The following is a 576716-nucleotide window of genomic DNA, read 5'->3' on the forward strand; positions in this document are numbered from 1 at the left end:
TCTCTAGCTGCGGCAAGTGGGGGTCACTCTTCATCGCGGTGCGCGGGCCTCTCACTATCGTGGCCTCTTCTGTTGCGGAGCACAGGCTCCAGACGCGCAGGCTCAGTAGTTGTGGCTCACGGGCGTAGTTGCTCCGCGGCATGTGGGATCTTCCCAGACCAGGGCTCGAACCCGTGTCCCCTGCATTGGCAGGCAGATTCTCAACCACTGCGCCACCAGAGAAGCCCAAAATTTCTATATTCTTTACACGTAAATCACTCTTTGAAAGAATTTGGACTGGTAGAAATTTTCAGTTTTTAATCAGTATATCGGTTTTTAGATAGGGCTTTTGGCTTGAAATACTTGAATATATGTCACTACAGTAGGCCATGCTGTCGTCCAAGGTCATTTGAGTGTTTATAAATTAGGTGTGCACAATATATTGAGTTTTCTTCTTTTTAAAATATTTTTATCTCATAGCTTCTTCCACCCTGATAATGGTATGGAACCTGGTAATTCATAAAATGCTGTCTTTTACACCGATTATTTTTAGATGATTTTATCTTCTCCAATTCCTGTGATATAGGTTAGGGTAGATATTGTTATCCACATATTACACGTGCTAAAGTGGAGCTTAAGGCACTATCCAAAGCCACATACTATCTTTCCCAAAACTACATTGTTTCTCAAAAAAGTCTCCTGGTTCTTGTGCTAGAGTGGGTAGGGGGGAAATTCTGACCCTCAGTGACTCCATTCCATCCTCTGCTTTTTTTTTTTTTTTTTTTGTAGTGGTTTTAGAAAGGTTCCTTCTCTCCTTCTCTGGACCTCTGAAGATCTTTGGTTTCCAGGACAACTCTAAAGTAATACAAGCCCTGATCATTGCTGGCCAAAGATGAATTCTTCCATAGGTCTCTATGGTTTTCCCTCTTCAATCAGAGGATATTCTATAGTTTTAACTATTAATTTTAAAAAGTATCAAAAAGTGGTCACTTGATTCATTTGCAATTCAGTCAAAAGTACTGTGGTGGAAATCCTCTGAAATTTACAGATGAAATAACTAAAGCACCTACTAGGTGGTTAATTTTTAAAAACTATTTAATGAACACCTAATATATGCCAGATATCATTCTAAAAGATGGAACTCTAGCAGTAAACAAAGAAATTGCCTGCCCTCATAGGTTGGTGGAAGTCGATTTCAAACAAACGTGAGGTCAGGGCTCCAAGAGTGACATAGTAATAGTCCTTGGCTGGTGTTGGCACACTGTTTAAAATGTCTATAGGTGATTCTAATGTGCTACCATTTGTATTTGGAATGTAGCACAAGGCTTTCCCCTCATACTGGGGGACTTTATTTTGTTTAAAATGGTCTGTAGAGTTTTGGGATCTAAATATCAACATTTCCTTTATAAATATCAATCAAAAAAACATTGTATTGAGAAATACATATACTCTATGAAGTTTGGATGTGAAGACCTGTAGGCATTCTTCTAGAACAATTTTAACTGAGAAGATGTTTTGTGGAAAATGTCTATATTCGAAACAGGGAATTTAATCCATGGAATTGGTTAAACAGATTAGGGAGGGGCCGAGAAGCCGAACAGGTCACTGAGTCAGAGATTAACAACAACAAGGTGTGGAAGCCCTGGCTGGAGGGGAAAAGGAGAAGGTCCAGGGGAGCCAGGGCCACATAGCAGAAGCTGGAACCATGCCAGCTCAGCCTAGTGAGCGCTGGAGACCAGACTGAAGAGGCTGCTCTCAGCAAGAGGAGGGAGTAAATCTCCTGCTTTCTTCCTTCCTCCCGTCCGCTAGTATCCCACTAGTGCCTTTCACTAGCCAAACCCAAGCAAATGAGTTGACAAGGGAGTTTGAGAAACACAGGCTGCAGGACTTGGACCCCCTTAGGATGTAGAGGAGAGCAGACAAAGAGAAGAAATGAATCTTATGGACACGGACCCAAGACTAGTACATTTAATGACTTTTTTTTGTTCAGAGAAGACTGTGGAACCAAACTGCTTGGACTCAGATCCTGGCTTTGCCACTAATTCTGTGTGTAATCTTGGGTAAATTACTTAATCTCTCAAAGTCTCAGCTTCCTCATCTGTAAAATGAGGACCAAATAGGAATGACATTATATAACTTGTAAGACTGCAGTGAAGATTAAATGAAATAATGTATTTAGCGTGTTATTATTATCATTATTATTGTGTGTAAGGCATTGTACCGGGTGACCTGAGAAATGTAATAAAGCTATCACTGCCCCGAAGGTCATGTGTAATTTATTTGGGGAAGAAAACACATTGATAAATAATATAAGGGACTATACCATACAGAGGGAGGGGTGAATGGTGCATACAGGCATGCCTTGTTTTATTGTGCTTCACAAATATTGCGGTTTTTGCAAAGTGAAGGATTGTGGCAACCCTGCGTTGTCAGATGATGGTTAGCATTTTTAGCAGTAAAGTATTTTTAATTAAGATATGTACATTTTTTTAGACATAATGCTATTGCACACTTACTAGACTACACTATAGTGTAAACATAACTTTTATATGCACTGGGAAACCAAAAAATTCATGTGACCCGCTTTATTGCAATGCTTGTTTTTTGTTGCTGTCGTCTGGAACCGAACTCACAATATCTCCGAGGTATGCCTGTGTTAACCAAGTAGGGAACCACTATATTCAGCTTCCAAGTTGCAAACTGAAAGGGATGGTACTGTGTGAAATTACTTTTAAGTCCCAGTAGTATGATTAATGTTTAAATGTCCTATCTAGATTTGTGGTCAAGAGAGCATTTTATTATTTATTTATTTATTTTTGGATTAAAAAGTAATATTCATTGTAGGGAATTGCAATGATACAGAATGATACAAAGAAGAAAACAACAATTATTGGTAATTTTAACATTCAGAGATGGGTACATGTATCTGATATATTTTCTACCAGTCCTCTTTAATAAATGTATTTAATGTATATATACATTATTTCACTTATAATACTTAAAACATGATTATATATAACTATAAATCCTGATACTTTTTTCATTACTACATTGGAAAGATGTCCAGGTATTATTAAATATAATTTACAAAAATAATATTTGTCTATATAATATTGTATATTATATCTGAACATTATTTTATCTATTTTCTTATATTTGAACCTTTGATGAATTTTCAGTTTTTTCACAATTAGCAGTAGTGGTGGAATGCTGTCACTCTAAACGAAGGAAGTCAAGCTCAAATGCCTGCTGGGTCAAATCGAGTCCCTACAAATCTGTTAAGCGTGGGATAATATGGAGTGGTGGGGTCTGTGGTAGACACTGGAGAATGCATGCCCTGTGGAAGGGCGTTCAAACCACAACCACCAAAACAACAACAATAGACAGGGACAGGCTTGCACATTTGGGTTGCCAGTTTGAGACTTCTGGATATTTATTAACAATTTCCAGAAAAGTATCTGTAGGAGAGCAAATGCTTGCCCCAATTCTTCCTCCTCCACTGAATCCATAACCCTATGGTGGTTTCATTTGGATGGAGCATATGTCCCTGCTCTTTGACTCACAGTGTGGTCTTAGGATGCCCTTTGGCTTATGGTCTGTGTTGAGTCTGAGCCCGAGTCCTAAGGAGTCCAGCACATTTCTACTTGCTCTCCTGTACCTCTGCCTTTACCATGAGAAAAACTTGCTCTGGCCAGCCCACTGGTTTCAGGAGAAGAATGAGATACATGTTAGAGGTGACCACACCAGCTGGAATTTCAGTAGGGAGCAGAGCCATCCCTGCTGCCCCAGAAACCTGTAAGTGGGAAATAAATGCTTATTTTAGAAAGCCACTGGAATCTTAAAGGTGTTTGCTATGCAGCAATAGCTAAACAATACAGTATCAAATTGTTTTCCAGAAAAATATAAATTCACATTCCCATAGCATCATATGAGGTAAAAGTAGCTCATGGTTTGATTTTGCATTTTGTTTGCTTTTTTTTTTTGATTTTGCATTTTGAATTCATTAAAATTTCACATGCTTTTTAATCATTTATATTTCTCCTTTTGATCATGTCCTTTGACAATTTTTCTGCTATAGCTTTACTTATTTGTAGGAGCTCCTTATGTTATATATTAGAAATCCAAGGCTTTATTCATTCATTCAACAAATCTACTATGTCAGGCACTGTTCTTAATCTGTAATCTTTGTTAACAGTTTTTCCCCAAATTGCTATTTGCCTTTTAATTTTAGTCTAAGATTATTTTTACCACATATGATCAAATTTTTCTTCCCTGTTTTTCTTTTCCTTTGTCTTTAATGCATAGGAGTTAGAAAACGGATTTCTGATCTTAGTTTCTCACTCTGCTGCTTTTTGCAGGTCTCCTCTCTGTGACACTCAGCCTTTCCTCCTCCTACTCTGCCTGATTTTCCCTACTTTTTGCCTGTTTTCTTACCCTTTCTGATTTTCTCTTTTCTAACACTTTTTTTCTCCTATAACTCTAAATACAGTCATATATAAAAATCAAGGTTATTTTAAAATATTTTAATCTATTATTACAAATTTGAATTTTCTGCACATACTGTATGAATATAGAAATTAAGTTTTACTTTTCTTCTCTCATGAAAACCTTAACTATATTAAGTTACTTTTAATTACTGATGGCTCTAAATTAATTTTTTGTGTTATAAACCTCCCACCTGAAAAATATTCAGGGCTAAACAACAACTCAATTCAATAAATTTGTGATTTCTATTATGCATTCAATGGCCTGTGAGGGCCTCATTAGAATACTGTAATAAAATGAGAGTTGGAGGAAAGGGATCTAACATGATCATAGAAATAAATATAATACAATATAGAATATGGCAGTTGCCACAGGAGAGGAACAAAAAATATGGATTGCGGATTTAGGGAAGGGAGAAGTCACAGCCAATTTGGGAGGTGAAACAGTCCCATGATGGGAATCTATTTGAGATAAACTTTGAAAAAGTTGTCAGTTACATCTGTTAGTTTCATCTGCTCAGAAAGCATTTCCTTGTCTTCTGGTATCTTTACCTTGATTTTCATCCAGGGATAACCTATCTTCCATTTTTCAGGCTGTGTGGTTGGGTGAGGTTGACCCCATCCTTCATGACTTGCATGTGGCCCAAACCTGACTATTACCTTGAAGATATATGACCCAATACAGTGGAAAGGCAGTTTTTAATTTTAAGGCTGCTGAACTTGGAGCTACAAAGTTTACTACATGGAGAGAGCTTGAAAGTAAATTGAAACCAACACAAAGGAAAGAAGAGGTGAGAGGTGAAAAGAGAAAGAAATGAAGGGGGGCAGAGAGAGAGCAAAAAAGAAAGAGACAGAGAGGATAAGAATGAACCTCACATCTTGATAACATTATCCAAGCCTCCGTGTCCAACTGTTTCTCATATTAATATCTAGACTTTTCAGCTACACAGCCAGTAAAATGTCTTTTTGCTTATACTTTCTTGAATTAAGTTTTAGGTATTCAATAATAAAAGAGTCCTAATGGGCAGGAATTAGAGGCAGGGAGCTATATGAGGAGCAAACAGAATGAGCAGAGACGTGAAGGCGGTAAAGAGTGGGGACATGGTTAGGGAATAGCAGTCCCCTAAACTGTCAGGAAATTCTAGTGGATTTTGCATGAAAATCTGAGCAGTGTATGCTTAGTTGTCTGGGCCATCGCTGTCTAATAGAAATATATTGTGAACCACATATGCAATTTGAAATTTCTATTACTCAGTTAATAAAGGTGAAATTAATTTTAATAATGTGCTCAACACAGCACATCCATAATCTTACCATTTCAGCATGTAATATATATAAAAATTATGAAGATATTTTACATTTGGGGGTACTATCCTTAAAATTCAGCATGTATTTTACACTTCCAGCTCATCTCAGTTTCTTTTAAATTGAATTTTAGTTGATTTACAATGTTGTGTTAATGACTGCTGTACAGCAAAGTGACTCAGTTATGCATATACATACATTCTTTCTCATTTTCTTGTCTATTATCGTTTATCACAGGATATTGAATATAGTTCCCTGTGCTATACAGTAGGACCTTGTTGTTTATCCATTCTATATATACCAGTTTGCATCTGCTAATCCCAAACTCCCGGTCCATCCCTCTCCCACCTCCCCCACCGCCACCTGCCTTGGCAAACACCAGTCTGTTCTCTATGTCCGTGATTCTGTTTCTGTTTCATAGATAAGTTCATTTGTGTCATATTTTAGACTCCACGTATAAATGATATCATATGGTATTTGTCTTTCACTTTCTGACTTACTTCACTTAGTATGATAATCTCTAGTCGCATCATCTCACTTTTTAATAACCACACTTCAGGCTCAATAGGCACAGGTGGTTAGTGGCTACTGTATTGAACTGCACTGGTCTTGGTAATGGGGAGCCACTGATAGTTTTTGAGCAGCCTATCCATTATGTGGGCTGTGTTTCAACAAATATAATGTGTCGTGATTTTCAAGATTATTTATGGAAGGAAAGACTGAAGTAGAAGGCTGTTCATTGAATTATGTAAATGTTCCAGGCAATAGTTTAAAAAAGCTTAAACTAGAGTAATAGAAATTACAGTGAAATAGAGATATATTAAAGACTTCAGAGGTGAAAGTATATAGAACTTGACAGATATTTGATATGAGGGTGATAGAGATTAAAAAGAAGATAAAAATAAATAACAATAATTTAAGTTTTCTATGAAGAAAAATTCAGATGTTAAAAGGAATACTTTAGTAGTACAAATAATGACTTCCCCTTCGTAGATGTTGTTCAGAGTAGTTGTAGGACATCTAAGTAAGAATTTTCATTAGGCAGTTAAAGCTGTGAGTCTGTGGCTCAGGATATGGAGTAGGTAAAAGGTGTATATCTGAGAGAAATATATATGACTGCTGAGGTCATGGGAGATAAAACAATTAATGGAAAGAGTTGAAGCATAGTTAAGGGTATCAGCTTGCTGAATGTTTATATATAAGAGTTAGAGAAGAAAAGAAACTAGTTAAGAATGTGGAAAAGGAAAGGTTGGATACATAGTAGAAAACATAGTAGAAGATAGATGTCACAAAAATCAAAACGGGACGTTTTAAGGAGGAGTGTTTAGTAACTTCATATGAAGCAGAGACCCATAGGGATGAGGACATGAAGGGCTTTTATAGAAAAAACTAGTTATGTGTCCTTGGCAAATCATGAAGCATTTCTTGCTTCAACTTTCTCATCTGAGCAAAGAGGTAGTGGACGTATATGTCCCTCAAGCTCCTGCTAATGCTATCACCCTGATTAGGTCAGTAGGAGTTCACAGACAGAAATGGGATCAAGATTTTAAAGCATTACGAAATGAATGAATGGTAAGGAAGGGGGAAATAAATATGAATATGGTGTTAAAATATAATAACTTGAAAGAGAAAACCAATCAAGGGAAAATTCTTACTTCCTTTGGGAAAGATCTAAGTACATTTGTAGCAGAAGGTAAGAAACTTGTAGAAGGAAGAACTAAAGGTAAGTACTAGAAGAAGAAGAAGAATTAGAGAAAGCTTGCTGTGGAGGCAGGAGGTGATTCAGATAGAGATTCCCCCAGCATTTACTGAATGCCTCCTCTACACTAAGTACCATGTGACATGTTCTTATAGATGGCATCACATTTAATTCTCATTATAGCTCTGTAAGGGCAGAATTATTCTTTATATCTTTTACAGAGGCAGTTGTGGTATTGTTGTTAAGACCATGAGTTTTGACGTTAGACTTTCTAGGCTGTAACCTCAGTATACCTATTTGTCTAGGAACACTTGGGAAAGTTTCTTACTTTTTCTTTTACCCTTTCTTCATCTGTAAAATAATTTCAATCTCATGGGATTTTTTTGTAAACATTAAAGAAATAATGTATTTGAAGCACTTGAATATTCTGCTGCAGTAGTTTTCAGCTGGGGCAATTTTGTCCCCTAGGGGATATTTAGCAATGTATGGAGTCATTTTTACTGGTGCATGCTACTGGCATCTAGTGGGTAGAGGCCAGAGATGCTGCTAAACACGCTACAATGCACAGAACAGCATCTCACAGCAAAGAATTATCTGGCACATATGTCAGTAGTCCCAGGGTTGAGAAATCCTGTTTTACAGACATTAGCTATTATTAATACCACACACACAGGAGGAGATGAAGGGTCATGGAAGTTAATAACATTGTCAAAATTACACAGTTAGAAAATCATAGAACCAAGATTTGAATCTGTTTTTTCCTCATTACAAGTTTGAATCCAATTCAAGTGTACTTCCCACACTATATCACAATTGACACTTAAAAGTAAATTTGCACCTATCACCCAGGTCTTGGTTTCTTTCTCTTTTTTGGAGGCGAGGATAGATCGTGTACTTTTTTCCAGTTTTATTGAGAAATAATTGATGTACATCACTGTGTAAGTTAAAGGTGTACATCATGATGGTTTGATTTTGATTTATATATATTGTGAAATTATATGTAAATCAGGTCTTGTTTTCTAATACCGTTCTCTAGTAAAAGGAACCAAGGCTTTTTGGAGAAACAGCTGATTCCATGCCTAGGGTAGGGGATATACAAGATGATCCTGGAACATCTTATAGTGCCAGAAAGTACGGAAGTGCTGAAAAAACAAACCAAACACACAAAAACACAGACACCAATGATGGGAGTATGTCAAAGGGACACCGAATTCAACTGAAGAGTTTCAAATGGCCGAAATTGGAACAGTTTGAACAATGACATAATGTAGTATTTGGATATAATCCAAAGTATAAAATAAATACCTGTGAGTCCATAATGATATAAACAAATGATTGAATATATATATATATATAAAATATATAATTTGGGGAGAATAGACAAATCTCCCAAGCAGAAGAATTCCAAATATTTTATGTAGCTACTCTCCCCCCAAGAAGGAGGAGACTAACTCACTACTTCTTAAGTGTGGAATATGTCTAACAACTTCTGTCCAAAGAGAACAACATAGAAAAAAGATAACTTTACAGGAGAGAAACCTGAAGACACTACCTCAGTCAGGGATCAAGGCTAACATCAACAATAAAGTCATGGTGACAGCATGTAACCTTGATATGATGTGATAAAAAACAATTTACCCCTGTGGTATTCCTCCCCAAAACTTATAACCCTTGTGTGCTCATTAGAAAAACATCAGACAAATCCCATTTTAGGGATATTTTACAAAATTACAAGAGGTATCTAAGCAGACATGACAACTCATTGCAATGTGGAATCCTGAATGAGATTCTAGAATAGAAAAAGGGCATTAGGTAAAAACAAATGTATGAATAAAGTATGGACTTTAGTTAATAAAGTATCAGGAATTCCCTGGCAGACCAGTGGTTAGAACTCAGCGCTTTCACTGCCAGGGCCCAGGTTTGATCCCTGGTCGGGAAACTAAGATTCTGCAAACCGCGCGGTGTGGACAAAAAAAAAAGAAATACGTTAATAAAGTATCAGTATTGGCTCATTAATTGTGACAAATGTATTATACTAATGTAAGATGTTAATAATAGGAGAAACTGAATGGGGTTTATGGGAATTCTCTGTACTATCTTTTTGCAAATTTTCTATAAATCATAAACTATTCTAAAATAAAATGTTCATTTTAAAAAAAAACAGTAATTTGAATAATTACTCTTAAAATAGAGATCTCATCTTTTTTTTCCCTTCTCATAGACAAAAGGCTAGGCGAAGTAGGGCTTTGGAGGTGGAGAGATGAACTTACAGGAGAAGGGATGGTTTCAGTATTCTCAGTAAAGTAGGTATCAAATGGGATATTCTGAAATATGAAAGATTTGGAAGAAATTACGTTCTTGAAAATGATATAAAATATTTGAAGTAGTAAACTCAATAGAGATTTTAGGGTTAATATCAGTACACTGTATACATTTTTAAAAATTGTGCATGTGAAGAAGAATGTATTTAATGTATTTAAATGTTCATGAAACAAAATATACTTTGTGATTATTTAAAATAAGCATAACATTCATGTTCAGATATATAGAGAGCCAATACATGCAACTCATGTAACCAGCAGGAATTAGCTGTTGCAGAACCGAGTCTCTAACAGTATACTATTTATATCAAAGAAGATGCTTCTGTCAGGGAAGGCCGTTTAGCAGATAATGTTCTTTGTCTATTCAATGTCTATTTTTTATTTCTGTTATTGAAAGTTCCTCGGTTTTGTTAAGGGCGGCAATGGACCCACCTAAAATAATTCAATATCCCAGACATCCTGGAAACTCGAGGTGGCCATGGGACACAGTTGTGGCCAATTAGGATTACACAGAATGTGCAGAATGTTATCTTCACTGTTTGTTTTTCCTTTCCCTGTAACATCAATTCTATACCTAGAGTGCAGCAATAATTCTGTGACTGTGAGGTCGTAATCATGAAGATGGGGCTCACACAGTAAAGAGAGCTGAATGGACAGCCATGTGCTTAATAATATTTTTGAGTAGCTATGCTAGCCTGGACAGATTGCTCCGAGACTTCTAGTTATCTGAGGAAAATAGCATCACTCTTAGTAGGATTTCTAGTCTATGAAGTCAAAAGTATTCCTTACTGATACAGTTCCCTAAACTGATCCTGCCACTTTAGGGAAAACTTCCCATCAGAGTGAAGGAGGGAGTATTGATTTAGCGAATCAGATCAGCTTATAATCAGGCAGTCAATGGGATGGCTAATAGAGAAATATCATCTCAATATCCTGGTAATCTAGCTTTTATACACCCAGTTTTCCTTCTTGATTTAGGAGAAGCTGATCTGTAAAGGGACGGTAGACTGTGCCGTCTCTGCCTGTGTTTCCTTGTTATCGCTAGGTCTGTCCTCCAGTACCCAGTGAGCCTTGAAAAGGATTCATGGCAAATACATTTTCTTAGAACATTATGGGCTGTTAAATATTGATTTAAGATAATGCATATGAAATGTAGAAATGAGGGAAATTCGCCATACTCGATGACTTCTGTTCTCTGGCTAAAGAGTTAATGTAATGTAAAACGAGCAAACGATAACAAAACAAAACAAAATCAGACTGCAAGAGCACAAAGATGGAGATTCTTTTCTGGAAGTGTTATAGCAGAATGTAGTGAGTCGATTTATAAAATTTTTGTGAGTGAATCACTGTTCTGTACCTCAGAATTAAATGCGAAAGTGAGTAGTGTTTGTGGTATTGTTATACTAATAGGAGGGCCAACTTTTTTTTTTTTTTCTGAGCGCCTCCCCTTTTTTAACTGCATAGCCGTCTTCGGGTACAATTTGGTGGTACTTAAGATATTTGTAAGGGATCGGATACGACAAGTTTAATTCAAAAGACATTTGCTTTGGAAGGAAATAGATTATATAAAAAGATATATTTCTAATGATTTATGTTAAAAGGAATTTTATCTTATGTTTTTCTTGAATTTTCTTTATATTTTATCTGAAAATATTCAACTTATTTCTTCATATTTTTAATTGCTTTTACTGTCAAGAAAGTATATATTTCTTATGGTAATATTATTTAATGGTATTAATCTACAATTGAAATTGTTCCCTTTGTTATAAGGATCGAATCTCCTTTATTATGTTGAGCTTGTTCCCTCTATACCCACTTTGTTGAGAGTTTTTATCATAAATGGATGTTGAATCTTGTCAAAAGCTTTTTCTGCAGATATTGAGATAATCATAGGATTTTTATTCTTAGATTTGTTAAGATGACATATCACATTGATTGATTCGCAGATATTGAACTACCCTTGCATCCCTGGGATAAATTCCACTTTATCATAATGTATGATCCTTTTAATGTATTGTTGAATTTGTTTTTTTTTTTTTTTTTTTTTTTTTTAAGGATTTTCTTATTTATTTATTTATTTATTTATTTATTTATTTATTTTTGGCTGTGTTGGGTCTTCGGTTCGTGCGAGGGCTTTCTCCAGTTGCGGCAAGCGGGGGCCACTCTTCATCGCGGTGCGGGGACCGCTCTTCATCGCGGTGCGCGGGCCTTTCTCTATCGCGGCCCCTCCCGTCGCGGGGCACAGGCTCCAGACGCGCAGGCTCAGCAATTGTGGCTCACGGGCCCAGCTGCTCCGTGGCATGTGGGATCTTCCCAGACCAGGGCTCGAACCCGTGTCCCCTGCATTAGCAGGCAGATTCTCAACCACTGCGCCACCAGGGAAGCCCTGAATTTGTTTTGCTAATATTTTGTTGAGGAGTTTTGCATCTATGTTCATCAGTGATATTAGCCTACAATTTTCTTTTTTTTTTTTAACATCTTTATTGAAGTATAATTGCCTTACAATAGTGTGTTAGCTTCTGCTTTATAACAAAGTGAATCAGTTATACATATACAATATGTTCCCATTTCTCTTCCCTCTTGCATCTCCCTCCCTCCCACCCTCCCCATCCCACCCCTCTAGGTGGTCACAAAGCACCGAGCTGATCTCCCTGTGCTGTGCGGCTGCTTCCCACTAGTTATCTATTTTACATTTGGTAGTGTATATATGTCCATGACACTCTCTTACCCTGTCACATCTCACCCCACCCCCTCCCCATATCCTCAAGTCAATTCTCTAGTAGGTCTGTGTCTTTATTCCCGTCTTGCCACTAGGTTCTTCATGGCCTTTTTTTTTTTTTCCCTTAGATTCCGTATATATGTGTTAGCATACTGTATTTGTTTTTCTCTTTCTGATTTACTTCACTCTGTATGACAGACTCTAACTCCATCCACCTCATTACAAATACCTCCATTTCATTTCTTTTTATGGCTGAGTAATATTCCATTGTATATATGTGCCACATCTTCTTTATCCATTCATCTGTCGATGGACATTTAGGTTGCTTCCATGTCCTGGCTATTGTAAATAGAGCTGCAATGAACATTTTGGTACATGACTCTTTTTGACCTATGGTTTTCTCAGGGTATATGCCCAGTAGTGGGATTGCTGGGTCGTATGGTAGTTCTATTTGTAGTTTTTTAAGGAACCTCCATACTGTTCTCCATAGTGGCTGTATCAATTTACATTCCCACCAACAGTGCAAGAGTGTTCCCTTTCCTCCACACCCTCTCCAGCATTTATTGTTTCTAGATTTTTTGATGATGGCCATTCTGACCGGTGTGAGATGATATCTCATTGTAGTTTTGATTTGCATTTCTCTAATGATTAATGATGTTGAGCATTCTTTCATGTGTCTGTAGGCCATCTGTATATCTTCTTTGGAGAAATGTCTATTTAGATCTTCTGCCCATTTTTGGATTGGGTTGTTCGTTTTTTTGTTATTGAGCTGCATGAGCTGCTTGTAAACTTGGAGATTAATCCTTTGTCAGTTGCTTCATTTGCAAATATTTTCTCCCATTCTGAGGGTTGTCTTTTGGTCTTGTTTATGGTTTCCTTTGCTGTGCAAAAGCTTTTAAGTTTCATTAGGTCCCATTTGTTTATTTGTGTTCTTATTTCCATTTCTCTGGGAGCTGGGTCAAAAAGAATCTTGCTGTGATGTATGTCATAGAGTGTTCTGCCTATGTTTTCCTCTAAGAGTTTGATAGTGTCTGCCCTTACACTTAGGTCTTTAATCCATTTTGAGTTTATTTTTGAGCATGGTGTCAGGGAGTGTTCTAATTTCATACTTTTACATGTTCCTGTCCAATTTTCCCAGCACCACTTATTGAAGAGGCTGTCTTTTCTCCACTGTATATGCTTGCCTCCTTTATCAAAGATAAGTTGACCATATGTGTGTGGGTTTATCTCTGGGCTTTCTATCCTGTTCCATTGATCTATATTTCTGTTTTTGTGCCAGTACCAAACTGTCTTGATTACTGAAGCTTTGTAATATAGTCTGAAGTCAGGGAGCCTGATTCCCCCAGCTCCATTTTTCGTTCTCAAGATTGCTTTGGCTATTCGGGGTCTTTTGTGTTTCCATACAAATTGTGAAATTTTTTGTTCTAGTTCTGTGAAAAATGCCAGTGGTAGTTTGATAGGGATTGCATTGAATCTGTAGATTGCTTTGGGAAGTAGAGTCATTTTCACAATGTTGATTCTTCCAATCCAGGAACATGGTATATCTCTCCATCTATTTGTATCATCTTTAATTTCTTTCATCAGTGTCTTATAATTTTCTGCATACAGGTCTTTTGTCTCCTTAGGTAGGTTTATTCCTAGATATTTTATTCTTTTTGTTGCAATGGTAAACGGGAGTGTTTTCTTAATTTCACTTTCAGATTTTTCGTCATTAGTGTATAGAAATGCAAGAGATTTCTGTGCATTAATTTTGTATCTTGCTACTTTACCAAATTCATTGATTAGCTCTAGGAGTTTTCTGGTAGCATCTTTAGGATTCTCTATGTATAGTATCATGTCATCTGCAAATAGTGACAGCTTTACTTCTTCTTTTCCGATTTGGATTCCTTTTATTTCTTTGTCTTCTCTGATTGCTGTGGCTAGGACTTCCAGAACTATGTTGAATAACAGTGGTGAGAGTGGGCAACCTTGTCTTGTTCCTGATCTTAGTGGAAATGGTTTCAGTTTTTCACCATTGAGGACAATGTTGGCTGTGGGTTTGTCATATATGGCCTTTATTATGTTGAGGAAAGTTCCCTCTATGCCTACTTTCTGCAGGGCTTTTATCATAAAGGGGTGTTGAATTTTGTCGAAAGCTTTCTCTGCATCTATTGAGATGATCATATGGTTTTTCTCCTTCAATTTGTTAATATGGTGTATCACATTGATTGATTTGCGTATATTGAAGAATCCTTGCATTCCTGGGATAAACCCCACTTGATCATGGTGTATGATCCTTTTAATGTGCTGTTGGATTCTGTTTGCTAGTATTTTGTTGAGGATTTTTGCATCTATGTTCATCAGTGATATTGGCCTGTAGTTTTCTTTCTTTGTGACATCTTTGTCTGGTTTTGGTATCAGGGTGATGGTGGCCTCGTAGAATGAGTTTGGGAGTGTTCCTCCCTCTGCAATATTTTGGAAGAGTTTGAGAAGGATAGGTGTTAGCTCTTCTCTAAATGTTTGATAGAATTCACCTGTGAAGCCATCTGGTCCTGAGCTTTTGTTTGTTGGAAGGTTTTTAATCACAGTTTCAATTTCAGTGCTTGTGATTGGTCTGTTCATATTTTCTATTTCTTCCTGGTTCAGTCTCGGCAGTTTGTGCATTTCTAAGAATCTGTCCATTTCTTCCAGGTTGTCCATTTTATTGGCATAGAGTTGCTTGTAGTAATCTCTCATGATCTTTTGTATTTCTGCAGTGTCAGTGGTTACTTCTTTTTCATTTCTAATTCTATTGATCTGGGTCTTCTCCCTTTTTTTCTTGATGAGTCTGGCTAATGGTTTATCAATTTTGTTTATCTTCTCAAAGAACCAGCTTTTAGTTTCATTGATTTTTGCTATTGTTTCCTTCATTTCTTTTTCATTTATTTCTGACCTGATCTTTATAATTTCTTTCCTTCTGATGGCTTTGGGGTTTTTTTGTTCTTCTTTCTCTAATTGCTTTAGGTGCAAGGTTAGGTTGTTTATTCGAGATATTTCCTGTTTCTTGAGGTAGGCTTGTATTGCTATAAACTTCCCTCTTAGCACTGCTTTTGCTGCGTCCCATAGGTTTTGGGTCGTCGTGTCTCCATTGTCATTTGTTTCTAGGTATTTTTTGATTTCCCCTTTGATTTCTTCAGTAATCACTTCGTTATTAAGTAATGTATTGTGTAGCCTCCATGTGTTTGTATTTTTTACAGATCTTTTCCTGTAATTGATATCTAGTCTCATAGCGTTGTGGTCGGAAAAGATACTTGATACGATTTCAACTTTCTTAAATTTACCAAGGCTTGATTTGTGACCCAAGATATGATCTATCCTGGAGAATGTTCCATGAGCACTTGAGAAAAATGTGTATTCTGTTGTCAATTTTCTTTTTTTTAATGATATCTTTGTTTGGCTTTAACATCAGGGAGTTGTTGGCCTCACAGAATGAGTTCAGAAATTTTCCTTCTTCTTCAATTTTTTGGAATAGTTTGAGAAAGATAATGTTAACTCTTCTCTAAATGTTTGGTAGAATTTACCTGTGAAGTCATCTGGTCCTGGACTTTTGTTTGTTGGGAGTTTTCTTATTAATGATTCAAATTTTATTATTAGTAATTGATCTATTCATGTTTTCTATTTCTTCCTGGTTCAGTCTTGGGAGATTGTACATTTCTTGCAATTTGTCCATTCTTCTAGGTTGTCAACTTTATGGGTGTTTAACTGTTCACAGTAATCTCTTATGATTGTTTGTATTTCTGTGGTGTCAGTTGTAACTTCTTTTTCATTTCTGATTTTATTGATTTGAGCCCTCTCTTTTTTTCTTGATGAGTTTGGCTAAAGATTTATCAGTTTTGTTTATCTTTTCAAAGAACCAGCTCTTAGTTTAATTGATCTTTTCTACTGTTTTTTTTTTTAAGTCTCTGTTTCATTTATTTCTGCTCTAATCTTTATAATTTCTTTCCTTCTACTAACTTTGGTTTGTTTTGCTTTTTCTCGTTCCTTTAGGAGTACGGTTGGGTTGTTTGAGATATTTCTTGTTTCCTGAGGTAGGCTTGTATCGCTATAAACATCCATCTTAGAACTGCTTTTGTTGCATCTTACAGATTTTGAATTTTGGTTTCATTTGTGTCAAGATATTTTTTGATTTCTTCTTTCATTTCTTCAGTGACCCATTGGTTGTCTAGTAACATATTGTTTAGCGTACATGTAAAGACCATAAATGACAATCCCACAGCTAATATACTCGATAGTCAAAAGCTAAAAGCATATTCTCTAAGATCAGGAACAAGACAAGGATGCTCTCTCTCACCACTTTTATTTAACATAGTATTAGAAGTCTTAGCCACAGGAATCAGATGACAAAAAGAAATAAAAGGAAATCAAATTGGAAAAGAAGGAGTAAAACTGTCACTGTTTGCAGATGATATGATACTATACATAGAAAGTCCTAAAGACACAACCAAAAAACTACTAGGGCTCATCAATGAATTTGGTAAAGTTACAGGATACAAAATTAAAATATAGAAATTTGTTGCATTTCTATACACTAACAACAAACTATCAAAAAGAGAAATTAAGAAAACAATACCATTCACGGTTGCATCAAAAAGGGTATTATGCTAAGTAAAATAAGTTAGACAGAGAAAGACAAATACTGTATGATTTCACTTATATGTGGAATCTAAAAAACAAAACAAATGAACGAACATAACCAAACAGAAACAGAATCATAGATACAGAGAAGAAACAGGTGGTTGTCAGAGGGGAGGTGGGTGGAGAAGGAGAAAAGTGAGGGTGATTAAGAGGTACAAACTTTCAGTTAGGAAATAAATGAGTCAAAGGTATGAAATGTACATTGTGGGGAATATAGTCAAAAATTATGTAATATCTTTGTATGGTGGCAGATGACAACTAGAATTATCATGGTGATCATTTTGAAATGTATAGAAATATCAAATCACTATTGTGTGCACCAGGAAATAACATAGTGTTACAGGTCAATTATACTTCAATAACAAATGAACAAAAAACTCATAGGAAAAGAGACCATATTTGTGGCTACCAGAGGTGAGGCGACAGGGAGGGGGATTTAGATGAAGGTAGTCAAAATGTACAAACTTCCAGTTACAAGATAAGTAAGTATTAAGGGTGTAATGTCCAACGTGATAAGATAATTAACACTGCTCTACCTTAAATAAGAAAGTTCTTAAGAGAGTAAATCCTACAAGTTCCCATCACAAGAAAAAACATTTTTTTCTATTTCTTTAATATTGTATCTATATGAAATGATGGATGTTCACTAAACCTACTGTGGTAATCATTTCAAGATGTATGTAAGTCTAATCATTATGTTGTATATCAAACTTATACAGTGCTGTACTTCAATTATATCTCAATAAAACTGGGAAAAAAGAGTGAACCTCCAATGTAGTCTACTCTTTAGATTTAAAATGAAAACTTTTTTTCTGTACAATGTTAATGGAACAGATTATAATTAATCCATGGAGAGAAATATATTCTCTCTGAAAAAAAGGCTAAAGGGATCTCTGAAGTACTGGAACAAAACTCTCTTTGCAGCTGTTTTAGAAGATACTGGAAGCTGGGAAAATGTTAAGAGAGCAGCATAGACTTTTCTTCCATTCATGGACCAAAGTTAAGTCTAGCATTTTCCCAGATGTCAAAGGACAAACTGACCCAGTTGTTAAGCACTGCTTTCAGAGACTTCATAACCAGAGGAAGAAAGAAAACAGAAAGTATAAAACTATATCCTGGAATGTCAATAGAAGGCATTTTAATGTAAAAAATACCAAAAAAACCCTACATTAACAAAGATTATTAATTAAGCACATGAGACTAATGATCATGTGACTTGAAATGACCAATGGAACATAAAAGTAAGGAATAACTTTATTAATTCTGATAACCCAGGAAGCAGTGATTTTTCTCTTAGAGAAACTTTGAGGAATTTTGGGTTGCTTGAATAAACAGGATTGAAATAAAGAAATGGTTGATTGGACACATGATCCCCTATAGGTGAAGTACTGAAAGCAAAATCCATGTGAGCCACCAGCCCTTTCCCTTTTCCCCCATCCAAAGTCAGTGGAATAATATGGATCCTATTACTGCTTCTGAGAAACACAATTGGTTCCAGGAGGTCATGGCAAGCAGAGGTGCCCAAAATGCATTTACTCCCTGCCTATTTGGCCCTCTAGGTAAGGAGTGGGGCTCTTCTTTGGCTGGCTTCTAACAAATGCAACTGTGCCAGGCAAAGAATGGTGGTCCTCTGCCAGCTGATTCCTGGCCACTGTTTGCTGTCTTTGGCTTCAGATACTTCCTATTTCTCCTCAGGCCACTGTACCTCTAAACTAGCAAAGTATGATTACAGTAAATCTCAACTTTTCATATTTATGTGTTTTTATGCTAGAACGGTTTGAACAGAGAAACCCACACAGTCTTTGATAGTTCCCTATCAGCTTCTAATTGCAGACAACAAGTGAATTTTCTTTGCCTCAGGTGTGTCTGTGGAGACAGAAACATCGTCAGACACATCAGTTATTTTTAGTACAAAGGAAGGGGACTGCTCTGAAGCATTAGAACTTACTATAACAGAAGTAAATTTTGAAACTTTGTTTACTCAGCAAGATTCTAAAAAACACTACATTTATGTAACCAATATGGTCAGTGATGAAAAAGAGACCCAATTAAGGGCAACTTAACTATAATTTAAAGGAGATTAAAAAAAAAAGATGGTTGCCAAATTAAAAGCAATGAAAGAGGCAGTGAAGAAAGGTTTGCATATTTTAGCAAAGTAAATTTTGAAAGTTTGACATATTCAATAAATTGTCCAAGAGTCCAAATAAAGAGAAACAGATTAAAATGATGAGAGAAAAGATGAGGTATAGAAAAGTGAAAGAATTTCCATCTAAAATGGAACCAGAGACCATGAAATGGAGAATCTCATGCATGCACCCTCAGAAGAATGGAACTAAGAACTGAGAGACTGATAGCCCATAAACGCCTAATTTACTGAAGACTGAGAATTATCTCTTGAGTGATGAACATCTGCTGAAAATCCCTCCCCATTCTCAAGCCAATGAACTTACTACTTGGTCTCTGGTTGGACTTTCTGCTCTTTGCACTCCTTGCCCATAACAAAAACCCACCCCAAACCCCCAACTGACTTGTCTGAAGCTTGTCACAGCATGTGTTTCCCAAATTGCTATTCCCAAATAAACTTGATGTCTGGTAGTTTGAGCTTGCCTCAGTTTATCTCTTTATTTGGGTTGACAGAAGGAAGAAATTCAAAATATATATGATATATTTCTCAAAAAGAGAAAGAAAGCCAAAGAGAAGAAGTACTAATGAAAATATAAGGGAAGTTTTAATCAGTTGAAGAAAGTCTGAGTCTGAAACTAAAATGGGTTCCCTGAACACAAGGCAAAATAAATGAAAAAAGAGATTAATAGAATAAGTTTAAAGAAAATAAATTCAGTTATTTCTAAGCAACTCATGAACAAAAGAGAAAATTTCCAGATAGTCAAGATAGTTTAGAAACTACACAGCAAATAAGAACAATGAAAATTCAGTGTATCAAAACTTACAGTAAAGGACGAAAGCTATTCTAGAAAATAATAGCCAACCCATGTTTCTATTATTAAATACAAATGAATGAAAAGAAATTATTTAAAAACCTCACAACATTTGAAAATGAGCAGTCAAATTTAAGGAAAGCAGGAGAAAGAAACTAATACAAAAGATAAAATAAGTAATTACAAATTAAGAATCTACAGACAATCATAAAAGCTAGGGACTGGACCTTTTAAAAACATTAAATATATATGTATAACATGCTGGAAATCTAAACAAAAAAAAGAATTAGCATGTTAAAATTATATATCTTTAAAACCTTTTTAAATTGGCTATTATATAACTATATTAACAATGTTAAAAATCTTAATGATATATATTTTATAGAAAATATAAATTAATAGAATAGATTCTAAAATAATTAGAAAACTTCAAAAGACCTATAAGCAGAGAAGTAATTAAAAATTGTGGGTTTTTTTTAAGGCTTCTGTCCTGATAGTTTTACAGGTGAATTCTTCTAAACTTTCAAAAAATAATAAATATGACGAGCCTAGGAAAAGAAGGCAAATTTTCTAATTCAGCTAATATAAACCTACTAGCAAAATCTTACAAAGTGTAAAAAGCTGCAGTTGTTTCTCAGTTATCACAAACAATGTAAACATTCTAAAGATATAGCAGATTTAACACAACATAATTTTAATATAATAACATAACATGATTGAGTAGGAACTATACCAGAGAGTAAGAATGGTTTAGGGTCAGGAAATTAATAAAGCAGTGCATAGCAACCATCGGCCAAGGAAGAAGGCTTTCATAAATATTAGCTGGTCTTTGATACGGAGAGAGGACAATAAATGACTTTATTATCTTACTTGCTACTCCTCCTAGAATGGTGAACCAACTGAGACGTAGACAAAGGACTCAAGCAAATGAAGATTAAAATATAGTCATCACTCTGTATCCACCAAGGGTTGGTTCCAGGACCACCCCCTCTTTGGATACCAAAATCTGCTGATGCTCAAGTCCCTTGTATAAACGTGTAGTATTTGCGTATAACCTACACACGTTCTCCCCTATACTTTAAATCATCTCTAAACTACTTATAGTACCTAATACACTGTAAATGTCATGTAAATAGTTGTAAATACAAGGTAAATACTATGTAAATAGTTGCTGGTGTGAAGCAAATTAAAGTTTTGCTTTTTGGAACTTTCTGGAGTTTTTTTTTCTTGAATATTTTTGATCTGCAGTTGGTTGAATCTGCAAATGCAAAACTTGAGGGAGGGCCAACTGTATCAGCTTTACAACTGTGTAAGCTGTAACCACTTGAAAATACAATGTAAATAAAAGATCTTATGCACAATGGCAACAAAATTATAAACTAGCTATGGATAAATGTAAGAAGTAATGATCAGTAGTGATAAGAAAATTTATGAAAATTCACTGAAGGCCCTAGAAAAGACCTAAATGGAAAGGCATATCATACATAGGGAAGAGGAAATTTAATTTTATAATGATACAATTCTCCACAAAGTAAGTTACAACTTCGATTCCAATGTGATTTTTCTCCTTTCCCTTTTGTTCTCCTTTTCTTACCTCTTCTTCCTTTCTCCTTTGCTCTTTTTTTTGTTTGATTGTTTCCTTTTCTGAATTGTGAATAGCTAAGTTTTAGGCAAAAAACAAAAGCAAAAACCCCTGAGAATTATTTTAAGATACTATAATGCTACAATAATTAAAATAAAATTTCTAGACTTTATGTGTGCATATGTACATGAATATAAAATGTTATTTGTTATATATATATATGATGTTACATTGTCATTATGTTAATATGATATATAAGTATTCTTTTGGTTTCCTGGACTCAATTCCAATATGTGTGTGTGTGGAGTCTTCCCCACATCAACAAGCAATTCTCGGATGAGAATTCAACTCAGTTCTACCCAGGGATAGCATCAGATTCTACAGGTAAAGGGCTCAGTCCCACAAGACTGCCTCTACTTCAGACACCAATTGCAAGCCTGGGTTATTAACTGCTACTGACCAACAAGCTTCAGATTGGAGGTTCTAACAACCCCCTTCAACTCAGGATGCCAATCACAAGTCCAGGTTGTTACCTATATTTCTCACCAACTGGTTATAAATCAGAGGTTCCCATGACCCATTTCTTGGGTTTGAATAATTTGCTAGAATGGTTCACAGAGCTCAGGAATCCTATTTTCTCACTATCTTACCAATTTATTACAAAGGATATTAAAGGATACACAGATGAACAGCCAAATGAAGGGATACATAGGGCGAGGTCCCAAACAAAAGAGGTTCCCTCCTCATGGATCTTGGGGCCCAGCACTGTAGCACATGGAAGTGTTCTGGTTCCCCAACGTGGAAGCTCTCCGAAACCCCTACTTTGGGCTTTTTTTGGAGGCCTCATTACTTAGGCATGATTGATTAAATCATCAGCCAATGATGATTGACTGGCCAATCAATCTAGCCACTCTCTCCTCCCTGGAAATCGGGGGGGTGGAACCAAAAGTTCCAACCCTCTGTTCTTGATTGATTCTTCTGGCTACCAGCCCCCATCCTTAGGGGATTTCCAAAAGTCAACTTCATTAACAGAAACTCAGTTGCGGTGGAAAGGGGCTTATCATGAATAACACGACACCCATTTCACCTTTGTGGCTCTGAAGAACTTTCAGGAACTGAGGACAAGAGACCAAATACAATAACAAAAGATACTCCCATTGCTCAGGAACTTCCACAGGATTTGGGAGCTGTGAGCCAGGAACTGTGGATGAAGACCAAATATATATGAGAAATTATTTTGATCATCTGAATGACCAAATATATATATTTCTTGTAAGTCACAATATTGCAAGTATAAATAATCTGGGTATTTAATTTTAATTATGGTAGCATTATAATATCTTAGGATATATACGTACGATGTTAATATGATACTATATGTGTGTGCATATATATACACGTATATACACACACACTATGTTACATATATAAATATATAAAAGTAACAGTATAACACAAATATCACACAGTAAAATGGATAAATGAATTGAAAGTCCACTTTATTTCAAGGTTCTACCTCACCTGAAGGTGGGAGTTAGAATGGAAACAGTTCCATGACTGACAGGGTAGTGGGTAGAATTACCATCCAGTCCTAAAAGAACTGGGAGAAAGTGAGTTTGGCTCAGATAAAATCTTAGCAGTTTTCACAGCTTTTCTGAGAGCTTTGATTACTAAAATAAATGGATGCTGCGTACCCAGATATTTTTGTCATTTACCAAGTTAAGCAGCCTCTAGTTTGCATAGTTATAAGAATTTTGTTTTATTTTGTTTTGTTTTCCCTGAGCTGACTGAGCATAAAGGAGTTATATTCTCAGAGCATTTGTTAGAATATCAATGTAGAATGTTTTACTCATATTAATGCAATAGCTTTTCAGAAAACTTCCTAAGATGGCTTATTAGTCATGCATGGTTTTTTGGTAATAGTGTGTTTTCTCTGGTTAAAATAAGATTTCACTTTTGAAGTCACTGACACTTACGGGAAAATAATTGGCAATAGATGTATATGTGATGTAATAACTTAAATATAGTGTTTTTAAAGAACAAACTATGATACTTGAAGAGTTTAGAATATGTTATTGAATTGGGCCTAGATGGGGTATTCTATGAAAAGCATTTTTATGAAGTGATAAGTGGATTTTTCATGGTTAAATGTTGATTATCTGCCAGTGATATTTTCAGCCTATTTTTGCTTATAGGAAATGGAGTTTTGTTTACGTATTTGCTTAGCTTCATGCACACATTACAATACAGACTTTAAAGAAAAACACAACAGTGGGAAAGTGAGGAGTACCTTGGTAGTCCATGTGATAATAGCTTGAAGTGAAAATCATTACATGTGAACAGCCCCTGTTATGGAGGTTCTGTTCTTCCTGAAAAAGAATTATTTTGTACCTGGGATTCCGATCTGGAACTGATTCTTTCCACCAACTGGAATTTAAAGTGTCCCTTCCTCAGCCACAACAGGATGAAGAGGCCCCAGGCTAGAATGCACTAGGGCTAAGTAACTAGACATCTTTCCCAGAATAAAAACAGTAGACTGCTGGCATTTTTAAAGTCGATGAGAAGGAGAAAACCACTGGAACTCTAGAGAAATTAGTTGGTAATGATCTTAAAGGTAGCTGTGAACATTTACAGTTGCAAAGCATAACATCTTCCAGCAAAGAGGCTCTTGATAGAGGAAAACACTGGTCACTTTGAACAAGGAACAAAATCAGCTTGATTCACACAAATAATCAGCCAAGCTTGAAAAATGCAAGGAAGTAAATCCAGACCCAATTAAATGTTAAGGCAACAATCTCTCAGCCACTCCACAGATTCTCACCAATTCCTTAGTGCAAAGTAAGTGCAGTTGATATTAGAGTTCTACTGTATACTCTGTAGTTGTTTGTACTTATATAACCATAAGGTAAAGTACATCTGAACTTTTCCCCTTTCTGTCCATGGTAGGGGTTTGATTTTCTCAACAATTTTTTTTTTTTTTCTAAATTTTGTAAAGTCCCAACTTAGAGAACTTTCCTAACTATTGTTATAAATATGGGTGGACACCACTTCCGTACTATAATGGACAAATTTAAGTTCAGCAGGTATGATTTTGCAACAATTGGGGGTATTCAAGCAATGTTACTTTTATTTTATTTAAATTTAGTTAAAACATATTTTAATCCCCAGATAACTGGGCTAGCAAGAAATTCAATCTCTGTTACTTGGTCTCTCACTTCCTGGAATTTCACTCTCACCAAAATACAGAGTGACCTCTCTAGGTTTGGGCGGCACAGGTTACCTTTGAGATGCCCTGTGTCCCAGACTTTGCAGCTTGGTGAGCTGCACAAGTGCTCTGGTTTTAGCTTCCCGAGGCCCAGTGACAACCTTGCTGACTCTGTGGGCCCTGACTTCCCAGGCCTTATGAGAACTAGATATCTCAACATCCCTGATCCCGTCTCTTACACCAATCAAGAGAAGTCACCCACCTCTCGCCCTTTAAGCTTTGGGGAAACAAAAGCACAAAAGAACAGCTGTATGTGGGACATTTCTTTCTCTTTTTAGCCTTTCCTTGAAGCAAAGGAACACAGAACTTGGTGTGTATGCAGGGTTGGGCGTGGAGAGGATATAGTAAAAAAGAATAGTGACAGAACAAAATAAAACAATATGTGCTGCTTTGTAGGTAGTTAACATCTGTTGCAGAATGCACTCTGCATGCATTCTGTATCTCTGTTACAGATAAGCACTTATTAAAAGGCTTATCTCTGTCTGCATGTTAATAATGAGAACACTTCATCTATTCTCACAGAAGATGAAAAAACAGCATTTTCTAGAGTGATCAAAGGGATTAATGAGACATTTATATACCCAGAAACAGATTTAATGAGGCCCTGTTCTATGGATATGAGATAAACAGGCATTATGAATCTAAGAAACATTCTACGTGGCTTGAAACATATGCTAGAATATTAGAATTACTTAAGACTGACTCTTACAAGTAACCTAAGAGTAAGAGTAATCGAAGTCCCTCAACTACAGTACCTAAATAGTGCCTTGCAGTTAGTCTATCAATACGAGCATCAACTAAGTCCTTCATCTTCATTTTCCTAAAGATGAATGATCTCAGACAGTTCCTCAAATTCTAATACTCATGTGGGGTAAAGCGCTAATGGAGAGTGCACTGTGGACACAGCTTCATCCTCGGTGCGCGGGCAGTTCAGACGTGTATCGCCGCAAAGGGAAATCTCGATCCCGAGTACCTGTGGGCACCAGACATTCCTGAGCAGGATTGTAGACTGTGGACTTGATTTATTTTTTAAAAATTAATAATTAACCTTCCTTAAACTGGTTTTATTTAACGTGGTCACTGTGTTAAGAAAGCACATGACTTTTTAGTAAAAGGACATTTAATTCCCTAATCAATGCCACAGAGACGCTTTCTTGGGTTTATTTCTACCCAGTTGGGAATTATATGTCGATTGTGTATACTGGATGTTTAGTAAGGGCTAGGGGACAAAATTAGACGCTATTCTAAATAGCTCATGCCTGGTTTTAATGTCAAGTTGGCTTCTATTTTCTGTAATTATCTATGAATTGTGAGTCCTAGGGTATGGCAACTTAGTGTTTTCTGATGATCAGCCATGTCACCATCACTGGGGAACTTATTAGAACTGCCCCAGCCCAAACTTACTGAATCAGAATTTGTATTTATTAGGTACATAAAAGTTTAAGCAGCATGTTTAGACACAGTTTAGACTGAATTATTTGTGAAACTTTGGAAAAACATGGATGCCAAATTTCCATAGTAGATCTACTGAATCAGAATAGCTGGAGTTGCACGCAACGTGCATTTTTTAAAAAACCTCACAGGTCAACTTCGTGTGTGTATCTAACATTTCTTCTAATAGTGAGAAGAAAACTACATGGTAAATGGAAATGCTTTCAGCATGAATTGTCATAAACAGGTATTTAGTTCAAATGGTGGAACTTTTTTTTTTAACTAAGGCAACAAATTTGAGGATTAACTGGAGTTTATAGATTTGTGTTACTTTTTATAAATTAATAATTAATTTGCATCATTGATAAAAATAAATCAGGGAATAAATATTTTTGATAACTTTTTCCTAATGTGTACAAAGCATTAAAATATCATTAGAATATTTGATTCTGTGTTGTTACATTGGTGGCAAAAGTTCTTTCTGGGATGGCATAAGACTACTAAAATTATTCTATAATTTCACATTTGAACTGTCTCTAGTAAGCATTTATCATTGGAATTTGCCAGAATAGTGGTAGCTTCTGGGTTCTCGCTTTGTTTAGTGTGACAATAACAGAACAAGAACACTAGGCATAAATCTTAGTGGGGGTTTTTCGTCTTAAAAAAAAGTGAACTTTTGTAATAATAGCAACCAAATAAGAGCAGTAACAATTTTTCGCTTGATTACATCTGGTTTTTCACCTGGCTAAGAATCTATTCTGATAAAAACCCAAAACTTCCAGATCAAAGTTCAGTTTTTGTTTTGTTTTGTCTTTGTTTTTCTTCCTGAAAAGCTATAGTCTAAGATTGTGAGTTGTGTTTTTTTTTTAAGGAAAGATAGCCTAGGACTGGTTGTTGATTTCATAACTAATTTTTCACTTGCTTTGGTGGATTGTTGTCTTCTGCCCATTTTCTCTATGTAAATTATTTCTAATTCTAGTCTGGAACATTAATTGCTACTTTAATTAATGCATAGTTTACCCTGAGAATGAAAGAATTGATCTTATTGAAAAGTTTTTATGAGGTAAAATTGGGGATAACTTTTGGCAACTCAGTGGAATGCAAAATTTGTTTGTTTTTTCCCTTAAAAAAAAAGACAAAACCCTTAAAAACACTTTGTGGAGACTCCCAGTCAATGGACAAATAATATGAGGGTTCAGAAAATTGGCAATAAAACGTAAACTCTCTCTGTTAGAAGACTTTGTGAAGACTTTGTGAAGACTGCCAGCCAATGGATAAATAATATGAGGGTTCAGAAAACTGATAATGAAATGTAAACTCTCTCTGTTAGTTTGAACTGCCATGATGTGCAAAATATATTGTGCCTCACCATATAGCAGAACTGTAGTTTTCTGTTTAGTCATTGGATTGAATACCCAGAAGACATCTGACTTTCTTTCTCTGCTTTCAGACAGCATGGAAAAAGTGGAGTATCCTAATCTCAAAACTCTACAGTAAATTTTATTATGGAAATTGCTTTGTTAACTAACAGTAACAATTCTTACTTAAGTGGAGGGATTCTCTCAAATGTAATTTTAATATAGTTTTTTTCCCCCATAGAAACCCTTTCCATCTTGTTTTGACTCTAGTGTAAATTCAGAACACTTAACTAAATTTCTGACTTGAAGGTAATCTACACTCTCCTCCTATAAGAGAATCCAATTTATGAACAGTAACTGCTAATTTGCTGGATCTCTCCCTCAAAAAATCCTATTGAGTTCCATTGAAAATGGTGAATCCTATTCTTTTTTTTAAAGTTTAGTTTATTTTTTAAAATTAATTAATTTGATTTATTTTTTGGCTGCGTTGGGTCTTCGTTGCTGCTCACGGGCTTTCTCTAGTGGTGAGCAGGGGCTACTCTTTGTTGCGGTGCATGGGCTTCTCATTGCAGTGGCTTCCCTTGTTGCAGAGCACGGGCTCTAGGTGTGCGGGCTTCAGTAGTTGTGGTGCACAGGCTTAGTTGCTCCGCGGCATGTGGGATCTTCCCAGACCAGGGCTCAAACCCGTGTCCCTTGCATTGGCAGGCAGATTCTCAACCACTGCGCCACCAGGGAAGTCCTGGGAATCCTATTCTAATATTTTTTAAATGGTAATTCACAGTACAAAAGGTACCATGAGGTACCTCCCAAATGTTTTGTAGCACTGAATCGACAGTTGTAAAAAACAACGCATAGTTCTGAAGTTAACAGTTTGATGGCACTTCAAAATACAAGCATTGGTATAATTAGTAGGAGTCAGTTAACTATTTTATTAAATTTATCATATATTTATTGAATGGTCTGCTATGTGAAAAACACTATGTCACATGTCTGACTTTGAACCCCTGCCTCTCCGTGAGAATACATCGACTATATTCAATAATCTTAACTTCTCATCTATTTTATCTGGAGTTCCACCTATGTTAGGGTTCCTAACATAGGAACATAGGAAAATCATGGCATCAATGCGAAGTAATCTGATGATAATTCTAAAGCCTTCTCTAATAAAATGGATATAACTATTAGGTTATGTCATTGCCATTTTGTAATTTATAGGGAGAATAGATATTTGGTCTTCATCCATAGTTCCTGGCTCACAGTTCCCAAAAACCTTGGAATTTCCTGAGCACAAGGGGCAATGGGATAAAATTTAGTCTCTTATCCTTAGTTCCTCAGAACACTTCGGGGAAGGTGACTTTTGGATCCCACCCAAAGGTGGGGGCTGGTTGCCAGGAGAACCAACCATGTGATTAGAGAGGAACTTTCAGTTCACTCCACTCCACCTGGGGATGGGGGAGAAGGCGTGGACGTTGAATCAATCACCAACTACCAATGATTTAATCAACCATGGCTATGTAATGAAGTTTCCATAAAACCCCCAAAGTACAGGGTTTGGAGAGTGGGTCTGAGGAGGGCTTGGAGGCTCCGTGCCCTTTTCCTGTGCCTTGTGCTAGGTATCTCTTCATCCAACTGTTGATTCATATATTTTAATATCCTTTTTTATAATAAAATGGTAATCTAGTGAGTAAACAGGTTTTCCTCAGTTCTGTGAGCCATTCTAGCAAATTATTGGAACCTGAGAAGTTGGTGGGAACCTCTGATTTATAGCAAGTAGGTCAGAAATGCAGGTAATAACCTGTACTTGGGATTGGCATCCTGAGTTGGAGGGGGTCATAGGAACCTCCAGTTTATAGCCCATCAGTTAGAAGCACAGGTAACAACCTGGGCTTGAGATTGGCATCTGAAGCGGAGGACAGTATTGAGGACTGAGCCCTTTACGTGTGGAATCTGATGCTCTCTCTGGGGAGACAGTGTCAGAACTGAGTTGAATTCTTGGACACCTTGCTGGTGCCCTGGAATTGCTTGTTGGTGTGGGGAAGCCTCCACACACATGCAAGTTAGAATTGGGTCCAGGAACCCTTCTGGAATCATATCAAGGAACATTTGGAAGAATTTTAAATTTTAATTGCTCCCTTACTTCTGTTTAAACCCCAGGAAGACTCTGATTTTCTATTATCATTCAGAGTTTCCAAGCACAAATATTCCAAAAACTTGAGGAAAAAGAGAAAAAATATAAAAACAATGGAAGGTAGATAATATTATCTGTTAACGTTAGTTGGGTATAAACAGCTAAATATATTACTTGTTAAGCCAAACTTTATCAAGGAAAGAAAGAAGGCTATTTAGAGTGTTAGTCAAAGATTAGGGTGAAATGAACAATCTTAAATCAAGAATAAAAAGGAAAATCAAGGAAAATGAGAAATAATTTTTCTTCAAGTCTTGTCCCATAGTGGAATTATTCTTCTAAAAGCAAATGATTGAATAAAAAATCCTGAAGTTCAAATTTACCCTTGTAAGATATTGGTTTTCCTCTGAAGGAAAAGGCTGTGGGAACAACACTGCCTCAACCACTAGCCAAAGCATGAACTAGATGACCTAGTAAGGCTTTTCCATTTCTAATTTCTTGATCCTTGTATTCATAAATTTTCCTGTTTAATATTTTTTCTTTCAATGGGACGTCCAAAAACTCTTGTGAAAAAGGTCCAAGATGGAAATTGCTTATTCATTGATAGTAGGGGGAAAAGAAAACCTACTCATTTCACTCTGTTAAGTAGAGACAGTAAATATTCATTCCCTCATTCATTCAACAAATATTCTTTGAGTGCTTGCTATGTGCCAGGCTCTATTCTATGAGTATGAAATGTTAGCATCCTAATTCCTAGTCAACCTAATGCCTTGGTTAAAGAAATAATAATATTAAGAATAATGTATACACAGCATACTTGATTCTGTGATCCACAAATGAAAAATCAGTATTAATTACATAAAACAGGGGAGGGTTCCATGTGAGAGGAAAATTCTTGTCCTCAGTGATCAACAAATTAATTCTATGTGTGCTGTTATCAGCCCCATTTCCTCATTTTGCAAGTCTTGTAGCTGTGTTTTTTGAGGCTATAGGGGGTGAAGAGTTGGAGATGATAGTCGATAGGTCTAGCTTTCATGGTCCTATCGTGGTCAGTCCCATGTACCTACTCTAAAGTTTCGCTGTGTTAGTTCTAGATGTTGAGATCCTTAGGACCTGGAACAAAGCTCAACACCAGGTTGGGAAAAAAGGACATAATTTTCCCTGGATGTGCTCAAGGTGTAATATTTAAAGTACTCTGCAACTTCTATGGGATGGAAATTGTGCTAGAAACTTGTAATTGAAAGTGAGTAAAGCAGAGGTCAGTGCCCTCAAGGAAGCTGCAGTTTAGAGAGGGAGGTGGATATAAATCTAGTCAATTATGATGCAATAAAGTTCTGTACTTACACTTGGAACAAAGGTGAGAAATTTTCAGATTTATTTGGCCATAGGGAAAAAATTAAAAATTACAGTCTATTTAATCAATATTGTCCAAAGGTCATTAGATATATTAAAAGTGTGGGAAAGTACTTCATTAAAATTAAAAACTTCTGCTCCCTGAAAGTCAAGGTCAAAAGGATGACAAGCCACAGACTGGGAGGAAATGTTTGAAAAATATTTTTTGCAAAAAATAAAGGACTGCTATCTAAAATATACAAAGAACTCTTAAAATGCAATAAGAAAACAAAAAACCCAATTAAAAAATGGGCCAAAAGCTTTTAACAGACACCTGACCAAAGAAGACATACAGATGGCAAATAAACATATGAAAAGATATTCTCCCTCATATGTCATCAGGGAAATGCAAATTAAAACAACAGTGAGATACCACTGCACACCTATTATAATGGCCAAAATCTGGAACACAGATGCACAAATGCTGGCTAAGATGCAGAACAACAAGAACTTTCATTCATTGCTGGTGAGAATGCAAAATGGTACAGCCACTTTGGAAGATAGTTTGGCAGTTTCTTATAAAACTAAAAATACTCTTACAATATGATCCAGCAATCACGCTCCTTGGTATTTACTCAAAGGAGTTGCAAATTTATGTCCACACGAAAACCTGTACAAGGATGTTTCTAGCAGTTTTATTAATAATTGACAAAACTTGGAAGCAGCCAAGATGTCCTTCAGTAGTTGAATACACTATGGTAGTACATTCAGACAATGGAATATTATTCAGTGCTAAAAAGAAATGAGCTATCAAGCCATGAAAAGGTGTGGAGGAAAAATTAATATTGCTAAGTGAAAGAAGCCAATCTGAAAAAGCTACACACTGCATGATCTCACCTATATGACATTCTGGAAAAGGCAAACCTAAGGAGGCTATAAAAAAGATCAGTGGTTGCCAGGGGTAGGGGAGGGTTAGTAGGTGGAGCATAGAAAATTTTTAGGGCAGTGAAAATTCTCTGTATGATACTATAATGATAGAACATGTCATTATACATTTGTCCAAACCCATACAATGTACAAAAATAAGAGTGAACCGTCATGTAAACTGTGGACTTTGGGTGATTATGATGTGTCAACGTAGGTTCATCAGTTCTAACAAATGTACTACTCTTCTGTTACATTTTGGGGGATGTTGACAGTAGGGCAGGCTATGCATGTTTGGGGACAGGGAGGATGTGGGAAATCTCTGTATTTTCCCCCCTCGATTCTGCTGCGAACCTCAATTCTGCTCTAAAAAAAAAGTCTCAATAAAAAAAAAAAGTGTGGGAAAGGTAAACAGCAAAAACAACAACAAACCTATAAATGAATTCTTTGCTGTAAGAAATGACAAGTTTTTTTTTTTTTAAAGGCTAGAGTTTTTTTTGTTTGTTTGTTTTTTAATTTTATAGCTACTTTATTTATTTATTTATTTATTTTTGGCTGTGTTGGGTCTTCGGTTCGTGCAAGGGCTTTCTCTGGTTACGGCAAGTGGGGGCCACTCTTCATCGCGGTGCGGGGACCGCTCTTCATCGCGGTGCGCGGGCCTTTCACTATCGCGGCCCCTCCCGTTGCGGGGCACAGGCTCCAGACGCGCAGGCTCAGCAGTTGTGGCTCACGGGCCCAGCCGCCCCGCAGCATGTGGGATCTTCCCAGACCAGGGCTCGAACCCGTGTCCCCTGCACTAGCAGGCAGACTCCCAACCACTGCGCCACCAGGGAAGCCCAGTTTTTTTTATTTTTATGTTTAGTAGACAATAAACATTAGGTATCAAAATGTCAAGTTATGACAAGATAGACAACATTGACTTGACAGCATCAAACAGAAAATACACACACACACACACACACACACCTCTCCGCTTAGTTAATTGCTGCCAACACAAGGATGCACAGGTTAAAATACCCATATATCAATCGACTTCATGAAACTTAAGTCTTAAAGGGGATGATTTCACAATTAGGGAGACTACATACATGTTATTACTTTTGAAATTATTTCTCTACTTAAAACATATTTTGGAAGAAAACATACTCAAAATATTGCTTTAGTATTTTGTGGAGCACCTATTAGCATCTCCTGGAATTTGCCTTTCTTTGACTTGGGGATAGGAAGAGGGAGGGGTCTTATGACTGGAAAGCCAATATGAGCAAGTGTGTGGACGTGGGATGTGGGAACAAACCACTGCTGCTGAAGGCAAAGAAGCCTGCAGGGAAGGGTGGGGATTTGATGCTCCGCAGGCAGGCAGGGGTCAGCTTGTGGAAGGAACTCAGTGACTTCTCTGCCTTTTATTCCTACTGTTATCTCTGGTAAAATGAAAAGTTCATAATGTTTTAGTTGTTTATATTTTCCTACTTTTCTTAGAACTTGCCATATTTCATTATCAGTGGGTTATCTATACATACGCCATACAGATTCATCTAAGAAAATCTTCATTTAAGCCCTTACTATGTTCTAGACAACGTGCTCAACAGGTTACAAGCAAGATTATGTTAATTTTCATGAACATTTTGCAAAAGCATCGTTAGTAAACCGATTTTAGAGTTGAGAAAACTGAGGTGGAATCTGTATGTGAATCCTACCCATCTCAAAGTTCATTTTACTTTAGTAATTGGTCTCCATAATGGCATTTTCCCAGGTGTGTTCCTCAGAGGATAAAGCATGAGAAAAAAGCACTCTGTGGTCACTACTGTAGGAGGACTGGAGTGCACTACATCTCTCTCTTGAACACTCACAATGCACTTAGGATAATAAAGTCCCTGTGAAGTTCTGAAATAAAGAAACCCATTTCATTGTGTTCATATGAGCATTTCACAAACTGTCAGAGAATTCTTTTTTTTTTTTTGGTGAAACATTTAATTTTCGGGACATACTTTGGGAAACTTTGTATATTGGGAGAGGCTTATTAATAAGAACTCAACTTATTTAGAAACCTTATTATATACTCTCAAATTAATGTTTGTCAGAATGAGGGTCATGAACTCATTGGGTTGTGAAATCAATGAAGTAGATCCTGAGCAGTATTTGGGAAACAAAACAAAACAAAGCAAAACAAATAAGATAGAAAATATCAGGGTTATTGCATATAATAAGTACTGAATCATGAACATTTTTCCTGGGTCACAGTGTAAAATACATTTCTTTCCATGGTCATGGCCAAAAACATCTAAAGAGACTGCTTTTATGAAAGTCACATGAATTGCTTGTTATGCAGGAGTTATGATGCTAACAAATGTCTGAATTTTATGAAATTAACACAAAAAGGACCACAGTAATCACATGGCTAAATACAGTACTTGTTATTACTTAAAATCAGATAATTTTAGAGCTGAAATATCTCATAGAGGGAAAACCAAAATAGAGTTTTAGTGATTTGTCAAGGTCAGACAGCTGTTAGCTGGGCCTAGAACGCAGGGTTTCTGATTTGTGCTATATAATTCTTTTACTTGTCAGCATAAATTGACATAATTTTTATTTATAGAACACGAGGATTATTTCTTTTTAACAAATAAGAAAACCAGGCACAAAATTCAGCAAATCACCCCAGATAGTAAGTCAATGATAGGTTACAAAAATGCTGAAGGCTTTAATTGAAGGGAGAAAGTAATATAGAGATACTTCAGTGCTGAGGTCTAATTATTATTCCAGCTAATAACTAACTAATTAACCTAATACCCCATGTTACTAGGTGGGGTCATTCAGTTGTTTGGTTTCTCACTTGAACATGTAAGTGTCCTGTATATATGATTCTGAGAAGACTTAGCGGATAACACATCAGTGAACACAAACCCTGCCATGTGTAAGCTAAAGATGCAGACTTTAAATAATGAACCAAAGTATTCCCTCCAAACGCACACCATTTTTAAAAAAGAAAAGGAGCTATGACATATGGAATCATCCAGAAGCTACAAACAGAAGCTTCTACACATTTTATTTTAGGAAGGCCTCTGAAAGGCGCCTTCCAGTTGAAGTCTTGAAAAATTATACCTAAATTTGTGCCTATTCACTCTTCTCTCATGGTCTGTTCTGGGGCGGGAGTGTCAGAAACTGGTCAGTGGAGGTTGGAAATATTTCCTTTTCCACCCCCTCTGCTCCCTGGAAAGCGCCCACAAGCGTCTACCGCAGGGATGCGGGCCTGCGCTCGGCTTCCAGCAAACCCTTCTCAAGTCTCTGGAGCCCAGGTTGGTGCTATCTCCTCCCAGAAAGCTCTGGGCCACAAAGGGCAGAAATCGTTTGATAACTTAATCTTGGGGAGAGGAAGAGACGCTGAGGCCTGTGTACTCTAGTGATAAACGGAATCATCCGGGTGACTCAAGGAAGAGACATAGCATCGTTTAAAACTAACACAAACTAATAAAGCATAAACAAGAACTGAAAGGGGGTAGGAACCACCCCTACGAAACGTGGTAGGCGGCTGGTGTCCGGAAGGAGGATGACCGCGTCGTTACGACCTGGAGGTTCCAGGGGTTCCCTCCGGGGAGACCCGGCGGGGAGAGCAGGGAAGGTAGAGCAGGAGGTGAACTTCCTAAAACCCAGGACCGACCCTTAGACCCTCCCCCTTCCTATAATTAACTCAAAGCCGGTCCCGCCAGTCGGGGCCGGTGGCTCCCCTGGACCGCCACCTCCCGTCGCCCATGTCGCGGGGAAGGAGAAGATCCCGGGATGGGGGTGTGGAGCCCGGGCCACTCGAGCCCCCTCGCGCGGCTTCAAAGCCTGACCCTGCCTGGGGCCGACCACGGTCGCCGTCCTCCCCACTCCTCCCCGCTCCTCCCGCGCCGGCAGCGCCCGCCCCGGCCGTCCCGGCTGGCGCGGGGGGCGCGGGACCGGGCCCCGCGTGACGTGGGCGCCGCGGCGGGAGGGGCCGCCCGGGGGGCTCCGGCCGCCTTATTAGCGCCCCGCGGGTCGCCGGCAGCGAGCATACGGCCGCTTCGCGAGCAACAGGAGCCGGCGAGCGGCCCACTCCTCCCACCTCCTCCGCCTGCCTCCTCCTCCTCCCCTCCGGCTCCTCCCGCCCCCACCTCTGTGCGAGCGGCGGAATCGCCCTCTCCCTGCCTCTTTCTCCCGCTCCCGCTCGCTCGTCTCTCTCGCTAATACTTCCCCCTGCTGTGCTCCAGGGGACCCAAGCATTCTCAGCGCTAACCTTAGGGACCCATGGTGCTCGAAAAGCCTAGAAAAAGCCGCTTCGGGCAGAGATAGTTGGAAGCCCCTCGTCCCTTCCCCCTCTCCCGGCGCAGCCCATGCCCGGCTCGCAGCACCTTCTCGCTCCTGCACATTCTGTTTGGGAGGACGGGGTGAGAAGGTGAAGTGGAAAGAACTGCAGAGCAGAGGGGGCCAGTCTCAGAGCTCAGATTTCATTTTCATTGAAGCAAAGCACGGAAGATCAGTTTTTTTCTGTTTGTTTTTGTTTTTGTTTTAATTCTGCATTTTTTTGTTCTTTTTTCTTTTTTTTTCAAGAAACTTATTTTGAGGGGGGGTGGGTTTGCTCTGGGCATTTGCTTTGCCCAGTAGTTGAAAAGTGAACTCGACTCGTGATGGTTCTCCTGTCACTTTGGTTGATAGCAGCCGCTCTGGTAGAGGTTAGGACTTCAGCTGATGGACAAGTAAGTGGAAAATAATAACAATAAAAAACTCAAACCCAACCTTTTCCCGAAAAAGTTCCTCCCCTCTTTCCCCTCCTCTCTCTCCTCCTCCCCCCTCCCACCCTTCCCTGTTATCTGGTGCATTCACGGACGGTGTTTCGAGGGCTGGGCGCAGCGTGCGGGGCTTTCTGGGGTGGGGGGTTGAATGGCACGGGAGGTTAGGACTCCCACTTCGGGAGCCCACGCTTGTCACACCTAGGACTTCACTTTGCGGCATTCGGAACAATTCCTGGTGACAAAGTGCAGCCAATTCGCATCCTCGCCGGGCCATCTGGGTTTCCTCTTTCCGGAGGGCGGTCTGGGCGCTTGAATGAAGTTCTGGACGCTGGGTCCGGGATCCCAGTGCTCTGGTTGCAGCACCCGGAGTCGGGTTCTCGGGACTTTCTCTCCTTACTGACTCACAGCTTTTTCGGGCAGCCGGAGGCGGGGGTTTCAGGAAGTCCTTGGGCCGGACAGGGAGCGATCCAGTAGACACGTGTCCTGGGAGGACCGCGGCAGGGCCGGGGTTTGACAGTTGGGGAGGGGGGTCCGGGGACGTTTCCTGCCCTGCGTTTTCCTGGGCAGAGGCTGGAGGCGCCGGCCGCTTTTCTCCCCTCCCCCTCTGCACAACTCCTCCTCCTTTTAAAGCGAAGTTGAGTGCAGCTCTGTTTCTTTTCGACCCAGCCCCCGCCCTTTGGAGACTCAAGGTGAAGCCCGATGCTCTCGGAAGAGTCCTTGAGAAGGCTCAGCGGGATGAGCCGAGACGTTTGTAGTAAATCACATCAGCACAGGGCCGGTGGGACTTTGGGTACAGAATTTCTCTGTGAGTTTTTGTAGCGTCTCGGGTCTGCCTGGTCTGACCATAGGGTGAAAAGTAGAGAATTGTCTGGTGGATTCCTGACCTCAAATCTGATACATCAGGATTTAGACTTCTTTTTGCACGTGTAAATTCAGAGACTTTCTTTTCTACTCCTGACCCAGTACCCGGAGTTTTCAGAAGAGAATATCGAGTGTCAGTATTTATTTTTTTGCTGGCTTCATAAATGTTAAATTAAAATTAAAACGAGCAAACGACACCCTGTCCCAAATTATTATTGAATTGGCTCATGCTGCTGTCACAGAACCTCCTACAAACTGAGGTGCAGCCTTTAGGCACCAATCCCGGTCTCCAGCATCTCCTGATTAGCCAGCTCCTGAAAAGCATTAATGGTAGAAATAAAACGCATGAGGTGATAAGATGAAACCCAGTAACTGTTTCTTTTTCTTACTTTTCCCCCTCCTTTCCAGGCTGGTAATGAAGAAATGGTGCAAATAGGTAAGCCTTGTTCTCAGATGTCACTCTTATCTTAGTAGAAAGTAGGGAATGAAGTAAGCGAAGCAAAATATTGTTTCTGAAATTTCTCCCATTGATGGTTAAAGAAACAATTGGTAGTCCAGTAACAGTTCTGTTCTTCTCTTCCTCTTTCCGGAGGAGGGTGTCACTTTCCTCAGGCTGAGTTGTAGTGATGTAAAAATTCTCCTGCAGTTGGACTTTTCAGGCGTCGATTTATTAACTGTCTTTGGACAAGCCACTGGTAGGTACTGGGAGGGTGATGGAGGGACTGGAAGAAGATATGGAGATAAATTAAATCAACTTTTGTAGCATTAAGAGGAGCAAATCTGATTAGAAGAGAAACAAAGTGTAAGAATGCTACAAAGAAGAGAAAAATGAAGCACAGATGATGGAAAGTTTTCTCTTAAAATTTTTCCAGCTTTGAATAATCCCTCTGATGGCTTTTCTTATGCCATCTGCTTTGAAATCGTTATCTACTCATGTGTCAGATACTGTTAGGCCTTTTTCAGATAACATCTAAAACCTCGGTATTGCCTGACGATATGGGAATTATTCCCATTTTATGGGTGAGGACACTGAGGCTCAGGGAGTGTGACTTGTAACATGTCCTCCAAAGTCCATGGTCTTTTTTGAAGCTGTTTATAATAATGTATTTGTTCTGAATGCAGAAACTGAAAGTCATCTGTCAAGAAGCCAGGCTCCATTCAGTCTTTTCATACACATTTAACTTGGGTTACTTTAAAAGATAATTTTCCTTTTGGCAGAGTGTTGGTCTCTGTAAATTGTGTATTTGTCAGGTGATATGGTAAAGTCATCGTTTAGGTGAAAAGATTTTGTTACTGCAGAAGTAGTTACAAATCGTTGCCCGTGTGCTGTGTGCCAGGCACATTGCTAATTGCTTTATGTGCCTTATGTCATCTATTTCTCACAACTGCACTAGGGGGTAGGGACACATTGTGCCTATTTTAGATTTGAAGGAAATGAAGCTTGAGAGGTTATACGGTAACCTGCTGTAGCGCATAGTGGAGAGCTCAGGGAATTCCATACTTGTAAACTAATGGAGGGACCCCAAGATCCAGGCCCAGAGTAACTGTTTGTAGCCATATGACATCGTGTGTCAGAATGCTCCCTTCTTACTCAGTGCTTAGCATTGTTGGAACTCCTCCACAAGCTTAGACCTCCACAGGAAGAGCAGGACAGACAGGAGGAAAGTGACTGAGAATTGCATTGAAAATACAATGTCTATGAAGAGACATTTGTCATTTGTAGTTGATAGCATTCAGCCATCAACATCTATCTTTTTAAAGAAGGATTTTTCTTTTTCACCAGTCTTCAAACAAGTAGGAAAAGAAAGCTGTCTTACTTTTTATTTCTTAAACATTTGATTACTTAAACATCCCAACATTTCAATATGTAAATTAAAAAACTATTTTAAGATTACTCATTCTACAAGGAATAAAATACATTGCTTTGATTAAATTTTCAGATAGACTCAGCATGCTCATATGTAAGAGGCCCTGGGTTAGACTTTGGTTCAGTCCTTTTGCTAATATAAACTACTTTGGTAGTTCTCGTCCTCAGGGAAGAAAGTAGTACAGGTCTGCTTTAATTTGGTAAGAGGGAGATGAGTAACAGCACAGAAGAGAAGAGGGCAGGGCACTCTTAGGTTGTGTTGCTGAAGATTTATTTGCTCCCAAGTTCCTCTGCTTTATGAGATTTCTTTATTTTATTATTATCATTTTCACTTACCATTTCCGAATTGAGTTAAGGGAAGAAATAAAGATGAAAATAGATTTGACTCACGAGTCTTGTGATAGCAGAAGTGTACCATTTGGCTTTGGGTTATAACCATTTATGTTGTTCTTAAGAGGGATTTAAAAATATATTTTAAAAATTTGATGTGCAATAATGAGATTCCTTTCCCCTGTCCCCATGCATCAAGGGATTGCTAACCTGGAGTTTTGGTAAATGTACTTTTCTACATATAGTTAAGTAATTTTTTTCCAATAATTGATTCAAAAGTGTTTTATGTAACTGCCTGGAGGTGCTATTTGATCAATGACATAATTAGGAAAAACTAATAAGGTTTGTAGAATTAATGAATTTATATTTGTTGATCTACAAATGGGCTAGAGAAGATTCCATGTTTCTGAATAATTTGTGAATAATTTAATGTCTCAAGAAGAGGTAAATATAATTTAGTAGCAAAACACAAATTGTTAGGAAGCTAAATTTAAAAACTCCTTTCTATTGAGATATAATATCCATGCAGGGTGGTGCATATAAGTGTACACCTTGCTGATTCTTCACGAAGGGAACACTTCTGGGTATCCAGCACCCGGATCGATAAGAACATTACTAGTGCTTGTGCCAATTTCCTAGCAGGATTCCCACACAAAAGGTGACTTGTAACAGGATCAATTAATTTTGCCAGTTTTTAATTCTTGTTATAAATAGAAAAACAATACATACTTTTTTAGTATTTGGCTTAGGAAACCAGTAAAAATATATATCTGATATGCTCCAACCCCCTAGAGTAGAGGGCAGACTGTGATGGGGACAGGTTAGAACATATATGTATATATGTCACCCATGAAGTGTGTAGTACGGAATGTGACTTCTTTGCTTTTTTCTCCATCCAGTGGAAAAATGCCCTCTTGGTGTGTGACTCTTGGGAAAACGGGCAAATAGGTTTTGAACTGTCACCTAGTTCTCTGCTCCCTTGTCAATCAGAGAGGAGCTATCTACCTATCTACACCCATATATACATACATACACCCATGCATACGTGCATACACAGTATATATATACACCCATACATACATATACCCACACATACATACATATACCCACACATATGCACACGTATACATGCACGCATACATACATATAGGTGCATATGTGAATGTGTATGTAATGTGTATATATGTGTAAATGTGTTTCATGAGATTGGTAGAATACTTCTGTGACATATCAGGGAGCTCTTTCATTTCTGATTCAGAATATGGCCTTGGTAGGATGCCTAGGGTAATTGTGGGTAGCTGGCTGGCTGGCCTGATTGGGTAAGGAGGTTTGCTCTGTGACACATGTGGCTTAGGAAATAATCATAGTTCTGTAGAAATTGGAGAATCCGAAAAAGAGTCCTCTGAGTCCTTTTGTTTCATAAGCCACGCCTTCGAGATTGCTTGAGTGTTATCAGAGGAAAAACCATTGTGAGACTTTGGTGTTCAGCTGTCTCCCCTCTCCCACCCCCGCTCTTAGAATTGGGGCATATCCATCTTTCTCTGCCCTGTTTCTGTTTCCCAGTTTCAAATTCCATTGCATTTTATTCTTAACCACATAAAGTTGCTAATTTGTCCTCTCAAATATCTGGTTTCCTGAGAAATAATTTTTCACCATTTTCAGGTACTCGTTTGGTTTTCAAGGTGTAGTGTGTCACTGTACCTTCTCCTTGGTATAGAGTAAGTGTTTCCACTAGCGTAGCCCTTGAGAGAGCAAAGACTTTGTCTTGATGACTGCTGTATCCTCTGTACATAAAACAGAGCTTGGTACCTTGTGGGCTCTCAAATATTTGTTATTCAGTGTATAGATCTAGTAAGCAGGTTATTACCATACTGGGATTTGCCTGTGTTCTGATGTTCCTAAAAGGCTCTTGTTCTGTGCCCCTGTCCAGGTTTAATTGGTCACAAGGAAAATGAAGATGGTGACAATGGCTATACAATTAATTATTCAATGTTATCAAGGCTCCTTGTGACTTCCTGTTTCACTCCACAAAGCCAGGGACTTAGGCTTATCAGTTTTTTATGCTTTTGTGTTTGTGCTCAATAAGTATTTGTCAAATTGAATAGAATTATGTGCAGGTTTGGAATGTTCACTAATTTTGCTCTAAAGTCTATTTGGGATAAGTTGCAATGTTGCTGGCATCAGTGGGAATAAGATAAGCTGAGACTGAAATCTGTCAATCCAGTTTGCCAACAGCAATACTAAAAGATGTGGTCTAAAGCAAGTTTAAAGGGATCCCTTGTAAAATTTAGAATTTCAGCCACTTAAGCCATTGTTCTTCCCTGGCACTAAAGATCATACACTTGACTTTACTGATTTAGCTCCCACCTCTCCATAGAACATCATAATGATTAAAGTTAAATGCTTTAAGCTTCTTAGATGAAGATGTTATTAAATGCAGCATGTTACCTATCACCAGCAACTTACCGCTGTTTAGCTGAACTATTCCTTCCCCATACTTTCACTGTTTTCTTTTTTCATTGTACCAAATAATCATAATATTGCTCAGAAATGTTAAGAAATCTCCAAGGTCATCTCTGTTTCCAGGACGATTATCTTTAAGCATTCTTTGCTTATGGGTAGCCAACCGAGATTACCCTGGAAATCCATTAGGGACAATTCCAAATTGTCTGCTAAAATCATGAGTGGTTTCAATATGAAGAGTTTGGTTATGCTGCTTGGACTGGATCTATTGACAGTGAAGACTTAAATGGAACCCTACTGCTTCCTCAAAGAGGATTGTTATTACCAGAATTTTGGGAACGCTTTCCTCAGAGTTCCTCTAATAGAGATCAGCTTTTACTTCTAAGCTGTGCTACTTCTATTATAAATTGTTGAGTTAGTCTTTTTTAATTAATCAGTTTTTGTTCTGATTATAGATGCTTTACATGTGCCCTTTGTAGTTATCTTCTATTTCTGTATCCCCCAGATTTTTGACAATCATCCCAAATATCAAACTTTTGTTATAATTTAGCATATTCTTATTCAGTCTTCTTTTAATACACAGATTATGGGGTTTTTATTGGATACCTGATTTTGTTTGGTTTAATATTTTAGTGTAATTTTCCATATCATTACAAACTCCTCATAAACATCATTTTCATCCCATCATACTAATAAACCTTATTTTGTGTAATCATTTCCCTAATGGTATCCATTTTCTCATGATGGTGAACATTGCCACACAGTGTTGTATATAGATTATTGCCCACTTTTCCAATGACTCCTTTAGGAGAGCGCTCTAGAAGTTGATTACTGTGTAAAACCAAATTAACATGATACATTTTGACAAATGCATGACTTTTGAAGACGTTTGTAGGACCTGAATTCCTAGTAGCAATATATAGGAAAGTGTTGATTTAAAATATTTTAATTTTAAATTAGGTTTGGTTCTGCTCTTCTTGACATTTGAACATAATTTTTAAATATTTGGTTATGCAATCCCTGAAAGATGCAATGAATTAATCATTTTTCTAGTTACCACGTACCTCAAAGTATGAACCATTGTATTATAAAAATGTTTTGTAATTTTATCAGTACTCTAAGAATATTTGTCCACCTCATAGAACAGAATTTGAGAGTTGTGTATTCTTTAGAATGGATAGTAAAGCGTGGGAAAAGTTTCCTAGCTTAGGAATCTCTGTTCCCACATGTAATTCATCCATCCTAATTTTCCGAATGCATTTACATGACTTTGCTGACTAACTATGAATCCCTAGAAGAGATTTTGTGGTAAAATGTCAGTCTCTTGTTTATAAAAACGAGTGCCACAAATTCAGCATGATGAATCTTTATGGAATTTAGAACAAATTGTGAGCAGCGTGAAGCAGTCTGTCTTGTTCTTGAAGTGACTGATAAAACAAAAATAGTATTTAGGAAGCTTGTAGAAAGTAAAATAGGATTAAACATATGAATCTTCAAATACTTAGATAATAAATCACATTTCCTACAATTTTTCTTCATATTTAGTACATATATTTTTATATGTACTAATGCACACAAATAGAAAGAATCATTGAAATAATTATTCATATGAATTTGTGTTCTCTTTCTTTTATATGTAAAAACCTCTCCTTTGTACATGTAGAGTCCATGCCTTAATCTAAAGGCTAACCAGTGTATGCATTAGAGGAACTATTAATATTCATTGCCTCTCCTCCATCAAATGGTCAGGGGCACAGACTCTGTTTACTGTGTGGTTTAAAATCCTGACTGCAACACTTTCTAGTCGATGACCTTAACCTCTCAAAGCTTCATTGTCTTGTATGTGACATAGACATACTACTCTTACTTACTTCACAGAGTTTTAAAGCATTCATAAAATGCTGGCACATGGTAAGCAAGCTAGAATAATAGGTATTATTAGTAGTATGTCTTAGTCTTGTGCTTTTAAAATTTATTTATTTTATTATTTTATTTAATTTATTTATTGTTTCTGGCTGCATTGGGTCTTCGTTGCTGCGCACAGGCTTTTCTCTGGTTGCGGCGAGTGGAGGCTACTCTTCATTGCGGTGCGTGGGCTTCTCATTGTGGTGGCTTCTCTTGTTGTGGACTATGGGCTCTAGGCGTGCGGGCTTCAGTAGTTGTGGCTTGCGGGCTCTAGAGTGCAGGCTCAGTAGTTGTAGCGCATGGGCTTAGTTGCTCCACGGCATGTGGGATCTTCGTGGACCAGGGCTTGAACCCGTGTCCCCTGCATTGGCAGGGAGATTCTTAACCACTGCACCACCAGGGAAGCCCAGTCTTGTGCTTTTAAAAAACACTTTTACTGAAGGAGAGCTGCCTCATTCTAGTCCATACATTTCTGATAGGTCTGCCTGCCACTGTGGCTTTCCAGGCACCTTAATTTAGTGTGTCATGGACTTGTACACTATCCAGCCACTCAGCTCACCATGTGACAGCTCTTTAAGAGTTCTATTTTCATGTATTATCTTCATGTTGGTATCTCAATGTAGTGCTGCTTAATTCATTGGAATATAGCAGTAGAGGGAGGAGTTGAGTAAGGAATAGTGCAGAAAGTTATTCCACACCAACTATATTTTGTGTATACTGGACATAATTCTTTCTTTTCTTTTCACCTTATTTATTGCAATTCCTTCTTTCCATTTCATTGAGAGAATGTTCCTGTATTAATCATGACTCCTTTGGATTCAAATAACAGGAACCCAGTTGACAGTGGTTAAGGAAGACAGAATTGATCAGGTAATCAAAGTCAGGTATAGCTGGATCTAGGGCTCAAATAATGTCAGGAATCAGTCTCTCTCTCCCCCCTTCCTCCTTCCCCTCTCTCTCCCTCCTTCCTTACGCTCTCTGTCCCTCCCTCCTCTTTTCCCTCCCACCTTTCGTTCCTCCTTCCCTCCCTTTCTCCCTTCCCTCTTTGTTTCTCTCTTATTTTTCCTCTGGGTTGGCTCTATTTCTCTAGTAGCATAAGATCGTGACTATCCAAGTTGTGGCAAAGCCTGTCACCAGCAGCTCTAGGCTCTCATTACCCCACTAGACAGAACACTTCTGTTCTGGCTGCTCCAGTTAATAGCTCCTGGTAGGGCTTTTACTGGCTACCTGGCTCGAGTCATAAGCTTATTCTCAGACCACGAACTGTGCTCAGTGATTCGGTGCTCTGAATAGCCTGGATTGAGATGTTTCACTCTTGACTGACAGGGACTGAGAGTGGAGTGTGAGATGGTTAACCTGAGGGAAAACCGAGGTTCAGTTAAAGAACAAGGAGGTATGGATGCCGGGCGGCACACATGTGCAATAACGTCACAGCTGTCGGGACTTCAGGCACATCGACGGGAACTGTTGGCTGTGGCAGGCAGAGGAATGGATCCCCAAGATGTCTGTGTTTGAATCCCTGGAACCTGTAAATATGTTACATGGCAAAGCGGAATTAAGTCTTCAGATGGAATTAAGGTTGCTAATCAGTTGACCTTAAAATAGGGAGATTATCCTGGATTACCTGTTGGAAAGTCCTTATAGATGGAAGGGGGAGGTGAAAGAGACTTGGTTTGATGTTGCTGGCTTTGAAGATGGAAGGAGGGAACCTTGAGCCAGCAAACGCAGGTAGCCTCTGGAAATTGAAAAAGGCAAGGAAACAGATCATTCCTAGTGCTTCCAAAAGAAATGCAGCCTGCTGACACCTTGCTTTTAGCCCTGTGCAACCTATTTCAGACTTTTGACCTCCAGAACTGTAGGATAACGTATTCATGTTGTTTTAGGTCGCCAAGTTTGTGGCAATTTGTTACAGCAGCAATAGGATACTAAAACAGCAGCCTAGTGGACTGTCCTAGTTTCTCATACTTTTTGTCAAACCATAAGCCAGACTATTTTAGATTTGGAAAATATAATTACCACAAGTTTCAGTGAAAACCTTTAAAGCTACTATCAGCATTTCTTATCTGTCATATTTTCCCCAGCCTTTGGCCCTAGGGACAAATGCTAATTTTCCTGGCTTTAAATTCTAGACTCAATATTAGTCTTCAAAAGTATTATCCATCAAAAAATTGTGAGACATATGAGAAATATTAATTTTTAGAATGTCTAATATTGCTCTTGAGTCTGTAAAATTTCCAATGATGATAAATATAACCAGTAGAAGTGCTTCTTTAAAAACTAAGATTGGAATGTTAAGTGTTTGGCATTTGGGCCTCACTTAAAAAAAATAAATCTCTACTTGTTATCCTGTTATTGATTATTTGATCATTTTAAGATGTAGCAAACAAAGAAAATACTTGGATATTTTTCTTGAAAACAGTTTTCTTAAAAGATCTCCTCTTACCTGATTTCATGTTCTGGAATGCTGAAGAATGTGCTGTTCTTTCCTAAATGACTCTCTTGAACATAAACATTGTGCAATTGCAACAAATATTTATGAAAAAGCCAGATTAAAAAAATGAGAAGTATTTTAAAGTTCACAACTATTTGTTCTTTCTTAATAGTGAGTAAAAGCAAAGCACCTCCCCCCTCCCCCCCCAAATAGCTATGAAAATAGGTTTGCAACTAAAATAAAAGACATCAAAGTGTTTCTCTGCCTTGTGGTGATAGGAGCCTAGAGGAGATGAAGTGAGGAAAAAGGAATTTGGCTGCGTTCAGAATTTCAGCATGTGTCACAATTAATTTTTAATTGCCTTTGAGAGAAGATGTGTCCCCTTCCCCGTCAGCGTTTACGGCTTTGGTGAGCCCTTTGGCATGTGATGTCCTCTTTAACGTCCACTCTTCACCCCACTCACATCTTTCCTGGAGCAGCTGGCTCCTGTCATTTCTGATGAAAGTCATTCTCTTACCCTTGGCTCAGGATTTGGAAATGTTGTTGTTGGAGCTGCTTCTTTAGCAGATCTTGAAAATGCTTGTTTGATTTCATTCTTGTGGCCAGATTGTTGCATACTGAGAATTTATACCTGATAAAGGAAATTGCCTGTGTGACTGCCTCTAGTGTAGAGCAATCAGCCAGTTCTCGGGAGAGATTCCCAGTCCCTGGGTTGGGTAATGGAGCGTGGATTGTTACAGCCAGTCTAGACTTCAGGCCGTTTGTTGACATGGAGCTTAAGATCCCTTCTAACCACCAGAAACACTAGATTTGTGTGGGACTGGAATGGGGAGAGGCTTGAGGGGTGCTGGGACACGGAAGGAATCTAATTTTGACTTCCTTCGTGTACAGCTCTAGCTAGTTGATGATGGTGATGGTGATAATAACACCATTTAATTTTTCATTTATTGAAATGTTATTAGATGGACTAAGCCCTTTAGGTGCCTTATCTCTTCTTCCTATTTTACAGGTAACCTGTCTGAGCCTTAATTTTCATAATTTCAAGCTCATGTGCCAAAGAACACATGAGATTGAAACCGGCATTCAAATGCAGTGCGTTTTGACTCCAGACCTTTAGTATTCAACCATCATACCCCGCCCCCTTCTTTGCTTGGAAATTAGAGCCACATTGCATCAATCACAAGTATTCCAATATTCTGTGTGCCTGGGGTAGGTTTGGTCTTAATTAGATCAGCTAAAAATTGCCGTGATACATGAGACTTTGTGCTGCAGCCATCTTAGGTCCTAGCAATGTTGATTGTACTACTGAAGACTTGTCTTCTCTTGCCGTTCTAGAGTGTGGTCTTTGTAATGTGCTGGGGACATCTAGTCTCTTCTAGGAAACATTTGTGTAGTGTTCTACAACATACTTAGAAGGATACCAGCCTGCCTGTCCTTAGGTGCGAGCGTATGTGGCTGAATGCGTGAAGGAGTATAGATGGTCCCAAAGCCTGGGCTATAGGGTGATGCTGTGAGAGCACTCCTTCCCAAGAGTCCCCACTTCCAAAAATAGCCATTAATTTCTCTTTTCCCCAAAGACTGATGTACACTGGGGACATTTAAACACATGTAAGATCACATCTCTGCCCCAAAGAGCTTAAAATCTCTGAAAGGACAAGACATAAACATATGATTTTTCACCCATAGGGATTTTTATAACTGTTATGCAGACAGTGCACGACAGTCAGAGCTAGGAAGTTTAGACCCTGAGCTCTGTACTTTAGGCAGTTTAACAGGACAGGTTTCATGGAAAAGATGGGGCTTGGGAAAGGCCGTGAGGGCCGGGTTAGATTTGCATACATGGAGAGAAAGCAACAGACCTTTCCCCCCGGTTGATGCAGTAGAGTAGGGCTCTAAAGGCAGGAGTGATTAAGCTAGTGAGCCCATTAGAATGTTTCTTTAGGTTATATGGGAGATGATGTTGAAAAGAAATTAGGGACAGAATGCAGAGGGCCTTAAATGATAAAGTTAAGTTTTGATTTGGGTTAAATTACCTAACTTTGAGTTTAGTTTCTTATGTGTGAAGTGAGGGGATTTGATTAGTAGATGGTCTTTCAAGCAATTTTCAGGTCTGACATGGAAATACAGATATCACTTTTCTGAATTTATTTTATCCTGAAGTAATGATGAGCCAGTTGAAACTCTTCATAAAGAATAACAGGGTAATATTAATACCTAACATTTATTGAGCACTTACTATATGCTGGATACTGTGTTAAGCACTTTGGATTAAGCCATTTAATTTTTACAACAAGCCTATGAACTAAATACTGTTGCCCTAATTTTTTCAGGTGAGTACTGACATAAAAAGTCTTAAGTGACCAGAATCACAAAGGTAGTGAGTGGTAGAACCTAGGCATATTAGACATAAGACTTCAAAACAATTTTTCTGGCAGTAATTTAGAAAATACTCTGATACAATGTATACGGCATTTGGTAGTAAGAAATTATATGTGGGGCATTTGGACTTGGTACTTGCAGCTTTTCAGTGTGAGGTGATGAGAACTTCAAGGTGATTGGAAGAAAGGGGATTAATTTGAGATAAATTTTAAGGTGAGATCAGTAGGACTTGAATGATATAAGGTGGGGAAAAAGTTGAAATGAAGTCAGTTTTTTTAGCGTGGGAGTTTGGGAGAATCAGCACATCGTGAACAGAGATAGTGAAGTCAGGAAGACAAGATGAATACTCAGGTGAAAATGAGAAGTTTGGTGTAGATATTTTAAGGGTGAAGAGAGGGTATGACACCTTCTTCTCAGCACAGTGAAACTGACCCACTCAGGTTTCAGTTTGAGGCAACTTTTCTTTAACCTGTATTTACTGAGGGTCTGTTATGTGTAAGTATCATGCTAAAACTCAGACATGTGTAAATGGTCCAGAGCCTCAGAAATGAGTAAAATTTGGAAACTATTAGAAAAGTCTAACATGGCTGACATTAAAACAGAAAGTCTGACTAGCTCAAAAGTCTTTTAAGTATATGGAAGCACAGAACATCGGGTCCTTACATTCTTTGATGTCAGTTGTGTGCAATATTTGTGTGTGTGTGTGTGAAAAGAAGTACATACACAGCACACATGCACAGATACACAAGAAGGTGTTTTTTTTTCATGCAGTGCAAGAAGGGAGAAGTCATTATGTTAAACTCTAGAATGAGGAATTTAGATATGAAAGAATTCCCTGACCGGGAGAATTGTTAATGTTATCATTAGACTGACAGCGAAGATGTGACAGTACTTTTTCTTATAGGTAGTTCAAGCTTTTGAGGAGGTCCTCAATTAAACATACGCCTCTGACCTGCCTGGGTTCTGAACACGTTGAGAAATAGCAAATCTAAAGACACAGTGAAAATATCTCTTACGAAAGAGGCTGGGGAGGAGCACGAGGCTGTCACGTGGGCAGGCAGTGGGCTGGCGGGCAGGGCACCCCACCCAGTGTGTGTCAGGCCCACTGGGCTGAGACAGAGCCTGCTGCTGGGGAGGAGGTGGAAGAGAACAGCGTCCTTATCAGCATCGTTCCCAGGCCAGGAATGATGATGAGGGAGTGCTGAGCTTCGCAAACTGCTTATTTTTCCCAGACTTGCTAATCACATCCGTCATGCTTCTTCACGGGGGAAGGGTGAGTTAAGGGGGACGGAGAGGCCTAAATACTCAGAGAAAAATCTCTCCTCCCAGAAGGCGGGAGTAGTTGAAAGGTACTGCACCTCTAACTTAAGAAAACATGAGGGCTTCCCTGGTGGCGCGGTGGTTGGGAATCTGCCTGCCAGTGCAGGGGACACGGGTTCGAGCCCTGGTCTGGGAAGATCCCACACGCCGCAGAGCGGCTGGGCCCGTGAGCCACAACTACTGAGCCTGCGCGTCTGGAGCCTGTGCTCCGCAACAAGAGAGGCCGCGATAGTGAGAGGCCCGCGCACCGCGATGAAGAGTGGCCCCCACTTGCCGCAACTAGAGAAAGCCCTCGCACAGAAACGAAAACCCAACACAGCCAAAAATAAATAAATTAATTAGTTAATTAAAAAAAAAAAAAAGAAAACATGACGTCTTCTACTTGAGATGCCTTAATTGTAAGAAAGAGGCAAGGAAGAGATGATCTTTCAAGGTCTTGTTCATCTTTGACCTGTAGAGTTATAGTTCTGTGACTATCCAGAGGAATGCAGAGTGGGGACTAATCTCCTGCCTCTGGTTCCGAAGCACGAGGGGCCCTGTGTCTGCATTCCAGGAGGTCTGTTTTTATGGTTAGATCCATTTTTGTCGTTGTTCTTGGTAGCTTAAAATGTAAGTTTTGGATACTATGAAACGTTTGATTTATAGGCCAGCAGGAACGGTGAGAAACATACCCAATGTTTGCAAGCAAATTCGGGCAATAGAGGCGTATGACAACTTGTGTGGTTTGCTGTCATCGATCGCTTGATGGTAAATTACTATTTGGGGAAAAGAAGATGCATTCTAATTTTAGATACTCCCTCAGGCTAAACTGCTCTCATTCATTCATTCACATATATTTACTGAGTGACTTCAGAGTCAGTTTCTGGCACTGGAGAACTATAGTGAAGAGAAAAGATAAAAATCCCTGCCCTCGTGAAGCTTATATGCTAGTAGGTATAAAGAAACAATGAACAAATAAACATATAAATAAGATTTAGAGTATGTGAGATGGTGACAAGTTTTGTGGAAGTAAAATGCAGAAGGGAGATAGTAATGAGACAGTTACTGGGGGCAGGAAAGACCTTAATGGGAGGGTCAAGTTTAAGCAAAGACCTGAAGGAATGGAGGGGTGAGCCATGCAGCTGTCGGGGGGAAGACACTTTGGCAGAGGAAATAGTGAGCACAATGACCTTGAGATGTGAGAATTCCCAGTGCTGGCCCTTGTGAGCCATTTTTCTCTGAGTGGGATGGGTTTTGAGGAGAAGACATGATCTGTCATTGGCTCTGTTTTGAGGATAACCTGTGAAGGGGAAGATGGTGGTTTGGACTAGGGTAGCAGCAGGGGAGGTGGTGAGCAGTGGTCAGTCTGGAGATATTTTGAAGATAGAGTCAGTAGAATTCGTTAAAAGATTTGGTGTGTGGTGTGAGAAGAATTAAGGATGGTTTAGTCAAGTTTTTGGTCTGAGTAACTGGGAAGATAGCGTTGCCATTTACTGACATGGGCAAGGAGGTGCAGGTTTGGGAGCAGGAAGGTAGGAAGTTTACTTTTGGAAGTGTTGAGGTACCTAGTGAATATCCACAGGGACAGGATCCAGCGGCAATTGAATTGACGAGAGAGGATCTTATGGAGGAAGCCTGGGCTGGAGATATATGATGGTGAAGGTATTCAAAGTCAGGAGACAGGATGAGTTCACCAGGCTAGGGAGGGTAGATGCAGAAGAGGAGAGTCTGGGACCAGGTCCTGCAGCACTGCAGTGTGTTCAGGTCGTGAGAATAAAGGAACATGAGGAGGGAGAATGGGAAGGGGAGACCACTGAGGAGAAGAGGAGAACCAGAAGAGAATGGTGTCTGGAAGCTAAAGAAAGGAAGTGTTTTAAGAAGGAAAGAGAAATAGAGTCAGATGCTGCTAATAGGGCAAGTAAGAAGATGGAGTCTTGACCATTGGTGTCAGCAACATGGGGTTACTAGTGACCTTGACAAGAGCGTGATTGGAGTGGGTTCAAGAAAGAACAAGCGTGGGAAGAGAGGAATTGGAGATATCTAATATACTCAATTTTTTAAAAGTGTCTTGCTATAAAGGGCAGTGAAATAATGGGGACTTAGCTAGAGGCAGATGTGGCATCAAGAAAGTTTTTTGTCAAAGATGGAAAATATGGCAGCTTATTTATTTACTGGTGGGAATGATCTAGTGATGGGAAAATTGATGAGGAAAGAAACTGAGGACAATTGCTGAAGCCGTCTTGCAAAGGCCAGAGGGGCTAGGATGTGTACACGAACGGAGGCTTTGCTCTTAGGTAAGACCGCAGACAGTTCATCCATACTACCGGGGTCGGTGGGGGGAGGTGGGCATGGACCAGGCAGGCACAGATGCCAGCGGATTGTGCAGAATTCACTGCTTCTGAGCTATGCTTGAGTAATTAGTGACCACAATGTGGCTTTACAGTGGCCCCAGCTTTCTGTGCTTGTGGAACTTACGGCTCACACAAACCTTTACATGCCTATTGCTGTGGCCCTTCAGCCACCCCAGCTGACAATTGTATAGTTTCATATTTTATAATTGCGCCTGGGCGCTATTTTAATAAGTGACTAATTTACACTTAAGTTAAAATAGTTAAAATTTACTGAATCCTCTGGATAATCTCATTTAAACCTCTCATCAAACTTATGAAGTTGGAACTATTACTAACCTCTAGTTAACAATTGAGGACACTAAGGCTAAAGAAAAAATAAAGAACTTGCTCAAGTTCAGGTGTTGACTTTTCTGCTTTCTGGCACTGTAGTCTCTTCCTTGACCATAGGCTGTATTGTTTGGTGGAAGTATTTGGGCCTGTGAAATGTGTCATTTCTGAAAGCAGTAAATTAATGTTGGTTTGCGTATGTGATTGTAACCTGAGATTAAATACTTTTGATAGCTTTGAGCTTTATCCACCACCCCTTTATTGTTCTCCCCAAGACCAAGAACTTAAGAGCCTTTTACAATAATTTTTGAAGCTACAATAGAGGAAAAATTGGTTGGCTGGCTGAGGGTAGGCAGGACGTCATCATTCTTGTGGTAGTCATCAGATCTTAAATTAGAAATTGACAGCAAGATGTTCCATCTATTCTGCAGTGAGGGAGAGCGTGATCTTCAGCATCGAGATGATCAGAATTGAAAATTTCCTTTGGCTCCTTGTTTGCTACGTGTCAGGCCTTCTAGGTCTGCTTTCTCATTTATAAACGAAGGGTAGTAATACCTACCAACTGTGATTGTTGTAAGAATTAGAGAAGGTATATCCTCAAGCACAAAGCAGAGTGCCTGATATTTATTCTGCAATAAATGACAGGTGACTGGGTAGCTCCTTTGTCCATTCCATTAACTACCGTCCAGTGGGGCTACATGCATCTTTTCCATTAATTCCCAACTGGAAAATGACTCATTCAGAGTTTAATTTCAAAAATGTTTCTTATGTGTACGTTTTAGGAGTGGCTTATTATTTAACATTGGAGAAGACAAAGCTCTACAGAAATGCACCATCTTTATTTTGAATAAAAATTCAGAACATATTGTCTGACAGTGGAAAAATGGACTCATCCCAGAGAATCTAGGGTGTATGGTTTACTGTAAGCATGAAACTCTGGGTGTCCTCTTGGGTGTGGAGGAGACTCCCTGCATTCTTCCTAAATTTTCTAGTTCTCCAGTCACTTAATCCAGGCATCGGTATGTTGTTTATAGACTTCAGTTGTGTGAATTCCCTTCATCGGAGATAAGAAATCCATACATTAAATGAAGCATCACTTTTCCTTCCCTTGACACGGTAAACCGATGGTTAAAGAAGGAGTTACAGCTGGAATTATTGGTGCAGCCGGATTCTCATGGGCCTTGGGTAGTAAGTCAGCGCATGGAGCACCATAGACAAAGCAAATGTTCTCCAGTTGCCTGCATTACTAACTTACACATGTAAACAAATCCTACTGATGAGGGACCCTGGCAGATACAAAATCTTGTATTAGATGATACTGGAAATACTGAGTTGAATGGGGAGTTCCTTATCCTTAAGGAATTATTTTGGGGTTGGCTTTGTCTGTCCACCTCCAAGAGCCCAATTCATCCATCCCTGTGGAAACTTTCCCCTCCATCAGTCTGTTTCTGTGACTCTTGAGTTCATTCCCTAAAATTTCAAGTTCTTTCTCTAAACCAGAATTTACAAAAGTATTCACCAAGGATTTGGTTGTAAGGGAGACCGAATCTGTGCGCCTGTGCTTACCCCAATGCCTGGTGTAAGTCTTTGACTGTGATATAGAGTCAATTCCTGTGAAGCAGGAATTGTGTTGGGGCTGCTCCCAGTGTGGAAGCCGGGCTTCACTCTGCTCTGTGATATGACCACCCTCACGCCTTCTCTGCCTAGTAAATCTGTACAACCGTTTTACTTACTCTGTGCATTTAATAAAGGGGGATATTTTGTTTAAATACATCGGTCATTATAAGTGGCATAATGGTAACAAACATGCACTCAAGGAATTTCCAAGTGGCAAAATACCTTCATTTGTCTTCTGGTACTTTACACATTTTTTTTTTTGAGTTATTTAAAAAGCAGGAAAATAACAAAAACATAGTGATTCTATAAGGATACTTTAAGACCATAGGTTGTAGGTTCATTTATGGGCCTCATATGCTAATGTGTTAGATAACATGCATGAAGTTTCCATAGGTGAGCAGTATTTGTGAATCATATAATTTTTTCAGGGTACTGTATTATACTACAGGACTAGTCTTAGGCTAGAATCATGAAGGTGGGGAACTTTTAACTTCATGTTCTCAGATTTTCCTTTCCATGCATTCTTTCTTCATCCTTGTTGCCCTCCTCATTTACTTCTGTCTTCAAAATCATTTCTATTAAGGGAGAAATGGTTGATTTAATGTGTTATCTTTCCCCAGGATGTTTGCATTTCAGCAGACACAGTACTCTCATTTGGCTAAACTTGGGGAATTAAGTTCTAATTGTGAAATTCAGTTTAACATGTAAGTGGCCACGCATGTTGTAAAGTGAACCCCAAATATTGAATTCATATTCAAATGAGTGTCTTTCCCATGTAAGGAATATGGTGCAAAATGACAATGCCATTTGCTCTTGACTAACCAGTACTAGTGTATTCAGTTTATAGATGATTATTTCTTCTTTTTTACTCCATTCTCCTCATTTGCTGAAAATGTTCTGTGATTTATGGGATACAACATGATGTAGCAGAGTGAGTGTATGGGCTTTGGAGTATGACTTGGAGACATATCTGAGCTTCACAGTTATTTGACCTTGGACACACACCTCCTGAATCTCAGTTTCCTCACCTGTGAAGTATGATTGTTAGGGTTGGTATGATGGAAAAGATATGTATAAACTACCACACCATAAACTACAGTGTATAAATTACAAGCCAATGGTAGATGTAATACAAAGTAGCTATGGTGATTAGTATAAATTCTAGGATTCTTACAAGGAAAAAATTAAAACAATCAGAAAAAGTTTTTTCTACGTAATAGCAACTTTGTTAAAAGTTTGTAGCAGTTATCAGTTATGCCAGTGATAAATTAACTGGGAGTATGTGTTGATTATAAGCACACTAGATACAGTTTATGGAAAGTTATTCTGTTCATATTCTCAAACATATAAATGAGATGAATATTCACATTGCAGTAAACTTTTTTTAAAAATTAAAAAAATGATTCATTGAACACAGAGTTACCTAAATGCGTTTGAGAAATGATTTGAATTCTCAAAATTTACTACTTATGAGATGGTTCAAGAATATATTTATTATGCAAGTCGAGGTACGGTCTTGTGAGGTGGGCACTTGATGCCTATGTTATGTCCTCCTGTGTTCTCTTGTTATACAGGGTTCTACAATTCTATTTTTCACCCCACAGATTTACCAGTAAAGAGACAGAGAGAGTATGAGCTGGTGACTCCAGTCAGCACAAATTTTGAAGGACACTATCTCTCCCATATTCTTTCTGCCAATCATAAAAAGAGGTCAACGAGGGACGTGTCTTCCAACTCTGAGCAATTGTTCTTTAACATCACAGCATTTGGAAGAGATTTTCATCTGCGACTAAAGCCCAACACTCAGCTAGTAGCTCCTGGCGCTGTTGTGGAATGGCATGAGGCATCTCTGGTGCCTGGGAATATAACTGACCCCATTAATGATCATCAACCAGGAAGTGCTTCAGAAAGAATCTGGAAAACAGAGCCTTTGCAGACTAACTGTGCTTATGTTGGTGACATCATGGACATTCCGGGAACCTCTGTTGCCATTAGCAACTGTGATGGTCTGGTAAGACTCATGGCCTTTTGTGTCTGTGTGTTTGCAGGTGTTTGGGAGTGCAGCATGGTTTGGAAAGTAGAGGTGGAAAGAAAACCTCACTATTATATTTTAAGTTCAGGAAGAAGCATTAGAAAGCATTTTACTGACAAAGATGTGTGCTTTGGCTTAATTTGACATGAAGACAACATTAGTCTAAGAAACCAAAGACAACTATTTTAGCATTCTTGGCTTATATGTTCACTTGTGTAACACTGGGGATTTTATTTCCTTATTTATTTAAAATCATTCTGACAACTTTCTAAAGAAGCATAGATTCCTTCAAAATGATAGTATTTCCCTTCTTATGTGGAAACGTTGGATATCCTCTTAAAGAAAGTATTTGAAAGCATTCTTTCGCTTCCCAAAGAATGCTAAAATGGGAAATGAGAAGTTCCTCTGTTAGAATTTGTTCAAATAGCATTACTCTATGGACATGAGATGTAGTTCTCTCTGTATTGTGGCTTTGATTCATTTTTTTCTTTATTTTTGAATAGAATACCCGTATATGGCTCTTTAGTTTTGTGGATGAGGCCAATAGTAACTGATCCTTCTTCACATGCTGTGAAGATGTGAAGTATTTTTATTTGTTTTGTATCTCCAGATGTTATTTGAAAAGTGTGTCAATGTTTATGTCTCTTCCATTCACAGTTGACTCCAAGTCTTTGTTCAGAAAGAGCAACCATTTTTCTTTCTATGGTTGCCAGGCTGCTGTTTCTTGGGAGTTCAGAGCTATTGTCTTTGTTTTGTCTCTCTTCTGGGAGTTCTCAAAATATTCCTTGCATTCCTTCTACCTTGGCTGGTCCCCCAACAATACCTTGAATCTTCTGCCATTGTCCTCTCTATGCATAAGCACAACGCAAAGGAGTTATGATACCATATGTTTTTACCCAAGGCTGGTGGATTAATGGTTGTAGGCTTTATTTTGGGGTCTTGTACCGCCTCTTGATGTTCTGTAGGGTTTTAGAAGTCAGGATGGAAAACTGAATAGAGCATGTGTGGCAGGTCCAAATCTCCAAGTTGGACTCTTGTCAGTTTAGGACCATACTGTCACATTTGGTGTTGGACCATGCTCTGGGGTTTGAAGACTCAAGGAATCTCTCAAGTTCCTCTCATTCCACACAAACGTTGAATAGATCTGAATTAACTAAGTCATTGAATAAAACAATAGATAGTGCTTTCTAAAAAGACTAAGTTTAAAGTATTCACTAAAAGAGGTTGATTCAACACTACCAGGATATAAAAAGAAATAAATTATAAAAAGAGGTACTGTTTTATAATACTTCTAAGTAAAATATACTGAGTATAAAACTTAATTTAGTGTTATTTTTAAGTTTTATAGCATAAAAAGATTACGTATTTTTTATCTCCTTGGTTAAGATTGAAGCTTGAGGTAGAAGATTTGAAGCTTGAAAATCAGTTTAAGGAAGGCAAAAGGCAAGGAAATTATTTTAATGGGTTATCATAGTGATTTTTAAACCCGACTTAGCAATCAGTAATTTTCTGACTGTACATGTCAAATTATCTAGTCGTAGATACAGAAATCTGGGGCAATAGCAAGTTGTTGTAAGGAAGAGGAAAATAGATACGAAGTTTGAACGAACATTAATTATTAGGATTAATTTCTCATTTTTAAGATACGGTGTTAACTGTTGGCATCATGTGTATGTTGATATAGCGTGTGTGTGTGCGCGTGCACGTGCGCACATCTCTACCAGTGTAAACCACAAGTATTCATTTGTTCCATTCTTTGATCTATTAATTAATTAGTTAATTAAAAGATATTTCTGGGAAGCCAGTTATGGGTCAAGCACTATTCCAAGCATTGTGAAATGGTGAAAGGAATGATCCCAATTACCATCCTCATGGAGCTCAAAGATGTTAAATTTGCCATAGATTTTAAGTGTCAAAATATCTGGTGTACATGTACGTGTGTGTTTATATTAGACATACATATTAGAATCATGTTTAACTTAAAAAGTTGTGGTATAAGGAAGTATCTTCTGGAGAGATTTTATGAATGGGGACAGAATTTCGAACCAGACACGAGTGGCTCAGGCCTTGCACTTGATGCAGGAAGAGGGTGGCGTCTAGCCTACAGCAGGCAGTGCTGCCTTTGTGGGTGTACAGAAACAGAAGCCTCTTCTAGAGTTTCCAGCTCATAGCAGCTCTGGAGGAAGAGTAAAGATGACGGCAGGAAGAGAAGCACGGTTATAGAGAGCAGATCAATACATTAGAGTGATAACACCAGTGGCTACTTCATTAAGCTGGGGACAAGTTCTTAAAATTGCAGAATTGCATTGGAGAGGATAAGCTTCTTAGCAGAGATGAAGTAGGAAGTAAAATGGATGGGAATGTAAATAAATTTGGCTGATTAGCTGATTCCTAAACCTTTTTTGTTCCTTTAGCTTGCTGTGTAGGGATTTAGGTTTGACCTTCTTGACCTTAGGAAGGGAAGCAGGGATACTGAGATAACATAGATTCCTGAGGATTAACCGGATGGGCTATAAAGCCATTGCCCTGGGAAGCTCCGGGATTATAATCAAATCCAAGTTGTCCCAGTAGAAAGCACAGCCACTCCTGCCCTAAAAATACCAATGGGAACATCTCTGCCCAGCAACCATGAAGTTAAGTCCCCTGCTATGGCAAAGAATGCCAGTGAAGCCCTACCTGGATGGGTGCATTTTAGACTGGTGTAGATGGGAGTCCAGTGATCTGATTTTCTACGTGCGTCCTTTGATCTCTTGCTCATAGGGAGCAGCCACAGGTATTTATTTTTCACTGAGGTTGGAAAGTTCTTAGCGTGGCCTTCTCCCTGAGTGAAACTCCTTACCTCTTTTTCGCTAATACTGCCTTGTGGCATGCTATATATGTTTGAAATGGGCAGTGCTCTGAGACAGAATTAATTTGTATTAAACAGAATGCTTTAGTTTAATTTAAAAAAGCAGTACTACTCAAAATGTGTCCATAGACTCAGGTTTGTGACAAGATAAATACGGAAGGCGAGACTATATAAAGAAACTTTTTTGACAGTTTGACAGAGTTATTATATTTACGTTGGGCCTAATAATAATACAAAAAAAGTTGGGGCTGGTGTTTTGTGTCTTGTTTTTTCATTTTATTTTTCTACTAATTAGTTTTCCTTGTATTTTACAAAATTATCAGTCCAAGACCAACTGGGGAGAAAAGAAACTGTTTATTCACCCCAGATAGTTTGAAAAGCAAACAGTAATGCTTAGCTGTTTTTATCTCTCTAGACATTAGAAACTTGACTGAAAGAGTCAGTAGAGTCTACTTATTCCAGGTAACTCTATGAAATGATCACGGGAAAGGTCCTTTAACATGGGCATTATTGAGGAGGACAGAAAAATGTCTTGAGTGATATATCCAGAGCCGAGGTCTAGAATGTGATCTAGACATAGATATGCGTAATAACGAAAATATTATTCTGTGGGTTTCTGAAATCAACATCAAAGTGTTCTGCATGAACGAATTGACAATGATTTTCACCCAGTGTGGCAAAGAACAATATCTGTTCCAGTCTAGCATGACCTTTTCTGATTCTTTGCCAAGATTACGTTTTGTTTTTTTTTTTTAACATCTCTATTGGAGTATAATTGCTTTACAATGGTGTGTTAGTTTCTGCTTTATAACAAAGTGAATCACAAGATTACGTTTTACCAGTGACAGCTAATTCTTTACCAGTTGCAGCTTTATGCCTGCTGTAGTCTACCCACTTACAGGTGAGAATTGTTACAATATTCAAACATGGAGTTGTTCTTGTTTTCTGACAGCATCCAATTTTTAAAAAGCCTGCTTCTCTAGGCCCTCCTCCAAATTACCCAACCAAAGCCTAATCCTGTTAATAGGTTCTTTCTAAAGCTCTCTGACTGACATGCTCACGGGTCCCTTTAGTGTGCGTTCTGGCTCCGTGCAACATGTAATAAACCCAGCTTGTCAACTGCAGATGTGCTCCCAGTGGTCTGTGGCTGGAGGCCGTTGACGTGCTTTGCCTCTCTGCTTCTATGTCTCTGAGGTGAGAGTCCAGTGGTCAGGAGTCATGGTGATGGCAGGCGTTTCACACCCTTCTGAATGGGAAGACACTTCTGGCTGAGAATCCCAGCTGAAAATAAATTTCTTTATTCCATAGAGCCCTGGCATTTGCCCTGTAACACCATTAAATCTCCCCTGTGTGTCGTCGTGGCTCACAATCATACTTTGTGGTCTTCAAATTTGCCAAAATAAAGGGTTATTTGGTTAGTAGGCTTTATGTCATGTATTCACAACACAATGAAACTGGATTTTTCTAGACTTGCTAGAACAATATTGCTTTGTTAATTCCCCTGGATTGCATCAGAGGAAACTGGTTGGGAGTGGAAGAACTGAGTGATGATGGCTCTTTTGGGTTATCCAGCTCAGTGATTTCCTTGTGGGCTGATTTTATGATCAAGGGAGTTTATCTAGGACAGAAGTTTTCAATATTTTTTAACATTTGGAATTCTTCCTCCAAATGAAATCACTAGGGGTTATCTAATAAAATAATATGTAAAATGGATAAACTCAGGAAAGGCCTGGTAAAAACACAGGTGGGAGATGCTCTTCCTCCTCGTTTCTCTTCCTCCTGCCTTGTTCTCACTCAAGACCACTCTTAGGCCTCCTGAGGCATCTAATGGGAACTCTTCACTGTTACGACAGGGGGTCTTGGAAGCTTGAAGTTAACAACTTGGGAACCATAAGCAGAACCTTTTTCTAAAATATCTGATAGTCACATCTGGTTAGTATTGGAGGTAACTTACCATTTTTAGATTTGGAGTGTGCATGGCCAAATGAAGTCTTTGTGGACAACTGCAAACTTATAAAGAAAACAGCCTTAAGACTTCCCTGCCTCAGGACTTTTACTTTGGGATTTGGTCCCTTCAGAAACATGTCCTCGCTATGCCTATTTTAGTAAGTCCAGCTGCAGAAGCACTTTGTAAAAAGACTATTTTAAAAAGTATTATGAACCAGTGTGCCTGGGTTTGAGAACATTTGCCTAGTAATTATGAAAAATAGTGATACTAAAAATAGATACAAATCTGTAGCTATTTATAGTGGACTTAGGTTTTTCAAGGACTGATCTTTAGATGTTGACATTTGAACATCTGCTTTTTTTCCCCAAAGTTTAGGGCTGCTCTGTTTATTTATTTATTTATTTATTTATGGCTGTGTTGGGTCTTCGTTTCTGTGCGAGGCCTTTCTCTAGTTGCGGCAAGTGGGGGCCACTCTTCATTGCGGTGTGTGGGCCTCTCACTATCGCGGCCTCTCTTGTTGCGGAGCACAGGCTCCAGATGCGCAGGCTCAGTAATTGTGGCTCACAAGCCTAGCTGCTCTGCGGCATGTGGGATCTTCCCAGACCAGGGCTCGAACCCGTGTCCCCTGCATTGGCAGGCAGACTCTCAACCACAGCGCCACCAGGGAAGCCCCCTGAACATCTGCTATTATGAGGAGAACCTGATCTCTAAAGGCCAGGTGCCTCCCACCTTTTTCTCCCATGAAACGTGTCTATGGAAGGTGTTGTGTTTTATTGATGAGACAGAAGGAGATTTGTGTCTTCATGGTTTACATGCTGATTTAAGAGATCTTAGTAGGTCTGGGGAACAAAGGACTGGAACCTTGTTTTACTTCTAGGCACCTACACCAGGCTGTTTTAGCCGTGCAGGATTAGAAGATTCTCAAAGCTCCTATATTCTTTAATTTCCGTTAGTAGAAGGAAAAAGTGGGTACCAGTCCACTAGCTTAACTACTTTGGGAGAAACAGTACCATAACAGGCCTCATTGCTTCTTCTGAGATTTGGTCAAGCCATGGCCCATGGGAGCTGACAGTATTAATCCTAGTTGTGAGTGGTACCTGCCTGTGCTGAATCTTGCTGGATCTGGGCTATTGGTTACATTTCCCACCATGCCTCCTTTCTCAAATAGATAGGCAGCCAGTTTGTGCTTATCTGGGGTGAAGAAGGAAGGTTTGGCAAAGTCTTTGATCATTTTCACATTTGGCATCTAATTTGCATAAAGCCAAAATCATACATATGTCAAGCCTTTTCCAAAGTTTTTGGCTATATTTCTCTTGTGTGATTTTGAAAATATTTCTTTTTAATAGTTATTTTGTAATTAATTTAAACTATTCATGTTTATTTATGAGTACTACTTGTTCAGCTTATGATTTGATTTACATCAATTTGATTATGATTTATTTCCCATTATCTTCTCTTTGTTATAGTAAATTTTTAAATTAAGTTTAAAGATGAGCTAAAAATTGGGAAAAAGGTAAATATGATACTATACATCTTTCTCTGTGTAGGAATGGAAAAACAGAAAATAAAAGGGGAGGGGAAGTTGGCCTGGGAAGTAATGCTTCCATTCTTCTCCATGCAGTGGCAACTATGACTTCATTATAACTCTAATACAGAATTTTAAAGATACTCAAAAAATGCTTTAAGAACTTTGAAAATAGTGCTGACCACATCTTTAATATCGTCTTCTCGGTAAATTATCATTAAAACAAGAACACAAGCACAGCGAGATGTTGATATGATGCCTTTGTGCATAATCAGGCTTTGAGGTCATAGAGTTCTTGCAAAGTAAACCCAGCCTCAAGGTCCTCAGCTGCAAAAACTGTTACTCGTGTGACAATCTTTGCTTCTAGGAATACTGATCAAGTTAATAAAGCTTTCTGAAGTGCTAGGATATGCAAAGTGCTAGACTGATTGCTGTGGGGAATACTGAGGTAAGCCAGGCATTATCCTTGTCTTCCAAGAGTACTGGAAATAAGATATGCAAACGTAGAACCAAAGTACAAGGCCGAATGTTTTAAATGCTCTAAGACTAGGATAGATGACATGTGAGAGTCTGAATGGTGGAAAGAATATTTATGCTTGGAAGGATAGTAGAAGGCTTCCTGGAGAAAGCAATATTTGTGATACCAGACAATTGAAAAGATAACCGTATATGTTAAAGTGATCACTGATGATGGTAGAGGATGGGGTGGGTGGGAAGAGGGGCCTCTGAGGAAGGTAGGAGATATTTGTGATGGCCATAAAAATGAAGAGAGGGTGCGGTAAGTTGATTTCATGAACTTTATAATATATGTAATGAATACATGGGAGAGCCAAGGTAGTCTTGGTCAGTATTTAGCTGAATATAGGAGCAAATATAATACAAAAGGGAGAGAGAGAAAAGAAAAAGGAGGATAAAACCTAGTGATGTTTATTAAGACCAAATTCAGTGACCATGTAGTTGGTATTAACAGGCTTGCATGGGAATTCAGGATGAGAGAAGGGCAAGGATTCGTATTCCTTGATTATGTTGCTTTTCTTCATAGAAAGATTTTGCTGAAGTCATGGGCTTTTCCTCTGGAGTTTAGAGAGGTATTTTTCTCAGTAACTTTTTTCTAGAATTTGTTCCCAAAATTTTATCTGAGAGGGTTTGGAAGTTGATTTTGAAAAATCTGACTTATTCTCCTATCATCTAGGTCCTTCAACCTTTCAAGTTTGGTGAATTTGGTGCCTTATTTAGTAAACCTCCTTCTATAGCTGTAATTCTTCCATCTGAAATGTTCTCCTTTCTTACTGTGTTTACTGTATGTTTCTATCCCCTACTTCTTCCTATTCTCTAAGGAGTATTTCTAATGTTGTTTTAGTGATTTTTGCTTACAGCATAAAGTGTAATTTGATCAAGTTTACTTAACTCTCAAAAAACAAGACACACAAAATACGCTGTTAGTGAATGAGTTGATTTCGATATTAAATCCCATTTTATTTTATGTCATTTAACGTATCTACTATATGTACGTGTGTGTATGGAAATACATATATGCATACATATATGTTTATATACACACACGTAAGCATACACATATGCACACATATATATGAAAAACCATAGAAAAGCTAGAGAAAAATCAATGTTTCATTAAATATTTTGATTCAAAGACTATTGACAATATTTGTTGTTAAGTCTTTAGAGTTGATGGCAAAGCTGAATGGCACTCAGGTCGACTGACAGCAAAGCACCTAGCAGTTCTGTTACCCAAAGTTACCTAAATATGCTCCTTAAAATATGGATGGTTGACAAGGAGGCATGACATGAATTAACTTGTATGTTTTTAATACTGTTAGAAATGTAGAGAGATTAATTAGAAACACAATTGAAAAGGGAGATTTTATCTTACGATTGTCAGCCTATCAAAGTGAAATTGAAAAAATATTTAGAATAAAAAACTCAATTGTACTTTTTATTAAGGTTGGCCGACTTTGAATTCTCTATCTCTAAAATAAGAAATTTTAAACACTTGGTATTATTTTCAAACATTTATTTTCAAAAGAGTTGATTAATTTTTGAGCAGTATTAGACTACACTAAACATATCAAGAGATCATTGCTCTTATTGTAGTTGAATTGTCAGTCTTTTGATAAACAGGTTCAAATACTCCATAATTATAACAAATTTCTAAAAATCCTATTTTATTGATTGAAGAAATAGAGATATATGATTGCACTTAATGTCTAACTCCAGAGTCAGTAATATTAAAAAAAAAAGAAAGGATATTATATAGCCTGAAGGGTTTTGAAAAGCATTATCTAGATTGTTATAGCTTACTTTTATAAAATGTTTAGAAGATATCCAGTGTAGAGTTTTGTAGCGAGAATAATCAGTAAACACCAATGAAGAGAAATAGTGGCCAAGCTATTTAGAGTTATGATACTTTGGAAGAGTTCAGTTTGGTAAAATGCCATTGATGACAGAAGCCAAAACTTTTGTAAAGTGGTTTAGGGAGATGATTCATGTTGGGAGCGGGCATGGTATTGGTTTAGAATCAGACAAACCTGAACTCCACTTCTGGTTCTACTACCTACCAGCTTGTGACTTTAAACAAGTTGTTTAACCTTGTGGAAGTCTCTTTCCATCAGTAAAGAGGAGAAAGTAATGCTTGTTATGTTGAGGGCTTACAGAATATTAATGCATCTTTCACACAGCCTGGCTCTGAGAAGTCAATGATTGTTACTACAATCCTTTCCTTTCTTTTTCCATTTATTATAATTATTTGTCCTTAATATTTTGTGATTAATAATAATGATGTTGATTTAGTTTGCAAAGTAAAAAAACGTGCTGCAGTTACCCAATTCAGCCTGTGACCTAACTTGTGGAAAATACAATCTTCTATGAAGTGAATACTTTGGTGAAAATCCTGTAATTTTCAGATGACCTTCTCCACTTGATTCAGGACTCCTTTAGCATCATCTTCTCTGAGGGATACTCTAATCTGTGTTCTCCTGAAGACTTCTAAGGATGGGAAACTCACTACTTTTCGTCTTATTTATATATAGCTCTGCCATATAGAAAGTTCTTTCTTAGGTTCTACTTAGAAATATAAAGTGAAAATATCTTGTTCCATGTATTAGATTCTTCAGAGCTGACAAAGATATAGTGACTGTGATTGACCTCTTATTGTTGTTATTATTATAATACTTCAGTTTTATGCAGCTGACCACTAATCATTCAGTGCATTACACAGCACACTACTTCTGCTTTAGGAAACATTTCCCTTTAGTGGTGTGATATAGCCCATACCCTGGCTAGAATGGCATTAATGAGGCATTAGTCATAATTTTAACATACTTCTTAGGCTTTTCATTTTGGTCAGATATTTTAAGTTATGAACCTCAGAGTGAGACATTTTGGGGATAGCAATAAAGAGTTCTGTGGCATTAGGTGGTATATACTGTTGTTCAGAGTCTTGTTTTCATATTTCTTTTATTTGGTGATAGTAGTTAATATGCTATCTCGTATCTGTTTTTGTTTCCAGTCTAGAGTCTTCCATGAGAAAAAAAAAAAGGCTATAAGTCAATGGAGGCAATTGAGGGGGGGATGGAGATAAAGGTGGCATGGTGGGTCCCTAGCTCCAACTACCAGAAAATGCATTTTTGAACTTAAATGGCGTTATCAAAGTAGACTTTTGAGGTCTTCGTGAGTTTTTTGATTAGCTGATAGGACATTCCAACCCCAATTTAAAACATAAGAGATTTCTGGAAGGCCTTCTTCTGCCGGTGATGTCCCTAAAAGTGGAAGATCTTTAGAGTGAGAGGACTGTGCTATTAGATACTTGGGTGTCATATGAACATAGAGGGACCCAGTCTGAGCATGTAAGCCCAAGAGAAAAGGAAGAACAGCACTTAGTGAGAGATTCTGCAAACATTAGCAACCCAAACACAGTGGGAAACGTTTTATTTAGCATTATCTGTGAAACATGATGCTTTTAACATAGTGATTGGAATCTTGCAGTAATACTTCTGTTGGGCTTACAGGATATTTGATCTTGCTTATAGGGTGCCAATATTTCATGCTTTCCTGCCTGGCTTCATATAGTCCTTTATTTTGCATACCTGGCTCTGAGGATGGTATTAACTGGCTGCCAGGACAAGAAGGCAGACCAAGCATAGTGATGTGGGTCCAGATAAAATTAAGTCACTGTAAGATCTCTGTTTCTGTTTGGTCAGCTGCACGTCATTGTCACCTTTGGCTTCAACTGTGGTACCACACCAAGACTTAGCATAATGATGAGGGAAGTCTCTGAGCCTATTTATTGGCCCTAGCCATTAACCTAAAATTTTCAGGAAGAGGCCGTTTTTTATATGCTGTGCTTGGAAAAATTTTAGAAACATGTTAACCTATGAGGATGTTATAAAATTTGAACTGTACCCATGAAACTACCTTGGTACTCTTCCCCGTACTTAAAAATTAAGGGTTTGAATTAGATCAGTGATTCTTTTTGTTCTGCCTGTTGGATCTTATGTTTTGAAATACTTTGTAAACCAGTTAGAATATTTATTAAGTAATTAACAATTTTACCTATCTGTTAATGATCAAAAATATACAAAATTGCTGGTCAAAATTCCCAGTGAGTACAAATTATTCTCTCTCTATACTGGTTGATGATCTTTTCCAATGAAAAGCTTAAATCACTCATAGACCTGTACCATGTTGTTCAGCCTTATGACACAGTGACAGTCATTCCCAGATCTCCGTTATTGCCTCCACTGGTTCCTAAGAGCCCAGAGATCTAAAATTAGGAAACTATTGAGTATAAGCTTCCTGGGATTCCTTCTAGAACTGATGTTCTGTGACTCTATGACTAAGTTTGTATTCTATTTATCCTTAGGGACCGTGCATTCCTGGCCAAGGAAGAAATCAAAACGTCGCACTGACCATTATTTATTAATCATGGTCTGGAGTGGAAATTGCATGTATGAGTGTTATTTTTTTTTTAATTTAATTAATTAATTTATTTATGGCTGTGTTGGGTCTTCGTTTCTGTGCGAGGGCTTTCTCTAGTTGCGGCGAGTGGGGGCGACTCTTCATCGCGGTGCGCGGGCCTCTCACTATCGCGGCCTCTCTTGTTGCGGAGCACAGGCTCCAGACGCGCAGGCTCAGTAGTTGTGGCTCACGGGCCCAGCTGCTCCGCGGCATGTGGGATCTTCCCAGACCAGGGTTCGAACCCGTGTTCCCTGCATTGGCAGGCAGATTCTCAACCACTGCGCCACCAGGGAAGCCCGAGTGTTATTTTTGAGATATGGTTACTTTCTAATAATGCTTTTCCTGTTTTTTAAAATTTATTTTTAATCCACTAACTATGAATAAATCCTGTGTTCTAGAAAGCTCCAAAGAACCTAACTGCTATTACAGTTTTGAAAGATGTTATAGCTTGACTCCTAATGAAATGTGGAAATAATCAGAGTAGAGAGAAATCTATCTGTCTACCTACCTACCTACTTACCTATCTCTCTATCTACACACATATGTGTATATGTGTGTATTTATGTATATATATACAGAGAGAAATATATTCATATTTTTATAACATATTAAGAGCAGAAGAGACTGTGACTTGGCTATGCTGTAGGAAGAGTACCGAGTTACCGCAACACAGGAATGTGTACCAGCTCTATTGATGCAGCCATTTTCCTGGGAGAGTTCCTCAGAGGTTGCATTTGAGGAATCGGCGGCTGAAGTTGCGAATCATTGTTCTCTGCGAGGGGCCTCTAACCTTAGTGCACATCAGGATCTCCTGAGGGCTTGTTAAAACATAGCTTGCTCAGAGCCACCTCAGAGTTTCTGACTTAGTTGGTCTGCGTAGGGACCTGAAAATTTATACTTCTAACCCGTTCTCAGTTAGTGCCAGACACCATAACTCAACTGTCTGTTTCTTGTTTATGTGCAATGATACTGGATACTGGCTTTTCCCAGCCGACCTGCTTTCTCGGGTAAGGAATTTGAACTTTTTTCTTTGGTTTGTAATACCGTCTTGGCTCTTGCCCCCCTGCCCAGTCATCATCGCAGCCAGTCTGACTCAGCACCCATCGGTCCCAGACTGGATTAACTGTGTACAACCACAACTTCCTCTCTTGGTCCCCTCGCCTGGAGGCTACATGTACATTGGAAGCACTGGTGAGCACCATCTCCCCAGGCCAAGTTCTGGCAGAACACAGAAACTGTGAACTTGGACAAACTACTTACTGTGTCTGATCCTGAGATTCCTCTTTTGATTCATATAAAGATTTCCCAGTGGTAGGTAGAGCTTTGAAGTGTATCCTCATTTTAATTTATTCAGTAGCCAATAGTCACTACAAAGTGCTTGCAAGTCACTTTGCTTTCAAGACTGGTGGTGGGGCTTCCCTGGTGGCACAGTGGTTAAGAATCTGCCTGCCAGTGCAGGGGACATGGGTTCGAGCCCTGGTCTGGGAAGATCCCACATGCCATGGAGCAACTAACCCCGTGAGCCACAACTACTGAGCCTGTGCTTTAGAGCCCGTGCGCCGCAACTACTGAAGCCCGTGAGCCACAACTACTGAGCCCACGAGCCACAACTACTGAAGCCCGTGTGCCTAGAGCCCGTGCTCCACAACAAGAGAAGACACCGCACTGAGAAGCCACCGCAGCCCGCGCACTGCAACAAAGAGTAGCCCCCGCTCGCCGCAACTAGAGAAAGCCTGTGCGCAGCAATGAAGACCCAACGCAGCCAAAAATAAATAAATAAATAAATTTATAAAAATGTATATATTTAAAACAAAAAAAGAACTGGTGGTGAGACTGTGCCACGGGGCAACACGGAGACCTTGAGATCCTCAGTTGTCCTGTGCTTTAACGGTCTGGGGCCATCACACTTTGTGGGCTCTCATGAGTCAACCCTGTACTCTGTCCATACACCAGCTCAGTGCTACACTGAGCTGTAGCTACACTCTCGACCTAGATGACCTCATGTGATTTTATGGCTTCAAATACCATCAAGCAGTAACGACTCTATGTGTCTGGCCCTGACCTCTCCTCTGAGCTCTAGACTTGTACGTGTGTTCTGCTGCCCATTCAACTTCTCCACTTGGATGTCAGATAGACATCTCAGATTTAACAGGGCTGAAGATCATCCCTTGACAGCTACCCCTGCGTGACTTCCTCCACAGAGAAAAGTTTGGACCCTAATTCTCAGGCCAAAAACCTAGACTTATGCTAGACTCCTCTTTTCCTCATTTCTTTCATAAAATCCATCCATAAATCTTGAGGTTGTTTTATAAAATATGTTCTGAATCTATTTATGAAGTCTCCAGTGCTACAACTTTGATCTAAACCACTATCATCTCTTCCTTGGATACTACAGTGACCTCCTTTTTTTTTTTTTTTTTTTTCATTTTTGACCCTCTTCATCCTTCACATAGAAGTTGAAGTGACATTTCTAAATTCGACGAACTTTTCTCTGTTTAAAAGCCTTCAGTTGCTTCCCATTAAAATTCAAACATCTTACCATGACTTTTAAGACCCTTATGTCAGTAGTTCCAATAATCATTGTCTCATAATCACCTAAAGAGCTTTTAAAGAAAATATAGATGCCTAAACTCCAACCCCAGAGATACAGATTCATTTGGTCTGGGGTAAGGCTCAGCATAAGTAGACTAAATGCCGCTCTAGATGATTCTAATATGCAGCTAGAGTTGAGAATCATTGTTCTCTCCAAGAGGCCTCTAACCTTAGTGGGCATGAGAATCCCATGGAGGGCTTGTTAAAACATAGATTTCTAGGTGCCACTTTGGGGTTTCTGATTCAGTGGGTCTGTAGAGGAGCCTGAAAATTTGCATTCCTAACAAGTTCCCAGGTGACACTACATTTGGAAACCACTGTTTTACAAGATCTGGTCTTAGCATGCTTCTCTGATGTCATTCCCTTGTTTACTACATTCGACCCCCTCTGGTCTTCCTTTTGTCTTTCAAATCCAAATTTTTTCTGTCTCTGGCCTTTTGGAAATGTTGTTTCTTCAGCCAGAACATTCTTTTCTAGATCTTTAAATAGAGATTCCTACTCATCATTTGGGTGTTAACTTAAATTCCGTTTCCTCAAAAAAGAATTTTTGGCCATTCTAACTAAAACAGAAAGTTTAGTCACTCTACACTATATTAGTGATTTTAATCTTATTTGTAGCCATTATTTGCATCTCAAATTTATCTTGAATTTATTTTTTACATTTATTTTTGGGGGACTCTCTCTACTGAGGATAAGGACTCTTTCCCGTGGGTCTTTAACAGTGTTTGGCACACAGTGTGTGCTCAACAAATCAATGCTGACAGACTGAATGGTGTGAATATCAGAATAGGGAATTGATTACCACTTTTGCAAGATGAATTATAGACCTTTCTTGGATGTGTTCAGATTTCCCAGTGCATAACTTTTGCAATTGAAGGGGGTGCTATGAACTTGAAAGTTTAAGGTTCCTAAGATTTCATATAAATCAGTTCTATCCTTCTGAATAGCGTTTTAATGCTGTGGTTTTCATAACTAAGTTTTTTTTTTTCTTTTAGTTTTCTATCTCCTCTTCTTTTGCATATGAACTATAGTGAAGGGGCAACATCATCTTGATGCAAGCCCACACTTGAGTTCAACACCATAGTAGAGGTATAGTGTGTCTCTTAAATTAATTTACTCCTGTTAAGCAAAGGAAGCAGATACAAGTCAACATGGCAATGTGTTGCCAAAAAAAAAAAAAAAAAAATGGAATTAAAAAAAGACATTATAAAAATGTTATACTTTGGACTAATTCCTTGGAAGAAAATAAACATATTGACTTTCTTGTCAAGGTTTTTACTGCAGCAACCTATGGTTCTCTCTGAGCACTGATCACACATAAATTGTTTAATGCTTTTCCCCCCTGCTAAACTGTAAACTCCATGAGAGTTGGAGTTGTGTCTGTAACGCGTATTCTTATGTCCTCAAAATCAGGCACCATGCCTGATAATAGTAGGTGCACAATAAATATGTGATGAGTTACTGAATAAATGAAGACACAGGACATAAGTTCCATGTCAGTATACTATAATCTGCTCACTATCACCTTCCAGGTTTTATGAACTTTTAATTGAAATGCTTCTGTGCAGAATTCCCCTCCATCCTTTCCCTTTGGTACCCGGAACTCTGCCTTGTAACCTTTCATTTCTTTCTGTGGTTTCTCCTTGATGGAAGGTAAGAATTATTCTCAAGCCAAGTATAGAAAGCCACACTTCTTCAGTTTCTTGCATTGTTTGTCTTCTATTAGACAATAAATGGTTTTTCCAACTTTTGTGTCTCTTGGTAACTCCTAGGAGTCTTTATATTCCTGTGAGTAAATTTTCTCTTTCTGCTTCTTAGGAGGAGATAAATAGATTGATTAATATCTGGATAGAACTTGGCTGAGTCATTTATTCCTTCATTCATTCAATGGCTACTATATACTTTCAGTGCTGGGAATGCAACAATGAACAAAAACAGGCATCGTATTTGCCCCCATGGAGTTTAGATGAAGTGGGAAATACAGACTTTACTTTCTGTAAAGTCACCTGAGTAAAGATCAACTGGCATAAATGCTATCAAGGAAAAGGGACATTGTTTTATGAAATAAGTAACAAAGTCATCTGACCTAAGCTAGGGATAGGGGAAAGTTTCCCTGAGGAAATGGTATTTGAGCTGAGTTTTTAAGGATAAATAAGAGTTCCCTAGATAAGGTGCTTGTTGAGCACATTTTAGGAAGTAAGGGGGCAAAGAGACCACAAGGTCAGATTATCTGGGTTGGCTGAGATAAAATTTGACTTTCAGAAGAAAACTAATCTGTCACCATGGTTCTTCTGAGCTACCATAGGTGTTTTATCTTTTTTTTTCTTAATTTGTGAATTTATTATTATTATTGCTGGTTAACATTTTTTAGCAATAAAGTATTTTTAATTAGGTATGTACATTGCTTTTTATTTTTTAATTTTTTAAATTAATTTTTTATTGTAGTACAGTTGCTTTACAATGTTGTGTTAGTTTATACAGTACAGCAAAGTGAATCAGCTATACGTTTACATATATCCCCTCTTTTTTAGATTTCCTTTCCATTTAGGTCAACACAGAGCATTGAGTAGAGTTCACTGTGCTATACAGTAGGTTCTCATTAGTTATCTATTTTATACATAGTAGTGTATATATGTCAGTCCCAATCTCCCAATTCATCCCACCCCCGCTTCGCCTCTTGGTATCCATAAGTTTGTTCTCTACATCTGTGTCTATTTCTGCTTTGCAAATAAGTTCATCTCTACCATTTTTCTAGATTCTACATATAAGCGATATTATACGATATTTGTTTTTCTCTTTCTGACTTACTTCACTCTATATGACAGTCTCTAGGTCCATCCACGTCTCTGCAAATGGCACTATTTTGTTCATAGGTATTTTATCTTATTTATCATACTAGTTAAAAATTTATGGGCATCGATAATTGTGTGCCAGACACAGATCTGTCCTTTACAGGAATTATCTTAATCCTGACAGCAGTTCCCACTTATGGATTAAGAGCCCAGGGAAATGAGTGTCTTGTTCTGTGTCTCACGGAAGACCTGGATACTGGCATTCAGAACCTGTACTTTTGACTTATATTATCCTAGTTCTCAGAGGGTATTCCTAATACTTCAGAAAGCTTGGGCAGCTTGAATTCCAGCATAGACACATATCTGGATCTCTTGTTACATATGTACTTCCTATCCATATACCTATTGTATACAACAGTGTATGTGTGTATGTTTATGTAAAATATAACCTTGTGGGTTTCTGGGGGATGTATATATAGCAAAAATGTATATATGTTTCATCAGTATATTTTGAGGCTGAAAACTGAATCTGAGAATTTGAAATCAAGCAGTTTAACCTTGAAAAAAATTGCTGGTGGGGATAGACAGATGAGTACTAGTAATTAATAAATGGAACTGAGCTGTTTTCTATCAAATTTGGGTGCCTACCCCCAGGAGGTGTGTGAATTTCATTATGGCAAGTGAAAATCTTCTGTGTCTGGCCTTATCCTCTGCCGCTAAAGCAGTTCATCTCCATCCACAGTAGCTGCTTATAGCTTTAAATAGCACAGCCTGGACTCTCTCTGCCAACTCTTCTCAAGCCAGCCAGGGTTATGGCGGGGCCAGGGTTGCACGGCTGATGCTGTCTGTGCGAGGCCAGGGAAAGGGTTAGCGAACTGGCCCGCTGCCTGGGCACCGGTGCAGGGAAACCGTGGAGCAGTGCAGCAATTTCCTGCTTAGGGAGAAGCCCTAGAAGGCTGGTGCTGGCAAATCCCCGACTCTTCAATTCTTTTGTGATACCTCACTGCATCCCTCACACACCCTTGCGTTTCTCTGGGGGGAATTTGATTTGTGCTATTCACAGGTACCCAGGGGATGATTTAAGGGGATCCTACTCCCCACCCCACCCCGACTCATAGTCATTTTGTCTGGAATTTTCACGATTAGAAAATGCAAATGTCATATTCTCTAGTTAGGAGTTTCTAACTTAGATTAAATCGCATTATCAATTGAGCAAACTTGCTCCTGCAGGGCACTGAAGGGTTAGGAGAAAGGACAGGTGAGGGAGACTGAACATGAAGCATAGGTCAAGGAAGGTGGGAAGAACTGGGCAATGCCTGGGAAAAGAGACCATCAGGGAGAGATGAACAAAAGAAAAGGACCACACATTTTCCGTTCTTCACTGTTTTACTTAAGTCCAATCTTGACTGCCCATTTCTCTTTCTTTGGCGCTTATAGCCAAAAGAAAATCAACAGATTTATCCCTGTAAGTTCTTTTAAGTGTCACTTCTATCAGGGTGATGAACTATTCCACACTAAATGTGGCTGATAACTGGCTTGTTTTCTGAGTTATCCTAATTGCCTTAGTGATTGTTTTGTTTTATTTTTTTGTTTTTATTTTATTTTTTAATTTCAGATGCTCCTCTAATAATTGATGAGGTTTCAGGGAGAAATTTGAGTTTTGTTTTTTTTTTTTTTTTTTCCTAAGTTATGTCTGCGTGGTGGAGCGCTTCTTAGTGGAAGGGACATTTGGTCACAGCTTGCTTCTGGGTCCTTTATCTGATCCATGCGCTTATCCAGGGCTTGTCTAGCTTGGAGTATTCTTCCTCAATGAAGTGGCATCTCTCAAAGGAGAAGCATTTACTCTGACTAAATAGGAGTGGGGTCCTAAGACTCTGTCTGTTTGACTGTCAATGATGTGGAGCAGATGCTTTTTCCAGTGTGGACCACCCGGGAGCTGTGAGCACACCTAACAGGGGAATATAATAAAGGCCTGCATGTCCTCCCATGATTTAGTCGGAGAGCTGCAGTTATAGAGCCATTCCCATGGTTTTAGAGATGAGGAAACTGAAGCCCAGGGAAGTGGAGTGGTGAGGTCAGCATCACACATTTTTAATAAGCAGCAGGGAAAGAACTGGAACCCAGGTCTCACCATTCCTGTCTCCACCGTTTTCCCTATCTAGCACTTGGTTAGGAATCCAGAGTACTTCTGAGAGGTCTTAGGGCAGCTTCCTGTTGTGTCCAGTTCTAATTTTTCCTTCTCTTCAGCTTACATGAATACTTGGTTTGACAATATAAAATTATTATCCATTCCAGTATTTATTTGAGATGGCTGCCCTATGCCTACTTCTCATGAAGCATCATGCCATTTCTGTACTTCAGAAACTATATACCAGATGAACAACAGGCAGTTTATTTAATAACAATGAAGAGAGCATACTGGCTAAGGGCACAGACTCTGGAGTCAGCAGTGTGAGTCCTGGCTTCAACACATACTAGGCATAAAACCATTCTAAATCTCATTTTCTCATTAGCAAAATGGTGATAATAATAAATTAATAATAATAATAAAACCTGTTTCATGGGTTATTGTGAGCAATAAATAATCCATGTTAGCACTTAGTACTGTGCCTGGGACGTAATAAATAGTAAATCAAGTTAACTATTATTATTCTTTTAAATGTGCTCAGTTTTTATTGTTTATTATGATACAGATCATCATTGCTCAGCTTTAAAAATCATAGAACATTGTCAACATGTACTTATTTAGAAAGAGTCTATTGTTTTCTCAAAGAGAGCAGCAGATCTGCGGCAATCCTGAGGATCAGGTGTGTATAGGTGTGTGTGTAGGTGCCCGCGTACCTTCCTGCCTTCCTCCTGTCTGTCCTTCTCCCTCCCCATCCCTCCTCCCTTTCTACTTTTGTTGAAGTCTCTCCTTCTACTTACTTTGAAAGGACTCAAGGAGATTACATGTTAGGACAGTGCCAGCTAAGCATTTAAGGAAAGATCAAAACAAAGACCATGTGAAGGAAGCTAAAAGGAATATTTTCAAGTACATGAACTGAACAAGATTAAACACTTGGGAAATAAAGGTTGCTCTAAAGTTTTTGGCAGTTAACGCTTAAAAGGAAATACATTAGGTCACACAGTTCTCATTTCTTGACAATAGAAAACAAGATACATTAAACCTTCGGAGACAAATAATTTTTTTTTCCCAATAGGGCTAAACTCAAGTTATAACATTTGTAGACAGTTATACAATTGTATAACAATTGTAATCAGGTTATATGTTAAAGATATCATTCAGATTAGGCATGGAAGTAATTCAATGTCAAATGAGTCACTTTTGAGTGGGCTGCATTTTGATATTTTCTAAATTTTTTAAATTAGCAAAGGCAATAGGGATGAGTCCTGCAATTATTTTAAAAACTGTTTAAAAAGTTTTCAATACAGATTCTTCATATTTAATCTTAAAATTTAGTGCAAAGTGTAGAATTGCTTCACATATTACCTTACACAAGGTAGGCAATAAGTTTTCTTGTATATTTCATTTTAATTTGAGAGCGACACTTGCATAAAATTTTAGTTTGGTTTAATTTGTTTTCACAATATTGAAAAACAAAATGCTTATAAAATATATGGGAAAACATTGTCCTCAGGTTTTTTTTTTTATGTTAATTGTGTAAACAGATAAGAACTCTAGAAACTGTGCTTTTTAGGAAAAACAGAACTTATTACTCTGGGCCTGTGTTATCTTTATGAAATTGTAAAGATGTAAAGAAACTGCCTCAAAATTCATTGGAAATAGAAAGTTTTTTTCCTTTTAATGCATGTGTCAAATGTAGACTGAATAAATACTCTGCATACATTTTTTCCTCTCATATTCAACTTGTAGAATAGTCAAGCCTTTACTCTTTGCTATATGAGAAATTATTGAAAATGCCCAAACTCCTGTAAAATTAAAAATTAAGATATTAAATTCAGGCATCATTATCCTCTCCCATTCATTTTGATAGAAGAGCCCCTGTCTGAAAATAAAGTAAGTAAATATTATTTTCTATCTGGTGCAGTTACAGTTGGGATTTTATATTTTTAAGACTTAAAAGAGTTCTGTTAAACAGTTGCTAGTGTTAGGAAATTAGCTCACTTTGATATTCACTTAGCCTTAGATATGTCTTTCTTCCTTTTATTAACTTTTGTCTGACATTAACTTTTTAACTTTTATAATGGTTTTAACCTTTAAAAAATGTCTTAACATTTTAACATTGTTAGAAATGAAGACTGTTTTTTTTTTTTTTTTGGTTCTGATTCATTTCTATACCAGTCTCCAAAAAAGCTGTTACATAAGGTGTAGTGATTGAATAGAATAGAACCTGTGTGGGTGGAGACTTAAAGGTTCAATCTGATAAGTATAATCATCTGTATTTATTCTAAAGTTAGTAATGGGAACAGTCTGATTGCAGAGGATCACTGTTTTCTCATTGCAGTACCTGATATGAATCACCAACTTTGTAGGTCACTTCATTCCCCTTTCATTTTCTGGTCCCTGATAATCAAGTAACCTTAAGTGTTCTGTGAAGTGCCCTCAACATGAAGGGTGCTGTCATCTCAAGAGGATTATAACCAGGACAACGTAGGAGGTGCTGCTTCATCTGTTCTGAGAGAGAGGAAATTTCATGGAGGTGAAATGTAAGTTGAATGGAGAGAAACTAACTGGATTAAATTGCATTCAGTGACCATGCAGACTGGACAAGATGTTAAACAGATCAGAATCTGTGGTGAATGTTGAGGATGAAGTTTGGCCCACCGCACCTACTCAGAAGGTCAATGGTGGGAGGAAAGGTTTCCAGTCTTCTTTTCCAATCACGGATTTGTGTGTAGAAGAAAGGATGTTCCATTTCCTATTTGACTGTGAAATGTCCCTCCTTTGGAGCCTTCTTTTATTGTATTGGTTCCAGCAATTTAACCTGCCATCTCACATAAGCTAAATTTCTGTAGAAGTCTCCCATGTTTTCATGTTTTCACTTGAAATTCTTGAGTTCTCCTTCCTTGTTTGGTTAAAGGGACATTTAAAGCTCTGTTTTTCGTGGTAAGTTTTGGGGCCATCTCAAATAAACATCTAGATATTTTGACATTATTTCAGAGATCTAGGTAGACCAGTGCTATAGTTAAATAGCCTGGAAACCTGTTGAAATAATTTTGTTTGCTCACTGAAAGCATTCATTTGTATGCGGTTACTATGGCTTGATTATTCTGGAAACTGCTCTTTATTATAGTAATGGAAGTAGATAATTAAAAACTATAAATAACTTCAATTTTAATAGAGGAGATTATTGACAAAGTTAGACTTTAATATAAGCTGTAGGCAATGTACAGTATTTGGCAATGTACAGTATACTTTTATATGTAATTTAACAAATAGTCAATTTTGAGGGTTTTTTTTGAATTTTTGAATCTTATTTATTTTTTTATACAGCAGGTTCTTATTAGTCATCCATTTTATACATATTAGTGTATACATGTCAATCCCAATCTCCCAATTCATCACACACACCCCGCCACTGCTTTCCCCCTTTGGTGTCCATACGTTTGTTCTCTACATCTCTGTCTCAATTTCTGCCCTGCAAACCATTTCATCTGTACCATTTTTCTAGGTTCCACATATATGCGTTAATATATGATATTTGTTTTTCTCTTTCTGACTTACTTCACTCTGTATGACAGTCTCTAGATCCATCCACGTCTCTACAAATGACCCAATTTCATTCCTTTTTATGGCTGAGTAATATTCCATTGTATATATGTACCACATCTTCTTTATCCATTTTTCTGTAGATGGGCATTTAGGTTGCTTCCATGAGCTGGCTATTGTAAATAGTGCTGCAGTGAACATTGGGGTGCATGTGTCTTTTTGAATTATGGTTTTCTCTGGGTATATGCCCAGTAGTGGGATTGCTGGGTCATACAGTAATTCTATTTTTAGCTTTTTAAGGAACCTCCATACTGTTCTCCATAGTGGCTGTACCAATTTACATTCCCACCAACAGTGCAAGAGGGTTCCCTTTTCTCCACACCCTCTCCAGCATTTGTTGTTTGTAGATTTTCTGATGATGCCCATTCTAACTGGTGTGAGGTGATACCTCATTGTAGTTTTGATTTGCATTTCTCTACACTTAGTGATGTTGAGCAGATTTTCGTGTGCTTCGTGGCCATCTGTATGTCTTTTTTGGAGAAATGTCTGTTTAGATCTTTTAGGATTGGGTTGTTTGTTTTTTTAATATTGAGCTGCATGAGCTGTTTATATATTTTGGAGATTAATCCTTTGTCCGTTGATTCATTTGCAAATATTTTCTCCCATTCTGAGGGTTGTCTTTTCATCCTGTTTGTAGTTTCCTTTGCTTTGCAAAAGTTTTAAGTTTCATTAGGTCCCATTTGTTTATTTTTGTTTTTATTTCCATTTCTCTAGGAGGTCGGTCAAAAAGGATCTTGCTGTGAATTATGTCATAGAGTGTTCTGCCTATGTTTTCCTCTAAGAGTTTTACACTGTCTGGACTTACATTTAGGTTCTTAATCCATTTTGAGTTTATTTTTGTGTATGGTGTTAGAGAGTATTCTAATTTCATTCTTGTACATGTAGCTGTCCAGTTTTACCAGCACCACTTATTGAAGAGGCTGTCTTTTCTCCATTGTATATCCTTGCCTCCTTTGTCATAGATTACTTGACCATAGGTGCGTGGGTTTATCTCTGGGCTTTCTATCCTGTTCCATTGATCTATATTTCTGTTTCTGTGCTAGTACCATATTGTCTCGATTACTGTAGCTTTGTAGTATAGTCTGAAGTCAGGGAGCCTGATTCCTCCAGCTCCATTTTTTTGCCTCAAGACTGCTTTGGCTATTCGGGGTCTTTTGTGTCTCCATACAAATTTTAAGATTTTTTTGTTCTAGTTCTGTAAAAAATGCAATTGGTAATTTGATAGGGATTTCATTGAATCTGTAGATTGCTTTGGGTAGTATAGTCATTTTCACAATATTGATTCTTCCAATCCAAGAACATGGTATATCTCTCCATCTGTTTGTATCATCTTTAATTTCTTTCATCAGTGTCTTATAGTTTTCTGAGTACAGGTCTTTTACCTCTTTAGGTAGGTTTATTCCTAGGTATTTTATTCTTTTTGTTGCAATGGTAAATGGGAGTGTTTCTTTAATTTCTCTTTCAGATTTGTCATCATTAGTGTATAGGAATGCAAGAGATTTCTGTGCATTAATTTCATATCCTGCAACTTTACCAAATTCATTGATTAACTCTAGTAGTTTTCTGGTGGCATCTTTAGGATTCTCTATGTATAGTATCATGTCATCTGCTAACAGTGATAGTTTTACTTCTTTTCCAATTTGTATTCCTTTTATTTCTTTTTCTTCTCTGATTGCCGTGGCTAGGATTTCCAAAACTATGTTGAATAATAATGGTGTGAGTGGACATCCTTGTCTTGTTCCTGATCTTAGAGGAAATGCTTTCAGTTTTTCACCATTGAGAATGATGTTTGCTGTGGGTTTGTTGTATATGGCCTTTATTATGTTGAGGTAGGTTCCCTCTATGCCCACTTTCTGGAGAGCTTTTATCATAAATGGGTGTTGAATTTTGTCAAAAGCTTTTTCTGCATCTATTGAGATATGGTTTTTATTCTTCAGTTTGTTAATATGGTGTATCACATTGATTGATTTACATATATTGAAGAATCTTTGCATCCCTGGGATAAATTCCACTTGATCATGGTGTATGATCCTTTTAATGTGTTGTTGAATTCTGTTTGCTAGTATTTTGTAGAGGATTTTTGCATCTATATTCATCAGTGATATTGGTCTGTAATTTTCTTTTTTTGTAGTATCTTTGTCTGGTTTTGGTATCAGGGTGATGGTGGCCTCATAGAATGAATTTGGGAGTGTTCCTTCCTCTGCAATTGTTTGGAAGAGTTTGAGAAGAATGGGTGTTAGCTCTTCTCTAAATGTTTGATAGAATTCACATGTGAAGCCATCTGGTCCTGGACATTTGTTTGTTGGAAGATTTTTAATCAGTTTCATTAATTGTGATTGGTCTGTTCATATTTTCTGTTTCTTCCTGGTTCAGTCTTGGAACTTTATACCTTTCTAAGAATTTGTCCATTTCTTCCAGGTTGTCCATTTTATTGGCATAGAGTTGCTTGTCATAGTCTCTTAGGATACTTTGTATTTCTGCAGTGTCTGTTGTAACTTCTCCTTTTTCATTTCTAATATTATTGATTTGAGTCCTCTCCCTCCTTTTCTTTCTTTTTTTTTTTTTAATTGAGGATCTTGAATCAGATGCGTATGTTTGATTGATTGATTGATTGATTGATTTTGGCTGTGTTGGGTCTTCGTTTCTGTGCGAGGGCTTTCTCCAGTTGTGGCAAGCGGGGGCCACTCTTCATCGCGATGCGCGGGCCTCTCACCGTCGCGGCCTCTCTCGTTGCGGAGCACAGGCTCCAGACGCGCAGGCTCAGCAGTTGTGGCTCACGGGCCCAGCCGCTCTGCGGCATGTGGGATCTTCCCAGGCCAGGGCTCGAACCCGTGTCCCCTGCATTAGCAGGCAGATTCTCAACCACTGCGCCACCTGGGAAGCCCTCCCTCCTTTTCTTGATGAGTCTGGCTAATGGTTTATCAATTTTGTTTATCTTCTCAAAGAACCAGCTTTTAGTTTTATTGATCTTTGCTGTTGTTTTCTTTGTTTCTATTTCATTTATTTCTGCTCTGATCTTTATGATTTCTTTCCCTCTGTTAACTTTGGGTTTTGTTTGTTCTTCTTTCTCTAGTTCCTTTAGGTGTAAGGTTAGATTGTTTATTTGAGATTTTTTCTTGTTTCTTGAAGTAGGCTTGTATTGCTATAAACTTCCCCTTAGAACTGCTTTTGCTTCATCCCATAGGTTTTGTATCGTCGTGTTTTCATTGTCATTTGTCTCTAGGTATTTTTTTGATTTCCTCTTTGATTTCTTCAGTGATCTCTTGGTTATTTAGTAATGTATTTTTTAACCTCCATGTGTTTGTGTTTTTTACGTTTTTTTCCCTGTAATTGATTTCTAATCTCATAGCGTTGTGATCAGAAAAGGTGCTTGATATGATTTCAATTCTCTTAAATTTACTGACGCTTGACTTGTGACCCAATATGTGATCTATCCTGGACAATGTTCCATGCGCACTTGAGAAGGAAGTGTAATCTGCTGTTTTTGGATGGAATGTCCTATAAATATCAATGAAATCTATCTGGTCTATTGTGTCGTTTCAAGCTTGTGTTTCCTTATTAATTTTCTGTTTGGATGATCTGTCCATTGGTGTAAGTGAGGTGTTAAAGTCCCCCAATATTATTGTGTTACTGTCGATTTCCTGTTTTAGAGCTGTTAACAGTTGCTTTATGTATTGAGGTGCTCCTATGTTGGGTGCATATATATTTATAATTGTTATATCTTCTTCTTGGATTGATCTCTTGATCATTACGTAGTGTCCTTCCTTGTCTCTTGTAACGTTCTTTATTTTAGAGTCTATTTTATCTGATATGAGTATTGTTACTCCAGCTTTCTTTTGATTTCCATTTGCATGGAATATCTTTTTCCATCCCCTCACTTTCAGTCTGTATGTGTCCCTAGGTCTGAAGTGGGTCTCTTGTAGACAGCATATACATGGGTCTTGTTTTTGTATCCATTCAGTAAGCCTGTGTCTTTTGTTTGGAGCATTTAATCCTTTCACGTTTAAGGTAATTATCGATATGTATGTTCCTATGACCATTTTCTTAATTGTTTTGGGTTTGTTTTTGTAGGTTTTTTTCTTCTCTTGTGTTTCCCACCTAGAGAAGTTCCTTTAGCATTTGTTGTAGAGTTGGCTTGGTGGTGCTGAATTCTCTTAGCTTTTGCTTGTCTATAAAGCTTTTGATTTCTCCATCGAATCTGAATGAGGGTGTTTGTAGAATTTGGTCTTGGAACAATTATAAGCAAATCTAGCTTTTACAATGAGAATAATATAAACAAAGATTTTTTTGAGTGCTGATTACATGCCAGACACTCTGCTAAGTACTTTATATGTATTATGTTTAATAACAGTCCTGTAGACTGTATACCAGGTTCTCATTCTCACCCTTTTGAAAATGATTTCAGAAGACGTTTGTTATTTTAAGGGAGTGTAAGCATTGGAGAAATAGGTAAGGGAGGTTGACCACTGACTGTGTAGAATTAGGGCTAAATACTTAGGATTTGGATTATCTGACATAAAAGTTATAAATATTTGGATTGATTTTTAAATATTGCTAAATTACCATTAATTTAGACTTCTTGTTTATTTTATTTTAATTTATTTTGCAATTAAGGGCTGATTGTATATATGAAAGTATGTGAAATGTTTTGGTGAGGATGGATATAGATTATTTAAACATGGTCTTTGAGAGTTTACAGTACAATGAGGAATGGGGACTACAGTTTGAGTCTGGGCAGAAATATAGACAGGTGTGGAGCACAGCTGGTAGACTGGTTAGGTAAACTTAGGAGAAACCTACTGCATGAACATCTTATGAGCCTCCTGAGAGAGAGCTTACCTCAGGGAAGAAGAATCCAGCTATTCTGAGCTTGACTTGGTCTTGGGCATTGAGGGATGTAACAATTCTGAGCATAGAATAATGATTGTTCTTCATATTTTTTCTGCTGTACCTCTTGATAGATTTATGTCTGAGTTCCATGGAAATATAAAAGGATATTTAAATAAAAACTTCAGTGAGAGAATTGTTCACAAGTATATGGGAAACATCTCTTGGAGTCTTCCAGAAATACTTGTGACTTGTATGGGCCTAGAAATCCCATATTAGTGGGTACAAGAGTTGGTGACATTTAATTTATTACTATTAAGACTCATCTGACTGTGCCCACAGATGGGCAAGGTCTGATAACACAGGGGTTATAGAAATAACTGTCATACCAATGAAAATGCAATGGATATCTATCTATCTATCTATCCATCTATCTATTTATCTATCTGGGTGTGGAGAGATGGGCAAATGGGCATTCAGAGGACAGAATGACAAGAATATTTACTCCCATCTCCCATTCTAGCAGTCAAGGAAGACTTCAGGGAGGTGAGTCTTAAAGAATATTTAATTTTGAAGCATAGAGAAATAGGAAAGAGAGGGAATGCCAGTTCATAGGGAGGAAAATATTGAAATAGAGACTTGGACAGGACAAGTATGGGGAAGGAAGGAGGATAATGAAAACTTTAGTTGGCTTCATCATAGAACATTGTAAAGAGGTTTGGAGTGGCTATAAACAAGAGTGTCCTGATCAGAATTGTATTCAGGAAGATTAATTACATAGGTTACATGGTGTGGAGTGAAATAGAAGTAGAAGGGAAATGATAGAGAGCAGTTCAAAGGCTAAGTGCAGTAGCTACAGTACAATGACACAATACAGTACAATAATAGGTAGTATGATTAGTAACTAGAGAAGTACCCATGGACAGAGTGAAAAGGGAAAGGTTGAATAACATTACTGAGTGGAATTTCTACAATTTGGCAACTAATGTGGATGGAGAGGAAGAGGAGAGTGTGTGTAGGGGGATCAAAGACGAGCTGAAAGTTTTGAGTTGGCATGATTAGGAAATCTGGAAAATAGAAGAACAGGAGAAGAAAAACATTTGATAAATTCTCCCTAAGACACACTGAATGTGAAGTGCCAACAGGATGTGAAGATGTGATGTTTAGTAGACGTTTGGAAGTTGGGGGTACAACTCTGGAGAGAGTACCATGGCCAGGGAGGAATTTGGAAGACAAGGGCATAAAGGAGGTAACTGAAGCTGGGACAGTGGATAGAGTTGAGAATGTCCAGATAGGAGAGCTGAAGTATAGAGCTTTGGAGAATACCGATTTTTTTAAATAGACTTTTTCAAAAAGCAATTTTAGGTTTACAGCAAAATTGAGCAGAAGGTACAGAGATTCCCCAAGTACCCTCTGACTCCACATATACAGAGAATACCTATGTTTCTAGAGCAAGAAGAGTAGGGGCCAGAGGAAGAGACAGAAATGGCTGAGCAAAGGAAACAAACTCCAAGAACAGAATGTTTATAGAAACCAAATGATATAATTTAGGGACAAGTTTAAATTGGTAAAAAATAAAATTGCTCTTGTTAACTCAAATAATGCCAAAATAGCATTCCTGAGAAGAAAGTCTTATAGAATCTACTAGTAAATAGCTACAAGTGATTGTGACTTAACTATTGATATAATGAAATATATTCATGGTTGAATCAGCTAGATATTTCAAAGTTTCTGTCTTAAAAACATAAAATATTTTCCCCAACTCTTATTTTTCTCAGGTATCAGAAAATCATTTAAATCCTTTTTGACTGATTTCCCCTTGTTAAATAGGACCATGCTCATTGTTTTCTACAGTTGCCTTGAAAAATATCTTAGAAAAGTAAAATAAAAATAACTTTTTCAGTCCAAGAGTTATTGGTGGGAAATTTTAACAATTTAAAAATTTTAATCTATTTTAACTCTCACATTCAGTCTGCCTCTAGACTTCTTCAGAACCATTACTATGGATGAGTCATTGTTGAGGTACAGAATGGAAGCTAACACCCCAATTCTTAGCAGTAGTAGCAGAGAGGAAATCTGGAGGGTGAGTGAAGTGTGTCTACATAGGGGGACTTTCATATTGTACTTTAAAGACTTATGTGTATTTTATAATGTGCATGTGTTTGTTTATTGCAGTTAGTTGATGTACTTTTCGAATTGGGCATATAACTATGCATATTATTCTGCATAGTGAATGATAGTGTGCATTTCCAAGTTATTGTGTTATTTGTGTATACTCTAAGCTAAAAATTACATGCTTGATGTGAATAGGGGCATAAATGACTTAAAAGATAAGCATAAATACATGGGCATTTATTTATATTACCCATGTGGATGGGCAATAATGTATTTAACATGCAAGTCAAAAAAGATAAGGGCATTTAACTCTGTATTGGACATTAAAAACAAGGGACTTCAAGTCCTTAGGTAGAAAGTAAACAAAGTGCCTATAGAGAGTTTCATGTTGGGCTAGTAGGATAAATGCAAGGGTGGCTTCTGATTTTTCATCATTCTGAAAGGATTTCATGGAGAAAGTGTTGGGATTTTGTAGTGGTTTAAATGCTCATTGAGAAACTGTGCCCTACAAATAGTGGACCAAAGCAAGGTGTGTTCTCAATATATTCCATCCTTATCAGTTGGCTTTTTGTTGTTGTTGGCAAGAGAAATAGTATTGATTAACAGGGAATGATAGAAAATACTGGAAATACTGGAAGTATATTAGGTAACTTACAGAACTTGAAGGAAAAGCCAAAGAGCCAAGTTTCAAGAGGGCAGGACCCAGGACAGCTCAAGAACTCTCTGTCAAAATCTATTTTTGGGGAGGTGGGAATGGTTGGGTTTCAGCCATTATCATCGTGTATGGTTTTTCTCTAGATTCAAATTCCCAGGAGTGAGATTCTAATTAGGTCATCTTGGATTGGGTCACCCTTTGAAATATGGCATTATAATTGATGGTCTACTGGAGCCAAATGAACCACAGAGCCGTTGCTCTCCAAAAGAGGCATGAGGTGTGGTTACCATGAGATGTACTTCCCCCACAAGGGAAAAGAGATGCTGGACAGGCAAACACAAGAAGCCTGCCATAGACAGTGATGGCGCTTTGCAGTTCTTTAAAAAAAAAGTGAAAAAATGGACTTAAGAGGTCTCTGAAACTAAATCAAGATTTATACACACTCACATATGCAGATATACATACCCACACATGCGTACTTTATATACTGCTTTTGGATGATCTCTGCCACTTTTTTCCTTAATTTACTACTCTTGTGGTTGACATACTGAGTAACATACTATAGTATGTTACTACTGCTTTTCTTCCCTCAAAGAGAAAATTTGAAGAAATACAAGAGGGCCCCAAAGATACATTTTTATAGAGTATAACAAATAACAGGTGCTGAGGTCAGCTTAATATGGAAAGTCATTTTTTGGTTGTTAATGAAGGCAGTTTATTTCTTTAGGCTAAGAAGTGTGTTCTCACGTCATTTGGTCTGAGTACAATTTATATTGACTTTTATGAATATTCTTATATATCAGTAGGCGTAGATCCTCCTGTTGAAATAAGCTTTTCCTTCTGGTGTGCGTTTGGCTTCTGATCCAGAACTTGATTTACTATAGTTAAAAACAAGTACCGTGCTGTCAGCAAAAATCAAAAGCTTGCTACTTACATTATGAATTGATCATTTTAGATAGATTCTCATTATACTTTAATAATGGGAAGAAATTTCTCATTGTAGTTCACACACTGTAGACAAAAGAATAAAAAATATCTTCTGAAGTCATTTTCAGACCTTTCAGATTCTAGATCAGTGGTTCTCCAACTTCATTTGGCATGAGTCTCAGCCGGGGTGATTGCTAAAGATACAGATGTCTGGGTTGCCTTCCAGAGCTTTGGGTTTGGTAGGTCTGGTGGGGTCTTAAGATTCCAGATGATTGTGATGTCTGTGGACCACACTCTGGAACACCCTGCTTTAAAGGATTTTGTATTAGCTTGTGAATAGTGTCAAAAAAGTAAGAACTACGTGTAATTAGTTCAGAGGTTTGGAGTTGAATTATTGTAACACTGATCATTCAGATCATTTACTTTTGAACCACCTTTCTACTTAAGTGGCCAAGAATTCTGTTCTTACTGAAAGTATTAGGTATCTTTATATGGAAGTTAATGAGAGAGGAAAGTCTGTGAGTGAATTCTACATTCTTAAGTAACATTTTAGTTCTAGATGCATCTCATTTATTAATAACACATTTTTTGTATATGAGAGTATTCCAGGGTGAGTTAGAACATTCTTTTCTCCTTGTCTATGACAAGTCAGTATTCTCTGATAAATATAGTATAGTAGATGCACCAAGATGGTAGTTTCATCCTATATTCCTTTGACAATTGTATTCTCATGAATATACTTTTTCTTCTGAAAACAAAGTGGTTTTTTTTCCAGGCTTTCCTAGTAAAAAACCTTTTTATCACATCTATTTCTCGCAACATAAGATGGTTTGAGTTGTGATGTCATTTTTTTTTTTTTTAATTAACCGTGAGTGGAGCTGACACTGTCAGTGATCCAATGGCAAGGATGCCAGGAAGTCAGATTTCAATTGCCAAAGGCACTGTGGATCATATAAAAAGTTATAGGGAGCAGTTAGACCAGGATGGAGCACAGCAATCAGAAACAGAGTGTTTGCTTTTGAGCAAAATTGTAAATATTGCCAGCTTCAGCATATACTGGTTAGCTCCAGAAGGCAAAAGACATATTTTACTACATGTAATATGGAAAAAAAAAAGGGCTACGTATTAGTCCTTTTAGTTATGTCTGAACATACATAGCTGTAATCGTCTGCGGAAGCATCCCTATGTATAAATACAGAGGCCAGACAGCTAAAGGCGGCACAGCTGATATCTAAATTTTTAAATTACCAGAGTTTTTGAAAGTCTCAAGTAGGAAAAGCAAATTTAGTAGGTTTTTATTATCTTTTAACTGAGCTGAAAGATCCTCAAAGCACAAATGAAGGCTTATCTTTAGTAGTGTGATTTCAACAATGTATTTAAAATTTTTGTTGTTGTTGTTCAACTTATTTAGACAAACTTCTGCATAATGTTGAGCTTAGCTGGTCAATTTTAATGCAAACAGACATTATTTTTCTAACAATGATTGTTAACCTATAACAAGAAAAGTTGAGATTTTGTTGGAGGAGACTGTCAAATTTTCAATACTTGTGCTCTAGTTGCAGAACCCTTGAATGTTTGTAATCCTATGATATCATATTTAAGAGTGTGAAAATATACTTTCCTTAAATAAAACTTAGCTGGTACTTTATGATATTCTTCTGGGTTAATAATTTTTGAGCTATCTTCTGATAAAATATTTTAATGTTTAATATAATATTAAATGATGTATAGTAAGTAAAAGATTCTCATTGATGTGTCTTCAGTCATGTCATTTCCATAATGTAAGAGAACGACAGGAAAGTGTTTTGCAAGTTCTCCAAAAGAGTGTGTTTAAAGGTACATTCTATAGAACAGAAGGAATAACTTATCAAAATAGAAAAAAAAGGTGCTAATTCTGCTACATGCCAAGGCCTTACTATTCCTACTTTTTTCATCATGGTACACAACATGGTCCGGATTTTGTGGTAGTATCTGTATACCTATTTCCAGAGTAGAAGTTTCTGTAGCTTTAAGTGATAGGATAAAATACATTTACATTTGTCTTTAGGATAAAACATTTCTGAAAGCTTTGCTTCCCTTCCATTTTAAACTTGTGGATAACATAGGGAAGAGACCTTCAGTTATTTGGTTCATGCATTTAATATCTAATAACTTCCCTTTGGACAAGCAAAGTGTCAAGGCTCTGACAGCCACCCAAGGTGGGAACTGGAATGACGCCAGGAAGAAATACTGGATATTAGAAAGTGTTACTGTGCAAAGTGAGGGGTGAGGATGGGAGGAGACAAGTCCCTTTAGGTTTTGAGCTTTCAAAATATGGCATCAAAATGGAAGAGTTTTACTGTTGTGTGGCTCAGTGTTTATTGTTATCATAAGTGTGTTATTTCCTAGGTGTATTTGAGTTGAAGTATATAGAATCATAATTATCATCTTCAGAAAGTAAATGGGAGAAGAGTGTGCAAAAGGACAGAAGACCACATACAGTGGCGAAGCCATTGGGCCCCCTCTCCCATATCTCAGCTTTAAAGAACCCTCCTCACTCTTTAATATCTGTTCTCTTAGGAATTTCAATGGATTTAAAAATGAATAGGGCTGGTGTACTACTCACAGGAAAACCAACTACCTCTGATACTAAGCAATACTGGTCCTGGTGGTCTGGAACAGCTAAGCTCAGTCGTGGTGGTAGCAGTGATGACACTGGGAGTGGCAGGCACTTTTACACACCTCAGCGGTACTGGAGTGGTGCTTGTGAGGGTTAATATCCAATAGGAAACAAGCATTCTACAGATTGTGAAGGTTGTATGGTAGCAAGCTGATGATAGTCCTGTCGCTACAAACTTGAAGAAAGATGAGATCTGAATGCCATGGTTGTGACAATCCACAAGATGGAGTTATTTTACTCTAGTAAAATGTTTCTGAAATGAACACTTGCATGAACAATGCTGCTTTCAGCAAGACAAAGCACAAAATAGGAACACTTGGTTTATTACATTCAAAGATGTGGCTAGAAAGCCACATTAAAAACTACTGCTTTGATGATCCCTTAATCATTCCGGATTTTATCAACTCATTTTGCCAAGCCTGTAGGTTGAAAATTTCCTCTGTAGGATCACATATGCTCCTTTCTTATGTTATATTTATAGGAGATAGAACTGGATCTTGGGAAGAGTCTAATGAATTTCTTTTTACAAACTTACAACTCATGTCAAAAGGTTAAATGGAAGAAATGAGGAAAAAGCTTTCCCATCATTGTCATCTTCTATCCCTAGCACTTAGCATAATGACGGGCACATAGTGGGCACATGGTATGTTTGTGGTGAACAAGATTGCTTATATGGGAAGAAGTAGAACAGACACAGTGCTGAATTGAACTAGGAAATAATGTGTTAATTTGTCTCCATGCAAAATTCTTGCTGCTTAGTAGGTCTGGTTTATGCTTTTTCCTTTCTACCATGCTGACATATATATTCCAAGAAAGTCTTTTCCCTAAATTGTAACGTTCTCAGGATCTGGGCTGGCAGCACACCTAGTGGATATGGGTTACTGTGGGAAAGTTGGGGGTGGGGTTTGCTGCAGGTAATTAAGAAATAATTGAACTGAAACGAGTAGGTGTGACTAGATTATTTTCTAGCTATTTATTTTGGAATTGTTATTACATGTGTTGTCACCTCAACTGTGTATTTCTACAAGACAAAGTTTTGAAGTGGTATGACAGAATTTCCCTTCTCATATTTTTCCCTTTTGTACAAAGAGGTAGTGAATGTCACCTGCATTCTTTCTAAACACAAAGATAATAGTATAGAAAGTGTAAGTTTCTTAACAGTGTAAACATAGCCTTTTCAACTTGAGTAATAAGAAACTGAATTGTGTAACTTTTCTGGCTCTAGTAACATGTATAGAAACTTTTGGACTCAAACACAAAGTGCATAAGATTTGGACAGTTCTTTATATTTTTTCTCTACTTCAAATGTGGCCAAGAAGATAGATAAGGAAAGGGCCCAAGTTTTTACAAATCAAGCTTTATGAACGCATCAGAGTTCTTATTGATGTAGTGCTTATTTAGATTATTAAACTCTTTTTAGCAGAATAGAGCTCTTTACTAATTAATATATACCAGATTTGTTTGGTTCTGTGCTAGTCAGCATATAAAACCTGACTTTACAGTGATATGCTTTGGTTTATATGTAAAGGGAGAAAATAAAACACTGAATATGGAGGGAAAGGTATTGTTAACGAGTCACTGCCCCATGGACTGTGCACTCCTCGGAAATCTGGAAACAAAGGTGATAGTTACAGAATGATGTAACTGATTATCTATGTATGTTGCCTGGGGCTTCTGTCTCTCTTAGTATTTGCTATTAAAATTTTGCTTTGCTGGTTGGCCCTGTGACTCTCCCCTTTACTCTCATCTAGTGGGTTGTTTTTGGCTTCAGGCCACCTCTTAAGAAGGTCATTGATTCTTGCAATGGAGTGAAATTACTTCCTGCAAAATTGTAAGGACCTATTTTACGCACAGGCATCCTTTTTTCCTTCTCCAGAGAGAAGAAAATCTGTTAACTTTTTCTTCCTTTATTGTCTTCTGTTTATTTTTCTGAACATTTAGTCAATATAATCTGCTAATGTACGTATTTATAATGAGTCATGTTTTCTGTGAAAAAGATGATGATCTAAGAGTCAACATACCTTTTATAAAGAATTTAAAACCTCTAGACCAACATCTGACATAGAGTAGGCATGCTGCTTCTCCTCTTGTGACTTCGTGAAAAATTCAACCTCTCAGTATCTTTTTTTTTTTAATTCTCATCCATAAAATGAAAGTGGTGAATGAGCACAGTTTTCATTAAATCCAGTCAACAATGATAGTTTATTGAACATTTATTATTTGCAAGACTGTATTTTGCCCTACCACGTTTTTAAACTAACGACATGAGAGGAGGAATTAGGAAGTGATAGAGCAGATGAGAAGTGAAAAGCATCAGAGAGTAGGGATGAAATATCCCATTCAAGCTGTTATACCAACTGTTCTAATGAGTGCATTGACTGTCGAAAGCCTAGATTCTTCCCTCAGATTATGAACTTGACACTCTTTTTCTTAAACTCTTTCTTCCATCTGGTAATTCAGCTGTTTTGGAGAAGATACATTTTTTTCTCCTATTTTTGATTCAACTTTTTGATATCAGAAATCTGCCTATTTGAAAGTTTGATTTTACTAGCTTTTGGTCCTCTTGATGCACTCTAAAAAATACATACCCAAAGCCCTGAATTTATTAACATTGGAGGGCTCTTGCTTCAGAGATGCAATAGAGAGCTAGATTGTCAGTTGTCTTTGTGAAACACATAGAACCTCTAGTTCAAAAACTTGTATTTGCAAATGGAAGTCAGGCCTCTCTGTACTGGACTAATAAGCAGGGATATAGGTAAAGTGTATGAATATCAAACTATGTTAGCTTAACTAGGTTGGTCTATACTGACCATGATGACGAAGTTAAGTACTGGGTTGTTTTTTTTTTTAATTTTTTAAAATTTATTATTTATTTGTTATTTTTATTTTTGGCTGTGTTGGGTCTTCGTTTCTGTGTGAGGGCTTTCTCCAGTTGCGGCGAGTGGGGGCCACTCTTCATCGCGGTGTGCGGGCCTCTCACTATCGCGGCCTCTCCCGCTGCGGAGCACAGGCTCCAGACGCGCAGGCTCAGTAGTTGTGGCTCACGGGCCCAGTTGCTCCGCGGCATGTGGGATCTTCCCAGACCAGGGCTCGAACCCGTGTCCCCTGCATTGGCAGGCAGATTCTCAACCACTGCGCCACCAGGGAAGCCCAAGTACTGGGTTTTGAAGTAAATTAGAACTAGATAAAGCCTGGCTCTGCCATCTAGAAACTTTGTTACATTGGACAAGATTAATTGACTTCTGTAGGTCATAGTTTCCTCATTTATAAAGCAGGAATAGTATTTATTATAGAGGTTTTTTGGTCTGACTTAAACTAAGATAATGTGTATATCTGCACACAGTGCTTTCCTGAAGTTAGATACATGGTTGTTATTTCTGTTAGAAATTTAGAAGATATTAAAAATGTAAACATGGTTAGGATCAGGAAGTACATCTCAGGAGAGAAAAGAAAAGAAAGCAGGGGTTGGAAATTAACGAAACTTAAAAAATGGAAAGTTGGGAAGCAAGAGAACTGGTAGAAAGATACTCTTTGAATGATTTTATTGTGAACATATTTTCTCATTGATCTTTAAAAAAGTCGATAACCCGTTAAACTATAATGCAAATAATTAGGGCTTGAAGACGACGCAGGCAAACTTACTAACATTTTGTATTGGGATACACATAAGTTTGATTTATTGTCTATTTTTCATGATCTGCTCAAACTTTTAAAATTTATACCAGATCTGAAATCACTACTTGATAACTGAATTTTAGCCTAAACTATAAAAAGTTTTAGCTTAAGCCTTTTGTGAATGAATGGCTGTGATTAGCACATCTGTAGAGGTTCAAGAAAGGGAATAACAGAGTTGGAAGATAGGCAAGAGCAGTATATTGGACTATGTGGAGAAATTCTGGAGGATTGCATTCTTTAAGCAGATCTTATTCTCCTGTTTTAGTGTTTGTTATCATGAAAATAATCACAAACCCATATGCCCAAGGCTTAATGAAAACCTGGTTGGCTGCAGAAATAATCAGAAGTTTAACAGGCTGCATTTCTCTTTTTAGTCCATTTCATCTAACTTAACATTTCACACAGTTATTTTCAAGAGTCCTGAGCATACCAATCCCATGCAGATGCTTGGTTTTTAAAAAATTTTGTAATGTGGGAAATAGATAAAAGGAGAAATAATCCAGCATTTTTCAAACTGAAGAGATTTGTTCGGGCTTATGCTTTTAGAAATCTATTCCCAAGAATGGTCTATAGCTACCGTTTGACAGCTTTGTTACTTGAGTATCTTTCAAGTGTCCACCTAAAATCTAGGATATAATCATAACAACAGTAATAACCCTTATCATCACTCTTCACACACGTCCTGCCATGATACCTATCTTCACCAACTGGGGAAATTCCTGGTTTTTCCGATATGAAACTTGTGGGCACAGCAGATTTGCTGTGAGTAGCTTGGGAGGTCCACCCCATTTCTGCTAAGGTGAGTATAGAAATTCGAGGGAGTTGAATTTTCCTGACCTCATCTCTAGCCTGGTGTAGGAATGTAGAGCAGATGCAGTGACTCAAATGTAACTCCATCTATGCCTTAATGAGATTCAGGTACACTCATCTGTCTCTTGGTCTTTTGTTCTTCTGCTTTAAGCCTGCTCTACTCAGGAATATTCTAGTAAGATGTAGAGGGTCAGCCTTCTGAGATTGGAAAAGGTAAAGGTATATGTTTGTTTAATGAGTGATATTGAAAACATTAAATATTTAAAAGAAACAAGGAGGCCAGTAGCTCTCAGGACATCACTTGAAGAATTTCACATATGAGAGAAACTAGGATAGTACCTTTATATGCAACATGTTCTATAATTTATTGTTAGGTTTTTAAGGATTTATTATTCTTTTGCTTTCCTTTTTTACACATTACAGTACTTCTGATGTGTTTAAGAGAGAATGGAATTGGGGTAGACTGTATGGGGAAGGGAGAAGGAGCAAAGGATATTAGAATAGGAATGAGGCAAATAAATGCTATCTTAGTGAGATTTGGGTACTCCTTGTCCCACCTGCACTTTTATCCAAATCAGTATATTCTTTTGCAGTGAGGATGCACAGTAGGGGCAGTGAGAGAGAACCTCTCTGAGAACCACTGTTAGCAACAGATTTGTTTTCCACTTGACACCAGGGTAGACCAGGTGTGTTTCTTGGAATTAGTTGTTGAGGGATTGTTATTCTTCTGGGAAGAAGAGAAATAAAAGAGGGAAGGGCTTGCCAGGAATAGAAATAAAACTAAAACATTTATTATAAGATTAATCACTCATATTGCCTAACCAAGACTAGAAGATTTAGTTTAGCTGTAGAATTTAAAAATTAAGCTTTGTTGAGGTATAACTCAGATACAGTGAAATTCACCAATTTTAGGCAAAATTTGTTTGATAAATTTTAACTATTGTATACAGTCACGGAGCCATCACCACATCATGGCTTTTAAAAAGTTCCCTCGTGAGCCTTTGCCGTCAGTTCCCTTCTTACACTTCCAGCAACCACTGATCTGCTTTCTTTCACTATAATTTTGCCTCTTCTAGAATTTTATACAAATGAAATCATATAATAGGTATTTTGTGTGCGTGTGTGTGTGTATGTTGCCTTCTTTCAATTATCATAATGGTTTTGAGATTCAGCCATGTTCTTGCTGAATCCGTAATTTGTGTATTTTTATTGCAGAATACTTACTATTCCACTGTATGGATGCATCAAAATTTGTTTATTTGTCAAAAAAGACCTTTAGATTCATCTAGTTTTTTGGTTATTACAATAAAGCTGCTATGAACATTAGAGTAGAAGTCTTTGCGTGGACAGGTTTTCACTTTGTTTAAATAAATATTTAGGAGTGGAATTGCTGGATCATATAATAAGTATATGTTTAACTTTATAACAAACTGCCAAACTATTTTATGAACTGACCTTACCACTTTTCATTGCTCACAGCAAAGTAAGAGAGTTCCAGTTCCTCTGCATCCTTGCCAGCATTAGGTAATGTCAGTCTTCTTAATTTTAGTTGTTCTTATGTGTGTGTAAGGATATCTCATAAAAGTTTTGATTATTTTCATTGCTGTAATGATTGGTGATGTTGAGTATTTTTTCTGTGTGTATTTGTCCTTCACATACCTTCCTTTTGAGATGTGCAAATCTTTTGCTGATTTTAAAAAAATGCATTGTCTTCTTGAAGTTAAGAATTCTTTTTCTATTTTGGATAATAATATTTTATTTTCTTCTATCTGTGACTAGCCTTTTTAAAGTTTTTTTTTTAGAGCACAATTTAAAAAAAATTTTTGCAGTCTAACTTTTTGATGTTTTCTTTTATTTTATGATCTTTGTGTCCCATTTAAGAAATCCTTGACAAACTCAAAATGCTTTGTTTCCTAGAAATTCTGTAGTTTTAGTCTGTATATTTAGTCTAATCTATTTAGACAGATTACTTCCACTTTATTCTTTTTAAAAATTGCTTTAGCAATCCTAGTTCCTTTGCCTTTCGGTATAAATTTCAGAGTAATCTTGTTTATATCTATGTTTATATCTTGTTTATATCTATGAAAAATCTTGCTTGGATTTTGAGAGGAATTGTATTACACTTGTATAAAAATTTGGGGAGAATTGACATCTTTGCTATGTTCAATCTTCAATCCATGATCACAGTATATCCAGTATATTTATTTAGATCTTCTTTGATTTCTTTCATCAGCATTGTGTAGTCTTCAGCATATATATCCTGTACATGTTTTCTTAGATTTATACCTACTACTTCATCTTTCTTTCCCTGAATGGTTGTAAATGGTGTTGTTTTTAAATTTTAGCGCCCACGTGTTCATTGCTTATATAAAAATATACCTGATTTTTGCATGTGTACCTTGTATGGCTACCCTGCTCAATTTATTAGATCTATGACTTTTTTTGGGGAGTAGATTCTTTGGAATTTCCTACATAGACAACCATATCATCTGGCATTAAGGACAGTTTTATTTCTTCCTTTTTAATCTGAATGTTTTAATGTCCTCTTCTTGCACTGTCTTAAATAAGAGTGCTGAGAACAGACTTTTTTTTTTTAGCATCTTTATTGGAGTATAAGTGCTTTACAATGGTATGTTAGTTTCTGCTTTATAAAAAAGTGAATCAGCTATACGTATACATATATCCCCATATCCCCTCCCTCTTGAGACTGCCTCCCATCCTCCCTATCCGACCCCTCTAGGTGGTCACAAAGCACCAAGCTGATCTCCCTGTGCTATGAGGCTGCTTCCCACTAGCTATCTATTTTATATTTGGTAGGGTATATATGTCCATGTTACTCTCTCACTTCATCCCAGCTTACCCTTCCCCCTCCCTGTGTCTTCAAGTCCATCCTCTACTTCTGCATCTTTATTCCTGTCCTGCCCCTAAGTTCTTCAGAACCTTTTTTTTTTTTAAACATCTTTATTGAAGTATAATTGCCTTACAATGGTGTGTTAGCTTCTGCTTTATAACAAAGTGAATCAGTTATACATATACAGTATGTTCCCATTTCTCTTCCCTCTTGCATCTCCCTCCCTCCCTCCCTCCCCATCCCACCCCTCTAGGTGGTCACAAAGCACCGAGCTGATCTCCCTGTGCTATGCGGCTGCTTCCCACTAGTTATCTATTTTACATTTGGTAGTGTATATATGTCCATGACACTCTCTTACCCTGTCACATCTCACCCCACCCCCATCCCCATATCCTCAAGTCCATTCTCTAGTAGGTCTGTGTCTTTATTCCTGTCTTGCCACTAGGTTCTTCATGGCCTTTTTTTTTTTTCCCTTAGATTCCGTATATATGTGTTAGCATACTGTATTTGTTTTTCTCTTTCTGACTTACTTCACTCTGTATGACAGACTCTAACTCCATCCACCTCATTACAAATACCTCCATTTCATTTCTTTTTATGGCTGAGTAATATTCCATTGTATATATGTGCCACATCTTCTTTATCCATTCATCTGTCGATGGACATTTAGGTTGCTTCCATGTCCTGGCTATTGTAAATAGAGCTGCAATGAACATTTTGGTACATGACTCTTTTTGACCTATGGTTTTCTCAGGGTATATGCCCAGTAGTGGGATTGCTGGGTCGTATGGTAGTTCTATTTGTAGTTTTTTAAGGAACCTCCATACTGTTCTCCATAGTGGCTGTATCAATTTACATTCCCACCAACAGTGCAAGAGTGTTCCCTTTCCTCCACACCCTCTCCAGCATTTATTGTTTCTAGATTTTTTGATGATGGCCATTCTGACCGGTGTGAGATGATATCTCATTGTAGTTTTGATTTGCATTTCTCTAATGATTAATGATGTTGAGCATTCTTTCATGTGTCTGTAGGCCATCTGTATATCTTCTTTGGAGAAATGTCTATTTAGATCTTCTGCCCATTTTTAGATTGGGTTGTTCGTTTTTTTGTTATTGAGCTGCATGAGCTGCTTGTAAATCTTGGAGATTAATCCTTTGTCAGTTGCTTCATTTGCAAATATTTTCTCCCATTCTGAGGGTTGTCTTTTGGTCTTGTTTATGGTTTCCTTTGCTGTGCAAAAGCTTTTAAGTTTCATTAGGTCCCATTTGTTTATTTGTGTTCTTATTTCCATTTCTCTGGGAGCTGGGTCAAAAAGAATCTTGCTGTGATGTATGTCATAGAGTGTTCTGCCTATGTTTTCCTCTAAGAGTTTGATAGTGTCTGCCCTTACACTTAGGTCTTTAATCCATTTAGAGTTTATTTTTGTGCATGGTGTCAGGGAGTGTTCTAATTTCATACTTTTACATGTTCCTGTCCAATTTTCCCAGCACCATTTATTGAAGAGGCTGTCTTTTCTCCACTGTATATTCTTGCCTCCTTTATCAAAGATAAGTTGACCATATGTGTGTGGGTTTATCTCTGGGCTTTCTATCCTGTTCCATTGATCTATATGTCTGTTTTTGTGCCAGTACCAAACTGTCTTGATTACTGAAGCTTTGTAATATAGTCTGAAGTCAGGGAGCCTGATTTCCCCCAGCTCCATTTTTCGTTCTCAAGATTGCTTTAGCTATTCGGGGTCTTTTGTGTTTCCATACAAATTGTGATATTTTTTGTTCTAGTTCTGTGAAAAATGCCAGTGGTAGTTTGATAGGGATTGCATTGAATCTGTAGATTGCTTTGGGTAGTAGAGTCATTTTCACAATGTTGATTCTTCCAATCCAGGAACATGGTATATCTCTCCATCTATTTGTATCATCTTTAATTTCTTTCATCAGTGTCTTATAATTTTCTGCATGCAGGTCTTTTGTCTCCTTAGGTAGGTTTATTCCTAGATATTTTATTCTTTTTGTTGCAATGGTAAATGGGAGTGTTTTCTTAATTTCACTTTCAGATTTTTCGTCATTAGTGTATAGGAATGCAAGAGATTTCTGTGCATTAATTTTGTATCCTGCTACTTTACCAAATTCATTGATTAGCTCTAGGAGTTTTCTGGTAGCATCTTTAGGATTCTCTATGTATAGTATCATGTCATCTGCAAATAGTGACAGCTTTACTTCTTCTTTTCCGATTTGGATTCCTTTTATTTCTTTGTCTTCTCTGATTGCTGTGGCTAACACTTCCAAAACTATGTTGAATAATAGTGGTGAGAGTGGGCAACCTTGTCTTGTTCCTGATCTTAGTGGAAATGGTTTCAGTTTTTCACCCTTGAGGACAATGTTGGCTGTGGGTTTGTCATATATGGCCTTTATTATGTTGAGGAAAGTTCCCTCTATGCCTACTTTCTGCAGGGCTTTTATCATAAATGGGTGTTGAATTTTGTCGAAGGCTTTCTCTGCATCTATTGAGATGATCATATGGTTTTTCTCCTTCAATTTGTTAATATGGTGTATCACATTGATTGATTTGCGTATATTGAAGAATCCTTGCATTCCTGGGATAAACCCCACTTGATCATGGTGTATGATCCTTTTAATGTGCTGTTGGATTCTGTTTGCTAGTATTTTGTTGAGGATTTTTGCATCTATGTTCATCAGTGATATTGGCCTGTAGTTTTCTTTCTTTGTGACATCTTTGTCTGGTTTTGGTATCAGGGTGATGGTGGCCTCGTAGAATGAGTTTGGGAGTGTTCCTCCCTCTGCAATATTTTGGAAGAGTTTGAGAAGGATAGGTGTTAGCTCTTCTCTAAATGTTTGATAGAATTCACCTGTGAAGCCATCTGGTCCTGAGCTTTTGTTTGTTGGAAGGTTTTTAATCACAGTTTCAATTTCAGTGCTTGTGATTGGTCTGTTCATATTTTCTATTTCTTCCTGGTTCAGTCTCGGCAGTTTGTGCATTTCTAAGAATCTGTCCATTTCTTCCAGGTTGTCCATTTTATTGGCATAGAGTTGCTTGTAGTAATCTCTCATGATCTTTTGTATTTCTGCAGTGTCAGTGGTTACTTCTTTTTCATTTCTAATTCTATTGATCTGAGTCTTCTCCCTTTTTCTCTTGATGAGTCTGGCTAATGGTTTATCAATTTTGTTTATCTTCTCAAAGAACCAGCTTTTAGTTTCATTGATTTTTGCTATTGTTTCCTTCATTTCTTTTTCATTTATTTCTGACCTGATCTTTATGATTTCTTTCCTTCTGCTGGCTTTGGGGTTTTTTTGTTCTTCTTTCTCTAATTGCTTTAGGTGCAAGGTTAGGTTGTTTATTCGAGATGTTTCCTGTTTCTTGAGGTAGGCTTGTATTGCTATAAAGTTCCCTCTTAGCACTGCTTTTGCTGCGTCCCATAGGTTTTGGGTCGTCGTATCTCCATTGTCATTTGTTTCTAGGTATTTTTTGATTTCCCCTTTGATTTCTTCAGTGATCACTTCGTTATTAAGTAGTGTATTGTGTAGCCTCCATGTGTTTGTATTTTTTACAGATCTTTTCCTGTAATTGATATCTAGTCTCATAGCGTTGGGGTCGGAAAAGATACTTGATACGATTTCAACTTTCTTAAATTTACCAAGGCTTGATTTGTGACCCAAGATATGATCTATCCTGGAGAATGTTCCATGAGCACTTGAGAAAAATGTGTATTCTGTTGTTTTTGGGTGGAATGTCCTATAAATATCAATTAAGTCCATCTTGTTTAATGTATCATTTAAAGCTTGTGTTTCCTTATTTATTTTCATTTTGGATGATCTGTCCATTGGTGAAAGTGGGGTGTTAAAGTCCCCTACTATGATTGTGTTGCTGTCGATTTCCCCTTTTATGGCTGTTAGTATTTGCCTTATGTATTGAGGTGCTCCTGTGTTGGGTGCATAAATATTTACAATTGTTATACCTTCCTCTTGGATCAATCCCTTGATCATTATATAGTGTCCTTCTTTGTCTCTTGTAATAGTCTTTATTTTAAAGTCTATTTTGTCTGATATGAAAATTGCTACTCCAGCTTTCTTTTGATTTCCATTTGCATGGAATATCTTTTTCCATCCCCTCACTTTCAGTCTGTATGTGTCTCTAGGTCTGAAGTGGGTCTCTTGTAGACAGCATATATATGGGTCTTGTTTTTGTATCCATTCAGCCAGCCTGTGTCTTTTGGTGGGAGCATTTAATCCATTTACGTTCAAGGTAATTATCGATATTTATGTTCCTATTCCCATTTTCTTAAATGTTTTTTGTTTGTTATTGTAGGTGTTTTCCTTCTCTTGTGTTTCTTGCCTAGAGAAGTTCCTTTAGCATGTGTTGTAAAGCTGGTTTGGTGGTGCTTAACTCTCTCAGCTTTTGCTTGTCTGTAAAGGTTTTAATTTCTCCATCGAATCTGAATGAGATCCTTGCTGGGTAGAGTAATCTTGGTTGTAGGTTTTTCTCCTTCATCACTTTAAGTATATCCTGCCACTCCCTTCTGGCTTGCAGAGTTTCTGCTGAAAGATCAGATGTTAACCTTATGGGGATTCCCTTGTGTGTTATTTGTTGTTTTTCCCTTGCTGCCTTTAATATGTTTTCCTTATATTTAATTTTTGACAGTTTGATTAATATGTGTCTTGGCGTGTTCCTCCTTGGGTTTATCCTGTATGGGACTCTCTGTGCTTCCAGGACTTGATTAACTATTTCCTTTCCCATATTAGGGAAGTTTTCAACTATAATCTCTTCAAAAATTTTCTCAGTCCCTTTCTTTTTCTCTTCTTCTTCTGGTACCCCTATAATTCGAATGTTGGAGCGTTTAATGTTGTCCCAGAGGTCCCTGAGACTGTCCTCAGTTCTTTTCATTCTTTTTTCTTTATCCTGCTCTGTAGTAGTTATTTCCACCATTTTATCTTCCAGGTCACTTATCCTTTCTTCTGCCTCAGTTATTCTACTATTGATCCCATCTAGAGTATTTTTAATTTCATTTATTGTGTTTTTCATCATTGCTTGGTTCCTCTTTAGTTCTTCTACGTCCTTGTTAAATGTTTCTTGCATTTTGTCTATTCTATTTCCAAGATTTTGGATCATCCTTACTATCATTATTCTGAATTCTTTTTCAGGTAGACTACCTATTTCCTCTTCATTTGTTAAGTCTGGTGTGTTTTGACCCTGCTCCTTCATCTGCTGTGTGTTTTTCTGTCGTCGCATTTTGCTTATCTTACTGTGTTTGGGGTCTCCTTTTCACAGGCTGCAGGTTTGTAGTTCCCGTTGTTTTTGGTATGTGTCCCCAGTGGCTAAGGTTGGTTCAGTGGGTTGTGTAGGCTTCCTGGTGGAGGGAACTAGTGCCTGAGCTCTGGTGGATGAGGCTGGATCTTGTCTTTCTGGTGGGCACGTCCATGTCTGGTGGTGTATTTTGGGGTGTCTGTGGCCTTATTATGATTTTAGGCAGCCTCTCTGCTAATAGATGGGGCTGTATTCCTGTCTTGCTAGTTGTTTGGCATAGTGTGTCCAGCACTGTAGCTTGCTGGTCGTTGAGTGAAGCTGGGTCTTGATGTTGAGATGGAGATCTCTGGGAGATTTTTGCCGTTTGGTATTACGTGGAGCTGGGAGGTCTCTTGTGGACCAGTGTTCTGAAGTTGGCTCTCCCACCTCAGAGGCACGGCTCTGATGCCTGGCTGGAGCACCAAGAGCCTTTCGTCCACACGGCTCAGAGTAAAAGGGAGAAAAAATAGAAAGAAAGAAAGAAAGAGGCTATAATATAGTGAAGTAAAATAAAGCTATTGTAAAGCAAAGCTATACAGACAAAATCTCACCCAGAAGCATATACATATACACTCACAAAAAAAGGAAAAGGGGAAAAATTAATATCTCCTGCTTCCAAAGTCCACCTCCTGAATTTGGGATGATTCGTTGTCTATTCAGGTATTCAGCAGATGCAGGCACATCAAGTTGTTTGTGGAGTTTTAATCCGCTGCTTCTGAGGCTGCTGGGAGAGATTTCCCCTTCTCTTCCCTGTTCGCACAGCTCCCGGGGTTCAGCTTTGGATTTGGACCCGCCTCTGCGTGTAGGTCGCCTGAGTGCGTCTGTTCCCCGCCCAGACAGGACGGGGTTAAAGGAGCAGCTGCTTCGGGGGCTCTGGCTCACCCAGGCCGCGGGGAGGGAGGGGTACGGAGGAGGCGGGGCGAGCCTGCGGCGGCCGAGGCCGGCGTGACGTTGCACCAGCCTGAGTCGCGCAGTGCGTTCTCCCAGGGATGTTGTCCCCGGATCACGGGACCCTGGCAGTGGCGGGCTGCACAGGCTCCCGAGAGGGGCGGTGTGGAGAGTGACCTGTGCTCACACACAGGCTTTTTGGAGGCGGCAGCAGCAGCCCCAGCGTCTCACGCCCGTCTCTGGGGTCCGCGCTGATAGCTGCGGCTCGCGCCAGTCTCTGAAGTTCATTTAGGCGGCGCTCTGAACCCCCTCTCCTCACGCACCAGGAAACACAGAGGGAAGAAAAAGTCTCTTGCCTCTTCGGCAGCTGCAGACTTTTTCCCCGGACTCCCTCCCGGCTAGCTGTGGTGCACTAACCCCTTCAGGCTGTGTTCACGCTGCCAACCCCAGTCCTCTCCCTGTGATCCAACCGAAGCCCGAGCCTCAGCTCCCAGCCCCGCCCGCCCCAGCGGGGGAGCAGACAAGCCTCTTGGGCTGGTGAGTGCTGGTCGGCACTGATCCTCCGTGCGGGAACCTCTCTGCTTTGCCCTCCGCACCCCTGTGGCTGCGCTCTCTTCCGTGGCTCCGAAGCTTCCCCCCTCTGCCACCCACAGTCTCTGCCCGCGAAGGGGCTTCCTAGTGCGTGGAAACCTTTCCTCCTTCACAGCTCCCTCCCACTGGTGCAGGTGCCGTCCCTATTCTTTTGTCTCTGTTATTTCTTTTTTCTTTTGCCCTACCCAAGTACGGGGGGAGTTTCTTGCCTTTTTGGAGGTTGGACGTTTTCTGCCAGCGTTCAGTGGGTGTTCTGTAGGAGCAGTTCCACGTGTAGATGTATTTCTACTGTATCTGTGGGAAGGAAGGTGATCTCCGCGTCTTACTCTTCCGCCATCTTCTCCAACTGTCTGCCCTTTTTTTTTTTTTTAGATTCCATATATATGTGTTAGCATATGGTATTTGTTTTTCTCTTTCTGACTTACTTCACTCTATATGACAGACTCTAGGTCCATCCACCTCACTATAAATAACTAAATTTCATTTCTTTTTATGGCTGAGTAATATTCCATTGTATATATGTGCCACATCTTCTTGATCCATTCATCTGTCAGTGGACACTTAGGTTGCTTCCATGTCCTGGCTATTGTAAATAGAGCTGCAATGAATATTGTGGTACATGACTGTTTTTGAATTATGGTTTTCTCAGGGTATATGCCCAGTAGTGGGATTTCTGGGTCATATGGTAGTTTTATTTTTAGTCTTTTAAGGAACCTCCATACTGTTTTCCATAGTGGCTGTATCAATTTACATTCCCAGCAAGAGTGTGAGAGGGTTCCCTCCCTTTTCTCCACCCCCTCTCCAGCATTTATTGTTTGGAGATTTTTTGATGATGGCCATTCTGACTGGTGTGAGGTGATACATCATTGTAGTTCTGATTTGCATTTCTCTAATGAGTAGTGATGTTGTGCATCCTTTCATGTGTTTGTTGGCAACCTGTATATCTTCTTTGGAGAAATGTCTATTTAGGTCTTCTACCCATTTTTGGATTGGGTTGTTTGATTTTTGATATTGAGCTACATGAACTGCTTGTAAATTTTGGAGATTAATCCTTTGTCAGTTGCTTCATTTGCAAATATATTTTCCCATTCTGAGGGTTGTCTTTTTGTCTTGTTTATGGTTTCCTTTGCTGTGCAAAAGCTTTTAAGCTTCATTAGGTTCCATTTCTTTATTTTTGTTTTTATTTCCATTTCTCTAGGATGTGGGTCAAAAAGGATCTTGCTGTGATTTATGTCATAGAGTGTTCTGTCTATGTTTTCCTCTAGGAGTTTGATAGTGTCTGGCCTTACATTTTGGTCTTTAATCCATTTTGAATTTATTTTTGTGTATGGTGTTAGGGAGTGTTCTAATTTCATTCTTTTACATGTAGCTGTCTACTTTTCCCAGCAACACTTATTGAAGAGGCTGTCTATTCTCCATTGTATATTCTTGCCTCCTTTATAAAAATAAGATAACCATATGTGCGTGGGTTTATCTCTGGGCTTTCTACCCTGTTCCATTGAGCTATACTTCTGTTTTTCTGCCAGTACCATACTGTCTTGATTACTGTAGCTTTGTAGTATAGTGTGAAGTCAGGGAGCCTGATTCCTCCAGCTCCGTTTTTCTTTCTCAAGATTGCTTTTGCTATTCGGGGTCTTTTGTGTTTCCATACAAATTGTGAAATTTGTTGTTCTAGTTCTGTGAAAAATGCCAGTGGTAGTTTGATAGGGATTGCACTGAATCTGTAGATTACATTGGGTAGTGTAGTCGTTTTCACAATGTTGATTCTTCCAGTCCAAGAACATGGTATATCTCTCCATATGTTTGTATCATCTTTAATTTCTTTCATCATTGTCTTATAGTTTTTGCATACAGGCCTTTTGTCTCCTTAGGTAGGTTTTTTCCTAGATATTTTATTCTTTTTGTTGCAATGGTAAATGGGAGTGTTTCCTTAATTTCTGTATCAGATTTTTCATCATTAGTGTATAGGAATGCAAGGGATTTCTGTGCATTAATTTTGTATCCTGCTACTTTACCAAATTCATTGATTAGCTCTAGTAGTTTTCTGGTAGCATCTTTAGGATTCTCTATGTATAGTATCATGTCATCTGCAAATAGTGACAGCTTTACTTCTTCTTTTCCGATTTGTATTCCTTTTATTTCTTTTTCTTCTCTGATTGCTGTGGCTAACACTTCCAAAGCTATGCTGAATAATAGTGGTGAGAGTGGGCATCCTTGTCTTGTTCCTGATCTTAGTGGAAATGGTTTCAGTTTTTCACCATTGAGAACAATGTTGGCTGTGGGTTTGTCATATATGGCTTTTATTATGTTGAGGTAAGTTCCCTCTATGCTTACTTTCTGGACTGTTTTTATCATAAATTGGTGTTGAATTTTGTTGAAAGCTTTTTCTGCATCTATTGAGATGATCATATGGTTTTTCTCCTTCAATTTGTTAATATGGTTTATCACATTGATGGATTTGCCTATATTGCAGAATCCTTGCATTCCTGGGATAAACCCCACTTGATCATGGTGTATGATCCTTTTAATGTGCTGTTGGATTCTGTTTGCTAGTATTTTGTTGAAGATTTTTGCATCTGTGTTCATCAGTGATATTGGCCTGTAGTTGTCTTTCTTTGTGACATCTTTGTCTGGTTTTGGTATCAGGGAGACGGTGGCCTCGTAGAATGAGTTTGGAGTCTTCCTCCCTCTGCTATATTTTGGAAGAGTTTGAGAAGGACAGGTGTTAGCTCTTCTCTAAATGTTGATAGAATTCACCTGTGAAGCCATCTGCTCCTGGGCTTTTGTTTGTTGGAAGATTTTTTAATCACAGTCTCAATTTCAGTGCTTGTGATTTGTCTGTTTATATTTTCTATTTCTTTCTGGTTCAGTCTTGGAAGGCTGTGCTTTTCTAAGAATTTGTCCATTTCTTCCAGGTTGTCCATTTTATTGGCATAGAGGTGCTTGTAGTAATCTCTCATGATCCTTTGTACCTCTGCAGTGTCAGTTGATACTTCTCCTTTTTCATTTCGAATTCTGTTGATTTGAGTCTTCTCCCTTTTGTTCTTGATGAGTCCGGCTAATGTTTTATCAATTTTGTTTTTCTTTTCAAAGACCCAGCTGTTAGTTTTATTGATCTTTGTTATTGTTTACTTCATTTCTTTCTCATGTATTTATGATCTGATCTTTATGATTTCTTTTCTTCTGCTAACTTTGGGGATTTTTTTGTTCTTCTTTCTCTAATTGCTTTAGGTGTAAGCGTAGGTTTTTTATTTGAGATATTTCTTGTTTCTTGAGGTAGGATTATATTGCTATAAATTTCCCTCTTAGAACTGCTTTTGCTGCATCCCATAGGTTTTGGGTCGTCATGTTTTCCTTGTCATTTGTTTCTAGGTATTTTTGGATTTCCTCTTTGATTTCTTCAGTGATCTCTTGGTTATTTAGTAGTGTATTGTTTAGCCTCCATGTGTTTGTATTTTTTACAGAATTTTTCTGTAATTGATATCTAGTCTCATAGTGCTGTGGTCGGAAAAGATACTTGATACGATTTCAATTTTCTTAAATTTACCAAGGCTTGATTTGTGACCCAAGATATGATCTTTCCTGGAGAATGTTCCATGAGCACTTGAGAAGAAAGTGTATTCTGTTGTTTTTGGATGGAATATCCTATAAATATCAATTAAGTCCATACTGTTTAATATGTCATTTAAAGCTTGTGTTTCCTTATTTATTTTCATTTTTGATACTCTGTTCATTGGTGAAACTGGGATGTTAAAGTCCCCTACTATGATTGTCTACTGTCGATTTCCCCTTTTATGGCTCTTAGCATTTGCCTTATGTATTGAGGTGCTCCTATGTTGGGTGCATAAGTATTTACAATTGTTATATCTTCTTCCTGGATTGATCCCTTGATCATTATGTAGTGTCCTTCTTTGTCTCCTGTAAAAATCTTTATTTTAAAGTCTATTTTGTCTGATACGAGAATTGCTACTCCAGCTTTCTTTTGATTTCCATTTGCACGGAATATCTTTTTCCATCCCCTCACTTTCAGTCTGTATGTGTCCCTCAATCTGAAGTAGGTCTCTTATAGGCAGCATATATACGGTCATGTTTTTATATCCATTCAGCCAGTCTCTCTGTCTTTTGGTGGGAGCATTTAATCCATTTACATTTATGTTAGTTATTAATATGTATGTTCCGATTACTATTTTCTTAATTGTTTTGGGTGTGTTATTGTAGTTCTTTTCCTTCTCTTGTGTTTCCTGCCTAGAGAAGTTCCTTTAGCATTTGTTGTAAAGCTGGTTTTGTGGTGCTGAATTCTCTTAGCTTTGATTTGTCTGTAAAGGTTTAATTTCTCCATCAAATCTGAATGAGATCCTTGCTGGGTAGAGTAATCTTGGTTGTAGGTTTTTCCCTTTCATCACTTTAAATATGTCTTTCCACTCCCTTTTGGCTTGCAGAGTTTCTGCTGAAAGATCAGCTGTTAACCTTATGGGGATTCTCTTGTATGTTATTTGTTGTTTTTCCCTTGCTGCTTTTAATATTTTTTCTTTGTATTTAATTTTTGATAGTTTGATTAATATGTGTCTTGGCGTGTGTCTCCTTGGATTTATCCTGTATGGGACTCTGCGCTTCCTGGACTTGATTGACTATTTCATTTCCCATATTAGGGAAGTTTTCAACTATAATCTCTTCAAATATTTTCTCAGTTCCTTTCTTTTTCTCTTCTTATTCTGGATCCCCTATAATTTGAATGTTTGTGTGTTTAATGTTGTCCCAGAAGTGTCTGAGACTGTGCTCAATTTTTTTCATTCTTTTTTCTTTATTCTGCTCTGAAGTAGTTACTTCCACTGTTTTATTTTCCAGGTCACTTATCCGTTCTTCTACCGCAGTTATTCTGCTATTGATTCCTTCTAGAGAATTTTTAATTTCATTTATTGTGTTGTTCATCATTGTTTGTTTGCTCTTTAGTTCTTCTAGGTCCTTGTGAAATGCCTTTTGTATTTTCTCCATTCTATTTCCAAGATTTTGGATCATCTTTACTATCATTACTCTGAATTCTTTTTCAGGTAGACTGCCTATTTCCTCTTCATTTGTTTGGTCTGGTGAGCTTTTACCTTGCTCCTTCATCTGCTGTGTGTTTCTCTGTCTTCTCATATTTCTTAACTTACTGTGTTTGGGGTCTCCTTTTCACAGGCTGCAGATTCGTAATTCCCGTTGTTTTTGGTGTCTGCCCCCAGTGGCTAAGGTTGTTTTGGTGGGTTGTGTAGGCTTCCTGCTGTGTGCCTGTGTTCTGATGGATGAGGCTGGATCTTGTCTTTCTGGTGGGCAGGACCGCGTCCAGTGGTGTGTTTTGGGGTGTCTGTGACCTTACTGTGATTTTAGGCAGCCTCGCTGCTAATGGGTGGGGTTGTGTTCCTGTCTTGCTAGTTGTTTTGCATAGGGTGTCCAGCACTGTAGCTTGCTGGTCGTTGAATGGAGCTGGGTCTTAACGTTGAGATGGAGATCTCTGGGAGAGCTTTCGCCATTTGATATTACATCTAGCCGGGAGGTCTCTGGTGGACCAATGTCCTGAACTCAGCTCTCCCACCTCAGAGGCACAGGCCTGACACCCAGCCAGAGCTCCAAGACCCTATCAGCCACATGGCTTTTGGGAAGTCTGAGGTCTTCTGCCAGCATTCGGTAGGTGTTCTGTAGGAGCTGTTCCACATGTAGATGTATTTCTGATGTATTTGTGGGGAGGAAGATGATCTCTACGTCTTACTCCTCTGCCATCTTGAAGGTCTCCCACTCCTTTATTTTTTAAACTGTGTATGTATGTTTTAAAAGAGCATCACACTATATGCAATTCTTTTGTGAAATGTTCTTTTCACTTAATATTGTATTTCCAAGATTCATCCATATCATTGCATGTTAATTGATTTCATTAATTGTTACTGTGTCTTGAGTTTGCTTAGATCCTCATTGTTTTCAAAGAGTTTTCAGATGCACCACTAGTTTGACACCCACAGAATTGATTTCATCCTTCGGCCTAGGAGTTTATATGCATTCTTTGAAGTTGTGGAGGCTCAAGTTGGCTCCAGGTGCTTCAGATTTGCTTAGAAACTCCAGTCCCTCTTGTTAGCGCTCCTCCACCCCAGACTAATTGGCTCTGTAGTCCGTGCATGGGAGTAGACATTTTTGCCTTGTTCCCAATCTTAAAAGGAAACTCTTGAATCTTACATTAAGTATAATATTATCTATAGGTGTTTTGAAAATGCTTTTGATCAAGTTGAGGAAGTTCCCTTCTATTCCTATTTTTCTGAGCATTTTTTATCATAAATGGGTGTTGAATTTTGTTAAATGATCTTTATGCATCAATTAATATGATCATGTGATTTTTCTTTCTTTTTTTATCCTGTTAGTGTGGTGAATTGCATTGATTGATTGATTTTGAAATATTGAACCAGTCTTGCATCCCTGGAATAAACCTCATTAGGTCATGTTGTATAATTCTTTATACTGTTGAATCCTGCTTGTTCATATTTTATTAAGGATTTTTGCATCAATATTTATAAAGGATATTTATGTGGAGTTTGTTTTTTCTTTTTATTGTCTTTGGTTTTGGTATCAGGGTAATATTAGCTTCATAAAATGAATTGGTAAGTGTTCCTTCGTCTTCTACTTGCTGGAAGAGATTGTATGGAATTCGTATTAATTCTTCTTTAACCATTTGGTGGAATTCTCCAGTGAAGCAACTTGGGCCTTTAGGTTCCTTTTTGGGGGCAGAGAGATTTTCAAAGTTATTAATTTGTTTGCCTTAATAGCTATTGGACAATTCAAAGTATCTATTTGATATTGGATTAGTTGTGGTAGTTTATGTTTTTTAAAAATGCAGTTTATTTTGTCTAAGTTGTCAAATTTATTTTTTTGGAGTTCATTGTATTCCCTTATTCTCCTTTTGATGTCTGTAGGGTCTTGAATGAATCTCCTGTTTCATTCCTGATGTTAGTTAGTTGTGTCTTCTCTTTTATTTGTTTTCAGTCTTTCTACAGACTTGTCAATTTATTAAAGTTTTCAAATGACCAGTTCTTCGTTTCATTGATTTTCTCTATTATTTTTCTCTTTTCGATTCATTGATTTCTTCTCTTTATTTTTTCCTTCTTTCTACTTGCTTTGAGTTTATTTTACTCTTTTTTCCCCCCTAGGGTCTTCAAGTGGAAACTTAAACTTTTCCTCTTTTCTAATGTATTCATTTCATACAATAAATTTCCCACTCTATACTGCTTTAGCTGAGTCCCACAAATTTTGATGTGTTGTATATTCATTAAATTTTTTTTTAAATTTCCCTAGAAAATTCCTCTTTGATTCTGGGGTTATTTAAAGTAGTTGTTTAATTTCTAAGTGTTTGGGGGTTATTCCTATTATATTTAGTTTGATTCCGTTGTAGTCAGAGAATACACTCAGTCTGATTTCAGTTATATTAAATTTGGGGGGATTTTTTATGGATCATGATATAGTCTGTTTTTTGTGGGCTCTTGAAAGTATGTGTATTTTGCTGTTCTTGGGTGGAGTGTTGTATAAATATTGATTAGATCTTGTTGGTTGATTGTGTTGTTCAGTTCTTCCATATCTTTGCTGTTTTCTGTCTAGTGGTTCTATCAGTTCTTGCAAGAGGCATGTTGAAGACACCAAATATAATTGTGGGTTTATTTATTTCTCCTTTTAGTTCCATCAGTTTTTTGTGTAACATATTTTGCAGCTCTGTTATTTTTGCTCCATACACATAAGATTGCTATGTCTTCTTGGTGGATTGATGATTTTATCATTGTATAGTATCTCTTTCTGTGTCTGGTAATTTTCTTTGTTCTGAAGTCTGTTTTATCTGATATTAATGTAGCCACTTGATTTCCTTTGATTGATGTTTACATGACATATCTTTTTTTGTTCTTTTACTTTCATCTTGCTTATACTGTTATATTTGAAGTGAGTTTGTTGATTGCTTATGGTCAGCATATAGTTTGATCATGGGGAGAGGGAAGGATGCTTCATTACTTCTGGGTAGGAGTGGGAGTTTTGGCTTCCCATATGATCTCCACTGATAACACAAAAGACTGGGGAAGAGCTGGTTACTGACTTGTGGGGGTGAAGTTCCAGCTTCCCACTTGGCTTTCCCTCACACGTCAGCTGGAGTGTTGGGGTGACTCATAACAGCATTGACAGAGTGAAAGTCTAGGCTCTTCACTTGGCTGGTGCTGGTGTGGGTGTGGATGGGGCCATAGATTTTTCTGTGGTGTTTGGCTGGAGTAGAGCTGTTATTGTCTAAAAAATTTTCTATCTTCTGGGGCTGGCCCTTTCCTGGTTCTCTGGCTAAAGAGAGCAGTCTTTTGTTGGAGCTTTTGTTTTTTTTCTGTGCCTGTTGTTATTTCTGACTTGCCAGCTTTTTCCTCTCCAAGTCTGGAGTACATGAAGCAAAAAGAAAAGCCAGCATCTCACCACAGATCTCTAACCATTCTCTCTTCTCTCCATGTTTAGAGTCATATATTTGTTGTATATATAATGTCCAGGGTATTCAGCTGTACTTAGTGGAAAGAATCCCTAGGTGGAATAGAAGTAGGTCTACCCTGTTTTCCTAGATATGGAAGTCCATAACCTGCGTTTTAAACAGGATCTCTGGGATCTGTAGCTTTGGGTACACATGTTGAATAGCAAGGCTCTACATACATTAATTATCATTGTTTTTGTTAATACTGACATTCATTTTTGGAGTTTGGAAATGGAGTACCAAGTTACCCTTGTTGCAAACTTTTGATTTAGTTTTGCTGTACTTTATGCTAATTTTGAGATGAATTTCTCCCTCACTCATATTTATGATCATAAAATATTACAATTAAGTTTGAGACAACTCAGATTGACCAACATCTTAACATGAAACAAATCATCAGCCAAAGTTTCCTGAGTCACTTAAGTCATCCTACAGCTGTCAACATGAGCTATTTATGAATAAAGAAATACTTTTACCCTTCATCTTGACTGTCTTTTGTGTGGCATATATGGTAATTATCACCATGAGAGCACTCACTAGCATATCTCTGATTTTTCTGTTATAGAGATTGGGGATTCACTAGAACTGCAAAATGAAAGAAGCAATACTTCCCTTGAATGGAATTCCATTTTTATACCTTCTTTTCAAATAAATATTGGGGAATGGACAAGATGACATTGTTAGATTCTTAACTTCAAAGAAATTTATTACCTGATCTAGTAGGTTAATTAGCTTATTTTGGTGAAAACAGTAAGAAAACAATCTGCTTTTCATGGAAGCAAAAACTTATGAGCAAATTTTTTGTTGAAAAACACTGTTTATGTGTGCTTAATATACTGTATAAACCTACAATGAATTGCTTTGCATGCTGTTAAAAGATATTTCACCAGGATCTTTCTGTATTTGGCATGTATTCTGCAGTAACAGAGGATAACATTTTATTTTCAGAAGAAAAATGATCAGTATGTAGTTTGTTTTTTATAGGCTTCTTTTCTCCTATGGGGCATGAAATTTTGGCTTTGGCAAAAACAAAAGATGTAGTGGAATTGAGAATGTATGAATATCAGAATATTTATAAAAACATTATTAGTTTTTCTATTTGTCATTTATACTGTCAAGTCCTGTCTCATTTTTTCCTGGACCAGGATTTCCAGATGTGAAGTAATATCACTTTCAGAAACTCAATTCTCATTTCTAGGTCTTCTTTGTATTAGGAATTTAAAGTATCTGCTTTATTTTGCATAATTTTTGACATTCCAGCTTCAAACTGCAGGAGAAGTGATCTCTATTGACAGCCTTCTTCAGTGGGGGATGTTGGTTTCTCTAAGGCAGCGGTTCTCAAACTTTTTGACCTTGGAACTCTTATACTCTGAAAAACTATTGAAAACCTCAAAGAGATTTTGTTTATACAGGTTATGTCTGTCTACATTACCATATCAGAAATTAAAGCTGAGGAAATGGTAAAATGTTGATTTATTAGTTTATTTAAATTAACAATAAGAAGCCCATTATATTGCTAACATAAACTTTTTACGAAAAATAGCCATATTTTCAAAAAAATATTAGAGAGAAGTTTGGCATTGGTTTTTAATTTTGCAAACCTCTTTAATATCTGGCTTAATGAAAGACTGCTAGGTTTCCATATCTGCCTTTGTATTTTAATGTGTTGGTTTTGGTTGAAGTATATGAAGAAAACTTGGTTTTATGAACATATGCAGTTGGAAAATAAAGTATTTTAATAGCCTTTTCAAATAATTGAGAATATTCTTTTTTTATTTTTAATTATTTATTTATTTATTTATTTATCCATGGCTGTGTTGGGTCTTCATTTCTGCGCGAGGGCTTTCTCTAGTTGCGGCAAGTGGGGGCCACTCTTCATCACGGTGCGCGGGCCTCTCACTATCGTGGCCTCTCTTGTTGCGGAGCACAGGCTCCAGACGCGCAGGCTCAGCAATTGTGGCTCACGGGCCCAGTTGCTCCGCGGCATGTGGGATCTTCCCAGACCAGGGCTCGAGCCCGTGTCCCCCGCATCGGCAGGCAGATTCTCAACCACTGCGCCACCAGGGAAGCCCACTGCGCCACCAGGGAAGCCCGAGAATATTCTTTTATTCTGTCCTAAAACTCAACAACTAGTAACATTTTAAAGGTTAGTTGCAATGCGGAATCTGAAACCATATCAAGTATTTTTGTACTCTGTTACATCAAAATCCATGTTGTACTTTCAGTGGATCATTTAGCTATGTATGATCTTGTAATTTCATGCATTGGTCATTTGGAAAATATTGGTTCCATGAGTTATGAGATATTACAATATCAACATTTGTTAATATATTCACAGATAGAATCAGAAAAGTCTTTTAGTGTTGGGAGGCTGTCAGGCTTACCATGGAAGATACAAGTACTCTAAAATTCTAATTTTCACTAGAAAGCTTGAATTTTATCATTGGCTACAAATCCTGTCAGTTGTTTTCCTTGAAGAGGCAGACTCACTTTATTCATTTTCAAGATGTTTGCCAAATAGCCAAGTTTGAATAACCCTAATTTATGTTCATTGTTATTTCAAGTGAAAATGATGTTCTGTGAAAAAAAGTGGTTAGTTCAAGTCACATCTCAAACAATCGCATAAGTGATCTTCCTTGCAATCTCCCTTATATTTTGGTATGCAATAGAAGTGTGATTATGGTTGTATACTTCCCATTATGTTACAGAATATTTAAAATTTTGTTCTTAAGGCTAAAGATTTAATAAAATTGTTACTGCTTTATCAGGACAGTTAAGTTCAACTGGCTTTTTAAAAATTATTATTATTACTATAAGTGTACGGAGACAAAGAATATCATGACTACTAGGACAGTTCGGTCCCAATACCTAGAGTCATGCTAAGGTGCCAGAAGTTTCGCTCACGGTAGCTTCTGCACCATCAGTGCAAATATCAACACAGTAAAAAGGCAAAAACATCTGCATATTAAGATGAGAATAGTTTTGACCTTGCACACTCCTTTAAGAGAATGGGTCTCAGGACCCCCAGGGATACACAGACCAAACTTCGAGAACCACTGCTCTAAGTCATGGATGTATAGGATAATGCATATAATTTTTAAAAATGCTTACTGTTATATAATTTTTTTCTTTTTTTTCTTTGAAATTTAAAGGAATTTACAAAAAATAGTCCTGGTAATCCTCACCGTACCCCTGAGAAATACAATAGGAGGTAGTTAGGGTATCTGTCTGAGAGGTGGCGAAATCCAGTCAGTGTAGCTAAGCCATTTTGCCTGTGGCCAGGCACAAAGTCAGAGGATATGCTGAAAGAGCTGGAATCCTGATTCAGAATGAAACCACCAGGAGAGCCAGTATCTGCCTGGACTAAAGTGATACTGAACGTGAGCGGAAACCAACTTGCTCTTCTCATCTTGTACACAGATGTTAAGTCTTCCCTAAGAAAAATGATCTCAAAAAACATGGCACACTGGGAATATTTGGAAAGGGTGGGCCTGAGAAATTTGTGTATGCCAACCACTGAGATGTGAAGGGTGACGGCAGGAAGGAGGAAGGGAAGCTGACTTTATTAGTGTTCTAATGTGCGCCACGTACTGTGCAAGGCACTTTATGTTACCTCACGACAAACCTGTGAAGTCACTATCATCAGACTCATTTTAGAGATGATGACGTGGAGCCTCAGATGTTAACCAGCTGGCCTGAGATGACATTGCTCCTATGGGTTGGAGTTAGAATTCAAACCGTCTCATTTCACTATAATATGGAATCTTTCACCTCAGTCTCCATGAGGCTCTTGGACTACACTGTTAACTGGTTAATAGTTACGATATCTGTCTGCTAAGCGTATTTCTGAATATACAGTCAGCCTTCTATATCCACAAGCTCTGCATCTGCAGATCCAACCAACTGTGGAGAGAAAATATTCTAAAAAATTCTGGAAGCTTCCAAAAAGCAAAATTTGAATTTGCCATGTGCTGACAATTATTGACATAGCATTTACATTGAATTTACAACGATTTACATAGCATTTACAGTGTAGTAGGTATTATAAGTAGTTTAGAGATAATTATTCATCCCTGTATGGGAGGATATGTGTAGGTTATATGCAGACTACATTTTACATAAGGGACTTGAGCATCCTCAGATTTTGGTATCCACACGGGGGTCCTGGAATCAGTCCTCCTCAGGTACCAAGGGATGACTGTACATGCATACACTTCAGACAGAATTTTTACCTTTCTGGAAAAAACAAACACAATTTTGTATTTATTCATCCACTAGGGGGGGCAAGAGTGCTAACTTGTTATGTACGTAATGATTGATGAGTGGGGTTTAAATTATGTGATTGTAGAATGATTTATAATTATGTATATACTGTAGGATATCGCATATGGAAAATTCTGAACAGTTATCTGATGGTTATTCCTGGTAAGAAAGATGCTGTGCTATCTTCTCATTGAAACCCAGGAGACTGCTTCCCCCGCCCTCCACCCCTCCAAGTATGAAAAATAGATGATGTATACTTTAACGTAAAAGTGTGACTGGCAGTTGAAGGGAGGGATCAGGTGATGTGGGCTGGCAAAATTAGCAGTAATCCAAGTCAGGAAGATTCAAGTTCTAGTCTCAAGTTCGTTTGTTTGTTTGAATACATGCAAGTTTTAACAATATTAGTTTAACTTTCTTATGTTCTGTTTAATCAGTGGTGTCTGAAAGGAATGATACGACTTTCCTAAGTCATCATGTAAGCCTTAAGGGAAAGTATTACATGCCTTTTTGTATTTGGACAATGCTTTTATTAATCATTATTTCTTACTCCAGATCTGTCATTTAAATATGGCTAGATATGGAGAGTTCCTTAACATAGGTGATGTATCTAGCTCCTCACTTATATAATTGCCATGTGGGTAATTTATAGTAAAACTATGAAGTACTTTTTTAAAAAAATGAAAACTGTGAAATAATTACATAATATTTGCTATTAAAGTATTCTTATTTGAAAATAAGTTTTGGCTATTGTCCTGAATTATTGTTCCTTAAGACTCCTATAAACTTTGGATGATGATTACTGTGAAAAAAATTAGAAATTTTGTGAGCATCATAACCATGTTAATTGTGAAGATTTGCCAACCAGATTCTTATCTGTATACTATGTATATTTTTTCATTGAGTTAGAGTTTGTAAATGAGATGGTCTAAAATCATTTATCGTTTGACTATTTTTAGATACAATGAAGACTTTTCTTGAGCTCTACATAAGGAGCTTTTCTTCCAAACTCTGAAAATCTCTGAAGGATTAATGAAATAATATATCTTTACATGATTCTGATTTTGAGAAGGTATGGCTGTTGGAGCAAAATGGTCCAGGGATCATGATCTTCTTTGTTCTGATAATATAGGCCATGTGATGTTGGGATAGAGTTACATCTCCTGGAACATTCGGATGTAATTGGACTGCAGGGTTGCTGTGGGGTGGTAGCCGCCGAGGATGCAAAGATGAGTCACTAGTTGTTTCTTCAAGGATGATAGTCCAGTGCGGAGTGCTGTACAAGTAAGCAAGCAATTATAATGAGATGTGATGAGGGCAGTAATGAAGTGATGCAAACTTGCTACTATGGCATCACCTAAAGTGATCCCAACTTCGTCTGGGACGCATGCCATGAAGATGCTTCAGAGGAGGTAAGGCTTGAACTTAAAGGACAAGTAGATATAGAATTTAGAGAGCTGGAAGGAAGGGAAAATTTTAAGCAGAGGAAATAGCATGGAGCAAGTGATGGTGGAAGAGGATAGTGTGACTCTTTTCAGTTGTAAGAGTATAGAGTTAAGATAGGATAACTCAGGAGAGTAAGCTGGGGATCTACAATTGGCCCGACACCAGTGTATCCTTGACTATATATGAGTAAGTTTGGAATTTATTTCAATAATAGAAAGCCATCCATTGCTTTTGTGTAAGGAGTGATATGATCTTGTGTTTTGGGAGAATCACTGGCACAGCATTTGGGAGAAGTCAGAAATAGATTCAGTGCGAAGTAATGTGGCCTGAGGTAAGGTTGTGGTAGTAACACTTGAGATGGTGGTCAACAGAATCCAGGGGTAACTAGGTATAGGATTAACAGGAAGGAGTGAAATCCAGAGGTTTGTAGGAGTTTGAATCTGCTGACCGGGCAGTTGGAAATTGGACCTGAAGAGGCTGAAGGTGGGTGACTGTATGGAAAAGAGAGTAGAGGAGCAAGCTTTTTTGAGGGGCCTTGAGCTGGGGATAAAGATGAAAACAAAATAAAACACAACTTTGAAATGATGTTTGAGTACTTTTAATGTACCAGGGATACAGTAATGTTTTTAATGTATTTAATTCTCTCAGTATCCCCTGAAGGTATTACCATCTGTAATGGACAAATGGTGAAACAGGTTCAGAGAGGTCACATAGCCAACCTCAGATCACAAAGCTGGAAGTGCTGGAATTTGGAATTGAGTCTAGATCTATCTGATCTTAAAGTATTACCTTTTCCCATTTGGTTACTTTGGGAATCATCACAGACAGCTATAATTGAAGCGATGGGTATACACGGAAATGTTCTGGAAGAGTATGTAGACAGAGAAGAGATGATGGCCAAGGATAGAACTTGGGCAAGTAAATTAGACTAAATGGAACCCACCAGTGATATATAAAAGATGCAGTCAGAGAGGTGGGAGGGTAACTAGAAAAAGCATTGCATTCAAGATAAAGTCATTAGAATCATCATTCAAGGCTTTCATTCTCTCTCACTCCCTATCGTGTCCACCAGCAAATTCTGCTGGCTCTGCCTTCAGACTATATCCAGAATCTGACCATGTCCTCCTGTCCAAGCCGCTCAAATTTCCTATGTTCTAACAGGATTTCCTGCATCTGTTCCTGTTCCCTTACCATCTTTTGTCTACCCAGCAGTCAGACCAGTCCTTTTAAAATGTAGATCAGGTTGTCACTCCTCTGCTCAGAACCATCCTGTGGTCTTCCTTGTCAATCAGAATATAATCCAAACTACCGCTGTTCACAAGACAGCCAAGACTCTGCCACATGCTACCTCTCTAATTCCTTCTTCTACATCCTCCCCCAGGCCACATTCCAGCCACAAGCCAAGTATGCTCTCTTTCTGGACCTTTCCATTGATTGCCTGCCTGAAACACTTCCCTGGCAGATCTCTGTCCCTCTATGAGAATTTCCCCAACCAACCTGTCTGAAATAGCACCTTCCATTATCATATTCCACTTCTTCATTGCCTTTTTCTTCATAAGAGTTTTCATCACTGGATGTATTAAACTTGTTTATTTGCTTTGTGTTAATTGCCCCTAGAATCTCCACTCATGCCCAAACTTCATGAAGGTAGAGATTTTGCCTTTTGTAGTTCACTCTTATATCCCTAAGATCTAGAATATAATAAATACTCAACAAATACTTGGATGAATGAATGCAGCGACACTGGCTGTAACAAGTAAATCAAGTAAATCAGATCATCAAGTAAATGAAGTAAATCAAGTAAATCAGATGATCCTCCCTCCATACCCCCCCCCATTTAACCCTCCCACCCCAGTAGTCTCCCATTACTGTCAGAATAAAATCCAAACTTCTTCCCGTGGTCTCCAGGCCTTCCATGGTCTGGACTTTGGCTGAGACTGACCCCTAGTCTTGCCACGTCTTCCTGGTTGACTACATTCCATCCACATTGGCCTTCTTGTTCTTCCTGGAACTTGCTAAGCTCATTTCTTCCTCTTGCTGCTCCCTCTGCTGGCTGTTCCTTCTACATGGTTGGCTCCTTTGGATCTTTCAGATCTTTGCTCAAGTATTGCTTCTGCAAAATAGCCTCCCTAGAATTACCCTCTCTTAAAACAGCCCTCCCAGTGCTTGTGCCTCCACCCCAACTCTTCCCAAGACTCGACTGATTTTGATCACTTTCATTGTCACTGACTCAGCAATATTGCTCGTTTATCTGCTGATTAATATTCTCTCTCTCAAGCCGGATTGTAAACTTGATGAGGATGGGGGCTTTTTCTGTCTTATTTGCCATCATATTCCCAGCACCTAGAAGGGAGTGCTTGGATCCTCTTAGAAGCCCAATACTTAGAGGATAAATGAATGAAATACTTCTGCCACTCCTGTGAAGGTGGCTTACTGTTGCTGTGAGTACTTGAATCCTCTTTTGGTGACACAGTTTAAATAAACACCTAAAACTTCTAGGATGAAGTTTATGCAGTTTGAACATTCAGTAATGAGACTACCTTTCAAACTGGCTCATGGAATTCTGGTACATTACTTTATAGAGATTCTTTTTTTGCAAATTCTTGGGAACCCAAATCTCTCAAACTGTCAGAATGTTGTAATTTTATTTTTAGTTGTTGCCAGAAGTACTTGACTGAATTAGATGGCTAGTTCTTCAAGGAGACTGAGTACCACATTCTCTTTTGTATCTCTAGCATCTTACCCAGAGTTCAGCACAGAGCAGATGTAGATGTTCAATAAATGTTTATCAATGGTAACTTTTAAGATTTACATTTAAAAATTCAGAGTTTCCTGTAAAATATTTCCAGTGTTTTTTAGGTTTCAGAACTGAGCCTCCCCCCACCATCTCTAAGAAGCTTAACCTTTAAGAAATGTTTGGTTACTGACAAACTGTAGAAGAGGAATGAAGGAGTGCTATCCCATACTAAATGTAAATTCTGTCCACCATACTAGAGAAACAGAGGGGACCTATAATCATATATTCACTGCCTGTAAGCTCCCTATTTGGATGAGGTCGGGGTGGAGGCAGGGAAAGGCTCTGTGGCCCAGCATCCTCTTTACTCTTATTTTCTTTCTGATAAAACAGCCAGTGTTCAGTGTGGCTCCAAAAGTTTTGGTTTGGGGATTAAAAAAAGCGAGGAGCAGGTAGCTGTGACGCAGGTTTTGCACAGTCACTGAGCTGCACACACCTTAAGCCAACATAACCAGTGAAAGGTGGCAGTGTTTGAACTGAATCTGTGCTTTTTCGATGGAGCAGCACCTTTTCAATAAAAGCACATTGATACTGACTCCTTAAGAAGTTTAGACTGGAGGGTTGTCTCCAGAAACTTGCCCCCCTTCTGCCAAGCCCCATTTGTTTGTCTTGGCAGCCCGGCTGTGTCTGCTTGGCTGGTGCTAATGCTGGGATGTTAAATTGATGAAACACAGAGCTCTTGATCCTTTTCAGTGAGGCTTCTATGTGGTTAACGGCAGGGTAGAGCGCTTTGCTGCTAGCCACCTGTAACTGGCCAAGTTCAAAAAAAAAAAATAGATGCAGAGATGTAGAAGAGGAAATTTTTCTTTTCAAAAAGTCTCATCAAATACTTCATTTTTGTTTGTTTGTTTGTTTGTCTGTTTTAATATCCAAAATAGATTTAAAAACACTGAAAAAGAAAGAAAAAAAAAATCACCTAAATCCCACCACTATTTTTAGACAGAGGCTATAGAGAATGGATACTCTTGTAGTTAGAGATTTGGGGACCTGTGGGAAGATGCTTCATTAGAATAATTAACCCTGCTCTTCAGGATGGCTTTTGTCTTACTTTTTCTTTGGTCTAGTTAGGATGTTTTTGTTTAATTGATTGCAATGTATGATGCTACTTGGTATAAATATTCAAGCATAGATAACCTGACAAAAATATTGAAGGGGGTTTGGCTTTTTGAGAGTTTGGACATTTCAGAGCTACGGACCAACTGTACCTGTGTAAAATGCAGTCATGTTTGTTTGGTGTGCTTGGGATTAGGCTGCCCTTAGTCTTCATGACTATTCATTGTTCCAGAAGCCATGGGCCATGACTAAACTTTTTAGAACCAACAGCACAGAAAGGAAACAAGTATAAATCATCTCTCTGGTTTACATTTCTCAAGAGGGATTAGTAATATTGCTTAAGTTGTTACAGGTGTTGATAGTCCCCTGAGGTTGGTGACTTTATCAACCCCTCACTCTATTCAGGCTTTTGCTTAAACCTTCTACCCCTCAGAAGAGTCAAAACAGCAGACCCCTCACCCCAGCCACTCTTTAACCATTTCCTTGCTTTATTTTTTCATAGCAGTTATCATGATCTGAAATTATATTTGTTTTGTTTAAATTTATATCTCCTCAACTGCAACGCGAGTTCTGTGAGGACAGGGATTATTTTCTTATTCGCTGCTTAACCCTCAGTGCTCAGAAGAGAATACAGGATATAGTAAGCACATGATAAATGTGTGCTGAATGACTGAATAAATAAGAAAGGGAAAGGAACAATAAAGGATGAACTAGAGAAAGGAAATAAGGACTGTTTCCCAGATAATATCATTCAACATGTCACTACTTGAACCAGGACAGGCCAGTCTATCAATCTTGCACATGTGAAATGTTTATTAGTACTTTTAATAAAACTTTGAGTGAAAACTGGATTGCATGTAGCAAACATATCACTTAGCCCAAGTAAATGAAGTTATTAAATCAGCCAAAGATCAGGGAATATGAAAACATTTCATTGCATGGTTGAACTGAAGGATTGAGCAGAGAAATTAGATTTGTTTGAATAAAGGTGTTAAAAGAGTATGAGCTTGGGGACTTCCCTGGTGGCACAGTGGTTAAGAATCTACCTGCTAATGCAGGGGACACAGGTTCGAGCCCTGGTCCGGGAAGATTCCACATTCCACGGAGCAACTAAGCCTGTGCGCCACAACTGAGCCTGTGCTCTAGAGCCTGTGAGCCACAACTACTGAGGCTGCATGCCACAATTACTGAAGCCCGCGCACCTAGAGCCCATGCTCCTCAGCAAGAGAAGCCACCGCAATGAGAAGCCCGCGCACTGCAACGAAGAGCAGCCCCTGCTCGCTGCAACTGGAGAAAAGCCCGCGCGCAGCAATGAAGACCCAACGCAGCCAAAAAAAAAAAAAGTGTATGAATTTGGAACTTTTACCATTGGTTATAAGAGTACATTTAAAATTAACTTGCCTACGAGACCCTCTCTTTTAAAGGGGGTAGGTTTGTCAATTTCACAATCTCTATGAGTTGCTTATACTCATTCTCTGAGTATAGTAGCATTTATGTGCTGGCTATAGCACATGTTGCCACAAACAGATGGAATTGACAGAAGAAAATCTCTCCTGTCCACTAAAGAAAAGTGTTTAAAGGGGATGTTTGATGAATAACAGATGGCATGAGAAGTAGCTTGTCAAATTAAGATTGGTGATAATGAATTAGCACCCTATAATTAACTTCTACTCTAGGTCCACTTTTTATATGATTTAGATCACTGTATTTCATATTTTCTATTTCATATTTTTATATATTAACTTTTTACCATGAAGGTTTATCTGTTTTGTTTTACTGTCTTCCTAATGGTTGTATCGTATTTCATCAAATTGATATGTTAGAGTGAGACTGTATTGAGAGCAAGGCTCTCCGTGTTAGTTAACGATGTGCCTGGCATGTAGAACGTGTTCAGTTTGTGACTGTTGATTTTAATTGAATATTCCAAATTTAATTAGCCTTTGCTTTATGACAGGACATCTAGCTTCTTTCTGGTTATTGGTTTCATATGTAATGATGCAGTGACTATCTGAATGCCTATGGCTTAATGCTTCTTTTGACTCACGGTCTTACAATAAATTCCACAGAGAGATTTCTCAAAGTTTGTGAACATTTTGACATCTCTTGATTGTGAATGGGTGACATCATTTTGTAATGGTACTTTCCAGGTTTGAATATTCCTTTGATCTTATAAAATAAGCAAGGGTATTTTTTACCTTATCTAGCATGAGTACTGGCAATTTCTTCTTTCTGACACAGTATAGCTAAAAGTATTCTCCAAATTTAGATATAGGTAACAACTTATTTTAACCTTCTTTTTAATTCTAAGCCTGTTTTTTGTATGGCTTTTATTAATATATTATTTTGTGATAAATTATGTGTCTCAGTTTTTCAAGGAATTGATAGATCTTTGAGCTTGAACACTCATTAGCTAATTATTGTTGCTAACTTAATTTTTAAAAATCTTTCTTCATGTGAGGTCTCTAAAACTTCAGCATTCCTAAAGCTCTTTTTCTTTTCTCCCTCAGTTTTTTGAAATTCTGGTGGCTTTTAAAGTTGTTTCAAATTGTTAACACACACACATATTCATATGATATATGGTACATAATTATCATTCCTTACACAGCTCAGTTATTCTGTAGAGGAGCAAGATGAACTAGAAAATCCATCCTGAGCAGCTCCAATAAACAAGAGAAAAAAAATCTGTTACTATTTAAGATGACCATATCTGTTTACAAATTAGCTAATGACCAGTAAAAATAAATAAATAAATAAATAAGGAGATACTCTTGATACTTAACTTTTTGTTTTTTGGCTCTGTTTAAAAATTGGGAATACTAAAATCTTCCCCTGATAATATAACTTTATGATAATAGTGCTATTATTGACATTAGGATGATAGCTGTTAGTAATAAGTATAATTTGAGATTTTTTTTAAAATTTATTTATTTATTTATTTATTTATTTATTTATTTATTTATTTATGGCTGTGTTGGGTCTTCGTTTCTGTGCGAGGGCTTTCTCTAGTTGCGGCAAGCAGGGGCCACTCTTCATCGCGGTGCGCGGGCCTCTCACTGTCGCGGCCTCTCTCGTTGCGGAGCACAGGCTCCAGACGCGCAGGCTCAGTAATTGTGGCTCACGGGCCCAGCTGCTCCGCGGCATGTGGGCTCTTCCCACACCAGGGCTCGAACCCGTGTCCCCTGCATTGGCAGGCAGATTCTTAACCACTGTGCCACCAGGGAAGCCCTCATTTGAGATTTTTATATGTGCAGGGCACTGGATTTCTTTTACATTTTCTCATTTAATCCTATTATTATCTTCTTCTCACAGATGATGAAACTGAAGCTTTGAGAAACTAACTGAACCTTTTTCTAGAGGTGGATGCAGTGTCCACCTATCAGACTTGGGTCTGTCCAGCTTTAAAACTCCATTTTCTTAATCTTGATGCTCTGCTATATACATTGGTTTTGATCATTTGCATTTATCCCTAAGTATTCTTTTCAAAAATATTTCTGATGGTGTGGATTTGTATGACCATCTCAGAGTTGAAATATTAAGTAAATGGATTTAAAATTTTTTATCCAAAATATTCTTGATGACCAGGTATTGATATACACTGGGAAAGCCATCTTCCAATATCTGCACAGTTACTAGTTCTTCCTAAGCTTTACCCCCTGGTTTCAATCTGTTCTCTAATTCTAGGCTTTTTCCTTAAACAGAGTCCTCGTCCTTCATCAAACTCCAAACTTAATCAAATTAAAGTGGATTCTGGTCCTGAGCCTTTGTAATACATTCATTATCTAATAGTAGTTTTGATGTTTAATGATTTACAGTGTGTAAAACACCTCTGAAAAGTTAGAAGGACTTTTTGTATACAAAGCTGTGTTTCACTAGCATTTTTCTTTAATATTTCCTATGTTTTGACCGTTTTTGGCAATTGATGCCCTATGGGCAGTAAACAAACTGAGCTTGATAACATTGCGTCATTTGTGGTCACCAGTTTCCAATAGGATATTTAAGTGTTCTTTCAAGGTCCTTGTTACATTCAGCCCTACTCTTACTGAAAATGGTATGGTACATATAAGCAGAAACCCTTTCTGGTATCTGGAGTTAGTCACTAAAGCACCTATTTGCAATCACCTATTTGTAATCAGTATCATTATTTACTTTAGAAGTTATTAACCTGGGGACCATGGAGAGGGCTTCAGGGTATCTTAGAAAAGCCTGGAGTGTGAAAAAAAAGTGTCATAGGATGATTTCAAAAAGAGTTCATAGTTTTCATCATTCATTCAGTTATTCATTGAATCGTCATCCACTCAAACTCCACAAAAGAAAACTAGATCGAAAGAAACTTATAAAACATTCATAATCTCAAAACCCCATCTGCATTTATTTAACCACTTACACCTTAGTATCAGACCTTTTAGAACCTATTTTGACCATTTTTCTGTTCCTATTCTTTTGTCAATTTCTTATGCTTAACTTTAAGCATTCTTTTGATTGCTGCTGTTTTTGTTTTTTTTTTTGAAATTCACGTTCTTTCTTTCTTTCTTTATTTATTTATGACTGTGTTGAGTCTTCGTTTCTGTGCGAGGGCTTTCTCCAGTTGCGGCGAGTGGGGACCACTCTTCATCGCGGTGCGCGGGCCTCTCACTGTCACGACCTCTCTTGTTGCGGAGCACAGGCTCCAGACGCGCAGGCTCAGTAATTGTGGCTCACGGGCCCAGTTGCTCCGTGGCATGTGGGATCCTCCCAGACCGGGGCTCGAACCCGTGTCCCCTGCATTGGCAGGCAGACTCTCAACCACTGCGCCACCAGGGAAGCCCCCTGTTTTTGTTTTTAAGGCAAGGAGGGCATGGACATTTGGCCTATGCTTGTTTTTAATTAACATCATGATCAGTTTGTCTCTAGTTGCATAAGTGGCTGTATTTCAGAGAGAGAGAGAGAGGGAGAGAGGGAGAGAGAGGTGTGGGATGGTGGTGGCGAGAAAGAGAGACTGATTGACTATAATTTGGAGAATGGAGGCCTCTGGGACGGTTGGCTGATGTGAACTTGGATATTTGAAACCTGTTTTTTCAGTGATGTACGTTCTAATAATCTTAAATACAGCCCTAAGATTCCCTTTTCCTTCCTGACAGTAAGAAAATGAATTTATCCATTTTGTTTCTCATCACTATGAAGGCCACTACCTCCACCTCCAAATATAACCAGCCTTGGACTCACTCATTAAAGCTCTGCTCTCTTGTCAGTCTGGGATAGACTTTAGTCACTGACACAGTCAGTCAGTGACAGGGACTCCCTGTCATTTGTGGTTCTTGCTCTTCACTTTGTGTCCTCTCTCCCAAAGATGAATCACCGTCTTTCTGTAATTGTCTGTTGAGATAATGAGTATTTCATGAACAAAGAAGCAGAGAGGGTATGAAAGAGGGACATGAAGTGTGCTGTATGTTTTAAGGATAAATGTTGGTTTTGAATCAGTCTTTCATGATTCTGAGAGAAGACAGTGCTGTATAGTAATGAACAGTCAGGCTGTAGGATCTGTTGATCTTAGACCTGCCACCGCTTAGCTGTGTCATCTTTACAACTCAGGGTAAAATGTAATAGTAGTGTGTCTCCAGGCTGGGGATAGAGCAGGCAACATAGTTAGCACGTAGTAAGTCCTCAATAAATATTTGTTTGTTTTTTGGTGACATGGAGGCATCTTTTGATGTCTCCTAGCTTTAGTGACTTATCTGGGAACTACTGCATTCCATTTAAAGCAAAACAACCACTTCTATTTAGAGTAAAATATCCAACCATCTATATTAACTAATTCCAGAAGCATGTAATATCTAATTTGGAGTAGCTCTCGTTCCTCTCTGCCGGCCTAGATCCCAGATCACTGAGCATTCCAAACCTGTTAAAAATAAAATTGGTTTTGTTCCCTTATATTGCAAATGAATTAGAATGTTATTACTGTTGTGTATGTGTTTAATGATTTTCAGCCTGTGAAATTAAATGATTTATCTCTAATCTTTGCTATGGTCTGCCAGTTTCTTGTAAGTAATGCCTGTCGACAATGAGCAAGCAGAGCCTGATAAAATTCATTCACTAATGTAGGACATTTCGGGTTACTAGAAAAAGCATTCTTCATTTATTAATTTTTGTCGTTCAGTATAAATGTAGCACATCTTGATTTCATTTTGCATTTAGAAGTGCTAAAAAAACTTTACACATATTGTAGAAGGAGAAAAAATGCACACACCCCTACAACTCAAAGATCTCTACTATTTACATTTTGGGTTATTTCCTGCCATGGTTATTTCTACCGTTTAAGATGGTTATCTTACAATACATGGCATTTTGAATCTGTTCACTTGAGTAAGTGTCTCAAGGACTTTCTTCTGTCTTGATCCTTTGAACTTCCTCCCGGTGTTGGCTTAGAGCACTACACAGGCGTGCCCTGTTTACAAGCAGAACAAGTGAAGAAGCAAATATGCAAGTATAAATAATGAACCAACCAGACAAGAGGAGCCTACCATTCTAAGCACCATGTATGCAGAAAATGCACATTTTCTCCACAGTTTCTCTCCAAGGGGTGGTGTAGCAGGGAAGGTGGGGATCATGAGGGCATGAATGCTGGTAGGGATAAGTGAGTGCCTTTGTAAGTGAATTATCAGCATTTATCAGCAGATCTAGCTACTTCTAAAAATCATTTAGAAATGATTTAAAAGGTTTTTCACTTTAGCTGTAGGATATAGTGGATCTTTAAGCAACGCACTATGGACATTGCTTTGTAGAGGATATATTAAAGTCAGGGGTGGATTCAGGTTTTGTGGGGTCTGAAGCTCGTATAAAATTAGGTACAATACTGGCTATTTATTTGGCACGAGAAAAAGAATCATAAAAATTACAAACTTGATAAAGCTGACAAATATTACTAACATTTCAAAATCCAGAAGAAGCACAGTGTTCTTATTGTGACTGTTTGACATATTTCTATGTTTTTTTCTCCACTTTTTAGCTCCCAAACTTTAATTGCCTCTTTATTTATCAATGATTCTGCAATATCATTTTTGTAGAGAATACAGAAAGTTGTCAGATTTTCTTTTAGCATGGTTGATCAGAATTAGTATTTTATTAATGATAACTGAGAAGCATACAACATGTGCATACAGTCATCTTTATTGTTTGTAGTACTGCCATTGGGTTGTGCCTTACAAAGGAATTCAATCTCATACATTTCTCATCATAAAAGAAAAAATCAGTACATAGTGTTCATAATTATATATGTTGACTTATGAAGTATATTTCTGACGGGTGAATTTCCATCTTGAGCAGGCACTGATGAAAGTCCATTCCTTCAGTTAAAATTTTACCCATCTGAGGGTTGGGAGAATTTTCTGCAGTCCAGATTCTGTCTTCATGCATTTCAAACCCCGTTTCTCCTCCACTATTCCTACGTATCCAGGCCAAGCACTGTTTACTGTTTCTATCTTTGTTGCATCCTCCTAGTGCTATTAACATCCCTCTTCTGGTCTTCCTCAATCTATATTTTATTAACCTAATTTTTAAACTAAAGTGATATTATCTAGGACAAAGCCTCCTGACTAATAAGAACAACAGTAATAGCAGCTAAGAAGTGTGAAGTGCTCTGTGTCAAGCTTGTGCTGAGGCGCTGAGCCAGCAATTCCTGAAGCAACTCTCTAGGCTGATTGCTGTACTGATCCTAATTTTACAGACAAGACCACTGAACCTGCTGGAATTTCTACTCAGGTCTGTCAGACTCCAAAGCTTGCGTTCCAAACCATTACAAACCTTTTCAGCAATTTACACTTGTGATGGGGTGGTTTGAATCCAAAACATGACCTTACATTTCCATTAATATGAGTATATTAATAAAATATTAATAATATAATTACACTAATTCATACTATATATTTTCTAATCACAATTCCCCATACCCTTGGGTTTTCTTAATTTAGTAGTTCTAGCCCTTTCGACAACAAATCATTTTATAACAAATTATCTGTAAAACCAAAAATGTTCAGGTCAAAGCAAATTATTAGGATAAAATTTAATATTTCAGAATTCTATGCAATAATGTATTACTTTGTAATAAAAGATCCAACACTTAATTCAAAAAATTAGTACCACAAAATAAGATGGCCAGTCCTTATGAGTTGAAATATAGAATTTACTTATTTCATCAATATTTTAATTCAAAATGCTTTTAGTCATTGTGAATGAGCGTAAAATATTAATTTTCCTTGTCTTTGTTGTAAAAGTTCAGAAGTGTGTGTGTCTACACGTATTCCCACCTTTGCCAAGCAAATTGGCAAAGTTAATACAACCTTAAAGTAAAAATCTATCCAGTTCTTCCTTTTCTCACTGTTGAATGAGAAGTTTGCTGTTTTTGGAGGAAGGGAGTCTCTCTTTTAACTCCTGAAGCTCAGTTGGTACTTTACTTAAACTTAACTATCATGACAACCATTCCTAATGAGTTTGCTCTCTGGTCCTTGTTTTAAAACACTTTTTTCACAAGCAAAGTGGAAGAAAATCAACAAGTACCAGTCTTAAAGACTATATACTGGAACCATACCACTTTGTGTTTGTATTACTTGGTTGTTCTCCAAAGGGTAATTATGGCCTTATCTCATTTTAAATGTTTATTAAAGATTTATCTTGTTTTAAATGTTTATTAAAGATATTAATATACAGATTTATCTCATTTTAAATGTTTATTAAAGATAATAATATGCAGGGATTCTGGAGCCAGATGCTTGGATTTGAATCCAACTTGCAGCACACACTAGCTGTGTTTTCCTTTAAGTGATTTAACATTTTTGTGCCTCAGTTTCCTCATCTGTCTGACATGGATAACAAATAGTGCTTACCTATTGGATTGTTAGGCAACTTGCATTTGTAAATATATGTAAATACTTGGAACCCTGAACATTACACACTAAACTCTCAATAAATCTTAGCTGCTATTTTTAACAGCAGGCAGACTCTGTAGCTACTAGGTGGAATAATTCAAGATGTGTTAGGAGTGGTTCTCTGACTACAACTATTTCTACTACCAACAGCCATGGGATCTGCAATGATATTATCAAAGATTCTTCAGGAGCTTCCTAATAAATGCAGATTCTCCTCAGAGGGATGATGTCATTATTTCTGCATTTTTGGAGGTATAATTAACATATTATATTAGTTTCAGGTGTACAAGTTTCCATATTTGTGTATCTTGCAAAACGGTCTGTTGCTATACATAGTTACAATTTTTTTTTCTTGTGATGAGAACTTCTAAGATCTACTGTCTTAGCAGCTTTCAAATATGCAATACAGTATTATTATCTATAGTCACCGTGCTGTACATCACATCCCCATGACTCATTTACTGTATAGCTGGGAGTTTGTATCTTTTGACCCCCTTCACCCATTTGTCCACCTCCCACCCCCCTGCCTCTGGCAGCCACCAGTCCGTTCTCTATGAGCTATTTTTCTTTTTTTTTTTAGATTTCATATATAAGTGAGATCATACTGTGGTATCTGACATTCTCTGCCTGTTTTCTTTAGAATGTTAATAGGTAGTAAAAATGAAATGAGGAAATGTAATAAAGCAGAGCAAAGGTTTGTAGTCAAAAATGTTTAGGGAGCATTTGGTTGAGCAGCCAGGTTTCTTTTACAGTAGGACTCTTCAGATCTTTTAATATACAAATGTAATAGCAAATTTCTAAGTGGAGTCAAAGTACACAGCAATGGATTCAGGGGCATTTCTCACTCCCCAGGCCCCTCTCCGACCTTCTTCCAAGACCATTCTTCACGTTTAGTGTTCTTTGAGATAAAATCTGTTACACTCCTTAGGAGATCATCAGCTTGAAACCTGGTAGAACAGTATTTGGCAATTTGACATGGGCAAGTAGTTGCAACCAAAATAGTGGTTTCAGGTTGTGGGAGAGGCTCTGAAGAAGGTGGTGATGCGAAGCAAGGGAACCTGTCTCATTGGGTAGGAGTGTGTGTCTAAGACCAACTATGCTGCAAAGACCCCATCGGCTCTGATGCATAAAATTGGCTCAAGCCTACATACGTATTATGAGAACTGTAGGCCCCCACACCAGTACTGAATTTGACTTATTAAGAAATTTAGTTGAAAGGTGGAGGCTGTTTGCTGAGGCAGTTTGAACAGGAAGGCCTGGTGAACTCCTGTGCTAACATGCTGTTTTCTGGCCAGATATGGCAGCTCAAGCAAACAGTTTCATTTGGAAGCAATTTGAAATGTAAAATACCTGAGTTCTAGCTTGTACTTCCTCAAGGTAATCGGGACAATTTTGTTTACGAGAAGGAGAAAGAAAGATCAGTTTTATGGAAATAATAATATCCCAAATATGTTCATTGACTGGTATACATACTATGACTATATTTACTTAATTATGTTATGTTGTATTACATTATATTCTATTAATTATATTAATACAGAAAATATATTATGAATGCATATATTATAACATGACTCTATTGTTATAGATGATACTTTGCAGATGATAAGGTTTATTGCTGGCCAATACTTTTTAAGATTTCAAAGCACATGCTTTTATTTTTGTAGTCAATTTCTGTTTTTATAAATATGATTCCTTGAATAAAAGGAAACAACCCTTAAACTTTAAAAGTATTGTTTCTCTTTAAAACTTCCAATAATGCCCCATTACATATGAACATAATGGGTGGCATATATTGCCTTCAACATGCATAATTTATTTATGAAAAATATTTTCAGAAATATATTGGGTTTGGGTGTGGGTTTCATTACTTTGAAATTTTGGAAAATATTTGGAGCCAGTTAGTGTAACAGACTTTCTTCCCCCAGTATCATTCTATTTTTGTATCTGTAGCTACAAATTTCTAGGTCTGAAAAATGTTCAATTTATGTCATAAAATAGCACTGGCCTTATTTCTAAATATACTGGCATTAGGATAGGGCTAGCTTTTCCACTAGTGTGTCCACACCTATCTTTTAAATGTTTGGTTTCATATAGTTTCTTTTGATTGCCAATCTACTATACTTATGATTTGCTACCATTTTGGAATCTGTCAGCAAAAATGACCTCAGATATTATTGAGAAATCTGTGCCATTCTTTTCCCATTATCAACTGTTCTGTTTTTTGTTTTGCTTTTTTTTTTTTTTCGCCTGACATCTGTTCCGAGTAGCTCAGATTCACTTTAGACAGGCAGTCACTTTATGCTAAATGCTACTTGACCTTCAGGAATTCGTAGATCCAGCCAGGATTGGGTCAGACTTGATCCTCTCCAGTTATAGATATCTGGCCAACTTCTCTGGCCAGAATTAGGCTCTGACACTCTTAAAGGTCTGTAGATGACTTTATGAAAAGGTATGCTGTCCTTTCACTTGTCTGCAGTCTGTCTCTTCAGTGGAAATAATGGAAATTGTGTGTTAGTGCTATTTTCTTTTGGAACATCTTATCTGATGGCAGTTTCTTTCTTTCTGCCTGTCTTCCTCCCTCCCTCCCCCCACCCCTCCTCCCTCCCTCCCCCCACCCCTCCTCCCTACCTCCCCCCACCCCTCCTCCCTCCCTCCCTCCCTTTCTCCCTCCCCCCTCCCTCCCTCCCCCCCTCCCTTTCTCACTCCTCCCTCCCTCCCTCCCTTTCTCCCTCCCCATCTCCTTCTTAATTTTTTTTTTTTAAAGATTTAATTTCATTTATTTTTGGCTGTGTTGGGTCTTCGTTGCTGCACACAGGCTTTCTCTAGCTGTGGTGAGGGGGGCTACTCTTTGTTGCAGTGCACAGTCTTCTCATTGCAGTGGCTTCCCTTGTTGCAGAGCACGGGCTCTAGGTGCACGGGCTTCAGTAGTTGTGGCTCGCGGACTCAGTAGTTGTGGTGCACGGGCTTAGTTGCTCCGTGGCATGTGGGATCTTCCTGGACCAGGGATCGAACCTGTGTCCCCTGCATTGGCAGGCGGATTCTTATCCACTGTGCCACTGGGAAAGTCCCTCTTCCTTCCTTCCTTTCTCTTTCTCTCTGTTCACTTCCTCTCTCCCTTCCCTTTTCCTTCCTTCCTCTTTTATTTCTCTCTCCCCATCCCCTCAACACTCCTTCTCCTATTCCTCCTGTTTCTTCTTTTTCTGAGGGTAGTGATGGATGGAAACATTCATACTGTTTTGTCTATCTGGTCCCTCTTGCTGGCACCCTTATGAAAGTATCCCTAGCAAGGCAGGTGAGAGAGATGGTGGTGATGGTACCAGCCACCAGATGAATTGGACCGATAATGCTGATTGACAAAAGCTTCATGGAGTCTACACTTTTGCAGTAGTAGAATATATTCCACAGATTATAGTTCATCCTAGACATTCTTAAATGGCATAATCATGCCAGGCCTTATGTGTATTCGTGACATTGGCACTATTGAAAGCCTAGGAATAAATTCTCTAAGACAAACTAGTTGCTACCTCTACACAAGCATGGTAGAACACCATGTTGTAAAAGAATTCTGCTAAGAACAGCAATTTGGGAATAGTCATATAAGGGATTAAATGTAGGTTTTTGTAGTTTTGATGCCTCTTTCACAGACACAATAAGCAAGTCTCACCTGAAAAACTAAATGGGATGTCTTTTTCTAGTGCAGGAGTGCCTTACCTGCTCTTCCATAGTGCCAAAGCCTGGTCATGTGGCTCCTGGAGCATATTTATGACCACAAAACTGATTATATTGTTCAGTGCCTCTTTGAAGTGGAAAAATATATTGAATAGTTCCAAGCTGTGGTCATGCGAAGAAAGATGTGGTAACAGCTTTGTCTACCCCTTTTTCAAACCAAACAATATAATTTAATCTTTGAGACAGGCTTGGAGTCATCAACACCAAGATTATCATGTCATTTTCCAGAACAATGTATTGAGGGTTCAATTTTCAGAACAACTGTAAGAAGGTATGTGCAGCACTGTTCTAGCTGGTGGGGACACCATGATGAAAATAGCAGACAAGATTTCTAGGGAGAGACGGATAGTAAACCGATAAACATATAAGAAAACTCTCAGATTATCAAAGGTCTAAGTGTGACACAGAGAAATGAAAGAGAGTGATGTGACAAGAAGTGACTGACACATTTGAGGTGCTCAGGAAGAGATGATATTTAGGTTGACAGCTGAAGAAAAAAAGTGTGAGATTTGAGGAAAATCAGGAGGATCGGGGGGCAAAACATATCAGACAGAGAGAAACTGCTAAGAAGGTGAGCTTTGGGTTAGAAGACAAAGTAACTGAGATGGGAAAAAGCCAGATCTTGTATGGCTTTCTAAGCCAGAGTAAAATGTTTAATTTTAGGTGCCATGGAGGATTTTAAGCAGAGGGATGATGTGGTACAATTTACTTTTTTAAAAAAGATCACCTTGCTATGTAGAGAATGTAATGGGGGAGGGGTGAGAGTCTAAGGCAGAGACTTGTCTTTGAGGTGAGGCATGATGGTGGCTTGGACTATAATAGCAGCAGGAAGGGAGATGGAAAGGAGTAATGGATTGGGGATATGTTTTGAGGGTAGCTTGACAAGACTTGCTGACAAATGTGACGGGTGGAGTGAGAGAAAGAGAGGCAACAGTGGTAACTCTCAGACTTTAGATGTGAGGAAAAGTACTGATGGGCCATCTCCTAAAATGGGGACCACTAGGGGAACAGCGGGTTTAGACAGCAAACTCAAGAGTCCTCTTTGGGCTGTGGAGTTTGAGATGTTCCTTTGGAAATGTCGAGTAGGCAGTTGTGTAACCAAGACTGGAGGCTCACAGAGAACTTAGGTGACATCCACAGTTGGAAGATGCTCTTTAGAGCCCTGAGATTGGATGGGATCACCTAAGGGAAGTAAATTGTCAGAAAAGAGTCGCAGGTCCAGAGCAGAGTCTTCATGCCTCCCTCCATGAAGTATGCTTTTTTTTATGAGTTAGAGAAGGGTCTAGGAAATGGAAATGAGACAGAGAAGGAGTAGTCAGTACAGGGGAGGAAAATGAGAAGAGTATGATTTCTCCTAGGCCAAGGAAAGATAGCATTTTCAGCCATGAGTCAAATGTCGCTTTAGGGTTTATGGGATCTGAAACTTAATCAATGTGGGGGTCCCTTTAAAGATGACTAATGCAGAATCATTAATACAAATTAGGTAGTAATGTGATTACTTAGAATGAGAAAGAAACCATGAAAAATTACAAAGTAAAGAGCTTAAAAAATGCCACAAGTATCACAAAATTCAGTGAAAACATAATTTTCTTAATTGAAACAGCTGTTGCACGTATACAACATTTTTTCTTCTACTTTTTTGAGAGGTGCGCTTACTCTGATATTGCTTCTTCATATTACAACAATTTTGTAATTTTTTCTACAGAGGTAGAAGAATAATTAACTCAGTATTTATCATGGCTGTTTAAAATTATATTTTTATTGTTGAAAAATTTAGAGATGTTCTTGTAAGTATCACAGCCTATTACTGATAATGTCATGTAAATTTTTAGGATTATTGCCAAAATGTGGGACGCATCTATCAAATTTCTTTCATATATGAGCTTTAAGATTTCACGGCATTTCAAGATTGCACACACAGTGACTAATCATAAGTAATCTTTGAATTGACAACACTCATAAACTAGCTTGTTACTCATGTTTTTGTAACCCAGAAAGGCATTTCTACCCTGGCGACAGCTAGCAATAACTGAACTGTGCAAGAAAGTTACTGTGAACCACAGAAATATATCCCACTGAACCCAAACTGAATATACTCCCAACTCAATTTCTATCTATACAGATGCCCCAAATGCTCACCAATGCCTCCCAACATAAGGGCAAGGGTGATAGAGGGGAAGTCAACGTGAAAAAGACAGTGGTCTAAACAGTTGAGGTTAAAATGTCTTATTTCTGCAGTGCATCATGGAAATGCCTGTGCGAGTAAGGGGTCTGAACCTTAAACTTCTATGGCTTCCTCTGAGAGGAGAGGGTAATAAGGTGAAGTGCATACATGACAGGCAAAAGATCAGGTGAGATAAAGACAGAGAGTTTCCCCCATTGGATTTATACTCAAAAATTAACTGTTTAGGATTAAAAAAATAGGTCTAGGTTTTGGTGGAAAGTTCTGTGTAAGTAGCAATATGACGTGCCCGGCAAATAATACACTGGTGAAATCTGTGGGCCAGCACAGATAAGTGGTTACATCTTTAGATATGAGCTGCATGGGGTGGCTTCCTATTTTCCTCTCCAAAACAAAGGAAAAGACGAACTTTGGCTGACACTTGCTTCATTAGGGTGAGGAGTTTTGCCTTTTAGAGTCACTTGTGCTCTTTATGGTTAATATCTGCTATCAAATGTGTAAATAAAAATGTAAATGATTGAGGTGAAGGGGAGTGTGGAGCAATCAAAGACCTTTCTCAATTAAATTTAAGTCCTTTTCACCTCACGTCTCAAAATCTGAGCTGATTTTGAACACAAGAAAAACCTAAGTAGATTTCACATCTACATTTTGTTATATTTATTTTCAAATGTGGTGTCAGGGAGAATGTCCTGACTCAAATTTTGCAGTAATTGAATATAAACTTAATGACTTTGCTTGCAATCGACTGAAGTTCTGTTCTTAATGTCAAATAAGTTTGGGTTGAGATCATATTATTTGTCTAAATAACCATCAATATTAACTGCATGAAAATAGGTCAGAATGGAAATTGGAAGGTAGGTGGTAGAGAGGAGGGGCGTGATTGGAAGTAATGGGCTCCCCCCATGGTCTCAGTGGCAGATTCTTTTGTTGCTCCTTTGCTTGTTCATGTTGGCAGTTAGAATAACAACAAAGAAAGGCATAAGGAATTCTCAGATATTGGTATTTATTTAGTAACTTCTGGCTTCAGCCAGAGCCCTTGTGTGATCAGCAATCTGTTCTTCTACTTAGACCAACCATAAGAACAGTTGCCTGTGATAGGAATGGAGCTCTGATTGAAGAAAATGAGAGAAATGACAAATGGTACTGATGTTTAGAACTGCTTTAGACCCCTTTGAATTTTCTTTATTGTCTGATACAAGAAAAGGCTGTTCGACCTATGAAAAGTCATTTTGTTGTTTCTTTTCTTGCCACTTAAGAATATCAGTTTTAGGTTTTTAATTTGAATTCGCAGATTTGTTAAGAGGATGAGGGAGGAAGTTGTGGGCAAATTTCCTACATGCTTGATTCAGCCAAACTAGAGAAGGGGGTACAAGGAATCTTAGATTAGCCAGTTCAACCTCCTATCCAAAGACCATATTCTCAATTGATGGTGTCAGCCTTTACATGAATGGTCTAATTACTGCCTCTCAGGAGTCTGCCCTGCATGTATTGGTGGAGAGCTATAGTTTGTAAGGCCTGAAATTAAATTAATCAGGGATCTTCTGTCTCTCGTGGTCCTTTACGAATTTGAAGACTTCGTCATAGCTTTCCCCTCTGTAGGTCACAGCCTGTTTATTTGTTCTGTGTGTGAGATGGTGTTTGGATCACGTATCATTCTGATCACCTTTGTTTTGTAGTTGTTGCTCACCTTTCTTCCTGGAAGCGCTCTGCCTTTGTTCATTGTTCTTCCCTCCCAGTGGACTTTAGGTGATGACTGCACTCTCCAGCTCTAGGGGCAAATCATGATTAGAATGAGCCAGTGACTGTGGTCTCATTCCCTTTGCCAGGGGTTGGTTTAAGCATGGTCATGTGACCTGCTTCTGGCTCTGGGACCTGAGAGGGAGTCAACCAGGGGACCTCCGAAAAGACCCTTTCCCAAGTAAGGGATACATCAAGTAAATGTCTTATTGCTTTTTTCCCTCCTTTCTTCCCTCCCTTCCTTCCTTCCTCCCTCCCTTCCTCCCTCCCTTCCTCCCTTCCTCCCTCCCTTCCTTCCTTTCTTCCTCCCTTCCTTCCTCCCTTTGGATGTGGAATTGTCAGTAGCAGACACCCAGAACTGCTTCAGTTAGCTTGGAAACATTAGGAGAGACGTCACTGGAGAAAAGGGATACAAGGCAGAAGGATCCTTGAGGTCAGTTGAGCAGCTAAGCACTCCTTTCATACAACTTCATGTATATGAGATGATTCATCCTTTCCTGTTTCCATTTCATATAGTTTTCTGTTACTTGCTTCTCTAAGCATCCTAACTGATAGATACTCAATCCCTTGTACTAATTTAATTTACCTGAAGCTTCTGCCCATCTGTGATACGCTTAGCATTGTTTGTCATATCTTACCCATGGAATTTTTGTATTTAACTGAAATCTTTCTTTAAAGATTCATAAATATAGGCAAAGGCACAGGACATGGTCGATATGCAAATCAAATTGTCTTCTAAAGTTTTATCCCATAGTTAAAGCGGCAGCACTTAGCTGTGTTTTTCTGCAGTGGGTTTAACACTGGTTAAACACTGGTTTAACACTTTAAGGAAGATCCTCCACCCTATGTATATTACCTTGGTTTAGCTAGTCTGTTTTTTATAACTAGGTCTTCCTGATAAAAGTAACATTTTGATATTTTGTTGTCAGCTCTGTTTTCCTGTTCAACCTTCCAAAATAAATGCATTTAAAAATCTTTCTCTTTTACTATTATAGAACTGCTTTCCCCCCAGTATTCAAATTATTGAGGACTGTGTATGTAACTGAGGCTTTGAAGCACATTGAGAAATGTTGTCACATTAGATTATTAGAACATTTGCTAGCTGCACTAATTGGATGAGATAGAATATTTTCAGTTTGTGGCATTAGACTCAGAAGAGGTCTTTCTCCTAGCTTTGCCTCCCTCTCTATCCTCCCAGATTTATGCTTAGTAATATGGATAAGTATTTATTTCGTTCTCTTTTTCTACACAAAGTAGTTACCTATGTCATTTACTGCTACAAAGTGTTATCTATTTTTCAGCTGGCTCTATCGAGATATAATTCACATATTACACAATTCACCTATTTAAAATTTAATGGTTTCTACTATATTCACAGAATTGTGTAACCATCACGACAATTAATTTTAGAACATTTTTATCACCCCAAGAGGAAACCCTGTACCTGTTAGCAGTCACTCTCTATTTCCTCCCATTCCTTTCCCTACCCCCTCAGTTCTAGGCAACCGCTAATCTGTTTCCTGTCTCTGTGGATTTGACTAGTCTAGGCATTGTGCATAAATTGAATCATACAGTATGTGTTCCTTGTGATTGGCTTCTTTAACTTAGCATGTTTTAAAGGTTCATCCATGTTGTACACATCAGTTCTTCATTACTTTTTTTTTTAACATCTTTATTGGAGTATAATTGCTTTACAATGGTGTGTTAGTTTCTGCTTCATAACAAAGTGAATCAGCTCTACATGTACATATGTCCCCATATCTCTTCCCTCTTGCATCTCCCTCCCTCCCACCCTCCCTATCCCACCCCTCTGGGTGGTGACAAAGCACTGAGCTGATCTCCCTGTGCTATGCAGCTGCTTCCCACTAGCTATCTATTTTATATGTGGTAGTATGTTTAAGTCCATGCCACTCTCTCACTTCATCCTGGCTTACCCTTCCCTCTCCCTGTGTCCTCAAGTCCATTCTCTACATCTGCGTTTTTATTCCTGTCCTGGCCCTAGTTTCTTCAGAACCATTTTTTTTTTTAGATGCCGTATATATGTGTTAGCATATGGTATTTATTTTTCTCTTTCTGACTTACTTAACTCTGTATGACAGTCTCTAGTCTGTATGAGACTACAAATAACTCAATTTCATTTCTTTTTATGGCTGAGTAATATTCCATTGTATATATGTGCCACACCTTCTTTATCCATTCATCTGTCGATGGAAACTTAGGTTGCTTCCATGTCCTGGCTATTGTAAATAGAGCTGCAATGAACATTGTGGTACATGACTCTTTTTGAATTATGGTTTTCTCAGGGTATATGCTCAGTAGTGGGATAGCTGGGTCGTGTGGTAGTTCTATTTTTAGTTTTTTAAGGAACCTCCATACTGTTCTCCATAGTGGCAGTATCAATTTACATCCCACCAACAGTGCAAGAGGGTTCCCTTTTCTCCACACTCTCTCCAGCATTTATTGTTTGTAGATTTTTTGATGATGGCCATTCTGACTGGTGTGAGGTGATACCTCATTGTAGTTTTTATTTGTATTTCTCTAATTGTTAGTGATGTTGAGCATCCTTTCGTGTGTTTGTTGGCAATCTTTATATCTTCTTTGGAGAAATGTCTATTTAGGTCTTCTGCCCATTTTTGGATTGGGTTGTTTGTTTTTTTGATATTGAGCTACATGAGCTGCTTGTAAATTTTGGAGATTAATCCTTTGTCAGTTGCTTCATTTGCAAATATTTTCTCCCATTCTGAGGGTTATCTTTTCGTCTTGTTTATGGTTTCCTTTGCTGTGCAAAAGCTTTTAAGTTTCATTCGGTCCCATTTGTTTATTTTTGTTCTTATTTCCATTTCTCTAGGAGGTGGGTCAAAAAGGATCTTGCTATGATTTATGTCATAGAGTGTTCTGCCTATGTTTTCCTCTAAGAGTTTTATAGTGTCCGGTCTTACATTTCGGTCTTTAATCCATTTGGAGTTTATTTCTGTGTATGGTGTTAGGGAGGGTTCTAACTTCATTCTTTTACATGGAGCTGTCCAGTTTTCCCAACACCACTTATTGAAGAGGCTGTCTTTTCTCCATTGTATATTCTTGCCTCCTTTAGCAAACATAAGGTGACCATATGTTCATGGGTTTATCTCTGGACTTTCTATCCTATTCCATTGATCTATTGTTCTGTTTTTGTGTCAGTACAATGCTATCTTGATGACTGTAGTCTGAAGTCCAGGAGCCTGATTCCTCCAGCTCCGTATTTGCTTCTCAAGATTGCTTTGGATATTCGGGGTCTTTTGTGTTTCCATACAAATTGTGGATGTTTTTGTTTTAGTTCTATGAAAAATGCCATTGGTAGTTTGATAGGGATTGCACTGAATCTGTAGATTGCTTTGGGTAGTATAGTCATTTTCACAATGTTGATTCTTCCAATTGAAGAACATGGTATGTCTCTCCATCTGTTTGTATCATCTTTAATTTCTTTCATCAGTGCCTTATAGTTTTCTGAGTACAGGTCTTTTGTCTCCTTAGGTAGGTTTATTCCTAGGTATTTTATTCTTTTTGTTGCAGTGGTAAATGGGAGTGTTTCCTTAATTTCTCTTTCAGATGTTTCAGCATTGGTGTATAGGAATGGAAGAGATTTCTGTGCATTAATTTTGTATCCTGCTACTTTACCAGATACATTGATTAGCTGTAGTAGTGTTCTGGTAGCATCATTAGGATTCTCTATGTATAGTATCATGTCATGTGCAAACAGTGACAGCTTTACTTCTTCTTTTCTAATTTGCATTCCTTTTATTTCTTTTTTTTCTCTGATTGCTGTGGCTAAAACTTCCAAAACTATGTTGAAAAATAGTGGTGGGAGTGGACAACCTTGTCTGGTTCCTGATCTTAGAGGAAATGGTTTCAGTTTTTCACCATTGAGAACGATGTTGGCTGTGGGTTTGTCATATATGGCCTTTATTATGTTGAGGTAAGTTCCCTCTATGCCGACTTTCTGGAGGGTTATTATCATAAATGGGTGTTGAATTTTGTTGAAAGATTTTTCTGCACCTGTTGAGATGAACATATGGTTTTTCTCCTTCAATTTGTTAATATGGTTTATCACATTGATGGATTTGCCTATACTGAAGAATCCTTGCGTTCCTGGGATAAACCCCACTTGATCATGGTATATGATCCTTTTAATGTGCTGTTGGATTCTGTTTGCTAGTATTTTATTGAGGATTTTTGCATCTATGTTCATCAGTGATATTGGCCTCTAGTTTTATTTCATTGTGACATCTTTGTCTGGTTTTGGTATCAGGGTGATAGTGGCCTTGTAGAATGAGTTGGGGAGTGTTCTTCCCTCTGCTATATTTTGGAGGAGTTTGAAAAGGATAGGCGTTAGCTCTTCTCTAACTGTTTGATAGAATTCACCTGTGAAGGCGTCTGGTCCCGGGCTTTTGTTTGTTGAAAGATTTTTAATCACAGTTTCAATTTCAGTGCTTGTGATTGGTCTTTTTATATTTTCTATTTCTTCCTGGTTCAGGCTCGGAAGGGTGTGCTTTTCTAAGAATGTGTCCATTTCTTCCAGGTTGTCCATTTTATTGGCATAGAGTTGCTTGTAGTAATCTCTCATGATCCTTTGTATTTCTGCAGTGTCAGTTGTTACTTCTCCTTTTTCATTTCTAATTCTGTTGACTTGAGTCTTCTCCCTTTTTTTCTTGATGAGTCTGGCTAATGGTTTATCAATTTTGTTTATATTCTCAAAGAACCAGCTTTTAGTTTTATTGACCTTTGCTATTGTTTCCTTCATTTCTTTTTAATTTATTTCTGATCTGATCTTTATGATTTCTCTCCTTCTGCTAACTTTGGGGGGATTTTTGTTCTTCTTTCTCTAATTGCTCTAGGTGTAAGGTTAAGTTGTTTATTTGAGATGTTTCTTGTTTCTTGAGGTACAATTGTATTGCTTAAACTTCCCTCTTTGCTGCTGGTTTTGTGTTGTCATGTTTTCGTTGTCATTTGTTTCTAGGTATTTTTTGATTTCCTCCTTGATTTCTTCAGTGATCTCTTGGTTATTTAGTAGTGCATAGTTTAGCCTCCATGTGTTTGTATTTTTTACAGATTTTTTCCTGTAATTGATACCTAGTCTCATAGCATTGTTGTCAGAAAAGATACTTGATATGATTTTAATTTTGTTACATTTATGAAGGCTTGATTAGTGACCCAAAATATGACCTATCCTGAAGAATGTTCCATGAGCACTTGAGAAGAAAGTTTATTCTGTTGATTTTGGATGGAATGTCCTGTAAATATCCGTTAAGTCCTTCTTGTTTAATGTTCATTTAAAGCTTGTGTTTCTTTATTTATTTTCATTTTGGTTGACCTGTCCGTTGGTGAAAGTGGGGTGTTAAAGTCCCCTACTATGATTGTGTTACTGTCGATTTCTCCTTTTATGGCTGTTAGCATTTGCCTTATGTACTGAGGTGCTCCTATGTTGGGTGCGTAAATATTTACAGTTGTTATATCTTCTTCCTGGATGGATCCCTCGATCATTATGTAGTGTCCTTCTTTGACTCTTGTAATAGTCTTTATTTTAAAGTCTATATTGTCTGATATGAGAATTGCTACTCCAGCTTTCTTTTGATTTCCATTTGCATGGAATATCTTTTTCCATCCTCTGACTTTCAGTCTGTATGTGTCCCTAGGTCTGAAGTGGGTTTCTTGTAGACAGCATATATACGGGTCTTGTTTTTGTATCCATTCAGCCAGTCTGTGTCTTTTGATGGCAGCATTTAATCCATTTACATTTAAGGTAATTATCGATATGTATGTTCCTATTACCATTTTCTTAATTGTTTTGGGTTTGTTATTGTAGGTCTTTTCCTTCTCTTGTGTTTCCCACCTAGAGAAGTTCCTTTAGCATTTGTTGTAGAGCTGGTTTGGTGGTGCTGAATTCTGTTAGCTTTTACTTGTCTGTAAAGGTTTTAATTTCTTCCTCAAATCTGAATGAGATCCTTGCTGGGTAGAGTAATCTTGGTTGTAGGTTTTTCCCTTTCTTCACTTTAAATATATCCTGCCACTCCCTTCTGGCTTGCAGAGTTTCTGCTGAAAGATCAGCTCTTAACCTTATGCGGATTCCCTTGTACGTTATTTGTTGTTTTCCCCTTGCTGCTTTTAATATTCTTTTTTTGTATTTAATTTTTGATAGTTTGATTAATATGTGTGTTGGCGTGTTTCTCCTTGGTTTTATCCTGTATGGGACTCTCTGTGCTTCCTGGACTTGATTGACTATTTCCTTTCCCATATTAGGGAAGTTTTCAACTATAATCTTTTCAAATATTTTCTCAGTACCTTTCTTTTTCTATTCTTCTTCTGGGGCCCCTATAATTTGAATGTTGGTGTGTTTAATGTTGTCCCAGAGGTCTCTAAGACTGTCCTCAATTCGTTTCATTCTTTTTTCTTTATTCTGCTCTGCAGTAGTTATTTCCACTATTTTATCTTCCAGATCATTTATCTGTTCTTCTGGCTCAGTTTTTCTGCTATTGATTCCTTCTAGAGAATTTTTAATTTCATTTATTGTGTTGTTCATCATTGTTTGTTTGCTCTTTAGTTCTTCTAGGTCCTTGTTAAACGTTTCTTGTATTTTCTGCATTCCATTTCCAGGATTTTGAATCATCTTTACTATCATTACTCTGAATTCTTTTTCAGGTAGACTGCCTATTTCCTCTTCATTTGTTTGGTCTGGTGGGTTTTTACCTTGCTCCTTCATCTGCTGTGTGTTTCTCTGCCTTCTCATTTTTCTTAGCTTACTGTGTTTGGGGTCTCCTTTTCGCAGGCTGCAGATTCGTAATTCCCGTTGTCTTTGGTGTCTGCTCGCAGTGGCTAAGGTTGTTTTGGTGGGTTGTGTAGCCTTCCTGGTGGAGGGGAGTAGTGCCTGTGTTCTGGTGGATGAGGCTGGATCTTGTCTTTCTGGTGGGCAGGACCGCGTCCAGTGATGTGTTTTGGGGTGTCTGTGACCTTATTATGATTTTAGGCAGCCTCGCTGCTAATGGGTGGGGTTGTGTTCCTGTCTTGCTAGTTGTTTGGCAGAGGGTGTCCATCACTGTAGCTTGCTGGTTGTTGAGTGGAACTGGGTCTTAGCATTGAGATGGAGATCTGTGGAAGAGCTTTCGCCATTTGATATTACGTGGAGGTGGGAGGTCTTTTGTGGAGCAATGTCCTGAACTTGGCTCTCCCACCTCAGAGGCACAGGCCTGACAGCCGGCCGGAGCACCAAGACCCTGTCAGCCACACAGCTCATAAGAAAAGGGAGAAAAAAAGAAAGAAAAAAATAAAAATAAATAAAGTTATTAATTTTAAAAAATATTTTAAAATTAATAAAAATTAAAAAAATTAAAAAGTAATTTAAAAAAAAGAATAAAGAAAGAAAGGGAGAGCAACCAAACCAAGAAACAAATCCACCAATGATAACAAGCACTAAAGAGCATATTAAAAAAACAAACAAACAAAAATGGGCAGACAGAACCCTAGGACAAATGGTAAAAGCTGTACAGACAAAATCGCACAGAGAAGCATACACATACACACTCACAAAAATAGAAAAAGCAACAAAATATATATATCTATATATTAAAAAAAAAGGAAGAGAGCAACCAAATCAATTAGGAAATCTACCAATGATAATAAACTCTAAATACTAAACTAAGATAAACATAAAACCAGAAACCAGTCAGTCATATACAGTAAACCACAAGTCTACATTTGCTCCCAAAGTCCACCACCTCAATTTGGGGATGATTCGTTGTCTATTCTATTCAGGTATTCCACAGATGCAGGGTACGTCAAGTTGATTGTGGAGATTTAATCCACTGCTCCTGAGGCTGCTGGGAGAACTTTCCCTTTCTCTTCCTTGTTCGCACAGCTCCCGGGGTTCAGCTTTGGATTTGGACCTGCCTCTGTGTGTAGGACTCCTGAGGGCGTATCTTCTTTGCTCAGACAGGACAGGGTTAAAGAAGCAGCTGCTTCAGGGGCTCTGGCTCACTCAGGCCGGGGGGAGGGAGCGGTACGGAGGAGGTGGGGCGAGCCTGCGGCGGCAGAGGTGTCGTGACATTGCACCAGCGTGAGGCGCGCCGTGCGTTCTCCCGGGGAAGTTGCCCCTGGATCACGGGACCCTTGCAGTGGCGGGCTGCACAGGCTCCCGGGAGGGGAGGTGTGGAGAGTGACCTGTGCTTGCACACAGGCTTCTTGGTGGCAGCAGCAGCAGACTTAGTGTCCCATGCCCGTCTCTGGGGTCCGCGCTGATGGCCGCGGCTCGCGCCCGTCTCTGGAGCTCATTTAGGCGGCGCTCTGAATCCCCTCTCCTCGCGCACCAGGAAACAAAGAGGTAAGAAAAAGTCTCTTGCCTCTTCGGCAGCTGCAGACTTTTTCCCGGACTCCCTCCCGGCTAGCTGTGGCGCACTAGCCCCCTTCAGGCTGTGTTCACGCTGCCAACCCCAGTCCTCTCCCTGCGATCCGACCGAAGCCCGAGCCTCAGCTCCCAGCCCCCGCCCGCCCCGGCGGGGGAGCAGACAAGCCTCTCAGGCTGCTGAGTGCTGCTCGGCGCCGAGCCTCTGTGCGGGAATCTCTCCGCTTTGCCCTCCGCACCCCCGTGGCTGCGCTCTCCTCCGTGGCTCCGAAGCTCCCTGCCTCCACCACCCGCAGTCTCCGCCCGCGAAGGGGCTTCCTAGTGTGTGGAAAGCTTTCCTCCTTCACAGCTCCTTCCCACTGGTGCAGGTGCTGTCCCTATTCTTTTGTCTCTGTTATTTCTTTTTTCTTTTGCCCTACCCAGGTACGTGGGGGAGTTTCTTGCCTTTTGGGAGGTCTGAGGTCTTCTGCCAGCGTTCAGCGGGTGTTCTGTAGGAGCAGTTCCACGTGTAGATGTATTTCTGATGTATTTGTGGGGAGGAAGGTGATCTCCATGTCTTACTCTCCCGCCATCTTGAAGGTCTCCCCTCTTCATTACTTTTTATTGCAGAATAGTTTTCTATTGTATGGCTCTACCACACTTTATTTATCCATTCTTCAGTTGAGGGACATTTGGCTCATTTCCACTTCTTGGCTATTATGAATTACCTAGTACTATGATCTGAATTTATTCTTTATTTCCTCCAGTTTGCATCCCAACTTGAATAGTGAAACAGATAAAAAAATAAAAAAGTCAGTTATCCTATTTTCCTCTGTTATATGCAGCCTTCAAATGCCATTTCTGTGTGTGAGACTAACTGACCACTTAATTCCTTAAAACATGTTTATAGCTTCACACAAAACAAGAAGAAGAAAGAAAGAAAACTCAACACACATCCAAACGCAAATGCTCATACACTTAAATCCCTGGATTTAAAAAGTTAGAGAAATTCACATTTGAACATACTACTTTTAACACAGACGGTAATTGTAAACCTGGGTTTAGATTTAAATTGGAAAAAAATACCCCGAGGTGTTTAATGTTTATCTTTAAACGTCCAGGATAAGACCATGATGACAGCTACCAACTTATTTTTTACGATCTTGGAAAGAGACAAGAGGAATAAATTTTTATCATGCGTCATACACTGAGATTTGCGTACATCTTTTACCTCCCAATTTAGACTTTGCTGAGAGTTGCAGGGAATTCTTTCCTTATTTGCTTTTCTAGCAACAAGAGAAGGAACTGTCTGTGCATTTTTTTTTAACATCTTTATTGGACTATAATTGCTTTACAATGGTGTGCTAATTTCTGCTTTATAAGAAAGTGAATCAGCTAGATATATACATATATCCCCATATCTCCTCCCTCTTGCGTCTCCCTGCCTCCCACCCTCTGTATCCCACCCCTCTAGGTGGTCACAAAGCACCGAGCTGATCTCCCTGTGCTATCCAGCTGCTTCCCACTAGCTATCTATTTTACATTTGGTAGTGTATATATATACATGCTACTCTTTCACTTCGTCTCAGCTTACCCTTCCCCCTCCCCATGTCCTCAAGTCCATTCTCTTTATCTGCGTCTTTATTCCTGTTCTGGCCCTAGGTTCTTCAGAACCATTTTTTAATCTTTTTTAGATTCCATATGTATGTGTTAGCATATGGTATTTATTTTTTTCTTTCTGACTGACTTCACTCTGTATGACAGTCTCTAGGTCCATCCACCTCACTACAAATAACTCAATTTCGTTTCTTTTTATGCCTGAATAATATTCCATCGTATATATTTGCCACATCTTCTTTATCCATTCATCTGTCAGTGGACACTTAGGTTGTTTCCAGGTCCTGGCTATTGTAAACAGAGCTGCAATGAACATTGTGGTACATGACTCTTTTTGTTTTTTTTTTTTTTTTTTTTTTTTTTTTAATGAGGATCTTGAATCAGATGCGTATGTTTGATTGATTGATTGATTGATTGATTGATTTTGGCTGTGTTGGGTCTTCGTTTCTGTGCGAGGGCTTTCTCCAGTCGTGGCAAGCGGGGGCCACTCTTCATCGCGATGCGCGGGCCTCTCTCGTTGCGGAGCACAGGCTCCAGACGCGCAGGCTCAGCAGTTGTGGCTCACGGGCCCAGCCGCTCTGCGGCATGTGGGATCTTCCCAGGCCAGGGCTCGAACCCGTGTCCCCTGCATTAGCAGGCAGATTCTCAACCACTGCGCCACCAGGGAAGCCCGCATGACTCTTTTTGAATTATGGTTTTCTCAGGGTATATGCCCAGTAGTGGTATTGCTGGGTCATATGGTAGTTCTATTTTTAGTTTTTTAAGGAACCTCCATACTGTTCTCCATAGTGGCTGTATCAATTTACATTCCCACCAACAGTGCAGAAGGGTTCTCTTTTCTCCACACCCTCTCCAGAATTTTTGTTTGTAGATTTTTTGATGATGACCATTCTGACTGGTGTGAGGTGATACCTCATTTTAGTTTTGATTTGTATTTCTCTAATGATTAGTGATGTTGAGCATCCTTTCATGTGTTTGTTGGAAATGTGTATATCTTCTTTGGAGAGATGTCTATTTAGGTCTTCTGCCCATTTTTGGATTGGGTTGTTTGTTTTTTTGATATTGAACTACATGAGCTGCTTGTAAATTTTGCTGATTAATCCTTTATCAGTTGCTTCATTTGCAAATATTTTCTCCCATTCTGAGGGTTATCTTTTCGTCTTGTTTATGGTTTCCTTTGCTGTGCAAAAACTTTTAAGTTTCATTAGGTCCCATTTATTTATTTTTGTTTTTATTTCCATTTCTCTAGGATGTGGGTCAAAAAAGGATCTTGCTGTTATTTATGTCCTAGAGTGTTCTGCCTATGTTTTCCTCTAACAGTTTGATAGTGTCTGGCCTTACATTTTGGTCTTTAATACATTTTGAGTTTATTTTTGTGTATGGTGTTAGGGAGTGTGCTAATTTCATTCTTTTTCATGTAGCTGTCCAGTTTTCGCAGCACCACTTATTGAAGAGGCTGTCTTTTCTCCATTGTATATTCTTGCCTCCTTTATCAAAGGTAAGGTGACCATATGTGCATGGGTTTATCTCTGGGCTTTCTATCCTGTTCCATTGATCTATTGTTCTGTTTTTGTGCCAGTACCATGCTATCTTGATTACTGTAGCTTTGTAGTATAGTCTGATGTCCGGGAGCCTGATTCCTCCAGCTCCATTTTTCTTTCTCAAGATTGCTTTTACTATTCGGGGTCTTTTGTGTTTCCATACAAATTGTGAAATTTTTTGTTCTAGTTCTGTGAAAAATGCCAGTGGTAGTTTGATAGGGGTTGCATTGAATATGTAGATTGCTTTGGGTAGTAGAGTCATTTTCACAATGTTGATTCTTCCAGTCCAAGAACATGGTATATCCTCCATCTGTTTGTATCACCTTTAATTTCTTTCATCAGTGTCTTATAGTTTTCCGCATACAGGTCTTTTATCTCCTTAGGTAGGTTTATTCCTAGGTGTTTTACTGTTTTTGTTACAATGGTAAATGGAAGTGTTTCCTTAATTTCTCTATCAGATTTTTCATCATTAGTGTATAGGAGTGCAAGAGATTTCTGCGCATTAATTTTGTGTCCTGCTACTTTACCAAATTTGTCTGTGCATTTATGTGTTTATAGTTTTTCTTCAGAAAGGAAGTCAGCATCAGACCCACTTATACTCAGACATGCACAGCAGTAGCTATGCAGCATATGTCCTCTTGCCTGCTGCCATTGTAGCCAATAACAGAGCTGCTTTTTAAGTTTCCTTCAGGATGTGGTGATACATGCAAGGAGTACTCATTAGGGTGACTACTTACCTATGTATTTCAATTCCATGAATATGTGACTGTGTGTCCCTTGGATAACTGTTCTGCAGCCCATTAGGCTTGTGTTGGTTGGAACTGGTGACCTATAGATCATAGTTGATTGACCACAGAGGATCACCAAATAACCAGTTATCATTCTTTTACATTGTCAGGATTTTGAGGAATAGTTGACCTAATAATAGTATAAATGTGGAACAAGATTTTTGAACTGGGAATGTGAATGAGGTTTCCTGGATCTATTTTTTAATTAATTAATTAATTAATTAATCTTTTTATTCTATTATCTCTGGGATCGCAGATTCCTCTAAATGGAAACATTGCCTGTTAAAATTGTATTAATTTATTTTAATATGGATTGTGCTGGATTGCCTAACAATGAACTAGCTGTGAGCAAGTCTTAAGCTATCCTATCTTTTGCAGAAAATTAATTCAACAAACATTTGTGAGACTCTATCAATGGCCAGAGAGTATGTTGAATAAGATATAGTGGCGACCCTCACCCAGATCATTCTCTAGGTGCAGATAAAGACATTTTAACACTAGAGGGTAAGCTTTGTGATGATAGGAACTCAAACTGTTTTTACTGAACAATGCACATCAATTCCCAAACATAGTCCTTGACATGTGGTAGACACTCAAGAAATCTCAATATTTGTTGAATGAATGAATGCATAATTATAACATTGGATTAAAGTGCTGTAATAGAAGTGTGAGGAACATGGAAGGAACTGACTTTGCCCCTGTGAGAGAGGGAGTTTTAGGTATACATGTCTTCTAACTGGGTTGTGGTGACTGAACAGGATTTCTCCAGGCAGATAAGAGCAGGGAATTAATTATGAAAATACTTCTTATGTTGCAGACATCATGATGGGTAAGTTACTTAACACTCATAGTAATTGATCAAGATAGTATTATTATTGCAGTATCATATTATAACATATTAATATATACTATAATAATCCTCTTATTATTATAGTATTAATATTATACAAAGGGGAAAACGAAAGTTTGGAGATATTAGGTGACTACCCCAAGGTCAAAGAACTTCCAGTGATTGGTCTAGTTTTTGAACTCAAAGATATCTGTTACCCTTTTCTACATGAGTGGCAAGTATCTTCCTAAGTAGCAGCCAGAGATCTATTTCAAGATAAAACACACACACACACACACACACAGAAAACTGCCTCTTTCTTGATACTAGTTAAAATGCACCAGTAAGTTTTTTTCATGTAATGCTGCCTTTCCTGCCACTCTGAGCAGTCCCTCTGAAGTACTTCCCATCTAGGTGATTCTTCTTATATGCCCCCCTCTGGTATCTCTCTCAGAACCCAGTCTTTGAGATATGGCAGTTAGGGTGCCAGATGTATAAATGAAGATTCTTCAGTTCTTCAGATGATTCTAGACCTCAGGCATTTGAGTCCCTTCCAGTCCTTTAAATCTTCCGATCCAGTCCACAGACATTGTGAAGCAAAGACCAGCCATCCTTATTGTGCCCTGTCTGAAATCTTGACTCACAGAACCCAAAGAAAACATGATGGCTGGAGATGCAGCAGTCATCTGGTGACCATGTGGAAAAAGACATGAGAATTGCTCAGATGTCGGCCTCAACATTATTAAGTTGCAGAATCAACAAATGTAGTCACTCACTGAGGACTTCTTGTTAAGGCTTCCATTTCATTATAATGTGTTTTGGGGAACACCAGAAAATGGTTCTGTGTAGAAAAAGACTAGGGATATTTACGTTGGTAGCTACAGTATTGAATTGACTGATAAACCAAGACCAGCTCTGTGTTTAGCTTTTTTCTCATGAGAAAGATGCAATCTCTGGTGAGAGAACCATTATAACAGAAGAAGGATGCTCCGAATCTAGAGAGGATTGTTGGCACATCGAATAATGGACTACTGTGAATAATGGCACTGCAATTTTTGATAACAAAGACTCCAGAGAATACTTAAAGTCATTTGTGTAACCTGTGGGCACACACAAGAGTTGGAAACCATGCAATTTCTAAATCAACTCCTTTGGAATGCATAGAGACCAAGGTGTTATCCGTTCCTCTGCCTTAACCCCGGGGTCCAAACCTGGTGGAGGTGGCCACTCATCCTCTTTCCAAAGAGGAGAAGTGGAGTGCTTTTTGCCCCACTTCATCCACACAGGGCTGAATGCTGTCTCTCCCAAACACTGAGACAGTTCAAATAACCATTCATGAGTCCTCAACCTCTATCTTACTCCATGTACAAAATTAATTTGTGATGCATCATAGACCTATATGTATATATAGAACCCAAAAGCTTCTAATAGAAAGTTTTGGGGTAGACAGTGATTTCTTGAACAGGACACAAAAATCAGCAACCATAAAAACTATTGATAAGTTGGAATTCATCAAAATTAAAAATTCTTCTCATTATAAGACTCCATTAAAATAATGGGCAAACCACAGATTGGGAAAAAGTATTCACAAGATATATATCTGAAAAACAATATGTGAATACACTGAATATTTAAAGAAATCCTAAAATTGGTAATGAAAAGAACAATCTAATTTTTAAAAAATGGACAAAAGAGTTGAACAGACTCTCATAAAAGAAGATATACAAAGCGTCAATAAATACATGAAAAATATAAGGTATATTCACATAGAAAGAATACTACTCAGCAATAATAATAAGAAACTACTGATCCATGCAACAACATGGATGAATCTCAAAAATATTATACTGAGTGAAAGAAGCCAGGTTCAAAAATCTACATACACTATGTTTCTATTTATATGAAATCTGAGAATAGATTTTTTAAAATCTACGATGATAAAATCAGAAAGTGGTTGCCTGGGGATGGGAGCGAAAAATTGTCTGGAAAGGGGCATGAGAGAGCCTTTTTATTCTGACAGCTACGTCCTGTATTTTGTTTTTAGCGTTGGTTGCATTTGCAGTCGTGAAGACTCATTATAATGAACACTTACGATATATGTTTTTATTGTATGTCAGTTTTACTTCAATAAAAAAATGACACACACAAAAGTGATAATTTTTTCTCATCAGAATTCTAGTAAAAGAGTAGAAATCCAAATGGAATAGATATATTTTCCCTCTATGGGACTTAATGAAATTATTTTAATTTATTTATGGATGGGCAAAATTGACAAAGTGAACACTCTTAATTTTCCTGAATTGTTCCTCTTGTGTAAAATTCTCACCTGCACTGTGCTATATCTTAACAGGAAGAAGGAAGAGTGTGTCTACAGACACATGGGCATAAGCTTGTAAGGAGGTTGCTGTGACTGATGCAGAAGGTGTGACTGAGCATCACTGTGGGCCAGGTGCTGAAAGGCACTTAAGGTCTACTTGCTGGAGGAATGAATTGGCAAAAGATGCGGTGTTTGGGGTTCTGAATGAGCATCTTATACTATGCTAAGAAAAGAAGTTCAGACTTTTCTAGGAAACTGATATTCATGGAAGTTTTTAATCAGGGAAGTGATTCCCCTCACCCCTCTCAAAAAGTTGACTGGCCTTGTGGAGAGTAAGCTAAGATTTAGAGGAACTGATGGCAGGGATCTTAGTGTGTGAGTGTGATGTTTCTGCTAGAGAGCAGTTAATGTTCAATAAAAATACCTTTTAAATTATAATATTTTAACAGATTTTGATGAATAATTATAAAAAGGGAATCAGACCTTTGTCTCTTTTGAAGTATGTTTGAAAAATACTGTGAAGCTCATCTTTCACTTGCCTATTTGATTTTTTTTACATTATTAGTATTATATAATTGTTATTCTTTTAGGCAATTACAAGTGACCTTTTTGTGAAATTCGAAATATTAGTGGTATTTCATTGTAAAATATTTTGCTTTTTTTCTATTTGAAGTAGAAAAGCTGTTAACTAATGTCCTTTATAGCTTCTGAAATTTTGCATTGACATTATGACATAATTTTTTCTTAAAAAATCATAAATATCCTTCTTAGTGAACTTGTAGACAATTTAAGAGTAAAAAAAACTCAAAAGAATAAAGTTGGAGAAGGAAGTCACATTTTTTTCTCTTAGGGGATTATTGCTGTTGGAAATATATTTTAAAGTTTCAGCAAACACCTTTTTAGAAAATGATTTATTTAAACAAAATTGCTATGCCAAGGTAAGGCTTATACCAGTAACATAGCAACTGTAGGTACACATTTAATTTTGTGAAAAAAATGGCAAGAAAAATGTCTTGAGCTTGAAATGAATGTCTCTTGCCAATTCAATAATGTAAAATATCTCATATGAAGGAAAACCTGGTTACGATGGTGATTTCTTATAACATTTTAATCTAAATAATATGATTTTGTCATCATGTTTTATAAAAAAGAACCTTAGGAATCGTTAAAAGATTATACTGGTCACTGTTAGTTGTTATATACATAACATTTTAGAAATACTTCATCTAAAAAAAAGAAAAATGATGGAAAAAAGATGACTGCATTATTTGACTAAAGACTTACTCATACACAGTTTCACTTAAAAGGAACTAAAGGTGATGGAGGGAAAATGTGTGGTTTGGCACTTGAACGTCATAAAGCAAATTTAATATACTTTATTCAGTAAAACTTTCTGAAAAATGAAATAATTCTCAGGATGCTAAATACTTTTGTGGTTGCTCAAGGTAATTAGTTACTGTAAATAGTAAGAATTCTCATTGCATTTTTTGAATAAATATCTAGTGGAATGGCATGTAGTACTTTTCTTTCAAAAAATAATATATTTTAAGGGACATTTATTCAGTTACATTGGTTCAATCCCAAGGTCCCAAACCACAAAAAATTAAATAGAGCTTAATTTTGATTTTCCTAATATAATATATCGAACCTTTACTTTGCATATGCTTAAGAGTATGCTACTTGGCAGATTCTGATGATTTCAAATTAGTATGTTATTATTAAAACTGTATAAAACTAACAATAACTCTGTGTAGCCAGGAATTAGGTAGACTCGTGATTTTGAAGGTATAGCAGTAGTTAGCAGATGTTGTGATCTTAAGCAAGTCCATCTTTTTGATTTGGTTTTAGCACTGCTGTTCTTAGAGTGTAGTACAGAGAGGCAAACATCAGCCTTGTTTGCCCAGACTAAGGAGTTTCCCCAGGACATGGGACTTTTGGTGCTAAACCTGGGATAGTCCCACGCAAACCAGAAAGGCTGGTCTCTCTATGTCTTTAAGATCTTTTTAGGGGTTTTGTGAGTTCAAAATTATTTTTATAATAATACTAATACATTATTCGCTTCTTTCACTCTCATTCTTACTCAAGTGTACAGTGGGGTTTTCCAGAGGCTACAAAACATATATTACAACAGATTGAACTCAAAAGCAGGGAGAGGGTGTGGAGAAAAGGGAACCCTCTTGCACTGTTGGTGGGAATGTAAATTGATACAGCCACTATGGAGAACAGTGTGGAGGTTCCTTAAAAAAGTAAAAATAGAATTACCATATGACCCAGCAATCCCACTACTGGGCATATTCTCTGAGAAAACCATAATTCAAAAAGACACATGCACCCCAGTGTTCATTGCAGCACTATTTACAATAGCCAGGTCATGGAAGCAACCTAAATGCCCATCAACAGATGAATGGATAAAGAAGTTGTGGTACATATATACAATGGAATATTACTCAGCCATAAAAAGGAACGAAATTGGGTCATTAGTAGAGACGTGGATGGATCTAGAGACTGTCATACAGAGTGAAGTAAGTCAGAAAGATAAAAACAAATATCATATATTAACGCATATTTGTGGAACCTAGAAAATGGTACAGATGAACTGGTTTGCAGGGCAGAAATTGAGACACAGATGTAGAGAACAAACGTATGGACACCAAGGGGGGAAAGCAGCAGAGGGTGGTGGTGGTGGTGTGATGAATTGGGTGATTGGGATTGACATGTATACACTGATGTGTATAAAATGGATGACTAATAAGAACCTGCTATATAAAAAAATAAATTAAATTTAAAAAATAAATAAATAATAAATTCTTTTTCAAAAAAAAAAAAAAAAGCAGGTAGGAGAATCCAACTGTCTTTAAGTCAGACCTAAAGAGATTTGCAAAAATGTAAAATTCTTCTCACTAAATTTTCTTTGTTTTGAAAGTCATAGTTATTTTTCATAAAATGTATTATTTTTATTACCATGTAATGGATTATTTTACTTTTAAATGAATTAATAAATATTTGATAAATTTTTGCTTTAATTTCTAATATAATAAATATGAAGAAACATAAATTACATAAATGAAGGCTCTTTGGGAATCCTCAATAATTTTAAAGAGTATAAAAGGGTCCTGGTACCAAAAAGTTTGAGAAATACTGATTTAGAATTTTTCTACGTTAAAGAAGGAACTTTTATTTCTGAACAGTATCATGCATTGAGCTTTTCAGCAGGTTTGTTTATGGGACCATGAATTCTTGTCTTATTCCTCTTACTTCTCCGTGTAGTCATGCTTCTTCCCTGTGCCCTTTACATGTAGAGTAAAGGAAGGTACTGTCAGGTTACTCGGGCTTAATCTCACTGTAAATCACAATAGCTAAAACTCAACAGGAAGGAGAAAAAGCAACAACAACAAGAGTTGTGGGAACTCAAAACTACAAAACAGTTCCATCAGACTAAACACCCATCCTATTTAATGGAAAAAATCTTATAAATAGTAAGGGTACTTTTGTTTCTCCAAAACTGCCTGTGTCTTGCCATTACTGCTATTAGTGTATGACCTATTATTGATATTTATGAATATAGATATACCACATGACTCCACCTAGCAGTTGTAAGACCAGAAAGGATTATTAGTTTCATGCATACAGCAAAGTGATTCAGATATATATATATATATTTTTTTTTTAGATTCTTTCCCCATATAAGTTATTACAGAATATTGAATATAGTTCCCTGTGCTATACAGTAGGTCCTTATTTGTTATCTATTTTATATATAGTACTGTGTATATGTTAATCCCAAACTCCTAGTTTATCCCCCTGCCCTTCCCCTTTTGGTAACCATAAGTTTGTTTTTTATGCAGAAAGGATTCTTGTTTCGTTCACTTTATGGGTCTGAATTATTAGTACTGAAATAATGAAAGCCATGTGACTCTAGGAGAGCTCATCCTAGTATTGCTTCTGTTGTTATGACCCCCTGGGGACTGGTTCATAGTGGACAAATGTGGAGGCATGGCTGCGAGCGTTGGAACTGGGGAATGTTACTGATCACATAACCCCAGCAGAGTATATTCTGTGTCAGCCTAAACACTTTTCAACCTAAACACTTACTTGAGAGTGCTACATTGTGATAGAAATTGGATTATGATCATCACCATAAAATATCAACTAAGGGGGATACAGAACCATGGGTAAAAAATTACTGATCTGATCATCTTTGTGTTACAATGACTTTGTACAGAGCTTTCTTTTATAAACATTTAGTTACTTTGAGAATATTTTAGGGGAATGTAAATTGATACAGCCACTATGGAGAACAGTGTTATAAAAAAGAACCTATTTGAGGCAAGTTGGCTGACAAGTCCTTGATGTCAGATGGTTCTAGTGGTGTGGACTATCCATGGCATTTTGCTGTTTGCTAACTATTAGAGCTCAGCATTTTTCCATGGCAGGAAAAATGCATCAAGAACCTAATTTTAATGTGGCTGTGCCATAATTGATTTACTTAATTCCTATTTATTTTTTCCACTTGGCATGTGTAAATTTAAACTCCTAGAAGTGGAAATGCTGAGTCAACGGACATATGCCTTTTTGAGAATTTTGATTTACAATGTTAATTTATCCCCAGAAAGGCTGTAATAATGCATAATTCCATAGTAATATTTACGAATGTTTGTTTCTCCGTAACTTTGAAGACCTGGGGATTATCTTTCTTTCAGATCTTTGACAGTCATAAGGACATTAATGGTGGCCACCTTAGAATTCTGCCTACCATAGGACCCAGCCTCAGAGTATTTGATTTAGTCAGTCTACAGTGGAACTCCGGGATTTTCATTTCTTATAGGTCCGAGATCAGTGGAAAGAACGTCAGGTTAGGAGTTGAAAGATACGGGTTCAAGTCCTAGTTTTGCCACTCACTATATGACGTTGGACATGTCATTTTCACTTCCCTGAGTCCTGGTTTTTAAATAGCACAAGGTGGCTTTAAAGACTGAATGAAAAAAAAAAAAAAAAAGCTGAATGAGCAGATAAATGTGGAATGGGCTATATAAGTGTAAATTGACATTGTTATCTGTTATAATATCATGTAATTAGGATTAGGCCCCCAAAATTTAGGTGCATAACTACCTTCTCCTGGGGGACAGAGGCTCCACTTTGTTTGCAGCATATGAATCTCAGGAAGCAGACCAACATCAGTCTCTTTACTCTGTCTCAAGGGCCATTTGAAGATCAGGATGTGTGTAGGTTTGAAGCCGGAGGCTTGCCATTTGTATTTGATGGTATATATGGCCAAATGTCAGCTAGCTACTCTTTCACTGAGATTTTACCTACCTCACTTGTCCAGTTGATTGATGTGCTGGATAGTAATAGGAAGCAAGAGAGACCAACCATTCTAAATAAATTATGGCTTTGTTGTTGAAAGAAACAATTTTTTTTCTAATCCCAACTCACATCCCTTTGATATACACATACAGTTTGAAAAGAACAAAAGCATTAATCAGTGATTTTATATATATGTGTACTATTTAACCAAGGTTACAACATTGAGATATATTTTAGCAACAGCATATAACTTTAATAAATTTTGTTATGGGGCGAGACCATGTTCGTGTGACACTGTATTTCATAGACCAAAGGTGCAGGAGGAAAGATTCATGAGGATTTAATGAAATGTGTGAAACACTAGACTGTGCAGATACACATTAGATCAACAAATGTAGCTATTTAAAATAACAAATGCTTTAGCCTCATATTTGTTATGACTGAGGTCAAGGCTAGGTTTGTAACAAGGTATAGCTTTTTTGACAGATATGCCTGCTTTTTTTGGAATAGTGCACATTAGCTAATGTTGCACCTCAGAACAAGAACATTAGAAGAAACCCAAGATATGAGTGCTGCAGAGCAAGGGTAAATTTAGGGGGAAATAGAGGGAACTAGAAAATGTCATTATCCACAGAGCTTGATAATGGACATTTGCTGCTACTGAACTTCTAGCTAGAGAGATGGTTTAGCATTTTAATGTGACTTGCAGGCAGGGTGTGGCTTTTGATCAGGAGCGGACATTAATGATCAGGGGCAGCTGTGGTTAAAGCTTGTTTTTTTTCATCATAAGAAGATCATCAGGGAAAAAAAGTCAGTATATTTCAATACTGTAAACTGTTTTGGGCTGTTTCAGCCATTTGGCAGCTCTGTAAACGGAGTAGGGTTTCATTGAAAGAATGAGGACTGAGAAATATATGTTCTTTGCTTTCCAGCTGAGGTGGATGCTGTTCCAATGTAGAACTAGTTTCTGGGCATTAATTTTGAGAATTGCTTCTTGTTACTTTTCCCCTGAAAATATTGTAAATATTATAAATAAATATTCTGAAATACATAAAAAGCTTAGCATATACTTTCTTTTGGTGTGAGCTAAATATAACGATTATGTAGAAAATGTAAAAGGAAAATGCATCATTCATTGGTTATTGGTACCGTCAGTGTAAAATAAGGTGAATGGACTCAAGGTGATTTCCAAGATCACTCTCAGTTCTAAAGTGCTATCATTTTTACTAGTTCTTTTAAAGACCTAAGTATTATGCTCTTTATTCAAATTTTTAATGACGTAGAGTAGTATATCTGTCAGAGTCCTGGTAGGCAGAGGTGACATTCTTTAAAAAGATTTAACTAGAAGAATTTCATAAAGGGACTATTTAATGGGATGTGGACAAGGGTAAGGGAACTAACATGGGATGGTGAGGCACCCAGAGCCCATCAAGCATTGAATGTTGTTTTGTCCCAAGATCTCAAAGGGCAAGGCAGGGAAATGGTATTAAAGCTGGGGCCATGAAAGGGGGTTTTTAAAGGGACTAGACACCACCACTCTCAGATATACGGTGTGGTACGGAGGGGAAATAGAGACAAACACCTAACCTTTCTCTTCTCTCATCTACTGACATGGGGGATTTTATGGACCAGTCTAAGAAGTGGCATATATCACTTCCACCCACATTCCATTGGCTAGTACTTTCTGACCAGAACAACTGGCAGATTATGGTTAAGAAGCTATCTTGGGCTTTCTTCTCATTTGTTGATAATTTATCCATAATTCCTCCTTCCTTTTTCTCTCATTACGACTTGCTCTTCATAGACTCTTTCTTGGTTAACATTCAGTATATACAGATCTCTCCCATTTCTCCTTCCCCAAATATCTCTGTCCTTTTAGCCTGCTTTATTTTCTTTCTAATGCTTACCACTGTATGAAAGTACATCATTTACTTACTTGCTTATTGTCTTCTCTAGTATTTTAAGCTTTACTGGGTAGGACTTTGTCATATTCCTCCCTATATCCCAGTTCCTGGAACTGTGGATGAGCCGTTTTAGCCATTATGCCATAGTCCTTTCTTCGCATTCTTATTTATGCCCGCTGGGTGTTCTTTTGCCTTGCTTTCCTTTCTCTCCTTACAACTTTTCCTTTGTTCTCTCTGGTTTGATTTAGGTTTTGCTTTATGGGTATTCTAGTTAGTCTAGTGAAAGAGGCTTCATTGATGGAACCAGAAACCATCCTACAGTCTTAACAGTTCACGTTGCATTTTTGAATTCCTTTATATGTTCTCAGGTTTCCATCTAATTTGTTGATGATGCCTCCCAAGTTCCTTTGCTATTGTCCCCATTCAATTTCTGTTATAATCTCTTGCCTCATCTCAGGACTCACCTTCTGTTCCAGCCAGACTTTCCCTTGCATTCTTTTAACAGTTTTGGCTCTGTCACCAGACCTTCCCTCTCTTAGCTATATGACTTAGTCAAATATTGCTTTCATTCACTACATGCTTCTTCTACCTTAACTCTAATTCCATTCTTTGTTTTCCATTGTTATGTAACAAACCACCCAAACTTGGGTGTAAAACAACAGCTATTTTATTATGTTCTTGGATTTTTGTGTGGCAGGAATTCAGAGAGGACAAGTATGAATGATCTGCCTTTGCTGCAGAATGTCTGGATCCTCATCTGGGAATGCTCAAAAGAATGGGAGTGATTTGAATGGCTGAGTGCTGGGACTATATTGAGATTTCTTCATTCACATGTCTGGTGACTAGGCTGAGTGATTCAAAGGCTTGGATTGTTACTAGGGTGCTGACGCATGGCCTCTTCATGTGGCTTGGGTCACTCACACTGTGGCAGCTGGATCCAAGAGGAAGCATCTAGAAAGAGAGTGCTCCATGAGACTGAGGCAGAAGTTTCAAGATTTCTTCCAAACTAGGCTCAGAAACCATGCAATGACACCTCCACCACATTTTTTTCATTACAAGTGAATCACAAAAGCTGGCCTGGGTTCAAGGTGGTGGTGGGACAATTAATCTCTTCCTCTTGATGGGAGAGTGGCAAAGTCATACTGAGGAAAGCAGTGTGGAATGAGAGACTGTGTTATAGGCCACCTTTAGGAAATAAAATCTACCACAATTGACCTGTATCTAATTCATGGGATTTCCTCTGTTTAACTCAATGCGGTTGAAATGCCCAGAGGCCTTGTTACTCAAAGTGTCGTCCAAGGGCCAGAAGCATCCACATCACCTGGGAGATTTTTTGAAATATAGAATCTCAGACCACGGAGTCAGAATCTGTATTGACAAGATCTCCAGGTGATTCATTTTGAGAAACACTGGCCTTCGAGACATTGAACATGACGCCGGCTTGCCAATATCCACCTGATGGCAGAAAAATAGCAAGTGCTGAAAGAATAGTTGAATTGATCTAGATTGAATTCCTATTTGCAAGCAGAATTTCTGCACTTTAAATTGTACCTGTCATTACTAATTTTAATTCTATTAATGTTCATTGTGATCTGGCTTATCTTTTTAGGAACAGTAAATATATCTTCAATATGTATCCTTAAAATGTAGTATAATGCACACTCCTAGCTATAATAATTATTAATCACTAATCTCATTGACTCAAGAGGTTTTGGAATGTATATGTATTTTGGTATGTATTACAATGTTATAATGCTATTCTGAATAATTTCTAAGATCAAAACATTAGGTTCTTTTGGATTTTATATTCCCCTTAAACTATTTTTTAATTGTTGGAATTTATAAAGCTTTTTCTTTCCTGTGAAAGCTGACTGTTAGTAGATATCTATTTTCTACTAAATGAAAGAATATGATTTTTATTTTTCTTATAACTGTTAAGACAGCCTGACTCACTCTGAAAACTCTTAAAAAACCTGAGAAATGTATACATATTTTATTATATCTTTAGTGGATGACTATTATTTAGAGTTCGATTCATAGATTCCATTTACTCATGTTTTATTTAAATAGTCATCTTCTGAAAATTTGTTTTAGCATAAGGGAGTAAATATACCGAAATTCATTTTGATTGGCACATTATTTTCTAAGCAGTTTTTCTCAAACTGTAATTTCCAGACTACCACTATTTGCAGCATTTAAAAAGAAGTGCTTGTTAAAACTGCAGATTTCTGATCTCCATTCCGGTCCTTTTGAATCATACTCTCTGGAGTTGAAACATGGAAAAATCTCTGAGGTTGGGACCTAATTTCTTTGTCACACTAAAGTTTGAGACCTACTTTATATTAATCTTAAAATCATATTTCAAGTTATTTATCATGGGACTAAGCGGGCCTTGGGATATTGGCAGGCAATAGCTTTTCAAATACATCTTTCCTGGGAGCTCTACTATTGGACGATAATTTAATTGGAAGTCATTTTAGTGATTAATCTAGTAAAACTCTTGTAATTTTTTAGATTATGAAACTGAGCACCAAAGAACTTAAATGACTTTTCAAAAGTCATAGTAGTTAGTAGCAAAGCTCTGATCAGAACCCACATCTTGTGTGAATCGAGCAAGATTCCTCCTTTGTGCTCTGTAAGCTAGGGTCACCTTATCCTTAAGCCTGGCAGTTAGGTATGTTAATGACAAGATCATAAAGGAAGTCCCGTACATTTAATCAGAAAGGATCTACCGGTTTTCTGAACTGTTCGTGTTAATAAAATGAAGGTTCACAGTCTTTGATCCTATTAGTCATCTAATTTAAGTTTTTTCTTAGTGATTTTTTTTGTATGTCCCTATAAACCTCATCCTGACTTGGGGAAATTACTAGATAAAATGGCTTTACATGAAAAGCTCAATATGAAAAACCAAATCAGAGACATTAGGGATGAATTATTCTCTTTATGAAAAAGAACAAAAGTTTTCTTTAAATGAATAAAGTATTTATATGCCATAAATTCCACAAATGTCAAACGCTTATGAAAATCATTTTACTAGAGATTTTTAAGACTTTCTGAAAATTAGGGTAGGGGAAGCCTCTCTCTCCATCCATCTTCAGATTCAGTCCCCTTCACACCCTCTTCCTCTTCTTCACTTTTATATCCCATGCTTTCCCTCTGTGATTGTACTGATACAAGCACAGTAGCTATGGGTAAGCCACAGTACACATGATTTCTTTTTGGGTTGTTCAATCATTAAACTGACTTTTAAATTGCAAAAAGTCCTTAAGAGTGTTGCATAATTTCAGTTTTTCAAATTTCCGCTTCCCTCTACAGAAGAAAATATCAACTGTATTTTCTGTACCTTAACATTTTGGGACATTTTACCTTTGTAAATGTTTAGCAACAAATTTATCATGACTGTTGATGCACATTTGTATAAGGCACATATTATACTGGAGGTGGAGAAGGGCCTGGAGTGGATTTTTACTGTATAGTGAAAGGCACAAGGACTCCTCAGAAGTTCCTGTTCTGTCTCTCTGCCTCTCACTCATCTACATTCTCTCATTTTGCTGAATTTGGATCCTAAAGCTTGGTTGGACTAACTTCTCTTCTTTCACTTTTTTTCATTAAAAAAATTTTTTTTGCTGTTTTGTTCTTCTCTTATTGGCTGCTTTGATTCAGTTTTGTTGTTATTTGTTGATATTGTTGTTTATTTGGTTTGCTTTATGTTTTACAAAGCAATGAGAGGAAATAAATAACAGAAGACATGCTGTTTTGGTTCACATAAGTCCTCTGCCAAGATTACTGAGGTTATATCTTGGGTGTGAGTATTTATTAATGTAGATGGAATCCCTAGCTACATAAAATCAACATCCAAATTAGAAATAATTTAATATTTATATTTTATATTGTACACCATAAATCATTAATAAATTAGCGTTATGAACTGCAAGATTTAGAGTTATGAACTGTTACACTTTGCTAAAAATGATAAAAATAATTTACCCTCAACTTTTTTAGGACAACTCAGATATTTGTGAAATATTGAATAATGCTAAGTAAACACTGTTAATACATTTAATCCTATAATTTACACATTTTCAGAAAAATATACTTTCTTGTTTCAAATTAAACCATAATGTCTTAGTTTTAGCTTGCAGTATATAGTCTTGTACTTTAACTCAACAAGTACCTACCTCCTTCAATGTGATAAAGATATGGGCCAGTTTATATGCATTCACACAGTAAAATATTGAAAACAGAAGGGAAAACAAGGGCAGGAAAACTGATGTCCAAGAAAAGTTCAATATCCACGGTTTCATGACACAAGATTGTCTTAAAGATAGAATACAAATTTGACTTTGAGTTTTCTCACAGATATTGGTTAATTACATAATATGAAGTGCTTATAAAATAAAATTGAACCAGTTTTTCAGAAGAAGAAGAAAAACTGTTCCTATTACTAAAATCTGAGAGATTTTTCCCCCTGGATTCTCACATAGCAAACAGAGTATGATATTGAGAGAGGTCTTCAACAACGAACATACTGTTATAAAGATAATGAGCTTCCTAGGACTCTTTTGTGTAATCTCCTTCATCATAGGGTGATGTTTTAGTGCTTTACATAGTTGAATGAAAACAGTCTTATTAGGGGCCCAAATAACAGCGGCCTGGCTGGATGGAGGCAGGGCTGGTAATGGAGAGGAGAAAAAATAAAGCAATGAGACTGGATATATAGAAAATTCTTTCACCTTCAGGAAACCTTCCTAGAATTTTATTTCTTGCAACCTAGATTTTCATAAGAGTCAGTCAGCCGAGGGTTGGAGTTTATGCTGTATAACTAAGGAACTGAAATGGTGATGTCTAGTGTTCACTGGTTAAGGTTAGACCCATTTGCTTTAGCGATTAATTGAATCAAGATTAACGGAGTCAAGATTAGTTGAGTCAAATGGCATATCTTTTTTTTTTTTATCAGTCTTATTTTTTATTTTTTTATTTTTATTTTTTTAAACATCTTTATTGAAGTATAATTGCTTCACAATGGTGTGTTAGTTTCTGCTTTATAACAAAGTGACAGGGTGAGAGAGTGTCATGGGCATATCTTTTTTTTTTTTTTTTTTTTTTTTAAATTTAGGACTCCAACTATAACACCTGCCTTGTGGAGGGGCTTTCACTCCTTTCAAGGAAAAGATTCTGCAAATATATATGTAGTGTCATCAGTTCATCAGCAGAGGATTATGTTGAATGCTGCTGAGATTCAGAAGTCATCCAGAGGGATCATTGTTGAATGAAATGCCAGTCAAACCCCAAGATAAATATTGAATTTGATCACATTTATAGTTTAGTTCAGCTGACATCTTACTCAACATCTCTTACTTTCCAGACACTAGCACAGTTGACATAAATAATTATAATATAATATTGACAGTGATAAGTACCATAGAAATATGGATAAAATGCTGGGAGTCCAAAAAGGCTAAAAATTACTTTTGGCTTTGGAATAAGGGAAGGCTTTGTGGAAACTGGTAACATGGCTTGGGGGATTTTTTAGCTATTTCTTAATCTTCGTAAACTTTATCCAAGTGCATCCCAAATAATAAGCTTCTTTATGTAAATTAATAGTCCTTTGGTTAAAAAATACGGCTGTGTCACTTCTCCTCATTCTGTTTTCCATCCTTTCTCAACTATGTTGCCTTCTCTAATGCCTTCTCTGTAGAAATTTGGGGGATGTCATTGAAATACTCCCTGAAATTCAGGAAAGATGTGGAAATCATATTCATATTCAATATAATAACATCTGTCCATTCTAATGATAAACTGGAACTAGGCAATGTGCTTTACTGACATAGTGATAGAATAAATGTTGGAGGAAGTAACACAGTGAAATGGTGATTCTCAAAATGTGTTTTTATGGACCTTAGTGAGCTAAGATGGAGTTGTTGTACCACTACAGTATATGATAGTCTTTCTTGAATATTAATCTACATTTATTCTCTCTCACATGCATACACAACATTAATATAAAATTTTCTCAGTGTTCCTCTAGACATTTAAAACTAAACTAAGTTCAATTAAATTAGTTTAATTAAAACTTAAACTAGACATTTAAAACTTATTACTACTTTTCTATGTTACGACCTAGTATAAGATTGTAACCAATTTAACACAAAATAATGGATATTCAGTTAGCTTCAGCTTCAATTATGTATCACATTATTTGATACATATTTCCTGGCATTCTAAAAAAAAGCTACCTTGCTCTCCTCTCCTTCCTTAATAGATTTGAGAATAATTGCAGTAAAACAACATTTAGGTGTCACAACTAAAAATACAATGTTTCCATAGCATAAGATTTTTAGAATATCTGGCCCAGAATTTTCAAAAAACCTTAGTAAATCTTTTGAAACTTTTAAAAATGTCTTTTATATTGATTTTCATTTTAAACCAAATTGAACACAATTTAGTCTTTTCTTAGTGACTGCTGTTTATTGTTGTCGACATATAAAGACTAGAGTTTCACATTTGTGGTAGGGCTTTATGGTTTACAAAGGGTGTTCATGGACATTATCTCATCTGAAACTCCTTGGACCCCACACCCATTACTCTTGTTTGCCATTTGCATTCTGATGAGGATTAGGAAACCATCTAACCTGGTTTAGTAGAATTGGATGTCAAATATGGCTGTAAGGACCTCTCCTAGTGAGTAAGGAGGGTGGCCTTTTTTTGATAGCTGTTTCCATGCTCAGAAGCTATTTGGCTTAATTCTGGATTCTTGGCAGTGTTTGAGCTGAATGATGTAGCTGGAAGAGTTGACCAGATGAGAGGGAAATTATGCAGCTGGCTTTTTAGCAAAGATCACAGTTTTATAAATATCCCCTATAAATTGATGTCAAAGAGATTGTGTGAAGATTTAATTAAAATATAATAAAATATGTTTAATATAATGTGCTTAATGCTGTACTAAACAGAGTAAATATTTTAAAAATTAATCTGCTTTAAATTTTGGAAAATAGTTTGAGAAATACCATAAATATTTCCTATATTGTTACATGATATCACAGAATGGTAAATGTGGAGGACTTTGTGTCATAAAGGGAAATTTATGAAATATTGTCTTGGTACCATACATCAATTAAATACCATTAGAGATAGATAAGAAATGACTGCATCTGTTTAAACAGAATCCTTTATGACCATATATAATCTCGTGTGTGACATTTCTAAATATTTCTGTTATAATTTAAAAGTTGTAAATTTCTGGCAGCATTGTAAATAATACCAATGCTTAGAATGTCATAGTCTGAGACTTTTTTATTGTACACGTACTGGGTTTTATTCTTTTAAGTCACTCCACTGTATCTTGTGATATAAAATTGTGAGGACCTGAGAGCAGGAGTGTGAGTTATTTAATATTAGGGTATGACAATGCATGGTCTTTGAGCTTCCAAAAATGTTTGTTGAATGCATGACTACCTAAATGAATATCTTAGTGGATAAAAGAGCCTTTACTGCTTAACTATTAGTATTGATGATTTTTGCATGGGTCAGTCTTGTCTGAAAGCACAAGTACCTTTTTTTTTCCTTTAATTGAAGTATAGCTGATTTACAATATTATGTTAGTCTCAGGTGTACAGCAAAGTGATTCTGTTATATATTTATTTTTAAATTATATTTCATAATAGGTTATTACAAGATATTGAATATAATTCCCTGTGCTATACAGTAAATCCTTGTTGCTTATCTATTTTCATATAGTAGTTTGTTTCTGTTTGTATCCATACTTCTAATTTGCCCCTCATTTCCTCCTTCTCCCCTTTGGTAACCATAAGTCTATTTTCTATGTCTATGAGTCAGTTTCTGTTTTGTATATAGATTCATTTGTCTTATTTTTTATATTCCGCGTATAAGTGATATCATACAGCATTTGTCTTTCCCTGTCTGACTTATTTCACTAAACGTAGTATTCTCTAGGTCCATCCACATTGCTGCAAATGCCAGTGTTTCATTCCTTTTTGTGACTGAGTAATATTCCATCATATATATATATATATATATATATATATACACACACACACACACACACACACACACATATATACATACCTACACAGCCCATCCTTTTAAGCCAGTCATCTGTTGATGGGCATTTAGTTTGTAAAATAAACACGAGAGTACTTTTTAAATAGTCACTCCATTTTGGGTAGCTACAGAGGGAGAAACATCAATATGGTGGGGTGGGAAGAGCAGTGGAAGAATCTACCTATAATGTCTCTGAATAGTCTAGGATCTGAAATATATTGATGTGTGGCTTTCTCACCTGCTCTTTCCATAATTCACTGTAATATCTCTTCAGTCCCCACTGTACTCTAATTAGGTACTTTTGTTTGTCTAGTTTTCTTCTCACGGTCTTCATTCTTTGTGTCATCTTCACTGCAGTTACTTTTACTTTGATGAAACTCTCTCCTATTTTGATGCCTATAACACTCTACTCTGTTTTCCTCCCATATGTCTTGCCATTCTTTTTCAGTTTCCTTCTAAGATGTTTTATTTCAACTTGGCCATTTCTTACATTAATTTCCTCTCCTGTCCTCCCTCAAATATTAGGCACCTGCTTTGAGCCAGGCACTGTTCCGGGCCCTGGGATACAGTAGTGAATTTGACAAAGTCTGTGCTTGATAAAGTTTATGTTCCAAAAGGGTGACAGACAATCATGTAGGTAATGCCTTGAAAAGAAAAAGTCTAGGATAGAGAGGGGAGGGAAAGCTAATTTATGTAGGTGGGGATAGTGCCGGTGAGGCTGGGGACCATGTGGCTAGAGCAGAAACAGCCAGGTGTAAAGCATTAGGAGAAGCCAGAAAAATAAGCAGTGTCAGGCCATGTAGGGCCTGGTAGGCCATGGTTCCGAGTTCAGATCTTAGGAGTTTCCTATACAGTAATACTCTAAGGTTCTGTGAGCATTTCCCAAGATTTGCTATCGGCCCTCCCTCAAATCTCTTTATGAACTTTTCTTATTCATTTTTTTCCCCCAACAGTTTTAGCTATTGCCTCTGAGAATATGCATCCCATTTCCAATATATTTATGGCTATGGCAATTTTTCTGAATAACAATTCTGCGTCTCTCCACTGCATGCTGGGCATTTTCACCCCTACCCCAAGTGAACATGCTTAATAAGCTAATCTTCTTCCTGCCTTTCCAATTAGCTTTCCCTTGTAGCTTTCTGTTTCTGTGAACAAAATCATTAATTTCCTAGTCACTCAACTTCAAGATCTAGGAGTCATCTTGGATTGCATCTTCTTCTCTTCCTTTTCTTCTCATTTTGTCATTCCACAAATATTTATTGAGCATCTAGTTTGTGCCAGGCACTGTTTTAGGCACTTGGGATACAGAGTGAACAGAACAGACTGAAAATAATTCCTGACCAGCAGGATAGTGGTGGGAGATTGAGAATGAACAATGAACATGATAAATGATTAGGTTATTTAGTATGTTAGAAGCAGTGAGTGTAATGGAAAAGATGAGCAGGGTAAGAGGGCTTGGGGTGCTGGGTGGGGGAAGCAGGTGGGTGATCAGGGTGTGCTTCACTTAGTCAAGGACTAAAGGAGGTGAAAGAGTTAGGCATGTGGAATTCTGGGGGAAGGAGATTCCAGGAAAGGAAAGTGCAAGTGGAAAGTGCCTTTCCAGTGCAAAGGTCTTAACGAGGGCACGTGCCTGGGGTGTCAGGGATCAGCAAGGAGCCCACTGTGGCTAAAGTGGAACCAGCAAGGGCAAGAGTAAAGAGATGAGGCCCAGGAGGTGGTGGTGTTGAGAGTGGCCATCCTAAGAACTTTGATTATTAATCTGCGTGGAAAGGGCGCCCTTGGAAGGTTTTGAGCAGAGGAGCTTACATTTTAACAGGCGACCAAGTATTTATTTTTTCCTGTTCTCACTCTTGAATTCATTCCTTTTTCCTTTCTCTTTCCCCTTTTCTGTTCACATTGCCACTTGTGCCACCTGAACTTTGACTTTAGCCCTGTGCTTGCTTTTTTCCTAGTTCTTTCTTCCATCTGGAACTTAATCGTCAGATAAATCTTTAAACACCACTTCATTTTAGTCCATCTGATCAACCTTAGTTGTTGTTCTCCATTCTACAAATTAAAATTCAGACACGAGATGACACAAGGCCTCCACAACCTTGTTTCCCAGACTGCCCTGCACAGACTCTGCTCTGAATGAACGGGTTACCCACTGCCCTCAAGCATGTCTTGGGCTTTCGCACTTCACAAGCTTTGCTCAAGCCTGAGCTGTCTCACTTCTAATGCCTCCTCTCACATCGCCAGTACAGCAATCCTTCCACCTTTTGAAGACCACCATAAGTCTCTAAAAATTCTTCATCCCCTCCCTTTTACCATCCATTTATGTCATTTTTCATCAAAACATGTATTGAAGACTTACTTTGTGCAGCCATTGTGCTGGTGCTGAAGGAGACAAAGGTGAATTAAGAGATACAAGTCTGCCCCAGGAGCTGACACTGCCACAGGGGAGACAGAGAATCATAAAGTTAACATTTAGATAAAACAACCTGGCATTTGTGTTAAGGGCCGTGAGAGAAAACACATTGCTCTGAGTCAGAATGAATGGCTAAGATGGATCCTAATTTAGACAGGGGTACTTAATCTACATGGGGGTGAGGAAGTCAGAAAATCATTTCTAAGGAAGCAACATTTAAGCTGAGACCTGGTGAATAAAAAATAGCCAGCTAAGGGAAGTGTGGAATGGTAGGAGAGGAGCCTTCTAAGTAGAACCAACAGCATTTCAAAAACCTGAGGCTATAAAGAGCTTGGGAATATCAAAAGAAAACCAACACTGAACAAAGGCCCCAAAGGCTGGGGCAGAGTCAGTACGGGAGAGTGGCAGTGCTTGGGGTTCCTAGACAGGGCTGGATGATGCAGGCCTTGAAAGCCATGGTGAGGAGTGTGGTTTTAGGTGCAATGAGAAACAACTGAAGTGTTTCCAGCAAAGGAGTGACATGATCTTATTTGAGGTTGAGACTGCCATCTACTCATCAAAAAACGTTTGTCTTTTCTCCCTGGGCACACAGCCAGATTCCATTTCCTGACACCCTTTGCAGTTGGCTGTGAGCCAGCCATGGGACTGTATACTACCCGTGGAAGTAAGTGGTAGTGGTGAGTACCAGGGCCAGCTCATAAAAATCTCCCATGGGTGCTTCCTCCTGCTGTTTCCCTTTCTGACTTGGCAGCTTGTATTGAAATGGCTGAGCCACCATCTGCCTCAACCCCTGCATGGCTGTGTGGAGCAGAGCCCCCTCCCAGCTGACCTAGAACTGTTCTGAGCTTTTATGTGAGCAAGAAAGGAGCACCTGATGTTTTGAGCCATTACATAGTCAGTGCATTTGTCACCACATTCTAGTTTGCCTAAAATAATAGGATAATTTGAAAAAGCAATTTTGGCTGCTATGCTATGTGAAAATGTGAGACAGTGTGAACAACAGCAGTGGCCAAAGTGAAATTCCCATGGGCACTAGGGAGATTTCAGTTGAAATAGATTTTAGATAATTTTAGATGGAGAATCAACAGCTCCTATTGACAGTTTGCTTGTGTAGCAGGCTTGTGGGAAAAGAATCTCACTTGATTTGACTTTCAACAACTGCCATCTCACTTACTTTCTAGACTTTTCATAACATACCTCACTGAATACCTTTAGGCATATATTTTATTTATTTGACTAGATTGTCCTCAACTGGAGGGTAAATGAACCATGTCTTTGAGAATTTTTAATTTTACTATGGTATCTAGTACAGTGCTTTAGATAAGGTATTTTTTTTTCATTAAACTTTGCTTAAATTGATGAATAAAAGGGTAGGTTCTCAGATTTCCTGTCCATGGAATTATTGGTGGTTATGTGACCCAGTTTTTGCCTTTCCATTGATATTGCCCCAACCTGGTTTAGACTTTCAATTGCCTTCTAAGGGGGAGGGTTAGCTGTGTTAAATTTTACCTGTGATCTAGTGGAGAAGTAACATCATGGGGCCTGAGATTTGAGTGTTTGCAATGGAAGGTATGTAGAAATGTTTTTTAATGGCATGTGGGTTAATCCTTACTGCTTTTCCCCATGACTTTCAAGTGTCCTCAGTAACCATTGCCCATTGTTCAGAGGTTGCTGGCTGCTTCAGTGACCCTGTTTCCACCCAGGGTTAGGCACTCATCTGGGAGAATCATTATGATCTATGGAAAGTCTCACAATAGGAGGCAATTTCTGTAATACAAATAAGCAATGGTGAGGTCTGTAACTAAGGATGTGGCAGTGGAAATAGAAAGATGGGAAAAGAATGTAAGAGACTTTACAGAACACTGTGACTGAATGGATCTGGGGCAAAGAAAAAGACTGCAATGAAGATGAATACTGATAAACTTCAACCTGTAAACTTAGGTATACATCAACAGACCTGTGTTTCCATGACAAAGCCAGTTAACACTGCCTCCCACTAACAGATGGCGTTAGTAATGAGGCTGGACATTTCAGCCTTAGGTGTGGTACAGTTAACTTGTTATATGCTTACTGTGTTTGTGCTTAGCTTGAATCTGTTTTATGAACATTATTAACCCATCCATGCCTGAGCAAGGCAAAAAAGTGATGTTGAAATTACTGGTAAAACGAGATTTAAGAATATGACACTAATGCTAAAGAGATTTAAATGACAATTGAAAAGCATGAGAAAGATGTTGGAAGTTGTATTGTAGAGGAGATGAATCCATTGACAGGAGGAACAACTCTGAAGGGTAAAGATCTAATCAGGCCACTTGTGAAAACACTGCATTGTGCAGTACAAGAGTAGGGGAAAAGTAATTGATCAGATGAGAAAATAACTCCAAATGTTGGAGTTGTGTCTGGAAGATCAGCATTACTACTGAATGCCCACTAGCTCAATGTTCTTTGTAATGAAGGCTAGAAGTTTGTTCAAGAGGGTAAAAACTAAACACTGTGAAAGAGCTGTAGTGATCTTTCCTTGTAAGACAAGGTGTAAATACAAAGGCTGTTTGTATGAGCACAACATCTAGGTGGACGTAGAAATGGCATATGGAGACACCATAGCTTCTAAGAATTCTCTATGAGGCTTACACAGGCAAAGGAGGGGATAGAGCGTATCTAGTGGGAGAAAACAGAATTGGAAAGGGGTGACGGATTTGACTACAACAGAAAAGCCATAGTCATAGGCATATTTGCTGAAAACGAATGCTATTTGACAAGGTTTACCTACCTTTCATGTCTGTGCTGCTTGACATGGAGGGGTTCAGCCATTAGACCAACGGGTAGAAGGGGTGGGAACCATTCCCCCCAGCCTTGCCTAGAGTCCATAAGAGCCAGTGACCTCATATTTGAAAATATAGAATAAGGGCCTCAGAAGAAAAATATGACTTAGATCTGATAAATATTTTCAAAATAATTACAATTCCACACTACCACATTATTTCTTCAACTTTGTTTTCAAATAAATGTACTGCTGTTCAAATTAATACTCCATATTAGTGTATGACCTTTACAGTAGGAATAGGAACTATAACTATTTGACTGTAATGTGGACTCGATACTTAAGGAAGAATAAATTTCAGACAAAACCATCATTTCTCTTCAGCTATAGTATTGAATAGTATAGTCCTGATGTTTTCTAAATAAACCAAAGATGAAACCGTGTCAGAAAGAAACACTAGAGAGGTGGAAGGAAGTAATTGAATGTAAGATAAACTTTTCATGCAAAAGGATGAAACCTGAGAAGGAAAAAATTATGTAAAATCATGAAATTAGATTAACATGGGACAAATATGAGCTAGTTCTTCAAATTAATAAATATTAGAAATGTGGGGTTTCCAATGAAACTTAGGCTAAGAACAGAAATAACTTGATGTAGTGAGTGCCCCATGGAACTCATTCCTCTCATACCATAGTGATATGGCAGGAAGATGTAAATGAGTTACAGAAGATGTAGATACTTGACATGCATGGACAGAAGCTGCACAATGGGTTATTATGGGAAATCAGAGATGTTTCTTGAATTTATGTGCCCATAAGACTTTTTTACAGATAAGATACTGAGTAGAATATATAAATGTACTTCTTTTAGTCTGATAAAATATATAGATGGTATGATTTCCTTATTCTTACCCTATATAAAGCTCTTATTCTACCTTGTATGAATTTTTTATTCCTACCATAGATGAATTTCTGTCTTATATGAATAACTGATATTTATCGTAGCTTAACCATTTTACATTTATAACCAAAAGTGGAAAGAAAACCCATTAGTTTTCAAAAGTTGTATTCTTGCCATTTAAAAACCTACTTGTGAGCTAAAGATGATAGATATTCCTTTTAACATTAACACGTTTTATGTTTTCTCTAGGCTGGAATGATAAAAGGTGATAATGATGAGTATTTCATTGAACCCTTGGAAAGAGGTAAGCAGATGGAGGAAGAAAAGGGAAGGATTCATGTTGTCTACAAGAGATCAGCAGTAGAACGGGCTCCCATAGATATGTCCCAAGACTTCCACTACAGAGGTAGGCATCTTTGATAATAATTAACTGTGATCCTAAGATACATTGAAATCAACTCTCCCATCAATTAAGAGAATGTGACTGTCATGTGCTCTTATATAAAATGTGGAGGTAGCAAAATAAGTTTATGTTTATAAATCATGAAATATGGCTTGCCTGTTTTTAAATGCATAAGAGGAATATATGTTACAGGTATTATTTTTTTTCAGGGCATTATTGTATCCCCCAATTTGTTATTTATGACTTCTTTTAAATTTTCACATTAAAATGGTCTTTTCTCTAGCTTGTGTTAAAATTTGAAAATATTTGTGTCTTCCAGAAGTATCTAAATTATGCATTATTAATATTACTTTAAAACTTTTAAAATGAGATATATTGACATGGCAAAGAATTATATTTTGTTTTAAGTCCAGCTGATAGATACATTTGAAAATAAGAATGCTATCTGACTTTGTCTATTTTGCAAAACTTTTTACAATATGGAAGAGACAATGAGTTGAATGATTCTGTCGAGTTTTATTTTAAGATAGGCTGAACCACTAAAGTCAAGTGAATTATGGCACATGAAGGTTTTCTATTTTGGTTTTAATGAGATCTGAAAGTAACTTTGTATTAAAGAGATGTTTTTATAAGTTGGGTATAGAAGTTCCCTTTATGGAGAAGAAAGGAACTATGGGAATCCATGTTTTTTTAACCAGATCTCAAAAAGTCTGTACAGTTGACCCTTGAACAACATTGGGGTTGGGGTGTCAATCCTCCTTGCACTGGAAAATCCGTGTATTATTTATAGTCTGCCCGCCGTATATGCGTGTCCTCAGCATCAGAGTTTCCACCTCCACAGAGTCAACCAATGCTGGATTCAGCTAACCGAGAATCAGTGGATCATGTAGTACTGTAGTATTTACTTTAGAAAAAATCCACATATAAGTGGACCAAGGCAGTTCAAACCCCTGTGGTTCAAGGGTCAACTGTATTTTCTTTTGCCAGGCCAACTTTCTGAATTGAAGGCAATGGAAATTTCCCCTGGGGAAATGTCAGGGATACAGATAATCTTCTTAATTTAGCAGCCATCTGTCTTCTAGATTAATGATGTCTTTTGAGAGTTGTTACCTAGTTATTAGTCTGATTTAAGGGAAGCCACCGGCTTCCCTTAATATGTTATATTAATTGGAATAGTACAATTTAAAGTACATTTAAAATTAACATGGTCTGACAGTGTTTTGAGAAATTTCTGGTTTGAAACAACAGGTCTGTATTAATAGATGCAGTACTATGAAATGTGTGCCTATCCCAGAGGGTCACTGTGGTGTAATAGAAAGAGGATACACTTTGCAGTTAGATAGACATGTGTGAGCAATAGCTGTACAATATCAAGTTGTTAGATTAGTAGTTAACATTTTTAAACCTCAGTTTCTTTATCTGTGAATAGAAAACAAAAATATATCATGCAAAAAAATAAATTAAAAAAAATATAGCGCAATTGTAATAAGTATTAGAACTAATATATGCAGATTGCTGAATGTAGCCCTCAGCAATAATAGTTGCCTAATCAATGTTAGCTGTTGTTATTAATTATTGATATTAATTACCTTCTGCAAAAGATTTACATGTTGAGTTTTGTTAAAGTTGAATAGTTAGACATTGCTTTCCCTCGTGTTGTGAATACATTACCATTAATTCTCATTTATAAGTATTTTCATGTTTTAAAAATGTTATTCTAAATCAGAATACTGGGTATGTCAAAGGATAGATAGTAGGATACAGTACTTTTTCTGTAGTCTTGGTTGTTATATATTAACAATATCTAATATCTCTTGAGGCAACGGTCAAACATATTTTAGAAAACCATAGCCCACATGTATGGAATAGTCTTGGAGGACTGGAAACCAGATTAGTGTCTATGACTCTTATCCTGTTTGCTCCATCTGTCACACTACAGTTTCACCAAACTGTACCCTATTGCTCCATTTCAGTCCCTGAAGATATCTGTATCTATAAATATCAGCCCATGGTACTTTCCAATAGTCTGATATTTATAGAGGAGGAGAGATTATTTTTTTTCTTGAAATCAGAAAATTGCAAGAAATATTATGTTTAATACCTATTGCATTTTTAGATGCTAGATTAGGAGAAATAAGTTAGGAGTCAAGGTATATAAGTTTAAAAGAATTGGATGTAATTAAGATATTTTGGGACATTATTTTAGGAAATTATTAAAAATATAAATTCCAGTAGCATCAGTATCAATATACTCAGATTATATGAGGAAATTTTAAGAATGCAGACTCTGAAGACTGTTTGAGTTTTTCAGTTGCAAATAGAAGATTACTTTATGGTAAAAGTAGGTCACAACCTAGAGTAATATATATTGGAAAGGTTTTCAACAGTCACGGGTCAAAGCAAAAGGGGTTCCTTTGTTAACTCTCAGTTATCTTAAAACTGGAACCAAAATAGAACCATTCAGTTCTCTTAGAATATTCTGTGATAAACCTTAGTATGAACTTAACAATTTTAATTTTCTTATTTATACAGTTCTGATTGAACTGAGTTGCTGGTGATATCAATTTACCTCCTTTTGAGAGTCTTAAAATGTAACTATATATTTTAAAAGTGTAAATATCCTCCTACCTTAAATAGAGATTCAAATTTAGAACTCGAAGTACCATACTATAAAGTTTAAATTCTTTTTTTAACTTCTTGGTTATAGGACTGAGAGCCAAGCTTTTTCATGGCCTAAATAGTTTCCAAGTGAAAATTAAGAATTTATTTTTATAATTTTTTCCATCATTCTAAAATGTAAAGTTAAACAGATTCCAGGATTAGAAAGGTATATTGATTTATAAATGAAAACTGTAGTACCATATAAAATAGTGCTTTTCTGGATCAGTATAGGATGTTATTTTAGGAGACATGAGGTCTCTCTTGAATGAGTTATAAGAAGAGGAATAAAATACATAAGACTTTGTTAGAAAGAGATGTATTTGAGGGCCATGGGCTTCATAAATTTCTCTAACAGAAAGTCAGGAGAAGTTTTAATCATAAGCAAGGCACTTCTATCAGTAGGGTCCCTGTAAGTAAATACTCTGTTGTTATAATATCTTACGGAAAAACCCAAATGAACTTTTTGGCCAACCCAATGTTTCGCTAGTTGTCACACTGATTGCCTGGCCATATTTCTTGCTTTGTCATTTTATCAACTCAGAACTGCCATTCATTTGAGGTCTGTAATTTGTTGCAAGTGTTCTAAATTAAAACAAATTATTACCTGAACTAGGTGAGTAGTAGTGAGAAGGAGAGAAGGAGCCAAATTGAGTTGAGATTGAAGTAAAACTGATGGGGTTATTCGATAGAGTAGATGGGGGGGAGAGAGAGAGAGAGATCAAGGATGACTCAGAATCCTAATCTGGAAGACTAGAGAATTCTCTATCCAGAATTCAGGTATTTCAAATGAGAAGTAGAAATAGGCTTGATGAAGGATGACAAGTGGCTATACTTCTGGATATATTACGTTCAAGAATCCATTGGAATAGTAAGTGAACTAAAAAAACTCATAGTGTATTTTCATAATCATGTCCCAGAGTCATTGCATGAGTGTCTTTATATACCTGTTGTAGTAGGGATGGGTAGAGGTTATCTTGGGAGTCAGGGGGCAGATATTGGCTCATGGATGCTTAGAATGTCTCTGCTTGCCTTCAACTCTCTCATTCCAAAATCTGTATCAGTGAGAATCAGAAAATGAACACTGCACAGGTTTGGGAGCCCATGAAAGATGTTTGCTACCTATCACTATAGGAGAGAAGACATTATGTCCTTAAAAAAACAATAAAGTAAAAATAAGACAAAAATTATGCTTCTACCATACTCAAGAGCCCTAAGTTATTCCACTTGACTAAATGCAAACCAGTATTTTGATTCCTTATCTTTAAGAATATTTATCTAGTTTTCCAATAAAAGTCACAGCTTTGAACCTGTTGAGACAATACATTATATGGTACAATTCAACAACAACAACAACAAAAACCCTCAGCCATTCCCAAATAGGGCACAGATTTTCTTTCCTTGACCCTTAAGGAATTTATATTGTTTTTGAAATGAGGAAAAATATGAATAGTGTTTAAAAGTATATTGAACTTGTAAAATCATAAATAGAGCACTCTGCTCTAGAATTACTCTTTTAAGAATAACACGTAAAACAGTTTTACATTTGGCAATATAAATAATCTCTTCCAGTGCAGAACTGGCAGGTATTCACAACACATAGCGCAGCCAGGTTCTGGCGAAGAATACCATCCTTTTCATTAACAACAAATATAAACCTGGCATGCTTATGATAAAGAAATTTGTCTACTTCATCTTAGGGGAGAGTTGAATTTACTTCTTTTTCTGATTTCTGCTTTGGGAGTATGGAGATCACATTCTTTTTTGGCATCTTTAGTTTGTACAAAATTATTTTATATTTTACTGATTTGAAATTTTATTTGGTAACGACATGGCTAATATACTATCCAAGGGTCATAAAGTTCACCTCCACTGTTTAAATCAGTCATCGGTCTAAACTCAGATAAAAAACAAAATGTACTTCTGATCATCTCTTAAGAATGTCTCCATTGTCATCAATAAGAAGTTTGCTTTAGGCAGTCTATTTTCTGGGGGGGGAGGGGGACTGTACTTGTATGACATCATTCAGCTTTTCATATTTTTTTCTTAATCCCTGGGCCCTTAGGCTTCTCCCCACAAATTACAAACTATTCATTCACCAGAAGCTTTGTGTTAAAGTAATTTTTGTAATTACTTCCTACCAGTGGGAAACAAGGAATAGTAAGCCTTTATCTCCTGGCTTCCTTTCAGGATTTTCATTTTCCTGCATGAACCCAAGTGCTTGTGTTGCTGGTGTGGTTGTCATGGCGCTGTGAAGGAGTGTCTTTGTCCCAGGTGGGAAACATGTACAAGTCAGAAATGATTTGGGAGTTGCTCCTGGTTGCCAGGGAATGAAACTATGAAACAAGAACTAGAATAATGGGAAGACTATTCCTTATTTTAGTGACAATAGGAACTTCCTAGGCACAGAGCCCTTCCTTGATATCTGTAGGCACATGAGTAGGTGTTATAGTCCTTTGTATTTGGAAGTTCTCATGACTTATACCCTAATCAAAGAGAAACATTGGTGGACATTGTAACCCACCAAAAGAAAAAAAAAAATCAAACGCGAAAAATTAATTTTAGCAGATGTTTTCTTATTAAATGAAGCAAGACACATAATATTACTAAATCATTAAGGTCTGTCAATAGCAAACATTCTTTTAGGTAGATGTTAAATGATAAATTTTTCACAGAAGCACAGATTAGTTTATAATATAATCTGAAGTTCAGCTATTTGTCAAGGCTACTCCCATTGGATTCACGCGGAAATACTAATCGTATTTATGGAATTCCTTTTCAGGTTGGTTTTGTATGTTTTATCATCTAGGTATTTATAATAATTATTGACAAAAGAAGGCAGTTGAAGATTGAATTATTATATAAAGTAATCAGGAAGCAGAGTGAAGATTAAAGGAGCTTTCAGATGTGAAACATGAAAGATAATATTCCCCTTATTAACATGTCTTCCTGGGCCTATTCTATTTCTTCATGAATAGGTACAATGAAAGGAGCATTTATACAGACCAGGATTAAAGTGTTACAAAATGTAACTCCGTATTTTTTCTAATAAGGTATTGAATATGGAAATACACAAATGGTATTGAGAATTCAGAGTTGCTGGATTACTATTTAGTTATTGATGTGGCATTAATGGAGAAAGAGAATTGTAAGGTTTCAGATATAGTGTCTGTGTGATTGGAGTGAAATTGAAAGCAGTTAATTTATCTTAGGGTATGAAGCTAATTCAGGTAACATAGGCCAAATATTGATTTTTAAATTAAATGATTGCCTCTCAGAAGTAACTATATCAATTATTGACTTATGAAAGAGCAGTCCATACCAAGAAAAATCTTTGTTAGTATTTAAAATGTATTTGCTCTTTCTGAATATAAAATATATCCTATTATCAAAATATGCTTTTTTTTGGGGGGGGGGCTGCGTTGGGTTGTTGCGCGCAGGCTTTCTCTAGTTGCGGTGAGCGGGGGTGACTCTTCCTTGTGGTGCGTGGCTTTCTCATTGCGGTGGCTTCTCTTGTTGTGGAGCACGGGCTCTAGGCGTGTGGGCTTCGGTAGTTGTAGCACGTGGGCTCAGTAGTTGTGGCTCACGGGCTCTAGAGCGCAGGCTCGGTAGTTGTGGTGCACGGGCTTAGTTGCTCCCCGGCCATGTGGGATCTTCCTGGACCAGGGCTCGAACCCACATTCCCTGAACTGGCAAGTGGATTCTTTACCACTGAGCCACCAGGGAAGCCCTCAAAATATACTTTTAATGTTTGGTTTTATTCATTTCAACTGCATTTGCTTATGAGGGATAGACCCTATTTTTAGTAAAATATTAAGTATGTTTTGACTCTGCACATGCCAGGTCTTCCTGTTTAGACCCATTTTAAAGCCTGTACTTATTTTCTTTACAGGTACAATTTATAAACTTTCACATTAGTAAATGGGTAGTAAGCATTTGTGTAAGGATTATTTGTGTAAGAATATTTCTGAAGGTTAAGTAATCTTTTGCTTCATCATTTCTGTTTCTGACTAATATGAGTGATATTTTCAAAGAAGATAATATTCTATAAAGTAGATTTTATTTATATTTGTCATTGTTTTCTTTTTCCTGCTAAATCATGAATCATTAACTTCAAATATAAAATTTATTTATGAGGATCAATGCTATTTGCTTCTGATCATCTTCATTTGGTATTCTGCAAACAGTTTTTATTTATGTGTGCAGGGACCCTTGCATCCCTGCAGAGGATTCAGGTGTGTTATTCTCAATCCTCTCTTTCTTTATAGGATCTTTTTATCCCTGTGGGGAATCTTTCAGGTAGATGACACAGAGAAATGGGACAATGGGAAGAAATAAGTGTAGCACAGAAATAATATTTTTATTTGAAAATTGCTTGAGATTAGATTATGGGGACTATGAATTAAAATGTGAGGGCTACACTCAGACCAAAATAAATGCTCCTTTAATGCATGATTCTGCCAGGGGAGCTGAATACTTGGTTTTGTTCTTTCTAGACACCAGAAATTTTATTCCAGTTTTCAGCTGTGATTCATCTGGTCTAAATATGTAAATTTAAAAATCCTTAATGGAAGTTCTTGAACTTGGGACTTTGTATATGATGGAAAGATTTATTTTAGGAATGATTGGAGCCATTTCCCTAAGTTTAATATATAATACATATACTATAAGGTTTACTGCAGATATGTAGTTATATACAGCATATTCTTAGATCACTTTACAGTACCTTACTAAATATCTGGAAAAAAGTCTTTGACAAGAGGCATTGATTCAAATTGTTTTTCCATTTTTTTGTTTTCTGCTCATTGTTCACAACTATTTTAACCACTTATATGCCGTTACACATTAACTTGTTGTTTGATTCTGTGCTGGGATCTTTGTTCATTATTTCAGAGCTCTGATTAGTAATGCCAAGCATCCTAAGATTTTGTGTATATACTTGTCCAAAGGACAGTTTTTAAGTATTTTTTAGGCAATACCTGAGTATAAGCCAATGCTCAAGGCTTATTTCTCTTCAGTGTGCTTTATAGATTTCTGTGTGCTCTTTAAATGTTAAGAATAAAGTCTGCGTGGTACTAAAACGTTTTGCATTCTAAATTCAGTCCTCTGTTTCAGCACATTGGCAGGTTTTGTTTTCACATTTTCCGTTTTATCAGGACTTACCCCACGTACTAAGGGGATAAGAGCAATGTCTAAGCCCCTTTTGGTGAGACAAATGAGTGATAAAAGCAGATTCTTTTTATGTCCTGTGCTCCGTACTAATAAAATGTCACTGAACAGCCTTTTAGTAACAAGAAATTAAAATATTAGAACAGCTTTTAAGTTTCTACATTCCCAGTTTCGGATGACATTTGTAGATAAAGTCAATATAGCAATTTGATGCAAATAAACGTTGTCCTTCGTCCTTCTGTGATGCTGGGCTTGACTTTCAAGTCTAGTGGGAAGTCCTAAGGAAATCACTGCTAGGTGTAGTAGATGCACTTCCCTATTTATGTTTAAAAGAGATACAATTAATTTAATCAGGTTAGATATGTTGTTTTTTTCTCTTCAACATCCTTCTGTCATCTGTGATGACCCAACATTTGAAAAGTCAGTGGAAGCATTTGTTGTTATAGGGTTGTTATAGGGTTGCTATCATCTGAGTTCCACTGGGCATCTTAAAGACACTGTCACTCACTAGTTCTCTTCTTCTTAAATTTATGGAAGACGTATTCTAACATCCTGTTACCTCAGGCTTCTACAAATTATTAATGAACATTTATGGTATACATTGGGATTATTTTTATAGAGTTGAGGTCTATAAGCTTTGATGTTGGACAAAATCACTATTACATTAACCACCCAGATTTTTATCCTTAAGTAAAATCCCAACCTTTTTGGACTTTTCATCTTTCCTAGTTATATGGCCCCGGTTATAATGAGACTCAGACTTCAACTCACAGTATCCACAAGCATGTCACTCGTCTCCGTTTCTTCCTTTTATGACCTTATGACAACTTTGATAAAGCAACTCAAATAATCTGAGTTATTCAAGTTTTGTATCCTGAATACAAATTAAGGAAATGGGAAGCCAAGAATTTACTTTCAGTAGTAGGAATTATGAAACTGGACCTTCCTTTTATTAATAGAAATGGTGACTTTGTAGCACATGTTAATTCTTTACAAATATTCACAGAAAAAAAAAAAAAACCAGAAGAAAAAAAAAGCCCAGATATCCTAAATGTGAAACGCATCACATTTTGATTTTGTACAGAGGTTTTGTATGTTAACCGGTATGTGGGCTTCTTTGGCTGGCTGAGTGGGCCTCACTGGGCTGGTAGTCCTTGTTGGCCTGGCTGCTAGCTCCGCTGGCATCACTGCTGGGCCTTCTCAGCTTGGCTCCAGTCTGCTCTCATGAGTGCAGCAGACCACCCTGAGTTCTGGCTAGGGCTCCTATTTCCCCAGCCCACGTGATCTGCCTGCAGCTTCTGTTGTGGGACGTCATTGATGCTGGTTCAGCAACCCTCTTAGACAGGCTCCCCAGGAAGCTCAGATACTGCTGTTCTTACAGCACCGGAACCAAGGGGACTCATGGCTTCCTTGGCTGCAACTGGATCGATGTGCTAGCAAATGCAGTGTTCTCCTTCCAGAGTCCCCAGAATAGAGCAGGAAAACAGGCTTTGGCCCTTGGAGGTCCTCAGAGATCTGTATGTTTTAGCACCATGTCCCTTCTCTTGAGACTCTGCCTCGAAGGGGAACTGGGAAGAAATCCGAAATCACTGTCTCCTCATCCCAAAAGCAGTCCAAGATCAAAAGGGCCAAGCCTGCCTTTTTCTTCCTCTAATTAAATGATTTTTCCTCACTCCTCCAGCCTCATGATTAAGACTGACAATGGGGCTTCCCTGGTGGCGCAGTGGTTGAGAGTCTGCCTGCCAATGCGGGGGGCACGGGTTCGAGCCCTGGTCTGGGAAGATCCCACGTGCCGCGGAGCGGCTGGGCCCGTGAGCCACGACTGCTGAGCTTGCGCGTCTGGAGCCTGTGCTCCGCAACAGGAGGGGCTGCGATGGTGAGAGGCCCGCGCACCGCGATGAAGAGTGGCCCCCGCTTGCCACAACTAGAGGAAGCCCTCGCACAGAAATGAAGACCCAACACAGACAAAAATAAATAAATAAATTAATTAATTAAAAAAAAAAAAGAAAAAGACTGACAATGGTCAGGACTTTTTCTCATAGGAGGAAAACACAAATAAAGAACAAATAAAAAACCTCTGTATTCTGGTCTCCAGGCCTAGCGTTGATATGTTATGTGAGAGCTATGAGGATCTAGAAAATCCTTTCTCTTTTAGCCTACAGATCTCTGTTATTTTGAAAAATCTTATTTGAACTCCAGAAGTTGAACATTGAGTTTCTTTATATTCTTGATGCAACAATCCTAGTGTCCAACAGCCTCTTTCCTTTCCCTTCCCAACCTCCCAGCTAGAGTCTGGGGATAGTTAGCAAGTCATTTATGCACAAAGGCCGAGAAGATAATTATATTTTCCAAATATCATCCCTATTTCACAAATCAACCTATTTCTGGGATTCACATTGTTGTAGTTCCATATTGCTGTAGTTGCAGAAACCATATATATCAAGGGGTGTTCAAAGGGCTCTTGTTAGAATCGTATCCCTTCTTATTGTATACATGTAATTTGGGGTGAAGAATGATAAGATGTCAAGTGCAAAATAGCAAAAAAACAGGGTTAAAATGGAATTAATGTCAGAAAAAATAAATTTTATCTTTATAACTTAAGTATACCTTACCTCATGATTTGTAATCTAAAACAAATCACAGATATGGTTTTGACATCCTGAGTCTCTAGAAGAACCTGGGAATTTTCAGTTTTCCAATGTCTATATATCTAAATTTGGAGTCTTAATCCTACTTGACTGTTATTTTCTTTTTCCAATTAATATCTGCAAATATGGAATTTTATCCCAAATTTTACAGTATTTTACTTGTGATTAAAAGAAGAAATCAAATTTATTCTCTTTGCGAATATAGAATCTTGATATTTTATTTATGATATGGTTAAAACAAGAAGTGATTTTTATGCAAATCAGAGAATAGTAGTATTAATATAGTCCTCAGGAGCCCATTTACTTACTTTTGCAGATTTTTCTAACTTTTGGTCCAGAGATAGAATAATGGTATTGAAAGTGAAAGAGGTACCATGTCCAATCCTCCTTCGGTACAAATAGGGAGGTCATCTGTTTTAGTCTTCTTCAATTCTTGGCAATAACAAAGGAAAAATTAATAAGACCAGTCATGAAGGCAGTCCCTTACCTTAGGTCCCCAGTTCCAGTAACTAAAGCTTAAAAAGAACAACTTAAATGCGATAGACATTAGAAAAACTAATGGGAATGGGAAACTAGGTGCTCAGTGTTTAATCTATTGAGAATACCCCTTATATTTCTAGGTATGGAGACAAAATATAAGTGATTATTTCAGAAAACATATTTTGATTGATATAAGAACATATTGCATTAAGATAGGATCACACACATTCTCTGTTCCACCCCCTTTGCATACATACTCTAACCCCACCTTAATGGCCATTCCTGTGAAAGGTATTTCAAAGCCAAAGGAATACAGTCCAACTGTGTTAAATTTCTTAGAGTAAAGTTAGCCAAGGATATCCTGTAAAAACAGACTCAAGCATTTGAATATGATTTCTTGAGCCAGTTTTAAAATTAGATCTTCAAACTGGGTCTTTAGAACACTAAAGAAATCCAAAAATCTAAGCAGTGACTTTTTTTGTTGTTGTTACAAGACTATCTAACATGTATCTTTTAAACAATCTTTACTATTTCCTATCTCACAGAGAAGGAAAGAAAGCTCACATTTTTCAGCTAGTTCATAAGAAAACTAAAACATTTATCAGAGATGGAATGTGTCTACAACTTATGCCTTCACAAAGTATGAAGACATAATGTGTAATTATTAATGATGAGTTTTAGGCAAACATCTAGTGTATTATTGATATAAATATATTATTTTTATTTGTTTATTGGGTACTTAACATATGCTCTCCCATAGAGTATAGTGTACTTCCACAAAGATTGATAAAGAAACATGACAACTAAACTAAACCGTTACACAATTAGTCTTATAATGACTGATCTAGAAAGCATGTTATGTGACTTTAGAAATATCAGTGAAGGTTGGAGTGTTTGAGGGACTTGAGGTAGATAGTGAAGGATGCCTGGGTGCAATGACTGGGAAGAAAGGAAGACATTCCTAAGGGAGCAAGACAAAAATTCAAGTAGAGACATAGTGGTGATACTATGATGATGATATTATTATTAATAACTATTAATAACTAAAAGTAGAAAAGGCACAAATATAAATCATGTTACCTCAAGGGATTTTTGTTTGTTTGTATTTTACATAATGACTGATTTAAGCTGATTGAGTCAATGTCTTAGCTGCTATTGATGTGGTAAATTTTTTTTCTTTTTTCTTTTTGAATTTTATTTATTTATTTTATACAGCAGGTTCTTATTAGTTATCTGTTTTATACATATTAGTGTATACATGTCAATTCCAATCTCCCAGTTCATCCCACCCACCCCCCCCACCCCACTTTCCCCGCTTGGTAAATTTCTTTTTTTTCTTTAGTATAGTTTTAGCCCAGAGGCTTACCATTGAGTACCTTTGTGACCTATATCAAGTTACTTAACCTATCAGAGACTCCGTTTCCTCATCCATCAACAAGTCAGAGAAAGTAATAGTACTTACTTCAAAGGGTTGTCTTTGGATTTATCTGTAAAGCACTTGATTTTAGTTCCTGGCATGTACTAAACACTCAATGAAAGTTACCTCTTACTACTCTTTTATCATAACTACACTTCCCCTTTGTGGTACTTTTATAATCTTATAAGAACCACCAGCTATCTTTCTTTGAACGTGTGGTTTGTTATATGCTTTCATCACAGCATCACTTTTGTTTTTCTCCCTTTGGTGTCATGCAAATTCTCACTCTTGTGTTCTACTTTCAGCTTCTAGGAAATTGCTCTCCTATAGAGTTTTCTGGATGATGGAAATGTTCTACTGCAGTGCTATCCAAAATGGTAACCACTAGGCATATGTAGCAATTGAGATGTGACTAGTGCGACTAAAGAACTGAATTTTTTGTTTTACTTAATTTTAAATTAATTTAAATGTAAAGAGCCAAACCAAGGATTTGCACCATGGTATATATCTTCTTGATAGTTTTCAAAATTCTTTCATGTGCCTTATTTCATTTGATTCTCCCAAGAATTATGTGACATAGAATAGATGGGATTACCCCCGTTTTTCTTGTTTGCTCAACATTGCTTATTCAAGGTCTAGCACAAGGACCAGCACAGAGCAGATCTTCAATAAATATTGATTGAATGAATAAGTGATTGATTCTGGTACTCAGAAATGTTAAGTACCTTGCCCAAGGAAAATTATTAAAAATGTTTTTCCACACTCTTAATTTGATGAAAAAGTGCAGGTTTTGCAGGTACTTTTTAAACTGAACAAAATGAGCTTTCAACTGACATTTGTCAGGAAGGTCAAAAATGAAATTCTCTGTAAGACCCACAGTGTCAAAATTTCTCTGGAATTCACAGGAGAAAATTCCAAGGAAGATAATCCAGAAAGAGCACTTATCACCTCAGATGTCTGTTTATCAAACCCAGACTATGTGATGCAGTCCCCTGTTGATGGTCTGAGGGGACTTCCTTACATAGTCTGAGTGTCTGAGGGTGGTTGTTGAATGGGAATCAGGAAGGAGACGCACAGCGCAGAAGAGATTGTGGGGTGCTCCAGATTTATGATGTAGAGCTTGCTTACTAAGTCACCATGGCAACTGCCACACATTTCATTTCTCATTCTAAAGGCATTTTTCATCTTTATGAATTTCCATAAAGATGCTTATGGGTTTTAAGCGGCAGATGCAAAGAGTGTACAGTTGGACGGTATAGGTCTCCTCTGTCTTCATAAATACTTGGCTGGAATTTGGGCCCTTTTGCCCCTTTGTAGATATTTTTTTCCATCACCATCGTTGCCAAATTTCTGTGAAGAATGTATCTTCTTTAACTCCCTTCTTATCGCTTAGTCTCTTATCCAGCTCCCCCTCAGCTTGGCTCTCAACCTTAGCACTTTACATAAATAGTTTTTCCCAGATACTGAAAGACACTTAAACATTTCAACAGATTTTTTTTTTCTTAGAGCTCATTCTCTTGGGCCTCTCATGACGTTTGGTAGCATATTGTTTCTTTAGGTTTTCTGTTCTCTTGGCTTCTGTCACACTCACTGTAGCCTTCCTATCCCTTCCTATCTCTGATCAGTTATTTGGGTATCTTTTCTTTTCTGATTATTTAGTAGTGCATTTCCCCTCTATTCAGTTTTATCCTACATGGTTTCAAAAGAGATACTCTTTTTTATGGCGTCCAGTATCATCTTTACCAAATATCCGTAAATCTTTCTGGTATGGGTTTTGGAGCCTGACAAACCTGGGTTCAGACAGTAGCTCTGCTGCCTATGAGCTCTTTGACCTTAGGGACTTTGGACAACTTCTCCAGATACCATTATTTCATCATGAAAATTTCGACCACCTTAAGATGCTGTTGGTGATGTACTGCCCTACATAAGAAGGGCAATCGACTCATAATCTCTCTCACACCTTTCCGTGTCCTTTCTTACCACTGCCAAAACAATAGTTTGTATCCTTTTCTCATATTTGTTTCAGGAAAGGTCAGTTAATGCCAGATTACAAAGACCTTATTTTACAAATTAAAACAACAACAACAACAAACCCCCAGTGTACTCACAGAAGTGATATAGTCTTGTGATATGTATTTTAGAAGATGTGTCTTCCATCCACATGGAGTATAGAATAGAGGGGTGACAGGATGGAGGCAGCTTGGCAGTTACTGGAGAAATCCAGGTGACGAGGGCATCCAATATGTCTACTCCAACATGAAAAGGGAAGAGTGGATGGAGTGGAATGCATTTTAAGAAGCAGAGCAAAACATTTTCATAGGGCCACTTTCATGTGAGGCTATTTGTGATCATTATAGTCATTATGTGTTTGAACTTAAAAACTTTTTAAGTAACATGCTCAGCAGAATGCCTTATGCCATCCCTGACCCCCACTCAATCTCTGAGCAGAGTATTCAGGGACGGGGCAGAGCTCAGGGTTCTCTGTTATATGCATTACTTAGTTTTTAATTAATATACAAAAAAAATCTTAAAATTTTAACCATGAAATAATTATAAATATTCCCACACAGTGTGCTTCAAAAGTAATGTCACGTGTTCATCTTTGTAAGAAGCAAAAAAAGAGATTTTTGTGCCTGGTTAGATATAGATTGGAGAGAGACATCTAATGTAGTTAGATAGACTACCTTATTGCATCCCTTGTTTGTTATTATTTCTGTAAACTTATACTCTTTTCTGTTTCTTGAGTATCTTCTTGTCACCTCTATTTAGTGTTCATTATCCAGCTCAAGGGTCATTTTTCAATGAAAGTGATTTTTTCTTTTTTCCCTGAAATTCCATAGTTCTTAAAAGTTCATTTTTAAACTTTGCCATATACCATCTTATGATATGTATTATTTCCTTAATTTATTAGAATCTGGTTTTCAGCTCCTGCTATTTCATTTATTTTCCGAATAAATAACAAAACTCTTTAATGATAAACTATGCTGCTACATTTTGCTTTTTACTCACCTTACCTCTCTGTGACATTAGACTCACCCTTGGCTTTCATGACTGGAGTCTTGGATTTATTTCTTAGCCTCCTTCCTTGATCATTTTTCTTCTTTCCATCCTTTTCATGCAAGTCTTCCTTAAGGTTTTTGTCCTCTTCTTGTCTCACGTTTTGTACCGTTGGTGATCTGTGGGAGAATTACATGGTGGTGTATATCGTCCACATCCCTCTTGAACTCCAAGAGTGTATATTCAACCACTTTTTAGCCACCTGCACTTGGATATCCCACAAAGACCTCTAACTCACCATGGCCAACATTGAACTTGTCTCTAACCATCAACCAATTCCTAAACTGCTCCTTGATTCTCCTATTAGATGTTAGTCTTAGTGAATTGTTCTGGCATCCACCCAGTTAACCCTCTGACTTTTGTATCCTTTATCTAGTTGGCAGGAAAGACCCACAAATTATACACCCAGAAAGCTCTCAAGATAGCCCCTTCAGTCTCCTTTGTTTCTACTTTTGTTCAGAACCTAATGTTTTGTTTTGAATACTGCAGCTGTCTCCTAACTATTCTCCTATTTCTAAACTCCCTCTAGTCCATTTAGAGATACAATGTTACCAAACTTTGTGGATTATGTGCCCACACCACCGTGTGTGTGTGTGTGTGTGTGTGTGTGTGTGTGTGTGTACATACACACAAATGTATCATTATCGTTTATACATTATAGAACATATGTATCGTATTATAGGACATTCACAGAGATAGAAATTATAAAAAATATAACAAAGATAACTTTGGTAGAAGTTCTATTTTTTTCTCCATATTCCAATAACTATTTTTACATATCTCTGTAATGTAAGTGTCCTGATATCTTGCTTTGGAGATTGCTGCTTTTGGTTGAAAATTTAGTGACCTTTGTGAACTGAAATGCTTATAAATCATTATGTAGTCTAAAACCTGTAAGTCATTCCCCGTTCCTTACTAGATAAAATATAAACATTTTAGCGTTGTCCTCGGGCACCTGGAACCTATTTATCGATTTTCTCTCTCTTGCTGTTCATCAGTGAGTCCCACTCCCCACTAACACTCTTTACTTTGAACTTTACCGAACTCTAAATTCCATAAATACACGTTTTCTCCCACTTTGCCTTCTTTTTTGTCCTTATATATGGGAGACTGCATATCTCTTTCTTTTAGAATGATGGAATGTGTCTTTATATTAAGCTTTACCTGGTAAGCACTAGACCATCTTTTTGAGAAGAAAGTAAATGTCTGCCTTGATTTCGTAGGATCTGAAATGTGGATAATAGTATTTGTCTCATATCTGAGGACTAAAGGAGATAATTAACTTCAACCTCTAGCACACATGGTTGGCCTATTTTAATTCATATCCATCTCTTATTTTCATCTAACCTCATCCAACAATCTCTTTGGAGAATAAAGACTACAATTTTATCTTCCTTCAGGTTTCTTATTTATAATAATTTAAGAGAGATCTACTTTTTTCATAACCAGCATTGTATATGGTTGAAGAAGAGCCTACCATTCAGACAGATCAGAGGAGGGAAGTAGAAAATGCTTTGAGAAAATGCTCAGTCTCTTAAGAAAGTCATTGTTCTACAGAAATTCTTCCAAAAAGAGCTGGACAAAATTTTTTTTCTACATAATTGTACTCTGTAAAGCAGAGTTTCTTATTCTGCAAGGGCATCAAGAGGTCTAAAAACTCCTTGAATTTAATTTTATATTTATGTGCATATTTGTGTGGTCCCTTCTCTCCCAGAGAGGTTTCATATCTTGTAAAGGATTTTCAAAGGGGTCCATTATTTTAAAATTTGGGGGGAAACAACTGTCTTCAAAGTGTTTTTATATTCTTTGGGTAAGTCGATTTGCTTTTCCAAGCCATTTGTATACATATATTGAGAACTAAAAGGGTGAGAAATGGATCTTACTTATATAATGATTAAGTTGCCTAACAACCATTGGACTTTTAATATCAGAATATTAATTGAATCATATACCTATCCCTCAGTGAAAAGCATAATCTTTTTTCTCTTTTAAATGTATGAGTAAACTACTCTAGTCCAATAGTATCTACTAGCTAAACATAAAAAGGTATGTTTTGGCGAGAGGGAAACTTGTCTCAGTATGCTTTCTTTTCAATAATTCAGAAGAGAAAGAAAAATATGACACCCCTCCCAACATGTAAGATACTTCTGTATTTGAAAGTTTAGGAAATGTGTGCCACAGAAATGATAATGCTTTGGGTGAAGAGATCTTCATTATCTCAGCCAACAGTGTTCTTCAGAAGCAATGACATCATTGTTGCTTCACTGACTTCAGAATTCAGGCAAGAGCCCAATGCCTAAGAACTTAGGCAGCTTCTTTGTCAGACATAGTGCAGAAAAGAAGACACAAAGAGCCTCCCTTTGAGTCATGGCAGGCTTTGCGACTCCTTTCTTGGCCCTTTGTGAAAGCACATGACTGGACTTGTAGAAGATTAACCCCCTTAACATTTCTGTAAAAATTAAACAGATGCAAAGCAGCTCCATCACCTTTTTTCCTCTCTGTTGTGAATTCAGTATTATGGTGGGCAGTGAATTATTTTGAATTCCGTCAGAGAGGCCAGGGCAGTCAATGGGGACGGGTGAATGAAGGCCCTCTGAAGGGCTCAGTTGTGGGTTTTCTTGGGCATTCACTGTTCTTTATAGCATTATTCCTCTGAAAGAGTTCCCTTGAAGAGTGGGGTCAGTCTAGAGACCTTTATAGTGCTTGAAGTAATCCACCCTTTAATCTGTTCCTTCCTGTGGGAAAATCAGTATGAAAAAAAAGAGTAAGCTAGTATTTACATCCAGATATAGACTGTTTAGACTGTTTACTTTTAATTTAGTACTATTCTTTGCATGAAAATAGCTTGTTTTCAACTTTAGTTCTTTAATAAAGAAAAAAAATTCCAAAAGTTAATTCATGGATCATGCTGTTCGTGATAATTCTAACTAGTCATATATGAAAACTGATGAGTTGATGTTATTAATTCTTAACTCTGTTTCTTACCCTGGATTATCGTTTCATTAATCCAGCTGTTATTACATATTTCTTAACTTAAGTATATACTATTTTATTGTTTTGAAATAAATGATCTTTACATCTTTTTTATTTCCTTGGTTCTGAGTTTACTTAGGTATTATGTATATGGAAAGGATTGATTGTGTATTTTGCCATTATATGTCAAAATATTATATATGAGGGTAACAAGATTTATCTCTTGACTTTTCATGACAAAATTGGTGACAGTGCTAACACAAATAACAATACTTCCTTTAGGAATAGGATAGTAATTGGAAGATGGGATGGTGAGAGAAGACTTTTGCATGTTTTTAACTGCTCAATTTCTAAATGCAATCATGCATTCATGTATAAATTACATATTTGAAAAAAATTAAAACAACAAAGAAGAAAATTTATTAACCTAAGGGAAGTAGTGACCATTTTAGTTCAGGTTCTCCTGCTTATTCTGGTTCCTAGTTTATAAAGATTGTATCTTATAGCAGACTCCAATTCCAATCTAAAATCTCTAGGTCATTAGGAAGAAGAAATAGGAAAGAATAAGGAAAGAATAGAATAAGGAATAGAATAGGAAAGAATAAGAAGGAAATAAGGAATAATATTTCTATTGCAAAATATCTGAGGCTTAGAAGTAGAATGTTTTTTAGGCACAATTTTTTGAAGACAGAGTGCATCAAAATTTCCTTTCTAGTTTCTAACTGTTAGAAATAAAATAAAGTTAGCTGCCTCCAGTTATCTTTGAAAAAACATAGAGTAAAAAAAAAAAAAAAGTGGAAGAAGAAATAAATTGGGTTTAGGCAAAGAAGTCAATGAAAGAATTTGGATTCCTTTACCCCCCCCCCCACCCTTGACCTCTCTTTCTCACTTTTCCACCTCTAGAACTGTTCTTGGAAAAAAATTGTGACTGCCTTAAACTTAACTATCACCTTACCTCAGTGTTTAATTTTGGGGCGTGCAGAGACAAAATTATAAGGGTAATTTGGATATTCAGATAAAGTGAATTTTCAATTACAATGTTATGGTAGAATCATATGATTTCCCCACTACTTTGGATGAAGGCGGTGGAATTTTTTCATATGTAGGAAGGCAAGAAGAAATTGGTGGGGTAGGGTAGTGATAGATCAGGCAATATTGGGGAAACCAGATTTATAAACATGAAAGCCCTGTGCTCATGGAGCACAGAGACCACTACAGTAAGGAGGGCTACCGAGGGAACAGTGCTGGGGTTAGTTGGAACTGCTTGCCAATAACTCCTATCCTACCTGTGCTGCTTCTCTGGTTCCTAGATGGCATGGTGAGGCTAAGAGACCTAGCTATAGCTGCCTATCTCAGATGAAGCTTAGGAATCCTGAGCAGCATAGTACAGTGCAAAGGACCTCTGTCTCTAGGAGTCAGGAAAAAAATATGAGTTTCGGTCCTCATTTGCCACTAGCAGTGAGATCTAAGGAGCTTGCTTCTCTGTTGTGCTTGTAGCCACCCTCCAGATGGACATACTAAGTTTTAAGCTCCTTGAAGCATCCTTATACTCATGGTGCTCAGACCGGCACCCAGAATATACTCATACTAAATTTTTTGAGTGAAAGAGTAAAAATACATCACTTTTCTGATTGTAAAAATAGGGTGGGGTTGGGTGGTTAGAGTTGGTTGTCATGTTTCCTAAGGTTCCTTCAAGCTCCTGAATCCAGATTTTAGGTGATCTAGTTAATTGTTTTTCCTACAAAAGCATCCCATCCGTAATAGCCTTGATAAGTTATCATCCAGCTTCTCAGCTTCAGTAACCATAGCCTCACTATCACTGTGTGGTGTTTCCTCATCTTTTTACCTGCACTATTTAACAGTTTCCTGGTCTCTAGTTATCCTTCCTTTTAGGAAGGTTTTAATGAGATTGAACCATAGGGAATTGCCATCTGTGTGGGTCCAAAACAATTGAATATTGACAGTTTTCACAATTTCAATTGATACGACTAAAGTTCATTTTCCAAACTGTAGTCACAGACACTTGGTCCCTTCTTTAAACATTTCAATGGTTTCTCATTACTCCCCGGCCTCTCCACCCACACCCATCGTTCTCCCCTCAGTCCCTTCTTGTCCTGACTCACAAGGGCTTCGATGATCTGACCTTCTCTTTCCTGGCTGGCCTATTCTATTACCAATCTCTTTCACCATCTACACTCCAGCTGCATAGAAATTTCAGTTCCTGGACTGCTAAGCTTTCTCTTCAGTGTAGGCCTTTGGGAATGTCATGTCTTATGCCAGAAATACTCTCCTTTTCCTTCCCTTCTCCTCCACCCCTCAAACCTGTAGCCTAGCTTGACCAACACCCATTTTAGCAATGGAGAAAGACAGTATACATATAATAAAGAAACATGAACTATTTCGTATTTTAGAAGTGAAAAGTGCTATTGAGAGAAGGATTTTCTTCCCCGTAACTACCCCTGACTCTGCATTTCTAATGTCACATTTAAATGGTGGTACCCAAACTGAACACAGTACCACAGATGTGGTCTGATGAGCAGAGGCTGCAGTGGGACAAAGATGAGCACCCTTGTTTGGGGCCCTATAATTCTATCAGTATGATTTTCTAAGGCAGTCAGTCATCCCTGTGAGCTCATAGCGATTTTCCATTGCCCCAGACATAAAAGGAGCTTAAAAAAATGTTTGACTGGGGCTTCCCTGGTGGCACAGTGGTTAAGAATCCGCCTGCCAATGCAGGGAACTCGGGTTCGACCCTTGGTACGGGAAGATCCCACATGCCGTGGAGCAACTAAGCCCATGCGCCACAACTACTGAGCCCACGTGCCATAACTACTGAAGCCCATATGCCTAGAGCCCGTGCTCCTCAACAAGAGAAGCCACCACAATGACAAGCCCGTGCACTGCAACAAAGAGTAGCCCCTGCTCGCCGCAACTAGAGAAAGCCCGTGCGCAGCAGCAAAGACCCAACGCAGCCAAAAAATAAAATTAATTAATTAATTAATTAATTAAAAAAAATGTTTGGCCAGAATTTCTTTTTTCTAGGAGCCCAGGAAAAAGAGGTCATCATTGGGAAGTTAGGAAGTCATGACAATTTTCAGGAACAGTTTATTTTATTTATTTATTTTTAAAATAGCTTTCAGGTATTCATAGAACAGCTTAGGAAATGAAGTGCTTTCCTAGACAGGTGTTTTTGCTATGCTTTTGTTGTTGGTCAGGGAGAAATGCTACTGAAGCTTTCTTTTAATTCACAGGAGAAACATACCCTTTTGCTCCTTCCTGTATAATAACATTAGCTTTGCCAAAATTATGAGTAATCAGTATAGGAAATGTAGTTATTTTTGGTTAAATATTACATTTTCATAAAGAATGAGATAATAGGAAATTAAGTGGGCAAAATAAGTTAAAAATACAGGCTTTGGATCTAGGCTGCCTGGATGAATCTGGGCTCCACTTTAGACAGTTTACTTAGTTCTATTCCTCAGTTTCAGCACATGAAATGGGGAAAACAGTGTCTTCCTCGTTGGGTTCTTTCAAGAATTAAATGAGACAAAGTGCTTAGAACAGCAGCTGGTGCATCATCAACAACATCATCATAAAATAAATGTACTTGTTATTATTTTAAATATAAGTGGTCATGCAGAATCCCAGGGGCTTTAAAAGAGTTGGTTAGTATTTCATGATGTAATTCTTATGTAGAACTTCTCGAACAAATACTGCAGGGCTGTGATTGCTCTATAAAATCTTCCAGTGCTACCTGCTTATATAAATATGTTTTTTTTTCTTTCATATGCTTTCTCACTTAGCTTTCTTTCTTTCTTTTGTTTTTTTATAGAAGCGTAGTTGGTTTATAATATTGTGTTAGTTTCAGGCATACAGCAAAGTGATTCAGTTATAGATACATATTTTTTCAGATTCTTTTTCATCATAGGTTGTTACAAGATAACGAATATAATTCCCTGTGCTATACAGTAAATCCTGTTACTTATCTATTTTATGTATAGTAGTTTGTATCTGTTAATCCTTTACTCCTAATTTATCCCTCCCCACTCCCTTTCCCCTTTGGTAACCATAAGATTCATTTGAATTATTTTTTAGATTCCCCATATAAGTAATATCAAGTAATATTTGTCTTTCTTTTTATGATTTACTTCACTAAGTATAATATTCTCTAGGTCCATCCCTGTTATTGCAAATGGCAATATTTCATTCTTTTTTGTGGCTGAGTAATATTCCATTGTATATATAAATTAAAAAAAATATATATATATATATCACATTTTCTTAAGCCAGTCATCTGTTGATGGGCACTTGAGTTGTTTCCATATCTTTACTAATTTAAATAAACCCACAGCCAACATAATACTCAACAGTGAAAAGCTGAAAGCCTTCCTGCTAAATTCAGGGTCAAGATAAGGATGCCCACTCTCACCACTTCTATTCAACATGGTACTGGAAATCCTAGCCATGGCAAGCAGACAAGAAAAAGAAATAAAAGATATCTAAATTGGAAGGGAAGATGTAAAACTGTCACTATTTGCAGATGACATGATACTCTATGTAGAGAACCCTAATGTTTCCACACAAAAACTATTAGAACTAATAGATGAATTCAGCAAGGTAGCAAGATGCAAGATTAACACACAGAGATCTGTTGCATTTCTTTACACTAACAATGAAATATCAGAAAGAGTAAGTAAAAAAAAAAATCATGTTTAAGATCATGTCCAAAAAAAAACCTAGGAATAACTTAACCAAGGAGACGAAAGAAGTATATGCTGAAAACTATAAAACACTGATAAAGGAAATTGATGATGATTCAAAGATATGGAAAGATATCCCATGCTCTTGGATTGGAAGGATAAATATTGTTAAAATGGCCATACTACCTAAAGGAATCTACAGATTTAATGTAATCCCTTCCAAAATACCCATGACATTTTTCACAGAACTGGAACAAATAATCCTAAAATTTATATGTAACCACAAAAGATCCAGAACTGCCAAAGCGATCCTGAGGAAAAAGAAGAAAACTGGAAGCATAACCCTTCCAGACTTCAGACAATGCTACCAAGCTACAGTAATCAAAACAGCATGGTATTGGCACAAAAACAGACATCTGGATCAATGGAATAGGATGGAAAGCTCAGAAATAAACCCACAAACTTATGGCCAATTAATCTACGACAAAAGAGGCAAGAATATATATAATGGAGAAAAGACAGTCTCTTCAACCAGTGGTGTTGGGAAAGCTGGACAGCTACATGTAAATTACTGAAATTAAATATGATTTTAATTGTTATTTTACATTCTTTATATAAGCTGAACTTTGCCAGACATCTTGAAAAAGTATTATTTGAAAACATAGGACATTTGCACCTCTAGTACATTTTAAATTTGGAAGTATCTGGATTAGTGGTAGAGGCCAGACATATATTTTCTCTCATTTGTATTCGTTCTTTTTCTCCTCAGTTCTTCTTCCTCTCTCCTCTTCCCATCTATCTTTCCCTTTCTTTCTCTCTCTCTGTCATTCTTGCAGGCATACACATACATACATGTGTGCAGGCATCCAGTCTTTCTCTTCCTTTCTCTCACCTTCATTAGGAAAAATATTGGCTTGGCCAAAAAGTTCGGTTTCCCATAAGATGGCTCTAGTAGTGCTTAGCTGTCTTTAACTTCATTCAAAACAATTTTGTTAGATTGTATTATGACAGCTGTCCTATCAGCATGCATTTAAAAAAAAGCTTATCAAAACTGGTGAATTTTTGTGTAGCCATTTTAATATTGAAGATGGAAGGAAAAAAAACAACATTTTCGGCATATTATGCTTTATTATTTCAAGAAGGGTAAAAGCACAACTGAAACACACACAAAAAAGATTTGTGCAGTGTATGGAGAAGGAGCTGTTACTGATCGAACGTGTCAAAAGTGGTTTGCGAAGTTTCGTGCAGGAGATTTCTCACAGAGTGATGCTCCACAGTCAGGTAGACCAGTTGAAGTTGATAGCGATCAAATTGAGACGTTAATTGAGAACAATCAATGTTATACCATGCAGGAGATAGCCAATGTACACAAAATATCCAAATCAAGTGTTGAAAATCATTTGCACCAGCTTGGTTATGTTAATCGCTTTGATGTTTGGGTTCCACGTAAGTTAAGCGAAAAAAAACCTTCTTGACCATGTTTCTGCATGCGATTCTCTACTGAAACGTAATGAAAACGTTCCATTTTTAAAACGGATTGTGACGGGTGATGAAAAGTAGATACTGTACAATAATGTGGAATGGAAGCGATCGTGGGGCAAGCGAAATGAACCACCACCAACCACACCAAAGGCCGATCTTCATCCAAAGACAGTGATGTTGTGTATATGGTGGGATTGGAAGGGAGTCCTCTATTATGAGCTCCTTCTGGAAAACCAAACAATTAATTCCAACAAGTATTGCTCCCAGTTAGACCAACTGAAACAAAGCAGCACTCAACGAAAAGCGTCCAGAATTAGTCAACAGAAAACACATAATCTTCCATCAGGATACTGCAAGACTGCATACGTCTTTGATGTCCAGGAAAAAACTGTTACTGCTTGGCTGGAAATTTCTGATTCATCCACTGTATTCACCAGACATTGCATCTTCAGATTTCCATTTATTTCGGTCTTTACAGAATTCTCTTAATGGAAAAAGTTTCAATTTCCTGGAAGACTTTAAAAGACCTGGAACAGTTCTTTGCTCAAAAAGATAAAAAGTTTTGGTAAGACGGAATTATGAAGTTGCCTGAAAAATGGCAGAAAGTAGTGGAACAAAAGGGTAAATATGTTGTTCAATAAAGGTCTTGATGAAAATGAAAAATGTGTCTTTTATTTTTACTCAAAACACGAAGGAACTTTTTGGCCAATGCAGTATAAGTAAATGGTGAGCTAAATAACTATTGTACATCAGAGTTCTAGAGAATTTCACCCCTTGTTAATGTGTAGTTAATATTTCTAGAATATGCGAAGAACTTTTGTGGCTTAGAATACATAGAATGGTATGTGTGGGGCATTGATTGACTGACCATAGTTTAAATATTGATCTAAACTCACACTCTCTTTGGGTACCCATTATCTTTATCATTCCAAAATATTTTTCAGAATATTTAAAAAACTACTTCATTTGTGACATACTCTTATGGACCTTACAACTTTTTTTCTTAACCTTGGGACATTTGGGTTGATTCAAAGCTGTTTCTCCACTGCATAGTCCTTCCTAGATGCTATTAATGATATACTCTGATAAGAAATAGTTTCCTTTTTGTATGATTTTAATTTTTTGGCCATTTTTCACTTTCATCTTTTAATTTAAATGAAACATTTTAAAGTTACAAAAATGAACACAAATAAAATTACTTATGTATGTATCATAAACAGCTATCAATATTTTTCCCATATTTGCTTTGGATCTTTCTATTTTTTTAAAGCCCCACTATTCATCCCTTTCTACTCCTTCCTACCTGAGGGGTATTCATTAACAAATTTGATATGAATTATTCTTGTGAATGTCTTATATTTTTACTAGATCTGTATGCAATATTAGAGCATACGTACAGAAAAGAGTTAACATAGCAATCCTGAGACTGATATCCTTAGAAAGACCTGTCTGCAAGTTTGGCCCTTGGCTGGCAACTGAGAACTTGGATTTCAGGAAGTTCCTACCATTCCCAGTACTGGGTTCACTGTGCCTAAACTGTACAAACAGTGTGGTTGTGCTGAACACCTGCTTTCTTTCTGGGAATCTGGAATTTAGTATGTGCCAGGCAGATGTTTTCTATATGACTAGTCCCCAGTAAAAATCTTGGATGCTGAGTCTCTAAGGAGTTCCTCTGGTAGACAGAATTTCGAATGTGTTGTTATGACTCATTGATGGAGGAATTAAGCACATCCTGTGTGGCTTCACTTGGAGAGGACTCTGGAAGCTTGTGCCTGGTTTCCTTTGGACTTCACCCCTGTGCTTTTTCCCTTTGCTGATTTTTCTTTGTATGCTTTCATTGTAATAAATTTTATCCATGAGCATGATGATATGCTGAGTCCTGTGAGTCCTCCTAAGGAGTCACAAACCTGTGGGTTGTCTTGCGGACCTCGGACAGAATGTAGCCTTTGTATTGGTTGGCATGTAGGCTAAGCTCCTGCAACAAGAGACCTTAGAATGCAGTGACTTGAACAAGAAAGAAATTCAAATATTTTTTTCTAGTGTAACAATTTAGAAGTTGAAAGACCACAAGGCTGACAAGGGTCAATGGCCAATCAGCACACATATAAGTTACTAGAGCAGTGCACATTGGGGAAATTTTATGGGGAAAGCAGTACTGGGGGCAGGGACACAGAGCCTCTGTTGCCCATCACATTCGAGGGCAGCACACATAACTCTAACAGGTCTTGATGACAGACTTCAGGAGAGGGATCTCAGTATTTGGGCTTTGGTACTTTCAAGCTATGTGATTGGGGAAGTGCCAGTTCCTCTTCTAGCATGATCCTTGGTCAAGTACAATAACAGTGTGAGCCGGCAGAACTTTGGCTCCAGGCTTGTATTACCAGGTGAGGTTTGGAGGTTGGGGGAGCACCAGCCTTTCCTGACATGATCAGTGGGCTGGGGTCTAAGCCTCTTCGTTGCAGGTACAGCTGTGACATGGGAAGCTGACAACAGAATTGTCACAACAGCATTCATTGTAGAGAAGAGTCTCTATTTCTCCCTACGCTAATGGAAAAAACTTTTAATATTATCCCGTTTACAAATATATCAGTCTTTCAATGATCTGACTATTCAAGAGCCTCTGTGCTCTAGTCCTTTTCTCCTGTCCTCTTGTGGGTATTAAAATCTATGCTCCTATTTAACTGAGGTGGTCGCTATCTCCTGCTCCCCCCAAACCCTCTCACCTTGCCCTAACATGCTTCCTCACCTGATTGCTTAATGAGGCTTACACTTCAGAGGTTTTCAGTTCCTTCTTTTTTTCTGGTCCTGGCGATATCTTCTTTATTGCAAGGCCAGGTTTTCATTTAAAAGGATGTTGGTTATATTTCATGTAACATCTCTAGGTATTATTTCATGATGTTTTTTTTTAAGTTCGTAATATCCCTTTATTGTTTGCTTATAACTAGTGCTTTTGGGGTAAAGATTCATACTGAAATGACATTCAGGACTTTGTTGTTTTAAAAAGCAAGATTGGCCAATTACAAATAGATAGCTAGTGGGAAGCAGCCGCATAGCACAGGGAGATCAGTTCAGTGCTTTGTGACCACCTAGAGGGGTGGGATAGGGAGGGTGGGAGGGAGACATGGAAGGGAGGAGATATGGGGATATATGTATATGTATAGCTGATTCACTTTGTTGTAAAGCAGAAACTAACACACCATTGTAAAGCAATTATACTCCAATGAAGATGTTTAAAAAAAAAAAAGATTGGCCAATTACATAATTGAATACTCTGTCCATTGACTAATTTATAGGAAAAAATTGACTAATTGATCAGATCATGAGTGGCTGACTCTGTCCACTATGTATTTTCTTGGTAAGGTTCTTTTTTTGCCTTCCTTTTTTTCCTTCCCTCCTTCCTTCTTCCCTTCCTTCCTTCCCTCTTTTTCTACTCCTCCCTGTCTTCCAACTTCTTTCTTACAGTGATGCCTATTGACCAGCCCTAGAATTCTGTTTTTTGGCTTTGTTGTCTAAGGAGTTGAAAATGAGTTGGTCATTGATAGACCATAAATAAGTTTAGGAGAAACTGTTTCTACAATTTATCCAGATATAAACACTGCAAGTCTTTCTTTTTGATATACTACTCCCTTCCAGAAACAGTTATAAATTCACATGGAGGAAGGCCACTAAGGAAAATGTTGTTATTCTCCAGTAGAGAAGATGCTTTTTGCATTGTATCTGTCTTATATGGTGTAAATTTATGATTAAACAGAATATCCTAGTTGCTTTTATTTAAGAGTAACGTGTCTCCCTTCCTTTCCTCTCTCCCTCAATCCCTCAGCCCCTCAGTCCCTCTGTCCCTTCCTCCTCTCCTTTACTCCTTCCATTTAAAATGATATTTGGAGTTGCTTAATGCCAACTGCAAATAAGACCATCTTCCCTGTTGGACTTGTTATTATTTTCATTTGCCCCAGAGAAATAGGAACAGGGCAATAGGGTTTGGGCAGAGTAGAACCATAATTTCTGCTGCAAAATGAAAGATACAGATTCTCAAAATGGGTACATATCTATTCAAAGGTGGATATTAATATTTTCTTTATATATGATGAATAGTTTTTTTCTTCAGTAATGAATAATATGTTTTCAGTTATTTTCTATCTCACTAACAAATGAGACAGAGATTGGCTGCTAGCGATTATTTGGTAATTACCTGGATTTATGCTTTTATACTTTGATGTTAGAAAATTACTTCGTTAGTGTCTGATGTTGCTAAATAACATTCTTTAGGAACTTGCAAAAAAGCCGCTTTTTTCCTCTTTTGTTAGTTATGTACTGTGGGACAGCAATAAATAGCATTTTTGAGGCTGAGCTTTTTTTTTTTTTTTTTTTTTTTTTTTTTTTTTTTTTTGTGGATTGCATCAGATTACATAGTTGATGTGTCATCTCTGAATAAACATAATTTTGCCTCCATACTGTATTGTGTAAAAGTGGTAAGAGTGGACATGCTTTTCTCAGTGGGGGAAATACGTTGAACTGAATGAAATTTCAACATATCAAAAACTTGTGAGCTGCCTAAAGCACTGCTGAAAGAGGATGCAAGGCTGCTTCAGTATTTGAAAATCATTGTAACTGACCATATTAACAGGTTAAAGGGACAAAAGTCACAGAATTATATCAGTCAGTGCAGAAAAAGCATTTGACACAATTCAACACTGACTTATTAAAAACTCTCAGAAAGTTAGGAATAGAGGGGAACTGCCTCAACTAGAAAAAGAGCATCTTTTTGAGGCTGAGCTTTTTAATCAGTTAGAAGGAGACTGACCCCTTTCTGTTTTGACCAATACCACTTAAGTTGCCCTAGGCACCAAATTCAAGTTAATTTCAATGGGAAATTTTGATAGTACTGTAGTCACCATAACAAGTTCACCCCCAAACTGTAAGTGCCTCTTCTTGCTAATTACCCTTGTGCACTACAGCTAGAGTGAGATAAGACTCACCCATGACAACCCTACCATACACCTCCAAGCCTGACTTCCTTCCTCCAAGTGTCAACCTGCAGGTGACTTGACACCCTAGTTTTACTTAGGTGATTCAAACAAAAGTTGACAGTGGAATAGTGCCTGGTTTGTGATGTCATTATTTATGGAAGGTAGTTTCTATTTTTGTAATTATTTATGGTAAATAAAAGAGGTAGCAAGTATAGCTGACTGAGTATGGGGTTCAGATCACAAGCTTAAGAACAATGCTAATTCTTACAGTTATCAGTCATATAACTTGGGAGCATGGCTAACATTCTGTGGACCTCTGTTTCATGGTCTATAAAATAGGTCTAATAACACAGGATGCCTGCCTCACATACTTGTTATGAGGATTATATAAAATGTTCATATGAAAAGCATCTTTTAACCTGTAAATATCTTGGGAATTTTAGTTCTCTGATACTTTATATCAGGTATTAGATTTAGTCCTCTACAGGGAATGTACTCAGAATTTTAAAAGAAATTCTAATTGGTAAATTATAACTTGATAATATCTATTAAACATTGAAAAATTAGATAGCTTTCGTACTCTAAACCTCCTTTAATAGCCAGACGTGAAGAAGAGGTTTATGAGATTCTGCATAGCATTAGCTATTAATAAGAGTTTTTATTTCTCTAAATGAACTCTGATGTGTCAACTACATATTGTATTTCTATCATTCACCTTATTTTTAAAATAGGTATGCCCGTGAATAAGATTTTGTAAAAGACAGGCTAGTTCACTTTGCTGAAGATCTGCTTCATTATGAACCCTTAAAAACCTCACAGTGTTTTTATACCCTGGTTATTTTTCATGAAATGGAACAGTGGGCTTAAAAGGGCGGCTCCCCAGCCAGACTGCCTGCATTTGAATCCTAGGTTCACACTTAATAGATGTTGGAAAAGTTAGTTATTATTTGATTTGTGAAACGTTGTAATGCTGCCCTGGGTATATATCCGGTTGCCTCTCTCTCTCTTTTTTCTCCTCTCCTCTCCTCTCTTCTCCTTACTTCAACATTTGAAAACAGATTTGAAAAATAAGTCATATTATCCCTCTCTGTTATTGCACTAATCATACGGTTAATTTTTTTTTAATTAGAGAACTAAAGGAGCACAAGATTCTTGCTTTCTGTTGCTTAATTTGTCTTTGCAAAATGTTCTTTGTCAATATTTTTGAGTAAGAATTTTAATTTCAGTATGGCTAGAGGGACACATATGGATGAAATGTGCATCTAAAAATAAGAATGTATGTATATGTGTAAACATATGCTCATATATATACATCCATATACACAAACACAATTTTGATGGAAAGAGAGATGTGAAAGAAAAAAGAAGCTCTATTTTGGTTACTGATTATAGGAAGTAGTTTGGTTGGCAAATGATGTATTTTAGGGAGATAACCAAGAGTGGCATCTCTTGAGTGAGTATGGAGACTTTCTGAAGAAATACCAATATAGAAATTAATTGGCTTTTTGATAAAACCTCATAGCAAGTATGTACCCATATGGATAATGGCTGAAAATCAGAAATGGTAATATAAAACATGATCACCGTGAAAGTAGACAACTAATGCAGGGACATTTTCTCTACTATGTTACAGAATACTTAACAAACATGAAAAAAATACATGGAGCTTACTTAACTGAATGAGGTTTGAGTATAATTAAAAGCAATTGATTTTTATGTCTTTCTGATAAATTGAGGAAATCCAACTTTTATTTATTTATTTTAGTTTTTGTTGGCGTATAGTTGCTTTACAATGTTGTGTTAGTTTCTGCTGTACAGCAAAGTGAATCAGCTATTCATATACATATATCCCCTCTTTTTTTGATTTCCTTCCCATTTAGGTCACCACAGAGTATTGAATAGAGTTCCTTGTGCTATACAGTAGGTTCTCATTAGTTATCTACTTTATACATAGTAGTGTATATATGTCAATCCCATTCTCCCAATTCATCCCACCCCACCCCACCTTGGTATCCATATGTCCGTTCTCTACATCTGTGTGGGGAAGTCCAACTTTTAAAATAACTTTATAATTAAATTTTTTTATAATTAACGAAATTTCCAAATTTCACTGTTTTTCTTGAAATCTATTTTATCTGATATTAATATTGCACTCAGCTATCTTATGCTCACTTTATATATGCTGTCTCTTTTTTGATATTTTTACTTTCAAACTGTCTTAGCATATAGTTTGGTCTAGCTTCTTCTTATTATTATTCTTTATCCATTTTTATAATCTCTACCTTTTGTTTGGAACATTTCATTTAATTATTTTATTTAATTTTTGATATGGTTGGAGGTAGGTCTTATTAAGTTTTACTGTTTGTTTCTGTTTGTCTGTTTTTCTTACCTGCTCTTTGTCTCTGTGTACCTCCTTTCTTGCCTTCTCTTGGGTTAATTGAATATTTTATGTAATTTAATTTTTATTTGTTATCTTTTTAGCTATATCATTTTATTTTCAGTGTTTACATATATATGCATATATATATATATATATATATATATACATATACCTAAGTCAAGTAACTTCAGGAAGCTGTTTTTTCTACTTTTCCTAATGTTTACAGTTAATTATAAGAGAGTTGAATAGGTTCGACTCAACCATACCAGCAGTGAACTGTTGTCATTTATTTAGAAACACTTATATGGAAGTTGCACCAACCATAAATTAGAAATAGTGGGGAAAACATTTCTTCTTGAAATAGAAGAACGTTTCTATTCACTGGATATACTATAGGCAATAAACTTTGCTTCAGGGGAAGAACTATTTGTCCAGCAGGAGATAATTTAAATAAAATTTAAACCATACTAAATTCTACTGCAAACCCCAGGGGTATTTTAAAATAACTGCCTACAAAGAATTATGTTACTTGATAATAGGTCTTCTTTGGACATTTCTTTATATTCAAACTTATAAATTACACAGCATTTTTTGGCATTTGCCAAACTAGGTGTTATAATTTTTTTAAACCTTACCTATTTGGAATTGGGGTTAATGAAGGTAGGAGGGAAGAATAGGAATATGCAAAAGTGGATACCAATCATGAAAATGAAAAGTCTTAAAGTCATGTTTGGGTGATGTCTGAAAGAAGCTTAAAAAGGACAAATCAGGAAAAGGTAAAAGACAGAATTGTAGAGAGGAATACACTATTACATATGAAGGGGAAAGGAATAGAGGCTGAGACAGAGAGCAAAATCTCTTATATGAGCTACAGTGATTTATACATATGACATAGTGATGTAAAGTTCTTGCAAGGTGGGCTCATTAATGGGATTTCTCTACATGGTTGAGAAGTGTATCGTGTGTGTGTGTGCTCGAGCACGGGCACTCGCACAGGTGGTAACAGGAGAGAGAGCAAGAGACAGAACAAGAGAGCAAGAAAGCAAGATAGTGTGTGCACACGTGCATAAAAGATGTAGTACACAAATAAAATTAATGAAAATGGAATCATGGAAAGTGCTGATGAGTTTGACATTAGTTTATATTTTGCATTACTTTCGCTTTCTTTAATCTACAAGATCATTTTAGTTGTATTCAGAGTAATCGTTTTACCCTTATTTTCGCTTTTGCCAGGTCTTTATAAAATTATTTGGCATGAACTTGACGATTCTGTGGAAGTAATCTTCTAAAGAAGAATATCATGCTTTAGTATTTTTTTAGCAACTAAAATTAGATTTTAAGAAGCAGTTATTGTTTAATGTCTCTCCTGGAATTTAAAAGTTTAAAAGTTATAATTTAAAAATTGGTGGTTGAAGATACAAAACCATATTTGAATATGATATTGAATATATTTTAATATGATGTCAGCCGAATTGTCCAATGGCCTCCAAATTTCAGTCTGCAAGTCTAATCAAGCAGCTTTCAGTCCCTAACGTGCAGCATACTAGTCCACAGCATTTGTCCAAAATACAGATTCCTGGGTTCCATCCCCAGATATTGTAATTTAATAAGTTTAGGATGTTGCCTAAGCATATGTGTTGTTAAAACATTGTATGGGTAATTCTTGCTCCACAGCTAGGTTCAAGAATGACTGGTATATCATTTAATTCCAACTCAGATTTAGGGCTCCCCAGGATAACTGTGAATGAGAATTTAAGGAGGAGGGGAACTTCTCAGTGGTTTTATAAGTTAGGTCTGTGACTTCCCAGGCATGTAATCTTAGGGTTATTTGCCTGCAAACAACAGAATATGGCTGTAATAACTTAAACAAAGAAAACAAGGAATTAATTGAAAAGATCCTGTGTAGTTCAAAGAATGAAAGAGCTGAACAAATAAGTAAGTGCTAGACTTAGAAGAATGAGGCAACTTTGAGCTCTTCACTTGCAGAGTCATGGAGGTGCTCTCTGAGTGCTGTTGTTGGATCACTCAGTTCCATCAGCCTTCAATTCCTTTAGGTATCTTCTAAAGACTAACTTGTAAAAATGGAATCTGATGGGTTTAGCAAAGGTCTTATGGTTGGCAGTTTGTCAGAGCTGCCTTCAGAGATACTAAGCAGAAGAAAATAAAGAGATCAGCAATAAATTCTGCCTTTTGACTCTCAAGGACCCTCTTTCCACCATATATACAATTCTGACAATTTCCCTACCTAATATAAATGTGGAATTTCCTGACTATAGATAGATCCAGGTGTCCTTATACCCCAATGGAAGATATCCTAAAATCATACTTGTCAAAAAGTCACTGTTATTTAGGTCGAGATGATAGCTATTTTTCCTCATTTTGTTATATTATCATGTAAATATTCTGTAACATGTAGACCAAATGGTAAATATAGACACCCCCTTACTCACCATATATATCGTAATAGGGGAAGTAAAGAAGTGAGAAAAAAATTACAGAAGTATATATGTGTATTGTTGCAAGGTTTCTTCTTCAAGTGGCTTCTGGGTCATAACTTATATTTATAGCTTCTTTTATTCATTCTATATTCTCCTTGCTTTCACCAAGCATCTTAGCCAATGAGGAGACTAAAACAACTTGGGCATTCAATTTCAGCTTCCCATACAATGAAACTATTGTTGTGTTCCCTGTCAAAATATTCTCCCCTTTGTTACTAAAATATCGAAATCAGTAGTACTCAGAATCACAGAGTTAGGGGGGAAATTGATATTAGTCATTGGGTTAATTTTTAAAGATTCAGCTCCTTGGTTCACGACCCTTCTATTTTGGCATTTGTTGAAACAGCACCATATGTCAGTCACTGGTTCATAGCATAAAATATACAAGAGTGTAACTCAATCTCACAAATTTTTATTTCCCAAATTGTGCTTTCAAAAAGGCATTCTTTTGGGTGCATAAAAAGGAGTATGAACCTTAAATGTTAACCTATAGCCTTATTCTTTTGCTTGAATTGAACTCGTGCATTGGAGACATCATTATGTGAGACACATAATGGTGGTGTAAGGAATTCAGTTGGTAATGTTAGGACACTCATGTTAAGCAATAAAAGTAAATCTAAATCCCAAACAAGTTTCTGTTTCAGTGAGAACAATTGCTAAATCTTCCACAGTGAAATTAGACAGAGTAGTCATTCTGTGTGGTCCTCTTAATATGATGTTTTCCAGTTGATTTGCCATAGTACTTTCATGTACCAAAATTGGGTTATTGGTGTGTTATAATGACCCCCTTACCTTTGGCACTAAGTATCCTTGTCTGTTTGTTCTAGGGTGACGAACAGATTTTATCATTAACTATGTGTGCCATGATGTGAAATAGGTTATGTAGGTATCTTCCTCCATGGTATGGCATCATAGTGCAGATGGATCCTGTACTTGGCAAATTGGACTATCAGCAGTGGAGAGATCCAGACTAGACCTGAAGAGGTTAAGTTCATGTTGTCGATCCCATGCACAGCCTTATTCACTGCTAAGCTGGTTGGGCAAGGAGACTAACTGACATGTACAGAAGGAGTTATCCTGTCCATCTGATTAAGAACCTGTTCTGGAGGAGACTTCTGGTGATGATTCATATGGGATACAGGTATCTTCAGATTATGATTACATTCCAAAAATTCTATCCCAACTTTTCCTTTGAACTTCTTGGTCACCAAAATTCCAATTTCATTTTTTTTCCATGACTCTGATTATTTGGCCAGACAACCTAGGAATCGATGGTAGGTCCTAACCTTGGGCTGTTTCTCCTCCCATACAAAGTAGCAGATGATGCATAGTGCTTAAATTCAGCGAACTGTGAACTATCACTTTTCATTGTTTTTTTAGCTCCACCTTTAAATGGACCTGTAACATTTTCACAGTCTACTTCAGCATAGTCTCTGTATATCTTTTGGAAGTATCAATAAGACAGACTAGAGGTTTTTCATCTCTAGTTAATTAGTAAAGAGGAACTCCCAGGAGCATATAGGTGTGAATCGGGGGAGAAGCAGAGAAGTATTAGGAGCAGGCACACTTACTGGGTCATGTGAGCAAAATGATCAACAATTAGTGGAAAAAAAAAAAAAAAGAAAAAAAAAAACAATTTGTGCCTTCAGGACCTGATCCCATATAGTGATCGGTTTTATTTCATGATGGAGATGGACTGCTGTTGGATATTCCTGTCACAATAGCAAAATTAATTAGATAACACTCAATTCAGAATGATCAAATTGCTTGGTTATCTATAAAATCATGGCATGTGAGTAAGGGAAGAGGTTTTAAAGACTGGGTGATCTCTCTAAGTGATTTATCTGGTCCAGAGGTTTATAAGCCTTTTAATTTACCTAGATAACTACTTGTTAAAACAGAAATTACCTGCCAGGAAGTCCAGTATGTGAAGTAGATGGAAGTGAGCTGTGTCATTTGAGAGTCTCAGCCACTTGCTTGCCTTGCCTCTGTGGCCTCCGGGGAAAGGTTCATTCAGGATCACTGGTTGGATAGTTAGTGTGATAAGAAGGATACTAAGATCGCCCCAGGATTTCCACCTCTTGGGGTACATTCCCTGTATAGTCCCCTACCCCTGAGTGTGGGCAGAACCTATGAGTATGAGAAGATACTGAAAGGGAGATTATTCTGGGTGAGTTTGACCTCATTAGAGGGCCTGATGAAAAGAAAATGAAGTATTAGAGAGATGTGCTCTTGCTTGCCTTGGAGAAAATAAGAAGCCATGTTGTGAACTGCCTGTGGGACTTTGTGACAAAAAACTAAGGGAATCCTGTAGGAGCTAAAGCCTTGCCTTACAGTTGGCAGGAAAACTTGGACCTCAGTCATAGAGCTACAAGGAAGTGAAGTACGCCAACAACTCAGACTTTGGAAGAGGACCCCAAAGTTTAGATGAGAATCTCAGCATGGCTGACATCTTGATTTCAGGTTTGTGCAAACCAAAAAAAAAAACAAAAAAACAAAAACAGTTGAGTCCTGTTCAAACTCTGACCTACAAGACCACTTCTGCCCTGCCCAGACTCTGACCTGTAAGACTGTGAATTAACAAATGAGTGTTGATTTAAGCTTCTAAGTTTGCGGTGATTTGTTATGTGGCAAAAAGAAAGCTAAGACAGTGTATAGCCATTATAAGTTATGTGACTGCAGATAAAAATTCTAAGTCATGTTGATGGTGGTTTGGAGACATCATATAGAATTATATGAAAGGAAGCACTTATATTTCATCAGTGTATAATGAAAGCTACCTCTTGCATGGGATCTCTCGCTTACTATTAATGGCCCATCTAAGATGGTTTCATGTGGTTCTATTCAGAAATACAAATGGGAGATTCTGATAACAACAACAATAATAATAATATAGTTATGAAAGTAGTAGGTATTATAAATAGGCAGAGAAAGTGTTATTCTTTTATTATATTTATTATATATCAATAATTTGAGAATTCTCCTTAAAAAGGAACCAGCCTATGTTAGCAAAAAAATAAAAATAAAAAGTCAGTTTGGCACATGAAAGGATGCTCAATATCACTAATCGTTAGAGAAATGCAAATCAAAAGTACAGTGAGGTATCACCTCACACTGGTCATGGCCATCATCAAAAAATCCACAAAAAATAAATGCTGGAGAGGGTGTGGAGAAAAGGGAACCCTCTTGCACTGTTGGTGGGAATGTGAACTGATACAGCCACTATGGAGAACAGTATGGAAGTTCCTTAAAAAACTAAAAATAGAACTACCATATGACTCAGCAATCCCACTACTGGGCATATACCCTGAGAAAACTGTAATTCAAAAAGAGTCATGTACCACAATGTTCATTGCAGCTCTATTTACAATAGCCAGGACATGGAAGCAACCTAAGTGTCCATCGACAGATGAATGGATAAAGAAGATGTGGCACATATATACAATGGAATATTACTCAGCCATAAAAAGAAATGAAATTTATTTATTTGTAGTGAGGTGGATGGACCTAGAATGAAGTAAGTCAGATTCCCTGGTGGCACAGTGGTTGGGAGTCTGCCTGCCAATGCAGGGGGCACGGGTTCGAGCCCTGGTCCAGGAGGATCCCACATGCCACGGAGCAGCTAAGCCTGTGTGCCACAACTACTGAGCCCGTGCTCTAGAGCCCGCAAGCCACAACTACTGAGCCCATGTGCCAAAACTACTGAAGCCCGCACACCTACAGCCTGTGCTCCACAACAAGAGAAGCCATTACAATAAGTCCACGCACCGCAATGAAGAGTAGCCCCCGCTCGCCACAACTAGACAGCCTGTGTGCAGCAACGAAGACCCAACGCAGCCAAAAATAAATAAATAAATAAATTTATATTTTTAAAAAAACAAAAAAACAAATACCATATGCAAACACATATATATAGAATCTGAAAAAAAAAATGCTCTCAAGAACCTAGGGGCAGGACAGGAATAAAGACACAGACATAGAGAATGGACTTGAGGATGCAGGGAAGGGGAAGGGGAAGCTGGGACGAAGTGAGAGAGTGTCATTGACATATATACACTACCAAATGTAACATAGATAGCTAGTGGGAAGCAGCCGCATAGCACAGGGAGATCAGCTTGGTGCTTTGTGACCACCTAGAAGGGTGGAACAGGGAGGGTGGGAGGGAGATGCAAGAGGGAGGAGATATGGGGATATATGTATATGTATAGCTGATTCACTTTGTTATACAGCAGAAACTAACACAACATTGTAAAGCAATTATACTCCAATAAATATGTTAAAAAAAAAAAAAGAAATATTTTGTAGCAAAAAAAAAATAAAAAGTCTGTTTGGGTCAGAAAATGTGATCATAATGGAGTTGAGTGGGAGCAGAACTTTCCTATTTGAGAAAAGAGGATGGGTTTGCTTCGGGTACCAGAAAAGGAAGAGAGGGAGGAACGATAAGGGGGTTGGGTACCCTGAAATGGTAGGAGATAGGGGGTTAGGTCACCCTTCCCTGAAGAACCTCAAGGAAGTAAACTCATCAAATAGTTGTTGAAGGAGGATCTTTCTTTGGAGTCAAAGAAAGAAAAGGACTTGGTGTTAGAGTTAGCATTAGGTGTAAAGGAGGCATTCTTTAAAGACACGGAATGAGGGGAGCCATAAAGTAGTCAGCTTTTGGGAATTTGCTGAAATCATGGAGAGGGCTTTGGACTCCCACAAGCCTCTTAGATATGGGGAAGCAGAACTCAATTGACATCTAGAAACTCATTTTAAGTTTACCATGTGCAGGGCACTAGGATAAACACTTTACCTATATTTATTTTATACAGGTAAAGTGCTTTATTTTTTTCTCCTGAGGGTAAGTCCCATTTTTGTCTTATTCTCTGTAAATTCCAAGCATTCAGCATAGTGCCTGACATGTATGGTGCTTTGTAAGTATTTTCTTAAATTTATTTTTCAAAAAAATATAATAGAGTGTCTGTTATATACTAAGAACTAAGTTTAGAATGATGAACCAAAGTCTTGATTTTTGCCCTCATAAATCTTACAGTCCAGTGAATTAATAGATAAATGAAGGAATAATATGTATGAAATAGATATTATTATACTCATTTTACTGAGCTATCTCAAGTTCAGTGAGATTAAATAAATTATTGACTCAGCTAGAAAGTGGGAGAGCCAGCAATAATAACCCTTTTGTCCAGTTCCTAATATATTACATTTGTTCTGTATTACACACAGCCTCCCATTTAAGTGAGATTATTTTGGATGCCATTTTTCAACTCAAGAGCTTTTAATAAGAAATCCTGGTCATAAAAATCTATAACTGCAAGTATACACCTTCCAAAAAAAACTGACATACTTCATTGTAATCAATCAATTTAAAAATACTTGGAGCTTTATTTATAAAAGAGAAATATTTGTGATTCCAGTAAATACAGCTGGTTCTAGGCTCAATTCCATTAAGTGTATGTGTTTTCTGGAAATCTAAAACTTCTTTCCAGATAAAAGTAAAAGAACAGCCATATATTCACCCCTATGCCTTCACCCTTCCTCTCATTATCCACCTGCTTTGTTGAATTGCCTCTTTTTTTTAAAAAGGGCTTCCTTTGTTTGATTAGGTTGAAAAGCTTGTTAAGTCATACTGAGAGCCTTCTTTGTTCCCAAAACATTAGTATCTGCTCTTTCTCACTCACTCTTCTCTGAAGATCCTAAAAACAGTCATTTTAAGAGCAAAAGATGTTCAACAAACACTGATTAAAAGTATACTTATGCAGATTTTCGATATGTATGCCTTATTTGCTGTTGCCCCACTTTTGCCCTCTTGTTCCTTCTTCCTCTGTCTCTCCCACACTAGATATGCCATATTTCTGACATGCTATATTCAGCATCTTATTATTTTACTCTACCATTTATGCATGATTACTGTCTTTGCAATGCAGTTTTTTGTTTTCCATTGCCACTGAAATCTTCTGAAGGTTTTAAAAAGTTAAAATAAGATTATGTCAATAAAATGATAGTGTGGATTTCAAGCAGTGCCCCCAAGAGAACAGCTAAATAGTGACCGACACTTTTACCCAGTTTAGACTGGGAAAGTGTTTCTTTACTCCATAACTTTCACTATATACAGGCTGTTACTGTGCTTTATGGCTTTCCTCAAATATTTTTTAAAGTATATTATTTTTTCAATTTCCATATATATTTAAGAAGAGCATTTCTTCATAATGTAACACTCACCTGTGCCTTTTGCTCTGAACTAATTGATCAACCTTTAGAAGTAACTGTACTACCTCAAACACAGAGAATCCACAAGTGCTCCTGCCACATTCTCTAATGATTACAAAGAGATAAATAGCCATTTTAATTCTTAATACTGAATTGAAAATATCCTATTTAAAGTGCATTATGATTCACTAAATGGTTCATTTATTGTGCCCAGTGTTCTGTACCTGCTGTTAAGGTAGATGCAATGAATGCCACCATTTTATATGGAAACCAATGAAGGAACTTTAGTAAGAAACAACAGTCTTTTAATATGGGTGAGATTTTTATAAGCTGAGATCAGATCATTCATATATTATCCATTTCAGTTCCACCTATGGAAGAGAATTTTTCCAGAAAACATTTCCTGGAAGGGTGTTTTCTTATTACTCTAAGCGTGATCACTTGATCATTACTCAGAATATGCAGAAAGAGTCAGTTCAGGTTGAAATACAGTTGACCCTTGAACAATGCAGGGGTTAAACAAATAACCCCCCAGCAGTCAAAAATTCATGTAAAACTTATAGTCAGCCTTCCCTTTACGTGGTTCCTTTGTATCTGCAATTCTGCATCCGGGAACCAACCAACCTTGCATCCTGTAGCACTGCAGTATCTACTATTGAAAAAAATCCACATATAAGTGGGCCTGTGCAGTTCAAACCCATGTTGTTCAAAGGTCAAGTGTAGTTTATTCAGGGATAAATACTTGAAGAAATTCAAAGTGCTCATTCACCGTTATTTCCAGATTTTCCTAGGTTTTCCATTGTTGGTTTGTTAATCCCAGTATTTAAGCTAAGAAATGGCAGCTGAAATAATGGAGAAAATGCCCTTTCTTTGAACATAAGTAGAGAGAAGACTGACCTCTAAGTAGGAATTCTTTATTTCTTTCCAATATTTGGCAAAGTAAATGGCCACTCAGGGTATAGAGGCTGTAGACCTAAGTGGCTCAAAGTGGCAGAGCTGCTGGCAATGGAACTATGTCGCCTCAGACGGCAACACGGAATACTTCTAGCGTATGTGGAAGGAAGGTTTACATAGCTCTGGAAAATCCTGGAACAGAGAAGCAGAGGTAGACCAGTCATACTTGGTGACTGCTGTGTCCTTTCTCTTTAGCAATCTAGGTAGGCCTTTGTAAATTGACGTTTCTGAGCAGGTTTTAACAATACTCAAGGGGAATTGTTCTGCAATGATATGTAATCCTAAATCCTTTTCCCCTTTTGATATTTTCTTTTCTCTATTCTCCTGGAACTTCTTATATGAATTCACATGGAATAAAGTTGCAGAGAAAGAACCAACTATGGTTGTAAATACAGGATTTGCACTGATGACTTGAAAAGATGTCTGCAAAGAGATAGTAATCATACCATCCTCTCTCCTTTCTAAGGGTGATATTTAAAGCATTTAACTACTAATGTGGCATGGGCACACACCAATCAGAACAGACACTGGCACGGGTGCTGAGGCAAGGTGGTGACAGTCCCTTGCTGGGCCAGGCATTTCCCTTTTAGTTGCCCTTGTGGGTCTGCAATGCTCAGGAGGTGTTTCCTAATGGTCCTCTTTTAATGTTCATCTTAAATTTGCCTCTCCTATATTTATATGGCTGCCGTATCTCTGGTGCATGGCATTTTGCCCCTTTTCTTCTTCACCACGTAAATTGATATCTAGCTTTGCAACTTTCCCCTTTGTCACCTGTATTTTCTCTTATAGAATTTTATGCCACATAATGTCCTTATCATATCTCTGGGGGGTCCTTTTTCAAATTGTTTTTTTGGAGACACAGAGAGACTTTTGGCAAAATTCATGATGAATGATTACTTTTTTTCTTTGAAGTGAAACCATTCTTGCACTGGAATATATTTTTAATTTAGTTCCCCCTGTCAAGTTTTCAAAGTTTTTCCCCATCCCCTATCTTTGGTTAATTTTTTTATAATTTTCCAATAGAAAGTAAGTCCCTTTTCATGGACACAAATCCTTATCCTGCCATGCAAGTTCCTGCCTGCTGTGACTCACTGCCTAATTATCATTCTTTAGATCTTGGCTGAATGTTACTTTTAAGCCTTTCCTGACCCTGAAGATTGGGTCAGGTCGACCATCATATGTCCCCAGAGTACCAAGTACTTTCTTTTCCCAGTAATCATTACAGTCATATATCTATGTACCTACTTGTTTAAGCCCTGTCTTGTCCATCAAAACTTTTGAAGGGCCAGGAATCTCTGTTTTACTTATTTTCTTTTTAGCACTTGGCAGAGTGCTGGGCACATAATAGATACCCAGGAAATATTTGTGGTATTGAATAGACTGAACTCCCAGAAATACATTGGCTGTTAGGGAGCAATTCCTTGTGCTAAAGTCAAGGACCTTGTGCTGGACCAATTTGCTAACACAGAGGGATGAAATAGAGTATTTACTCAGGGTCTCCAGAGACCAGTGAGTCACAGTTGTGGGACAGAGAGACAGCGCCTAGCACAAAGTCTGAAGGGTGAGATAATGCTAGAAATAGAAGAAATGGAAGCATTGGTGATAAAAATAGATAGCCAGGAAGGTCTACATCAATAAGAAATATAGTGGGAGGAAACATTTCAGGGCTAGCAGCTCAGAACCATGACTATAAAAACAATCTTCTTTCATGCAGTAACCTGTGGGATCTGGGAAGCATTTCTTAAGACAATAGTGAAGAATCAGAACAATAAAGCTTAAGTAGTGGCTTTTGGGATTTCTTAGAAATACCTCCTTTCATTTAGAGGTAGTAATTGCTTATATCAAGGGAAAGAGGTTTAAAAGATTATAATCATTAGAATTAAGGGTGCTGTTGAGAGCATTACTTTGCGAGCCTTTTCTGTTGTCATTTTTTTGATGTCATAGTAACAGCTTCCAAATTTAAAAATAAATTCCTTTCACAGCATTTTAAACCAAGCAACTATGCAAAAATATAATCAGTCACCTCATTCTCTTGAAATATATAACTGAAAGAGCAATAAATAATCCACCAATGTGGACAAGATGGAAGAAACAGAAGTGGAAGAAAATTTAGTGTAAGGAAAAAATATAAAAATCTATTTATAGAAATGTTTATTTCATATTGCCTAGTTAATAATTAGTGACATCTTCTACTTTCTATTTATAACTTTCTTCTTCCTTCTGCCACATAAAATTATCCAATTTAAATAATTCATATGTATAATAATTCTAGTGCAGTCCTGAAGGATATAATCCCTTGTGACTGGGTTTCTTTGCTTCTGGGTTAGCTGCTTAATGCTAAAAACAACTCTTAGCTTGGATGATTCAAAGCATAGAAAGAAAATAATAATAAAAATTCTATACGAGAAAAAGGAGAACTATTCCCAAACATGCAGTAGAATAGGCTGCACCCAGATTTTTAATTAAATAAATACATCTTTTTAATTTTGTCACAATAAAAAAAATATAGAATGACAATTGCAAAGTGTGCACTTTTTCTTCATATTGCTAACATAGTCATAAGCTTTGAAACCATTTGGTTTTTTGGATCCATTGTACCACGTTCTGTATTGGGAAGTGAAGAAATAGGCAATATGCTTATTCTAGCATATTCTTCATTAAGCTGTGGAGAGAATCATTAGTCTTTGCATGAATGTCCCACAGCATTGTATATTTTTCAAGAATGCCCCCGTCTAGATCAAGACCTAGAACATTGTCAGCGTTCAGACACTTCCCTTCACTATTTTAACTTCAAGTACTATAAGTTAGTTTTCCCTGATTTTGAACCTTAAATGAACAAAATCATGCAGCAGGTAGTTTTTGTATCTAGTTTCTTTCACTTAAATTTATTTTTGTAAAGTTCATCTTTTTCTGTGTAGCTATGTTTCATTCATCCTTATTGCTGTATAGTTTTGCATTCTATGGCTGCACCACAGTTTCCTTATTTTTTTTTAACATTTTTATTGGCGTATAATTGCTTTACAATGGTGTGTTAGTTTCTGCTTTACAACAAAGTGAATCAGCTATACATATACATATATCCCCATATCTCCTCCCTCTTGCGTCTCCCTCCCATCCTCCCTTTCCCACCCCTCTAGGTGGTCACAAAGCACCGAGCTGATCTCCCTGTGCTATGTGGCTGCTTCCCACTAGCCATCTATTTTACATTTGGTAGTGTATATATGTACATGCCGCTCTCTCACTTTGTCCCAGCTTACCCTCCCCCCTCCCCATGTCCTCAAGTCTATTCTCTATGTCTGCATCTTTATTCCTGTCCTGCCCCTAGATTCTTCAGAACCATTTTTTTTTTTAAATTCCATATATGTGTGTTAGCATATGGTATTTGTTTTTCTCTTTCTGACTTACTTCACTCTGTATGACAGACTCTAGGTCTATCCACCTCACTACAAAAAACTCAATTTCTTTTCTTTTTATGGCTGAGTAGTATTCCATTGTATATATGTGCCACATCTTCTTTATCCATTCATCTGTCGATGGACACTTAGGTTGCTTCCATGTTCTGGCCATTGTAAATAGAGCTGCAATGAACATTGTGGTACGTGACTCTTTTTGAATTATGGTTTTCTCAGGATATATGCCCAGTAGTCGGATTACTGGGTCTTATGGTAGTTCCATTTTTAGGTTTTTAAGGAACCTCCATACTGTTCTCCATAGTGGCTGTATCAGTTTACATTCCCACCAACAGTGCAAGAGGGTTCCATTTTCTCCACACCCTCTCCAGCATTTATTGTTTGTAGATTTTTTAATGATGGCCATTCTGACTGGTGTGAGGTGATACCTCACTGTAGTTTTGACTTGCATTTCTCTAATGATTAGTGATGTTGAGCATCCTTTCATGTGTTTGTTGGCAATCTGTATATCTTCTTTGGAGAAATATCTATTTAGGTCTTCTGCCCAGTTTTGGATTGTGTTGGGTTTTTTTTTGATATTGAGCTGCATGACTGATTGTAAATTTTGAAGATTAATCCTTCATCAGTTGCTTCATTTGCAAATATTTTCTCCCTTTGTGAGGATTGGCTTTTCGTCTTGTTTATGGTTTCCTTTGCTGTGCAAAAGATTTTAAGTTTCATTAGGTCCCATTTGTTTATTTTTGTTTTTATTTCCATTTCTCTAGGAGGTGGGTCAAAAGGATCTTGCTGTGATTTATGTCATAGAGTGTTCTGCCTATGCTTTCCTCTAAGAGTTTGATAGTATCTGGCCTTACATTTAGGTCTTTAATCCATTTTGAGTTATTTTTGTGTATGGTTCTAATTTCATTCCTTTACATATAGCTGTCCAGTTTTCCAGCAGCACTTATTGAAGAGACTGTCTTTTCTCCATTGTATATTCTTGCCTCCTTTATCAAAAATAAGGAACATATGTGCATGGATTTATCTCTGGGCTTTCTATCCTGTTCCATAGATCTATATTTCTGTTTTTGTGCCAGTACCATACTGTCTTGATTACAGCAGCTTTGTAGCATAGTCTGAAGTCCAGGAACCTGATTCCTCCAGCTCCATTTCTCTTTCTCAATATTGCTTTGGTTATTTGGGGTCTTTTGTGTTTCCATACAAACTGTGAAATTTTTTGTTCTAGTTCTGTGGAAAAAGCCGTTGGTAGTTTGATAAGGATTGCATTGAATATGTAGATTGCTTTGGGTAGTATAGTCATTTTCACATTATTGATTCTTCCAATCCAAGAACACGGTATATCTCTCCATCTGTTTGTATCATCTTTAATTTCTATCATCAGTGTCTTATAGTTTTCTGCATACAGGTCTTTTGTCTCCTTAGGTAGGTTTATTCCTTGATATTTTATTCTTTTGTTGCAGTGGTAAATGGGAATGTTTCCTTAATTTCTCTTTCACATTTTTCATCATTAGGGTATAGGAATGCAAGAGATTTCTGTGCATTAATTTTGTATCCTGCTACTTTACCAAATTCATTCATTAGCTCTAGTAGTTTTCTGGTAACATAATCTTTAGGATTCTCTATGTATAGTATCATGTCATGTGCAAACAGTGACAGCTTTACTTCTTCTTTTCCATTTGGATTCCTTTTATTTCTTCTTATTCTCTGATTGCTGTGGCTAAAACTTCCAAAACTATGTTGAATAATTGTGGTGAGAGTGGACAACCTTGTCTTGTTCCTGGTCTTAGAGGAAATGGTTTCAGTTTTTCACCATTGAGAATGATGTTGGCTGTGGGTTTGTCATATATGGCCTTTCTTATGTTGAGGTAAGTTCCCTCTATGCCTACTTTCTGAAGTGTTTTTATCATAAATGGGTGTTGAATTTTCTTGAAAGATTTTTCTGCATCTATTGAAATGATCCTATGATTTTTCTCCTTCAATTTGTTATTAAGGTTTATCACATTGATTGATTTGCGTATATTGAAGAATCCTTGCATTCCTGAGATAAACCCCACTTGATCATGGTGTATGATCCTTTTAATGTGCTGCTGGATTCTGTTTGCTAGTATCTTGTTGAGGATTTTTACATCTATGTTCACCAGTGATATTGGCCTGTAGTTTTCTTTGTTTGTGACATCTTTGGTTTTGGTAACAGGGTGATGGTGGCCTCGTAGAACAAGTTGGGGAGTGTTCTTCCCTCTACTATATTTTGGAGGAGTTTGAAAAGGATAGGTGTTAACTTTTCTCTAAATGTTTGATAGAATTTGGCTGTGAAGCCATCTGGTCCTAGGCTTTTGTTTGTTGGAAGATTTTTAATCACAGTCTCAATTTCAGTGCTTGTGATTGGTCTGCTTATATTTTCTATTTCTCCCTGGTTCAGGCTCGGAAGGTTGTGCTCTTCTAAGAATGTGTCCGTTTCTTCTAGCTTGTCTATTTTATTGGCATATAGTTGCTTGTAGTAATCTCTCATGATCCTTTGTAGTTCTGCAGTGTCAGTTGTTACTTCTTTTTCATTTCTAATTCTGTTGATTTGAGTCTTCTCCCTCTTTCTCTTGATGAGTCTGGCTAATGGTTTATCAATTTTGTTTATCTTCTCAAAGAACCAGCTTTTAGTTTTATTGATCTTTGCTATTGTCTCCTTCATTTCTTTTTTGTTTATTTCTGATCTGATCTTTATGATTTCTCTCCTTCTGCTAACTTCGGGGTTTTTTTGTTCTTCTTTCTCTAACTGCTTTAGATGTAAGGTTAGGTTATTTATTTGAGATGTTTCTTATTTCTTGAGGTAAGATTATATTGCTATAAACTTCCCTCTTAGAACTGCTTCTGCTGCATCCCATAGGTTTTGGGTCATCGTGTTTTCACTGTCATTTTTTTCTAGGTATTTTTTGATTTCCTCTTTGATTTCTTCAGTGATCTCTTGTTTATTTAGTAGTGTATTGTTTAACCTCCATGTGTTTGTATTTTTTACAGATTTTTTCCTGTAATTGATATCTAGTCTCATAGCATTGTGGTCGGAAAAGATGCTTGATACGATTTCAATTTTCTTAATTTTACCAAGGCTTGATTTGTGACCCAAGATATGATCTATCCTGGAGAATGTTCCATAAGCACTTGAGAAGAAAGTGTATTCTGTTAGTTTTGGATGGAATATCCTATAAATATCAATTAAGTCCATCTTGTTTAATGTGTAATTTAAAGCTTGTGTTTCCTTATTTATTTTCATTTTGGATGATCTGTCCATTGGTGAAAGTAGGATGTTAAAGTCCCCTACTATGATTGTGTTACTGTCAATTTCCCCTTTTATGGCTATTATCATTTGCCTTATGTATTGAGGTGTTCCTATGTTGGGTGCATAAATATTTACAATTGTTATATCTTCTTCCTGGATTGATCCCTTGATCATTATGTATTATCCTTCTTTGTCTCCTGTAATAATCTTTATTTTAAAGTCTATTTTGTCTGATATGAGAATTGCTACTCCAGCTTTCTTTTGATTTCCATTTGCATGGAATATCTTTTTCCATCCCCTCACTTTCAGTCTGTATGTGTCCCTAGGTGTGAAGTGGGTCTCTTGCAGACAGCACATATATACGGGTCTTGTTTCTTTGTCCATTCAGCCAGGCTGTGTCTTTTGGTTGGAGCATTTAATCCATTTACATTTAAGGTAATTATAGATATGTATGTTCCTATTACCATTGTTAATTGTTTTGGGTTTGTTATTGTAAGTCTTTTCCTTCTCTTGTGTTTCCTGCCTAGAGAAGTTCCTTTAGCATTTGTTGTAAAGCTGGTTTGGTGGGGCTGAATTCTCTTAGCTTTGGCTTGTCTGTAAAGGTTTTAATTTCTCCATCGAATCTGAATGAGATCCTTGCTGGGTAGAGTAATCTTGGTTGTAGGTTTTTCCCTTTCATCACTTTAAATATGTCCTGCCACTCCCTTCAGGCTTGCAGAGTTTCTGCTGAAAGATCAGCTGTTAACCTTATGGGGATTCCCTTGTATGTTATTTGTTGTTTTTCCCTTGCTGCTCTTAATATTTTTTCTTTGTATTTAATTTTTGATAGTTTGATTAGTATGTGTCTTGGTGTGTGTCTCCTTGGATTTATCCTTTGTGGAACTCTCTATTGACTATTTCCTTTCCCATATTAGGGAAGTTTTCAACTATAATCTCTTCAAATATTTTCTCAGTCCCTTTCTTTTTCTATTCTTCTTCTGGGACCTCTATAATTCGAATGTTAGTGCGTTTAATGTTGTCCCAGAGGTCTCTAAGCCTGTTCTCATTTCTTTTCATTCTTTTTTCTTTATTCTGCTCTGTGGTAGTTATTTCCACTATTTTATCTTCCAGATCATTTATCTGTTCTTCTGGCTCAGTTTTTCTGCTATTGATTCCTTCTAGAGAATTTTTAATTTCATTTATTGTGTTGTTCATCATTGTTTGTTTGCTCTTTAGTTCTTCTAGGTCCTTGTTAAATGCTTCTTGTATTTTCTCCATTCTATTTCCAAGATTTTGGATCATCTTTACTATCATTACTCCGAATTCTTTTTCAGGTAGACTGCCTCTTGATTTGTTTGCTCTGTTGGGTTTTTACCTTGCTCCTTCATCTGCTGTGTGTTTCTGTGTCTTCTCATTTTGCTTAACTTACTGTGTTTGGGGTCTCCTTTTCACAGGCTGCAGGTTTGTAGTTCCTGTTGTTTTGGTGTCTGCCCCCAGTGGCTAAGGTTGGTTCAGTTGGTTGTGTAGGCTTCTTGGTGGAGGGGACTCATGCCTTTGTTCTGGTGGGTGAGGCTGGATCTTGTCTTTCTGGTGGGCAGGTCCACATCTGGTGGTGTGTTATGGGGTGTCTGTGGCCTTATTATGATTTTAGGCAGCCTCTCTGCTAATGGTTGGGGTTGTGTTCCTGTCTTGCTAGTTGTTTGGCAAAGGGTGTCCAGCACTGTAGTTTGCTGGTCGTTGAATGGAGCTGGGTCTTAGCGTTGAGATGTAGATCTCTGGAAGAGCTTTCGCCGTTGGATATTACATGGAGCTGGGAGGTCTCTGGTGGACCAGTGTCCTGAACTCGGTTCTCCCACCTCAGAGGCATAGGCCTGACACCCTGCAGGAGCACCAAGACCCTGTCAGCCACACGGGTCAGAAGAAAAGGGAGAAAAAAAGAAAGAAAGGAAAAAATAAAATTAAATAAAATAAAGTTATTTTAAAAAATGAAAAAGTAATAAAAAAAAGAAAGAAAGAAAGAAAGAAAGAAAGAAGAGAGCACCAAACCAAGAAACAAATCCACCAATGATAACAAGCGCTAAAAACTATACTAAAAAAATAAAGAAAAAAAACCAAAAAAACTGACAGACAAAACCCTAGGGCAAATGGTAAAAGCAAAGCTATACAGACAAAATCACACAAAGAATCATACACATACACACTCAGAAAAAGAGAAAAAGGAATATATATATATATATATATATATATATATATATATATATATAGGAAGAGAGCAACCAAATCAATAAACAAATCTAGCAATGATAATAAACTCTAAATACTAAGCTAAGGTACACTTAAAACCAGAAAAAAATTAGATGCAGAATTCAAACCCCAAGTCAACAGTTGCTCCCGAAGTCCACCTACTCAACTTTGGGATGATTCGTTGTCTATTCAGGTATTCCACGGATGCAGGGTACATCACGTTGATTGTGGAGATTTAATCCTCTGCTCCTGAGGCTGCTGGGAGAGATTTCCCTTTCTCTTCTTTGTTCACACAGCTCCCGGGGTTCAGCTTTGGATTTGGTCCCGTCTCTGTGTGTAGGTTGCCTGAGGGTGTCTGTTCCCCACCCAGACAGGGAGGGCTTAAAGGAGCAGCTGATTCGGGAGCTCTAGCTCACTCAGGCCGGGGGTAGGGAGGGGTACGGAATGTGGGACAAGCCTGCGGCAGCAGACGCCAATGTGATGTTGCACCAGCCTGAGGCGCGCCGTGTGTTCTCCCGGGGAAGTTGTCCCTGGATCACGGCACCCTGGCAGTGGCGGGCTGCACAGGCTCCCGGGAGGGGCGGTGTGGATAGTGACCTGTGCTCGCACACAGGCTTCTTGGTGGCTGCAGCAGCAGCCTTAGTGTTTCATGCCAGTCTCTGGTGTCCGTGCTGATAGCCGCGGCTCGCGCCCGTCTCTGGAGCTCGTTTAGGAGGTGCTCTGAATCCTCTCTCCTCATGCACCCCGTAACAATGGTCTCTTGCCTCTTCAGCAGCTCCAGACTTTTTTCCGGAATCCCTCCCAGTTAGCTGTGGCTCACTAACGCCCTTCAGTCTGTGTTCACGCAGCCAACCTCAGTCCTCTCCCTGGGATCCAACTTCCGAAGCCCGAGCCTCACCTCCCAGCCCCCGCATGCCCCGGCGGGGGAGCAGACAAGCCTCTCGGGCTGGTGAGTGCTGCTCGGCACCGATCTTCTGTGCGGGAATCTCTCTGCCTTGCCCTCCGCACCCCTGTGGCTGCTCTCTCCTCCGCGGCTCTGAAGCTTCCCCCCTCCGCCACCCGCAGTCTCCGCCTGCGAAGGGGCTTCCTAGTGTGTGGAAACCTTTCCTCCTTCACAGCTCCCTCCCACTGGTGCAGGTCCGGTCCCTATTCTTTTGTCTTTGTTTTTTCTTTTTTCTTTTGCCCTACCCAGGTACGTGGGGGAGTTTCTTGCCTTTTGGGAGGTCTGAGGTCTTCTGCCAGCGTTCAGTAGGTGTTCTGTAGGAGCTGTTCCACATGTAGATGTATTTCTGATGTATTTGTGGGGAAGAAGGTGATCTCCACATCTTACTCCTCTGCCATCTTGAAGGTCTCCCTCTGCACCAGTTTCTTTATCCATTTTATTGTTAATGGACCTGGTTGTTTTTGGGTGTTATAATCAGGGCTGCTATGAACATTCTTGTACGTATTATTTGTTGCACATACATATACATTTCTGGTAGGTTTACACCTAGGAGTGAAATTTCTGTGTCATATATTCAGCTTTAGTAGATATTTCCAGTTTTCAGAGTAGCTTTATCAATATTTGCTGTTAACAGAAAGTGTATGAAAAGTCTAGTTGTTCCACATCCTCATCAACACTTTGTCTTATTGTTGTTGTTGTTATTATTTTAGCCAGTCTTGAGATGTGTAGTGATATCTCATTCTGGTTTTTATTAGCATTTTCTTGATAACTAGTAGGATTGAGCATCTTATCATATGTTTATTGACCTTTTGGTTATCCACATTACATAATTGCCTGTTTCAGTCTCATCCCTTTTTCTGCTTTTGTTATTGATTTGTAGAAGAGGAATTCTTCATGCACGTTTGAGTACTTTTTAATATATATAATTGTGTGTGTGTGTGTGTGTGTGTGTGTGTATGTATATATGTACCTTTTCTCACACTGTGGTTTTTCCTTTCATATTTAGGTCTATAAACCATCTACTTTCAATTTTTGTGTTTGATGTGAGGTATGGCTCAAGATTCATTTTTTCCTCCATGTGAATATCCAGTTGACCTAGCACCATTAACGTAAAGGCCATTCTTTCCCATGTCATGGTAGTGTTGCCTTGTATTTTAGGTAATCATATGTGTATAGAGCTGTTCTAGACTCTCTGTTCTCTTCCATTGGCCTCTTTGTAAGTCTTTGCATCAGCATTGCACTTTTTTTTTTTAAAGGAGTTCTGTTTTTTTTTGTTTTTTTACATTTATTTATTTATTTTTGGCTGTGTTGGGTCTTCGTTTCTGTTCAAGGGCTTTCTCTAGTTGCAGCAAGCGGAGGCCACTCTTCATCGCGGTGCGCAGGCCTCTCACTATCGCGGCCTCTCTTGTTGGGAGCACAGGCTCCAGACGCGCAGGCTCAGTAGTTGTGGCTCATGGGCCTAGTTGCTCCGCGGCATGTGGGATCTTCCCAGACCAGGGCTCGAACCCGTGTCCCCTGCATTGGCAGGCAGATTCTCAACCACTGTGCCACCAGGGAAGCCCTGCACTTTTTTTTAACCAGGTTAGCTTTCTAATAGATTTTGATATATGAGGATGTAAGTTGTTCAAATCTGTGCTACTTTTAAAGATCACCATGGCTGCCTTTGGCCCTTTGAATTTCCATGTAATTTTTAAAAAAAATTCCCTTCTAGCATCCACAAAAAAAAATAAAAAACTTACTGAGGTTTCAATTGGGATTGTGCTAAATCTATAAATCAATTTGGGGGACAATTGATATCTTTATAATAATGAATATTCCAAACTATGAATGGTTTATCCTTTTACTTAATTAGGTTTTTCTTATTTTCTCTCAATAACATTTTATTCTTTTCATTGTGTAAGTATTGCATATCTTCTATTAGATATAGTCCTAATTATTTGATGTTTTTTGATGCTGTTATGAATTCTATCTTTAAATAAAATTTTGTGTGTTTCTGGAATATAGAAACATAATTTTTATAATGACTTTATATCCATATTCCTTGCTAAATTCAGTTATTAATTCTCATAGTTTGTCCATGGAGTCCTTTGAGTTTCTGGATGGTTTTTAATTACAAATTTAATTTCCTTAATAAGTGTAGTACAATTTTTATTTTCACTTTCTTCTTGCATCATTTTTAGTAAGCTGTGTTTTTCAAGGAACTTGTTTATTTCTTATAAATTTTAAAATTTATTGGCATAATGTTGTATAAAGTTTTTAAAGGATCTGTAATGATATTCCATTTTTCATATATGTGTAATTTGTACTTGTCTCTCTCTGATCTTTGTAGAAGTCTTCCAATATTACATCATCTTTCCACAGATTTAATTTTTAGCTGTGTTGATGTTTTAAATTTATATTTGTTTCTATTTTATTTCCACTTTTCTCTTTATTATTTCATCTAGTTTAATGACTTTTATTCTTTTTTCCTTTTATAACTTTTTGAGATGAATGTTAGGAAGCTGATATTCGCCCTTTCTTCTTTTCCTAATTTAGGCATGCAAGGCTATAAATTTTCCCTCTAAGTACAGCCTTATGTCCATCACAGAAGTTCTAATATGCTATTATTCAGTTAAAATATTTTCTGATTTCCACTGTGATGTCTTCTTTAACACATGGTTTATGAGTGTGTTCCTTTATTTACATGTTTGAAGATTTTCTAATTGTTTTTGCTTTTGATTTCTTGCTCAATTCCATTATAGTGGAAAAACACTGAATTCAATTTTCTGAAATTTGTTTAGACTTGTTTTATGGCCCAGCATAAAATGTTATGGTCCAACAATAGACAAATGTTCCATGATCACTTGGAAAAGAATGTGAATTCTGTCATTGTTGGATACAGAGCTGTTTGTTACCAGTCATGTTTGTTGACTGTCTTGTTCATATCATCTAGAAATGTACTGGTTTTCTAAATCTGTTTGTTCTTTAGTTAGTGTTGGTTGTTTAAAACTACCCACCATGATTAAAGGTATTTTTTCTCATTTTAATTCAGTCAATTTTTGCTTTGTATATTGTAAAGCTATACAATTAGTTGCATGTGAATTTAAAATTGCTATATCTACTTAGTGGATTGAGTTTTTAAAATCTTATAAATGTTTTCTTTATTTTAATAATGTTCCTTGCTTTAAAGTCTAACTTATCTGATATTAGTATAGATAACATCTGCTTTATTTTCTTTAGTGTTTGCTTAGTGCACCGTTTTCCAAACTTTCATTTTTAATCTTTCTGCATCTTGGTATTTAATATCTGTCTCATAAGCAGTATATTACTGTTGTTTTTTTTTATTTTGGTGCATGACAATCTTTATTTTTTAATTCAAATATCTATTTAATTTTCACTTAATGTAATTGTTTCCTAGAGCTGCCATAACATAGTATCACCATCTGGGGGTCTACAAACGGAAATTTATTCTTCCTCAATCTGTAGACTGGGTGTCTGAAATCCAGGTGTCAATAGGATTGGTTCCTTCTGGAGGTTCTGAGGGAAGATCTGTTTTATTCCTCTCTCCCAGCTTCTGGAGTTGCAGGAAATCCCAAGCATTCTTTCGCATGCAGACACATCATTCCAATCTCTGCTTCTGTCTTCACGTGATGTTCTCCCTGTGTGTCTGTGTCCAAATTTCCCTCTTCTTATAGGGACACCAGACAATGAATTAGGGTGCACCCTAATTCAGTATGACCTCATCTTAACTTGATTACATTTGCAGTGATGTTACAGATGGTCCCCAACTTAACCATGGTTTGACTTAAGATTTTCGATTTTACAATGGTGTGAAAGTGATATGCATTCAGTAGAAACTGTACTTTGAATTTTGAATTTTGCTCTTTTTGCAACCTAGTGATATGCATACATTACTCTCTTGTGAAGCTGGGCAGCTCCCAGTCAGCCACGCGATCACAAGAGTAAACAACGGATGACATTTACAACCATCCTGTAACCATACAACCATCCTGTTTTTCACTTTCAGTACAGTATTCAATAAATTACATAAGATATTTAACACTTTATTATAAAATAGGCTCTGTGTTAGATGATTTTGCCCAACTGTAGGCTAATGTACAGTAGACTAGGCTAAGCTATAATGTTCAGTAGGTTAGGTGTTATTAAATGCATTTTTTTAAATTGAAGCATAGTTGATTTACAATATTGTGTTAGTTTCCTTTTTGACTTAATGATATTTTCAACTTAGGATGGGTTTATCAGGACATAACCTCATTGTAAGTAGGGGAAGATCTATATTTCCAAGTAAGACTCTGCTCATAGGTACCAAGGCTTAGGACTTAAATACATCTTTTGGGGGGACACAATTCAGCCGCAGCAATAGTAATGATATATCTGGGATTATATCTACCATCTTACTCTTTTCCTGTTTGTCTTGTCCCAATTTGTCTTCCTCTTTCTCCATTTTCTTGCTTTCTTTTGAATGGCTCAAGTATTTATTATTCCATTTCCACCTTTGATTAGCTGTTTACATAAGTATTCTTTTATATTTTTAGTGTTTACCCCAAAATTATACAAATTATTCATACCTTACTTATTATAGTTTAATATAATTTTTGACACTTCCTAGGGAGTTACTAGAATATTAGACCAATTAATCCCATTTACCGCTCCCTACCAACATTTGAATTGTTATTGTGATGTGTTTTAATCTTACAAATATTTTGCAATTCCCAAAAATGGTAAAGATTCATTTTCATTTTTCTATTTTTCCTGGTGCTCTTCATTCCTTTCTATACAAGTTTACATCAGATATCACTTTTGTTTTGAAGAACTACCTTTAGTATAACTTTTCCTGTGGGTCTGCTAACAAAGGTTTTGATTATTTGTTTGTCTATTTTCGTTCTGCTTGTATGAAAATATGTTTATTTTGCCTTATTTTTGAAGGTTATTTTAGTGGACTATTTTCTTTGAGCACTTTAAAAATATGATTCCACTGCCTTATGCTTTTCATCATTTCTATTGAGAAGTCAAATTGCCATATTGTTGTTTCCTTGAAAATAACGTTTCTTTTTCTCTGTGATTGATTCTACAGTTTTCCCATTGTCTTTGGATTAATTAAATTAATATATTAAAGCGCTTATAATGGTGCTTAGGATATAGTAAGTATTAATTTTGTTGTTAATGAGATATATGTTAAATAAGAAAAAATAAAAGAGGATCTTAAAGAAAAATCTTTTATTGCAGTAAGTATAGTATATGCTGTTTCATACCAAAGAGGCAAAATAGAGATATTTATTAGTATTTGTATTTAAAGTATATTTTAAAAGAATAGTTCAATTGGCAAAATTTTATTATACAACCTTAAATATTAATATTAAAAATGACAGAAGAAAATATCTTAAGTGTGAAAGTCTACGTGGTGCTAATAAGCAAATATTTTGTAGTGTCTTTTAATCTGTTTTGTGTGTGTGTGTGAATTTCCATCTACAGAAAAACACTGGCACTCATTCTTCTCTTTGGTAATGTATGTTCATTTGTGTAAAACTGTAAATTTCAACAAATAATATTTGTTGCTCAGTCTCTCACAGAAGATCTTTTTACTTACATGTAGAAATGTAAGCAAGTAAGTGTATTTGTACAAGCTGTTTTGCTATGTCACACAGTCAAAAATTTGGAAAACACAATTCTCTAAAAAATTTCTATTTGACAACTGTTAGCTCCTGTAGAATCTTATGAGAACATGATCTTTCAAGTCAAGGGTCTGTATTCCTTTCAGCTTACTGCAACATTGCTTGATTTAAACTTCATCATGATTGCAATATTGGTCACTGCCAGAAAGTAGGAAATTCAAGGGAAAAAATAATCTATTTATTGTGTAAAAGGCGTTGACCTAAGATTGTAACACACACATGAACTATACAGGGATAAGTAAAAGCAAATGCCATCTGGGCAGTCAGAGTGATTCCATAACTGTGTGGCCTTACCCCAATTAAAAAAGGATTGGAAAAATTAGAACTGTCCCATCCAAAGTCAGTAGCCTTGTGAGATCAGCAAGCCACAGTTGCCTTTTCCACATTGGAAATTGGAATAATGATTTGCTCAGTCTTTCTGTCCTCCTCCCTTAGAATAATTCTTCCTACAGTTCTGTAATAAAAAGTGTTCATTAATTATATACAAAATAATCCTAATGATGTAATACTTAATCATTCAGTGTAGTTTACCAGTTTTGCCAGCTTCTTAAAGATAAGACTATTTAATTTTACCCTTGATGATAATTCACTGATATTGTTTTTGTCATATTAAAGTAGTAATGTGCATTCAGATTGATATAATTGCTAATAGAGTTTAGTCATTCATTTAGCATTTTAAGTGCTTGGTAGGTAGATCTCATCAGCATTGCTGGCATATCCTCAATAATGTTATTATTAAACTAAACAAGGTCTTAGTATTTCTAGCACCTTCAAGTTCAAATGGTGCCCAATATCTGGAAGGAGGAGGGGAAATAACTGTGTTCTTTCAGTGAAAGATTTAGCAATTACATATATTTTTTCAACATGGCCTTTTCTCTGTAATATATTTCCACTATGGCATTTGCTTGATTTTTCATGCTCATGATAATAAATGTTAGTAAAATGTTAACTCATATAATTTAATTAATTAATATAAATCAAAAGCATAATAATCTGGATAACTGTATACTATATTTTGAGAAACTCAAAACAGTTCGCTAATCTTAATTCATTATTTGCATGGTAATACCTCGAGATCTAGGTTAAGTCTCATGGGTAACATCTCCATTTTACATTGTTACAGAAGCAAAAAAATCAAGGGCACTTCCCAAGGCTGATAATATAAGCAACTATATTAACCTTTTTCACTGTTTTGGTTTTTTGCTTTGTTTTGTTTTGTTGCTTATTTAAGAAATTATTTTTCCAGTAGTAAAAATTAATTTTATTGAATGTTATATTTTCTAGTTCCTAGTCCTCTGCATGGGTTTTTAGGAAGTCTTGCTCTTTCACTTACAACAACCTGAATGTTCTGATTTTCATCTAGTCAGTAGCCAGTTTTAAAATGTAGGTTAGGGCTTCCCTGGTGGCACAGTGGTTGAGAATCTGCCTGCTAATGCAGGGGACACGGGTTCGAGCCCTGGTCTGGGAAGATCCCACATGCCGCGGAGCAACTGGGCCCGTGAACCACAACTGCTGAGCCTGCGCATCTGGAGCTTGTGCTCCGCAACAAGAGAGGCCGCGATAGTGAGAGGCCCGCGCACCGCGATGAAGAGTGGCCCCCGCTTGCCGCAACTAGAGAAAGCCCTTGCACAGAAACGAAGACCCAACACAGCCATAAATAAATAAAGAAATAATAAAAATAAAGGAATTCCTTTTAAAAAAAAAAATGCAGGTTATTTATTCCTCTCTGGTCTCTTCAGTCTTTCTTAGATTTTTTTTTACCTATTTTCTTTTCTCTCTTTTTTTTGTTTGTTTCTTTTGGAAGGCCTCGCACCTCTCTGCCTTTCATTCAGCCTAGGTAAATTCACTTTATAATCTCTCCCCTGTATTTTAATAATACACATTGGCTTTTACAATTGTTAAACTCAATTAATCCTGAGCGTATATGTTAGCAGACTTAGGTGGCTCCAGTCCAAGTCTGAGGCACCTCTCTTATTAATAAAAAAAATTAATATTTTACAGGCGAGAAATCATTTTATGCATATAATAATTCTTAACTAATATGGAAAGGCTTTGCTTTAGTTACTTTCCTTCTTGGACTATTTCATAGGTTAATATTGTTACACTGATAGGACTGAGACAAATGAAATCTAAATAGCAGATAAAACACTTATGAGTTTTTGAAATAGAAGAACATATGTAGTTTGTTGTTTATTGTATTAGGTTCTATCATCCAAGCTAATTATGATCACATAGAGAAAAGCCATTACATTTTTAATATAAGCAGATCAACAGAAAATGATTAGTTCATACTGTAGTATAATAGAGCAGTGTACCATAAATGTGCACCCAAACCACCTGATTCAGGATCTGCCGGAGTACATCTTGAAATGTAGATTCTAGGGCCCATTGTAGACTTAGTGCAGTAAAATGTCTGGGTAGAGACCCTAAGAATTAGGTAATTCTTACGTACACAAGCATGCTATAGAACAATCATGTTTCTTTTTTTTTCTTAAGGTTAGCTAGAATGACAGATGGTTTTATTTAAAGACCTATAAAGTATACTAAAGGAGTATCCAGCATACATAAATATCAAAGTAGTTTATATCATGTCAGGAGTATGAAGGCGAGGCCTTTTGAAGAATGATCTCATAGGCATTCTTTGGCAAAAATCTGGCAAATGTCCTCTATACTCTAGCTGGGCTTACATTAACCTGACATTCTACCCCCTAGGAAGTAAATTTTGTGGCTTGATTTAAAGTATTTTTGTTATCAAGTCACTTTTTTGGGGAGGAGAGAAGTCAGTCTTTGTGGGGGGCCTTTTGCCACTCTTACATAAATTATTTTGCATCAATTTAGATTTCTATATTACACCCTTCATGATGTTTTCCAAAGTTTCATATTTCCATACTCATGTGTCAAACAGGTATTGGTATATGAGAGACTCAATTTATATTTAAATCTTTTTGGTCTTTTTTTGTAATTTTTTCTCAGTCTATAGTATATATGCAGTAAAGCTCACAAGTCTTAAGTTTTCAGCTCAATGAATTTTTACAAATGTAATCATCATGCATATCAAGTTATAGAATAATTCCAGCATCCCCAAAGCTTACCTTGTACCATCTCCTAGTCAGTAACCCACCAAAGGTAATCACCATTCTGAATTCTATCAACATTGTATAGTTTTGGCCTTTCGTGAAATTAATATATATAATATAAATTGAATCATACAGCATTTGTTCTTTCTTATCTGGTTTCTTTAACTTAACATTCTATCTGTGAGGTTAGTCCCTGTTGCTGTGTGCAGTAGCAGTTTGTTCTTTTTTTTTCCATTTATAAAGCAGTTTTATTCAGATATAATTGATAAGTTGCTGAACACATTTTACATTTAAAGTGTTCAATTTTATGAATTTAGACGTATGAATACACTCATGAAACCACCACTACAATCAAGATAGTGAACATACCCGTCACCTGCAAAAGTTCCTTCTTAGCCCTTTGTTTGTTTGTTCATTTGTTTGTTTGTTTTGAAATCTAGTTGATTTACAATGTTGTGTTAGTTTCTGTTATACAGCAAAGTGATTCCGTTTTTTATATATGAGTAAATGTTCTCTCTCTCTCTCTCTCTCTCTCTCTCTCTCTCTATATATATATATATATATATATATTCTTTTTCATTTTTGTTTATTACAAGATATTGAACTTAGTTCCCTGTGCTATACAGTAGGACCTTGTTATTTATCTGTTTCATATATATACTAGTTTGTAACTATCTGTTAATCCCAAACTCCTAATTTATCCTTCCCCCCCTTTCCCCTTTGGTAACCATAAATTTGTTTCCTATGTCTGTGAGTCTGTTTCTGTTTTGTAAATAAGTTCATTTGTATATTTTAGATTCTACATGTAAATGATATCATATGATATTTGTCTTTCTCTGACTTATTTCACTTAGTATGATAATCTCTAGGTCCATCTGTGTTGCTACAAATGGCATTATTTCATTCTTTTTTATGGCTGAGTAATATTCCATTGTATATATGTACCACATCTTCTTTATTCATCTGTCGATGGGCATTTAGGTTGCTTCCATGTCATGGCTATTGTAAATAGTGCTGCTGTGAACATTGGGGTGCATGTATCTTTTTGAATTATAGTTTTCTCCAGATATATGCCCAGGAGTCAGATTGCTAGATCATATGGCAACTTTATTTTTAGTTTTTTAAGGAACCTTCATTCTGTTTTCCATAGTGGCTGTACCAATTTACATTCCTCCAACAGTGTAGGAGGGTTCCCTTTTCAGTTCATTTTTTTTAATTGCTTTCTACTAGTCCCTTGTACAATTTAGCATGATTTATTCATCCTATCTATTTTTTCAGTTTTAGCTATTATAAATAGCTATGAATATTCTTGTTTGTGTATTGTGGTGGGTGTACATATGTGCTCATTTCTGCTTAGTGTTTGCATAGTAGAATTTCTGTCATAGGATATGCATATATTCAACTCTAGTAGATAATGCTAAGTGGTTTACAAGGCAGTATACCAACGTATATTCCCACCTGCAGTGTATGAGAGTTCCAGTTGACCCATATCTTACCCAATGCTTGATATTGTCAAGTTTTATTTTCCAGTTTTAGCGATTGTAGTAGGTATGTTTTACGTGACTTTAATTTGTTTTTCCTGATGTCTAACAATGTTGAGAACATTTGTATATATCCATAGGCTATTAGATTGTTATACTTGTGAAGTGCACATTTAAGGACACATTTTAAAATTGGATGCTGTCTTCTTCTTATTGTTTTGTAGGTGTACTTTTATATTCTGGATATGAATACTTTGTTAGATATGTTTTGCAAATATTTTCTCCAACTCTGTGGCTCAATGTCTTTAAGTATTAATGTTTATAGTTTCAGTGTAGACGTCTACCACATCTTTGTTAGATTTTTTTCCTAAGAATTTGAGTTTTTATACTCTTTTAAATGGGATTCTTTTCCTAATTGCTGATAAATTTCATTTGTTTTTGTTTGCTGTTAATATATAAAATTCAAGTAATTTTTTTCTATTTTGGCTTTGTATTCAGTGACTTGCTTAATTCATTTATAAATTCTGTAGATTCTTTTGGATTTCTATAAAAACAATCATGTCATATAGAAATAATGACATGTTTATGTCTCCCTTATAAATCATAGTTCTTTTTTATTTTATTTTCTTGCTTTATTGAATTTTTTTGCCACTCTGTTCATGTCTGCAGATGACTGAGAAAGCACTGTGAGTATTGACTTGGGGGTTACAAATAACTTTTAGTGAGTAAGCAAATTCACAAATACAAAATCAACAAATATTGGGGATTGACTGTATTTTATATGTATATATATGTAAATAAATGTATACATATACATGAACTATAATTCCATACAGTGTTATAGTGTGTGCCTTTGTATGTATTATGAGGAGATATAATTTATTTAATTACACACCTACTCTCAGATGTATGACTTGTCTCCAGTTTTTCTTTGATATTATCACTTCTAGTACCACTAGAAACTTCAGCCACAATTAGTTGTTATGCTTTCCTTTTCCATTCTTCCACTTTTTGTGCATTGATACATTATGATCCATTTAAATCCTCATTTTCTCTAAACTCAAACCACTTACCTGCTTATTTGTTGACTCATTTATTTGTTTAATGAACATGTATTGCTCTCTTAATGTGTTTCAGGCTCATTGGACTACTTTTTAGCACATTTCCCCACTTTAAAAAAATGCATGCAATCGTTAATTATCAGATTTTTTTTTACTCACAAAAGTATTCTGCATTCAAGAACATTTATTTATGTCCCTCTGTCTACATTATGATGGAATCAATATAATGAAGCATGCCAAAGCAAATTGGATAAAGGTGCACTAACTCATATATCATATGCTTCTTATAAGAGTACAACAGTTATTATTAACAAACACTATGTAGTATATACCTAGTTTTCAGCCTTGTTGTTATATAAAGTTATGTGCTATGTTGAGTTTTATTACCTGTGACCAGTCTTTGCTTTACCAAGAACTTATTCTGACTTTTATCAAACAAGAGGAAAAATATAGCACATGAATTTACCCTTGAACAATTTTTTTTCTTTTTTGAATTTTTGGCTTGACAAATGTTAGTGGAAAGTTATCTGGGACTGCTAAATATATTGATTAGAGTCAGAGGAGATGATCCTCGGACAGGGAATGCTTTGATCAATTCCTTTAAGGATTTTTTGAGATATTCTTTTATTCAGGTAGACAACATTCTAGGCTGATGAAATAAGAAAAATGGCAAAAATGAGTAGACTGTGTAATGACCAATAATTAGGTTAACTCTTCTGGAGAAAAAAATAAAACTAGGATACAAAAAGAGATGTGTACTTTAGGTAGTGAAATGTTTGGCCAATGATAAAAGGTTTAGATTTAATGAGGAAAGGAAATTTGCACTACCAAATGCTCTTGGAGTAACATTTAAAGAAGATAATTTAAGTGACTGAATATAGGATGGGTGTGGACAGAAAACAGCAAAAGAGAAGACACAGTCCAATATCTAGAACGTGGAATATGACATTGGATGCAAAAGTGTAGATAGAAATGGCAAATCTAAGAATATTGTGTAGCAAGTATTATCAGAATTTGGCGATGGCTTGATGGGGCAAGCAAAGTAAAAATGACTTCAGGGTTTTGATTGCCTGGAAAGGAAGTACAAGAAGATTGTTGAAGGATGTATAATTTTGAGATAAGTTAATGTTTTGAGAATAATAATAATGAGAACCCATTGGACCAGCAATGTAGAAATGTTCTATAACTCAGGATATGCAGTTCAAGGGTTTAAAATGTATTAAAACTCTATGACTGAATGATTTATCCAAGGGAACATGTGTAAAAAGAAAAGAGCCTTGCTTGGGTGATTCTCAGCCAATTGGAGACAAGGACAGGATCCAGCAAAGGACCACCTAAAGAGACATATGGAAAACTAAGAGTAGAGAGGAATGAAATGTCGAGTTGGAAGACTGCATCAGTGAAGAGAATGTGGGACGATTCACTCAACTGAAGAAAGCAAAATGGGCTAGAACTGGAGACAGTGGTTACAGACAAAGGAAAAGAAATCCTGGTTTGACTCAGGTCAGCTTCTGTAAAGAAGCAGCTGTAGTGACTGTAGCCTGGAGTGGAAAGGGGTAAGGAGGGCTATCTACAGGTTGGGGAGTGAACTTTATTATTACATTGCAAACCACACAAAGATAAAATGTACTTCCAGGAATGTTTTGTGTAAACAAATGCCTGGACTAGGTCAAGGCGTTTATAAAATATTACTTAAGAACCCCTGTCACATAATAGGTGCTCACTAGATGTTTGTTAAATGAATGAGTCCTCTCTCGTCCCTGTCTTGAACACATCCTATGGCTTTTGGTGCATTTTCTGAATACTAAAAATGTAATAATAGTGATACTAGTGAAACAGTTATAGTAAGTCTCCTACATACAAACAAGTTCCGTTCCAAGAGTGCATTCGTAAGTCCAATTTTTCATAAGTCCAACAGAGTTAGCCTAGGTACCCAACTAACACAATCGGCTATATAGTACTGTACCGTAATAATTTTATAATACTTTTCACACAAATAATACATTAAAAAAACCACAAAAAATACAACATTTTTAACCTTACAGTACAGTACCTTGAAAAGTACAGTAGTACAGTACAACAGCTGGCATACAGGGGCACGTTCACATCTTTGAAAGTTCACAACTTGAAGGTTCGTATGTAGGGAACTTACTGTATATGGAAATGTAAGCTGGAGGCCATATTGGAAGCAGTTTCTGAGGGATACAGGAGAGAAAAATAGAGGTATTCGTCAAATTCCACAAAAGTATAGAATCACAGAAGCAAAATTCTAGAGGTAGGAGGGATCTTGCAGGTCACTGAATAGCTCAACCCTCTTATTACATGGCTGTGGATTTGAAGCCCAGTTTTGCTAAATAACTTACTATATATGTGTCAAGGTTCAGTTCCAGGAAATTGAAACCACACCAGCTATTTTAAGCGTGAAGGGATTTAGTATAAAGAATTAACTGCACATTTAAATTGTTGGAAGGATTGGAGGAGTGGCCCTTAGGCTTGGGCTCCAGTACTAGTTCCCAGAATGATGCAGCTGATTGGCCCACCCGGGCAGCTGCTATTGCTGTGAGGGGGAAGAGGAGCAAGCTGCCGCTGCTGGACCTGTTGACTCCAAGAACTTGCCACCGAAGATGCTCTCTGAGGATACCAAATTGGCACTATTGCTACCACACTTTCCTCTCAGCATCCACGCAGCTGGCGACCAGACCTAGGACGTTAATATAAAAAACCCCGGTCCCCACAGTGCATCTCCAACCATATTTGCCACTTCTGAGTTCAAATCTCACCCGAGTGCTTCTAATCGGCTTAACCCCATGCTCACCTGTGAGCCTAGCTGCAAGCACATTGGGGCTCACAGTTTCAGCTTCTGCAGCAGTACAGGACGCAAGGAAGTTGGAATGCATGTCGACTGCCAAATCACCGGATTCACACACCTGCATCCACAGCTAGGAAAGCACATCACTGCAACGAGAACATGGGAGGCCTGTTCTTGCAGTCTCACTGTTATCATCGAACCTAAGTGCACACATAACAAGAGAATTATGTAGATTCAGCTCTCCTTCTAGAAATCACACTCTATACGGAGAGACCTCTAAGTAGGGCAACCACTTAATTTGTTCAAACTGGGCCACATTTGAAAGTGGAGAGAAAACATTAGTAGTATTTATGCCAGGATAACAGGCATGATACAGAGATCATTACAGGCCCCCAGAAAACTGGCTCCAAGCCTGTCTGTAAAATAGGTAAGATTCTTCATGATCTTGCTTCAGTCTCCCTTAGTGACCACATCTGTCAGCGCAAATCTTCACTTTACTTTTTGCTCCATCCTCTTTAAAGTCTGTTCTCCCAGGATATCAGTACTGTTCAGGTCTTCTGCACACACTATGTCCTTGCCTAGAACGGCCCTCTCTATTTCTCCACGTGTCTAACTTCTGAGTGTCTTTCAAAATCCAGTGCAGCTGTCACCTCCTCTGTTGAAATGCTCCCAGATTCTTCCAGGTAGGAAGCTGGTTCTTCTTCAGTTACATACTTACCTTGTATGAAAATATCTATTTATATTTCTTTCCTATTAAGCTGTAACCACCTCAGTGACAGGAACTGGGCTTTATTCCTAGAAACCAGATCAAATTCTATGCTGAAAAAGTGCTCAAGAAATGTTTGGAAATAGATGGATGGAAGGAATTAAGGAAGAGATGGAAAGAAATAAAGCAACAAGGGAATGAAAGGAGCAAGGAACTGAAAGAAAGAGGGGGGGAAGGAAGAGAAGGGGGAGCACGAGGAAAGGAGGTAATGAGCCTTTTCTAGAAACTCTAACGTTTTCGTTTGTGAGAATTCTCCTTATATTACCAATCTATTAGATCTTTAAAAGTACTGAATAAGTCAAGATGAAATCCATGCACACTCACTTAGAAATAGAATTGCTGCCTGTAGTCTGGATTTCCCATCTGATATTTGAAGAAATTCAGCATTTATTGACCTTGATGACACTTCAGTGGTTAATGGTTTCACTCCATCATGTTAATCTATCAAATATGTCATTCCTCACTTTGAGTTGAACATATAAATGTTTAGATTTCTTGCACTCAAATTCCAAAAAGATCTTTAAAATCTAGAAAGATGAATTTAGATACAATCAGACCCTAGTACACCAATGAATCGTCCTTGTTTCCCTTTTCTTTCACTTATCACAAGATGATTCCTTTTTTGAGTGAGTGGTTTCATCCTGCTTGTTGTGGCCCTTGTTGTTGATTGTAAGGGATGGCCCACAATGAACCTGATTTACAGAATTTATTTCTTGCCTTCACTTCTGTAACATGACTTGCTAAAGTTCACCCCCAATTTTCTATCATCTAAATGTGGTTTTTTTAAAACCTAGTTTGTAAATCTCTAAAAAATTCAGTGCAAAACATTTTCTTTTTTCATTCTTTTTTTTAATATAAATGTATTTATTTATTTATTACTTATGCTGCATTGGGTCTTTGTTGCTGCACGTGGCTCTCTCTAGTTGCGGATCTTCATTGTGGTGTGCGGGCTTCTCATTGCAGTGGCTTCTCTTGTTGCAGAGCACAGGCTCTAGGCACGTGGGCTCAGTAGTTGTGGCTCGCAGGCTCTAGAGTGCAGGCTCAGTAGTAGTGGCGCACGGGCTTAGTTGCTCTGTGGCATGTGGGATCTTCCTGGACCAGGGCTCAAACCCGGGCCCCCTGCATTGACAGGCAGATTCTGAACCACTGCGCCACCAGGGAAGCCTGCAAAACATTTTCAATGACTATGTCAAACATCATGTTCTTTGGACTGTAAGGCGATACCTATGTTTGCTAAGGTTTTAATTTTTTGAACTTGCTCCATGTTTGTGTTAAGTAATAAGCAGATTTGGGTGGGTGCTACCCTTGGAAGACAGTTTCTTTCTGTAAACTTATTTACGGTGAATGCCTCTTGGCGCAGCCAGCTTGTAATGAACAAAGAAACTCATATTGTTTTATGAGAAAGGTGAATAGAATTTTTTTTGAGATTTACTGAATACTGCTCAGCTTTCTCTCCCTTCTCTCCCTGTGTGCTGCAAGGACATATTCCAGGAGATTTAATATCTCATAAAAGTATGATTTTTGTATTAAAAGAGTGTTATCAGGGTGTTTACACTGAACATTTCACTACTACCCAACTTCCATAAGTCCAGTTAAATGTGTATAGAAAGTCAACTAAGGAAAGCTCAATGGCTATAGAAAATTCTAAGTCATGTTGCAGAGTAACATGCCTATAAATCCAAGTTTCTAAACCCCACCATATGTTCTTAGCAAAACCAAATTAAGTGAACTTCTACTCTTGGCCAAGGTGGAATAACAGAGACTGGATTTACCCTCCTGCTTTAAACAACCAGAAATGAACAAAATATATGAAACAATAGTTTGCAAGACACTGGCTATCTGGCAATGAAGGATAGTGATCCCCAAGAGATGAGAAACAAATGCAGTGAGACTCAGCATTACCCCAGTTTACTGCCTGGAGGATTTCTAGTCTGAATCTCAGGGAAGGAGAACCCCGGCTGAGCCTGACAGAGTTGAGAAGCCAGAGCTGAGAGTCTGGGAGATGAAGGTGGACAGAGTTCACAGGCTGAGTCTGGAGGAAGAGAGAGCTACACAGAGGTAAAACTCTGAAGATCTGAAGAGGTTCCCCTCTAGTACTTAGTCGAGTCGTGATCAGCACATACAGGTGAAGAAACTGCAGAGCTTGGAAAAAAAACCACGCAAGAGGATTAGGGGAACAGTGCCCACACTTCCATAGGGCTGGGCTTAGTGCCTGTTCCCATGAGGCAGACTGGAGTATCTCATGGTTCACCCATCACTGGATGGAGCGTGCAGAGGGCTCTTGCCTCAGTAGTGGTGAGTAGCTCTAGATGGGCACCGCTCTGATCCTGCTTAGTACATCTTAAAAACGAGACCTGAAAGGACCAAACTGTTTTTAAGTAACTTAGCCACATCCAAGAACAAAGCTCATGAAATTTATAGGAATACAAAGATATTCAGCAGCCAAGAAGGTAAAATTCACTATGTCAGACACCTGATCAAAATTACCAAGTATGTAAAAATACAGGAAATTGCAACCCAGAAGGATGAGAAAAAAATCAGTCAGTCAAAACTGACAGAAATGTTAGAATTCAAAGCATTAAATAGCTATTAAAACTATATTCCATAAGTTAAAAAAATAGAAGATAGAAAAATACCCCCAATTTTTTTCTTCCACATGATCAATACTATCTGGTAGGATGTATTATGGGCATATATTTTTTAAAATGTAAATATAACAGAGTTTCTTTTCTCCAGCAAATTTTATTCCTTACACTAAGAATAGTTTTATTTTGAGCAAATAAGTGACTTTAGTGGAAATTCACTCTAGGAATGAATCAAAAATCTTATTCGAATGCCAAAAATGGTATGTTATTAAATTTAACTTGGATAATGTCTTTTGTGGGTTAGGAGTTGTACTATTCCATTCATAGTATTTGGTAACAAATATGGTTCTATTGTAAATTTGCCTTAAATATGCAGTAATTATTATGGCTCAAATATACTGACTACATAAGATATAATTATGAAAAGTGACCTTCCATCTAAACATAGGCCAAAACTATTTGATCAGTATTATTCAAATTAACATAGCACTTTAGATAAAAACATGTTGAATGACTATTTCTTCAATAGTTAATGTTATGATAATACACATTTTTAACTTTATATTTTTATAACTAAATTTTAAAAGAAAATTTATTGGAGGTAGCATAGTAAAATTTTGCTGCATCACAACAAAAAGGCATAAAGTGAATTTTTAATCACTTAGTATAAAATTCTGGTCTGTGTTATGGATGTGTAAATAGCTAAATAATCTAAATGTCACCTTTACTCAACCTTTTATAGGTTGTCTATAAAATCTGGAAACATAGATAATATTTTATCTTTCAGAGCAGAGACTGAAGATGTCCTTGACAATGTTCTGTATATTTGTTTGTGCCTCCAGACTTTATGGACACTTGGTTCCTCTTTAAAGGTGAATGAGAAGATTTTTTTCTTATTGTGATAAATTACTAGACTTCTACATTGTCATGAAATATTTTATATCACAATGTAGGATCTCTTATAGTGTAGTACCTTTTTCCATGTACAAATATATTTAAATTGTGAATTGTACCCTTGATCAAGCACTTAGCAACAGATCAATTATACATATGATCAATCATATATGATCAAAAAAACCATAACAACAATAAGCAACTTTAATAATCTAAAATAGTGAAATTATGGCCCAATTATTAATTATGGAAATTTAGCCAGGAAGAAGATCCTCTAGCACTGCCTATTTATTTTATAGATAAGGAAACTGAGGTGCAGATAAGTTAGACATCTTTCTCAGAATCATACAGATGGATCATAGCAAAGCTGGGCCTAGACCTCTGTTTTCTTTGTATTTGTTTTGTTGCCTTATAACAAACACCAAGAACTTAGTGGCTTAAAACAACCCTCATTTATTAGCTCGAAGTTCTTATAGATCAGAAACCAAGGTCACTGGACTGGGTTCTAAGCTTAGGGTATCACAAGGCCAAAATCAAGGTTCTAGACAGTTTGAACTCTGCTCTGGAGGCTCTGGGAAAGAAGGAATCCACTTCCAGTCTCATTCAGATTGTTGGCAGAGTTTAGGTCCTTGCTGTTGTAGGACTGAGGTCCCCATCTCCCTGCTGACTAGGGTTCAATGTCAGCAACTGAAGACCTCTCTCTGGTCCTTGCACAGGCTGCGTCTGTCTTCAAAACCAGAAACAGCAAGTCATGTCATTCTCATGGTTCACATTCCAGAACTTCTCTCCTCCCCCTTTCTCTCAGCAAAAGCTCTCTGCTTCTAATGGCTCAGGAGGTCAGATCAGGGCCAACTGAATAATACCTTTGTCTCACGGTCAACTGTGCATATAACGTAATCATATCTCATCAAATTCACAAGTTCTGGGGATCTTTGTGGGGCCATTTTAGAAAGTCTGCCTACCACACTCTGAATCTATTCTGACTTTCTTTGTGTTATACTCTACAACCTCATTCTGAAAGATCTACAATATACATATAAATTAAAGATTTACATATATGTATAAAAATTTTACATGTATCTCACACAAATATAACTTTGATATTCATGTGGCTCGTTCCATTACTTTACAAGATCTCTGTCCATTTTCTGCCTTCTTTTGAACATCTTAACTAAAAATTGTGCACACTTCACCTTGTCACTCTTATTCCCCTCATCCTGTTTTATTCTTCTTACACTACTTCATCATTCATATCACTGGAACGTAAGTTCTATACGGGCAAGCTCCACATTTGATTGGTCCACTGCTGTACTCCCAAGTGCTTAGAACAGTGGCAGGTCAAGTAGCCCTGTTCTTTAATTATTTATCAGAAATAATAAATACTTAATGTTAATATTCATAGTTTGGCTGTAAGGACTTGTTTAAATTTTTATTAAATCATTCCATATACCCTTGGAGAAAAATTTAGTATGCTAAAGTAGAGTTTCTGGGGAAATTTGGGTAAAGAAATCCCTTTACCCTTAATAAAGTAGCATATAGGAGGCAACTGATAGAAGTAACTTGAGCTTTGAAACTGGCAGCTATGAAATGGAATTCTATTTGTCCTTTATGCAGTTGAGTTAACTTAGAAAACTTTAACTTCTAGCAGTGTCAGATTAGTAGGATGTAATCTAGTAAATTGGGTATAGGGACCACTTTCTCTACTCTGATTTAGTAGAGCTGAACTACAAAAGCCATAAATAAGAAAGAATATAATTTACTCAAGAGGAGGAGAAACGTTCATTAGAATGCTATTAAATGTAGAGAGAGTAAAATTTGAAAATTAAAAACTGTACTATCTTCCAGAATTAAACTATGTTTTTACCTGAATAAGAGCAATGGAAGAAACAAACTAGAAAGTAGGTCACTAGTAGAAAAGCCCTTAAATTTAAAATGATATAAAGAGAATAAAACAATTAATTTGGGAGATTTTTAATATAAACAGAATATATCATCCTTTTCAAGGGACTGTACAGCCCAAGAATAGTTTATTAAAGAGTGGGAAGGAAAATGAGGAAAATTGATGACCATAGCAGGAAGGATATAGATGGGTTTATTCATCAGGGTTCTTTTATTTTCAGTTGTTAGGAACTAACATCAAACTGTCTTTGGCAAGAATTTTTTTCAAAAGCAGTAAGAGAAGAAAATCAGGTGGTAATATTGTTTATTGACTCACAAAACCGAAAAAATCAAGGTTTAAAGAATGGTTGAATTCAGAGGCTTGGAGTCATCACTGGAACAGAACTATTCTTTCCATTAATAATCTTCACTTTCCTCTTCTTGCATTAACCTTAGACCAGCAACTCTCCCGAGCTTTCCCCAAGCACCTTCACTGTTATATTCTGCCAGTTTCAAGCTCAGTAGAGAGAACTTCTCTTCCCTAGTAGTTCCAAATAAAACGGTCCTAGGTCATAGTTTCATTGGCATGAGTTAGGCCATCCGCCCATCCAATTACTAGAGTCAAGGAAATGGAATACAGTACTTGGCCCTGCCTGGGTCAATGCCCACTGCTAGAGCTGAGTGTCCAGGGGTGGAGTGGGGAAGTGAAGGCAGGAGGGTGTAGATCGTTGTACTTACATGAACTGCCTGGAGAAAGACAGGAGCCCCACACCTAGATTTGCCAGATTTAGCAACTAAAAATGCAGGATTCTCCTTTAAATTTGAAGTTCAGATAAACATGGAAGAAGTTTTTAGTATTAGGTAGGTCCCATGATAATATTCAGGACATACTTATACCAAAAAAAATTGTTGTTTATCTGACATTTAAATTGAATAGAGAATACTGTACTTTGTCTGACAACCCTGCCCACACCCAGACATTTCAGTGATTTATTCAAGAAACGGTTGGAATGGGGCTGAGCAAGCAGCAGTGATGAATCCACTACTATAGGAACGAAGGACTGAATGTCAACAGCCATTACCGGGCCAAAAGAATGCAGAAGTGGTCTGTAGGCAAGCAGATTACAATAAGAGAAATGAAACATAAAATGCATGAATGCAAACTAAGATAGAGTAAAAGAGGCCCATGGAAGACTGTTACTAGGGAGTGTGGGAAGAGGAGGACTTATAAAGGAGGATTCAGCAATGTGAGTTGCCTGTGCAGCTTCCATTTCCCCCTCCTCTTTTATTTCAAGGCCTTCCCCCTTCATCTTTTTAAATAAGGTCTCCGTACTATTCATGAACCCACACTTTTCCTAAACATGTACTTCAGAGGAGGCTGGCTTCAGTTACAGAAGTTGATTTCTGATTGGAATAAGGCATGTGTGAGTTCAGGTCTTATCTTTGAATGATTTTTACATGGCCTTGTGAGTCAGTTCAGGCCACTGAAACACGTAGTTAAATGTACCAGAGGGCTTCTAGGAAAGATTTTTGACTACTTTTTAAAAAGACATGCAAAAAAGATACAATTTGTGGTACCTGGCTCTGATGCTGGAATTGGTGCAGCCATTCTGAAATAATCAAAGAAGCGAATCGGAAGACAAAGCAGGATATGAAAAGATGGAAAGAAGTGTGTACCTGATCTATTGATGAACTGATTAGCCCAGGAATCACCCTACCTCTGGACCTCTTGTAGTGCAAATTAATATATTTCCTGATTGTTTAAGACACTTTAAATAAAGTTTTCTTTATTTGCAGCTAAAAACGTTCTAACTGACATATAGGAGATTGTTATAAAAGTCAGGATTTTCTATATATTGGACATTGAAGTGACCTTTCTATTTTGTTCATTTGCTAATGATCCCAAACTCAAAGCATGAAAACATTGTTTTTTTTACTTAAAAAGTAAGAAGTTTTCCATTTAAAAATGCCATATGCTACCCCTTAAAGTAGTCAGTGAAAACAAAAGCAAGCGTGTACTTTAGAATTAGAACTATTGGGGAAAAGAAATCACGGAGACTAATATTCATTCAATGGTAATGTCTTTTTTTAAAAAGAGCAACAGTTACTTAATGAAACTTCAAAATTGGCATCATAAATTGGCCTGAATATAGTTCTTTGAACTGTCACTATGGAATTTCCCAGTTGGTGAAGGATTCAGCTGCTTTTCAAAGAAACATTTTATTAATCTTGGTAGAATGGTGCCCCCTTATGTGTGGAGATGCTGTTACTGTATCTTTTTGGAATCACAACAACATAAATTTATTTAAATTATATCCATGGAAAAATCACTGTTCAATGATACAAACAGTTCAAAACAATTACTTAAGTTAACTCCTCTCTGTTTCTGACCTTAACAGATGACATGTGTTGGATTTTATGCCTATTTTTAGCTCTGATCTTAGGATCTCCACCTACCATTGGAAAATCCAGCTGTGGCATTCCAGTCACTTCATTTTCACGGCAGGAGTCTGTTCATGAAGAATGCCAAATTTCTACATATAGATTCATTCTGTGTTTATTGTTACTGAAAAACATTTTTTTCCTCATTTTCTGAAGTAGATGCACTACAGAGAAAGCTGCTGTGGGACATTTTGGTAAAGTGAATCTTACTTTATCATTCTCTTATTAACATGAAATTAATTTGCATTCCCAAAGGGAGTAGGAGAGCAGGGGGAATCTACACAATAAAATTAAATTTTGTCAATGTCATATCTATTAAGACTAGATTCAGTGACATATAAAAGAAAACCCAAACATGGCCTAAACATGATGGAAGTGCTATCCTCCATAGCACTTTTTGTAACAAAGTCGGTTCCAGGGCTGAGATGCCAGCTCCATAGTCACCTTGGGGTCAGATTCCTTCTTTATAGCTATTCTACCAAACGAAGCACATGCCTTGAATCCAGGCTTACCTCAAAGAACTCTTGATATCATGCCCAAGGTCCAGGCAGCTAGAAGGAATACTAAGTGAAGGACTAAAGGAGCTCACCTACCAAGATGTGTGGTCCTTAGTCACAAGGGAGTCTGCGAATGACTTTTAACTGGGTTTATTTCTATCTCACATAGAATTGACAATCTATTCCTTAGATGTAAAAGAATGGATGTAGGGTAGATGCTTCTATCACATTCCCTATCACAGTATGCTTAAGATTGTATTCCAACCCCAAATGTATTTGTATCAGTTTCAGAATTTGATCAGAACTTGTACCTTTCCAGTTTTAAGTTTGTCTCCTGTCATTTTTTAACCATAGGAATTTTTTCTGGGATGGGAAGTGATTTCACCAATCTACACTTAGATTTCCTGTAAATGTAATTAAGCATGTAAACATGCCATATTCCATCCTGAAAATGTCTTAGGCCCAAGTGTTATAATTAGCAAAACAAATTATATTCTACTTTATCTGTTTGGTAAGTTCAAAATTCTGATTTAACACTATATCCTTTTTTTTTGTTTTTGTTTTTTTTTAATTTATTAATTTATTAATTTATTTATGGCTGTGTTGGGTCTTCGTTTCTGTGCGAGGGCTTTCTCTAGTTGTGGCAAGCGGGGGCCACTCTTCATCGCGGTGCGCGGGCCTCTCACTATCACGCCTCTCTTGTTGCGGAGCACAGGCTCCAGACGCGCAGGCTCAGTAGTTGTGGCTCACGGGCCTAGTTGCTCCACAGCATGTGGGATCTTCCCAGACCAGGGCTCGAACCCGTGTCCCCTGCATTAGCAGGCAGACTCTCAACCACTGCGCCACCAGGGAAGCCCCTATCTTTTAACTCTAAAAATAACTATATTTACTGTGACTTGATTGGTCACCTGTTTGCCCCCAAACATTTCATATTTTCTGTAAAAACAGGCTTTATAGTAAAATCATTCTTTTTCTGAAAGTGCCTTTACAGCCATTGGGAAGCTACGGGGTACAAAAAGGGTACAATCAAAATGTTTCCAAAATATTAATTAATTCTCATCAGTAACTTCTAAGGTAAGTTTCAAAAACATACATTTCCCAAATAGTTTGAAAAACATAAAACTCACTCTAAGTGCTAAGGGGATTGCCTTTGATATTTCTGGGAAGCTTGAAAAGTACCCTAAGCATCAGCTTTTTGGAATGAAGCATGGGGAATAGTAGCACACTATACTTATTGCAAGGCCTTATTTATTGATATATATATATATTTTTTTTTTTTAATGCTATTCTTGTCTGCTTACATTCTTTTTATGTATGTATGTATGTATATATGTATGGCTGTGTTGGGTCTTCGTTTCTGTGCGAGGGCTTTCTCTAGTTGTGGCAAGTGGGGGCCACTCTTCATCGCGGTGCGTGGGCCTCTCACTATCGCGGCCTCTCTTGTTGCGGAGCACAGGCTTCAGACGCGCAGGCTCAGTAATTGTGGCTCATGGGCCCAGTTGCTCCGCGGCATGTGGGATCCTCCCAGACCAGGGCTCGAACCCGCCTCCCCTGCATTGGCAGGCAGATTCTCAACCACTGCGCCACCAGGGAAGCCCTGATTGATATATTTTAAGATGCTCAGTTTTCCTGCTAATTCTGTTATCACATCAATCAATCTCTGCTGTCCAACTCAGCCACAGCCTTTCAAATCACCTTGAATGCACTTACTTAGCAGGATGCCAACAGTGTGTCACAGAGATCCATAGTTTGCAACACCCAACACAAAATGTCACTCTGCTTTCACTTCTTGAACTTGCCTATTGACTTCGCTGTGATTCCTCAGTCCTTAAAGTAGAAAACAGATCTGATAGGGAGTGTTTGGACATGATTAACATGATATTCACCTTTAAGTGTTCTTATTCCTATACTAATGGGGGCGCAGAGAGAATGGTAGAATTAGACACAGAATTAGAATTACACACATTTTGTCAAAGTGTGTGCCTGCTTTTCAACTCTGAAGCTTTATAAAGGTGTGAACTATTACTAAAAGGCATGTTCTAATGCCCTGATTAGGTCTGTTTAAAGTAGAACTTGTGGAAGTGATTTAAGCCAATATAATTGTTTGTGACTACATGATACAAATTCAGCTTCGTTCTGAATATAAATCTGGTACAACCATGTGGTTCCCAGAGTTAACAACTAAAGAGTTTTTAATCTTCTCAGGATCTACCATTTATTGAGTGGGTACTCAATAAATATGCACTGAGTGAAGATCAGTACCATCTATAAGCTCTTTCCAATTTGATGTTGGATTTTTAATCTACTAAGCAAGTTTGTCTCATTGGATTTAATCCTAATTTTAACTGAAAGTAAACATCCTAAATTCTTCTCTGCTTTACTTTGTGCTCTGCATGAGATACTGTTACCCTCATTCTTTCTAAAATTATCAGCAATTCAGATTTTCCTTTATTAATTCCAGATTTTTTTTCACCTCTATTTTAAAAGAACTATAACCATTCGATATGTGACATATAAAATAAAATGTAGGAAGCTTTAAAAGGTGTAGAAAACTTCTCTTAATGGGAAATCAGCAGCATCATCATAATTATCATCATAGTAGTAGTAATAGCAGTAAATACAATTTGTTGAGCACTTATATCTAAGCACTGTATACAGTGTTTTTACTAACATTAATTATATAATCACAACAACTCTGCAAAGTAGGTATTATTATCCCATTTTACAGATGAGAAAACTGAGACTCATAGAGGTTAGGCATCTTAAGTAAAATCACACTTCTAGGATGCGACACTGCCAGGATTTGAAGCCAGGTATATCTGATTACAAAGCTTGTGATCATTATATCGTAAAGTATGTATACTGGGAAAAATTCATTATGAATGAAGATATTTCACAGCCTCAGAACTATTTGTAATTAATAGGAATGTATATAATAAAAAGTGCCAGAAGTTATTCAACCACTGTCTTTTTTTGAAAAGTTTGACATTGCCCACTTTAGGAATCACAGAAAAGAACACTGTATGGCACAGGAGAAAATAGGTACAGAAGTATTCTTTTTTTTTTTTTTAAACATCTTTATTGGAGTATAATTGCTTTACAATGTTGTGTTAGTTTCTGCTGTATAACAAAGTGAATCAGCTATACATATACATATATCCCCATATCTCCTCCCTCTTGCGTCTCCCTCCCACCCTCCCTATCCCACCCCTCTAGGTGGTCACAAAGCACCGAGCTGATCTCCCTGTGCTATGCGGCTGCTTCCTGCTAGCTAGCTATTTTACATTTGGTAGTGTATATATGTCAGTGCCACTCTCTACCTTCGTGCCAGCTTACCCTTCCCACTCTCCGTGTCCTCAAGTCCATTCTCTACGTCTACATCTTTATTCCTGTCCTGCCCCTAGGTTCTTCAGAATTTTTTTTTTTTATATTCCATATATATGTGTTAGCACACGGTATTTGTTTTTCTCTTTCTGACTTACTTCACTCTGTATGACAGACTCTAGGTCCATCCACCTCACAACAAATAACTCAATTTCATTTCTTTTTATGGCTGAGTAATATTTCATTGTATATATGTGCCACATCTTCTTTATCCATTCATCTGTCAATGGATGCTTAGGTTGCTTCCATGTCCTGGCTATTGTAAATAGAGCTGCAATGAGCATTGTGGTACATGACTCTTTTTGAATTATGGTTTTCTCAGAGTATATACCCAGTAGTGGGATTGCTGGGTCATCTGGTAGTTCTATTTTTAGTTTTTTAAGGAATCTCCATACTGTTCTCCATAGTGATAGTTCTCCACTGTTCTGCATATCAATTTACATTCCCACCAACAGTGCAAGAGGGTTCCCTTTTGTTCACACCCTCTCCAGCATTTATTGTTTGTAGATTTTGTGATGATGACCATTCTGACTGGTGTGAGGTGATAACTCATTGTAGTTTTGATTTGCATTTCTCTAATGATTAGTGATGTTGAGCATCCTTTCATGTGTTTTTTGGCAATCTGTATATCTTCTTTGGAGAGATAGACTATGTTCTTGGATTGGAAGAATCAACATTGTGAAAATGATTATACTACCCAAAGCAATCTACAGATTCAGTGTAATCCCTATCGAACTACCAATGGCATTTTTCACAGAACTAGAACAAAAAATTTCACAATTTGTATGGAAACACAAAAGACCCTGAATAGCCAAAGCAATTTTCAGAAAGAAAAACGGAGCTGGAGGAATCAGGCTCCCTGACTTCAGACTATACTACAAAGCTACAGTAATCAAGACAGTATGACACTGGCACAGAAACAGAAATATAGATCAATGGAACAGGATAGAAAGTCCAGAGATAAACCCATGCACGTATGGTCACCTTATTTTTGATAAAGGAGGCAAGAATATACAGTGGAGAAAAGACAGCCTCTTCAATAAGTGGTGCTGGGAAAACTGGACAGCTACATGTAAAATAATGAACTTAGAACACCCCCTAACACCATACACAAAAATAAACTCAAAATGGATTAAAGACCTAAATGTAAGAAGTATTCTTGATTGAATAAAAGCAATGGTTGAAAGAAAAAGACGTCCTTCTTCCTTCTCAGGTTCCTCATGCAATGAAAAAATAGATTCTCTTACCAAAAAACCACCTATTTAAGGAGGGATGCAAAGGCCAAACCAAAGGTATCTTAGAGCAAGATGAACTGTCCTTCTGAAATAAGTATTCAGCCTTCTTCATTCATGCATCAGACTTAATGACATGATGACATTTCTAGTATATTTCCATTGGATACTGCCACTGACAGTTCTGCCAAAAAGAGCCATTTTTAGAACTGGGAGCTCATGTATGAATTTCCTATTTGTACGCTAGCTATCACAACCTTTCACATTCTCAAGTGTGTGAAGGGACTGAGGTTGAATAGTAAAGCTGTTTGCAGGTGTAGTCTCTTGCCCTCAGTGTGGGTTTACAGCTCTTAAAAACAACTTTTGAGGAAAGCTTTCTGTTTGATGTGGATGGTGGTGAGAGTTATTTACGTATTGTAGAGCCAATGTGATTCCCTGATGAGCAGAAAAATCCCAGTTAATGATCTAGCATTTGGGCTTGGCTCAAAGTAAATTACAGTATAGCTTTCAAACCTGAGTAGTCATATTCAGAGGCTGTGCCCATACTTGTAGGGGAGGGTGCTGGTGTTTCTCTATATTTTTTAAAAGTGGAAAGGGTATGAGTGAGATCTGTACTTCTATTACTTCTAGTCCTATGTGGCTAGGGCTTGGTCATCAATCTTGACCAAGAGACACTGCTTTTTCCCCTGCAACTTTACTAACACCACAAAGATGGAGAGGAAAATGCCTATTCATTAATGCCAGACACTGCTTCAAATGGCTTACAGGCCTCAGTACAACATTAAATAAGCCTCCATATAAAGCATGAGTCAAAATTGGTTCTGTCAAACTTGTTTTTAGATATGTGATTGTTTTAGTCATCAAAGCAGTATGTAAAATAAAATCCTTTCCAGGTTTTATATATTTGAAATGGGAATGCATATTCTTTCAGTTCTCTACTGGCAGTTTTGATTAATATCTTTTATTTTAGTATTCAAATAACATTTTATTTTTTAATTCACCAAAGCATTTTCTTCACCAAAACTACGGTAATCTGAATCTAGGTAATTAGATAATCTAGATAACTAGAACCTGAGAATGCCTCTCACTCTCTTTCTCTCCAGGTAGATAGATAGATAGGTAGATAGATAGGTAGATAGATAAATAGCAGATAGATAGATAGATAGATAGCAGGTAGATAGATAGCAAGCAGGTAGATAGATAGATAGATAGATAGATAGATGATCTAGAGATATGTATGTACGTAGATATCTGTATATCTCTCTGTGTGTATCTATGTATATGTATATCTGCTTGGAAAGTAAAAATAATTAAATTCCTTCCACAGCATAAAATAGTTTATACTTTTATATTCATCTGTTATAGGTAATTTTCTGACTGATTTTTTACTTTGGTATCTCACGGATTCAGATATACAGCTATCGAAATGGCCTGCTATCCAGAAGATGGCCAGTACAAATGTGGAAGACCTATACTGTCTGCCTAGCGGCATTCACTAGAAAACCACAGTCATAAGAAATAAAGTAATATATGGTCACTGATAATCATACCACTAAATGCTATTTGTTGTGTTGCCATGCTATAATTTGATTTTTAAGTTAAGGCTACTTGAAAAAGAAGCAATTTAGATTTATGTGATACAAATTCCACACTCCATAATTAAAGTAGCTTAACCACTGTAAACTTATCAATCTGTGAACTTTAAATTTATAGTCTCCGTTTATTTAATAGCTACTTAGCCCGCATATGTTCTGCACCCTTTGGCTCTGCCCTGAGGATACAGCTGGAGGAAGACTAAATACTCTGTTCCTCCTGGAACAGTCGGTCTGGCTGGTGGCACTGCTTTCTATGCAGTAATATTATTTTGCCCTCCGTGTTGCTGTTCTGTGTTGAATTTATAGGAGGTCTATCTGAACACATGCATGTGCACATTATTTAAGGAATAAACTGAAAAGCTACATCCTGGTGACTATGGATGATAATTATAGGCCCCCAAGAAGATCTTTTTTTGTAAGAAGTTACCAGAAGGCCCATTGGGGAAACTGAAATGCCTGGGTTCCTTTTGTTTCTTAATAGAATCGGATCTGGAAGGCCTTGATGATCTAGGTACTGTTTACAGCAGCGTTGACCAGCAGCTGAATGAAGCCATGAGGCGACGCAGACACGTGGGAGAAAACGATTACAACATCGAGGTGCTGCTGGGAGTGGATGACTCTGTGGTCCGTTTCCATGGCAAAGAGCACGTCCAAAACTACCTCCTCACCCTGATGAACATTGTGAGTAGTGACTCCTTTTCGAGGTTCTTTTGATCTTTTAATTCACTTCCCCTGTTTTGCTAGAGTCTTTTGGAAACCTCTGTGACGTCTGCCATGACTGCGCCCCACATCCAAAATGTGTCCATAACTGCATTCAATTCAAATATTGATCTACATATTTAACATACAAGATAGTTCTTTCCAGCATCATTTTGCATCCCAGGATGATGAGGAATTATTTAGGCCTGCTAACTCTGTGTGGATGCTTGTTGTTAGAGCTTTTGAATAGAGTAATGTTTTTCAACATTACAATTGAAGGTAATATATGTAAAGCACAGTCAGCTCTTGGCACAGTGCTGCCCTGGAAGTTATAAAGGACTCTTTTTATTTTATTTTATTATTATTATTATTTTTAATTAATTTATTTTATTTTTGGCTGTGTTGGGTCTTCGTTTCTGTGCGAGGGCTTTCTCTAGTTGTGGCAAGCGGGGGCCACTCTTCATCGCGGTGCGCGGGCCTCTCACTATCGCGGCCTCTCTTGTTGTGGAGCACAGGCTCCAGACGTGCAGGCTCAGTAGTTGTGGCTCACGGGCCTAGTTGCTCCACAGCATGTGGGATCTTCCCAGACCAGGGCTCGAACCTGTGTCCCCTGCATTAGCAGGCAGACTCTCAACCACTGCGCCACCAGGGAAGACCCAAGGACTCTTTTTAAATTTGTTCTTTATGTCTTCTTTGTTAGACTTAGTCTTGGCCAGAAGAAATTTAGTCAGTATCCTCAAACTGGTATTCTTTTTTTCCGTGTGAACTGGCAGAGAGCAGTTGAGGAGAAATAATCTATAAATCATCTACTTCTAAAAGATAATTGAGATTGTAATGTACTCTATTTTATATGTTTTATTTTCTAGAATTATAAAATACATATTATATTGATCTGGCAAGTTTAGTACCTAAGCCTATTCTCTCTTTCAGCTTTTGACTTTTAATGTAATTCTTTGGGTATTTTACCTTCTTTTTTTCCATGCTTAGATTTCCAACAATTATACTATAGAAGAAAAATTATTAGTTTTATTTATCATGAGTTTATTCATCCTAATACTGAAGCCAATATATTAAAAATATATTTTGTTCATTGAGATGCCAATGTGTAAAATTCTACATATACCATGTCTCTGTGAAATGGAAAATGAGTATAGAAACTCAGACACATTTTTATTTGTTCATTGGCACTAATTCCCATTATGAAGACTGATTATCACACAGAAAACAAATTCCTGTGGAGATGCTGTTTTTACTTGTATTATGCATTGTGCCCCTGGGCTGCTTTCTCCTACCACTAGAGAGGCAGTCAATCAGGATAGACCTAGATCCTAAAGGGTGCTCAGACCTACAGGAGGCTCTTGGAGTAATGCAGCAGAGACTCAATACGGTCCTTGGCCTCACAGTACTTATAATTTAGTCAAGGATAAAAAAAGATGCAAAAAAATGCAAAGGTTGAGCGATAAAAGGCATGCTATTGTTAAGATATATTGGGAGGCACTGCATTATAAATTCTTCAAGACTCTAGAGGGAGCAACAGTCATCAAGTTGTGAAGTGTTGAGAGTATTAAATTGGGACTTAGAGGAGGCAGAGGCATTACCTCTAGCTCTGTTCCTGGTTGACTTCGTGACCTTAGATAGTCATGTCCCTTCCTGGGATTTAGTTTCTGTATTCATAAAATTGAAAGACTGTACAAGATGTTCACTAATTCTCTAATTCATCAGGAAGCTGGAGGTTAAATTGAGTCTTTAGGGCTTTGTTTTCGGGGTATTTTTCATTTGTTTTCTTTAGTTTTTTAAAGGGCACATGGAATTGTAAAGGTTTTCTAGGTAGACTCCATTGACAAGAAAGTAGAAATGAATATAGTATATTCACCAGACAGTAAGCTTAGGTGTCAAGGAATAACCAAAGTGCTGTGGTTTTGGTTTTATAACCATCGAAAAAGGACTTTTGTTTTTAATACCATTAAATGGGTTAAGTAATAGGCTGAGTCTCTGGCTCAAATACTAGAAATTATTCTGAAGCTAATTGAGCATCAGAGAATGGAACTGGAAAAGAGAAAATAATTTTTCAAGCTTAATAAGTTCATTGCATCTGAAGTAATTAATGTAGGTAGAGGCCTTGAGGAGATAATAATAACAGTCCCCCCTTCCCTTCCCAAGTTTAGAGCCATCTGAAAGATAGACATGGTGAACAGACAGATGGAGAATAAATAGTTTTATTATTTATAAGAGCTGAATTGCACATGACTTAAATTTACAGCCACAAAGATTTTTCTTATTCTACATCAGTGATTCTCAGCGGAGAGCACTTTGTCCCAGCCCCTTCCATCAGGGATATTTGGCAATGTTTGGAGACATTTTTGGTTGTCGTAACTGGGAAGGGATGCTCCTGCCACTGGTAGGAGACACCAGGGATGCTGCTAAACCATGTTCGACACAAGGGCAGCCCTGCACAATAAAGGAACATGAATTATCCAGTCTAAAACGTCAACAGTGCTAAGGTTTAGAAACCTTGTTCTAAATTAGACAGTCTTACTCACAACCCCCCATCTCTATCTGACTGGATAATTTCAGGTTTCCTTTATAGGACAGGTAGAGAGCTTTAAGCATGACAGAAGACTGAATCTCTTTCTTTTCTCCCCGCCCCCCCCCGCCATTGCCCTATTGTAGACTGTTAGATCTACAACACTGAGATGAGCATGCCGTATCTCAAATTGATCAATTAAATAAGAGTTGGAGGCATGAAGAAAACCAATAATGATATTCTAATGAAACTACCTCATGGAAATTTGAAGCCAGGAAAATTGGGTTTTTTCCCTAATGATGTTGGAATAATTATTAACTCCTATGCTAGCCATTTTATGACTTCCCATGGTTATCTAAAATCATGGCTCACCAAACTCAAGCCCTACACAAACACAGAGGCTTTCTTTACATGCCACATAGGTTCAGACAGCAACTGTAGAAGAAAATTGACAGCAAAAAGTGTATTTCCTTGCATTGACATGGGGAGAAACATGTCCCTATGGTAGAGGAAAAGCACAGTTTCCATTAGTCTCATTTGGTACCTTTACCTTAGTTAACTAGTCAGCAAATACGCTCTTCTTTTAGTTTACCTGGTAGTCAAATATAGTCTCCATATCAAAACCCAGGTGATATTTACCGCATAGTTCCTGAACCAAGGGAGTACTTTGAGGTCCCAGTGATTTGCTTCATGGTTGTCTCTTTAATTTAAACTGAACTCCTTTTCAAAGGGATGCTCGTATTTTATTTCATACTTTCTTATCTTGAAAAGGGTTCTTAAATTATTACATGTTAAACATATGTTTAGTGAAAGAATGGATAAATGAACAAATGAGTGTAAGTAACATAGAGGTAGATTGTGAACAATCTTGAGAGGCAGAAACTTTGGACTTGAAATAAGAGGATATAAATGACAAATGAAGGCTTTAGTCAGCCTAACAATATAATGAAAGCAGTGTTTAGGAAGTAAATTAGCATTTATTGGGTGTCTATATTTTTTTCAAGTATATTGCAAGATGGGAATTATTATTACCTTTTTTTCTAGAGGAAACAGAGACTTTAAAATGTCAATAAAATTGAAGTAAATTTTTTAAATTATTTGAAGTTTGTAAAAGAGTCTCAGATAATGATAATGTGGCGATGGTAACCATCAAAAGAAGACAGGGTGGAGCTTCTGTGTTGGTGAACACATCACAGTGCTGGGAGGGTGAAAGCCTGGAAAGAGCATGGAAGCTCCATACCCCTCCCCCAAGACCTTGCCTTATGCATCTCTTCCATTTGGCTGTTCCTGAGCTGCATCCTTTATTTTAAACACCTGTAAATGTGTAGGAGGCTGCAGACTATAGAGGAAAGGCAAGACAATCTTGGGTCTAAGCCTGCCCAAGGTGAGAGGCCTTGTAGATACAAGTAGCAACATCTCAATGCCTCAGTTTCCTCACCAGTGAGATGGGGATAGCAGTCCTGTGCTCACAGGAGAGTTCAAAAGAAGAAAGGAGAGTGTGAACATAGCATGTCTAGAACTGAGGAGGTGCTTAGCAGATGGCCAGTTGACATTTGCTCAACTGTTGTGGGAGATCTAAACAAGGAGCACAGCCTCCCACCCCCATTTGATGCCCCTGATTTTCTCAGACTCTCAGGGCAGAAAACACCAAGGGATTTGCTCAGGGTGATGGATGGAGCCCCATCTCAGCCCCCAATCTCATGAACCCTGTTCCCTTTTGCCACTGATGAGCCTGGATCAGAATCTGGAGAGAAAGGGATGCAGACCTCACTGAGCTGGTTTCATTGTCAAGAATAACCTGGAGAGGGGGGCAGGCACAAAGCCTTGCTCCCTTCCTGGGACCATTTTCTCCAAAAAGTAAGAGTCTTACACTGCTGGAGGAGGTGCAACAAAGCCTGTTGTGTCCAGGGAATAGACAAAGACCCGTTGCGTCTAGGGGAAGGGTAGAAGAAAAAAACCTCTACCCCAGTGTTTAGGGCAGAAATAGGTCTTGGGGGAAAGCAGCTGCCATGCTGTGAGAACACTCAAGCATCTCTGTGGAGAGGCTCATGTGAAGAAAAACTGATACCTCTGGCCAACAGCCAGCATCACCTTGCCATCTGTACAGGTAAGCCACCTTAAAGGTGAAATCCAAGATATGAAAACAACCTAATTGTCAATCCATGGATGAATGAATAAAGAAAATGAGGTTAATACACAAAATGGAATATTATTCCACCTTAAAGAGAAGAAAATCCTGCTACTGGTAACAACATGGATGGAATTGTAGGCCATTATGCTAAATGAAATAAGCCAGACACAAAAAGACAAATACTGCATAATCTCAGTTATATGTGGAATCTAAAATATTCAAACTTATAGAAGCAGAGACTAGAATGATAATTGCCAGGGAGCAGAGGGAGTAGGAAAATGAGGAGGAGATGGTCACAGAGTACAAAGTTTCAATTACACAAAACAAGTTCTGGAGACCTACTATGTAGCATAGTGCCTATAGCTTACAATACTATATTGTATACTTATAATTTTCTAGGAGGGTAGATACTATATTAGGTGTTCCTACCACAAAAAAATTAATTAATAATAAAGGAGCAGGAGGAAACTTTGGGAGGTGATGGATATGTCTACGGTCTTGATGGTGATGTTCGTTTCGTGGGTGTGTATTTATTCCCAAACTCACTGAGTTATATACATTAAATATGTACAGTTTTTACATGTCAATCATACCTCAGTAAAGTGGCTTTAAAAGATAATAAAATGAAAAACAAAAGTGGAATCCTTATATCTTTGGACCCCAGTCAAGCCTTCAGTTGAACAGCCCCAGCTGACATCTGACTTTGACTTCATGAGAAAAACCAAGCTAGAATCACCCAGCCAAGTTTTGCTTCCAAATTCCTGACCCATGGAAACTGTGAGAGAATAAATGATTGCCTCTGCTTTAACAAGGTAGAAGGAGGAGGAGGTAGGGTTATTGGGAGGTGAAACTTGTTTAGAAAATTCGTTATATTTAATTTTAACTCAGATTAATCATAGTTTAAGTGTAACCAAGGAAAGCACTTAAAACACAATATATTATATGTCACGAGTAATATTAAATAGCTTTGGTTTATCTGCTGTTTTAGATTAGCCATACTAGTTGCCACCTCTTTGACACAAATATGTTTTGTTTTAGGGCCATATTGCCTAGTGATAGCGGTGACTGCGCATATGAATGTGGCAAAGTTCCATAGGTGATTTGTTGTGCGAATCTGGGGATTTGGACACTGGAAAGACAGCTCACTAAATTAGCACTTTTCTCTGGGGGCTCAAGGGTCAAGTGAACAAGTCTGAACAGGCCCCAGATGATTTTGATGTGACTCCTTAAGAGCGGAGAGATGCCCTCCACCCATCCCGCAGCTCCTCTGTGAATGAATCAGTGAAGACGAGAATTGTCCGTTGCCTTGCATCTCCTTTTATTTTTAACTCTTCCTTTTTATAGATCTCGAAATTTCTCCCAGACTCATCTATAAAGAAAAAGTAAACAGATATGAATATATTTTAAAAGAGCATGACTAACGCCCATTCTTAGATTCTTGAGAAGCTTTTTACATTTCAAATAAAAGATATGTGATATATAGTAAGTCTTTTTTAGGAACTCGTGTCATATCTTGTTATACTGAGAGATTTTCGTTTTACTATTTTGTAACATTGCTGACTTGCTGGGAAAGTGGTTCTCAGCTGTGGAGCATATCTCCTTTTACAATTGTTGATCCATTGCCTACTATGGGCAAGGCCTACCTTAGACATAGGGTATAAATATCCCAATGAACACAATAGAAATTCTCTGCCCTCTTGGTGCTTGGACTAGGAGACAAGTAATAGTCAAAAGAAGAAATAAATGTGTAATATTTGGTAGTAATAACTGCCAAGAAGAAATATAGATAAGAGTAAAGGGATATTGTTGAGGAGAGAGAAGGAGGGACTATTTTGAATAGGAAGTTAGGGAAAGCATCTCTGACATATCATGTAGGCAGAGATATAGGCATTCTGTGAGGAAGAGAACCAGGCAAAAAACTGGAGAAACAGTGGTCTGGTCTGATGAATCATGAACTGTAAGAAAAAAGCTGCAGAATCAAGAAAAAGCTACCAAATCAGGAGTGTTTGGGATACAGACTTAAGAGTAATTGTTTTTCAAGCATAATGGGTGATTTTGATGAACACCCCTAGTTAAAAATCACAGTAGGACAATAAACGACAAGAACTGAGAGGAGAGAATGGGGGGGAAATCTTTGACAATAAAGAAATAGAAATGAAATTCCTTAGAATGAAAAACGTAAGTAATTAGACTATCCTGGAAATTTCCCCCAAATTTTGTTTTTCTTTGTATCTTGATAGCCAAATACTGTTGGCAGAAATTTGTTATCTGAGCTACCGTGAAGCTCAGCTTACTGAACTCTGAGTATTCTAGGCTGGTAAGAACTTTTTCTCAAGCTGAATATAGTTTTCTTTTTAAAGTCTTTTGACTTGTTAATTACTAACTCAAGGGCTTTATGCCCTTATACTATTTCTTTTCTATGGGATATGTCTTAACTGCTGCAGGGGAAAACATAAACCTTGCTGAGAGGAAAACCAGTGAAATGAAAGGAATAGGTACCATGTCTTCTTTCTTAGTATATGATGGAAAAGAATGGTTCCTGGCAATATTCTGAAGGTAAAAGGAGGAAATGCCCTAAAAAGTTTTAAAATGGTCTTGACTTACAATCATAAAAGGCGAGGTGGAAGGCTATTTAATGATCAAGAACAAAAGAAAGTAGAATTTCAAAGACTAATTCTATCATATAAATTTTTCATCGCTGAAGTCTAATGTCCTATAACTCAAGCAAGATTCATGAAGCTCCTTCTAAGAAATCAGTTTAGTGTGATTTACTGTAATAGAAGTCTGTTTTCTAATGTGTTTGTCTTTTCAGCCATTTGTTCTCTCTGCCAGAGGTCCTTTAGGTAAAAGTTACCATTGATATGTCCTAGCATAGAATCACACTTTAGAACTCAGGAGGAAACAATAGAGGTGATCCTCTCTAACATTTCCTTTTTGAAGATTATGGAAATTGAGGAAAATTGTTAGGTTACTTACCTAGTGTCAAGTACCTAGTTGCAGGGCCAGACTGGTTTTGTCTCTGGCTCCCATTTTAATTCCACGTCACTTCAACATTTATGTTAATAGTCATTAGTACACAGTTTTCAAAAATATATCCGAAGGACACTTTGTGATGAGAATTGAAGACATATGTACTCATGAATGCTTCAGATGGGCCACTCAAAAAAGTAGGCTATAATGGTAACTACTGTGTAACATCATAGTGACTTGCAGGAATGAAGAAAATACTGCTGACTTTTACTCTTTTCTTAATTTTCTGACCTGGTCCATAATCATCACCTCAAACCTCAAAACTCCAACTAATCAAAATAATACAGCAGTCATAATGTATGTATTAGTAGCTAAGAACAATGGTTTTGAATTTTTTTAGAGTCTTGGATTTATTTATGAATTTGAGGCAAACCATGAAAATTGTACTTACGGGGAAAATAGCACTTACCATTTAAGAAAAACAAAGCCCACTTGAAACTCATCTAGGTTAAGAACCCTGTTGTAGACCCAAATTAAAGTAGCTTCCAATTGCCAAATCTGAGATAATATGAGCAAAAAAAAAAATGGTAATAATGAATTATAATACATACAACAAAAGAGTCTCTATATTTTAAATTTTTATTGTGGTATAGTTACTTTACAATGTTGCATTAGTTCCTATTGTACAGCAAAGTGAATCAGCTATATGTATACATATATCCCCTCATTTTTGGATTTCTTTCCCATTTAGGTCACCACAGAGCATTGAGTAGAATTCCCTGTGCTATACAGTAGGTTATCATTAGTTATCTATTTTACACATAGTATCAGTAGTGTATATATGTCAATCCCAATCTCCCAATTCATCCCACCACCACCCCTTTCCCCCTTGGTATCCATACATTTGTTCTCTATGTCCGTGTCTCTCTTTCTGCTTTGTAAATAAGATCATCTATACCAATTTTTTCAGATTCCACATATATGCGTTAATATACGATATTTCTTTTTCTCTTTCTGACTTACTTCACTCTGTATGACAGACTCTAGGTCCATCCACGTCTCTACAAATGACCCAATTTCATTACTTTTTATGGCTGAGTAATATTCCATTGTATATATGTATCACATCTTCTTTTATCCATTCCTCTGTTGATGGACATTTAGGTTGTTTCCATGTCCTGGCTATTGTAAACAGTGCTGCAATGAACATTGGGTGCATGTGTCTTTTTGAATTATGGTTTTCTCTAAATGTAAGGCCAGACACTATAAAATTCTTAGAGGAAAACATAGGCAGAACACTCTGACATAAATCACAGCAAGATCTTTTTTGACACACCTCCTAGAGTAATGAGAATAAAAACAAAAATAAACAAATGGAACCTAATTAAACTTAAAAGCTTTTGCACAGCAAAGGAAACCATAAAGAAGATGAAAAGACAGCCCTCATAATGGGAGAAAATATTTGCAAATGAAGCAATGGACAAAGGATTAATCTCCAAAGTATACAAACAGCTCATGTAGCTCAATATCAAAAAAACGAACAACCCAATCCAAAAATGGGCAGAAGCCCTAAATAGACATTTCTCCAAAGAAGACATACAGATGGCCAACAGACACAAGAAAAAATGCTCAACATCACTCATTATTAGAGAAATGCAAATCAAAACTACAATGAGGTATCACCTTAGCACCAGTCAGAATGGCCATCATCACAAAATCTGCAAACAGTAAATGCTGGAGAGGGTGTGGAGAAAAGGGAACCCTCTTGCACTGTTGGTGGGAATGTAAATTGATACAGCTACTATGGGGAACAGTATGGAGGTTCCTTAAAAAACTAAAAATAGAACTACCATGTGACCCAGCAATCCCACTGCTGGGCATATACACACAAGAAATTCTTGTGAGTTAATACTGATGTAAATAAATGACTATGTAAATTATTGCCTAATATAATATAATATAATAATTGACTAAGTAAATGGGGGACATTTCTTCCCTATAGTAGAATTCCAGCTAATAAATGTAGCAGAAATGATAGAAATTTTAAAAATTGCTAATTGCCAAACATTACAGTAATAATTTTTTCAGGAAAGTACCATCAACGAATGACAAAATAGTGGATGAAAATATAATGAGAAATCGGATATATACATAGTCTCAAAGTATCTCCTCACAAAGGACTTATTAATCACAAAGAGAAAAGGGTAACTTTACATTTGTGAAACCTGGCAGACAGCATCTTAACCACAGGGTCAAAGTTAATCTTACCCCTAATGAGTCACATTAACATCCTGTGCTCTAGAGGGCACAATATCACTTCTGTGCTATTATAGCTCATAACTGAATTTAATCATGAGGAGCCATCAGAATAACTCAAATTGAGGGGCATTCTACAAAATAACTGACCAGTACTCTTCAAAACTCTCAGGACCATGAAAGAAAAACTGAGGAACTGTCCCAGATTCAGGAAGACTAAGAAGATATGGCAACCGAATGTCATAGATTGGATCATGGACCAAATAAAGGATATTAGTGGGACGATTGAGAAAATTTTAAGTGGGTCGTTAGATTAGTTAATTGTATCATATTAATATTAATTTTCTAGATTTGTACTGTATACTGTGATTTTGATAAATGTTAACATTTGAAGAACCTGGGTGAAGGGTATGTGGAAATTCTTTGTTCTCTATTTTCACCCTTTTTTGTAAGTCTGAAATTATTTCAGAATGAAATTAAAGATAAAATTAAATGCATTAAAAGAACCCCTTATTTGATTTTTCCCTTGTTTCATTTACTGTGTTTTTAACTCTTAAAGTTCATAATATAAAATGATATTTTTGGGAGACTTCAATTATGGGTAGAGATAGGTTGTCAGAGAGAGTGATTTGTGTATTTTTGCTAACCACAACATGAGAAAATATGCACTGAATATGTGATATAATAGTAAATAAAATCAATATTGAAATATTGAAAACCATTACTCTTAAACATCAACTTTCATTAAAGCATAAGTGACATACAATATGTATTTTAAGTGTACCAGTTTGATGAAGTTTTATTAAAAATTATATTTTTCTGTTTCAGCATAGTTTTTTTTTTTTTTTTTTTTTTATTAATTTATTTATTTGTTCTTGACTGTGTTGGGTCTTCGGTTCGTGCGAGGGCCTTCTCCAGTTGCGGCAAGCGGGGGCCACTCTTCATCGCGGTGCGGGGACCGCTCTTCATCGCGGTGCGCGGGCCTCTCTCCATCGCGGCCCCTCCCGTCGCGGGGCACAGGCTCCAGACGCGCAGGCTCAGCAACTGTGGCTCACGGGCCCAGCCGCTCCGCGGCATGTGGGATCCTCCCAGACCAGGGCTCGAACCCGTGTCCCCTGCATTAGCAGGCAGACCCTCAACCACTGCGCCACCAGGGAAGCCCTCAGCATAGTTTTCTTCCAGATACCTTCAGAGTTGAGAGCAAACAAATTGAGTCTTGACTGTCTGTCCTTCCTTTTCTCGGTAAATGACTCTCTTAGGCACCCAGTTATTCAAACCAGAAACCTAATATGATAGAGATGCTTTTCCCCCTTGGGGATGCACTTTACTAGGGGAAATTAGATTTGTAAATTAGTATGTATAAAGCAATCTAGAAAGTGCTAATTGATTGAAAGCAAGTATAGATTCTGTGCTATGGAGGAAGAATATTAGAGATGTCTTTGAAGTACAGGAATGAGGAAGGATATGAGGAAGAAGTATGCTTGAACTAGGCCTTGAATGTTAGTTAGAAGTTAGGTCTTTGAAGATGAATGAGAGAGAATTCCAGACAGAGAAGACAGTTGAATATTCAAAGCTCCAAAAAGATGCATAGTATATACTTGAATTTGGCTACATATAGGTTGCATGAAGGAAATTAATGCAAAATAAGAAAATGAAGTGAGATAGATAGCAATTATAGAACTTCGCAGAGAGGTTTCTCCTCTTTGTTTAGTTCTGTTTAAAAACTAGTTATTGAGCCAATAGTAGGTGGATATTTACTATGTTTAAGACATTGGGAGAATATAAAGAAATTCTTGGCAGGTTAAAACCATGAAGCACAGAGTTTGCTAAAGGTGATGAAATGAAGACTGCTCTTCTAAATGTTAGTTTGATTTGAAGGAAATACAAGCTGGTGCTAGAGGATCATGCCATTTTACTGTTGTTGTTGCTGGAACTGGTTAGTTTTTTACCAAATTATTGAGTGAATGTTAATTAAAAGGACATAAAAGACATATGTTCCATCTACTCTAATCCTTTTGGAAGCTAGAATTTCTCTCAGCCACTACAACACCTAACTAGTATTTACCATCATTTGTCTTGACTCTGGGAATCATTGGCACTTTTCTTTCTTTACATATTCACTTTTACACATTTTGGTGATGAAGGTTGAAGGCATCACTATCTTATTGTTATCCTTTGTCTCTTGCAATGCTTTCCTTTTTAATATATCCATTTATGATAGGATAAAGGAAAGATTAGAGAAGTATTAAGATTCCAAGATTGACTAAAATTTAACCCACCTAACTTGCTTCCAAAAGCAATCCAAAAAGTAGATCCTGTGTTGGTTTTCACAGTTGTTAATAAATTGGCATCAGAATTTGAAATCCACATATCTTGGGACTACTGGGCAAAATATCACATGAATATAATTTGTGAAAAGTGAATCTATTCATTAAACATTTATTGAACCATCAGTACAATGATCCCTGCCCTCAAGAAGCTTATAATATAAAAGAAAAACCAAGAATCATGGTATTTCCCATTTGGAAGAACCATAAAAAGCATATTATTATAATCCCTTCACTTTATAGATGACGAAATAACAGCACACGTATTCTATACTGTTTCGGTTACAGCGGTTATTGTTCGTCAGAAGAAATAAGATATATTGGCTTCATAAAACCTCATCTTTTCACAATTTCTTTTGTGTTCAGAACCAAGGCAATGGGTAATAGATATCCTGGCAATTAAAATCCACCTTCATGCCTTTGTTCTTTGGTCTCTCCAAAATAACTTCTTCCCATTGTTTCTTCCTCCCCCGGATCCCCATTTTTCTTTTCTGGTAATATTTCATTTATCAAGATCAGGATCAACTATCAACTCCTGTGAACCTTAAACAAATCATCCCCTCCTTATTATAAAATGTGTGAATTCCCTGGCAGCAGGTCTCTGATAGGTTGTTTGCTCCTTGGGTGCAGTTACTACACATTATTAAGCTTCATATTTACAACGTCTACAACGCTGTCTGCCACATTGCCACATCCAATAAAATTTTAACTGGTTTAGTATTTTAACAAATATTTTAATGCTGTATACCAAGCATTTAGTTGGGAACACAAAAGACAGAACACATATTCAGATTACAGATTGGTGGGGAAATCAAATAAACACATCAAAGATTGTGATAAGAGCTATGCAGGGAAGGAACAGTTTGCTTGGAAAGGGGATAACAGGGCTGACGGGTGATAGGGATTATACATAGACAAGATGGTCAAGAAAGCCTTCTCCCAAGAAATGATGGTTAAATTGAGATTTAAAATGAAAGAAAGAGCCAGTCATGAACAAGGACAAGTGTTTTAGTTTCGAAAAAAAAGCCACTGTAGCTTGAGTCCAGTGTACAAGGAGTCAGGTGCAACTTGAAGAAGAGGGCAAGCACCTTTCAGGTCATGGGAGGAGATTGAATTCAATTTTAAGCAAATTCATGGAAAGCCTCTTTCTGTGTTGTAAAGAATAGATGGCAGTGATCTAGGGACAATGCGGACAGATCAATTAGAAATCAACTGTAGATGTCTAGGCAAGAGAAGATGGTTTACTGGACAATGGTGATTGCAATAATAAGGGAGTATCGATAGTAGAATCAATAGAATTTGTCAGTGGATCAAATAGGGGGCTGAAGGAAAGGGAGGAATCCACCATGATTTACACTTTTCTGGTTTGAATGCTGCTGGGTGACGGTGCCACTCATGTAGATGGGGTAGTCTATGAAAAAAAAAATAGATTGTGTGGAATCAAAGTTAATGATGAAATCTTTGAAGATGTTTGAAATTATCTAGTTTCAGGTCTAGATTCAAAAGAATGATTTAATGTTGTTGAGGATGGAGGCTTATACTACTACCAACTAAATTTTAGCCTTTGCTCTGTGCCTGGTCCTGTGCTAAATACTCCACAAGAATTATAGAAAATTCTTCAACTATGAAATATGTTCATTTTCAGTCCTAGTTTGTAAATCAAGAGATTGAGATTTAGAGAGTTTAGATGACCTTTCCAGAGTCAGACAGCTAATAGGTGGCACAGCCAAGACTTGAGCCAGGACAGATCTTTCTGTCTTCAGAATCCAATGCTCTTCCTCCCTAAGATTCACTGCCTCTTGTTACAAAATCGAGGCATTTTGTATATCCATTGCCAAATAAAACTCTGATGTCTTTCCTTTACTCATTCCTGTGTCTTGTTAGAATACCATTCAAGTCATTGAAGTTGAGAATTCAGTTACTTGTCTGGTTGAATTGAATCAGCTGGCAATCTAGTTTAAGATTCTCCCTAACAGGGTGATAAAGCAGATTCTGCAGTTAAGGGTGTGGGTTGTTTTCTTTCAATGTGCCAGATATTCCCTGTCACCAACACTTTGCTGTGGCAGCTATCCTTGTCATTTGCTAAGATCTATGAAGTGATCTGGGTTTGTTGTGCCCTGCAGAGAATTGAGTCAATGCCTTAATCTCAGGATTTACCAAAAGAAAAGAAAACAATTCATTTAAAAGGATGGCTCCCAGTATGAAAAAAAAAATCTTGTAATTACAAGTACTCATTGATAATTAAAAGAGAATTCAATTTTTTCATATACTGAAATTGGCCATCTGTGATGGACAATGAACTAGTAACTCACAGATGTGTTTTCTGGACATGGCAAGCTTCCCTACTTAATACTCTTACAAGAAAATTTATACTCCGTGGAAGTACTCTAGTCCTAACAGAGCATTAATGGACTTATTCAAGGCTTAGCAAATAAATGTGGTTATTGGTTACTTAGTGACGATTCAGTCTCTACACTGCTTTTAATTTCGTAACTAGTGTTTCAGAAAATGCTGAATGTGAGTGCAAGGCAGATTTATCTGGGGAGTATACATGTTCAGGCAACTTGAGCAAATCATGCAGCAGTTTTCTATTTTGGGTTATTTAATTATCTTTAACCCATTTTTTACAATTGAATTCACATCAGTCCTCTAGACATGTATTCACCTAGCATACATACCTTCCCATAGGCCAAGTCCTGTTAGATTCTAGGGAGGCAAAAATTAATAAAATTTAGCTCCTTTTCACAAGAAGCTAATTCTAGCAGTGAAATAAACAAATCAAGAAATAATCATTAAAAGTGATAGTTTCTTCAAAAGATTCAGCCACAACGTACTGCGTGAACATTAATTGAAAAGAAGGGGATGTGGTTTGGCAAATAATGCCATTGGCAAATGAAGTCTTCATAGAGGATGTGCCTCCTGAGTTGGACTTTAAAGACTGAATTGGCATTTCCCAGCTAGAAAAAGAGAATATGGGTTCTGGAAGATGGGAAACAGATTTTAAAAGGATTCTAAAAGTGGTCGCTCATAATGTCTTTGGAGCCACTGGAGGTGTGTCTGTAGGTGAAATTGAAGAGTATTTAGGGGAGATGGCAGATGAGGCTGGGTAGAGCCTCTGGGGCTACCTTTAGAAAAACGTAGGTGCCATCCTAAGGAGTTTGAATTTCACCTTGCTAATGACGAGGGTTTATGAAAACGGTTTTAAAGAAGATTAGTCTGTGTTTGAAAAAGAGAATTCGGGATGAATCCGAATGATTTGGAGGAAGAGACTCTGTTAGACACTGTGCTATAAACATAGACACATAGTATCTAAGTGCCAGAATGAGGGGACAAACCATAGTTCATCTGCCTGCAAACTCCTTATGGATTATACTACCCCTCCCTGCCTCAACAAACTGTCTTAATGTCTCCAATGTGGACGGAACACACCAGGTCACAGAGACACTTTGGAGTAAGCACACATCAGTTCAGCTGCCCCTTGCATAAACATGTACGCCTTCCCTGGAATATCCTGTACCTGTCATTCTGGAACACAGTCCCTTCATCACAGGTTAAATTAATATGATATAATATCTACACAGTGTTGCTGCTTCAGAGGTCCCTTTGATTTTTTTTTTTAGATTTATTTATTTTATTTATCTAAATCTTTTTTTTTTAACATCTTTATTGGAGTATAATTGCTTTACAATGGTGTGTTAGTTTCTGCTTTATAACAAAGTGAATCAGTTATACATATACATATGTCCCCATATCTCTTCCCTCTTGCATCTCCCTCCCTCGCACCCTCCCTATCCCACCCCTCTAGGTGGTCACAAAGCACCGAGCTGAGTGGGTGCTATGTGGCTGCTTCCCACTAGCTATCTATTTTACATTTGGTAGTGTATATATGTGTCCATGCCACTCTCTCACTTTGTCCCAGCTTACCCTTCCCCCTCCCCGTATCCTCAAGTCCATTCTCTAGTAGGTCTGCATCTTTATTCCCATCTTGCCCCTAAGTTCTCCATTTTTTCTTTTTTTCTTTTTTGATTCTGTATGTATGTGTTAGCATACAGTATTTGTTTTTCTCTTTCTGACTTACTTCACTCTGTATGACAGTCTCTAGGTCCATCCATCTCAATAAAAATAACTCAGTTTTTTTCCATTTATGGCTGAGTAATATTCCATTGTATATTTGTGCCACATCTTCTTTATCCATTCATCTGTTGATGGACACTTCAGTTGCTTCCATGTCCTGGTTATTGTAAATAGAGCTGCAATGAACATTTTGGTACATGACTCTTTTTGAATTATGGTTTTCTCAGGGTATATGCCCAGTAGTGGGATCGCTGGGTTGTATAGTAGTTCTATTTTTAGTTTTTTAAGGAACGTCTATACTGTTCTCCATACTGGCTGTATCAATTTACATTCCCACCAGCAGTGCAAGAGGGTTCCCTTTTCTCCACATCCTCTCCAGCATTTATTGTTTGCAGATTGTTTGATGATGGCCATTCTGACTGGTGTGAGATGATATCTCATTGTAGTTTTGATTTGCATTTCTCTAATGATTAATGATGTTGAGCATTCTTTCATGTGTGTGTTGGCAATCTGTATATCTTCTTTGGAGAAATGTCTATTTAGGTCTTCTGCCCACTTTTGGATTGGGTTTTTTGTTTTTTTAATCTTGAGCTGCATGAGCTGCTTGTAAATTTTGGAGATTAATCCTTTGTCAGTTGCTTCATTTGCAAACATTTTCTCCCATTCTGAGAGTTGTCTTTTCGTCTTGTTTACGGTTTCCTTTGCTGCACAAAAGCTTTTAAGTTTCATTAGGTCACATTTCTTTATTTTTGTTTTTATTTCCATTTCTCTAGGAGGTGGGTCAAAAAGGATCTTGCTGTGATGTATGTCATAGAGTGTTCTGCCTATGTTTTCCTCCTAGAGTTTGATGGTGTTTGGTCTTACATTTAGGTCTTTAATCCATTTTGAGTTTATTTTTGTGTATGGTGTTAGGGAGTGTTCTAATTTCATTCTTTTACATGTAGCTGTCCAGTTTTCCCAGCACCACTTATTAAAGAGGCTGTCATTTCTCCACTGTATATTCTTGCCTCCTTTATCAAACATAAGGTGACCATATGTGCGTGGGTTTATCTCTGGGTTTTCTATCCTGTTCCATTGACCTATATTTCTGTTTTTGTGCCAGTACCATACAGTCTTGATGACTGTAGCTTTGTAGTATAGTCTGAAGTTGGGGAGCCTGATTCCTCCAGCTCCGTTTTTCTTTCTCAAGATTGCTTTTGCTATTCGGGGTCTTTTGTGTTTCCATACAAATTGTGAAATTTTTTGTTCTAGTTCTGTGAAAAATTCTACTGGTAGTTTGATAGGGATTGCATTGAATCTGTACATCGCTTTGGGTAGTAGAGTCATTTTCACAACGTTGATTCTTCCAATCCAAAAACATGGTATATCTCTCCATCTATTTGTATCATCTTTAATTTCTTTCATCAGTGTCTTATAATTTTCTGCATACAGGTCTTTTGTCTCCTTAGGTAGGTTAATTCCTAGATATTTTATTCTTTTTGTTGCAATGGTAAATGGGAGTGTTTTCTTAATTTCACCCTCATATTTTTCTTCATTAGTGTATAGGAATGCAAGAGATTTCTGTGCAGTAATTTTGTATCCTGCTACTTTACCAAATTCATTGATTAGCTCTAGGAGTTTTCTGGTAGCATCTTTAGGATTCTCTATGTATAGTATCGTGTCATCTGCAAACAGTGACAGCTTTACTTCTTTTCCAATTTGGATTCTTTTTATTTCTTTTTCTTCTGTGATTGCTGTGGCTCAAACTTCCAAAACTATGTTGAATAATAGTGGTGAGAGTGGGCAACCTTGTCTTGTTCCTGGTCTTAGTGGAAATGGTTTCAGTTTTTCACCATTGAGGACGATGTTGGCTGTGGGTTTGTCATATATGGCCTTTATTATGTTGAGGAAAGTTCCCTCTATGCCTACTTTCTGGAAGTTTTTTATCACAAATGGGTGTTGAATTTTGTCGAAAGCTTTCTCTGCATCTATTGAGATAATCATATGGTTTTTCTCCTTCAATTTGTTAAATGGTGTATCACGTTGATTGATTTGCATATATTGATGAATCCTTGCATTCCTGGGATAAAACCCACTTGATCATGGTGTTTGATCCTTTTAATGTGCTGTTGGATTCTGTTTGCTAGTATTTTGTTGAGGATTTTTTGCATCTATGTTCATCAGTGATATTGGCCTGTAGTTTTCTTTCTTTGTGACATCTTTGTCTGTTTTTGGTATCAGAGTGATGGTGGCCTCGTAGAATGAGTTTGGGAGTGTTCCTCCCTCTGCTATATTTTGGAAGAGTTTGAAGAGGATAGGTGTTAGCTCTTCTCTAAATGTTTGATAGAATTCGCCTGTGAAGCCTTCTGGTCCTGGGCTTTTGTTTGTTGGAAGGTTTTTAATCACAGTCTCAATTTCAGTGCTTGTGATCGGTCTGCTTATATTTTCTATTTCTTCCTGGTTCAGTCTCGGAAGGTTGTGCTTTTCTAAGAATGTGTCCATTTCTTCCAGCTTGTCCATTTTATTGGCATATAGTTGCTTGTAGTAATCTCTCATGATCCTTTGTATTTCTGTAGTGTCAGTTGTTACTTCTCCTTTTTCATTTCTAATTCTGTTGATTTGAGTCTTCTCCCTCTTTTTCTTGATGAGTCTGGCTAATGGTTTATCAATTTTGTTTATCTTCTCAGAGAGCTAGCTTTTAGTTTTATTGATCTTTGCTCTTGTTTCCTTCATTTCTTTTTCATTTATTTCTGATCTGATCTTTATGATTCCTTTCCTTCTGCTAACTTTGGGGTTTTTTTTGTTCTTCTTCTGCTAATTGCTTTAGGTGTAAGGTTAGGTTATTTATTTGAGATGTTTCTTATTTCTTGAGGTAGGATTATATTGCTATAAACTTCCCTCTTCGAACTGCTTTTGCTGCATCCCATAGGTTTTGGGTCATCGTGTTTTCATTGTCATTTTTTTCTAGGTATTTTTTGATTTCCTCTTTGATTTCTTCAGTGATCTCTTGTTTATTTAGTAGTGTATTGTTTAACCTCCATGTTTTTGTATTTTTTACAGATTTTTTTCCTGTAATTGATACCTAGTCTCGTAGCACTGTGGTCGGAAAAGATACTTGATACTATTTCAATTTTCTTAATTTTACCAAGGCTTGAATTGTGACCCAAGATATGATCTATCCTGGAGAATGTTCTATGAGCACTTGAGAAGAAAGTGTATTCTGTTGTTTTTGGTTGGAATATCCTATAAATTCAATTAAGTCCATCTTGTTTAATGTGTAATTTAAAGCTTGTGTTTCCTTATTTATTTTCATTTTGGATGATCTGTCCATTGGTGAAAGTAGGATGTTAAAGTCCCCTACTATGTTTGTGTTACTATTTCCCCTTTTATGGCTGTTATCATTTGCCTTATGTATTGAGGTGTTCCTATGTTGGGTGCATAAATATTTACAATTGTTATCTCTTCTTCCTGGATTGATCCCTTGATCATTATGTAGTGTCCTTCTTTGTCTCCTGTAATAATCTTTATTTTAAAGTCTATTTTGTCTGATATGAGAATTGCTACTCCAGCTTTCTTTTGATTTCCATTTGCATGGAATATCTTTTTCCATCCCCTCACTTTCAGTCTGTATGTGTCCCTAGGTCTGAAGTGGGTTTCTTGTAGACAGCACATATATACGGGTCTTGTTTTTTTGTCCATTCAGCCAGACTGTGTCTTTTGGTTGGAGCATTTAATCCATTTACATTTAAGGTAATTATCAATAGGTATGTTCCTATTACCATTTTCTTAATTGTTTTGGGTTTATTATTGTAGGTCTTTTCCTTCTCTTGTGTTTCCTGCCTAGAGAAGTTCCTTTAGCATTTGTTGTAAGCTGGTTTGGTGGTGCTGAATTCTCTTAGCTTTTGCTTGTCTGTAAAGGTTTTAATTTCTCCATCGAATCTGAATGAGATCCTTGATGGGTAGAGTAATCTTGGTTGTAGGTTTTTCTCCTTCATCATTTTAAATATGTCCTGCCACTCCCTTCGGGCTTGCAGAGTTTCTGCTGAAAGATCAGCTGTTAACCTTATGGGGATTCCCTTATGTGTTATTTGTTGTTTTTCCCTTGCTGCTTTTAATATTTTTTCTTTGTATTTAATTTTTGATAGTTTGATTAATATGTGTCTAGGCACGTTTCTCCTTGGATTTATCCTGTATGGGACTCTCTGTGCTTCCTGCACTTGATTAACTATTTCCTTTCCCATATTAGGGAAGTTTTCAACTATAATCTCTTCAAATATTTTCAGTCCCTTTCTTTTTCTCTTCTTCTTCTGGGACCCCTATAACTTGAATGTTGGTGTGTTTAATGTTGTCCCAGAGGTCTCTGAGACTGTCCTCAGTTCTTTTCATTCTTTTTTCTTTATCCTGCTCTGCAGTAGTTATTTCCACTCTTTTATCTTCCAGGTCACTTATCCGTTCTTCTGCCTCAGTTATTCTGCTATTGATCCCTTCTAGAGAATTTTCAATTTCATTTATTGTGTTGTTCATCACTGTTTGTTTGCTCTTTACTTCTTCTAGGTCCTTCTTAAACGTTTCTTGTATTTTCTCCATTCTATTTCGAAGATTTTGGATCATCTTTACTATCATTATTCTGAATTCTTTTTCAAGTAGACTGCCTGTTTCCTCTTCATTTGTTAGGTCTGGTGGGTTTTTACTTTTCTCCTTCATCTGCTGTGTGTTTCTCTGTCTTTTCGTTTTGCTTAACTTACTGTGTTTGGGGTCTCCTTTTTGCAGGCTGCAGGTTCATAGTTCCCGTTGTTTTTGGTGTCTGTCCCCAGTGGCTAAGGTTGGTTCAGTGGGTTGTGTAGGCTTCCTGGTGGAGGGGACTAGTGCCTGTGTTCTGGTGGATGAGGCTGGATCTTGTCTTTCTGTTTGGCAGGTCCACGTCTGGTGGTGTGTTTTGGGGTGTCTGTGGCCTTATTATGATTTTAGGCAGCCTCTGTGCTAATGGATGGGGTTGTGTTCCTGTCTTGCTAGTTGTTTGGCATAGGGTGTTCAGCACTGTAGCTTGCTGGTCGTTGAGTGGAGCTGGGTCTTGGTGTTGAGATCGAGATCTCTGGGAGATTTTTGCCATTTGATATTATGTGGAGCTGGGAGGTCTCTGTGGACCAGTGTCCTGAAGTTGTCTCTCCCACCTCAGAGGCACAGCCCTGACGCCTGGCTGGAGCACCAAGAGCTTGTCCTCCACACGGCTCAGAATAAAAGGGAGAAAAAAGAAAGGAAAGAAAGAAAGAAGATAAGATAAAATAAAATAAAATAAAATAAAATAAAATAAAGTTATTAAAATAAAAAATAATTATTGAGAAAAAAAATTTTAAGTAATAAAAAAAAAAAAGGACAGAGAGAACCCTAGGACAAATGGTAAAAGCGAAGCTATACAGGCAAAATCACACACAGAAGCACACACATACACACTCACAAAAAGAGAAAAAGGGGAAAAAATATATATATCGTTGCTCCCAAAGTCCACCTCCTCAATTTGGGATGATTCGTTGTCTTTTCAGGTATTCCACAGATGCAGGTATATCAAGTTGATTGTGGAGATTTAATCCACTACTCCTGAAGCTGCTGGGAGAGATTTCCTTTTCTCTTCTTTGTTCGCACAGCTCCTGGGGTTCAGTTTTGGATTTGGCCCCCACCTCTGTGTGTAGGTCACCTGAGGGCGTCTGTTCTTCGCTCAGACAGGACGGGGTTAAAGTAACAGCTGCTTCGGGGGTTCTGGCTCACTCAGGCCGGGGGGAGGGAGGGGTATGGATGTGGGGCGAGCCTGCGGCGTAAGAGGCCGGCGTGACGTTGCACCCGCCTGAGGCGTGCCGTATGTTCTCCCGGGGAAGTTGTCCCCGGATCACGGGACCCTGGCAGTGGTGGGCTGCACAGGCTCCCGGGAGGGGCGGTGTGGAGAGTGACCTGTGCTCGCACACAGGCTTCTTGGTGGCGGCAGCAGCAGCCTTAGCGTCTCATGCCCGCCTCTGGGGTCCGCGCTGATAGCCGCGGCTCGTGCCCGTCTCTGGAGCTCCTTTAAGCAGCGCTCTGAATCCCCTCTCCTCGCGCACCAGGAAACAGAGAGGCAAGAAAAAGTCTCTTGCCTCTTCGGCAGCTGCAGACTTTTTCCCGGACTCCCTCCCGGCTAGCTGTGGTGCACTAACCCCTTCAGGCTGTGTTCACGCCGCCAACCCCAGTCCTCTCCCTGGGATCCGACTGAAGCCAGAGCCTCAGCTCCCAGCCCCGCCCGCCCCGGCGGGTGAGCAGACAAGCCTCTCGGGCTGGTGAGCGCCGCTCGGCGCCGAGCCTCTGTGCGGGAGTCTCTCCGCTTTGCCCTCCGCACCCCTGTGGCTGCGCTCTCCTCCGTGGCTCTGAAGCTCCCGCCCTCCGCCACCCACCATCTCCGCCCGCGAGGGGGCTTCCTAGTGTGTGGAAACCTTTCCTCCTTCACGGCTCCCTCCCACTGGTGCAGGTCCCATCCCTATTCTTTTGTCTCTGTTTTTTCTTTTTTCTTTTGCCGTACCCAGGTACGTGGGGAGTTTCTTGCCTTTTGGGAGGTCTGAGGTCTTCTGGCAGCGTTCAGTAGGTGTTCTGTAGGAGTTGTTCCACATGTAGATGTATTTCTGATGTATTTGTGGGGAGGAAGGTGATCTCTGCATCTTACTCTTCCGCCATCTTGAAGCTCTCCAGTCCCTTTGATTTTAACTGAAAAATCAATAAAAACGTTTTTCCCCTGGTTTATTCCAACCTTTATTTTTCCAAGAGAAAAATAAGAAAAGCTTTTTAGCTTACTAAGTGAATCGTCCTTCTCATTCTTGAAGAAAGAAGTCAGTTCTACCTGAGCTTTTGGTATGTTTCCACTGTTCCAAAGGCTGGAAGAGTTTGTAAGGGCTTATAGCTGAATTGCCTATTCTTGCTCCTCCCAAAGCTCCTTTGGTGCTTAAGGGAAGTAAAAGCAAAATTAACATAAAAGGAGAGCCTCACGCTTCTGGAAAACAACCATCTGACCCTGATAATCTGGAGAACTACCAAAATGGGCCCAAATTACCCAAATGAAAACATTTGCAAAAGTTCTAAGAGGTTGTCGTAGCAGTCCAACTGAGTAGGACACGTACTGAGCTGCCGGATGTAGAGGTGGGAGGAAGAGACAAACGTGAGAGATGCCCACAGGACTTGGTGACAGATTGACTGTAATACTTGAAGAAGAAGAAGGAATCAAGATGGTTTCATCTTTAAGTGTGATAGAATATTGAGAGAAGAACAGGTTTTCTGGAGAGGGTGAGTATACTTTGTGATATATAGGTATACTTCCAAATAGATAGATCTGTTACCAGAGTTGAACAGATGGCTGTGAAGCATGAGGGAGGTGAATCAGTATGAGATATGTGGAATTCATCAGGCTAAAGATATTGGTTGAAGAAACAGCAGTGGATGAAATATTGCTGCAAAAGTATGCGAGAAGAGGATTGAAAACAAAACATTGAGACACGCTGACGTGTGTGGGCTAGGCAGCACAAAAGGAGCTAATATTGCTAAAGAAATTGAATAGTATCGTTGATGAACATAGTTGTAAACAGTACTAAATGCTACAAAATATTGTAGGTGGCTTATTTTTTCATGATGAAGGAAAATTGAGAACGTTAGTAAAAGAGGAAAAGGAACCCCAAGAAGGGGAGCAATTGAATACGGGAAATGGAGTCGATTTTTTGGAGCAAATGTCTTTAAGGAAGTGGGAAAGAGCCTAAAAAATAAGAGATTTAGCACATCATCTCTGACAGAAAGAAAAAGACAGGCAAGGTGGTTGTGAACAGAAAATAGGCGCTGGCATCACATAGACTTATTGGAATTTTGGCTGTGCTAATCATTTGGGGGGGAAATTGTATAACTTCTCTGGGTCTCAGTCTCTTTTTAAAGTGATGAAGATGTCTCCTTTGTAGGGTTTGAGCTTTCATGATAATAGAGGTTGAGCTTTTGTACCAGCTCTTCCCTTTGCCTGGATCACTTGTTCCCCAGAGACACACATGCCTATTTCCTTCTTGCCCACATGTGTCTCCCGGCTGTGACCCACCCCCAACCCCCAGTATCAGGTAGCTTCTTCCTCTCCCTCTCATCCTCTATCTCATCACTCAAATTTATTTTTTTCATAGCACCCATTCCCATCAGAAATGACCTTATCTGCATGTCTTTTTGTGTTTATTTTTTCCATGCTTAGAGTTTATTTTACCTATTAGAATATATTCATGATAAGAACAGAGATTCAAACTCATTTATTATTCAGTTCCCCACCTCTAGGAACATTAGGCACAATTCAGTTCAGTAAATATTATATAAGACTATTCATAAACAGTAGTTATTAGGGGAAGGATAAATTAGGAGTTTGAAATTAACACACTATTATATATAAAATAGATAACCAACAAGGACCTACTATATAGCACAGAGAACTATATTCAATATCGTGTAATAACCCATAATGGAAAAGAATCTGAAGAAAGAGTATAAGAGTACACCTGAAACTAACACAACATTGTAAATCAAGTATATTTCAATTTTTTTTAAGTTGTTATTATTAGTCTGAAATTGGAGGTGAGAGAAGAGGAGTTGACAGGTTAGGAGACAGCTATCTCCTCTGAGTAAAAAGAGCATAGAGGACAGGACTGCAGATCCAAGCAGGTATGTGTTTGGAAATTTTAGCTCTACAAGGGATGGTTGTAGATAGAGTTATATAGTTTCCCAGTCCATTACAGGATTCTTTTATGTCCAGCCAAAATCACCCAGGCTATCTTGTCATTACTTCTTTGCCTTTAGTTAACCAAATGTCTCTTTAAAAAAATTATACATGCATACCATTTATTTGCTTCTGTGTGAATAATATTACTAATGATAGCTAACAATTTTCGTTTTTATATTTGCAAGGCCCAGGCACCATTAACCACGGTACATCTATGAGCTCATTTATTCCTCTCAGCAATCCTATAAGGACAGCGGTGTAATTATCCCATTTTGCAGATGAGAAAACTGAGGCACAGAGACAAATAATATGCCCAAGGTCACATAGCTAACAGCAGACCCAAGCAGTTTGGCTGTGAAGCCCATGCTCTTAACCACTGGGCTATACTGCCTCTCAAGACCTCATCCACCCATCTGAAAGAAAAATTAATGTTGCTTTGTTGAAGCCAGACAAAGCTGTTTATCAGCTAGCCAGACAAAGCAGGTCAGATTGTCCTGCCAGGGAAATGTCCTGGGAGAAATTGTCCTGTCAGGGAACGAACCTGGAAGGAATTTTCCTTTCAAGGAAAGGAATACTTGATCAATCAAATCAAGTATTCCTAAAATCATTACCTTTTCTCCCCCCCTCACTTTGGCACCCCCTTGCAATTTAAGGTCATCTGAAAATTGAATTAATGTTCTGTTTACTCCTTTTTTCAGGTAATTTAATAAATAGTCTGGGCTCAACCCTGAACACCTCATAGAAAATTTACCCATGCTCCACAGATTGGCTGACATGGTGAAAGGATATTCAGTTTTGCACAGATAAACTCTGATTTGCATTATATAGTGTCTAATATATGACTTCTTAGAATGTTTATGATTAACGCTTTGCTTACAACCCGAAACACTGGTTATAAATTTCAGCCCTATCTTTTCTTATTCGGTTTTTCCAGTGATCTGCTCTAGCTCCTCTTTAATTTTTCCCAGTGTGTTTTTAGATTATATTGACGATCAAGAAATCTTTATTTCTAGTAAGCAGAGTCTAATTCCTCATTTTCTTAAAATTTACACGAAGGAAAATTATGAAAAGGAAGTGAAGTTTTTAAGTTATCTTTATCAGTATGCTTCCCCCTGAGGTTCTTAAACTCAGGGGTAATGAATCACTCTTGATTATTCTAAAATTAGATCTGTTTTGCATAGTGATAGTGCTGTGGTCTGCAGGTGTGTGGAAGTGTAGCAAGTTGGTAAAAACTACTGACTCTGGAGCCAGACTGCCTAGGTGTTAATCCTTTGCTCTGTGTGCTAACTGTGTGACCTTGGGCAAGGTACTTAACTTCTCTGGGCCCCAATTTCATTAGATGTAAAATGGAGATAATAATATCTTTAGTGTTGTCGTAAGGATTACTTGAATTAATATAGGTAAAGTATTTAGAACAGTGTCTGGAACCTGGAAAGATCTATGTAATGCTGTTTTCTTTGTTCTTGATTCTGCTGTAACTTAGGAAAAAGTTGCTTTCCTTGTCACTAAGTGTTGTAAAAATGCTTTCTTAACAAATATTATTTTCATTCATCTTGACAGATTCAAAAGATTAATTCAGTATGATATGCTTTTAGTTCTTTTTGTATATCATTTATTGATTGTTAAAATTCGTGATTAATTTAGAGGCAGATCATAAGCTTCTTTATGCCTCTTATGTAATGTCTTGATCAGATGACACTGAAAAACAATTTAAATAAAGATGTCTTCAATATTTTTCTTTGTTTTTAAGAGTCCAATGACTCAGTGTTTCTCTCGGGTTAGAATATTTTTAAATTCCTATTTAATTTTAAAGAAGTTATTTTATTTATGTGTAAATATCCAAAAAGGCAGACATACCATCTGGTAGGTAAGTACATTCAGGTGTGTAAAGCAGCTACTCCTTCACCCGTCTCTAAAATGTGCATACTGCCATCTGCTGGAGAGAGCTTTTGTACAGCATTTGGAGAGTATTTTTGAAAAAAATTGTTGAACAATTTTTCCCATAAATTTTTTTGATAATTTAAACTATATCTTTAATTCTATTGAGAGTAAATAAATTTACAGTATAAGAGTTTTTGAATCCTTTTCAATGAAAACCAAGATGGAGGCAGTTGTGTTTTTTTGTTTGCTTAATTTTTTGTTTGTTTTTGTTTTTTCAGATAGATTGGAAAATACATTCACAAACCTTTAAAACTTTTTATATAGATAGGTAGAAGTGTTCTAATGTGTTCTGTATTTTGCTGAGGGCAGTTGTGTGGCATTTTGTTTGATTTGAATAGCAGCTGTGTGAAGCAGGCAGAGCAAGTACGATTATAATTTGCCAGTGAGAAAACAGAGGCTCAGAGAGGTTAAGTGACCAACCCAAGGTCACTCAGTTTATCGGTGGCATAGTTGGGACCAGAATCCAGGTCTTTGAATATATCTAATCCTGAGGTGCTGATTATTTCTCCAACTCTTATCATATCCTATGTGTCTCAGAGCATAAAAACATTGCATCCTGTTATCGATAAGGTCGAGCAAGATGACAAGCAGCCAATTTATTAAGTACATTTTAAAAGTGAATAATGTACAGGAAGCAACTTTTTAAACCTTGAAAAGCAAAATAATAAATGATATCCCATGCTTTGCACAATACAGACACCTATTTGTTGATTCACCACATTGGAAGAATATTTTCTCCTACATATAAATATTATTGCCTTATAGTTGATTATTTCTACCCCCAATAATTTAGTATACTCTGAGACAGTTTCACAAATAGGCGCCAGCTCAGAACATTCCATAACTGATTTTGGTTTCTCCTGGAGTGCTCTGTTATCTAAGTAACCTGGCATAATAGGGATTTTTGTTAAATAATACTTTTCTTTTGGTGAATGGTAAATTTGACTTTTTAAAAAGTGTCTTTTTATTTCAGCATTTTATAATGTAATATTGCCATTGAGAACATGAATTTTGTGCATGATACTTTCTCGGCACTGTACTGATTTTAAAATTTACCAAATAAAAATGAATGTACCAATTTGGGTGTGATTATATGTACATTATACTAGCTCAGATATCACAAGCTACTTGTTATGATTGCCAGCTCTCATTTTATGATTCTAATAGTTTTGTGATATAGTTGTCTCCCATAACATTTAGAAGTGTTGCTGTCACTGCTATATTGCCATGGCTGTAAGGGCCTTCCTTCCCTCGGTCACCTCTCCTCAAGTAATTAATTCACTTCTTTTTATCTATTTTTCTTTAGTTTAAAATTTTATTGTTCCCCTATTTTGTGCCCTTAGTAACATTGATTTGAACATTTTTTTAATATTAAATGCACTTACATTTCAGTTACATTACGTACATGTTAAAACTTTGTGTGTGAAGCCATGTTGCTAACTCAGAACAGCTGCCTTATGAGAAGTCTCTTGGAATGGTCATGAATCTCTCTGGATGATTATATTAGTGACAGACCCGGCTTTGGACTTTTACTTGAATTGGAACTATGATGCTAGAAATTTCTTATCAGATAATTAATCCAGAAGAAGAGGGGGATTAAATCTTCAATTAGGCAGTATGAGGCATGGAGTAAGATAAGAGAATCTGTCCATGGCCAAAATGATCATAAGAAATCGTAGCTTTTTGGCCAGCATTCAGTTTTCCTTATAATGACCTGAAATCTTCCCCTTTAATAGTGTGAACCCATAGTTTTTAGTTTTATTTGCTGTAGATATGCGGAATAAATTGAACCCCTTTTCCACATGGTGGCTATTAAGTTTTCTTTTCTACTTCCCACACTCTAATGTGCTTTAATGTCCTTCTGCCCTTCTCACTCATAAAATTTTTGAGCAATTGTGTGCATGAATTAAATCTTTTAATTCTTACCCCAACTCCATGAGGTAGTATTCTTATTATGTCCATTTGATTGAGGTTCAGAAAGATGAAGACCACACAAGCAATGAAGGTCTTGAACCAAGACATCAACTGAGACTACTAGTGGCTTGTGTCAGGCTTTAGTCACTGTATCCTACCACCATTTTTTATGTGACACATTTTCTAGGCTCCTTGCTCTTTGCTTAGAGAGGAGTCTGTATACATTCCTGTTTGTATACATCTCTTTTGTAAGACAGAACAGACAAAATGAACTCAATACTTCAGGTGTACAGTGGCCTATAGCGGGACAGCTTGGGCATGAGCTACCAGCCTGCACACCTGTGCAATGCAAGAGAGAATTGCAGATTTTTTTCACCCCTTGGCTTATCTTGAATAGGTATTAACTTGGGTCTCACCATTATATGGGTGTGTGTGAGTTTGTAAATGTATAAATGTATAAATAAATGTATTTTTCCACTTTAAAAGGAGCCTAAATCTTTTCTTGTTAAACTACACTTTGTCATCTTTAGTATATACTAGCTTCCCTAGATCTTTTACCTCCATCTTAGCTGTTCTTCCCTTTTTAGTTCCATCTAAAAATTCAGTTAAGTATACGTTTAATCTACATTTAAGACCTTGATACTTTAAGGTGTTCTGTGTAGTCCCATTAGATTCCTGAAACATTTCATTTGAGATTTCTTGGTCTGTTTCTTGGTCAGTGTGGCAAGAAATTCATGAATTTCTTTTCTTAGAGCATTCTGTTATCCTTGAGTTATATTTATTTTTAAGGTCTGTCTTTCCTCTGTAGGCTTTAAATTTGCTGTGCCTTCTGTCCAAACCTCCTGGATCTTAAGTTGAATTGAGGTTGGTTTTCCATCCCTCTTTTAGTTATTGTGACAAATGTTGGTTCCCTGTTCCTGAGAACAGCTAAGAACTTTGAAATGTAGCCAGATAACTCCCCCTTTCCCATTTCTGCTAGCATTTGCCAACTTACTAAGCAATCTTTATTCACACCAATTTTGCACTAGTATAACCAGAGGCTATGTCTACTTTAGACTGCCAATAATTTACTGAGTGTTTTTGCATGTTAGCTAATCTCTACAGTCTTCATCTTCCTCATCTATATAAATCTGTGTTGGACTATGGCCTCTGAGGTTGCTTAAGTTCTAATATCTGTGATTTTAAAGTATACCAAATTACCTGTAGAAATTTTAATTTAACATTTAAAATTAAATAAAAAGCAGTGACTCAACTTTGCCTTTCTGAGCTATACCCAGGACTGGTATTATATGTACTTGTACAGTCATCTTAGTAATTCAGATATGGAAGGATTTCTTTACTGTAGGACTTCTAAATAATCGTTGCCTCAGCTGCCCCACTCCTGGGGTGGGGAAGCATTGGGAGGGCCACCCAGTAACTGGCCCACAGATAGACCACCACAGCTCCTGCACACGGGCTTCCCCAACCAGACGCAGCACCCCTGACGGCAACAGGGGCACCTGGAGGACATGCTTGCTCTTTTCCGCCACATGGTTGCAGCCACTCACAGCTGGCAGATGCTTCACCAGAGTCACCGTCTTGTGATGAATGTTATGTGTGGATCATAGCACACGTGGGCTTTTAACACTACAGTAGTTTAATGAAGCCCTTTTAAAGCGTATTCTCTATGTTCGTGGTACTGTGGGGTTTACAAAATCAGTAATTCACACAGCCAAGAATTATTCCATAGTTGAAAGTAAATGATTTCATTTCAGACATCAGTTTAAACTAAACTAAAAAAAAAGAGACTTGACGCCTATATTTGGGATTACACAACCATACCCTAAATATGCATCTCATGAAATCCTTTGTGTTGCCTTTCTTCAGGTAATTATCTACTTTGCTTCTAGGTGAATGAAATTTACCATGATGAGTCCCTGGGAGTGCATATAAATGTGGTCCTGGTGCGCATGATAATGCTGGGCTATGCAAAGGTAAAATGTCTTACTATATGTCAACTGTGAACATCCAGGACTGGATTAGCAAACAGATTAGATTGCTGAAGCCATAGCTAACATTCAACGTAGACATGTCTCACATAGACCCCAGTTGCTCTGAACTGAGAGGAGAAAACTGCCCCAATGAATGGAGATCTCTAAATTTGAGTAGATAATGAATGATTTTTGTGCTGGTACTGTTTGCTGTGTTTACCTCTGTCTTATGGAGTTGGAGATAATTATCCTGATTTTGGCATGACTGTATGAATGAAAATGAATGGATACCATTACAAAAAAAAAGAGAATTTCCTTAATCTATCATCATCATCAAATTTATGATTCATTTATTATTCCAAAACATCTATATTGAGTGCCTACTATGTGTCAGATGCTTTCTAGGTGCTTCAAATATATCTGTGAAGCAAAATAACAGAGATCCTTACCCTCTCATGATTTCTTGAAAACAATATGTGAAATATGAGTCTTTTCAATTAAGAAAAGTGAAGCACACGGTGAATATTTTTTTTTATTTAAAAGGGCATTAATCTTTTTGAAAGCAAAATGTTGGGTCAAAATACATACAATAGGCATTTTTATGTAATGTAACTTTAGCTGGCTTTAAAATGACACTAGATGCGTCCCTGTCCTTGGAAATAATGGAGTGGAGGAAGTGGTCTCTCCCTTTGAGGAGAAAACATAGGGGAAGTGACTAACTTGCCAGCTTTCCTGATGTTTAAAATTACATGTCCCCCCTCCCATAATTAATCCTCCTTATTATGGAATACTAATGAAATTATGCATTTTAGCAAACAGGAAAAAAATCCATGTGTTTGCATTTTATTATGTATGAAAACTTATCATTCCTAGTGAGAGGGTGTCATTGATCTTTAGTTTATCCCACAAACCTGACCTACTTTGTGTCTCCAACACTGAATGCAAGTCAGATCCAGATGGAGATGTTAACAGCCTTCAGTTGGTTATTAAATCATTTGTTTGGAGAAGTATGTGTTCAACTATAATAAACCAAACTTTTTTCTTAAGAATGTAAACACTGATAAAAACATTTGCTGAAATGTAACAAAGCTCTCAGCCGGTCTGCCAAGTAGGGACTAATTTTGGGTTCCAAGTTCAATTTCTCATTCCATCAGAACTACTCGGGGAAGTGTGACTGCTGAGTTCTTGAAGGCTGGGGCCTTTCCCTCTGAACTTTTAACTCCTGACAATAATGTGATAGTAGCGGCATTCCAAGGAATGTCAATCCATCTCTTGGAATTGCAGGATATGAGTACACCCCTCTTCATTGCTGTGAGGTTAAAAAAAAGGGTAGTTTTTTTTCTCATTGTGAGGTTTATATAATTTGACTGTTCCTCAAATCGAAGATTCCACCAGCTTTGCCAGCTCATTGAAGAACTTATATTCTTCCAGTATGTTGATTAATTTTGGACCAAAAAAAAAAAAAAAATTGAAACTGAAGATCTTTCACTTTAACATCTCTGGGAAAAAAAGTCTCGTGCCCGAATCTTTCCATCTATCCTCTATTTTTGTTGTTAATATTTATGAAACTAAAAATCTAAGCTAAATCAGGAATTCTTACTAGAATTTTCACCCAACTGACGAATATCGAGTTGCTTCACAATAGCAAAAACATCTCAACGTCACGTATTTCCATTAATGGTGTCAGCCACCGTTCACACAGGTAATATTGATCATAAAGGTATCCCTCATGGGCATGTAGAATTTCCAAATGAGAGTATTTGGAAATATTTATTTCCAAATAAGTATTTATTTCCAAATAAGCCCCCGATAATAGTATTGTACATTATTTAATTACTGTAATCTCAAATGTTAATTTCAGAGAACGTTATTAAAGGAAGCCTTTGGGAAAATGCTATGTATGTCTTTAACATATTGTTTCCTCCTAGTCCATCAGCCTCATAGAAAGGGGAAACCCATCCAGGAGCTTGGAGAACGTGTGTCGCTGGGCTTGCCAACAACAAAAATCTGATCCCAATCATTCTGAACACCACGATCATGCAATTTTCTTAACCAGGCAAGACTTTGGACCTGCTGGAATGCAAGGTATTTCCATTAATATGTAGAAGAAAAACTTAAGGGCATGACTTTTCAAAAGCAATCCTAAATCAGGGAGTCTGTCCAAATGTTCAGATCTCCACCATCACTTTCCTCCATGCATCAGCCAAGCATACATTTTCTTTCTGTTGCTTCCAGTGACTTCTGTGGCATTTGCAATGCTAAATGCCACCTAAATACTATGATTAATTACACTCCCCTTTACAATAATGAGTGTGCATCTGGGGTACAGAGGGGATGCTGTAAAATGTGGTGTGATTTCCACTAACTGTTTGGAATGGGAAGGGAGATGCCATGGGAAATGTCTGCTGCCAAAGAGCTTTCTTCCAAAGTCAGCTTACATTTATCTAATAAATTCTGATGTAGACTTCGGAAAAAATTAGACTGACCGTTTTCTTTTCAACGCTGGTGGAATTTCTGGCTCCCTTCATCAGTACCGTGATATGAAGGACCATTCACTACAGCAGAAAGACAAGAGCTTAGTTGGTGGGCAGAACAGAATGGTAACCCCAGGCAGTTCCTTCCCTTAGGAGAGGAGAAAATGCAGACCCAATGAATCTTTTTAGAGCCCATTACCTGTGGCTTTCCCAAGAGAATGTGGTGCAATGCTAGCAGAGAAATAATACTGCCTCTGTTTCCTGAAAAGCTTTTTTTTTCCCCCTAGGCAAAGGTCCAGTAGTAGTTCTTAATGGGTTTTCTCATAAAATGAAAATGAAAGTAATTGTTATTCTCTACAGGATATGCTCCAGTCACAGGCATGTGTCATCCAGTGAGAAGCTGTACCCTGAATCATGAGGATGGTTTTTCATCTGCTTTTGTAGTAGCCCATGAAACTGGCCATGTGTAAGTCACCGCTGACAGCTATAAAGCAAAAAGAAAACCAAAAAACAAAACAAGGTCTTTTCTGTCTGCTTCTCTCAGTATTGTTCATACTTTGGGCAGAGTGCATGCCAGCATGCAACTCTCATCCCTTGCCAAGTCTGAGGAGCTGAAAACAGTGAAGAGGTCATGCACTGAAACTAAATGAGTGACTCTGGCTTGCAGAGACACTCCTGGGCTTTTCGTAGCTATAGAATAAAAAAGGCATTTGTGTCAGATTGCTCTCAGTTTCACAGTGTCTGTGACTTCTCCACAAAAGCCACATTAACTTAAAAAAACACCTATTTTCCTGTACTTATTTTCAAAACAGAAATTACGCCAAAGCCATGGCCCCTATGATGATTCTTACCAGTAGGGTCTCGCTTTGTGTTCTAGGCTGGGAATGGAGCATGATGGACAAGGCAACAGGTGCGGTGATGAGACTGCCATGGGAAGTGTCATGGCTCCTTTGGTGCAAGCAGCGTTTCATCGTTACCACTGGTCCCGCTGCAGCGGCCAAGAACTGAAAAGATACATTCAGTATGTCTCCTTCTGCGTGTCATGAGAACGTTATAGTAGAAATACAGACGTGAAACTGGCTCTTAGGACCTTGATCAGGACCAAACTCCCAGGGAATGAAAACTTTTGTTCATGATAAACATTTTCTTGTGACTCAGCTTTTGGCACAATTCGACAATGTAATTGCAATATTTTAAGCCGTGAGCCTAGAGTTTAAGTGAATTTTTTTACTGTGATTTCCTTTTAGTAAATTCTTTATGGAATCTTTGACTAATGGTCAAAGTTGATTTGAGGAGGGGATGGTCATGCAATGCCTGCATAGGGTACCACCTATACCCCGTAGCATAGGGGTCAGGATCTGCCCTGCCACACCACGTGCGGGTTCAGCTAGGGACACGAACAAGGTTGTCATGGTTCTACTGTGTTTCTAAGTATGGTTGGCTTATTTTCCTGGGATGAATAAAGATGAATGGTCTTTTTCTAAATGGAACTGAAACCAAAAACCTTAAAAGGTATGCTTTTGTAACCTTGCTTTATGATCTGATGAAATTCCAGGGTACGTAACCTAAGAATACTTTTTCATTGGAACATGATAAAAAAATGAACATTTAACTACATGCAGTATTTTCCTTCCTACAGTTCCTATGACTGTCTCCTTGATGACCCTTTTGAACATGACTGGCCCAAACTCCCAGAACTTCCTGGAATCAATTATTCTATGGATGAGCAATGTCGTTTTGACTTTGGGGTTGGTTATAAAATGTGCACTGCGGTATGTTACTCACAGTCAATTTAGATTTTGCATATTGAAATCTACTTGCTTAGCTCCTGTTTGGTGACATTTACAGACTCACTGGTGCAAGAATATGAACCAACGATTTTGTGTTTGCTATGTCAGTACATGCTAAAGCTAAGTGCTTTAGATATACTATCTTATTTAATCCTTGTGACAAGCTAGAAGGGAGTTGGTATACTTTTATTTCACAGATGAACAAGCCAAGACTTAACAGAGATTAAGCAACTTGCTTAAGTCACACATCTGGTAAATAAGGGCTTTTTATATGTTGGAGAAAGCTTTATTTGTTAGAGCAAGAAAAAAAAGTATTTCATCAAAAGAAGTTGATCTGCTGTTTGAATTCCTCCGTATGCAGATATATACAGATATTTGGTTTGTTTGTAAGGTATAAGGTCAGCTCCTAATGACCTGCAATAATGTCCTGACCTGAGAATTCTAAAGCTTTGGCTCACTAGTGTAGAAAATTACAGTTTCTGCATTAGGTAATAGGAATTAGAACAAAAAACCCAGATCCAAAATGAGTACTAATTAAAAAAACAAAAAAAAAGCTATGACCATGAGTCTGTATGTGGATAATTAGTGGTGTAGGCAATGAAGATGTGGGTAAACTGGTGTTTGATATATATATGTATATATTTTTTAATTTATCTAAAGAATGATAAGATATTTACTGTTAGAGAGCAGATGAGGAAACGGTACACACAAATATGTGTGCTTACATATACATTTGGATATTATAATGTAGTGTTTTAGGAAAATAAAAGACATTCTTAAGAGTGAGAAAACTAAGATTCTGGTCTGTCTCTGTTACTGTCTTATTTGTATCCATAACTATAGTCTTACCTTATAACCCATATTTCTCAGCCATGGATTGTTATGAAGATCAAATATATGGAAAGTACTTTATAAACTATATGAATGTATTATATATTTTGTTATACCTGGCATACATTATCTTACACAGAAAGTTTGACAAATATTTTCTGCTTTTAGTTGGCTCATTATGGTGGGCATTTTTATTATTTATTTCTGACTGGTTCATACATTCAGGGATAAAGAGAAGCCATTTTGATGGCTTGAGAGCTCCAAAACCACTATAATGTTTTCATATTTAAAATGTTCATAATAATTACTCATTCTCTTTAAAATCCCAATATTGTCTATTTGAAAACCATAAGACAGAAATGGCATAAAGAATAGTAAAAGTCAACAGAAGAATCCCAGACAAATCATTGTTTATCAGTGTTATTTTAGAAAAGTGTAATGAAAGTATTCTTTACTTGGAATTCTTAGGCAGTGTTTGTTTGTTTTCTTAACATGCCACAACTTTGACTATTAACTTGAAATTAAAATATCCAAGAAATATGACATGAAGAAACTGTGTAGAAGGTATTGTTGGTACAAGTCATTCCATCTCTATGTCGCTGAGAGTTTGGTTTTTTTCTCTTCTAGTTCCGAACCTTTGACCCATGTAAACAGCTTTGGTGTAGCCATCCTGATAATCCCTACTTTTGTAAGACTAAAAAAGGACCCCCACTTGATGGGACCGAATGTGCTGCTGGAAAAGTGAGTATAATCTATTTATACAATAAAGATTTAAGATATGTTGCATAATAATCGTCTTTAAATAACATGTATCATCATTTTTAAGAAAACCATAGTACATAAAGTTCCATTGTGGTAATGCATGAACACTGTGTACGAGTTTCCTATAGCTGCTATAACAAATTACCACGGACTTAGTGGCTTAAATCAACAGAAGACTATTCTCTCAGTTCTGGAGGCTGGAAGAACAAAATCAGTTTCACTGAGCTGAAATCAATGTGTGGGCAGAACGATACTCTCTCCGGAGGCTCTAGTGAAGAATCTGTCCTTAGCTCTTCCAGCTTCTGGTGATTGACCGAATTCCTTGACTTGTGGCTGCACCACTCCAGTCTCTGCCTTTGTGGCCACACCACCCCCTTCTCTTCTGTGTATAAATTTCCCTCTGCCCCTCTCTTATAAGGATACATGTGATGGCATTTAGGGTCCACCTGGATAATCCAGGATAATCTCCCCATCTAAAAATTCTTACTTAATTACATCTGCAAAAACTCTTTTCCAAATAAGGTAACATTTACAGCTTTTAAGGATTAGGACCTGACATCTTTGAGGCCACTATACAGCCCCCTACTGATAGAATAGGAAGCGGCAGCTCAGCCGAGTATCGGGGCCCTAATGGGATTTGATTTACTTGCTGGCATCCCATTCCTTGTGAAAGTTGTCCAGAAATAAAGTCATGTGAACTTGTACAGAAGATTTGGCCTTGCTCTTTGGGGAAAGATGCCCAGAAGTTTCAATCTCAAGTTGCGTAGTGTGGATCAAATGCTCAGAAACTGGCCCAGTGCCAAGCTACGCTACTCAGGAGGGGAAAGATCATGAAACCCAAAACAAAGGGATGTTAAGAACTCAAGTTGAAGAGCTTTGACTAGTTTGGAAATAAGATATTGTAGATAGGACCAAAACCTGGCAAAGAAAATTTATATAGCTTTTAGGTCTTCTGAAGCCCTTTAAAGCTCTATTTCGAATGTGTATAAACTGTACTTGCTATGAGAATTACAGGCATGATAATAATAATAATAAAATCTGCCATTATTCACGTTTAAACACTTAGGCACTCTGCTAAACTTGTACAGCGTGTTGCTTTGGGAAAATTCAGTATTAGAGACTTCTGACTGAAAAAACAGAAGCAACAATGAGTTGATTCATTTTTGCTTTATGAAAAAGATATTCTGTAAACCAACCTGTGGCTCTGAACATCCAACTTCCCTAAATATATTTGTGTTATGCTTCAATTTCCCAGAGTTGAGTTTTAAGAAACACTTTCATTGTATGTAGGATAAAAAAATGAGTCAAAATGTTGGAAGGGAAAAGAACTAACACCTTTTGAGCATCTGCTGTGTGCTGGGTACTGTAAGCTCTAGGCTTCTACAGTATCCATGTTTTAGTACTCCCCACTTAGTTTTTCTGGTCAGAGAGTCTTACACTACTCATGGTCCTTTCCGGGTCCCAGTTTTCCTCATCAGAAAGGTAAAGATCATATATCTCTCAGAATCATTGTGAAGGAAAATTTTAACAATTATGCACAAGTGTTTTGAAAGTTATATATGTTTTAGATATGTTATGTTAATTATTTTCTAAATTAAGACATATGGTTTCCTGGCATTATTTTAAAGGGGAGCAGATTGCCCTTAAAAAAACTCCAGTAATATAGATAATGAGGGATGAAGGGTAGAATAGCACCCACTGGGCAAGTTGGGTGCTCAGATCATCCTTATTGATTATGATGTTTGATACTCACTGGTAAATGTGTCATTTAAAACCTTGTCTGAGTGAATGTTATTTTTTTAATTTTAATTTTATACTTAAAAATGCAAGTCTAAATTACCCAGTGTACAGGGCACTGCTTTGAGATAATTTTAAGTGTCTTTTTTGCCTGAAAAAGAAAAAAAAAAGAAATGAAGTCCTTCACTTGGTGATCCTTGTATAACAACTTCAGCTTTAGCATATGCACGATTTTCATGATTGCTTTGTGTCATTTCCTTTAAGTGGTGCTATAAGGGTCATTGCATGTGGAAGAATGCTAATCAGCAGAAACAAGATGGCAACTGGGGATCATGGACCAAATTTGGCTCCTGTTCCCGGACCTGTGGAACTGGTGTTCGCTTTAGAACACGCCAGTGCAATAATCCAATGTGAGTATAACTCCTGTCATTCTGGTTATTGGGATAGACCACAAAATGCTTCAGTATCATGTCACTAATGCTCTGTTTATTGAAGTACATGTAAAACACAGAACATGAAAACTAACGGTTTAAGTTTCTATTTTGGGTAAATCCCCATTTATCAATCTTGTAAAGAGTAGTCCATGGTTAAGATTGGAGATTGTTAAAGAAATTGCTGTTTAGGAGGATTAAGGAGCTGAGCGGGGAAAGCAGATCGCTGTGCTCTTAGGACCTGGGCACCGAGGCTGTGAGACCCGCTGCAGGAAGGACAGGCCTGTTGGCAGGAGTAGCACCAAGCAGAGGCTCCCTCACTTCCGAGTTAGGAGAAGGATGCTTCAGAGCTGGGCGACGGGAAGATGGTGAAAGAAGACCAGCGAACTGTTGGGGGAAAAGTTATCCTTATAGTAGTCAGAACAGCGAGGATTCACCATGAGCCACACTCATTCTAAGTGTTTTAAACATGCTAACTCATTTAATCCTCACAATGTTTCTCTAAGGAAGATTGGATTATTATTTTCTTTTTACATATTAGGAAACAGAGGCATAGACCTGTGATCAATGTTTCTTTGGGTTGCTTCTACATGTTTTATACATGATATAAACTATAATTTTCCTGAGACCATATACCTGTTTTTTGTTTCTTTATATATACTTTTGCTGTGCATTTAAAATACACTGTTTGAAAAATACACTGCTTTAAAATATACTGATTTAAGTTGAGTTGGGGAATTCCCACCACCAAACCTCAGCAGGGAGAGGATAGTGCTTTTGGAAAGGGATTGAAATTAGGAAGTATGAGTTCATTCACTTTGTGCTGGCAGCTCAGAAGCCTTGGCTTTCTGTCCTCCAGCACTGTGTCTGCAAGCTTCAACTGCTGGACCAGAGCCAAAGGTCCTTTTTAAATGTTGTCTTTTCTTTAGGCCCATCAATGGTGGTCAGGATTGTCCTGGTGTTAATTTTGAGTACCAGCTTTGTAATACAGAAGAATGCCAAAAACACTTTGAGGACTTCAGAGCCCAACAATGCCAGCAGCGTAACTCCCACTTTGAATACCAGAATACCAAACACCACTGGTTGCCGTATGAACATCCCGACTGTGAGTAGACGCCCTCGGTTTTCCTGCTGTGTGGATGGTTACTTAGAGCTTAAGCTTTGTCAACACGCAATCCCTTGGACTCTTGATCTCTACTTGGTAACTTAGAAAACTTGGTGCTTATAGGGGTAGGTCCTCCTGGGTTTCCAAGAATAAGGCTAACACGCCTTTCTCTAGAGAGGTGAGAATTATGGAATAGCTCCTGGGAAGCAGCCCTGCCACCATCGCTACTGGAAAGACAAGTGGAAAGCAATGCCTGGGAGAGATGTTGAGTCTCCTCATGCAACTGAAATCCCTCTTCTAGGAAACGCTTCTGGAATATTGTGATCCTTCCTTTCTGAATAACTAGAGAAAAATATAGTTATTTTACAGTCAAGTCAGGAATAAGACAAAGACCATTATTTAATAACACTTCATAACCTTTTACTTTTGTACCGTACACTGGTTATCAAGAAATACACTTGGAAATTCCCTTGTCATGTTTCACTTCTTACCCCTGAATTTTTGGTTAAATCTGTTCAATTGGGAACTTCTTGACATATTTCTTACTTGAGTGAATAAAAAGGAGTTACAGAATTATTGTGTGATATAATACACTGCTGAGTTCAGTTTAAAAGCTGTTTTAAAGGAAAGATGCATATGGGTAGGAATTCAAAATTGCAATGCATTATTTTGATTTATTTTGGGGAAGTAAGTCACATAACTTAGATTTAATTAATGAGCTCCTACAAGAAGCAAAAACTATACTAGGCCTTTGAGTCAAACGAAAGAGAAACCCTTTCAGTGCTCTAAGTGTCACTAAAACTAAATTGATTCTGAATGAAATTTATTGAACAGCTGTGGCTAAATCTAGGGTAGCCAGCCATACGAACTGCGTTGCCTGGGACAGTCCCAGTTTATACCTATTGTCCCTGTGTATATTATTAATAGAGCCCCTTTTCACTGTCAAAATTATCCCAGTTTAGATGTCAAAGCGTAGGGTCACCCTGGTTAAAACAAATATGCCAAGTATGCATACTTTTCCCCTACTCTTTATTTATTTATACAATTTGTTTTCAGGAAACCACATTGAAACTGTATATTTTACAAACAAAATAAACTATACTGTTCAAATATACCATTTTACATAAATAGTCGACTTAATCCTCCGTCTTATGCAGCCAAGAAAAGATGCCACCTTTACTGTCAATCCAAAGAGGCTGGAGATGTTGCTTATATGAAACAGCTGGTGCACGACGGAACGCGCTGCTCTTACAAAGACCCATACAGCATATGTGTGCGTGGAGAGTGTGTGGTGAGTTCAGATTGCTTCCCCCAAAGCTTTGTACAGTAGTGTGCAATTCTACTTTTCCTTTCATTCATCTGCATATTTTCAAAAATATTTTAACTCTTTCTTATCTGAGATCACATTACAATGAGAATCTATGAATAGTTCAGTAGCTAAGCTAAATTTGGAAGAAATTGCAATTAATCAACTCAAACTTTGGTCACCGGCAAAATCAAGATTTAATTAGCTTTCCTAATTTCCAGCCAAATGCATTTTTGGAGGCTTCCTGATACCTCAAGGCTGGGAATACAACTTGGGAACCATGCCTTGGCTTTGAGTATGTTATAGTAGTCATCCACTAATACAGTACCAAGTCTTTTTTAAAAATTCAATGCTAAATGTGTTTTGTGCTGGCAGCTTTTTAAAAAATCATTTTTAAAAATTCAATGTCTTTTTAAAAAATTCAATGCTAAATGTGTTTTATCGTTTGTTTAAAAGATGATAGAAACTTCTCTTTCTCCCTGTCTCACTTTCCAATTAATTCTAAGTTTAAACACTGAATTCCACATCAGAATAAAAGTACTAGTGAAGATGCAAAAACTGTCTTTTGCCCATTTAATCTTTTTTTTAATGCAGTTTACTTTTTGTTCATGTTCACAGGTTAAAGTGATAAGAAATTATCCTTATTAACTGAACACATTGCTCCTGTTTGATTCGTTTTCACTTCAGCACAACTGAAGTGTTATATAAAAGAATCTCAAATTCGTAGATGCCTCATAGCTGAACTAAAATTTCCCTAAAGTAGAATCTGTGCTTTGTTCATCTTTCACCTCCCACAGTATCTGGTGCATTAAATGTATATGTTGTCGTTATTTTCTCTGCTCACTCTCATCCCAAACTTACGAGTGCAGTGTCATTACCACTATCCAACACTGATTTATATTAAGGACCTACCCCAGTTCAGAAAACTTTTCAGCAGTTCCCTGTTAAATTAACGTGAAAATATAAACTCTTCCTGATATTCAAGGCCTTCCACAGCCTGTGATTTGCAGATCTTTCACTATTCTTCACCATCATACAACACTGACTTTCCATTAGTTTAGGTATGGTTCAAATATTATTATCTGAACCCACTTTTGATGACTTCTATGGCTCTGTTTTAATCCCTTTTTATTCTTGAATTGCCTTTCCACACCATCTGTTCCTTCAGGGCACTATGAAAATCTCCACTACATCTGTGATGTTTTGTCTCACATCCCTTACCAACTTGTAAAGTCTGTACTAATAGACAACTCACTATTTTAGTATTCATATTTATAAATATGAAGGCAACAAGGGAAAAACACCTCTTAATTTTGTCTCCTCAGCGTCAACTGCAACTTCTGTGTTCCATAAATGTTTGATGATTGCCTGTGTATGACGGGGGAAACACTTCATTAGACCGAGGGAAATTTATCCTTTACTGCCCAGAGTACAAGTCATTTTATTTTATAGTAGTTCTTTAAAAGACTGAGCGATTAATAATCAGAGCTAGAGAGGAAGTTTGGTTCCTGTCTGTGGGCCCATGATGAAACAAATGGTGTATCATTCTCCAGGATGCTGACCTTTACTTGACACGTTAAAATTAGCTACATTTAATATCTTCTCTCCCCAGAAAGTGGGCTGTGATAAAGAAATCGGTTCTAACAAGGTTGAGGATAAGTGTGGGGTCTGTGGAGGAGATAATTCCCATTGTCGAACCGTAAAGGGGACGTTTACCAGAACACCCAGGAAGCTTGGTAAGATGAGGTCTCTCATGAATTCAGTATCCTTTTCCATGATTTGCATTTGTTTGAGACTTCTTTTAGGAATGCTGCGCTTTCTCTATAAACATAAAAAAATTAGCTGCTGATTTATTTTTATTCAGATTACCTTTTAAGGAATTATTTAAACAACTTTGACAATTCATACTCCATAGTGTCCATGATAAAAAATAAATCTACTAAATGTAGATAAGGAACAAATAAAACCAATATCAATTATAGTAGTTAGTTAAAATCTGTGTTTTGTTTAATTCTGTGTCCTTAATAAAATGCATTAAACCAATTATTAGAATTAATGCTTATTTTGAATTTTCTGTTGCACATAAATTGTTGATCAGAAGTTAAAAATATTATAAAACTTGAAATACAACTTTAAAAATATTACATTCATTTTGCCTCTTTTAAAAGTGAACAAGTTTATCCTATTTATAAATCTATAAATCTAGGGTCTATATTTCACATAATATTTACAATTTTATATTAAACAAGTTTGAGGTACATACAACCAAAAAATACCCTGAGGTATAATTGCTTATGTGTTTGAATTTCTCTGCTTGTTACACAGTCAATGGCCTGGACTTAGGCATGTGGTGAAGGTTCGCCAGATGGAAATAAAAGCAAATAATATGCAAAATTATTAGTATTTTCATAATAATTCATTGGAATTTTCCTAAGACTTAGATATAAACATTGATTACTGAATAATTTCTTTAAATTTGTAACAAATATTATTCAGTTATTCCACAAATTTATTGGACAAATGTCTCTGCGAATTCAGCATTTAAAGATAAATTTAATGTGAGGCTTCCCTTGAAAAGCTTCTCTTACATCCAAGATATAGTCTCTTATAGAATAACAGAAAACAAGATAAAACAAAACAAAAACAAAGGTTTGGTTTACTTTGAGCACATTGTCATAGCGCTAATTCTTCCTTTTAGAAAAATAAGAAAGTATAAAAAACTGTTCTTTATCCAAATAGAGTAATTCTCTTAGTTCTTTTTACTCCCATTATACCCCAGGTACCCAGCTCAAGCCATTTCCACACATATCAGCTTTGCTCTTTGATATATTTAGAGCTAGGCAGAGGTAGGTGACTATATTCTAATGTGTTTTTCTTAAGCATTCCCTAACTCTAGTTACTGATATCTACGCTATTCCTGTGTGATAATTTACTATGCTTTGTACTTTGAAAATTGTTAAAAATCAAATATTGCCATTTCTGGCTGATTGTATTATTTTAATAAAGCAAACAGAATTAGAATTATATATATATATACAATGGTTTTGGTGGAGTAATGTGATTTTCTCCATCTTAATGTGAAATAATTTGCCGTGCTTTCTTTATTGCAGTTACGTATTGTTCGTTTAGGTGTAAAATAATTAATTTGTTTTATTTCCAGAGTGAATGAATGTAAAGAAAATGGTTTTTACCATTATTATCCATTCTATATTATGTGTAATAAAAGGCAGTGATACTTTTTTTCAGATACCTCAAAAATTATGCTAAACCTGTGAATCAAGTTCTGAAGAAGAGAAGAAAGCTTTAATCAGTCTTACAGATTCAAACTGTTTGAAGATAATCTAACATCCATTTCTTTGAACTAATGTTATCATTGTAGTTATTCAATAGACTAATTAACCTTTTCCAACAGGGAAAAATTTAAGCAAGAGGTGCCGTAAAGAATTCAAGTTGCTGGAAAATGAAATCTGCAAGTATTCAACTTCAACTCAACTATACCATTTCTCATTCATTAGTCTTACTTTCATTGACTATTAACAGTTTACTGGCATTAGCTAACTGTTATAAATGCATTTTGATTTCAACATATAAAATTACAGAACATATTTTATATATTACCTAATAAAATATATACAGCTTATAGTATAGTCAATGAAACAACAAGACTTTGATGAACATGAACCCTCCACTAATTAAAGACATTCTATTTAAGGGAAGATGAGAGGCGCCTTCACTTTACCCAAAGGAGCTCGTAATATTTCTCTTGCTGAAACAAGGGAAGCTAAAAATGTACTGGGTAAGTTGTAGCAAACTGCAGAAAGATGGGCATCCATAAATGGCATCAAGCTGTTTTGCTACACTTGGCATCTTAAGCATGTTACTTCCAGCTATTGGTACTCAGGCAAACGTGGTACATTTCATGTACTGAGTATCACCCAGGCTCAGGTGCTGAAAACCCTGACCCCAAAATGACCACTCCATTTAGTTAAGACACTAATAAATATTGTAAAAGAGTTAGGTAAATCTACACCAAGGTAATAATTGTCCATATAGGAAATGACAGGAAAACAGATTTCTTTCTGATTCCATAAGCAATTTTGTATTTATAACTGAATTTCTGTCAATACTCGTAATATATGAATTATAGGTTTCATGATGTAATGAAGGTGTGTAAGTTGCATAATCTTCCTATATTCATTTTTTTCTTACAAGCGAGGTAAAACATCTTGGTTTCTCTATTTGCCCTGATTATTGTTGATTTATGGTTAGGATCTTAATTCTAAATGATCTTAAGATAATTTTTAGGACACGTGATAATACTAAGAAAGTTTGTTATATAAGACAATGACTGCAATATGATTGATATGTGGTTTTAAAACCCAAGACAACTTATTCAGCATATTGGTTTTGTGATTTCTCAATTAGAAGATTGAACTTAGGGTACGTGTAGAGGCAATGCACGACATAACCTGCAGACATATTCCAACCAAATCTACAGCATATATTTTAAAACATTCCCCTTTAAAACTTGTTTAAAGCTTTCAAATTAATTGCTGATCACAATATAAATGAAAGCTACTCATTGATTTTTCTTTTGTAATTTCTTTAGAATAAAGCAGGTGTTTAAATCTGAAGATATTTCATTAATTAGAAGTTCAGCTGTTTATACTTGCCACTTAGGCTTTTAAAATAGTATACAGACAGATAAAATATCTCAAGAAGTTCACCGACTAATTGCACTAAAAACGGACCCCTATTCAAAAGGATGGTTTAGAAAACTAAAATCACATCGAGGGACACAGGGGAGTATAGTATTTGCCTGAATTATTGTTGGCACAATTTGTAGGTCAGCACAAAATAAGTGACTAATGGGTTAGAAACTAGATTAATTTTTTTTCCTCAGCTTAATTAAAAAAAAGATTCCTCTGATCTTATGCCAGATGTCACAAAAGCTACCAATGCTTTGAAATTAATTTCTGAAACTGCTTCTTTCGGTTTATGGATGCCCTCTTCTGCACACAGGAGCAGTAAGAATGTAATGCCTGACTAACCATGGTTGTTGCTTTTGTTTTCTTCTTTGCTCCCTCCAATATTTACTACACATGCAAAGGGTACCTTAAGATGTTTGATATACCCCCTGGTGCTAGACATGTGTTAATCCAAGAAGACGAGGCTTCTCCTCATATTCTTGGTAAGTGTTTCTGTCTGCTGGCTCTGCTTTAACATGCACTGAAACATAGAAATGTCAAAGAAATAATATATAGATATAGATACCTATGTATATATCTATATCTATATATACACATAAAATTCAAAATTATATGTAAATGCATTATTATGTGGTTTTTGTTGGTCATTTCTCCCAACTATTTTTTTCTCTAAAATAAGAAATATTCAAAACTAGAGTTTTAATTTTTGGTGAAACCTGGGTTGGTTCATCATGACATGAGGGAAAAAAATAATTTCACAAGTTTGAAGTTGTTATGCATTTTTGCTCTGTATTAGGAGATGAGAAAAATAAATGTTAATAAAATGCACTAAATTAAGAATAATATCAGAAAACTTTGCCACGTTTCTGTTGACAAATTAGTTCTGATATTTTGGTTGATGCCATCCTGCATGCCTCTTCTTTTAGTGCATTTTAAGTTCTTTGACTGAAAAGCAACCACATGTGGATTTTACTAGTCCAATAAAAATTTTCCTGATATCTGTGATGTGTCCACTTTCTGACTGGCACATGCAGATTCATTTTCTGCATGTTTTCTGTTTATTGTCTGCAAATTATCCTGTTTATAGTTTCCAACAGAAGATTCTTTTCCTCCTTTATGAGAGGATCATGTAGAAATGTCACTCTAAAGGGGTTTGTATTCAACGTGAATGTACAAATGTAAACATAGCTTTCACATATTCCTTGAGCTATAGAAGCACTAAGAAGATTTCTGAAACTGACACATCTGTCAAACCTATGAAAATTTATAGTAAATTACTTTTCTAAACTTATGTAACTTAAAAGATGGATTGTTTTATGGTGTTTCGTAGAATTTTTTCTTTTTGGTATTTAAAGTATATTCACTACTAGATTCCGAAATAGTCTCTGCTGTCTAGCTGTGTTTCTTTCTCCAGTAACTGAAATTCCCTACTTTTCATTCTAGAATTCAGATTATTCTCCTTGGAAAAATTAGACTACTTTAAAAATTTCAAGGGGAATAAATGCATTTAACTAAAATTACTCATGTTTTCTGCACATTTTCAGTAATGGTAACAACTTTTGAAATTTTATTTCCTAACATCATTAAATACCAATGTACCTCCAAACTTTAAAATCCCATTTGTTATTTTTTATCCATTAGAGAAAGCATTTTATTTTATAATGTATAGTAAATCTATAGTATATTACAAATTCTATCACCAGTAAAGAGCTTTTCCTGGTCATATAAGTAGGTAATGTGACCTTAGAATTTTATAGTCATAAGGACTAATTGTTTGTTGGCCTAAAAATTAGTTCAACTATTTTGAGTACCTATAATATTCTGACTTAACTTGAAAGAGATACACAGTAAAAAAGACATTATGTTATATTCTGTCCTAGCATAAATCATTTGTATTAATTGTTGTGGAAATAGCCATTATTTTAAAAATATTTCCACCTTCCTGAGGAAATGTATATGATGAATGGATTAGAAACTGTTAACCTCTTCGGCAGCGTTTTCAAATGGGAATATTTGTTAATTTTTATTTCTTATTTAACCATCTTGCCACTGCTTTTAACTGGTTAGGAATGCTTCTTGAGAATTTTGAATGCCTAATGAATGAAGTAGGAGTCCTATCAGAAGTAACACTCATTTTGATTGCTTTGATGCTCATAAACATGGTCTTTCATTTATGCAAGGGGATAGACTTAATATGGATCTTCAAAGCTGTAGTATGATAAAATAAAATGTATGCCGGTTACTCATTTTTCATCCTTCAGCAATTAAGAATCAGGCTACAGGCCACTATATTTTAAATGGCAAAGGGGAGGAAGCCAAGTCGAAGACCTTCATAGATCTTGGCGTGGAATGGGATTATAACATTGAAGATGACATTGAAACTCTTCACACCGATGGACCTTTACATGATCCTGTTATTGTCTTGGTATGTGGCATTACAGGCTCGCTATGTAGTTGGTTTAGTTTATATTTTTATAATTAATTTATCTCAAAACATGTTTACCTTGCTTGTTTTTTATAATTCCATTTATCCTCCCCTCTTTATTCTTTGGGCAAACTTGTCATATATTTTATTATATATATGTTATAAACCAAATAATACAGTATTATGATTTTTGATTTTAGTAATCAGTTATGTTTTAAAGACAAGAAGAGAAAAAATAGATTTTTATATTTAGCCACATATTTACCATCTCCGATGCTCTTCATTTTTCTCTGTGAATCTGATTTTCCATCTAGTATCATTTACCTTCAATATAAAGAACTTCCCTTAGCATTTCTCGTGGTGCGGGTATGCATGCTAGCAAATTATTCTCTCAGCTTTCAGTTCTCTGAAAACATCTTTATTTCACCCTCATTCTTAAAGGATATCTTCACTAGATATAAAATTGGGGGTGGCTAGTTTTTGTTTTGTTTTTTTTCCTCTCTCAGCACTTTAAAGACGTTTTTCTGTTGTTGTAGGGAGTTCCAGGAATTTGGGGGCTGATCTGGGAAATAGACATGACCATGAGGTGGCAGTAGCACCCACACATATCGTTTGGGTGATGCCTTAGCAGGTTTGCTTATGAGGCCACCATCAGGAGGGAGACAAGGGCAAGGTAACTCGTGAGGGAAGAGGAACTCGAGAAGGGGTTTATGTGTCTAGGTGATGTCACTCAGCAGCACAGCGGGGAGACTCTGGGTCTGAGAACTCCAAAAGGTAGCAGCAGCAGCTTGGGGTCCTGATAGCCACAAAGTCTTATTTATAATTAGTGGATTTGGGGTGCAAAGCAAGCAGGCTCCAGATGGCTAGAAATGTACTTTTTTGGGCCACATTTAAAACAACTGGATATGTGAAAATCTGAGTTTGGTACCAGCTGGCTTTAGAGCTAATGGGTGGGTCTCAACTTGCTGTGAATAAATAAGCGACCTAGGGGTCGCCAATATACAGGAGCTGTCTTTGACTCATTTATGTAGCATTTGTCTTCTTGAAGCTGTTATTTATGATGAGAAGTCAACCTCATTTAGGTTGCTGCTGTGCATTTAATGTGTCAGTTTTCTCTGGCTGCATTTTACAATTTTCTCCTTATCTTTTTGTTTTGTTTTGGTTTGTTTGTTTCATAGTTTGTCTGCGACATGCTTAGTTTGTGATGTTCTTTGTATGTATCTGGCTTGGGGTTCACCAAGCATCTTGGCTCTGTAGATTGATGTTTTTCACCAAATTGAGGTAAATTTTCCATTATGTCTTCAAGTTTATGTTTTTTCCCCATCTCTTTCTTTTCTATTCCTGGGACTCATTTACATGTGTGTTAAACCAGTTGAAATTGTTCCACAAGTGTCTTAGACTTTGTTCATCCTTTTGTAATCTTTGTCTTTTCTCTGTTCTTCAAATTGGATAATTTCTGTTGAACTGTGTTCAAGTTCACTGACTGTCTTATGAGGTCTCCAATCTGTCATTGAGCCCATCCAGTAAAGTTTACATGTCAGATGGTGTACTTTTGTCTTCTAGAATTTCCATTCAGTTCTTTTTTCTTTTTTTATAATTTTCATTTCTCTGCTGAGATGTCCATGTACTTTCACTCATTATGTCCAACTTTTCCTCTAAGTCCTGAGGCTTCATACTGTCTGCTTCTATGGGCTGCTTTTTTTTTTTTTTCTTGATTATGGTTCACATTTTCATACTTCTTACACTTTTTTATTGTACACTGAGCAGTATAGATGACAAGTTGTAGGGCATTTGGTTTATGTTGCCTTCCTTAAAAGCACTAGGTTTTATTCTGTCTGGTAGTTAATTTATTGTCCGTTCCCACCAATCCTTTGAGGCTTGGTTTATCCTTTCTTAGGGCTGGTCTATTTCAATTTTGTTCTTATTTTTATGGCATGGCTTTCTGGTGCCTTAACTGAATACCTGAAGTGTTAGGGAGGCCATAAGAGCACCTAGAGCCCTCAGCCCTGCCTGTCCTCAGGTATCTCTGTCCTGCTCTCAGCCCTGCAGCAACCACTCATTCACAGACGGCATGGTGTCTTGGCCTGGGCATGCAGGGACCAGCCCTCAGTCTCAGACCCATGCAGCTTTCTGGACCCCCCTCCACGAAGCCCCCTTTTCTTTAGTGCCCTGCCCTGAAAGTCCCAAAACTCCACCCTCCTCCTCAGTTCAGTGAGACTGCTGTCTTGGCTTGGGCTCCTGCTGCCAGTACCAGGGTCCAGACCTGGCCCTGTCAGGAAGCCGGGACCTGCCTGGCATGTTACTCTTCTCACAGGGATCATTGTCCTTTGCCATGTTATTCATTGCAGAAAAAATTCCCTCAAATACTCTATCCAGCGTTATTGTTTTTAATATCAGGAAGGCAACTCTGTTACTTCCTCATGGACAAAAGCAGAAGCCATCAACTTAATCTGAGTATTATTAGATTCTGTATACCAATATTTATTGGATTCCCTATAAAAATATTATACTAATCTGAAATCAAATCTTCCCACTCAGTTCCAAGTCTTTTTTTAAATTTGAAAATTATTTCTCATTGTTAAAGTATCTGTTCAAATCTTTTGCCCATTGTTAAAGTAGGTTGCTTTTTTCTTTTTAAGTTTTCAGAGTTCTTTATATACACTCAATATACAAGTCCTCTGTGAAATGTGGCTTTCAAATATTTTCTTCTAGTCTGTAGTTTCTTTTCCTTCTCTTAGTAGTGTCTTTCACAAAGAAAATATTTTAACTTTATTGAAGTCCAATTTATCAATTTTTCCTTTTACGGATCAAGACTTTCTTATTATATAAGATTTTTTTTTTTTTGCCTAATCCAAGGTCAAAATATTTTCTTTTTTGGGTAAGTTTTATAGTTTTACATTTTGCATTTTAATCATTTAAATTTATGAACCATTTAAGCTAATTTTTATATACATTTTGTCTAGGTTAGGTTCTTAGTTTTGCATGTGGATGTCCATATTATCTATTGCTGCATAACAGATTACCCCAAACTTGGTAGCTGAACACAAGGAACATTATTATCTCATAGTTCCTCTGGGTCAGGTATCTGGTAGTAGCTTACCCGGCTAGCTCTGGCTCAGGGTATCTCACGAGGATGCGCTCAGCTGTGGCGGCAGTCGCCTCAAGCCTCCAATGCGGAGAATCTTTTCAGTTCCCGGCTCAGTCACGTGGTAGTTGAAAGGCCTTGGAAGATTTCTCCCAAGCTTCTTCACGTGGTGCTTGGCAGGCCTCTGTTCCTTACTACATGAGCCCACTGGCTGCTTAAGTGTCCTTATCACATGACAGCTGGCTTCCAACAGTGAGTGATTCAAGTGACTGAGAAAGTGAGAGTGCAACCAAGACAGAAGTCAGTCTTAACCGTAATCTTAGAAGTGACATCCTTTCATGTCTGCTGCTATTTACTAGAAGCAAGTCACTGAGTCCAGCCCCCCACTGAAGGGGAGGAGAATTAAGCTCCATTTACTGAGAAGGAAAGTGTCAAAAGACTTGTGGACACAGTTTTCAAGCCGCCACAATGTCCAGCACCATTTGTTGAAAAAACTGTCCTTTCTCCATTAAATTGCCTTTTCATCTATGTCGAAAATGAATTGCCCAAATTTAAGTGGGCTTATTTCTGGACTCTCATTTTCTTCCTTAGGTTAGATAATTTTATAGGAAAATATACATTAATCAAACTCTTATTTAGATTATTTTAAGTTTGAATGATTGGAGATCAGAAGCTCTGTTTTACTCGTATGTAATTACAGAGCGTTCTTTCCCAGGAGCACAGGTGTCTGGCCTCAGAGCCCTGCCTTAAGTCTTTGCCAGTGATATTAGTGTGACCCCAAGGAGCCATGTGGGCTGGCGATATAAGAAGGAGATGCGTAGCTAGGACAGGGGTTATGGACAAGCAGTGCTCTGTCATCATGGCCTTTCTTTTCCTCTCTGAAAGACTGGAACCCCAGGTTCGGAGCCCCAGAGCATGGCAGCTAGGCCGTCTGAGGTTGAAAGCTTAGACATCTGGCCACATATAAGGGCCAATATAGGGATTGATGCTCAATTTTTAATACTGTTTTAAAAACAAAGACTAAGGGGGAAAAAAGAGAACCCAGATAACCAAATCCTTCATCCTAGCGGGTTTAGTGTCAAATAAAAGCTGTTTCTAAAAGTTTAGTTTAAAATACTAATGAACTACACATGTTTCTCCTTTTGTGTAATGGATATAATCCTATAAAAGCTACATGAAAGTCAGTAAAAACTATTTTTTTAAGAAAGAGTGCTTTGCTAATGAACTAAAAATCAAATAAAAAACTGAGAATATGTTTGCAAAGTTTCTTATAGGATTAATAAAAAGGATTAATAAAAAGGATTACTATTCCTATTGCATAGATTATTTAGGAAAAAAAGGTATGTATAGCAATAAAAAAAAGAGGACCTAACATGAACATGCAACACATAGTGGACAAAATACAAGTGACCAATAAACTTAGGAAAATTAAACTTTACTATTTATCAAATAAATAGCAATTAAAACAACAATCTTTTGCCCATTCGGTTAACAAAGAGGAAAATGATATAATATGCAGTGCTGAATGGGGGCATTGTCATATACTTTCATTATGAAAGTAATAATTGTTCTAACTATTCTGAAGGGCCATTCACTAGTCTATTATGAGAGCTATAAAAAAGTGTTTGTACCCTTTAGCACACTAAAGAGAATCAGAAATCATCACAAAACAGGGGATAAATTTTAATAAAAATATAAATATTCATTTATATGATTAAATAACGCACACTAGGATTAAACACTATGCTGACATTTAAAAGTATGTCTTCAAAGAATATTTACTGTCTTGGGAAATGTGTGTGACACATTAAGTGAAATAAGCAAGACCAGAAAAGTATGTATGTGTACACACACACACACACACACACACACACACACACACACACACACACAGATAATATGCAAATATCTTGAGGCAATATCCCAAAATAATAAAACTGACTTTAGTTTTCTCTGGTTTACTGGAATTATGGATGATTTTTATTTTCTTTATATTTTTCCATGATGTCTATATTTTCTGGATGGAACATTATTATCTTTATTATCATAACAAAACAGTCTTTCAAACAATAATTTTTAAGTACACTCAGGAGATATATAACTTGAGGAAATTTGTGGTGAATTTTATTGTAAGGTTATTATTTTTATAACAAATTTTTTTCTTACTCTTCGGTGGATTTTTTTTTTACTTTTTAATGTCAAGATATTTTATATATTTGCTTTTTTTTTTTCTTAAACAGGGCATACCTGTACTTTAGTGATAGAAAAACATTCTATTTTTAGAAGCTACTTGAAAGTCTTCCAATTTTAATAAGATACACATTCTGAAATATTTGTCATTTTTTCATTCAAATTTAAAACTCTCTCAGGTTATTTACATATCTATTTCATGTGTATGTTAGATTATACCTCAAGAGAATGATACGCGCTCTAGCCTGACATATAAGTACATCATCCATGAGGACTCTGCACCTACAATCAACAACAACAATGTCATCCAGGAAGAATTAGATACTTTTGAGTGGGCATTGAAGAGCTGGTCTCAGTGTTCCAAACCCTGTGGTGGAGGTAACAATTGAACACATTTATTATATTAAAATGTAATTCATATAAAAGCCAATCTTCTTCCTTCTGCCTTAAGGATTGTCTCTAATTGAGGCCACAATCTGAGAAACACCAACTATAACCAAAACTGAATAATACAAAGCATTTTGACTGAAATCTCAGGATCTACAAAGGATAGGAATCCATTCATAACAGTGGTAGACCTTCTTAAAATCTCCTGGCCTTTCCTCCTTGTCTCATATCCATGTAGTGGTACCCTTAGTCACTTTACTCTTTCCAGACTCTCCTAAATTCAGTGTCCTCTGGTTCTTGCCTTTCTTCTTTTCCACTTTTACTTTCCATACCTATGCATTTCTTTTCAGTGTTAATAATGAAAGAGCTCTTAGTTGCACTATGTACCAGATACCATTTTACGTATTAATGATGAATGCTCACAATGGCTCTATGAGGTCAGTACTATTATTACCTCTATCGTACTGATAGGGAAACTGAAGCACAGGGGAGATCAGTAATTTGCCCGGGGCCATGAGATACAAACCCAGGGAGGTAGTCTGGCTTCTTCATACATGTTCGTACTGCATTCTGCTGCCTCTTTGCTCTCTCTAGAGTAGATCCATTAAGCTGTTCTCAGAGTTTCTCAATCTCTGCCATCATCCATTCCTCTATTTCAGAACAACAAATGCTCCAGAATGGAACTGGCCTAGACAGAATTCTCTCACAATGATACTGAATAATTGAGAACAAGAAATTATTTTGTTGTTTGTATAGGGAATGCCTGGGTAAATATTTCATAATTTTAAACTCAAGGATGTATTTTTAAAGTTTTTTTTTTCTCCAGAGGGGGCATGAAATGTTTTTAGATAATTATTTTAAATGACACTTTATTCATCACAAGATGCTTATTTAATTTGGATCCTCCCTTCTATTGTATCGTCAACATCTACTTGGTCACAAGACTTATCAGATACACTTTTTTGATATCTACCAGATCTATTCCTCCCTCACCAGGTTTCCTTCACAACTTTGGAAGGGAAGATTATTGCAAAGGTCTCTTAACTAGCCAACTAAATTTGATTTTCTTCTCTTCGTTTATTTCCAGGGTAATTTTTCTTGAATGGATGAATGAATGAATGAATGAATTTGAGTAGAATTATATTATTTCCCCGATTCAGATCCTTCAGTCTCCTAATGTGTTACCCTAAAGACACAACATAATTCTTTTTTTTACGGGGGTATAGTTGTTTTACAATGTTGTGTTAGTTTCTACTGTACAGCAAAGTGAAGTAGAGTTCCCTGTGCTATTCAGCAGGTTCTCATTAGTTATCTATTTTATACATGTTAGTCCCAATCTCCCAATTCATCCCACCCCCCCTTTCCCCCCTTGGTGTCCGTATGTTTGTTCTCTACGTCTGTGTCTCTCTTTCTGCCTTGCAAACCGGTTCATCTGTACCGTTTTCTAGATTCCACATATATGCGTTAATATATGATATTTGACACAACATAATTTATGTAATATTCTTGCCCAAAGTGAAAACCTGAATGAATCTAATCATTAGTTGACAAACCCAAATTGTGGGACATTTTACAAAACAGCTGGCTTATACATTTCAAAAATATTAAAAGACAAAAAGAGGCTCAGAAACTATTCCTAACTAATTCTGTGAAAACTAAATGCAGTGCATGATCATTGACAGGAAAAACATTGCTATAAAGAACATTCTAGGGACAATTGATAAATTTTGAATATCGTTTTATACTAGATAATAGTATTATATTTGTGTTAAATATTCTGATTTCAAGATTATATTGTGGTTATGTAAGAGAATGTGCTTGTTATGAGCTGAGGTATTTAGAAGTGAAGAATCAGGATGTCAGCAACTTACTCTCAAATGGTTCAGCAACATTTTATATATAAGTGTATATATAGTATGTGTATTATATATTATAATTAATATATATATAAATATATATCAAATATGGTGACACGGTAACACAAGGTTAATCTAGATGCAAGGCATGTAACATGTTCATTGTGCTTTCCTTACACCTTTTTTGTAGATTTGAAATTTTTCAAAATTAAAAAATATATACACATATATTTTTTTAAACGTCTAAGGTAGTGCTTGTGGAGACCTTCAGTAACTCCCTGGATAAAGTCCAAACATTTGTCTGGCATTCAAGGCTTTTAAGAACAGATCCTTTCCCATCTCCCACCCACTTCACATATGGTACTTCAGCCGTTCAAAGAGACCTACAATTTTCTATATGTCTTTTCTGTAGAAGCCTATGTCACTGGGTATTGTCGCCATAGTTTTCATATCTGATTCTCACAGGAGACTATTTATCAGGGTCTAGTTTATTAACAAGCATGCAGTTGCTATTTAATACTTTGTAATATTTATTAAAGATACAGGATTTTTGTTTATTTAATTTTTATTTAACTATTTAATTTGCTTCTGAAACTTCAGCACCTAGAACAGTGCCTGACTTATGACTCAATAAATATTTGATGAATGAATGAATGAGTGAATGATCAAATGTATGATGGAATGAATAAGTGATTAAATCCAAAGAAATATATTTCCCTTACCAGGTTTCCAGTACACTAAATATGGATGCCGTAGGAAAAGTGATAATAAAATGGTTCACCGTAGCTTCTGTGAGGCCAACAAAAAGCCAAAACCTATTAGAAGAATGTGCAATATTCAAGAGTGTACACATCCACTGTAAGTGTTTATTTTAACTATCATATACTGAGGACAAAATAAAAAGGATTTAAATGTCTTTAGCTCTTTTTAGTTTTAACTTAATTTTTAGTCAAAGCTAATACATATACCTGGTTACAATGGTCAGATCATTTCACAGGAATTATATAAAGCTGTAGTCCTGTGGGGTTTTTTCCCCATATCTCTGCTTCTCAAAAATAACTGCTTTTATTTATTCTTCTCTTTTTTTATTGAAGTATAGTTGACTTACAATATTGTGTTAGTTTCAGGTGTACAGCAAAGTGATTCAGTTATGTATTTTTTTTCAGATTATCTTACGTTATAGGTTATTACAAGATATTGAATATATCAATAGTTCCCTGTGCTATACAGTAAATCTTTGTTGCTTTTCTATTTTATGTATAGTAGTTTGTATCTGTTAATCCCATACTCTTAATTTATCCCTCCTCCCCTCCCTTTCCCCTTTGGTAACCATAAGTTTGAGTTTGTTTTCTATGTCTGTGAGTCTCTTTCTGTTTTATATATAGATTCATTTGTGTGTGTGTGTGTGTATGTGTGTGTATCAATACTGATATTGATATTCAGAGTTCATATTATTCTCACAACATGTGTTTCTCTTGACAGTTGAGAGGGAAGGGAAGATTATGCATCACTTAGCATGCTCTGCTTATGTTTCTTTTCTTATTAAACTTTGTTTCTCCTAGAGTTAGTGAATATCTTGATTTTTATATCTCATTTTCTACTACTTTTCACTAATTCATCCCCAAACTCTTCTCCTCTAAATGCTACGCATTCAAGTATCCTGTCCTTGTGTCTTCTTAGAGACATGTCCCAGAGAGTTCTCTGTGTTCTAGCTCCTGCCTGAGCTCCTACACAGCTTCCGTCCTGGGGCTTCTTTTTACCATCCTCCAAGGGATTCCTACTGCATGTCTCTTGTATTGGATCTCCTGTTTTCTGCATTCTTTTTCTTATCTTTTAGAGTATTCATTCATTCTGCTAGGTCATATCTTTCCGTCGTTTCATGAAAAAACTATATAAAAAGGAAAAATTTTATATAAGAATTAAGCTTCTATACACCTAAGAAAAGTATATAAGAGGTTAAAGTATAAGGGTATATAAGAAGTCTTTCTTCTACTCTTACTCTTGATCATCTGGACACACACGTATGTATGCCGTTCCAACCTATAATATATTTTTCTCAGAATTTATAAACTTGCTCCATTATTTTCTAGACTCCAGTGATGCTCTTGAAAAGTCATTTGCTATTCTAATTCTCAATTATTTCCATGTGACCTCTTTTTTTTTTCTGTCTTTCAAAGTTTGTAGGATCATTTTGTTCCTAGTGTCTTGAAATTTCATAGTGATAAATTGTCTTTGTGCTCATTTTTTCTCATCTCTTGTGCTGTATACTTGTAGACTTTTTAAAACACAAAACTAATATCTTTTACCTCTGGGAAATTTTCTTGTATTTTTTCTTTGAAAAGTTTCCCCTATGATTTTCAGTATTCTTTCTGGGAAATTTGTAGTTAGGGTTTCTAGACAGATCTAATTCTTTTCTTTTCTTTTCTCTCCTGGTATTTACTGTTCTTCCTGCTGAATTTTTCCATTTTTGCTATTATGTCATTAACATCCAAGAGAGTTTTAACATCCAAGCACTGTTTTGTTTATCAAATGTTCTGTTTTCCAGACATTTGATTCTTATTTCAAAGATGTAATATATTCGTTTATCTTTTTTAGGCTCTTAAAGATTATTTGCTTTTTTGTGCATTACTTCTTCTATTTCTTTTTTCCCTTCGTTCAGCATTTGTGTTAGAGACTTTCTATGTCTGGTGAACATTGGCTGTTCACATGTGTATAGAATGCAGCATTAAACTGCTGTATGATACATAAGAATGTTATGGAGACAGGAGATCCTGAGAGTTCTCGTCACAAGGAGAATTTTTTTTTTCTTTTCTTTCTTTGCATCTATATGAGATGATGGATGTAACTAAACCTGTTGTGGTAATCATCTCACAATATATGTAAATCAAACCATCACGCTGAACACTTTATGAGTGTATGCCATTTTATGTATTTTTTAATTGTCATTCTGGGAATTTCAGGAGGGAATAAAGGTAACAAAAAGTATCTATGACTATGAAGTATATACTTCTCATGTTAACACCTGTCTTTAAATGAGAGTCACAGTGGAAGCCTTCAGAATTGAGTAAAATTTCTTAGTTGCCACAATTCATTCTACTGCCAGTTGAAAACCTATGGCAGTCTTAAACTCTGAATAGCAAAGACTGCCAAGGTTTTAACCTGTTTATATTTTGGTGCTCCATACATACGAAAAGAAAAAAAATTGCACAGGGAAAGTAACTTTGGAAACGATAAATAGTATGCCTCCATTACATACTAACAGATTGATTACCTAGTTGGAATCAACGGTGACAACCCTTTGGGACATATGCAATGACGAACTGTCTGTCATATTGTATCCATAGCTAATTTGGAAGAGGGCTGGGGCACTGACATTGAATTTGGACATAGAATTTGGGAATGTCCCATAGGAAATCTTTTTGAAAATAAATTCCTTGGAAATATTTCTATCAGGTACATTCATGGAAGCAATTTCTGCTCAGGCCCAGATGCATACAACCTTTACCTTTTCATCAGGTCCAGTAAGGGCCTATATGAAGAACTGAATTTTCCAAACATGATGGATATGTCAGGTAGCCTTCACAGCAACAATCATAGAGATGGAACTGTAATCGCATTTAGAATATTCAAACATGAGTAAACTCATGAGGCAATGAAAAAGCAGCAGCAACCAAATCACCTTGTCATAGCCGGCATCAGATGGAGCCTTTTTTAATTTCCTTTCAGATATTTAACACTGTGAGGCAATATGGCTGAGAATGAGCTGGTTTTATTTTAATGGGTTGGTTTTTATAATTTTATAATTATTTATTATAATGAGTTGGTTTCTATTTTATTTTTATTGAAGTATAGTTGATTTACAATGTTGTATTAGTTTCAGGTAGACAGCAAAGTGATTCAGTTATATATATATATATATATATATATATATATATATATATTATATATATATATATATATATATATATATATATATATATATGTTCTTTTTCAGATTCTTTTCCCTTATAGGTTATTACAAAATATTGAGTAGAGGTCCCTGTGCTATATAGTGGGTTCTTGTTGATTATCTCTTTTATATATAGCAGTTTGTATCTGCTAATCCCAAACTCTTAACTTATCACTCCTCCACCCCCTTTCCCCTTTGGTAACCATAAGTTTGTTTTCTATGTCTGTGAATCTATTTCTGTTTTGTAAATAAGTTCATTTTTAGCATAGTTTTAGATTCCACATATAAGTGATATCATGATACTTGTCTTTCTCTGACTTCCTTCACTTAGTAGGATCATCTCTAGGTCCATTCGTGCTGCTGTAAATGGCATTATTTCTTTTTTTATGGCTGAGTAATATTCCATTGGATATACGTGCCACATCTTCTTTATGAGTTGGTGCTATTTTGGGAAACTACCATCATGCCTGAATCTAAGGGGACAACTTTAAGATGAGTTTCAGAAACCCTCTGTGGATGATCCTTTTGGAAAAGAGAAGGTTGTTTCAGAGTCACTGGGAGGCAGGATACTAGGGCGTAACGAATAGATGTGCCCCGCCTAGGACTGTTAGAAAGTTTTAAGACTTTTTGTTTGATGCGCCCGTCTTTCTGAACCTGCCCCGCGGCGGGGCGGGGCGGGTGGGGGGATGGGCACGTCATTCAGAGGACAGAAAGAGCTAGGCTTGCGGTGCAGGGAGGGGCACACCACGCAACCCGGTCGCCAAGTTCAGTGTTAACCCCCATCCTCAGCTGGGCGGCAGAAGAATGGGAGCACTGCACCAAAACCTGCGGCAGTTCCGGCTACCAGCTCCGCGCCGTGCGCTGCCTCCAGCCGTCCCACGATGGTACCAACCGCTCGGTGCACAGCAAGTACTGCGTGGGTGGCCGTCCGGAGAGCCGCCGGCCTTGTAACAGAGTGCCCTGCCCGGCCCAGTGGAAAACGGGGCCCTGGAACGAGGTGGGTGTGCGAATTCTGTGTGCGTTGGCTGGGGGGCCGGGGGGTGGGGTGGGGGGAGGGGTAAGCACGTGAAGTGTATTTTAATTTGGCTTCCGTATCAGGTAGGCTTTGTGTGAATTGAGAAACTGTCACGTATTTGGGAAGCATTACGCATCTGTCGGTATTAGGAAAAACTCACAGGTTAAAACAGTGTTTGCATGAAAGGTGAGTTGATGGGGGCAAACCACGTTGGGATGTCTTGTGACACAGAGGCCTCTGAAAGGTGACTGATCTTCTGTCCCGTATTTTTTCAGGACTGCACCTTTCCTCCTGGATGCATTCCAAATCCCTGACCTTGAATGCAGGGCCCTGCCCCATTTGACACCACACGAACGCTTCTTTTTTTTCTTTTTGTTGAAGTACAGTTGATGTAACGTTACCTTAGAGTCAGGTGTACAACTTAATGATTGGATATTTGTATACATTGCAAAATGATAACCACAGTAAATCCCATGATAACTCTTCTTAGTTCATCTTCCTTCATTCTAACTCTTTGTCCCAGTCTGAGTAAACTGTTGACTGTTTCAAAGACCACGCTGGTCTGAGCCTCCTCCCTTTTGGCTGGCTTGCCCTTCCCCCTCCTCCTATGTGGCCATCTCCCCCTCATCCACCAAGGCTCAGCTCCATGGTCCAAAATACCACCTTGCAGGGGTGCCCTTGCCGGCAGTCCTTCCCCTGCATTCCAAAGGCTAAGAGGCCTGTCAGTGGCTTGCTGATCACAGCAGTGTATCGGAACTCCTGTCTTTGAGCCTGTGCTCACCATTAGTCCATGCATTTCTCAAAAAACCAGGTGCTTTGCTTCCCCAGCGCCCAGTCGGTGCCTGTCCAAATGACGTCTGCTTGGTGACCGGCTGAATCAGTGTCTCATTGCCCGTATTATCCACAGTTCTTTGATATATCTAAACACTCCAAATGAAGAATCAGGGGGTGATAGTAGAGTGGATAGGAGGAAAGGGCAGCAAAATGTAGACAGAGGACAAAGGAGGAAGTGGAGAGCAGGCCCAGGAGGGAAGGAACAGGCAAATGAAAGTGACCTGCCCAGGACCTTAAGGATAACTCAAGTCTCGTTCTCCTCAGAGTCCTGGAACAAGCATCCCTCCTCTACAGCTCCTACCTAGAGCAATAGCACGGCTGCTTCTGGGCTTAGTTTTAGAGCAGTTAGCCCATTCCTTAAAGAAATGAATTTGTGGGAATAGAGTAATAGTAGTTCCAAAGAGGTTTAATTAACCAACATAGCATGGCAGTAAATTCACCATTTGTAAGGAAGGTGAGAGAAGGGGAAGCTCGATCCATGATGGGCTCTCTGAAAACGGGCTCCACTACTGCTTTTAGGAACTACAGAAGGTGTTACATTATAACAATGACTTGTTTGGCATCAAATGCTTACTACATGCCAAGCATAACTGTTTTATATACATTGTCTCCTTTGCCTTCATTTAGTCCTACAGCAATTCTGTGAAGCTTTCAGAGAAAGAACAATGTTCCCAGGGTATAAAGCTAGGATTGTCTGTCTCCCAAGTCACTGTAACACTGGGCCGTAGAGAAAGAACTCCAGAGCTGTGTATGTGTGTGTGCTTGTGTGTGCATGTGTGTGTCTGAGTGTGCACATGGGGAAAGGAAGAAAGACAGTCCTGGTGGAATAAACGTCTATAATCACAGCCTTTGTTTCTGTAGTGTTCAGTAACCTGCGGCGAAGGGACAGAGGTGAGGCAGGTCCTCTGCAGGGCGGGTGACCACTGCGACGGTGAAAAGCCTGAGTCTGTCCGAGCCTGTCAGCTGCCTCCCTGTAATGGTAGGTGTGACACGGATTGATTTCACTGTTCTGATCATGGTTTTTGAGACTCAAAAAGCAGAACTTCCTTTCTGGGCAAGCTCTGGAATTTCCATTTGCTTACTGAAAAATGACTAAAGGAAAACACCCTTGAAATATTAACTTAATAGAGTTCTTTAAGATGGGTGTCTGCGGCAATGTCCCCTCCAGTTCGTTATCATAACCGCTGCGGCCTCTGTGGTTCCCAGTAGGCAGTAATGCTGGGGTGAGGGCCGTGTCGTGTATATGTAGCTTCTGTCAATTTGTGTTTCTAGAAGGAGCTACTTGTTTTCTCTCTTTGATTTTCTTTATAACTTCACATCATTGTCAAAGGCATAATAATGCAGAAGGTTTGGCAATACTTTACTAAAATCATTCAATTTAGGCATGGGGATGATAAATGTCTTTCACAAAGCCCCTTCCAATACCTGCCCATCCATTTCCATAGGCTTGAACAGCGTGCTTTCAGAATAGATACCTTGTGCGTATGCTAAAGTTTGCCTAACTTACTCTTGCCATATTGCAAAAGCAGTCTCTTTTCTTTAAAGTACAGATCTTCCTCAATTTACAATGGAGTTACATCCTGATAAACTCATCCTAAGTTGAAAATACTGTCAGTCGAAAATGCATTTAAAACACCTAACCTACTGAACACCATAGCCTAGCGTTAAACATGCTCCAAACACTTACGTTTGCCTACAGTTGGGCAAAATCATCTAACACAAAGCCTATTTGGTAATAAAGTGTTGAATACCTCATATAATTTATTGAATACTATACTGAAGGTAAAAGACAGAATGGTTGTCTGGGTACACAGAATGGTGATAAGTGTGTCCGTCATTTGCCCTCGTGATCGCCTGGCTCACTGGGAGCTGCAGCTGCTGCCCTGCCCAGCATCACAAAAGAGTATCATTACATGTATCACTAGCTCAGAAAAGATCCAGATTCAAAGTACGGTTTCTACTGAATGCATATGGCTTTCACACCATCATAAAGTCCAAAAATCGTAAGTAGAACCATCATAAGTCAGGGGACATCTGTATAATTTCAATTTGCTATTGTAAAACAAATAGCATATATTGGATGGTTTCAGTTTCTATCACTGTCTCCTTCTTCCTCCTTTTCTGTCTCTCTCTGCATCTGTCTGTGTCCTTTGTGTCTCATTTTGTATCTCCACTTTTCTCTCCTCTCTTTTCCTCTGTGGGTTTCACGCTCTGTCTCTGACTTTCTGTCACTTGCTGTCTGTATGTTGCTCACTTTCTGTGTATATCACTCGTGCTTTTTCCACCTCACTCTTTCTTCTCATTCTCTCTCTCTCTCTCTCTCTCTCTCTCTCTCTCTCTCTCTCCCCTCCTCCTCCTAGTCTCCCTACCTCTACCTCTTTTCTCTCTTTCTCCTGCTCTCTCCCTTTCCTCTTCTCTCTCTCCTCATCTCTTCCTCTCTCCTTTTTCTCTATTTCCCTCTTTTTCTCTCTAACACTCCTCCTTCCCCCTTTTCTGGCACGTGTGTCTGTCAGTGTCTCTCTTTCTCCTCCACTTTTCTCTGTCCTTCCTCACCCTCTCTGCCCACTCCCTGTCTCTGCCACTCTGCATCTGTCTCTCCATCTCCCCGTGTCTCTTGCCTTCCCTGCCTTCTCTCTTTCCCAGCCCCCGTGTCCCTTCCCCTCTGATTCTCTGTGCCTGTCTCTCTCTCCCTCTCTCTCTTCCTATCCTCCCACTGCCTGTCTGCTCTTCCAAAGAAACCTTATAAAATATTTCTTTGTACATTTTCCTTTGAAATGTGGGGTGGCATGAACAAGTATGACCATGAGGGGGAGACAAAGGACTTACATATTTAATCATTTTTCTCTGGAAAGTATATTTGAAACTTCAAAACACAAGTCAAAGCCAAAAGAACAAATTTACCTACTTAGAAGCTATAACATTTCCCGTCACCATAGTATTTTACTCTTACATAGACATTACTGTCAGGAGGTTAAACACTTTTCGAGTAAGCTTTATCGATCTTAATAACTGGTAGAGGTATATATTTCTGCAAATATGCCCAACTGTCAGCAAGAATTTGCTTGATACTTTTCCTTAAGCCAAAAGAAAATGTTATAGGCATAGAAAGCTATAGGCATAGAAAAAATAATTCAGATAGGAAAAGGGATTGATACTTGAGGTGAAACCCATTAATGTGCTTCTCAGGCATTTACAACCTAATTAGATGATTATCTTAGCTAATATGAAATATTCAAACACATCATACTGTATCATAGATGTGTAAATGTTAGGGAAATACAAGTCATTCCACAACTTGGGAAGTGGGCATGGTATTATAACGCTAAAAAAGGTAGTAAGTTTAGCCTGTTTTGGCCCTGACAACTGACCCTCTTTTTTTCCCCTCAAACTTTAGAAAAGGGATTTAATTTCTTTGGCAAGTTATATAGCAGGTTCCTTACCTAGCAATGTAGAATCACCCAATATTACTTTGTAATTTTAAGTGATTATATTACATAAATGCCACAATTTACAATTCTTTGCATTTATTAATTGGATATGGGATCAGTATTCTGTGTTAGACTGTGTGCATGGGCTCTGCATACGATATGCTCTGGAATGGCTGAAAAGAAGTACAAACTAACATTTTCATGAGCTCAATGTTTGGATTTTTTGAAATCTAATTCTTATAACCTATGATCAATAAAATTAAAAAATAATAGAAATAGTCTGTACACACACACCTACCAAGTGTTTTGTGAGCGTTACTTTAGTACTCTTTAAAGTACTATCAGTTCAATGAAATTAAAGAACCATGAATTATTCATAAGAAAGTTGGCACCCTTTACCCAGATTTGTGCTTTCAAATAACAAATAACCTGAGAACATTCAATGGTAAACATGAAACTGTTGCCTTCACTCTGGAGAATGGTCTCCAAATCAAAATAGTATCTTGATTTTTCTTTTGGTAATATAGTTTTAAGATTTAATATGTTCCAACAGGTCTTTAGTATTTATTTTGATTTTAAATTTAAATTGAATATAGAGGCTACTCTATTATAAAGACAGAACTATCATAAAATTAAAAAAAAACAGTGCCCTCTATATCTTAAAAAATATGGTAAAACTAATTCTATTTTCTCATTCTAAAATCAGATATGTATTTCTACTAGGAAGAAAAAATTACCCTTGATCTGAAGACTCTTGATGGAGATGTGAAAGTGCTGGTCAATTCAAGTGCTTTGCACATAGAGAATACTTATTTTAGTAAATTCATCCTAATATTCATATTTTTAATGCAAAGCCCCATGTGGACAGCTCCCATAAATGTTAGATTTTACTTAAAATTTTTTATATTCATACACGATTTAAATTTCTTCCCTCCTTTTATTCATTTTTAGTTATATTTATTTTTATAGTTAAAATGAAATGTAGTTGAAATACAGTATTATGTTAGTTTCAGATGTACTACCTAGTGATTTTGCATACACTATGCATAATGTATTTGCATACATTATGAAATGATCACAATAAGTCTGTCCCCATAGAAAGTTATTGCCATGTGACTGGCCATATTCCTTATGCTGTATGTCACATCCCTATGGCTTATTTATTTCACAACTGGAGGTTTGTACCTCTTAATCCCCTTCACCTGTTTTGCCCCTCCCTCAGCAATCGCCCATTTGTTCTCTGTTCAGGATCTATGATTCTGTTTTTTGTTTTGTTTGTTTTGCTTTTTAGATTCCACATATAAGTGAGATCATACAATATTTATCTTTCTCTGTCTGACTTATTTCACTTAGCTTAATGCCCTCTAGCTCCATCCATGTTGCCCTCCTTTTACGTTTGGATGTAGGTCTCATTTTGTTGTCTTTTAATCTTTGCAGATGAGCCATGTTTGGGAGATAAATCCATATTCTGTCAAATGGAGGTGCTGGCGCGATACTGCTCCATCCCAGGTTATAACAAGTTATGTTGTGAGTCATGTAGCAAGCGCAGCAGCACCCTGCCACCGCCGTACCTTCCAGAAGCTGCTGAAACTCACGATGATGCTATCTTTAACTCCAGTGACCTCCCCGAATCGCTAATGATGCCTACATCTTTGGTTCCTTACTATTCAGAGACTCCTGCTGAGAAGAAGAAATCTTTGAGCAAGATCTCTTCTGTAGGAGGTCCAAATGCACATGCTGCTTTCAGGCCAAACAGTAAATCCAGTGGTGCTAACCTACCCCAGAGGAGAGCTCAGCCAGCAGAAAATAAGACTCTGAGACTGGCCTCCCCACCCACCGAGAGTGGCCACCTCCGTTCATCTCCACAAATGGCTGCTGCCCCCTTCCTTGCAGCCAGTGATTCCATAGGTGCTTCTTCTCAGGCAAGAACCTCAAAGAAAGATGAAAAGATTATTGACAAGAGACGTCCGCTAAGGTCATCCACATTGGAAAGATGAGAAAGTGAAGCCAAAAGGCTAGACATCCATGGAAAATCTGGACAAGCTCCCTCTCCCCGTGGTGCATACAGCTTGTTTAAAGTGGAAATCTCCATAAATCATCAACTCATTTTATCCGTACGTGGAAGAACAAAAAAGTGCTGGTTCACTTTCTAGTTGCTTTCATCCTCCTTTTGTTCTGCATTGACTCATTTACCAGAATTCATTGGAAGAAAGCACCAAAGATTATTAACCGAAGGAAAGTAAGTTGCTAAGCGTGTTGGTCATTTTCTAAAGCAGAAAAGGGACTGGAATCAATTGTGCATACCAGCTGATTTTCTGGTTGTTGTTTTAAAAAAGTTACAGTAAAAATAAAAAAGAGGTGCCAATGGTTTACATTTTAACAAAAGGTTTTGAAAATGGAGCAAAGAATTCTTAGACTTGTATTCCTATTTATCTATATTAGAAATATTGTATGAGCAAATTTGCAGCTGTTGTGTAAATACTGTATATTGCAGAAATCAGTATTATTTTAAGAGATGTGTTCTCAAATGATTGTTTACTATATTACATTTCTGGATATTCTAGGTGCCTGTCATTGAGTATTGCCTTATTTGACGTTCTATGAGTTGATTTTCAAAGCAGAATATTACAAAGAAGTTAGAAACACCGCTACTGACAATACAAGGGGTTTTGTTGTGTGGTTTTGTTTGATCAACAATGTGACACCTAAATTACAGAAAAAGAGAAAAAAACAGATAAGCGGCAGATATAGAGATTTCAACTTACCTATTACCTTCCATCCTTTAAATAAAAAAGAATAAGTTTGGTGTCTTAGTATACTTGTAGTCACAGGGAACAGAGACCAGTAAATGAGCCTGTGCAGCACAAAATGGAAACCCTTTTACCAGGGCCTCAATAGACACCATTGAATTGTCCTGCTTTCCTGTGTTGTTTTTAATTGTCCCATTGTTGACATATACAAACAAGTATACTCAATGTACTGTAATTACTAACAAAGGAAAAATGTACTGAGATCATTTGTTTGTATGTCAGTAGCTGAGAAAAGCATCGTTGAACTAGAAATAACAATCAAGTATAGCAGGGCTTTAGGGCTCTGGAAGCAGCTTCAAGAAAGCATTTGTCAATGGTTGCAATATTTATTTTCCGCATGGTTCATATCCACATGTTCACAACCACAATGCATCTGACTGCAATAATGTGCTAGTAATTTATGTCAGTGATCACCTTACTCACAGTGAAGCCAGAAATGCTCTCTCCAGGGAGTAGATGTAAAGTACTTGTATATAGAATTCAGAACTGAAGATATTTATTAAAAGTTGATTTTTTTTCTTGATAGTATTTTTATGTACTAAATATTTACGCTAATATCAATGACATATTTTGGTAAACTAGAGAGACATAATTAGAGATGCATGCTTTGTTCTGTACATAGAGGAGAAATTTAAGCAAACTTACAGCAGCCAAATCAAAGAGCTAAAATTGAACAAAATTGATGTTATGCAAATTTTGCATTTTTAGAGTAGTTGATGCAAAGTTGGTAACTTTTCCCCCTTCAACGAAACATAAAATAGTATGGGCTCAGATAGCTAGCTGTTTAATGAAATAGGGAATTAGAAACACCAAAAAAGAAGTATGTGAAGGAGATAAATACTTCATGAATTACACTTAAAAGAAAAAAGAAAGATAAGTGTTGACAGCATAATGATTTTGAGGTCAGTTCCTGAACTGTCCAAAAATACATTCTGCAAACTAAAATATAGATATGTTAACTTCTCAAAGCACAGAATGTGCAAGAACGTTTGCAATTTAACCATGGTAAAAATAACAGCTTCACCTATTGACTCTATACCTCTAAAGAATCGCTGCTACTTGGTGCAAGACTTTTGAAAGTCAAATGAATTAGGTGAATTCCAGATTGTAAAACAATCCCTGAACCTCAAATAGAAGTCATTTTTTTCCCCTAAAAATTTCCCCAGCATGAAATTCTCCTTTAGTTTGCTTGCATGTGCATGTATCTGGTCCACAGGGGAACACAGAGAAAGCTGGTCACACACATACACCTCCCATAAAGATGTATATATTCATTATACTCCTGATCTTTGAGCTTCCTTTTCTACTAAGCTAAAAATTCCTTTTTATCAAAGTGTACACTACTGATGCTGTTTGTTGTATTGGGAGCACGTAGCAATAAAAATGTTAACAAAATATAGACCTGGCTCAATCGAGATTTTATCATTAGATTCATCACTGAGTAATGGAAACGTTATTTCCTCCTACAAAGTGAAATAGTATCAAGTTCATTTGCTACTTGGACTTTCTCTAAAGAGGCTCAAACAAAGTGACTGTGTCTCCTCTTCTCACATCAGGTTGTATCATAATATTTTTTAAATAACATTTTTAAAAAAGAAAATAAGAGGTTATGGGAGTGGCTTTTTGCCTAAGTCCATCCCACAGAACTTGAAGAGACAGAAAGTGGCAATAATGCTAGGGGTATGAGAAGGAAAAGGGGCACTTCTGTTTTTAAAATGTGTCATCCCAGAGTGGTTTTTAGAAAAGCAACCCTCAGGTTTGAACCCTGTGGATTGGTGGGAGCGCATCACCCCACGACTCAGGAGTGTGGGAAGAACAGGACATCCCAGAAGAGGGTGTTTCTTTCTGTAACAGGGAGACACTGTCTTGCCACAGTTCCCAGTCTAAACTGCAAAGACAGACTGATTCAGGTTTGAACTCCACCTACCACCTCATACCTGAATGATCATGGGTTATCTCACTGGATTTCGGTTTCCTCATCTGTAAAATAGGAGGCAGAACTGTCAAACATCATTGTGTGACTGCTGTGAGAAATGAGATAAGTAAAGCTGTTAGGGCAGGGCTTCACACATAGTTATTCACTAAAATATTAAGTATCATCTTTGTCCTTGTAATTTCCCAAGCCTCCTCCTCATCACCTTCATTATGTAACAAAACCACAGCTTTCCTTTAGGGTCTACAGCTAGTTTGACTCATGATCACTATATCTCATTAATGGCGGTAAAGAACATAGTTTCAGGATTTAAAGACAAACAATTTAGCTTTAAAAATTAATAGGAAGGACAGACTCACTACAAATGATCTCCAGTCATTGATTTTGAAGAATTTTAGCAGAATATACCCACTCTACCTTTGCAAACAATAAACAGTGAGACTAAAGGATAATTATGTATTTCTGCAAAGATGGTCAATGGTTCAGTAATGCCCCCAAATTATTAGCAAATAAAATGTTTCTCATGTATTTACATTAATACACTTTGCAGAAATATCAAGTCATTCCTCTGTACCTACCATGAACCCACTTAAATATAAGATGTAAGAGAAAAAAATCAATTAAAAATGATGAAAACATAGATAAGCCAGAAAGGACATTACTTGTTTTTAAAAATACTAAATAAAGAAAATTAAAAAGTAAAAGGCTAGGGGAGGGATAAATCAGAAGATGGGGATTGACATATACACACTACTATATATAAAATAGATAACTAGTAAGGACCATATGACCTTTCCATATGACCTTTAATTACAATTAACAAACAAAATTTTCTATTTCTTTTGCATTCTTCATTAGTACCTAGCGCTCTGCTTTGGCCACTGTACAAACTTCCTAAATACACGCTCCAGTCTGTGAGGTTCTACTGCAGAACACAGATTTCCTAGTGTTATGACTATAGTGTCCCTTCTGTTCTCAGCCTTTTCCTTTCTCTGTTATCATATTTGTCAGGATCGGGAACTAGCTAAACGCTGATCTGGAAAGGACCTTTAGATCTAGTCCAGTACTCTTCATTTTGCAGGGATAACATTAAGGCCCAAAGGTGAATTTTCCATGATCTCACTTCCGAGTTTAGTAGAACTGGGATTAGAATTGGAATTAGTATTGCAACTGCCTTCTTCCCTGGTCATCATGCTTCTATCTTGTAGAAATTAGGGGCTCCAGTGTAAAGGAAGGCCATTAACTCTGGATAAGCAAGGGTCTATGTGTTCAACCTAAACAAGTGAGTAGAAGTGTGCATTTTGAGAGAGGAGCTCTGAAGGCTTATTAGTGAAGTGTATTAGACTTGCAAATAAGCCCATTGCAGCCCTCCAGACTACACGGGAATGCATCCAGCTATATGCATGGGACATCTTCATTTGCCTATATTGGCTGCTGACATGAGTCACATTTTTCTAGCCTAATTTCCATAAGATCTATCTACACGATGAGACGTACTCTGTTGGATTTCTCAACTCTTATTTTCGCATCTCAGATGTTGCCTGGTGCTTGGAGACGGCAACATAGCCTCTAGCTGAATGCTTTAATATTTATAATGTTCTCAACGTGAAACTCAAGTTGTCAGAAGAAATAGCCACTCTGATTCACTTCGCCTTTGCTTTGGAGTTTCATGGTTGTTAGAAATGCTTTTGAGTGATGTGGATGGTCTGGATAAACAGTTTCTTTAACTACATAGCCAGTTCTGTAGTTTTCTTCCCTCCATATTCACCCTTCTAAATTGGAATCTTATCCAGTTCTCCTACTTCTCCAGACTCCCTAAGCCTACAAGCATGCTCAGGTTTTCCTCATACAAGGAAGGCTCAAACTTCTGCTTGACTCTGTTTCTGCCTTATTAGCCAGTGTCTGCTCCTTTCTCTTTTCACCACCAAACTTCTCAAGAGCGTAGCTTAGCTTCACTGCCTCTTCCCTTCCCATCGCTCACCAGCATTCACTGTGGAATTCACTGCAGCCTGTCTTCTGGCCCAAGCACGTGACAGAAAGAGCTTTCCCAAAGGTTACAGGTGCAACAAATTTCTATTGAGCTCTGATTGTGTGCCAGACATTGCTCTAGGTTCTTAGAATACAGTCGTGTGCAAACTGGTAAAAATCCCTGCCCTTTAACGGGAGCTTACTTTGTAGCAGAGGAAACAGAAAATAAACAATAATCATAATACATTGGCTTGCTATATAATATGTTAAAAGGTGATAAAAAAGAGCATATTGTGGAGTGAAATAAGATGGTGGTTGTAGAGCTCATTAGAAGGTGACAGTAGAGGAAAGACTTGAAGGACGTGAGAGAATTCTGGGAAAGAACATTCCAGGAGGAAGGAATGACAAGTGCAAAGTAACTCAGGTACTCTTTCATATCTTTGAGTCCTTCCCCAACTTTTTATACTCCTAACCCACAAAATCCCAACCCAGATCTTTCTATTATCACAATTTTATTGTTCCCATAAAACTAACTCCGGTTTTTTTAGCCCCCATAAAATGAGCTCCTTGGTCCTCTACTGTCCTTGTGAATTTGATTTTAGTCAAGGAAAGGACCATGTCCTTGATTTAGTCAAAATCTCTAACCTAAATAGCTGATCATAGCTGTAAAGATCAATAATATCTGAAAACTATCTTAAATGTCTAAGGCTGCAATTTTAGAATGTCTAGAAGTATTTGCTTTTTCACCCTGGATTCTCTGTGCTATTTATTCACTTACTATGCACTTACTATGCACTTATCTATGACTAACAGTGAGTACATTTGTTTTCATAATCTATGATCTAAAAATTAAAATCCTTTGAAACTGTCTTAATAAGCCATCTGTATCTTCATTTTCCATAGTTAATGATTTTATATCTCTGTCTCCACAAGACTCAGCCATCCATTTGTCAGGTGAGGTTTGTCATCTTCAGATACTTGCTTCGGAATGCCAGCACACATACCTTTGAGGGTTGTCAGATCACTGATAAGTGACATGTACCCTTTTCAGCAGAGTGTCTCAGTCATTAATCACAATGCGTGGCTCTTCCCCTGGGGGCTGGATTGAAACATGTCTTCTGTTTGGTTATGCCTGGGAGATTTTCCTAGTTTCTTGAGTAGGGTTCTACTATTTACTTAGAATGATGTTTTTCACCCCTAGCTGCATATTTAAATCACCTGGAAGCTATAAAACTAACAATGTCCCACTACAGACCAATTAAAAGAGAATGGGGATGGTGATCAAGTATCAGTGTTTCTTTAAAACTTTCCTGGCGATTCTAATGGGCAGCCAGAGTTGAAAGTCATTGCTTCAGCAGAGTCCTCCTCAAACACTAAGATAAAATGGGTCATCTATACATCTTGTAAAATTCAGATTCTGATTCAGTATGTTTGGGGCAGGGCCTGAGATCCTGTATTTCCTGCTGGTGCAGCTCTGGGGACCACACTTTGAACTGCAAGGTGAAGTTTTTGGTTTCCTCTTAATGGTTTTAACCTCACGTTGGAACCTGTCTTTCTTTATTAATCAGTATTAATCAAGTGCAAATGTTATGGACAATATTTTTTTCTCTCTTGCATGTTAAACAGCAGCAATCCCTTGTGAGCTGCGACTTTGGGCTTCCTGTTTTTGTTCCATCTGAATGTTAGAGCCAAAAAGAACCTTAGAGAAGATTTAGTCTGGTAGTTTCAGAAATGCTTCCAGAGCCGGGAGGCCTGATAGACACACTTGGGAAGTGTGGAGGGAAAGGGGGTGGGTGCAGAGGAGGCTGAAAGTCTTGTATCCATTTGAATGGGGAAATTCCACTATTTTTGATTTGTTTTATCTTCAATGTGTTATTTCAGTTGAAAAAATAGAAGGAAAACCACTCACTTTGTCATTTCAAAGATGAAAAACCTGAGGCACAGATGGTAAGTTATGTACTTAAGTTCATTAAATATTCAATAACAAATTCATGAAGTTTCTGAGAATGAAAAAAATCACTTACAACACTAAGTTATAGCACTTGTTAACTTTACAGTGTGAAATGGGATAAAACTATCTCATGGTAATTTTGCTTTTCATGTCTATTAATATTGCATGTCACATTGGTGTTTATGCATAGGTGAGTCATCAAATATACAATGGAAGAAATTCACAGTAATACTTGCATGGCTCCAGGCATAAAGCGGATAATGCAATAAACCAGGGAATGAAAGGACTAAATCATCTACAAATACCCAACAGCTCAGCTAATGAGCACAAAACAGAGCACATATTGTCATTCCCTTCCCATTATTTCTCCCAGCTGTTCTAAGAACTTACTTGTATAGTAATCAGACGTTACTGTATACAGCATTTTTCTTAAATTTATAATTAACCTTGATTTTCTCTTCTTTTTGGAGGGGAGGAAAAAAATAAGACATAGAACTGCACAGTAGGGGCAAAGAGATGGCTTTGTCGTCATCTCTCTGTAGTTACCCCCTGTAGTGGTGGAGTGCATCATGCAGCATGGCCATTGGGCAGCACCCAGAAATGCCATACTTGAGTAAATACCATAAGCAAAGGAAACCTACCACAGTATTAGCAGGGGAAGCTTTGGTATATGCTCCTCCTTGATGCTGGTCATAGGCTTTGCTCGTATTCATGTTTGGAGAAAAGGGGAAGCAAGCGCCATCTGCTGATACCTAGAACAATTCATTTTGAACCATGGTTTCAGAAGATGTATGCGTGACTTTCTAGGGAGTAGCAAATCCAGGGCAGAGTGGGCACGGGCGTGTCTACCTTCTGTGGTCCATGTTATCATTTCACATGCTATGGAATTCCATCAATTTTATGTTTCTTGTAAAAATCAGATTTTATGTTTGAATTTATAAGGCATTAATCTTAAATTATCTTATTTCAACACATTTAAAACTAAAGCATAATGAAATTATAGTTTAGCTTATAGGCAAATGCTTCTGGATTTGGAGGTAGGAGAGGATATGAAATATGATGGGTGGGTCGGCAGGACCTGTAAACCTTGCTTCTTCAGGAAAAACATTTCTCGCTTCTCTTCAGTCTTCCTCTATGTATGTTCTGTATTCTTTTGTGGTTCATCCATCGATGTGAGTCTATCTACTTCCCATCTCCTATATATTTGCAAAAATACCTTATATGCTACTTACCACTTCCTGTCCTCAGCAATGTTATGTACTTATTGCTTTTTGCATGTTTTGTATTAAAATTTCAATGTTATGTGAGATACAAGGGAAATAATCAGATTTGTTCCTTCAAATACCATAAACACTTAACATATTTTCAATTTTTAAAAAATCTATTACACATCCTTGTTTCTTGTCACATGTTACATCAGCTTCCCAAGCATGAGCATTAAACAACAGCAAACTAATCACAAAATTATTTAGAGTTTAAACTCAGGTTTTTACTCCCTTGAAATGAATGGGGAAATGCTGTAGACATAAGTCATAAGGACAGAAGGACATAAAACTTTAAGACATTAGTGTTCGTGTAGTTTATTAGATTCTCAAGGACAAAAAAAGTTCTGGAGGATGAATAGTAGTCCAGCAAGTAGCAGTTTACATATATTACTCTTCATTTTGAGCATTGGGTCTGATCAAGAGGCAGCCCAATTATCTCACTCTTCATCTATAATCTTTCTTGGGGTGTAGTTTCTAAATCGCTGACCTTGATCAGAAAGCCCCAGGCAAACTCTTTCATTAATTGCCCCATTTTACTTGTTTGTGCCTCACACTGAGTGCTACTTACAGCCCTTGTCTTAGACCTGCCAGCCTGAGCAACTTTGACTTGACCACCTTGAGCACATAATTTCCAGGCTCTTCATATGCATCAAATGTTTTTCTTATGTGAAATCAGACTCCTGATAAACTCCTGTGGTTTTATGACATTTATTTAAACCTAACCTGAGAAAAATTAAAAATTTCATTCCATAGGAAACCTAATTCTCATTCTCCATCTTTCACAACAATGGATATTATCACATTGAAGAAAACACCCCAGAGAGGATATGCACAGAGAAGTTTGCCTTTCTCTGATTTTAGCAGATTCAGTTCTGAAATTAGCTGTGAGGCATAATTCAATTCAGCGCATCTTGATTCCATTCTATATACTGGTCATGGGATGGAGGAATAGGGCTGCACAAACTGTATATGCCATAAGCATTAAATCAACAAGCTTACAGTTTCTCTAAGGAAAAGAAGAAAAACTCATGGAATGGTTAGGAAACAATTTAGGAGAGCATATGATTAGATTCTAATATATCTGATACAATACATGCTGTAAGAATGCATAAGATGGAAGCATCGTTTGTCTCTGGGTTTCCCAGGAAAGACTTCATATTGAACTGGGTGTTGAGGGGGAGTATATGATTTGGCTGCCTTGAGAAGGGTCAGCATGAATCTAAAACACATGTGCCAGTGTATACGCAATTTAAACTGAGCTACTATATGTGGCCTGGCGTTGCATGGACCAAAGCTTGAAGGAAAGCAAAGGGACAGTGAACTAAGGACTGAACCAGAAATCTAGTAGATAATAGATACATGAAGGAGGGATAGTGTTGGGAAACCCGCTGTCTTGGGTAACAACAGGGAACAGTTAAAAGGCAGCCCTGTTTCTGCATTCTCTAACTTGGAAACAGAGATGTCAATAGATGTCAGGCTTAACATGCTTTGTAAGTGCAGTAAAATAAATGAGTAGTGATTTTAGAAAATCCCTCAGTAGTCACATTAGATGGTACTTCAAAACTCAAACCTGACTTTCACTCTGTATGGAAAGCCTACACTACCACTTTTACAATGCCCTTCAAAATTTTTCTCTTTTTTGCCAATAGCACAGTACTTTCTGTCAGGATGACCTCTTTCACAATTCACCTCAAATTGAGAACTGGTGCAAGACAGCTCCTAATTAATTCCCTACAGAAAACATAAAAGAACAGCTAAGGCTCTTTATCATCTTGTCCTAAAGCTCTGTAAAGTGTCGGAGATAACCAAGATAACAAAGTGAGTACATTTACCGCCTGCAGGACTCACTGTAGGCTTAAAATTTTTACTGAATCAGGTTCAGGTGCTCACCAACTGAAAATCAGTGTGAGAGAGAGAGAGATGTTTGTAGAAAGGAAAGCTGCTTTTAATCAGAATGCCGGCAGTCTGGGGAGATGGTGGACGCAGTGTCCCCCAGAAACGACCTCTGAGGATTCGGCTCGGCCATGAAAGCTTTTAAAGAGACACAGGTAAGTAATCTCAGTTAATCATTGAGATAGGGGGTCAGAGTCATGGCCATCCCTCACTGTGGGCAGGCTTGTCGACTTCTTGTGATTTTTCTGTAGATGCTATCTTGTTCACACTGTTCAGGAGATTACAGAAGGGGAAGCTAGAGAAAAGATCTAGGCATCTGTTAATTACTTATTCTTCACTTCTATTTCTTTGATCTACAGAAAGAACCAACAGATTAGGCAAGGTATTGTGTGATCAAAAGATTTGACAGGTGTGCTAGGGCTGGAGATGAGTAGAGCATGGGGGTCCTGGGTTAAGGTTAGTAACAAGGCAAAAGGGTGCCTCCTGCAGAGAACTCTTTCCTGCCAAAAGCTGCTTACAAAATGACAGTGGTAGTAGCAATACCAAATGCACCTGTTTTCCTAAAAAGGCAATGTGGGCTTCTATGAAAGTATGTATCTTTCCTTTTTAATCCAATTTATTAACAGTGTCTTCCACAAAAAATATTTCAATCCGTTTCTTCCACAAACCACAATAGGCCAAGGCGCATTTGTTACTTTGATCCTGTTTGACCAAGAGATTTTCTCTTACAAATTATTTGCCCTGATCATTGTTTTATGTATTTAACATAATAAAGCATTTTCTAAAAATATTTCAATCATGCAAAGATACTCAGATTAGTTTATCAAAATAACAATTTAAATATTTCAAATTGTTTTCTCTTTTTCCTCCCACTGCCTTTCAATTTCCAAATATTATGGATTTTTCTGTCAGCTTTCAACTATTTCTTTCTCCATTTTAATAACAGTCCCCACAAAAACAATTTAGACTGCCTTTTTTTTTCCTGGCTTGAGCATTTGTCCGTTACTGTTACTTTCACATAAACTTGAAATAATCTTCATCTTCTAACCACATCATCTCCAGAGTCTACCATATCACTGTTAACTACCAAATAAATTTTCTTTTATTTGACATCTAAAATTTTAGTCTCAGCAGAAATATCTGAGTTTCTGATCTGTAACAGGAGAAAGGTCCCAGAAAGGACAATGAGAACATGTTGTAAGTAAGGTAGGAGATGAACTCCTTGGGAATAATAATCCAAAAGCTAAGTGAAGAAAGTTTTCAGAAGGAAGGAATGAATGATCAGTTGGCAAAAATACTGTTGAGGGCTTCCCTGGTGGCGCAGTGGTTGAGAATCTGCCTGCCAATGCAGGGGACACGGGTTCGAGCCCTGGTCTGGGAAGATCCCACATGCCGCGGAGCAACTGGGCCCGTGAGCCACAATTACTGAGCCTGCGCGTCTGGAGCCTGTGCTCCGTAACAAGAGAGGCCGCAACAGTGAGAGGCCCGCGCACCGCGATGAAGAGTGGTCCCCGCTCGCCACAACTAGAAAAAGCCCTCACACAGAAACGAAGACCCAACACAGCCAAAAATTAAAAAAAAAAAAAAAAAATACTGTTGAGCGGTCTGGTAAAATAAGGCCTGATCATGACCTTATCATAGCCATTGGATAGCAACATGGTGGTCAATGGTGACCTTGACCAGAGCACTTTTGGTGGAGTGGGAGGGATAAGAGATTGATTGAAGTGGTCTCCATGGAGATTGACTAAAGGAAGTAGAGACGTTGACTTTAAAAAACCTCTTGAGAATTTTTCTGTAAAGTGAAGCAGAAGGATTTGGAAAGAGGTGAGAGCTCAGAAGAAAGTTTTTGTGCTTGTTTTTAGGATTGTAGATACTAGAGTATTTTTGATTCTCAAGACATGATCCAGTAAAGAAAAAGGCACGGAATTTATGATGCATAATCATGGGAGGAAAGCCCTTGAATAAATGAGAAGGATGACAACCAGTGCACAAGTGGGAAGTTTGCCTTTAGATAGGGGAGCAGTAAATGGCAGTAAAATTGGTAAATTCTGTGGTTATTGCAAATGGAAGATATTTTCTCACCCTCTCAGTTTTGCCTGTAAAATGAAAAGCAAGATTACTAGCAGAATTACTAGTCTTCAACTATTCTAATATTTTTAAAAACCCACTTTATTATTTTTCTTAAACATTTTTTGCTTGCTTGTCTGTTTGCTTGTTTGTTAACAGAGATCACATCATGAGCAAAAATACAGGGATGAGAAAGGGCTCAAGATTGTTCAGAGAATATATACAATGGAATATTACTCAGCCATAAAAAGGAATGAAATTGGGTTATTTGTAGAGATGTGGTTGGATCTAGAGACTGTCATACAGAGTGAAGTAAGTCAGAAAGAGAAAAACAACTATCGTATATTAATGCATATATGTGGAACCTAGAAAAATGGTACAGGTGAACTGGTTTGCAAGGCAGAAATAGAGACACAGATGTAGAGAACAAACGTATGGACACCAAGGGGGGAAAGTGGTGGGGTGGTGGTGTGATGAATTGGGAGATTGGGATTGACATGTATACACTAATATGTATAAAATAGATAACTAATAAGAACCTGCTGTATAAAAATAATTAAATTAAATTAAAATTTTTTAAAAAAAGAAAGATTGTTCAGAGAAAAGTTTATAGACTTTGGGGCAGGACTAATCTGGTACACGGCAGGAAACAGCAAGAGGTGATCTTTGGAAAGTAGGTCAGTGATGGAACGAGAGTTGCCTTTACATTTGAATGTGTGCAGAACTAGGGCTTCATTATGCAGATTATGGGGAATTATCATTAATCATTAAGCAGGGGAATAGCCTGATTAAATATATGTCTTCAAAAGGGATTTGTAGAAGATGCTTGGAAGGAAATCAGAAAGCAAATCAGATTTACTGTCTGATAATCTCACATTGAAGCCTTTTCACATTGTGAAAATTAATGGATATTTTTTTCTCCCTGGGAAGATGTGATAAATCCATTTTGTTTTAAATGTTTTTTTCTAGCAAAGATACCAGTAAATATTTGGGAGTTTTACAAACAACAGCAACAACAACAAAATGCATGCAAATACAAACACACACACACACACACATAACACTGTGTGTAATTTTGAATCAACTGGGTTCAATGAAATTGATATAATTAACTCAGCTTGTTCTGTTACAGATTCTCTGCTAGGCACAATATTTTTAAACAAAGATCTCTTTTAGTGTTTTAGCACAAATTTGTACCTTTCCATTTCATCCAAATGTACAGAATAGTAAAGTCAGTTTCTTGTACTATTCCTTTGAAATCTTCAACACTGAATGATTTTGGTTTATTGTATGACAAGAGTATCACAGAGAGAATATATACATCATCACAAAATCTGTCAAAAACTTGTAAACACTTTTTACAATTGATTTTAAAAGCAAAATTATTTCTTTCCCAGTTTGTTCTGTGAATTAAACCTGTCATAAAAACATTTAACATTTGTTTGTAGAAGGAAAACTTGGTTTACATTGTTTATTTATTTATTCATATGTATCAAGTGCTCGTTATCCTGGCACTGCTGCAGGACTGTCGTGATGGATATGCCAATAAATGATTGAAAACTAACACTTTGGAGAGGAGGAAATTGGTCCCCAGATTACTGGTTGGGGAAGGAGTATTTAATTAGGGCGAGTAAGGGGCCGGCATACCAAGATCCCTCAAGGTCCTAGTTCTTTAGTAACTTTAGTTGATTAGGATAGGTTTTTGTTTTTTGGTTTTTGTTTTAATAAATGTTATTACTCTACTTTATTTTGTAATTAATTGATTGATTCATTGATTGATTTTTGGCTGCGTTGGGTCTTTGCCGCTGCGCGTGGGCTTTCTCTAGTTGCGGTGAGCGTGGGCTACTCCTCTTCACGGTGCACGGGCTTCTCATTGCGGTGGCTTCTAATGTTGCGGAGCACAGGCTCTAGGCGCGTGGGCCTCAGTAGTTGTGGCTCGCAGGCTCAGTAGTTGTAGCTTGTGGGCTCTAGAGCACAGGCTCAGTAGTTGTGGTGCACAGGCTTAGTTGCTCTGAGGCATGTGGGATTTTCCCAGACCAGGGATCCAACCTGTGTCCCCTGCATTGGCAGGCGGATTCTTAACCACTGTGCCACCAGGGAAGTCCCTGGTTAGGATAGTTGTAATGAAACATAGAATTCAGTTTTGATATCTCCCAGGTAAGACCTGTAAGTGAGAGAATTCTCCTTAAAAGGCAAGGGACCAAGGCAAAGGCAAGAGTCTGGATATTTTTATCCTTTTAGTCCATAAACATAGGTTTATAACAGCAAACGATGTGTCTCATTCTGATTCAACGAATGTCTACTGAATGGCATCATGCCAAGAGGACTTTCTCCCAGTAGCAAGGCAACCTCAGAATAAAAGAGGCTATGTGTGCAGGATCAAATGCAGAAACTGAGAGTAAAAGCGCCCAGACTTTAGCCAGGGAATCGTCATCTGTATTCCATGTAAGAATGAGTTAGCCTCTAACTGCACATCTGTCACACAGAAGGCCCATGAAGCCAGAATACAGTAAGAACTTTTCACGCATCAAGTAAGAAATTTCCTGCTTCCCCACCTCCTCTCTCCACCCCTAACGTGTCAATTTCCCCACGCCTGACCCTGCAGGAGCCACAAACGGCGGGTGAAGAAGATGAAAGGAGAAATTAAGAGGCTGATCACGCTTCTCTGCCCCCTGTATGTTTCTCTGCCTTGAGTGTACGTGAGCTGGAAGGGGAGCAGTTTAATTTAAGATGGTTTTAAAATTATACTTGATTAGACTAAAATTTTAATACCCAGAAAAATAGATTACTTATTAACTGAGAATAACCAGAAAGGCTGGGTGACCTATTAGAGACACTCTCAGAGCCGACAGGAGAATGGATCCACAGCTTCGAGTCTGGAGGGCAACGAGAAAACAAACAAGATTTCTTTTATTTGAGTCCAGCTCATTGATTAAACGTATTCATTTTTGTTTAACTGTTGTCAGTTGGTACAGACCATGGTGATTAGCTATATAGCTAAATACATCACAAACTCCAGCTGAGAAGGGGTTTACCTCTAATGGCTATGCCAAGGCAGCAATTTTACTTTTATTTAATCAAATCCATTCTGTAAGAAGGGTCAAAGCAAACAAAATACTGTGATTAAATGTAGCCGTGCTTTTCTCTGAGAAGATTTCAAGAAGAAAAGGAAAGAAGGTTAGAGGAGAAACAAAGATGCTATGTATGAAAATAAGAAGAAAAATGAATGGAATCATAAGACTATAGTAGGAAGACCTATATGTCTTAGCATGTTACAGAAGACCATCCAAATCTGGTTCCAACTTCTTTCGTCATACAAATTTCTCCCTCTTCCTGTCATGTTCCTGCCACAGTGTCTTTCTCTCTCTTGCCTAAATGTACCAGGTTCCTTTCCAGCAGTCCTGCATCCAATTCCTTGTTTAGCCTGGAATGGCTTCTCCTTCAACCTGATTATGCCTCTGCCAATTCTGCCGTTAGCATCTGCGTTAATTGTCACCTTTTCAGTGAAAATGCCTGTATCTCCTTCAGGCTGATTTGGACATTCTGGACTCTGCCCTCTCTGAGTTGTTATTCTTTGTCTACTTCACTGTAGATGCATCTTCCCCCACTGCAACACAGCTATTTGTTGGCATGCTTATCTCCTCCACTCAACTCTGAGTTGCTTGGAGATAGCTCTGAGTCATTTATTTTTATCCCCAGGATCTGGTAAGTTCCTCACACATATTAGATGATCTGACGTGTTTACTTAGGTAATTAACATGATCATTAGGCAGCTGACTAACGACAGGATAACGAAGAAATCACAGTGTTGGTATATATCGTTAAGTACCAACCTCCATTTATTTATTATTTTTTAAAGGGCTCTCAGCAATAGGAATAAAGAAGAGAGTGGGATTTCCAGCCCAGAATTAGACAATGGCACTGAGCGGTTCTCCTGCTGTCTTTCCCAGCACTGAAGACTTCCTCCAGGCAGTGAGCCTCAAGGCAGGGCAGTGCTTTAGTAAGAACATTACAGACTAGACAACTCATAGTTGAGGAAGCGCTCTATCCCCATAAAAGGGGCGACTAGAAGGTAAAGATGCAGAAATAATGAAGATGCAGTGCTGATGAATTGGCCTCCCAGTGTGCAGCTGAAGACTATCTGCTTTGCGAGTTACTCTTTAACTATGGGAGCAGGTGCTCTCTACGCAAAGCCTTAATTATGGTCAAGGAAATCCTTAGTTTTCTAAAATTTCTCCTTAAAGGAATGCTTCTACCATCCTCTTCCTCTTCCTGTCTTCCCTCATCTATAGAATTTATCTTTCTCTGTCATTGCTTTACTCTCCTTCAAAATAAAAACTATTTTTCCCTAAAGGATATAGGTGCATTAGCTCAGATTCAGGTTTGTAAACTATTTTACACCGGCCTTGGATGTTTTTGACACTAAGTCAAATTTTTTTTGGAGTTATAAGGACATACTTGCTGTCTATGCTTCCTGTAGATTCCTATATTCTGTGACTCTTTGAAGGAAAAAATTGCATGTCCTTACAATTAGAAAAGATTTTCTTAGGACATGCAATTTTTTCTCCTAAACAGACTGGTATTTGTTTTTTAGTATTTTAAATCACAAAATTAGAATAATTTATGTGTATTTTATTTCTGTATAGTTTGATGTCATTTTATTTCCATAACTTAAAATTTATTTTAAAATGCTTATACAACAGTGTGTTTTCTAGAGCAACAAAACTTCAAGGAGATGACTTGTAATTGTCCAGCCTTCCAGCCCTCCTCAAAATTGTCTTCATAAAGAGTGCATTGGAATATTTATCTAATGACATATACTACCTACTTCCTATAGCTCATGAGCTACACCATGACAATGGAATGCAATACACTCAGTCCAACTCATCTGACCGTACAAAGCATCATTTCCTTTAAAGAACTGAAATCTCATAAATAGAAAGATGTAACATTTCTTTGAACGTTACAAGAAGAGATGATGAACATGACTGATTTTAAGTACTTAAGACTGAAAAACATTTACTTATGTTCCAGTAAGTCTACCTAAGACTTTTAAATATTGATAAACTTGATGGATTATCTTTGCACTATTGTCTCTGGTCCCTGGGCTTAAATAATGAGTTGTTACAGTCTTATGCACATACGATATCAAATATCTTGAAATTATTTGCTATTTACACTGAAATTATTTGCCATTTTTCCATATGTACCTGATACTGCATTACTCCCTATAAATAATGTGATAAATACGTTATTTCATCAATAAGGAAAGTGAGTCTTAGAATACCTTAGTAAACTTCCTTGCTAGTTATGTAGTTAGCAAATTGCAGAGTTAAAATTCCAATGCCTCAAACTCCAGTCTGTGCTATTTATCTACATCAAAATGCTTTGAATGAGCAATGCTATTTTTACTTAATATTTACCTGCAAACAAGAATTCATAAAAGGGTTTTTTAAACAAATTGATTATTTTTATGGGTTTTGACATTCGACACTCCTGAATTTAAATACTGGTTTCAAAATTATTTGTTGAGTAACCTTATTTGGCCTCTCTGGGCTTCATTTTTTCATGTGAAATATGGGTAGTATATACTTTGCAGTCATAGTGAGGATTAAATTCAGTAGTGAATGTAAAGTACTTGTCACATAGTAAGATCTTAATACAAGGTGACTATCATTATCTCAGGCTGGCCTTTCAGATTTTCTAACAACATTAACAATGTGGCATCCTTTGAAATTTCTGTCTTCTGTTATACATTATCAAGCATATAAAAAATACTCTTTCTAACTGGATAATAGCCCTCACAGAATAGTACTTCCTAAGTACCATCATCGGACTAAAATTCAACTAATACAGTTTATTAATTGCTTCAAATATACTACCTAGTGGGATTCAGACTATCTAAACTGGTTGGGTTGGAATCTTTGGAATGGCAACAGGAATTCTGCATAGTTTGCTAAAGAATTTCTCCCTCTGAAAAGTCAAAAGCATTTCAGTTTGGATTGCTTTGCCCATTGGTTATCAATTTAGATTTTTGTCACCGTCATTCTAGTTAGCATTCTTCCAAAATTTCTAATAATTCCTCCTCCAAAATAAGTATCCTCTGGAAAGAGGGAAGTAGGACCATGTACATGGGTCTGCTGGCATTACATAAGGCAGAAGACGCATCAGCACTATCATTACTGCTGGAAATGTGAAAAATCACATTCATATTTCCCTTAAAAATATTAACTGACTTCTGAGTTTATCCTCATTGCTTTAGTGGCCAGGAAGAATACTGAATGATGTGTGGACAAATGCCTATAAGACCCCAAAGTACTATTTTTACGTGGTAAATTATTATTTACCATCTTCATTACCACTGAAGGAGCATAATCCTAGAAAGGTTGAGTATGAAGTTACACACGTGAATGCTATGTGTCAAGTGCATTTATTACTTGTGCCTACTCAGCACGAGCCTTCATTTCCAGTTTTCTAGTTGTAATGTCATAACTTTTTTGGTGTTTGTGTGGTGGAGGGCATACATCTTAAGATCCTGTGGTTTGTAAAGGGATAGTATCAATATCCAGGGGTGGGAATGAAGCTGTAGCTTGGGCTGTCAATATGTTTTATCTCCCGAGACAAAATCCCTATCACAAGAAGGATATGTACCTGGCTCCATTAAATAAGATGTAATCCTCAGATTTCTATGAAAACTATTTGGGGAAGACACAAAGTTCTATTTCCATTAACATTACCAAGATTTTTAGATTTGAATCTCTCCAGAGAGAGCTTCTAACATTCTTAAGAAGAACTGAAGTACAAAGCCATAAAAAGCAACAGTATTTCACTATATAACACACAGTAGAGTTAAAATCATCACACCAGCTCCTTTTACATCTCATTGCTATCGGTAAGTTCTAATTCTTGATCATTAATTCCTGTATGGGTTTTTCAGCACTTTTCCTACAAAGCACAATATCCTCATGTGTTTGGTTTTTTTTTAAAATAAATTTATTTATTTTATTTATTTATTTTTGGCTGCGTTGATTCTTCGTTGCTGTATGCAGGCTTTTCTCTAGTTGTGTTGAGCAGGGGCTAATCGTCGCTGTGTGCGGGCTTCTCGTTGCGGTGGCTTCTCTTGCTGCGGAGCATGGGCTCTAGGCGCGCAGGCTTCAGTAGTTGTGGCTCGTGGGCTCTAGAGCACAGGCTCAGTAGTTGTGGCACATGGGCTTAGTTGCTCTGCAACATGTGGGATCTTCCCAGAACAGGACTCGAACCCGTGTCCCCTGCCTTGGCAGGCGGATTCTTAACCACTGCGCCACCAGGGAAGCCCTCATGTGGGTTTTTAATTGTAGATTCCTGAGCTGACAGATGAGATATGTTGATGACCACATTGTTTTTAGCTCTTAGGGTGTAGGCTTCCTTGGGCTTTTCTCTTTTTCAGCAGAGATGGAGGCGAAAAGCATCTTGGAAACCACGGCGAAAATTCTCATTGAAGAAACCATAAATGATGGGGTTGACGCTGCTGTTGCCAAAGGCCAGCCAGTGTGCAGAAGGGTAGATGTAGATGTTGATGACCCTCAGTTCATTCAGAGACAGGTCAACATAGTCTGAGAGCATCATCAGAGTCCACAGGGGCAGCCAGGAGAGAATGAAAAGCAGGGCCACAGTCAGGAGCGTCTTAAGGACCTTCTGCTTCTTCTTGGACACCACATGCCACTGTTCCTGGTTCTGTTTGCCTGAGTGGGGCACTGTTGTCTTGGAGAGTGCAATTCCAGTCCTTCCATACGTGATGACAATGAGGGACCGGGGAGCCAGATAGATGTTAGCAAACAGCACAGTGGTATAGATCTTCCTCATTTCCCGATTTGGCCAGTCTTCCCGGCACCAGTAGACTGGGCTGGTTTTATTCTGGGAATTGAGTCTCACTTGGTAATATTTTTCTTCCTGTACATGTAACATTATTGCAGATGGGGATATAATGGCGATGGCCAGGACCCAGATGATCGTAATGATGACAAACACTGTCTTGATAGTGAGCTTTGGTTTAAAAGGGTAGGCGACACACCGGAACCTGTAATTAAAGGCAAATATCAGTGAAGGACTGCCTCATAACTTCTGACCAAGTCATTAATTAAATTTATTTCAGTAATTACAGTCTTCCATACATATTCCCCTTCAAATATAGAAAGTTACCATTAGTAGGGAGGCATGCATTACCAGTTTCTGTAATTAATATATGAGATAAATTTCAACTCAAAAAATTAATGAGTGGAGTATATCAGACACTATTAATAATCAAAGTACTATTGTAACTAGTCAACATTGAGCATGAGCATTTAATATTCTGTCCCAGGCTCCTTTCCATTGGTTTGCACGATTGCCTCTGTAAGCTTTCTTATTTAAAAGATGGGGAAAAGGCTTAGAAAAGGTAAAAAATCTTGCCCATAATTACACATGATTTTTTACACATGTATTTTGGCTCCAGAGCCCATATTCTTAAATGTCCCTTCATGCCCTTCTGTGGTCTCCTCACACATGATCTGTGTGCTTGGCCATGCAACTTGCTTTGGCCAGTTAGTTGAACATTAGCAAGCATGGCATAAGCAGAAGCGTGAGTGATTTCAGCTACAAGACACAGAGTAGGAGAACGACACAGAGGCACCCAGCCAATCCACAGAGTTGTGACAAATATTAAAGCATTACTGTTTTAAGCCACTAAGTGTTTTGGTGGTTTGTTTCACAGCTATGAGTCTGAGAGTTTCCATGATGAGTTCTGTTTATGCACCTTCCCAGTGTTCTGTGTCCTCTGTTGAGCATGACAGTTATCAGTATGTAGAGTAAGCCTGATTCATTTTACTGCTGTTTTGTTATTGTGATTCTTAATTTTGTTATTGATATTCATTATGTTCATTATAAGATAATCATACTATTATGCAACTGTATAACATTTTGTATTTTTCAAAGTACTATCATCTATTGAATCTTCTTTGATTTTTGTGATGACTCTATAAAATTGGAAATTATTACTTTCCAGATCTGCAGATAAGGAAATTTAGAGCTTTTAAGTGGCCCATCAGCAACTCCAAACAAATTTATCTTATCTTTATATAATGACTAGTTATCTTGAGCTTTGACTGCTCCATTGTCCTTCACTGAAGGTGTAAGGTCTTCTGTCTTAAACTCCAAGTTTTCATCTAGTCTTCTAATCAGTGAATTCTCCCATTTACTCACCCTTAAATTATGGGTAACTTCAAAGGTGCAATTCTAGGTATTTTGCTCTTTTTGTAAACCAGCTATTGAAACTTCAAATTTTATTTTTTCATTTATTCATTCAACAAATAGTCTATGATATCTTGTTAATAGCAGCCCAAACTAAGACATGCATCATCCCTAATTATTTAATCTTAAAATACGGAAACTTCAGTAGTTTTATTTTATTACTGAACCCTTAGTGTGTGTGTATATAATATATATATATAAGCCTTGCTCTTAAAGGGGTACATATTATGGATACAATTTTAAGCAGATATACCCAAATTTCGTAGATTATACATTTTTCACTGGTTAGGTGGATTAGTTGAAGATATGCCCAATTTTCTGGATTCAGAGTTTGGTGCTGACCTACCTCTCTACTGCTATTGCAACTAAAGTAAAGACTGAAGATGCAACGGATATTCCCTGGACCAAGGCACTGATCTTGCACATTGTACTTCCAAAAGGCCATCCTGAAAGGGAAATGGGACAGTTAGTCTTTGGAAAGATCATATATATATTTTTTAATTTCACTGAAATTATGAAGAGAAAGACATGAAATTAGACAGATGCAACTGTTTCCTAAATGATATCCAGGGAACAATCAATGTTTCCCATTTTTTTCATTAATACATTCAGATCTCTGTTTTTCAGTATACTAACAAGGTCAAAACTTACACAGTAGTTTCAACATTCTATACACTGTAATACATGTTTTGCATCTATTAACATATCTAATCCCCACAACAGGCTTTTGAAAGCTTTATTATTCTCCTCATGATATAGAATATGTAACAAACACACAGATATCACATACCTTGCCACACAGCTAGTTAGAAGCATATTGAGAATTTAAACCCTAGCAGTATAGTTCCAGAGTCCAAACCATTAACCCTTATGCAATAATGCCCTTTAAATGAATAAAACAGGAAGAATATTGTTTCTCTAATTTGGAAATGTATTCCATAAATTATGAGGAATCGGGAGTCACATGTATAACAAATAAAGTTAATATTTAATTATATATAATCTAATGACATGATTTACCTCAGAGGTACTTTATTATGGAGTGAATGTGTTCCCTCCCAAATTCATATATTGAAGCCTTAACCCCCAATGTGATGGTATTTGAAGATGGGACCTTTGGGAAGTAACTAGATTTAGATGAGGCCATGGGGCTTGTGCCACATGATGGGATTAGTGCCTTTATAAGAAGAAGAGAGCGTGAGACCTCTCCCCATGTGCAAGCACTGAGTAAAGGCCATGTGAACACACAGCAATCTACCAATCAGAAAAAGGACCCTCACCAAGAACCCGACCATACTGGCACCCTCATCTCGGACTCCTAGCCTCCAGAACTGTGAAATTAAATGTCTGTTGTTTAAGCCACCCAGTCTATGGTATTTTGTTATAACAGCCTAAACTGACTAAGACATACTTGGAGAATAAAGAGCACTTTGTTCTTTATATGAACAAAAGTAGTCTGTTTGAATAACTTCCTAACAGAACTCCAGTTACTAGAATGTTTATAAAAGAAATTGGTAAGATTATTATATTTGATATTTAATATCAATCAAATCAAATTTAGAGTTTGATATTCTATATGCACCTCTGCTATTACAGGAAAGTAACACCATTCTTCCATTCGCAAATATTCTAGTTTCCCAAGAGATGAATGTTACATATTGCTCAGATTTTTTAAATTTATCTTTTAAAAAATATCCTATAGCTTATTTAAAAAATACTCTTATCTAATTAAAAATATTCCCAATAACCTAAATAAGCCAAGCATACTTAAAAGAACATTTTGTCGTCTATCCAGACCATCTTAAAATTGGTGCTTGAATGGCTTTATGCCACAATGATGCAGGTGGATAGAGTGAAAGTACATATACACTCTGCACATACTCCTACTGCTGGTCCAGAGACCCACTCAGCTCCAGAATGCAGCTGCCAGACTTATAATCCCTATGGCAGTAGATAAGAGAATTTCCTTCTGGGGCAAGTGATCCTTCCAAGAACACTGACATATTTTCACTGGCAGATTCTGATAGCTGTGGATTTCCCAAGGAATGACCCAGACTAGTGAAGCCGAGAGTGGGCCTAACCTCAAACCCCAGTCCTGCAGAGGTTCAAGGTAGCCACACAGTACCTCACTCTGAAATACAAGCAGCTAAATAGTAGTTGACTATTAGGGAAACCTCCACCATAAAAGAAAGAAACTAAAACAAATAGGAAGAACGAAACAGGAGAAAACTAATGTGAATCAGGTAGACAAAAAATTAAAAAAGAAAATTACTACTCATAACCTCAGAGATAAAATACATTTTGTCCATGAAAAATATGTGCATGATAGTACAAGGAACACAAAGAATATAAAAATAGCTCAAAGAATTTAAAATATGATAACAGAAATGGCTGTTGACTTTATGTCAACAAAATGTTTGGAAGAGGAAGTTGAGAAGATCTTTGCAAGTAGAATAATGAGGAGAAGAAAATGGAAGAAAAAATTTTTTTAAAGAATGGCAACACAGCACCTCCAATATCTGATTAAATACGAGTTGAAGAAAGGAAAATGTAGAACTCTGCAAGGAAATTCCCCAGGACTGAAAGCATTCATTTTTTGATTGAAAAGACCTCGTTTGTATCTAGCACAAAAAATGGAAAATAAAAAGACTTACATCAAGGCTTAAATGCCTGAAATTCAGAACACTTGAGGTAAAGAGAAGTTCTAAAAGCTTTTAGGAAGAAAAGCAAAATACAAGTCATAAATAAAAGAAGCAAGGGTCAGATAGCATCAGCAGCAACACCAAATTTCTCAGCATTAACAATAGAGCAATCTCTTTAAATATTTTTAGGGAAACAAAAAGTCCAGCCTAGAATACTTTATCCAGGTAACTATAATGAAGTGTGAAGGCAGAATAAAGATATTTGCACTACAACATCTCAAACATTTTTTATCTCAGTGCACCCTTTCACAAGAAGTTAATAGGGGAATAAACCAAGAAAAAAGAAATGGCATCCAGAACACAGGGGAATGAGCATGAAGAGAGGTGAAGAGAATTGTTAGCTTCTCAGTGAAGGAACATCCCAGAGCAATAGCTGAGCTCCATACCTGGAGAGCAATGTGTCTGGATAGGAACAAGAAGATAGAGAGTACCTGGAGGGGTATCTCCAGGAAAAAAGATGCCATCTACATTTTTTTGGATGTGTTTTCCATATGTTTGAAGGTATTGACAAGAAATTTAACTCTCCTGGAAGAGAATCTGAACATACATTATTGATAGGTACACTACAAAAACACTAAGCAAATCAAAATATGATGCCCCTATTAAAGCCAGGAAAACAAAAAAACATTTTATAAGAGAAAAAGTTGGTATCATAGTACTCTACATGGCTCAGCAGGTGTAAGATACATATAATAGTAGGAATGCATACTCTAAATATTGATTTAACAAAAAACTATGATATACTCATATTGAGAGAATGAGGGAGGTTAAAGCTGTGAATGTATATTTGTGGTTCTACATAAATGCATCTGCTTGCATTTGTACCAAGTTTCAGCCAATCATGTTGTTTTTCCAATTTCACATTCAGCTACTCAGTTTCTATGGATTTATGTTCTTTTGTCCTAGTGCTGTCAGTTCAGTGGAGTTTGGTGAGGGAAACCACCCCTTGGGGTAGAAGAGGATAATGAGAACTAAATTACATTTTCTGTAGTCTGATAATATATTAGAATGAAAACATGTTATTTAGAAATGTGGTAGTAATTACCAAAAATAAAGGCAAAAAATGCTGGATGTGGCCGCCTCCTGGGAATGGGAATCAGGGCTAAGGAAGGGCACTGTATATGAAAAACTCTTAAATAATAATTTAATTATAGATATTTAGGGGGGGACATATTGAGAGCATTTCTTATTGGTAAAGTAAGTTTCTTGAGAGCAACAAAAATTTTTATCAATTCTTTCACTCTTTTTGTCTAGCACAATATCTTGAAAATGTACATCCTTAATAAATATTGTTTTTTAATTACAAGCATCACAAAAACACAGAATCTATGTAGTACTTGATGATAGAATAGGCAATCTAAACTCTCCCTGACTCCCACTCCATAGAAAGGAAAGAAACAGAAATAAGTTCTAAAGAGAACCTCTTATTCTTCAGTAAACCGATGTTGAATGCCACAAAAGGAAAAGAACTATGATATGGCTCATGTTGATCTAAATATTTTTTGATATGCTGCTTTGGTTTCATTTTTTTCTCATACAGATTTGGAATATGTATATATTGAGTGCTGTTCATTAGTTAATACAATAGATATTTATTAAGCAGGTAGAGGAGGTATAGATACACTGTTCCTGTACTTCCGGAGTGTATAACGTAGTGCTAAAGAAGTGGTAATATGGGCCCAGAAGTACTCTAGGGTAATACCCGAACCATTACTTATGTTGCACATGTAAATTACCACTATATGAATGAAACTACTGCTTTATGAGAAATTATTGGTACTGTTACTCCATCTTCCATCAGAAACTGTTGGAAATCTCTCAGCCAACCACAAGAGGGCTTAAATATCTATTTATATTAGATTGAAGACATTGCATCAATTGAAACCACACGTTCTTTGAACATTACAGTCCATAATATTCTTAATATTTCTACTATATTATATGTGCCCTGAACTGTCAAGCAAATTCAAAGTCTTCAGTAAGAAGTGTCACCATTCACTGATGACCTTCAGTGAACACTCTATAAAAATAACAGCTTCCACACTTCATCTCTGTCACTTGTTCTATTTTTCTCCATAATTCTTTTTATCCTCTGATTACTTATATAGCTATTTGTTTGTTGTTTTTATTCTCCTTTAGCATGTAGACCCCATGAGAACAGCTACTTGGAGCAGTTCTTAGAACTCAATAAATAAATATTTGTGAATGAATGGATGAGGCTGCCATGGCTTCAGGGATATGGGACAAATATTTTCTCATAATATGTTTGAGCTGCATGCAAATCAACATACCTGCTATAATATTGTCCAGCAGCGTGATAGGCATACAGAATATGGCAACTAGTAAATCACTTATGGCCAGGTTCAAGATGAAGAGATTAGTGAGTGTGTGCATATGTTTGTTCCTCATTACAATAAAGCAAACCACTGTATTTCCCACCATGCATAGGAAGAAGATCAGAAAGTAGGAAATAATGAAAATCACTGCCACTTGAGGCTGGTGAAGATAGTAGTTCACATAGGTGATATTGCTATCTGCATACAGATCATGCTTTGTGTCACTGACACTCCAAATGTGATGCCAGTTTTCTGAAGAGTTTGAGTCCCAGTTTTCACTCATGATGGACCTGAACAAAGAAGAGGCAGAAAAGAAAAACATGATTAGAAACCAGGAGAACTTAAGTTTAAGAGAGTTTAAGAGAGATGCTTTTAAAATGCTACAGAATTTTTTTTTATTGGAGTATACTTGCTTTACAATGTTGTGTTAGTTTCTCCTGTACAATGAAGTGTATCAGCGATATGTATATATATTGATGGGCCTTCTATAGTAATCCATAAATTTTGCATAAAAATGAGTTATAAAAAAGGCATTCAAATTATTAGGATTTTAATCAAGAGCATTTGAAAATTCCACTTTGTGCCACAAGTAACAATTATTATTATATCGTATTTCCTTGATATACTCTATATTATTCACTTCTTTACTATACCTTCTATCCACTTGTGAAGTTTCAAGGGAAACACTCCAAAACTCCTCCTCCTCCTGCCCTCAGATATCATAACCTGTCAAAACCTACTTGTTCTGCTAACTAACATGCTAACTCACATGCCATGAGCTTTCCTGATATTTGAACGAGATGAAGTATCTACATCTTCAGAATTTCCATTGAAATAAGCTTCTTGTATTTTCCTTGTTCTGCTTTGACTCAGTTAATTGGATATTCTTTTTACACACTTCTGTATGTTGACATAGCCACAAAACTGTGAAGTTCTTAAAATAGGTCTGGGTTACTTGGTTTCACATAGCATCATTCAATTCACATAATATGTATTCAATAAATATTTATTTAAAATCTATAAATCTTAAGAAAGACATTTCAATCAATGTGTGTCAGAGGTCCCCAAGAACACTCCCAGGTTTGGTGGTTTATTAGAAGGACTCACAGGACTCAGCATGTAGTATATTCACTGCTAATATTTATTATAGCAAAGGGATCCAAAGCAAAATCAGCAAATAAAAAGGCACATGGAGTAAAATCTGCAGGAAACCAGGCACAGGCTTCCATGAGTCCTCTCTCAGTGGACATGCTTAATTCCTCCAGCAACAAGTTTGAGTTTGACAACATGTGTGAAATGTTGTCTAGGAGGGGAGCTCATTACTCAATGCCCAAGGTTTTTGATTAGAGAGTGGTCATATAGGCAACTTCTTTTTAGTATATATCAAAATTCCAGATTCCCAAATGGAAAGTAAGCATGCAGCATGAACTATGTGGTCGTACAAACAAACTAGGCACAGTGAGCCACTCTACCATGTAAGGAAACTTTATATCAATATAGGGAACTGTTTAGAATTTAAGTTCCCAGACTCTAAGCCAGGGCCCAACTTGCAAGCAGGCCTTTCTAAAGACAGCAGTCTCAGGCCTACCTGTTAACTCTTTTTTGCATGCCCTGTAAATTGGACAGAAGGTTGGTTATACGTGTCCTTAAATGAAAATCAATTTGACAGTGGAGTAAACAAGTTTGTTACTAATGTAAAATAACTCAAAGAGGATCATTATTCTCCAACAGTTCCCATTATTTTGCCATTTAATTTCTTCCCTTTCCTCAAATTTTTAAAATTCATCTTTGTTTTTCTGTATTTCATATTCCTAAGGCCAAATAAAAACAAGAAGTGAAAAGCAAAGTGAGCAAGGGATGAGGTGAGGGCTCGGAGAAGAGAAAAAGAAAGGAATTTAAGTAGAACCAGATGTAGGCTGCTATACAAAGTCAAGATGAGAATGTCTTTGGGGTCTAGAGACACATTGAGAATACCTACCAGTTTGAGAAAAATCATTTCAGTCAAAGTCTCTAAAAGAGAAGCATTCACACAGATATTTAAAGATATTTGTACGTAAGACAAGGAAGCACTTTAAATACAAATGAGAAAGGCATGAGAAAAATGTAGGTAGCTAAGAGTTACTAATAAAAACCATCTATCTGTGAATTCAATTAGAGCTGGCAAGCATATGGGTAGAATATATCATAAGACGTAATGCTTTATATTTGCACATTCTTTTTTCTTATACGTGGCTGAAAGCAGCCATGTGTGTCCAAAGCAGATATGCATCCATGGTATATCTGTTGCGATAAGAGTGTTAGGAGGGTTACGATGGAATCTTCTGGTGTATTAAATTAAACTCCATGTCAGCCATTTGAAAGAGAAGTGTCTCGGGCTTCCCTGGTGGCGCAGTGGTTGAGAATCTGCCTGCCAATGCAGGGGACACGGGTTCGAGCCCTGGTCTGGGAAGATCCCACATGCCGCGGAGCAGCTGGGCCCGTGAGCCACAGTTGCTGAGCCTGCGCGTCTGGAGCCTGTGCTCCGCAACAAGAGAGGCCGCGATAGCGAGAGGCCCGCGCACCGCGATGAAGAGTGGCCCCCACTTGCCGCAACTAGAGAAAGCCCTCGCACAGAAACGAAGACCCAACACAGCCATAAATAAAATAAATAAATTAATTAAAAAAAAAAAAAACATTCAAATCATTTAAAAAAAAAAAAAAAAAAAGAAAGAGAAGTGTCTCTTTTCTTCCAATAGATTATTTATTTATTTATTTTTGGCTGTGTTGGGTCTTCGTTTCTGTGCGAGGGCTTTCTCCAGTTGCGGCAAGCGGGGGCCACTCTTCATCGCGGTGCGCGGGCCTCTCACTATCGCGGCTCCTCTTGTTGCGGAGCACAGGCTCCAGACGCGCAGGCTCAGTAATTGTGGCTCACGAGCCTAGTTGCTCCGCGGCATGTGGGATCTTCCCAAACCAGGGCTCGAACCCGTGTCCCCTGCATTGGCAGGCAGATTCTCAACCACTGCGCCACCAGGGAAGCCCCCAGTAGATTTTTGAGAAACTAAAATCGTATTTTGTTTTGGGGGCCAACATGGGTTTCACTAGTCCCATTATTGGCTTGCTAACTATATTTGGCAAGACAGCATGCAAAATGCAATACAGAGAGTCAAACAAAGAATCTGTCGTATTTAAGGGTTATTTCCTCCTGACATGCAATTATAAAACTTTTGTACATGAGGTCATAGTGTTGGCCATTAGATTGACCTATAATAATGTGACTTTGGGGACAACATCATCACCCATAGTATTACTATAGTGAGGCAGAGAAAAGTCAGGTCCTGATTGATCCTAGGGAAACTCACTTATCTCAGTGTAATGCATCACAGACCACTGCTCTTTGCTGTTCATACATCCGGCATCTTTCTCACTGGGCACTTAAAAGTTCCATACAGTTGATTAAAAAGTTTTAAATAAAATGTACCTGTGGTTGAACACCTTTAAAACCAAAATTATTTAAAGTGTACTCTGTGAATCATATTCATTCCTAGATGAAATAATATAAGGAATAAGAAAATTGAGTATACCAGTTTTAGGAAGGCAAATTTACACTCTACCCATACTGATGATTCAGTAGTTTTGGAATATTTCATTGAAAATGTGTGATGTCCTTTTAATAACAGAAAGTCTGAATTTTACAAGTTCGTATTTACATGTTAAGTAACTAAATTGTAAACATAAGCCATTTTACCATGAATTAGTCTTATATTCTTTATTTCTACATGGGAAAATATGTGATAAATAAAATACTTGTTTGTGAGATTTCTTTACCATTCATTCATCTTCAACTCTGGAGGGAAAACAGATATAATAGGACAAACTTCATGAGCTCCATTTAGAACCCCAAGTTACCACAATTTATTTAGACTCCTATCTATAGGAAGAGAGTCTAGGACTTCAGGAAGAGAAGTCAGGGGAAGAAGTTATTCAAAATTTTTTTCTTCCAGTAATTGTACTTGTCAAAACACTAACAGTAGATTACTCTGGGAGATGGAATGGTTGGATATTATCATTTTGTTTTGCTTATATGTTTCTCAACTTTTTTCCTGTTTCCAGATTTTTTTTTTATAATCTGGAAAAAATGCTTCCATATTATTGTCTGAATTCAACTATACAGAATAAAACCAAATGACATAGCTTAAGCTCTTCTTATAAGTTCACAATAGTAATAGGTCATATACTGGCTAGAAATGATATTATTTTACCCTAAATAGTTATGTCTTCCAAATTTCAATTAGAAAAGAATCCATAAAGGCTCTAATTTATTAGGTTTAAATATACTGTAATATACTGTCTCACACATATCATAGAAAGAATTGGTCATCTGAAAGAACAGTCTATATTCTTTATTCTTGTATCAAAGACTCATTAAAGGGACCAAGTTGGCAATTGTCATCAAGCATTGGCTACTTAGACTGTCAGACACACCAAAGCCAACTATGGCCAGCACTCTCCATTTTTGTCATCCTTCTCTCTTTGGGCTTTCTCCTATTGCCTCTATTATTATTTACTGTATTCTTCATGTTTTCCTTTTAATTTCCATGTATTTATACAAGGAAGGATTTAAGAACAGGAAGGTGGCAGTATTTACTTCTATCTATGTTGGACTATCTAATCTAAACTCTGATGATTATCATTAAAAGGTATTACAGTTATTAAGTAACTAATAATTCTGAAACGAGTAAATTAAATGCAAGCAGTTATGACAACTTAGATTGCTAAAATAACTGAAGAGGAGAGACAGAGAAAATAGCAAGAACAAAAATGTTGTAAACACACATGCTCAAACTAAGGGTGAATCAATGGCAATGACTACAAGACATATAGTAATACCACCTAATATTTAAATGTTCAAAGCACTTTCAAATATATCACCCTAGGACACCAGCATCATGGAAGCATAAAATGTCCCTCCTTTTTCCACCCCCTTTTAACAACTAAAATTTGGCATCCATTCATGAACAAAAGTGCCTCTGTGGGAGCTGTGGGATCCAGCACCAAATGCCAAGGGATTCTGGAGAAGTCTCGCCCCTCCCTGTGCATTGCTTGATAGGCAGACAGACTTCATGTGGGGCTTTGGAAGCAGCAGGAGCCCATGAACCGGCTCCAGCTCTTCTCAGCCGCACTCTGGGAAAACATGCAGACTGATGATATGGGAAGACACCACAGAAGGGAGAGCTTCTGTAGAAGTCCAGGCTGAGGAGAGATTCCAGCACTCCTTTGCATCAAAAAGAGTTTGGAAGCATCAGAGAGGGTGAGAGGAGCTTTGCCAGCGTCACCCTCCCATCTGGTGCTGATTAATAGCCAATACTGGGAGAGAACCCTTGAACTTCTTTTCTCTGGAGAAAGAAGATTGGATTCTCATTAATCCGTATTGTTAAAAAAGAAAAGACACATTGCCCTGAGTGATACTGTAAGTTTCACTAATGTACGGTGTGTCAAATGTTACATAAACCTCTGTCACAGCTAAATGGTGTAATAGAGCGTTTGTAAGTTCAGTGATATAATTAAATGAAAATCAGATGTATGTAAATGATGCTCCCCGAGATAAAGAAATGCTTTAAGAAGCTGAGTTGAAACCTCTGATTGATATAAAACGTGTTAAACTGGATTTTCCAGAGGAGGAAGTGAATTTGACTTTAGAAACATTGCACATTCAATTAACTGTCTCCATTAGATCATATAAGAAGGTTCAAATAACTGTGCACAGTTGAAGGTATCAGTAATTGAGATGGCAAAAGGAAATCAAAAGAGCTTGAAAGAGTTATGGTCACTGTGAACATGCTTTACTCCTACTCCTCATTGGGTATTTCAAATCTTGGTGGTCATCGAGGTATTAGAAACATTATTCTTTGTTTAAAATATTAAAAAATGTAGTCAGACAAATAATAACTTTAGAATTTTGCGGCAAAGAAATAGCAACTGAGGTCAGGGAGTGAACTCATTGAAGGTGTTGAAGAAGCTGGCTGGTTAATCCACTTTCTCCCAAAACATTGGGAGAAAGCTTCCAGAGAAAGAAAAGAAGGCTGATGATTCAGACTAATGTTCTTCTGGACGTACTAATTGGACCTCCAGGTAGAGTAATGCTATTTTCTAAGATGATGGCTTTTGAAGAGGTATGACTCCCTAGAAAATGTCATGTAAGCTGAGATACAAAATGGAGATATTTCATGGACTGAATACGCACTCTGCTGTGATAGGTGATACCATAAAACCTAACTTAGAGACCTCATCTTTTACTCTGGGCCAGAGAATGAGCATCTAATGCAGGAAGAGGGGTCCTAAGGAGCCACCTTCAGTGTCCCAGACCTTCTTTGATTAGTCCCATTAATTGTTTTATATCTTTGAAATTATTAGTAAGTCATGAAAATGAGTAAGATCTCTGATTTCAAGAAAAGTAATTCAGGTTTTAGCTATAAGATACAATATGCACAGAGAATTGAATAACCTTTCAGGGCCTTATATCTAGAAATGTGCAATCTAATATTTCAGTCTATCTCCTACCGGCATTTATACTATTTTTACATAAATGTCCTGGGGAGAATGATAACATTATTTTTAAGGAGGTAACACCTTCTACTGGGGTGAGAACTGTTTCACTTAGAAAAATACTTGGAGGAGTTCTCTTCTTGTGAGAAGGCGACTGTCCCAATAAAACCTTACCCTCTAGGTCATAATGACATTGAGTAGAATACCCCAAGATAGAGTTAAGTACTTTATTATCCTTACATTTTTTATTACCTTAAGTACTTTATTACCTGTGAGTATTTTAATATCACCTCCTTGCTGGGAACTATGCTAATTGCTTTATGTGTGTCATTTAATCTTCCCAGTATGAGGTAGCTACTAACTATATCTCAATTTAATATATAAGGAAAGTAAGACAGGAAAATGTTAAGTAACCTGACCCAGGTTCCACAGCTAATAACTGGAAAAGTTGGGAAACATAGAGAGAGAGTCTCCTAAAAGTAGAGGGTCAGCAACATAGCTGAGGGGGTGGGCCACTTGAGAGTTGGAAACTGACCAGAATAAAGTTCAGTGAGATGAATATGACCAAGGAACTTCTAGAATCTATCATGTCTAATATTTAATTTTAAACTAACTTTTGTACTACTCCCTGCCTACAACCCCAAATTGTCAGTGAGTCTATTAAGTATAACTGCCTTTGCGGGAGATATTTTTCAATTATCAAGGGAAATGTTCTAATGTTTGGGTTAGTGTAGGGCAGAGAGAAAAGAGCAGCTATAAAGGAAAAGATAGGAACAGGATTGCTTCATATATATCCAGAGAAATCCTGGAGATACTGGGAGGGGGAGACAGGTGGATTCTGGATCTCCAAAGCACATGGGATGGAGACAATTTTATTTGAATACAACAGCTACATTGAACAAGCATAACTTGTGAGATGCAATGTAAAAGCAACTGTATTTGTATTCTGCTCACCCTTTAATTTTATTATTTGAGGCTAATTTCCCCATTACCCCTGGGTAAAATTTGGTAGAAGTCTTAATACTTTCTAATCATTTTCTGATGATAAAAAGCAGCATAGTTCTTAATATAGCCAGACAAGTATAGTAAACAAACTTTAAAATTTCCACCAAGGATGTCTCCTTGTCTGCTCTCTTTGCTGACCTGCTCTAGCATATCTCCACCTCCATCTTGTCAATCTCAGTTTCCATCCTTGAGAGTTGTAGGTGGACAAGGTTAGGGAGATGGAAAGGAGCAGGAAAACTCTCACTTTTCTTTCTAGGGTTGCCATGAGGTGTTCCTTGGACTGGACCAAGCTTTAAAGCTGACCCTTACTTCTGTGGGCACTTTCTTGGGCTCTTCAGAGACACAAACTATTGCCATGGATCTCTCATCGATAGTTCTCTTCATGTGTGGAAATTCATCTCTGGCGGCTGCTGGCTTTTTTCTCAGCCTCGAGAAATCCTACAGTTCACCCTGCTGTAGAGCATCAGAGTGAACCATGGTTCAGGTGTGTCAATCACCTCAGCCCACAGTTAACACTCATGCATCTTTTGTCCAGAAAGACTCTAGAAGTAGAAGCTGGCCAATGCCACCAACTCTGTCATTCCACCATCAGTAAAACAACCAGCCAGCCAGGTCCTGGCACTTTGGATCTAGTCTCCGGTGTAAGGCAGACTCAAGTCCGCTGTCTTCTCTGGAACATTAGGTGCATCTGTTAAACTCTTTGTGTGTCTCCTTTAGTCCCTTTTCTAAGCATGAACTGAGGGGCAAGCAACCCCACTCCTCCATCCTGCAAGTAGAGGACCCAACACACTCCAACAAACCTCTCTCCCTATCCTCTTCTACATTCTTTTTTTTTTTTAAATTAATTAATTTATTTATGGCTGTGTTGGGTCTTGGTTTCTGTGCGAGGGCTTTCTCTAGTTGCGGCAAGTGGGGGCCACTCTTCATCGCGGTGCGCGGGCCCCTCATTATCGCAGCCTCTCTTGTTGCAGAGCACAGGCTCCAGACGCGCAGGCTCAGTAATTGTGGCCCACGGGCCCAGTTGCTCCGCGGCATGTGGGATCTTCCCAGACCAGGGCTCGAACCCGTGTCCCCTGCATTGGCAGGCAGATTCTCAACCACTGCGCCGCCAGGGAAGCCCCCTATCCTCTTCTGATATCAAATTCTGGGCCTGTTTATTTCCTCAACCTGAGAATAAATGTTCCTCCTGATCCTCCTTTACAAGTCTGCATGGGGGTCCCATATAATCATCTTGGGATTTTGGGCTGAAGCTAAAACCGGAACAGTTCCATTTTAACGTTCTGTTACGTAATTATCAGAAGGATAAACCCCAAAGGCCTGAGGATTTGCGAATATCCTAGCAAGTGGCACTCATGTTACTTAAAAGTTTCAAAATTGGAATTGAATTAAAAGGATATATTTGTATTCTTTGTGATATATAGGAAAGTTAAAAGAATAAATCCTGAGTTCTCATTACAAGAAGTTTTTTCTTTCTTTTTGTTGTATCTTTATGAGATGATGGAGGTTAACTAAATCTACTATGGGAATTATTTCACAAGATATGTAAATCAAACCATCATATTGTACACTGTAAGCCTTATATGGTGATATATGTCAATTATTTTCCAATAAAACTAGGGGGATAAAAGGATACACTGTATTTGTTCCTGTTGAGAAATATTCTTTCCAAGAATGATTTTTCATTGATGACTATGGATCTTTGCAAGATGTACTAAAATTTATTTAACCTATCACCTGGTGTTGGACAATTAGACAATTTCCAACTTTTTTGGTGTTAAAGCAATATTTTAATATTTTATCTTTGCTTCTATTCATTAGCATTTTCTAGAATACTTCTAGAATGGGAATTAACACATCAAAAGGTATGAGCATCTTTCTGCTTGATAGATTTTGATAACTGTCTACTAGAAAGTTGGTCTTAATTCACATTTATTCCAGCTGTGTTTAAAAAGGCTTGTTTGTTCTATCTTACCAGTAGTAGGCACTAAAATTCCCACCACTTCTTTTTAATCTTTGCCAAGTTACCATTTTTTAAAATGGTTAATTTCTTATTTAAATATACATTTAAGTACTAATGAAGTTGAACTTTGTTTCAGAATTTGGAATTTTTATTTTTTTAACTGAATTGTTTATTTCTTTTGTCTTTTTTCATATTGAAGTGTTCATTTTTTGGTTCATAAGATCTTTCTTACTAGGAATTTTATCCTTTGTTAAATATGTTTCACATATTATTTCCAGTTAGCAATTTGCAATTTAATTTTTACAGTGTTTTTAGGTTAAAAATAAAAATACATATGTTTATGTAGTAATAGATCATATTTTTTCTTTGTATTTTCTCTAAAATAATTTTTTCTGTAAACATATATGTATTCACATATATTTTATACTATTTGAAGTAGTTTTTATGCTTTATAATTTTAATTATATATTTCTTCTACATTATTCATTTAAAAAATCCATTTAAAATGAAAAGGGTATTATCTCACATCTGAGTTTTAACTAAATTTCCTTCATATTATGACTTAGCATTACTCAAATGCATGTGCTCAATTGTATCCCACAGAAATCTGGCTGCTTTTTATTTACTTTCTGAACACCTAAATTTACTTGTCAAAGTATATATATTGTTTTGAAAATTAAGTGAAAGTCTTTCAGATATGTCAATTATACATCCCTTAAAAATATTAAATATAAATCATACCAGGTATATTGTCAGTACTTCATACACTTCTAAAATCTAACATAAAATTTGCCATTGTACTACAATTGTTTAAAATTCTATGTTCCTAATCATTGATCCTTAAATATTTAGACTACAGAAAGATAACAGATTTCCCAAGAATATGAAAAAGAATGATTATATGTATGTGTATCACTGAATCACTAGGTTGTACACCTGAAACTAACACAACATTGTAAATCAACTATACTCCAATAAAAATTTTTTTAAATGTAATAAAATATAAGTAAGAAGGAGGAGAGAACAAACCATAGCAACAGAACTTATAAAATAGAAACAAACATACACACACTAGAGCAACAACAACAACAAAAAAAGATAACAGATTTCCCAGTTTTTTGTGGCACCTAACAATACCCTCTGAATGTATTCACTGCATATAAAACCTTCTTTAACTCGAACATCCCTTTGATGTTAGTAGCACACTTCTGGTTTTATGCCTGCAATCATTTTGAAGAAAAACCTGATTTCCAAGAGTTAATGATACCCATATCTTCTGGAAATACCAAATAAAGACAAGCACAAGAAAAGCACGAAGGGGAGAAACTAGTTTGGAGTCATACCTTAACATGGAAATTCCAGTTGGTCCTAGGCATCCCCAGCCCACTTTATTCCACTCACAGCTATATATGCTTTGGGGTTTATGAAGTTTCCATCTTGGATGATTTGAGTGGAAAGTGAGCACAGGAGTATTTAAACTAGGTAGTTTACCACTCTTCAGAAATGTATTAAAACATTTTACATTTTCAACCAGGGATTTCACCATATATCATTTAACATCTGGAACCATGTAAAGCCTGAAACTAAGTAAATGTACTCAAAGACTTGTACTGTTGACCCAGTTAATAAATGTAAAAACCATAAAAAAAAAAAGCCTTGTAAGTCTTTATGAAAAAGAGATAGCTGTACTATGGGTATCCTGGAAGCTTCAAGAAATTGAGATCCTCCTACTTATTATGAAACAGGGTCCCATGCCTGAAAAAAATGAAAAAAAAAAAAACCAAAAGTAACAGACTTATCATCAAGAGAAGCCTAGGACTGATGGGGCACACTAAGAGCTTCTGTTCTTATGGTAGCTTGTCTACTTCCTGTGTAGGAATGTTTTACCATCCACAGAAATGGAGAGAATTAAACGCAGCTGAAGGCTCAGGTGGCTGAAGCAGAGATCCCCCTGAGCAGAAACGGGACTTTGCTATTTACTCCATCATAGTTTTTACCATTCCAAGACCTCTTCATTGCCAGGCAGCCACAGTTAAACTGTTCATTAAATATTCCACCAACAATGCCAATCCTCAAAAACTTTATCACCTTTTGAGATTACTGCTATTTTTCTTAGAACACATGATCACATCAACATTTGCTATTTAGGGTAGTTTTTTTTTTTAATTTTTTTTTATTTATTATTTATTTATTATTATTTTTTTTAATTTTTGGCTGTGTTGGGTCTTCGTTTCTGTGTGAGGGCTTTCTCCAGTTGCGGCGAGTGGGGGCCACTCTTCATCGCGGTGCGCGGGCCTCTCACTATCGCGGCCTCTCTTGTTGAGGAGCAGAGGCTCCAGACGCTCAGGCTCAGCAGTTGTGGCTCATGGGTCCAGCTGCTCCGCGGCATGTGGGATCTTCCCAGACCAGGGCTCGAACCCGTGTCCCCTGCACCGGCAGGCAGATTCTCAACCACTGCGCCACCAGGGAAGCCCTAGGGTAGTTTTTGATTGGGTCTTCTTTAATTTCTTATATTAAATGAGATGTGTTTCTTGAATGACTTCTGATAAGATTCATTTGGAAAGTTTATTTTTTTCTGATGAAGACAAATCAACACAAATTATTAATGGGTAATATTTTCTATTAGTACAGTTTAGAAATGGCATGGCACTATAACTTAGTGTCTCTTTGTATTTCCTTAAAGTCAAGGCTTCATAGGATTTCTCTTTCACTATAAACAATTCTTAGATTTTAAATTAGTAATTGAGAGGCTCAATGAAATGGTCTTTTTAATTTTCAAAATAGTCGAGAAGGTTCCCTAAACAGTTTTTATGAATCACATTATAGAACTGGCTCTCAAAACAAGGCAACTCTCAACAAATCCTTTGTGTTTGCATCTTCTAAGTTGGTCTCAGCCTATAATCTCTCCTCGTTCATCCATCCTGTATATTAAGTTGTAATTATAGTAATATAGTTTAGTAATTTCCTAAAATAGTATATTTTTTGTGTTTTCCTACTCTTTAGCATTCTTCAAAGGCTTCTCACTCCTACCAAGTGAAGTCCAAACTCATTAATCTGACATTCAAGTTCCTTCACAAACTAAACCCAATGGATCTCATCACCCTTATCTTCAATTCTCAATACTCAGGTTATTCCACTAGTGGAACTAAAGGACTCAAATAGCTAAGGAGAATGAACCCATACACATTAAATTTGTGGGAGTAGCTTAAACACTTAAAAAATGACTTAAAAGTGTTCACTTCACAATATATCTGAATTTTTCAAAAACAAACATCATACTTTCAATTAATTACTCCTGTAAAAATGTAATATTTCAGGAAAGTATGCTGCATGTCTTGTGGCTTTGTGGAACTCCTGGCTAACAGCCTTACTCATGAGTATCCCAGTCGGAGAATATATGTGCAGTTCTCCTCAAGAGGAACATTCCACTCCAGCTAACTTTTTTTCCACACATTGTTCCTTGAGGGTGTCTTAGGGTTTTCCACGTCTTTGCCTTTGTACATGTTTTTACCCATTTTTTAATCTTTACCCAGGGACATGTCCCTTTTGCTCTGTCTTCTTTAAACTCACAGCATAAATCTTGTCTCGTCTAGGAAGTTTTCATTGACTAACCTAGTGTGAAATATATATTCTTCCCCCAAATCCCTAAATCACCTTAATTTTATGCCATGTATTTGATTATTGTAAGTCCTTGACTATCATGATATCTCTTCTATCATATTGTATATAAGTTGTCTAAATATCTTACTTATATATAGCCTTGTTTAAATATCTTACTTATGTACCTATATCCAATTCCTCTAATTTTAATGTTATTGCCTTGAGGGAAAAATGTATTGTAAGTATCTGTTTCCCCTGAGGACCTACTCTATTCTCCTCTAGTCCTTTTTACAGATTGCGTATTTAACATAAATATGTTTATTTTGACTTTATCTTTGGAATCTTAGATTTCATGGGACTAAGTATATCTTTATCAAGAATTAATGTACAGAAGTCAGTGAATTGCATGGTATGTGAATTATCTCAATAAATTTGTTAAAATGAAGTAATGTGCAGAACAAAGAGATTTTTGTGACAAAGTATTTATTTAATTTTTCTTAATGGAACTTTATTATTTAATGTATAGATAAGTGGAAATAGAACAGATATTTCTTTTTCCTCTAAAGAAAACTAGCTAGCTCTTAAAAACTGTTTTCAAATAATTATATTTTAGCAACTGGATACTGTCATTGACAAGAAAATGGAATCATTTATCTCAATATGAAGTTATGAAAAGGGAAAATGCATAGAATGCATAGAAAGATACTTCTCAGACCTCTGAGTTCTGCCTAGATTGTTGAAAATAACAGCCCTAAAGTAAACCATCTTCTTGCCAGTAGTTTTCTAACAACACTTAGGAAATTTCTGAAGTCTACATCACGTCCCATTCTTTGCTCTTTGATGTGTTCAGTTACAGCATAACTACCTTTTTGTTCAGATGCCATATTTTATTACACTTGTCAAACAAATTCAAGAAATTATATTAATAGGAAAACTCCTTTCCACAAGTCAATATCCTAATAATGATATGCAAAGGAAAAAACAAAATAAGCAAACCTTCCTATCCTATCTGAGCTAAAAGATGACAAACAAATTGGGAAAAAAATGATACTATTACTATTATTATTGTTTTTGTAACATTACTATTATCATTGTTATCATTTTTATAGAGACAGGAATTTTCTACTAATAGCTAGAATTTTATTGAGTCACATATTAGCTGCTTTACATTCATTATTTCAGTTAATCGTCCCAGCAACTCTGAAATTCATGTATATTATCCCTATTTCATAAACGAAAAGACTGAAAAGTCAAAAGATTAAGTAACTTATTCATCATCATACAGAAAATAAGCAACAAAGCCAAAATTTGAATTCAAGTTTGAATGCAAAGTCTATACAGTTTTATTATCAATTCTTAAGTTATGAACTCAGTTCTTGAGTTACTGATTCATCTTAGTGTGAAGTAACCAATTTCCTCACTTGTAAAATATGAATATTTTATGGATAATGAGAAACTATTAATTTTTGAGGCACAGAATATTGAATATTGAAAATACATTATCTGAGCAGCAGTAGAATTATCAAATATTAAGTTAAATATCAAATTTATACACTGTGGAAACGAATAAAGGAAAGCCCCATTCAAAATGGAATCGGAAAGCCCTGAAGGAAGAGTGCTCACACATGTACCACACATGCACCACTCGTACCACCTGTGGCAGCATACTTTACATACCCCAGCAGGAAGAATCTTTCTTTATATACCCCAGCAGGAAGAAGGAAGATTTTCTCAAAGCTTAGCAACAACCCAGCCAATGAGAAACTGCTGCAACTCAACCAATGAGAAGCCGCCACAACCCCGAATTCTTGCTCTTCTCCAGTGAACTTTCATTCAAACTACCCCTCCCAACTTCCTCCTTCCCTCTACAAAAGAACGCTCTCCCGTTTTGTGCTCCAGACTTGCCTATGGTTAGCCAGAGTTTGTCCCAAATTGCAATTCCTCTACTATTCCTGAATAAACTCGATTTTGCTGGCTAAACCACTTACTTTTTGTTATAAAGGTTGACAATATCAAGTATGAAATTAGAATTTAAACATAAATAACCTAAAATTATTTTTAATGATCAAAATATTTCAGAATTTCTGAAGGAAATTCAGACATTAGGTCCATGTTAAGACTACTAACATTTATTTACATGTGCAGGCATGTGGAGTGAAATGGTGAAATGGGGCATCTGGTTCCTTCTTATCCCAGATTCTGGCTCTCATTAAATTATCTGTTCCTTTTTGCCTTCTTGGCCTCTCCCCTCTAATTTTTCAAAGTACACTTATGTTAGACTATTTGATCTGGGATGATGTTGGGGAATTGCAACAGAGCCAGAAATGGAAACAACCTTAAATTGAATGTTAGATAGCATTTTCATTAAATTCCCCAGCCATACCTACCATAATAAAAGGTTTTGCTGGGGAAATTTTTTTAACCTCAACTGGTGGGAACTTCTCTTACCCTCCCCATTCATTCCCTTCAATTTTCTCTCTTCCAGGAATCCTAGCCATCTGCTTCCAGAAAGCAAACAAATGCCCTTTTATCCTCAGCCTAGGGAAACACCTCAAATTTTTGTTAATTTTTGTTTTTCAGAAAGTTAATTTATTTCTCTGACTTTTCTAGATCCTTTAGAGGCGTTTCACCTGTCACAACTGAATAAAGATTACCTAAATAAGAGAATAATTTCCTAATGCTTAAATCCAAGCAACCTAAATAACCAGCAAAATTTCAACTTTTGGTTTGCTTTTCCTAGATTATATTTTTAGCCGAGTCTGTCTGCTCATGCAACAATCTCTATAAGTAGAAAGTAGTAGAAAATCATATTAGCTGTCTTTCCAGGAGAAACACCAAGGGCCATGGAAATTTTTTTGAATGTTATTTTGTTTTAATTTTTCTTTCCAGTGCATTAGCAACAGCAGCAAACAATAAGACTTTTAGTAAAGCAATTCACAGAATCTCTAGTGGGTCTTAAACATATTTCTAGCAAGCTGCTGTGTGGACCACAACTCATATTTTTCAATGCTCAGAGGTTAGTATTAAAAATTGAACTACCAGCTGTCATGTATCTTCAGGGCACACCCCACACATCAAAATACTCATGTACATCACTGAAATATTAGCATGAAATAGCCTCTCAACTGCAGGAGGTGTTTCTGATGGAGTCTAACATTCTATTAATGCTTCATTGTTTTTTAAAAAGTTTTGTTTCCTTTTTTCTCTCAATGTTTCTAAGAATATTTATAAGGAAATTACAGACTTGTAACAATATTTACTAATTTTCTTGTCTTTAAATATGAATATCAAAGTTCATCAACAGTTTGGTCATTTAAAATATGTATTTTTTTGTTCCCACAGGATACATAACTTTTTGAAGCCCTGTGTCATCTTACACTGTTTATATTCAACTCAATCTCTACCAATAATCATTTTGCTTTTTATTCTGCATTAGCAATAAATTGTTAATACTCTTTCAAAATGTTTTTCTTTAAGAGGATCCATTTTTGAAGAATTGCATACAATATGAGTAATGTGATTGTAAAGTATTTTGAATACTAAACAGAATACAATCCATCAATTTCAATTTTTTCTCTGTTATATAGTTTAAAATGTTCAAGTATCCAATAGAGATATATAAAAGAATAGATTAAATATATCTCAGCTATGAAAAAAATAAAATGTTCAAATAAATAGACATAAGATTATTTTCTTATAATCAGGAAAAAAATCAGAACAAAAACCCATGTAGATATATGTAGATTACTTCTCTGTATCTGAATTTCCAGAATACCCTTACCTAATTAAGGTCTATTTTTTAATGGTCAGTTTATCAGCTCACATGCTAAGAGGCCTCAGTAGAACATTACAGGTGGCAAGAATAGCTTAAAATAATGTAGCCTGCCTACAGTCAGACTGACAGAAATAGAGCTGTTAGTGACATCTGTGTTCCAAACCATCAGAACTATTTACTTAGAAGACTTTGAGGGCTTCAAAAAGCTGAAACGTTTTCCATATTGCAAAACCAAAGGGGTCTAAATCTTTGTATCCTGTCTAAGCTAGTTCATGGACTATTTTAAAAAATACTTTTAGCCTTCAGCAGAGAGCAATGATTGATACTTTGATCACTAAGCATGTAACAGGTGATACCAAGGAGAAGACATTTATTTTACACTTACTATGTCTTGGTACTCAGTAATTCTCTATGCATTATTTCACATAAAGAATGTTCACAAGGGGGCTTCCCTCGTGGCACAGTGGTTGAGGGTCCGCCTGCCAATGCGGGGACGCAGGTTCGAGCCCTGGTCCGGGAGGATCCCGGGTGCCACGGAGCGGCTAAGCCTGAGCGCCACAGCTGCTGAACCTGGGCTCTAGATCCGGTGCGCCTGGAGCCCGTGCTCCGCAAGGGGAGAGGCCACCGTGATGAGGGGCCCACGCACTGCAGCGAGGAGTGGCCCCCGCTCACCGCACCTGGGGAGGGCCCACACGCAGCAACAAAGACCCAACTCAGCCAAAAATAAATAAATTTATTAAAAAAAGAAAAAGAATGTTCACAAGGACCCTGTGGGGCACACTGATGACCAGCGGTCATTATTGAGCATCTTCTTAGTACGTATCACGCAAGACAGACACAGCTCCTGCCCTCTTCCTGTTTATAAGATGAGGAAATCCTTCTACCCCATTCTTTCCTCTCTTAGATTTTGGCTTGCTATGACAATATGCATATATGTCTTAACTGGTAGTCTCAGGAATTACCAAAATGTCATTTGATTTTTGCCCATTCATGTCATTTCAAAATTTTAGTTTTCTCTACTAAGACATCATGTACTATGGAGAGGGGTGGAAGGGTAGTCATTGTAGGGCGGTTCAGAGGCTTTCATTTTTAATTAGATAGCAATTAACAACTCTTTACATCTAAATTGTCTCCCAGATCTAATTCACTGAACCTGACATAATTCAGTTGCTCTTCTTAATCAGTAATTATGTCAATAAAAAGTGAAAAAATGTAATAGAACATCATTTGCCCAGGCAAATATGCAGAAACAAATCTAAAATTGAAACGTATTTTATTCTGTGATAATCTCAACAAGACATATATTTAGTTGAACAAAAGAAAAAAAAATAGATTAGGGCATGTAAGGGAAAGGGAGGAGAGTAAAAAAAAAAATGCTGGGAAAAAAACCCAAACAACCTCATGGCTAAATCTTGAAATGCAAAATATGAAAAAGCAAAAATCCAAGTTATTGATCCTTTGTCCCAATAGACTTTCTTTCCTCCTCTTTCATAGTTGAAGATTATTTAGTTTCCTGGAAGTTTGAGATACCAATGACATAAATAAAGCTGGGAGCAAACAATAATAATAGTTCTATGTTTGGCTGAGGGCCATCCTATTGAAGTAGTATTGGGAGTACAGTTCTTTTCCGAAAACAACCACCCATTTGCTACCATAGGCAGTGTCAGCCAGTCTCTCACCCACTAAGTCTGTGTCTTTAGTCTCCAACTCATGGTGGACTCCTTAAATTCCCTCTTACCTCCATCCCACTCCCTGACTAGGCTGGATGTTGGTAGGAGTATCCCTGCCTCCTGCTTATGAAGTGTGTATGTTATAGTAGTAGTCTGGGGAAACCTTAGGCAAGGGAAAATGCTATAGTCTTTCTCTAATTTTCTCCAACAAAATACCCTCTCCAAGTGTTCACAGAACTCTTGGCCTCTCTAAATTTTTTCAGAGGTGGGTAGTGGGAAGTCAGCTAAGAATTACTAAATCAATTATTAGCCTTCTTCTTTGTGTGTCCTAGTCAGGTGGTATATCAGTAAGGGTTCATCCAGGAAGGAAGAACCATATGGGACATGGGATTATTATAGGAATTATACTTTACACCAGAGGTCAACTAACTTTTTGTAAAAAACCAGAGAGTAAATATTTTTGGCTTTGTGTGCCAAAAGTTCTCTGTAATAAACTACTCAACTCCGTTGTATAGTACAAAACAGCTGTATGCAATACATTAACAAATAAGCATAGCTATGTTCTAATAGAACTTTATCTTTTTTAAAAAAACAAACAGGCAGTGGAGCTGTAGTTTGCCCATCCCTGCTGTCTGCTCTTGACTCCTTCTAGTGTATTTTTCATTTCAATTATTGTATTCTTCATCTCTGGTTGCTCTTTATATTTTCTAACTCTTTGTTTAAAACTTCTGCTCTGTGCATGCATTCTCCTGAGTTCTTTCATCATCTTTACGATCATTTTACTCTGAACTCTTTCTCAGGTAGATTGCCTATCTCCACTTCACTTAGTTCTTCTTCTAGGGTGTTATCTTGTTCCTTCGTCTGGAACATGTTCCTCTGCTGCATCATTTTGTCTAAGTCACTATTGGTATTTTTACGTGTGTGGTAGGTTAGTTACATTTCTCGACCTTGGAGAAGTGGCCTTCTGTAGGAGGCGTTTTATGCATCCCAGCAGTGTACTCCCCTCTCGTCACCCAAACTATATGCTCTAGGGGTTCCCCCTAAGAGGGCTTCTTGGGTCCTTCTGTCATGGCCGTCCGACTATGTGGGCAGCCTGGACGGCTTGGTTGGCCCCTAGCCTGGTTGGTTGCCAGGTCCTGCCTTGTGCAGATGCTGGCTTCTTATTAGCGGGGCCTGGTCATGAAGCAGCTGACTACAGAACCCCAGTGGGCCCCAGGGCTAGTGCTGGCTCGCTGGTGGGCAGAGTCAGGGTCCAGAAGACTCTGGGGCTGTTGCCCACCACCACCACTAGTAGGTGAAGCCAGATCCTGGGGTTAGTGCCAGACTACTGGTAGGTAGAGCCAAGTCCTGGAGTCTGGCTGCAGGGCCCAGGGATCCCAGATCTGGTGTCACATTGCTGGGGCTGGGGGGTGGGGTAGTTCCTGACACAATTGGGTTTGGGGTCCGGGGTGTCCCGAGGCTTCTGTTGGCCTGCTAGTGGGCATGGCTGGGTCCCAGGTGGTCCTAGGGTAGGGTCTGGCCTGCTGTGGGCAGGCTAGGTCCAGAGACTGCAGGATTGTGGTTTTCTTGGGCCTGGTGTCTGCCTCCTGGTGGGTGAAGCTGGTTAAGAGGCTCTTGCAGGCCTCCGGGAGGGCAGGATGGGTGCCTGCCCACTGGTGGGTGGAGCTGTGTCTTGGCACTCTGGTGTGCAGGGCCTTGTGTAGAGGCTTGTCTAGAGAATTCTGTGGGCTCAGAAAGTCTTTAGGCAGCCAGTCTGCTGATGGATGGGGCTGTGTCCTTGCCTAGTCAGTTATTTGGCCTGAGGCGTCCCAGCACTGACACCTGCAGGCTGTTGGGTGGGACCAGGTGTTAGTGCTAATGAGCCAGAGGGCGGGTGGATCTCACCAGGCGCCTTAAAGCAGTGTCTTCCGGCTTCCACAGGGTAGAAGGAGGCTAGAGTCTGTGTCCCCAGCGTGAGCTACAGCCACCCCCAGCCTCTCCAGGAGACTCTCCAAGACCAGCAGGTAGGTCTGGCCAAGGCTCCTATCAAATTAGTGCTTTAGTTCTGGTGAGGTGCGTGTGAGGTTTCGCGTGCATCCTTTATGAGTGGAGTCTCTTTTTCCCCTGGTCCTGTGGGGCTCCTGAAATTAAGCCCCGCTGGCCTTCAAAGCCAAACGCTCCGGGGGCTTGGCTTCCTGGTGCAGGACCCCTGGGCTGGGGAGCCCAGCTTGGGGCTCAGAACTCTCGCTCCTGCGGAAGAACCTCTGCAATATAATTATTCTCCAGTTTGCGCGTCCCCCACCAGGGAGTGTGGGACTTGATTGTATTGCGAGTCTGCCTGGCTCGTTGTGGTTCCTTCCTTTTGTGTTTAGTGGTAGATGTTTTCTGGTAGATTTTGGTCTTTTTCATAGATGGTGGTTCTGCAGATAGTTGTGATCTTGGTGTGCTTGCGAGGGTCTTTCTCCTCCGCTGTCTTTTGGCCTTATCTACATCAGTGTGGTTTTAATTTCCATTTCCCTAATGGTAATGGTGGTGAGCATATTTCCCTGTGTCTGGTATATCGTCAGTGAGTGTTTGCTTAAATCTTTTGCCAAGCTTTCACTGGGTTTGTTTTCTTAACATTGAATTTTGAGAGAGTTTTATATATTCTATATACAAGTCATTTATCAGATGTGTGGTTTGCAAATATTTTCTCCTAATCTGTCCCTCACCAATTTTCTCCAATAAAATACCCTCTCCAAGTGTTCACTGCACTTTTGGCCTCTCTAAATTTTTTCAGAGGCGGGTAGTGGGAGGTCAACTAAGAATTACTAAATCAATTATTAGCCTTTTCCTTTATATGTCCTGGTCAGGTGGTATATCAGTAAAGGTTCAGTCAGGCTTTTGAAGAGTTGAGGTTCTTAGCTTTTATGAAGTCCAGTTTATGAATTTTATCTTTTCCTAACCAAGATCACAAATATTTCCTCCTATTTTCTTCTAGATGTTTTTATACTGTTGAAGTTTTACATTTAGGTCTCTGATCCATTTTGAGTTATTATTATTATTTTTTTAAAAAATTTTATTTATTTATTTATGGCTGTGTTGGGTCTTCATTTCTGTGCGAGGGCTTCCTCTAGTTGCGGCAAGTGGGGACCACTCTTCATCGCGATGCGCTGGCCTCTCACTGTCGCGGCCTCTCTTGTTGCGGAGCACAGGCTCCAGATGCGCAGGCTCAGTAATTGTGACTCACGGGCCCAGTTGCTCCGCGGCATGTGGGATCTTCCCAGACCAGGGCTCGAACCCGCGTCCCCTGCATTGGCAGACAGACTCTCAACCACTGCACCACCAGGGAAGCCCCCTTGAGTTAATTTTTGTACCAATACCACATTGCCTTTATGAATGTAGCTATATATCAATAGAAAGCCTTAGCATCAAGTAGAGTGATTCCTTCCACTTTCTTCTTTTCAAAGTTGTTTTTAGCCATTCAAGGCCCTGTGCCTTTCTGTATAAAGTTTAGAATAACCTTGCCTATGTCCACAAAAAAAATCTTGTGTGGATTTTAATAGAAATTAGACAAATGTATAGATCAATTTGGGGATAGACATGTAGATCAATGGAACAAAATAGAGAACCCAGAAGCAAACCCACACAAACATACCCAACTGTTTTTGCCAAATGTGCAAAAGCAAATCAATAATGCTGAGTGGAAATGATCAATCTCGAAGTTTTTTATACTATATGATTTCATTTGTGTAACATTATAGAGATCACAAAATTCTAGAAATGGCGAACAGATCAGTGGTTGCCAGGGCTTTAAGGAAGTTGGAGAGAGGAGGTGGTTATTGCTATAAAAGGGTAGCACGAGGGATCCTTGGGCTGGAACTCTTCTGTATTTTGATTGTCATGGTGGTCAAACAAATCTGCACATGGTATAAAATTGCCCAGAACTAAAGACGAACACACATAAGAGTATATAAGACTGGCAAAATCCGAGTAAGGTCGATGAATTGTATCAATGTCAAACTCCTGGCTGTAGTAGTATACTATAGTTACGTAAGACGTTACCATGTTGGGAAACTTGGTCAATAGTACATGGGATCTCTCTGTATTATTTCTTTCAACTGTATGTGAATCTGCAGTTATCTCAAACTAAAATGTTTAAAAAAAGAGGATGGAGGAGAAATGGTTTGGTCTTACCTTTGTTTCTTTAGATCCTAGTGAAAAAAATATATTGTATGCTTTCAAATACTGCTGTTTGGATGATAGTCTTTTAAAAATGTTAGTGGTATTATGCATGCAAATCCTCACTCTAAAATAAAACATGTAGGCAGGTAGTCAACATAATCAACTTTTATTACAAATTAGCTGCAATGAAGAAATAAAAAGCATGATTTTTAAAATTATATTTTAGTCATGGATAAGACAGTCTATTACTGAAGAACTCCAAAACATTTAAGACATGATAATTTATGCCTGATAAACTATGACATGTCTTATGGAACAAACATTAAGAGGTAACACATCAACTATACATTATAAGGAATCAGATACCATTATTTTCCTAATTTATATGTGCTTTTTATTTTTAATATAAGAATGGTTCTATCAAAGAAAAGAGAAAATGTCACCAAGATACCACCCCAACACACATACAAACAATATAAATGACCTTTAAAATCTCTATATGGAGATGGAAAGCTAAACCTAATTTACACCCACTTTATCTGAGTGACATATCATCTGCGGCAAATCTATTTTTTGTAAGAATACGTCAGTTAATACTGGCTCCCTAAGAGCTAAACTGTGTGAAAGAACTGCCATAGCCAAACAGGCAAATGGAATGAAGTGAAAATTAAAGCCTTGGGGAAGGTTTGCCATAGAAATAAGACACATCTGTGCTAAGAGATTTGATGGTTCCAGATGAAGCTCTTATCTGAGCCGTGAGTTCCTTCAGGTGAGGGTTTTAAGTGGCTGCCTGGCAAGCTCTGTAACACTTCCATTTTTAGTGTTAAAGACTGGTAAAATGAACAACATTTAGGGATGCTAATTAATATTCTACCTCTTTTTAAAAGAACTTCATTTACCCCAGGACTAAAATCCTGGATGGAATATAAATTTTGTGTTCCCCTCATTAATCTGGAAAGAGAGAAGCAAGGGACCTCAGTTATGTTAGTGTGGTGAGTAGGAGAGTGGTTGAACGTTCCTTCTCTTTATATTTAATTCTACATTTTATTACAGTTAGCAGTTACTTTTCCATTTGCCTGGTCTATCACAGCCCCTGGAAGAGGTAGTAGGAGTGCTCAAAGCATTCCCACAATATGTTGTATAGGGACAAAATTTTTTTCTAATGTAGTTTATGCCCACAAACAGAAAAATGTAATAAATGTATCATGTCACATACATGGGTTACAGTGGTGAAAGCCTGGAAGAAAGGAACTCAGGAAAGGAGTATTTTTATTTTATTTTATTTTAAAATTTTTACTGGAGTATAGTTGATTTAGGAAAGGAGTATTTTTAAATAGCTTGAATATGAGGATAAATGTAGGGGTAGAAGATGGAAACCTAGCACATATACAGAAGATATTATTTTAATAAAGCATTTTATTTTACATAGCTGGGCAAGTCATTACTAGATACTTGGGGGTGGGGAGAACATTTTCTCATTTTGAAGAAAATATAAGATTACATTTAGATGATTTATTACTTTGCAATTGAAAGGGCAATATTTTACTCTTTCTTAGAAATTCTGTTTGCTATAGGCAGCATCATTGAATAAGCATTTAAAATATGTTTTGTTGACCATGCATACTGCTTCTTCAGTTACCTTTTATGATTACATTATAGATCTATGGTCTAGGAGTGCAGCAAAAGTGAGTGATGAGTGATCTTTCTCTCGGGATGATTTTCTCATGGACTCTCCCTCTTACTTGGATACATTAGGTTGTATTTGTGCCAAAATGACTCACAAGCCTGCCTATCTATCTAGCACTCACTCATCATTTTTCCTGAAGAAGAATAATACTGTCTTTAGTCCATAGTGGCGCCTACCTCCACTCTACAATGAATCTGTACTTGCTAAGGTCACCTCCTAACGGTCAAAGCCAATGCCTTCTTTTCAGTCTGAATCTTGACCTCTTGTCTATTCTAACACATTTGATGGTTAATATTCATTTTGGGGGTACATGTTTGTTAGGGGAGTAGTTTGCATGCAGGTTTTTAAGATGAGATATAAATGAATGCATAAAATCAATTTTTTTAGACTATAACAATTTAGTTATAAGAAAGAAAATAATGAGCTTTTCCCAAATATCAAAAATACAAAATATGATATCTCACGCAACTCTCTTTCCTCTTGCAATGAATCCTTTCAGAGTACTTTTTCCTATGACATAGACCAAATTAGGTTATTTCATTCTTTAACACAAAAATGGATTAGTGATAAACTATAAGAAAAAGGCTCCGCAGAGTAGCATTTGATGACTTGTTGCATTCGGCATTTACCTATCTTTCTAGACTTACTGCCCAGCACTTATGCCCTCTGGCCTCAGTGACCCTTTTGCTCTTTCCCAAACACATAAAGTACTTCATTCCTCCCTGCCTTGGCTGTGCTATCTGCTTTTTCAGGCCACACTCTTTTTCTTACAGCCCAAAATCCTACTCAATTGTCAAAATTCAATGAAATGTCAGTTCCTGCATGTCCTTCTGATTTTTACAGTTAATTATACTCTTCTCCATGAACTTGTAGCCTCTGCTGGGTGAGATTACCAAACAGTGTTGACATTCATTGCATTCAAGTTTGTTTCTTAAACATGTTAGTGTATGAGAAACACCGGGGCGTGAGGGGGTGGGTTGCTGAAAAAATACAAATTATTAGAAGAGTAACCTCAGGTCTATTGAATCATAATTTCTGTGGATGATGTTCAGAATTGTTTTTCCCTCACTGAGTTTCAACATTATTTGCTTCTGATATTTTACTATAGGTACTGCATAAAAATAACAGAAATAAAGGAAGAAAACCTTTCCGATGCACCCTAAGATTTCATCAGTATTCTCATTTATTCCTGAAATATTTTAATTTTTGTTCACAAGCATATTTAATTATTATATGTTTACGATATCATTGATATGTTTTATATTCCATGCTCTGATTGATTTATGACTTGGATATTTTCCATGTTGCTACAGTCTTTTCTCCTTTAATTCTCTCTTCCCATTTCTCACTCCCTCAATCATTATTACATGATGTATCGATATAAGACTACTATGCCTCATTCCACACCATTCTCCATCTTCGATTCTGTCGTAACATATGTATTTTGTTTTAATAAATATTTTAGAATAGTTTTAGATTTACAGAAAAGATTTAGAGGATAGTACAGAGAATTCCCATATACTCCAAACTCAGTTCTCCCTAGTATTAATATTTTATATTAGTATGGTACATTTGTTAAAATTACTGAACCAATACTAATGCATTATTATTAACTAATTCACATTTCCTTAGTTTTTACTTAGTGTCCTTCTCTGTTCCAGAATCCCATTCTCAGTACCACAATACATTTAGCTGTCACACGTCCTTAGGCTCCTCTTGGATGTGACAGTTTTTCACACTCAAGGTTGTTTTTGATAACCTTGACAGTTTTGAAGAGTATTGGTCATGTATTTTGTAGAATGTCCCTCAAAATGACATTTATCTCATGTTTTTCTCATGATTACATGGAGGGACGCAGAAACAAAGTGTCATTCACATCCAATCAAGGGTATCTATTATTAGTATGACTATCAGTTTTGACATCGACTTTAATCTCCTGACTGAGGTGTTTGTCAGGTTTCTCCACAATAGAGTTACTTTTCCCCCCACTATTCCGTATCGTATTCTTTGGAAGGAAGTTACTGTGCATAGCCCACACTATGCATAATAGGGCTCCAGCTCCTTGAAGATAAAGTAGCCAGCTATATAAATTATTTGGAATTCTTCATGAGAGAGTTGTCTCTTCTTTGCCATTTCTTTATTCAGTTGTTTGTTTATATCAAGATGGACTCATGAATATCTATCTTACACTTTGGGTTATCATTCAATACTTGCTCGTTTATTTTGTTGCTCAGATTGTTTCAGCTTTTGTTATTGGGAGCTCTTGAAGTTGTTTCCTTTAACATACACCCTGACCTTTTTTCCTGGGGTGAGGGGAGAGGACATTTACTTACTTTCTGCCACCATGAGATGCTTCAGGTTCACCTTGTGAATTCCTTGCCCCAATCCCATGATCAGCCTTTTCTCTAAGGAGCCCTGGTCATTGGAGAATGGTTTTAGAAACTAAGATCTAGGTCCAGGTGTGTTCATTGCTACTGGGGAAAGGGAAAGAACAGATCATTGCTTCTGAGCTCTCTTAGCTGACAGAGCAAGGAAATATAGATATGTACACTAACTCCTGTATATACACACACATCTACGAATATTTCTATATGTAACCGTGTTTATCTATATTAACCTAAATGTGAGTTCATACTGGTATCTCCGGCTCTAATCCATTACCATAAGCATCATTGTAGCCTTCTCCCCTTGTTTCTCTGTAATCTCTTACTTCTAAGTATTTTTGAATCATTCATTTAAATGTAACATCGTAATCTTTTTTGCAGCTAGCTGTTTTTGCCTTTAAAATATTTCTTAAAACTATTTCAGTTGAACTGAAATTAGTTCTAAATTGTATTTTGATACAACCTCTTTCATGTTACAGATATACTCCAATTCAAGAGGAGATCCCCCTGAGATGTGCTTAATAATGAGTGATTTATGGCATATGTTACTAGAAAATGTAGGATCAACTACAGAGTTAGTTTTATTCAGTAGTTTAGCATCGAGAAGAAACTGGTTTGTTTCTGTCTGTCTACACTTGTCTTCCATCATGTTTACTTATTCTAAAGATGACTACCTTTCATGTTTCCAGCGTGGCTCTCAGTTACTCCCGAGACCACATAATCCTCATCCGCATCCAGGAAGAAAGAATTTGTCAGAAGCATCTTCTAAAAAGAGGCAGAAAACTTCTTTCCCAGAAGACCCCAGGAAAACTCAATTAGTCTCATTGATTTGAATCAGTAACATCACCATCCTTGAACCAATTATTGTGGTCAGATGATGATATTGCACTGATTAGCTGAGGTTGCACTTATATGGTAAACACTAGCCACATGTTACTATTTAAATTTAAATTACAGTTAAATAATTTAATTTTCATAGTCACACTGCCACATTTTGAGTACTCAGCAGCTTACTGGCTTCTGGCTACTATATTGCACATTTCCATCAATGCAGAAAGTTCTATTTCATAACACTAATATGGCCTCAGTTATATATCTCAAGCTTAAAACGAGGATACAGTTAGCTGTCACCATCTTTCAGACAGCATGGACTGTTGGCATGGGTTAAAAGGGGTGTATATAGGAAAAACTGCCGAATAAAAATAAGGTTGTTTCTAAGAAAAAGGAAATGGGTACTAAGGAAGCAATTACAAGGTCCATTACAAGTATGCAACAGGTTTTTCAATCATTATTCTACTGTTACGCATCCACTTTACCTCTATTTCTTAGTACTCCATGTTGTAATCCACAGTCTCATACAACTATCCTTACATTCCTGTGCTGTTTTTCCCTAGGGAACGGATTTCTTGGAGTAAAGTGTGGAGCCAAAGAATACATTTTTTTTTAACATCTTTATTGGAGTATAATTGCTTTACAATGTTGTGTTAGCTTCTACTGCATAACAAAGTGAATCAGCTATATGTATACATATATCCCCATATCCCCTCCCCCTTGAGTCTCCCTGCCACCCTCCCTATCCCACCCCTCTAGGTGATCACAAAACACTGAGCTGATCACCCTGTGTTATGCAGCTGCTACCCACTAGCTATCTATTTTACATTTGGTAGTGTATATATGTCCATGCCATTCTCTCACTTTGTCCCAGCTTACCCTTTCCCTTCCCCGTGTCCACAAGTCCATTCTCTACATCTGCATCTTTATTCCTGTCCTGCCCCTAGGTACATCAGAACCATTTTTGTTTGTTTGCTTTTAGATTTCATATATATGTGTTAGCATACGGTATTTTTTTTCTCTTTCTGACTTGCTTTGCTCTGTATGACAGACTCTAGGTCCACCCACCTCGCTACAAATAACTCAGTTTTGTTTCTTTTTATGGCTCAGTAGTATTCCATTGTATATATGTGCCACATCTTCTTTATCCATTCATCTGTTGATGGACACTTAGGTTGCTTCCATGTCCTGGCTGTTGTAAATAGTGCTGCAATGAACACTGGGGTGCATGGCTCTTTTTGAATTATGGTTTTCTCAGGGTATATGCCCAGGAGTGGGATTGCTGGGTCATATGGTAGTTCTATTTTTAGTTTTTTAAGGAACCTCCATACTGTTCTCCATAGTGGCTGTATCAATTTACATTCCCAGCAAGAGTGCGAGAGGGTTCCCTTTTCTCCACACCCTCTCCAGCATGTATTGTTTGTAGATTTTTTGATGATGGCCATTCTGACCAGTGTGAGGTGATACCTCATTGTGGTTTTTTGATTTGCATTTCTATAATGATTAGTGATGTTGAGAATCCTTTCATGTGTTTGTTGGCAATCTGTATATCTTCTTTGGAGAAATGTCTATTTAGGTATTCTGCCCATTTTTGGATTGGGTTTTTTGTTTTTTTGATATTGAGCTGCATGAGCTGCTTGTATATTTTGGAGATTAATCCTTAGTCAGTTGCTTCATTTGCAAATATTTTCTCCCATTCTGAGGGTTGTCTTTTCGTCTTGTTTGTGGTTTCCTTTGCTGTGCAAAAGCTTTTAAGTTTCATTAGGTCCCATTTGTTTATTTTTGTTTTTATTTCCATTTCTCTAGGAGGTGGGTCAAAAAGGATCTTGCTGTGATATATGCCAGAGTGTTCTGCCTATGTTTTCCTCTAAGAGTTTGATAGTGTCTGGCCTTACATGTAGGTCTTTAATCCATTTTGAGTTTATTTTTGTGTATGGTGTTAGAAGTGTTCTAATTTCATTCTTTTACATGTAGCTGTCCAGTTTTCCCAGCACCACTTATTGAAGTGGCTGTCTTTTCTCCGTTGTATATTTTGCCTCCTTTATCAAAAATAAGGTGACCATATGTGTGTGGGTTTATCTCTGGCCTTTCTATCCTGTTCTATTGATCTATGTTTCTGTTTTTGTGCCAGTACCATACTGTCTTGATTACTCTAGCTTTGTAGTATAGTCTGAAGACAGGGAGCCTGATTCCTCCAACTCTGTTTTTCTTTCTCAAGATTGCTTTGGCTATTCGGGGTCTTTTGTGTTTCCATACAAATTGTGAAGTTTTTTTTCTAGTTCTGTGAAAAATGTCATCGGTAGCTCAGTAGTATTGCATTGAATCTGTAGATTGCTTTGGGTAGTATAGTCATTTTCACAATGTTGATTCTTCCAATCCAAGAACATGGTATATCTCTCCATCTGTTTGTATCATCTTTAATTTCTTTCATCATTGTCTTATAGTTTTCTGCATACAGGTCTTTTGTCTCCTTAGGTAGGTTTATTCGTAGGTATTTTATTCTTTTTGTTGCAGTGGTAAATGGGAGTGTTTCCTTAATTTTTCTTTCAGATATTTTGTCGTTAGTGTATAGGAATGCAAGTGATTTCTGTGGATTAATTTTGTATCCTGCTACTTTACCAAATTCATTGATTAGCTCTAGTAGTTTTCTGGTAGCATCTTTAGGATTCTCTATGTATAGTATCATGTCATCTGCAAACAGTGACAATTTTACTTCTTCTTTACCGATTTGGATACCTTTTATTTCTTTTTCTTCTCTGATTGTTGTGGCTAAAACTTCTGAAACTATGTTGAATAATAGCAGTGAGAGTGGGAAACCTTGTCTTGTTCCTGATCTTAGAGGAAGTGGTTTCAGTTTTTCACCATTGAGAACAATGTTGGCTTTGGGTTTGTCATATATGACCTATATTATGTTGAGGTAGGTTCCCTCTATACCAACTTTTTGGAGAGTGTTCTTCATAACTGGGTGTTGAATTTTGTCAAGATTTTTCTGCATCTATTGAGATTATCATATGGTTTTTATGCTTCAGTTTGTTAATATGGTGTACCACATTGATTAATTTGCATATTTTGAAGAATCCTTGCATTCCTGGGATAAACCCCACTTGATCACGGTTCCTGGTCCTTTTAATGTGTTGTTGGATTCTGTTTGCTAGTATTTTGTTGAGGAGTTTTGCATCTATGTTCATCAGTGATATTGGCCTGTAGTTGTGTTTTTTGTGACATCTTTGGTTTTGGTATCAGGGTGATGGTGGCCTCATAGAATGAGTTTGGGAGTGTTCCTCCCTCTGTTATATTTTGGAAGAGTATGAGAAGGATAGGTGTTGCTCTTCTCTAAACATTTGATAGAATTCACCTGTGAAGCCATCTGGTCCTGGGCTTTTGTTTGTTGGAAGATTTTTAATCACAATTTCAATTTCAGTGCTTGTGATTGGTCTGTTTATATTTTCTATTTCTTCCTGATTCAGTCTGGGAAGATTGTTCTTTTCTAAGAATTTGTCCATTTCTTCCAGGTTGTTCATTTTATTGGCATAGAGTTGCTTGTAGTAATCGCTCATGATCCTTTGTACTTCTGCAGTGTCAGTTGGTACTTCTCCTTTTTCATTTCTAATTCGTTGATTTGTGTCTTCTACCTTTTTTCTTGATGAGCCTGGCTAATGGTTTATCAATTTTGTTTATCTTCTCAAAGAACCAGCTTTTAGTTTTATTGATCTTTGCTATTGTTTCCTTCATTTCTTTTTCATTTATTACTTTTTTTTTCCATTTATTTCTGATCTGATCTTTATGATTTCTTTCCTTCTCCTAGCTCTGGGTTTTTTTTTTTTTGTTCTTCTTTCTCTAATTGCTTTAGGTGTAAGGTTAAGTTGTTTATTTGAGTATTTCTTGTTCCTTGAGATAGGATTGTATTGCTATAAACTTCCCACTTAGAACTGCTTTTGCTGCATCCCATAGGTTTTGGTTTATCGTGTTTTCATTGCCATTTGTTTGTAGGTATTTTTTATTTCCTGTTTGATTTCTTCAGTGATCTCTTGGTTATTTAGTAGTGTACTGTTTAGCCTCCATGTGTTTGTATTTTTTAAAGATTTTTTCTTGTAATTGATATATAGTCTCATAGCGTTATGGTCAGAAAAGATACTTGGTATGATTTCAATTTTCTTAAATTTACTGAGGCTTGATTTGTGACCCAAGATGTGATCTATGCTGGAGAATGTTCCATAAGAGCTTGAGAAGAAAGTCAAAGAATATGTATCATTTTCATCTCAATAGGTAGTGTTTGCTTACTCTCTAAAGAGTCTATAATTCCCATTTCAATGAGTAATAGAAGGGCCCTTTACCTATACTGCTGACAACAATGAGGAAGTTTGGCATAGTGGTTAAAGCTGCAATCTCTGGAGCCAGGCTGTTTGGGTTAAAATTCTAGCTTTGCAACTTTTTAACTCTGTGGCTTTGAGCAAATTACTAAAACTCCATGTTCCTCAGATTAACCAGGTGTAAAATGGGAATGATAATAATAATATAATAGTACCTAAGTCATATACTTGTTATGAAGAATAAGTGGAGCATGAGAAAAGTGCTTAATATGTAATCAGTGCTTGATAAATGTCAGCTATTATTAAGGGGAGTGGGTATGATCACCCCTCTGACCTTTAATATTGGATCTTATTTCTCTTTCAATTTCTTGAGAAAGAAAGTTTTCTTCAGACCAAGGACTTTTCTCTCATTTATTCCATATTTGCTTATTATTTCTCCATTCCTTTTTCTCCTTCTAGAATTAATATTATTTGCATTTTAAGTATCCATTATTTCCATATCATTGTGTTTTATCACTTCAATTTTTTTCAAAGAGCAATTTCTTTAACTTGATATTCCAGGTCACTGATTCAATTCTCAGTTATTAACATTATCTCTTTCCACTTGCCTACAGAATGATTTGATTCCAAAATAATGGTTTTTATTTTCAGTCTTTTAATGCTCTGTGTTAATATTTTTAAATGTTATTGATACCGTTTTTGTGCAAACTATCTCTGGCATGTTCAGTAGTTTTGTTTTTCTCTGAGCTGCCTGTGTTGGTGTTTTGTTTCAGATTTCTCTCGCTGACCACTGGGCCCCTTAGATGAATTGACATTTGCCTACTCATGTCCCTGCTCATGTTTGGCAAGCAGGTGAGGCTGTGAGCATCTCTCCAGCAGCAGCACACCTGTGGGATAGGAGTAGGGAACAAGAATCCCCAGCACTGTGGGCTAGTGCTGTGCTCATCTGTAAGCTGTAAGCCTTTGCTGAGGCACTTGAAAGTCTTTTGTTCCTAGATCTCTCTGGTGATAAGCATTAGTATTTCTTAGTCTCAAGCACAGGGATCAATATATCCCTCCTATGCAAACTCGCCTGTCATTCCACTGGGCTGCTAAAGTGTCCTCCACAATTTGTCTCTTGCATACATCATCCATTTCATTTTTCCTCATCATCCATCTCTTCCAGAGTACCAGTACTCCTGATGGCTGAAATTGCTTTTACCGTATTTGGAGGCTGTTTCTAAAATAGCCGCAATGATCTCTGCCTCCTGTTATCCTGTGTTCTTGTGTAACCTCCGCGCTCTCTTCCTTGAATGGGTGCTGGACCTAGGGACTTGCTTTTAATGGATAGAATATGACAGAAGTCATGCAAGTCACTTCTGAGGTTAGGTTACAAAGGACTGTGACTTCCATCTTGCTTACACTCTTTCTCTGGCTCTTCTTGCTTATTCTGATGAAGCAACTGACAAGTTATAAGCTGCTTAGAGGGAGCAGCAAGGAATTGAGGGGGACCTCGGGCCAATAGCCCACAAGAAACTGGATCTTCCTAACTACCATGTGAGTGAGGTTAGGAGCAGACCCTTCCCCTGCTGTGCCACCAGATGAAGCCACAACTCAGGTGTTTATCTTTACTGCAGTTCTGTGAGAGATTGGGAGTCAGAGGACACAGCTGAACCATACCCAGTTGGTTCCTGACCCACAGAAACTGTAAGATAAATGTTGTTCTTTTAAGCAACTAAGTTTTGAGATAGTTTGTCTGCAGCAGTAGGTAACTAACATACCATCATTGCTATCATATTTTATCTCCATCCTCTTCTGTCCCAGAGCACCTATGCTCCTGGTAGATGGAGTTTTCCCATTTTGAGTCACTTATACACATCTCCATGCCTTTGTATACACAATTTCTTTTTACTTCTGTCACCCCCTTTTTTTCCCTCTAACTGGTCAACTATAAATATAAATTGAGACCCAGTCACTGACTTCACCCTCTGTGATTCATTCTCTGATCATGTAGGCAAATTTTATGACTCATATCTTATATATGCTTTTATTCTGCTTTTCATATGGATTAACAGATATTTCCTTTGGCCAAAACTGTATCCTCAGCACCTAGTAGGGTGACTGGCACGTTATAGGTGAAAGACTGGATTTTCCTGCACTAACTTGAACCCCCTCTTCTCATAGTTTTTTCCGTGTCCTATTTCCCCCCAGCTGGAAAACTTCACTTGGTCCAGAGTTAAAGTGGAGTTACTGAGAAATAACCACTCTTGTCTTCTCAAGCAATACTGTAGATGATTTTATTTTTATTTATGCCAACTAGCATTTTGTTTTGAAAACTTTCATGTTGAATGTTTGAAACTGTATTGCTTAACACTATAATACTATATTTTTCTCTTACTTTTCTTCAGATCATCTCCACACCCCCAAAATACTTACAAAAGTTTTTTTCCACCTTAGTTGCTTCAAAGCTATTTCTTCAGAGGCTGACTTACCTGCTGCCCAGCAATACTAAAGAGAAACCATTCATTTCTTCAAATTGCCTTGTTTATTTCAACATAGGCAGCAAGTATATGTAGAACATAAAATGTTAAGAACGAATAAGTTCCTCTGACTTGTATGTATTGCCTACAGATTCTTTGAGAATAAGAAATACAAGCCTGCTTTTGGTTATGAAAGCAAATATTCCAAATTTTCCCTGAATTGTGTTTTTGAAATCTTTGCATATTTAGAAAAAAAAATCAAAGACAGGGGAATGCTGCTTTTCTGACTTTGCTAAACAAAGATACTTTTTGAATTTAAGTATACATACTGGTAATTTGTGTCATGCATACTTATCTATTGCTATAAAAATGCTGTGTAACAAACAACCATACAAACTTAGAGGCCTATAATTATGTTTTCCTTCTAAAGGTTATTGGAAATTATGTTAATCTGAACTGGGCACAGTGGGGTTCACCCACACACCTTTGAACAACTATAAGTTGGCTTTGCTCTTATTGACTGGGCTTTCTCAGGTGTCTGAGGCTCTGATTGGGACAACTAGGCTGAGTCAGCTCTGCCTCAGTTGTCTCTACAAGTCTCATCCTCCAGTGGGCTAGCTGGCATGGGCATGTTGTTGTGATAAAGACAGAGGAGCAAGAGAGAGTCAAAGTCACAAAGGCTCAAGTCCTGAATACCATCACCTCCTGTTGGCAAAAAGTCACGAGCACAGCCTAGATTCAAGGGGTAGAGAAGGTCTCCATCTTTTCATGAGAGAATCTACAAGTTCACATTGGAAGGGTATAGATACAAGGAGGGATGAAGAATTGCAACCATTTTTTTTGTAATCAATCTGTTACCGTATATTTACTTTTGAAAGAATTTAAAACATAAAGAAACTATAAACTCAGCTTGTGAAATATTTAATTGATTACATTGCAATCAATGTTTCTGGAGAAACATTCTAGAGAAATTTAAATTGTAAGATTATAAGTTTTGGTTTTATTACTTTATGGGTAATAAGGAAACCTTTGGAGATATTTTTATTATTTAAAGATTCCTAAAATGGACATTTTTAAAAACCACATTTGTGATCCTACCTAGATAAGGAAAGAGCTAAGTGCTAAAAACATTTAAAAAATTTCCTTGGCCTTCATGAAAAAGTAATAAATAATGATTAAAGTGTATTAGCCTGAGTCTTCAGATAGCAATGCCTCCCTTACCCAAGAACAATGCTAATTAGACCTAAACTAGCTGCTAGAATATGTTGCCTTAAACATAAAATATCGATGCACCGGGAGATGTTAAATTATTATGACTCATGTGGGAAGGAATACCTAAAAAAAAGAACTCAGGTACCACACAGTTACAAATAGATTATTTGATGTCAGATCATTTTATTTGGATTTTGGCAAAACCATATTCTACATTTAGATTTTAATAATAATAATTCCGTAACCCATTGAGCTTTACTCTATGCCAGGCATGTTATACACAGTCTATGTGCATTAACTCTCAATTTCTTTGAGGTAGGGAGATTATCTACATTTCATAGCTAGCACAGCCGAGTCACAGAGAAGTTAGGTGGCCTGCTAAACATCACACAACTGGCAGGTGGAGGTGGTGGAGCCAGAATCTGAACCCAAGTAGTATGGCTCATACTCTTACCCACTATGTCAGATTGCCTGGTAATAGATTAGCACCATTCTCACCCTTGTCTATATGCTCCCTGATCACAAAGGCTGGAAATCGAAAAACTTATTTTGCTCTGGGTTAGATCAGCAGTGAAAGGCAGTTATTCAATACATGAGATTTGGAAGGTGGAGGAGAGCTAGGAATCGTACTGTACTCCTCCAGCTGTGGTGGGCAGATGGGCAGATATATGGGCTTCAGCAGATATAAAGTCTTTCACTAACCTCTAGCTTACACACACACACACACACACACACACACACACACACACACACGATGGAATATTACTCAGCCTTAAAAAGGAAGGAAATCCTATCATTTGTGAAAACATGCATGGACCTAGAGGATATTAGGCTAAGTGAAATAAGCCAGTTATAGAAAAATAAATACTGCATGATTCCACTTCTATGAAGTATCTAAAATAGTCAGTCTCTTAGAAGCAGAGAATGCAATATCGGTTGCCAAGGGCTAGGGAGTGGGGGAAATGGGGGGTTGTTATTTAATGGTTTTAAAGTTTCAGTTATGCTAGATGAATAAATTCTAGAGATCTGCTGTGCAACATAGTGCCTACAGTTAACCTTATGGTATTGTGCACTTCAAAATGTGTTAAGAGGGTAGATCTCATGTTGTGTTATTACTAAAAACAAAATAAAACAAAAACAAAGAGACACAAGGAAACTCTGGGAAGTGTTGGATTTATCGATTACCTTGATTGTGGCGATGGCATCACAGGTGTTTGCATGTGTCCACACTCACTAAATTGTACACATTGAATATGTGCAGTTCTCTGAATATCAGTTACACATAAATCAATAAAGCTGTTAAAATACAAATTAAAAAAATTTTTAAGTGGGAAAAAAAATGAAGACAGATTTCGGAGAATGGCAAGGTCTTTTTGTAAATTTAAATCAGATATAGATTCCATTGCCTCTGCTATTCCAGAAGTACTTCTTCTGCAGAAATAAATCAGCAGAGCCCTTGGAACCTGGGCTGCAGCTCTTTGTCTAAAGAATATCTTTTTCCATGTAAACCGTCAAAGACTACAAGAAATAGTTTGCTTTTATGTGCTGAGACAGTAGCATATATTCACTCATGACATACCTCAGGGCCATGTCAACCTATGTCAATTCTTCAGCTCTGTTTCATAATCTAGTTTACATGGAACTTGCTCACATTCCTGTTACTGGTTTACTAAAATGATAAAATCATATTAATCAGACCTGGAGAGCAGAAATTGGCTAATACGGTAGATGCCTTGATAAGACACAGGAGTACAAGAGGGTAGGAGATAATCCCCATGAAAATTCAGGAACCTGCCATCTTAATGAAGTTTCTGGGAGAATAATGGTCCAAGGCATGAATGGTTATTCACTCAGAAGGGAAAGCCAGTTGCTGTATCTTGTACCTTCAACAACTGAGAAGCATAGCACTTGATGGGATCATGTGACTTTTACAAACAATATTTACTAATAGATAACTGATGTATTTGCTAAATAACCCCTAATATTGCTAAATTTTAGAGGAGCCCAGAGCAAGAGGTTTTACAACAGATTCAGGCTGTGGGTCCCGAGCTACCCTGCCACCTGGCTCTTAAGATTGTATAGATCCAATTGTACTTAAAAGATTTGTGACAGACAGGGATAACGAATGGAAGTCCTCTCAACTCTAGGGTGAGAAAAACAGAGCCACACCTAAGGGTTTTACAGAAAATCCATATTCTCTTATGAAAATGGCAAACTGCCTTTTCAAAAACAGTTTCTAGCTTGCTACTGTGCTTAGGTTGAGACAGAATTGCTGACAGTGGAAAAATAAATGACCACGTGACCTGATTTGTCTGTTGTGCTCTAGGTATTATCTGATCCACCAAACTTTATGGTGAAATTGGTATATATATGATCAGACTTGAGTAGGTCCTGAAATTATAAGTAAGTTATACAAATAAAGTTCATCTCCTATCACATCTGTTCTTGCTGTCTCACCACCTCTCCCTCTAGCCACACCTAAGGCCTTTTGAACAATTCCTCATGACAAGCTAAATAGTTCTATGGGGTGTGATGACACCAACCAAAAGAAGACAGGAGTGGCTCTGAGGGGCATCAGGAGAAGGAAATCTTCCCAGTGGTAGCAAATTGATTAGTGCATCACGTTGTGTAGTTTGTCTGTCTTGAGAGATTACCAAAGACATGGATACATAATGATTAATTGTCAGTGGCTTATGGACCACTACTGGAGGACTGTACTGGGTCTGGGGAAGAAGTATACAGATCAAGCAATTTAAATGAGCACAGGTTGTAAGGTTATATCTCACGCAGATGCCCACCAAAAGGAGGCTCTCAGTACTCAGGTTTATAATATGACCTACTCCAGTTAGTCACTCAGCCTCTTTCCCAAGCTACCCTGTGGTTAGTTAATTGGTTTATCATCAAAGTATCCATGGATATTATGTCTGGGTTCAATAGCATAAATCTCCCTTCTTTGAGACTAATCTGGCTAACACCATTGCAGTAAGTTTCCTTTCTTACAAAAATAGACTCTTACTATGGATATGGATTTGCCTTTTCTTGTTGAAATACTTTTGTCAGCACTATTATCTAAATACTTACTGGATATATTATTCATTTTCATAGTATGTTTCCCATTACGCTTCTGCTCCAGAAATATAGGAGAAGGAGGAAAGCAATCATATGGTGCCTGATGGCTTCACTGGTCTTTCCATGGAATCTATCATTCAGAAATAATGGGCTTTATTAAAAAGTAGACTGTCTCCTTGAGAAATAATAACTTTCAGAATGATGCCAGTCCTACAAATTAGTCTATTTTCTCTGAAACACAACCATTAGATGCTGTTTTTTCCCACAACAGAATACACAAGCTCTTATACCAGAGGGTAAAAGTAGCAGTGACTCTTTTCTTTAATACTCATAATAATCCAATTGCAAAATTTTTCATTCCAGCCCTCCATCCTTAGGCTATTTTGGTTTAACTTTTTGGTTCTTAAAGAAAAGTGCCACTACCAGGGGACACAAAAATGGCTCCCATGAATAGGTGGTTGAGATCCCACTTAACTACTTTGGGGTCAGAGTGTCATTGAACCAAGAGGCAAAGAAGGAGGTTACTGTACCAGTTTAAGCAGTTTATCAGATTATCAAGGGGGGAGTAGGGTTGTTGTTATACAGTGAAGGTATGTCTCGATCCTAGAGGTTTTTCTTAATACTTCCATGTTCAGTGGTAAAACTGAGTGGAACCTACACAACAAGGACACCAAGAATGAAGGTCTGTGTCAGTCAGCTTGGTAAAGAACACAGCCTGTAAACATCCCTACTGAGATCAAACCAACAATGAATAAGTAGTGAACAAAGTTATAAATACCATTTCTGGTCTAATGACCAGGTGCATAAATGAAGGCTGTATTAACTATGAATACTTTCTTCTTGCTTTTTTAGGAAATATATTTGTGTGTGTGTACATATATGTTTGTTTATATACATATACTATTTTAACCTTCTCCCTTTTCCACAAGTAATATTATATAATGTGTGGTGGTAGTGGTTAAATTTAGAATTAGTCTTCAGATTACTGGATATCAAAGGGAAGTTGTGGCAATTCAAAGAGGAATGAGCGACACACAGTAATGGATATAGTGATTGACAGGTTTCCTATATTTCGGGAGGGGGTAAGCACATCTTCATTTCCATGAGAGAGGTTCTCACTATTTTAGACAGAAGACTTATGTTGTTAATCTTGTAATTTGGAAGTCCAATTTGAATAAAAAGATGTGTAAGAACGCTGAATAGCCAAAGGGAATACTATCCCATATGGCTGTTCCCAACTCATCAGCATTTCCAAATCCTTCAGAGCACTTCTTTGTATCTAACCCTACTAGTGGAGTTCCACATTAGACCCTGACAAGAGCTACTCAGAAGATGTTTGGAAGGCAGAAGAGATGTAAAAGTGATACTATTACTCCTCTGGTAGCAAAAAGAAGTAGCATGGACTTTGGCAGACTCGGGGCATTCTTGCAAGTCAGGCACCTTCTGTGACAGGGAGCTGCGATCACTGGTGGCAGTTTCTCATGTATCCTGATGCTCTGAAAGTTTGGAGTCAACCTGAGATCTAGCAGCAGTTTTCCTTGACTTTCATTCCTCCAGTACTCCCAACAATTTTGCAAGCACCTAATAATCTGTATCAAATTTCTTCTTGCTAAAATAGGTCTCTGGTTTTCTAACTGGTACCTTACCGATACAATACCCATAGGCGACACTGCTTCTTCAATATAAGCTTTTCTACTAAGTAACCTTCCTCAAAATCAGTTATATTTCTCTTCCATATTGATCATTCAGTTGCTACAGAAAGATAAATGGCATATTTTAATTCATATAAAAGTTTGGATATTTGCGGGGATAATTTATGTAGTTCAAACTTAACTATAAAATTTCTAGTGATTAAACAAAAATAGAAAAAAAGATATAGATATCTTCACACATTTTAAAACTGCAATAACAACAAAAAAGGGTAAATTAAAATATTCTAGTATATTTCAAAATTGGTGCTTGTGGAATCCTGAAAATGTTGACCTACAAAAAATATTTCTTTTAAATTTTTGAGTCATATTGTAAAGCCTCTGTTGCTTTTTGATATTAATTTGGCTTAATTTTCTCAAATCTTGAAGTGATCCACAAAAGTTGAGCTAATATTATTTTTAAACAGTCAATATTTCTGTGTAAGTGTTTTTTAAGTTAAAAACAAAAGCTACTTATGACAATAGTGACCATGAAAACAAAAAATTCAGAGTTTTGTATTAGTCTGTTGTGTCCTTTGCATTGTTGTTGTCTAGTAATTGTGTAAATTCCATCTAAGGTAATAGTTGATCTAATAGTCTTCTATGCTTTGCTATTTGCTAGCATTCTTTTTGAGACAACGTAAGCATTTTTTTCTCTTTTATAATAGGATATTGTTTGCTTATAGTGAGAGGAACCCATATACAGTATATGTAATTCCAGATATTTAGACCCATTGCAGTATAATTCATTCCAGATATTGAGACTAAAAATAAAAATACTAATGTAGTGTGGAAAGAAATCACATTATCTTTTTTTTGAAATTTAGGTAGCAACCTTTCGTACTTTGTTTCTTCCCTTCAACTAAATGCATTTTTAATTTAAAAAGGAATAAGTCCTTTAGAATATGTCCACTTTGCAAGATCCAGCCCCAGAAAAAAAGGATTGGAGAAAGACAAGTTTTTTTTTTATATGCCAATAACCTGAGGAATCATCTGATAGGCTCTAAATATTCTTCCCTGTCTTACTTTTATATCTTATATCTCATATGAGAAACGGAGGGAGGATAATTCAGGCTAAGAAATATTGCCTTATTCTAATTTTACCAAAAAATATTAGGGCTATTACTTCACATCATGTCAAGCTTATAACATAGGCAAACCTTTTCATCAATTGTGGCAGTGAGACTAATCCCTTGGTTCCTTTCTTAAACCCCAAAAATTCATTTTGTTCTACTTCCTGGTAAGTGGCTGTAATTATTGTTTGGTAGTTGTACATTCATTATGTGAAAGAATGGATGACTGTCTTTGCAGAAGAACTGATTCAATTATAGTTTAAAAAAAATGATAGCCTTCCTTCCCATATTAGGTTGACCTTTTAACATTGTCAATGACAAAGAGAAGTCTTTCACTGGTTAAGAAGAAAATAAATCGGTAAATTTTGTTGTGCAACAACTTAACTTTATCATTACCTGCAGAATGTACCAACAGTGGGGAGAAAAAATAGAATTTAAAAAAATTAAACAAATGGATTAGCTTTGTGACAGCACATTTTAAAATTGATTTGAAAACTTAACCTATTGTTCTAAAATGAATGAGGGCTACGACAAATAGGAAAAACAGATTTTGAGCCTTCAAAGCATCCCATCTCTGTCCCAGAACCTTAGTGCCTTTTAGTATAGCAACTAATACTAATACCTCCTACTGCCAAGACCTTATTAGTTATCTTAGTTTTATCATATACAAGTTCAGCTTTCCTTTCCCAGAAGTTCCACTCAACATTTTCCCTGGTTTAATCTGGCAACTGCATTCTAGCCAAAGCATACTTATGAAAACCTTAGATCATGCCAGAATACTAGCTGTTTATGACACCGCTCGCTGCCATAAAATAACAAGGAACATAGAAACACATACTCCACTGTAACAGAGTTCTTTTACCAGTCAGCAACCTAGCCATCATCTCTTTTTCTAATCATTAAGTGCAAATAACACCACTGTCACACAAATTTTCTTTAACAGCAATTAAGATGATACAAGAAAACCCACATGTCTAGATAAAGACACAGTCTAATATTGGGACACCAGGACATGATGGCAGCACTCTTTTTTTTTTTTAATTTTTTATTTATTTTTTGGTTGTGTCGGGTCTTCGTCTCTGTGCGAGGGCTTTCTCTAGTTGCGGCAAGCGGGGGCCACTCTTCATCGCGGTGCGCGGGCCTCTCACTATCGCGTCCTCTCATTGCGGAGCACAGGCTCCAGACGCGCAGGCTCAGTAGTTGTGGCTCACGGGCCCAGTTGCTCCGCGGCATGTGGGATCTTCCCAGACCAGGGCTCGAACCCGTGTCCCCTGCATTGGCAGGCAGACTCTCAACCACTGCGCCACCAGGGAAGCCCAGATGGCAGCACTCTTTGACGCATGTTGCAGGAAAACAAATGGCATGTTCTGATGAACTGGTCCTTGAACTCTAATTTGGTTTAATTCCACAGCAGAGTTAGTCTTTATCAAAAACAGATGAAACTCTAAATAGAAAACTCAGTGAAATAATTCAAAGTAAATCATTAACAGTCCGGAAATTTTATTTTTCCTAAGCCTGTGCACAGGTTGATGAGGAAGTACAGTGATTATTCTCTAACTAACAACTGATACTTTAGAAAACCAGTCAGGTTGCTAGATCTGTTGCCAAAGGCCAGTATACATAAAACAGGGCATATATAACATCAGTGTTCCAGCCAGACTGACATTCTGGGACCAGACTCCTCTCAAGTATAGAAATATATTTTCAAAGTTTTAAATTTTTTAACTTTTTATTTTTAAGTGATTCCAGACTTACAGAAAAGTTACAACAATAATAAAAATAACTTCCATATAGTTTTCACTCAGATTCCCCAAATGCTAACATTTTGCCATATTTATTCTATCATTATCTTTCTATATATACATAGTATTTTCTGAACTCTTTGGCAGTAAGATATTGATATAAGGCCCCTATGCCCCTAAATACTTCACTCTACTACACAACCACAAAACTAATCAAAATCAGGAAATTATCACTGATAAAACACTATATCTTATAGGTCTTACTCAGATAGTACCACCTCCCAACACTGTCCTTTAGAGCTAAAGAAATTTTTCTCTGGCTGTGTCTTTCCATCCTCCCTTCCTATCTTTCATAACCTTGACTTTCTGAAAAGTATTGCAGAATGTCACTCCATTGTCTAATGTTTCCTCAGGATTAGATTCACATTCTGCATTTTTTGCATAAGTACCTCAGAACTGACCTTGTACTCTCCCTAGGGCCTCACATAAGGAGGCACACATTATAGATTTGTACTATTACAGATGATTTTGACCTTCATTTACCAGGGTTCTCCATTGTGGAGTTTCTTTTTTCTCTTTGCACTTAAAAATACATTGTGGGAATATATATGGAATCTAAAAAAAAAAATGGTTCTGATGAACGTAGGGGCAGGACAGGAATAAAGATGCAGACGTAGAGAAGGGACTTGAGGACACGGGGAGGGGGAAGGGTAAGCTGGGACGAAGTGAGAGAGTGGCATGGACATATATACACTACCAAATGTAAAATAGATAGCTAGTGGGAAGCAGCCACATAGCACAGCGAGATCGGCTCTGTGCTTTGTGACCACCTAGAGGGGTGGGATGGGGAGGATGGGAGGGAGACGCAAGAGGGAGGGGATATGGGGATATATGTATATGTATAGCTGATTCACTTTGTTATACAGCAGAAACTAACACAACATTGTAAAGCAATTATACTCCAATAAAGATGTTAAAAAATACATATATTGAGGGGGATACTGTGAGATAATGTAAATATCCAATTTTTCGCTGTAGTGGGTTGAATTGTGGCTCCCCAAAGATTCATTGAACCTGTAAGTGTGACCTTATTTGGAAAAAGGGCTTTTGATTAAGTTAAGGAGCTACAGATGAGATCATCCCACATTTAGGATGGGTCCTAAATCCAATGACAGGCAGCCTCCTAGGAGAAAGGCAGATGAAGACTCAGGCACACAGAGAAGGTGGCCACGGGAAGACCCAGAGAGAGATTGGAGTTATGCCGCAACAGGCCAAGAGTGCTTGGGCCACCGGAAACTGAGAGAAACAAGGAAGGGTTCTCGCCTAGAACTTTCAGAGGGAGCATGGTCCTGCCTGCTCCTTGATTTCAGACTTCAGGGCTCCTGAACTGTGAGAGAATCAATTTCTGTTGTTTTAAGTTTCCAAATTCATGGTAATATGTTAACAACAGCCCTAGGAAACTGATACGGTCAGTAAACCTTCACCCACTAGTGTTAACCTTCATTGATGATTTCTGTCTGAGTCAGTTATTATGACTGTGGTTGCCAAATGGTGTGTATGTATGTATGTATGTATGTATGTATGTATGTATTTATTTATTTATGGCTGTGTTGGGTCTTCGTTTCTGTGCGAGGGCTTTCTTTAGTTGTGGCAAGCGGGGGCCACTCTTCATCGCGGTGCACGGGCCTCTCACTATCGCGGCCTCTCTTGTTGTGGAGCACAGGCTCCAGACGCGCAGGCTCAGTAGTTGTGGCTCACGGGCCCAGTTGCTCCGTGGCACGTGGGATCTTCCCAGACCAGGGCTCGAACCTGTGTCCCCTGTATTGGCAGGCACTGCGCCACCAGGGAAGCCCCAAATGGTGTGTTTTTAATTCCACAATTTCTTCTATATTTATTAATTAGCAATCTATTATAAGGAAGAACTTTTGTTTATTTCTGTATGCACTTACAGATTCTTCTATTATTCAATGAGTTATAATGTGGGTTTTTTTACAGTATTATTTAGGTATAATTTATATACAATAAAATCCACCCATTTTAAGTGTGTAGTTTAATGCACTGGGCAATTTCTTATAGTCATGTAATTATCACCATGGTAAAGTTATAGAATATTTTTTTGTCATTCTAAAAAGTTCTTTAGTGCTTCTTTCCAGTAAATCTCTTCTCCCAAACCCTGGCGCCAAGAAACTACTGATCTGCTATTTACCACTATAGTTTTTTTTTTTTTTTTAATTTCACATAAAATCAAACAGTATGTGTTTTAAGATTTGACTTTTTCTCACTTAGCATAATGTTTTAGAGATTCATTGATGCTTTGCATGTATCAAGAGTCCGTTACTCTTTATTAATGACTAGCATTCCAAAGTATGTATATACCAGATTTGTTTATACATTCACCAATTGAAGGACATTTGAATTGTTTCCACTTTTTAGCTATTATGAATGATGTTGCTATGAATATTTGTGAACAAGTCTTTGCGTGTTCATATATTTACATTTCTCTTGCATAAATATCTAGGAATGGGAATGTTGAGTCACAGTCTAAGTGTGTTTAATTTTAACGAGATAATGTCAAACTCTTTTTGCAAGTGACCGATCCATTGTGCATTCCTACCAGTAATGCATGAGAGTCCCAGTTCCTACACATCCTCATCAACACTATTGGTCAGTCATTTTAATTCCATTTACTGGAACATTGGAGTAGAGCAGTATTTCTCAACCATTTTTGTCATTCCACCCCCCCCACCCAGAGCCATCTTAGACATTATTTTCATAATCACCCACCATAAAATTTTAATACCGTCTGTTTTGTACTGTGTATATCTTTGATTTACATCTGTGTATGTATATTTCTGTTTTATACATAAAAAGAGAAATATTTTTTTACCTCCCCCAAAGACTAATTTTTTACCCCCTTGGAGATGATAGTACCCCCATTGAGAGTGCATGGTATAGAGGCGTCTGTAGTTTTTAGCTTGCTTTTTTCATGAAGATTCAGGATTGTGAGTATCTCTTCATGTGAAAAGAGAGAGAAATCCCATATCTATGAAAATCCACCATAAATAATAATTTAGCTAAAAAACTAATTTAGCAAGTCTTAGAATATAAGGTCAATTGTACAGATATCAACTTACTTCTATATATTGGTAATGGACAACTAGAAAGTAAAATTTTAAAAACTGCTTGATTTTCAGTGAATCAAAAAATAAAATATATAGGAATAAATATAAGAAAAGATGTGTAAAACTCATACACTTAAAACTGTAAAACTTTTACTGATAGATATTAAAGAATACTTTTCTTATAAATATTACTAGTACTATTGATATTTTAAGTATTTTTACTCCTAGGACAAAATTTCTCTTTCTGGAGATAATTTTAGTACAATCTGAGGCTCCCTGTTCTCCAGTTCTCTTTTCCATGCTGTTTCCCCCCTCCCCCAGATCCACTTTGCTGTCCACAAAGGGTTGAGGGGGGAACCTTGAGAAACATCTCTACCGGAAATCGGTGTCTGTTGTTTTCTGCTTAAAGATAACTTTGTTTGTAGCAGTCTCTGTCTTCTGGCTAATGGCAATGGTATACTGTGTGATATTATTTGTTCTTGTTGGTCTGTACAGTTTGGAGACTCAGACTTATACACAGAACCCTTAACGTGACTACCCTGGATATAGCCTACATATTGTTTTAAAAATAAACCAGCCTTCCTAAAGGGAAAAATGTGCTTTAACCTAGGGTTAAACTTCATAATTGATGTGCAGAAATAACACACTAGATGGGATAGTTGTGGGAAGAAGAAAAAAACTTGTTATCGTCTTTTAAATAACTCCAGTGCAAGTGAATAACGCATTTTAATTGAAACTAGTGTTCTATTAAGTTCCTTCTCTTATAACTTGACTTATGGTCATGAGACTTATCACTAATAATATCAAATTTTTCTTCTATAATTACTGCATTCACACTTGGTCAACCTTTACTGATAATGGTAATATAAAAAAAGGAAAATTTTAACAGTTTTCTCTTCTATGCATATATTAGTGTCTTGCATAGATGGACAAAGAAAAATCACTATGGTATTGGTTTTCCAGCTAAGGAGATGCTAATGTGAGAACAATTTTAATTATACGTCTATAAAATAATTGTTCTCATTGAAAATAAACCAAAAATGTTGAAGACTTTCCCCCCCAACTTTTTGGTATTCCATTTAGATAAAGCCCACTAAGTAATGTGTGACTATAGTTTTATTCTATATTGAGCTGTATCTATTTCACCTGAAAGGCTAGCATCTGTCTTTGTCTAATATAAGATCTGCAATATCTAATAATTGATATTTGGAATTCTTGATATAAACATGAATTTATAATACCCAAGAGGATACAGCTTGTGGCACACAGCTTTGTAAGATTAATCTCTTAGTTATCAAACCCTATCATGTTCAAGGCTACAATTGCAACAGATTTAAAAAATTCTCCCACCAAACATTTCCCAGCTGTTTAAAATAAACACCAAACAACATACTCTAAAGATCGATGGCAGTCTGTTTTCTATAGCTTTAGCTAAAAGATAATTTCCTAGGCCCTTTTGCCCATATTTACCAAAATAACCACCCTCAAAAATATTATTGCACTATTCGCTGGCAAGCTAAATTAAAATTTTGTTCATACTGAATGCATTGGAACACACAGATAACCTTTATGAGGACACAAAGTTGAAAACTGCTCTCTAGGTCTAACAAAAGGCTAACCAAAAAAACAACCCAGCCTTGAAACTGAGTGTTATCAGATTCTATCTAATAAAGTACGGCTCTTGTTTCCAAACAGCAATTTTAAGAGGAGGTGCTCTAAGTTCAGTTTTATTTTTGAAGTGTTATCCTTATTACTCACTTGTGTAGAAAAATACCCAATTATGCTGTGCAACAGAGCACTAAAACCATAAAACACAAGGTTAAAAGGTAGGTTTTAAAAATATTTGAATATAAGAGATAAGTACTTTCAATTTTAATAACATGTTCCACAGAGAACAGGTCAGTTGACCTAGTAGTACTACCCATAATGCTTTACTCATAGAGTTTTTAGGGGAATGGGAACTTTCTTCCTTTCCTTTATTGAAAGCTTTATTGCTGTGGACTTCCCTACATTTCTTCCTTTAAGATCCTCAAAAGTTGTGAACTGCGGTAGATGGCAGTATTCTAAAGCAGAAAAGACATCAAGGTGGAGGATAGGAAATTTGACTCCTCATCTTGGCTGTCCTTAAATTATATGACTTAATATTTATATATTTTAGTTTGATAATCTATAAAATTAAAAAGAAAAATCAAAATTATGTCTAATGTTCTTTCTAGCTATAAAGTTCACATTAGCTTCAATAAAATGCATGATTGCTGACTGCTAGTGGAAAAACAGTGTGAAAATATTGGAAAAGGAGGTAAGGGAAAAAAATTTTGGTCACATTACCAAAGTACTGTAAAGAAAGAGTACTCATATCTCTAAGCAACAATCACTTCATTTAAAACGTAATTTTCTCACACAAAAGGCTATCCCTGTGCAGTTGCAAATCATTAATATGGATATTTTTCTTTTAGATATTCCCAAGAAATTTGTTTATTTTTCCATTAGGTGCTTCTTTCATTCTCTCACATGACAGCTACAATTTTATATGGGTATAAATGTATTGCAGATTGGTTCAACTAACACTTGTGAGAAAATAGGTAGCAAACAAAAATTAACTGTTGCAACTTATGTTTTAAGAATTATTTCTTCCAATTAAAAAGAATGCATGATAATTAGAAAATATAAACAAAAAAGGAAAACCCAAATTTCTATTGCTAGAAATAACATTCCTTCCATCTGATGTTTCCACATGGAGAGAGCTTTTCTCAGATGAACGTTCTAAGTCTTCACTCACTCCTCCTCTGATAAAACTCAGAGTTTGGGAGAGAAAAATGAACTTAAGAATCTCTGGTCTTTTTATTACTCTCTTTTGGAACTTGCTGCCTATAAAGGATCATATGCTCTGTGTTCATAAAAATTTTATGAACTAGGTTGTCTCCCTGTGTTTGAGGAATTAAGTGGAAAACTGTCTAATTTAGGAATAACTTTTACAGCAAATCGCCTTGCCCACAGCCTCACCACATTCTCAATCAGCAGTTTCATCAGTAATGAAGCTATTCTTTTTATAGAAGTATAGTTGATTTACAATACTGTGTTAGTTTCAGGTGTACAGCAAAGTGATCCAGATAGATAGATACTGGGTTGGCCGAAAAGTACCTTCAGTTTTTAAGTAAAAAATAAAAGACACATTTTTCATTTTCACCAAGAACTTTATTGAACAATGTATTCACCCTTTTGTTCCACTACATTCTGCCATTTTTCAGGCAACTTCATAATTCCATCTTCCCAAAACTTTTTATCTTTTTGAGCGAAGAACTGTTCCAGGTGCCTTTTACAGTCTTCCAGGGGACGGAAATTTTTTCCATTAAGAGAATTTTGTAAAGGCTGAAATAAATGGAAATCTGAAAGTGCAATGTCTGATGAATACGGCAGATGAATCAGAACTTCCCAGCCAAGTTGTAACAGTTTTTGCCTGGTCATCAAAGAAACATGTGGTCCTGAGTTATTCTGGCGGAAGATTATGCATTTTTTTGGACTAATTCCGGATGCTCTTTGTCGAGTGCTGCTTTCAGTTGGTCTAATTGGGAGCAGTTCTTGTTGGAATTAATTGTTGGTTTTCCAGAAAGCGCTCATAATAGAGGACTCCCTTCCAATCCCACCATATACACATCACCATCTTTGGATGAAGGCCGGCCTTTGTTGTGGTTGGTGGTGGTTATTTCGCTTGCCCCACAATCTCTTCCATTCCACATTATTATACAGTAACCACTTTTCATCGCCTGTCACAATCTGTTTTAAAAATGGAACATTTTCATTACATTTCAGTAGAGAATAGCATGTGGAAATACGGTCAAGAAGGGTTTTTTAGCTTATGTGGAACCCAAACATCAAAGCGATTAACGTAACCCAGTTGGTGCAAATGATTTTCAACACTTAATTTGGATATTTTGAGTATGTCAGCTATCTCCTGCGTGGTATAATGTTGATCGTTCTCAGTTAATGTTTCAATTTGATCGCTATCAACTTCAACTGGTCTACGCAACCGTGGAGCATCGTCCAGAGAGAAATCTCCAGAACAAAACTTCACAAACCACTTTTGACACATTCAAGCAGTCACATCACCTTCCCCATACACTGCACAAATCTTTTTTGCATTTTAGTTGTGTTTTTAGCTTTCTTGAAATAATAAAGCATGATATGCCAAAAATGTTGCTTTTTTCTTCCTTCTTCAATATTAAAATGGTTACACAAAAATTCACCAATTTTAATGTCTTTTTTTAAATGCACGCTGATATGACAGTTGTCACATGCAATCTAACAAAATTGTTTCTAATGAACTTAAAGACAACTAAGTGCTACTAGAGACATCTTACGGAAAAAACCGAATGAAACTTTTGGCCAACCCGATAGATAGATAGATAGATAGATGATAGATAGATAGATAGGTAGGTAGGTAGATAGATAGATAGATAGGGATATTGTTTTTCAGATTCTTTTCCATTATAGGTTATTACAAGATGTTGAATATCGTTCCCCGTGCTATAGTGTAGGTCCTTATTGTTTATCTGTTTTCTGTATAGTAGTATGTATCTGTTAATCAAAAGCTCCTCATTTATCCCTCCCCCTACCCTTTCCCCTTTGGTAACTATAATTTTGTTTTCTATGTCTGGGACTCTATTTCTGTTTTGTAAGTATGTTCACTTGTATTATTTTTTAGATTCCACATATAAGTAGTATCATATAATATTTGTCTTTCACTGTCTGGCTTACTTCACTTAGTATGATAATCTCTAGGTCCATCCATGTTGCTGCATATGACATTATTTCTTTCTTTTTTATGGCTGAGTAATAGTCCATTGTACATATGTACCACGTCTTCTTTATCCATTTACCTGTTGATGAACATTTAGGTTGCTTCCATGTCTTGGCTGTTGTAAATAGTGCTGCAGTGAACATGGGGGTGCATGTATCTTTTCGAATTAGAGTTTTCATCTTTTCAGGATATATGCCCAGTAGTGGGATTGCTGGATTATATGGTAGCTCTATTTTTAGTTTTTTAAGGAACCTCCATGCTGTTTTCTATAGTGGCTGCACCGATTTACATTCCCACCAACAGTGTAAGAGGGTATAAAGCTAATATTTTGATGTCTCTATACCTTACTTCTGCATGTATCTCTAAATAGCTCCAAACTCAGGTGGGCAGAAAGGAAGTTATTATTAATTTTAAAGCCTTATAGAACCCACACTATTAACATGTCAGCATTTTTCAATGATTTTTATTCATTCATTCATACATTAATTCATGCATTCATTCAGTATGTTCTCCTATTAACTAAACACAATACTCAGACTTACCAGCCTACATAAAGCTAATAGTCCTGCATAAAAGACAAACACAAATTAACTACAAGGGTGATGAGTTGTATGAGTGGGGACCCTGAGTGCTAGGGCAAGCATATCAGAGAAATCTGTCTAACCTGGACTTGACAGGTCTCCTGTGGGAAAAAGACTAAGTCAAGACCTGAAGGATGAGTCATTAAATTTAGGCAGGGGATGGGCAGGTGGGAGGAGGTCAGTAAGGACTGCAGAAATCAATCATCACCAAAACCGAGAGGAAACAGGGTCTGGCAGAAGTTCACTGTGACTAAAGCCTAGAGATAGAGAGGTAGCATAGTGCAAGGAAAGCTCTACATAATATATAGGTTTGGACCAAATAAAAAGCATATTTTAGGCTGTAATAAAAACTTGGATGGTACCCTAAGGGCAATGGATGTTAAATATATACTGACATAACCAAACATTATTGTTTATGGAGTTTTTTATTCAGCATTTTTGATTTACTAGCAATGAAATAAGTGTAAATTTCTATTAAATTGTATGTCAAAATTTTTCCCAGTGACTAAATACTATTTTATATCTACACTAAATTATTTTGATATTATCTAAAAATTTACAGTGCTACACCTGCAACATATACAGTGACTGTTTCACTAATATAATTATTTTTTAATTTGGTTATATGAGAGCAATAAAATTGTATATTTTTGCTTCAACAAACATTTAAAAAATTATTAGTGAAATGGCAGAATCTTTTTATGTATTTTAAGCCATTTACATTTTCTCTTTTGTAATTGCTTTTTCATGAAACTTGTCCATTAATACATGAGATCTTAGTGTTTTTCTTACTGATTTACATGAGATCTTTATTAAATAATATTTTAATCCTTTTTACATTTTTAAAAAACTTTTCCCACATATGTCTGGCTTTTCAATTTTAAGTTTTTCAGCTTTAAATTTTTACCACATTTTTATCTTTTTATTGTTTTGAAACATTTTAAATATAAAGGTCATAATATTACAGGTAAGACTTATGTATTGACAAGTATTAACATCTGTCTTATTTGTTGCAAGACTGTTATTTTATGAATGAAACATAATATGAAGTAAAGCCTCCTAGTGCTTTGTCCTTTTGGTTTCAGGCAGTCGTTATGATGCTCTTATTATGTATGATTTCATTTTGTTTTTTACATTCTCCCTACAAACATTTGCAAGCATTAAAATGGATTGATTTGTGGGGATTTGGTTTCTTACTGATTTCCAGTTATCATAGTGTATATTTAATTCTGCAACTTTTTTCTTTTGAACTCAGTATAGTGTTTTCAAGATTATTCCATGTGCATATAGATAGATCTAGTTCATTCTTTTTACTCTCTGAATAATAATAATAATGAACATTTAATGAATTCTTTCTGTGTAACAGCCACTGTTCTAAATACTTTACATGGATTAACTTGTTCTATACTTAACTCTTGAGGTAGGTATTATTATCCGTGTTTTACAGCGCTGCAACAGAGAAAGGGCAAATAGCTTTCTACAGTTATGACAGAGCAGGACTCAAATCCTTCCAGAATCTCTCCATTAACCAAGTCATGGCAGCTGCTCTTTGGCCTAGCTGTAGTATTCATCATAGGAATATTTACCCATTTTCTACTGACTTAAGTTGTTTCCATTTTCAATTACAGATAATACTGTAATTAACATTGTATGACAATGAAACTTATGTCTCCTTATATGCATACATCAAGCATGTACATTTTTAATTTTACCAAATCTGATCACTTTCCAAAATGATCAAACTAAATAAGTCTCCATTGCTCCAGATCCTCATCAGTACTTGGCTTTGATAGACTTTCTAAAATTTTTCAATCTGATGGTTGTAAAAAGACACCTTGTTTTAATTTTTTTCTAGCTTCATTTAAAATTTTTGTAATTTTACTAATCACCCAGATTTGGCCTCCACTTAATCCTGGTTCAGGTTACATTTAAACATGGCATTGTGTCTCCCTGGGTACTGAAGAACAAAGACATTTTTCCTTTAAAATCCAAAATAACATTTTAAAGAAATATAAGCCAGAGAGCTCAAGGGGGAATCAGCTGTGTAATATCCCATATAGCTCAGTCCCTCTTTAAGGCTGGGTTCAAATGTCTCTACATTGATTTTATTTTATTTTTTATTTTTTTCTGGCCTTATTAGGATAATTCACATATAGCATTGTGTAAGTTTAATGTGTACAACTTGATAATTCGATGTACATATATATTGCAAAATGATTACCACAGTAGGGTTAGTTAACACCTGCATCACCTCACGTAATTACCCTTTTTCTTGGTGGTGAGAACATATAACATATAAGATTTGCTCTCTTAACAACTTTTAAGTATATAAAGCAATATTGTTAACTATAGTCACCATGCTGAACATTAGATCCCCACAACTTATCAGTCTTACAACTGGAAGTTCATACGCTTTGACCAAAATCTCCCCATTTTCCCTGATCCCCAGACTCTGGCAATCACCATTCTACTCTCTTTTACTATGAGTTCAGCCTTTTCAGATTGCACATATAAGTGAAATCATACAATATTTGTCTTTTTCTGTCTGACTTATTACACTGAACATAACGCTCTCAAGGTCCATCCAAGTGGTTGCAAATGTCAGGATTTCCTTCTTTCTCATGGCTGAATAACATTCCAATGTATATATTTGCCATATCTTCTTGATCCATTCATCTTTGGATGGACACTTAAGTTGTTTCAATATGTTGGTCATTATGAATGATGCTGCATTGAGCATGGGGATGCAGATATCTCTTTGAGGTAGTGATTTAATTTCCTTAGGATATATAAACAGACATGGGACTACTGGATCATATGGTAGGTCTCATTTTAATTTTTTGAGAAACCTTCATACTGTTTTCCATAGTGGCTGTACCCATTTATATTCCCACCAGTAGTGCACAGAGTTCCCTTTTCTCCACATCCACATCAACACATCTCTTGTCTTTTTGATACTCCATTCTAACAGGTGAGGTGATATCTCATAGGCTTTCTTCACTCTTTTCACACATTTTTCTTTGTTCTCTTCTGACTGGATACTTTCAGAGGTCCTGTCCTCTACTTCACAGATTCTCTCTTCTGTTTGATCAATTTTGTTACTGCAACCCTCTACTACACTCTTCATTTCATGTATTCTTCAGCTCCAGAGTTTCTGTTCAGTTCCTTTTTTTATGATTTCTGTCTCTGTGTTAAACTTCTCATTTTATACATGTATTATTTTCCTGATTTCATTGAATTCTCTTTCTGTGTTTTCTTGTAGCTCATTGAATTTCTTCAAAACAGCTATTTTGAATTCTTTATTGGGTAAATCACAAATCTCCATGTCTTTTGGGTTAGTTACTGGAAAATTATTGTGTTTCTTTGGTGGTGTCATGTTTCCTTAATTTTTCATGTTCCTGAAAGTCTTGTATTGATATTGTCACATTTGAAGTAGCAGTCATCTCCAGTGTTTGTTGACTCACTTCAGTATGAAACCTTCCATCAGCCCTGCTAGGGTTTGAGGCTTTTGCATGCCCTCTGTGGATATACTTTCTCCACACTTCTTGCTCCCTTTTGTGGCAGAATCCTTAAGCTTATATACCTTCTGATCCTGCCAAGCCAGGCTGAGTGCTGACAGTCTCCCTTTGGTTTCCCAAGGGCAGTGCTAAGTGCTCAAGTGTATGATCTCTCCAAGGTCTACATGTTTGGGCCAGCTTATTGTATGTGCCCACTAACCTTCTGCAAATCTCTCTCCAGTCCCTGGAACTCACACAGGGAGCTGGCCATGTGGTGGGTGGTGTGTGTGTGTGTGGGTGAGGCATGTGGAGTACTGGAGGTGCCAGTGGGACAGTTAGGGAGATCCACAGGTGAAGCTTCCCCAGTGGTTTATAGGCAGGCCTCCCAATGGAGTCTGTGATGTGGGAAGTAGGATCCCCATCTGTTTTGAGCCCTGGCTGCAGTTCTCCTAGCTGCTCATTGCCCTCGAGTCATGCAGTTCATGACTCAGTACTCTGAACGGGGCAAGGGACGAATGAGCCTTTTTGGCAGCATCCCATGCAGCTGGGGAAGCGAGGCATTCACTCCCATGCTCTCACTTTCCCCCACAGCAGAAAACATGGGCCAAGAAGGGCTCTCTTGGGACTAAGCTGCACCTCCTAGGGGAAGGGTGGTATGCGTAAAGTCAACCTGTTCCTCTTACTGTCTTCAATGTGTCTAATACCTGGTATTTTCCCGATGGTGTGCCAGAACCACTGGACTCCTGGAGTTCCCTTAAGGCTCTCTCACATGTGGGTGATTGGCTGAATCAGTGTTCTTCAGAGGCTCCTGGTTCAGGGCCCAGAGGGGCTGGAGCCAGTTCACAGGCCACGTCACAGGCCACGTCACAGCATCCAGAGATGGCACCGAGGTCTGTTATGTCTATAACTTGATGCACGAGTGGGTGAGACTCCTCCCAGGTCCCTTGGTATATGGTGTTGACTGAACAAATGCCAGACAGGGCTGTAGCTGGACATTCAGGGGTACAAGGTCGTTTCTGGGTATGCAGCCAGGACCAGGGTTCACAAGGCAGCTGCCTGATTACAGGCTTGTCCCCGTCTTCTCAAAACAACTCTCTTCCTTCTTGGACTGCACTGGGGTTTCACAGTCTGCTAGCTGGATCCCACAGTTACCACAAAGGAACTTTTGTCCACAGATGAATGCCAAATTGTTGTTGTTGAGTGGAGCATATATGCAAGGGATGTCTTATTCATCCATTGTGCTAATGTCACTCTATCTTGTTTTAATCTGAATGCTCTGATTACTAGTGAGTTCGAGCATCTCCTTTTTTTACATGTTCACGTATCATTCACCTATTCATTTTCCTTGCTTATTTTTTATTGGGCTGTGGTCTCTGTATTGATTTTCAGAGTTACCTATGTATACTTGCCATATTCTTTGGCTATAATAAAATTAGATATAAATAATTAAAAAAGGTCAGTAACACATCCTAACCATTTGGAAACTAACAAAAACACTTCTAGATAAACCTCAGTTCAAATAACATATATAAAAAAAAGAAAAAAACTCTAGAAAGCAATGAAAAATAGTTTTTAAAACAATATATTGCCTTAACTTTAGTAGAAATTACAAAAATAAAAAACTTGAAATATTTATCTGAAGAAATTAGAAAAGTTACCAATAATATCGGTCAAAATTATCAAAATTACCAATTATCAATAATAATAGGGAAAGCAATAAGGAAGATAGAATGAATAAAAACAATTTGTCAAACAGAAAAAATACATTTTAAAAAGCTGAATCTTTGAAAAACTCAACAAAATTATATAAACTTCTCTTGAGCCTTATTAAAGACAAAGGCAAAAGAACAAAATAACAAGATAAAAAATTTTATGTAATAAAAATATTATACTACAGAAAAATAATTTATAGGAGAATATTTGTACCTATGGCAACAATTGCAAATACCTAGATGGATGATTTCTTAACACTTTAATTTAACCAAATTTTTCCCAAAAAGAAATAATAAACTTGACTAGACTAGCAGAAGTAAATGTAAAAATAATTAAATGGTAAAATAACAAGGTTCAGAGAAGAACTCTATTAAACCTTTAAAGAACAGACAATTCCAAAATTATTTAAAATCTAGACCATAGAAAAATACAGAAAATTCCTCAAATTACTTTTTGTAGTACACACACCTTTATTTTATTTTTTATTGGGGTATAGTTGTTTTACAATGTTGTATTAGTTTCTACTGTACAGTGAAGTGAATCAGCCATATGTATACATATATCCCCTCTTTTTTGGATTTCCTTCCCATTTAGGTCACCACAGAGCACTATGAGTTCCCTGTGCTATACAGCAGGTTCTCATTAGTTATCTATTTTATACATATTAGTAAGCATGAATATAATACCAAAACTTGATAACATAGATAGTAATATAAATATATTACTGTAATTTATAGGGAAGGCAGCTATGCTAATCACTATACTACCAACATGTCGTCAATCTCATTTATATGGATTCAGAGACTACAAAGGCAGATTTTTAAAAGCTTATCAAATAGAATATAGTAATATACTAAAAAATGCTTTTAGACACTTCTAACAAGCTCATTTCTAGATAAATCTCAGATTGAATAAGAAAAAAGAATAATCAGCAAGGACTTATTCTAGGGATACAAGGTTGATTAAATGTCAGGAAATCCATCAACATAATTTATTACATCAACAAATTAAGAAATATAAATTATGTGATTGTATTAATAATTTTTTAAAACTTAGCATTACTAATAAAAAATACATGCAAAAGGAATAGAAGTAAAATAAGTACTAAAAAAGACTACGCACCCCAAACCAAGCAAACTATTTTAAACTACAATGTTGTAAGACTCTCATTTTAAGCAAAAATTTGATTATCATGCCTGATAGCATTATTATTTTTGATCATTGTTCAACTTTGTCTCAGGGGATTATAATAAGTGTACAATGACAATAATATTGTATATCAGGTAAAAACATTGAAAAGAGACAAAACCATCTCCTTGTTGCTGATAACACTATTTTATTCCAAAAAAAAAAAAAAACCAATACTCTCTAGTAAATAGCTACTATAATTAATTGAAGAAATTAGTTAACTGGTGGCTCAAAACATATTATACTATAAAAGAAAGTAGCCTTCTTTAGTATTAGCAATAAGCACCTGGAAATTAAAATGAAAAAAAATCTAATTTACAGCAGTAACCAAAATATAGAGTACGTAGAAATACATTTAACAGGAAAGATAGAATATAAAACATAAATTACATAAAAAATAAAATCCTACTAAAAGATTTTTTAATCTGACAAATTGAGTAAAACACCATATTTGTGGAAGGAAAATTTTAATCATTTAAACAAATGTCAAGTGTCCCCAAATTAATATATAGCTTGAATATAATTGCATTTAAAACATGTATAGACAAAAGTTCATTTGCAGAAAATATTTGCAAAGCAGATTACAGAATTTGTTTTGGAATATGATAAAAAACTCAGGGGGAAGAATAAATGCCCTAGAAGACCAGGAAAATTATGAGGAAGAATAGTGAGAAGACATGCTTTTTAAAACATCAGAAAAACACTCCATGGCAAACATAAACAAAGCAATTTGGAATTGTCATAGAAATGGAAAAATAGAGCAGTGAAACAGAATATAGAAGTATTCTGGGAATATAGAAATACATATATGAAATTGTAATATATGATGAAAGTGATATTTCAATTTGTTGGGGAAGAATGAAATATTCAATAATCCACTTAGAAGAAGGAAAAGTTTGCCCACTATCTTATGGTATACTGGGTTTTTAAGTGAATTTTAAAAATTCACTTGAATTAAGTACAAATGTTACCACTTAAAAAATGAGAATCTTTCAATAAAATCGAGAAGACTACATGCCTAACCTAGGAATAGGGAAAGTCATATTATTCAATACCAAAATCTTAAAATTCACATAATAAAAATTAAATATTTTGATTATAAAAATAAATGTGCAGAGTATAAGTTATGTATTAAGACAGTAGAAAATACAGAAAATATTATATGAGTTAATATTGACAGTTTTCAAGGAACACTTATAAATTCATGAGAAAAAGACAAATAACCTAGCAGAAAAATCAACAAGGATATGGATTAAACAATTTACATAAGAGAAAGTCCAAATATCTGAAAAACATGAAAAGATATTCAATTTCACAAGTTGTTAAGAAATTCAAATTAATGTAACAATTAAAAATTAAAGAGTTATAACATCAATGGCTGTGGGGATATGAGTAAAGAGTAGTTTCATAATTTTCTGGTGAAAATGTATTTGTAACACTTTAGAAGCAATATGACAATATACATTAAAATTGGAAAATATTTTTACCTCTTGAACTTAGAAATAAAAACAAATTATTTTTATGACAGCCTCATTTTGTCATAAAACTGGACAAATAAAACCCACTGGAAACAGAGTAAATGTTTAAAAGGAGGGGATCGGTCAAATTCATTGTTTATTATTCATATCACGTAATATACAGACATTTAAATTTTTAATTTTTATCTATTATAGTTGCAATGGAGGGTTTTTCACAAGGTATTAATGAATAAGAAAAACAAGATATACATTTTTGAAAATGTGACAAAAAGATTGATGTGCATATGTGTATACACAAGCATGTTTGCATACGTATACATGCTTTTATACATGTTATAAAAGCATAGGAAAATCTACAATAATATAACTCAGTTGCTAACATGGGTTACTTGTGATTTGGAAACAGGAGGAAAAGAGTGGGCAGAGGCAATTAAGAAAGGAAATTGAAGAATTAAGAATTTAAGCACAACAGAATGATATAATTTGGGCACTTATATAAAATTACATATGCTTATATTTTAAAAATAAAATATTTTAAAGATGAAAAATTATCATGCCAATGAAAATAGCAGAATGGGTGGATTTAACTTTACCAAAAAGTAATTGTACCATATTTTAGTCTTTCTTAGTGCTCAGACCCAGATTATTCTTAAAAATCCACATATACCATGGATATGTGGTATCCATGGAACAGATACCATGGAACCTGCATGTATTTTAGAATAGTGCAGTCAATGGTAAATAAGTGGCTTTTTCAAAATTTTTTCTCCCACATGAAATGAAAAAATACGTAGAGATTGGCCTTTTAGTTAAGGTAGGATCAGTGGAAAGGAGAAAAAAAAGCACAAAAGAAGAATGGGACCTAAGGTTAAAGTTTTAGCAACTTGACTGGACCTGCAAAAGGATGCAGGAGAAACTAATAGGGTAATGGAAATGAAATTTTCACTGAGCAAATATTTGCTGAGTTTCTACTATGTGCCACATTGGTCTAGGCACTGAGGCCAGGAGTTAATACAAAAGCATTAAGTTCATCTCTTATGGAGCTTAGGTTCTCCTTCTGGAGAGTAAGATCATAAACAAGAAAACACGGAAATGGAGGTGGTCTCAAGGAGCAAGTGGGTTCATGCACAGATCAAATGATACTGTGATGACAAGTGGCGTGGAGAGGCACACCGACCTGAGACTTAAATGGCAAAAAGAATCTCTGCGTGTGCAACTATGACGGGCTAGATACCCAGGCAGGGAGAAGAGTACGTGCAAAAGCTTGAAGTAGGACTAAGCTTGAAACGTTTGAGGCTGGAGGGACCACATGAGGAGAAGAGGAGTGAGAGCTAAGCATGAACTTGGAGAGAATTTGCCAGGCTTGCAAACTGCAGACACTTCAAGGGCCTACTTCTGTAGGAAAACTTGAATTAGAAGTTACTAAAACCTGGATAATCAAAATTTCACGAAAAGCATGCTCAGGATAAGGGTACTTAGGAAAGCTCCGCTTGGTCTTCAGCGAGCCCCCAGGGCTGCTAGTTTTGGAAGAAGCATAACCCATGCTATGGGTCAAAAATCAGTTGAGGTAGCTTTTCCAGCTGAAAGAAGTGGAGACAAAGGGAATGTCTTCAAAGTGGCAGGATTCTAGCCAAAGACTTTCAAGCCTGAAGGAGCATTGTGATATAAATGGTATAAATGGCCACCGAAGGAAAAAAGACCTTGTAAACCTGTTGAGGATGGGGAATTCCAGAGAGAAGACCAAGAGATTGTGAGTAGGGGGCCAAGGGAGGTGTAAGGCTATAAACTCTGCTAGAGGGTGCCTGTTACCCTGCTTATAAGGGTTGGAAGCTGTGTCATTAGAGAGCCCACCTTCACTTTAGTACCAGTGTGCCAAGATTGCAGGGACAGGGGTGTAATGGAAAAGGAAAATTTAGAAACTTTAAATAGGTACTTTCAATTCAATTAATTCATCTTTAGGTAAAGCCATTAAATGAGATCCCTTACTTTAAAGGAAAGTAGGAGAGTTCAGAGAAACTCTAGGTATTACAGGTGACACCTCTCTAAATGTCTCAGTTTTGCAAGGAGGCAGGATGTTTGAGATGACACTCTGTGAAAGAGGAAGCAGTTTGCAAAACTGACAGATCCCTGCTGTCCTCCTTCCCTAAAGAATACGAGAATTGTAAGGCCATGGGCAACTTCTTGATCTGAAATTTTCCCTTATTGAGTTTTATGTTCTTAGGCAGTAAACTCTAATATAGATAACTGTTTGATTTAGCTGGAGTTCTGGGGAGACTGGATTCACAAAATGTTTATCCTCTTGTTCTGTTTTCTCTAAATATCCCTTTTCCCAGATAAACTTACTTTTCTTCTGTCTATGGCTGCAAATAGCAATGTGGGATGGGACCAATTATTTTCACTAAGAGTAATCATGTGGATTCTTTTCACTCAGAATCATAAAAATACATATACCCAGACCCAACTCCAGACCCACTGGTGTCCAGTGGTGGGACTCAGGTACAGGCATTTGAAAAAGCTTCACAAGTAATGGCTGTTTCCTATTTCGGCTTATAAGAAACTTCATCAAACTTCATCATATTTATTTCTTCTTAAGAATGCAGCTTTTTTGTTTGTTTGTTCAGAAAGGCTTGGCATATGCAGAAATCAGTACTTTGATCGTAAGCTGCTACTACTATGTACTTGGGGGTCCTGCAGTACAGAATTTAAGCACATGGACTTGAAGGCTGCATGAGTTCATTATCCCAATTCTTCAGTCTAGCAAACACGTTTACTTTGGGCAAATTATTTCCAAGCCTCAGTTTCCTTATCAACAAAACAGGGATTGTGGTTGTACTCAATTTCTAAAATCACGAGGAGTAAGTGAGATAATACACATGAAGTGAGAGCTCACTAAAGATTAGCCAGCACCATCTCATTTGGTTTTGGGAAACTGTTTTCCAAAGCAACCAGAACTGTAATATTCTCATATGCTTGGTAGACACTCCAGAGTTTTGAAAACAAAGGTCAGCTGAGATTTCTGTGAGGGACTAGAAAAAGATGCATTAATTCTAGTAGAAGATGCCTTAGTCTGCAGTTGCCACAATGGAACCCAGATTTTATGTAGGCACTTAAATGAGACCCCTCAACTGCCCAAAAAGAAAATAAAGTAAGAAATAAACTTTGGTAATATTTAGAAATGTTACATTTTCAGAGGCAACAAAGTTAAGAGAGAATCAATTTCTTGGCATTTCAGGTGTTATTTTGCTTGTAGTTTTCTTCTCTCTTTCTTTAAATTACTGCCGTGGTGTGATTTGGGATATGCCACTGTTCTGCTTCCCCCGATGTAATTAATGTCTGGTGTGTTTAGCTGTAACAGAGTTGCACCTAGCTTGACAGGGAACTGGAATAGGGCTTGTCTTCTCAGTCTTGTGTGGCGTGGAGATAAATTTAATTTTTGTGCTGTCCTGACTTGGATCTTTTCGTGTGTGATGGGAGGGTTGATGAGATATCAAAGAGGCATTCATCATAGGCTTGAGGCTCTGGTCCTCCCGTCTCCTGATCCCTGTCCCATACTGGAGGAGCTATACTACTGGTAATGACCACCTGAACAGGCAGAGGGAACTTATCTGCACTTTGCTCATCTCCCCTGCTGGAGACAGAAAAAACTTTAGATTTGTCAGAGATGGGTGGCTGAAAGGACACCACCGTGCATCTTCTATGTGCCAGAGGCCACATCCAGCACAATCACCTGTACACCCCGTTCATTCCTTCTAATAGTCCAGTTGACACAGGAGATACTGATTTCATAGAATTTTCAGGGCCTTGCCTAAAGGTGGCTGCTTTCAAGTAGCCAATCAAGGATATCTGCGCCTTCTCACCCTGGATCGTCTGCCCTCCTATCACAGGAACAGGGAACCCCAGAAGGGCGAAAAGATTTTAGAAAGCATATTCTAACTCATCCTTTTATATTTGAGAAATCTTAGAGAAGTTAAATGATTTGCCTCAGACACAGAGCCAGTCAGAAGCCTGACTAGGAAGAGAACTTGATCTCTCCACTTTTATGTCTTCGATCTCATCTCAAAATTCCACGAGGTACTTGAAGGACATGAGACCCATTCAAAACAGCTGTCTGTTGTGGTGACCATTGTAACTCACTGCTGGGGCAGTAGCTTTCCATCTGCCTTTGGTTGGATAGAGTAAGGGACCCTCTAGACCCCGAATGTTCAGTTTCAAGGCAATTGGAAAATTCATTTAAGAGCCAGTTTATCCCCCAGAGCTAGAGCTTAAAACTAAAGGTAATTAGGAAGGAAAGAAAAATCAGCTGTCAACAGCAGGCTCATTGCACGCATAAAATTCATGTGTTTAAGAGAACTATTTGGTAAGATTATTAAGACTAGATAGATATACCTTAGGAAAGCGAGGTTATATTTATCTCTTTCTTTTAATAAGTATGACAGTCTTCAAGTATCCACCTAAAATCGACTCCCTCTCTCCAGAATAAGGAGGGTAGTATTTTAGAAAATGGTTATTTTTAAATATATGAAGCTTTGAGGAACAAAGTTATTCCTCTTTTATGTTTGTATTACAGCTGGAAATCCATTTCAGTGCACTACAGTGAAAACATTCATGAGTATTTATCAGAGAGGCATTTTCAAGGAGTTTTTTTTAATCAAAAATCATACACACATAAAAGCCAAGAACAATAAATAAACAACTTTGCAGGAGCAAATCATTCACTGATTAATAGTAAATTTATATCTATGCCTTCTACAGCCTTTGACATCTGTAAAAGAATTATAGTGAGCAGCGTGATTAACAGGAGCTCTGAGGTAAAAGCATCATAAAAATAAAACAACACATTTCTAATACATACTTCTAAATACTTCGTAATGTATTCACAAAATTCTCAGGAATAAAAATGTCAGATAAAGTAGATAGATAGATGATAGACTAAGAAAAAAATAAGTTTGAGGTTCAAACTCTCCTGAAGATACCTATAGACATCAAGAAAAAATGGCTGTTAGGAAGATCTTTTTCAATGATATGGATTTTAGAAAAACATTTATGTTGATTTAAAAAAAAGCAGAAGATAATAACATATGAGTAACACGTTATTGTGTTATCAAGTAATAGTGAAAGTACATTTTAGGTTATTACAATGTCTACTTTTTAATAATGTTAATATACACCTTAAAGATAATGCAGTATATAGTAAAGACCTGTTCTCTTAAGTGACAGCAGCTTTTAACAGATGAAAGACTCAAACTCTGCATACAGTTGCCACTCAACTCTCTGTTCTTGATAATGGTTCTGTTTTTGAGCATTTCATAGCAATTTTTCAGATTCAATCATAACTTAAAATTTTAAGATGATTTTACACAAGCTATTTTGTTTTACGTAATTAGGGTTGAAGCAGGAAACAGAAATGTGTCCACACGTTACAAACCACAATTTGCCTGTCTTCCCCCTCATTAGTTGTTATCAACTGAAAATGATTTGGATGTATAATGCAAAAAGAGAAATTTAGACACATGGTTAAAATAACTTAATACTTTGGTCAGAAAAAAAAATCCATCATATTCTTACAGCTTATGTCATCTTATATTTAAGACTTTAAAAGAAATAAATCTTTTAAAACTCTACAGTCTAGCTGAGGGTAAAAGAAGGGGTAAACAAATGTATCTTTTTTTCTTAGTTTAAAGTTCTGTCTTTAACAAAAACCACAGTGCAGAGCAGAGAGTTTTCCTGTTTTCCCACACCAGACCCTATCTTTGGCCAAGGGCTGAACCTCCGGAAAATGCCTGGGGGTTTGGCAAAAAAGAGGCTAAACTTGGCATTGTCTGGAAACCCTATCTCACCCCCAGAAAGAGATAAAAATCTCTCCAGGTGCCTTCACTGTGGGCTCTGTGGTGTCCTGCACCCGGATAAGAAACCACATTTTAGCCTTTCTGGCAAATAAAAACACACAAGATGCAGTCTCAGACACGCAATGATCATGGCTCAAAATCATCACGGATGAAGAGAGCAGTTTAGAAAACTCTCTAGTATCAAGCATGCTCTTCAAGGAGACTCGACACAAAAGTTATAGCAATACGGCTCTGGAGAGGGTTTTTGGAGGATTTTAAGGTTAAGAAAGAGGCCACCACCCCAACTTTCCGCGGTCGCTGTCCCCATCCCAGCGCTGCGAGCCTGAGAACGTGCATCTGTGGTCCGAAGAGCCCGGGCAGAGAAGCCCCCAAAAGTCAGGCTGGGGACCAAAGCGTCGCCTTCCCGGACTGTGACTCCATCGAGGGTGCCCTGTGGAACTAGGAAGGGATTTGGGAAAGGTCGAAAGAGCGAAGTCGCAAAATCCAAGGGTAACACTCCCCAATCGCTAACACGAATCATCCAAGCCAGCGGCGGGCGCTGGGGACCCCAGCCCGGTCTGACCCGCTCCCCTACCTGCACACCACGCCAGGGCAGAGCCCCCCGAGGCATCGGGAACCAGAAGCGTCCCGGCTGGGCTTCAGCAACAGGTTCCGATCCTGCCCCAGCTCCACCTGCCACCGCCTGGCGGCTCGGATCGGGCCGGCGCCTGCCCGCGGGCTGGGCGCTCGGGGCTCTGCGCTCGCTCTCTGCCTCCGCGTTCCCCTCCGATGTAACGTCACCCTCCAGGGGGCAGCAGCCAGCTGCTGGGATTCCAAAGAAGCTATTCACATCCCGCCGAGGGACAGCCGGATACCTGCTTGTGAAATTCAGTAATCCGTGTGCAGCAAAGAAAAGAAAGCATCACTGTGACTGGTATCGGGTCATTGGTTGCCTGGCTTCCACACCTTGGGCGAGGGATTTAGCTTCACTGTGCCTCGGGTTTCCTTGTTTGCAAACTACAGATGATGTCGATAATAGTCACTGGGTAATCTGAGGATTAAATGAGTGTGTATGTGCAAAACGCCTGGGATGGTGCCTGGTACATATTAAGCATTCAATAAACGTTATCGTTTTAACGTTCTCTTAGGAATAAAGAGTTCATTGCAGGCTGCAGACTGTGGCAGCCCTCCCCTTCTCCAAAGAGACGGTGATCTGTGAGTTCTTGCAAAGGCCTTTTAGCTTGCCAGAAATCCTTTCGGGAATTCTAGAAATGTGAATTCACATCGTAATTAGAAGGGGGAAAGAGGGAACCGGAAGGAAAAGCTCAGTGATTCTAACAAGAAAATGTGCTTTGTTGAAGTCGCTAATAGAGAAATCATGCCTAAAATGTAATTAATTTAGACGTTTATACATTATCTTAGAGGTTTATACATTAACTTAGAGGTTTATACAATTATGAGAAAGGGATAATGGTGCTTTAAGAGAGTAACAGGGATGGGGGATCAGAGGTAGGTAAAGCCTGTGAAGGGCCTTTGCATAAGTTATCAGGTCTGACCCTCACAACAGGAGGAGCTATAGTAAACCATGGTAGACTTGTTAAGCTACAGTGTACAGTTATTTCCAGTCCACACCAAGGCGCTAAACTCAGTGGCTTGTCCAATATCACAGAGGTTTTTAAATGACAAAGTGGGCTCCAGAAGCTGAATTCAGTTCTCTCATTATTACGTATCTCTGCCTAAATCACTGCAAATTGTGGGATACAAGAAAAAGCTGCTTGGAGAAGTCTTTTAAGATAGACTTCTTTGGCCTTGGATTAAGGTTGTAGATTCATACATGTGTGTGTTTAAACCTGGATTATATCTATGTTGACAATCCAGAAAGGACTGTCTTTCCCAAAGCTTTACCAAGTTCAGGGCAGAGATACTGGTCACACTCTTGTGAAGTTTATCAACACACCCAAAGGCATAGAGAGCCTTAGAGGGAAAAAAGGACATTAAACAGATAAACAGATACTAATAGGAGGCAGGGCTTGGAAGAAAAAGTTCAGGGAAATAAAGCTAAGAAGAGAAAGGCGTTCTATATCTAATCTGAAATTCTTAAAGTGCAAAAAACAAATTGTGAACCATCACCCTATGCAATCCCACTTACCCCCTGAAAAATCATCAAAGTGAATTAGGAATAATAGCAAAGCTTTTGATGAGACAGTAAGGTAATGTCTAGCTTGCAAGAATTCTACTGCAAATTAAAAGACATATACAACTCGTCATGTAATAATCATTAAACTATGAGTCACTCGCTGTATCTCATAAAACAACACACTGTGAAAACTGTTGTCTTGATTCTCCACACCACCGCCCCCCACCTCACTGGCAATTTTAATGGAGAATTTTTTAAGTGTAGATTCTGACTCCGTAGTTCTGAGGTGGGGCTGCAGATCTGCATTTTTTTTTTTTTAAAGGAACTCCTTTATTTACTTATTTATTTTTGGCTGTGTTGGGTTTTCGTTTCTGTGTGAGGGCTTTCTCTAGTTGCGGCGAGCGGGGGCCACTCTTCATCGCGGTGCGCGGGCCTCTCACTATCGCGGCCTCTCTTGTTGCGGAGCACAGGCTCCAGACACGCAGGCTTAGTAATTGTGGCTCAGGCCCAGTTGCTCCGCGGCATGTGGGATCTTCCCAGACCAGGGCTCGAACCCGTGTCCCCTGCATTGGCAGGCAGACTCTCAACCACTGCGCCACCAGGGAAGCCCAGATCTGCATTTTAAAAAGCTCCCAGGCGATGCAGATGCTGCTGGTCCACGGACCACACTTTGAGTAGCAAGATCTTACAGAAATTAGTAGTTAACTAAAGTTACACACCTAATAGGCGATAGAAACAGTGTTGGACCGCAAATCTGCCTGAGCCCCAAGCTTTTGTGATTATCCATTGTGCTGTGCTAACCTACATAAGGAAAACTGAAATTCATTCACATAGTTAAAACACGGGGGTGGGGTGGGCGGGGCGTTTGATGGATAGTATGATCATGAATGCCTGGGTGTGCTTAAGAGTTGGAACGTGTCAAAGCAATGTGGAGCTTAAGCACCTGGAGCAAATTGGGGCTTAAACACTCTAGTTTCTTTTCTTTTACAAAGGAAAGGTAGTCAGTGTCAATCAAGGCAATTTCTAAACAAGATCTATTTGACCTTTTTTGTATGTCACCACAATGCGATGAATGCTTTGCTGAATACTATGAAATGATGTTAATAAATAAAAGAATGATCTCATTAGACTTCTTTCCTGCTTAATCTCTCTTTTGTGGTGTACTGAATCTTAGGAAAGAATTACAAAATAATTTCTAATTGCAGGCTTGGTTTCTGTTTCAGCAGCTCATTCTTACACCTAAGCTTACTGCCTTAAAAAAAAAAATCACAGTTTACCAAAACTCCAGTAAACAGTTATGTGACAGATAAAATTAAATCCACTGCTTCTGGAAAAACATAGCATGATGTTATGGTGAATGCTTAGGAAGTCAAAACCTTAGAGTCCTTGGAAAGATGATATTCAGAACTATAAAAAAGGATTAGAGTGAGAAGTATTTTTTCATTCAGTACCTTTTGTTACCTCTAAAATACCTGTTTCTGGGTTTTCTGAAGTACCCATAACTTTTGAGAATTTAGCTTAATGCATTGCATGTAAGAGTGGATTTACATTGTCAATTTAGACTATAAAATGCTCTAATCATCTAAACTGACTAAGTCCATTTATCAGCCTTCTGCAAGAAGGCAAGGTTTCCTTTAGGGTAAAGGCCAAAACTTGTTATCAAAAGTTTTTCAGTTTTTTTCTCAGGATGATTACTTATATAAAGTCTAGAACTAAAAGCAGTCCAAAGGCAATCTAAATGCTATTAAACTCAGAAATGAGGATGACCAATGACCTAGAAAGGCAAATGTTAGATTCTAATAGTCAGTGTTACAATGATAACTCTCACTTTAAAATTTGTAAAATGTAGTTTCCAAATGACAGATCACCTGGAGAGCCTTTAAAAATGAGATTACTGGGGACAGGGACTTAGAAATTCTCCCCGGTGATTTGGATGATTAGCCAAATTCTCAGAAGTTTGGGAATGTCTGAAAATCTTTTTACATCTGTCCTTCCAGTGACTCTGGAGGTAATAAGGACAGGCATTATTTCAATATTATATGAATGTGAAAGAACGGGATCACAGAGACACTCAAAAAGTTGACCAAGTTCACACAGCTAACCACGATTTGGAAAGGAAAATAGAATACATTTTCTGACCCCAGATCTAAGGCTTTCCCCCTTAACATTTTGAGCTGCCTAAACTAAGCTATTACTTTGACACATTTCCTAAAGTAGAAACCTATATACATAGGGAAGAGGAAAAGATAATGTAATCAATAGTGCTGTCAGTAATCAATATGTTATTTGTATGTATTTGATTTGATTGCAGTTGACTTGAGAAATTTCTTGAAGTACTAAAATGAGTAGAAAAAAATTAACCTCTACAAATGGACTGTATCTTGAATAACCTATTAATTACTCCTGGAATCTCTATGATGTATAATACACATTGGGTTATCTATTACTTGAGATGACCTGTGTCGTCTTTCCTCCCATGGTTTGAGGACCATGGCTGGGAACCTGGGGTGAAGGGTAGGCTAACTGGGCATGTATGGGTCCCTATGGTCTAAACTAACTGAGGAGAAGGAGCTTTACCTAAACTTACAGTACACCAAAGCCTAAGGAGAAAAGCAAAGTTGAGAGTAGCAGTAAGCAGGATCAACTGGGGAAAAAAGGGTGGGCAAGGAAATTTCTGTAGCCTTGGTGAGAGAACCGTATTAAAGAAGAGGCAGTGAAAATGGAAAAGAAGGGGTGGGGTAGGATACCTGATATAGGTACACGTTGCAGGAACTGGCCATTGAGGCCAAGATGGCAACTGAAGACTGTACTAAATTTGGAATTTCAGTGTCTAGAGGATGCTAATACCATTAGGGTAAAACAACAAAGTCCAAAGAAAGACATGAACCCTGGAGACAGTACCAACTAAGTTTTAGACATGTTGAATTTCAAGTGTATTCAGGAGAGCCAGATGGTGATACCAAGGAAGCAGCTGAAATATGGAATTGGAGTGTGCCAGAGAGATTACATTTCCAACTTAGATTTGGGGAGTCATACACATAAAAGTGATAGTTGAAGCTGTAGGTATGAGATAACTCAGTAAGTGAAAAACTGGAAAGTGAAGAAACTTGTGTAAAGAGCTTTAAGGGATGCCTAGAAGGTAGGAAAAGGAAGACAGTCCTGGACAATAAATGAGGATAAATTAGAGAGGTATGAAAAGAATGTGAAGTGTTTCATGAAAATTAAAGCAGGAGAAGTTTCAAAAAGGACATACTAACATCAGTGCCTGGAGAAGTCAAGAGAAAGAGCACAGAGACAAGGCCACTAGAAGATGTAGGTGACAAGGGGTAGGGCGCAGGGACATGGAGCTGTGGGTCAGAGCTGGATGAACTGAGGCAAACATAGATTGTGGAGAATCGTGAAGAGATCGAAGCGATCAAATCATCAGTTTACTCTTTTTCCAAGTGAGAAGAGTAAGGGAGAAAGCATTTAAGTGTTTTACTCAAAATCAATATCCTATGACCTAAGGCTAAGAATCTCACCTGTATGTGTGCATCTGTATAACTATACCTGGGATGTCCCCACTCCAGCCTGTGGATGCGTGTGTAGACTTATCAAGTATTTCCAGTTTCAGAAGTTATCTGCTAAGCTTAGGCTGATCTGATATACAAAGCCATGCAAAAGATATTTACTGTGTTATCTCAGTAAACTCAGTCTCTATATCAGTAATACTGTGTGTATTTCAAGAATGTGTATGTGAGAATAAAGAAGAGTGATTGTGCAGGGATTTGAAGATTAATATATTTTTAAAAGGTTGATCAATTCATTCTTAACCAGGTGGCTTGTTATTTTAACTGATGATCATAGCATTATTTGAAGAAAAGGGGTTATGAGCACATCAAATCTTGGTTTTAAATATCAGTTGTGTGTACTAAGTATTTGTTTTGATATTGTTGTTGCTTTTTTCCCCGAATCTACCAAAATGCCATAGCATAGAATCCCAATGAATATTTAACAAATAAGTAAGTGTGCAAAGACATCTGATTTTTACTAGTCTTAAAATTTTCTTGAGAAGATCACAGAAATCGGTAAGGTGATAACAGTCAAGCCAACAAACCATCTTCTTGAACTGGTCAATATCATTCATTCAATAAGTATTTATTGTGCATTTGCTATATTTCAGAGCACAGCAAGCACAAAGAGTGTCTCTCAGGCGCAGGAAAATGAATAATTACATTCCTGTGATAGCTACTATAATAGGTGCACTATTGGAGGATTTAACAAGATTTTCTAAATCTTCCTTTAGGAGTCCAGGCAAGACCCCCTGGGAGAGATGACATTTTGGCTATTTGCTATTAGAGTATTTACCACATCAAATAGTATTGAAGTGTGAATAAGAAGTTGTCAGACAAACACTTGTGTAGAAAGAGGATATTCCAAGAAGACAGAACAGCAAATTTGCAGGTACAGAGAATTTTTTTTAAAAGACACAAAGTTAGTATTTATTAAATGTAAATAAAGGCCAGGCATTTTGCAAAGTGCATTGTCTCATTTGCTCCTCACAACCAACAATTCTCTGTATTCTTTCTTTTGTAACTGAGAATATTCAGTCTCAGAGAATTCGAATCACTTTCTTAAAAAGTGATTGATAACACACAGATAACAATTGAATTGATGGGATTTGAAATCTAGTCAGATTGAGCAGGTAGGCCACATGCTTAACCACTAAGCTATTCTACATTTGCATTAGAATAATGATAAGTAGTTCAGCATAGTTGAATTCCAGTATGTGTACATTAAGTAGTACAGAAGCAGCTACTGGAAAGATAGATTATGGCAGATGGTAAAGAGTTGAGTGTTCTAAGGATTTAGAGATTTTTTTTCCTGAGGGTAATAGGGAGCCACTGAAGATTTAAGCAGAATAGTGACATGATTGGATTGGTCTTTTAGAATGATTGCTTCCTATAACACGTAGAGTACATTGGAGAGAAGAAACATAGGAGATTGCCTCAAAACATGCTGACAAACAGAATAAGAACTGAAGTAAAGAGGTAGCAGCCTAGATTGAGAGATGAATGGAAGACTGTATGGAGATTTGGGATATATTGAAAGAATCAATAGAACTTGGAGACTCATTAGATGTAAAGTATGAGTAAATAAGAAGCTTTGAAGATGCCTCAGATATTTCCGCTTTGGTTAATTGGGTAGTTTGGGGTGCTGTTGACCCAAATGAGAAACTCCACAAAAGGACCACATGTCACCAGAAGAAATTAAGCTCTGTTATTATTATTATTACAGTATAGTTGATTAATAATATTACATTACTTTCAAGTGTACAACATAGTGATTCAATGTTTTTGTAGATTATATTCCATTTAAAGTTATTATATAGCCAGGACATGGAAGCAACCTAAATGTCCATCAACAGAGGAATGGATAAAGAAGATGTGGTACATATATACAATGGAATATTACTCAGCCATTAAAAGGAATGAAACTGGGTCATTTGTAGAGACGTGGATGGATCTAGACACTGTCATACAGAGTGAAATAAGTCAGAAAGAGAAAAACAAATATTGTATACTAACGCATATATGTGGAATCTTAAAAAATGGTATAGATGATCTTATTTGCAAAGCAGAAATAGAGACAGATATAGAGAGCAAATGTATGGATACCAAGGGGGCGGGGGGAGTGGGATGAATTGGGAGATAGGGATTGACATATATACACTACTATGTATAAAATAACTAATGAGAACCTACTGTATAGCACAGGGAACTCTACTCATTGCTCTGCAGTGACCTAAATGGGAAGGAAATCCAAAAAAGAGGGGATATATGTATACGTATAGCTGATTCACTTTGCTGTACAGCAGAAACTAACACAACATTGTAAAGCAACTATACTCCAATTAAAAAATTAAGTTACTATAAGATATTGGCTATATTCTCTGTGCTGTACAATATACCCTTGTATCTTACTTATTTTATACATAGTAGTTTGTACCGCTTAATCCCCTACCCCTGTCTTTCCCCTCCTCCCAACCCCCTTCCTACTGGTAACCACTAGTTTGTTCAAATGAGTTCTGTTTAAAGCATGCCGTTTTTAAAGTGAAAAATATCACATAGACAATTGGATACAATATGCTTTCTGATTTATCCCCTACCTCTTTTCCATTTCTATTTCTCATCAGTCTGCCTTTGACCTTTATGCTCCAGCCATTCTGAGCTCTACACTTGTGCTTCTCTAAACAAGCCTTGCTCTTTAAAGACTGAGTATTTGCATATGCTGCTCTATCTTTTTGGACTTCCCTTAGAGAGAAGGCCCCCCTCTTGTGCCCTTTTAGTACTTCAAGCATCCATCTATTAAAATTCATCACCTCTCACTGTTATTATGTCTGCCTCCTTCATTAAATGTAAAACCCCGAGTAAGTGGGTCCTGATTTAATCAATTTTGAATACCTAGCACTTAGAATTATTATTGTCCTATAGCAGGCGCTGAGCATGTTTGTTGAGCTAATAAATGCTTTAGGAAGTCAGGACTAGAGAGATGGTTGTAAAGACATCAGTACACAGTTACTTTGATAAAAATAATATTTGTTATAAAAACAATTGAGCATCATAGTTAAGGGCATGACTCTGGGGCAAGACTACCTGGATTTGAATCTTAGTTCCATAACTGTTAGCTTTGTGGATGTTGGACATGTTACTTAACCTCTCTGTTATTTGGTTTTCTTACCTATAAAATGGGAATAATAGTATTATCTACTCATAAGATATTTGTAACCATTAAATAAGTTAGGGCGTATAAAGTACAACAGTGTCTCATGCATTAGAGAATTCAAACATTAGCTACTAATTTCCTGATTGATCATGATGGATTTTAGTCATATGGTAGATATTAGTCACAAGTTTCACTTTCTCTCTCTCTCTCCCCCAAGATTAAGTCTCCCTTTTCTTAGGATCTAAGAGAGAAAAAATAAGTTCTACACTTAACAATGAGTAATGTTCTTCACCACCCAGCTCCGAGGGAAGTAGAATTTAGGCTACTTTCATTTAGATGAAATGGTTGTCATTACAGTATAAACAGCATCTCTTTAGTCTTCATAGTAGCCTACCAGACAGCTGGCTGATAAATATATCCCTATATTTAGGGATCCCTCTTTTAAAATGTATCGAAGCCAGAGATATTTGAATCAATTACACAATAAAAAACACAAGGTAGTGAACAGATCTTTGTTTCTTTCAAAGTGTTTTCTGAATGTTTGCTTTCTCAAAGTATTTTCCTACTAATCACCAAAGATCAAATTTATTGGCAGACTTAAATAAGGTTTATACCATTTTTAAAAGACATTGATTACATGTGTTATGTTAATTTTTTAATAATTAAAGAAGATGGGATTTATGTTTAGTGTTACTTGTCATACCCATAAAGAATTCCCAATAGTATGCAAATGAAGAAATTAGACATTTAAAAAGACTTAAAAATATTAGCTAATATTTCTCTTTTTTTGCATGTTTCTAACAATGGATGTGGACTATAAGAATAGAAAGTTAAGAAATTTTAATGTAATTATAATCAGCTTAAGGTTTTAACATGTTCTTTAGAGAAGTGATTTTTTTCATAACCAACTTACATATGATTCTGTAGAGGACGCCTCCTGACAACAAATTCATTTAGTAAAATCCAGCCCGATGCAGTAATAAATCAAGATCTTCTATTAAAATATTGACCCCACTCCAAATTATCCATTATTGCCTTTTCAATAAAAAAAATTCTACTCTGTATCTTAAATTTGAAGGTTTTATCACTTATTGGATGTACTCATTATTTTGACATTTTTAGTGAAATATAAGTACTAATTATTGAAAAATAACACACTGACCCATCTTGACTACATAGAACAGGAAAATAGAAGATTAGTTGGTAAATCTATTTATACTCTTTTATTCTCAATAACAAATCAATTCTCAAAAGTTCTAAGAAATTAGGTATTTGTAAATATTCTTAATTTGGAGAAGAAACAAAGTTTAAATACTTCTGTCTAAAAAAGAGATCCATGGGGACTTCCCTGGCAGTCCAGTGGTTAAGACTCCCCACTTCCTCTGCAGGGGGCGGCGGGTTCGATCCCTGGTGGGGGAACTAAGATCCTGCATGCTGCGCAGTGCAGCCAAAAGAAAAAAAATTTTTTTAAATAAAATGAAAAAAAGACCCACTGAGCACATCTCAAAGTACTAGACTTTTCAGATGGATGTTTCTAATATTGGATGATTATAAATATTATCATTACCAAAAACAAAAAAACAGGCAGTTGTCCATTCATGAGGCCTGTCTCATAAAAAAAAAAAAATATCACTTTCTTTTGGGGACAGAAAAAGAGTCTGCTAGACCACACAATAATCTACATCTTAATGTTGAATTTCAATGGACTGTTGCAGCAATATCGACTTAAATCTATCCATCAATCTATCCATATACATACAAATTCAACTGTCAAATAATTCGATACTTCAGTACTTCTGATATTGAAATTATTGGCAACTCAATATAAAATATGTGTTACAAGTGTTCAGGGAAATAAAGCAGGGTACCCAAAACGTGAACAAAAAAGAATGAGGCTATGACTGATTGTACAGGAAAAATAAGAATCTTGTACTTAGCAGAGGCAATGGGAATGGAGAGGCCAGAACAGATTAAAGAACAATTTAGGGGATTGAATATAATGCCTATCAGAGATGAGGAAAAGAGATGAATTCACATAAATTTGATGTCTCCTTACAAAAAAAATGTCCTGCATTCCCAATGAAATCCTTTCTTCCATTTTTCTAGACTTTACAATGTTATGTGGATGTGATTTCCTGACTTCAGAATCTAATCCCTTGCATGATTCCTGAATGATTCTGTCCTTTTCTCATCTCTGAGATTACACTTCTTCTTGATTTTAGATTAAAAAAAAAATATGCCTAGAATAATAGCAAGGAAGTGCTCTAAGCAGATTTTTAGAATAATTGAAGTCATACAGCTCTGTCGCAGTTATATTCCAAGGGCAACACTAAAGTGTGGACAGCTACTAAGCCATTATGTATTGTCCCCTAGATCAGTGCCACTATAGTCTGTGTGGTCCGTGGACAAGTGCCAATCTGTGAAATGTTTGTTACTCATTAGGGATAAATGAGGAGTAGTAAGCTCAATGTGGCAGAACTATACTATACTTGCTTTAACAGACAGTCTTCTTGAAAGAAGCTAAAGACCATGTCACCACTCTCTCTAATTATAGAAGACTACTCTCTAATTATAGAAGACTAAATGGTGTAATCTTAGGCTGTAGTTCAACTATTTTTTTTTTTTTTTTTTTTTTTGCAGTAAAACAGCTAAGAACATAGCCCTTATTGCTAATTGTGTGATCAATGGATCTGACACAACTGTTTCATCTGAGCCTCTTATTCTGGGGCTACTCAGTTTTGTTTTTTTTTTATCACCTACATATATGAGGATAATGGGACAATTCTACCAAATGAATACCTAATTGTTCTTTTAGTTCCCTTCCAGGGAAGGGAAATCTTTGAGGTTTTAAACATTGCATGGCTCTGATATCCCACTTCAAGCTGTGGAGTGATGTCTATTTCTAATTTGCAGGAATAAGATAAAAGAGCTTTGACTGATTTAAGATTTTTTAATTTGAATTAGAGAAAGAAGTAATGCCTTTCAGTGCAAAGGTATTTTAGTATAAGCCAAAGACATACTATAATTTATTTATATTAAGTAAGGAAAATCACTCACAGCCAAGATGGGCACAAATAATTCTTTAGATTAGACTGGGGCCAGCCATTCTGTTGCACAATAAAGTAGCACTACCTTTAATCCTACAAAATTACAAGATATAAGCTTAAAAATCAATAGAGTACCCACACTACTTAAGTGTGAGCTGCACATAGTGAATTCCTTCCAAAGAATACAATGTGAAAAGAAGGGGGGCAGGGAGAGGAAATTTACAATGGAGAAATCTGACAAACACCTCTACCAGGTGACCAAGATCAACAGCAGTAGAGATCAATCATGCTGATAGTATGTACCCTTGATACGAGATGATGAAAATGACATTTTACCTTTGCAGTCTTCCTCCCCCAAACTCAGTCAGATCATGAGAAAAACAGCAGTTAAATCCTGATAGAAGTACAATTCTACAAAATACCTGACCAGTACTTCTCAAAACTGTCAAGGTTATCCAAAACAAGCAAAGTTTAAGAAACTGTCATAGCCAAGAGGCATCTCAGAAGATAAGTGAATATAATGTATCCTGGATGGGAGCCTGGAGCAGGAAAAGATATCTAGTAAAAACTAAGGGGCCAACATGGCGGCGCCCAGCGGCGTACACCTGTTCGTCCGTAGAGCTGTGTGGACGAAAGGCTCTTGGTGCTCCAGCCAGGCATCAGGGCTGTGCCTCTGAGGTGGGAGAGCCAACTTCAGAACACTGGTCCACAAGAGACCTCCCAGCTCCACGTAATACCAAACGGCAAAAATCTCCCAGAGATCTCCATCTCAACATCAAGACCCAGCTTCACCCAACGACCAGCAAGCTACAGTGCTGGACACCCTATGCCAAACAACTAGCTAGACAGGAACACAACCCCATCCATTAGCAGAGAGGCTGCCTAAAATCATAATAAGGCCACAGACACACCAAAATACACCACCAGACGTGGACGTGCCCACCAGAAAGACAAGATCTAGCCTCATCCACCAGAACTCAGGCACTAATTCCCTCCACCAGGAAGCCTACACAACCCACTGAACCAACCTTAGCCACTGGGGACAGATACCAAAAACAACGGGAACTACGAACCTGCAGCCTGTGAAAAGGAGACCCCAAACACAGTAAGATAGGCAAAATGAGACGACAGAAAAACACACAGCAGATGAAGGAGCAGGCTCAAAACACACTGGACTTAACAAATGAAGAGGAAATAGGTAGTCTACCTGAAAAAGAATTCAGAATAATGATAGTAAGGATGATCCAAAATCTTGGAAATAGAATAGACAAGATGCAAGAAACATTTAATAAGGATGTAGAAGAACTAAAGAGGAACCAAGCAATGATGAAGAACACAATAAATGAAATTAAAAATACTCTAGATGGGATCAATAGTAGAATAACTGAGGCAGAAGAAAGGATAAGTGACCTGGAAGATAAAATGGTGGAAATAACTACTACAGAGCAGGATAAAGAAAAAAGAATGAAAAGAACTGAGGACAGTCTCAGGGACCTCTGGGACAACATTAAACGCTCCAACATTCGAATTATAGGGGTACCAGAAGAAGAAGAGAAAAAGAAAGGGACTGAGAAAATTTTTGAAGAGATTATAGTTGAAAACTTCCCTAATATGGGAAAGGAAATAGTTAATCAAGTCCTGGAAGCACAGAGAGTCCCATACAGGATAAACCCAAGGAGGAACACGCCAAGACACATATTAATCAAACTGTCAAAAATTAAATATAAGGAAAACATATTAAAGGCAGCAAGGGAAAAAAAACAAATAACACACAAGGGAATCCCCATAAGGTTAACATCTGATCTATAAGCAGAAACTCTGCAAGCCAGAAGGGAGTGGCAGGATATACTTAAAGTGATGAAGGACAAAAACCTACAACCAAGATTACTCTACCCAGCAAGGATCTCATTCAGATTCGATGGAGAAATTAAAACCTTTACAGACAAGCAAAAGCTGAGAGAGTTCAGCACCACCAAACCAGCTTTACAACAAATGCTAAAGGAACTTCTCTAGGCAAGAAACACAAGAGAAGGAAAACACCTACAATAACAAACCCAATACATTTAAGAAAATGGGAATAGGAACATACATATCGATAATTACCTTGAATGTAAATGGATTAAATGCTCCCCCAAAAGACACAGGCTGGCTGAATGGATACAAAAACAAGACCCATATATATGCTGTCTACAAGAGACCCACTTCAGACCTAGAGACACATACAGACTGAAAGTGAGGGGATGGAAAAAGATATTCCATGCAAATGGAAATCAAAAGAAAGCTGGAGTAGCAATTCTCATATCAGACAAAATAGACTTTAAAATAAAGACTATTACAAGAGACAAAGAAGGACACTATATAATGATCAAGGGATCGATCCAAGAGGAAGGTATAACAATTGTAAATATTTATGCACCCAACATAGGAGCACCTCAATACATAAGGCAAATACTAACATCCATAAAAGGGGAAATCGACAGCAACACAATCATAGTAGGGGACTTTAACACCCCACTTTCACCAATGGACAGATCATCCAAAATGAAAATAAATAAGGAAACACAAGCTTTAAATGATACATTAAACAAGATGGACTTAATTGATATTTATAGGACATTCCACCCAAAAACAACAGAATACACATTTTTCTCAAGTGCTCATGGAACATTCTCCAGGATAGATCATATCTTGGGTCACAAATCAAGCCTTGGTAAATTTAAGAAAATTGAAATCGTATCAAGTATCTTTTCCGACCACAACGCTATGAGACTAGATATCAATTACAGGAAAAGATCTGTAAAAAATACAAACACATGGAGGCTACACAATACATTACTTAATAACGAAGTGATTACTGAAGAAATCAAAGGGGAAATCAAAAAATACCTAGAAACAAATGACAATGGAGACACGACGACCCAAAACCTATGGGACACAGCAAAAGCAGTGCTAAGAGGGAAGTTTATAGCAATACAAGCCTACCTCAAGAAACAGGAAACATCTCGAATAAACAACCTAACTTTGCACCTAAAGCAATTAGAGAAAGAAGAACAAAAAAACCCCAAAGCCAGCAGAAGGAAAGAAATTATAAAGATCAGGTCAGAAATAAATGAAAAAGAAATGAAGGAAACAATAGCAAAAATCAATGAAACTAAAAGCTGGTTCTTTGAGAAGATAAACAAAATTGATAAACCATTAGCCAGACTCATCAAGAGAAAAAGGGAGAAGACTCAGATCAATAGAATTAGAAATGAAAAAGGAGAAGTAACCACTGACACTGCAGAAATACAAAAGATCATGAGAGATTACTACAAGCAACTCTATGCCAATAAAATGGACAACCTGGAAGAAATGGACAGATTCTTAGAAATGCACAAACTGCCGAGACTGAACCAGGAAGAAATAGAAAATATGAACAGACCAATCACAAGCACTGAAATTGAAACTGTGATTAAAAACCTTCCAACAAACAAAAGCCCAGGACCAGATGGCTTCACAGGCGAATTCTATCAAACATTTAGAGAAGAGCTAACACCTATCCTTCTCAAACTCTTCCAAAATATTGCAGAGGGAGGAACACTCCCAAACTCATTCTACGAGGCCACCATCACCCTGATACCAAAACCAGACAAAGATGTCACAAAGAAAGAAAACTACAGGCCAATATCACTGATGAACATAGATGCAAAAATCCTCAACAAAATACTAGCAAACAGAATCCAACAGCACATTAAAAGGATCATACACCATGATCAAGTGGGGTTTATCCCAGGAATGCAAGGATTCTTCAACATACACAAATCAATCAATGTGATACACCATATTAACAAATTGAAGGAGAAAAACCATATGATCATCTCAATAGATGCAGAGAAAGCTTTCAACAAAATTCAACACCCATTTATGATAAAAGCCCTGCAGAAAGTAGGCATAGAGGGAACTTTCCTCAACATAATAAAGGCCATATATGACAAACCCACAGCCAACATTGTCCTCAAGGGTGAAAAACTGAAACCATTTCCACTAAGATCAGGAACAAGACAAGGTTGCCCACTCTCACCACTATTATTCAACATAGTTCTGGAAGTCCTAGCCACAGCAATCAGAGAAGACAAAGAAATAAAAGGAATCCAAATCGGAAAAGAAGAAGTAAAGCTGTCACTATTTGCAGATGACATGATACTATACATAGAGAATCCTAAAGATGCTACCAGAAAACTCCTAGAGCTAATCAATGAGTTTGGTAAAGTAGCAGGATACAAAATTAATGCACAGAAATCTCTTGCATTTCTATACACTAATGACGAAAAATCTGAAAGTGAAATTAAGAAAACACTCCCATTTACCATTGCAACAAAAAGAATAAAATATCTAGGAATAAACCTACCTAAGGAGACAAAAGACCTGTATGCAGAAAATTATAAGACACTGATGAAAGAAATTAAAGATGATACAAATAGATGGAGAGATATACCATGTTCCTGGATTGGAAGAATCAACATTGTGAAAATGACTCTACTACCCAAAGCAATCTACAGATTCAATGCAATCCCTATCAAACTACCACTGGCATTTTTCACAGAACTAGAACAAAACATTTCACAATTTGTATGGAAACACAAAAGACCCCGAATAGCCAAAGCCATCTTGAGAACGAAAAATGGAGCTGGGGGAATCAGGCTCCCTGACTTCAGACTATATTACAAAGCTTCAGTAATCAAGACAGTTTGGTACTGGCACAAAAACAGAAATATAGATCAATGGAACAGGATAGAAAGCCCAGAGATAAACCCACACACATATAGTCAACTTATCTTTGATAAAGGAGGCAAGCATATACAGTGGAGAAAAGACAGCCTCTTCAATAAGTGGTGCTGGGAAAATTGGACAGGAACATGTAAAAGTATGAAATTAGAACACTCCCTGACACCATGCTCAAAAATAAACTCAAAATGGATTAAAGACCTAAGTGTAAGGGCAGACACTATCAAACTCTTAGAGGAAAACATAGGCAGAACACTCTATGACATACATCACAGCAAGATTCTTTTTGACCCAGCTCCCAGAGAAATGGAAATAAGAACACAAATAAACAAATGGGACCTAATGAAACTTAAAAGCTTTTGCACAGCAAAGGAAACCATAAACAAGACGAAAAGACAACCCTCAGAATGGGAGAAAATATTTGCAAATGAAGCAACTGACAAAGGATTAATCTCCAAGATTTACAAGCAGCTCATGCAGCTCAATGACAAAAAAACGAACAACCCAATCCAAAAATGGGCAGAAGATCTAAATAGACATTTCTCCAAAGAAGATATACAGATGGCCTACAGACACATGAAAGAATGCTCAACATCATTAATCATTAGAGAAATGCAAATCAAAACTACAATGAGATATCATCTCACACCGGTCAGAATGGCCATCATCAAAAAATCTAGAAACAATAAATGCTGGAGAGGGTGTGGAGGAAAGGGAACACTCTTGCACTGTTGGTGGGAATGTAAATTGATACAGCCACTATGGAGAACAGTATGGAGGTTCCTTAAAAAACTACAAATAGAACTACCATATGACCCAGCAATCCCACTACTGGGCATATACCCTGAGAAAACCATAGGTCAAAAAGAGTCATGTACCAAAATGTTCACTGCAGCTCTATTTACAATAGCCAGGACATGGAAGCAACCTAAATGTCCATTGACAGATGAATGGATAAAGAAGATGTGGCACATATATACAATGGAATATTACTCAGCCATAAAAAGAAATGAAATGGAGGTATTTGTAATGAGGTGGATGGAGTTAGAGTCTGTCATACAGAGTGAAGTAAGTCAGAAAGAGAAAAACAAATACAGTATGCTAACACATATATATGGAATCTAAGGGAAAAAAAAAAAAAAAAGGCCATGAAGAACCTAGTGGCAAGACGGGAATAAAGACACAGACCTACTAGAGAATGTACTTGAGGATATGGGGAGGGGGTGGGGTGAGATGTGACAGGGTAAGAGAGTGTCATGGACATATATACACTACCAAATGTAAAATAGATAGCTAGTGGGAAGCAGCCACATAGCACAGGGAGATCAGCTCGGTGCTTTGTGACCACCTAGAGGGGTGGGATGGGGAGGGTGGGAGGGAGGGAGATGCAAGAGGGAAGAGAAATGGGAACATATTGTATATGTATAACAGATTCACTTTGTTATAAAGCAGATGCTAACACACTATTGTAAGGCAATTATACTTCAATAAAGATGTTTGAAAAAAAAAAAAAAACTAAGGAAATCTGAATGAAGTATAGACTTTAGTCAATTCTAATATGTTTATTAATTGTTACAAATGTACCTGATAATGTAAGATGTTAATAATAGGGAAAACTGGGTGCAGAGTATATGAGAACTCTCTGACCTATCTTCACAAATTTTCTGTAAATCTGTAACTGTTCTAAAAGATAAAATTTATTTTAAAAATCAGTAGAGAGGGCTTCCCTGGTGGCGCAGTGGTTGAGAGTCTGCCTGCCGGTGCAGGGGACATGGGTTCGAGCCCTGGTCCGGGAGGATCCCACATGCCGCGGAGCAAATGGGCCCGTGAGCCACAATTACTGAGCCTGAGCGTCTGGAGCCCGTGCTCCGCAACAAGAGAGGCCGCGATAGTGAGAGGCCCGCACACCGCTATGAAGAGTGGCCCCCGCTTGCCACAACTAGAGGAAGCCCTTGCACAGAAACGAAGATCCAACACAGCCATAACTAACTAAATAAATAAATAAATAAAATAAAATTTAAAAAGCATTGTTTAAAAAAAAAATCAGTAGAGAGAAATCACTCACTATAGAAATCAGGATAACTGAAACTACTTGAGATGTATTTCAAATAGAAAAATTTAATATCAAGAATTGGTTACACAAGTGATGGAAACGCTAAGAAACCCAACAGAAAAGAGCTGGAAGCTGCTGCCACTCCAAATGCTGGAGAGTCAAGGGGTGGCATTAGCAGGCTCAGGAGCCTTCTTCATCCCAAAGAAACTGGAGCAATAGGGAGCCTGTCCAGGGGGAGCTGGGACCACAGAGGGAGGGATGGTCTAGTGGACAGCTAGAGCCGTGAAGGGGCGCAGATGGTACAGAAAAGGCCACCAGTGACAGAAAGAAAAGAGAAGACATTTTCTGCTGCTTCTCTCCTTCCACTTTCTAGTCTTCTGCCAGTGACTCTCATTGACCTAACCAACTAGAAGCCAGGAGGACATGGAAGCCAGAGGAATGTGGTTATTTGAGATCGAGAACAGAGGAGGAGAAGGGCAAAAACGAGAGCAAAGAGGCCTCTAACAAATGCTACAATCTTTCTTTCAATCACATCTTTATATGTTATACTGAAAATGAGAAGATTGACTATTTAAAAAATCCATAATCTTTGTTTCTTCTGCTCTGTGTAGGAAGGAAAAAACCATATTTATTTGCTTCTAGGGGACTTTAGTGTTTCGTAATTGCTGTCATTTTTGCTCCCTCCTTTCTCACTTCTTACTCTTATTCTGTAAAAATGTAATATGTTTTCTCTCTTATTATTCAGAATTAGCATCTATCTTCACAAGCAGTTTTACTCCAAACACTATATCTTCTTGAATCAACTGTGAAACTTTTTCTAATTAGTTTCAAATTCGTTTTACTCAAAAGAGCCATGTCATCTCATTGTGGAAGATAATGTCAAAAGATTTATGAACATCTTGAAAGAAAAGTTTTGAAAAAACTTTATTTTTTGCTATTTCGTTGAAATAGAGAAAAGTAGAGGAACTCTTAGTGAGTCAGAGACCAGTTGAATATTATGAATTTTCCAGGATGGCCAAACATATTGAGTGTCTGGGATTAAGCAGAATTGCAAAAGGGAGTATGTCAGTGGTTTCAATGGGTGGGACACTTCAGGAAAAACACTATGCATAATGTTTCTTTGAGGCTTGTGTAAAATAAAGGTATCAGGTATTCCAGTTTTGCCAAATTTTAAACTTTCACTGAGATTGAGGAAATTACACTACCATCCATGGATTCTCTAGCTCAGGCTTCCAGTTGAGAGACTAAGGCATGTTGTGATCTGCCATATCTAAACCAAGACAAGACTCTGGGAAGAAGAACTTCCATCCTGCAGTGTATGATGGCATCATTACCTTTCCAGAATTCTTTTCTGGAAGCCCTTAGTTGGCATTCTCTCAATAGTAGGAACTCCTTATGCCCAAGAAAATGGAAGGTAAAGAAAAACAAAATCAACACTGATAACCAAATTACAGGTTTAAAGTATTCAAAAATAGGCAGCCTTTCAATCTAAAAGGGAGTTGAATGGCACTGTCTGTATTGTGTTTGTGTATATACACTTAATATATTATATACATAAATATATACATTTATATAGTCAAAGACTATATATTATATATAATTATATATTAATATATCAGATATTTAGAGATTATTATGTTAGATATCCATGAGGTGAAACACAAATTTTAGGGTATGTTTTCTTACCCAGGAGACTCTAATTATGGCAGTGAGGAAAACATGCTGACTCCCAGACTCCATTTTCAGAACGAATCCCAGCATCACCAGGATGTCATCATTACTTTGAAATATGCAAGTTTAACAACATGATTTAAGCACAATGGTGTGCATAAGAAAATAAATGCACTTTACCAGGACAGCAATGACCAAACTTGTGTGGGTAAGCTTAAGAGGAAGGGTACACACAGTAGCAGAGCTGTGAGAAGGAAAGCAGGACAGATGTCTTAAAACTGCTCACTGTTGATGAGACCTTCGTCTCTCCAACATTAGCCATTTGTAAGATTGATATGTAGCCTGAAAGCTCTGTCCAATAGAAAACTTAATCTTCTTAGGACACAAAGTCATGAATTTTCCTCCCTGTGTTCCCCCAATTCCAATGAGTATGTCATCACACAAACTAAAGTTATAGTAAATGTTCTAGCTGGAAGATATTTCTTTTTTCTAAACCTCTAAAGAGCCTTTGGTCTCTTCAGTTTTCCTGTCCATCTTGCACACTGATTCCAGCTTAATCTACCTAAAAAAGCAAGCAAACAAAAACTACCTACTGTGTAAAGCATCCAGACTTAGAGGAGAAAAAAAAATCCTTTCAATCTGTATCATATGGAGCATATGTTAAATTTTTATCTTCTTCTTCTGGAAACTAGGATTGTGATTGCATTTATTGATCGGGGTTAGGGCCCAAACTGTTCAGTTATCCAAAACTACCTGTCCCAGAGGTGGGAAAAGGAGCCCTGGGTGGACACTGTGGAAGGGAATGAGCAAGAACGGGGTTCTGAAAGTCTGGGAACTGGAATCCACCTGAGAACCAGGAGCAAGGGGTTAGTAACCGAAGGAACAGGAGATGCAGAGCCTTGCAGGGGCTAAACCAGAAACGGGATAGAGGGGTGATAATCCAAAGGAAGGGAAATGGTCAAGAGGCTGGTCAGCGGCCAGTGGCTAGTCCAGAAAGAGCAGGAGGCAAGGATTAAAGTCAGTTCATTAAAGCCATGAGTTCACAGCCATCTCAAGCAAAAATAAATAAAGGATCAAAACTCTGTGTGTGTTGGGGGGTGGGGGGAAGAGGTGGACAGAGCAGCAGGTATGGTGGGCAGCAGATGGTTGGGCACCAAATGGTGAAGGGAAAAGAGGAGTCTCAGTAATGCCTCAGACAACGTGTGTATTGGAGACTTGCCTTTTCACGGCCAGTGGAGTGGTTCTCCAAGTTTGTCCCCACACCACCAGCAATGGGATCACCTGGGACTTGTCAGACACGTGAATTCTCGGGCCCACCTCAGGCCTACTCAATCAGAAACTGGGCCTCTGGTAGCGGGACCCAGTGGTCTGTGTTGTAACAAGCCCTCCAGGTGGTTCTGATGCTCACAAAAACTTGAGAACCACTGAGATAGCAGGTAAGGCTAGTTTAAAAGCAGAGGTAGGGTGAACTATAAAAAAAAAAAAAAAACCCAGAAGAAAGCCTTCCTTGGGAATTTCTTTTTTAAGAAAAAATGAAATTTCATTTTAATAATTCCACATTACAAAATAACAAGTTCTATTTACTAAAAAGGTGTGCTGGGTAGCTTTTATTTATCCTCTCCATCCAATCTCCACCCTTTCCCACCCTGCTCTGTGCCCCAGGAAGGGGAAGCTGACTTGTAGGGGCTGCATCCGAGGGTCCCTGGTATGGTTCTGCTTGGATTCAGCTCATGGGGAGTCCCAGCAAGAAAGTTCACAGAGAGAAGATGATGAGTTCAGTTTATTTCCCTGTTTCTGTCTCTCTGTGGGGTTGCCTCAGGCTGCCTGTGTCCTTTGATCAAAGTCATTTCTCCTCTCAAGGTTGTTTCCAGACAACCAAAGACGGGACCAAATGATGAAATGAAACCCAGAAGTTGAAGGTGATTGACCGATGGGGCATAGGAGACAGGAGGGCGCTAGGCAGCTCATGCTCTGATGCGTGGTTTTTCCTTGCAGCCATTGAGAAAAGTCTCCTAGGCCAAGCACATGTACTCTCCAGAAATATGTTGCGTCTCTTCGTGGCTCATGATGAAGTAGCAGCCAGCATGGTCAAGTATCACTTCCTAATGCTTCTCATTTTTCTTTGCCTCATTTTCACTTCTTCCCATTTTGCTGCCTTGGGTCTGTGGAGTCCAAAATAAGGCATAGCACTTTCATTCTAGCCTAAGGTCTTGTTATGTAGAGATACTTGGCTAAAATATCACCTGACTACCACGATAGTAACATAACCATGAACATAGAGACAATAAGGTAAAATAGTGTACAAACCAAAGTTGTCTGGTGATAACTTCCCATCTTTCCTGACTAGTTAGTATCTAGACGCTACCAGATGAGGTTAAGGAATGTCATCTTTGCACTGTTCAAAGTTCCCTGATCCATTGTCCTGTGTTCTATGTCATCTTTATTGAGCAGGGTTCCTTCCTTGGATTTGGGTATTTATATTAATTACAGTGTGTTCTCAGTCTCTCTGTATTTATCTAAAACCCATGCACTAATATAAAGCCTTTATTAATGGAATTACTAAGGTGAAGTTATAGTTGCAACCACTACATATTTAGGGAGTGTTAAAGAATTACATTGTTGCCAAAGCCTTTAGGTTAATCCTTAGTCCCCCTGCCTAGTCAATAATTAATTTTTGCTCTATGTCTTGAAGCCTTTAATCTCTAAGCTACATACTATGACTTTGCAAACAAAAATTTCAAGATATAAAGAATAAATGGAGAATTCAATAATAAAGTAGTACATTTTGAACAGTAAAATATTAGTTTAATGGGCTTATGAAAAAATTTAATGTAATTGTAGTGTCTGCATAAATAATAACAACCAGGACACATGGTTATTTTGTTGTTGCTGCTGCCACCATTGTTTTTTTCAAACCATACATGATCCTTAAAAAAAAATCTATATTCCTCTAGACTTGAAGGTATAGTAGACCAATTATAACTGGGTTTTCTTTGATTACTTAGGATGCCAAGGAGTTTCAGGGCTGTGATAATGAAGGTCATTTTACAGTGCAATAAATGTACTCATGCTTAACAGATGAAGTAATGTTGTGCTTTGAAAACAAGAGTACTATGCAAATACAAGACAGAAACACCACTTATACAAATATAGATGTGTAATTTATTAAGAAGCATGCACTGTATGGCAATAATTCAAACTTTTCTTAAATTTTTTATTTTTTTATTGAAGTATAGTTGACTTACAGTATTGTGTTAGTTTCAGGTGTATAGCACAGTGATTCAGTTGTATATATCTTCTTTTTCAGATTCTTTCCCTTATAGCTTATAACAAAATATTAAGTATAGTTCCCTGTGCTATATAGTAAGTCCTTGTTGGTTGTCTATTTTATATATAGCAGTGTGTATATGTTAATCCCAAACTCCTAATTTATCTCCTCCCACCCCTCTTTACTCTTTGGTAACCATAAGTTTGTTTTCTATGTCTGTGAGTCTCTTTCTATTTTGGAAATATGTTCATTTGTATCTTTATTTTTTTTTTAGATTGCACATATAAGTGATATCATAGGCCATTTGTCTTTCTCTGCCTTACTTCACTTAGTATGATAATCTCTCGGTCCATCCATGTTGCTGCAAATGGCATTATTTCATCCTTTTTTATGGCTGAGTATTCCATTGTGTGTGTATATACACACACACACACATATATATATACACCACACATTCTTTATCAGTTCATCTGTTGATGGACACTTAGGTTGCTTTCATGTCTTGGCTATTGTAAATAGTGCTGCAATGGACGTTGGGGTGCATGCATTTTTTCAAATTAGGTTTTTCTCCAGATATATGTCCAGGAATGGGATTGCTGGATCATCTGGTAGCTCTATTTTTATTTTTTTAGGGACCCTCCATACTGCTCTCCATAGTGACTGTACCAATTTACTTTCCCACTGACAGTGTAGGAGGGTTCCTTTTTCTCCACACCGTCTCTAGCATTTATCTGTAGACTTTTTGATGATGGCCATTTTGACTGGTGTGAGGTGATACCTCATTGTAGCTTTGATTTTCATTTCTCTGATAATTAGCAATGTTGAGCATCTTTTCATCTGTCGAACTTAATTTCTTAAGAATTCTTTAAAAAATTTAGAAATGGAATGCATAAAGAAAAAATAGTCCACGAAATTGTTGAGTTCTTACTATCTGATGACCAATTGATACAATAAGTAGTGCTTTAAAACTTCCAGCTGGTATTATTTAAAACCCTGGTTTGCAAACGGTGCCTCACTGAATCAGAGGTATTTTCAGAGCTTCTAAAACCATATCTATTCTCTCTCAAACAGCACCATTTAAACTGCCTGAAGAAACAGATTAACACTGAAATTCTTAGAAAAATTTCAGTTAAAAATATTATACAATAATAATGTTGTGGCAGTGTAGGGTCACTGAATGTAACAAATGTATGGTTCTGGGGCAGGATGTTGATAGGGGAGGCGGCTGTGTGTGTGAGCAAAAGGAATATATTGGAACTCTACTTTCAGTTCAACATTGCTGTGAACCTACAACTGCTCGAAAGATAAAATTTATTAATAAATGAAAGAAAGAAATGCCTACCAAAATAGCTTGAAACTATTGATTAGGAATATTTAGTTTGCTTTTAATTTTTGCATAAAATCAATAGCTATTGTTTAGAAATGAGCTTAAAAGTGGAAAGAACTCTATTCCCTTAAGGCAGAGTAAAAAAATTGTAAAAATTGGAAAATATGTGAATACAGTAGTAAATGAGTCAAATTTAGAAGAACAGAAGTAATCAAAAAACTAAGGTTGGAAGAGATACATCTAGATAATATTAATGTAAACAATACTTGAGGGAAAGTCTTCAATTTGATCACCCCGTGAGATTTCCCACCTTGATAATAAATAGTCCTGTTTGTACCTAAGGCACAGATAATAAGATCAAAGGGATGGAAAATTCTGTATTACCCAGTGACCTAGAATTTTTACTTTTAATATTTTGATAAACATCTAAGCAATGAGCTCCAACTTCTGTTGGAATAGAAATAGATGATATTTAATGGAACTTAACTAATCCAATTTTAATTCCGAATCTATTCATTAAGCAACTTAAATAGCTATGTGAATCACTGTTAATTTCTCTTCATCAAAATCTAATGAATCTTTGAAATTTTTGGTGATGTTACTTCATTCCAAACATTCTTCTTTTAATACTAGCTTTTATAACTAGTTATTTTAGTAATAAGAATGTGGGGTTTTCTGCCAAGGAATGCTCTTTAAAATAATCTTTTGAAAGTTAAGCTAATCCTTTTTTTTTTTCTTTTGCAGAAATTTTGCATAGGTACAAAAGGTGCATGTTCTTTATTTTTTCATTTCTTCCTTCCTTCCTCCCTTGCTTTCTCTCTCCCTTTGACTGATCTTTAATGTGAGTACGTTTATCTAGTACTGCTATTTGTCTTAAAGTATTCAGGGTGGATGGTCCAAGGGTAAATTCAAGTTTACTGAACAAGGTTAAAATGTCATCCTTAAATATTACTCAGCCATAAAAAGGAATGAAATTGAGTTATTTGTAATGAGGTGGATGGATTTAGAATCTGTCATACAGAGTGAAGTAAGTCAGAAAGGGAAAAACAAATACCGTATGCTAATGCACATATATGGAATCTAAAAAACGGTGCTGATGAACCTAGTGGCAGGGCAGGAATAAAGACGCAGACGTAGAGAACGGACTTGAGGACACGGGGGTGGGGGGGTGGAGGGAAGCTGGGATGAAGTGAGAGAGTAGCATGGACATATATACACTACCAAATGTAAAATGGATGGCTAGTTGGAAGCAGCCGCATAGCACAGGGAGATCAGCTCAATGCTTTGTGTTGACCTAGAGGGGTGGGATACAGAGGATGGGAGGGAGGCTCAAGATGGAGGAGATACGGGGATATATGTATTCATATAGCTGATTCACTTTGTTGTACAACAGAAACTAACACAACATTGTAAAGCAATCATTCTCCACTAAATATGTATTAAAAAAATAACAAAATGTCATCCTTAGAATTTAGGATGAAGGCCTGATTAATAATGTTTTCATTACCCTTGCAGTCATCCATTGAGCCTGAAGGTATGAAGAGAGATAGGTCATTTTAGGCATTTTTGACTTTTTCTCCATATATGTTAGAGTGCTGCCCCTGTAATCAACTCTCTGTCTCTGCTCAGCTGTTCTTCAAGTATACAACACACCGTATCTTTCTACCCTTGTTTTCCATCTGCCTTGTGGATGAGTTAAACTCTTCCATTAACAGGTTGTACTCCAGGTGCTCTGCTTTGGAATGGAACGGAGGAGCTGAATTAGAGCAGTGTCCTCATGCCTATGGCTTTCTGTTTGAGTGCTTATGTGTGTTGCACACTAACATCCGCTCGCCCTTTGACTATTGGTCAGTATTTGTAAATTGCCTTCAAGTGCATCAATCCCCATTGCTTCCTTTGGCTTGGGTGGCCTCCAGACTTTCCCTTCAGTGTAAGGATGGTTCCCCCTCATGGAAGTGAGCCTATTTCACTCACAGCAAGCCTATTTTACCACAGACCTTGTTGGTAAACAGTGGAAAATTAACATTTTCCTTTCACGACCCCAGGTTGTTCAGGGAAAGGGACTCTAAGTATGTTTCAATTCTCTTCACTTCCAATATCCACTTTGCCGAAGAACCTTAGATAATCCTACCTTAGCAAACTAGTTGGGCTCTTCGGCCAATTTCTGGGTGATAATGTGTCTTTTCTGAGGAACATATGAATCTGGTGAACTGGCTACTTGGACAGCATGAATCAGCAAGGCCATGTTATTCTGGTCCCTCTAGATTAATTTAGATAAGTTTTGACAAGGGCAAAGAGTAAAAGCATACTAGGTTCTTTGGTTTTATGGCTTACATTGTGATAATTCTTTTTCATCTTATCATTTTGTAAGAGCTCTGTTAGAGAATAGATGAATCTTGGCCTCTCTATGCTCAAAATGAGAAAGGACAATTTGAATTTGGAATCCATGGTGATGAATGACCTTATAGAAAGAGGAAAGCAGGGTATCTGTAGAGGGAGAAGTAGTGATTAGACCAGGACACTTTAAATGCAGTAGCATCTTTTTCTCTGCCCCTCATAAAACTAGGATGGGGTGAGTAGTTTAGAGAAGGTCTCAGATCTCTGCTAGAAATTTGAAAGAGTGTCACCATTAAGGAGACAGACCTCACCGTAAAGAAAATAGTGCAGGTAATATCTAATTATTACTTAGAAAATAAAGGGACTTGACTGAAAAAGCATACTGATTCTGAGTTTATTACTATTTTATGTTTAAATAACTTGTTATTTTGGCTGTGGTGAAGAGAGGAGAATCACCTCAATTTTTGGTGGCAAATCCCCCTAGGTCATTCTCCCATGCCTCTGTCTTTGTCCATCTACATGAAAGGATCTTGGTGAACTTTATTAGAATGTCCGTCACTTTCTGCAACAGCAGATTGACTGCTTAGGAAAAGGAGTAGGAGTTGGTTCCCAGTGTTTTCTTATATTTCTTATAAATTGTGTTCTACTTAACAGAATTGCCTTGGAGTTTGCACCGTTGGGAATTCATAGTTTTAACATTAATAGCTCTGGTCACCTCTGTGCCTAGGTTTTTTGTCTTTTAGTGTTTCTTTCCATTATCCTCAGATTTGATGGGTTGGGAAGATGAACTAGCCAAGTAAAGAAATAAATGGTGTAATATCAGTTAGTGACAGAAGGTATGAAAAAAATAGAATAAGGGATTTGAAAGTGATTAGGAGGAGACAGACTTTTAGGTAAGGGGTAGGAAAAGAGTTTTTTGAAGAGGAGACGTATTAACAGGGCTCTAAAGAGGAGCCAATAGTGACAAAATGAAAAGATTAGGAAATGCGTCAGAGGAGACAGACAGGGCTAGACCATGTAAACCATTATAAGGAGTTTGAATTTAAAGTTTACTGAAAGACCATTGGAAAGTTTTAAGAAGGGAAGTGACATGATGTGATTTATGTTTTCAAAAGTTCATCCCAGGGAATTCCCTGGCAGTGCAGTGGTTAGGGCTCGGCGCGTCCTCTGCCGGGGCCCAACTTCAATCCCTGGTCAGGAAACTAAGATCCCAGAAGCCGTACATCATGGCCAAAAATAAATAAATAAATAAAAGTTCATCCCAGCTACTGGGTAGAAAATGTGCATTGGGGAAGCAGAAATTCTGGAAACAGAAAAATAAATTAGGAGGCATCTGTGAGAGTGCAGGTTAGAGAGGGACATTATTTGACCTGGGGTAGTGCACATGGAGATGGAGATAAATTATCAGGTCATCATATACTGTAAAGGATTTACTGTTAAATTGGAATTGGGCTGTAGTGCAGCCTAGGGGAGAGGGAAGTGGAAGAAGAAAGTGATCAGTAGTAAGAGAAAGAAAGGAACTAAGGATAACTCATATGTTTATAGACTAAGCAGCTGAAGGAATGTATTAAAAAATCACAGTGCTACAGGAAAAAGTCAACCATGTAGAATAGGAGCCAAGCTCAAACTTACCCTCCCTAAATTTAGATGTTTTACTCTTTTCTGTAGTATTCTGTTTATTGTTATATCCTGAAACATGAAAGGGAAGTGTAGAAACTGAAATTTGTGTACATAATTTGTATAAACATTAAAGAAATTGAAATAATTTAAAATAATATGGCAAAGGGTAAAAATAGTGGACTTAAAGCATATTGTTATAGCATTGAAGTAGAGGTTCATTTTTAAAAAATGTTGACTTATACAACAGAAATTAGGCAGTTTAGATATTGGAGAGACTGTAAATCCATGTACTCAGATAAGTCATAGAAAAAATGTTTTGCAGAAAGAATTGAGTATAATTACAATAATGAGACAAATTTGCCCATTCAAAGAACCAGTGACATTTGTCAGCGCCCTCCAGCCAAACACCACCAGGGAAACAAATCTCAATTTTATTGCTGTTGCTGTGAGGGAGGACCCACCGATGGCAAACCCTGGGGCAGCTTAGTAAGAGGGTGTGAGAAAGACTTATTTTAGGATCTGGGCTTTGCGTTAGGTGCTTTGGGGGGCGGGGGGGGGGGGGGTTTATAAATGCAGGGTTTTGCTCTGGCTTGGATGCTGTCAGGAAATGGAGAAAAATTCTATGATTGGATATCTTAATAAACCTTATCTAGAAGGTAGGAAGAATGAAATGAAGCTAAAGACTTTAATAAAGAAGCAGCAGTCACTCATATTTACTGGAATATGGGGATATTTGATATTTCTTGTGGTTTGTACAATAGTTATGTTTTTGTCTGTTTTTAGACATGATTACACAACAATCTTGTTTTTGCCATGTCTGATGTCAGCTCTCTGGGAAATGGTGCATGTCCAACAAAAGAATACCAAGAACTAGCTATGAGTACCAGGCCAGCTACTGGCTGTCAGGGGCAGTTTTTCTAACATTGGCATGATGAGTGACTTCTCTATGTATGCATGTTTTCTAGCTTATCTGTGCATAGATTCCTTTTATTTATTTCCTCATTTTAGGTAATAGTGAGGAACTGAATATATACCCTCAAAGTGTTATACTGCCAATAATACATCTTTTCTTTAAAAAAAAGGTGTTTTCTTTTAACTATAGTGCTTACTCAAAGACAACATCTTTGTTTTGGCATTTATTTTATTTTTCATCTTTAAAATATTGTTTTGAAATGACAGAGGCAATTGTGTGTGAAAATTAATGTTAAGAAAATCTATTATAACATAGCAGCTGGAAGACTGAAAATTATTCTCTTAACATTCTAATTTGTTTTTAGAACCTACTGAAATAATATTTAAAAGTAAAAATGTAGAACATATGAAAATGCATGATGTCCCATGTTTGAAATTTAATATTGTAAACTGAAAAAAAATAAACCCTGCACAATCTAAAAGTTGAGAATTATATTTTATTTGGCAGACTTGCTGAGGACTACAGTCCAGGAGACAGGCTCTCAGTAGCTCTGAGGGACTGTTCTGAAGAGGGAAGGGAGGAGCCAGGATGTAGTAGGACTATTTGCAGCAAAAATCCAGGTACTCAGGACATCAAAAGATTACTGTTAATTACAGAAAAACCAAGCATCTCAAGTTAATGAATTTAGCACTTTTCTATGTATGGGAAGATGCAAGAGTCTGGGCTCATTGATATACCCCTTATCTATCTAGAGCCAGTATCCTGCTTTTTTCCATCCTGAATCCCCTCAGGGTGCACAGTCAGAGGTGGCTGCAGGGGCTGTTGGCTTGAGGGCTGCAACATCCTTTGTTTACTGATACGGCAAGTGACTTTCTTCCTCCACTGTGCCTCCTCTTGGTCATAAATTTAACCAATGTTTGGGAGGGATTTCATGACCAATTTTGTCCCACTGTGAAAAGAAGACTCACTCCTAGATCAGGCAAAGATTCTGTTGATAGGTCACTAAATGTGTTAATTTTTGGATTAGGCCCTGTTGATAATCTAAAATTCTCTGGGTCACCTGTCATACTAGTATATTATGATCCAGGAAATGTTTTCCCTTGTTGCTTCTTCCCATATCTAGAGTTGCACTAATTATTCTATGTAGAGTTATATATATATGATCAACTGCTTCAAGATTTTAGCCGTCATTAATTTTGTTGGAGGCCTGGTTACACACTGGTTAATGCAAGAGACAATCTTATAAAATAGGATAAGTAATATAGCTAGTAACATTAATAAGGTCATGGTACAGCAGAGAGAGACACAAAGCATAAATAACTTGAAAACAAAGAGAACAAATTACAACAATCACTAATATAAATAGTTGTAATCTGGTTGCAATAAGCCATTAAGTCCACAGCAGAGCCAGCTAGAGAAGCCAAATTCTGGAAGGATCAGATAGAGAGAAAAAGATAAATATTTCATCTTTGTTTACAAAGGTACACTTTATCAACTTGTTGTAGGTCATAGCATAAGAGGAAGGGTTTTTCTGGAAAACAAAAATTTTTTAATATATATACTGGCTTTTAAAGTCATAAAGTTATATTTATCAGTTCATTCAGTCCAATGTAATTAATTCTTGTTAATCTGAATGTGGTCATCAGGCTTTTCATTAGAGTTCTGTACTTTCTTACCCAGTTCAGTGGTATGATCTAAAAGTTATCAGAAACGTAATTTGCCAAAAAGTCCTTTTTATGAATCTTCTTGAAGACCTGCATTACATAAAAACATCAGAATAAAACAATGATCATCTATAAATGACAAGACTTAAAATTGTATGGTTAAAAATCTGATTACAATGCAACTGACGGGGGGTGTGGGGAGGTGGTGGTGGGATGAATTGGGAGATTGGGATTGACATATATACACGAATATGTATAAAATAGATAACTAATAAGAACCTGCTGTATAAAAAATAAATAAATTTCAAAAAAATGCAATTGACAAGAAACTTGATATTTCTGTGACATACAACATTTTAAGAATACCTGGAATTATGACTAACATTTATACCAGGGCATACCAGATTTTTAGGAATTCTACATAAACTTTGGAATATATATTAATGAAATTTACCCATACAATATAACCTAAGATTTATCTTCAATCACTTGACAATGCTTCTCAAGTATTTTACATACCAAATAAGCCTAATCTCCTATCTGAGATCTCTAGGGATTTCTTTGAAACACCCCAGAGTTAGCTGCAGGTCAAAAGAACTTAAGTTAGAATTTGACATTTGGGAAGTTTGTCAAAAATATCAAAAAAATTTCAAAACACTTGGTCAAATAGGATCATAGGTCACTGTGAAACACTTATTCACTTAACCAAAGTGATAGAAGATTTCAAAAACAGTTATTGATCACTTGAAGGCAAAGAAACTCACACAATCTATTGTCACAAGCAGTATTTCAAGAATACTTTCTTCTCTTAACAGAGAGAAGAACCACATCCAGTCTTGCACCAGCCTACTTTTAATTTTTAAAAAATCCATTTACCTAGTTAAATTTAATCTATATAATTCAAGCCTGACCACGTACAAAATTCTTTTTCAGGTTTCGCTTTTTACAAACCTTCCACAACGTTCTGTATTCATATTAGTTTGTCCCTTATTTTCCCATCCAAAAATAAACAGCTCTAGGATAAAATCATTCTTTCCTCTTAACAAAATGTATTTCCATAAAGGTTCCCCTTATCTTTAGTAGTCTTAATTACATATTAAAATTTTAATCTTTTTTAATTTGATTTTTATTTTATATTAGGGTATAAATAAATTTTTATTTTATATTAGAGTATAGTTGATTTACAATGTTGTGTTCATTTCAGGAGTATGATTCAGTTATACATGTATCAATTCTTTTTCAGATTCTTTTCCCATATAGATTATTACAGAATATCTAATAGAGTTCCCTGTGTTATACAGTAGGTCCTTGTTGATTATTTTATATATAGTAGTGTGTATATGTTAATTCCAAACTCCTAATTTATCCTTCCCACCACCTTTCCCCTTTGGTAACCATAAGTTTGTTTTCTGTCTGTGAGTCTGTGTCTGTTTTGTAAATAAGTTCATTTGTATCATTTTTTATATTCCACATATAAGTGATATCATATGTTACTTGTCTTTCTCTATCTGACTTATTCACTTAGTATGATAATCTCTAGGCCCATCATGTTGCTGCAAATGGCATTATTTCATTCTTTTTATGGCTGAGTAATATTCCATTGCATATACATACCACATCTTTTTTACCAATTCTTCTGTCAGTGGACACTTAGGTTGCTTGCATGTCTTGGCTATTGTAAATAGTGCTGCAGTGAACATTGGGGTGCATGTATTTCTTCGAATTATGGTTTTCTCCAGATGTATGCCCAGGAATGGGATTGCTGGTTCATATGGTGGCTCTATTTTGAGTTTTTAAAGGAACCTCCATACTGTTCTCCATAGTGGTTGTATCAATGTACATTCCTACCAGCAGTGTAGGAGGGTTCCCTTTTCTCCACACCCTCTCCAGCGTTTATTGTTTGTAGATTTTTTGATGATGGCCATTCTGACCAGTGTGAGGTGATACCTCATTGTAGTTTGGATTTGCATTTCTCTAATAATTAGCAATGTTGAGCATCTTTTCATGTGATTTTAGCCATCTGTATGTCCTCTTTGAGGAAATGTCTATTTAGATCTTCTAGCCATTTTTTATTGGGTTGTTTGTTTTTTTGACATTGAGCTGCTTGAGCTGTTTGTATATTTTGTAGATTAATCCTTTGTCGGTCACTTTGTTTGCAAATATTTTCTCCCATTCTGTGGCTTGTCTTTTCATTTTGTTTATGGTTTCCTTTGCTGGGCAAAAGCTTTTAAGTTTTATTAGGTCCCATTTTTTTATTTTTGTTTTTATTTTCATTACTCGAGGAGGTGGGTCCAGAAACAACCGCGGTGGGGTGGGGATGGTGGTGTGCTGAATTGGGCAATTGGGATTGACATGTATACACTGATGTGTATAAAAGTGATGACTGATAAGAACCTGCAATACAAACAAACAAACAAACAAAAACAACTAATTCTAAACTGTCTTTGGGTTATTTGTATGGAGATATGTTAATATAAATGTTTCAGACATTAAAAAAAAACAAAAACAAAACTTATCCCATTGCAGGGAGAAGCTGAATTTTCAGGCAGATGGAACTGTTTCACAGCTGACACATACTACGTGGGAAGCCTCATAATGACATGGTGAGTTGATAAGCAGCGGACACACCCTTCTTCTGTATCAACAGAAATATAGTTCTTGTTCCTCCATTTTCTAATGCTTTCATCACTGACCAAACCTTCTTCTTACTTTGTCTTTTATCCAGATATGATGGTACTGTCAATGAGGTTACACCCCAGTCCTAACTTGCCAGGAAATATTTGAGATGATATTGTGTATTTCACTAACTCTGAGAACTGTCTAATTCCTTTTGTTTCTAAGACTTTCTTCTCAGCTTATTGTCTATCAAGAGTATCCCAATAATCACTATTTTAGAGACATTTAGGGGAAAACAAGAAGAAATACATATCATGAGCATCCACTTGAATTAAGATTGATTTAAATTGGCCTTAAAAGGCTCTGATTAATTAATTTAATGAATACAGTAAATGCCATGCCTATTTTTCCTCTTAACTCTCTAAATCTCTAACTGTATAAAAAAGAAGTGTAACAACTTTAAAGATATTTTGTGTCTGGAAGTTGCCTTTGAGTTCTTACCACAGTGAATATCTTCTCTTCTTTTCCTGTTGCTGGTTCAGGAGAAAAATGTCAGCTATGGAAATCTTAAAAAAAAAAAATTCTGCTCGCAGCAGGAAATTTGTTTACTTTAGCAGCAACATAACCTGATACTACTTCAGGAGAGATTAAGCACCGTGGAAAACCTAAGTGTGTTTCAGACCTAAGCACAATCAATCCTTTTCTAAAAGCTGCATAAAGCCAACATCTTTACTTGGGTAAAAAATGATGTAAAATTTTCTGCTTCTAAAAAAATTCTAAACTGTTTATAGAAATTGAATTACTGTCAGTACAATGACTTCAAGAAGAAAATGATCAACTCGCTATTAATTTTTCCATTGCCTTTACTGTGTAAAGGTAAACGGGTTATTTGTGACAAAATAATTAACATGCTTAAATTAGCCACAGTGGAATGAAGAGTATGTTGATTATGTTTTTAAATCAGAAGAGTTGGGTTCAAATGTCTGGTGAATGGCATTGAGAGTTAAATTATCTGTATCTCAGTTTACTCATCTGTAAAATAGGGGAGTAAATTATGATAAGGTTAAAGACAATGTATAAGAATTAAATGAGGTAGCTTGGTGGCACGTAAGAATATTCAGCATGGTGCTTACCTCATAGTAAACACCCACTAAAAGTTCATGTACTCACTCATATTTCTTCACAAATATTTATTTTTTTCTACTTTCATGCTGTGATATTAGCAACTTGCCTGGATTTGGAACTTAGTAATAACTTCATAGCAACAGTGTTTTGGTTTTTTTTTTTATAAATTTATTTATTTATTTTTGGCGTGTTGGGTCTTCATCTCTGTGCGAGGGCTTTCTCTAGTTGCAGCGAGAGGGGGCCACTCTTCATCGCGGTGCGCGGGCCTCTCACTATCGCGGCCTCTCTTGTTGCGGAGCACAGGCTCCAGACGCGCAGGCTCAGTAGTTGTGGCTCACGGGCCCAGTTGCTCCGTGGCATGTGGGATCTTCCCAGACCAGGGCTCGAACCCGTGTCCTCTGCATTGGCAGGCAGATTCTCAACCACTGCGCCACCAGGGAAGCCCACAGCAGTGGTTTTGATGACTGTAGCAGGACATAGTAATAACAGTAGAATTTAGCAAATTTTCTGACTAGCAATGCAGAGCATCTTAAACTAATATTACTCATGAGAATAGCCAAAAGCATAATAATTGAATTTTTCCTTTTACTTTTTTAGTAAAAGAAAAAATTCCCTTAGCAAATGATTGCTAATTATTGCTTAATATTACTTACATTTTAAGAAAATGTATTATCTTTGGGGAGAAGAGGTAGAAGGAGATGATTATTAATGATTCTTTTTGCCTCAAATTGTGCTATGTCACTGAATTCATTTATAATTTTGTTATGATATTGTATTTTTCTATTCCTGGCTCTTATGCTTATGATAGTACTTATAAAAATTTCAATTTAGTCAACCTTACAGAATATAGTAATCATCATATACCTCATGTGCGTGTGTGTGTGTCTGTGTGCTCAGGTTCACGGTAGAATGCACCAAAATGCTTCATAATCAGAATTATACAATTTGGATTTCCTGGAACCTCATTTTTAAATAGGTATACATTGCTACTATAATAAATCTCACTCTATATACCAGTGAAATTTAATATCCAAATAAAAAAATATATACTGATACTTGTTTTATATAGCCTACATAAGTGGAGTTTCCTTTTATCATTTTTTTTTAAAACACTGCAAATGATTCTTACTCTTTCTGCAGGAAGGAAAGGAAAAAGCTATAGATTTTATATTCTTTATTTGTGAGACTATAAGCTAACTGATGTCTCTTGCATTCTCTCCAACTCCTCCTGGAAATGGAGGCAGAAAGTATTGCCGGGTCACCTCTTTATCACTTCTCCCCACATATAATAAATCAAGTCATGAAAAATTTGACCATTGAGTTGGCTTTTGTAATAACAGGAAGGGAGCAACAAGGCTATGAATTATAATGAGAATATGACCAAGAATGGAATTTATTTTTGATAACAATTTTTAGTTTTATTTCCCATTAAATTTGGGTAAAGCAATTAGAGATTTCATACTTTAAACATATATTTTAACATATATTAAGTATCTCTATTATTAAAAATTTCTTAAAATCAACATTAAAATATTAAATTTCTAATACAAAACTCAAATAATTAGGTCTAATATTAATGGTGAGAGGGATATTATCTGGAAATGTATACTGGAGCCTATTTTCTTTTGACAAAAAGATGTTGGATTTAAAGTTTTTCCTTCTCTGCTCAACTTAACCTGCATACTGATAAGTTCTCCTCATCATATAGGAATGCTCTAGTCTTTTCCCATGTCTAAAAACTCTTTCCCAACACAATATTGAAGAAGAACAAAGTTGGAAGACTGACACTACCCAACTTCAAGATTTACTCTAAAGCTACAGTAATCAAAACAGAGTGTTGGTGAAGAATAGACAAATACATCAGTGGGACAGAATAGAGAACCCAGAAATAGACCCACATAAATACAGTCCACTCATCCTTGACAAAGGAGGAAAGGCAAGACAATGAGGAAAATAGAGTCTATTCAACAAGTGGTGCTGGAACAACTGGACATCTGCACGCAAAAAAGAAAAAACGAATCTAGACACAGATGTTAAAGCCTTCACAAAAATTAACTCAAAATAGATCACAGACCTAAATGTAAAACGCAAAACTATAAATCTTCTAGAAAGTAACATAAGAAAACATCTAGAAGAGCTTAGGTATGGTGATGACTTTATAGACACAATATCAAAGGCACAATTGTGAAAGAAATAATTGATAAGCTGTACTTTATTAAAATTAAAAACATGTTGCTCTGCAAAAGACAATGTCAAGAGAATAATAAGATAACACACATACTGGAGGAAAATATTTGCAAAAGACCTATTTGATAAAAGACTTATCCAAAATATATGAAGAATGCTTAAAACGTAGCAAGAAAACAAACAACCCAATTTGTTTTAAAAGGGTCAAAAACTTTAAGGATAACCCACCAAAGAAGATATACAGATGGCAAATCAGCATATAAAAAGATGCTCCATGTCATATATCATTAGGGAATTGCAAATTAAAACAATAATCAGGTATCAGTGCACACCTATTAGAATGGCCAAAATCCAAAACGCTGTCACCAAATACTGGTGAGGATGTAGAGCAATAGGAACTCTATTCATTGCTAGTGGTAATGGCAAAATGATACAGCCATTTTGGAAGATAGCTTAGTACTTTCTTACAAAACTAAACATACTCTTAGCATATGAACCAGCAATCATGCTCCTTGGTTTTTACCCAAAGGAGTTAAAAACTTATGCTTACACAAAAACCTGCACAGGGATGTTTATAGCGGCTTTATTCATAATTGCCAAAACTTGGAAGCAATCAAGATGTCCTTCAGTAGAAGAATGGATAAATAAACTGTAGTATATCCAGACAATGGGATGTTATTAAGCACTAAAAAGAAACGAGCTATCAGGTCATGGAGGAACCTCACATGCATATTATTAAGTGAAAGAAGCCAATATGAAAAGGCTATATACTACATGATTCTAACTACATAACGTTCTGGAAAAGGCAAAACCATGGAGGCAATAAAAAGATCAGTGGTTTCCAGGCATTAGTGGGGAGGGAGGAAGAATTGGCCAGGCATAGAGGATTTTTAGGGCAGTGAAATTATTCCATATGTAACTATAATGATGGATACATGTCATTATACATTTGTCCAAACCCATAGAATATACAATACTAAGATAGAGCCCTAATGTGAACTATGGACTTTGTGTAATAACAATGTGTTAGTGTAGGTTTACAGATGATAAGAAATGTAGTGCTCTGGTGTAGGATGTTGATAGTGGCGGGTGGGCAGGGTGGTGTATGTGGGGGAACAGGAAGTTTATAGAACTCTGTTCTTCCCACTCAGTTTTGCTGTAATACTAAAACTACTATAAAATTAAGCGTAAAATAAATATTTTTTAAAATCCATTTAACTGTACAAAGAGCTTTCACCTAAACTTAATTGGCAGTGATTGCTCTGCTTTGTAATAATATATTAAAAGGCAAATGTACAGAGAAGAAGCAATAGAATTCTTAAATGCTCCCTTCCGAATGATGCATATTTTCGATTAAAATTATGTGCTCACAGACTAAGATCATTATTTGGTAATATCTATCTGTGTGAAAAGGCATTTTCAAAGATGAAACATGTAAAATCTCATTATAGATCAGCACTAACATGTAAATATTTGCAATTGATTTTGATGAAAGGGAGTACTAACTTTGTTTTTTTGTTTTTTTGGGTTTTTTGACATTTAACCATAAATATTATTTCTCAGTTGAGTTTTTGGTAGGTATTAAACGACAGTAATTACACACATAAATAGTACAATAAGACTCTTTTTTAAAGTAAGCCCAAAATTGGGAAAGACACAGATTGAAGCTTTTTGTTCCATAGAGGAGGTAGGGGGAAAGGATGCAGATAGAGGGTTTTTTGGTGTGTGTACTAAAATACATATACATAACAAAGTTTACAGTTCTATCATTTTAAAGTATGCAGTTCAGTGGCACTGAGTATATTCACAGTGTTTTACAACTATCACCACTATCTAGTTCCAGAGCTCTTTCATCACCCTAGTGGAAACCTCATACCCATTAAGCAGTTACTCTCTATTCCCCCTTCCTACCAGCCCCTCTCAATCACTAATCTACTTTTTGTCTCTGTGAACTTGCCTATTCTGGTTATAACTTTGAATCCCAACTGAGCAAAATGTTATCCCCCCCCCCACAAAAAAAAAGAATTTAACTCTTCTCATTAGTAGACCTGTATTTTTAAAAAATGTATTCAATTATTATTATTATTTGAATTATTTGAATTCATCAATAAAAAATTTGTGGATATAAAAAAATTCTAGCCACAATATTTCTCTTTTATGTCATCACTTCTTAAAGAGAAGTCTTTTTTTCTCACTAATCACTCTCAACCTTGTCCACCTCTGTTTCAGCATCTCTTCTGTGTAACATGGACGTGGTTCCGGAGAAGGTCATGAGGACTCTCGTGTCCTGTCCCTACAGCCAGTTTATATTACCAGCTTGATTTCATTTGATATATCAAAAGCATTCCTCTTCTTGAAAGACCCTTTTTCCTTGGCACCCTTAATACCCTTGACTTTCACTCCACCTCTCAGGCTACTTCCTGGACTTCTTTTCCCCTGCTTGCCACTCTCATTTACCTGTTCCTCAGTGATCTCTTTTCTGCCCTCTGGTCAATATGCACAGCCTCCTGAATGATTTCATAACCCCCAAAGCTTCAATGTCCATCTTAATTATAATGAATCTCAAGGATGTATTTTCAGGGTATATCACCTTTCCTCCTAATATATCATATTATTGTTATTTCTAGCAGCCTCATGATTCTTCGGGTGTCCCATAGAATCTCAAGCTTGGTATGTACAAATTTGAGCTTATTAGTCTCATCCAGGAACAGCAATTCCTCCTTTATTTCCTGAATGAAGGACTTTACTATTTCCTGTTGTATAAGCCAGCAACCTGCGGGAGCCCTCTAATTCATTCTCTTACCACCAACATCCAATCTGATCCTGTGGATTCTTTCTCCTAGATACGACATACTTGTTGCTAGTTCCTCTTCTCTACATACCCAAGATGTGGGGAAACCACCATCACCTTTTATCTGGATCATGGAAATAGCCTCCTAACTGGTTTCTCTGCCTCTAGCAGATTCTTCATGCTATACTCAGAGTGGTCACTCTAAAATTTGAATCCTGTGCAGGCCATGCCATTTCACAGGGGCACTTTAGTGGAAGAAAGATTTATTTATTACTCCTCTGGTTGCCATGTATCAATAGAAGAATTATTCCAAGTCATCCTTGAGCTCATGGGCTATACTGTGGTACTCACTTACCCCAAAATGGATAGAGTTCATTTCATTGGTGACTTTGGAAGAATAACTGCTCATTGTGGCTCAGATGTTTCCCTTCTAGTCCTCTTGAAGGTCAGGTTCCTATCAAATACCTCCCTGATGATCTGCTCCTCCACCCCTGCCCTCTAGGAAGACTGATTTTCTAGCTCTGCCTTAGGTCTGTACATCCAATTTTGAGATTCTGAACAGGGAAGCATGTCTGTCTGCATACCTAAGCACCATATGCCAATCTAGCCATTCAGTAATAAAGGGGATATTTCACTTTTGATCTATCTTATTCCATGTCTTATATCTCAATTAGTTCACAGTTCCTGTGGGATGTTTGGCTATTTATTGGGCCCCTTTGAGCCCCAACATCTGCTGTCTTGATCAGTAAAATTAAGAGATAAGCGAGGAATGGCATTGGAGAAAAATAACAGATTGGGATTCCTGGAAGTGCCCTGATGTTTTTGTAGTGGTTTAACAAGAGGGAAATTTTCACTTCAGCTGTTTGCAGAGGCTTGTATTGTTTCTGGTGCCTGTTTTTCACAGGTGTGGCCCTGGCTTTTATCTGTTGTCTCCTGATCAGGAAGCTTTAAATAGCCCACCAACAACTGTTTTCCTAGAGTCATAACTGAACATGCTAGTCTTTGAAAAATAGCAGGTCTGCTGAAACTTCAGTAAATATGAGCCTTAGTATGTGGACTATGACGGCCATAGCTCGGCAGGAGGTGCAGACAGCCTGCTAAAATTCTATCTCTTTGTAAATATTTCGAAACTATATTCTGGTCTGAAGGAGGAGACCGTAGAATGTCTAACCATATAGAGTCCAGTGGAGATTTAAGGGGTATTAAATCACTGGAATCTATATGACTTCAGATTGGCTCTTGATTTATTAATTATAAAATCTCTGAACATGACTCTAGGATTCTGAGAATGAAGTCACTTGTTTTGAAAATGTCATTTCCTTGTTGTAAATACAGAGGATAAGAGGGCAGTTTATAAAACTTTTGCTTAAAATGCCTTCTCTTTGATGGTTTTTAAAAACACGCTTTTGTTTTACGATCAGAACAATAGGATAAGAAAATTGAAAAAAAAATAAAGGAGGAAGAAAATCTTTAGGAGAAAGGTAGAAATCTTAGGGAACAAATAAGACCAATGGCAATGAGATTGTGGAATGCCAGGAGAGACCTGACGGGCAAATGTAACAGGGAAGAGGAAATGCACTAGAAAAAAACTGGTGTTAAAGAAGCTTTTTTACAGAGTGAAGTCAGTCAGAAAGAGAAAAACAAATATCGTGTGTTAACGCATATATGTGGAACCTAGAAAAATGGTACAGATGAACCGGTTTGCAGGGCAGAAATAGACACAGATGTAGAGAACAAACGTATGGTCACCAAGGGGGGAAAGTGGCTGGGGGGATGATGGTGTGATGAATTGGGAGATTGGGATTGACATGTATACACTGATGTCTATAAAATGGATAACTAATAAGAACCTGCTGTATATAAAAAAAAAAAAGAAGAAGCTTTTAGAAAAAGAGAATATTTCTTCCTGGTTCTTGATCAGTAATGAATTTGAGGACTAAATAAATCTAACAGAAGAAAAGAAACAAAATCTCTAAGAGCAGCAGCCTGGAACATCTCTCCCAGCTACAGTTAAAATCAAGAACTGGAATGGAAAGTGCCCTCTTGAAGTAACAAGTAGAGCTCATAGCAAATTTTTCTTGGGGAAACCACCCTTCAAGAACTGAGGCAGTTACAACAAGTGGTTACAAAACATCAGGCAAATTTGTTAGGGGAAGACAAAGAATACCAGCATAACATTCTCAAAGTATTATTAGATAAGTTTTCAAGGTAATTCAGTCATTGTAAGTAGAATTTATATGTTTACTCTGGATCTCTTCCTTGAAATCTGGATTCATATTAAATGAACTGCTTACATTTCCCCTTGATGTCAAATAGGCACCCCCAAATTTAACAAGTCCTAAACAGAACATCTGATCATACCCATGCCTATGATCCTATCCTCAGTCTTCATTGCTGTAGTTGATGAGGCAAACTCATGAGATTCAGACTTAGCTCTTTCTTTTACACCCCATGTCCAGTCTGTCAGCGGGACCTGTTGACTATGCCTTTAGAAATGTGTCTGGAATCTAGCTGCTTCCACCTCCACTGTGGCCATTCTGGTTATAGCTTAAATGACTACAGTTGTTGTTCCCTCACTCCTCTCCCTGTTTCCACCTTTACACCCACATTATTCATCCTCAGTAGATTAGCCAGAGTGTAACTTTCAAAGCAGAACATCATTTGCTCAAAGCCCTCCAACTACTACTATAACTCTCATACATATGTAGGAGGAAGTGTAAGTTTGTGAAAAAAATTCATTAAATGTTTTACCAATATCTACAAAACATAAAATATCTTCGACCTAGCAGTTCCACTCCTAGGTGTGTAACCAACAAAAAATGTGTACAAAAAAATGCGTAAGAATATCCATAGCATCGCTAATAGCCCTAAACTTGAAAAAGACACAAATATCCATCTACAGTAGTATTAGAAAAAGAAAGAGACCAAATTAAGAAGCATGTCAAAGTATTAAGAACTCAACTGGGCCTTCTCACAAGTGATGGGGAAACAGCAGAAGGAAACAAATAAAAAAACTTGAGTAAACCAGTGCAGAAAATGTGTATCACAAAGAAATGCAGCTCAAGACCTGGAGTATAAAAACATCCAGAAACAGTGTTGTGAGAACAACATGGCAGAGTTATTGGTCCCCAGACTCCTCAATGGAGCTGTAGTTCAGGATTCAGGTGAGGTTTGGGAAGATCTCCAGTTTGGAGAAATATGGGATTGAAGAGGATGTCTTCTCAAGGGAGCGGTTTTCACGGGTAAGCTCTTATGCAGCAACAGGATCCAATTGTGCCACTGTGTCAGGGGACACAAAATGCTCACAGGAGACAATGCAGACTCTGTGACCAGTGGAGCCCACTCTCAGCATCACAGCAGGCTGCCAGAAGCTTGGAACTCAATGGGGAAGTGGAAAAGAAACAGGAAAAAAGGCATTTCAAAGAAGATCTGGTGACTGGGGCAGCCATCATTGAATGTCTAAACGTCAATAAAGCAGATGCTATTCTTTGAAAGAAAGGAGTATGCAGATGTTTTTTCCCTCTGGAACTGTTAAATTTGTAATACAAACTTAGCTTCTTGATGAGCTATGTCCCTACATTGAGTATAAATTCACTAGGCACAGAGCCTAGATATCTGCCAATGTTGAACAGGGAATGTCTCATTTATAAGTTCTTATTAGCACATACTTAAAATCACCAACTAAAAATGCAACATACTTGTCATGATGCCAAGGAACAGAAAATACAGTTAGAAGGAAAGTAAACGCTCTTCAGGCAGACTCAGTAAGCCATAACATATTATTGTAACCAAAATAGTGGAAGGAATGAAAACGTTGTAGTGGCTCAGGATTTCATTATACATCATTACTCATCTGCCATGCGGAAGGGAACACCTGCATTTTGCAAGCTAAATAACTTCAAACTGTGATTGTGATAAATGCATAGTCTGTTGTCATAGTGATATCACACAGCAATTGCCACATGAGCTGTTTCCCTTTATCTTTTACTTTTAAACGTGTGGCTTTGCCATTTTCAGAACAGATTACTACACAAATGAATATATAACTTTTAGTTGATGTTTTGAAAGTCTTTTGAAAATTTATGTAATGCCAAAAACAAATAAAATCTGATTGTTTTCTAACCAGTCTGAAAATAAATAAAACTTATTATAGGTTTTGGTTATTAAGAGATTAGGAACCTTCATTTTCTTATTTAAGCACTAATTTGCAGATAGCTGTATTTTTTTCCTTTGTTTTTTTATACTGCAGGTTCTTATTAGTCATTAATTTTATACACATCACTGTATAAATGTCAATCCCAATCGCCCAATTCAGCACACCACCATCCCCACCCCATCGCGGTTTTCCCCCCTTGGTGTCCATACGTTTGTTCTCTACATCTGTGTCTCAACTTCTGCCCTGCAAAACGGTTCATCTGTACCATATTTCTAGGTTCCACATACATGCGTTAATATGTGATATTTGTTTTTCTCTTTCTGACTTACTTCACTCTGTATGACAGTCTCTAGGTCCAAAAACGTCTCAACAAATGACTCAATTTCGTTCCTTTTTATGGCTGAGTAATATTCCATTGTATATATGTACCACATCTTCTTTATCCATTCATCTGTCAATGGGCATTTAGGTTGCTTCCATGACCTGGCTATTGTAAATAGTGCTGCAGTGAACACTGGGGTGCATGTGTCTTTTTGAATTGTGGTTTTCTCTGGGTATATGCCCAGTAGTGGGATTGCTGGGTCATATGGTAATTCTATTTTTACTTTTTTAAGGAACCTCCGTACTGTTCTCCATAGTGGCTGTATCAATTTACATTCCCACCAACAGTGCAAGTGGGTTCCCTTTTCTCCACACCCTCTCCAGCATTTGTTGTTTGTAGATTTTCTGACGATGCCCATTCTAACTGGTGTGAGGTGATAACTCATTGTAGTTTTGATTTGTATTTCTCTAATAATTAGTGATGTTGAGAATCTTTTCATGTGCTTCTTGGCATTCTGTACGTCTTCTTTGGAGAAATATCTATTTAGGTCTTCTGCCCATTTTTGGATTGGGTTGTTTGTTTCTTTAATATTGAGCTGCATGAGCTGTTTATATATCTTGGAGATTAATCCTTTTTCCGTTGATTCATTTGCAAATATTTCCTCCCATTCTGAGGGTTGTCTTTTCATCTTGTTTATGGTTTCCTTTGCTGTGCAAAAGCTTTGAAGTTTCATTAGGTCCCATTTGTTTATTTTTGTTTTTATTTCCATTACTCTAAGAGGTGGATCAAAAAAGATCTCACTGTGATTTATGTCAAAGAGTGTTCTTCCTATATTTTCCTCTAAGAGTTTTATACTGTCCAGTCTTACATTTAGGTCTTGAATCCATTTTGAGTTTATTTTTGTGTATGGTGTTAGGGAGTGTTCTAATTTCATTCTCTTACATGTGCCTGTCCAGTTTTCCCAGCACCACTTATTAAAGAGACTGTCTTTTCTCCACTGTATATTTTTGCCACCTTTGTCATAGATTAGTTGACCATAGGTGTGTGGGTTTATCTCTGGGCTTTCTATCTTGTTCCATTCATCTATGTTTCTGTTTTTGTGCCAGTACTATACTGTCTTGATTACTGTAGCTTTGTAGTATAGTCTGAAGTCAGGGAGTCTGATTCCTCCAGCTCCGTTTTTTTCCCTCAAGACTGCTTTGGCTATTCGGGGTCTTTTGTGTCTCCATACAAATTTTAAGATTTTTTGTTCTTGTTCCATAAAAAAATGCCATTGGTAACTTGATGGGGATTGCATTGAATCTGTAGATTGCTTTGGGTAGTATAGTCATTTTCACAATATTGATTATTCCAATCCAAGAACATGGTATATCTCTCCATCTGTTGGTATCATCTTTAATTCCTTTCATCAGTGTCTTAGAGTTTTCTGCATACAGGTCTTTTGTCTCCCTAGGTAGGTTTATTCCTAGGTATTTTATTCTTTTTGTTGCAATGGTAAATGGGAGTGTTTCCATAATTTCTCTTTCAGATGATTCATCATTAGTGTATAGGAATGCAAGAGATTTCTGTGCATTAATTTTGTATCCTGCAACTTTACCAAATTCATTGATTAGCTCTAGTAGTTTTCTGGTGGCATTTTTAGGATTCTCTATGTATAGTATCATGTCATCCGCAAACAGTGACAGTTTTACTTCTTCTTTTCCAATTCGTATTCCTTTTATTTCTTTTTCTTCTCTGATTTCTGTGGCTAGGACTTCCAGAACTATGTTGAATAATAGTGGTGAGAGTGGACATCCTTGTCTTATTCCTGATCTTAGAGGAAATGCTTTCAGTTTTTCACCATTGAGAATGATGTTTGCTTTGGGTTTATCATATATGGCCTTTATTATGTTGAGGTAGGTTCCCTCTATGCTCACTTTCTGGAGAGTTTTTATAATAAATGGGTATGGAATTTTGTCAAAAGCTTTTTCTGCATCTATTGAGATGATCATATGGTTTTTATTCTTCAATTTGTTAATATGGTGTATCACATTGATTGATTTGTGTATATTGAAGGATCCTTGCATCCCAGGGATAAACCCCACTTGATCATGGTGTATGATCCTTTTAATGTGTTGTTGGGTTCTGTTTGCTAGTATTTTGTTGAGGATTTTTGCATCTATATTCATCAGTGATATTGGTCTGTAATTTTCTTTTCTTGTAGTATCTTCGCCTGGTTTTGGTATCAGGGTGATGGTGGCCTCATAGAATGAGTTTGGGAGTGTTCCTTCCTCTGCAACTTTTTGGAAGAGTTTGAGAAGGATGGGTGTTAGCTCTTCTCTAAATGTTTGATAGAATACACCTGTGAAGCCATCTGGTCCTGGACTTTTGTTTATTGGAAGATTTTTAATCACAGTTTCAATTTCATTACTTGTGATTGGTCTGTTCATATTTTCTGTTTCTTCCTGGTTCAGTCTTGGAAGGTTATACCTTTCTACAAATTTGTCCATTTCTTCCAGGTTGTCCATTTTATTGGCATACAGTTGCTTGTAGTAGTCTCTTAGGATGCTTTGTATTTCTGCAGTGTCTGTTGTAACTTCTCCTTTTTCATTTCTAATTTTATTGATTTGAGTCCTCTCCCTCTTTTTCTTGATGAGTCTGGCTAATTCTTTATCAATTTTGTTTATCTTCTCAAAGAACCAGCTTTTAGTTTGATTGATCTTTGCTATTGTTTTCTTTGTTTCTATTTCATTTATTTCTGCTCTGATCTTTATGATTTCTTTCCTTCTGCTAACTTTGGGTTTTGTTTGTTCTTCTTTCTCTAGTTCCTTTAGCTGTAAGGTTAGATTGTTTACTTGAGATTTTTCTTGTTTCTTGAGGTAGGCTTGTATAGCTATAAACTTCCCTCTTAGCACTGCTTTTGCTGCATCCCATAGGTTTTGGATCATCGTGTTTTCATTGTCATTTGTCTCTAGGTAGTTTTTGATTTCTTCTTTGATTTCTTCAGTGATCTCTTGGTTATTTAATAACGTATTGTTTAGCCTCCATGTGTTTGTGTTTTTTACATTTTTTTCCCTGTAATTGATTTCTAATCTCATAACATTGTGGTCGGAAAAGATGCTTGATATGATTTCAATTTTCTTAAATTTACTGAGGCTTGGTTTGTGACCCAAGATGTGATCTATCCTGGAGAATGTTCCGTGTGCACTTGAGAAGAAAGTGTAATCTGCTGTTTTTGGATGGAATGTCCTATAAATATCAATTAAATCTATCTGGTCTATTGTATCATTTAAAGCTTCTGTTTCCTTATTTATTTTCTTTTTGGATGATCTGTCCATTGGTGTAAGTGAGGTGTTAAAGTCCCCCACTATTATTGTGTTACTGTCGATTTCCTCTTTTATAGCTGTTAGCAGTTGCCTTATGTATTGATGTGCTCCTATGTTGGGTGCATATATATTTATAATTGTTATATCTTCTTCTTGGATTGATCCCTTGATCATTATGTAGTGTCCTTCCTTGTCTGTAACATTCTTTATTTTAAAGTGTATTTTATCTGATATGAGTATAGCTACTCCAGCTTTCTTTTGATTTCCATTTGCATGGAATATCTTTTTCCATCCCCTCACTTTCAGTCTGTATGTGTCCCTAGGTCTGAAGTGAGTCTCTTGTAGACAGCCTATATATGGGTCTTGTTTTTGTATCCATTCAGCAAGCCTGTGTCTTTTGGTTGGAGCATTTAATCCATTCACGTATAAGGTAATTATTGATATGTATGTTCCTATGACCATTTCCTTAATTGTTTTGGGTTCGTTTTTGTAGATCCTTTTCTTCTCTTGTGTTTCCCACTTAGAGAAGTTCCTTTAACATTTGTTGTAGAGCTGGTTTGGTGGTGCTGAATTCTTTTAGCTTTTGCTTGTCTGTAAAGCTTTTGACTTCTCCATTGAATCTGAATGAGATCCTTCCTGCATAGAGTAATCTTGGTTGTAGTTTCTTCCCTTTCATCACTTTATGTCATGCCACTTCCTTCTGGCTTGTAGACTTTCTGCTGAGAAATCAGCTGTTAACCTTATGGAAGTTCTCGTGTATGTTATTTGTTGTTTTTCCCTTGCTACTTTCAATAATTTTTCTTTGTCTTTAATTTTTGCCAATTTGATTACTATGTGTCTCGCTGTGTTTCTCCTTGGGTGTATCCTGTATGGGATTGCTGTGCTTCCTGGACTTGGGTGGCTATTTCCTTTCCCATGTTAGGGAAGTTTTCAACTATAATCTCTTCAAATATTTTCTCTGGTCCTTTCTCTCTCTCTTCTCCTGGGACCCCTATAATGCGAATGTTGTTGCATTTAATGTTGTCCCTGAGGTCTCTTAGGCTGTCTTCATTTTTCATTCTTTTTTCTTTAGTCTGTTCCGCAGCAGTGAATTCCACCATTCTGTCTTCCAGGTCACTTATCCGTTCTTCTGCCTCAGTTATTCTGCTATTGATTCCTTCTAGTGTAGTTTTCATTTCAGTTATTGTATTGTTCATCTCTGTTTGTTTGTTCTTTAATTCTTCTTTAATTCTTCTAAGTCTTTGTTAAACATTTCTTCCATCTTCTCGATCTTTGCCTTCATTATTTTTCCGAGGTCCTGGATCATTTTCACTATCATTATTCTGAATTCTTTTTCTGGAAGGTTGCCCATCTCCACTTCATTTAGTTGTTTTTCTGAGGTTTTATCTTGTTCCTTCATCTGGTACATAGCCCTGTGCCTTTTCGTCTTGTCTATCTTTCTGTGAATGTGATTTTTGTTCCACAGGCTGCAGGATTGTAGTTCTTATTGCTTCTGCTGTCTGCCCTCTGGTGGATGAGGCTATCTAAGAGGCTTCTGTAAGTTTCCTGATGGGAGAGACTGGTGGTGGGTAGAGCTGACTGTTGCTCTGGTGGGCAGAGCTCAGTAAAACTTTAATCCACTTGACTGTTGATGGGTGGGGCTGGGTTCCCTCCCTGTTTGTTGTTTTGCCTGAGGTGACCCAACACTGGAGCCTACCTGGGCTCTTTGGTGGGGCTAATGACAGAGTCTGGGAGGGCTCATGCCAAGGAGTACTTTCCAGAACTTCTGCTGCCAGTGTCCTTGTCCTCATGGTGAGACAGAGCCACCCCCCACCTCTGCAGGAGACCCTCCAACACTAGCAGGTAGGTCTGGTTCAGTCTCCTATGGGGTCACTGCTCCTTCCCCTGTGTCCTGATGTGCACACTACTTTGTGTGTGCCCTCCAAGAGTGGAGTCTCTGCTTCCCCCAGTCCTGTCGAAGTCCTGCAATCAATTCCCACTAGGCTTCAAAGTCTGATTCTCTAGGAATTCCTCCTCCTGTTGCTGGACCCCCAGGTTGAGAAGCCTGACATTGGGTTCAGAACCTTCACTCCAGTGGGTGGATTTCTATGGTATAAGTGTTCTCCAGTCTGTGAGTCACCCACCCAGCAGTTATGGGGTTTGATTTTACTGTGATTGTGCCCCTTTTACCTTCTCATTGTGGTTTCTCCTTTGTCTTTGGATGTGGGGTATCTTTTTTGGTGAGTTCCAATGTCTTCCGGTCGATGATTGTCCAGCAGGTAGTTGTGATTCTGGTGTTCTCGCAAGAGGGAGTGAGAGCACGTCCTTCTACTCCGCCATCTTGGTTCCCCCAGATAGCTGTTTTTTAATATTCTATTTCATATGTACATATAAATTTGTATTCATATTCATTTTAGGAATGAACCCCTTAGAGAATTACTTTGGGATCCAAAATAAACATGAATTTATCTAATATATGCTAAACAGATATCTAATTTAAGTTTTACTGATATACTTATATCCATTATTATTGATAAAAAATATTTCAATGGCTCGGTGACATTCTAATATTATATGGTTTTATGATCTCTGTTTGAAAGCTTATAGGAATGAAATGCTTGCTAGTTTTTCCACTCAGGTCATTGCATTCTCTGACAATTCTTATAATGATAAAATTCCTTAAGTAGAAACTGCTTCTGGTAAACATCCACTTAGTGGCTTGTCTACAGTAACAGATGTTAAATCTGCTTTGACTATCACAAAACAATCTGCCTTTTTATAAAAGCAAATAATCTAATCCTAGCATTCCAGGACATGATTTAGTTTCCCAGAGTCCCTCTTAAATTGCAAACGTCACTGGATGTAATTCTTCATATGTATTCTGACCAGTGGAGAGTTCAATAGGACTATTCTCATCATTCTCTGAGCCAAAATATTAACTTTTTAAAACCCTGTTACACTAATAAATGAATTCAGCAAAGTTAAAGTTTAAAAAAATCAACATAAAGATTAGTTGAGTTTCTGTACACTAGTAATAAACAAACCAAAAAGGAAATTAAGAAAACAATGCCATTTACTGTAACATTAAAAAGAATCAAATACTTAGGAATAAACCTAACCAAGAAGGTGAAAGATTTGTACACTCATTGACAAAAGAAGTTAAGACACAAATAAATGGAAAGTCATCCCATGATCATGGATTGGAAGACTTAGTATTGTTTAAAATGTCAGAATTACACAGGAAGCAACCTAAATATCCATCAACAGAAGAATGGATAAAGAAGATGTGGTACATATATACAATGAAATATTACTCAGCCATAAAAAGGAATGAAACTGTGCAATTTGCAGAGATGTGGATGGACCTAGAGACTGTCATACAGAGTGAAGCAAGTCAGAAAGAGAAAAAAAAATCATATAATATCACATATATGGAATCTAGAAAAATGATACAGATGAACTTATTTGCAAAGCAAAAATAGAGACACAGACATAGAGAACAGGTGTATGGATACCGGGTGGGGGGCGAGGAGGGGGTGAAATGGGAGATGGGGATTGACATATATACACTACTATGTATAAAAGAGATAACTAATGAGAACCTACTGTGTAGCACAGGGAGCTCTACTCAATGCTCTGTGGTGACCTAAATGGGAAAGAAATCCTAAAAGGGATAGATATATACATATAGCTGATTCACTTTGCTGTACAGCAGAAACTAACACAACATTGTAAAGCAACTATACTCCAATAAAAACAACAATGAAATGTCACCAATGCTGGTGAGGATGTGGAGAAATTGGAACCTTTGTGAACTTTTAGTGGGTTTGTAAAATGGTGAAAGTTCTATGGAAAACAGTATAGAAGTTCCTCAAAAAATTAAAAGTAGAACTGCCATATGATCCAGCAGTCCCACTTCTACACATATATCCAAAAGAATTGAAAGCAGAGTCTCAGATATTTGCACACCATGTTCACAGCAGCATTATTCACAATAGCCAAGAAGTGCAAGCAACCCAAATGTTCATTGCAAAATGAATGGATAAAAAAATTTAGTATATACCTACTGTGGAATATTGTTTAGTCTTAAAAGAAATTAAAATCTTTCCATATGCTACAACATAAATGAACTTGAGGACATTATGCTAAGTGAAATAAGTCAGTGACAAAAAGAAATACTGTATGATTCCACTTATATGAGGTATCTAAAGTACTCAAATTCATAGAAACAAAAAGTAGAGTGGTAGTCACCAGGGACCAAGAGGAGGGAAATGGGGAATCATTGTTTAATGGGTATAGAGTTACAGTTTTGCAAGATGAGAGAGAAAAGCTCTGGAGATCTGTTGTACAACAATGTGAATACACTCAACACTTCTGAACTGGACACTTATAAATGGTTAAGATGGTAAATTTTACTCACCGTTATATTTTTAGTTCGTTTGGAACTTGTATTCGTTATAAAATACTGGTCTATTACGCATGAGTTTCTGTGCAGTTTTCCAACACTGAAATTATGCTTTTTATCCAGCCTGGGACTATGGTAAGGGGAGTACCTCAGATGCAATTTTAAGGAGGTGCCAAAAAACTCAATAGTCAAGATAAATAATATTTTAATGCATTATCTTTATAAAAATAAAAATCCATGAGGAACAAAATATCAAAATTTAAATACAGACAGGATCAGTATAAGTGCCATGTCAAGCTATGCTGGAACCTGGGGCAAATGGAAAAATCAGTAATACTGATCCAGGGTTTAACCTTTGTGCCTCCACGTACTCTCAGATGATCTTGCTATAATCTTACCAACAAGACCAAATTCATCCGATCTAAACTCCATCCCATTCCCTCCTGTCTACCTCAGAACTGTCAGAATCTTCACTTTTCCTTTACTCCTGTCTCTGAGATGTTCTCCCTGCAGGAATTTGGTGTATTTGGATTCATCTTATTTCCCAGTTTATGTTCCCTGATTATGTTATCTGCTGATAGTATAACCACTCTCCCAGGTACTCAAGATTCAATCTGTTGCTGTAACTCTACCTGCCTGTCAACAGTCATATCTGTTAAATTGTAAATTCTAACTGTAGGCTCTAACTCAGCCCCTCATTTCTATTTCTATTGCTGCTGCTCTCTCTCTTTATTTGTCACAACAGTTGTGTTTGCTACTACAATCTGTTACTAGTTACATATCATTAAAGTGCCTCTTTACCATGCCATGCCTTTTTTGCTGCAGTTCAAGCTCTGGGAGGAGTTTTCTTTTTCTCTACACTTATGGACATTTTATCCAGTTCCCAAGAGCCAGCCACCTCTTTCATTAAACCTTCAGTGATAAATTAAGCTAGAAATAATCACAGCTCTATATGACTATGGAATTTTTGTATCAGTCATATGTGATTTAAATCCCTAGTTTTGATCTTATTAATGAAATGTCTCTCATCTGTTACAAATTGTAAGCTCCCAGAAAGCAAGGTCAATGTATGTACTTTCAACACCAGGCAGAGTGTTGAAACTTTCTGTGTGTGTGTAATGATTGGGCGAATAATTACTTTGAATCTCCTTATCTAGTAATTTCCCCACATTATATATTACAGAACACTAGCCACTTAAATGCTGTGGCACTGAGGAGAAAACAGAGGTTCATGAAACATCACAAACAAAATGTCTCCCTAGGGAACTGAACATTTTTTATTTGTTTACAGGTTAGAAAGGTAAAATGTTTTTAAATGTTCAATATGTTCTCAGCCCTAGGGAACCATTAGGGTGCAACCAAATACATTAACACTGTCATCTTAAAATAGAGTAGGTATTTTTCAAGCTTAGGATAACGATTATCTCAAATGTGCTTCTGAGAAGACCAGATAATTTATACATTAATTAAACTCAATAATACTCTACTGAAATTGTTATTTTGAAAGAATGGTACCACATGATACCCACCATTATATCTATACAAAATGAAAACATTTTTACCTTCCACAGTAATAAGTGGGCTTATACTACAGCTGGAGAAATAGCTTTTCTAATTTCCCAGATATTCCAGGGGGAAAAAATTACTCCTAAAAAAAGAGACATCCAGAAAATGGTTAACACACTTCTGAATGCAGTTTTAAGAAACAGTTATTTGACAAGTGTTTATTGAGTACCTACTCTGCTGAGCACTTGGGAAGTATTAACAAAGAGTATTAAAGAGCATCATTAATCGTTATTTGGACAAAACTAGAGAAGAGAGACTTCTAGGAGAAAATATAGAGTAAACATAAGCATAAACGTACTCTTTTTTTTTAAACATCTTTATTGAAGTATAATTGCCTTACAATGGTGTGTTAGCTTCTGCTTTATAACAAAGTGAATCAGTTATACATATACAATATGTTCCCATTTCTCTTCCCTCTTGCATCTCCCTCCCTCCCACCCTCCCCATCCCACCCCTCTAGGTGGTCACAAAGCACCGAGCTGATCTCCCTGTGCTATGCGGCTGCTTCCCACTAGCTATCTATTTTACATTTGGTAGTGTATATATGTCCATGACACTCTCTTACCCTGTCACATCTCACCCCACCCCCTCCCCATATCCTCAAGTCCATTCTCTAGTAGGTCTGTGTCTTTATTCCCGTCTTGCCACTAGGTTCTTCATGGCCTTTTTTTTTTTTTCCTTAGATTCCGTATATATGTATTAGAATACTGTATTTGTTTTTCTCTTTCTGACTTACTTCACTCTGTATGACATACTCTAACTCCATCCACCTCATTACAAATACCTCCATTTCATTTCTTTTTATGGCTGAGTAATATTCCATTGTATATATGTGCCACATCTTCTTTATCCATTCATCTGTCGATGGACATTTAGGTTGCTTCCATGTCCTGGCTATTGTAAATAGAGCTGCAATGAATATTTTGGTACATGACTCTTTTTGACCTATGGTTTTCTCAGGGTATATGCTCAGTAGTGGGATTGCTGGGTCGTATGGTAGTTCTATTTGTAGTTTTTTAAGGAACCTCCATACTGTTCTCCATAGTGGCTGTATCAATTTACATTCCCACCAACAGTGCAAGAGTGTTCCCTTTCCTCCACACCCTCTCCAGCATTTATTGTTTCTAGATTTTTTGATGATGGCCATTCTGACCGGTGTGAGATGATATCTCATTGTAGCTTTGATTTGCATTTCTCTAATGATTAATGATGTTGAGCATTCTTTCATGTGTCTGTAGGCCATCTGTATATCTTCTTTGGAGAAATGTCTATTTAGGTCTTCTGCCCATTTTTGGATCGGGTTGTTCATTTTTTTGTTATTGAGCTGCATGAGCTGCTTGTAAATCTTGGAGATTAATCCTTTGTCAGTTGCTTCATTTGCAAATATTTTCTCCCATTCTGAGGGTTGTCTTTTGGTCTTGTTTATGGTTTCCTTTGCTGTGCAAAAGCTTTTAAGTTTCATTAGGTCCCATTTGTTTATTTGTGTTCTTATTTCCATTTCTCTGGGAGCTGGGTCAAAAAGAATCTTGCTGTGATGTATGTCATAGAGTGTTCTGCCTATGTTTTCCTCTAAGAGTTTGATAGTGTCTGGCCTTACACTTAGGTCTTTAATCCATTTTGAGTTTATTTTTGTGCATGGTGTCAGGGAGTGTTCTAATTTCATACTTTTACATGTTCCTGTCCAATTTTCCCAGCACCACTTATTGAAGAGGCTGTCTTTTCTCCACTGTATATGCTTGCCTCCTTTATCAAAGATAAGGTGACCATATGTGTGTGGGTTTATCTCTGGGCTTTCTATCCTGTTCCATTGATCTATATTTCTGCTTTTGTGCCAGTACCAAACTGTCTTGATTACTGAAGCTTTGTAATATAGTCTGAAGTCAGGGAGCCTGATTCCCCCAGCTCCATTTTTCGTTCTCAAGATTGCTCTGGCTATTCGGGGTCTTTTGTGTTTCGATACAAATTGTGAAATTTTTTGTTCTAGTTCTGTGAAAAATGCCAGTGGTAGTTTGATAGGGATTGCATTGAATCTGTAGATTGCTTTGGGTAGTATAGTCATTTTCACAATGTTGATTCTTCCAATCCAGGAACACGGTATATCTCTCCATCTATTTGTATCATCTTTAATTTCTTTCATCAGTGTCTTATAATTTTCTGCATACAGGTCTTTTGTCTCCTTAGGTAGGTTTATTCCTAGATATTTTATTCTTTTTGTTGCAATGGTAAACGGGAGTGTTTTCTTAATTTCACTTTCAGATTTTTCGTCATTAGTGTATAGAAATGCAAGAGATTTCTGTGCATTAATTTTGTTTCCTGCTACTTTACCAAATTCATTGATTAGCTCTAGGAATTTTCTGGTAGCATCTTTAGGATTCTCTATGTATAGTATCATGTCATCTGCAAATAGTGACAGCTTTACTTCTTCTTTTCCGATTTGGATTCCTTTTATTTCTTCGTCTTCTCTGATTGCTGTGGCTAACACTTCCAAAACTATGTTGAATAATAGTGGTGAGAGTGGGCAACCTTGTCTTGTTCCTGATCTTAGTGGAAATGGTTTCAGTTTTTCACCATTGAGGACAATGTTGGCTGTGGGTTTGTCATATATGGCCTTTATTATGTTGAGGAAAGTTCCCTCTATGCCTACTTTCTGCAGGGCTTTTATCATAAATGGGTGTTGAATTTTGTCGAAAGCTTTCTCTGCATCTATTGAGATGATCATATGGTTTTTCTCCTTCAATTTGTTAATATGGTGTATCACATTGATTGATTTGTGTATGTTGAAGAATCCTTGCATTCCTGGGATAAACCCCACTTGATCATGGTGTATGATCCTTTTAATGTGCTGTTGGATTCTGTTTGCTAGTATTTTGTTGAGGATTTTTGCATCTATGTTCATCAGTGATATTGGCCTGTAGTTTTCTTTCTTTGTGACATCTTTGTCTGGTTTTGGTATCAGGGTGATGGTGGCCTCGTAGAATGAGTTTGGGAGTGTTCCTCCCTCTGCAATATTTTGGAAGAGTTTGAGAAGGATAGGTGTTAGCTCTTCTCTAAATGTTTGATAGAATTCGCCTGTGAAGCCATCTGGTCCTGGGCTTTTGTTTGTTGGAAGGTTTTTAATCACAGTTTCAATTTCAGTGCTTGTGATTGGTCTGTTCATATTTTCTATTTCTTCCTGGTTCAGTCTCGGCAGTTTGTGCATTTCTAAGAATCTGTCCATTTCTTCCAGGTTGTCCATTTTATTGGCATAGAGTTGCTTGTAGTAATCTCTCATGATCTTTTGTATTTCTGCAGTGTCAGTGGTTACTTCTCCTTTTTCATTTCTAACTCTATTGATTTGAGTCTTCTCCCTTTTTCTCTTGATGAGTCTGGCTAATGGTTTATCAATTTTGTTTATCTTCTCAAAGAACCAGCTTTTAGTTTCATTGATTTTTGCTATTGTTTCCTTCATTTCTTTTTCATTTATTTCTGACCTAATCTTTATGATTTCTTTCCTTCTGCTGGCTTTGGGGTTTTTTTGTTCTTCTTTCTCTAATTGCTTTAGGTGCAAGGTTAGGTTGTTTATTCGAGATGTTTCCTGTTTCTTGAGGTAGGCTTGTATTGCTATAAAGTTCCCTCTTAGCACTGCTTTTGCTGCGTCCCATAGGTTTTTGGGTCATCGTATCTCCATTGTCATTTGTTTCTAGGTATTTTTTGATTTCTTCAGTGATCACTTCGTTATTAAGTAGTGTATTGTGTAGCCTCCATGTGTTTGTATTTTTTACAGATCTTTTCCTGTAATTGATATCTAGTCTCATAGCGTTGTGGTCAGAAAAGATACTTGATACGATTTCAATTTTCTTAAATTTACCAAGGCTTGATTTGTGACCCAAGATATGATCTATCCTGGAAAATGTTCCATGAGCACTTGAGAAAAATGTGTATTCTGTTGTTTTTGGGTGGAATGTCCTATAAATAGCAATTAAGTCCATCTTGTTTAATGTATCATTTAAAGCTTGTGTTTCCTTATTTATTTTCATTTTGGGTAATCTGTCCATTGGTGAAAATGGGGTGTTAAAGTCCCCTACTATGATTGTGTTGCTGTCGATTTCCCCTTTTATGGCTGTTAGTATTTGCCTTATGTATTGAGGTGCTCCTATGTTGGGTGCATAAATATTTACAATTGTTATACCTTCCTCTTGGATTGATCCCTTGATCATTATATAGTGTCCTTCTTTGTCTCTTGTAATAGTCTTTATTTTAAAGTCTATTTTGCCTGATATGAGAATTGCTACTCCAGCTTTCTTTTGATTTCCATTTGCATGGAATATCTTTTTCCATCCCCTCACTTTCAGTCTGTATGTGTCTCTAGGTCTGAAGTGGGTCTCTTGTAGACAGCATATATATGGGTCTTGTTTTTGTATCCATTCAGCCAGTCTATGTCTTTTGGTGGGAGCATTTAATCCATTTACATTCAAGGTAATTATCGATATGTATGTTCCTATTCCCATTTTCTTAAATGTTTTGGGTTTGTTATTGTAGGTGTTTTCCTCCTCTTGTGTTTCTTGCCTAGAGAAGTTCCTTTAGCATGTGTTGTAAAGCTGGTTTGGTGGTGCTGAACTCTCTCAGCTTTTGCTTCTCTGTAAAGGTTTTAATTTCTCCATCACATCTGAATGAGATCCTTGCTGGGTAGAGTAATCTTGGTTGTAGGTTTTTCTCCTTCATCACTTTAAGTATATCCTGCCACTCCCTTCTGGCTTGCAGAGTTTCTGCTGAAAGATCAGATGTTAACCTTATGGGGATTCCCTTGTGTGTTATTTGTTGTTTTTCCCTTGCTGCCTTTAATATGTTTTCCTTATATTTAATTTTTGACAGTTTGATTAATATGTGTCTTGGCGTGTTTCTCCTTGGGTTTATCCTGTATGGGACTCTCTGTGCTTCCTGCACTTGATTAACTATTTCCTTTCCCATATTAGGGAAGTTTTCAACTATAATCTCTTCAAATATTTTCTCAGTCCCTTTCTTTTTCTCTTCTTCTTCTGGGACCCCTATAATTCGAATGTTGGTGCGTTTAATGTTGTCCCAGAGGTCTCTGAGACTGTCCTCAGTTCTTTTCATTCTTTTTTCTTTATCCTGCTCTGCAGTAGTTATTTCCACCATTTTATCTTCCAGGTCACTTATCCTTTCTTCTGCCTCAGTTATTCTGCTATTGATCCCATCTAGAGTATTTTTAATTTCATTTATTGTGTTTTTCATCGTTGCTTGGTTCCTCTTTAGTTCTTCTACGTCCTTGTTAAATGTTTCTTGCATTTTGTCTATTCTATTTCCAAGATTTTGGATCATCCTTACTATCATTATTCTGAATTCTTTTTCAGGTAGACTACCTATTTCCTCTTCATTTGTTAAGTCTGGTGTGTTTTGACCCTGCTGCTTCATCTGCTGTGTGTTTTTCTGTCGTCTCATTTTGCTTATCTTACTGTGTTTGGGGTCTCCTTTTCACAGGCTGCAGGTTCGTAGTTCCCGTTGTTTTTGGTATGTGTCCCCAGTGGCTAAGGTTGGTTCAGTGGGTTGTGTAGGCTTCCTGGTGGAGGGAACTAGTGCCTGAGTTCTGGTGGATGAGGCTGGATCTTGTCTTTCTGGTGGGCACGTCCACGTCTGGTGGTGTATTTTGGGGTGTCTGTGGCCTTATTATGATTTTAGGCAGCCTCTCTGCTAATGGATGGGGCTGTGTTCCTGTCTTGCTAGTTGTTTGGCATAGGGTGTTCAGCACTGTAGCTTGCTGGTCATTGAGTGATGCTGGGTCTTGATGTTGAGATGGAGATCTCTGAGAGATTTTTGCCGTTTGGTATTACGTGGAGTTGGTAGGTCTTTTCTGGACCAGTGTCCTGAAGTTGGCTCTCCTACCTCAGAGGTACTGCCCTGATGCTTGGCTGGAGCACCAAGAGCCTTTCGTCTACACGGCTCAGAGTAAAAGGGAGAAAAAATAGAAAGAAAGAAAGAGGCTATAATATAGTGAAGTAAAATAAAGCTGTTATAAAGCAAAGCTATACAGACAAAATCTCACCCAGAAGCATATACATATACACTCACAAAAAAAGGAAAAGGGGAAAAATTAATATCTCCTGCTCCCAGAGTCCACCTCCTGACTTTGGGATGATTCGTTGTCTATTCAGGTGTTCAACAGGTGCAGGCACATCAAGTTGCTTGTGGAGTTTTAATCCGCTGCTTCTGAGGCTGCTGGGAGAGATTTCCCCTTCTCTTCCCTGTTCGCACAGCTCCTGGGGTTCAGCTTTGGATTTGGACCCGCCTCTGCGTGTAGGTCGCCTGAGGGCGTCTGTTCCCCGCCCAGACAGGACGGGGTTAAAGGAGCAGCTGCTTCGGGGGCTCTGGCTCACCCAGGCCGCGGGGAGGGAGGGGTACGGAGGAGGCGGGGCGCGCCTGCGGCGGCCGAGGCCGGCGTGACGTTGCACCAGCCCGAGGTGCGCAGTGCGTTCTCCCGGGGATGTTGTCCCCAGATCCCGGGACCCTGGCAGTGGCGGGCTGCACAGGCTACCGGGAGGGGCGGTGTGGAGAGTGACCTGTGCTCGCACACAGGATGTTTGGAGGCGGCAGCAGCAGCCCCAGCGTCTCACGCCCGTCTCTGGGGTCCGCACTGACAGCTGCGGCTTGCGCCAGTCTCTGGAGTTCGTTTAGGCGGCGCTCTGAATCCCCTCTCCTTGCGCGCCGCGAAACAAAGAGGCAAGAAAAAGTCTCTTGCCTCTTCAGCAGCTGCAGACTTTTTCCTGGTCTCCCTCCCTGCCAGCTGTGGTGCGCCAACCCCTTCAGGCTGTGGTCACGCCGCCAGCCCCAATCCTCTCCCTGCGCTCCGACCGAAGCCGAGCCTCAGCTCCCAGCCCCGCCCGCCCCGCCGGGGGAGCAGACAAGCCTCTCGGGGTGGTGAGTGCTGCTCAGCGCCGAGCCTCCGTGCGGGAATCTCTCCACTTTGCCCTCCGCACCCCTGTTGCTGTGCTCTCCTCCGTGACTCCGAAGCTCCCCCCTCTGCCACCCGCAGTCTCTGCCCGCGAAGGGGCTTCCTAGTGCGTGGAAATCTTTCCTCCTTCACAGCTCCCTCCCACTGGTGCAGGTGCCGTCCCTATTCTTTTGTCTCTGTTATTTCTTTTTTCTTTTGCCCTACCCAAGTACGGGGGGAGTTTCTTGCCTTTTGGGAGGTCTGACGTTTTCTGCCAGCGTTCAGTGGGTGTTCTGTAGGAGCAGTTCCACAGATGTAGATGTATTTCTACTGTATCTGTGGGAAGGAAGGTGATCTCCGCGTCTTACTCTTCGTCCATCTTCTCTCCTCACATCCATAAACGTACTCTTGAGCAGAGTATCACTATAATTGAAAACAAGTGAATTTAGGAATTCAAGTACAACAGGTCAACTCATGTACTAGGCTACAACAATGGAAGTGAGCTGACAGAATTTAGAATTTTCAAATTATATATATATTTTTTCTTTATTTAAAAGTATTATTATAGAAAAATATAATAATAATATCCAGCAAATATTTAGTTTATATTCTCTAAAAATTTGACTCATGAAATCTGACTATATTTGTTGAGAGTTAACTAAAAAATAATTGAAATTCCTTACTCTTATGGGTACAATCATTCATACATTAATTATTTTATTCATGTAATATTTTAAAATGCTTACTGTATTCCAAAGAGGGGTCCAGGTATGAATGAACTTAAATGCTCCCTGAGACATTCTGAAGTATAGTAATGACTCAGATAGACTGTTTCAGGGATATGTAGGTTTTCCACCTTTAGTGTGCAAGAATCAGCTGATAAACTTATTAAAATTGCAACATTGTGGTTTATTCAGGTGTTGGATAAATCCTGGTAATCTATAATCTTATCAAGCAACTCCAGCCCTTCTGTTTTTGGTGGCTGAACCAAATCCCACAGAGAACACTTCAGAACTGAGTGCAAAAGCCATCCCACTTCAGTCCAAAATGGAATTTCTGAGACCTGACTTACTCTCTAACTACTTACAATTAGAAAACAGAAAAATAAATATAACAACTGTTTTTTAACATTGGATAACAGGGGTTGTAAGACATACGTTAGAGAAAGCAAACAGAAAAGGTGAGTCCTTCATTTACCCTGGCTTTCTGCCTGAAGGTACTTTCTGAATCCTGGTGCAGAGAGGGGAATGCCATGAACAATGTGGACATCTGACTTACTTAAGAGACAGAGATTAGAGTTGTGGAGGGCAAGACATATGAAATTTGTGGACAAAGTACCAGAAAGGAGGAAACTTTAAAGTAAGTTTGCCAAAAATCTGAATAGGGGTCCCAATAAGTCTTTGACTTGACACAAATCTGATTAGGGGTAAACTCTATACCAAGCAGAGAAAAATTTCAAGATAACTATAATCTGAAAAATTCTGACCTCACACATTGCTGGGAGCCATTAAAATTCCACATCAGAGGGACCTCATTGAACACACAGAAATTCAATACTGAAACCTAAAATGCCTCTGTAATAAGGTTAAACTAGTCTGAAAGTAAAGGCTATGTTAGAATTATCATAACAAGCCCTTAAAAAAGCCTCAAAGAGACAAAAAAATAAACTCCTTTTCAAACTTCAAGACTCTTAAAAAGACGACAGAAAAAAAATCCAACATTTGCAAAGGTCACATTTATAATGTCTGATATCTAATCAAAAGTTATAAGACATAAGAGTGACAGCAAAATGTGATATATATAACCCAAAGCAACATTATTCAGTAGAAAGACAGAAACAAGAGGCATAATAGAATTAATGGACAAGGACTTTAAAACCAGTATCATGCATATGCTCAAGAATTTAAAAGAAAATTTGAACATGATGAGGTAAGAAATGGAAGATATAAAAAAGATGTCTAATAGACCCAAATGGAAATTCTAGAGGTGAAAAATACAATATTGACAATATTGGAAATGAGAAACACACTCAGATGGAAGTAACAATGAATGAGAGAATATAGAAAAAAATTACCAGTGAACTTGAGCACCTGATAATAAAATCTGTCCTAATTAAAGCATAGAGAAGACCAAAACAAAAAAAGTAGAAAAAAAAAGAATGAAACCTCATTGACCTGTCAGGTAAAATCAAGTAGTCTAATATAACTTTAATGAACATTCTAGATTAAAAAGTGACAAAGGGGCATGAAAATATTTGAAGAAATTGCGGCCAAAAATTTCTAAATTTGATGAAAACTATAAACTCACAGGTTTAAAAAGTTTAATGAACCCTAAGCTACATAAACACAGAGAAGACACGACCAAATCACATCAAAATCAAACTGATTAAAACCATGATTAGGCAACAACCAGGATAAAAATCTTAGTAAAAGAATCATTACTTACAGAAAAAAACAAAAGAATGCTTGCAGACTTCTCATCAGAAACAATGTAAGCAAGACCAGGGGTCCCCAACCCCTGGGCCATGGAAAGGTACTGGTCCACAGCCTGTTAGGAACCAGCTGCATAGCAGGAGGTGAGCAGTGGGCAAGTGAGTGAAGCTTCATCTGCTGCTCCCCATCGCTCGCATTACCACCTGAACCACACCCCCCTCACCATGGAAAAACTGTCTTCCACGAAACTAGTCCCTGGTGCCAAAAGAGTCGGGGACTGCTGAGCTTGAAGACCATAAAATGGCATTTTTAAGTGCTGAAAACAAAAGAAAAGCAAAAACCAAAATAGTTAACCTAGATTATATTGGTGAATTTAATTTAATTTGTTTTAATTTAAATTTTATTTGTTTTACATGTTTGTTCATGTGGGATATTGTCTGTAATTTAATTTTTAGTTTTTTTGTAATGCCTCTGTAAGGTTTTAATAATAGAATTATGCCATTTTATAAAATGAGTTAGAACATACTCTTTCTTTTTTATTTTTTAAGTATTTGTGTGAGACTGGTATTCTCTCTTTCTTAAGAGTTTGGTAGAATATGGGCCTGAAGTTTTCTTCGTGAAAAATTATAAAACTTTAAATTTTAAGATAGTGTGACATTGGCAGAAAGATAGCCAAGGTGACAATGGGACAGAATAGAGTCCAGAAATAGGCATACATGTTTATGGTCAATTGGGGTTTTTTTAAATTGAGGTATAGCTTACAATATTAAATTAGTTTCAGGTGTACAACATAGTAATGCAAAGTTTTTTATTTAAAGTTATCATGAAATATTGGCTATATTCCCTGTGCTGTACAATACATCCTTATAGTCTATTTATTTTATACATAGTAGTTTGTACCTCTATGTAAACATCTAAGTTTAATCCCTTACCATTATATTACCCCTCCCCCTTCACACTCTCCACTGGTTACTGCTAGTTTGTTCTCTGTGAGTCTATTTCTGTTTTGTTATATTCATTCATTTTACTTTTCAGATTCCACATATAAGTGATACCATACACTATTTGTCTTTCTCTGTCTGGCTGATTTCACTAAGTATAATACCCTCCATGGTCCATCCATGATCTTGCAAATAGCAAAATTTTATTCTTTTTTAATGACCAAGTAGTAGTCCATTGTGCATATATACCACTACTTCTTTATTCATTCATCTGTTGATGGTCACTTAGGTTGCTTCCATCTTGGCTATTGTAAATAATGCTGCTATGAACATTGGGGTGCAAATATCTTTTCAATACATGTTTAGTGTTTTTGTTTTCTTTGAATATATACCCAGGAATTTTGGTATGGCTGGGTCATGTGGTAGTTCTATGTTTATTTTTTGAGGAAACTCCATAGTGTTGTCCACAGTGGCTGCACCAATTTACATTCCCACCAATATTATATAAGCGTTCCCTTTTCTCCACATCCTTGCCAACATTTGTTATTTGTGGTCTTTTTGACGATAGCCATTCTGACAGGTGTGAGGTGATAGCTCATCGTGGTTTTGATTTGCATTTCTCTAATGGTTAGCAATGTTGAGCATCTTTTCATGTGTCTATTGGCCACCTGTATGTCTTCTTTGGAAAAATGCCTATTTAGATCTTCTGCCCATTCTTTAATCTTTTTTTGTTTTGGTTTGGTTTGGGTTTTTTTTTTGAAATTTTGAATTTTATTATTATTTTTTATACAGCAGGTTCTCATTAATTATCTATTTTATACATATTAGTGTTTATATGTCAATCCCAATCTCCCAACTGTTTTGTTTTTATAATGAATTGTATAAGCTGCTTGTATATTCTGGATATTAACCCTTTATCAGTCATATAATTTGCAAACATTTTCTCTCATTTAGTAGGTTGTCTTTTTGTTTTTTTGATGGACTCCTTTGCTGTGCAAAAGCTTTTAAGTTTAATTAGATCCCATTTGTTTAATTTTGCTTTTGTTTCCTTTGCCTTAGGAATCAGATCCAAAAAAATGTGGCTACGATTTGTCAAAAAGTGTTCTACTTATGTTTTCTTCCAGGAGTTTTATAGTTTCTGGTCTTACATTTAGGTCTTTAATCCAGTTCAAGTTCATTTTTGTTTATGGTGTGAGGAAATGTTATAATCTCATTTTTTACATGTAGCTGTCCAGTTTTCCCAGCACTACTTATTGAAGAAACTGTCTTTTCTCTGTTTTATATTCTTGCTTTCTTTGTCATAGATTAATTGACCATAAATGTGTGGGTTTATTTCTGGGCTCTCTATTCCATACCATTGATCTATGTGTCTGTTTTTGTGCCAATACCACACTCTTTTGATTACTGTAGCTTTGTAGTACAGTCTGAAGTCAGGGATCATGATTCCTCCTGCTCTGTTCTCCTTTCTCAAGATTGTTTTGCCTATTCGGGGTCTTTTGTGTTTCCATACAAATTTTAAATTTGTTCTAGTTCTGTGAAAAGTGCACTTGGTCTTTTTAAAAGGATTTCATTGAATCTGTAGATTGCCTTGGGTAGTAAGGTCATTTTAACAATATCAATTCTTCCAGTCATGAACACAGTATATCTTTCCAACTGTTTGTGTCTTCAATTTATTTCATCAGTGTCTTATAGCTTTCCAAGTACAGGTCTTTTACCTGATTAGCTAAATTTATTCCTAGGTATTTTTTTATGCAATTGTAAATGGGATTGTTTCCTTAATTTCTTTCTGATAGTTTGTTGTTAGTATATAGAGACACAACAGATTTCTGTATGTTAATTTTGTATCCTGCAACTTCACCAAATTCATTGATGAGCTCTAGTAGTTTTTTGGTGGTATCTTTAGGATTTTCTATGTATAGTATCATGCCATTTGTAAACAATGACAACTTCTTCCTTTCCAATTTGGATTCCTTTCATTTCTTTTTCTTGTCTTTACTGTGGCTAGGACTTCCAATACTATATTAAATAGAAGTGGCAAGAGTAGGCATCCTTGTCTTGTTCCTGATCTTGGAGGAAATGCTTTCAGCTTTTCACCATTGAGTATGATGTTAGCTGTGGGCTTATCATATATGTGGCCTTTATTATGTTAAGGTATGTTCCCTCTGTGCTCACTTTGTGGATAATTTTTATCAGAAATGGATGTTGAATTTGTCAAAGGCTTTTTCTCCATCTATTGAGATGATCATGTAATTTTTATTCTTCAATTTGTTAATGTAGTGTATCACATTGATTGATTTGCATATATTGAACTATCCTTGTATCCCTGGGACAAATCCCACTTGACCATTGAGTATGATCCTTTTAATGTATTATTGGATTTGGTTTGCTAATGTTTGTTGAGTATTTTCACATTTATGTTCATCTGTGACATTGTCCTGTAATTTTGTGTGTGTGTGTGTGTGATGTCTTTGTCTGGTTTTGGTATCAAGGTGATGCTGGCCTTGTAGAATCAGTTTGGAAGTGCTCCTACCTCTGAAATATTTTGCAATAGTTTGAGAAGGATAGGTGTTAACTCTTCTCTAGATGTTTGGTAGAATTCACCTGTGAAGCCACCTGGTTCTGCACTTTGTTGGGAGTTTTTGTTCGTTTGTTTACTGATTCAATTTCATTATTGGTAATTGGTCTCTTCATATTTTCTTTTCTTCCTAGTTTAGTCTTGAGAGATTGTCCATTTCTAGGAATGTGTCCATTTCTTCTAGGTTGTGCATCTTGTTGGCATATAGTTTTTCAGAGTAATCTCTTATGATCCTTTGTATTTCTGTGGTGTCAGTTGTAATTTCTCCTTTTTCATCTCTGATTTATTGATTTGGGCCCTCTTTTTCACTTTTGTTTATCTTTTCAAAGAATCTGCTCTTAGTTACATTGATCTTTTCTATTGTTTTCTACCATTTTTGACGTACCTTACATCACTTTGTTTTGTGTATCCCTTAACTGCTTATTGCAGATATAGATGATTTTACTACTTTTTTCTTTTAACCTTTGTACATGGTTTACTACATTTACTGTATATTTGCCTTTACCAATGAGATTTTTCCTTCTGTAATTTTCATGTTTCTAGTTGTGGCCTTCGCTTTTCCACTTGGAGAAGTCCCTTTAACATTTCTTGTAAAGCTGACATTGTGGTGCTTAACTCTTTTAGGTTTTGCTTGTCTGTAATACTTTTGATCTCTCCATCAAATGTGAATGAAAGACTTGCCAGGTAGAGTATTCTTGGCTGTAGGTTTTTCCCTGTCATCACTTTAAAATGCCACTCCCTTCTGGCTTGCAGAGCTTCTGCTGCAAAGTCAGCTGACTGCCTTGTGGAAGTTCCCTTGTATGTAACTTGTTGCTTTTCCCTTGATGCTTTCAATATTCTCTCTTTATCTTTAATTTTTACCATTTTAATTATAGTGTATCTTGGTGTGGTCCTCTTTGGGTTAATCCTGTTTGGGACTCTGTGCTTCCTGGACTTGGATGTCTGTTTCTTTTCTCAGGTTAGTTTTCTACTTTTGGGACTCCTACAATGCCAACCATGGGGAGTTGGTTCCAAGAGCTCCCATGTTTACCAAAATTCAGGGTCACTTAATGCAAAACCCATGAATAAGGAGGACAGATAGTATATTTATTGAAAATTTGTACGTAAGTGGACCTGTGAAGTTCAAACCGTGTTGTTTAAAGGTCAGGTGTACATCTGAGATTGACTTAAAGCAGGAGTAGAGGAGTGAAGAACTGCAGGAGCAGACAGCACAGACTCTATTTTGCCCCCTAGAGGTTCACCAGGGCCCTGCACTTTGCTCCTATTTATAATCACATGGCTGGGAATTTTCCATAGGTAAGTAGTCCTAATGCCCATTATTCCCAATGACTCACTAGGGAAATTTGTGCTTCTCATCCCTGAAACTCTAGGTTCTATAGGAGTAGAGGTTCTAATCCCCAACATGGGGTGCACCCTTGCCACAAGACATAGTGAGGGTCTTTTGGAACTATATAAAGTATGGCCGTCTGGAAACCAGCAAGTGAGGAGTCAATATCTAGGCAGGGATAATTTACCCCGATCACTTAAAGGACATGGGGTTGCTTTTATCAAAGTGGGAGAATATGTAAAAATCAGGTGATACAGTTAGGGTTCTCTTAGGATTCCCTGTCCCAATTATAACTGCGAATAAACACATGCCTAAAAAATGTATGGTTTCCAAGGGCTCAGACTCTTCAGGAATGACAGTTTAGGTTACACCACTAGGTAATCTAACAAGACCTGCAGAGATAAAAGCTAAGGATGAAGAAGATTTCGAATCAGATGCTAGTGGAAGAAGTACTGGTATCAGGCCCCAATATAACATCAATGACAGTATCCACAGTTAGATCACTAAGCCCTCTCTTCTAAAAGTTTTCCCTCAAGAAGAAAGGCCCATGAAGAGCTGCTCCATGTGGAAAAGTGGAATTATGCTGTGCAAGATAGGGACTGTGGTAGTCATGGAGGTGTGCCACTCACATCTGTTTTCAGGATAGCACTTTCTGTGGAGAGTATAGTTATTCTCTAGCTGCAGCACCTTCCTTATTCCCTCTGCTACAGACCAGAAATTGCCTTTAGCCAGTAAGTATAAAACTCATCTCCTTCATTCCCCTTCTTTCAGTGATTATAGTCTTGCACTACTTGATGGCCAATATCTGGAAATAATTGTTTCATGTATTTTGTCCAGGTTTTTAGTTTTTTTACATGGGAGAATAATTTCCATTCCAGTTATTCTACTTGGTTGGAAACAGAAATCCAGTGAACTTTTTTTTTTAATAAATTTATTTATTTATTTATTTATTTATGGCTGTGTTGGGTCTTCGTTTCTGTGCGAGGGCCTTCCCTAGTTGCGGCGAGCGGGGGCCACTCTTCATCGCAGTGCACAGGCCCCTCACCGTCGCGGCCTCTCTTGTTGCAGAGCACAGGCTCCAGACGCGCAGGCTCAGTAGTTGTGGCTCACAGGCCCAGTCACTCCGTGGCATGTGGGATCTTCCCAGACCAGGGCTTGAACCCGTGTCCCCTGCATTGGCAGGCAGATTCTCAACCACTGCGCCACCAGGGAAGCCCCAGTGAACTTTTAATAATGTATTAATATTTAATGTTTCCTCAGAATCACTTATGTCTAAATGCACTCAAATTACAGTACAGAGTAAAATTCCCATTTATTAAGTCTAACTTTGGTTGCTTTGCTTCAGAGGATAATGCAAAGAAACTCTAAAACATTTCTTATCCATAAGCCTAGAATTATATAAACATTAGGATAAATTGGGACACACATATCATTTTCTTATTGAAAGTTGAGTATATCCTGTTATTTAGATAACGTACCTGATAATATCCACAGGCTTAAAGGACATGTAAATGCCTAAAATCATACATGTACACCTTTTTAAGATATATATATATTCACTAGACTTTTTAAGAAAGCAACCTAATTCAAATGGATATGTAAGCCAACAAAATATCAGCTCCTGAAATTTAAATGGATCAAAATGGAGTGAAGGTTAAATGCAGCGCTAAGAAACTGCAATGTCATTAGATCATTAAATATTTATATGAAAGAAAAATTTCTTTGAAAGGTCATCTAAATATCAACAACCTAATCACGCTTTACTTTTCAATGTTATGAGGTTTTCTGGTTTTGACTTGGTAAGTACTTAACAGGGAAGATGTGAAGCATTCCTTCAGGGGCTAATAGCTAGACAAAATTTTATGCGATAACTCTACTAATATAAAGTATAAATGAATGAAAAATCCCAAAGTAGTTCCAGTGGTTTTTCTAATTTGGCAAATCTAAATTTTTCTAATTTAGTAACCCAACTAAAAGCTTTGACCCCTTGTCTAGTGCCCTTTCCACAATTATTATACTGCCAAAACCAGAAACAGTCAATATCACATATAACAACAGTTCCCTTCATTCCTCAGTAGATTCTTTATTTTTTTTAATCAGTCATCAATTTTATACACATCAGTGTATACATGTCAAACCCAATACCCAATTCAGCACACCACCATCCCCACCCCACTGCGGTTTTCCCCCCTTCGTGTCCATACGTTTGTTCTCTACATCTGTGTCTCAACTTCTGCCCTGCAAACTGGTTCATCTGTACCATTTTTCTAGGTTCCACATACAGGCGTTAATATACGATATTTGTTTTTCTCTTTCTGACTTACTTCACTCTGTATGACAGTCTCTAGATCCATCCATGTCTCAACAAATGATTCAATTTTGTTCCTTTTTATGGCTGAGTAATATTCCATTGTATATATGTACCACACCTTCTTTATCCATTCATCTGTCGATGGGCATTTAGGTTGCTTCCATGACCTGGCTATTGTAAATAGTGCTGCAATGAACATTGCGGTGCATGTGTCTTTTTGAATTATGGTTTTCTCTGGGTATATGCCCAGTAGTAGGATTGATGGATCATATGGTAATTCTATTTTTAGTTCTTTAAGGAACCTCCATACTGTTCTCCATAGTGGCTGTATCAATTTACATTCCCACCAACAGTGCAAGAGGGTTCCCTTTTCTCCACACCCTCTCCAGCATTTGTTGTTTGATGATGCCCATTCTAACTGGTGTGAGGTGATACCTCATTGTAGTTTTGATTTGCATTTCTCTAATAATTAGTGATGTTGAGCATCTTTTCATGTGCTTCTTGGCCATCTGTACGTCTTCTTTGGAGAAATGTCTATTTAGGTCTCCTGCCCATTTTTGGATTGGGTTGTTTGTTTCTTTAATATTGAGCTGAATGAGCTGTTTATATATTTTAGAGATTAATCCTTTGTCTGTTGATTCGTTTGCAAATATTTTCTCCCGTTCTGAGGGTTGTCTTTTCGTCTTCTTTAGGGTTTCCTTTGCTGTGCAAAAGCTTTAAAGTTTCATTAGGTCCCATTTGTTTATTTTTGTTTTTATTTCCATTACTCTAGGAGGTGGATCAAAAAAGATCTTGATGTGATTTATGTCAAACAGTGTTCTTCCTATGTTTTCCTCTAAGAGTTTTATACTGTCCAGTCTTACATTTAGGTCTCAAATCCATTTTGAGTTTATTTTTGTGTATGGTGTTAGGGAGTGTTCTAATTTCATTCTTTTACATGTAGCTGTCCAGTTTTCCCAGCACCACTTATTGAAGAGACTCTCTTTTCTCCATTGTATATCTTTGCCTCCTTTGTCATAGATTAGTTGACCATAGGTGCGTGGGTTTATCTCTGGGCTTTCTATCTTGTTCCATTGATCTATGTTTCTGTTTTTGTGCTAGTACCATATTGTCTTGATTACTGTAGCTTTGTAGTATAGTCTGAAGTCAGGGAGTCTGATTCCTCCAGCTCCGTTTTTTTCCCTCAAGACTGCTTTGGCTATTCGGGGTCTTTTGTGTCTCCATACAAATTTTAAGATGATTTGTTCTAGTTCTGTAAAAAATGCCATTGGTAATTTGATAGGGATTGCATTGAATGTGTAGATTGCTTTGGGTAGTATAGTCATTTTCACAGTATTGATTCTTCCAATCCAAGAACATGGTATATCTCTCCATCTGTTGGTATCATCTTTAATTTCTTTCATCAGTGTCTTAGAGTTTTCTGCATACAGGTCTTTTGTCTCCCTTGGTAAGTTTATTCCTAGGTATTTTATTCTTTTTGTTGCAATGGTAAATGGGAGTGTTTCCATAATTTCTCTTTCAGATGTTTCATCATTAGTGTATAGGAATGTAAGAGATTTCTGTGCATTGATTTTGTATCCTGCAACTTTACCAAATTCATTGATTAGCTCTAGTAGTTTTCTGGTGGCATTTTTAGGATTCTCTATGTATAGTATCATGTCATCTGCAAACAGTGACAGTTTTACTTCTTCTTTTCCAATGTGTATTCCTTTTATTTCTTTTTCTTCTCTGATTGCCGTGGCTAGGACTTCCAAAACTATGTTGAATAATAGTGGTGAGAGTGAACATCCTTTTCTTGTTCCTGATCTTAGAGGAAATGCTTTCAGTTTTTCACCATTGAGAATGATGGTTGCTGTGGGTTTGTCATATATGGCCTTTATTATGTTGAGGTAGCTTCCCTCTATGCCCACTTTCTGGAGAGTTTTTATCATAAATGGGTGTTGAATTTTGTCAAAAGCTTTTTCTGCATCTATTGACATGATCATATGGTTTTTATTCTTCAATTTAATATGGTGTATCACATTGATTGATTTGTGTATATTGAAGAATCCTTGCTTCCCAGGGCTAAATCCCACTTGATCATGGTGTATGATCCTTTTAATGTGTTGTTGGGTTCTGTTTGCTAGTATTTTGTTGAGGATTTTTGCATCTATATTCATCAGTGATATCGGTCTGTAATTTTCTTTTTTTGTAGTATCTTTGTCTGGTTTGGGTATCAGGGTGATGGTGGCCTCATAGAATGAGTTTGGGAGTGTTCCTTCCTCTGCAAATTTTTGGAAGAGTTTGAGAAGGATGGCTGTTAGCTCTTCTGTAAATGTTTGATAGAATTCACCTGTGATGCCATCTGGTCCTGGACTTTTGTTTGTTGGAATATTTTTAATCACAGTTTCAATTTCATTACTTGTGATTGGTCTGTTCATATTTTCTATTTCTTCCAGGCTGTCCATTTTATTGGCATAGAGTTGCTTGTAGTAGTCTCAGGATGCTTTGTATTTCTGCGGTGTCTGTTGTAACTTCTTTTTCATTTCTAATTTTATTGAGTCCTCTCCCTCTTTTTCTTGATGAGTCTGGCTAATGGCTTATCAATTTTGTTTATCTTCTCAAAGAACCAGCTTTTAGTTTGATTGATCTTTGCTATTGTTTTCTTTGTTTCTATTTCATTTATTTCTGCTCTGATCTTTATGATTTCTTTCCTTCTGCTAACTTTGGGTTTTGTTTGTTCTTCTTTCTCTAGTTCCTTTAGGTGTAAGGTTAGATTGCTTACTTGAGATTTTTCTTGTTTCTTGAGGTAGGCTTGTATAGCTATAAAGTTCCCTCTTAGAACTGCTTTTGCTGCATCCCATAGGTTTTGGGTCGTTGTGTTTTCATTGTCATTTGTCTCTAGGTATTTTTTGAGTTCCTCTTTGATTTCTTCAGTGATCTCTTGGTTATTTAGTAACGTATTGTTTAGCCTCCATGTGTTTGTATTTTTTACGTTTTTTTCCCTGTAATTCATTTCTAATCTCATAGTGTTGTGGTCAGAAAAGATGCTTGATATGATTTCAATTTTCTTAAATTTACTGAGGCTTGATTTGTGACCCAAGATGTGATCTATCCTGGAGAATGTTCCATGCACACCTGAGAAGAAAGTGTAATCTGCTGTTTTTGGATGGAATGTCCTATAAATATCAATTAAATCTATCTGGTCTATTGGGTCATTTAAAGCTTCTGTTTCCTTATTTATTTTCATTTTGGATGATCTGTCCATTGGTGTAGGTGAGGTGTTAAAGTCCCCCACTATTATTGTGTTACTGTCAATTTCCTCTTTTATAGCTGTTAGCAGTTGCCTTATGTATTGAGGTGCTCCTATGTTGGGTGCATATATATTTATAATTGTTATATCTTCTTCTTGGATTGATCCCTTAATCATTATGTAGTGTCTTTCCTTGTCTCTTGTAACATTCTTTATTTTAAAGTCTATTTAATCTGATATGAGTATAGCTACTCCAGCTTTCTTTTGATTTCCATCTGTATGGAATATCTTTTTCCATCCCCTCACTTTCAGTCTTTATGTGTCCCTAGGTCTGAAGTGGGTGTCTTGTAGACAGCCTATATATGGGTCTTGTTTTTGTATCCATTCAGCAAGCCTGTGTCTTTTGGTCGGAGCATTTAATCCATTCACATTTATGGTAATTATCAATATGTATGTTCCTATGACCATTTTCTTAATTGTTTTGGGTTTGTTTTTGTAGGTCCATTTCTTCTCTTGTGTTTTCCACTTAGGGAAGTTCATTTAGCATTTGTTGTAGAGCTGGTTTGGTGGTGCTGAATCCTCTTAGCTTTTGCTTGTCTGTAAAGCTTTTGATTTCTCCATCAAATCTAAATGAGATCCTTGCTGGGTAGAGTAATCTTGGTTGTAGGTTCTTCCCTTTCATCACTTTAAGTATATCATGCCACTCCCTTCTGGCTTGTAGAGTTTCTGATGAGAAAGCAGCTGTTAACCTTGTGGGAGTTCCCTTGTATGTTATTTCTCGTTTTTCCCTTGCTGCTTTCAATAATTTTTCTTTGTCTTTAATTTTTGCCTATTTGATTACTATGTGTCTTGCCGTATTTCTCCTTGGGTTTATCCTGTATGGGACTCGCTGTGCTTCCTGGACTTGGGTGGCTATTTCCTTTCCCATGTTAGGGAAGTTTTCAACTATAATCTCTTCAAATATTTTCTCTGGTCCTTTCTCTCTCTCTTCTCCTTCTGAGACGCCTATAATGTGAATGTTGTTGCGTTTAATGTTGTCCCAGAGGTCTCTTAGGCTGTCTTCATTTCTTTTCATTCTTTTTTCTTTATTCTGTTCCACAGCCGTGAATTCCACCATTCTGTCTTCCAGGTCACTTATCCGTTCTTCTGCCTCAGTTATTCTGCTAATGATTCCTTCTAGTGTAATTTTCAATTATTGTATTGTTCATCTCTGTTTGTTTGTTCTTTAATTCTTCTAGGTCTTTGTTAAACATTTCTTGCATCTTCTCGATCTTTGCCTCCATTCTTTTTCCGAGGTCCTGGATCATCTTCACTATCATTATTCTGAATTCTTTTTCTGGAAGGTTGCCTATCTCCACTTCATTTAGTTGTTTTTCTGGGGCTTTATCTTGTTCCTTCATCTGGTACATAGCCCTCTGCCTTTTCATCTTGTCTATCTTTCTGTGAATGTGGTTTTTCTTTCACAGGCTGCAGGATTGTAGTTTTTCTTGCTGCTGGTGGTTGAGGCTATCTAAGAGGTTTGATGGGAGGCTCTGGTGGTGGGTAGAGCTGACTCTTGCTGTGGTGGGCAGAGCTCAGTAAAACTTTAATCCACTTGACAGTTGATGGGTGGGGCTGGGTTCCTTCCCTGTTGGTTGTTTTGCCTGAGGCAACCCAACACTGGAGCCTACCTGGGTTCTTTGGTAGGGCTAATGACAGACTCTGGGAGGGCTCATGCCAAGGAGCACTTCCCAGAACTTCTGCTGCCAATGTCCTTGTCCTCACAGTGAGACATAGCCACCCTGCCTCTGCAGGAGACCCTCCAACACTAGCAGGTAGGTCTGGTTCAGTCTCCCCCAGGGTCACTGCTCCTTCCCCTGGGTCCCGATGCGCACACTGTTTTGTGTGCGCTCTCCAAGAGTGGGGCTCTGTTTCCCCCAGTCCTGTCGAAGTCCTGCAATCAATTCTCCCACTAGGCTTCGAAGTCTGATTCTCTATGAATTCCTCCTCCTGTTGCCGGACCCCCAGGTTGGGAAGCCTGACGTGGGGCTCAGAACCTTCACTCCAGTGGGTGGACTTCTGTGGTATAAGTGTTTGCCAGTCTGTGAGTCACCCACCCACCAGTTATGGGATTTGATTTTACTCTGATTGCGCCCTTCCTACCATCTCGTTGTGGTCTTTCCTTTGTCTTTGGATGTGGGGTATCTTTTTTGGTGAGTTCCAGTGTCTTCCTGTCGATGATTGTCCAGCAGGTAGTTGTGATTCTGGTGTTCTCGCAAGAGGGAGTGACAGCACGTCCTTCTACTCTGCCATCTTGGTTCCTGCAAAAACGTCAGTAGATTCTTAGGATCAATATTGTAGCTTAAAGCATCTGTTTCTCATGCCTTGTCTCAAAGCAAATATTGTCTTAGCAGAATGGTGAAACATTGAACTTCCCCTTTTTCCTTACACTCAAGTGTTATTTCCAAAGAATGAGATTTTGCTAAATGACAGGATTGTAATAAGCAAGGAGAATGTACTTGAAATCTGGGGGAAGGGTCACAAAAACTGAGATTAATGATAAACCTGTATTACAGTGTTATTAAGGGATAATCTTACTGTTACAAAATATGGATAGAAGGAATTCAAATAAAAAGCATGCAACCAAAGGGCATATTTACACAAACAATAATGATAATTTCATGTTATTTTTAAATTGGCATTAGAAACTTCTGACGTTACACTAAATTTCATTATGAATTTAACTTAATATTTAAACATTCTTATATTTGACCATGATCAGATCTGTCAATATAGATGAAAACAGAAAGCTCAGTTCACAGTGGCTCATTTATTCAGCCTATTTCCTTATAGTGCTGTTGAAACTGCTCTTGAGCCATTCCAGATTAAAAATTAGCTAAGATCACCAAATCTAGTGATGTGATATGTTTGTACAACAAAGTTTATAAAGTCAATATATTAGTTTCTTGGGTTTAATATTAATTTTTTCTGTATTTTATCAACACCTATGATTCCATTTTTCTTTACCTTACCAGAACAAATAGGTAACAATGTGATCTTATTATAATTTTTAAATCATGGTTTCTTTGGAAAAACAAATATCAAACAGATATTAAAAAGAAAAAACAGTTCTGTCAATGGACTTAAAATATGCTTTAGTTAATATTCCCAAATAATTTAGCATATATCTTTTATTATAACTTGTCTATACTTTTCTATGTTATTTTAGAAATACATTTCTTTACAAATATCAATTTTCATATATGAAACATGAAAATAATATTTAATATAAAGAAATTCAGGAGTGGGTTTTCTCAAAACCTTTTGGTTTGGTGAATTATTTGTTGTGATTGTATTTAATATTTTTCTTATTTTAAAATAGAGGAAATATTTTCAATAAATATAGGAAATTTAGTTAAGGCCAAAATGTGATTCAGTTATAAACAATGAAAACTCTCATTGCTTTAGAATATGATCATTTGTATATGAATAGATATAAAATGCTCCTAGATGGTAAACTTTGAAATCACAAATAAACCAATCCTTTGTACATTAATTCAATATAAATTTTCCCTAAAAAAAAAAAATATCATTTGAAATAGATTTTCCTTCACATATATGATGGTTAATTTTATGTGTCAATTTGACTGGACCACAAGGTGCCCAGATATTTGGCCAAACATTATTCTGGGTATATCTGTAAGGGTAATTCAGGTTGAGTTTAACGTTTGAATCAGTAGACTCAGTAAAACAGATTGTACTTTTTATCATGTGGATGGGCCTCATCCAATCGATTCAAGACTTAAATAGAACAAAAAGGTTGAGTAAGAGGGAACTCCTCCCTAATTGGTTGAGCTGGGACATTGCTCTTTTCCAGCTATTAGTCCCAGAGTGAGATATTGGCTTTTCTTGGTATTTGAGTCTGCAGGCTTTTTATTGGCACTTAAACCATTGGTTCTCTTGAGTCTCAGGCCTTAGGATTCAGACTGGAACTACATATTGAATCTCCTGGGTCTCCAGTTGGCCAACTGCAGATCTTGGACCTTCTCAGCCTCCATAATTGCATGAGCCAATTCCTGCATGAGCCAATTCCTTACAGTGTGTGGGGGTGTTAACTTTTAAATTTATTTAATTCTATTGGATAAAGAACCTTGATTAATACAATATGTAAGGGACTTCGCTGGTGGTCCAGTGGTTAAGACTTCACCTTCCAATCCAGGGAGTGCGGGTTCAATCCCTGGTTGGGAAGCTAAGATCCCACATGCCTTGCAGCCAAAAAACCAAAACATAAAACAGAAGCAATATTGCAACAAATTAAATAAAGACTTTAAAAATGGTCCACATCAAAAAAACTTTTAAAAAGTATAATATGTAACATAATAAATAAATTTTATTTTTGTGAAACTATAAGAGAATGCTAAATGAGAGAGTCAAACTGAAAATTTTAGTTAACAGTTTGATATTCTAAACTCATGATGCCAAATGTCAGGTATTTGAAAGACCTGACCTAAATTCTGCATTTTCAACTCATCATTTGGCAATATGAAAAATGGTGAACATAAAATACTGGAGATATTTTTTCTTGCTTGCTCATTTTGCACTGACTTTGATTTGTGAGATTTTCAAGGCATAAATTTTGGTAGTTTAGAGTGGATTGTTGGGGAGTAGGGTAAAGTGACCATCTATGCTTTAATTTAACCAGAAAAAAAATTTATAACATGTCTTATTTGACTGAGTGTTGCCTACTTTAAGTGATCCACTTATGAGGGTAAAATGTGGGTATGGTGATGCTTTTTAGATACAACACCAAAGACACAATCCATGAAAGAAATAATTGTAAGCTAGACTTCATTAAAATCTAAAATTTCTACTCTGTGAAAGACAATGTCAAGACAATGAGAAGACAAGCCACAGACTGGGAGACAATATTTGCAAAAGACATATCTAATAAAGGACTGTTACACAAAATATACAAAGAACTCTTAAAACTCAACAATAAGAAGAAAAAAGAATCCAAATTCTTTTTAAAGAGTTAAAAACCTTAAGGACAACTCTGCAAAGAAGATGGCAAATCAACATGTTATAAAAAGATGGTCCACATAACATGTGATCAGGGAAATGTAAATTAATACACCAATGAGATACCACTATACACCTACTAGAATGGCTGAAATTCAGAACACTGACAACACCAAATGCTAACAAGGATGTGGAGCAACAGGAACTCTCATTCATTGCTGGGGAAAATGCAACAATGGCACAGCCACTCTGACAGTTTGGTGGTTTCTTACAAAACTAAACATATTCTCACCATATAATTCAACAATCACACTCCTAAGTATTACTCAAGGAGTTGAAAACATATACACTCAAAACCCTGAACATGAATATTTATAGCAGATTTATTCATAATTGCCAAAACTTGCAGCCAACAAGAATATCCATCAGTAGGTGAATGGATAAATAAGCTGTGGTACATTCAGACAACAGAATGTTATTCAGTGCTAAAGAAAGGAGCTGTCCAGTTATGAAAAGACATGGAGGTACCTTAAGTGCATATTACTGAGTGAAAGAAGCCAGTCTGAAAAGACCATACACTGAATGGTTCCAACTCTATGAAATTCTGAAAATGGTAAAACTATGGAGACAATAGAAAGATCAGTGTTTGCCAGGTGTGGGAGTGGGTGGGAAGCACGAATAGGAAGAACACAGAGGAATTTTAAGGCTGTGAGAATACTGTTTTATATTATCATAATAGATACATGTCATTATACATTTGTCCAAACCCATAGAATGTACAACACCAAGAGTGAACTCTAAGACATACTATGAACTTCGGGTGATTATGATGTGTCAGTGTAGATTTATCCTTGGTAACGAGTGTACCATTCTGGTAAGTGATGTTGGTTATGGGGGAGGCTAAGCATATGAGGTGGTTGAAGGTACATTGGAAATCTCTGTCCCTTCCTCTCCATTACATTCTAAGCCTAAAACTGCTTTAAAAAATTATCTTTAATAATTTTTTAAAATCAATTCATTGGACTTCAGTTTTCAGCTTTGACAGGTAAAGCGTTAAAAGTTGTCATTCTTGTCTTTACAACAAGAAAATACTGAACAACAACTTTTCTTGGACCTGTCACAGAGTTGAAAGTGCCTAGCAACTGCCACCCCAGAATATAGAAAGGGGAAGTCAGAAGCTCACAGGTGAGATCAGCTTATCTAGAACAGAAGCCACTGGAGCCATAACATAGGAACACTTACGTGGTAATGTTAATTAATAGTTAGATGCAGAGTGTGGATTAGCATGCAAATGAAAAACCCTGGGTTCCACAATCTTGGGAGAGGGACATATTTTGATGGTTTTTACCTTCAGAAATCCCACCAGGTTCTCACAGTGAATAGACAAGATAATCTTATGTGTCTGGCAAGGGGAGAAGAAAGGTAATCATTTTTAAATACACCCTGAGCCTTCTCCATGATAAAGACCTCCTCTCCAGGAGGAGGGCTCACTGTAACATCTTCCCCTAATCCCTGCAATTTTAGCACTCTTTCTCACTTCCTTTCTACCCACTCTGAGCTGTCGGCCTCAAAGGTTCTTTCAGGCAGACTGAAGACAAATTCCATTGTACTTCTATATGTATTCATATCTGTGGCTTCGTCAACTCAGTCTATCTAATTTGTGGAATAAATTTTCATATTTTCCACCTTTCATAAGTTGGTTAAAATCCTTCCATAACTCAAAGGATTTAATCCCATTTTTAACGTGGGTTATTTTTCAATGTGTTTTCAAAATGATTACATGGATATATAGAATAGCACTGATTTTTATATAGGTATTTAACAAATGACTACTTAAAAACTTGAATAGTTTCCCTATTTGCCTATATTTGCTTCTCTAGATAATCATATGCTGTGAAAATATTTTTCAAAATCTATTCATTATTTTTCTTGTAATATTGAAGAGACAATATTTCCAAAGTATAAAAACTTATGATGAAAGCAGATACTCAAGTCTTTTTATTAACTTTAATGGGAAGATCTTTTTTATTTTAATATATTCATAAGGCTAAATTTTGCTTTGAAATGGTACTTTTATCATATAAAGTATGCCACTTCTATTCCACATAACTAAGGTTTTTTTAAACAAATGGATGTTGAATGTTGCCTAACATTCTCAAAAGGATCTATTGAGATGTTTAAATATATATTTTCTCCTTTAAATATATTTCTTTGATTTATAGGTATTTTCTTATGTTTCCTAATTTTGAACTTTTTTCATTCCTTGAATCAATATTTTCAATTTCAATATGTTGCTGTTTTTATACTCTCATTTTGAAATAAACAGTGTTCAAGGATAATACAAAGAACATCACCCAAATTCCACAGTTGTTAACATTTACTGTATTTACTTTCATTCTGTCTTTCCATTATGGTAATTTTCACATTCCATCATTCCTTTATTTGTTCATTTATTGATTGATACAAGTATAAACTCATGACTTTTATTTATTCAATGGATTTTAATCCATTACTAGCATTTCTTTATTTCAAAGCTTAAATTGTCCTAGCTTTGGCCAGTGTGAGCCTCTTCAAGCTGCCTCCTCTGTCCTATTTAAAAGTCCCTGGTTTTTGAGCACTTGTTTATTTTGTGGCACAAAATATTCCAAATACATAACAATGACAGATATGTGTGATTTTTTTTGAAAAATCACTACATTCAAATCAAGCTAAACACCTCTTTGGACTAGAAATACAGACCAATCAATTGAGGCTGATGTCAAAGCCTTGATAGACCTAGGCCATAAAACCAGTAGAGGCAGATGTGAGTTTGTATAATATAATAGAGACTATCACAGAGGTCAAATTAAGTGTCACTCCATGAATGTAAGGGTTGTGACAGAATTTCCTGACTCATGTAATAAGTGGAAAATGTTTGCTACCTACTCAGGGCTGAATTGTATATCATCTGCCAGGAGGAAACAAAGATAACTTCAATCAGGACTGGGCATAAATGCCAGCTGACTCACTTGCTGGATCTAGAAAATAACTGTGGAATGGAAGTGCTGAGCCACTTACGTAAGACCTGCTTCTAGACTGGAGCCTCAGAGACCTTGTGTAAACAGCCACAGAACTGCCAGACAGGGAAGGGTGAACATAAAGTCAAATAGACAAGCAGACAACCTCCCACTCAAGACCAAACTACAATTCTAAATCATGTAAAGAAATCCGATGTCAAGGCAAAAAAAAATCGGCGCTGACAAATTTAAAGTAATAGAAAACAAGAAGGACTTTAAAATACGTATGCCTAAAATTTGCAGAGATCAATGTGGAATATTGGGGTTTTGCTTCAAAAACCTGTTCCAAATAGAAAACAATGTTGGCTAAATGAGATAAAAAAGAAAACCATAGCAACATAGCTTGGCAGGAGCTCGTCTGTGGGTTTACTGGAGTGTTAGTACAGAAGCAGGCAGTAGGAATTTGTCTCCTAGAGGGTAAAGGGGACCAAAATTTTACAGTAGGAAATGGTGGGCCCAAGGCAAGATCACTGCTTGAAGCTGGAGCTAGCAAGCCCCAAGACATGTCAAAGAAGACTGAAAAATCTCTGCAAATCTCTATGCCTACTAGCTGGGGCTAGATAGACAACAATCTCCCTTCTAGGAACTAAGCCAAATCACCTGCTGTCTCATACATCTGTCAGAGCCCCAAATTCCCACAAAGCCAGAACTCTAAGCAATGATTATTTGGCCTGGTTGTATCTTATAAAGGGGAGTTTACTAATCAATATCCTAGTAGGATATTTTATTTAATATTTTTAGTTGATTGATTGATCAAGAAGCAATAAATTAGTAATGTCATACAAACAAGGGCAAATTACCAGATGGCAGGTACATAAGGCTTACTAGACTGGCATTCATTTGGGGAAACTCAAAAAGACAGGATCAGTAGCAGGCTTGCATGGCCCCCATTGCCTGTCACAAGATGGCAGCCCAGAGCAATCTGGCAGGGCCAGACATCAGAGGGAACCTGATGATTGGGCCATAGGGCTTCAAGCTGGCTCATTAAAAAAGTTGTAATCATTCCTCTGGTATTATCATGGGTTGTGATACAACAGCAATACAATGTGAGAGAATGTGGATCCAGCTCTTCCTCCTGACATCTCCACATAAGAGGTTGGAAGGATAATCAACCCACCTCTGGAGTGATCAGAGGCTAGCATCCAAGACTAGCGATACTGCCACACGTGATGGAAACAAGTTGCAGGATTCACCACACTGGTGTTCACGGCCAGGTATGCACGAGCCTCCTTCCTCTTGGCACTATCAGGGAGCTGGGGCCCATGTTTTGTGGTTAGCTAGGATCTGTTGCCTTAAGCAGCTGGCTTTATTTGGTTTATGAGGAACCTTGCAGGAGGTATAATCCTCCTCCAGTAGGCTAGCTGAAGGAAATCAGTCTTGGAAAATTTGACTCTCACTTCTCGGAAAGGACAGAGAAAATTTGAACAATACCATTTATAAGTTTGATCTAATGAACATCTGTAAAACACTACTCCAAAGAATCAGAATATATGCAGTATTTTTAAAAACACAGGAAATGTTTTCTAAATGGCCAAGTTTTTAAATGTTACATACAACTCATTTTCTGTTCAACTGCAATTTATTTTAAAAATCACCAACAAAACAATGACTTTAAAAGCCATAGATGCAGAAATTTTGAAAATATTCTTATAAAATATTAAATTTAAATCAAAATTTAAAAAGTGAATTTGGAAGAAAAATGAAACAAATGGACCTGTGTATCTAGTTGGTAGCATAATCACAGAGAAGAATATCTCAAGTTAGTTTAAAACTGTATAGCTGCAGTGTGACATACCTTGAGGCGAGGAGATCTGCAAGAAAACCTTAAGTTGTGTTTGATAATCATATTGTTAAAAACAATACTTGTACTGTTAATCTGAAAATATTTTGTGTGCATGTGTGTGTTTGTGTATGTGTTCCAAGAGAGGAGATTCTCTTGGCCAAAGATGAGGCAATTAAATATCAAAAAGAATAATACTGGTATGAATACTTTGGAAAACTGTTTAGCAATATGTAGTATGACTGAAATATAAATATATAAACACATATATGTATATACACATATATATATATATCCACTATACTACACTATATATACCCTATAACTCATAAATTCCACTCCTAGGTATGTCTCCAATGAGTACATATGTTCATCAAAAGACATGTACAAGAATGTCCATAGCAGCACTATTCTTACAGCCTAAACCTGAGGATGACCCAATACTCATCAACATAGAATGGATAAAGAGTGGCATATCCATACATGAAATATTATACAGAAATGAGAATGAACTTGCCACATGGAGCAACAGAGATGAACTTCACAAAATTAATGTGTTATGAAGGAAAACAAGTACAAAAGAGTACATACAATATGAAGCCACTTTTATTAATATAAAAAATGGTCAACAGTAAGCTATGGAGAAATAAGTACAGGTTGCCCTTGGAACACTACTGAATATAAGAGGTACTGTTTGAAGTTACTGAATTGTGTACTGATAATTTGTAGACTTATATACATATGTTATTTTTCAATGTAAAATTGACATTAGAAAAGAATCATAACTTTCACTAGTAGGTGAAATGAAATAGCTAGCAACAGAGCAGCACTTTCACCAAAATCAACCAGGAAAAAAACAGAATAACTGCAGTGAATTGTAGCATATCAGATATGTTAAAATTCAAAAATTCATAATGAAACTTATTTTTAAGTTTATTGTTCACATTTAAGGATGCTAAAGAATCAAATTATTATTCTGAAACTGATATATAAAAGGAAAATATTAAGCATTTATGCTGCCTTTCCTACACAAAATATACCATAACCAAATAGTTAATGACAGAAAGTTCATCTTCATAGAAATATCCCAGCTAATAAGAAGCTATAGAATTAGAATATTAAAAGTTCTAGAAGGCTAGAAAAAGAAGTGCTAGAAGTGCTAGAAAGTGCTTAAAGAATTGCTAGAATTAGAGTATTATCACTTTGTAAGGTCTAACGAAATAGAGGACCTATGTAATGATGGTTAGTGGGAGCTAAAAACACAGAAGAGCAGACTTTATAATAACAGATCACACTGAAAATACCTGAATTCTCTGATCAATTTTAACATTAAAAAAAAAGATAATCATACATTATACACCTCCTGATATGATGAAATATGAAATACACACCACCATAGTTGATCTACTCTGAAGAAAATCAAACCTTATAAAGCCTCAAGATCTAATTATCAGTTTACAGGAAATACCAGACACAGAGCAACCAGCAAAATCCATAACATGGGAGATTACACTGGACAAATGACTAGTTTCTTCATTACAAATAAGTTGAAAGGAAGAAAAAGGGGAGGGAACATATAGGTTAAGAGATATGTGTCACATCAATGTGTGAACTATGTTTGAATATTGATTCAAGCAAGGCACTTGATAAGGAAAAATGTGAGACAATAGGAAAGATTTGAGCACTGACTATTTGATAATATTAAGGTACTTCGGTTAAACTTCTAGCTATGATAATGATATTGTGATTACGTTATTTAAAAAGTCTATCTTTTGAACTTCATACTTAAATATTTAAGAGTGAAATAATTTGAAATCTTAGATTTGCTTCAAAATAATAGAGTGGAAGGGAAATAATGAGTAGGGGTATTTGAAATGTCATTGACAAAGTTGATAATTATTGAATCTGAGAGATGGTCCATGGAGATTCATTATACTATTCTTCTATTTCATGCATGTTGGAAAGATAATACCACTAAATAAATCTTAAGAGAACTACAAATTTTTAGAACTGAATGATAAAAATACATCATTTATAAATTAATAGGATGGCTGAAAGCACCTAAGGAACAAATTATTACTTTTTATTCATAAATTAGAAAAGGAAAGCAAAATAATTTGAAAATAAATCTCTAAAATACATGAATAAAGAAACTATGGATAAGAGCAGAAATTGTTGCAACAGAAAACAAAGATGCAGTGAAGATATTCAATAAACACAAAAAAAAATTAAAACATTAATAAAATTGGCAAACATTTAGAAAAACTGATCAAGAAAAAATATTTCAATTGAGATAGGACACATATCTAGAGCTGTTAGAACAGAGATAAAGAGAAAATAATAGGAGTTTCTGCCTCTATGAATTAAAGACCAGATAATTTAGACTCCTTTTCTGCTGAATGGTATAAGAAATGCTTCCTCTCCAATTGTTAAGAAGATTGTAAACAATTAACAGGCTAAAATCTAGGAGAAAATATATTCAGAGAGGTAAACATGGCTCGAAGCTTCATTTGCATATACAGAAGAAACTGAGCTACATTTTTGTGAAGTATCAGGGAATCCATCAAAGTCCAGTGTCAACTTAAAGAGGAAATTTTGATAAACCACCAGCCATTTTAGCCAGGACTCTGAATCCCAGAGGGTGATGATGAACTGAAAGTAAAACAGCCTCTAAAGGACTTTCAGCCCACTTGTAATGATTAAGTGGTCCAAGGAACCTCAAGCCTACAATGTTATTTAAAGTAGATATGGTGGCTATGGATATATAGCATCTCCAGTACCTGGCAATAGCCAATAAAAATCCTAGGCTTTAAATTATTTTTACATTTTTTCAAAAAATATAAGGTTTAACACACAGAGACGTATTGGAATGCAAGGAAACACGACATGATAAGAAAATAAAAGCATAGACATCAGAAAATAAACCAGAGATATAAAAGTTCAGCAGGAAATTAGAAAATATAAAAAATGACATAAATATTAAGAAAAATAATACAAATTATAGGACTGAGGACTACAGTGATTAAATTAATTACTCAATGCAAGTTTTAACAACTGAAGAGAATTAGTGGTACTAGTATAGAAACACACATACTGATCAATGGAACAGAATAGAGAGCCCAGAAATAAACCCAAACACCTATGGTCAATTAATCTTCAACAAAGGAAGCAAGAATATGCAATGGAGAAAAGACAGTTTCTTCAGCAAGTGGTGTTGGAAAAGCTGGACAGCAACATATAAATCAATGAAATTAGAGTACTCCCTCACACCATATACAAAAATAAACTCAAGATGGTTTAAAGGCCTAAATATAACACATGACACCATAAAACTCCTACAAGAGAACAAAGGCAAAACATTCTTGGACATAAATCATAGCATTATATTCTTACTCAGACTTCCAAGGCAAAAGAATAGCAATAATAAACAAATGGGACCTAATCAAGCTTAAAAGCTTTTGCACAGCAAAGGAAACCATCAACAAAATGAAAAAAGAATGTACGGAATGAGAGAAAATATTTGCAAATGATGCAACTGACAAGCAGTTAATGTACAAACAGCTCATGCAACTCAATCTCAAAAACAAACAACTCAATCTCAAAAACAAACAACCCAATCAAAAAATGGGCAGAAGACCTAAATTGACATTTCTCCAAAGAAGACATACAGATGCCCAATAGGCACAAGAAAAGATACTCCAACATCACTAATTATTAGGGAAATGCAAATCAAAATTACGAGATACCACCTCACACCTGTCAGAATAATAAATGCTGGAGAGGATGTGGAGAAAAGGGAACCCTCATACACTGTTGGTGGGAATGTAAATTGGTACAGCCACTATGGAAAACAGTATGGAGGTTCCTTAAAAACCTAAAAATAGAACTACCATATGATCCAGCAATTCCACTCCTGGGTCTAGAAAAAGTGAAAACAATAATTCAAAAAGATACATGCATCCCAGTGTTTATAGCAGCATTATTTTATAATAGCCAAGACACAGAAGCAACCTAAGTGTCCATCAACAGATGAATGGATAAAGAAAATGTGTATACACACACACACATATATACACACAAAATGGAATATTATCAGCCAATAAAAACAGTGAAATATTGCCATTTGCAGCAACATGGATGGACCTAGAGAATATCATACTAAGTGAAATATGTCAGAGAAAGACAAATATTATATGATATCATTACATGTAGAATCTAAAAAATGATACAAATGAACTTATTTACAAAACAGAAACAGACACACAGACATAGAAAACAAATTTACAGTTACCAAAGGGAAAAGGGAGGTGAGGAGGGATAAATTAGGAATATGGTATCAACAGATAAAAGCTACTGTAGATAAAATAGATAAGCTGCAAGGATTTACTGTATAGCACAGGGAACTGTATTCAATATCTTGTAATTACCTATAATGGAAAATAATCTGAAAATATATATATAACTGAATCACTTAGCTTTACAGCTGAAACTAACACAATATTGTAAATCAACTATACTTCAATTTTTTTAAAGTGACAAATATTAAGAGAAATAATATAAATTGTAGGACTGAGAAATATGATTGAAATTAATTACTCAATGCAAGGCTTGACAACTGAAAAGGGTTAGTGAACCTGAAATTAAGAACTAGAAAAATAGAAAATAAAATGCAGAAAACTGTGTAAGAGACATAAAATTAAATTGAAGGTCTATAATGCTTTAGTTTGAATGCTAGAAAAAAAAAGAGAAAGAAAATAGAACATATTTGGAGATAGCAATTTTGAGAATTTTTTAGAATGATGAAAGATGTCAATACAGGATTCTAGAACTCACAACAAATAACAAGAAATTTAAACATAGAAACATCACAGTGAAACTACAGAAAACAAAAGATGAAGAAAAAGAAAAAGCTGCAAAGATAAAGGAAAAGTTAATTTTAAAAATGTGACAGATTGCAATCGACTTCTCAACAATAACAAAAGAAACCAGAAAACAGTGAAATTATATCACCAAATTTGCTGCAACAAAATAACTACCAACCTAGAATTATATGCATAGCTAAAAAAAAAAAAAATCCTTTAATAGTTAAGTAAAATAGAGACTTTTTCTAACAAAATTTGGATTTCCACCAGCAAACACAGTCTGGAGTAACTTCTAGAGGGTTCTACAAGCAAGAGAAAAAAATGCCAACTGGAAAGTCTGAGATGCAGGAAGAAATAAAAAGCATCCAACATGGTGGTATATGTGGCTAATTTCAAAGGACACTGACTGTAAACAATAATAATGATAACATATTTGGAGGTTTATAAAATACACTGAAATAAAATACAAGTCAAAAATAATTATGCAAGTCAGTAGAGGAATAAATGGAATTAAATATGCTATGATTCCTTCATTCTTTAATAGAGTAAAAGTATTAATATTAGATTTTTGACAAGTAAAGGATTTACTTTAGAATTTCTAGGTTAGCCTGTAACGAATAGAAAGAGTGCATAATGTCCAAAATAGCAGTGAAAAAAATTGATAAACAGTAATATGTATAAAGGAGATGAAGAAGAAATAGAAAAGTGGATAAGAAAAAACAAAATTTGAAACTATATTTGAAATCCCAATGTATCAATAATTACAATAAATGTAAATTATATGTACTCAAATTAAAAGTTAAAATTGTTAAATTGGATTTGTTAAAACTGTATGCTATTAATAAGAAACATCTAAAACAGAACAGAAAATTTGAAAAAAGAAAAATGATTAATCAAGCAAATATTGTCTGAGAGAATGCTAGTATTTTCTATTAATATCAACCAAAATAGTCTTGAAGGCAAAAGGTATTACTAGAGATAAAGATGGTTATTTAATACAGATAAATCATTTTATAGACCAGGAATATTTAACTATTTTAAATTTGTATGCATCTAATCAAACTTATTCTAAATAAGTCGTGGAAAATTTTATAAAAACTGACAAAAAATCAGAATCACAGAATGCAAGGAGAAATAAATAAATCTATAATTAAACTGGGGAGATTTTAACAAACCCTTTTCAGTTATTGACAGTTGTTAGAATAGGCTTTAATAACAAGATTTTTGAAATATGATTTATTAACATATGTATACATATAATTTCATCAAGAGCTGAAGAATATACATTCTTTTCAACTATAAAAGGAACTTTTCTAAAAATTGAGTATAAACAGGACATAAGACAAAGTAACAAATTTAAAATGGTGAAATTAATGTAAGATGTTAATAATAGAGGAAAATGGGTGTGGGGTATATGGGAATTCTGTACTCTCTTCACAATTTTTTGTAAATCAAAAACTGTTCTAAAATAAGTTTAGATAGATATAGAGAGTACATTCATAGACCTAAAAGATAAATCAATAGCAATAAAAAATATAGGAAAATTTAGAACATCTTTCCTATCAGATTGAGTTCCAGAGAAGTTTAGGATAAAAATTATATGGTATTGAAAACTTACTAATAAGTTTACAAGCGAATTATGAGTACTGTAAGGTCAAAGGAACAAAGTTACAAATGCATAAACTTCTGGTGACTTCAAAGATACAAGTAACATGAATAAGAACAGACAGTAGTCAGATACCCCTTAGAAATGGAGATTCACTTTTTTCCTACTATGTTTTGTAGACAAGACAAAAATAACCCCAAACTATATTTACAGTTACAGTATTTACTACTAACTACTTAGAACACAGGTTTTAATGGAAACAAACTCTATACAAACAAGCTATGGGAAAGCTATGGGAAATCATATCATTAGTATGTATGTTTCACGGTACATGGTAAAGCTATGGGAAATCATATAATTAGTATGGGAAAGCTATGGGAAATGGTAAAGCTATGGGAAATCATATCATTAGTATGTATGTTTTAATATTCAATTTTAATATTCAATGAAAATGGTAGCAAAGATTATATATCCAAAGTTTAATAAAGTATAAAATACATATAAGGGTCATAGTATCAATAGATTAATCAGATCATAGGTTAAGAACTTGACTAATCTACCAGATGCCCTAACATTCATAAAATGTCTAGTAAGTCGCAGCCCAAAGAAAGACAGTCAGCCACCTCTTTACAGTCACAGTTAAGGGCAGGGCACATTTTTTAAAAAATCAATACTCTGCCAAGCTGAATTATCATCACTGTTCATGGCCTGGTGATTCAGAGTGTCAAAGGAGTACAGGCTCTGGTTTGTATCTTCAGTACCATCTACTTCCAGTTATACCATGGGCCTCAGGTAGGTAGGTGGTAGATGAATGGAAGGAAGGAAGGGAGGAAGGAAGATAATAGAAGATATATCATTCCTATATGTGTGTTTGCTTTTAATATTTTTTCATTCACTTAAAATATTCCATAATGCCACTAAATAAGTATATCTTTATTATATTTTTATATTTCTTGAATGTATTCAACAAAGCTTTTGTCTTTTTCAGTTTGTTTTGGGTGCTCACTATTCTACAGGAACTGGTGTAAGTTCTGGGGCATAAAAGAATAAACAAAACCATGAAAGTGAAAAAATTCTTACTCTCACAGCTTACATTCTAGTTGTGAAAACAGACAGTAAACCAATAAATAAATATCCACAGAAAATCTGCATTATGTTAGATGCTGATAAGTACTTTGGAGAAAGTAAAAGCAAAGAGAGTGCTGGGGAAGGGATTGCAGTTCTGAATTGAATGGTCAAGGAAAGCCTTGTCGAGATGGCTACATGTGAGAACTGCAGGAGATGAGGGAGCCAGCCAAGTGCAGAGGTGTGGAAAACGTGCTCTGGGTCCGTGTAAGTATCTCAAAGAGGGAACAGCTAGGCCAATGAGGCTTGAATGGAATGAGCAAGGGGAGAATGATAGAAGATAAACTCAGAGCATAGACCAGCACCTGTAAACCTTACAAGCCATTAAAAGACTGGACGAGGACATGGTTTGACTCGTATTTTACACTCTGCCTGCTGAGCTAGGAATAGGCAGAAGGGCAGCCTTCCACAGAAGAGGCTATTGCAATGATACATATGAGATATGATGGTGGCCAAGGTGGTAGCAGTGGAAGTGGTGAGAAATGGTCAGATTCTGGACGTTTTGGAGGTTGAGCCTACAGGATTTGCTGAGAAATTCGACGTAAGAGGGAAAGAGTAGGGCCTAATTGGCGTGAAATACTAGAAGAAATGGATTGCCGTAGACTAGATTTTTTAAAAAAGACCAAAAACCATTTTTGAACACAACATTAACAAGAAACTACTGAGAGCCACCATTCTTTTCCCCAAAAGTAACTGTTGCTCTCTTTCCAGTCCCATTTATTCAGGGTGCCTGTAAGTAAGTGGGAGCTCTAAACTGATCACACCTTCAGCAACTTCTTCAGTTATAGAATAGTATGGGAAGTGAATCTTGAAAGATTCTCAATCTGGAAATGTTGAGAAGACCAACAAGAGTCCTTAATCAGGAAATTTTACTACAATTCCCAGAGGAATTCACTTTGCTTCTTAAGTCAACTAACAAAAAAATATTGAAAATGAGAAACTTATTGCCAAGTATGGCCAGAGCACTTCTCTTCATTATGTGAATTTTTATATTCCAAGGGAATTGTCTGGTTTGAATCATCAGTTAATATGATCTGCTTACATAAGTCAGTTTCAGTTTCCAAAATTGTGCCTGGGAGGTTTTGACATAACTCTACAAACTTTCTACTTCATATACAAAACCTAAATAGAAATTTTTATATCCATTGCTAGAGACCTAGATGATTTTTAGTTGTATGTATTTTGTAAGGTTTTCATTAACTTAATATTCAAATTTCATCAAGAATTTACTGAAGCTACAGAAGGAAAAAGTTTATGAGAGCGTACAATCTTCTGATTGTGAAATCTGAATCACAGAACACAGAAAATTGGGTAACAGAATTGCAGATATATAGATTTGAAGAATTTTAATTCTGGCCCAATTATTTTGTTAATAAAATAGGTTTCCAAGTTCTATTAAGATATCACTTCAAAATATCTTTTCTACCCTGCCTTTGGCCAGAGCTTCCTTATAATTCTCTGGTTTTAGTTCCCTGCCACTCACCTTCTTGTATTATAGATGAGAACATATTGATACCCTTTTCAATAGCCTTTGGTTGTTCACTGTTCTAAACATTCTTTGATTCTCCAGCTCTTCTTCACCAGCTCTATTACCACTAGGCTGAGTATGGACTCTACACAATGGATCTCCTGTTGAGATTAATCCCTGGGAAAGGAACACCAGACATTCTGATTCAGAGTGTCTGTGGTGGAACCTATGAATCTGTATTTTTAAATGCTCCAGATGATTCAGGGAGCACATCAGCAGGGGTTGACCCACTTCTCTCACCTGTGAACCATCACCTAAAAGCATAGGACTAGAAACCAATGAGATTAAGGCTTAAATTCTGTTTTACAATTGAGTAGTGTGACCTTCAACAATTTATTATTCTCTTTAAGTGTCAGACTCCCCATTTGAAAAGGGGAGTAAGAACACTGATCTGTCAATGAAGAATAAATGGTGAAGTATATTATGAGAACCTAAAATGATTCCAAGTGCATTATAGGTGATCAATAGAGGAGACTGGAGATGATGAATCAGCAGGAGCAGGGGCAATGATGATGAATATATGTGGAAGGATCTACAGGAACTCGGGAGATAGAAGCAACAGGACCTGTTGACTGACTAGATGAGGAGTATGAAGGAAAGGGACAGGGCAAAAGCAAAGTTGAAACCCAGGATCAGGCTTGAATACTTGATCATTCACTGAGATATAGCATATGACAGAGAGGAGTCATGTGAGTATGAGGTGCCTGTAGTGTCTCTGGGGGAAGATATCAGGGTGGCAGTTAAATACATGTGTCTATTGTCCATGAGAGAGAAAAGGGCTAAAAATAAAAATTCTGTATCAGCAAATAAGAGGACCTGGAAATTGTAGCAGATGATCAATATTGGCTCATTCAATTTAAATTCACCACCCTGGCAGTGTACCTTAAGCTAGAGGCTAGAAATCTGAAGACATTTCATGGATCCCTTTGCAGCTTAGTTTCAACACATGACCTAGATTCTGCTGAACAAATGCATCCTCAAAAGGTCTGGAAGCAGAATTCAGCCTTATGAGGGGAAGATACACTTTTGCTGTTTCTTGGCAAGCCCAATTTGGGGTATATTTGGTTTTTGCGTTGCAATTATAGCAGAAGCCCCAGTTTCTAGTCCTTAGCTTAATGTGTGTCAAGAGTTAGGGCATGGGACACCCATTATGCTGGCAAAGATTATGCAGAGGCCACGTGACCCTGTAGTCACCATCTGTAGTGCTGGTTTCCTGTTTTCCTTGCTTGCTAATCTTGGCAAATGTAGTAACCCTTGATGGACCAGTTCTATCATGCTGTTCTGAGAGTCATTCCTACAAGTTCAACCTATAACTTGACCATCTAGGCCAATAGAATATTCTGTCATGAGGAAAATGTTCTATAAATCTGTGTTGTCAAACATGGTAGCCCCTAGTCACAGGTGACTAGTGATCACCTGAAATATGGTTAGTGCAACTAAGGATCTAAATTACTGCTTTTATTTAATTATAGTTAATTTAAATTTAAACTTAAATAGCCACGTGCAGTTAATGGCTACCATGTTGGACAGCACAGCTCCAGACCATCCAATGATTTTGTAAGCAATGAATTCCCTGGATTACATTTCTTTCCACCTGAAGAAATTAGAGTGGTTTCTGTTATCTGGGTTTGAAGATTGATTAATATATATAAAAGCTTGCAATTCCCCAAGGTAAATGCATAGAGTGAGAAAAGTCCTAAAATAATACCAAGGGTAAACCTTGGAAAAAATGGCCAGAGAAGGAAATAAATGAAAATAGAAAACAAAAATATAGAAAGAGATGCAAGAGAAATTGTGCTATATTAACCAAGAGGGGAGAGTCTTTTAATAAGAGGGAAGTGGTCCATAAGGGAAAAAAAAGTAGAGTATCCAACATATAGTGGGCCAAGCAGTTGGCCATGGAGGACCCAAATTGCATCACTGGGATGAGTTTTGCTTTATCCCTCTTGTGCATGAGTGCCCCCATCCCCAATATCTTCAGGGCTTTAGAGACTTGTTACATTCATGTTAGTCTGGTGTTTGGGTGTGACAATGTGGAGGTACCAGGAGAATAGCTTATAGTACCAATTCTGCTGCTTACTCTTCATGTCATTGAGTAAATGACTGCTACTTTCTTGTCTTCAGTTTCCCATGGGGAAAAAAAAACAGGAATAATAATACCCCTTGTGAAGAGTAACTGAAATGTTGATGTGAGAGAGTTTGCAAGCTGGAAAGAAATGTACATGATGTGAACCATAAACATCTATCTCAAAGCCAGTCTTAAAGCATCCCCTGATCTCACATGGAACACTGAGATATCTATAGGAATGAATGAATGAGTAAATAGAGGTCTGATTATAGGAAAACAAGAGCGTTTGAAAAAAAACTTGACAAATTGAGTTTTGATAGAACAAGGGTAAATGTTAGTGTGAGAGATATCTGAAGAAAGAAATCTCATCGAAAGCTGAGAAATATGAAGAAATATGAACTTGCAGCATAGGGCAGGTATCAAAGAAACACAGCACACATTTGTGAACAAAACAGGCAGAGAGAAAGCAACTATACGGTATTTGACCTAGAAAGGTATTCTATGCAATAATTAAGGAGCTTGAAGTGTTTATTCTTACAGTTAATATCTATCTCAATGTTTTGATTATGTATTCCCTAAGGCAAGCTTTCTTGAAATAGGCATTCAGAAGATGGTACATAGAATTCAAAATGATTCTGAAAATGTCATAGAATAGCCAAGAGACCAGAAGAAATCAATACTGTAGGTAAAAAGTCAAGGCCTGGAATATTCAGATAACATATTGAATAAAGTGAACAAAGAGATAAAAAGGAAAAAAATCACAATATTAGAAAATGGCAGCCACAATTTATATGTTATAATTTTCTTTATAATATTTTCTTTATAACCAATTTCTGCAATAATTGATTTCAACCTCAATTCTCGTTCTAATTTTCTGCCTCTCAGAGGAAAGCAAATCAGGTATCAGAGTCAGTTTGACTTTTTTTTTTTTAATTCCTTTAAAATGCAGCAAGGGATTCAGTTAAAAGTGGTGGGAAAAAACTATTTCTATTCCACTCCATTATGAAACCAACCAAAATCAATGCAAAGACTGAAAAACAGAGAAAATATTCCATTAGAAAGGTTAAAAAGCATGAATTGAATTGTGATGAATATTTGACAAATAAAATAGAGGTCCTCTTGTCTTTAGATATAAGCCCACAGCATTTCCTTAAGCTTAATTTCTCTGATTGGAGATCCATGTTGATGTGTCTTTCTTGAGTAGTTTACTCCCACAATATATTATCTATAATTTCAAATTTCAGTTCTTTAAAGTGGAGCAACAAAGTAAAGACACTTATGAAACAATCTGAGTTCAGAATCCTTCTAGATTTCTTTGGTTTCTTATACCTAACTTAGAGTAATTTTTAGTGATTCCCCCTTATCACTTCTTCCAAAAGCATTCAATCAAGTTTCAGTAAACAACCCTTCTTAAAAATATTATTATTTTACATAGAATTTTAACTAAATTACCAGATACATAAAATATAAGTGATGTAAACAGATTAGCATACAAACACACTGACTTGGTAAGCACACGAAGCAGCTACAGAGAGCAGGAGAGCATAAGCACACTAGAGCGTTACCCTCTGGCCATTAGCCATAAAATCAGACCAACCTGGATTATGAAGTCACCACATGGAAGAGAACTACACTGAGTAATCATATGGACCCACAAATTTTGTGTAAGCAACAAATAAACTTATGTTATATCAAGCCATTGAGAGTTTGGGGTTGTATGCTAATTCAGCATAACCTAATTTATCCATTATATTATACCAATCCTGAAAACACTATGTCTGCCCCATATTAGATTTCTCATGTATTCTTGCAGCTAAGTATGTCACGTTTCAAGGTTCTGTCCAATGAGAGTTAAGATAATACTTATAGGTGTATTCTGGGAAAAAAAGAAAAACTTTCACTTTCCTCATAAAAAGGACAAATGCAGTTGGTTCTGTATTTTACTTGATTGTAAACATCTTATGATCACAGGTGACAATATGAGGAAAAAGGCCAGCATGCTAAGGATGAGAAAGAAGAAAAAAAAAAGAGTCTGAATCTGTTGAGTAGTTCTACCAATATCAGCAAGCAATTATCTACCTACTTCTGGATTTCTTGTTATGTGCAGAAAGGAGATTTTTTAAAAAGACTATTTGATAAATAGTCATAAACATATTACTCAACCACACACACACACACACACACACACACACACACACACACACGCCACATCTTCTTTATCCATTCGTCTACTGATGGACACTTAGGTAGCTTCCATATCCTGGCTATTGTAAATAATGCTGCTGTCAACATAGAGGTGCATGTATCTTTTCTAATTAGTGTTTTTGTTTTCTTCAGGTACTATCATATGGTAGTCCTTTTTTAATTTTTTGAGGAATCTCATACTATTTTCCATAGGAGCTGCACCAATTTACATTCCCACCAACAGTGTGTGAGGGTTCCCTTTTGCTCACATCCTCACCAACACTTGTTATTTGTTGACTTTTTTATAATAACTGTTCTGACAGGTGTGAGGTGAAAGCTCATTGTGTTCTTGATTTGCATTTCCCTGATTAGTTCCATTGAGCATCTTTTCATGTGCCTGTTGGCTAATTATATGTCTTGGGAGAAATGTATTCAGATCTTCTGTCCATTTTTTTTTAATCAGGCTGTTTTTTTTTTTGACGTTGAGTCATGTGAGTTCTTTGTATATTTTGGATATTAACCCCTTACTGGATATATCACTTGCAAATATCTTCTCCTATTAAGTAGGCAGTCTGTTCATTTTATTGATAGTTTCCTTCTCTATGCAAAAGCTTTTTTAGTTTGATGTAATCCCATTTGTTTATTTTTGCTTTTGTTTCCCTTGCCTGAGGAGACATATTAATCAGTCTATTAGAGTTGAAAACATTCCTAACAGATACAAGAATCTAAGCCCATCCTTTTTAAAGTTTGATCAGCCCATAAGGAATTAATAAGCTGTGTCAGAGAGTAAATCATCTACATCCTTAAGCACACTGTTTTTACATAGCAAGGCTTTCCTGATGAACCAAACAGTGTTTTGATTTACATTCCAGTGCAAGCTCCTTATAATTTTGAAACCAGTAACAACCAGTAGTGGACTGGCTACTTAAAGTAGCACAGTTCCAAGCAATTACTCTGAATAAAATTTTGAAATACTGCTTTTGTAAGCTGTGCTCCATTTTTAGTACTAGTCAAGCTGATAGCATAACTTCAAGGCATATTGAACAATTCACTATAGAAAATACTAGGATTTTTTTTTTTCTGATAGAGTTGACAAGTTTCACTGTCTTTAATTGTACTTTCTGTGACAAGTAATATTTTCATACACAGAAATTTTTCATTTCTCTACATCAGAGACTAATTTTAAAGACATTTCAAGTACAAATTAGGGTGTCACATTTAAGAAAAATGTGACAAATTTAATACAAGTAACTGAGATGACAATTGGTTCATATTATGCAAACAATGACAACTATGTCACAATGAACTCCTCTGCCAGTGTCTGGAGACTTTTCTTTAATATAAAACAAAGGATATATCCTTATATCAGAAACTTAAAAATGGAAAAGAAAATGTGTCCTAAAGATGAGACAATATGATCATGTTTTTCAAGAATTTTGCCCAAACAATTCAGTGAAAAAAAGGAAACTTCATGATTTTAGAGTCTTAGATTCCTTGTTTAATCATAGGCTTTTAAGTCTTTAATATTATAATCACAGTTGTTAAATATGAATATTTAAATATAAAATGTTGGACATATCACCAAAACTCCTAGAATTTAAACATCTATGTGGATAAAAGGAGCACTGCTCTGATAAAGTGCTCTCTCAAAATGAGATTTGAGAATAGAATTACATATTCTTGAACTAGAGTAATGCAATTTTCCCCAAATAAGAAAATGATTATTTATAATTGATTTCAAAACAAGATTGTTAGTTCCACATTTGTGACTAGAGGTAAGTACTTCTTAAACTATCTATACCAATTTCTTTAATTTGTAATCGCTCAAGAACACCTTTGTAAAACACAACAAAAACAAATTTCTAGAAAAAAAATCACATGCTTTTATGTCACAACAGAGTCAAATTTCTTTAAAAGTTTCTAAATGCTTATGTTCCATTTCTACACTTATATTGCCATGAACTGGGAACAAATAATTTGCAGACTGACACCACACACAACACTTAGTGCTGGTTTGTTACTGTTGTTGACCAAAGAACATTGATGATCCTTACAGATTTTTTGTTATTATTGTCACATTTGTGTTCTATGTTTCTTGAAAATAAAAATATACAATAGGCGATGATTCTTTCCATGGGAATCTATGAGGTAAAATGTATGGTTATTTTGTCTCAAAAAGCTGTACAGCAAACAATCAACACAATGAAAAGAATGAAAGTAAATATTTACAAAAGTTAGGATAGCCAATATCAAAAGAAATAAGTACATTTAATATGGCAAACATTTGGAGAAATTGGAACCCTTGTGCATTGTTGGTGGGAATGCAAAATGGTTCAGTTGCTATGGAAAAGAGTATGGAGGTTCCTCAAAAATTAAAAATAGAATTATTACATAAGCCAGCAATCCTAACTCTGGGTATTTATACAAAAGAATTTAAATCAGGATCTCAAAACGATATTTGCACTCCTGTGTTTACTGAAGTATTATTTACAACAGTCAAGATATGGAAGCAACCTAAATGTCCATTGACAGATGAATGGATAAAGAAAATGTGGTATATAGATACAATGAAATATTCTTCAGTCTTACAAAGGAAATCATGTCATATTCAACAATGTGGATGAAACTTGAGGACACTATGCTAAGTGAAATAAGCCAGTCCCAGAAAGACAAATACTACATAGTCTACTTATAGGAGGTAGTTAAAATGGTCAAACTCATAGAAGTAAAAAGTACAATGCTGGATGCCATGGGGTTGGGAGAGGGAGAAGTGAAAAGTTGCTGTTCAGTGCATATAAAATTTCAGTTATGCAAGATGAAAAGGTTCTAGAGATCTGCTGTACAACGTTGTGCTTATAGTTAAATAATACTGTACTGTAGACTTAAAAATTTATTAGGAGGGTGTATCTCATATTATTTCTTTTACCACAGTTTAAAAAGTAAAACCATTATCAGTAATACAAAAAAAAAAAAAGATTCAGGATAGAAGGGATGAGAAGGAGCCTTGACTTTCAACTCTATCCTAATCTTTGAATTGATATTTATCCTTAATGATAAACAAATAAAAAGAAAAAAGAATAAGAAGAACATTGAAGAATCTTTTGAAAAATACACTTCCTATATTTAGGAAGGTGGAAGAAATTATGAACATGTTAAAGAAAGAAATGAAAAATATATTTTTAAAAAGACACAAAAAGAATTCCAAGAAATAAAATATATCTGAAATAAGAAATATATGGGATTAACAACATATTAGAAAAGGAAAAATAAAATATCACTGAACTTGAATGTATAACAACAAAAACCATCAAAAATGTAGCACAATGAGAAAAAAGAGGAAATGAACAGAGTTTAGTGACATGTTTGACAATATCGAACAGACTAATGTACATACAAATGGGATCCCAGGAGGAGAGAAGGTGGAGGGACAGGACAAATATTTGAAAAATTTCAAAAACATGTTCCAAACTCTATGAAAAGGATAAACCCACAGGCTGAAAATGGTCAACAAACCACAAGCAGAATAAATGTAAAGAAAATCACACTAAGGCACATCACAGATGGCTGGAAAACAGTAAAAATTCAAACATCTTAAAAGCAGCCAAAGGAAAACAATATATTAGGTACAGAGAAACAAACATAAGAATGACAGTAGAATTTCTCATTTTATTTTCATGAACAGTACTAACAACTAGCTGGATCTAATTGATAATCAAAGAACACTCAGTCCAACAAGAGCAGAACATGCATTATTTTCAGCTATACACAAAACATTTACTAAGATAAAACATATTCTAAGCCATAAAATAATTCAATAAATTTCTAAGTATTGAAGTCATAAGGTAATTGTCATAAACATAGCAGAATTAATTTTTTAAAAAGATATTTGGAAAATTACCCATTATTTAGAAATTAAACAAAAAAACACTTCTAAATAACCCACAAGTCAAAAAAGAAATCAGAGGAGAAAATAAAATATATTTTAGGCAGACCTAAGTATTTTTCTAAGTCTAACAAAAGTTGGCAGGTGCTCCAAAAGCAGTGTTCAGAGGGAAAAATTATTGCATTAAGTACTTTTATTATTAGAAGAAAAGAGAAAGATCTAAAAATCAATGGTAAACACTTCTTTCTTAAAAAAAAACCTTGGGGGCTTCCCTGGTGGCGCAGTGGTTGAGAATCTGCCTGCCAATGCAGGGAACACGGGTTCGAGCCCTGGTCTGGGAAGGTCCCACATGCCGCGGAGCGACTAGGCCCATGAGCCACAATTGCTGAGCCTGTGCGTCTGGAGCCTGTGCTCCGCAACAAGAGAGGCCGCGATAGTGAGAGGCCCGTGCACCACGATGAAGAGTGGCCCCCACTTGCCACAACTAGAGAAAGCCCTCACACAGAAACAAAGACCCAACACAGCCATAAATAAATAAATAAAATTAAAACAAAACAAAAAACAAAAAAACTTGGGGGGAAAAAGCAAATTAATACCAAAGTAAGCAGAAGAAAGAAAATAAGAGCAGTAACTGATTAAATTTAAAAGACAGGAAAAATAGAGAAACTCAATGAAATCAAATGCTGGCTTGTAAAGATCAATAAAATTCATAAACTTCTAACCAGAGTGATAAGGGAGAAGAGAGAAGAAAAAAATCACCAATATCAATGAGAGAGGTGATCACTATATATTCCACAGATGTGAAACACATAACAAGAAATTATTATGAAAACTTTATGCCAATATTTTTGACAGTTAGATGAAATGGGAAAATTTCTTAAAAGACATAAACTACCAAAGCTTAAACAAGAAGATACAGTTAACCTGAATAGTCCTATATCTCTAAAGGAATTAAATTTCTACTTAGAAACATCTCCACAAAGAAAACTTCAGATGAATACACTCATGAATTCCACCAGACATTTAAGGAGAAAGTAATACTAATTCTACAAAAACTCTTCCAAAAAAATTAAGAGGAGATAACACTTCCCAACTCATTCTGTGTGGCCACCTTTAGTAATTAGACAAAGTAATTACAAGAAAAGAAAATTACAGAGTAATATCTATCATGACCATAAATGCAAAAATGTTTAATAATGTTTAACAAGTTCAGCCCATCAATGTATAAAAAGTAATACATCCAAATGCCCATATGGGACTTATCCAAGGAATGGTTTAACACTGAAAATCAATGTAGTTTGCTATATAAACAAATTTTAAAAGAAAACCATATAATCATCTTAACAGAAGAAGAAAAGGCATTTGACAAAATCCATTCCCCATCGTTGGTTTTTTAAAAAATCCTCAGCAGGGGCTTCCCTGGTGGCTCAGTGGTTAAGAATCTGCCTGCCAATGCAGGGGACACAGGTTCGAGCCCTGGTCCTGGAAGATCCCACATGCTGTGGAGCAACTAAGCCCCATGCGCCACAACTACTGAGCCTACGCGCTAGAGCCCGTGAGCCACAACTACTGAAGCCCACATGCCTAGAGCCCGTGCTCCACAAGAGAAGCCACCACAATGAGAAGCCTGTGCACCGCAACCAAGAGTAGCCCCCACTCACTGCAACTAGAGAAAGCCTGCGCACAGCAGCAAGGACCAAACACAGCCAAAAGTAAATAAATAAAATTTAAAAAATTTTTTAAATCTTTAAAAAAAAAATCCTCAGCAAACTAGGAATGCAAAGGAAGTTTCTCAACATGAAAAACTGCCATCACTTAATGTTAACAGTTAATGATATTGACTGAATGTTTGCCTCCTAGTATAAGGAACAAGGCAAGTTCTAGTCAACATTGTACTGGAAGATCTTGCCAGTGCAATCGGGCAAGACAAAGGAAAAAAAAAGATATTCATACTGGAAAGAAAAAGTAAACCCTCTTTACAGACAACGTGATTGCATGTATACAAAATCCAGTGGAATCTATAAATAAACTACTAAAGCTAATTAGCATGTTTACAAGGTGTTAAATAATTACATACAAAAATCCAGTTTATTTCTATGTACCACTAATAGTTGGAAATTGAAATTTGAAAAATATAATTTACAATAACATCCATAAATATTAAATACTTAGGAATCTGATAAAAGATATATGGTACATAGGACTGAGTGAACTGATGAGGATGAGTATAATTTTTGTGACTTTCTGTCTGAATTAAAAAAAAAAAAAATCCCACAAGGACTCAGAGGCAAAGAATATACAAATCAATTTTCACTGCAAAGTAAAGGAGCTGTTACAGTGGAGGATTACTGGACTGAATGTCAATATTATGACATAGTATGAATGTGTTTCATGTTTGGTAATTGCAATCATTGTTGCTTTTGTTGTGGTCATCCATGTACAATGCTTGGTGTCAGTCTATTTATCTCTTGTAAAAATAAAATACAGTGTGTGTGTGTGGGAAAAAAAAGATATATGGTATATGCACACTGAAAATTATAATACATTGTTTAAATTTTTTTAAATACTCAAATGGAGAAATATGCTGTGTTCATGAGTCAATAATGTGAAAATGTCAATTGTCCCTAAATTTATCTACAAAGTCAACTTAATCCTAATTAAAAATCCTAGCAAGTACTATTTTTGGTAGAAAATAAATTGATTCTAAAATTCATATGGAAATGCAGAGGACCTAGTATGACCAAAACAACTCTGAGAAAAGAACAAAGTTGGAAGACTAATACTATCTGATTTCAAAACATATAAATCTACAGTAATAGAGAAAATGTGATATTAGTATAAAGACAAGTATATCAATGAAAACAGAATAAACAAACCCACAGATATATGGCCAACTGATTTTTGACAAAAGTACTGAGTAAATAATGTTTGTGGAGAAATAATGTTCTTTTTAGCAAATGGTGTTGGAAAAATTATATATCTATATGCAAAAAAAAAAAAAAAAGGACTTTGATACTCAACACCAAATACAAATAGTAACCCAAAATGGATCATAGACCTAAATGTAGAAATGAAACCTTTGAAAAATGTTTTAAGAAACACAGGAGAAAATTTTTGACTTTGGCATTCAAAAGACTTCTTGGATACAACATCAAAAGCATGAGCCATAAAAGAAAAAAAATAGTAAGTTTTATCAGTTTAGAAAACTACTTGTTTAATATGATTAAAGTTAAATTTTATTTTAAATCTGCTCTTTGTTTCCTTCTATGAAACTATATATCAGACAGCACAGAAGAGGCAAGGTGCATAAGTAAATATTTAATCTCTTTTCTACAATATCAATGTCTAAAGTTCACAAATGGTGAAATGGGTTTGCTATTGCATATTTGGTAATCAATAAGCTCACAAGAGCCTAGGCTCAATTTAATCCTTTTACTCTTAACTAAAAATCTCCTAATTAACTCATCCTTTATTGCATAAACCATTCCCATGAACTTCCCCAGAACTTTGTCCAAGGGGGAAGTATTAAACAGCTGCACTTGTCTCAAATGCTTTCATTTTCACATGCTTTTTACAGTCTACACTTATGATAAAAATTAATTCTATGGTCAAGGCTACTGAGTTGTTCTCTGTTAAACATAGACTGTGTTTCTTGTTAGTTCTGCCCTAGTAGTGGTAAGAGTTCAAATATTTTGCAGTCTTCTTATTTGGTTTGTTTTCATAAGATCTTGCCAATTTGTCCACATTCCTTGAACTCGCTAACTTCACACACTCTAATTTTACCAAAATCTTCTTGTGCCACTCCCTTTTCCAATTCTGCCATATCATCTACTAGCATTTTGATTGAGGCTACAGTGACTTTATTGCTCAAATTCCAGAGATAAATATATTTAGCCTACTGAATGTTCTAATTCATAAACATTCCTTAATTTACATAGGTCATCTTTCTCTCAAATAGTAAGAAACTGATATTTAAGATATTGTAATAGTGTTGTTTTCTAAACATTTGTTGCTGACATGTCAAAGTATAATGGATTTTTTGCATGTTGACCTGCAACAAGTATCCTTGTTAGAGACATTCTAAGAATGCATATATAATAATAATTCATATGTAGATACTTATGTTTTTATGTACAAAATTATATCTTTGAACACTAAGTTTATTTTGTCCTTTTGTGTATTATTCCTTTTGTTTCAATTTCTTGATTTATTGCACTGGTTAAACCTTCAGTACAATTATTTAACAGAAAGGGTGATAGCAAGCACTCGTCTCCCATTTTTTTTTTTAATTGAAGTATAGTTGATTTACAATATTATATTAGCTTCAGGTATGTGACATAGTGATTCAATATTTTTATAGATTGTAACCCATTTAAAGTTATTACAAAATAATGGCCATGTTTCCCTGTACTATACAATATATTCTTGTTACTTATTTTATACATGGTAGTTTGTATCTCTTAATCCCATATGCTTATCTGATATCCCCTATCTCCCCTCATCCCACTGCTAACCACTAGTTTGTTTTCTATATCGGTGAGTCTGTTTCTGTTTTGTTATATTCATTCATTTATTTTTTTAGATTCCACTTATAATTGATAAAATATAGTATTTGTCTTTCTCTGACTTATTTCACTAAGCATAATACCCTCTAGGTCCATCCATGTTGTTGCAAATAGCAGAATATCCTTCTTTTTATGGCTGAGTAATACTCCACTGTGTATATTATACATATGTGTGTATATTATATATATATGTGTGTGTACATTATATATATGTATATATATGCATTCCACATCTTCTTTATTTGTTCATCTATTGATGGACACAGGTTGCTTCCTTATCTTGGTTATTGTAAATGATACTGCTATGAATATTGGGGTGTATGTATCTTTCTGAATTAGTGTTTTTATTTTCTTTGGATATACTGCCAAAGGTGGAATTGCTGAATCACATAGTTGTGTTTTTAGTTTTTTGAGGGACCTTCATACTGTTTTCTATGGTGGCTGCACCAATTTATATTCCCACCAACAGTGTACCAAGGTTTCCTTTTCTCCACATCCTCACCAATATTTGTTAGTTGTAGACTTTTTGATGATAGTCCTCTGACAGCTGTGAAATGGTATCTCGTGGTTTTGGTTTGCATTTATTTAATAATTAGCAATTGAGCATCTTTTCATGTGCCTATTGGCCATCTGTATGTCTTCTTTAGAGAAATGTTTATTCAGGTCTTCTGCCTAGTTTTTTTTTTTTTTTTTTTTTTTTTCTTTTTTTTTTTCTGCCTAGTTTTTAATCAGGTTGTTTGTTTTTTTGATATTGAATTGTATGTGCTGTTTATATATAATATTTTGGATATTAATCCCTTATTGGTCATATTTTCAAATGTTTTTCTTCCATTCAGTAGGTTGTCTTTTCATTTTGTCAATGGTTTCCTTTGCTGTGCAAAAACTTTTAATTGGGTCCCATTTGTTTATTTTTGCTTGTGTTTCCTTTGTCTTAGGAGACAGATCCAAAAAAATATTGCTATGATTTATGTCAAGGAATATTCTACTTATGTTTTCTTCTAGGATTTTTATAGTTTCAGTCTTACATTTAGGTCTTTAATCCATTTTAAGTTTATTTTTGTATATGGTGAGAAAGTGTTCTAATTTCATTCTTTTAAATGTAGCTGTTGGTCTTCCCTGGTGGTGCAGTGGTTAAGAATCTGCCTGCCAATGCAGGGGACACAGGTTCGAGCCCTGGTCTGGGAAGATCCCACATGCCATGGAGCAACTAAGCCTGTGCCCTGCAACTACTGAAGCCTGCATACCTAGAGCCTGTGCTCTGCAATGAGAGGAGCCACCACAATGAGAAGCCCACATACTGCAATGAGGAGTAACCCCCACTTGCCGCAACTAGAGAAAGCCCACATGCAGTAACGAAGACCCAACGCAGCCAAAAATAAATAAAATAAATTTACTAAAAATAAATAAATAAATGTAGCTGTCTAGTGTTCCCAGCACCACTTATTGGAGAGACTGTCTTTCCTCTATTGTATAGTCTTGCCTAATTTGTCATAAATTAATTGACCATGGGTGTGTGGGTTTATTTCTGAGCTTTCTATCCTGTTTCACTGATCTATATTTTTGGTTTTGTGCCAGTACCATACTGTTTTGATTAGTGTAGTTTTGTAGTATTGACTTCAAGTTTCCTTTGAGGTCATGGCACATGATAACCTCCTGTTCTGTTCTTCTTAAGATTGTTTTGGCTACTCAGGGTCTTTTGTGTTTCCATATAAATTTTAAATTTTTTTCTAGTTCTGTGAAAAGTGTCATGAATATTTTGATATGATTTGCATTAAATCTGCAGATTGCTTTGGGTAGTATGGACATTTTAACAATATTAATTCTTCCAATCCATGAACATGGATATAATTCCATTTCTGTGTATCATCTTCAATTTCCTTTATCAGGGTTTTATAGTTTTTAGAGTATAGGTCTTTCACATCCTTGGTTAAGTTTATTCCTCGGTATTTTAATATTTTTGATTTTATATTAAACAGGATTGTTTTCTTGATTTCTCTTTCTGACAGCTTCTGCAGAAAAATCACTGATAGCCTTATGGGCATTCCCTTGCATATAATTCTTTATTTTTCTCTTTCTGCCTTTAGAATTATTTTAACTTTTGCCATTCTAATTATGATATGTCTTGATGTGAGTCTATTTGCATTCATCTTGTTTGAGACCCTCTGTGCTTCCTGTACCTGGATCTCTTTTTCCTTCTTCAAGTTCAGGAAGTTTTCATCCATAATTTCATCTTATATATTTTCTACCTCTTTCTGTCTCTCTTCTCTTTCTTGGATCCCTGTAATAAGAATGTTGGTATGCAAGATGTTGTCGCAGAGGTCCGTTAAACTGTTCTCATTTTTTTATAATTTGCTTTTCTTTTTGCTGTTCTGATTGGGTGATTTCCATTATTCTATTTTCCAGATCACTATGCTTTCTTCTATATCACCTAGTCTGCTGTTAATTTCTTCTAGTGTGTTTTTCATATGTTATTTTATTTTTATATCTGATTGCTTCTTTTTTATATTTTCTAGTTCCTTGTTAAAATTCCTTCTGTGTTCATCTATTCTTTCCCTGATTCAGTTAGCATTCTTATTACTAATGCTTTGAACTCTTATCTGGTAAGTTATTTGTTTCATTAGTTATTTTTTCAGGGTTTTTCTCTTGTTCTTTCAATTGCAATAACTTCTTCTGTCTCTTTGAAATTAGGTAAAACAGTTACAATTTTGGTCTTGAAGGGGGTATTCTTGTGTGAGTGTCCCTATACAGTCTGCATGTGCTCATTGGCTTTGGTGGGAGAGCTGGATCTGTTGTGAGCATGAGTCATGTCTTCCTCTAGGGTGTGCTGGCAGCTATTACCTTGGGAGGTTGTGGGGCTAGAGACAAAGGGGCTAGAGCCAGGGCCAGGTTGAGCTGGGGTTTCTCTGATCAGTGGCCAGCTCCATTGGAGTTGAGATCAGGTCACAAGTTGCTGCAGCAGAAGCCCTGAGGGTCAGGTCCATGCTGGCTCCATTCCCTTTAAGTATGTGCTCTCCCCATTCCCAGCACCAGAACCCTTGTCCCAGAGAGTAGCAGTGCTGGAACAAGAGGTCCTGGAGCTGGCACTCGGCATAGGTCTGGGTGTGGGCTGTGGAATCCAGGACCACTTCTGATGCACTGCTTATGTAAGCTTCAGTAATGCTTGCCCCTGCTCCATTCATAGGCTGGGCTCCATTCTGGGTCTGGGCTGGCACCATCCCTCTCAACTGAGCAATCCCCTGGGCCACAGCAGCCCTTGCCCTAGTGTGGAGCTATATAATGAAGTTCCAGCTCAGGCTGGAGCACACACAGGAGCAGTTGTGGGAAACCAGCCAGAGTTTTGTGCAGTCTCAATTTGTTTCTTCTGCCTTGTTTCTGGAGTAAGCATGTGTGTTCATGCTCTTCACAAGTGGAGTCTAGGTTTCCTACTGCCTTCTTGTTAGTTCCACTGGTTTCCTAACCAGCTAAGGGGACTCCCCTCCCTTCTGTGTCCCCTTCCAAGGGCACAGGTCCTGACCTCAATTCTTCTCTTCCCTTTCTACCTGGTACCATGTGGATTTTTCTTACAGCCTTGGTTGTACAGGAGTCTTTCTGTCAGTCTTCAGTTTTCAGTGAGAACTTTTCCATATATGGTTAGATGTGTTTTTGGTGTGCCCTCGGGGGGAGGCGAGTTCTGCATCCTTTTACATCACCATCTTGATTTCTTCCCGCTTGTCCCATTCTTGATGACAGAGAAAAAGCTTTGTGTATGATTACTTTTTCTTCCTTAAAAGTTTGGTATAATTCTCAACATAATCCTTGAATCTTATTTGGGAAAAGTTTTTAATTTTGGTTTCTTCTTTTAATAATTACCAAGGAATTCAGTTTTTATATTTTTTCTTATGTGAGTTTTGATAACTTTCATGTCCTTATACATATTTGGGGAATTTTCTATTTAAATTTATTAAGAAAAATTGTTTACAATAACTGCTTTAATTAATTTAAATTCCAAAGTTTTTGTGGTTATCTCGCTTTTTCTTCCTTACATTTATAATCAGTGCCTTCTTTTTTCTTTATCAGTCTTGTGAATAGTTTATTAATATTATTTATCTTCTGGCTTTAAAAATTTTTTTCTATCCCTACAACTCTGCCTGTTCTTAGGGACATATTTAGGAACACATTATTATTTTATCATATGCATGCGAACAGCCCTTGGTTTCTTTGACTTTCTATTGCTACGGAGATATTATCACTCTATTTACGGTCCTGATAAAACAAGGAGAAACTCCTTACTGAAACTTTTATTAACTCACAGCATATATTTTTTATAGAAAAAATTGTCTTAAAAATAATTTTCACAGAATTTGCACATTTTGACCCAATTGTCTCATTATTTTCTATAGTCTTTGTTTAGATTTTCTCCTTGCATGAAGATAAGTTGAAGTCATTTGGCAACAGATGAGAATTGGGATGTGTATTAGTCATGATATGCTAAGTTATGCTATGATAACAAACCTAAAAATCCTAATGGATTAAAATAACACAGGCTTATTTTTTGATCGTGTTATATGTCCTTTTCTGGTCAGAAGGGGACTTTGTTCATCTTAATTGATGACAGATTCAAATCAGTGAAACATTAATTTAAACGTTGTTTGCTGTGGTGGTTGGGAACATAACTCTGTGGAGGGTCGCTCATTTACAAATAAATGATCTGGTTTTATAATGACATATCATTTCTGATCATAACTAATTGCTCAGAACTTTCTCAAATATGATCCCATCTGACTAAAGATAAACAGAAAGTGAAATACTCCCAAATGCTCAGAAGTGAGGAGAACCAAAATTATTTGGCAAACAGTACTTGTTGGTTCAAAGGGGTACACTTTTGTTTCCAACCAGAAAAGACAGGGAGGAGATAAGAAAAAATAAAGTTCTCACCAATTAATAAGTGTGATCTATATTTATATTTTTGTAAAAATGATCTGTATATGTGATTAAGAGAAAAATGGAAGTTAGCAACCATTGCATTATTAATAATTATTTCTGTCAAAGATATCAATGATTTTATATATACACACACACAATACACACACACACATATTAGGTGTTTTTCCAAAATTTTATAATAAATACATTAATTTGTTAAAATAAAGTTAAAATAATAAAATTGACAGTGAAATCAAGTGTTAAGTTTTGCTGCATATATCTCCATTTTTCTCCTTTCATCATCCTGACTTTAATAAATTTTAACCACTGGGGTGAATGTGGAGTAGAGGAAACCCTCAGGCATAGACTCAAAAGCAATCAGTGGTGAAGATAATAAAAATTCACTTTCAGTTAAATATTATCCACCATTACACACAAAGAATATTTGAAAGAAAAGTACTTTGCTCTATTTCAAGAACACAGAAGGCATTTATAATTGAAATTTAAATTGGTATGAGCTCAGCAGAAACAGCAAGCATTTTGAATATAATTCATAGTAAAAATTGAGAACAACTAAAAAGAAATTGAGCTAATGTCTTACATTTGAATGGAAATTGTTATCGATTAACTGCTGCTTAATGAGTAGTTAACACTGTTATATTAAAATTTGGATTTACAGATTTGTCCTTTAATTGCTGACTAAACTATAAATAGTGGGGATTTTCATTGACCCAAATGCACATTCTGTGGGATGACTTTGGAAATTGTGTGACAATATAATATATGAGCTTGCTCAAAAGAGTGTTATTCTGAAATACGGAAACACAATGCACTAATTTCATACAAAGTCATATACAGTTGGTCCCTCAAACAAAGTGGGGGTTAGGGGTGCCCATCCTCCACATGGTTGAAAATCAAAGTATAACTTTACAGTCAGCCCTCCCTATCTGCCACTCCTCCATATCTGCAGTTTCACATCCTCGGATTCAACCAACCTTGGATCATGTAGTACTGTAGTAGGGGTTTGTTGAAAAAATTCTGCATGTAACTGGACCTGTGCAGTTCAAACCCACATTGTTCAAAGGCCACCTGTACCTTTTTAATTTTTTAAGGAAAATATTAATTAGTTCCTTCCACACTCAGCTAGTTTTATTCAACTTTCACTTTAACATTAAATTCTGCACCCCTGACAAAGATTTCCAAATATCCATCTGATGACATAAAATTTCACATTTTAAGGCAAGACGAGAAAAATTTAAACAGAAAACTTTTTCTCTGCCCACTGGCCTCCTCCCTTCCCTCTAGTGTGCTTTGTTCATCTGCACTATGAATTAACCAGACCTCCTCAAATGGCAGAAATACCTGCTCAACCATAAAGATCGATTTTCTTCTTCTGGCACCAGCCATGTAACTCTTTAGGAGATAACATTCCTTTCTCAGCCCTCTAAGGGGTCTTTCGTTTACATGCAAACATCTTTTTGGTGAACTTTATGTAAAATACCAGTATATCATTTCCCTTAAAGATAGCATTTGGTGCACAACAGATTAGTCAGATGACCTGGGGAGATGCTGGGCCACACCTAATGGAAGTTCTTAGCTTAAATACTTACTTATGACCTTATTAATGTTACGAGTTATATTTCTTGTATTCTGCCTATTTTATAAGATTACTGTTTCTTGCATTACCAAATGTGTGACTGAGCCTCAGATAAAATGAATGATGATAGCTGACTTGAAACAACTGACCAAATATATAGTCCTATAAGATAACTGATTGTAAAAGTATAACTCTAGACATGGGAAGAGGCAACAAAAGGGAACCATGTCCTGGACCATAACAGACTAGGAAGACAGGTAGTCCAGAGGTTTTGGCTACTGTTAACAGGGCCTAGTCCAGTAAAACACATTGAGTGTTCTGTCAATGAAATCTTCACCTGATCTGGGAATGAGCATTCCTAGCATCATGGGACAAAATGGTCATGAAATGCTCCCAAACCTTGGTCAAAATTAAGACCAAAAGGTAAGGAATTATAAGATAAAGAATAATGCCCACTATCCAGTTCTACAAGAATCGAATCACTAGCCACTACAGTCACTGACCTACAGTACACCCTGAAAGGTATTCAGGTGAAGGCCAGGATGAAGCACTCTGTGCTCTGAAGAAACTGGCAGAACAGACCTTCAGATAGACACACATTTTCAGAAGAAACTTTTTGTGAACCTGTATTCTTGCACTTTCCCATACTTAGAAAAGCACTACAGCCATTAACTAAGATTTCTGTTCCTCATGACTAGAAGCAACTTTCAACTAAGGTGTGTGCTTGACTGCACGGACCCCCTTTACTAAGATCACACAGATACTGGCCTCCCCCTTTCCCTCTTCACAGCAGTTCTCAGAGCTCTCTGAGAGACTGTCTCCCAGGTTATAGTCCTCAGTTTGGCTCAAATAAAATATTCCATTTCTTTCTCAGATTGACTATTGACTAAGTTTTTTTCATCTAAACTTTTGGCAAAACAAGCTGGAGCTAAAGCCAGTTAAATCAGTAAGATAGGTTTTAGCCTCTTCATTTCCTTTAATTATTATTTTGTGTTGTGTGTGTATGTATGTATATGTGTGAAATTAGAGAGAATTTGAGTTTACTTATGAGACTGGAATGTTTATTACTGTTTGGAAGTTCATGGACTTTCCTACCTGTAGTCTCTATGACTATATCAAACAGATTTGGATTCAGGTCCTCTGGCTCAATATCTTACAAGCTAGAAAAAGTTACTTCTGCAAGTCCTATAAGGGAAAAGATACCTAATCTGTTTCATTGATTTGAAAATATCAACATAAAATATATAACATAGCTATCATGGTACCTAAAATAGACTAAGTTCACAATAAACTTTATCTATATATGACTAATAAAAATAATTTTTATTAATAGGCTAAAAAATGTTCTTAGTGGCTTCTACTGAAGCAAAGAAGATATGAATTTTTTTCAGTCCATTAATATTTACCTTGATTAAAGAACAATACTTAGAAGTCTCAAGTTTCTTTTTCAGAGAAAATGATTTCCAATATATGGCATTAGTTTTGTTTTTTTTCTTTTCTTTTTTGGTAGGTAATAAAACTAAGTTTTGATTGGCTTTTTCCACTCTATCTCTGGTGAATCAGGATGTCTACAATATTTCCCTATTTTAACCCATATTTATTAAGTGACTGCACAAATGGCTTATAAAGACACTTCTAAGGCACACTCAAGAAAATTTATGACTACAGCTGCTACTTTGGTTGCATGTGGAAAGAATCTAAAAAAATCCATTACTGACCAGGGAAAACTTGTCCTTAAATAGAATGTTCAAAACTGATTTAGGGGAGGACCTTCAAGATGGTGGAGGTGTAAGACATGGAGATCACCTTCCTCCCCACAAATACATCAAAAATACATCTACATGTGTAACAACTCCTACAGAACACCTACCGAATGCTGGCAGAAGACTTCAGACTTCCCAAAAGGCAAGAAACTCCCCACGTACCTGGGTAGGGTAAAAGAAAAAAGAAAAAGAGACAAAAGAATAGGGACAGGACCTGCACCTCTGGGAAGGAACTGTGAAGAAAGAAAAGTTTCCACACACTAGGAAGACCCTTCACTGGCAGAGAGGGGGGAAGCTTCAGAGCCATGGAGGACAGCACAGCAACAGGGGTGCAGAGGGCAAAGCGGAGAGATTCCCACACAGGGGATCGGTGCTGACCAGCACTCACCAGCCCGAGAGGCTTGTCTGCTCACCCGGCGGGGCAGGTGGGGGCTGGGAGCTCAGGCTCGGGCTTCAGAGGTCAGATCCCAGGGAGAGGACTGGGGTTGGCTGCATGAACACAGCCTGAAGGGGGCTAGTGCACCACAGCTAGCCAGGAGCGAGCCCAGGAAAAAGTCTGGAACTGCCTAAGAGGCGAAAGAACATTGTTTCAGGTGTGCGAGGAGAGGGGAGGGGATTCAGAGGACTGCCTAAACAAGCTCCAGAGATGGGCGCGAGCCATAGCTATCAGCACAGACACCAGAGATGGGCATGAGACGCTAACACTGCTGCTGCAGCCACCAAGAAGCCTGTGTGTGAGCACAGGTCACTATCCACACCTCCCCTCCCAGGAGCCTGTGCAACCTGACACTGCCAGGGTCCCGTGATCCAGGGACTTTCCCAGGAGAAGACATGGTGCGCCTCAGGCTGTTGCAACGTCATGCCGGCCTCTGTACTGCAGGTTTGCCCCGCATTCCATACACCTCCCTCCCACCAGCCTGAGTGAGCCGGAGCCCCCAGTCACCTGCTACTTTAACCCCATCCTGTCTGGGTGGGGAACAGATGCCCTCAGGTGACCTACATAGGCAGGGCCAAATCCAAAGCTGAACCCCAGGAGCTGTGCGAACAAAAAAGAGAAAGGGAAATTTCACCCAGCAGGCTCAGGAGCAGTGGATTAAACTTCCACAATCAACTTGATGTACCCTGAATTTGTGGAATACCTGAATACACAACAAATCATCCCAAAATTGAGGCGGTGGATTTTGGGATCAACTATAGACTTGGGGTTTGCTTTCTGCATCTAATTTGTTTCTTGTTTTATGTTTAGCTTATTATCATTGGTAGATTTGTTTATTGTTTGGTTGCTTGCTTCCTTTATTTTATACTTTTATATATACTTTTTTTTTGCTTTCTCTCTTTTTGTGAGTGTGTATGTGTATGCTTCTTTGTGTGATTTTGTCTGTATAGCTTTGCTTTTACCATTTATCCTAGGGTTCTGTCTGTCCATTTTGTTGTTGTTGTTTTTTAGTATAGTTTTTAGTGCTTGTTATCATTGGTGGATTTTTTTATTGGTTTGCTTGCTCTCTTCTTTCTTATTTTTTTATTTTTTATTTTTAATAATTTTTTATTTTAATAACTTTATTTATTTAATTTTTTTCTTTCTTTTTTTTTTTCTCCCTTTTCTTCTGAGCTGTGTGGCTGACAGGGTCTTGGTGCTCTGGCCAGGTGTCAGGCCTGAGCTTCTGAGGTGGGAGAGCCAAGTTCAGGACATTGGTCCACCAGATACCTCCCAGCCCCAAGTAATATCAAACAGCGAAAGCTCTCCCAGAGATTTCCAACTCAACACTAAGACCCAGCTCCACTCAACGACAAGCAAGCCACAATGCTGTACACCCCATGCCAAGTAACTAGCAGGACAGGAACACAATCCCACCCATTAGCAGAGAGGCTGCCTAAAATCATAATAAGTTCACAGGCACACCAAAACACACCACCGGATGCAGTCCTGCCCACAGAAAGACAAGATCCAGCCTCATCCACCAGAAAACAGGCACCAGTCCCCTCCACAGCAAACCTACACAAACCACTGAACCAACTTTACCCACTGAGGGCAGACACCAAAAACATTGGAAATTACGAACCTGCAGCCTATGAAAAGGAGACCCCAAACACAGTAACTTATGCAAAATGAGAAGATAGAGAAATATGCAGCAGATGAAGGAGCAAGGTAAAAAAAAAAACACCAGACCAAACAAAGAGGAAACAGGCAGTCTACCTAAAAAAGAATTCAGAGAAATGATAATAAAGATGATCCAAAATCTTGGAAATATAATGGAAAAAATACAAAAAAACGTTTAGCAAGGACCTAGAAGAACTAAAGAGCAAACAAACAATGATGAACAACACAATAAATGAAATTTAAAAATTTGACAAGGAACGAATAGCAGAATAACTGAGGCAGAAGAACGGATAAGTGACCTGGAAGATAAAACAGTGGAAATAACTACTGCAGAACAATTTAAAAAAAAAAAGAATAAAAAGAATTGACACTCTCAGAGACTTCTGGGACAATATGAAATGCACCAACATTCATATTAATCAAACTATCAAAAATTAAATACAAAGAAAAAATATTAAAAGCAGCAAGGGAAAAGCAACAAATAACATACAAGGGAATCCCCATAAGGTTGCCAGCTGATTTCTCAGCAGAAACTCTGCAAGCCAAAAGGGTGTGGCAGGACATATTTAAAGTGATGAAAGGGAAGAACCTACAACAAATATTACTCTACTCAGCAAGGGTCTCATTCACATTCGACGGAGAAATTAAAACCTTTACAGAAAAGCAAAAGCTAAGAGAATTCAGCACCACCAAACCAGCTTTACAACAAAAGCTAAAGGAACTTCTCTAGGCAGAAAACACAAGAGAAGGAAAAGACCTACAATAACAAACACCAACAATTAAGAAAATGGTAATGGGAACATACTTATTGATAATTACCTTAAATGTAAATGGATTAAATGCTCCAACCAAAAGGCACAGACTGGCTGAATGGATACAAAAACAAGACTCGTATATATGCTGTCTACAAGATACTAACTTCACACCTAGGGACACATACACATTGAAAGTGAGGGGATGGAAAAAGATATTCCATGCAAATGGAAATCAAAAGAAAGCTGAAGTAGCAATTCTCATATGAGATGAAATAGACTTTAAAATAAAGACTATTACAAGAGACAAAGAAGGATGCTACATAATGCTCAAGGGATCAATCCAAGAAGAAGATATAAAAATTGTAAATATTTATGCACCCAACATAGGAGCACCTCAATACATAAGGCAAATGCTAACAGCCATAAAAGGGGAAATTGATAGTAACACAATCACAGTAGGGGACTTTAACGCCCCACTTTCACCAATGGACAGATCATCCAAAATGAAAATAAATAAGGAAACACAAGATTTAAATGATACATTAAATAAGATGGACTTAATTGATATTTATAGGACATTCCATCCAAAAACAACAGAATACACTTTATTCTCAAGTGCTCATGGAACACTGTTCAGGATAGATCATATCCTGGGTCACAAATCAAGCCTTGGTAAATTTAAGAAAACTGAAATCCTATCAAGTATCTTTTCTGACCAAACTCTATGAGACTAGATATCAATTACAGGAAAAAAAACTGTAAAAAATACAAACACATGGAGTCTAAACAATTTGCTCCTAAATAACTAAAAGATCACTGAAGAAATCAAAGGGGAAATCAAAAAATACTTAGAAACGAACGACAATGAAAACATGACAACCCAAAACCTATGGGATGCAGGAAAAGCAGTTCTAAGAGCGAAGTTTATAGCAATACAATCCTACCCTAAGAGACAAGAAACATCTCAAATAAACAACCTAACCTTACACCTAAAGCAATTAGAAAAAGAACAAAAAAAAACCCCAAAGTTAGCAGAAGGAAAGAAATCATAAATATTACATCAGAAATAAATGAAAAAGAAATGAAGGAAACGATAGAAAAGATCACTAAAACTAAAAGCTGGTTCTTTGAGAAGATAAACAAAATTGATAAACCATTAGCCAGACTCATCAAGAAAAAAAGGGAGAAGACTCAAATCAATAGAATTAGAAATGAAAAAAGAGAAGGAACAACTGACACTGCAGAAATACAAAGGATGATGAGAGATTGCTACAAGCAACTATATGCAAATAAAATGGACAACCTGGAAGAAATGGACAAATTCTTACACAAGCACAACCTTCCCAGACTGAACAAGGAAGGAATAGAAAATATAAACAGACCAATCACAAGCACTCAAATTGAAACTCTGATTTAAAATCTGCCAACAAAAGCCCAGGACCAGATGGCTTCACAGGCGAATTCTATCAAACATTTAGAGAAGAGCTAATACCTATTCTTCTCAAACTCTTCCAAAATATAGCAGAGGGAAGAACACTCCCAAACTCATTCTATGAGGCCACCATCACCCTGATACCCAAACCAGAAAAATATGTCACAAAAAAAGAAAACTACAGGCCAATATCACTGATGAACATAGATGCAAAAATCCTTCACAAAATACTAGCAAACAGAATCCAGCAGCACATTAAACAGATCATACACCATGATCAAGTGGAGTTTATCTCAGGAATGCAAGGATTCTTCAATATATGCAAATCAATCAATGTGATAAACTATATTAAAAAATTGAAGGAGAAAAACCATATGATCATCTCAATAGATGCAGAAAAATTTTTGACAAAATTCAACACCCATTTATGATAAAAGCCCTGCAGAAAGTAGGCATAGAGGGAACCTACCTCAACATAATAAAGGCCATGTATGACAAACCCATAGCCAACATCATTCTCAATGGTGAAAAACTGAAACCGTTTCCACCAAGATCAGGAAGAAGATAAGGTTGCCCACTCTCACCACTATTATTCAACATAGTTTTGGAGGTTTTAGCCACAGCAATCAGAGAAGAAAAAGAAATAAAAGGAATACAAATTGGAAAAAAAGAAGTAAAACTGTCACTGTTTGCAGATGACATGATACTATACATAGAGAATCCTAAAGATGCTACCAGAAAACTACTAGAACTAAACAATGAATTTGGTAAAGTAGCAGGATACAAAATTAATGCACAGAAATCTCTTGCATTCCTATATACTAATGATGAAAAATCTGAAAGAGAATTAAGGAAACACTTCCATATACCACTGCAACAAAAAGAATAAAATACCTAGGAATAAACCTACTTAAGGAGACTAAAGACCTGTATGCAGAAAGCTATAAGACACTGATGAAAGAAATTAAACATGATACAAACAGATGGAGAGATATACCATATTCTTAGACTGGAAGAATCAACATTGTGAAAATGACTATACTACCCAAAGTAATCTACAGATTCAGTGCAATCCCTATCAAAGTACCAATGGCATTTTTCATAGAACTAGAACAAAAAATTTCACAGTTTGTATGGAAACACAAAAGACCCCAAATAGCAAAAGCAATCTTGAGAAAGAAAAACGGAGCTGGAGGAATCAGGCTCCCTGACTTCAGACTATACTACAAAGCTACAGTATGCTACAGTATCAAGACAGTATGGTACGGGCACAAAAACAGAAATATAGATCTATGGAACAGTATACAAAACCCAGAGATAAACCCACACATACGGTCACCTTATCTTTGACAAAGGAGGCAAGAAAATACAATGGAGAAAAGACAGCCTCTTCAATAAGTGGTGCTGGGAAAACTGGACAGCTACATGTAAAAGAATGAAATTAGAACACTCTCTAACACCATACACAAAAATAAACTCAAAATGGATTAAAGACCAAAATGTAAGGCCAGACACTATAAAACTCTTAGAGGAAAACATAGGCAGAAAACTCTTTGACATAAATCACAGCAAGATCCTTTTTCAGCCAATTCCTAGAGAAATGGAAATAAAAACAAAAATAAATGTATGGAACCTAATGAAACTAAAGGAAACTATAAGCAAGACAAAAAGTCAACCCTCAGAATGGGAGAAAATATTTGCAAATGAAGCAACTGACAAAGGATTAATCTCCAAAATATATAAGCAGCTCATGCAGCTCAGTATCACAAAAACAAAAAACCCAATCCAAAAATGGGCAGAAGACGTAAATAGACATTTCTCCAACAAAGATATACAGATTGTCAACAAACACATGAAAGGATGCTCATCATCACTAATCATTAGAGAAACGCAAATCAAAACTGCAATGAGGTATCATCTCACACCAGTCAGAATGGCCATCATCAAAAAATCTAGGGCTTCCCTGGTGGCGCAGTGGTTGAGAATCTGCCTGCTAATGCAGGGGACACGGGTTCGAGCCCTGGTCTGGGAAGATCCCACATGCCATGGAGCAGCTGGGCCCGTGAGCCACAACTACTGAGCCTGCGCGTCTGGAGCCTGTGCCCCGCAATGGGAGGGGCCGTGATAGTGAGAGGCCCGCGCACCGCGATGAAGAGCGGTCCCTGCACCGCGATGAAGAGTGGCCCCCACTTGCCGTAACTAGAGAAAGCCCTCGCACGAACCGAAGACCCAACACAGCCAAAAATAAATAAATAAATAAATAAAGTAGCTATAAAATTAAAAAAAAAAAATCTAGAAACAATAAATGCTGGAGAGGGTGTGGAGAAAAGGGAACCCTCTGGCACTGTTGGTGGGAATGTAAATTGATACAGCCACTATGGAGAACAGTATGGAGGTTCCTTAAAAAACTAAAAATAGAACTACCATACGACCCAGCAATGCCACTACTGGGTGTATACCCTGAGAAAACCATAATTCAAAAAGAATCATGTCCACAATGTTCATTGCAGCTCTATTTACAGTAGCCAGGATATGGAAGCAACCTAAATGTCCATACACAGATGAATGGATAAAGAAGATGTGGCACATATATACAATGGAATATTACTCAGCCATAAAAAGAAACGAAATTGAGTTATTTGTAGTGAGGTGCATGGACCTAGAGTCTGTCATACAGAGTGAAGTAAGTCAGAAAGAGAAAAACAAATACTGTATGCTAACACATATATATGGAATCTAAAAAAAAAAAAAAAAAAGGTTCTGAAGAACATAGGGGCAGGACAGATATAAAGACGCAGATGTAGAGAATGGACTTAAGGATATGGGGAGGGGGGAAGGGTAAGCTGGGACGAAGTGAGAGAGTGGCACAGACATATATGCACTACCAAATGTAAAACAGATAGCTAGTGGAAAGCAGCCTCATAGCTCAGGGTGATCAGCTCAGTGCTTTGTGTCCACCTAGAGCAGTGGGATAGGGAGGGTGGGCAGTAGACGGAAGAGGGAGGGGATATGGAGATATATGTATATATATAGCTGATTCACTTTGTTATACAGAAGAAACTAACACACCACTGTAAAACAATTATACTCCAATAAAGATGTTTAAAAAAATCATCACATTGTATACCTTAAACTTACACAATGTTAAACGTCAATTATATCTCAATAAAGCTGGTAAAAACTTGAAAAAAAAAGTGATTTAGAATATCTGAAGAAAGGCTATGTTACCCATTTTGATCATAAAGCCATTATTATTGTCTCTTTTTTTGCACTTCCTCACCAGAAATGTTTTTTTTCTTCTTCTTGACCTAGTTTCTGGAAATTAAATTGATTTTACTTTATATCACTGCACCAAAGCTTCTAGGATCAGATCATCTCTGGTAATTTTGTTGTTGATTAAATCAAATGAAATCAGAGATTGTCTTGCCACTGTGTGCCGACATTGATTCTGACTTGATGGCAATTATCTGCAATAATTTTTGTCTGTATACTATAATTGGAAGAATCAGAAATTGAAATAATATAGATTTTATAGTGCTTACATTATATCATCCTCAGCTTTGCTCAACTTTCATTACTATTTTAAAAACAAATAGAATTTAGGTGTTGCCCAATCCCTGAACAAATTACTGAGCACTTGTACTGACAGTACTAGGCTCTGTGACTGCAATAATGAGTAAAGCCACAATCCCTGCCCTGGAGTTACTCATGGCTTCAAGGAGTGGATTAAACAAGAAGATGAAAGCAATCATAGAGTGTTTTCCTATGCAAACCATATTGTAAGCATATAAATAAATTTCCTTCTGAATCCCAGCAGTGAAAAAGATAAAAAGGGTCAGAAAAAAATAAAAATTGTTGAGAAATTCTCTATGCTAGGAACTATGCTAAGTGTTTTAAATACAATATTTCAATTAATATTATGGCAACATTGCAAGGCAGAGATCATCATCCTTATTTAATGAAGAAGCTTTCTTATTTAATAAATGAGGCACCCAGCAATCCCACTACTGGGCATATACCCTGAGAAAACCATAATTCAAAAAGTCATGTACAAAATGTTCATTGCAGGTCTATTTACAATAGCCAGGACATGGAAGCAACCTAAGTGTCCATCATCGGATGAATGCATAAAGAAGATGTGGCACATATATACAATGGAATATTACTCAGCCATAAAAAGAAATGAAATGGAGGTATTTGTAGTGAGGTGGATGGAGTTAGAGTCTGTCATACAGAGTGAAGTAAGTCAGAAAGAGAAAAACAAATACAGTATGCTAACACATATATATGGAATCTAAGGGAAAAAAAAAAAGGCCATGAAGAACCTAGTGGCAAGACGGGAATAAAGACACAGACCTACTAGAGAATGGACTTGAGGATATGGGGAGGGGGTGGGGTGAGATGTGACAGGGTAAGAGAGTGTCATGGACATATATACACTACCAAATGTAAAATAGATAGCTAGTGGGAAGCAGCCGCATAGCACAGGGAGATCAGCTCGGTGCTTTGTGACCACCTAGAGGGGTGGGATGGGGAGGGTGGGAGGGAGGGAGATGCAAGAGGGAAGAGAAATGGGAACATATTGTATATGTATAACAGATTCACTTTGTTATAAAGCAGATGCTAACACACTATTGTAAGGCAATTATACTTCAATAAAGATGTTTGAAAAAAAAAAAAAAGATGTGGCACATATATACAATGGAATATTACCCAGCCATAAAAAGGAATGAAACTGAGTTATTTGTAGTGAGGTGGATATACCTAGAGACTGTCATACAGAGTGAAGGAAGTCAGAAAGAGAAAAACAAATACCATATGCTAACACATATATATGGAATCTAAGAAAAAAAAAAAAGAAAATGGTCAGAAGAACCTAGGGGCAAGATGGGACTAAAGATGCAGACCTACTAAAGCATGGACTTGAGGACACGGGGAGGGGGAAGGGTAAGCTGGGACAAAGTGAGAGAGTGGCATGGAATATGCACTACCAAATGTAAAATAGCTAGCTAGTGGGAAGCAGCCACATGACACAGGGAGATCAGCTCGGTGCTTTGTGACCACCTAGAGGGGTGGGATAGGGAGGGCGGGAGGGAGGGAGATGCAAGAGGGAAGAGATATGGGGATATATGTATATGTATAACTGATTCACTTTGTTATAAAGCAGAAACTGACACACCATTGTAAAGCAATTATACTCTAATAAAGATGTTAAAAAAAAAGGCAACTAAGACTTAAGTATTTAATAAATTTAAATAACTTAAGTTATTTAATAAATGAGGAAAATAAGAATTAAGTTACTTGTCCAAGATCATGAAGCTAGTAAATGGTAGATTAAGAATTTGAATAGCAGGTGTGGTGTAGTAATGGGAGAAGAAAAAATTAGGTTACAACTTCTACAGTCATGTGAGGAGACAGAGGAGGAGTGGAAATAAACACCAACATATTCCCCCAAAGCACAGTAGTCACCTCACCCTCTGTGTCAAGTACCTAGATCACTGAATTATAACTTCTGGTTCATTTCTCTCTTCACTAGATCATGAGTGCATGTCATGCTCATTTTATTTCTTTGCCTTGAATTCTGCTCAGCTAATGGCTACTGAACGGTAATATTTGAAACAGTTAAGCATTCATCCCATATAAGGGTTATCTTTTGATTTTTCAAAGCAACCACTTGAAGTAGTTGATGCCAGTTTCAGCAGGCCAATTTTCGGGTCACAATTTTATTCTACTGTAGTACTTAAATGCATAATTGAAATGCAGCAGAGAAGTTCTGACTTCCCCAGTAAAAGGAAGTGAAATATCTGTCTGAAATATGACAGGTATCAAGTTCATTTGTTTATTTTATATTTATTGCCTGCAGTCATAATTTATGCTACACATTCCTTCAGAAGTTCACTATTTTAAAAATCCCTTCAAATTTTTATTAGTCAAATGAGTATTGACATATTTTTCTCATTCTCTATTTTCCCCAATACCTCTTATATTATAAAAATAATTAGGTCCAAATGTTTAGAAGAGGTTCTTATAGCCATAGGTTTTAATACAAAGTCATGGAATTCAAGTAGATGTCTCTACAATCCCCTATAGTTCTGCATTTTCTTATTAGTCTTTCTTTTTTTTTTTTTTTTTTTTTGATGTGGACGATTTTTAAAGTCTTTATTGAATTTGTTACAATATTGCTTCTGTTTTATGTTTTGTTTTTTTGGCCCCGAGGTATGTGGGATCTTAGTTCCCTGACCAGGGATCTAACCCACACCCCCTGCATTGGAAGGCGAAGTCTTAACCACTGGACCTCCAGGGAAGTCCCTTTCTTATTAGTCTTACTGGTGATTTTGAATCTACACATATAGCAATGAACATTTTATTGAGCTATTTATACGGATGGAGCAAGAAAAAAGTAAAAAACATTCTCCTGCCTTAAGTAAGTTCACAGTGTAGTTAACAGAAGCGGACAATACAGTGAATACCATAAGGTAAGGTATGTGAATAAAGGAGTGAGAGGAAAACAGAAGAGAGTTTCAAACTTGATGGGGGTTTAGGGAAATTCCAAAAAACAAACAAGTAAACTGAGTCTTGGAGGATGAAGAGGAGTATGACAGGTAACAAAAGGGGGTAAAGATAATCTAAGCAAAAGGATCACAGAATGCACAAAGGCACAGAGGCATGGCGAAGAAACCCATGAAACATAAAAGATGAGATTTTGTGCCATTCTGAGCAGGTAGCTTACTCCCTTACTAAGGGAGTAGGCCTTATCCATTCCACACACAGGAGACATTTTGCTCATCTCATTTTGAGCCTTAATCAGAATCAACTTATAAGCAAAGGAAAGTTATGGAGATGCAGGTATCGGGGTCTTCCTATACTCCTGATTTGCACGGGGATGGAGCAGACATGACACCCAGGGAATGGACATGTGTGCTGATTTAAAGGCTTGCTCTGCCAAGCCACCTTGGAGGGGCAACTCTGCTGGTGCATCAGCTAACAAATGAACCCTTGATCCTGCCAGCCTCTTTTGTTCTCCCTTCCACAACAAAACCCATACTGACAATCCAACGTGAGTTTACCAAATAGGCAAGACTTCTCTCTGTAGTGTTCAGAACTGCACTATACATCCTGATGTGGCAGCATAAGTCATCGATTCATTAACTGCACTGCTGTGTACCAGACCCTGTGCTCTGCGCTAGAGCCACAGACCGTGGTGGCACTTATAGTTTATTAGGAGACACCGATAACTAAATGAGAAATCACAATCTCATGTGAAAGTAATAGAGGAGTTTTGAGAAGTCAGGAAATGCTTCCCAGGAGAGGTTATATCTAATCTGGGACCTGAAGCTAGGAGAAGAGATGCATGGAGAATAAGAAACAATAAACAAGTTTACCAGGTTCATGAGAAAATAGTCAAATCATTCACTTGTGGAATCTAAAAAAGCCAAACCCATGGAAGTAGAGTAGAATGGTGATTGCCAGAGGCTGGGGCAGGGGTGGGGGCTGCAGGATGGGATGGGGAGATGCTGATCAAAATGTATGAACTTCCACTTATAAGATGAATAAGTTCTGGGGATCTAATGTATAGCATGGTGACTATGAGTAATAGCACTGTATTATATACTTGTTAAGAGAGTAGAACTTCAATGTTAACACACACACACAAAATGATGGTTATATGATAGGATCAAACTGCTAAGTAACCTTACTGTGTCAATCACTTCACAATCTATACGTGTATCAAGTCATCACATTGTACACCTTAAAAGTACATGATATACATCAGTAATATCACGATATAGCTGGAGAAAATGTCTCTGAAGTTACCTTTATATTTTGAGAGAGACTATACCTTTTTCAAAATGATACCAACAGACATTTTTAGTGTTTTCTGCTTCAGCCTGTCATGAAAAAGCAGCAGCTGGGAAAAGGAAGAATTTGAATCTGATTTCATTTTTTTAAGGCTACCTTTACCCAGAAAACATAAATCTCCCCAGAGAGAAACTGGTGGTATCCAAATAGTACTTAATATATTATTGCTCCTCATTAATTTTGATTTTTGGTTTCTTGGTCATTTTAGTATTCATTTTTCTAAATTATGTATTATATCATGTTCCTGACTGCTTTCCTTTTTATTGCTTATTATTTGTCATTTTTGCTTTTCTTCTTGTATTTTAAGCATGGAATGCACCTGCTTTGTTTCAATAGCCAAACTACCAACCACTATTTTAATTCTGATATAGATGATTTTTCATTTCTAATTCCAAAGGATGTACTTGTTGACAGGCCAGTTTCTAATAGATGAAGACTTGGCATTTTTCTTAGTTTCAATTAATCTCATCTAGAATATGTTCCTTTTTGCTTTTTCTTTTGATCTGTCCACAGATTAATACCCCTAAGAATTTCATATATATACTACATTTCAGACATCGATACATTTAGTTCCTTTCTGTTTATAATTTGATTGCTTATGACCAAAGTTGTGTAAGTTTGTAGTTTCTCAACATGAGATGTGATATGAGACATAGATATGGAAGAATTAGAAAGTATTAAAAAATCTGAGTTAGCATTTTTGTGAGCTTTTTAGAGCAGAAAACTAGGAGCTCAACCATTACACACTGAAGTTTTAGATACCTACATGCCATGTTGCATTATCTACCTAGAACCAGCTCAAAATTCCAGCAATGGGGAGAAGTGGGGTGTAATTCCCAAGGCTAACTGCCTTATTCCAATTAGCTCATTCTAAAGAAGAGCCTGACATCTACATGTTCCATAGTTTAGGAGCAGACCCTGAGTATAGGATATTTGTGAACGTTACATGTTAAGATATAATCCAAGGAAATACTGGTCAAGAAGTGAGGAGGTCAGATGGAGAAAAGAAAAAGACTAAGCCATTGTGCAATGGCAAGCAGTGTCTCACAGAAGGTAAATTTGGGTCAAATGCCACAGGAGTCTCTGGAGGCAATGCACATCACATTTCAGAGTCACCCCAGTGCTAGGAACGAATCTTGAGTTCCCATCAGGAAAGAAAAACATGTGAACAAATCATTATATTTAAATAGGAGGAAACTAAACATTAAAGGATAAGAATTCGCCACTTTATTTCAACATTGTATCTTCATTCTCATGTATTCCCCAGAATTGACTAAAATCACATATATTTCCTTTCTTGATATTCTATACGTTTAATTTTCTATTAAGCTATAAAAATTACATTTGAGAATATATAGAAATTAACAAATACAGTCTACATTTTTGTTTTAAATACCCATAGAATATTTGATTTTCCTTCATTTGTCCATATAGAATTATTTCTCTGCTCCTTCTTAAGATTCTCAGAGTGTTCTATAAATCTTAACAATTTTAAAAAGATGTTTCCCTTTACAATTATCCATCCATGTGTAAAGCAAGCAGGTACATGCAATCAACACAGGGGACACCCCTTGATCAGCTGGCATTCCTGAGCTCCATGGGGCTGTAACAATTGGAAAGACAGTTCTTGAGAGGCTACCACACCCAGGGAACGACACAGAGAGCAGACTGAAGCAACCCCAGTCTTCCCATGAAAAAGGCCTATTTACTTAGTCTGGAACTTTACCCTGAGGGACTGGCTTCAGGTTTCCCATATATTTAGTAATCAGGGAGACACCATCCTTGCACACACTTGGCCTTGCTATAGTTCAACGAAGCTCCCCAGAAAGGAACTTATACACTCATCAGGAGCCCCAATTTTAGCACTTGTCACCAGGAAACATTTAAAGATCTCCTAGTCTGGAGGCCAGCAGGAATACAATTGCAGTCCCACATGACTGTACGTATCTACATACTTTAAAAACTGCTGTCTGACAGTCTGGCATCCAATCAGCCTGAAACTAGGTGCTAAATGAGATTCCACCCCTTCAAACACTGACAGGTCTCAGCACACCCTCAACAACAGAGGCATATCAAGAATAAATCAGGTATTATAGACAAAACAAAGATTTGAGAGACAATCAAGAATTAAGGGAGGGTTGAACAAGAAGGATCATCACCTACATAAGGCCAGTTCTTCAAGACAGAGAAGTAGCAGTATTTCCTAATACACAGAAACAAACACAGAGAGCCAAGCAAAATAAGGAAACAGAAATGTGTTCCAAATAAAAGAACAAGATGATATCTAAGAACAAGACCTTAATGATACAAATATGAATAAATCTACTTGATAAAGAATCCAAAGTGATTGTCATAAAAATGTTCACCAAACTCAGGAGAAGAATAAGTGAACACAGTGAGCACTTCAACAAAGAGTTCCAAAATATAAGAAAGGATGAGTCAAAGTGGAAGAATATAATAACTGAAATGAAAAATGAGGGAATCAACAGCAGATTAGATTATTCAGAAGAAGAGATCAGCAATTTGGAAGACAGGGTAGTGGAAATCACCCAATCAGAACAACAAAAAGAAAAAAAGATTTTAAAAGGATAGCTTAAGGGACCTCTGAAACAACATCAAATATAGTACCATTCTCATTATAGGGGTCCAGGAAGGAGATGAAAATGAAAAAGGGGAAAAAAACTTATTTGAAGAAATAATGGCCGAAAACTTTTCTAATCAGGATAAGAAAACAGACATCCAGGAAGCATAGAAAGTCCCAAACAAGATGAACCCAAAGTGGTCCACATCAAGATACATTATAATTTAAACATCAGAAGTTAATGATAAAGAGAAAATTTTAAAAGCAGCAAGAGAAAATGTATAAGAGAACCCCCATAAGACTATCAGCAGAGTTTTTCCGCAGAAAGTTTGCAGGCCAGAAGAAAGAAACATGACATATTCAAAGTGTTGAAAGGAAAAAAAACTTACAACCTAGAATACTCTATCTGGCAAAGTTATCATTGAGAATTGAAGGAGAGAGAAAGTTTCCCAGACAAGTAAAAACTAAAGGAGTTCATCACCACTAAACTGGCCTTACAAGATATGTTAAAGGGACTTCTTTAAGCAGAAAAGAAAAGGTCATAACTAGAAATAAGAAAATATATCAAAGGAAAAAAATCTCACTGGTAAATGCATACATGAAGTAAAGGTAGTGGTTCAACCATTTATAAAGCTAGTATGAGGATTAAAAGACAAAAGCAGAAAAGTCAACTGAAACTAAAAGTTGAGGAATACATAAAATAAAAAGATGTAAAATATGAAATAAAATGTGGTGGGATAAAAATGTAGTACTTTTAGAATGTGTTCAAAATTAAGTGACTACCAACTTAAAACAGACTGCTTGATATATAGATTGTTATATAGTGATATAGACCTACCTCAAGAAACTAAAATCTCAAATAAACAACCCAACGTATCATCTAAAGGAATTAGAAGAATAAGAACAAACAAAGCCCAAAGCTAGCAGAAGGGAGGGGATGATAAAGATCAGAGTGGAAATAATGAAATAGAGAACAAAAAAATAGAAAAGATCAATGAAACTAAGAGCTGGTTCGTTGAAAAGATAAACTGATAAAACTTTAGCCAGACTCATCAAGAAACAAAGAGAAAGGGCCTAAATAAATAAAATCATGAATGAAAAAGGAGAAGTTAAAATTGATATCACAAAAATACAAAGGATCATTAGAGATACTACTAACAATTATATGTCCACAAATTGGACAACCTAGAAGAAGTGGATAACTTCCTGGAAGCATACAGTCTTCCAAGACTAAAAGAAGAAATAGAAAATCTGAATAGATGGCTTACTAGTAATGAAATTGAATCCGTGATTTTAAAAATTTCCAACAAACAAAAATTCTGGGACCAGATGGGTTCACAGGTGAAATCTACCAAATAAATGGGAACCCTCATTCACTGTTGGTGAGAACATAAATTGGTGCAGCCCATACAGAAAACAGTATATAGTTTCCTCAGAAAGTTAAAAATAGAACAATCCTGCATTTCTACTTATGAGATTTTTGGGTTTATTTTACTTATGAGTTTTTAATCCAAAGAAAATAATTACTATAACTGGAAATGATATATGTACCCCTATGTTCATTGCAGCATTATCTGCAATAGCCAAGATATGGAAACAACCTAAGTATCCATTGATAGATGAATGGATGAAAAAGATGTGGTATACATATACAATTGAATATTATACAGCCATGAAAAAGAATGAAACCTCATCATTTGGGACAACATAGATGTATCTAGAGGGTATCATGTTAAGTGAAATATCAAAAAGAGAAAGACAAATACTGTACAATCTCATATGTGGAATCTAAAAAACAAAACAAATGAACAAACAAAACAGAAAGAGACTCACAGATACAGAAAAAAAATGAGTGGTTGCCAGAGAGAAGGGTTGTTGCAGGGAAGGTGAAATAGGTGAAGGGGATTAAGAGTTACAAACTTGCAGTTATAAAGTAAAGAATCCACAGGTGGAGGGCCAGGTATGTAATGTACAGCATAGGGAATATAGTCAATAGTCTAATAACTTTGCATGGTGACAGATGATAACTAGACTTGTCCTGGTGACCATTTCAAAATGTATATGAATAATGAATCACTATGATATACACCTGAAACTAATATGATATAGTATGTCAGTTATAACTCAATGAAAAAAACTGTTAAAATTAATTTACAAAAATGCTCTTTACTATTTAAAACCCATTTTCTAGGCAATGTCTCAAAAAAGCAGAAACAGCCCAAGAGTTTTACTACATAGAACACAGTTTCTTCAATGTTAGCTTTTTCATTAATGTCACATCAAAACTGCTGGTTTTCAAAGAGTCATAAATATGGAAACCTTTTATGTGCCATCTCTAAGTGACTACATGGAGATTAAAAATACTATCTTTCCCACTAAAGAGCAGAAAAGGGCCTTGAGACTTTTTTCTAGTTAGCCCTAGCTTTTGACTTTAGTAGAATGTGATACCAATGCTCTATACATGAGGAGGAGGTTAAGGCAGGAACCAGTCTTTGCCAACCACTGTGTGAAGAGAAGAAATGAGGAAGCATAATACAGGGCTTCAGTCTTCTATTAGCTCATATGCTAAGATAATTCCAATATTTAATATAGGGACATAGTATAGCACAGTAATTAAGAACATGGTTTCTAGAGCCAGATTGCCTTACAATAGCATATTGTAAGATATTAAAATATCACTAGTACCCAAAGTGATCTACATAATTAATACAATCCCTATCAGAATCCCAATGACATTTTTTTTTGCAGAAATAGAAAAATACATCCTAAAATTTATATAGAATCTTAAAGTTACCCTAAATAACCAAAATATTCTTGGCAACAAAGAACAAAACTGGAGGACTGACACTTCCTGATTTCAAATCTATCTACAAAGCTACAGTAATAAAAACAAGGTAGTACTGACATAAAGAAAGACACATAGACCAATGGAATAGAGTCCAGAAATAAAATCTTTCCATATGTGGTAAAATGATTTTTGACAAGTGTGCCAAGACCATTCCACTGGAAAAAACAGTATTTAAATGAATGGTGCTGTGAAAACAAGATATCCACAAGCCAAGAAGTTGGACCCCTATCTAACACCATTTACCAAAATTAACTCAAAATGGATGAGGACTTAAATGTAAGACATAAAACAATAGAACTCTTAGAACAAAACATGGGACAAAAGCATTACAACATTGGAAATGGTAATAATTTCTTGGATATGACACCAAAGGCACAGGTAACAAAAGAAAAAATAGACAAGTTGGACTTAATGAAAATTTAAAAATTTTATGGAAGAAACGACACTATTCACATAGTAAAAGGTAATCTAAAGAATGGGAGAAAATATTTGCAAGTCAGACTAACAGATTAATATCCATAATACATAGAGATCTCCTAAAACTCAACAACAACAACAAAAAAAACCTGTGATTTTAAAATGGGCAAAAGACCTGAAGAGACATTTCTCCAAAGAAGACATATGAATGGCTAATAAGCACATGAAAGATGCTCAGCATCACTAATTATAAGAGAAATGCAAATCAAAACCACAATGATAAATCACTTCACACCCAATAGGATAGCCACATTCAAAAGAACAGAAAACAAGCGTTGGCAAGGATGTACAATGCATGTAGAGTGCACCCTTGTGCACCACTGGTGGGAATGTAAAATGGTACAGCTGCTTTGAAAAACAGTATGGCAGTTCCTAAAAAAATTAAAAATAAAGTTACCGTGTGATCCAGCAATTTCACTTATGTGTTTATAGTCAAAAGAATTGAAAGCAGTGTCTCAAAATGATATTTTTACACCCACATTCATAACAGCATTATTCACAGTAGTTAAAATGTGGAAGCAACTCAAGTGTCCATTAACAGATGAATGGATAAGGAAAATGTGGTTCATTTAAATCTGTGTCCATGCTTGACCTTATCTCATTACAACTTATGCCTATAACAAGCCAGAAGCTGATGTCGTTGGTCATTTAGTTTATTCCCAACTTTGTCTCCAATATTTTCTTCTAATTTTGTCTTTTTCTTAAAATTCCCTTCTTCTTTCCTCCTCTCCCCTCAGTTTTGCTCTACTTCAAATCTCAAAGCCCAGTCACGCTTGTCTCTTATTTGCAATGCTTTCTCTTTATCTCAAAGTTCCTTATGGAAAATATAAGGCCATATGAAATGTTCTAGTTAAAATTCATGAAAGAATTAATAAATACAAAATCAACAAGACTCCACTTAGGGGAAAAAATATTTTTTCAGTTACAAAAATTAATATCTTCTTTTTCATTCAATAGTTAACACCTGAATACCAAAGATTACCAGCAAAAATCTTATTAATGTAAAAGGTATTTAAAAGTTTGTATCATAATGGAATATTTTCTACATGAATACAATATAATAGAAAGCACATTAATTACATTCTCAGTCTGCAGAAGTGAGAAGAAAATTGGCACTTTTTAACACAGCTCCCAAAAGATTAAAATGTCAGATACACAATGTTCTTGCCAATTTGTCCTTCTCAGTGATCGTAAAAGGAGGTGGGGAGAAATGGTAGGGAAATTAGAATCTTTTTTAAGAGGTACTTTTTAAACTATAGTTGACGTAAAAATTCTAAACCACAGTAACCTATGGGAGGTAGAGCCCCCAATTAACAACCACTGTGTGTAATGAGCTATGTTACTGAGGAGCATGAGTTGCGTTTGTCAATAGCTGAGAAACAGAAAAACATCGAGTCTCTATAGATTGTTACATCTTTGGGAATATAATTTTATTTGAGCAAGGCTAACCATAGATTTAATAAAGACCACATATATGGTGAGTTCTCTTAAATGAAAAGTTCCTAGTTCTCACATTTACTATCTCAACCAGCTTGCAGAAGCTGGAACTCACAATCTGAATTGCCTACTCCTTGGCTTAATTCAAAAGAGACACTGTCCTCTCTAAAAAGCAAAAGTTTTTGTGGAGTTAATTGCAATGAACTCATACCCTCCTACACAGGAGTGAAAAAAGCCAACAAATTCTCTCAAATGAGGTGGTTTTGCTAAGATTGGGTGTCACAGAATGAGTAGAAGCAGTTATAAGAAACAAGTAAATGAGGGCTGCTGATTGAGAAGAAAGAAAGGGAAGATCACTGATAAACTGCTCCCTTCATGTCACTGCCAATAACAAACTGCTTACAGTAGAGCACTGCTGGAATTGGACCCCTTGGGAAAGGCAGGAGACTGCTCTGAGGCAGAGTAAGAGAAGGATTCCACCTGGTAGCAATTTAAAAGATACATAAAGAATACAGATACCAATTCATTTGCCCCATTTATTTTATTGCAAACAGAGTTCACCTAATAACTACAGTGACCTTGAACTAGCTAAGTTTTCTGAAATTTTTTCTTCCTTTGATAAAAATTACAGTAACACATACTTTTCCATGTCTAAGAATTAAACTACATGGCATACATAGAATGCACATTACTAGTATGTATACATATTGCATGAAGTAGTTAACTGAATAATTAGTTGACTATCTGCTATTAGTCATCAGTTAGGAAAAAAAAATAATATAGTGAGGTAGAATAAGCTTAGATTAGAAACAGAAGATTGGGCTCTGCTCTGTTTTTTCACTATCTAACCCTATCAACTCGGGCAAGACAACACCCATTCTTAGTTGCTTCATCTGTAAAATGTAGAGAATGAACTATATGACCACCAATTCCAGATCTCACAATATATGTTTCCAACCATACTAAACATAAATACATTTATAAACAGACAAAACAGACATAAGCATACCATTAAACATAATGGGTAAAGACTAAAAACCTATATTCTTGGCAGCTAAATTACAAAGAAAATTAACATTTATTATTATGTATTTCCTGCTATCCACTAAATGTCATAAATAGTATGTGTGCCATATTAATTTTTCCTTTTATTCATTAGCTGCTTAATTTAGTTATAAGTTTAAAAGATATTTATAATATGGTAATATTAAAAGCCTATAGGTGTGAAGGAGACATGAGGAGTGAGCGTTTGGTGAGGGAAATGTTGATCTTGACCAGGGCAGTGATTAAATATGTAAACGTTACTTAAGTTGTACACTTAAGCTTTGTATATTCTACAGTGTGTAAGTTATGTCTTAATTTAATACAATTTTAATTTTTAAAATATAAAAATGAGACAAACAATAAAACAATTATATGAATAAAAGCACATTTGCTTCTAGAAACAATGGACTAGGTAATTTAGAATAACCCTCCCATTGAAGACGATAACAAAAAATGTTAGAGTAAATATAAAAATAACACCTAATTTGAAGCATCAACAGCAAAAAAAGAAACTAGAGTTCAATATCATATATAAATATCAATTAAAATATTACCAAAAATTCAACATAACATTAAAAATTAATGGTGTTTTTTCCAAGAATGCATGGATGACACAGTATCAGGAAATAATTTATATACTCTATCATAGTATAGAGCTTTGGAGAAAAATCATATGACTATCTTCTTAAAGATAGGAAAGGCATTTGACAAAGTATACAACTTTAATTATAAACTCACTCAATTAAACAAAGGCTTTATTCTAATTAAACTTATAAAGTTTTCAACTTAGGGAAGCTAAGGGAAATAGTAAAAACTTTCCTACCAAAATCAGGAATAAGATAGGGATAGTCCACAATCTCTACTTCTGGTTGACATTAGGCATTTAGACAAAGGAAAGTAATTAGAAGCATACGAATTGCATAAAGAGGGAATTCCCTGATGGTCCAGTGGTTAGGACTTGGCCCTTTCACTGCCAGGCAGGGTTCAATCCCTGGTCAGGGAACTAAGGTCCTGCAAGCTGTGTGGCACGGCCAAAAAAAAAAGAAAAGAATAAATAAATAAATAATAAAATTTTCGATCTAAAAGAAAAAAAGAGAATTGCATAAAGAGGTAAGAATATTTCTTTGTAGGGGATATAATACATATAGAGAAACCCAAAAGAACCAATAAAAAAAATACAAGTAATGAATTAGTAAGGAACGAGTTATAAAATCAACTTGAAAAAGATCAATATACTTTATACTTGAAAACTAATACCATTTGAAGCTATAATGCAGAGATTCCATTTACAACACCAAATAATAAATATCTAAACAAACTATATGAGGAAAACATGAAATTCTTCTAAATCAGAAAAGAAGACATAAACAAATGAAAGACAAGTCCTTGAGTAGGAAGGCTTATATCGTGAAGATATTGGTTCTCCCTATGTTAACATGTAAATTGAAGATTATCCCAACAAAAATATCATTAAAAATTCCTTGTTTTTCCTGCAGTTATGCAAGTTGTTATATGCTCACTTGAAAGAACAATTAAAAATAGCCAGGAAAACACTAAACAAGAACAATAAGGAAGACTAGCTCTACCAGATATAAAAGCTCCTCTAAAGAAACCAATGTGGTACTGGAACATGAGTAGATAGACCAATGGAATTAAATGGAAAATTCAGAAATAGATGTTATATATATGGATATTCAGTATATAATAAAGATGGTTTCTCAAATCAGTTAAGGGAGAAAAGTGGACTTTCCAATAGTGTTGGAATAATTTGATAGCCACATGGACAAAGAAGATAAATAGATCAATTCTCCAGAGTATACAAGGGAAAATTCCAAATAAATCAAAGAATTCAGTGTAATTATTAAACTATACAATAATAAAAATAGATGAGTGAATTTTCCTATAAACTGGATGTGAAGAAACTTTCCTAATTAGAATTCAAAAATCAGAAGAAATATGGGGAAATGTTGACAAGTTTGTCTACATAAAAGCAAAAACATTGCATGGCAAAACACACCATAAGCAAAGGAAAATAACAAATGACAAGCTGGGAAAATTTATCTATAATTTACATCAGAGAAAAATGTTCCTAGTTTGTTAAAAACATCTAAAATGTAGAGGAGAGAAACAACAACAACCAAGGAAACAATTCCCCAAAAATGAAATGCTAGACGTCCATGAAGAGATATGAAATCTTATTCATAATAAGAGAAATACAGATTAGAACTATTCTCAGATACCATTACTCAGCTATCAGTTTGGCAAAATTTCTAAATTTTGATAACATACTCTGTTGGCAAGATTTGGGGAAACAGGAATACGTCCTGGTGTGACTGCAAAATGATAAAACCCTGTGGAGGGGAATTTGACAAGTAACAAAGTAAGCCTTTTCCTTTGACCCAGCAAATTTACCTATGGGAAACTTTTCCAAAGATGTATTGGTAAACTATTAAAAGACATATGTCCAAAGCTATTCACTGCAGTACTATTGGTAATGGCAAAATTCAAGGAGCAACCCAAATGTGGGGGGGGGGGGGGCGATGAGGGCAGGGGGAAACTGATTGCATGACTCTGAATATCCAAACAATGGAGTAATACGTAGTGGTTAAAGAAATGAGGATTAGCTCTAAACTGGTAAGGAGTTATTTCTAGAACACATTGCTAAACCAAAACAATAACACACACACACACACGCACACACACACACACACACACACACACACATAAAACCAACAAAAAACAAGTTAGAGAAAAGAAGGAGGGGAACAGCCTTGTGGAATTTGTTTGGTTCTTGATTCAAACAAACTATTTAAAAAATGAAACATTTGAGGAAACTTAAGAGCTGACTAGATGTCTGTGATATTAAGGAATTATAGTTATGTATGATAATAGTACTGAGGTTGTGTTTTTAAAAATCTTATGTTTTAAAAAATCCCTATCGGGGCTTTCCTGGTGGCACAGTGGTTGAGAATCTGCCTGCCAATGCAGGGCACAAGGGTTCGAGCCCTGGTCTGGGAAGATCCCACATGCCGCGGAGCGACTGGGCCCGTGAGCCACAATTACTGAGCCTGCGCGTCTGGAGCCTGTGCTCCACAACGAGAGAGGCCGCGATGGTGAGAGGCCCGCGCACTGCGATGAGGAGTGGCCCCCACTTGCCTCAACCAGAGAAAGCCCTCGCACAGAAATGAAGACCCAACACAGCAAAAATAAATAAATTAATTAATTTAAAAATAAAAATCCCTATCTTTTAAAGGTACTTGGAGAAACACAAATGAAATAATATGTATGGGATTTGCAATGAGTTGGTAATTTTTTGTATATTTCCATAATAAAAATGTTTTAAGGAAAGCATACAACTAATACTAATCATTCCAGTTTGCCAGAATTGTTTTTTTTTTAATAAAAAGTAACATCAATAATGAATTTATCAGGTTCAAAAAACAGCCTCAGAACCTCTCCCTTTCCAAGTTCATACATGTAAATTTCCACACTCTAGAAAAGTAAAAGAAGTACCAAAAAATTATGCTGTTACTTATTTTATAGGTAATGCATATGTGCTGCTTAGATGATCGAGATACTTGGAATATTTTCCTTAATTTATAAAAAATAATTTCCATTTTATCATTTGTTCACAACAGTGCGCTCCTTTTCAACATTACCCAAAGTTTATATAAACCATCTAATGCCTTCATTTATTTATTAAACAGCTGCTCACTAGGTGACTACCATTTTCCAGGCACTCTTGTAAACATGGGGATACTGCAGTGACTGCAATAGACAGCAACCCTGCCTTCATGAACCTTATTCTGACGAGTGTGAGATACACCATAAACAAAACAAGTTTTAAAAAAGTATGTAACCACCACCACTAATGGAGAAAAATAAAGCAGGAAATGGAGTTAAATAATGGAGCAGAAAGGGAAGATACACATTTTAAAAGGATGGTAGTCACAGAAGGCCCTTCTTAAAAGGTAGAATTTGAAAAAAAACAAAACAAAAACAAACAAAAGGACCTGAAATACTGGCACATCTGTTGTGTGGATTTTGTGGGGAAATGTGTTATGGCAGTGGAAACAGCCAGGGCAAAGAACCTGAAGTAGGAACACACCTGTTATGCTTGGGAAAAAAGAGAGAAGGATAGACTTCCTGGAGAAGAAAAAATGACAGGAAGAACAGAAAATAAGGATAGAAAGTTAAAGAATGAGTTACATAAGGTCTGTTGATCATTGTTAGGACTTTTGCTTTTGTACCTATAAGAAGGGAGACCTATTGGAGGAACACGAGAAAATGAGTGGTAGAGTCCAAATAATACTTGGGCAAGATCATTGTGTCTGCTTTGCTGAAAACAGTCACAGGTGATGCCAAGACGTGACCCATACAACTAGAGAAATGAAATCCTTCTTGCCTGTGATCGGGATGACTGTGGAAGAGCATGTTTGTGGGGGAAGATCTAGATCTTAACTTGGGACAACTTAGGTATGAGGTGCCTATGGTTTGAGTGTAGCGTTCATGGGAGAGCTCCTGACTAAAGATATAAATATGAGTTGTCAGTATGAAGAAAACATTTGATATCTTGATATTAGATGAGTTCATCGCAGAAAGAATGTAGGTAGCAAAGGATATAAGGACTAAACCCTGAGGTAATACATCATAAAGGGATCAACAACATGAAGAGAAATTGACCGAAGACACTGAAAAGAAGTGAATAGTGAAGTAAGCAGGAGGCCAGGTGGGTGTGGTATACTGGAAGACAAGCGAAGAACATGTTCTAAAGGAGAAGAACTGCTGTTGGGTTGGTGAAGTAAAATGAGAATGGAAAACTTCCTATTAACTACAGCAAAAAGGACATCACCAGTAACATTGGAAAGAGTAATTTTGCAGAAGTAGCAGAATCAAAATTCTGGCTGAGAGAAAGGGGCTTGGAATAAAAAATTATAGCCTGCTCTTTTGTAGAATTCTGTTGTAATGGAAAGCCAAGAAGTGGAACAATAACTGGAAAGGAAAGTGGCTAAGCTTATATACATACATATTTTTAAGAAGGGAAAAATAAACATGCATGTTTGTGAACTGATGGAAAAATAGAAAAATCATCATGATGCAGGAGAAAGAAGATAAAGTACTGGAGCAATGTCCTTGAGTGACCAAGAGAAGATTGGATCTGGTAAACATGTGAAGACGTTGGCCTGAGGAGCAGGGACATTACCTCTAGTAAAAATGGGCAAGGCAGGGGCTAGGAGTGGAGTTTGTGGAAATTATCTTTTGGCTGCATTTATGTTCCTAATGAAAGAGGTGGTAAGGTCATCAACCAAGAGGGAAGATAGGGGAGAAGGGGATGGAGGTTGGAAGAGACAGGGAAAAAAATAGGAAATAGTAATCTAGGGGAACAGAAGGGTAAAATGGCTAGGAAAATACAGTATTCATTCCAGGAAGCATTAATACTAATTTGCTGTTAGTGGCCATGAATTTGAATTGAGAAGAAAACAAGGTTTGATATTTCTCTTCAGACAACTTCATCATTGAGGATGCAGTCATGAAACAGAGAGATATAATCAAATTTGAGGTCTTGCAAAGAAAATTTAAAAACATGGTGAAAGAAAGAGGGGAAAGGGGAGGGGCAGGGGGAGGGAAGGGGGAGAAGGGAAAGGGGAGGGGAGGAGAGGGGAGAAGGGGGAAAGGAGAATGCAGAGAGGAGAGGGAGGGAGAGGAGAGAACAGAACAGAACAGAATATGAGAGTTTAGTTAAAAGGAGTGATTTTAATGTTTGGCCATAGAATTTGAGCTAAGTAAGAAAATGAGAACAACACAGGAGTGAGGAAGAGTGAATGAATTGTAGGTTCCAATAGACCATGTCCTTAAAGTGACTACATAAGATTCTACCATCACATCCCTTGACTTCATGTAAACACAAAGAAGAAACAGCCTAAAACACACTTGTCTATGCTCTTAAAAGTACTCCATTATTCCACTGTTCTTCTAGGTAATACTTACCAATGCTTTTTGAATTTCTGTAGTCAGAAGATATTTCTGATATTTAATACAAAAATTGTTCTTGGGATAGTAAAGGAAAATATTTACTATTTTATAAAAAGAGAGGCAATCAAGTGACATTTCATCAAAACATTAAGATTACAAAAGACATTTTCTCATCAAGTGGAATTTTCCTGCAACAAAGGTGAATTCGTCTATGAGTAGATGAAAAAATTTATATACTACTTAAGAAATAGGTAGCATATAAAGTATAAATTTAATCTTAACATTAAAAATTTAAGGCATGAAAGATTTTATTAATTAAATCAGTAATCTCTGAGGGGAAATGTAACTTTAAAGTCTGTGGCAACAGGCAGCAGCATGCGGGAAAGAGTTATTCTAAGAGGTTGAACTGATATTCAGGTATAGAAGATGAGAGGAATAACAATTTTAAAAGACTTTTTAAAATAAAAAATTTGAAACAGCCTTTTTTAAAAAAATCAGAACTCGGGCTTCCCTGGTGGCGCAGTGGTTGAGAATCCGCCTGCCAATGCAGGGGACACGGGTTCGAGCCCTGGTCTGGGAAGATTCCACATGCCGCGGAGCAACTAGGCCCGTGAGCCACAACTACTGAGCCTGCGCGTCTGGAGCCTGTGCTCCGCAACAAGAGAGGCCGCGACAGTGAGAGGCCCGCGCACCGCTATGAAGAGTGGCCCCCGCTCGCCGCAACTAGAGAAAGCCCTCGCACAGAAACAAAGACCCAGCACAGCCAAAAATAAAATAAATAAATAGCGTTCCCTTTCAAAATAAATAAATAAATAAATAAATAAATAAATAAATGTACCAATACTTAAAAAAAAAAAAAAATCAGAACTCTCCAAATCATCACCGTAATAGTATAGTAGTTATAATAATAACTGTTTTGAGAGTTCCTACTGTGTACAGACATAACTTAGTTCTCACAACAAACCCATGAAAGGGACATATTTAGAAGATTTACTGATATGGAAACTGACATTCAAGTAGGATTTTTTAAATTTTAGTAAAAAAAAAATTTTTTTTATTGAAGTATAGTTGATTTACAATGTTGTGTTAGTTTCCAGTGTACAGCAAAGGGATATATATATATATATATATATATATATATATATGTGTGTGTGTGTGCATATATATCGAGATATATAGATATATTCTTTTTCAGATTCTTTTCCATTATAGTTTATTATCAAGTAGGATTTTATTTTGCCCAAGTTAAAATATATAGAAAGTATCGGAATCAAAAATAAAACTTATTACTTGAAAGACATGGAGAAGTTATCCTAAAAAATACCGAGTGTCTTGTCATTAGAGGTTTATAGGTTTACATAGCACAATCACTTACATAGAGAATTCTAAGAAAATATATTTGGTCAGCCTATAAGACCTAAATGATTCTTTATAACCATGATTTTATATGTGATAAAGTATTTTGGCTGGAATAGTACTGAGACTTTTATGCAATGACATATAAAAGCAGACAATACCCCATCAGAGTTTCTCTAGATGATGAAGTCTCCCTATCACAGAATACCTAGTTATATGACATATGTGTCTAGCCCTGAGCCCTGATTCAATCGGAAGTCAAAAGCTCAAGGCAAAAGAACTTGAATCTTGTCAACAACTTGGTTTCAGATGTATACGGACATGACTTGGAACTGGTTAAAGGGCATCTGATTAGGAGCCCAGTTGCAGAGAGACCCAGTGGGGGCATTGTGCTGAAGACTCTCTCCACTCTAAAAGTGCTTGTTGGAAAAAACCATCACTAGGGGACCTGTCTACTGTAAGAACCTCCCCACCAACAAAAAGCTAAGCAAAGAAGAGGGGGTTCTGGTACCAGCTGAAGGAGCAGATGAACACTAAATATAAACAGGAGGATATGGAAAGAAACTCTAGGTAGCAGGAACAGACACAAGCAGATATATCTGAGAGTAATAGAGGTCAAGGGCAACATCAGAGCAGCAGCCAGAGTGTCAGCATACCTAAGTTACTCAGAGCAGCTGTGAAGAGACTACAGGCAGAGGCTCAGATTCTATGTATCACCACCTTCCCTGACACTATGGGGCTTATAGAGGAAGAGAGTTAAGATTCTTCCAGTTGGCAAGGGAAAGCTTCTAATTCAATGGCCCCATTAGCCAGATATTAAAGTGTCCTCAATGAGGATCTACAAATTGGTCCAGCCCAGGAGACATTTGGGATATGAATGTAAGCATTCCTAGGGATTCTAGAAATATATTTGGGAAAACAAAAGTTCTGGAGAATATAGGATGATGTAGCCAAACCATTTGGTATTACTACAGTAAGTACAAACTCATTTATATTCATTAAACTATACCAAGTAGACAAAAAAAGCCGTAAATTTTAAATTTGTACAACTCAATTCAGCAAGTATTTGTTGATACCTTACTAAGTGAAATTCATTAGACTAGGTGTTTAATGAATTAAGGACAAATATGATTTTTGCCCTCTAGACACTTATAATCTAGTGATAAGAAATAGACAAATAAGTAATTAATATACAAAGTAGAATTTCTAACAGCTGTTATAGAAATGTATACTAAGTAATATTATATTCCCAGTTTGAATTATTCCATCCTTTGTGCTTTATGAGAGAAGATTCAAAGTCAAATTGGCATTTGAGCCAAAGAAAAGTAAGATTTCATCAAATGGAGAAAGAAAGGAAGTTATTTCCTGGAAAAAGGAAACAAAATGCTCAAAGACACGGTAGCACACAGTAGACTGTCCAGAGAAAACTGGGTAGTCCAGAATGGGAAATGGCAAAATTTGAAAGGTAAATTGGAATTAGACCCTGAAGGGCACTAGAATGCCTATCTGAGATTTAAAATTTCAATCTTTCAATAATGGTGAATAAGCAAGATTGCTTAAACAAGGGAATGGTTTGATCATATTTGTGTTTTTAAACAATAACATAGGTATATTAACATTTATGTTAAATTTATGTGTATATAGATATAGATATAGATAAACACTTACCTGTTGACTGCATACCTAATCACCTGAATGTTTATAGAGATCACCCTAACAGTAGGTGTTCAATAAACAATTGGTGTCAGTGTTAGTAGTGGTACTTCCTGAGGGATTTTTGTTGTTGTGGTTGTTATATTCAGTGCTGTTTGACTACTTTTATAGTATGTATTATCATGTGTTATTTTTACTAAGATTACAAAACTACTGAAAAATAAAAATAATAGTGTGACTATTGTGAAGAACATATTTCTAGGAAGAAGTAAGGTTTGGGGAAACCAGTCAGGAAGCTATTGCAGTGGTCTAGACAAGAGATAATAATGTCAACCAGAAGAATAACATTGGTCATAGAAAGGTGGACTCCTGCAGGTGTAGAAGCTATTAACCTTGATAACTGGATGTGAATGATAAAGAGGGAGGAATCAAAGGCTCAGGTTAAAGAACCTTTCAAGGAACAGAGTGAAGAAAACCAATAGAAGAGATATTCCAAAAGAAGTCAGTGGTCACTCAGGTTGTAGAGTTCTAGAAATTGAGACCAAACTTTGTGAGAAGGAAATCTTTATCAACTTTTGAGAGAGTGTTTTCAACAATGGTGAGAAAAGAAGTTGTATTTGGGTCAAGTGGTGAATGAATAGGTGTGGCACAGAGACTTGGACTGGAAACTACTTTTTGATAGAGCATGTAGTTAAGCAAAGTGAGATTAGCTAATAACTTGAGCTAAAATCAGGGTGAAGAAAGGTTTTGATTTAGGGTGAGAAAGGTTAACCATTTGTAAAAGGTAGGGAAGTCCAAGCTACAAGACAGGAAATTGATGAAACAATTTTCCAGAAAAGGCAGGACGAGATGGGTGCAAGGAAAAAGACACATGTGGCCTTGAAAAATACCTTCTTCCTAGAGAAAGAAAATAAGAAAGTACTTAAGAAAGTTATGGGTACATTTTGAGGCAGATGTTGAAAGAGTTCTGCTTGAGAATGTTTATTTTCCCACTGAAGCGGGTTTCAAGATCTGTCAATGAGAATGTTGCTGTGGGATGAGTTTGGGGCCTGAGGTGAGTGGTATGTTTATAAAAAATAGTGATGTGAAAAATGGGAAATGAAGGTAATGAGGATTGAGGAAAATATTTTCCCAGTAGTACTGAGATCTCAACTGAAATGAGGGAGTTGGGCGTTTTAATAACTTCAACTAGAGTCATTCTGTGAGATTGGAATAACCTAGAAGTGGGAAGATGAAGAATGCTGACCCCTCCCTTTGGCCAGGAGATCTGGACCTCCAACTCAGAGGGGAAGAGGAAAATGCTGCCTTTTACATGAAATCACTATTTAAACACCTATGGGCATTTTTCTTAATAATTGTTAGTGCTTTTTCTTATTATTTTCTTGTGCTTGAGGAATGAACTATACCGAAAAAAATGAAGTGGTATGAGTACGCAGTCAGTAATAAAAGAGTCTGTGCTCCGTAGGCAATGTTTTCAGATACATCACTTGAAAAGCACAGAATCAAGTCTCATTCACTGTACTAACTTAGAAAGAAGTAATATACTGGTTTGGTGATTTCCCAGGATCACTTTTAAGCACACAAATTATAAATATATTGATCCCAAGCATAACAAAATGACAATTCCTTAGACTAGGATCAAAAAACCAGAGAAACTTCATATTGTCACTATAGACTCAGTATGCCAAGTTTGAAATAATTAGATTGTGTCAATTTTCCTTAATCCAGAAGAGGAATAACACATGATCGTCGATTCTTTCCTTTGGTCATCAAACTGTAAATATCACTTCAATGTACTGCTTGTTAGCACCTCTGTGGGAGTGTCTGATAGAACATAAGGCAGAAGTACATAACATCAGTCACTTCTGTTAAAGGATGTGTAAAGTTGGGTGTGAGTAAGAAGCTGAATTCAGGGGCTAAACCTGTTGAATAATAATCTAGGAATTGCTTTGTTGGGGGGAGGGTGGATAAAAAAGCACAAGAATAATATGTTCACTGTATTCTGCTCTGGAATATAAACTGCTTGTCTCTAAAGCTGCTCATCTCCCTCCTGAGTCTGCTTGCCTCTGGATCTGGCAGGAAGAGGAATGGAAGTAACAGTGATCTGGGAGTCAGGACCCCAGAATTCTGGTCTTTGCAATGTCACTATTTGACTTACTTTCAGTGAATTAAAAGTTTCCTGATACCAGTTTTCATATGTTGTTTCTACACATCTATATTAAGCGAATGAGACAAGTGAAACATTATAGTATACTAAATGTATTTTAACTCTTTCAAATAAGTAGCAATGAATCCTTCCAAGTGTGTATTGCCACTTTGGTCTATAATCCTAATTTGAGGAAATGGAAAAAAATTGCCCAGAATCACCCCTTACAAATGTTTTTTCATGCCTTAGCAATATGATCTTGGCAATTCATCTAACATATATTGAGCCTTTGTTATATACTTATATTCCATGTGAGACAAGATATGATCCCCCCATCATAGAGATGACACTGCAAAACTTTCTTTTCTCATCCACCTAAACACATACACAGCTAGCCATAATACAAGTAGAATGTGGGTAGAGTTCTAATAACAATAGTATAAGCAAAGACTGGGAGGATCAAAAAAGGAGACATACATATGGATGAGAAGAGTGAAGAAAGGCTTTGGGTACTCAGTAGAATTCCCCAAACAAAAATGGCAGAAAGGACACTGCAGGTAGAGGGAACCATACAATCAAAAAAAGCAGATGTAGAAAGGAATGAGTAATGGTGAGAGAGGGGAGTTGTCATAACATTAAATACTTCTTTAGCACTTAACTGTGCTTGGGGCATTGTTCTTAACCCTCCCATCAGGAAAATGAGGCAAGTGCAAAAATGATGAAGTCAAATACTGGAAGTCACTTAATATTCTATATAGTTTATATATTTTACTGTATGAAAGTGGTGAGTCAGTTTTGAGTAGAATGGAACTGTGCTTCAGGACAGCTCGTCTTGCAGTAAAGAAAAATCAAGAGATACAGAAACTAATAAGAGGTTATTTTATTAGACTGTGAGAGAAGTAAAGAGGACCAAATGAGGACTTTGGACCTTGGTTTTCCAAATGAAATAGTTGGACCAGACAATATCAAAAGTCCCTGTAACAACCCAACACGATAATAAGAATCTGGAAAGAGAGAGAAGCAGGGAGCAGTGGCCTCCCCTCATAAGGTAGAGGTGCTACAACATCTCTAAGGCAGTTCAGTGGTCTCACTCCAGTCCTCCCTCCCCCACCTTAGACCCACTATGCCTCTCATTCAAAAACGTCAAGTTCCCAACATTGTTTATGACCCTTCTGTGTCAAGAGCCTTATCCAGCAGGTCCCTTCAAACTTTCAAGTCCTAGTCAATCTGTTCAGCCTTTTTCCTATGTGCCAGACTTAACAGCTTTTGTTAGAAATAAAGAATAAAAGTACATGTACAATCCCTTTTCCTGCAATATCACATGGCATATCAGTGTTCTCCCACTTTCCCAGTGTGCCAGTGTGTATTTGGATCTTTATGTATCTGACATTCTAAGTGCAAATATTTGTTTTGTGAAATTTTGTGTATTCATGTATGGAGAAGGGCAATTAGGAATATCTAGTAAAATGAGGGTAAAAAAAATTCTACAAGTTGGATGGAAACAGAGGTAAGGGTCAATGATTAGTATAACCCTTAAGTGCCTTTTGAAAAACCTGTTTGAACATCACTATGCATAAGGTATGTCTACTTTGAGGAATGCATAATCCCAGTGGTTCATCATTCCAGGTTGTATTGATTCTGAATTATCAAGAAGCTAAGCTTATACATCACATCATGTACTAGAATTATTTGGTCTACTGAGTATTCTTTCTTTCAAGCTACAATTATGTGTTATAAACTTTTCCATTTAGGTGTAATGTGCTTTCTGATGCAGCTAATTCTGGCATAGGAGGCCAGTAAAGGGATATCTTATAGAAATGGGCGTAAAAGAATAAATAGAGGGACTTCCATGGTGTCACAATGGATAAGAATCCACCTGCCAATGCAGGGGACACGGGTTCGATCCCTGATCTGGGAAGATCCCACATGCCACAGATCAACTAAGCCCGTGCACCACAACTACTGAAGCCCGTGCGCCTAGAGCCCATGCTCCGCAACAAGAGAAGCCACTGCAATGAGAAGACCATGCACTGCAAGGAAGAGTAGCCTCCGCTCGCCACAACTAGAGAAAGCTGGCGTGCACCAACGAAGACCCAATGCAGCCAAAAAAATAAATAAAATTAAATCTTTAAAAAGAAAAGAATAAATAGAAAATTATAGCACATCATATCTTCCACAGAGTAGGTAAAGAGTAAAATTTATTTTCTGGTACTAGGTTCACAGTGGTGGTCGTATGTCATTTTCCTGGTGTGAAGGTACTAAGTAAATTAATGGGAATTAAATTTTAAGAAAAATAAAAGTTTAAATCTTGATTTATTCTGGGGATTTGAGATATTTTCCTTTGATGAGTAGTTACAAGTGGCAAAACCGACACACAGGCCATTTCACTTCATTGACACCTGGTCAAATGCCCTGAGATGCTCCCACCACTTTAAATAAGTAACCCCAGAAAGGACCACGAGGGAAGAAAAGCTCATTGCTGAGCTAAGCTATTGTTTTCAGATTTAGAACAAAGCACCTCCAAGTTACCTCTTATTAACAGCCTTAATTTTTGCCCCCTTTGTTCCAGATAGTACAAGTTTGCTCTGTTACCACAGTGGCATTTTGCGCTTGTGGGAAAAAAATCACGTGCAACAATCAATCTTTAGGAGAAATAAGACAGTGATAAAAAGTGCTCAGGCTAGTACTTATGATAGCACCAGTTAAGTACGTGAAAGAATCTCTGGAGTGGTTGATTGTAGGCAGGCATTAAGTGGGTTTTTTCTGACTTGTAAGAAGGTTTGAGGGGGTGCTGTGGTGACTAAGCACGCTGCTCCCTGGTACACTTAACGTGCAGCCTAACAGGATGAATGCCTTTAGTGAGAAACAAGTCAAACTTCATCAACTAGCAAACTCAGAATTCCAAGCTAACACGTCAAATCTTGTTGTGTTTCAATAACAGTAAATCAGTCTCTGAACAACCAGTATAACTCAAGAGCCAATATCAATGCTAACCGATCTCTTAAAAAATATTTTATCTTATTGTGGTAGGAACACTTAACATGAGATTTACCCTCTTAAATTACTAATAAACGAGCGTAAAATTTCAGTTAAGCAAGATGCATAAGTTCTAGAGGTCTGCTGTACAATATTGTACCTATAGTCAACAATACTGTGTTGTACACTTAAAAATTTGTGATCTTTCTTAAATTGTAAGTTTGCTCAGTCACCTTGAACTGAATTTGAATCTTCCTACATATACACATAAAGCGTAAGATCACAAGTCAGAGAAAGATAAAAATTTTTCTAAATAAATTTGAAAATTTCCCCTCACCTTAAGCCAATAGAACAATTTATTAATTGCATTCCAATGGGTCAATGAACATTGATAAAAGTAGTAATTAACTGCACCTGGCCCATTAGCAAAATGATAACCCAGTCACACAGACCTTCATCTCCAATGCAGAGAGGACCACAGTTCTTCCTTCCCTGCTAGGTTCGCTGTGCCAGTTGGAACCATCAGAACTTGGATAATTGAGTTACACAAACACTAATCTCATCCATGTGTTCTTGGATTCCTCATCATTGTACCCAATGTCAACACATAACAAACACATGCTCTTGGGAGGGTGACAAAAGAAATCTAAACTGGTATATTTTAATGCTAATGTGAAATATAGCCATAAGCAGAACCATAAGTTAGAATACAAATTTTGACACCAACAAAGGCTTTTAAAGAGCAAGATTGGTGTAATCTAGATAAGGCAATAGAAAGTATAAATTTTAAGCAAGATAAAGAAGCATTTTCTTCTTGATATAACAAATCTAGTATAGAGTAACAACAGTTTTTGAGTGCATTTTGAAATAGTGTTTTGCTGCAATCTTTAGACTCTTAAAGACAGGGAACACTGTAGGTACATGATTCCTATGACATGTAATTTAAACAGCTGAAGGACAATTCACATATTCTGCATATTGAAGTCAGCTATAATACCAAATATTACATGAAATAAAAATAATGTTATTTATCTGTCATATTTTCAGAGAAAATAAGTCAGGTAGTAACCATTTGTGAGCAGTTCTTGTTTGCAGCAACCAAATTAAAGACAAATTTTGAAATAACCCTCAACAAACTTTTTATCTTCAACTTGTAAGAACATCCTTGAGGTTTAAGTAAAAGGAATAGCTTAAGAATTAAGCAAACTCTGCTAAAAATACATAAATGTCTTTATATTTATTTAATGTGAAAACTAGATTACTATAAAATAGCAAAATTTAACACTAGTACTAGATAATAACTTGCTTGGTTGGATAGCCTCATAAAGCCTAAATAATTATTAAGATTTTGGATTGGTTATTATACTATATTAGGTACAGAGGGGTTTACTCAGGTAAGCAGCTTTTCTTACTCTGAGAAGTCAACACAAATACTTTACCCAGGTGTTGGACTTTATACAATGAGTAAATTAAATAAGAACGTATGATCAACATGGCCAGCAACCAACACAAAGGACTAATTCCAAAATTTTTTCTGAATAGGAAAACCAGTTGCTCCATTTAAAAATATTGAACTGTTTTTGTTGTTTTGAGGTCAGACAACTCAAGGGCTGAAGTGGTAGAAGATGTGATGGAAAGATTAAAAGAGGGTGTATATAGATTCCCTGTCAGAAAATCTTCTAAGTTTCGTTATTGATGTATTATTACTAGTAACAGTAGATATTACAGATATAAGAATTTGCTTCGAGTGACAGGTTATTTAGAGCCTTTAAGAGAAAGTTTCTGTTTTGTTGTGCACCCTGACCACCCAAGCTGATGGTGCTATAGTATCTCTTTCATGCCACTGTTAGAAATCACTAGGGCCTGAATAGTCCACGGAAATTCAGAATCCACATGTCACAAATCGAGAAGATGTTTTCCTTGTGCTTTTATTTACTGTTTTGTTTTTATGTTACTACTTATTCATGAAGCACTTTGGTCTTCCCTGAAACCCAGGACAGGCCGAAGGAATCACTATGAATGACTTTAATACTAAAGACATACAGAAGGACAGCAGAGAAAGGTGCGTCATATATGAAAACCAAACACTTTAAAGAATTGCCCAAGAATATTTTAAGTGTTATATCAATACCAAGTAATGCACATACCATAATGCTATAGATTGCACACATTAAGGAATATAAAAATAAGTTAATAAAAGTAAATTAATGTCTCAATTAAAAATACAAATAAAACTTCATGCAGTAATGCATCCAGTTATGGGCATTTATTTATGTGAAATATAAATGCCTGTCCTCCATGGTATTAATCTCTCCCAAATGTTGGCAGATTTTGAAGGGCCATACCTAGCTGCCAGTTGGAGAAAATGCCCTTTCCTAGCAGATTTACTATGAAATCAGTGCTGTGAGTTCTAAATTTTGTTTCGATGAAGCTATAGAAGAGTTGTACCAAAATTAGGTGTATAGAATTCCATTTTCAGCAGAATGATGGACTGTTTATCCTGAACTCTTCTGTAATTTTTAAAATGCTACATGAAATAGTTCTAAAACACTATTTAAATGCATAGATAAGCTGACAAAAAATAAGGATATATTCTGTGCAAAAAACAAGAATTCAGAATGTAACCAGAGGCCAAGCTTACACAATTTTGGGGACTAAAACCATATACTTTGCACAGTTTTAAAATATGCAAGGTGATCATTTTTATTTAAAGTGCAATTCAGTTGGAATTATACCTGCAGGCTAGCAGAAGCAAATACAAATCCAGTCTAGGGGACAATTTCAAATAAATCCTTTAAGAATTCTTCTAATAGAGGGCTTCACTGGGGGCGCAGTGGTTAAGAATCTGCCTGCCAATGCAGGGCACACGGGTTCGAGCTCTGGTCTGGGAATATCCCACATGCCACGGAGCAACTGGGCCCGTGAGCTACAGCTACTGAGCCTGCGCGTCTGGAGCCTGTGCTCCGCAACGGGAGAGGCCGCGACAGTGAGAGGCCCGCGCACCGTGATGAAGAGTGGCCCCCGCTCACCACAACTAGAGAAAGCCCTCGCACAGAAACGAAGACCCAACACAGCCAAAAATAAATATAATAATAAATAAATAAATTTAAAAAAAAATAATTCTTCTAATAGAGTTCTAAGTATAAGAGCTCACAAACCAAAATTACAACATACAAAAGATCTCAGAAAGAAAGCAAAAATGCAGGAAGGGATGGAGGTTAAAGAGAAAGAACAGTTTGGTAATTTTTAAAAATTATGGTCTGAATTTTGGTATAAACAGTAATAATATTGCTTATGTGGGGTTAAATTTTTTTTAATATAAAATAGTGGGAAAATAATAAAGCAGCATGCAGTCTGGTAAACTGACAATTAGAACCAAGTACTCAAAGATCTATATTCTTCATATTCTTTGGTACTAGGGTAAGCCACTGATAAATTTTATATTATATAAATTAGTTTCACAGGGCAATATCAAAAGAAATGTTTAAAAGAAGAATTTAACTTTCAAATTAGAAAAATGAGGGGGAAATTCATCAAATTATAAAAGATTAGAAACAATAAAGAAAAAAGAGAAAAAAGGAAAATTCACAATCTATATCAGTAAAGATAAATCTAAATGCATCAAAAAGACATGATAACTGTATAAATATCAAGCTCTCTAAATAAACGGAGAGAGAGTACTTGTTTAAATGTTGGAAGACACAATGTAGTTAAGATGTCAATACTCCTCTAAATTAATCTATAGATTCATGCAATCCCAGTCAAAATCCCAGCAAGCTTTGTTTCAGAAATTAATAAGCTGATTTAAAAATTCATATGGAACTGCAAATGGTCTAGAATAGACAAAACAACTTTGAAAAACAAAAACAAAGTTGGAGAACTACCACCACCTATCTTAAAGGCTTATAGTTATAGTAATCATCACAGTATGGTACTGGCATAAAGACAGAAAAACAGATCAATGATACAAAATAAAGAATCTAGAAAGAGACCCACACATGTATGATTAATATGATTAGTTTCAAAGTTGCCAATGAAATTAAATGGAGAAAGAATAATTATTTAGCGAATAACTGGATAACTATATGCAAAAAACAAAAACAAAACCTCAGCCCTTGCCTCATACCAAAAAATAAAACTAGAAACTTTGAAATGGACCATAGGCCTAAATTTAAGCGATAAAATTGTAAAAGTTTAGAAGAAAAAATAGGAGAAATCTTAATGGGTTTGACAAATACTTCTTATATAAGATATAAAAAGTATAATCTATAAAAGAAAAATGAAATTGGATTTTCATTGAAACAAAGCTTTTGCTCTTCAAAAGATACTGTTAAGAAAATTAAAAGTCAAGTCACATACAGGGAGAAAGCAGTTGCAAAACAAAAATCTGACAAAGAAATTACACCAAGAGTAAATAAAGAACATTTACAATTCAATAAAAAGAAGGCAAATGACCTAATATAAAAGTGGGGGGCTTCCCTGGTGGCGCAGTGGTTGAGAATCTGCCTGCTAATGCAGGGGACACGGGTTCGAGCCCTGGTCTGGGAAGATCCCACATGCCACGGAGCGGCTGGGCCCGTGAGCCACAACTACTGAGCCTGCGCGTCTGGAGCCTGTGCCCCGCAACGGGGGGGGCCGCGGTGGTGGGAGGCCCGCGCACCGCGATGAAGAGCGGTCCCCGCACCGCGATGAAGAGTGGCCCCCGCTTGCCGTAACCGGAGAAAGCCCTCGCACGAACCGAAGACCCAACGCAGCCAAAAATAAATAATAAATAAATAAATAAAGTAGCTATAAAGAGTATTACAGTTTAAAAAAAAAAAAAAAAAAAAAAAAAGTGGGTAAAAGATCTGAACACACTTCACCAAAAATAAGACATACAGATGACAAGTGAGATACGATGACACCTCCACTAGAAAGTCTAATGTTAAGAAGACTGACCATACCAAGTGCTGGTTATGATTTAAGGCAGACAGAACTCATACACAGGTGGTGGTGGTAAGGTAACACGACACAACTACTCTGGAAAACAACTTGGCAGTTACTTAAATAGCTAAACATATGCGTACCAAATGATCCCAAAAAAATGAAAGACGTGTCTACACAAAGATTTACAGGGAAATGATAAAACATCTTTGTTTGTAACAGGCCAATACTGGAAACATCAACCAGTAAATAGATGAAAATTTTGTGGTATGTCCACACAATTGCTTATTACTCAGCCCTAAAAAATAATGAACCATAATATTGACATCAACATAGATGAATCTCAAGATAAATTATGCTGAGAGGAAAAAAAAAAAGGAATACACACTGTATGAGTCTATTTACCTACAACTCTAGAAAGTGCAAAGTAACCTAGAGTCGCAGAAAGCAGATCAGTAATAGCCTGGCATGGGAAGTGTGGCATTTCCAGTAAACTTTTGAGGGTAATGGATCTGTCCATTGTCTAGATCATGGTAATGATTTTTTTAAAAAGCGATGTAATGCTCCTGGCACAGAATTTCCCTAAAACCTGCCAAAGCATGCCCATGCTATACCTATATTATTACCCAAAAGTTTACTGGATTAGTTCAATAATAATGTTTAATGTGTGCAAGATGTTTCATAATTTATACCTCCACACATTAATTCGCTAATTATTACATACGCCTACAAATAAAAGTAGCTCTTTTAACCATAAAATTCATCCTTCAGAAAAGTACTAGATTACATATTTGAAACTTTATAATGTCTAATATATTTTGTGACACTTCTCAATGACTTTATTTTGAATAAACCTGTTCAATATCCCTTACCCTGAAATTACCTCTATCACTAGTGGGTTTGGATGTCTGCTACTACTACTTTCCAAAGGGAAAGACATTTAATTTAGATCCAAAAATTATTACTGAGAGAATAATTGTAATGTTAGAAGTTACTGTAAGCCAGTCTTTTCAAACTTACTAGATAGCAATACAGAAAATAGAAAATTAAAAATATATGCCTTGTAGTAGGTCAGTAAATATTTTAAAAACTAATGTTATGTAAATGGCTTACATAAACGTACAATGTGATTTAAATTTATATGTATTTTATATTATACATAAAATTTTATAATAGTATACTTATTCTATATATTTTTATAATAGTGTATAAAATTTCCAGTGACAGCATTATACATGGTTTCAAAGAATATAGATGTCAAATTATTTGGACAGAAATTATGATGAGGTCTGGAAAATTGTGTTAGGTAACTCAAACCGTGAATTCTAGTGGTGAAAAACAAAACAATTTTATAGTTGGAAGCAAACAGTTTGAATAAAGTTTTTACATGAGAAAATAATTCCCATGTTAATTTTATTTTATAGTGTATTACTTTAAGTACACAAAATAAATCTACTAAGTATTATTAATAGATTTTTGACTAATTCATTTATATCACTATAAGTTTATACATACAAGTAGACATACCAGAAATCACTTTATGTTTGGATGTATGAGTATTTGTAAATATTTGTTCAATGTGTCTCTTTTACATAAAACAGTAAGATTATCAAGGGAGGTATATCTGTTATCTTAAGACACCATATCCCAATTTCAATCATAGTGCCTGGCATATAGTGGGTCTTTCATAAATATTAGTTGACTGAATTACAATGTTTGTAAAGTAGCAGCAGAATTATTGCCCACACTTTACAGATTAAGACATAGGCGCTGGACAATTTAAATCACTTACCAGCAATTGTGAGGCCAGAATGTGGCAGATCTGTGATAGGTCAACCAATGTTAAGCTCTAAGCTATTTCCACTATACAGTGTGATCTTGTTGCTAGTCTAATTTGAAAAATGCAATTCACAATACATGTTTTCTAATTGCTTCCAAATTTGGTAAAATGTAATTGTAGTTACAATACTCTGACATGAAATAAAAATTTGAATGATTTTATACATTGGAACAGGAAATTCATTTAATAATAGGGCTGAGTAAAGTAGAACTTGCATAGTTTCACCTCTGATCCACTAAACCTACCCACTGGTATTTGAGATTTTTGTTTTCCTTTGTTTAGTAAAAACTATTAGAAGAAAGGCTATTTTCATCTCCTTGTTAAATATTTCCTTTCCAAAAGATTAGGGGAAGGGAAGAAGGTGTTATGAATTGAACATTTGTGTCCCCTTCCAAAATTCATATTTTGGAACCTCCGAATGTATTTGGGAGGTGGAGCCTTAAATGAAGTCATGAGGGTAGGGCCCAGATGATGGGATTTGTGTCCCTACAGGAAGAGAGACCAGAACACATGCACACAACTCTCTCTGCCATGTCAGAATATATTGAATAGAGGGCCATCTGCAAGCCAGAAAGAGGTCACTCATCACAACATGAACCCTGCTGGCCTTTGATCTTGGACTTCAGAGCCTCTGTAACTGTGAAAAAATACATTTTTGTTGTTTAAGCTGCTACCTGAGCTAATAAAGGTGGAAAAAGGGATCCTTAGAGAATTGCATATTATAAACATGGTTTTGATATTTTTGCATTTACAGTTCTGCTCAGGGTCATCATCTCATTTAACAATTTTTTCTTAACGTGTTTTTGTCACTGTATCATTTTAACCCAACAACATTCTCCAATTTTGTATTTTGACAGATTGCTTAACATTTTAACCTGAGTATCCTACTGGCTCCTCTTTGGGTTTGAAATGAATAAAGGAATAACCTTATTTCACTTCCACAGACTGACATGGATGCTTCTTTTCCAGAACACTAAAGATAAATACATTGTGGAAAAATGATCAGCTGTTCTGTATTTCCACTAAAGTTTTAAGAAGAGTAACAGAATTATACTATAACATGAAACAGAATTATACTGTAACATAATATACAGTCAACCATTGAACAACATGGGCTTGAACTGCAGGGTGCACTTATAAGTGGATTTTTAAAATAAATACATGCTACAGTACCATGCCATCCGAGGTTGACTGATTCCCAGATTGTTGAACTGGGGTTACAGAGGGCCAAATGTAAAGTAATACTTGGGTTTTCAACTGTGCAGAAGGTCAGCACCCCTAACCTCAGAGCTGTTCAAGGGTCAACTATACACTAAAAAAGTAATTTTAAATTTTATGAAAGTAAAATTTTTAAAGCAACAGATGATAAAGTTTGGGAGGGGAGTATTTTTTATTGCAAATCTCTGTAATTAGTATACATGTAGGCTCTCAAATAATTTAGGTGAGGACTATTGGAGGGCTAGAAGGGATAAACATGATTATTTACTCATACCAAATAAGTAGTAAAGTAATAACACCTCTCATAATTCACGCTTAGAGTTTTTATAAATTTAGTAAAATCACAAATTTTATGAATATTTGACTTTTAATAAATTGAGTTAACTTTATAGAAAAATCAACCACTCTGATAGTACTTTGGAAAAGCACTGTAAAAATCAGACACAAGTTTTTTCTCCACCTTTTCTTTTTTTGTTGTTTTTAAAATTTTTTATTGAAGTATAGCTGATTTACAATGTTGTATTAGTTTCTGGTGTACAAAAAAGTGATTGAGATATATATATATATATACACACACACATATATATATATATATTCTTTCATCATCGTTCATTTTTTTTAAAACAACTTTATTGGAGTATAAATGATTTACAATGTTATGTTAGTTGCTGCTGTATAACAAAGTGAATCAGCTATATGTATACATATATCCCCATATCCCCTCCCTCTTGCATCTCCCTCCCACAATCCCTATCCCACCCCTCTAGGTGGTCACAAAGCACTGAGCTGATCTCACCATGTGGTGCAGCTGCTTCCCGCTAACTATCTATTTTACATGTGGTAGTGTATATATGTCAATGCTACTCTCTCACTTCGTCCCAGCTTATCCTTCCCCCTCCCCGTGTCCTCAAGTCCATTCTGTACATCTGCATATTTATTCCTGTCCTGCCCCTTGGTTCATCAGAACCTTTTTTTTTTTTATTCCATATATATGTGTTAACATACAGCATTTCTTTTTCTCTTTCTGACCAACTTCACTCTGTATGACAGACTCTGGGTCCATCCACCTCACTACAAATAACTCAATTTCATTTCTTATTATGGCTGAGTAATATTCCACTGTATATATGTACCACATCTTCTTTATCCATTCATCTGTCAATGGACACTTAGGTTGCTTCCATGTCCTGGCTATTGTAAATAGAGCTGCAATGAACATTGTGGTACATGACTCTTTTTGAATTATGGTTTTCTCAGGGTATATGCCCAGTAGTGGGATTGCTGGGTCATATGGTAGTTCTATTTTTAGTTTTTTAAGGAACATCCATGCTTTTCTCCATAGTGGCTGTATCAATTTACATTCCCACCAACAGTGCAAGAGGGTTCCCTTTTTTCCACACCCCCTCAGCATTTATTGTTTGTAGATTTTCTGATGATGGCCATTCTGACCGGTGTGAGGAGATACCTCATTGTAGTTTTGATTTGCATTTCTCTAATGATTAGTGATGTTGAGCATCCTTTCATGTGTTTGTTGGCAATCTGTATATCTTCTTTGGAGAAATGTCTTTTTAGGTCTTCTACCCATTTTTGGATTGGGTTGTTTGGTTTTTTTTGATATTGAGCTGCATGAGCTGCTTGTATACTTTGGAGATTAATCCTTTGTCAGTTGCTTCATTTGCAAACATTTTCTCCCATTCTGAGGGTTGTCTTTCATCTTGTTTATGGTTTTCCTTTGCTGTGCAAAAGCTTTGAAGTTTCATTAGGTCCCATTTGTTTATTTTTGTTTTTATTTCCACTTCTCTAGGAGGTGGGTCAAAAAGGATTTTGTTGTGATTTATGTCAAAGAGTGTTCTTCCTATGTTTTTCTCTAAGAGTTTTATAGTGTCTGGCCTTCATTTCGGTCTTTCATCCATTTTGAGCTTATTTTTGTAAATAGTGTTAGGAAGTGTTCTAATTTCATTCTTTTACATGTAGCTGTCTACTTTTCCCAGCACCACTTATTGAAGAGGCTGTCTTTTTTACATTGTATACTCTTGCCTCCTTTGTAAAAGATAAGGTGACCATATGTGCAAGGGTTTATCTCTGGGCTGTCTATCCTGATCCAATGATCTATATTTGTTTTTGTGCCAGTACCATACTGTCTTGATTACTGTAGCTTTGTAGTGTAGTCTGAAGTCAGGGAGCCTGATTCCTCCAGCTCTGCTTTTCTTTCTCAAGATTGTTTTTGCTATTTGGGGTCTTTTGTGTTTCCATACAAATTGTAAAATGTTTTGTTCTAGTTCTGTGAAAAATGCCATTGGTAGTTTGATAGGGATTACATTGAATCCGTAGATTGCTTTGGGTAGTATAGTCATTTCACAATGTTGATTCTTCCAAGAACATGGTTTATCTCTCCATCTATTTGTATCATCTTTAATTTCTTTCATCAGTGTCATAATTTTCTGCATACAGGTCTTTATTCTCCTTAGGTAGGTTTATTCCTAGGTATTTTATTCTTTTGGTTGCAGTGGTAAATGAGAATGTTTCCTTAATTTTTCTTTCAGATTTTTCATCGTTATTTCTATAGGAATGCAAGAGATTTCTGTGCATTAATTCTGTATTCTGTTACTTTACCAAATGCACTGATTAGCTCAAGCAGTTTTCTGGTAGCATCTTTAGGATTCTCTATGTATAGTATCATGTCATCTGCAAACAATGACAGTTCTACTTCTTCGTTTCTGATTTGGATTCCTTTCATTTCTTCTTCTTCTCTGATAGCTGTGGCTAAAACTTCCAAAATTATGTTGAATAATATTGGTGAGAGTGGGCAATCATGTCTTGTTCCTGATCTTAGAGGAAATGGTTTCAGTTTTTCACCATTAAGAACGATGCTGGCTGTGGGTTTGTCATATATGGCCCTTATTATGTTGAGGTAGGTTCCCTCTATACCCACTTTGGAGAGCTTTTTCATAAATGGGTCTTGGATTTTGTCAAAAGCTTTTTCTGCATCTATTAAGATTATCATATGGTTTTTATTCTTTAATTTGTTAATATGGTGTATCACATTGATTGATTTGTGTATATTGAAGAATACTTGCATTCCTGGGATAAACCCCACTTGATCATGGTGTATGATCCTTTTAAGGTGCTGTTGGATTCTGTTTGCTAGTATTTTGTTGAGGATTTTTGCATCTATGTTCATCAGTGATATTGGCCTGCAGTTTTCTTTCTTTGTGATATCTTTGTCTGGTTTTGGTATCAGGGTGATGGTGGCCTCATAGAATGAGTTTGGGAGTGTTCCTCCCTCTGCTATATTTTGGAAGAGTTTGAGAAGGATAAGTATTAGCTCTTCTCTAAATGTTTGATAGAATTCGCCTGTAAAGCCATCTGGTCCTAGGCATTGTTTGTTGGCGGATTTTAAATCACAGTTTCAATTTTAGTGCTTGTGATTGTTCTGGTTATATTTTCTATTTCTTGCTGGTCCAGTCTGGGAAGGTTGTGCTTATCTAAGAATTTGTCCACTTCTTCCAGGTTGTCCATTTTATTGATGTATAGTTGCTTATAGCAATCTCTCATTATCCTTTGTATTTGTTGTTACTTCTCCTTTTTCATTTCTAATTCTGTGGATTTGAGTCTTCTCCCTTTTTTTCTTGATGAGTCTGGCTAATAGTTTATCAATTTTGTTTATCTTCTCAAAGAACCAGTTTTTAGTTTTATTGATCTTTGCTATTGTTTCCTTCATTTCTTGTTCATTTATTTCTGACCTGATCTTTATGATTTCATTCCTTCTGCTAACTTTGGCAGCCTGTGCAGTCTGCCACTGCCAGGGTCCTGTGATACAGGGACAACATCCCCGGGAGAACACATGGCATGCTTCAGGCAGTTGCAACATCACACTAGCCTCTGCCACTGCAGGCTCGCCCTTCATTCCAATTATAACTACCGTATCCCTCCCTCACCCCCCCATGAGTGAGCCAGAGCCCCCTAATCAGCCACTGATTTAACCTTTCCAATCAACTCAACACACTCAAACAATCTGCCATTCTAAGGTTCCAAGTGGAAGGGAATCTTTCTATTTAATTCCTCCAAAAGCCATAAGTTGATGAATTTCCCAAA

The 576716-nt window shown here is 37.0% G+C and overlaps 2 protein-coding genes across 4 annotated transcripts; one reads left to right on the top strand and one right to left on the bottom strand.

Annotated features, from left to right (window-relative positions):
- Positions 1 to 36119: 36119 nt before the first annotated feature.
- Positions 36120 to 327054, top strand: ADAMTS3 (ADAM metallopeptidase with thrombospondin type 1 motif 3). 3 transcript variants are annotated; one of them, XM_057547499.1, is made up of 22 exons: positions 36120 to 36825; positions 38131 to 38158; positions 56266 to 56702; positions 176057 to 176213; positions 257499 to 257698; positions 288471 to 288554; positions 290480 to 290636; positions 291386 to 291491; positions 291903 to 292046; positions 292665 to 292797; positions 294274 to 294387; positions 296410 to 296555; positions 297506 to 297681; positions 298839 to 298972; positions 300600 to 300723; positions 304098 to 304178; positions 305958 to 306121; positions 311609 to 311774; positions 314365 to 314497; positions 318378 to 318585; positions 320299 to 320416; positions 324303 to 327054. In XM_057547499.1, exons 1-22 carry the CDS (start codon positions 36757 to 36759, stop codon positions 324860 to 324862), a joined length of 3639 nt encoding a protein of 1212 aa, XP_057403482.1. In that variant the 5' UTR covers positions 36120 to 36756; the 3' UTR covers positions 324863 to 327054. The 3 variants fall into 3 exon arrangements, with proteins under 3 accessions (XP_057403482.1, XP_007193642.2, XP_057403483.1); XM_007193580.2 differs by having other exon boundaries at positions 56296 to 56702; XM_057547500.1 differs by lacking the exon at positions 36120 to 36825 and adding an exon at positions 37755 to 37855 and having other exon boundaries at positions 56296 to 56702.
- Positions 327055 to 343625: 16571 nt separating this feature from the next.
- NPFFR2 (neuropeptide FF receptor 2) lies at positions 343626 to 351337 on the bottom strand. Its single transcript, XM_007198472.2, is given in 5 exon segments — positions 343626 to 343654; positions 343657 to 343719; positions 344072 to 344808; positions 346363 to 346462; positions 351010 to 351337. Coding segments are annotated over 5 exon segments (1257 nt in total).
- Between the last annotated feature and the right edge of the window lie 225379 nt (positions 351338 to 576716).

Source organism: Balaenoptera acutorostrata, chromosome 5 (assembly GCF_949987535.1).
Source record: "Balaenoptera acutorostrata chromosome 5, mBalAcu1.1, whole genome shotgun sequence".
Lineage (NCBI taxonomy): Eukaryota > Metazoa > Chordata > Mammalia > Artiodactyla > Balaenopteridae > Balaenoptera > Balaenoptera acutorostrata.

Excerpts from the sequence above, each read along its gene's own strand:
- ADAMTS3 (XM_057547499.1), top strand. The coding sequence starts at position 36,757 with ATGGTTCTCCTGTCACTTTGGTTGATAGCAGCCGCTCTGGTAGAGGTT. Across the intron at positions 306,122-311,608 it reads ATGATCCTGTTATTGTCTTG|ATTATACCTCAAGAGAATGA; the intron begins GTATGTGGCATT and ends TGTGTATGTTAG. Across the intron at positions 314,498-318,377 it reads CAAGAGTGTACACATCCACT|CTGGGCGGCAGAAGAATGGG; the intron begins GTAAGTGTTTAT and ends CCCCATCCTCAG.